The sequence below is a fragment of the Paramisgurnus dabryanus genome, chromosome 12, assembly GCF_030506205.2.
Source record: "Paramisgurnus dabryanus chromosome 12, PD_genome_1.1, whole genome shotgun sequence".
NCBI lineage: Eukaryota > Metazoa > Chordata > Actinopteri > Cypriniformes > Cobitidae > Paramisgurnus > Paramisgurnus dabryanus.
This window is the reverse complement of record NC_133348.1, coordinates 33,532,498-34,107,846: the sequence shown is the minus strand read 5'-3', so window position 1 is coordinate 34,107,846 and position 575,349 is coordinate 33,532,498. Positions and strand designations below refer to the sequence as shown.

Genomic DNA, 575,349 nt, shown 5'->3' with positions numbered 1-575,349 from the left:
CCCTCTTGACAAAGTAAACAATTTTCCTGCCCTTATTACACAAGTTTAAAAGCCTAATCCTTTGCTTGAGCCGGATTGGTTAGGTTTAAATAATGTTCAAGTTAAAAAAAATCCAGCCCATTGGTTGTAACGTAACCCATGCTGGGCGGTTCTAAAACATTGAAAATAACCCAGCTTATTTGAGTGTATAAAGCCCTGTTATCTTCATCTACTATTGCTGATTAAATTAGCAGCTCTGGCTACTATAGTAGTAAACATGGCTGCATATGGTCACCTTTTGAGTGGAAATGTATAGTGACAATTGTTGCAAATTAAACACCCAAAGTACGCACTCATACAATAGTGAGTGGAGTCAAACATTTTATGACTTGCTTGACAAAAATGGACTTACACGTGTGACTTCCTCTGCCAATCACAGTGTATATTATATAGTATAACAGTGGCCCAGAGGCAAAATGTTAAATCAATCATTTGAAGCTAAATAAAAATTAGATGAAAGCAAGCCGTGTGTCCAGCACAAGTCATAACGAAACGCAAGTCAATGTTCATTTCAAGGTTTTATTGGTCATTCCTTACTAACCCACTACTTCAGTCAGATATCACAATGGGGCCAATAGTTGCCTTTCCTTTTGAAACCAGGCCTGGAAAGACAAATTGCAAGAGTCTAGTTAAAAGGCATTTGGATGGGGTTCCTAAAGGGCTGCAGGATTGCACACTTACCAGAATCAGATACTGCTCTTCCTTTCCTAGTCGAACCACATATGGAGTCACAGCATGAGCACACGTCATCACTTTCATCTGCAAAGTCCATCTGAAGAGAGGATGTAGAGGTATTATTCATAATAAAGCAATTGAGTGGACACTCAAGTCTGGACATACCCATTGGCAAAGGAGCAAGCTTTGCTCTCTGGATTTGTAGGAGTTGAAGCCAGGACAGCCTTCAACGCACATTTAATGTAGACCTAGAAAACAAAACCCATATCAAATTAAACTAGTTCTCTCAGGCTATTGTTTACATCAGATTTCGCATGAACTTCTGTTAATACAATATACAATCTGAGGACTATTTACATCGTTACATGTAAGGGTATATCAGACTACAGTCCGGTATTTGCGTTCCGTTAAACACATGAACCCGCCTTCAAATTTTGTATTTAAAATAGGGTCTCTGTGTAACTTATGAGTTTGACTTCATGCTGCGCTGCAATAATCATCCGACTGCGGCGCCCCATAAAGTCAGTGACGCGGCTGACGTACGATGCGGCTGGCTGTTATTTGTTCCGCCCCAGCTTCTTTTATCTTTTTGTTTTGTGCGCCTGAGCTTCATTTACAGTCTGGGGAGACGCACGCTATAAGTTTGAAAAAAATAAATAAAACTAAGCAAACATGTCTGAGGAACAGGGCAGCGCGTCACTACAAGTCACGTGACTTCACGCTCGAGCCGGAAGAGAAGACAATGCTGAATAAAGTCGTAATTCTTGCTATTTTTGGACCAAACTGTATTGTCGATGCTTCACCACAATCTCACTGACCAACTGATGTCACATGGACTACTTTGATTATGTTTTTATTACCTTTCTGGACATGGAAACCGTACATAGATTGTCAATGGAGGAAACAGAAAGCTCTCGGATTAAATCTAAAGTTAAAACATCTTAAACTGTGCTCCGAAGATGAACGGAGGTCTTCCGAGTTTAGAACGACATATGGGTAAGTCATTAATGACATTATTTTCAGTTTTGGGCGAACTATCCTTATTCAGTAGTCACGCTGTTCCCTTTGGGGGCGGAGGCGAAAACAAAAGCTTATACAGTATGTAAATATACACACCGACAATGACGCCCCCCGCTGCACGCTAGAATCTCTGGAAAAACAAGCCTATTTCAACCGCAAAATGTACCCTTTTAAATATACATAAACTGCTATCTCAAACATGGAGAGGCTTCTTCGTGATCTCAACTAACAGATTCTGCAATAAAACGAAAATGACAAATTTAAAAAAAAAAAACTTTGATTCTCATTTTCTCGAAACTTGTGCTGCTGACTTGTGCCCCTGGTTTCCGTGACGGGTCACATATTAGCCAGACCAGAAAACAAGGGATCATTACCAGTCATGAGCTTAAGGGACAACACCAGCACTTCCTCAGAAACTATGGTAGCAGCAAAAGGAACTGCAGCAGGCATCAACACGTCACTGCTTACATTCTTGAACCTAGAGAGCAAGAGAAAGTAACCTGGAGCATGTGTAAATAGACAATGCTGAAATGAATGCAAGATCAAGTCTTACCTTGGATAGTGACAGTGAATTGCAACGGCAGCGGCATCAGCCCTCACAATGGAAGTTCCAACTAGAGCCCCAGGAGTGTAGAGTAGAGTGAAGGTGTACACCAACTCATCAGCAGTCATCTGAAAACAACAATCATGAAACCATTACCAGAAACCAAACTTCACATGCAGTCAGTAGATTGAAAAGCAGCCACTCACCGTCAAAGATCTACCACATGGGTGGAGCTCGTATTGAAAGATAAGCACATGAGAATTAGGATCTTCCCCTACAGCTGCACAACCTCCTAAACTAAAGGATGAGGGATCTGCCAAGTGGCCAGTTCCATAGAAGTCCTTTTTAACCTCCACATGCACAAAGTTCTCTACACATTGTGCTACTACACTATCAGGAGGGTTGGGTATCTGTAGCTGAAAAGGTACTGCTGGCTGTTGGGGCTCTTCTGGCATGTGAGGAAACTGCCAGGTCAAAGGTGCTACAGGAGCCTGCATTAGCTGCTTGGACTGAGTACTGGCTGGATCTAGCATTCCAGGTGCAAATGCAGGTTTTTGAGGCTGAAAATAACCTGCTCCTTATGGGTTTTGAGGAGCTTGCTGAGGTGCCGAAACTGGTGGCGGTTTCTGAAAGGTAAATATGTTCTGGGCTTGATGAGGTGCCAAAACTGGTGGCTGTTGTTGGAATCGTAATGGATTCTGGGCTTGCTGATGTACCAAAACTGGTGGCTGTTGTTGGAACCCTAATGGATTCTGGGCTTGCTGAGGTGCCAAAACTGGTGGGTGTTTCTGGAATTGTAATGGATTCTGAGCTTGCTGATGTACCAAAACTGGTGGCTGTTGTTGGAATCGTGATGGATTCTGAGCTTGCTGAGGTGCCAAAACTGGTGGCTGTTTCTGGAATTGAAAAGAGATCCTGGCCTTTCTGAAGTACTGACCACTGTTCCACAGACAATTCTACTGCTAGGAGCAGCAAAAATCCAACACTTTGCCAAACTACCAGCCCCACTGCGATACAGACTTTGATATCCTCAGAACACTTGTTTGAATGCTGCTATGGCTTTTTCAAGAGCAAACAATTAAACTGGCTCCACCCCCTTTTAACAAGATTAATGATTCTCCAGGCTTGTTGAGTCATGCTTCAAAAAGGACCAAAGATTGCCATCCAAATACATCAAAATAGGTCATACTGCACCAGCTGGTTATCAAAATCTATGTTTTTTTAACATTTATGGTAGTATTACATGTTACATCTGATACCATCAATAAAGCAAGAAAAAAAGTTGGGGAAACACTGTGTATCACAACTGATCAGAACTGCAATGACATTGTGTGGAGGTAATTGACATGGGTGTGCTCGGGATTAGTCAATGCGGCCTCAGATTTACTATGGGCATGTTGGCTCATCAACCTAACTGCACAGCAGGCAAAGAAAGGGAGACCGCTAGCTAAAAAAAAATGAACAGTTGTGACTGAACATGGACACAATCACGTTGTAAAGGACAAGCAGGAAAGGAAAAACTCAAATAACACAGAGAACGCATCTCACACAATATTATTAGCATTTTTGATATGGGGATCTTGATGTCTGTTCATACATGATTTTTTTTCTTTATTGTTCATTTTAATTTGTGTTTATTTCTTTTTGATTTAATTGATATTAGGTGAGGTACATTCTCTCTCTTCTGCTCTGAATTGGTTTTGCGTTCATTATACAGAAAATGGGTTAAAATATGGAAAATGCCATATTCCAGCTTTTCTGACCTGCATGCATTGCACCGTACCATCTATGCTAGCAATAGAGGCAACTATCCCAGTGCTGACTTGAATGCTAAAAGTAAAATAAATAATGCAACTTTCTTCAGTTTATAACAAGGAGTTGCATCATGACAATTTCCGAGGAAGCCGAAATTTAAACAAACCATTTTTAAACTTTCCAAGCTATCGAGTTTTCCAACAAAGACAAGATTTTTGGAGTGTCCGAAACCACCTACGAAGTCGTGCTTTTCACATACTTTATAGTATGAAAGTAGTTGATGTACAGTCATTAACGTCAACTGTCACCACTCATGACATTCTCGACGTCGCAAACAATTTTCCTACCTTCTATGCTAAATTTCCAGAGCCTAATGCTTTGCTTGATAAGCCTAAGGATATAATTTAAAGTAAAATAAAGCCCAGCCTGTTGGATGTAATTTAACCCGTGCTGGGCATTTTAACACATTGAAAATAACCCAGCGCTTTATTACAGAGTATAAAGCTCTTTTATCTTCGTCTACTATTGCTAAATTGGGTTAAACTAGCAACTCTGGCTAATACAGTCGTAAACAACTGTTGTATATGTTCAGCTTTCAAGTAGAAAGGCATAAAGCCATTTTTGAGTTGCAAATAAAACTCAAAGTAATTTTTTATATAGGTTAAGCTACAATAGTTGCGTTAAAGCAAACATTTGTATGACTTGACATGGACTTGCCCCAAGTTTTGACTGCCTTGATAAAGCAGTACCTTGACTCACAAAAATGGACTTGCACATATGGAACTTCTGCTGCCAATATCAGAGTTTACTAGGGCCCCAGAGGCCAAATGTTAAAACCATTATTTGCAAGTTAAATAAAGATTAAATTAAAGGAATCTATGCATGTCCAGCACAGGTCATGATAAATAAAACACAAGTCAGTGTCCATTTCAAGGTTTTATTGCTCATTCCTTACACCACACTACTTCAGTCTGAGATTACAATGGGGCCAATGGTTGCCTCGCCTTCAGAAACCAGGCCTGGAAAGACAAATTGCAAGTGTCTAGTTAAAAGGCATTTTGATGGGGTACCTGAAGAGCTGCAGGACTGCACACTTACCAGAATCATATACTGCTCTTCCTTTCCTAGTCAAGCCACATATGGAGTCACAGCACGCACACACGTCGTCATTTTCATCTGCAGAAGTCCATCTGTAAAGAGTGTGAAAGTATTATTCAGCACAAACAAGCAATTGTGTGGACACTCAAGTCTGGACATACCCATTGGCAAATGAGCAAGCTTTGCTCTCTGGATTTGTAGGAGTTGAAGCCAAGAGAGCCTTCAAAGCACATGTAATGTAGACCTAGAAATAAAACAGCTTGTATTAAACTAAACTTATTCTCTCAGGATACAAAGACTAAAGTTCCATTTCATTTGACATACCGAGCTGTTACCCGCTTGCTGGAATTTGAAAGCCTCCAACTGAAACTGCAGCTTGTCATTCAAAACTCGGTGCATGTAATGGGAAGGAGAGCCTGTAAGCTTGGCATCAACCAGGCACCTAAAGAGGAAACACGGTCATCCTTCTCTTGTGCATTTGACACCAAGAAAATGAACGCTACTCACCCATGGTTCTCAATAAAGGAATATCTTGGAACAGAGTTCACATCAGGGACTGCAGTAGCCACACAGCCATCAATGAATACACGCAGGGGAACATGGTTGTACTGCTTCACAGAAGCTTCAAAGTTCATGAACTGGCCAAGAAAATACTGGTTGACTGGCCTCTCAAACATCCAATCATCTACAAAGAAAAGCATATTGGCAAATCCCATTTTAGATCCAGACCAGGAAAGAAAGATCATTACCAGTCATGAGCTTAAGGGAGAACACCAGCACTTCCTCTGAAACTATGGTAGCAGCAAAAGGAACTGCAGCAGGCATCAACACGTTACTGCTTACATTCTGCAACCTACAAAAAAAAAAAAATAATAATCTGGAGTATTTAAATGGACAATGCTTAAATGACTGCAAGGTGAAGAATTACCTTGGATAATGACAGTGAATTGCAACAGCAGCTGCATCAGCTCTCACAATGGGAGTTCCACCTAGAGGCCCGGGAGTGTAGAGTAGATTGAATGTGTACACCAACTCATCAGCAGTCATCTGAAAAAAGCAATAATGAAACCATTACCAGATACAAAACTTCACATGCAGTCAGTAGACTGAAAAGCATCCACTCACCGTCAAAGAACTACCACATGTGTGGAGCTCGTATTGAAAGATAAGCACATGAGAATTAGGATCTTCCCCTACAGCTGCACAGCCTCCTAAAGTAATGGATGAGGGATCTGCCAAGTGGCCATTTCCATAGAAGTCTTTTTTAACCTCCACATGGACAAAGTTCTCTGCACATTGTGCTGCTACACTATCAGGAGGGCTGGGTATCCGTAGCTGAAAAGGTACTGCTGGCTGTCGGGGCTCTTCTGGCATGTGGGGAAACTGCCAGGTCAAAGGTGCTACAGGAGCCTGCATTAGCTGCTTGGACTGAGTACTGGCAGGATCTAGCATTCCGGGTGCAAATCCAGGTTTTTGAGGCTGAAAAGAACCTGCTCCTTGAGGGCTTTGAAAAGCTTGCTGAGGTACAAAAACTGGTGGCTGTTGTTGGAATCGTGATGGTTTCTGAGCTTGCGAAGGTACAAAATCTGGTGGCTGCTGCTCGAATCGTGATGGTTTCTGGGCTAGCTGAGATAACAGAACTGGTGGCTGTTGCTGAAAGCTTAATGAGTCCTGGCCTTTCTGAAGTACTGACCACTGTTCCACAGACAATTCTACTGCTAGGAGCAGCAAAAATCCCACACTTTCCCAAGCTACCAGCCCCATTGCGATCCAGACTTTGATATTCTCAGAATACTTGTTTAAACACTGTTTTGCCTTTTTAAAGAGCAAACAATTAAACTGTCTCCACCCCCTTTTAACAAGATTAATGATTCTCCAGGGTTGTTGAGTTAAAAAAAGTTTACCCAAAATTAAAGATCTTCACTCAGCTTTATGTGATGGTTTCCCAGACACGGATTAGCTTAAGACAGTACTAGGCCTCATTTTAATTTGGTAATATATCTAGTTTTGACAAACATGCCTTACTTAAAACATTACTTGTGTGCATTTTAAGGCAAAACAAAGGACACTGATGAATTTTAAGATATGTCAGTGCAAGTTGTTTTCAGTTTGGACCGCTCTCTCTTTTTTTTAGTCTAGGACTAGTCTAATCCCTGTCCAGGAAACAGACCCATAATGTATAGGAATGTATGTTTCTTTTTAATGCAAATTCCAAACAATTACACATGAACTTAAGCCCAATTGGGGCAGTCATGCTCAAAAAAGGACCAAAAATTGCCATCCAAATACCTCAAAATAGGTCATACTGCACCAGGTGGTTATTAACATCAATGCATTTTTTAAATGTTATGGTAGTATAACATTTTACATCTGTTACCATCAATAAACCCAAAAACAAAATTCGGGAAACACAGAAGCCGTTTCTCAATGTCAAGGATACTTCCTTGGCAGGACTAGTCCTTACAAGTCACTTCCTTCAGAGGCTAGGCGAGGCTCCTCTTAAGCATTCGGAGAAGACGTTTAATGGAACAGGCTAGCAAGTGCACGTCATTGCGTGATTGAAAGGTGTGCTTTCGGTGCTGCGCGCATAGGATTGTGGGTGATTTCAGCGTGTGAAGAGCGCGAAGGATACGCATATTCATCCTTTCCTGTATATGGGATATTTCTCGAACGAAGGACTCAGTCCTTGGCTGAAATTTCAAGGATCCTCGACATTGGAACAGTCCTTTGACGGACGTCGATGACGTAGCATCCTCGAAATTCTGGCTTCCGAGGATCCTTCCTTGACATTGAGAAACGGCTTGTGTATCACAACTGTTCAGATCCGATTTTTGTGTCCTGTAGCGCTTCATGGAATAGCTGCATTGGTTTCTATAGCAATGACATTGTGTGGAGGTATTTGACATGGGTGTACTCGAGTTCAGTCAGTGCTGTGCAGACTGACTGGCAGGCCCAAATTAACACAGTGAAGTGTTCCAGGGTGACCAAATTTCAAGTGCCCCCCCCCCAAAAAAAAAATATACATTATATTATATTTTTATATTATATTGAACTCTAGTCATTCAGGGCTCCAGACTAACTTTTTGTTATTAGGAGCACTGTAGCCCCTGACTGAAAATTGTAAGAGGCACACCTTAAATCAGCCTGCAATGCAATTATAATTTTTTTTCCAAAATAACTGCATTACTGAAAAATACTTAATAGACTTAACTCTATGCAGTTGCTGCACATGTCATATGCACAATTGATGAAACTTTTAGAATAGGCAGTTATTATGAAACAAAGAATCATACAACCCCTTAACTAATTCTAGGCATAAGATACATACATATACAATAAGTTATATCCAGATAGCATACTGTAATGAGGTGAGTGGCAGGGCAATCTACATATTTGTATCCTTTACACGTTTCTCATCTTTAACCGGTTTTCCTTAACTTGGCACTGATGTCTGAAACCTTTATTCTCATCTAAAATGTTGTTGGTGTTAATGTAGGCTAAAAGTTCTCTCGCTCTCTTTGTCTCTCATCTTCGCAGGGTTTAATTTTAACTCCGCACCAGCACGTCTCCTCGCGGTTCTGAGTGATGTGTTGACTTTACCCGGGCTGCATAGAACCATCTGTACAATCAACTGAGTGCATGGTGACATAAAACTATATTCCGTAGTCTGTCACGGGTGCCCGCACATGCGCGAGTACTTGTTACATGCTGTACAGTCTTAGACACAGTAATTAACTTTCGTATCCTTCATGGAAACTTTCAGTGAGGCTGCACTGCAGGATCTTTTAAGTGTGTGCTGTAATATGATTCCATATATTGTTTTCATGCAACGCAATTCCATACAATGCGCTTACATGCGACACCTTTTTTTTTATGAGAGCCGCATTGTTTAGGCGGAGACGCGAGCTCGCGCATATGGTTGCCATATGTGATGTGTTTTTAAAGTTTATACGCGCTTACAGAAACGCGTTAAAAACAGAGACTAGATGATCAGGCGATGGGCATCTGAAAAAAACGTCATCTGGAAACAGCTTTATAATCGAAAAACTAACCGATGTTTATCTGAGATGTTCTGAATTTGGTTTATGTACATGATAGTTTATCTGATTGTAGTGCTATCAGTGATATTTGCCCATCAGTTATGTATGTAAGGGTATTTCTGTGGACAATTTATGCTAACAGCTGTTAAAAACTCTCTTACAGGTCTGCATCCCTCTCATCAGTACAAAACCATGAAGTGGAAAAACATATTCACACTTTTTGGATATAAAGTTATATGGTAACATGAGCCACATGAGCAGCTCTGTTGTATATCAGTTTCTTGGTTTAAGTTAAGTTTTTGAATAGGGTTTGTTTAAAAAAAAAACTGAAAATGTCGCACTGACTGTCAATTCTATTTTGATTATATTTTTTACTTCTTAATAAACCACAAACAAAAATGTGTCACGAGTGACTATAGGGGCGGAACCAAAGTGCCGAGAAGAAAAGTAACCCCGGGCAGGGGCGTCATGCACCAATTTTTTTTAAGGGGGCACAGTGTGCACAGCTTACAGAAATGTGTGCATACATAGTGATGGTCGTTTTCGAAGCACTGCTTCATGAGGCTTCGAAACATTTACGAATCTTTTGTTTCGAATCAGTGGTTCGGAGCGTGTTTCAAACTGGCCCAAGTCACGTGATTTTAGCAAACGAGGCTTCATTACGTCATAACTGTTTCGAAAATCCGATGGTTCACCACTAGGGGAAGTTGATCACAAATGACCAGTGTCTAATTTGTTTAGGTGAACTCGGGTCAGTTTTATTATGCAAGTTCATAAAACATTTATACGATCTGACTAATAACACTACCATTTTGTCTACTTTTTGTTTATAGACAGATTTAATGAAAAAAATGTGCATAATTAAAAGGGTAGTGATTTGTTTGCCCCAAATAAAACTAAAAACACATAATACACTTTTAACTATCTCTTAGTTAAGTTAAATATTTTTTTAAACATATTTTAATAAAAATCTTGCTATTATTTTGTAAAAACAAGTTTAAAATGTTTGGACATATTTGCTTTTACACTCTTTTGACCAGCAGGGGTCGCCAGCGTGTGTGGTGTTTGGAACTGCTTTGAAAAACTGAATCAATTTTCCTCAGTTTGAATGGGCATGACGCCTCTGACCCCGGGCAACGGAATTAGTGGAAACAAGCGACAGGTGTGCACGCTGAGGTGGTGAACGCTGACTGGATGGTTCACGGGAAACAGGAAGTATAAATAGAGCATGCAGCACAAGGCATTTGTTCATTGTTTGATCCATTGTTTCCTGTGGATGTCGGAGCGGGCGTGTGGCAGAGCGGGCGTGTGGCAGAGCGGGCGTGTGGCAGAGCGGGCGTGTGGCAGAGCGGGCGTGTGGCAGAGCGGGCGTGTGGCAGAGCGGTGTGTTTATGTGGCAAAGCGGATGATCAGGAACCGAAGTGAGAATCTGTTGGAGGAGAGAAAGCAGAGAGATGAGTCACTGAAGCAGGTTGGGCAGAGGACGAACTATTAAGGAGTACTTTCTTACATGTGTGTGTGCATGTATATGGAAGGCCATTGTGTTGCACGATCTTTGGCTGAGATACCCTAGGGTCAAGCGGCCTTGGAGAGCCGCGAGAAGAGGACGGACGTATACAGAGGAAGAGAGATGCATGTTATCAGATCATGAGTACAAGCAATTATTTACATTCACTGAGACATTTGAAGAACAGACCGTAAACTGTTGTGTGGAGTGTGTTGTCATATAGTTGCCCCACCGTGGAGAACGAAGCCGGTGGGCTAGCCAACAGGTTGCAGAGCATCTGGACCGCTGTGTGGGGACTCATGTCAGCTACACAAATCGCCTGTGGCAGCAACTGTAACGTCTTTCCCCAGTGGAGTACTTGACCCAGTGTGGAGGTATGGGCCTTTTCTGTCACTAAAGAGTGTGGATTGCCGTGGGTGAGTGAATTATTGACGTGTGTGCACCTGAAGTATTTGCAGTGTTGTGCCGTGTCCTTGTCGCTCATACCGCTCCCAGGTCAAGCCAGTCACTGTGGGGTTGTCGTGGAGCTGCTGTGGTGTGGTCACCATCGTGGACTTACCTTCGTAACTCCCCCCACCTGTGTGTCCAAGCAACGAAGGAGATCGTGTGAGTACAGTATCGATGTGCTGTGGAAGAGATCATGGTGGAATTAAAGGAAGTAGAGAAATTGTGAGCGCATAGTTAACTGTTGTGTACAAATCCTGTGTGGAGAAGGGGCTCTGCCGTCTGTTCCATCGATTTTAGGTGTTGCCCTGGCCTTGGAGAGGAAAAGGAGCTGATGGGTCTGTTACGGACTTCATCTTACAGTCCCATTCACATTTCCCTCCATCTCTCCGGACAGCACAGGCCGTGACGGCCAGCAGCAATCGTGTGGAAGTGGGCAACGACTGTACTCTCTCACCGTGGACCAGGGTTAGGTGATGTATAGATTCTTTCACCCATGTTGTAATACCTACCTGTACTGCCTTTGAGCGTGAACGAGAGAGCTCAGCTTCCCATACTTGCCTGTACTGCCCCTGAGTAACCGCAGAGCCACACTAGAGCCAGAGCTAAAACTGTACCTACCCAAAATGTCTTGTGGACACAGAGCAGCACGCCCAGTGAAACGTAGAGCCACCCTAGAGTTGAGCTAAAACCCTACCAATGCCGGAGGAAGGCACGGTAATACAGTGAGATTTTCTCTAACCTGTCTCTTGTGTGTGACTGTAGCAGGCTTCCGAGACAAGCGTGGGAGCTAACAGACCGCGGACCGAGCCAAGTCGTCCAGGCACCCTGTGTACAAACAAACAGAAGAGGAAGTTACGGACACGAAGGAATTCCCGTTTATACTTACCTGATTACACTACGGTCATTCGCAGGAGCGAGACATAGTACAGCTTGGGAAGCCACGAAATTGACCCCGCAGCGGAGCAGGCAGTTGCCCCGCATTCCTACATCCATTAATTGTTTCCTTTCTGCCTCCAGGATCAGAGCAGGGTGCCACGCGTTCAACTAAAGCGAAAAGGAGAAACAAGGATTAAGACCCCTGGGAAGAAACGATACTTACCTCAGGACGAAGGAGCTCCGTCCTTTTTCTTTTGGCCCTCTCCTCCCCTGCAGAAGAGAGGAACACACCAGAGTTATTTTAAATTCTCCCTTTCCCCGTCCCAGTCTGGTTTTAATTTAAATAAAGTTTGTTTTAATAGTACTTATCTGGTTTCGTGCTTTGTCATTGGGGTGCTTTTGGGGATCTCCTCGAGGTGGAACGTCCGGAGGCGCATTAGTGGCCCGCTCTGGTTGGTAACACATGTATACATCTATTTGTCCTCCTCACATTCTTTACTGTAGTTCTCTCTCAAATTCCTGCCTAAAGGCTCATTATGTAGCTCATTATGCGAGCCTTTTGTTTCTCAGCTATCAATCCTTCTTGCATACGGCCCCTCTAAACAAAGTGTCTTAAAATTTCTAAATCAATATATTGTTTTGTGATTGAGTAGGCAGAATGATTTTCACAATTTTAAAGAAAAACTCTAGACTACTAGATTCTGTTTAGAAAAGTCTTGTTAAAACATGTTAATGGGTTTTGTGGACTTATATCAGTGACTTAAACATTTTCAAAAACAACGCAAACCTTTTTCTCTCAAATACAAACATGTACGTACATGTCTCACATAATATTGTACCCCAGTTTGTGCTGAACACAGTGTTATGAGACACTTGTCATTGTTTTAAAGCAACTGAAAAGACAAAATGTAAGAGCATGTCAGCGCCTCTGTCCTAAAATAGTCAGACCCCAGAGGGTTAAGAAGTTTTACAAACATAACTTACAAAAAACACTGTGTTTATCTTAAGACAAAATGCCAACAAAATATGTTAAAACCAAACCTGACAAGGTGTTTTTAAATTAAAGCTGCTCAAACATGCATTTTAGTCTGTGACTAGGATAAGCCCTGTCCAGGAAGCCGCCCCTTAGGGGCAGGTACTTTGACAGGATTTAGATTATTCCAGGACTAGATCTTAGTTATATTAAGACATTTAAGTAGTTTTTACAAAAATACCTTAAAGCTCTACTGTGTACTTTATTGAGTTAATTCTTAACAAAAACCCATGTTTTCTTTCAAAAGTATGTGCTCATTCATGTGTAATTACTTCCCACCCACTAATGAAAGTATTCTCGTAAGTGTAGAATCTGCTATTTAAAATGCATACCGTCGAAGCGCTCTCTGGCTGAATCCATGTTGTGCCTCCATCTTTGAAATACATTCGCCGACGAGGGACAATCCTGAAATTCAAGCTCCGCCTTTCGCGCTTTCACTCTACACTCATGCTGTCCGATAGCTGAAGCCTTCGGAGGTTGCATGTGTAGGCGGTATACGTCATCAAGACAGTCTTATTTCAGAATATTAACAATTATAAAGCTGACAATTATTCTTAGTTAATTGTAAATTGATGTAATATGCGTATGACTTGCGAATGTAATGCTCAGTTGATTTAAATAAACCAGGCTTGATGACGTATCCAGCCTGTGACCTGCGTTGCGTAGCTGAATCCTTCGGATTTTACAACAACCGCACACCGTGATGAACCTGCGATCTAATGCTTTGATTTGAAAGCCTGTTGAAGACATATTCTCGAGGACATTAAAACAAATCGCCAAGGATGCGAAACGGGGATTTTAAACGACAACGTGACAGGAAAAACATCAAGACCAAAGTCACTATTGGAGTTAGTTTTCCAAGAGGGAGCTCAAGGGACACTGAAGTTGCACTTTCTATCTTCTCCACAGGTAATTCAGCATATTCGTTTACATCGATACAGTCCATGTTGTAAACTTGAAGTTTTATAGTTCCTTGGATAACTTTAGCATGATTATGCATAACACTTGTTAGTGTAAACATGCATGTGGTTTCATGTGTTCAAACAGACACACGCCGTCTCTCTGCCCATTTATGTAATCTGAGGTACTGAGATCATCTTTTCTGACCTCTAGCACAAACACACGGTGACAGCGCTATTTTTAGCCTTTCATTGATAAAAGCGTCTGCTCTGCGCGTCTTTCGTTTCATTTTATAAGCGTGTGAAAGTTGTGCGATCTTTTTTCACCAATATGAGAGAAAGCTCTTACATATACACGGACATGTAACGTTTACTTAAAACATAAGCATTGTACTCTGACATAATGTCTGACATAATACTCTGATAAAAGCGTCTGATCTGCGCGTATTTCGTTTCATTTTACAAGCGTGTGAAAGTTGCGCGATCTTTTTTCACCAATATGAGAGAAAGCTCTTACATATACACGGACATGTAACGTTTACTTAAAACATAAGCATTGTACTTTGACATAATATTAATTCGCGTCCATTTAAACCCGTCATGGTTGCTTTTTGTATGTGATTTTAAGCGGACATATCATGACAATAAGACTTTTTTCATGTTAAACATAAATCTGTGTGCTTTGATGGATCACAGGCAAAGGACATTGCAAATTGTTCATTTTTTCTCATTGCTTTTGCTTTGTAGCTACTGGAAGCCATGTTAACCTTGGCATGACACGGCCGGGCCACCGTACGAGTTAAAACGCGTTCCGAATGGGGGGGCTAGAAAGTATTATTCAGTTGCTTGTCATATAGACTTTCACCGCTAGATGGGAGTAGTTCTTACACAGTGGAGCTTTAAAAAAAACAATACTTGTGTGCATCTTAGGACGAAACAATGGCACTGATATATGTTAAGATACATCAAGATTTTGTTAAATTAAAGCAGCAGAAACATGCATTTTTGGGACTAGGATAAATCCTGTCCTGGAAACTGCCCCTTAATGTGGTTTTAACTTATCGTTAGCTTAGCTGGCGATAGATGTATTCCTGTGGGCGGAGTTAAGTAAAAAAACTGTTCTACTATGGGTGCTTCTCAATATGGTTCCTACGTCCTACGACCCGGAAACTGAACGAGCTCCGCCATCATGTAGGACATCTCAATTCTTTAATTGCACCGCGAGGAGGCGAGGAATGAGGAGTTAGAAGGCTTTCTGAGGAATCATGAGCGAGGATACCCCTATGCAGAAGTGTTTTATCAACTAAACTTGACACACATATAAATCTCATCCCCCTTCACATTGTCACGTCATTAAACACAAATAAATCTTGCTATTAATCATAAATTACTGTAAATGTAGACTCATTTCAGACAGTATATTTAATATTTATGTATGAACCACTGATCTATATAAATTATCATTGGTTTAGACACACATATTGATTTTACAGGACTTTTAAGAATGTCTTTATTTTAATGTAGTAAGGATATGAATTCTGACTCAGGAAAGAGGATTTAATATTTGGTCTCCTCCGTCTGGTCTCTAAGGAAAGGAAGCAAGGAAAGGAAACGAGGATGCACAAATAAGAATTGAAAAGCACCCTATGTGTTTCTCAAAGTCAAGGATACTTCCTTGGCAGGACTGGTCCTTTCAAGTCACTTCCTTCAGAGGCTAGGCGAGGCTCCTCTTTAGCATTAGGAGAACACGTAAATGGAACAGGCTACATGTAGCAAGTGCACGTCGTGTGTCATTACGTCAGTAAAAAAGTGTGCTTTCAGCACTGCGTGCATAGGATTGTGGGTGATTTGAGAGCGCGAATGATACACATATGCATTGTTTCCTGTATATGGGATATTTTTCTAATGAAAGACTCAGTCCTTGGTTGAAATTCTGAAGATCCTCGACATTGGAACAGTCCTCCGACGGATGTCAATGACGTAGCATGCTCGAAATTATGGCTTCTGTGGATCCTTCCTTGACATTGAGAAATGGCTACTGACGTCATTAAAGCAGAAAGTAGAGGGCTGTAGTACAAACCGGCATTTTACAGGTATTATTTATGCTATTATAGCAACATTAGACAATAAACTAGGGTTTAAAAAATGGGATTAGAAAGAATGTGACCTTTAAGGAATTATTGAAACTACTTGTTGCTGATTATACTCTAAGGCCTGGTTTCACAGACAAACCAGGACCAGAGCTTTATTAAACTGAGATGTTTACGCAACTGTTTAAAACATGCCTTGGGAAAAGACTTTACTGGTGTGTATCTTGAGACAAACAATGGCACTGTGATCACCGTTAGTAAACATTGGAACAAAGATTTACCGAGCAGTAAACACATAAAGCCTTGAAGGAATAAACACTTACAATTATGACTGATTGACGTTATTTACTTTCACAACAACGTTTGGCATACGTTTCCCCTCCTGAGCCTCGTTTCCCCTGGTCAAAAGTGCTGCCTAGCGCATATTAATTGCACAATAATTATAAGTTAGTATTGCTAAGGTTTTGAGTAATTGTTATAGCAGCACACAGTGCATCTTGTTCAAATTCCGATCAGCTCGAAACAGAAACCCGCTAGGCCTATTGAAATTCAAGCACTTTAATAAACATAATTACTTTGACTCGTGATACGCGATGCTAAACGGCTAACATTCCAATGCCGACCGGCAGCATGAGCATGTTGTCAGACTGATATAAAGATATTTACGTAACACCTCACACCACAGCTTGCTGCTGTCGATTTGTTTTTTCTCCATTTTTGAGCTGTTGCTACTCTGCTAGCTTCCATACACTTTCAGAAATTTCATGTCGCGGGCGGGGTGGGGTTCTACGGGGTGGAGACGCGAGCGCAAGGTGGAGTTTCAAGTGGAGCGGGGATTGGATGAGAGCAGTCGACCAATGTAAGCTGTCCGGCCGGACAACTTACATTGGTCAACTTCTCTGCTGCTGTACACCCAATAGAGTGAATGGATTTTTTTCATTCTTTTTTCTCTTCATATTGTTAGGATTTTACTGTAGAACTGTAACCAGCATCTGAACAAGGTTATTAATAATGAACAATCTTTGAAATCGTAGACCATAGCTTTAAAGCTCCAGTTCTTTCTGTGTTTTTGAAGCTTTGATTGTGTTTACAGTGCGCAATATAACATGTGTTTATGTTTCACATGTAAAATACATGGTATTTTCCACATAATTTCCTTATCTGTATAGTGCTGTTTTCACTGTCCTACAAACGGGTTGATGTCTTCCTTGTTCTATCAAGTCCCTCCTTTAGAAATACGTAACGAGTTCTGATTGTGTAGTTTGTTTAGTGTGTTGTGATTCGATAGCAGTGACCTTTAATACTTAATAGACAAATCATGCTTCTGCAAAGGCTCATTATAGAAAGGCTATAGTAATTTTTTAGATGAATCTGAACACTGACTGTCACAGCAAACTCTGTCATATTTGTCCTACACTGTAAAAAAAATCCTTGTTGCACTTCAATGTTTAAGGTTAAACAACATGAATAATTTCCACTTACTTGACTAGAGAGGAGTTGGTATAAATTAACATTACACCGCTTTTAAAGAGACGCACATGTTCACAAAATATCGTTTGCGAGTATCTGGCAAACGCGAGCATCTCTTTTATCATAAACCCTTTAGACGCATCTGCAGCAGGCACTTATTTTGACAAGACACGTGATGCACATAGGATCAATCGACATGCAGAACACATATTTTGAAATTATAAACCACACATGACGGGCTACATACATGATGTGATTAACTTCGCATTAAGTCAACGGCAGCCACCTAACTAAATTTAAATACTCTCCTCCCATTAATGTTGCGTCTGAAAGGAAAACTTCTACAAATCGATATGCAATAAGGTCATTCGCAAAGATATTACCTTTTCAGAGCCAATTATCCATTGCGTGTTCAGTCTTTATAACATCAAAATGATGGTTTGCGCAGGCACAAGCTGTTAGTAAATCTGGCCATTAATGATTTTGATAGTGTGACAGGTTTTGATGCTAAAAGTGCTTTTTACGTTACAGTTTTTATCAATTGCTTTGGCTCATTTCTTGAAACAGAAATTAAATTTTCATTTAAGATAATTTGGCAAAACAGTCTTACAGTTCAGCACAACACTATAGCCAACCCTATATCACGAAAATGCGTGACTATTTCACGCATGGACCAGCGTGACAATGTCACGCTTTGCCGCGTTTGAGCGTGAGCATGTCACGCTTTTCTGTTTGTGTCACTGTCACGTATTGGTTACTCAACTTTTTTGTCCTATTTTCAAACCATATCGCTTCGGTTTAGGGTTAGATTTGGTGCTTGTGTTATATGTCACTTTAAGTATTTGTCACTTTAAGTATTGGTTTATATAAAAAAAAGATACAATACTTATTCTTTTATATTTTCTAAACTTTAACCAATTGTCACCTGACGTTGGGGTTAGAGTTCGTTTAGGTAAGGGTGTCATTTTATGTAAATCTAACCCTAAACCGAAGCGACAATGGTAAGAAATTAGGACAAAAAAGTTGAGTAACCAATACGTGACAGTGACACAAAGAGAAAGCGTGACATGCTCACGCTCAAACGCGGCAAAGCGTGACATTGTCACGCTGGTCCATGCGTGAAATAGTCACGCAATTTCGTGATACTGGGTTACTTGCAAAAGCTCATACCTCTCCCAAAACAGTTCACTCATGTGTCAAAACCGAGGGGCAACCGTACGAACTCTCTGATGAAGCCGATACGGAAGTGACTTAAACTGCAATTCGTGGACTGGCCGCTAGAGGCTGGCTCCAAAAGGGAGCCAATTCCCATAGACCTCCATGTAAAAATGGAACACATTTTAGAGCGAACAACCATTAGACTGAGAATCAACAATCAGTTTAGATCAACAAGATCTATTCCCTTTGGAAACTGTGCTAGATGTAGGCTACCTGTACTCAATCATTTGCAAAGATGTACTTAGATATTTGCAATTTGACGAAATGAATGAGAAAGTAAATTCTGTTGTGAACAATTTAGGTATGTGACAAACATTTTAAACATGGTTAAATGCTAAAACTAGTTGTTCAAATAGAACTTGGAACAAACCACAATGACACCAAGACCATGTCTATGGGTTCAAGAATAACAAAATACGGGCCATTTGAATCTCGAAAATCATCACCTTATTTTGTCCCATTGTTTTCCATTTTGCGGGTGGTAAAACAACCCTTGCGTGTCGTTCAAATTCATTGAAATTTCGTTCACTTGTAGTTTAGCAATTAAACTAAATCTAAGTTACCATTTCAAAAATGTTTTTACTCCGCACATCGCTTGAGGTAATCCAAAGTTTTGTCGAGAGGAACCAAATTGTCAGCCATGACAGCCGAGATTGTCACGTACTGTACCTAAATAATTGCCAAGTGGTTTGGAGGTTTGTCAATGTTGTTTTGAAAATGTAATTTCTCTTTCAAGAAATGAGCCAAAGCAATTGAGAAAAATTGTAATGTTAACAATTAATTAATTAATTAATATTACTAATTATTTGTCTTGAAAATCGAACTTGGGTTTAATTTGGATAAAGGGGTACTTGAACCTTACTGATAGGGCTGTGGGGGTACTTGGGCTAAAAAGTTTGGGAACACTGCTGTAGAGGACATGCAGGAAAGGAAAAATTCTAATAATACAAAGAGAACGCATCTCACACAATATTATTTGCATTTTTGATGTGTGGATCTTGATTTGTATGTTTCTGTTCAGTCATGATTTTGTTTATTGTTCATTTAAATTTGTATTTCTTTCTTTTTGATTTAATTGATATTGGGTGAGATACGTTCTTGCTCTCTTCTGCTCTGAATTGGTTTTGTCTTCTTTAAACAGAAAATTGGGTTAAAATATGTAATTTGCCATATTCCAGTTTTTCTTACCTGCATGCGGGGATGGGCAGTATTTCAAATACATCCCAGTCGGCATTTCAACGTTGATTCAACGTTGAATCAACGTCAGATACCAACGTTGAATCAACGTTGGATTACCTTTCGGTTTTGCAAAAAATTTCAACGTTGAAATCACGACGTTGTTTCAACGTCACACTTTCAACATAGGTGAATTATGGTTGATATCATGACGCAATTTCAACCTTCTATTTCCTTGTTGTTTTTAACACTAAATATAGATTTTTACTTTACACTGCAATACTCACTAAATGATTTACTGTAAACGTGTCATTTTTAATGCAATTATCATATGAATGCAACTTGCTACGCATAACTTACAGTACAACCCCATTCATAAAACTAAGGTAAAGTTTAAATGTGGACAAATAAGATGGCAGGTGCCTACCCTTTCCAAATAAACATGAAAGCAGCTGTTAAAAATATTTTTTTATGGATAAAAACACATTCTTTCAAACAGTTAGGTTTTCAGTTAATAGTGCAGAAGTGGATTTTTCTAAATATAGAATAAAATCATAAAATATGAAACAAAATCATGTTTAAAAGTCATTTTATTAATCTGAATAGAAAAACTTTATTCAAGAAAAACTGCAAATATGAATTTTGTTGTTGGTTTAGTTGACAGTCTTCTTATGGCCACCACCACCCATCTATTCTGGCTCATGACAGCATCTAAAGAGGGGGAAAAAAACAAGATATTTAATTTTCAAAAAATGCTGCATTTTAGCCCATGTACAAAAAAATCTTGTTATTGCACATCAGGGCAAGATGCGTTTTCTTTGATAGTCTGACTTGAAACATTGCATAGCCATCTGATGAAAGAACAAAGCTGTTGTGTTTACGATGATGACAATGAGGTTCAATTAAGATCATCTACAGTGCATTCAGAAATCATACACCTTTCACTTTCAATTTTATGTTGTTGCATGATACTGTAATTGTTTAGATATTTTTACAAAGTAAAAACAGAATTTTAGAAACTTTTGCAAATGTATGAAAAAAGAAAACACATCATATTTACATTATACATATTCAGACCCTTTGAAACAACATCTGCAATTTAGCTCAGTTGCCTCCAATTTCTCTTGAGGTTGCTGAGATGTTTCTACACCTTAAATCGTCCTGATGAACACAAAGATTTTTTTAATGAATGTCTGCAACCAAACTGACCAGAAGCACCATTGACTTACATAGTAGGATAAAAGAATACTATGGTAGTGAATGGTGCTTCTGATCGATTTGGTTACAAATGAATCCAATACTGAATGCTTAAGTGATATTAACTTTATATTTTCAACACGCCCAAATGAGATGCTTAAAGCAAACACTGACAGGTTGCTTTACGTGTGGGTCAAACAGCCTTTTGTGTAGTCCTTTACCAATGAAATCGAAGATGGACTTCAGAACTTCTGGACTGTCTGTGTAAGACTTTAAACTCGCTCAGACCAGCAAGGCATCTTGTTAGCAGACATCCCGACCTGATCAAAAACTTTTGATTAGGAGATGTTATAATCCTATTTTTAATATATGTTTTACAAACTTACCACAGGTGATCTGGCAAAGCGACTTATGAAACAGCATCTTCCCAAATCTCCTCTTCAGGCTCATCTTAGCGATCATTGCATTTGATAAAGTTTGGAAAAAGAAAAACATATTTCATTAGTATAAAAATATAAATGTAATCTTGTGGTAAGAAATACAGAAAACTGTGGCCCAAGTACAACTTTTAAAGAAATTAAGAATGTTTAAATTTTTTGTCATAACACTATTCATTACCTTTTAAGGGGGAATGATTTGGGCATCTGGAAAGACACACTACTTCACCTCTCTGTATTTTATCACACATCTTCAAATTGCATGTTGATCTGCCTACAATTTAAAACACATAATAAAATAAAAACAAGTCATAGCCCCTTTTAAAAAGAAAACATAAATTGTGAAATACAAAACACTGCATCTTAATTATTAGGATTAGTAGAACTTGATCTGATTACAAAACAAATATTAAATGCATTGTAAGGTTTTAGGGGAGACGCTTCACAAAAAAGAAATGGTAAATTACGGATTTATAAAACGGGCAGTTCTGGTTCTTCATTCTGATTGGTTGAAACGCGTTCTAAGCCGTGATAAAATACACCGGTAACCTCACGGTTCAGACCACATTACATAAGTATCACTGCGCCACTGTTGCTGCGTACTGATTTATGAAAATAAACACCACAGTCTATAATCATATTTTTAATTTGTCTACAATTGCACAATTAATGGCGATATCCAGATAAATGTCAATAAATATTGTTGAGTCATCTCGTCAATAAAGAGAAAACGTTGTCTGGGGAATTTATAACTCAAGTTCAGACGTCCGCTATTATCCACTGGGTGGCGATCTTACCCAACTTAAACACTGACGCATTTACTGGAAACACCGTGTAGTACTGTTCATGGCTCCGTCTGAATCTGATCTCTTACTAAAGTTCTTCACAAAAATGGAATTATCTCCGCTTTTAGCTAAAAAATTTGGGAGGTGATAAGAGAACAATGAAGGTAGGATGAATGAAAGTTTTTTTGTTTGTTTTTGTTTGAAAGCGGATGGTCTGTTCTTTCATTTGATATTTTATGTTTATTTAGAGAAGATAATTTTTCTGCAAGGCATTAAACTAAAACTGGGTGGCAACTTAAAAAAAAAAAACGCTGGCGGGGAAAGAGTTCAGCATGCTTCCAAACATATTTGATCATCACTTCAACAGCACAATATAAATGTTAATGTATAAATTAGATAAATGGTGATTTATAAAATAAACACCACAGTCTTAAATCATATTTTCATTGTGTCTTTGCTGCATCTCTGTTGGTTGGGAACTGCGCTCTGTTTCAGTCACACTTGATTCTGAGGAACTACTTTGTTTGGCGGAAGACTAATATTTGTACTAATATAATTACAACTTATTTGTGTTTTATTTTATAAAATCCCGCTAACGTTATGCATATGAAGTAACCGTTTTATAAACGCAATAAACCCCTTGAAGCGTTGGGTTACCATTGCATTACCCACTGCTTCTCGGGGTTTATTGCTTTATTCTATTACAACATGGTATCTTGGTGGTGCATTACCAGGGTAGGTGGCAGCTCATTGACAATTAAAAAAAATATGATTAAACCCATTAACACATAAAGATAAGAACAAATAAATGCTGTCAAATACACCACCACAAAGACCCATTTTTTTCTGTCAATATGAAGCCTCTTTAAAACTTGCATCACCATCCACTCTGAAAACTGGATTAACTTTTGTCTCTGTCTACTGAAAACAAAGTGTTTGAAATATGTAGGCCTACATACTGTAGAAGGAATAGTGGCGTACAAAAGAAATTAATTGCTGTGCTGAAAAGTAACCATTGTATCCTAAATTAGTTTCTTATATTTTCCTAATGACAAACCAGTCTTGAGAAACAAGTAGCAGGTGTTTTTAAAAAGCCACTCTCAATTCTCACCTGTGAAGTTTCTTGTGTTTGTGTGTCATTCTGTTTCTGACCTGACAACCCTTGCTGTCTGTTTCTTGTTCAATCTTGACAAAATATAAAAAAAGTAAAATTAGTGCAATATTGGAAGAGAATTCTATAATGACTTTATCAGAACATGAATACATACACTTGCATACTGCATTTAAGTAAATATTGTAGAACAGCAGGGTTAACACAACATTACCTGATCCAGATGTAGTGGCTGTTGATGCATGAAAATCTCAGCATTGACAAGATCATCCTCACTTTTCTAATTTGAAGGGCTCTGATAACGAAGACATTACAAAAGAGTTATAAAAATATACTAAAAACAAGAGCATATTTGTCTAGATAACCAATATTTTATATTTCCATTAAAACTTGCTAATTATTCAACAAGTAAGCAAAATTACACCGTTACAATGTATTTCAATTCGAATAGAACATGCCAACTTACACGACATGATATTTTCGTACAAAGGAGTTAACTTAAGTGTTTCATGCCGCTTAAAATCATGGATACTGCGCGAATGACCGCAGGTGCGATCATAAGCGTAGCATGTGATTGACTGATTGCCATGGAAACATGAGGGTCACGTCGACTATCTTGTCCCTTTTAATTTTATAACTGCATTTATACACATTACCCCGTCGAGAAAACCTCAGCATGATTAATATGGGATTCGACGCCCATGTTATCACGTCATCAATAAGTTTGGATTAATGTCATTAACACGAACTGCTATACGTATCCGTTATTGTGAATTCGTGAGCCATAAAACACCAACATCTCATCTAAGTTTTAACACTTTATCAGTAATATGAATTTGAGAAACTAAGCAGCTTACACTGACCGCACCGCACTCGAGCTGCTCCTCCTTACAAAAGGCTGATAGGTGTCTGTGGCGCCTGTAAGACCTCTCGGATATAAGTTACGCTGACTGAACTACGAAATCAACACTTTTTCACCGAAGTTGTCCAAAAAAGCGCTTACATTTATAACTAGTTGCTTTTCTGAAGCAAAAACAACCAAGTGGTTAAGTTGATAAAAACACACCTCATATTAATTTATTAATATTCATAATAACGAAGTCCAATTTCGGCGGGAACATCCGTGGACTAGCAAATTAACTACTATAACGAATACATTCGCAACTAACAGAAAAAAACCCGATTTGGCATCGTGCTTTTTTGTCATACCACTTTGTATATGTGAATAAAATAACGTTATGCGTTTACATTGACTTATATTTCCTTACCTCTTCTTTCTCTGAAGCATTTTCTCGTGTGATACGCAAGATCTCGAAGACAGCCGTTAAAACAGTCCAGTCTCGTGTAATCTCGCGAGATTACCTCGCTACCTGTATATTCAATTATTTGTTAAATTTTTTTTATAATGTCATCAATTTTATAAAATGAGTTTTTAAATTTTTTTCTGAATGATTCACATATTATAAAACATTATTTTATTGTCTCTCTGCAACCATTTACTTCACTGTTGTTTCAACGTTGTTTCAACGTTGAATCAACGTTGAACAAACAACTGACGTTATTTCAACCAAATTTCAACGTTGATTTTTAAGCATTTTATGAACCTTTTTCAACCGTTTACCATTCACCGTTGTTTCAACGTTGTTTCAACGTTGAACAAACAACTGACCTAATTTCAACCAAATTTCAACGTTGAAGGTCGGTCATATGCCCGCTGGGATGTATTTAAAATACGTATTTGAAATACAAAATAGTATTTTGTATTTTAAAGCCTTTGAAAAAATGAAATGTAATTTGTATTCAAATACATTTAAGATGAGTATTTTTGTAATTTTAAAATACACAAAATACTTTGAGCCAGTCAACCAGTCAGGGTGCTGTATTCATGCATCAACTAGTTCAAACCAGACAACAGAATATATCATTGCAGCTTTTAGTGGGCAGGAAGAATTTAAATGTTGGAGTGGGAAAAAAAGCAAAGGCGATTGAGTTATTGGGTGTGATGTGATTTGTGTTATTATTACGCGAAAGGAAATTCAAATTCACACTTGCACGTTGGCAGGCAGTTTAATGCACGCCTGAGACATAGTGTGGAATGCTGACAAATAGGCCTTCACTTTTGACCTAAAGGAAAACCACAATTTTTTTATATTTTACTATGTTCTTACCTCAACTTAGACAAATTAATACATAACTATCTATTTTCAATGCATGGAGGAAGAGCACTTCGTTTGCAGCATTTCGACCTCAGCGCACAGTAACATCTTCACAGGAGTGATGATGTTACTGCGCCAGAGGTTAAAGTGCTGCAAACTAAGTGCTCTTCCGCCATAAAATATAGTTCTCATTTTTTATCCACTTAAAAATCACCACGTTTTATTTTGTGCCACCATACTTACTCATGTAACTACTCATGTAACAGTCTACTCATGGGGAAAAAACATGGAAGTGTTCCCAGGTGAAAAAAAAGTGCACTAAAATACACTTTATTTAAGTACACTTAGTACACTTTTCCACAATATACTAAAAGTGCTCTATTTTCGCACACTAATTTTGAACTTAGTATACTAAAAAGTAGTATTTAGTACTTCTTAAGATGAACTTAATACCATCTTAGTGTACTCAACTGTGCTATTTTGAGACACCATGAAGTTGAACTAAAATGTATTTTTAACATACTAGGTCTGTATTTAAAAAAAATATATTTAATTATAACTTGAAGTACACTTGAACCCACCTTTAAGCATTTTTAAATATACTTTAAAGTATACTAATGGTATGTTAAAATAATATTCCAAATGTATTCCCAGGTGAAAAAAGTTCACTAAAATACACTATTTAAGTACACTTTCCACATTATACTAAAAGTGCTCTATTTTCGCACACTAATTTTGAACTTAGTATACTAAAAAGTAGTATTTAATACTTCTTAAGATGAACTTAATACCATCTTAGTGTACTCAACTGTGCTATTTTGAGACACCATGAAGTTGAACTAAAATGTATTTTTAACATACTATGTCTGTATTTAAAAAAATATATTTCATTATAACTTGAAGTACACTTGAACCCACCTTTAAGCATTTTTAAATATACTTTAAAGTATACTAATGGTATGTTAAAATAATATTCCAAATGTATTCCCAGGTGAAACAAGTTCACTAAAATACACTATTTAAGTACACTTTCCACATTATACTAAAAGTGCTCTATTTTCACACACTAATTTTGAACTTAGTATACTAAAAAGTAGTATTAAGTACTTCTTAAGATGAACTTAAAACCATCTTAGTGTACTCAACTGTGCTTTTTTGAGACACCATGAAGTTGAACTAAAATGTATTTTTAACATACTAGGTCTGTATTTAAAAAAAATATATTTAATTATAACTTGAAGTACACTTGAACCCACCTTTAAGCATTTTTAAATATACTTTAAAGTATACTAATGGTATGTTAAAATAATATTCCAAATGTATTCCCAGGTGAAAAAAGTTCACTAAAATACACTATTTAAGTACACTTTCCACATTATACTAAAAGTGCTCTATTTTCGCACACTAATTTTGAACTTAGTATACTAAAAAGTAGTATTTAATACTTCTTAAGATGAACTTAATACCATCTTAGTGTACTCAACTGTGCTATTTTGAGACACCATGAAGTTGAACTAAAATGTATTTTTAACATACTATGTCTGTATTTAAAAAAATATATTTCATTATAACTTGAAGTACACTTGAACCCACCTTTAAGCATTTTTAAATATACTTTAAAGTATACTAATGGTATGTTAAAATAATATTCCAAATGTATTCCCAGGTGAAACAAGTTCACTAAAATACACTATTTAAGTACACTTTCCACATTATACTAAAAGTGCTCTATTTTCACACACTAATTTTGAACTTAGTATACTAAAAAGTAGTATTAAGTACTTCTTAAGATGAACTTAAAACCATCTTAGTGTACTCAACTGTGCTTTTTTGAGACACCATGAAGTTGAACTAAAATGTAATTTTAACATACTAGGTCTGTATTTAAAAAATATCTTTAATTACAACTTGAACCCACCTTTAAACATTTACGAATCTACTTTAAAATATACTAGTAGTATGTTAAAATAATATACCAAATGTATTCCCAGGTGAAAAAGTTAACTAAAATACACTTTAAGTTCACAACCTTAAGGTACCAAAAGCTCTTTATTTTCGTGCAGTAAATTGTGCTTAATATACTAAAAAGTAGTATTTAGTACTTGTTAAGACAAACTTAAGACAATCTAAGTGTACTCAACTGTGCTATTTTCTAAAATTGTATTCAGTTACAACTTGAAGCACATTTGAACCCACCTTTTAAACATTTATAAATGTAATTTAATAATTTCAGATATAATAATATTACATAAATAATATAGCATACAAAATGAAATAATAATATATTGCCCACACATTTGTATACATAAAATAAATCATTTCTAATGTACTGTATGTGACATTTGAATTACAGTCAAGTTTACTATTAGAATGTTATACATGTACTATTTTACCTGCATGTTTGCCACCAAAACATGTTTTAACTCATTCTAAAATGATACCTATTCTGTATTCATACATACGAACCGGTTTCTTCCATCATTAACAACTAATTAAATGTTAAAGAAACAACTAAGTATGTATTTACTGCTATTGAAATGATTTTACAATATAAAACAAAGATCAGTGAAATGCAATGAGCTACTTTTATCAAATTGTGGAACATTAATACATCAATAGGAAAAGTACACTATGAATATGCAACCATTGAATAATTATATAATCATAATGATGTAATTCTCTAAACAAAAAGTTACTGGACAAATGCAGAAGTGCATTTGAACTTACTCGAGATAAACCTACAAATGGCTGAACCAAAACACAGAGAAGTTTAAATGTCACGTTTAAGTGGAGGGTCACTTCTTCTTGCCATTCAGACACTGAAGACTTAATCACAAGGTCTGTGAAAAGGAAACAGAATATATACAAAATTAACCAATAATTAATGAACATATGCATTAGAATTTTGTTAACTTCTCAGTTTACCTTTTAAAGCTTTGACCGTGTCCTCATCAAGCTTGACATGAGTGTCCGTTTGATCCGTCGCTACATGGCACTCTACAAGTTACATTGAACATAGGGTTATAGGAGGTTTAACTCACTGACACTGATATAATGCAACCTGTGTGTATTACAGGATATTCTTTACTTTGATAATTGTGTTTTATTTTAACCAAGGGCATTTTCCATTGAAATGTCTATTGTGGTCTTGCTTACAAGAAAAGTTCACCTCTGTTTAAGGAGATTTAAGGAAATCAGAAGTCATGCCAATGGACTGACTCTATGCACGCTTAACTTCCACAATTGACTCAAGGCTGCTCTTAAGTTTCTGATGCGGGAGATTTAAAGCAGAGTGACAGCAGAATCGCTAAAATTACTTGTTTGCTGGATTTACCCAAATTTACAACCTATGATGTGTGAAGAATTGTCCAGATGTGCAAACTGAGAAAGGTTGCAAGTAGGGATGCATATCAATTAATCGCGATTAATCTATAGCAGAATAAAGGTTTTTGTTTACATCATATATGTGTGTGAACTGTGTATAATAATTATGTATATATAAATATGCACACATGCATGTATAATTTTAAGAAAAAAATATATTTATATACTAAGTATTTATATTTATATATAATATAAATTATACATAAATATACAAATGTATATACATATGTAAACATTGCTTAAATATATACATGCATGTGTGTGCATTTAACTATACAAAGTTATTATACACAGTACACACACATATATGATGCACACCCGTCGCTATGGGCGGGCCATAGGGGGCCGGGCCCGCCTTCAAAGACGCCTGTGCCCCCCCCAGTATTTAAAAAATACTGTAATTTTAAATGATTATAGTTGCTAATTTTGTGTTGCATTAATGTTGTATTCTTTATAATTAAAACATTAAAAATATAAAAAACAATATTGTGATTTTGTTTGATTGATGGGAATCTAGCTACACTGCAACAGCCTATCACGAGGCTACGCACGACATGTACGTGACGTAGCCTACGTCAGTGTAGCCGCTCAACAGTTACCGCACTTTTTTTAAACTGGATGAGTTTAGCTATACTGCTTTAAGATGGATATTATCCGCAAATGGTTAAAAAAGGAACAAGGACCTCACTCACAAGTTTAATTCCGAGTGGACACTTTATTAATGAGGAGGTTCTGCTCTGAGAAACGCCGCCTGCCGCTGTACTGACAGGAGGGAAGGGAGAGACGACAGCGCTGCCTCCACTCAAGTACAGTAGGTTCAAAGTCTGCGTGCGTGCGTGTGTGTGTGTGTGTGTGTGTTTGTGTGTGTGTGTGTGCGCGCACGTGTCTCATGGCAATGCATATCCCTCTGTTGACTGCTTTAAAATGCAATGTTTGAGAGATGCCTCTGGTGTTACATGTAATATGTTGTATAGATTTATGGATATTCATAAAATTGCTTCTATGTGTAATGTGGTGTAGGCTATCTGGTCATATTGCTGATGGTTATGTTTAACGTGATGATTACGTGCTGCGCGAAAAGATTATATATTATTAAAAGTACGTACTGTAGGCTAATAATAAGTGTGCCCACCCATGCATTTCATATGCCCCCCTTAAGACTGAGGTCTGGCGACGGGTCTGATATGATGTAAACAAAAACTTTTATTCTGCTATAGATTAATCGCGATTAATTGATATGCATCCCTAGTTGCAAGTTTTATGTGTTGTCTTATCTCTGTAATCATTAAGATATATTCAGCTAGCCTGTACTAGCAGTGCTTACATTGTGCTGTTTTTTACAATTCGTCCAGCAGGCTAATCACGTTAGTAATATATTATTGTCTTTGTAATGTGTCCGGTCCAACATCCAATAGGAAAATTCAACTGCAGTACAGGGCTCAAAATTAACTTTTTTTTGGTAGCACTGGTGCTCACAACTTTAAAGAGTTAGGAGCACCAGCAAAAATTTAGGCGCTTCCATCCAAAAATTAAAAAGCACCACAACTACAATGTATATGTTAATAGATTTATTTTATTAAAATAAAATGCAACCACCAGGCTTTACATATCTTATGGCCAGCATTTAAATTTGGTCTTTTATTTTATTTTTTTTACTGCATAGATTCCTAAATTAATACCCAACTGCTTTTGAAATAGTATAGCAATAATAATTTACCAATTACAGATTACAGGTAAAATGATTAAGATTACAATAGAAAATCTAGCAAACACGTAAAACACTGATTAATTGGGACATTTACAAAAGTGACCTTAATATAGAAGGCTTAATATAGAAGGCTAATATTGGTATTGATAACTGCATTACCAGGATGCTATTACTACTAAATATGTTTTTAAAAATATATTTTTTTATAAAAACATACCATCAACATTGTCGTGTTCCACATCAACATGGACCACAAGGATGTTTGTCGGATGTCCATTCACCAGCGCATGCGCACATACACTATCAAACACTCTTTGACAGACAGGTCGGTGTCTCCATCAATAATGAACACATTTGTCATGACACTATTTGTGTTTTTAGCACTTTCGCCATGTTTAAGCAAGTTCTGGCGCTTAAAATGTTTTGATTCCGCCACCAACGCCGTTTTACAGGATTTACAGTAAGCAAAGTAAGTTACATCGAGCCATTTTCATAGAGGAGACACTCGAAATCTTTAAGCCACTCTCTCTGAAAGGTTTAACGTCAAGCCTTATTTTCCGGTGGTGGAGTCGCATTTGAATCCGGATCGTCGTCATTAATTACAGTAGAAACATTGGCTGTAGTCGGCTTGTTCTCGTCATGCTCGCGGTGCGTCTTATTTTCGCGCTTCACGTACCAACGTAGCACGGCAACAAGGAATGACTGACGCTCATATTAGCCAATCTGCGGTCTTCATTAAACGTAAGAACTTAATGGTGAAATTTGATTGGTTATGTAACGTTGGAGAGAACACTGAACCTGGGACAGCAGCACGCAGCATCACAATCTAAATCAAGTCGCACCACAACAAAATGGGCAGTCGCAGAAATGCTCCCAAATATATTTTAAGGTCGCACAGATTAAATTTCGGTCGCATATGCGACCAAAATATTCGCAATTTCGAGCCCTGACAGTAGCCACCGTTCAACCTGAAGAGGGCAGCACTCAGACGTTTTTACAACATATATTGTAGTTTTGAAACACTTTATATCCAAATGTCAAAAAACTTACACTAATAAAGCATCATTCTTACAGATCATTAACTAAAAAAGTTGGTTTAGGGTTTAGTTACTCTATAAACATTAGCATTAGAAAAACACAAAAGTTATCTAAATGTTATACAAATACTGTAGAACTAAAAACTTACCACCAAGAATAAGTATTTTTACGGGCTGTATCTTCATCTGTTCATCTCTACTTCGACTTATTAGATATTCTCGGCTCTGATTGGTCAATTTGAATGCCGCTGTGCTAAAAAAAGACAGGCTGTTATGATTTCTGAAATACAACAAGAGAAATGAAATGCCTAACTTAACTTTACTCACAAAAAAAATGTAACGTTATGTTCCAAAAGCCACACAACATACACGCTTTAAGAAGCTGGGTTAAAATTAAGACATACTGTAATACTAAATGTTCTACTTATTTAATAGTTCACTAAAAATAAAAAGCAAAAATCTGTCATCACTTAACTTACCCTCATGTTCTCTCATTCATCTTCAAACAAAAACCGATGTACTTGAAATAAAAATCCAAGAAACGTATATTTCCCCTCGATGTCAGATCCACTTGATACTTAAAAACTGCTCACATTTCAAAAAGTAAATCGCAACAGCAATAAAAAACATCGCCGAAGTAATCCATGTGAATCGCGTTGTTTCAGCCAAGTCCTCTGATGATCACTATATATAATTTAACAGTTTCAACTTTTAATCCACATTTACCAACGATCACGCACGTTGTGTATCGAACAACTGAATCAGGAAGCCAATGTGACGTACTGAATCCCAAGAACCAATGAGGTTTAGTCAGGTCCGTCACGTGTGTTGTTTGAATATAAACACTAACAAATTTATGTGGATTAACTTTGTAAAAGCAATATATAATGCAAGTTCAATGATATGATGTTGAAATTGCAATGTTAGCCTATTTAAATTAATGTACATGTTTAAAAAAATATATGTTTTTTTCTAAATACACTAAAACTTCTGTAAAAGTATGCTTGTGTTTAACATACTTTTTTTTTAAATGTGTAATTAAACATATATTTTTCCCAGCGTACCTCTAGTGCTCTTTTTAGAAATACGTTAAATGTATGCTTGAGTTTAGCATACTTTTTAAAGTGTAATTAAAGATATAATTATTACCAGCGTACCTCTAGTGTACTTTTTAGAAATACATTAAAAGTATTCTTGAGTTTAGCATACTTGTAAAAAGTGTAATTAAAAATATAATTATTACCAGTGTACCTCTAGTGCACTTTTTAGAAGTACATTAAAAGTATGCTTGAGTTTAGCATACTTTTTTAAAGTGTAATTAAAGATATAATTATTACCAGCGTACCTCTAGTATACTTTTTAGAAATACATTAAAAGTATGCTTGAGTTTAGCATACTTTTTTAAAGTGTAATTAAAGATATAATTATTACCAGTGTACCTCTAATGCACTTTTTAGAAATACATTAAAAGTATGCTTGAGTTTAGCATACTTTTTTAAAGTGTAATTAAATATATAATTATTACCAGCGTACCTCTAGTATACTTTTTAGAAATACATTAAAAGTATGCTTGAGTTTAGCATACTTATAAAAAGTGTAATTAAAAATATATTTATTACCAGTGTACCTCTAGTGCACTTTTTAGAAATACATTAAAAGTATGCTTGAGTTTAGCATACTTTTTTAAAGTGTAATTAAAGATATAATTATTACCAGTGTACCTCTAGTGCACTTTTTAGAAATACATTAAAAGTATGCTTGAGTTTAGCATACTTTTTTAAAGTGTAATTAAAGATATAATTATTACCAGCGTACCTCTAGTATACTTTTTAGAAATACATTAAAAGTATGCTTGAGTTTAGCATACTTATAAAAAGTGTAATTAAAGATATATTTATTACCAGTGTACCTCTAGTGCACTTTTTAGAAATACATTAAAAGTATGCTTGAGTTTAGCATACTTTTAAAAAGTGTAATTAAGCATATATTTATTACCAACGTACTTGTAGTACACTTTTTTGAAATACATTTAAAAGCTATTTAACATATTTTTAATACACTTTAAATAAGCACGTTGGGAATACAAATGTACTAAAAACATATTACTTAAATTTTAAGTATATTTTTAATACATTAAATACTACTTTTTTTTCACCTGGGTTTGGTGGCTTCTAAATTCTTCCCTGTCTGGATCCTAAGGAATAAATGGGGATAGGCTAAATGCTAACACATTCATGACACGCAGTGCAAAGATGAAGTGCACGCATTGAAAAAAGAAAGGTATGTATTCATTCTTTCATCTAAGTTGAGGCAAGAAAATAGTAAAATGGATTTCTTCACATATAAACTGATTATGTTGTGGTTCATTTTGACGACACAAAAAAGTTTTTATGATGTTTTATATGTTCATAAGGCTGACATGACACGTGTCATGAATATGAAGGAGATTTAATGAACGTTTGTGACTACTGTCATTAAGTGTCATTTGTTCAATTATGTCATTTTTATTGCAAATATGACATTGTTTGAGATGTCTTTGTTATGACAACTTGACATTAACCAATACATCATAACTTGTCATGACAACTTGAAAGCTAGGTAGTTTCTTATGTTTGATAATTATTGTTGTTTATGACAGATTTATAACAAGTTGTGTTGTATTGGTTTATGTCAAGTTGTCATGACAAGGATATCTCAAACAATGTCATCTTTGCTTTCAAAATAACATAATTGAGTAAATGACACTTAAAGGGGACATTCCACAAGACGTTTTTAAGATATTAAATAAATCTTTGATGTCCCCAGAGTCAATATGTGAAGTTTTAGCTCAAAATACCATATAGGTAATTTATTGTGACCTGTTAAAATAGGCACTTTATGGGTCTGAGCAAAAATGCACCGTTTTTGTGTGTATCTCTTTAAATCCAAACAAGCTGCTCAGGTGGGCGGAGTCTCTAGCGCTCGCGCTGTAGACATGACAGAGCATCGAGGAAGATTCTCTTATGAAAGAAGTTAGTAAGCGATGTTCAGCATTATATATTTGAACAAGTTTAAAAAGTCAATCATCTGTTTTATGCATACTAAATACATGTTTATCAGCAGATGGGGAACATTGTGGAATAAAAATAAAGACTTTTAGCTCTCATGCTGCTGCCTGTGTTTTAAACAGGCACAATGATTTTCAGCATGTTACAAATAAAATACACGTCCACAAACACTCAGAAGTTTACTTTTTGACTAAACCACACGAGCACATTTAAATGATCTGTAATAAAACAACACGTTTAATGCTTAAACTTTAGAGAAACAGATCAAATGACATGTTTAAGTTTATTGTGTACACATATTGAACACATTTGCGTTTCTGTCAGTCTCTCATCTATTTGTAACTCCTCGTTTTCATTTGAAACTTGAGAGAAACATTAAACAACATATTTATGCTTATTGTGTATAGGGTTGCCACCCTTGTCTGATAAAAAACCGGGACATATCGATGACCCGACCAATTGGTTTGCTCACAAGCCCCCTAACATCCCCCCCCCCCGGCATAATATTTCTATAGACCTATGCAATTTTTGGCAACACTTTACAATTCTTATTTGTTAACATTAGTTAATGTATTAACTAACATGAACTAACCATAAGCCATACATGTGTTACTTTATTTGTTAATCTTTGTTAACATTACTTAACAAAAATACAGCTATTCATGGTTTATTCTTGTTAATTCACAGTGCATTAACTATGTTAAAAAGATTTAAATTATGTATTATTAACATTAACAAAGATTTAAAAAATAGCTGTATAAGTGCAGTTCAGTACTAGTTCATGTTAACTAATGTAGTAAACTAATGTTAACTAATGAACCTTATTGTAAAGTGTTACCCAATTATTTGTTAATTATACTAAAATATGTAAATCACCTTTACAATTTATATAAGCTCCTTATACTATTAATGTAAACTGTTTTATTTATATTCCATTTAAACAGGTCTAAATAGCAACTAGCCTCTCAACATGTATTTTACAATCATTTTAACCCCCCTGGGCAATGCTGAAGTCACTGTTACAAACTGTACAGCATCAAGATTGTTATTACTTTTAACTCTTTTAAGACAGGGGTACACTTTCGTGTAGTCTGGCGTAAAATGTGTCTTATATTTTGCTTTTGGGGCGCTGACGGCGCTCCTGTTTCTAGATAATTCGGTTCGGGAGAAGAGATAAATCCCGCCCACACTGACAATTGATTGGTTGATTTACCGAAACAGGCCAATCAGGATGCTCTCTGTCTTACATGCGCTTATTGAGGCACACACATACACAGACGCAAGGTCTCCGTCTCTGCCGTGCGTGCGCTAAATAATATATTCACATAGCTTTCGAAAACCGGGACATTCCCGGGACAGGTTAGTAAAAAGAAGGACAATCCAGGTAAAACCGGGACAGGTGGCAACCCTAATTGTGTATGATAGTGAATACGCGTTCTCTCACTCTGTCTCGTGCAGTGCATTAATCCTCGTGTTCATTCATATAAACTTCAGAGAAACATATTAAACAACATACTTGAAAGGGAACCGTCGCATTGCTCTCTCTCTCTCGTTTGCTCACTCGCTCTCTCTCACTCACCCGCTCTCTCTGTTGCACTAAGGTAAGGTTAATCCTTTAGAACGTTAATTCAATCTTTAGAAATATTAATAAAACTGCAAGTTATAAGATTGTAGGCTCCTGTTTGTGTTTAAGGGAATACAAACGCGTCGTGCTGTCAGTCATTCTTTCTCTCTGTCTATCGCACTCGTGAGGCCGTTCATGGTTGGATAGCGCAGATGAAGGGGTGGTATCATTATAATCAGATCCCTTATCTACGTCATGGGGGGAGCGAAATCCGCATGACCTATTTATTCACATGCTTGCAGAGAGAGCCTTACCAAAACAAAGTTACAGGGTTGCTATTTTTCATGTTTTCTGGGTTGGTAGAAGCGCTGGGGACCCGATTATAGCACTTAAACACGGAAAAAGTCTGATTTTCATGGAATGTCCCCTTTAATGGCAGTTGTCATAAATGTGCATAAAATCTTCTTCATGTTCTTGACACGTGTCATGTCATGATAATGTAGGTATCATGTCAGTCTTATGCACATCCCTTCAAGTAAAGTGTTACCAAGGTTTTTTGTAGTTTTTTTTCCTACAGGGCAGGGGAAGGCAAGAGGTATGTAAAATAAAACAAAAGTTTCTAAGCAGTTGCACACATCTAAATGCTTTTTGGCATTCAGAAATAGACCCAGATAGATTTCAGCCTAATAGACATACTTACACAAAAAACAAGTGAAATTTGTGATTCAGTGCATTTTCAGAATACAAAATACTGTATTTGTATTTAAATACATTTTTCCACACAGTATTTTGTATTTGTATTTAAATACATTTTTCCACACAGTATTTTGTATTTGTATTTGAAAAACATTTCCATGTATTTATACCCATTTCTGCCTGCATGCATACCTTTGTAATGTTTATGCTAACAATAGAGTCGACTATCCCAGTGCTGACTTGAATGCTAAAATTAATATTAATAATGTAACATAAATTTCATGAGTTTTTTATGGTCAGTTGTGTCATGACAATTTCTGAGGAAGCCGAAATTAAACAAGAAACCATTTATTAACTCTTTCCCCACCATTGATGAGTTTCCTAGCAAAGACAAGATTTTGTCTTAATCCATGTTTCCACTATTATGCAGTAGGTGGTGCTCTTATCTAGTAGGCTTGCCGCGATGGTCGGTGAAACGGTGATAACCGGTGCTTCAGCCTCTCACCGGTTAGATCACTTGCCCACCGCGACACCGTCTTTCACCGTCGTTTTGATATTTTCGTGTAATTGCATCATTTAGTTTCGTTAGAGAGAGCAAACACTTACAACTGAAAGTGTCTGCTGAGTGAATTTAGCGGAGCTGAACGCGCGTCACATCACAGAGAGCAGCAGGTGTCAGATTTCATTTATTCCTGTCAGAGTTTGCGAGGCGAGCTGACTGAACAGACGAAGGCAGAAGCCGCGTGCTTACTCGTTTTTGTCATAATATACATAAATGATGTTTAATATAACCGAGATCGTTTTGTTCTGGTGTTTTTCATCAAGAAAAATAATAAAGCCATCATTCAAGCAGCGCTTTATGGAGAAGTAGCCGGTTGCTCTGCTTGGGACTGAGGGGTTCTGTGAGAATTACATGGGCACATTGACTTAAGCACTTAATTAAACCAGCTGTTGCACTCGCATTGCACACAAATGCATACGCGATTTAACGCAGCGTACGCAAGCACTGCATTTAAACAGTTGCGTAATTCAAAAGTGAAAGTAAAATGTGTACGTCTGCATGCGCATTTATAAGCCCCTCCCACCCGGTGAAACCGGGATCACCGGGTTTGTGACGCGCCGATTAACCGGTGAGAAAATTCTGTCACCGCGGCAACCCTATTATCTAGCCTGGCTTCGCCCTCCTACGTGCTTCCGCTTAATTTTCATTTAGCTTCAGCAGTACGTCTGGGATTTCTCTATAGAGTTTCGTTTTCTCCTGCAAAAATCTGCAGGACCAATCAGGGAACAGATGCTGGTGCTGGTCTCCAAAAATGGACCTGTAGTTGTGACAGAGCAGCTTGATATGCGTGTGCATTTTCTCTACAGTACACACTCTAAAAAACTTTCAGTGGCTTAGAAAATATCAGTAATAATTAACTTTATGAAATTAAGAAAATCTCTTAATAGCATTTACTTGATTGTTTTAGTTAAACATATACATTTATCTAAAATGCAGTTATATTAAAAAAAAACACAAAATATTTTTTGTATTTGACTAACCAATTATTTAGACAATTGGTATATTTGGGAATTTTCTAACAAAATATTTGAGAATGGAGAATTAAACTGATCTCAAGAACTACAAATATTACTTAAAGGCGCTGTATGTAGGCCTCTAGCGGTGATGTTTTAGATAACAACCAATAAGTTTACAAGCGCGTGCTCGAACTCATAAGCGACGGCCAGACTGAGATGTAACACACCGGAGAAAGCATCACACAACATGCTGGAAACTCAGGTAAACTCCCACTGCAACGTTTAATTGACTGCATTTAGCCTATGTAATGTGGTGTTACGTAGGTACATTTACGGTTAGATAACGAAAACGATTAGTGAACTACACTGAACAATTTCAGTATAACAGTAAAGCCTGGTATACACTGTGCTATTTTAAATAGTCATTTAGGCTTGATGCTTGCCACACTGTGCGATCAATATCGTAGTTAAGTCCATGTCACACTGTATAATCTCAGTTTCCATCAATGTCAGACTGTACGAGTTTAAAGACTTTTAAAAAGCGGACGCACGCAAACAAACGCGTCCGCAGTTTTACGTCATCGATCGACGACGGCTGGGCAAACACGCTAAAGCGAAGGCTAGCAAACCGAAACAACATCTAAAAAACTAAAGCACATAATCGAAATATATTTGACATGCTTTGTAGTAATGTTAGCTTACCTGTATAAAAGTTGATCCGATTCACGTTTGGCCTTACGAGCTTCAGCAGATAACTTTTTTTCTTCACAATATGTGGAGTTTGTGTTGGAGTATGTGTTGTGCTGGGAGCAGGTCGTTTCAGTCTGTTATCAGACAGTGTCGTCGCTGTTGAGCGCATAGTCAGTAGACGAGGCGAGAGGCTCGGGAACGCGCATGCGGGTGACGTCACTGGATTTCGCGCCAAATCCGACCCGGTACTTTCCCATAAAAATTCTAATATTTTTTTTCAGAGGTAATAGCCAAACCTGCAAAGTGGATATTTTAATTACAACCCATTCGCACACAGGCAATTGAAAAGGGATTCGTTTAAGTAGAAACGTTACGTACAGCATCTTTAATATTATTACAAGAAAGATATCCTTACAAAACGTTGCAGTCCTTGAGAGAATCCAGGATTACACTATGTAAAAAATTGAAGTTAAATTGAAGCAAGCATCATGATGTCTGCACATAAATGTACCTCCTATAATTAGCGAACACTATAAAACTTTGTTTATAATGTTTAAAAATCAATTCCCTTGTGCATCCTTGAGGAAATTTTTGTCCTTTTCAGTTTAGTTTTTTTGATAACTTTGCCTGCGTTAATGCTAACTGCATAAAATTTGCCACAGGTGTGCATTTTTATTGGAATTTTAATATTTCACCTTCATTTCCTTTAAAAAATTATTTTCTACTAGGTTCACAAAATACTTCCTCTCAGGACCTTTTGGACAAAAATGTCCCCATTGAAACCCATTAAAACTGCCATTTTTAATCCCGGTGCCATTCAACTATAAAATGATGCAATCTTTGTTAACAGGCTTTCATTCTGTTGGCAAGGCTTCAAAATTTAAAAATTTTACTTTTTTTTACCAGATGGTGCCATTTTTTTAGGTTTGGCATATAAAGCAAATTATCGCTTTATTGTTGTTTTCTGCTTATGCATATTATAGAGCCAATTAGATATATTATGAAGCTATAATTGTGTGGGTGTGTTGGTATGGATGTCAGAGTGTGGTTTGTATGTGTGTACTGAAAATTGTATGTGTATGTGTGTGTGTACCTGGCAATTATCACGTTGTGGTGACCAATTGTCCCCACAAAGATAGGAGTACCAGTATTTTTGTGACCTTGTGGGGACATTTTGAGGTCCCCATGAGAAAACAAGCTTATAAATCAAACAGAATGATGTTTCTTGAAAATGTGAAGTAGCAGAAGGGTTTTTGTGATGGTTGGGGTTAGAGAATGGGGTAGGTAAGGGGAATAGAATATACAGTTTGTATGGTATAAAATGCATTACGTCTATGAAATGTCCCCACAAAACATGGAAACCATAATGTGCATGTGTGTGTGCATGTGTGTGTGCATGCGTGTGTGTGTGTGCGTGTGTGAACAGTTTGAATGAAAAAAATATATATTGTACTGGATATCACAAGACTACAACCGCTGCAAAGGAGGTGTCGTTTTTTTGTTCATAAAAAACAACATTGGCATTGTGTAAACAAACCAGCATTTGAAGGGTTAAAATTCTGAAAATGAATGAATGTTTGGTCATTGTGATTAGAACTGATGCTGGTTAAAAAAATGGCATCAGTGAAAGTGGAAAAAAATATTAATCTATAATATTTTTATGACACTTTTTTGACATGGACATTTTTGTCCTTTATGGACCTGAGAGGTAACTTTTTTTTAAATCTGATACTGCATAAAAAATATGAATGCATAAAAATTAATGTTGTTGTTAATCATTGACATATCCAAGGCTGTAATACTCAAAGAATAAAAATCTGCTTAGCATTTAGTAAATTGAAAATAAAAAAAAATAAAAAAAAATTCAAAAAAAAAACTGCAGTGGCATTGTGTAAACAAACCAGCATTTAAAGGGTTAAAATTGTGAAAATTAATGAATGTTTGGTCATTGTGATTAGAGCTGATGCTGGTTAAAAAATGGCATCAGTGAAAGTGGAAAAAAATATAAATCTATAATATTTTTATGACACTTTTTGGACATGGACATTTTTGTCCCCTGTTATAATCGTTAACGAAAACGAACGAAAAAAACGAAAACTAGGTGTGAAAAAACATTGTCGTTAACTGAAATAAAAATAAAAACGAGGCATTACAAAAAAACGATAACTAACTAAAACTGTAATGTGTGTCTGGCAAAACTAACTAAAATAAAATAAAAATATAGATTAAATGTCCTTAGTTTTCGTCTTTGTCTTTTATAGACGGTTTCATCGGACGCACGTGATACACGTCTGGATCCGAACCTTACTTCCGGTTTCGTTTTTTTAATGGTCTGACTAGTTACTAAACTGATCTCTTGAACGAATGCCTCGTCGAAAATAACAAATGTTTTGGTTTCCTAGGTAATCTATGTGTTGTTTTTTTTGCTTGTTATATAAATAAACTACGTTTAAAGAACTTTGTTATTATTTATTCTTAGCGGAGTTTACCGGAAGTTACGTGCGGACCGCGACAGCCACTTGTTTATGTTGTTACTGCTGAAATGAGCAAATAACGTTCAGCTTCAAATTCCTTTCAATGCGTCTCTCACTCACGCGGTGTCATATACACATATTCGCGAATTAATGACTCGTTTAAGTTGATTCCTTACAAGGTGTTGCAAATAAATGAGTCTTTTGAGTCGATTCTTTACAAAGCAAACGGGCCAAACGTTTAAAATTGGTTCGCGAATCAGTTTAAATGAATTGTTTAGATCGCTGCAACAACAGAATCGTCTGATGCGGTTTTGCTTGTGTCTAGAAACACGCAGAACATAAAGTGTGTTGTATTACGTGAATATGAATTTACTAATCTTTTAACTAAAAGCTAAACTTAACACGTGTACCCGCCATTATATACGCGACCTGTTCGTCATCAGAAACATTTAAACGCGCGCAAACTCCAGAAGCACTGTGTACACGTGACTGAATGAAGAAAGTCCATCTATGATTGACGTCTGATTCGCTGTCTACTGTACTGTAAGTGCTCCTCACAACACACACACACACGTGACATGAGATTTACAACATAAGAAAACATGAGTTCTTTTCTAAAATCAGTTTGTATTTCGTGTAAGTGTAAACTGTCGATGACCAAATGCAAAACACTGTCGGTTTACTTGTCTGATATTTCAGCTATAAGCTGTATATATCAAACATTAAGTTTTCAGACAATACAGGCAAAAATCCTCAGTTTGCTGTGGAGTGAAGAAATGTCTAAACATTAAAAGATAAATAGACAAAAGTACAGAAATGTCACCTGTTTTAACATGCACACTATTCCAACTCAATAACACAACACGTTTGTATTTTAATACTATCTAATGTGGCCACGTTGAGACCATTAACTCAGAAGTGTTCAAGTGAACTGTGTCCTAATGCATTAATTGTTCACACGTGTGTAGTATCAGTTTAATCCATTTCTTTTGAGTTTTGCGTTTGGGTACAACATACAAGTCAGCATTAAAGGCTGTTTTTCTTTGTTGTTAAAGCATGTGTTGAAACATAATCAAAGGTTGATTAAATGTGACTTCTGTACTTCTGACACATTGATATTCATCTTACCAATTTCTGGTCTCCACAGCAAACTTTTGTCTTTACTGTCCTGATACTTATGTGTGCACTGTATACTGTGTGTGCATGTATGTGTGTATTTTTTTTCTCAAGAGTAACTACTAACTCGCTACTTGAGTATTTATTTCTTTAGATTACTTCTTTTCACCTCTGGTTATTTGTCATGGTCTTGTCTCAGACTGAGCTCTCTGACAATCTGACAGAAATGTCTTGTTGTGGCTCAAAAATGGGTTGAATACATGTGGTTCATGTATGTCTTCTTTAGTCTGTTGGCTATTTAAGTTTTTTACTGGCACACATCACATTTTCCACTTACTGTGGAGTGTTGAACTTGAGACTGTTAATATTTTGTGCCCATATGTACATTTTATGTACTGGTTTTATTTTTGAATTAATATTTTCTAAAATTGTATGATGTTTTTGTTGAGTTATTATTACACAATTCTTTTTCTGACCTTTTTGAATCTTGCCCCTGACAAATAACCCAAATTATGAAAAAGACTAAAACTAACACTAAAACTAATAAAAACTAAACTAAAACTAAGCATTTTCAAAAAATAAAAAATAAACTAAACTAGCAAACCCACTTCAAAAACTAATTAAAACTAAACTGAATTTGAAAACAAAAAGTCAAAACGAAATAAAAATAAAAACTAATGAAAAATGCAAAACTATAATAACCTTGTGAACCTATGTGTAACTTTTTTAAATTGATGCACAAGGGTTAAAAAATGTTCAATGTCAACATACACTTATATTACTGTTGCAGATATGAACTACTTAAGAAGTTGGAGAAAAAGAAATGCAGAAGTTAATGCCATTGCTCAGTTGGATAGTGATGACAACCTTGATATTCATACGCTACCAAGTGATACAAGTGATGGTGATGGACTTCAAGAAGTTGTAGAGGATAACGAATCTGATTATGGATACACAGAGCATGTAGAATCTTCTGACTCTGAGCCTGAACTCCTGAGTTCACACCCTGACAGTGATACATCAAATATTGGCTGTGATTTAAGGACTTGGTCAACAAGTAATTCAATCACTCAAACGTCATTGAATGAGCTACTAGGCATCCTACGTAGACATGGGCACCATGTGCCAAAGGATGCACGCACCCTCCTTTCAACCCCCAAAACCGTTGAATGTCTTTCTAGATGTAATGGGAAGTACATTTATTATGGATTAGAACAAGGCATTAAACTAAAGATTGCACAGTGCCAATCCTTTTCACAAAACCTTGTTGAGTTGTGTGTGAACATTGATTTCGTACCACTTTTTAAATCAAACAGTGTTCAATTTTGGCCCATATTGGCACAGTTTCACAATTTTGATCCTTTCATTGTTGCACTTTTCTGTGGAACAGCAAAGCCAAGTCCTTTGGATGATTTTGTCAAAGACCTTTTGGAAGAGTTTCAGCATATCAAAGCTGTTGGGATGGAGTATGAAGGTAAACTTTATGCTATTAGCCTTAAGGCCTTTATATGTGATGCACCAGCAAGATCATTTTTAAAGTGCACAAAGAACCACAATGGGTACTCCAGCTGTGAAAGGTGTTTGGCCAAAGGATCGTGGGAAGGTAGAGTGGTTTTCAACAGTCATGAGAACTTTAGAGCAAGAACAGACGAGGAGTTCAGTCAAGTACTGTATGAAGATCACCAGACTATAAAAAGCCCACTTATTGATGCAGGCATACCTTGCGTGAGCTCTTTTGTGTTAGACTATATGCATTTAATTTGTTCAGGAGTAGTAAAACGTGTTCTAGTCTTTTTGTCTCGGGGTCCAAAAGTGTGCCGGCTATCTGCAAGACAAAAAGATGAGATCTCAGAAAAACTAAACAAGCTGAATGGATCCATGCCAAGTGAGTTTGCAAGGCAGCCCAGGGTTTTGAGGGAACTGGATAGATGGAAAGCCACTGAATTTCAACAGTTTATTTATATACTGGACCAATTGTTCTTCGAAATGTAGTTTCACAGGAAGTGTATACTCACTTTTTGACACTGACAGTGGCTCTGTCAATCCTGCTGAGCTCTGATGAGCTCAGTCTACAATGTGCACTGCCTGTTGCATCTGCATGAAGATGCTTCTCGCTTCAACTGTTCACTAAATGACATCTCATGTTTCCCATTCGAAAATCATCTGCAAGTAATAAAAAGGTTGGTCAAAAATAGCCACAATCCAATCGCGCAAGTAACAAAGCGGATGACTGAGATCGAAAATGCAAAGAAAGGAATCAACAAGCCTCAAGAGACAAGGTCATTTTTTATATATCAACCAAAGATAAAGACCACTCTTTTATGCTTCACAATGAAAATTTTGCATTTGTGAAGGAAAAAAGCAAGATGGAACTTTGGTATGTGATGTGCTGAGCCAAAAGGACACAAGAGACTTTTTGAAGCCATGTGAGTCAAGGCTATTGAAATTAGTCTATGTTCAAAGAAAATGGACAAAGACAAAGTTATTGCAAACCGAAGACCTTTACCGGAAGGTTGCTTGTCTCCCTTATAAACAAGGGCATGTCCTTTTTCCTCTCCTCCATGGAATGGAGCACAGGAAATAAACACAAATAACGCATGTAATATTTACTATTATTCAAAAAAGTAGTGCGCTGTTAGCATCGTGTAGAAAAGGAAATGTGTAGTTCTAAATTAAATAATCTAATTGTGTTTCAGGCAATGGTGTACGCACGGGCTGTTTGGGTGGAGAATGGGAAGCAGATGGAAGGAGTTTTGCCATTGGACTGGATTGACAAAAAGACCAAAGTGGTGCGATGGCCTCTAAGAAACGTGTCTGTGGCACATAAGTGTCTTTTTCAACCACAAGAGGACTGGTTAAGCTTTGAATTTGTTAAAGTCAAAGTAACATCAGGTGAAAAAAATATTTTGAATGTTATTTCTGGCTTTTTTATTGTATTTTTTAGTTAAAATACTTTAATACTCGAATATGTATTACTATCGTTAGTATTGTTTGTTTTCATTTTTGGTTTTTAGTAAGCCGTCTGGAGTGTGAAAAATATAATTACACCTCAGCTCAAACCGAAGAGGAGGACACAGTCAGTCAAAAGAGAATGAAGAAAAGAAGGACATTTGAAGATTATGTTCAAGGTAATTTATTGGCTCCTATCTAAGGACATGCATTAAACAATGAGCGTATAATGTAAACAATCCAGTATCATAAGTGACGAATATAATATTGGCAGGGTCAGATTTGTCTCCTGAGGAGGATGAGTCCTTGCCAGACAAGAAAAGGGGTGAGTACAGTTTAAGTTGTTTGTGTAAACCGTATTGGTATTCCTTGTTATCTTACTGTGATTAATTTCATTGTGCATGTTCTTGTCTAGAGGATACAGTGTTGCTTCCAGTTCCTCCGCCAAAGCTCTCACATAAGGGTGAGTGAAATAGCTGGGCTGGTCCAATTATATAATTCTGTCATTAAACTTCAGGGTATGGTTGGCAATATGAGTTTTTCTGTCATTTAACTCTTTCACCGCCAGCATATTTCATGATTTTCACAAAAGTTTAATGCCTTCCAGAAAATGCTCCTTTTCAAATATATAAACATACAATATATGAAATAAAAGAACAGACCCTCTGCTTTCAAACAAAAAAATCTGTTTCACCCTACCTTCATGTGTTCTGTTTTTATCACCTCTTAAATATGTGTAGGTTTCATCAAAAACACCAAATTTTGAGCAAAAAGCTGAGATAATTAAATTTTTGTGAAGGACTTTTGATAGAGATCAGATGCAGAGCGATCTTTAAAACATACACGGACATACAGCTGTTTGCCCTAGGGCAATACTTCCGGTTTTTATAAGTTGCGGAAGAGCGCCACCTGGTGGATAATAGCGGTATTGCAGATTGACGAGATAACTCGTCAATGGCGAGTTAAGTTGCTTTACTGCTTCTGGTTTTGGAATTTCTTTTAACAACCAAAGGACAAAATGCAATGCTGCTCGAGCTACCTGCACCCCCAGAACTGGCTAACACCTCCATTAGACAATCAGAGAGTCCTGCATGTTCAGACAGTAATTTCATGTTTTTATTTATTCTACTTGCTCAAAATGCAAATGGAATATAAAGTATTTTTAAGTCTGGGTTCAAAACAAAGTATTTCATCCTGTTCCTTTTTCAGTTTCTGGGTGTTCTCGACCAACGCCTCACCATTCACCCACAAGGTCTAAATCATCGGAAGCATTTAGTCCAGAGTCAGGCAGTAAGTCAGTAAAAAAATTTTTTTTTTAATTGGCTAGTACATTGTTTTTTCATGTCCATGATCAATAGCAGAGGCGATTCTAGGGTTAGAGCTTTAGGGCTGCTGAGCACCCAATGAGCTTCGCTGTCACCATTCACCCTTTTTTCACACAAAACCCCCAAATATGTCTGTTGTAAAAATAACTTTATAATTTTAACATTGGTTCAACTAAATCCAAAATTAAGATTTTTTGGAGAACTTTCATGCATGAAAACGGGCCAGGAGTGAAAAAGGTGAAAAGGATATTACCCCTCTAGGGGGGTCTGGGGGCATGCTCCCCCGTAAGAAATTTTTTAAAATTACATATTTTAAAGCATCAATCCGATGAATTTTGAGATGCATTTTTTTGCCAATCTTTTTACCTCTGATTAATGGCGAGCTAGCACTTTTTTGCCATTAATGCCATATTGAAGTCTCCTGAGGCATATAAGGTTGCCAACTGTCACTATAAAATACATGGCAAAAGGTGGGCTACAGCAGCAGTGCGGGTATGGTTTTATGTAAATATACAGGGTATTGTTTTAAGCCTTTGTCAAAATGACAAATCTCCTAATTTATATCTTTTATGCCAACAACATATGGTAGGTTTATTAATATTTTGATAATTTATAGCTTTTCTTTTAACAATCCTTTAATTTAACCATTACCTTTACTGTATGTCTAAAACAAAACACTTGTGACTCCTGCACTAAGGTTTAAAAACGTTATCCCAGTCAAATTACTCTACAAATGTATTGTCTAGTTTGATAGTCAAACAGAACTGAAAAATAACATATATAAATCTAGGAATGAATAACAATTCATTTAAAAAGCCACAGTTAGTGATTTCACACAAAACTTACCGGTACTGGTGGTATACAGTAATATGTCGTTTGTTTTCACTCTGGTCTGGTCCAAACGCCATGTTTCCATGACGACTGACCAGAAAAGATGCACGTGACATCGTGTTTACATGACTCCTGATTGTTAAAATGAGTGAGTCTCAAATTAAAGATAAACTTTAAGAACAGAGACACATGTACTCAACTACACACTGGGACGCAGTTTATGTTTCACGCTCTAGCGGTTAATAAACAGAACTGCATGCGTCTTGCGGAAGAACATTGTAACCGGCGCTACTTCTCTCTGTTTAAGTCTATGGACGAGTCACCCAGGTACTGTGCTACTCGGCAGCGCGCGGGTACCCGCCGGACTAAAATAATCCGAAAATAAACACTTATTATAGACAAAAACATGGCTTGAAAGATTGATTCATGATGTACTCGCTCATTATAAACATAACGTAAACATTTTGTAAGATTTGAAAAAAAGTTTCATCACAACACTATAACCGATTCTCACTCTGCGTGTGTTTCGCGCTGGATGATGGTCATGGTCGGGCTGATGCAGGTACGGAGAAGTAGAATAAGAGGATGACACCATTTGCTAAGCGGGGAGGTTTTCATTTTCATCCTTAACATATGTGACCAGTCACGGAAAGTAGGGACACAAGTCGGATCTGGGCATTTTGAGTTATTCACATATTCTGAAAGTGCAGTTTCTAAGCTTTCCAACGATGTGTGACACATGGAAATCTGATAAGATTTGGAGAAGTTGTGGCCATTTGAATATAGGAACTCAGAAATACTCAAACCGAGAAAATCGAGACGAAAGGGACTCTTCTTTTCAGCTGGGGGAGACAATAGGGCTCATTTACATCTCATTTAGCTAAGCCATGCCCCCTGTAAAACCCTTTTTGAGATGTTCTAGCATCATATGTAGTATTTTATGACCAAATGACAACACGCAAAAATAAACATGACTCTTTTTACCTTTGTGAGGATCACAAGTCGAATCCAGTCTGTTTCAGATTATCCAATGCCCATATTTGTCCACAAATGCGTATAATCCGTGAAATATAGATTGTTTACATGAGATTTCGCATGAATGTCTGGTAATACAATATAATATACAATCTGAAGACTATTTAAATCGTAACATGTAAGGGTATATGAGCTTACACTTCTTTAAACACATGAACCCGCCTTCAAAGTTTGTATTTAAAATAGGGAAGTAGTATAATAGATCATCCAAACAGCGCCGTCGAAAACGTGACATCCTTTAGAGATGTTACCAATGGCTCGCTCGTTCCTCCATCAGCCAATGACTTCGTGGAAAATATTGATAGACAAAACATGTAGCCAATTATATGAAGAATACAACGATATCTGTGTAACTTCTGTGTGTTTGGACTCATGCTGTGCTGCAAGAACTGACATAGAGATGACGTCAAAGTACCGCGAGAGCGAGTCGAAATTAAACTACTCCGTAAGATTTCTTGAAGCGCTCTCGCGGTACTTTGACGTCATCCTACTGCGGCACCGCATAAAGTCAGTGACGCGGCTGACGTACGATGCGGCTGACTGTTATTTGTTCCGCCCCAGCTTCTTTTATTTTTCTTTTGTTTTGTGCGCCCGAGCTTTACAGTCTGGGGAGACGCACGCTATAAGTTTGAAAAAAAAAAAACTTAGCAAACATGTCTGAGGAACAGGGCAGCGCGTCACTACAGTCACGTGACTTCACGCTCGAGCCGGAAGAGAAGACAATGCTGAATAAAGTCGTAATTCTGCTATTTTTGGACCAAACTGTATTTTCGATGCATCAACACAATCTTACTGACCCACTGATGTCACATGGACTACTTTGATGATGTTTTTATTAACTTTCTGGACATGGAAACCATACATAGATTTTCAATGAAGGGGAAAGCTCTCGGACTAAATCTAACGATAAAACATCTTAAACTGTGTTCCGAAGATGAACGGAGGTCATCCGAGTTTAGAACGACATAAGGGTAAGTCATTTATGACATTATTTTCATTTTTGGGCGAACTATCCTTATTTAGTAGTCACGCTGTTCCCTTTGGGGGCGGAGGCGAAAACAAAAGCTTATACAGTATGTAAATATACACACAGACAATGACGCCCCCCGCTGCACGCTAGAATCTCCGGAAAAACAAGCCTATTTTAACCGCAAAATGTACGCTTTTAAATATACAAAAACTACTATCTCAAACATGGAGAGGCTTCTTCGTGATCTCAACTAACAGATTCTGCAATAAAACGAAAATCACAAATTTTGAAAAAAAAAACTTTGTTTCTCATTTTCTCGAAACTTGTGCTGCCGACTTGCGTCCCTGGTTTCCGTGACGGGTCACATATACATTTTAAACCACAAACTACAGAGTATGTTTTGTACATTATTTAACCTTGTCAAAGTAGACTAACAAAAATTTTAAAATAAAACAACATTTCTTACTCTTAAGTTTTAGGGGTGCTGAGCCCCCCCTTTCTAGCCTCGCCCATGATCAATAGCATTCTTCATAGTTGTCAATTCTCCTACCTCACTTATTGACATTATTGAAGGAGCAAAAAAACAATTTCAATGAGCTTCAACGGAGTTGGTTTTTTATTTGTTGTTTTGTTGGTAAAGGGTCTAGGCATTCTCGCACACCTCAGCATGGAGTTCGAAACCCATCACAGTCCGGGAGCAGAAAAAGTCGAGCGTCCTCATCCAGTGAGTCTTTAAAAAGGATAGCTGTCTTTAAAAATGATTTCAATGAGCTTCATTGCTATTTTTTTATGTAATATTTTTTTCTAGGATCTATGGGTTCTAGCACACCTCAGCGTGGAGCTCGAAAGCCATCACACTCCGGGAGCAGAGAAGGTCGGGCATCCTCATCAAGTGAGTCCTTGATCAGTTGCATTCCTTATAGTTGTCAATTCTTTTACCTCACTTATTGACATTATTGCAGGAGCAGCTGTCTTTAAAAACAATTTTAATAAGCTTTAATGCTGTTTTTAATTTTTCAGGATCTAAGCATTCTCGCACACCTCAGCATGGAGTTCGAAACCCATCACACTCCGGGAGCAGAGAAGGTCGGGCATCCTCATCAAGTGAGTCCATGATCAGTTGTATTTCTTATAGTTGTCAATTCTTTTACCTCACTTATTGACATTATTGCAGGAGCTGCTGTTTTTAACAAAGAATTGTAATGAGCTTCAACTTTTTTTTTCAGGATCTAGGCATTCTCGCACACCTCAGCGTGGAGTTCAAATTCCATCACAGTTCGAGAGAGGCTTATTCCCCATGTCTCAAGCTAGTACGTCCATGGTCAATATATATGTAAGGGATCATCCACGGCTAGCCACCCGCTTTGCGTCGGGTGGTTCTTTGCCTCTACGTCGTGCATTAAAATCCTTTTATGCATTGCTAGCCATGGATTATCCCGCTTATACCACGCTAATTTTGCCAAGTTAAAAACAAGTTAAAGCTGTAACTGATGTTAACAGCTTAATTTTTTTTAACAGACCTTTGCCTTTGTTCAGTGTACCTCTGGACGCGAATACAGTGTGGCAAGTTTGATGTGTTAGAGCAGGTGTAGATGGCATTGCTTGTAGGGTGGCCATTCGTGCCAGTTCCGCCGGACACATCCCGAACATGTTTTCGGGTGCGTTCTCCGGAAGTCGCGCGTTGGTCGACCGCATACGTCATCAAGGTTTAATATTTCGGGTTCAATTTCAGAGAAGCAACTGTTACATTTCAAGGTAAGAATGAAACCACAATGATTGTATGTCTTAAAAGAAATAAATCGTAATTTTTTAATGTATTTTAACTGAAATGTGAGAACCTCGATGACGTATGTGTTCGAGCAACACGCCTTGAACCGAAAACATGTTCGGGACGTGTCTGGCGGAACTGGCACGAATGGCCACCCTAACTGCTTGACTTAAAGTCTTTATCACTTATGATGTTGTTTTTTGTAATGTGATGGTTTATACCTGCTCTGAGACACATCAAACTTGCAACACTCACTGTATTCGCATCCAGCGGTATAAAACTAAGGCATAAAACTCCTGCAATGTCTCATTAAAAGAGAAGCAGAGTAGATCTTGAAATCACAATTGTTGTTTCTTTGGCGCAAAAAGTCACTGAAAGGGTTAACTGACCATTTAGTTGTCTTTTTCCTATTGACCTCATCTTTGTCATAAACTTTAAAGAAGAGATACACACAGGTAAATTGCGCACGCATCTCTTTCTCTCACTGATCTTATTTAGCTCTGGCGGTGTTAATTCTTTGTGCCGCTTTTTCAGGGTACCCCCAGGATTGTCAAACCTAAATTCAAGGCCTTTTTAAGACCTTTTTAATACCACTTCAAATGAAATTTAATACCTACTTCGCGCCCATTCGAGTAGAATAAATCATTTTAAATAACGTAATATAGCTCAAATAATTACTATTTACAAGTGTTTGAACATTCATGACAACATGCCTCTGAAAGGCTGAGTCCAAGGCCCAAACGGCCTAACCCTTATCTTTACCCAACAATCAAAACCAACAATCAAATAGATTTAATAGATTTAAATGTACATTTATTGTAAATTTGAAAATCCCTAAATCAGGGATGGGCAACTGGAGGGCCAGGGGCCACATGTGGCCCTCCTCTTTATCTTGTGCAGCCCGCCACGTTTTAATATGACCATTATGTCGGAGAAGGTAATTTATGTTAAAACAATAGCCTTGTTTGATCCATGAAATAAGCTGCAAACCAAACAATAACACCAATTTTAAGGTATTAATTTTTTGCTGTTTAATATAGTTAAGATAATAACAACATCTAATACCACTCATCAGTAATGCTCCGAACCAGGACAATACTGACAAACAAAATTAACCATATTATGGCAAATAAAACAAAAACCCCTCAAACACAACAACAAATTAAAATGTAATGCTATTTTGACCCTAAAAAGACAAGAGATCTGTTCACTGCACCAAACAAAAAACTGGACACAAGCTCATATATAGATATATTTCTGTCAATCTTTTCTGTTAATCTTTATACAGGACCATACTAAAGTTTTCTAATGCTAACTTAGTGTGACAATGTAAATATGTAGCCTATAGTATGTATTGCAAGTTGATATTATCTAATTAAACAGTAAACAAAATATATAATAGCTTTCAAATTTGCGTTATTGTTGCAGCTTATTATTGCATGGATCACACAAGACTATTGTTTAACATATAAATGATCTTCTCCGACATAATGATCATATTAAAACGTGTCTTCTCTACCTAGATTTACTAGAGACGGATTGTGGAACAGAAGATTGTGTGTGTCACTGATTAAATTAAACAACCGATCACAGGTGCTTGGACACCCGTCATTGTCCTGCCCTCACAGTCCCAAAGTCAACTTGATCGAGCAAGTGCGTGTTGTGTTACTGCGAGCGCATAGAGAGACTCGAACGAGCGCTCATCCCACCCTTGACTTTATCATCCCAGCCTTTTTACTTAACTTTTTACTTTGCTCGCGTGACTGCATTTGTGCGCTTTGAACAGAGGTGCGCTCTCCGGGGGAAGTTTTTCAGCACGCGAATAGTGTTCTGTGAACACGCGAGAATGCTTTCCCGCGCGCGAATAGTGTTCTGCGCGCTCGCTAAGATGCTGTTCCAAACATGGATAGTGTTCTGCGCTCGTATCTATCACTCGCGCGTGGTTTTCGTGCACGTGAGTTTTGTGTCTGAATTAACAGCATATAAATCTATTGATCATTTGAAAAATTAAGACCTCCGTGAAAAATTCAAGACTTTGAGGTGAAATTCAATACCTTTTAAGGCCTTAATATGGGAAAATGAAATTCAATGCTTTTTCAAGACTTTTAAGACTCCGCGGGTACCCTGTTTTTGCCATTCAACGTCTTCTCCAAGTCTGCGTTTCATTGTGTACCTGCCAATTTCTCAAAATTGCCATATTCACCATACAAATTAAACGATATGCCAAATTCATTAATTAAGCCTACCTAAATAAACATCTCCTACTCAAGTGTAGAGAACTCTTACGAAAGTGTAACTGTGTTACTATGGTAACCAATGTTTATAGTAGCGGATTAATTTCGAACTTTAATCAAACTGACTGGAACTACCTGTGCATTAAACGGTTTTAATGCACACCTTCCAGCCAATCAGAATCGAGTATGGTTACAGGCCGTGGTATAATATTGGATGATTTAATAATACAAAACAAAAATAATGTATTTTCTTCAACAGAATATCAAAAGTCAGTGCTTGGAAAGCTAGTTGAACTTCTGGATGAGATAAAAAGAGTTGGAAGGCACTATGAGCCGCTGAATTCTGCTTTCCATGTTGCTAGGCTAGACACCTTAGAGGATTTTGCTGAAGAAGAGGCACGTCTCAAGGACCGCAACCTCTGGGTACAAAGGGTATGATTTCTACAGAACTTGGACTAAACTGTGTCAAAAAGACTACCTCCAAGCCTCCAAAAAGTCTAAAATATCTATATTGTGCAAAAAGTATGCTTTTCGCAGCATCTGTTAACATGCACACAGCTTTATAGAATGTGTTATTGTATGGATGAGTCAACATGACTAGTTGTCATTTAAGCTCAGTCTGGCAACAGTCTGTATATTTCCAACACCATTGGTTTATTCATAATGTATTGAGTGGCTTTTCATGTGTCATGTACAGGTGTCCCAGCTCTTAAAGGTGGGAGGGAGGAGTAACAAAGACTGCGTCCATAAAGAAATGGACAGGTATTAAACAACTGTCACATGCTCAGAATATAGAATGTAATTATGCAGTAAAATTTTTACTCATTGCCTGTTATGTTTACCCTCCTCTTAGCACATAAAAAAGTAAAAATGCAGAAAGAGATGATTCATTAGGAATAATAGAAGCATAGGAATATTTGAAGAGTTTCGTTGCAAAACGAGATAAATCCATTTTTTAAAATTTGTCAAAACATGTTAATTATTATGTTATCATGTTATTTTGTTTTATGGTGCTACTTAGCTGTATTTTTTAAGTTATGAAGGTTTAAATGAAAACAAACCAACTGCAGTTGAATTGATATTAATTGGAATGCACAACCAAAAAACGAGAATTCTGAACAATTAAAAAAAATGGTGGTTATCTCGTTTTGCAACGAAACTCTTCATTTGTAGAATGTAGGCATTGACCTCACTCACTATGATTTTCTGCAAGCTTTCTCAGGCTTTTCACCAATAGCCTAATGGCTGCTTTCAACATGAAGGGGCAGGGTCGTAGTGAGAAAAAAGCCTTCCAGGATACTGTTTTTTTACTCTGTGGTAACAGGCAACTGCATTTTTCATGTTTATACAGGTGCTTCTATATAGTGGAAATAGTGGAATAGTGGAAAAGTCAATTCATTTTAGGAATTCAACTTAAAGTGGATTGTAATTTATAATGTTATTCTGTGTGTTTGTCTGTATGAGACTAGCAGTAATTTCAACATTAGAATAACATAGAGATCATATTCTAACAGTTCATCATGTAAACTATATAACATTGATTCGGGTCCCCCCATTTATTAAATCCTGGAATCGCCCCTGCTGAGTACATATGCATGATTATACTTTTCAGAGGGCCAACATTTCTATATTTACAATTTTTTGTTTGGTAAAATTCTAATTTTCTAAGATTTTGAAACTGGGGGTTTCATATGCTGTAGCTAATAATAATCAAAATTCTAAAAAAGGCTTGAAATATCTCACTTTGTATGTAATGAATCTATATAATATATTAGTTTCACCTGTTAAAGGGATAGTTCACTTTAAAATGAAAATTCTGTCATCATTTACTCATCTTCATGTTGTATATATAGAGAAATGATGGTAAACACACAGCAGTAAGTGACCATAGACTTACATAGTAGGAATAAAAAATATGATGGAATTTAATGTGTACCGTAAACTGTGTGTTTACCATCATTTATTAAAATATCTTTCTTTGTGTTCATCAGAAAAAAATTCATACAGGTTTAGAACAACATGAGGATGAGTAAATGATGACAGAATTTTCATTTTAAAGTGAACTATCCCTTTAAGCTGAATTACTGAAAATAACTCTCATGACATTCTAATTTGAGAAGCACCTGTATATCTTAGCTTACCAATTGTATTTCTTTTAGTAAGGTATGCAAATCCATGCAATTGGTAATTGATAAAATGTAAATACAATGTGTAGTAGGGGCCTTAATGATGTAAGACGTAGTTTATTCATGCACCATCTAATATATTTTCTTTTGCAGCTGCAGTAATGAAATGGAGTAAAACTGCCACAGAAGTGGAAATTAGGGCTGCCTTGGCTGAGACACTTAAACATGCTCCAGGGAGAGCTGGAGGTGGAGGTCGCAAAGTTTAAGAATGAAAATGTACATTAGATGTCAGAGTTGTTTTGACTCTTGGAAAGTGAACTGTGTTGGTTACAGGACCGTTATTGCAGACTGTGAAATCTGTTGTTTAATTTGCACTATTTGAAATGTGCGGTTTCATTAAAGTTGTAATCCTTTAAAGCTTTGTTTCATTTTTTTAAATGTTATTTGGTATGTTAATGTGGACCTGTTTTCAACTTTGGAAAGTTGGACTAATTTGACGTATTTTCATTGTTTATTTTCAACCTTATATGGGCCAAAATTAGAGGTTGGGGATCGACCTGTTTTCAACGTTGAAAAGTTGGACGCATGTGACGTCTTTCAATGTTTATTTTCAACCCTCACTGGACCGTAATTAGACGTTGAGGATCGACCTGGTTTCAACGGTGAAAAGCTGGACGAATATGACGTCTTTTTAATGTTTATTTTCAACCTTATATGGGCCAAAATTAGACGTCGGGGATCGACCTGGTTTCAACGGTGAAAAGCTGGACTAATTTGACGTATTTTCAATGTTTATTTTCAACGGTCACTGGACCGTAATTAGACGTTGAAGATCAACCTGTTTTCAACGTTGAAAAGTTGGACATATTTGACGTCTTTTCAATTTTCATTTTCAACCTTCAGTGGACCAAAATTAGACGTTGAAGGTTTAGGTCTACTCAACGTCCAATAGACGACTTTTTGCTAGCTGGGATGGTTGCTGTCCACTCCAGTTTGAGACTAGCACTCGGGAACTTCCTTAAACACTTCCCCTTGGAGGAATCCCTATTGCCATTTTAAAGTGTCAAGTGGATGAGGGGGACGTTTATATGAACAAGAGGGAGCGAGGTTCAGTCCATATGTACACTTCAGGCTGCTCCATATACCACATTGCAACACGATTGTGACGTCTTTCAGCAGCTTGCGCTTTGCAAAGATCAAATGATGGAGGGGGGAGTAGTTTACACTTGTAATTTAGGGCATTCCATTTGACCCACTTAAAGTGTTCCGCCAGTACTGGGCACTCGTACTTCCAAGTGAACGAGACTGAGGGAAGTTAGTGAGGGAAGGTCATAAAAAACAAACGAGCACGCCGCCCTCGTTTGCATCAGTATAGTACTTGACGAGACTTCATCTGCAAATCATAGGCTGAATCCGAAACCGCATACTTACTGTGTACACTGTAAAAAATTACCTGTAAATTTTACAGTAAAATACTGGCAGCAGGGTTGCCAGCCCGTTACTGTAATTTTTACAGTAGTGTCACTGTAATTTTAATTTACAGACTTTCCCTGTATTTTCTGATTACTGTAAAAACCTGTATTTTTTACAAAAATGCTGTAATTTAATTTACAGACTTTGCCTGTATTTTTGATTACTGTAAAAAACTGTATTTTTAAACTAATGCTGTATTTTTTTACAGTAAATTACTTTTAATCATTAGAATACTATACTGCATTTACATACTAAATTAAAATTGGCCACTGAAATACATTTAAGGCAAACTTTACACTTTATGTAACTGCAAAACATGTTGTACATAACTTAATTCACCTATTATTTCACAAAATTTAAAAAATAACACAAGCTTTAAAAACAGTTCAAAATGTATTTAAATTTAATATATAACTTTTACATTTGCATGGAAAATGTCAAAACATATATTTTGAATGTTTTTTAATGGACATGAAATTAAATATTTTTAAAGTAATTGAAACATGTACACTGTGTGGCCCTTCACACAGAAAGAGGAATATCTAAAAAACTGCATAACTTTAAAGGCACAATATTAAATATATTTAGCTAGAGGTTGCTAAACAACGATGACAACAACAATGGCATAGCTTGATAATGCTATAAAAGAGTGTGGAACAATGGGTCTTTAAATTCACTGTTGATAGGAATCAAATCCAACAGGACTCACAAAAAAATTTCGTGGATGACAAAATGAAATGAAGTTGTATAATTGTTGCATAAAAAACAGATCAATTGTCACCACTGCAGGAACAGTCCAGTATGTCCAAATGATCCCAAGCGATTCCAATAAACTTCTGGTCAAGGAGAACAATTCGGCTCCAGACTGTGTTCCATCACAGGTTGCGAAAGGCGACTAAGCAAAAATAGAAGGACAATATATTAGATATTACAAAACGTAATTATACAGTTAAAGACAGATGCATAACAAATACAGTCAGATACAGATAGAGGGATTATAGATACAGTCAGAAACAGAGCGATGTCAGGGGCTGTTTACACATATAGAGGTGTTTTTGTCGATCATATCAAAAGTGGACGAGAGAGACACACATCACATTTAGACCTGGTATTTAAATTCGTATCTTTTGTTCACTTTTGACTGCTTCTGTCCTGCATACTTTGAGGGGGTGGTCTGTGAGACTGTGGGCGAGTCTCTCTGTTAAACACGAGCGGGAGTAATGATGAGTTTATATGGACGTGAACTAATATTATGTCAGAGTCAGCTGCTTGTGTTGTACAAAACACTGTGCAGTATGTTTACTTACATGTTAGATCTTTCTCTGATATTTCAGCGCAATTGACGAAATAAGATTGCGCAACTTTCACACGCTTGCAAAATGAAACTACGCGGAGATCAGCCACTTTAGTTTGATCAATGAAAGGCTAAAAATAGCACTGTACATCGTGTGTTTGCACCAGATGTCAGAAAAGATGTAAAACATTGTGTTCAGTACCTCAGATTAGATAAATGGGCGGAGACATTTGAACACATTTAACCACATGTGAATTTACATTACTAGACTAGAGAACACTACACTAGAAAAAGCTCTAATATATTTGTCACAGAGTGACTTTTTGGGGCGGAGCTAAAGTTGGTGGAAATTGGTTCCGCCCGGACCGTAAAACACAAACACCGGCACTTCCGGGAAATTCCTGGAGGAAAATCAGGCTTCATCAGGCACAGGTGTGTTAAGTGAGTGTGGCGATTATTGATTGGACAACGGGGAGAAGAGGAGGAGTATATAAAGAGCCTCAGAAGTTGCAAACGGTGCAGTTTATTCTAGCCGATCTGGTGAGAGGAGTTTAGTGTCTGGGTGAAGTCAGCGCTGTGAAGGCACCGGATACTATTGACTGGGTGAAGACGGAGTTAAGGACACTGGTGATTGGGCTGAGTATATCACATTTAAATGACGATCTGTGAAACAACACATGCAAAACAATAACATACTCTGAGTAACAGCAATAGGAATACTTACTGGTAGTGCCGCCGAGGGAGACCGCCAGCGATTGATAACCGATGGTGTGAAGAGTATCCGACAACTGGAAGGAGACAAAGGAAGAGTGTTATCACCGTTTGTGAGTACCTCTGAACATTTGTAAATTACATTCATATTGGAGAGTAAACCATCCAGAGAGTGTTGTGAGTTTTAGCATACAGGTGAGCGGCACACCCACTGTGGAAAGGAGTTGTGGGTGAGCCAGGGATCACAAGTACAGGAAGACGCAAGGGGTCGCGGCGGTCACAGTTCGACCCTCCATTGCAATCAGCGCCCAACGAATCTCAGGACGAGTCCTAGTCAGCCATGGTTGTGACCCTATTTTGCTTAGAGAGTGTGTGGTGCAGTGGGTGAGTCCTTGTCCTTGCCGTGAGTGTGTACACTTGAAACCTTGCAGTGTTATGCTGTGTTTGTGCTGTCAGTAACCACCTCTAGGCTGGACGAGTCATGGTGAACCAAGTGGACGTCAAGGCTGGTGAGGTGACATCTTATTTATATGCCCTGCATCGACATCCTGGATCTTCCTGTCCCTGCGGAGGCGGTGGTGAACTAACCAAGTAAGAAAGACCGGTGTGAGAAAAGTGGAAAGCATAAATATATAAATATATATATATATATATATATATATATATATATATATATATATATATATATATATATATATATATATATATATATATATATATATATATATATATATATATATATATATATATATATATATATATAATTTATGCAAGGAGGAAGCTTGGCTGCTGAAAGAGGAAATTAGCTGTGTGGATAACATTACCTGTTGTGGAGCCCCTACAAAGGTTCGCCCCTGTCTAGATCTCTGTCCCATCAGCTGGAGTAGAGGAGAGGGAAGCGTTCGGCTCAGCACAGCAGTTCCCAGCTCAACCGTTGTCTATTGGAGCCTCAACAAAGGCCAGTGCCAAGACGCTCTCGCTGTTTAAGGTCTGTAAGCTCCATTTACTTACTGTTTCGCCATCTACTTGCCAAAAGTCCACCGCCAAGGAAGAATTACATAGGTGGAGCACCCGCCTGTTGTTGAGAAGTCATAGAGGAGAAAAAGTAAAGCCCCAGTCACCTGTAAATTACTTACCTTTCTGCCTAAAGCTAAGAGCCTGCAGATCGAGTTGCACGATACCTGAAGTAACTGTAAAGCCCCAGTCGCCTGCAAATTAATAACATTCTGCCTAACGCTAAGAGTCAGTGGAGTGAGTTGTACGTTACCCGAAGTAACCGTGAAGCTCCACTGCCCTGTAAAAAAAATACTTGCCTTCTGCTTAAAGCTACGAGCCGCAGTTTGAGTCGTACGTTACCCGAAGCAAACCCAAAGCCCCATTCATCGATGAAGTGTTGACTTACCAGTGTTTCCATCGCAGATTGAGTGACCTCCCTTCGGCAGTACTTACCTGTGCCACCATCCAAGGGAACTGCGGACGATCACAGCAGCCACTTCTCACCTTTCCAACCGACGGGCGGAGCCGAGCCCGGCAGCAGAAGCACTGCTCATCCCGCCGTAGGGACACACCTACGGGACCAACTCCGAGTTGGGCACGTATAAGTGCAGGTATCAATACACCAGCCTCGAAAAACCCTCTGTCTCTCCTTGTACCCAGGAAGAGAAGAGTGCCCCGGATCGGGCCGCTGAAGCAGAACAAAGAAACCCCATGAATAAGCTGTTTGTCGTCGCAAAAACCAGGAGATAAGCAAAAAAAAGGACCAACCGGAGATTTGCTTGCGACGGAGTCTAGGAGACTCGGAACTGTGCCTGCTAGTTGGATTTTAGCTTTCCCCTTTCCCCTCCCCCATAATTTAAAGTAATTTAAATAAAGTTTTGTTTTAATTATACTTACGCTCTCTGTGTGTCTGGTCATTGGGGTACTCTTGGGACCTCCTCGAGGTGGAAACTAGAAAGGGGCGTGACTCACGACACCTGTGGTCCGCTCCGACCTGTGACATATTCATGCACAAAACACTGTGCAGCATGTTTACAACACAAGCAGCGGACTCCGACATAATATTAGTTCGCGTCCATATAATCTTCTCATTACTCCCGCTCGTGTTTAACAGAAAGACTCGCCCACAGTCTCACAGACCACCCCCTCAAAGTATAGATGACAGAAGCGCTCAAAAGTGGACAAAAGAGAAGAATTTAAATACCAGGTGTAAACGTGATGTGTCTCTCTCGTCTACTTGTGATTCGATCGATAAAAACATATCTTAATACCAAGTGTAAACAGCCCCATAGAGTGATGATAGATTAAATACAGTCAGATACATATTGAGGGATGATAGCTACAGATAGAGATAGAGTAAGAGATCTTTGTATGTGTATGTACTTCTTACATTGTAGAAACTCCACTGCAAATCCATCACTTTGCAAAGAAGAGTAGCAACATGTAGGTTCACTGCAACCTGTTTCTTCTGTACCATTTGGCCTGATGTTTACTTTTCCTCCTGACTTCTTTGTTCCTCTCTCCAGATACAGAGCGCTTAAAGAGTCAGAAAATAAATATAATTCTGATTGGTTTCAGTTTTTGAGGCATGTAATTGTTTTTAAAATGAGTCAATATGTTAAAGCATTGTTTCTAAACTCCAGTCCTTAGGACCCACCTCCCACAACGTTTTAAATGCCCCACTAATTTACTAACCTAATTTAGATCTAACATATAATTCAAGTTCAGATATATCATATCTACTAAATGTGATCAACGTTTGAAAACCCAGCTAAAGCTAAATGTGATTTACAGTTTATAAAATCATCCTACATAATGTAAAGAACATTCAGTGAAAATATAATCTTGATATATTTAAAGGATTACTCTCTCTTTTTTTTTTTTAAAGAAAATAATTTACTCACCCCCATGTCATCCAAAACGTTGATGTCTTTCTTTGTTCAGTCAAGAAGAAATTATGTTTTTGAGAAAAAAACATTCCAGGATATTTTTCATTTTAATGGACTTTATTGGACCCCAACACTTTACAGTTTCAGTGCAGTTTAAAATTGCAGTTTAAAATGTCTCTAAACGATCCCAAACGAAGCATAGGGGTCTTATCTAGTGAAATGATTGTCATTTCTACACACAGAGAGCCATGTGGCGCGCCAGCGTGACCTCACGTAATGCGTTATGACGTCAAAAAGTCATAGATGACATATGAGAAACTACCGCCCCAGTGTTTACAAGTGTGGAGAAAGAGGACCGTTCCGACATTGTTGTATGTGGGATGATACTAATGAATGTCTTTGTGTCAGTTTATTGTTTAAAATGTTACGCAAATTGTGTACCTTTCGACGTGCTTACGCAATTACGCAAGGTTGCGCTGGCGCGTCACACGGCCGGTGGAAGACGTGGAGTTGTGGTTTAAAAGTTTATTTTTCTTGCCAAAAATGACAATCGTTTTGCTAGATAAGACCCTTATGCCTCGTTTGGGATCATTTAGAGTCCTTTGAAACTGCAATTTTAAACTGCACTAAAACTGTTAAGTGTTGGGGTCCAATAAAGTATTCAAATAAGAAAAATCCTGGAATGTTTTCCTCAAAAAAACTCTTTTTTCTCGACTGAACAAAGAAAGTACTCAACGTTTTGGATGACATAGAGGTGAGTAAATTATCTGGATTTTTATTTTTTTATTAAGTATTCCTTTAATATTGACTAAGTTTGTGTGAAAGATTGAAATCAATGTAAAATCAGTGATTGAAATCAAAATTTGATGATCCAAATATCATAATTATAAGACTTTAGAATGAATTTCATAGACAGGGTGACATATGTAATGTGCTGAAGATTTAATAGCTACTGTACCTTTGAAAGAAGATGATATGCTGTGAACAGAGTGGCAAAGTCAGACAGGAAGCTGGGATGAATGCATCTAGTGTCTCCTAAAACAAATACATGTAACAACAGTTATTTTTAACTGTACTCTTTATCTATAATTTATCTTTACTATTTATCTTTTACATTTAAACCATATTTTAATGTTAGGGTAAATTACCTCTTTATTTTAAGCCAAATAAGTTAACAAGAGGCGTTACAAACAAACAATAAGCAAATTACACAGTGTATACCTAAAAATATATTAATTACATTGAAATGTAAGTCCCTAGGGATGTCAGATTAAAGAAATCCCCAGACCGAAACACAAATAAACAACTCTCTGTAAATAGAATATATAACTTTAAATGTATATTAGGATTTGCTCTTACCTCTCCACCTGCCTGTCCAATTGCTCACCCCACTGTAAAGATATTTACAAATTAAGCACTGTACTGTACACGTGTGTATATATAAAAGGATTATGAAATAAGGAAAAAACATTATTAATCAAACGTAATTATCCTGAAGTAATTTAAAGCTAACGTTACCGAGTTAAAGCGCATTGTGTGTGTTTATGTAACTGTTTAAGAACGCGTTTTCGTTCAATCGCATGTGTTAACAGATGGGTGCAAAATTTAAACCATACCACAAACACCCAAAACATCAAGTGTGCTGATCAACACGAAATCCGCGTAAATCCTAAAGGTCACTGAAATATTTAATCCCAGAGTTTTTGGTTCATAGCTGCTATTTGAGGAATATGTGTGAAATTCTACCAAAACCGCGATGCAGATGAAGCCCATTGCACGTCTCATTCGTGTCCTGCGGACGACTTTGTTTCTCAACTTTCTCACTGAAGCATGTAAATGTGTGAAATACTACAACGACCGCGCGGCTAAAACCCCGCGTCTCATTCGCGTCCCGCCGACGAAGGAGTTCCTGTAAATCCTAATTTTTGTCACGGAATGTAACTTCAAGTAGAAAGCCAGTTTTTGTCCGTTGCAGCTATATTTAGCGTCGGGGTATGTGTGAAATACTACCGCGACTGTGCTTTTCAAAACCCGCGTATGTATCATTCGCCCCGACGCCCCCGCGAACGGAGAACGGATGCGACAACATGGGCGTTTCCAAAATGAACCACGAATATAACTGTTAGATACTCTCATATACTACTGCACTTACCAAATATTAAAAACAAATACATGAATAACTTACCCCAGCTGTGAATCACTCCTGTTGGTGCTTCACGAATCTCGACCGTTGAAGATCCCACAATGCATTCTGAAAATTTGAAATTTACAGCAATACTCTGTATATTGGGTTAAACCGCCACGCGGCCCCACAATGCATTGCAGTTTACAGCAATTTTCTGTATTATTAGAAAAACAGCCCGCTGCTGTAAAATAATGCTGTAATTTTTACAGCAATTCGTTACAGTGTAGGTACTGAATTTCACTACTTAACCTGCGTTAAGACAGTACCTACATTCGCGTTAAGTATAAACATCATTCGCCATGTTGATGTTATCATGTGACATATGATGTAGTAGACTTGTTCGAGTTCATGCGGAACCACAAGAATCGACATGAGATTGACATCACAATACACAAGACTTCTCCGTGTGATTTCTGGAATCGCTCTCACAGTACTTTGATGTCATCCAGCTGTTGGTTCTTACAGCGGTGCATAAACTCGAACAAACCTAATAACAGACATGAAAACGTATGCGTATGTATGAGGGACAGGTGCACTAACACCTGATTGCATCAGTAACTTGATCTGTAACAGTGTTACAGATATATTACACATTATTTTGTAGTGGACAAAATAAGTAAAACAAGCAGATTGTAATTTAATATCTATTGTCAGCAGAGGTGTCAAGTAACAAAGTACAAATACTTCATTACCTTACTTAAGTAGATATTTTGGGTATCTATACTTTACTGGAGTAATTATTTTTCAGACAACTTTTTACTTCTACTCCTTACATTTTCACGCAATTATCTGTACTTTCTACTGCTTACATTTTAAAAATCGCCTCGTTACTTCTATTTTTTTCGTCTTGTTTTCTTTTTTTACATTCCGGCTTGTCATCGTTAAAAAAAACCTATCTTGATAAATTGCATCATCCAGATGAATGCGATTGTTTACAAACCAATAGGGTGTCGGAATGGTGTATGTTTATACTTCTCATCCAACCACATTCTAAAACGTACAATTTGAATTAAACAACACATTAAATTATACAATGTATTGCTTTTGTTTAGTAGCCATATTTTTCTGAGGTTTAATTACAAAGAATTTATAATAATGTATTTCATAAAATATTATAAAACTGGGGCCCCTGGCACCATCTCACGTTCCCCAGTTTGAGAACCACTGCTTTAATGTATTTGTTTGCATTGTATTGAAATGCATTCATTTTTAATATACAGTATGTGGTTGAAACAGATAGCCTAGTGCAGGGGTAGGCAACATGGAGTGCCGATGTCCTGCAGTGTTTAGCTCCAGGTCTAATCAAGCAGACCTGAATAAACTAATAAAAGGTCTATAAAGTCACCTGAAACTACAGGTAACCAAGGTTTTATAAGGGTTGGAGCTAATCTGCAGGACATCGACACTCCAGGACTGACGTTGCCTACCCCTGGCCCTAGTGCATCCCAAATTTTTTAACATTAACATTTTTAATATAACACTATAGTTATTATGGCCTTTAGAAACATGTTTTAGAGGAGATAGGGTAGTGCACAAAAGGCCCCTGTGGCACGGCCTAGGCTTTTTTCCATAATTACATTTTTTCCTTACATTACTTTTACTTTTATACTTTAAGTAGTTTTGAAACCAGTACTTTTTCCACTTTTACTTGAGTAAAAAGCTTGAATTGATACTTTAACTTCTACAAAAGTCTTTTTAAACCCAAGTATCTATACTTCTACTTGAGTAATGAATATGAATACTTTTGACACCACTGATTGTCAGATGACAGCTGTGCTTTAATACAAACTAGACAATGCAGGCAATGTGATTATATACATTTTAGTGAAGCAATCTCTTGTATTTACTTAAAACAACAGAAAACAGGAATAAAAAAAAAAATGAATGAATAAAACCATCACAATAAATGAAAACGTATTGAAGTGAATCCCATATGAAACAAAACTTTATTCAAATGTATTTTTCTAACAAACCATCACATATTTACTGTCAGCTCAACACAGCTGTGACAATTATACCGCTTTATTTTCATGAATCAGCTGAGCACTTTAATTGTGGTATATCCTGGGTCTGTGCGTGAAGTCTGGGTGCTGAGGAACAGCCCTGTGTGTGCGCGCGTGTGCCGAAATCACCCGATTGGCTGGTCTCCGGTCGATTGCTTTGCTTTCCCGTGGCATCATGGGAAAGCTGGGATAGAAGTGTCCATCCGATGCACGCTTCAGAATCTGGGCGGACTCAGTAGGGCATCCGGGGATTTCTCACCTACTGATTTTATGGATACTGAGGATTCGGACGTACTACTCTGTTCACGTGCCGTTTCCCCTACTACATTTTCAGTAAGTAGGCGGTTTCGGACGATACTGAAGTACACTTGCCTCTGAATCTCGCGAGAAATAGTCCAAAATCCCGCTAATTCTCGCCTATACCCTTTTACGTATACTGACGTTTCGGACATACTATTCGTTCGCCTACTGCTTTTTGCCTACTATATAGTATGGCAGTATGCAGTTTCGGATTCAGCCATAGTATGTCCGAAACCTCAGTATACATAAAAGGGTAGGCGAGAATTACCGGGATTTTGGACTATTTCTCACGAGATTCAGAGGCACGTGTACTTAAGTATCGTCCAAAACCACCTACTTACTGAAAATGTAGTAGGGGGAAACATTACGTAAACAGATTAGTTTGTCCAAATACTCAGTATTCATTAAATCAGTAGGCGAGAAATCCCCGGATGCACGAAAGATTCTGAAGCATGCATCGGATGGACACTATCACAGCTTTCCCATGATGCCACGGGAAGCAAAGCAATCGACTGGAAACCAGCCAATCAGGTGATTTCGATACGTTACAAGGGGCTGTTCCTCAGCACCCTGACTTCATGCACAGACCCAGGATATACCACAAAGTGCTCAGCTGATTCATGTAAATAAAAGATTGTAGCATGTAGTATTGTCACAGCTGTGTTGAGATGGCAGTAAATATGTGATAGTTTGTTAGAAAAATACATTTGAATAAAGTTTTGTTTCATATTGTATTTACTTCTATACGTTTTCATTTATTTTTTATTCAAGTTTCCTGTTGTTTTAAGTAAAAAACAGCATCATTGCTTCACTGAAGTTTATATAATCACTTGTCATCTGACAATACATATTACAGGCTGCTTGTTTTACTTATTTTTGTCCACTTAAAATTGTGTAATATAATATCTGTAACACTGACAGAGACCGTAGTAGAGTTGTCAGGTTACTGATGCTATCAGGTGTAAGTGCACCTGTCCCTCATACAAACGCATCCGTTTTCATGCCTGGTATTAGGTTTGTTCGAGTTCATGCAAAGCTGCAAGAATCAACAGGCAGATGACAAAACACTGAGATCAATTGCAAAAATCATCTGGTTTCGAGTGGCTCTCACGGTATTGTGATGTCATCCTCCTGTGGGTTCTTGTGGTCTACTACGTCATAGGTCACATGATAAAGTAAACATGGTGGATACTGTCAATACTAATGCGAATGTACGAACGGTCTAAGCGCTCGTTAAGTAAGTACTCAGTGAAATTCAGTACCTACTCAGTAAGTATGCGATTTCGGATTCAGCCATAGTATACTAATGCCCCAGAGGCCAAGTTTTAATCATTTTAATCATTTGCAGGCCAAATAAAGGAATCGGTGTCCAGCACAGGACATGCTAAAAAAACAAAGTCAGTGTACACTTAAATGTATTGGTCATTCCAACACACTACTTCAGTCAGAGATCACAATGGGGCCAATGGTTGCCTTTCCTTCAGAAACCAGGCCTGGAAAGACAAATTGCAGGTGTCTAGTTAAAAGGCATTTGGATGGGGTTCCTGAAGAGCTGCAAGACTGCACACTTACCAAAATCAGATACTGCTCTTCCTTTCCTAGTCGAGCCACATATGGAGTCATAGCACATGCAAACGTCGTCACTTTCATCTGCAGAAGTCCATCTGTAAAGAGGGTGTAAAAGGTATTATTCATTAAAAACAATTGTGGACACTCGAGTCTGGACATACCCATTGGCAAAGGAGCAAGCTTTGCTTTCTGAATTTGTAGGAGTTGAAGCCAGGACAGCCTTCAAAGCACATGTAATGTAGACCTAGAAATAAAACAGCTTGTATCAAACTAAACTAGTTCTCTCAGGAAACAAACTAAATTTACGTTTTTCATTACATTTTCAATTTCATTTAAAAACGCTCATACAGAGCCGTTATCAGCTTGCTGGAACTAAAAAGCCTCCAACTGAAACTGCAGCTTGTCATTCAGAACTTGGTGCATGAAATGGGAAGGAGAACCTGTAAGCTTGGCATCAACCAGGCACCTATAGAGGAAACAGTCATCCTTCTCTTGTGCATTTGACACCAAGAAAAGGAATGCTACTCACCCATGGTTCGCAATAAAGGAATATCTTGGAACAGAGTTCACATCAGGGACTGCAGTAGCCACACAGCCATCAATGAATACACGCAGGGGAACGTGGTTGTACTGCTTCACAGAAGCTTCAAAGTTCATGAACTGGCCAAGAAAATACTGGTTGACTGGCCTCTCAAACATCCAATCATCTACAAAGAAAAGCATGTTGGCAAATCCCATTTTAGACCCAGACCAGAATAGAACAAGAGATCATTACCAGTCATGAGCTTAAGGGAGAACACCAGCACTTCCTCTGAAACTATGGTAGCAGCAAAAGGAACTGCAGCAGGCATCAACACATCACTGCTTACATTCTGCAACCTATAGAGCAAGATAAAGTAATCTGGAGCATGTTTATATGGACAATTCTTAAATGACTGCAAGATCAAGTCTTACCTTAGATAGTGACAGTGAATTGCAACGGCATCTGCATCAGCTCTCACAATGGGAGTTCCACCTAGAGGCCCAGGAGTGTAGAGTAGAGTGAATGTGTACACAAACTCATCAGCAGTCATCGGAAAACAGCAATCATGAAACCATTTCCAGACACAAAACTACACATTCAGTCAGTAGACCGAAAAGCATCCACTCACCATCAAATAACTACCACATGTGTGGAGCTCGTATTGAAAGATAAGCACATGAGAATTAGGGTTTTTCCCTACAGCTGATCCCTAAACTAAAGGATGAGGGCTCTGCCAAGTGGCCATTTCCATAGAAGTCCTTTTTAACCTCCACATGCACAAAGTTCTCTGAACATTGTGCTGCTACACTATCAGGAGGGCTGGGTACCTGTAGCTGAAAAGGTACTGCTGGCTGTTGGGGCTCTTCTGGCATGTGGGGAAACTGCCAGGTCAAAGGTGCTACAGGAGCCTGCATTAGCTGCTTGGACGGAGTACTTGCAGGATCTAGCATACCAGGTGCAAATCCAGGTTTTTGAGGCTGAAAAGAACCTGCTCCTTGAGGGCTTTGAAGAGCTTGAGGTAGCAAAACTGGTGGCTGTTGTTGGAATCGTAATGGTTTCTGGGCTTGCTGAGATGACAGAACTGGTGGCTGTTTCTGGAAGCTTAATGGATCCTGGCCTTGCTGAAGTCCTGACCACTGTTCCACAGACAATTCTACTGCTAGGAGCAGCAAAACTCCAACACTTTCCCACGCCACCAGCTCTTTGCAATACAGACTTTGATATTCTCAGAATACTTGTTTGAATGCTGCTGTGCCTTTTTCAAGAGCAAACAATTAAACTAGCTCCACCCCCTTTTAACAAGATTAATTATTCTCCGGGCTTGTTGAGTTACAAAAACAGTTTACCCAAAATTTGAGATCTTCACTCAGCTTTATGGGGTGGTTTCCCGGACAGGGATTAGTTTACTCCAGAACTAGGCCTTAGTTTAATTAGGAAATATAACTAGTTTTAACAAACATACCTTCCTAAAAACATTACCTGTGTGCATTTTGAGGCAAAACAAAGGGCACTGGAGTATTTTAAGATATGTCAGTGCAAGTTGTTTTCAGTTTGGACAGCTCTTACAAATGTTTTAGTCTAGGACTAGTCTAATCCCTGTCTGGGAAACCGCCCCTAAAAGTATAGAATTTTATGTTTCTTTTTAATGCAAATTCCAAACAATTAAACATGAAATTAAGCCCAACTTGGGCAGTCATGCTCCAAAAAGACCAAACATTGCCATCGAAATACCTTAAAATAGGCCATACTGCACCAGGTGGTTATCAACATCAATGCGTTTTTGAACATTTATGGTAGTATTACATGTTACATCTGATACCATCAATAAACAAAGAAACAAAGTTGGGGAAACACTGTGTATCATAACTGTTCAGATCCGATTTGTGTGTCTTGTAGTCTTGGTCTTCCAGAATAGCTGCATTGGTTTCTATAGCAATGACATTATGTGGAGGTTTTTTGACATGGGTGTGCTTGAGTTCAGTCGGTGCTGTGCAGACTGACCGGCCTGTAACATCAAAGTACCAAGAAAGCAAAGTGCTTTTGAATAACTCTCAGAGTAATTTGATGTCATCTCAGTCTGTGCTGTGGCAAAATTCAAACAATTAGGGGTTTCCCAGACAAGGATTATCTTTAACCAAGTCCTAAATTTAATTAGGAAATATAATTAGTTTTAACAAACATACCTCACTAAAAACATTACTGGGGTGCAGTTTGAGGCAAAACAAAGAGCACTAATGTATTTTAAGATATGTCAGTCGAGGTTGGTTTCAGTTTTGTTAGCTCTTAAATTTAATTTAGTCTAGGACTAGTCTAATCCCTGTCCAGGAAACCGCCCCTTGGTGGAGTTTCTCGCACAGGATTTAGATTATTCCAGGACTAGACATTAGTTATATTAAGACATTTAAGTAGTTACAAACATACCCTAAAAAAACAATACTCTCGTGCATCTTAGGACAAAACAATGACACTGATACATGTTAAAATACATCAAGATTTTGTTAAATTAAAGCAACACTAAAGAGTTTTGCTCTTTTCTCCCCCTACAGGTTGAAAGCGGAATTGTCCATTAACACTGTCGTAAATAATTTACAATGCATTGTACAAAAAAAGAGATTAAGTTGGCATGTTTATTATCTGTAAACCGGTATTACTCACAAGTCTAGTAGCAGAAAAGCCAGGTCAACATCAATCTTGCAACTCTTAGCCTCCTTCAGCTCTCGCCAACGAGTATAAGCCTGCCCTATGTTCACTCTAGTTCGAGCTCTTTCTCTATCATGCTCCCGTTTCTTTTCTTCGCCTCCTCCGAAATGAAACCCTTCCATTTCTTTGCAGACTCCGCCATGATGACAATTGAAAAGCTGCATGAACGCTAGGTAATGGTATCTCTCTTTTATATGTACCTGCCGAGTATGCTCCACCCACAGCCTGCAGGATGCTCCACTGCCATAAAGCAAGTTTTTGTAGTTTTCACTTGAACTACAGGACCGCGACCCAATGGTTGGAAACTTCTTTAGTGCGGTTTTGGCCGATAGAGGGCTGCAAAGCGAATGTGAAAGTGCCGTTCACCCTGTTTAGAGTGGATGAACGACTGAAACTTTTTTGGAAAAATTATTTTAAGGTAAAAAAACTCTTTGGTGTTGCTTTAAGGCAGCAGAAACATTTTAGTCTGGGATTAGGATAAATCCTGTCCTGGAAACTGCCCCTCAATGTTGTCTTACAATATGGCAATGTGTAGCCAAGGATCAGGACAATGAAGGGTTGAGTTGGAGGTGTAATTTTTAGGCTACATTTCTTTGTCTTATTCGAGCAAAACAAAGCATTTCTTGTTTCACAGACAAGGCTTAGCTTAAGCCAGGACTAGTGCTTAATTAAATTAAGATGTTTAAGCATCTATTATAAAGATGCCTTGGGGAAAAAACTTTACTGGTGTGTATCTTGAGGCAAATCAATGCCACTTTCATATTTAAAGATCTGTCAGTGCAATTTTTCCAGTTGAGAAAGTTCAGATTTGTTTTAGTCTTGGATTACCCTTAAACCTTGTCTGTGAAACCAGGGGTAAGAGGTCTTTCATTATGGGTAAGTATGTGGGCCAGACTCTTTCCCCGCCATTGAGTTTTCTAGAAAAGACAAGATTTTGCCTTAATCTATGTTTCCACTATTATGCAGTAGGGGGTTTTCTTATCCTGGCTCAGAAAGAAGTGAAGGTCGTATTATACTTATGCACAAGAGGACTGCTTATCTGTTCGTTTTTTATGACCTTCCGTCTCGTTCACTTGGAAGTACGTCATTGTTACGTTGTACGAGTGCCAAGTACTGGCGGAACACTTGAAGTGGGTCAAATGGAATGCCCTAAATTACAGGTGTAAACTACTCCCCCCTCCATCATTTGATCTGTGCAAAGCACAAGCTGCTGAAAGACGTCACGATCATGTTGCATTGTGGTATATGGAGCAGCCTGAAGTGTACATATGAACAAGAGGCAGCAAGGTCAGTTCATATAAACTTCCCTCATCCACTTGAAGTGGATGACACTGGGGAATCCCTATCGCCATTTTGCAAGGGGAAGTGTTTAAGGAAGTTCCCGAGTGCTTGTCTAAAACTGGAGTGGACCGCAGCCATACTATGGGTCAACCACACATTTTACTTGTGACGTTTAAGAAATTGATGAACTTTATAAAACCTTCAACTGAAAAACAGCGGTCTAAAGTTGTTGCAAATCAAATGAACATTTTAGCGCTTGCATGTACTCAATTTTTTTGCCCAAGAGCCTGATCCTCTGCTTTATCTAATATTTTTAGGTTTAAATTATATTTAAATTAAAGCCCAGCCTTTTGGTTGTAATTTAACCCATGCTGGGCTGTTTAAACATTGAAAATAACCCAGCCTTCTGAGCGCATTATACCCTTTTATTATAAAATATTGCAGAATTGGGTTAAACAAGCAGCTCTGGCTGCAATCATTGCTTTTATATAAATGCGGCACCTCATAACAGCTGCTTGTTAACACCTTTTGAGAAGAAATGTGTATTACCTTTTTTTTTTTGCAATAGAACTCCCAAAGTACATCATTTATATAGTTACATCTACCATAGTTTAGTTAAAGCAAACTTTTGTAGGACTTGCTTGATCAAAGTTATGACTTGCTTAAAGCAGTGACTTCACCTCACAAAAAGTGACTTGCACATGAGACTTCCTATGCAAATCATAGTTTACTAATGCCCCAGAGGCCAAATGTTAATCATTTGCAAGCTAAATGAAGATTGAAGGAGTCTGTGTCCAGCACAGGTCATGCTAAAGGAAACACAAGTCAGTGTCCATTTCAAGGATTTATTTGTCATTCCTTACAACACACTACTTCAGTCAGAGATCACAATGGGGCCAATAGTTGCCTTTCCTTCTGAAACCAGGCCTGGAAAAACAAATTGCAAGTGTCTAGTTAAAAGGCATTTGGATGGGGATCCTGAAGAGCTGCAAGACTGCACACTTACCAGAATCAGATACTGCTCTTCCTTTCCTAGTCGAGCCACATATGGAGTCACAGCACATGCAAACGTCGTCACTTTCATCTGCAGAAGTCCATCTGAAGAGAGGATGTGAAGGTATTATTCATTAAAAACAATTGTGGACACTCGAGTCTGGACATACCCATTGGCAAAGGAGCAAGCTTTGCTTTCTGAATTTGTAGGAGTTGAAGCCAGGACAGCCTTCAACGCACATGTAATGTAGACCTAGAAACAAAACAGCTTGTATCAAACTAGTGCTCTCCGGATACAAAAACTAAATAACCATTTCATAAGAAACCTCATACCGAGCCGTTACCAGCTTGCTGGAACTTGAAAGCCTCCAACTGAAACTGCAGCTTGTCAGTCACAACTCGGTGCATGAAATGGGAAGGAGAGCCTGTAAGCTTGGCATCAACCAGGCACCTAGAGAGGAAACACGGTCATCCTTCTCTTGTGCATTTGACACCAAGAAAAGGAACCCTACTCACCCATGGTTCTCAATAAAGGAATATCTTGGAACAGAGTTCACATCAGGGACTGCAGTAGCCACACAGCCATCAATGAATACACGCAGGGGAACGTGGTTGTACTGCTTCACAGAAGCTTCAAAGTTCATGAACTGGCCAAGAAAATACTGGTTGACTGGCCTCTCAAACATCCAATCATCTACAAAGAAAAGCATATTGGCAAATCCCATTTTAGATCCAGACCAGAATAGAACAAGAGATCATTACCAGTCATGAGCTTAAGGGAGAACACCAGCACTTCCTCTGAAACTATGGTAGCAGCAAAAGGAACTGCAGCAGGCATCAACACGTCACTGCTTACATTCTGCAACCTATAGAGCAAGATAAAGTAATCTGGAGCATGTTTAAATAGACAATGCTGAAATGACTGCAAGATCAAGTCTTACCTTGGATAGTGACAGTGAATTGCAACGGCAGCTGCATCACCTCTCACAATGGGAGTTCCAACTAAAGCCCCTGGAGTGTAGAGTAGAGTGAATGTGTACACCAACTCATCAGCAGTCATCTGAAAAAAACAATCATGAAACCATTACCAGATACAAAACTTCACATGCAGTCAGTAGACTGAAAAGCATCCACTCACCGTCAAAGAACTACCACATGTGTGGAGCTCGTATTGAAAGATAAGCACATGAGAATTAGGATCTTCCCCTACAGCTGCACAACCTCCTAAGCTAAAGGATGAGGGATCTGCCAAGTGACCATTTCCATAGAAGTCCTTTTTAACCTCCACATGCACAAAGTTCTCTGCACATTGTGCTGCTACACTATCAGGAGGACTGGGTAGCTGTAGCTGAAAAGGTACTGCTGGCTGTCGGGGCTCTTCTGGCATGTGGGGAAACTGCCAGGTCAAAGGTGCTACAGGAGCCTGCATTAGCTGCTTGGACTGAGTACTGGCAGGATCTAGCATTCCGGGTGCAAATCCAGGTTTTTGAGGCTGAAAAGAACCTGCTCCTTGAGGGCTTTGAAAAGCTTGCTGAGGTACAAAAACTGGTGGCTGTTGTTGGAATCGTGATGGTTTCTGAGCTTGCGAAGGTACAAAATCTGGTGGCTGCTGCTCGAATCGTGATGGTTTCTGGGCTAGCTGAGATAACAGAACTGGTGGCTGTTGCTGAAAGCTTAATGAGTCCTGGCCTTTCTGAAGTACTGACAACTGTTCCACTGACAATTCTACTGCTAGGAGCAGCAAAAATCCCACACTTTCCCAAGCTACCAGCCCCATTGCGATCCAGACTTTGATATCCTCAGAACCCTTGTTTGAATGCTGCTGTGCCTTTTTCAAGAGCAAACAATTAAATTAGCTCCACCCCCTTTTAACAAGATTAATGATTTTCCGGGCTTGTTGAGTTACAAAAAAAGTTTACCCAAAATTTAAGATCTTCACTCAGCTTTTTAAGTATAGAAATGTATGTTTTTTTAATGCAAATTCCAAACAATTAAACATGAAATTTAGCCCAATTGGGGGAGTCATGCTCCAAAAAGACCAAAGATTGCCATCAAAATACCTCAAAATAGGTCATACTGCACCAGGTGGTTATCAACATCAATGCGTTTTTGAACATTTATGGTAGTATTACATGTTACATCTGATACCATCAATAAACAAAGAAACAAAGTTGGGGAAACACTGTGTATCACAACTGTTCAGATCCGATTTGTGTGTAGGGATTTCCTGTAGCGCTTCATGGTCTTCCGGAATAGCTGCATTGGTTTCTTCAGCAATGACATTATGTGGAGGTATTTGACATGGGTGTGCTCGAGTTCAGTCGGTGCTGTGCAGACTGATCGGCCTGTAACATCAAACTACCAAGAAAGCAAAGTGCTTTTGAATCACTCTCAGAGTAATTTTATGTCATTTCAGTCTGTGCTGTGGCACAATTCAAACACCTAGGGGTTTCCCAGACATTGATTATCTTAAGCCAGTCCTAAGTCCTAAGTTTAATTAGGAAATATAATTAGTTTTAACAAACATGCCTCACTAAAAACATTACTGGCATGCAGTTTGAGGCAAAACAAAGAGCACTGATGTATGTCAGTCAAGGTTGGTTTCAGTTTTGTTAGCTCTTACATTTAATTTAGTCTAGGACTAGTTTGATCCCTGTCCAGGAAACCGCCCCTTGGGGCAGTTTCTCGCACAGGATTTAGATTATTCCAGGACTAGACATTAGTTATATTAAGACATTTAAGTAAGTTTGCTTAAGCTTAAGTTGGGTTTGCTTGTGGAGATACACATAAAGCAATAAAATCCCCAGGTGGTGCTAATAACCAGGACTCAACCTCTCTGTCTTCCTCTCCCAAATTCCAGTTCACTAAAGGTCTATTGAATCTATGTAATGTCATATTCATTCTATGTTGTGATGCTACAAAGGTTTCATCTTCATGTTTGGTTTCAATTTAATGGTGCGATGGTTGAAAAGGTCTAATTTCTATAATACTAAGAGAAAGTGTATCAAAGTTTAAAACTTAAAGACATAATCTGTACTCCTGCGAGGGGTGTCACATCATGAGAAAATCTAGATTACAGATGGTTAACAGTCCCATTTGGTGCTCCTTCAGGTCACGAGAACCGACCAACCAAATACTGATTTGAGATTTTATTATTCTTTGTCTCATTCTGTGTATATAAGGTGGCTTGGCAAGAGACTCTGGGAAGTATTCTTTAGCAAGAATCTTCCCCACACTTTGGGTGTGTGTATTCAAACCTTATGGAGCCATTCAGCTCCCACACTCTGTGTGTATTCAAACATCATGGAAGAAACCTTTAACAAGAATCTTCCTACACCATTTTAGGTGTATTATATTCATGATAAAAGTACTCTGTAGACAGAGTGTCTATTGCCAGGTATGACTTTGTAACTTTTGCAACTGTTGATCATTTTAATTGGAATTGAATCATATTCTGTATTATATGATATTCTTTAAGTTGAAACCTGCCTGGGGTATAATAAATTGTTATAATTGATTCATTTTAATTCTTCAGAAATTGTATTGATTTATTTTATTTCTTTCAGAAATTATTATGACTAGTAGATTAGAAGGAGTCTGGTATTACCGCAAGATTATTCTGTCAGAATATGATCACACTGGTGTTTTGATGGTCGAATGGAGCATGGGGCACATTCATTAAAACTCTCAGATTTATGTCTATCACCTGCCTTAGCAAGTTGCATGAGCGCTAAACTAAAATAACAATTTTTATGATTGGAGCAAGCATGGAGCGGCCACACATAAAAATATTAGTTTTCCCGGCAACCTCTGACTAAGATCAGACTGACAATTTTGTGTCCGTGAGATATACGCAACGGCCGGCGTATACTCTGTGCGATACCGGGTCCCTAATGAACAAATAACTAAGACTATGGGAATTTATAAATAATCAAATATCTAAATTATGATCAACAGATAGTTGGAATAATACACAAAATTTTTACTTTATTAAATTGGAGTCAGATTATAATTTAAATACAGAGGTCAAAAGAATTTTAATTATTCCTGATATGGAATTATTCTTCTAGAAGCGCTAAGGACGGCAAGAACATGTAATCCCTTCACCACACCATTGGATTCCGTCGTTGGGCCAATAGGGTGGCGTCTTACAACACTAAAGAGTTTTTGCTGTTTGCTCCCCCTACAGGTTGGAAGCGGAATTGTCCATTACCACTGTCGTAAATAATTTTACAATGCATTCTACAAAAAAAGAGATTAAGTTGGCATGTTTATTATCTGTAAACCGGTATTACTCACAAGTCTGGTAGCAGAAAAGCCAGGTCAACATCAGTCTTGCAACTCCTAGCCTAATTCAGCTCTCGCCAACGAGTATAAGCCTGCCCTATGTTCACTCTAGTTCGAGCTCTTTCTCTATCATGCTCCCGTTTTCTTTTTCTTCGCCTCCTCCGAAATGAAACCCTTCCTTTTCTTTGCAGGCTCCGCCATGATGATAATTGAAAAGCAGCATTAACGCTAGGTAATGGTATCTTTCTTTTATATGTACCTGCCGAGTATGCTCCACCCACAGCCTGCAGGATGCTCCACTGCCGTAAAGCAAGTTTTTGTAGTTTTCACTTGAAGTACAGGGCCGCGACACGATGGTTGGAAACTTCTTTAGTGCGGTAATGGCCGATAGAGGGCTGCAAAGCGAATGTGAAAGTGCCGTTCACCCTGTTTCGAGTGGATGAACCACTGACATTTTTTTGGAAACGTTATTTTAGGGTAAAAAAACTCTTTGGTGTTGCTTTAAGGCAGCAAAAGCATTTTAGTCTGGGATTAGGATAAATCCTGTCCTGGAAACTGCCCCATTGTCTTACAATATGGCAATGTGTAGCCAAGGATCAGGACAATGAAGGGCTGAGTTGGAGGTGTACTTTCTAGGCTACAATTTTTGCAGTCTAATTTGAGCAAAACAAAACATTTCTCGTTTTACAGACAAGGCTTAGCTTAAGCAAGGACTAGATCTTAATTAAATTAAGATGTTTAAGCATCTTTTATAAACATGCCTTGGGAAAAGACGTTACTGGTGTGTATCTTGAGGCAAATCAATGGCACTGTCATATTTTAAGATCTGTCTGTGCAATTAATTTCCAGCTGAGAAAGTTCAGATTTGTTTTAGTCTAGGATTAGCCTTAAACCTTGTCTGTGAAACCAGGGGTAAGAGGTCTTTCATTATTGGTAAGTATGTGGGCCAGACCAAAATCTTTTGAAGAACTGAGTTAGTATATATACATGGTATGATTGCACACTTTCAATAGGCTCTTAGGATCTTTTAGAATTCACAGCAACTTCGAGTCAAAAAAAGTTTAAATTACTTAATTCAAGTTGTTTAAATGTGACCATTTAAGTGCAACAAGGAATTTTTACAGTGTAGGTTAAATCACAATCAGCTTTGTAGTTTTAGCCTGCATCCCAATTTGCCTGTGCACTGTTTAATGGAAAAGTATAGGCATTTGAGTGCATTTAAAGGAATGGGATGTACTAAATACAGTGTTTGGGGAAATGCATTACAAGTAATGCGCATAACGTAATAAATTACTTTTCGTAAGTAACAAGTAGGGTTGCCAACCGTTCCGTATAATACGGAATCGTCCCGTATTTGACACATAAAATTCTTGTTCCGTATTGAACTGATACGGAACGCAGTTTGTTCCGTATTTTATGAAAATTAATTCAGTGCAAATACATGACAGACACATAGCTTATAATGTCAGCCATGAACGAAGACCGCGTCATTTGTATAAGAAAACCCTGACGGTGCGGTAATTTCTCCCTCTGTTTGTCTATGATCTGCGTAGCATTTTTAACATCTTGCAGCCCCATTGGTCGTTTCAGTCATTGTGATGTCACGTATCATAGCAACGATGACGACAAGTGACAACAGCGGGAAATGTAAAAATGACTGCATCCGAGCAGCCGGCGAAAAAGAAACGAGCACAAAAATATAGAATTGAATGGGAAAATGACTACCCGTGGCTGGAATGCGTGAGGGACAATGAATACAAGGCCAATTGTACCATATGCCGTCGCGTTTTTTCTGTTTGTCACGGTGGAGTGTGTGATATAAAGCAGCACGCATGAGGAGACAATCACAAGAGGAGCGAGAGGCTGCGGGCACAGGGAGCAATGTTAAGGTTCCTTGTCCGTCAGTCGTCTCCAGAGGCTCATATGGTATGTAATTATGTGGATTTTTAAAACTCAAATATAGTTGATAAGAAAGTGATTATATTAAAAGAGATAGTACAGATTTAGCCTAACAATCCACATATATATCTCTCCAGTGCTCTCCCTCTGTTCCTGCGTCCCGCTCCCTCCCGTCTCATAATGTGTCAATCATTTCTGATGGGTTTCTTATTAAATAATTATGGAGTTAGATAGCTCAAGGTTTAAAAAGGGGTGGGGTCTTTGAAGAGGGCGTATTATAAACTTAAATTAAAACCATGTTTCATTGTTGGAAAAATGATCATGATAGCCTTTATATTTCACATCTATGTGGTTCAGTCTTGTATACTTAGGCATAACTTACTTTGCTATTCATTAAATATTTAGGGCCTAAGAAGTTATATAAAATATATTTATCTAAATTAATTAATTCGTTTCCACTATTTTCACCAGAAGTCTTCGTTTCAGGGGTTATTTTTTTTTAAAAATTATCTTCTGTGGGGGCATGTCACCGGACCCGGATAGTAACTTAATATTGTAATGCATTACTTTTAAAAGTAACTTTCCCCAACACTGACTAAATCTTATTTCAACTACTTATTACTGATAGTATGCAAATTGGGAAGCAAGGATAGTTTTGTATCAGACACTCCTAAGATTTACTATTGGCATGTTGGCTCATCTGTGTCTAGAGTCAGTGGCATTTCTCAAAGACCAGTATCTGTGGTATAATTTAATATCCAAACAAAGATGGCACGCCTAGTAACAATGGGAGAATATCAGCATACACTCAAATGAAACTCACCCAGCAACTGACAATTTTTAACAGCACAGACATCAAGCTTACTCCCACAATTAAGTAAACACTTCTAACATGCGGTAAACAGTTCATTAAAAGCTGTGTAACATGTTTCAGATCTGACAACAAATCTAAAGGTTTTATGAGGTTACATACAAAGCATTCAATTTAATGATCAGTGCGCATTGATTGCTTACAAGGCACCAAATCACTTCAAAGAATTAACATCATTGCTTATGTCACAAGGTGACTTAGGGCGGAACCAAAAATGGAGAGGAGAGGTTCCGCCCGGGCAGATTTTTTTTATGCACCGGTTTACTTCCTGGTTCTCTATAGCAACAAACGAAGCCAAATTCGCTACAGGTGCAATGAATTAATTAAGCAAAGTGTGATTGGAGGCTGTGGGAGAATGAAGCACTTAAATAGCTCTGCAGGAACACAGAAAAAAGGCGCGATTGACACGGGTAAGCTCCTTTTGCCAAAGGCAGGAAAAAGACATGCACCTTTTGAAGAGCCCGAAGGCTCTGTTGATCCGGGCTGCGCTAGGAAGCGCGCGGAAAGAGGACGGAGCCACAAGAGGCGAAAGGAAGGCGAGCTGTGGATCTCTTAAAGGAGCACCCCGTGTGCTTTTAGGAGTTTAGTGTGTGCTGAGGTGCGGAGCTGTGCTCGTTGATAGGCATTAGTGGCTGTCTATATTTTCTCTCTCTCTCTCGTTTGCAGTCTGCGGTGGAAACGCTGGAGTTAAAAGAAAATCCTACGGGTAGAAGAAATATTGGACTGAGTGACACATTTAAAGGAGTAAAGCAGGAAGGAAACGGATTTTGTTTTGCAACGTAAACAAAGGCGGACCGCTGTGAGTATCAACTCCTGTGTTGAGCAACGTGTAATACTAACCTGTGCATTCGTTGGACACCTCCAGGAGAAGGAGGGCGGCCCTACCCCTGAACCAGCGTGGTGGGTGAGCTGCAGAAACGTTCATCCGAGCAGCCACAGCAATGGACTATCATCCAGGTCGTATTTCCATCGCCCTCATCCAGCCCAAGTGAAGCGGAGGATGCCGGGCGTCTCTTGTTGTGTACACCGATAGTGTGGTGAGTGAGTCCTTGTAATTAGCAAACTTTTCACGTTTGAAGTGGTGCTGTGTATTTGCTGTGGGTTGCTGTGTGTCTTGTCAGACGAAACCCCGCATCATCCATTTTCACTGAGCAAGGGACGAAGAGGCTAACGATCCTAGGAATAACCAACTATTATACGCAGTGTGCTGCTTGGAGTGTGAAGCGACGACGTGGGTCTCTGGAAGCCGTCCCCGTCTGTATGTTGGCAGATTTCGGGGAACGACAAGTCAGAGGCGAAAGAGTTCCGCCGCCCTGTGGTCCCTACAAAGGGGCGCCCCTGTCCAGTATTCGATCGCCCTACGGGTAGTGAGGATAGGGCAGCGCTCGACCCGGTGAGACGGTGTGTCGTCTTCGCCCCTCTGCTTGACCTGTGGAGAACAAGGAGAACGAGAGTGAACATTAGGAGAACAAACTGTGGAAAGCTATACCTACCAAGAGCTGTAAACAGCAGAGCAGGTGAGAAGCATCCAAAGTCCAAGTTAACAGTGCTTTTGTGTCCCAGCTGCCACCTGTGGAGAAAAAGGAGAACGAGAGTGAACATTAGGAGAGCAAACCGTGGAAAGCTATACCCACCAAGAGCTGTAAACAGCAGAGCAGGTGAGAAGCATCCAAAGTCCAAGTTAACAGTGCTTTTGTGTCCCAGCTGCCACCTGTGGAGAAAAAGGAGAAAGAGAGCGAACGTACGACAGAGAAACGTGAAGGCACGCGGGGCGAAGACCCCCTGCCGAACAGAGAAAGGTACGCAAACAGCAAAAAGTCCACTTACCAGTCACCCTGATTTTACTCTGCCTCCAGGAAGGAAGAAGGAGGGCGCCACGGATCGCAGGGACCAGGCCGGAGCCTGACGTTTCCCTTTCCCCCCGGCTTACGGTGGTCTGGACCCCCGTTACCCTTTGTCCCTGCCTGCCCGTGGCTGCAGTCTCCCTGGAGGGAGGAGCCAGAGATCCTTTAGTTTTAATTGCCCTTTCCCCCTTTCCCCGTTTCCCCATTTCCCCATTCTTTTAAATATTTAAATAAAGTTTGTTTTATACTTACCTGTCCTCGTTGTTGTCTGGTCATTGGGTTGGCTTTGGGGACCTCCTCGAGGTGGAAGTTGAGAAGGGGTGTGGCTTAGCAAAGTAACAGCCAGCCCCTGGGTGTGACACTTACTTGACTCGAGTCAGTCTTAAGTCGCAAATTTTGGGACTTGAGACTTGCTTGACAAATATGAATAAAAGACTCAACTTTGACTTGACATTTATGACTTGAGACTTGACTCAGCCTTGAGTTACTGATTCAAAAATAAATATATATTTTAAATAAAAATAGCAGCAGGCAAGAAGAGGGAGAGCGCTATCTAATAAGCATTAAGAGTCGTGACTGAACATGGACAGGGTGTGAGCAACTTTGTCACGCTGTCAAGGAAAATTTTAAATACAAAGAGAACGCATCTCACACAATTTTATTTGCATTTTTGATCCATGGATCTTGATTTGAGTGTCTCTGTTCATTCATGATTTCGTTGATTGTTCTTTTTAATTTGTATTTTTTTATTTAATTTAATTTTCATGGGTTTGTTATGATCAGTTGGGTCATGACAATTTCTGAGGAAGCCGAAATTAAACCATTTATTAACTCTTTCCCCACCATTGATGAGTTTCTCAGCAAAGACAAGATTTTGTCGCAATCCATGTTTCCACTTATGTAGTAGGTGGTGTTCTTATCCTGGCTCAGAAAGAAGTGAAGGTGGTACTATACTGATGCACACGAGGCCTGCGTTTCAGTTCGTTTTTATGACCTTCCGTCTCATTCACTTGGAAGTACGTAATGTTACGTTGTACGAGTGCCCAGTACTGCCGGAACACTTGAAGTGGGTCAAATGGAATGCCCTAAGTTACAGGTGTAAACTACTCCCCCCTCCATCATTTGATCTGTGCAAAGCACAAGCTGCTGAAAGACGTCACGATCATGTTGCATTGTGGTATATGGAGCAGCCTGAAGTGTACATATGAACAAGAGGCAGCAAGGTCAGTCCATATAAACTTCCCTGCAAAAATGGCGAAAGGGATTCCCCAAGGGGAAGTGTTTAAGGAAGTTCCCGAGTGCTCGTCTAAAACTGGAGTGGACCGCAGCCATACTATGGGTCAACCACACATTTTACTTGTGACGTTTAAGAAACTGATGAACTTTATAAAACCTTCAACTGAAAAAAATAGCAGCGGCGTACGGTTACAGTTAACAAACAGGAAAGTTGTTTCAAATGAAGTATAATGAACATGTGTCACTGCTTTCATTTACTCCTCACAAACACATTTTTGCGCAAGTTTAAGAGCTTGAGCTAATATTTTTATAGTTTAAATTATATAAAAGCCCAGAATGGTTGCAATTTAACCCATGCTGGGCCATTTTAGTATATTGAAATTTAGCTAGTCTTTTTTTAGGGTGCATGAAACTATTATAAAATTTGGTGAATTGGGTTAAACAAGCAGCCCTGTCTACCATCATTGCTTTTATATGAACGCAGCACCTCATAACAGCTGCTTGTTAACACCTTTTGAGGAGAAATGTGTATTACCTTTTATTTTTTGCAATAGAACTCCCAAAGTACATCATTTATATAGTTACATCTACCATAGTTTAGTTAAAGCAAACTTTTGTAGGACTTGCTTGGTCAAAGTTATGACTTGCTTAAAGCAGTGACTTCACCTCACAAAAAGTGACTTGCACATGAGACTTCCTATGCCAATCATAGTTTACTAATGCCCCAGAGGCCAAATGTTAATCATTTGCAAGCTAAATGAAGATTAAAGGAGTCTGTGTCCAGCACAGGTCATGCTAAAAGAAACACAAGTCAGTGTCCATTTCAAGGATTTATTTGTCATTCCTTACAACACACTACTTCAGTCAGAGATCACAATGGGGCCAATAGTTGCCTTTCCTTCTGAAACCAGGCCTGGAAAAACAAATTGCAAGTGTCTAGTTAAAAGGCATTTGGATGGGGATCCTGAAGAGCTGCAAGACTGCACACTTACCAGAATCAGATACTGCTCTTCCTTTCCTAGTCGAGCCACATATGGAGTCACAGCACATGCAAACGTCGTCACTTTCATCTGCAGAAGTCCATCTGAAGAGAGGATGTGAAGGTATTATTCATTAAAAACAATTGTGGACACTCGAGTCTGGACATACCCATTGGCAAAGGAGCAAGCTTTGCTTTCTGAATTTGTAGGAGTTGAAGCCAGGACAGCCTTCAACGCACATGTAATGTAGACCTAGAAACAAAACAGCTTGTATCAAACTAGTGCTCTCCGGATACAAAAACTAAATAACCATTTCATAAGAAACCTCATACCGAGCCGTTACCAGCTTGCTGGAACTTGAAAGCCTCCAACTGAAACTGCAGCTTGTCAGTCACAACTCGGTGCATGAAATGGGAAGGAGAGCCTGTAAGCTTGGCATCAACCAGGCACCTAGAGAGGAAACACGGTCATCCTTCTCTTGTGCATTTGACACCAAGAAAAGGAACCCTACTCACCCATGGTTCTCAATAAAGGAATATCTTGGAACAGAGTTCACATCAGGGACTGCAGTAGCCACACAGCCATCAATGAATACACGCAGGGGAACGTGGTTGTACTGCTTCACAGAAGCTTCAAAGTTCATGAACTGGCCAAGAAAATACTGGTTGACTGGCCTCTCAAACATCCAATCATCTACAAAGAAAAGCATATTGGCAAATCCCATTTTAGATCCAGACCAGAATAGAACAAGAGATCATTACCAGTCATGAGCTTAAGGGAGAACACCAGCACTTCCTCTGAAACTATGGTAGCAGCAAAAGGAACTGCAGCAGGCATCAACACGTCACTGCTTACATTCTGCAACCTATAGAGCAAGATAAAGTAATCTGGAGCATGTTTAAATAGACAATGCTGAAATGACTGCAAGATCAAGTCTTACCTTGGATAGTGACAGTGAATTGCAACGGCAGCTGCATCACCTCTCACAATGGGAGTTCCAACTAAAGCCCCTGGAGTGTAGAGTAGAGTGAATGTGTACACCAACTCATCAGCAGTCATCTGAAAAAAGCAATCATGAAACCATTACCAGATACAAAACTTCACATGCAGTCAGTAGACTGAAAAGCATCCACTCACCGTCAAAGAACTACCACATGTGTGGAGCTCGTATTGAAAGATAAGCACATGAGAATTAGGATCTTCCCCTACAGCTGCACAACCTCCTAAGCTAAAGGATGAGGGATCTGCCAAGTGACCATTTCCATAGAAGTCCTTTTTAACCTCCACATGCACAAAGTTCTCTGCACATTGTGCTGCTACACTATCAGGAGGACTGGGTAGCTGTAGCTGAAAAGGTACTGCTGGCTGTCGGGGCTCTTCTGGCATGTGGGGAAACTGCCAGGTCAAAGGTGCTACAGGAGCCTGCATTAGCTGCTTGGACTGAGTACTGGCAGGATCTAGCATTCCGGGTGCAAATCCAGGTTTTTGAGGCTGAAAAGAACCTGCTCCTTGAGGGCTTTGAAAAGCTTGCTGAGGTACAAAAACTGGTGGCTGTTGTTGGAATCGTGATGGTTTCTGAGCTTGCGAAGGTACAAAATCTGGTGGCTGCTGCTCGAATCGTGATGGTTTCTGGGCTAGCTGAGATAACAGAACTGGTGGCTGTTGCTGAAAGCTTAATGAGTCCTGGCCTTTCTGAAGTACTGACAACTGTTCCACTGACAATTCTACTGCTAGGAGCAGCAAAAATCCCACACTTTCCCAAGCTACCAGCCCCATTGCGATCCAGACTTTGATATCCTCAGAACCCTTGTTTGAATGCTGCTGTGCCTTTTTCAAGAGCAAACAATTAAATTAGCTCCACCCCCTTTTAACAAGATTAATGATTTTCCGGGCTTGTTGAGTTACAAAAAAAGTTTACCCAAAATTTAAGATCTTCACTCAGCTTTTTAAGTATAGAAATGTATGTTTTTTTTAATGCAATTCCAAACAATTAAACATGAAATTTAGCCCAATTGGGGGAGTCATGCTCCAAAAAGACCAAAGATTGCCATCAAAATACCTCAAAATAGGTCATACTGCACCAGGTGGTTATCAACATCAATGCGTTTTTGAACATTTATGGTAGTATTACATGTTACATCTGATACCATCAATAAACAAAGAAACAAAGTTGGGGAAACACTGTGTATCACAACTGTTCAGATCCGATTTGTGTGTAGGGATTTCCTGTAGCGCTTCATGGTCTTCCGGAATAGCTGCATTGGTTTCTTCAGCAATGACATTATGTGGAGGTATTTGACATGGGTGTGCTCGAGTTCAGTCGGTGCTGTGCAGACTGATCGGCCTGTAACATCAAACTACCAAGAAAGCAAAGTGCTTTTGAATCACTCTCAGAGTAATTTTATGTCATTTCAGTCTGTGCTGTGGCACAATTCAAACACCTAGGGGTTTCCCAGACATTGATTATCTTAAGCCAGTCCTAAGTCCTAGGTTTAATTAGGAAATATAATTAGTTTTAACAAACATGCCTCACTAAAAACATTACTGGCATGCAGTTTGAGGCAAAACAAAGAGCACTGATGTATGTCAGTCAAGGTTGGTTTCAGTTTTGTTAGCTCTTACATTTAATTTAGTCTAGGACTAGTTTGATCCCTGTCCAGGAAACCGCCCCTTGGGGCAGTTTCTCGCACAGGATTTAGATTATTCCAGGACTAGACATTAGTTATATTAAGACATTTAAGTAAGTTTGCTTAAGCTTAAGTTGGGTTTGCTTGTGGAGATACACATAAAGCAATAAAATCCCCAGGTGGTGCTAATAACCAGGACTCAACCTCTCTGTCTTCCTCTCCCAAATTCCAGTTCACTAAAGGTCTATTGAATCTATGTAATGTCATATTCATTCTATGTTGTGATGCTACAAAGGTTTCATCTTCATGTTTGGTTTCAATTTAAAGGTGATGGTGCGATGGTTGAAAAGGTCTAATTTCTATAATACTAAGAGAAAGTGTATCAAAGTTTAAAACTTAAAGACATAATCTGTACTCCTGCGAGGGGTGTCACATCATGAGAAAATCTAGATTACAGATGGTTAACAGTCCCATTTGGTGCTCCTTCAGGTCACGAGAACCGACCAACCAAATACTGATTTGAGATTTTATTATTCTTTGTCTCATTCTGTGTATATAAGGTGGCTTGGCAAGAGACTCTGGGAAGTATTCTTTAGCAAGAATCTTCCCCACACTTTGGGTGTGTGTATTCAAACCTTATGGAGCCATTCAGCTCCCACACTCTGTGTGTATTCAAACATCATGGAAGTAACCTTTTACAAGAATCTTCCTACACCATTTTAGGTGTATTATATTCATGATAAAAGTACTCTGTAGACAGAGTGTCTATTGCCAGGTATGACTTTGTAACTTTTGCAACTGTTGATCATTTTAATTGGAATTGAATCATATTCTGTATTATATGATATTCTTTAAGTTGAAACCTGCCTGGGGTATAATAAATTGTTATAATTGATTCATTTTAATTCTTCAGAAATTGTATTGATTTATTTTATTTCTTTCAGAAATTATTATGACTAGTAGATTAGAAGGAGTCTGGTATTACCGCAAGATTATTCTGTCAGAATATGATCACACTGGTGTTTTGATGGTCGAATGGAGCATGGGGCACATTCATTAAAACTCTCAGATTTATGTCTATCACCTGCCTTAGCAAGTTGCATGAGCGCTAAACTAAAATAACAATTTTTATGATTGGAGCAAGCATGGAGCGGCCACACATAAAAATATTAGTTTTCCCGGCAACCTCTGACTAAGATCAGACTGACAATTTTGTGTCCGTGAGATATACGCAACGGCCGGCGTATACTCTGTGCGATACCGGGTCCCTAATGAACAAATAACTAAGACTATGGGAATTTATAAATAATCAAATATCTAAATTATGATCAACAGATAGTTGGAATAATACACAAAATTTTTACTTTATTAAATTGGAGTCAGATTATAATTTAAATACAGAGGTCAAAAGAATTTTAATTATTCCTGATATGGAATTATTCTTCTAGAAGCGCTAAGGACGGCAAGAACATGTAATCCCTTCACCACACCATTGGATTCCGTCGTTGGGCCAATAGGGTGGCGTCTTACAACACTAAAGAGTTTTTGCTGTTTGCTCCCCCTACAGGTTGGAAGCGGAATTGTCCATTACCACTGTCGTAAATAATTTTACAATGCATTCTACAAAAAAAGAGATTAAGTTGGCATGTTTATTATCTGTAAACCGGTATTACTCACAAGTCTGGTAGCAGAAAAGCCAGGTCAACATCAGTCTTGCAACTCCTAGCCTAATTCAGCTCTCGCCAACGAGTATAAGCCTGCCCTATGTTCACTCTAGTTCGAGCTCTTTCTCTATCATGCTCCCGTTTTCTTTTTCTTCGCCTCCTCCGAAATGAAACCCTTCCTTTTCTTTGCAGGCTCCGCCATGATGATAATTGAAAAGCAGCATTAACGCTAGGTAATGGTATCTTTCTTTTATATGTACCTGCCGAGTATGCTCCACCCACAGCCTGCAGGATGCTCCACTGCCGTAAAGCAAGTTTTTGTAGTTTTCACTTGAAGTACAGGGCCGCGACACGATGGTTGGAAACTTCTTTAGTGCGGTAATGGCCGATAGAGGGCTGCAAAGCGAATGTGAAAGTGCCGTTCACCCTGTTTCGAGTGGATGAACCACTGACATTTTTTTGGAAACGTTATTTTAGGGTAAAAAAACTCTTTGGTGTTGCTTTAAGGCAGCAAAAGCATTTTAGTCTGGGATTAGGATAAATCCTGTCCTGGAAACTGCCCCATTGTCTTACAATATGGCAATGTGTAGCCAAGGATCAGGACAATGAAGGGCTGAGTTGGAGGTGTACTTTCTAGGCTACAATTTTTGCAGTCTAATTTGAGCAAAACAAAACATTTCTCGTTTTACAGACAAGGCTTAGCTTAAGCAAGGACTAGATCTTAATTAAATTAAGATGTTTAAGCATCTTTTATAAACATGCCTTGGGAAAAGACGTTACTGGTGTGTATCTTGAGGCAAATCAATGGCACTGTCATATTTTAAGATCTGTCTGTGCAATTAATTTCCAGCTGAGAAAGTTCAGATTTGTTTTAGTCTAGGATTAGCCTTAAACCTTGTCTGTGAAACCAGGGGTAAGAGGTCTTTCATTATTGGTAAGTATGTGGGCCAGACCAAAATCTTTTGAAGAACTGAGTTAGTATATATACATGGTATGATTGCACACTTTCAATAGGCTCTTAGGATCTTTTAGAATTCACAGCAACTTCGAGTCAAAAAAAGTTTAAATTACTTAATTCAAGTTGTTTAAATGTGACCATTTAAGTGCAACAAGGAATTTTTACAGTGTAGGTTAAATCACAATCAGCTTTGTAGTTTTAGCCTGCATCCCAATTTGCCTGTGCACTGTTTAATGGAAAAGTATAGGCATTTGAGTGCATTTAAAGGAATGGGATGTACTAAATACAGTGTTTGGGGAAATGCATTACAAGTAATGCGCATAACGTAATAAATTACTTTTCGTAAGTAACAAGTAGGGTTGCCAACCGTTCCGTATAATACGGAATCGTCCCGTATTTGACACATAAAATTCTTGTTCCGTATTGAACTGATACGGAACGCAGTTTGTTCCGTATTTTATGAAAATTAATTCAGTGCAAATACATGACAGACACATAGCTTATAATGTCAGCCATGAACGAAGACCGCGTCATTTGTATAAGAAAACCCTGACGGTGCGGTAATTTCTCCCTCTGTTTGTCTATGATCTGCGTAGCATTTTTAACATCTTGCAGCCCCATTGGTCGTTTCAGTCATTGTGATGTCACGTATCATAGCAACGATGACGACAAGTGACAACAGCGGGAAATGTAAAAATGACTGCATCCGAGCAGCCGGCGAAAAAGAAACGAGCACAAAAATATAGAATTGAATGGGAAAATGACTACCCGTGGCTGGAATGCGTGAGGGACAATGAATACAAGGCCAATTGTACCATATGCCGTCGCGTTTTTTCTGTTTGTCACGGTGGAGTGTGTGATATAAAGCAGCACGCATGAGGAGACAATCACAAGAGGAGCGAGAGGCTGCGGGCACAGGGAGCAATGTTAAGGTTCCTTGTCCGTCAGTCGTCTCCAGAGGCTCATATGGTATGTAATTATGTGGATTTTTAAAACTCAAATATAGTTGATAAGAAAGTGATTATATTAAAAGCGATAGTACAGATTTAGCCTAACAATCCACATATATATCTCTCCAGTGCTCTCCCTCTGTTCCTGCGTCCCGCTCCCTCCCGTCTCATAATGTGTCAATCATTTCTGATGGGTTTCTTATTAAATAATTATGGAGTTAGATAGCTCAAGGTTTAAAAAGGGGTGGGGTCTTTGAAGAGGGCGTATTATAAACTTAAATTAAAACCATGTTTCATTGTTGGAAAAATGATCATGATAGCCTTTATATTTCACATCTATGTGGTTCAGTCTTGTATACTTAGGCATAACTTACTTTGCTATTCATTAAATATTTAGGGCCTAAGAAGTTATATAAAATATATTTATCTAAATTAATTAATTCGTTTCCACTATTTTCACCAGAAGTCTTCGTTTCAGGGGTTATTTTTTTTTAAAAATTATCTTCTGTGGGGGCATGTCACCGGACCCGGATAGTAACTTAATATTGTAATGCATTACTTTTAAAAGTAACTTTCCCCAACACTGACTAAATCTTATTTCAACTACTTATTACTGATAGTATGCAAATTGGGAAGCAAGGATAGTTTTGTATCAGACACTCCTAAGATTTACTATTGGCATGTTGGCTCATCTGTGTCTAGAGTCAGTGGCATTTCTCAAAGACCAGTATCTGTGGTATAATTTAATATCCAAACAAAGATGGCACGCCTAGTAACAATGGGAGAATATCAGCATACACTCAAATGAAACTCACCCAGCAACTGACAATTTTTAACAGCACAGACATCAAGCTTACTCCCACAATTAAGTAAACACTTCTAACATGCGGTAAACAGTTCATTAAAAGCTGTGTAACATGTTTCAGATCTGACAACAAATCTAAAGGTTTTATGAGGTTACATACAAAGCATTCAATTTAATGATCAGTGCGCATTGATTGCTTACAAGGCACCAAATCACTTCAAAGAATTAACATCATTGCTTATGTCACAAGGTGACTTAGGGCGGAACCAAAAATGGAGAGGAGAGGTTCCGCCCGGGCAGATTTTTTTTATGCACCGGTTTACTTCCTGGTTCTCTATAGCAACAAACGAAGCCAAATTCGCTACAGGTGCAATGAATTAATTAAGCAAAGTGTGATTGGAGGCTGTGGGAGAATGAAGCACTTAAATAGCTCTGCAGGAACACAGAAAAAAGGCGCGATTGACACGGGTAAGCTCCTTTTGCCAAAGGCAGGAAAAAGACATGCACCTTTTGAAGAGCCCGAAGGCTCTGTTGATCCGGGCTGCGCTAGGAAGCGCGCGGAAAGAGGACGGAGCCACAAGAGGCGAAAGGAAGGCGAGCTGTGGATCTCTTAAAGGAGCACCCCGTGTGCTTTTAGGAGTTTAGTGTGTGCTGAGGTGCGGAGCTGTGCTCGTTGATAGGCATTAGTGGCTGTCTATATTTTCTCTCTCTCTCTCGTTTGCAGTCTGCGGTGGAAACGCTGGAGTTAAAGGAAAATCCTACGGGTAGAAGAAACATTGGACTGAGTGACACATTTAAAGGAGTAAAGCAGGAAGGAAACGGATTTTGTTTTGCAACGTAAACAAAGGCGGACCGCTGTGAGTATCAACTCCTGTGTTGAGCAACGTGTAATACTAACCTGTGCATTCGTTGGATACCTCCAGGAGAAGGAGGGCGGCCCTACCCCTGAACCAGCGTGGTGGGTGAGCTGCAGAAACGTTCATCCGAGCAGCCACAGCAATGGACTATCATCCAGGTCATATTTCCATCGCCCTCATCCAGCCCAAGTGAAGCGGAGGATGCCGGGCGTCTCTTGTTGTGTACACCGATAGTGTGGTGAGTGAGTCCTTGTAATTAGCAAACTTTTCACGTTTGAAGTGGTGCTGTGTATTTGCTGTGGGTTGCTGTGTGTCTTGTCAGACGAAACCCCGCATCATCCATTTTCACTGAGCAAGGGACGAAGAGGCTAACGATCCTAGGAATAACCAACTATTATACGCAGTGTGCTGCTTGGAGTGTGAAGCGACGACGTGGGTCTCTGGAAGCCGTCCCCGTCTGTATGTTGGCAGATTTCGGGGAACGACAAGTCAGAGGCGAAAGAGTTCCGCCGCCCTGTGGTCCCTACAAAGGGGCGCCCCTGTCCAGTATTCGATCGCCCTACGGGTAGTGAGGATAGGGCAGCGCTCGACCCGGTGAGACGGTGTGTCGTCTTCGCCCCTCTGCTTGACCTGTGGAGAACAAGGAGAACGAGAGTGAACATTAGGAGAACAAACTGTGGAAAGCTATACCTACCAAGAGCTGTAAACAGCAGAGCAGGTGAGAAGCATCCAAAGTCCAAGTTAACAGTGCTTTTGTGTCCCAGCTGCCACCTGTGGAGAAAAAGGAGAACGAGAGTGAACATTAGGAGAGCAAACCGTGGAAAGCTATACCCACCAAGAGCTGTAAACAGCAGAGCAGGTGAGAAGCATCCAAAGTCCAAGTTAACAGTGCTTTTGTGTCCCAGCTGCCACCTGTGGAGAAAAAGGAGAAAGAGAGCGAACGTACGACAGAGAAACGTGAAGGCACGCGGGGCGAAGACCCCCTGCCGAACAGAGAAAGGTACGCAAACAGCAAAAAGTCCACTTACCAGTCACCCTGATTTTACTCTGCCTCCAGGAAGGAAGAAGGAGGGCGCCACGGATCGCAGGGACCAGGCCGGAGCCTGACGTTTCCCTTTCCCCCCGGCTTACGGTGGTCTGGACCCCCGTTACCCTTTGTCCCTGCCTGCCCGTGGCTGCAGTCTCCCTGGAGGGAGGAGCCAGAGATCCTTTAGTTTTAATTGCCCTTTCCCCGTTTCCCCATTTCCCCATTCTTTTAAATATTTAAATAAAGTTTGTTTTATACTTACCTGTCCTCGTTGTTGTCTGGTCATTGGGTTGGCTTTGGGGACCTCCTCGAGGTGGAAGTTGAGAAGGGGTGTGGCTTAGCAAAGTAACAGCCAGCCCCTGGGTGTGACACTTACTTGACTCGAGTCAGTCTTCAGTCGCAAATTTTGGGACTTGAGACTTGCTTGACAAATATGAATAAAAGACTCAACTTTGACTTGACATTTATGACTTGAGACTTGACTCAGCCTTGAGTTACTGATTCAAAAATAAATATATATTTTAAATAAAAATAGCAGCAGGCAAGAAGAGGGAGAGCGCTATCTAATAAGCATTAAGAGTCGTGACTGAACATGGACAGGGTGTGAGCAACTTTGTCACGCTGTCAAGGAAAATTTTAAATACAAAGAGAACGCATCTCACACAATTTTATTTGCATTTTTGATCCATGGATCTTGATTTGAGTGTCTCTGTTCATTCATGATTTCGTTGATTGTTCTTTTTAATTTGTATTTTTTTATTTAATTTATTTAATTTTCATGGGTTTGTTATGATCAGTTGGGTCATGACAATTTCTGAGGCAGCCGAAATTAAACCATTTATTAACTCTTTCCCCACCATTGAGTTTCTCAGCAAAGACAAGATTTTGTCGCAATCCATGTTTCCACTATTATGTAGTAGGTGGTGTTCTTATCCTGGCTCAGAAAGAAGTGAAGGTGGTACTATACTGATGCACACGAGGCCTGCGTTTCAGTTCGTTTTTATGACCTTCCGTCTCATTCACTTGGAAGTACGTAATGTTACGTTGTACGAGTGCCCAGTACTGCCGGAACACTTGAAGTGGGTCAAATGGAATGCCCTAAGTTACAGGTGTAAACTACTCCCCCCTCCATCATTTGATCTGTGCAAAGCACAAGCTGCTGAAAGACGTCACGATCATGTTGCATTGTGGTATATGGAGCAGCCTGAAGTGTACATATGAACAAGAGGCAGCAAGGTCAGTCCATATAAACTTCCCTGCAAAAATGGCGAAAGGGATTCCCCAAGGGGAAGTGTTTAAGGAAGTTCCCGAGTGCTCGTCTAAAACTGGAGTGGACCGCAGCCATACTATGGGTCAACCACACATTTTACTTGTGACGTTTAAGAAACTGATGAACTTTATAAAACCTTCAACTGAAAAAAATAGCAGCGGCGTACGGTTACAGTTAACAAACAGGAAAGTTGTTTCAAATGAAGTATAATGAACATGTGTCACTGCTTTCATTTACTCCTCACAAACACATTTTTGCGCAAGTTTAAGAGCTTGAGCTAATATTTTTATAGTTTAAATTATATAAAAGCCCAGAATGGTTGCAATTTAACCCATGCTGGGCCATTTTAGTATATTGAAATTTAGCTAGTCTTTTTTTAGGGTGCATGAAACTATTATAAAATTTGGTGAATTGGGTTAAACAAGCAGCCCTGTCTACCATCATTGCTTTTATATGAACGCAGCACCTCATAACAGCTGCTTGTTAACACCTTTTGAGGAGAAATGTGTATTACCTTTTATTTTTTGCAATAGAACTCCCAAAGTACATCATTTATATAGTTACATCTACCATAGTTTAGTTAAAGCAAACTTTTGTAGGACTTGCTTGGTCAAAGTTATGACTTGCTTAAAGCAGTGACTTCACCTCACAAAAAGTGACTTGCACATGAGACTTCCTATGCCAATCATAGTTTACTAATGCCCCAGAGGCCAAATGTTAATCATTTGCAAGCTAAATGAAGATTAAAGGAGTCTGTGTCCAGCACAGGTCATGCTAAAAGAAACACAAGTCAGTGTCCATTTCAAGGATTTATTTGTCATTCCTTACAACACACTACTTCAGTCAGAGATCACAATGGGGCCAATAGTTGCCTTTCCTTCTGAAACCAGGCCTGGAAAAACAAATTGCAAGTGTCTAGTTAAAAGGCATTTGGATGGGGATCCTGAAGAGCTGCAAGACTGCACACTTACCAGAATCAGATACTGCTCTTCCTTTCCTAGTCGAGCCACATATGGAGTCACAGCACATGCAAACGTCGTCACTTTCATCTGCAGAAGTCCATCTGAAGAGAGGATGTGAAGGTATTATTCATTAAAAACAATTGTGGACACTCGAGTCTGGACATACCCATTGGCAAAGGAGCAAGCTTTGCTTTCTGAATTTGTAGGAGTTGAAGCCAGGACAGCCTTCAACGCACATGTAATGTAGACCTAGAAACAAAACAGCTTGTATCAAACTAGTGCTCTCCGGATACAAAAACTAAATAACCATTTCATAAGAAACCTCATACCGAGCCGTTACCAGCTTGCTGGAACTTGAAAGCCTCCAACTGAAACTGCAGCTTGTCAGTCACAACTCGGTGCATGAAATGGGAAGGAGAGCCTGTAAGCTTGGCATCAACCAGGCACCTAGAGAGGAAACACGGTCATCCTTCTCTTGTGCATTTGACACCAAGAAAAGGAACCCTACTCACCCATGGTTCTCAATAAAGGAATATCTTGGAACAGAGTTCACATCAGGGACTGCAGTAGCCACACAGCCATCAATGAATACACGCAGGGGAACGTGGTTGTACTGCTTCACAGAAGCTTCAAAGTTCATGAACTGGCCAAGAAAATACTGGTTGACTGGCCTCTCAAACATCCAATCATCTACAAAGAAAAGCATATTGGCAAATCCCATTTTAGATCCAGACCAGAATAGAACAAGAGATCATTACCAGTCATGAGCTTAAGGGAGAACACCAGCACTTCCTCTGAAACTATGGTAGCAGCAAAAGGAACTGCAGCAGGCATCAACACGTCACTGCTTACATTCTGCAACCTATAGAGCAAGATAAAGTAATCTGGAGCATGTTTAAATAGACAATGCTGAAATGACTGCAAGATCAAGTCTTACCTTGGATAGTGACAGTGAATTGCAACGGCAGCTGCATCACCTCTCACAATGGGAGTTCCAACTAAAGCCCCTGGAGTGTAGAGTAGAGTGAATGTGTACACCAACTCATCAGCAGTCATCTGAAAAAAGCAATCATGAAACCATTACCAGATACAAAACTTCACATGCAGTCAGTAGACTGAAAAGCATCCACTCACCGTCAAAGAACTACCACATGTGTGGAGCTCGTATTGAAAGATAAGCACATGAGAATTAGGATCTTCCCCTACAGCTGCACAACCTCCTAAGCTAAAGGATGAGGGATCTGCCAAGTGACCATTTCCATAGAAGTCCTTTTTAACCTCCACATGCACAAAGTTCTCTGCACATTGTGCTGCTACACTATCAGGAGGACTGGGTAGCTGTAGCTGAAAAGGTACTGCTGGCTGTCGGGGCTCTTCTGGCATGTGGGGAAACTGCCAGGTCAAAGGTGCTACAGGAGCCTGCATTAGCTGCTTGGACTGAGTACTGGCAGGATCTAGCATTCCGGGTGCAAATCCAGGTTTTTGAGATTGAAAAGAACCTGCTCCTTGAGGGCTTTGAAAAGCTTGCTGAGGTACAAAAACTGGTGGCTGTTGTTGGAATCGTGATGGTTTCTGAGCTTGCGAAGGTACAAAATCTGGTGGCTGCTGCTCGAATCGTGATGGTTTCTGGGCTAGCTGAGATAACAGAACTGGTGGCTGTTGCTGAAAGCTTAATGAGTCCTGGCCTTTCTGAAGTACTGACAACTGTTCCACTGACAATTCTACTGCTAGGAGCAGCAAAAATCCCACACTTTCCCAAGCTACCAGCCCCATTGCGATCCAGACTTTGATATCCTCAGAACCCTTGTTTGAATGCTGCTGTGCCTTTTTCAAGAGCAAACAATTAAATTAGCTCCACCCCCTTTTAACAAGATTAATGATTTTCCGGGCTTGTTGAGTTACAAAAAAAGTTTACCCAAAATTTAAGATCTTCACTCAGCTTTTTAAGTATAGAAATGTATGTTTTTTTTAATGCAATTCCAAACAATTAAACATGAAATTTAGCCCAATTGGGGGAGTCATGCTCCAAAAAGACCAAAGATTGCCATCAAAATACCTCAAAATAGGTCATACTGCACCAGGTGGTTATCAACATCAATGCGTTTTTGAACATTTATGGTAGTATTACATGTTACATCTGATACCATCAATAAACAAAGAAACAAAGTTGGGGAAACACTGTGTATCACAACTGTTCAGATCCGATTTGTGTGTAGGGATTTCCTGTAGCGCTTCATGGTCTTCCGGAATAGCTGCATTGGTTTCTTCAGCAATGACATTATGTGGAGGTATTTGACATGGGTGTGCTCGAGTTCAGTCGGTGCTGTGCAGACTGATCGGCCTGTAACATCAAACTACCAAGAAAGCAAAGTGCTTTTGAATCACTCTCAGAGTAATTTTATGTCATTTCAGTCTGTGCTGTGGCACAATTCAAACACCTAGGGGTTTCCCAGACATTGATTATCTTAAGCCAGTCCTAAGTCCTAGGTTTAATTAGGAAATATAATTAGTTTTAACAAACATGCCTCACTAAAAACATTACTGGCATGCAGTTTGAGGCAAAACAAAGAGCACTGATGTATGTCAGTCAAGGTTGGTTTCAGTTTTGTTAGCTCTTACATTTAATTTAGTCTAGGACTAGTTTGATCCCTGTCCAGGAAACCGCCCCTTGGGGCAGTTTCTCGCACAGGATTTAGATTATTCCAGGACTAGACATTAGTTATATTAAGACATTTAAGTAAGTTTGCTTAAGCTTAAGTTGGGTTTGCTTGTGGAGATACACATAAAGCAATAAAATCCCCAGGTGGTGCTAATAACCAGGACTCAACCTCTCTGTCTTCCTCTCCCAAATTCCAGTTCACTAAAGGTCTATTGAATCTATGTAATGTCATATTCATTCTATGTTGTGATGCTACAAAGGTTTCATCTTCATGTTTGGTTTCAATTTAAAGGTGATGGTGCGATGGTTGAAAAGGTCTAATTTCTATAATACTAAGAGAAAGTGTATCAAAGTTTAAAACTTAAAGACATAATCTGTACTCCTGCGAGGGGTGTCACATCATGAGAAAATCTAGATTACAGATGGTTAACAGTCCCATTTGGTGCTCCTTCAGGTCACGAGAACCGACCAACCAAATACTGATTTGAGATTTTATTATTCTTTGTCTCATTCTGTGTATATAAGGTGGCTTGGCAAGAGACTCTGGGAAGTATTCTTTAGCAAGAATCTTCCCCACACTTTGGGTGTGTGTATTCAAACCTTATGGAGCCATTCAGCTCCCACACTCTGTGTGTATTCAAACATCATGGAAGAAACCTTTAACAAGAATCTTCCTACACCATTTTAGGTGTATTATATTCATGATAAAAGTACTCTGTAGACAGAGTGTCTATTGCCAGGTATGACTTTGTAACTTTTGCAACTGTTGATCATTTTAATTGGAATTGAATCATATTCTGTATTATATGATATTCTTTAAGTTGAAACCTGCCTGGGGTATAATAAATTGTTATAATTGATTCATTTTAATTCTTCAGAAATTGTATTGATTTATTTTATTTCTTTCAGAAATTATTATGACTAGTAGATTAGAAGGAGTCTGGTATTACCGCAAGATTATTCTGTCAGAATATGATCACACTGGTGTTTTGATGGTCGAATGGAGCATGGGGCACATTCATTAAAACTCTCAGATTTATGTCTATCACCTGCCTTAGCAAGTTGCATGAGCGCTAAACTAAAATAACAATTTTTATGATTGGAGCAAGCATGGAGCGGCCACACATAAAAATATTAGTTTTCCCGGCAACCTCTGACTAAGATCAGACTGACAATTTTGTGTCCGTGAGATATACGCAACGGCCGGCGTATACTCTGTGCGATACCGGGTCCCTAATGAACAAATAACTAAGACTATGGGAATTTATAAATAATCAAATATCTAAATTATGATCAACAGATAGTTGGAATAATACACAAAATTTTTACTTTATTAAATTGGAGTCAGATTATAATTTAAATACAGAGGTCAAAAGAATTTTAATTATTCCTGATATGGAATTATTCTTCTAGAAGCGCTAAGGACGGCAAGAACATGTAATCCCTTCACCACACCATTGGATTCCGTCGTTGGGCCAATAGGGTGGCGTCTTACAACACTAAAGAGTTTTTGCTGTTTGCTCCCCCTACAGGTTGGAAGCGGAATTGTCCATTACCACTGTCGTAAATAATTTTACAATGCATTCTACAAAAAAAGAGATTAAGTTGGCATGTTTATTATCTGTAAACCGGTATTACTCACAAGTCTGGTAGCAGAAAAGCCAGGTCAACATCAGTCTTGCAACTCCTAGCCTAATTCAGCTCTCGCCAACGAGTATAAGCCTGCCCTATGTTCACTCTAGTTCGAGCTCTTTCTCTATCATGCTCCCGTTTTCTTTTTCTTCGCCTCCTCCGAAATGAAACCCTTCCTTTTCTTTGCAGGCTCCGCCATGATGATAATTGAAAAGCAGCATTAACGCTAGGTAATGGTATCTTTCTTTTATATGTACCTGCCGAGTATGCTCCACCCACAGCCTGCAGGATGCTCCACTGCCGTAAAGCAAGTTTTTGTAGTTTTCACTTGAAGTACAGGGCCGCGACACGATGGTTGGAAACTTCTTTAGTGCGGTAATGGCCGATAGAGGGCTGCAAAGCGAATGTGAAAGTGCCGTTCACCCTGTTTCGAGTGGATGAACCACTGACATTTTTTTGGAAACGTTATTTTAGGGTAAAAAAACTCTTTGGTGTTGCTTTAAGGCAGCAAAAGCATTTTAGTCTGGGATTAGGATAAATCCTGTCCTGGAAACTGCCCCATTGTCTTACAATATGGCAATGTGTAGCCAAGGATCAGGACAATGAAGGGCTGAGTTGGAGGTGTACTTTCTAGGCTACAATTTTTGCAGTCTAATTTGAGCAAAACAAAACATTTCTCGTTTTACAGACAAGGCTTAGCTTAAGCAAGGACTAGATCTTAATTAAATTAAGATGTTTAAGCATCTTTTATAAACATGCCTTGGGAAAAGACGTTACTGGTGTGTATCTTGAGGCAAATCAATGGCACTGTCATATTTTAAGATCTGTCTGTGCAATTAATTTCCAGCTGAGAAAGTTCAGATTTGTTTTAGTCTAGGATTAGCCTTAAACCTTGTCTGTGAAACCAGGGGTAAGAGGTCTTTCATTATTGGTAAGTATGTGGGCCAGACCAAAATCTTTTGAAGAACTGAGTTAGTATATATACATGGTATGATTGCACACTTTCAATAGGCTCTTAGGATCTTTTAGAATTCACAGCAACTTCGAGTCAAAAAAAGTTTAAATTACTTAATTCAAGTTGTTTAAATGTGACCATTTAAGTGCAACAAGGAATTTTTACAGTGTAGGTTAAATCACAATCAGCTTTGTAGTTTTAGCCTGCATCCCAATTTGCCTGTGCACTGTTTAATGGAAAAGTATAGGCATTTGAGTGCATTTAAAGGAATGGGATGTACTAAATACAGTGTTTGGGGAAATGCATTACAAGTAATGCGCATAACGTAATAAATTACTTTTCGTAAGTAACAAGTAGGGTTGCCAACCGTTCCGTATAATACGGAATCGTCCCGTATTTGACACATAAAATTCTTGTTCCGTATTGAACTGATACGGAACGCAGTTTGTTCCGTATTTTATGAAAATTAATTCAGTGCAAATACATGACAGACACATAGCTTATAATGTCAGCCATGAACGAAGACCGCGTCATTTGTATAAGAAAACCCTGACGGTGCGGTAATTTCTCCCTCTGTTTGTCTATGATCTGCGTAGCATTTTTAACATCTTGCAGCCCCATTGGTCGTTTCAGTCATTGTGATGTCACGTATCATAGCAACGATGACGACAAGTGACAACAGCGGGAAATGTAAAAATGACTGCATCCGAGCAGCCGGCGAAAAAGAAACGAGCACAAAAATATAGAATTGAATGGGAAAATGACTACCCGTGGCTGGAATGCGTGAGGGACAATGAATACAAGGCCAATTGTACCATATGCCGTCGCGTTTTTTCTGTTTGTCACGGTGGAGTGTGTGATATAAAGCAGCACGCATGAGGAGACAATCACAAGAGGAGCGAGAGGCTGCGGGCACAGGGAGCAATGTTAAGGTTCCTTGTCCGTCAGTCGTCTCCAGAGGCTCATATGGTATGTAATTATGTGGATTTTTAAAACTCAAATATAGTTGATAAGAAAGTGATTATATTAAAAGAGATAGTACAGATTTAGCCTAACAATCCACATATATATCTCTCCAGTGCTCTCCCTCTGTTCCTGCGTCCCGCTCCCTCCCGTCTCATAATGTGTCAATCATTTCTGATGGGTTTCTTATTAAATAATTATGGAGTTAGATAGCTCAAGGTTTAAAAAGGGGTGGGGTCTTTGAAGAGGGCGTATTATAAACTTAAATTAAAACCATGTTTCATTGTTGGAAAAATGATCATGATAGCCTTTATATTTCACATCTATGTGGTTCAGTCTTGTATACTTAGGCATAACTTACTTTGCTATTCATTAAATATTTAGGGCCTAAGAAGTTATATAAAATATATTTATCTAAATTAATTAATTCGTTTCCACTATTTTCACCAGAAGTCTTCGTTTCAGGGGTTATTTTTTTTTAAAAATTATCTTCTGTGGGGGCATGTCACCGGACCCGGATAGTAACTTAATATTGTAATGCATTACTTTTAAAAGTAACTTTCCCCAACACTGACTAAATCTTATTTCAACTACTTATTACTGATAGTATGCAAATTGGGAAGCAAGGATAGTTTTGTATCAGACACTCCTAAGATTTACTATTGGCATGTTGGCTCATCTGTGTCTAGAGTCAGTGGCATTTCTCAAAGACCAGTATCTGTGGTATAATTTAATATCCAAACAAAGATGGCACGCCTAGTAACAATGGGAGAATATCAGCATACACTCAAATGAAACTCACCCAGCAACTGACAATTTTTAACAGCACAGACATCAAGCTTACTCCCACAATTAAGTAAACACTTCTAACATGCGGTAAACAGTTCATTAAAAGCTGTGTAACATGTTTCAGATCTGACAACAAATCTAAAGGTTTTATGAGGTTACATACAAAGCATTCAATTTAATGATCAGTGCGCATTGATTGCTTACAAGGCACCAAATCACTTCAAAGAATTAACATCATTGCTTATGTCACAAGGTGACTTAGGGCGGAACCAAAAATGGAGAGGAGAGGTTCCGCCCGGGCAGATTTTTTTTATGCACCGGTTTACTTCCTGGTTCTCTATAGCAACAAACGAAGCCAAATTCGCTACAGGTGCAATGAATTAATTAAGCAAAGTGTGATTGGAGGCTGTGGGAGAATGAAGCACTTAAATAGCTCTGCAGGAACACAGAAAAAAGGCGCGATTGACACGGGTAAGCTCCTTTTGCCAAAGGCAGGAAAAAGACATGCACCTTTTGAAGAGCCCGAAGGCTCTGTTGATCCGGGCTGCGCTAGGAAGCGCGCGGAAAGAGGACGGAGCCACAAGAGGCGAAAGGAAGGCGAGCTGTGGATCTCTTAAAGGAGCACCCCGTGTGCTTTTAGGAGTTTAGTGTGTGCTGAGGTGCGGAGCTGTGCTCGTTGATAGGCATTAGTGGCTGTCTATATTTTCTCTCTCTCTCTCGTTTGCAGTCTGCGGTGGAAACGCTGGAGTTAAAGGAAAATCCTACGGGTAGAAGAAACATTGGACTGAGTGACACATTTAAAGGAGTAAAGCAGGAAGGAAACGGATTTTGTTTTGCAACGTAAACAAAGGCGGACCGCTGTGAGTATCAACTCCTGTGTTGAGCAACGTGTAATACTAACCTGTGCATTCGTTGGATACCTCCAGGAGAAGGAGGGCGGCCCTACCCCTGAACCAGCGTGGTGGGTGAGCTGCAGAAACGTTCATCCGAGCAGCCACAGCAATGGACTATCATCCAGGTCATATTTCCATCGCCCTCATCCAGCCCAAGTGAAGCGGAGGATGCCGGGCGTCTCTTGTTGTGTACACCGATAGTGTGGTGAGTGAGTCCTTGTAATTAGCAAACTTTTCACGTTTGAAGTGGTGCTGTGTATTTGCTGTGGGTTGCTGTGTGTCTTGTCAGACGAAACCCCGCATCATCCATTTTCACTGAGCAAGGGACGAAGAGGCTAACGATCCTAGGAATAACCAACTATTATACGCAGTGTGCTGCTTGGAGTGTGAAGCGACGACGTGGGTCTCTGGAAGCCGTCCCCGTCTGTATGTTGGCAGATTTCGGGGAACGACAAGTCAGAGGCGAAAGAGTTCCGCCGCCCTGTGGTCCCTACAAAGGGGCGCCCCTGTCCAGTATTCGATCGCCCTACGGGTAGTGAGGATAGGGCAGCGCTCGACCCGGTGAGACGGTGTGTCGTCTTCGCCCCTCTGCTTGACCTGTGGAGAACAAGGAGAACGAGAGTGAACATTAGGAGAACAAACTGTGGAAAGCTATACCTACCAAGAGCTGTAAACAGCAGAGCAGGTGAGAAGCATCCAAAGTCCAAGTTAACAGTGCTTTTGTGTCCCAGCTGCCACCTGTGGAGAAAAAGGAGAACGAGAGTGAACATTAGGAGAGCAAACCGTGGAAAGCTATACCCACCAAGAGCTGTAAACAGCAGAGCAGGTGAGAAGCATCCAAAGTCCAAGTTAACAGTGCTTTTGTGTCCCAGCTGCCACCTGTGGAGAAAAAGGAGAAAGAGAGCGAACGTACGACAGAGAAACGTGAAGGCACGCGGGGCGAAGACCCCCTGCCGAACAGAGAAAGGTACGCAAACAGCAAAAAGTCCACTTACCAGTCACCCTGATTTTACTCTGCCTCCAGGAAGGAAGAAGGAGGGCGCCACGGATCGCAGGGACCAGGCCGGAGCCTGACGTTTCCCTTTCCCCCCGGCTTACGGTGGTCTGGACCCCCGTTACCCTTTGTCCCTGCCTGCCCGTGGCTGCAGTCTCCCTGGAGGGAGGAGCCAGAGATCCTTTAGTTTTAATTGCCCTTTCCCCCTTTCCCCGTTTCCCCATTCTTTTAAATATTTAAATAAAGTTTGTTTTATACTTACCTGTCCTCGTTGTTGTCTGGTCATTGGGTTGGCTTTGGGGACCTCCTCGAGGTGGAAGTTGAGAAGGGGTGTGGCTTAGCAAAGTAACAGCCAGCCCCTGGGTGTGACACTTACTTGACTCGAGTCAGTCTTAAGTCGCAAATTTTGGGACTTGAGACTTGCTTGACAAATATGAATAAAAGACTCAACTTTGACTTGACATTTATGACTTGAGACTTGACTCAGCCTTGAGTTACTGATTCAAAAATAAATATATATTTTAAATAAAAATAGCAGCAGGCAAGAAGAGGGAGAGCGCTATCTAATAAGCATTAAGAGTCGTGACTGAACATGGACAGGGTGTGAGCAACTTTGTCACGCTGTCAAGGAAAATTTTAAATACAAAGAGAACGCATCTCACACAATTTTATTTGCATTTTTGATCCATGGATCTTGATTTGAGTGTCTCTGTTCATTCATGATTTCGTTGATTGTTCTTTTTAATTTGTATTTTTTTATTTAATTTATTTAATTTTCATGGGTTTGTTATGATCAGTTGGGTCATGACAATTTCTGAGGCAGCCGAAATTAAACCATTTATTAACTCTTTCCCCACCATTGATGAGTTTCTCAGCAAAGACAAGATTTTGTCGCAATCCATGTTTCCACTATTATGTAGTAGGTGGTGTTCTTATCCTGGCTCAGAAAGAAGTGAAGGTGGTACTATACTGATGCACACGAGGCCTGCGTTTCAGTTCGTTTTTATGACCTTCCGTCTCATTCACTTGGAAGTACGTAATGTTACGTTGTACGAGTGCCCAGTACTGCCGGAACACTTGAAGTGGGTCAAATGGAATGCCCTAAGTTACAGGTGTAAACTACTCCCCCCTCCATCATTTGATCTGTGCAAAGCACAAGCTGCTGAAAGACGTCACGATCATGTTGCATTGTGGTATATGGAGCAGCCTGAAGTGTACATATGAACAAGAGGCAGCAAGGTCAGTCCATATAAACTTCCCTGCAAAAATGGCGAAAGGGATTCCCCAAGGGGAAGTGTTTAAGGAAGTTCCCGAGTGCTCGTCTAAAACTGGAGTGGACCGCAGCCATACTATGGGTCAACCACACATTTTACTTGTGACGTTTAAGAAACTGATGAACTTTATAAAACCTTCAACTGAAAAAAATAGCAGCGGCGTACGGTTACAGTTAACAAACAGGAAAGTTGTTTCAAATGAAGTATAATGAACATGTGTCACTGCTTTCATTTACTCCTCACAAACACATTTTTGCGCAAGTTTAAGAGCTTGAGCTAATATTTTTATAGTTTAAATTATATAAAAGCCCAGAATGGTTGCAATTTAACCCATGCTGGGCCATTTTAGTATATTGAAATTTAGCTAGTCTTTTTTTAGGGTGCATGAAACTATTATAAAATTTGGTGAATTGGGTTAAACAAGCAGCCCTGTCTACCATCATTGCTTTTATATGAACGCAGCACCTCATAACAGCTGCTTGTTAACACCTTTTGAGGAGAAATGTGTATTACCTTTTATTTTTTGCAATAGAACTCCCAAAGTACATCATTTATATAGTTACATCTACCATAGTTTAGTTAAAGCAAACTTTTGTAGGACTTGCTTGGTCAAAGTTATGACTTGCTTAAAGCAGTGACTTCACCTCACAAAAAGTGACTTGCACATGAGACTTCCTATGCCAATCATAGTTTACTAATGCCCCAGAGGCCAAATGTTAATCATTTGCAAGCTAAATGAAGATTAAAGGAGTCTGTGTCCAGCACAGGTCATGCTAAAAGAAACACAAGTCAGTGTCCATTTCAAGGATTTATTTGTCATTCCTTACAACACACTACTTCAGTCAGAGATCACAATGGGGCCAATAGTTGCCTTTCCTTCTGAAACCAGGCCTGGAAAAACAAATTGCAAGTGTCTAGTTAAAAGGCATTTGGATGGGGATCCTGAAGAGCTGCAAGACTGCACACTTACCAGAATCAGATACTGCTCTTCCTTTCCTAGTCGAGCCACATATGGAGTCACAGCACATGCAAACGTCGTCACTTTCATCTGCAGAAGTCCATCTGAAGAGAGGATGTGAAGGTATTATTCATTAAAAACAATTGTGGACACTCGAGTCTGGACATACCCATTGGCAAAGGAGCAAGCTTTGCTTTCTGAATTTGTAGGAGTTGAAGCCAGGACAGCCTTCAACGCACATGTAATGTAGACCTAGAAACAAAACAGCTTGTATCAAACTAGTGCTCTCCGGATACAAAAACTAAATAACCATTTCATAAGAAACCTCATACCGAGCCGTTACCAGCTTGCTGGAACTTGAAAGCCTCCAACTGAAACTGCAGCTTGTCAGTCACAACTCGGTGCATGAAATGGGAAGGAGAGCCTGTAAGCTTGGCATCAACCAGGCACCTAGAGAGGAAACACGGTCATCCTTCTCTTGTGCATTTGACACCAAGAAAAGGAACCCTACTCACCCATGGTTCTCAATAAAGGAATATCTTGGAACAGAGTTCACATCAGGGACTGCAGTAGCCACACAGCCATCAATGAATACACGCAGGGGAACGTGGTTGTACTGCTTCACAGAAGCTTCAAAGTTCATGAACTGGCCAAGAAAATACTGGTTGACTGGCCTCTCAAACATCCAATCATCTACAAAGAAAAGCATATTGGCAAATCCCATTTTAGATCCAGACCAGAATAGAACAAGAGATCATTACCAGTCATGAGCTTAAGGGAGAACACCAGCACTTCCTCTGAAACTATGGTAGCAGCAAAAGGAACTGCAGCAGGCATCAACACGTCACTGCTTACATTCTGCAACCTATAGAGCAAGATAAAGTAATCTGGAGCATGTTTAAATAGACAATGCTGAAATGACTGCAAGATCAAGTCTTACCTTGGATAGTGACAGTGAATTGCAACGGCAGCTGCATCACCTCTCACAATGGGAGTTCCAACTAAAGCCCCTGGAGTGTAGAGTAGAGTGAATGTGTACACCAACTCATCAGCAGTCATCTGAAAAAAGCAATCATGAAACCATTACCAGATACAAAACTTCACATGCAGTCAGTAGACTGAAAAGCATCCACTCACCGTCAAAGAACTACCACATGTGTGGAGCTCGTATTGAAAGATAAGCACATGAGAATTAGGATCTTCCCCTACAGCTGCACAACCTCCTAAGCTAAAGGATGAGGGATCTGCCAAGTGACCATTTCCATAGAAGTCCTTTTTAACCTCCACATGCACAAAGTTCTCTGCACATTGTGCTGCTACACTATCAGGAGGACTGGGTAGCTGTAGCTGAAAAGGTACTGCTGGCTGTCGGGGCTCTTCTGGCATGTGGGGAAACTGCCAGGTCAAAGGTGCTACAGGAGCCTGCATTAGCTGCTTGGACTGAGTACTGGCAGGATCTAGCATTCCGGGTGCAAATCCAGGTTTTTGAGGCTGAAAAGAACCTGCTCCTTGAGGGCTTTGAAAAGCTTGCTGAGGTACAAAAACTGGTGGCTGTTGTTGGAATCGTGATGGTTTCTGAGCTTGCGAAGGTACAAAATCTGGTGGCTGCTGCTCGAATCGTGATGGTTTCTGGGCTAGCTGAGATAACAGAACTGGTGGCTGTTGCTGAAAGCTTAATGAGTCCTGGCCTTTCTGAAGTACTGACAACTGTTCCACTGACAATTCTACTGCTAGGAGCAGCAAAAATCCCACACTTTCCCAAGCTACCAGCCCCATTGCGATCCAGACTTTGATATCCTCAGAACCCTTGTTTGAATGCTGCTGTGCCTTTTTCAAGAGCAAACAATTAAATTAGCTCCACCCCCTTTTAACAAGATTAATGATTTTCCGGGCTTGTTGAGTTACAAAAAAAGTTTACCCAAAATTTAAGATCTTCACTCAGCTTTTTAAGTATAGAAATGTATGTTTTTTTTAATGCAATTCCAAACAATTAAACATGAAATTTAGCCCAATTGGGGGAGTCATGCTCCAAAAAGACCAAAGATTGCCATCAAAATACCTCAAAATAGGTCATACTGCACCAGGTGGTTATCAACATCAATGCGTTTTTGAACATTTATGGTAGTATTACATGTTACATCTGATACCATCAATAAACAAAGAAACAAAGTTGGGGAAACACTGTGTATCACAACTGTTCAGATCCGATTTGTGTGTAGGGATTTCCTGTAGCGCTTCATGGTCTTCCGGAATAGCTGCATTGGTTTCTTCAGCAATGACATTATGTGGAGGTATTTGACATGGGTGTGCTCGAGTTCAGTCGGTGCTGTGCAGACTGATCGGCCTGTAACATCAAACTACCAAGAAAGCAAAGTGCTTTTGAATCACTCTCAGAGTAATTTTATGTCATTTCAGTCTGTGCTGTGGCACAATTCAAACACCTAGGGGTTTCCCAGACATTGATTATCTTAAGCCAGTCCTAAGTCCTAGGTTTAATTAGGAAATATAATTAGTTTTAACAAACATGCCTCACTAAAAACATTACTGGCATGCAGTTTGAGGCAAAACAAAGAGCACTGATGTATGTCAGTCAAGGTTGGTTTCAGTTTTGTTAGCTCTTACATTTAATTTAGTCTAGGACTAGTTTGATCCCTGTCCAGGAAACCGCCCCTTGGGGCAGTTTCTCGCACAGGATTTAGATTATTCCAGGACTAGACATTAGTTATATTAAGACATTTAAGTAAGTTTGCTTAAGCTTAAGTTGGGTTTGCTTGTGGAGATACACATAAAGCAATAAAATCCCCAGGTGGTGCTAATAACCAGGACTCAACCTCTCTGTCTTCCTCTCCCAAATTCCAGTTCACTAAAGGTCTATTGAATCTATGTAATGTCATATTCATTCTATGTTGTGATGCTACAAAGGTTTCATCTTCATGTTTGGTTTCAATTTAAAGGTGATGGTGCGATGGTTGAAAAGGTCTAATTTCTATAATACTAAGAGAAAGTGTATCAAAGTTTAAAACTTAAAGACATAATCTGTACTCCTGCGAGGGGTGTCACATCATGAGAAAATCTAGATTACAGATGGTTAACAGTCCCATTTGGTGCTCCTTCAGGTCACGAGAACCGACCAACCAAATACTGATTTGAGATTTTATTATTCTTTGTCTCATTCTGTGTATATAAGGTGGCTTGGCAAGAGACTCTGGGAAGTATTCTTTAGCAAGAATCTTCCCCACACTTTGGGTGTGTGTATTCAAACCTTATGGAGCCATTCAGCTCCCACACTCTGTGTGTATTCAAACATCATGGAAGTAACCTTTTACAAGAATCTTCCTACACCATTTTAGGTGTATTATATTCATGATAAAAGTACTCTGTAGACAGAGTGTCTATTGCCAGGTATGACTTTGTAACTTTTGCAACTGTTGATCATTTTAATTGGAATTGAATCATATTCTGTATTATATGATATTCTTTAAGTTGAAACCTGCCTGGGGTATAATAAATTGTTATAATTGATTCATTTTAATTCTTCAGAAATTGTATTGATTTATTTTATTTCTTTCAGAAATTATTATGACTAGTAGATTAGAAGGAGTCTGGTATTACCGCAAGATTATTCTGTCAGAATATGATCACACTGGTGTTTTGATGGTCGAATGGAGCATGGGGCACATTCATTAAAACTCTCAGATTTATGTCTATCACCTGCCTTAGCAAGTTGCATGAGCGCTAAACTAAAATAACAATTTTTATGATTGGAGCAAGCATGGAGCGGCCACACATAAAAATATTAGTTTTCCCGGCAACCTCTGACTAAGATCAGACTGACAATTTTGTGTCCGTGAGATATACGCAACGGCCGGCGTATACTCTGTGCGATACCGGGTCCCTAATGAACAAATAACTAAGACTATGGGAATTTATAAATAATCAAATATCTAAATTATGATCAACAGATAGTTGGAATAATACACAAAATTTTTACTTTATTAAATTGGAGTCAGATTATAATTTAAATACAGAGGTCAAAAGAATTTTAATTATTCCTGATATGGAATTATTCTTCTAGAAGCGCTAAGGACGGCAAGAACATGTAATCCCTTCACCACACCATTGGATTCCGTCGTTGGGCCAATAGGGTGGCGTCTTACAACACTAAAGAGTTTTTGCTGTTTGCTCCCCCTACAGGTTGGAAGCGGAATTGTCCATTACCACTGTCGTAAATAATTTTACAATGTATTTTACAAAAAAAGAGATTAAGTTGGCATGTTTATTATCTGTAAACCGGTATTACTCACAAGTCTGGTAGCAGAAAAGCCAGGTCAACATCAGTCTTGCAACTCCTAGCCTAATTCAGCTCTCGCCAACCAGTATAAGCCTGCCCTATGTTCACTCTAGTTCGAGCTCTTTCTCTATCATGCTCCCGTTTTCTTTTTCTTCGCCTCCTCCGAAATGAAACCCTTCCTTTTCTTTGCAGGCTCCGCCATGATGATAATTGAAAAGCATCATTAACGCTAGGTAATGGTATCTTTCTTTTATATGTACCTGCCGAGTATGCTCCACCCACAGCCTGCAGGATGCTCCACTGCCGTAAAGCAAGTTTTTGTAGTTTTCACTTGAAGTACAGGGCCGCGACACGATGGTTGGAAACTTCTTTAGTGCGATAATGGCCGATAGAGGGCTGCAAAGCGAATGGGAAAGTGCCGTTCACCCTGTTTCGAGTGGATGAACCACTGACATTTTTTTGGAAACGTTATTTTAGGGTAAAAAAACTCTTTGGTGTTGCTTTAAGGCAGCAAAAGCATTTTAGTCTGGGATTAGGATAAATCCTGTCCTGGAAACTGCCCCATTGTCTTACTATAATGCAATGTGTAGCCAAGGATCAGGACAATGAAGGGCTGAGTTGGAGGTGTACTTTCTAGGCTACAATTTTTGCAGTCTAATTTGAGCAAAACAAAACATTTCTCGTTTCACAGACAAGGCTTAGCTTAAGCCAGGACTAGATCTTAATTAAATTAAGATGTTTAAGCATCTTTTATAAACATGCCTTGGGAAAAGACGTTACTTGTGTGTATCTTGAGGCAAATCAATGGCACTGTCATATTTTAAGATCTGTCAGTGCAATTAATTTCCAGCTGAGAAAGTTCAGATTTGTTTTAGTCTAGGATTAGCCTTAAACCTTGTCTGTGAAACCAGGGGTAAGAGGTCTTTTATTATTGGTAAGTATGTGGGCCAGACCAAAATCTTTTGAAGAACTGAGTTAGTATATATACATGGTATGATTGCACACTTTCAATAGGCTCTTAGGATCTTTTAGAATTCACAGCAACTTCGAGTCAAAAAAAGTTTAAATTACTTAATTCAAGTTGTTTAAATGTGACCATTTAAGTGCAACAAGGAATTTTTACAGTGTAGGTTAAATCACAATCAGCTTTGTAGTTTTAGCCTGCATCCCAATTTGCCTGTGCACTGTTTAATGGAAAAATATAGGCATTTGAGTGCATTTAAAGGAATGGGATGTACTAAATACAGTGTTGGGGGAAATGCATTACAAGTAATGCGCATAACGTAATAAATTACTTTTCGTAAGTAACAAGTAGGGTTGCCAACCGTTCCGTATAATACGGAATCGTCCCGTATTTGACACATAAAATTCTTGTTCCGTATTGAACTGATACGGAACGCAGTTTGTTCCGTATTTTATGAAAATTAATTCAGTGCAAATACATGACAGACACATAGCTTATAATGTCAGCCATGAACGAAGACCGCGTCATTTGTATAAGAAAACCCTGACGGTGCGGTAATTTCTCCCTCTGTTTGTCTATGATCTGCGTAGCGTTTTTAACATCTTGCAGCCCCATTGGTCGTTTCAGTCATTGTGATGTCACGTATCATAGCAACGATGACGACAAGTGACAACAGCGGGAAATGTAAAAATGACTGCATCCGAGCAGCCGGCGAAAAAGAAACGAGCACAAAAATATAGAATTGAATGGGAAAATGACTACCCGTGGCTGGAATGCGTGAGGGACAATGAATACAAGGCCAATTGTACCATATGCCGTCGCGTTTTTTCTGTTTGTCACGGCGGAGTGTGTGATATAAAGCAGCACGCATGAGGAGACAATCACAAGAGGAGCGAGAGGCTGCGGGCACAGGGAGCAATGTCAAGGTTCATTGTCCGTCAGTCGTCTCCAGAGGCTCATATGGTATGTAATTATGTGGATTTTTAAAACTCAAATAAAGTTGATAAGAAAGTGATTATATTAAAAGAGATAGTACAGATTTAGCCTAACAATCCACATATATATCTCTTCAGTGCTCTCCCTCTGTTCCTGCGTCCCGCTCCCTCCCGTCTCATAATGTGTCAATCATTTCTGATGGGTTTCTTATTAAATAATTATGGAGTTAGATAGCTCAAGGTTTAAAAAGGGGTGGGGTCTTTGAAGAGGGCGTATTATAAACTTAAATTAAAACCATGTTTCATTGTTGGCAAAATGATCATGATAGCCTTTATATTTCACATCTATGTGGTTCAGTCTTGTATACTTAGGCATAACTTACTTTGCTATTCATTAAATATTTAGGGCCTAAGAAGTTATATAAAATATATTTATCTAAATGTATTAATTCGTTTCCACTATTTTCACCAGAAGTCTTCGTTTCAGGGGTTATTTTTTTTTTTTAATTATCTTCTGTGGGGGCATGTCACCGGACCCGGGCAACCCAACTCCCCCCCCCCCCTGTTCCTTATTTCCATTTCAGAAAGGTGGCAACCCTAGTAACAAGTAAAATAACGCCTTACTTTATAAAGGTATACCTTAATATTTTAGTTACTTTTTAAAAAAAGAATTCGAGTTACTTTTCAGTTTAATTAATTCAATTTAAAAATAATGTACTGAATTAAACTGAACATATTAACGTAGAATTACGCAATGTGTGCGCCTGAGTGGCAACAGTTTGAGTCAGAAACGGGGATGGCAGGCCAGAGCTTGACATTTTTGCGATCATAAAAAAATCATAAAAAAACACCCGCAAGGCCTGAAAGAGATTAAGCCACAGCCAAGTAAGAAAAAGTAATGCAAAAGTAATGTAAGAATTACTTTCCATGAAAAGTAACTAAGTAATGCAATTACTTATTTTTTTTGGATAGTATCTTAATATTGTAATGCATTACTTTTAAAAGTAACTTTCCCCAACACTGACTAAATCTAATTTCAACTACTTATTACTGATAGTAGGCAAATTGGGAAGCAAGGATAGTTTTGTATCAGACACTCCTAAGATTTACTATTGGCATGTTGGCTCATCTGTGTCTAGAGTCAGTGGCATTTCTCAAAGACCAGTATCTGTGGTATAATTTAATATCCAAACAAAGATGGCACGCCTAGTAACAATGGGAGAATATCAGCATACACTCAAATGAAACTCACCCAGCAACTGACAATTTTTAACAGCACAGACATCAAGCTTACTCCCACAATTAAGTAAACACTTCTAACATGCGGTAAACAGTTCATTAAAAGCTGTACATTTTAAATAATACAAAGAGAACGCATCTCACACAATTTTATTTGCATTTTTGATCCATGGATCTTGATTTGTGTGTCTCTGTTCATTCATGATTTCGTTGATTGTTCTTTTTATTTTGTATTTTTTTATTTAATTTATTTTCATGGGTTTGTTATGATCAGTTGTGTCATGACAATTTCTGAGGAAGCCGAAATTAAACCATTTATTAACTCTTTCCCCACCATTGATGAGTTTCTTAGCAAAGACAAGATTTTGTCGCAATCCATGTTTCCACTATTATGTAGTAGGTGGTGTTCTTATCCTGGCTCAGAAAGAAGTGAAGGTGGTACTATACTGACCTTCCGTCTCGTTCACTTGGAAGTACGTAATGTTACGTTGTACGAGTGCCCAGTACTGGCGGAACACTTGAAGTGGGTCAAATGGAATGCCCTAAATTACAGGTGTAAACTACTCCCCCCTCCATCATTTGGTCTGTGCAAAGCACAAGCTGCTGAAAGACGTCACGATCATGTTGCATTGTGGTATTTGGAGCAGCCTGAAGTGTACATATGAACAAGAGGCAGCAAGGTCAGTCCATATAAACTTCCCTCATCCACTTGAAGTGGATGACACTGGGGAATCCCTATCGCCATTTTGCAAGGGGAAGTGTTTAAGGAAGTTCCCGAGTGCTTGTCTAAAACTGGAGTGGACCGCAGCCATACTATGGGTCAACCACACATTTTACTTGTGACGTTTAAGAAATTGATGAACTTTATAAAAGCTTCAACTGAAAAACAGCGGTCTAAAGTTGTTGCAAATCAAATGAACATTTTAGCGCTTGCATGTACTCAATTTTTTTGCCTAAGAGCCTGATCCTCTGCTTTATCTAATATTTTTAGGTTTAAATTATATTTAAATTAAAGCCCAGCCTTTTGGTTGTAATTTAACCCATGCTGGGCTGTTTAAACATTGAAAATAACCCAGCCTTCTGAGCGCATTATACCCTTTTATTATAAAATATTGCAGAATTGGGTTAAACAAGCAGCTCTGGCTGCAATCATTGCTTTTATATAAATGCGGCACCTCATAACAGCTGCTTGTTAACACCTTTTGAGAAGAAATGTGTATTACCTTTTTTTTTTTGCAATAGAACTCCCAAAGTACATCATTTATATAGTTACATCTACCATAGTTTAGTTAAAGCAAACTTTTGTAGGACTTGCTTAAAGCAGTGACTTCACCTCACAAAAAGTGACTTGCACATGAGACTTCCTATGCCAATCATAGTTTACTAATGCCCCAGAGGCCAAATGTTAATCATTTGCAAGCTAAATGAAGATTAAAGGAGTCTGTGTCCAGCACAGGTCATGCTAAAAGAAACACAAGTCAGTGTCCATTTCAAGGATTTATTTGTCATTCCTTACAACACACTACTTCAGTCAGAGATCACAATGGGGCCAATAGTTGCCTTTCCTTCTGAAACCAGGCCTGGAAAAACAAATTGCAAGTGTCTAGTTAAAAGGCATTTGGATGGGGATCCTGAAGAGCTGCAAGACTGCACACTTACCAGAATCAGATACTGCTCTTCCTTTCCTAGTCGAGCCACATATGGAGTCACAGCACATGCAAACGTCGTCACTTTCATCTGCAGAAGTCCATCTGAAGAGAGGATGTGAAGGTATTATTCATTAAAAACAATTGTGGACACTCGAGTCTGGACATACCCATTGGCAAAGGAGCAAGCTTTGCTTTCTGAATTTGTAGGAGTTGAAGCCAGGACAGCCTTCAACGCACATGTAATGTAGACCTAGAAACAAAACAGCTTGTATCAAACTAGTGCTCTCCGGATACAAAAACTAAATAACCATTTCATAAGAAACCTCATACCGAGCCGTTACCAGCTTGCTGGAACTTGAAAGCCTCCAACTGAAACTGCAGCTTGTCAGTCACAACTCGGTGCATGAAATGGGAAGGAGAGCCTGTAAGCTTGGCATCAACCAGGCACCTAGAGAGGAAACACGGTCATCCTTCTCTTGTGCATTTGACACCAAGAAAAGGAACCCTACTCACCCATGGTTCTCAATAAAGGAATATCTTGGAACAGAGTTCACATCAGGGACTGCAGTAGCCACACAGCCATCAATGAATACACGCAGGGGAACGTGGTTGTACTGCTTCACAGAAGCTTCAAAGTTCATGAACTGGCCAAGAAAATACTGGTTGACTGGCCTCTCAAACATCCAATCATCTACAAAGAAAAGCATATTGGCAAATCCCATTTTAGATCCAGACCAGAATAGAACAAGAGATCATTACCAGTCATGAGCTTAAGGGAGAACACCAGCACTTCCTCTGAAACTATGGTAGCAGCAAAAGGAACTGCAGCAGGCATCAACACGTCACTGCTTACATTCTGCAACCTATAGAGCAAGATAAAGTAATCTGGAGCATGTTTAAATAGACAATGCTGAAATGACTGCAAGATCAAGTCTTACCTTGGATAGTGACAGTGAATTGCAACGGCAGCTGCATCACCTCTCACAATGGGAGTTCCAACTAAAGCCCCTGGAGTGTAGAGTAGAGTGAATGTGTACACCAACTCATCAGCAGTCATCTGAAAAAAGCAATCATGAAACCATTACCAGATACAAAACTTCACATGCAGTCAGTAGACTGAAAAGCATCCACTCACCGTCAAAGAACTACCACATGTGTGGAGCTCGTATTGAAAGATAAGCACATGAGAATTAGGATCTTCCCCTACAGCTGCACAACCTCCTAAGCTAAAGGATGAGGGATCTGCCAAGTGACCATTTCCATAGAAGTCCTTTTTAACCTCCACATGCACAAAGTTCTCTGCACATTGTGCTGCTACACTATCAGGAGGACTGGGTAGCTGTAGCTGAAAAGGTACTGCTGGCTGTCGGGGCTCTTCTGGCATGTGGGGAAACTGCCAGGTCAAAGGTGCTACAGGAGCCTGCATTAGCTGCTTGGACTGAGTACTGGCAGGATCTAGCATTCCGGGTGCAAATCCAGGTTTTTGAGGCTGAAAAGAACCTGCTCCTTGAGGGCTTTGAAAAGCTTGCTGAGGTACAAAAACTGGTGGCTGTTGTTGGAATCGTGATGGTTTCTGAGCTTGCGAAGGTACAAAATCTGGTGGCTGCTGCTCGAATCGTGATGGTTTCTGGGCTAGCTGAGATAACAGAACTGGTGGCTGTTGCTGAAAGCTTAATGAGTCCTGGCCTTTCTGAAGTACTGACAACTGTTCCACTGACAATTCTACTGCTAGGAGCAGCAAAAATCCCACACTTTCCCAAGCTACCAGCCCCATTGCGATCCAGACTTTGATATCCTCAGAACCCTTGTTTGAATGCTGCTGTGCCTTTTTCAAGAGCAAACAATTAAATTAGCTCCACCCCCTTTTAACAAGATTAATGATTTTCCGGGCTTGTTGAGTTACAAAAAAAGTTTACCCAAAATTTAAGATCTTCACTCAGCTTTTTAAGTATAGAAATGTATGTTTTTTTAATGCAAATTCCAAACAATTAAACATGAAATTTAGCCCAATTGGGGGAGTCATGCTCCAAAAAGACCAAAGATTGCCATCAAAATACCTCAAAATAGGTCATACTGCACCAGGTGGTTATCAACATCAATGCGTTTTTGAACATTTATGGTAGTATTACATGTTACATCTGATACTATCAATAAACAAAGAAACAAAGTTGGGGAAACACTGTGTATCACAACTGTTCAGATCCGATTTGTGTGTAGGGATTTCCTGTAGCGCTTCATGGTCTTCCGGAATAGCTGCATTGGTTTCTTCAGCAATGACATTATGTGGAGGTATTTGACATGGGTGTGCTCGAGTTCAGTCGGTGCTGTGCAGACTGATCGGCCTGTAACATCAAACTACCAAGAAAGCAAAGTGCTTTTTAATCACTCTCAGAGTAATTTTATGTCATTTCAGTCTGTGCTGTGGCACAATTCAAACACCTAGGGGTTTCCCAGACATTGATTATCTTAAGCCAGTCCTAAGTCCTAAGTTTAATTAGGAAATATAATTAGTTTTAACAAACATGCCTCACTAAAAACATTACTGGCATGCAGTTTGAGGCAAAACAAAGAGCACTGATGTATGTCAGTCAAGGTTGGTTTCAGTTTTGTTAGCTCTTACATTTAATTTAGTCTAGGACTAGTTTGATCCCTGTCCAGGAAACCGCCCCTTGGGGCAGTTTCTCGCACAGGATTTAGATTATTCCAGGACTAGACATTAGTTATATTAAGACATTTAAGTAAGTTTGCTTAAGCTTAAGTTGGGTTTGGTTGTGGAGATACACATAAAGCAATAAAATCCCCAGGTGGTGCTAATAACCAGGACTCAACCTCTCTGTCTTCCTCTCCCAAATTCCAGTTCACTAAAGGTCTATTGAATCTATGTAATGTCATATTCATTCTATGTTGTGATGCTACAAAGGTTTCATCTTCATGTTTGGTTTCAATTTAATGGTGCGATGGTTGAAAAGGTCTAATTTCTATAATACTAAGAGAAAGTGTATCAAAGTTTAAAACTTAAAGACATAATCTGTACTCCTGCGAGGGGTGTCACATCACGAGAAAATCTAGATTACAGATGGTTAACAGTCCCATTTGGTGCTCCTTCAGGTCACGAGAACCGACCAACCAAATACTGATTTGAGATTTTATTATTCTTTGTCTCATTCTGTGTATATAAGGTGGCTTGGCAAGAGACTCTGGGAAGTATTCTTTAGCAAGAATCTTCCCCACACTTTGGGTGTGTGTATTCAAACCTTATGGAGCCATTCAGCTCCGACACTCTGTGTGTATTCAAACATCATGGAAGAAACCTTTAACAAGAATTTTCCTACACCATTTTAGGTGTATTATATTCATGATAAAAGTACTCTGTAGACAGAGTGTCTATTGCCAGGTATGACTTTGTAACTTTTGCAACTGTTGATCATTTTAATTGGAATTGAATCATATTCTGTATTATATGATATTCTTTAAGTTGAAACCTGCCTGGGGTATAATAAATTGTTATAATTGATTCATTTTAATTCTTCAGAAATTGTATTGATTTATTTTATTTCTTTCAGAAATTATTATGACTAGTAGATTAGAAGGAGTCTGGTATTACCGCAAGATTATTCTGTCAGAATATGATCACACTGGTGTTTTGATGGTCGAATGGAGCATGGGGCACATTCATTAAAACTCTCAGATTTATGTCTATCACCTGCCTTAGCAAGTTGCATGAGCGCTAAACTAAAATAACAATTTTTATGATTGGAGCAAGCATGGAGCGGCCACACATAAAAATATTAGTTTTCCCGGCAACCTCTGACTAAGATCAGACTGACAATTTTGTGTCCGTGAGATATACGCAACGGCCGGCGTATACTCTGTGCGATACCGGGTCCCTAATGAACAAATAACTAAGACTATGGGAATTTATAAATAATCAAATATCTAAATTATGATCAACAGATAGTTGGAATAATACACAAAATTTTTACTTTATTAAATTGGAGTCAGATTATAATTTAAATACAGAGGTCAAAAGAATTTTAATTATTCCTGATATGGAATTATTCTTCTAGAAGCGCTAAGGACGGCAAGAACATGTAATCCCTTCACCACACCATTGGATTCCGTCGTTGGGCCAATAGGGTGGCGTCTTACAACACTAAAGAGTTTTTGCTGTTTGCTCCCCCTACAGGTTGGAAGCGGAATTGTCCATTACCACTGTCGTAAATAATTTTACAATGCATTCTACAAAAAAAGAGATTAAGTTGGCATGTTTATTATCTGTAAACCGGTATTACTCACAAGTCTGGTAGCAGAAAAGCCAGGTCAACATCAGTCTTGCAACTCCTAGCCTAATTCAGCTCTCGCCAACGAGTATAAGCCTGCCCTATGTTCACTCTAGTTCGAGCTCTTTCTCTATCATGCTCCCGTTTTCTTTTTCTTCGCCTCCTCCGAAATGAAACCCTTCCTTTTCTTTGCAGGCTCCGCCATGATGATAATTGAAAAGCAGCATTAACGCTAGGTAATGGTATCTTTCTTTTATATGTACCTGCCGAGTATGCTCCACCCACAGCCTGCAGGATGCTCCACTGCCGTAAAGCAAGTTTTTGTAGTTTTCACTTGAAGTACAGGGCCGCGACACGATGGTTGGAAACTTCTTTAGTGCGGTAATGGCCGATAGAGGGCTGCAAAGCGAATGTGAAAGTGCCGTTCACCCTGTTTCGAGTGGATGAACCACTGACATTTTTTTGGAAACGTTATTTTAGGGTAAAAAAACTCTTTGGTGTTGCTTTAAGGCAGCAAAAGCATTTTAGTCTGGGATTAGGATAAATCCTGTCCTGGAAACTGCCCCATTGTCTTACAATATGGCAATGTGTAGCCAAGGATCAGGACAATGAAGGGCTGAGTTGGAGGTGTACTTTCTAGGCTACAATTTTTGCAGTCTAATTTGAGCAAAACAAAACATTTCTCGTTTTACAGACAAGGCTTAGCTTAAGCAAGGACTAGATCTTAATTAAATTAAGATGTTTAAGCATCTTTTATAAACATGCCTTGGGAAAAGACGTTACTGGTGTGTATCTTGAGGCAAATCAATGGCACTGTCATATTTTAAGATCTGTCTGTGCAATTAATTTCCAGCTGAGAAAGTTCAGATTTGTTTTAGTCTAGGATTAGCCTTAAACCTTGTCTGTGAAACCAGGGGTAAGAGGTCTTTCATTATTGGTAAGTATGTGGGCCAGACCAAAATCTTTTGAAGAACTGAGTTAGTATATATACATGGTATGATTGCACACTTTCAATAGGCTCTTAGGATCTTTTAGAATTCACAGCAACTTCGAGTCAAAAAAAGTTTAAATTACTTAATTCAAGTTGTTTAAATGTGACCATTTAAGTGCAACAAGGAATTTTTACAGTGTAGGTTAAATCACAATCAGCTTTGTAGTTTTAGCCTGCATCCCAATTTGCCTGTGCACTGTTTAATGGAAAAGTATAGGCATTTGAGTGCATTTAAAGGAATGGGATGTACTAAATACAGTGTTGGGGGAAACGCATTACAAGTAATGCGCATTACGTAATAAATTACTTTTCGTAAGTAACAAGTAAAGTAACGCGTTACTTTATAAAGGTATACCTTAATATTTTAGTTACTTTTTAAAAAAAGTAATGCGAGTTACTTTTCAGTTTAATTAATTCAATTTAAAAAAAATGTACTGAATTAAACTGAACATATTAACGTAGAATGTGTGCGCCTGAGTGGCAACAGTTTGAGTCAGAAACGGGGATGGCAGGCCAGAGCTTGACATTTTTGCGATCATAAAAAAAAACACCTGCAAGGCCTGAAAGAGATTAAGCCACAGCCAAGTAAGAAAAAGTAATGCAAAAGTAATGTAAGAATTACTTTCCATGAAAAGTAACTAAGTAATGCAATTAGTTACTTTTTTGGATAGTAACTTAATATTGTAATGCATTACTTTTAAAAGTAACTTTCCCCAACACTGACTAAATCTAATTTCAACTACTTATTACTGATAGTAGGCAAATTGGGAAGCAAGGATAGTTTTGTATCAGACACTCCTCAGATTTACTATTGGCATGTTGGCTCATCTGTGTCTAGAGTCAGTGGCATTTCTCAAAGACCAGTATCTGTGGTATAATTTAATATCCAAACAAAGATGGCACGCCTAGTAACAATGGGAGAATATCAGCATACACTCAAATGAAACTCACCCAGCAACTGACAATTTTTAACAGCACAGACATCAAGCTTACTCCCACAATTAAGTAAACACTTCTAACATGCGGTAAACAGTTCATTAAAAGCTGTGTAACATGTTTCAGATCTGACGACAAATCTAAAGGTTTTATGAGGTTACATACAAAGCATTCAATTTAATGATCAGTGCGCATTGATTGCTTACAAGGCACCAAATCACTTCAAAGAATTAACATCATGGCTTACTTGACTCGAGTCAGTCTTAAGTCGCAAATTTTGGGACTTGAGACTTGCTTGACAAATATGAATAAAAGACTCAACTTTGACTTGACATTCATGACTTGAGACTTGACTCAGCCTTGAGTTACTGATTCAAAATAAATATATATTTTAAATAAAAATAGCAGCAGGCAAGAAGAGGGAGAGCGCTATCTAATAAGCATTAAGAGTCGTGACTGAACATGGACAGGGTGTGAGCAACTTTGTCACGCTGTCAAGGAAAATTTTAAATAATACAAAGAGAACGCATCTCACACAATTTTATTTGCATTTTTGATCCATGGATCTTGATTTGTGTGTCTCTGTTCATTCATGATTTCGTTGATTGTTCTTTTTAATTTGTATTTTTTTATTTAATTTTTTATTTACTTTTTCATGGGTTTGTTGTGATCAGTTGTGTCATGACAATTTCTGAGGAAGCTGAAATTAAACAAACCATTTATTAACTCTTTCCCCACCATTGATGAGTTTCTTAGCAAAGACAAGATTTTGTCGCAATCCATGTTTCCACTAATATGTAGTAGGTGGTGTTCTTATCCTGGCTCAGAAAGAAGTGAAGGTGGTACTATACTGATGCACACGAGGGCTGAGTTTCGGTTCGTTTTTTATGACCTTCCGTCTCGTTCACTTGGAAGTACGTAATGTTACGTTGTACGAGTGCGCAGTACTGGCGGAACACTTGAAGTGGGTCAAATGGAATGCCTTAAATTACAGGTGTAAACTACTCCCCCCTCCATCATTTGAGCTGTGCAAAGCACAAGCTGCTGAAAGACGTCACGATCATGTTGCATTGTGGTATTTGGAGCAGCCTGAAGTGTACATATGAACAAGAGGCAGCAAGGTCAGTCCATATAAACTTCCCTCATCCACTTGAAGTGGATGACACTGCAAAATGGCGATAGGGATTCCCCAAGGGGAAGTGTTTAAGGAAGTTCCAGAGTGCTCGTCTAAAACTGGAGTGGACCGCAGCCATACTATGGGTCAACCACACATTTTACTTGTGACGTTTAAGAAATTGATGAACTTTATAAAACCTTCAATTGAAAAAAATAACAGCGGCGTACGGTTACAGTTAACAAACAGGAAAGTTGTTTCAAATGAAGTATAATGAACATGTGTCACTGCTTTCATTTACTCCTCACAAACACATTTTCTGCCACCTTTGCGCAAGTTTAAGAGCTTGAGCTAATATTTTTATAGTTTAAATTACATAAATTAAATAAAAGCCCAGAATGGTTGCAATTTAACCCATGCTGGGCCATTTTAGTATATTGAAATTTAGCTTTTTTTTTTTTAGGGTGCATGAAACTATTATAAAATTTGGTGAATTGGGTTAAACAAGCAGCTCTGGCTACAATCATTGCTTTTATATGAACGCAGCACCTCATAACAGCTGCTTGTTAACACCTTTTGAGGAGAAATGTGTATTACCTTTTTTTTTGCAATAGAACTCCCAAAGTACATCATTTATATAGTTACATCTACCATAGTTTAGTTAAAGCAAACTTTTGTAGGACTTGCTTGATCAAAGTTATGACTTGCTTAAAGCAGTGACTTCACCTCACAAAAAGTGACTTGCACATGAGACTTCCTATGCAAATCATAGTTTACTAATGCCCCAGAGGCCAAATGTTAATCATTTGCAAGCTAAATGAAGATTGAAGGAGTCTGTGTCCAGCACAGGTCATGCTAAAAGAAACACAAGTCAGTGTCCATTTCAAGGATTTATTTGTCATTCCTTACAACACACTACTTCAGTCAGAGATCACAATGGGGCCAATAGTTGCCTTTCCTTCTGAAACCAGGCCTGGAAAAACAAATTGCAAGTGTCTAGTTAAAAGGCATTTGGATGGGGATCCTGAAGAGCTGCAAGACTGCACACTTACCAGAATCAGATACTGCTCTTCCTTTCCTAGTCGAGCCACATATGGAGTCACAGCACATGCAAACGTCGTCACTTTCATCTGCAGAAGTCCATCTGTAAAGAGGGTGTGAAGGTATTATTCATTAAAAACAATTGTGGACACTCGAGTCTGGACATACCCATTGGCAAAGGAGCAAGCTTTGCTTTCTGAATTTGTAGGAGTTGAAGCCAGGACAGCCTTCAACGCACATGTAATGTAGACCTAGAAACAAAACAGCTTGAGAGAACTAGTTCTCTCCGGATACAAAAACTAAATTACCATTTCATAAGAAACCTCATACCGAGCAGTTACCAGCTTGCTGGAACTTGAAAGCCTCCAACTGAAACTGCAGCTTGTCAGTCACAACTCGGTGCATGAAATGGGAAGGAGAGCCTGTAAGCTTGGCATCAACCAGGCACCTAGAGAGGAAACAGTCATCCTTCTCTTGTGCATTTGACACCAAGAAAAGGAACCCTACTCACCCATGGTTCTCAATAAAGGAATATCTTGGAACAGAGTTCACATCAGGGACTGCAGTAGCCACACAGCCATCAATGAATACACGCAGGGGAACGTGGTTGTACTGCTTCACAGTTCATGAACTGACCAAGAAAATACTGGTTGACTGGCCTCTCAAACATCCAATCATCTACAAAAAAAAGCATATTGGCAAATCCCATTTTAGATCCAGACCAGAATAGAACAAGAGATCATTACCAGTCATGAGCTTAAGGGAGAACACCAGCACTTCCTCTGAAACTATGGTAGCAGCAAAAGGAACTGCAGCAGGCATCAACACGTCACTGCTTACATTCTGCAACCTATAGAGCAAGATAAAGTAATCTGGAGCATGTTTAAATAGACAATGCGGAAATGACTGCAAGATCAAGTCTTACCTTGGATAGTGACAGTGAATTGCAACGGCAGCTGCATCACCTCTCACAATGGGAGTTCCAATTAAAGCCCCTGGAGTGTAGAGTAGAGTGAATGTGTACACAAATGTCACAGGTCGGAGCGGACCCCGATACTATGGAGTCACGCCCCTTCCTAGTTTCCACCTCGAGGAGGTTCCCAAAGCCACCCCAAGGACCAGACACACGAGGTACAAGTAAAATTAAAGTAAGCGTTATTTAAATTAGTTAAAATGGTATTCATGGAAGGGGATTTAAAAACAGGGGTTTCTTCTAGCCTCCAGGCAGAGGGGACGGGACTCTGGACTGTCCTTCTTGAACCCGTGGCACCCTCCGCTTCTCCTGGAGGCAGAGTTTAAGAGGGGAAAAAAAAAAAAAAAACTGTAGTAGGTATTCCTCGGATAACGGACTCGTCGTCTCCTTATTCACAGAATCCGTACTGTAACACAAGATCACACGTGCGCTGTTAACTATGACTTCTCTCTTACAGATAGCTGGTAGCAGTGAGTGCGGCAAGTAGTTCTCCGGTAACTGTCTTGTGGCCTCCTTCCCAGGGTACGTACTGCAATACAAGATCCGCACTTGCACGGTTAACTATAACTTTTCTTCTTACAGATGGCTGGTAGCAGTGGACACGGTAAGTATTTCTCAGGTAACTGGTAACGGACTCGTGGTCTCCTTTAGAAGGCTCGTGGCTGAAACACAGAATCAACACTTTCACAACTCACTGTGGCTTTTCTCTCTTACAGGTGGCTGGTAGCAGTGGATACGGTAGGTATTTTTCAGTTAACGGACTCGTGGTCTCCTTCTTTAGAAGGTTCGTGTCTATATGTGGCTTTTGGTGGCCGAATGTGCGCACAGTGGAGTGTGTTACTCAAAGACCTCCCGTGGTAAGATGTTCACTCAGGGTCTTTACCTCCAGGGCCTCGGTTACAACCGGAGGATCCAATACTCTCACCGTCGAGCCGTCCGCTGCCCTCTCCTCTCCGTACGTGTAACTCCAGAGATCTGGACAGGGGTGCACCTCTGAAGAGGCTCCGTGACGGACAGGTTGCTACACACTGGACTTCCACAACAATGTACTTTCTCCTCACATATACATTAGCACTCTGAATTTCTACTCACGCAAAGGTCTGGATCTTCTGTACCATCCACCACAGTCTTCACGGTCTCCACAACAGGGGCTCTTGACGCCACACCCGTCTCCACACTGTATCGCTGCACAGCATTTAATTTAAAAGCACTTCACCCACCGCACGGCGTCTTCTCTCACAGCCGACTCTCTGTAATGGCTCCTGACAGATATACAGCACTGCATCAAGTGTACACACCCACTCAGCAAAGTCAAGACTCACCCACGACACACTTCAAGTGACAAGTAAGGTCAGGCCATGATCTTCCCGGAGCCGGGCTGAGAACCTGCGAGGCATTGTAGTAGTGGAAAGCTGATGGTTGAAAGTAGCGGTTGCGATGATCTTCCTTCCTTGTAATGCTACGCTGCCGGCTCACCCACCACTTTGCCCCGTGATAGGGCCGCTATCCTAGATCGCTGGGGGCTCACACATACATTAAACAATGCACTCTCAATAAACACATCCAGCTGTATATTCCTTGTACTCACGGCAAGTTATCGCGCTTCCTCTCTTTTTCTCCGCGATATCCACACTGGCTGGTTTCCTTCACACTGCACGTAATCCAATTGTATTCATCCGACTATCACACTGAAGATATGCATGTAAATACTCACAATGTCAAAGAACTTCCAATATACTATTTATATGCCAACTTATTATCCTCTTCCTTTGTTTCCAACCAGGGTCTCGTTTAGTCCTCCGTTTCCACGCCACAGCAGCACAATATCCACTTCACCACCATATACGGCTGAACCACCGCCGACTACAACCAACCACACTAACCTTTGGTTTTCGTGTCCTCTTTATACTCCTTTGCTTCCTTACGGTCTCCAATCCCCGATCGCTGCGTTTATTTGCCACACCTGTGTTTGATCAGCTTGATTTTGCTTGCGGCGTTTTCCCAGAAGTTCCGGTGTTTCGGCTTATGCCGCCGGATGGAACTCAACTCTGGGCGGAACCAATCTTCTAGAATTTTGGTTCCACCCCATGTAACAGTCACCGTGTGACAAACTCATCAGCAGTCATCTGAAAAAAAAAAAGCATTACCAGATACAAAACTTCACATGCAGTCAGTAGACTGAAAAGCATCCACTCACCATTAAAGAACTACCACATGTGTGGAGCTCGTATTGAAAGATAAGCACATGAGAATTAGGATCTTCCCCTACAGCTGCACAACCTCCTAAGCTAAAGGATGAGGGCTCTGCCAAGTGGCTATTTCCATAGAAGTGCTTTTTAACCTCCACATGCAAAAAAGTTATCTGCACATTGTGCTGCTACACTATCAGGAGGACTGGGTATCTGTAGCTGAAAAGGTACTGCTGGCTGTTGGGGCTCTTCTGGCATGCGGGGAAACTGCCAGGTCAAAGGTACTACAGGAGCCTGCATTAGCTGCTTGGACTGAGTACTGGCAGGATCTAGCATACCAGGTGCAAATCCAGGTTTTTGAGGCTGAAAAGAACCTGCTCCTTGAGGGCTTTGAAAAGCTTGCTGAGGTACCAAGACTGGTGGCTGTTGTTGGAAACGTAATAGATTCTGAGCTTGCTGAGGTGTCAAAACTGGTGGCTGTTGCTGGAATCGTGAGGGACTCGGAGCTTGCTGAGGTACCAAAACTGGTGGCTGTTGTTGTAATCGTAATGGATCCTGGCCTTTCTGAAGTCCTGACCACTGTTCCACAGAGAACCCAACTGCTAGAAGCAGCAAAAACCCAACACTTTCCCAAACCACCTGCCCCATTGCACTACAGACTCTGATACTCTCAGAACACTTGTTTGCATGCTGCAGTGCCTTTTTCAGGAGCAAACAATTAAACTGGCTCCACCCCCTTTTAACAAGATTAATGAGTCTCCAGGCTTGTTGAGTTACAAAAAGTTTACATCTTTATGAGGACAGGGATTATCTTAAAACAGGACTAAGCCTTAGTTAAATAAGGATATTTTAGCCATTTTTAAAAACATAATTTTGAATACAGTAGATGGCGGTAATGCACAAAGATTGTACACTGCCAATAAAATACACTGATGAATAAGATTATTTTGAATAAACAATACAGGGGCCCATTTCAGAAAGGTGGTTAAAGGAATAGTTCACTTTAAAATGAAAAATCTGTCTTCATTTACTCATACTCATGTTGTTCTAAACTTGTATGAATTTCTTTTTTCTGATAAACACAAAAGAAGATATTTTAAGGGAATGATGGTGAACACACAGCAGTAAGTTACCATAGACTTCCATAGTAGGAAAAAAATATTTTGGAAGTATTGTGATAAGTGATGAATATTTTAATAAATGATGGTAAGCACACAGTTGATGGTATCTATTAAATTCCATCATATTTTTTATTCCTACTATGGAAGTCTATGGTCACTTACTGCTGTGTGTTTACCATCATTTCTCAAAATATCTTCTTTTGTGTTCATCAGAAAAAAGAAATTCATACAGGGGCCCATTTCAGATAGGTGGTTAACAGACATCCCAACCTGCAAAAAGTCATTTCAGGGAGGTATCCCGAAACCCCCCCCCCCCCCCCCCCCCCCCGAAAAAAATAAAAAATAAAGGAGGAAAACGATATGACATTTCAAGATATAAAAGAATAATATTAATTTCTAGAGGCCTATGCAATTATTGGTAACACATTACTAGGTCTCATTTGTTAACATTAGTTAATGTATTAACTAACATGAACTAACCATGAGCAGTACATTTGTTACTGTATTTGCTAATCTTTGTTAACGTTAGTTAATAAAAATACAGCTGTTCATGGTTTGTTCGTGTTAGTTCACAGTGCATTAACTAATGTTAACAAGATTTGAATAATGTATTAGTAAATGTTTAAATTAACATTAACAAAGATAAAAAATGCTTTATAAATGCAGTTCATTATTATATGTTCACTAATGTAGTAAACTAATGTTAGCTAATGAACCTTATTTTAAAGTGTTACCCAATTATTTGTTAATTATTTTACAATATGTAGATTACTTTTACTATTTATATAAGCTGCTTATAATATTTATATAAACTGTTTTATTTATATTCTATTGCAACTTTAAACAGGTCTAAGGAGTTTGCTGTTTTCATGTAGCCTTGGCAACTAGTAGCCAGCCTGAAAAATATGCACATGATATTAAACTTGTTGAACTCACCTCAATGTCAGTTCGGGAGAAGAGATAAAAGCCCGCCCACACTGACAATTGATTGGTTGATTTACCGGAGCAGGCCAATCAGGATGCTCCCTGTCTTACATGCGCTTAATGAGGCACACTAGCACACACACGCAAGGTCTCCCCCTCCCTCTCTGCCGTGCGCGTGCTACTCTTTCTTGCTCGCTCTAGATTCCGGGAGATTTTAACTCATTTGCGGGCATCAGGGAGCCGCTATCAAAATGCGGGAGACTCCCGGAACTTCCGGGAGACTTGGGATGTCTGGGTTAAGTGAAAACTCTGAGTATGTTAACCCTGAAATGAGGGGAACTCTGAGTTTTCCGTTTCAAAATGAGAGGCAGGTTAAACCTAAGACAGCGAGTAAGTCAAGCCTGTTTCAGAAGGAGAGGTAACTTATATTTAGAGTCTGTTTCCGGGGTAACTTACTCTCTGAACCTAACCTGGTCGGGAGCAGGTTTTATCCTGTAAACTCTGAGTTTCTGGCAGTCTCCTCCCTATTTTTAAAGGAGTAGCAGTGTTTAATCTTGTTAGTTGCTTTAGTACATTCATTCATTGGGCACATTTTCATTAGGCACACTGTCAAATATGTTTTTGCTGTCTTTAAGTTATATTCAAATTGCCAGTGCAAATCATTTTACCTTAGTGCTTTATACATTTTATAAATTACACTTAAATTTAAACAAAGAAAATTAACAGTATATTGAAATGACTAGTAAAGCCAATTTGATATACTTAGGTGCAGAGACCGTCTAAGTGACTAAAATTTAAAGTTCTTTTATAGAGGATCCTGTTGATGATGATGTTGCATTTATTTGTAGTAAATAAAGTTAAATTTATGTTGCGAGAGAATTTTGAGACCCAGAGTGGATTTTTGCCATATCCACTTACATTTATGTGAGGGGTTTTATTTTTCTTTGCAGTCATTTTAGATATATAAATATCCTTAGGCCTACATGACTAATATCAGCCTTTATGGCTGTGCTCTTACATTTCCCACTGTCCATAGACCAAAGAGTAGCTAACAGGACATGGTAATGAAGTCCCGTACTTGGCTGAGCCGTGAAGCCCTTGAACTCAGGTGCGAGCCCGGATAGCTCAGTCGGTAGAGCATCAGACTTTTAGAATTCAAGTTCCTGTTCGGGCGATGAGTAGCCTCAATCACCTTTTGTGCTGCTGTGTCTAGAGCTCCGTTTCGTAGGGAATGGGGAAAGAATAAATTTCCCAACAGCGAGAGCATGTAGTCGTGGCCGAGTGTTTAAGGCGATGGACTAGAAATCCATTGGGGTCTCCCCGTGTAGGTTCGAATCCTGCCGACCACGTCTTCAGACTTCTCCCTTTGTGGACCGTTTCTACTTCGAGAGGGCTTTTGCTTAAGATTTGCCATTGAAAGAAACACAAAAATGATTTTGACTTCTGCATAGAAATGGCAGTCCCCTCACAACCATTGTACTCAGACAGACCTGCAGGCATCTTTCTTGCGCAGCCCGGTGGCACGCCGTGATCGTATAGTGGTTAGTACTCTGTGCTGTGGCCGCAGCAACCCCGATTCGAATCGGGGTCACTTCAGCCCTTCTGGGGAAGTCTGTTGGGGTCTTCCCGCTCCTGCCCCTTTTGTGACCGGCTGGTTGCCTGACCGTCAAGTTCTTTTTTAACACACACCAGGCCCAGAGAGCTCACCAGGTTACCCCGTTGTAGTCTTGGCCGAGTGGTTAAGGCGATGGACTTGAAATCCATTGGGGTATCCCCACGCAGGTTCAAGCCCTGCCGACTACGAGTGTCTGTTCCCTGGCTTCGGCCTCTCTCTTTTTGGACGTTCCAGCTCACGATTTGCTTTATTTCTGCAGCTCAAGTTGGTACCATGGGTTGCACAGTGGGAAAACTATGCAGCTTTTCATAGTCTGAACATCTTAACAGTTACCTTTACATTTCTTATGAATCCACTCATCATTATCGCTGGTCTAGTGGGTAGTGCTCTGTGCAGTGATTTGGGCAGACGTACTGTCGATGACATGAGTTCGAGTACTGGTTTGCCTATAATCTGTTTTATTCATGACAAACATTTGTAAAGTTCGTAGCCTGTTGCCATGGTAAATGGTAATATCGGAGCTCCATTGATGATTGCTTTTCAGTCTACTCAGAGTCGATTGAACTAACTTATATCAGCTGTTCTGTAACCGAAAACTCAAGAGTTTCCTATATCAGAGTAAGTCAACACAGAGTTCAAGTTTAAACTCAGAATTGGTTAAACCTTCTTACTGAACTGGCCCCTGGTGTGCATCTTGAGACACCTTGAACAATCGCACTGATATATTTTAAGATATGTCAGAGCAAGTTGTTTTCGATCAAGACAACAATAACATTTAAGTCTGGAAAACTGCCCCATAATGTATAGAAATGTATGTTTCTTTTAAATGCAAATTCTAAACAATTAAACACAAAATTAAACCCAAATGGGACAGTCATTCTCCGAAAAAGACCAAAGATTGCCATGTAAATACCTCAAAATAGGTTATACTGTGAAAAAACTCCAAGGTACTCTCTTTAGAAAAGCAAAAAAGCCTTTATTTCTAGGGCTTGGTCATTATAAACCTTCAAAACATTCCAGTCATTATAAACCTATAAAAACCTCGGATGCGTTTCTGCCTAAAAGCCTTCGTCAGGGAGTCGAAGAGAAATTAATACTCTTTTTTTGTTGTAGTTTATTATAAGATGGTGTTTCTCCCTCTTTTGTGCGGTTTTGTGCATAATACACCAACATTTTTAGCAGTTCCCACGAATGTCATAAATGAAATATGATGTGCAGTGAAAGTGAATGTTAGTGTTATTTTACACCAAAAATTATAAAATGCAACTCTTTTTGATAGCCACTTATGCACAAGACACTAAAGAAATCCTCTCAGATGACAGTCCTTTAGAGACACTACCTGCATGTGCCTAAATAACTTCAATTGCATTATTCTCATATATGAATGAATGAATGAATAATTTTATTATTGTGTCTTGCATACTACTGTATGCCCAGCCCTAATAGGCTTATAAGACACCAATATCACCAAACAAATAAAACAATTAACAAACATTAAGCACAACTTACATACACTAATTTAAATAAGCAAGTCTGTCGCATCTTCCACGCTTTACAAACAAAAGTAGCCAATTTAAACACACTGGCCCTCATTTATCAAAAGTGCGTACACCAAATTTCCAGCGTACACCTGGCGTACACCCAAAACCACGGTGACTTTGAGATTTATCAATATGGACATTGGCGTACGGCACGCTCAAATCCTACGCCAGCTCAGGAGATGGTGTACGCACATTTTGAGTTAGTGCAGAAATGCGCAAACAGTTCGTAAAACCACAAAATGCACTGACAAACTAAAATATATGATATATTATGACCCACTGTAAAAAAAAAAGAAAACATAGTAATTATAAATTTCAGTGTTTATTTTTATGCAACATGTACTTCAATGTTTAATTTGTGAGACTTTACCAAAGCATTTGATTTGTAGGCATATATATTCCTTCAGTTGAGAGCCTGGGCACTTTACCTGACGTTTCAGGGCAAAGCATGTGAGCGGAGCGGAGCCTTGAGCGATGCGGTAATATTACCATCAAAGCGCCTCTCTAAAAATTCCGCTCGCTCAGCACCGCTCGTTGAACCCAGAATGCCCTTTGATAATTTGCTAGTTCGAGAATCTGTAAAAACGTCTAGCAATAAGTTATGGAATTCAAGCCTTATACATAAATGTAAAGTAAAAATCAAAGTTAAGATGGACAGGAAGAAAACATTGAAAGGAAGTGCGGAGAGACTGTAAAAGTTAGCAATTATTCATCCTAGAATCTGAAGCGGCACATTGCAAGAAAGCACAAGGATGTGCTACGAAAACATGGTAATAATGCATCAAAAGGTTAGCTATACCATTCGATGATAAATAAATAGCTACACATGAATAGGTAAGGTAAAATGCTTGTGTTGAATGGAGCCATAAATCCGATCATGATGACATGCGGACAAAATCAAAACCACGAATTATCTTTTATGCTACATTATGGACACTTCTTTTTCTTATTTAGTGTAAAGTATGGCCATAAATATAAAATTCGTTCCCAATAGTCAACAGTTTGTTCCTTGGAATTAATTATTATAATATTTCGTAATTACTGTTACAATTATTATTACTTCAAATTATGAATTAGCCTAGTAAAAAATGTGGATGTCGTGGAAATTGTATAATTCAAATTGTTAATTTGAATTATATCCGGAGCTCCGTATCAAACTGGATCTTAGCTAACAAACAACTGTATAAAAATACAGAAAAACACACTACAAAAGTTACTACTGTCACAATGAAGGGTAGGGAGTCAATAGCAAGTTAACAATGTTTATTTAGAAAAAGAGATAGATGCAGAGCAAAGTCAATATTTCTAGAACCACACACGGCAACCCCCTCGACTCACTCTGGATGTAATTACTACTGTCGGTATGAAGCACACACGACAGTAGGAGAGAGTGAGTCAACACTATAGGAAAATAGTCCAGTTCAGATCTTGAAGAGAGAGAGCCACCTACGTTCACCGTCGTAGACACCAGCACAATCACCACACGCGACAGAGGGCATGAAACACGCACGACTGAAGGTGAATGAAAGGCGGAAATGGACGATGTTAAATCCAATGTACAAAGACTGGAGCTAATCCACTGCGGATGCAGATGTAGCTGACGCAACCCGGAAGTGACTGGTGTACCGCCTGAATACGAAGCGAACCAGCTGTTCCGAGAAACAATCAGAGTCAATAGAGTTCATATAATCCACAATGTGCGATACCTGGATAAACCACTCATGGAATGGAGACAGCAGGAGAAACCCGAAAGCAACTGCACTGTTAACCCAGAAATTGTCTTTACTCAAACAATCAAGGAAAAATCATTAATATTTTCTGTTTTGAAGCCAAAGCTTAAAAAGTTTAGTTGATTTAACTGTTAACCTTACAAAATCTATTAAACTAAAACATTCAAGTAAAATGAACTTAAAATTATTAGTTCATGTTTTGAGGAATACCCATAATCCTTTGCGCCTGACTATTTAGATTATTTTTTGCTTTTTCACAAATTAAAAACTGATAAAAAAGTTCTCTATTCAAATATTTGTTAATAAAATGTCATATAGGTTCAAGCTCTTATATTATTGATGTTGTTTTGTTGTAAATTATAATTTTGTGAAGTCACCGTTCAGGTGATCAGTGTTTCCGTACATGAACCCTGTTCAAAACATTTTATTGTATTTCTCTCCACTGTACTTACAATGTATGTTTTTTGTGTGTTTCTGTGGAGAATCACGTTTATTCAATGATTGACTTAAAGTCAGTCATTAATTTTTGTTATAATACCATTTATAACATCAAAAGTAATATAAAGTGATAAAAACTAAAGTTATATGCAACAGGTTTCCTCACACATTTCTAGTAATGTCATCTAATCTGGGTTAAGAGTGCATTGGAAGAAATTAAAACATTAAGTACATTAAACTTAAAATTAATTGTTATTTCAACCAGGCAAAATCAACTTTTTTAGGGCAACGAGTTTCCATAAATTTTTTAGGTTCAATCAACCTGTATGGGCTTACAGTGTGGTGTACCGCCTGAATACGAAGCGAACCAGCTGTTTCCGGGAAAACAAACAGAGTCAGTGAGGATGGCAAATATAATCCACAGGCGAGAGGATCCCGGGTGAAGACGAGCCTCTGAACGCCGAAAGCCAAACCTGGAGTAACTAGAGAGAATACACAGAAACGTCCGACAAGACAAGGCTGGGTAGCAAGACTGTGACCAAAACAATGAACGTGCAACGAGAGACAGGACGGTGTGGAATATATAAAGGGAAAAGTAAACAAGACACCACCGGTGAACAATTGCCGAAACGAGCGGGCGGGGTTTAGTGAACACATGAGGAACCGTCACCACAGGTAAATAAACAAACACATACCCCACACACCACCATCGATCACCCAGAAGTCATGACAACTACATCATTTTAAAATATTATTTTTTAAAAACTTAACCGAACCATTAAGCAGACATATAATTTAGATGTAGGCAAGAGTAAATAATAATAATAATAATAATAATAATAATAAATAATTATTCTTCTACATATCAATTAAGCGTCATTAATAATAAAAATAATAATACAAATATTACAAAACGTCATGCAATTATTAATGTGTCTTTAATCCCGCTCTTTAAACTCCCAAATAAAACAATTTTGTTTCTTTCCACTTCCCTGGTTTCTCTTCTTTGCCGTCTTCCATGTGTTAATGTTGTAAAATGAGGGCGTGGGGGAGGTGGAGACTAGTGATGGGTCGTTCGCGAACGAGCGGCTCTAAGAGCTGATTCTTTGTAGCGAACGAGCAGAGCCGAATCTTCAGACACAGGCAGGGGAGCCGGCTCTTCTAAGGGAGCCGAGCCAGAAGAGCCAAATCTATGAAAAGAGCCGGACTGCCATCACTAAAATGTAGAGCCGGAGCTTGAACCGAAAGAGCCGAATCAATGGAAAGAGCCGGACTGCCCATCACTAGTGGAGACTTGAATTTATATGGGCGTGTTATTCTAATGACGATCGTTTTCAGCCGCGGCATTTATGAAGGGCAGATATTGCTTACACCTGAATTTCAGAGGTACGCACAGCTTCATAAATCAGGCGGTGAGAGGAGTGTAAGCATAATGATAAATGAGGGCCATTATGATTAAACAACCATTTCATCTTTTCATCATCATTAATCAAAAACATTTCAGGCTTTTTAAGAAATATTTTACCAAATAATACATTTCTAAAGTCATCATACCGTGGGCAATATAACACAAAATGAGTTTCGTTTTCAACCTCTCCTAACTCACACAGTCTACAAAGTCTGTCCTCTTCTGGAGTTTGAGTAAACCTACCAGTTTCTAAGGCCAGGGGAAGGATACCAGTTCTCAGTTGAGCCATTAAGGAACGTTGATTTCTTGTCAAGTTTGCCTTTACATACAACTCCATTTCATATGCCTCTTTAATTTGTATGTAGGTCCTTAACCCATTTGTGCCCAAATTTTTCTGAATGGTTTCATGCATATAATTGTGTTAATAGTGTCCTCTGTAAACATGTTCTGCATTTATTTTCCCCATTTTTATTTTTATTTTTTTGAAAATCATATTTGAATGTGCGGCAACTATAGTTGCCGGTGGGCAAAAAGGTTGTATGCACCCCTTTAATGTGTAATTTTGATTCATTTGGCATCTTACTCAAAATAACGGCTTTCAACAGATCAACCTTTATTCATAAACACATTTATTATGTATAACAGTCAAAGAACATTGGAACCCCCCCCAAAAAATGCATCCAGCTTATAATCTCTTGTTCAATTCAATTTTATTTATATAACGCTTTTCACAATTGTTAATTGTTGCAAAGCAGCTTTACATGAGTAGATGTAGGGGAAAACACAGAAAATCAATAGATAATATAAGAAGTAGAATATAGCAGCTAAGGATAAACCGTACAAGCGAGCGTATTAATAATGTAAAGTATACAGTAAAGTGCTAAGTTAAGCCAAAGTTGGCTGACTCTCCCGGGGACGAAAACCCCCCTAGGAGAAAACCCTGTGGGAAAAACTCCTAGAAGGACAAAAACCCTTGGGAGAAATTAATATTTATATTTATATATATGAACAGGGTAGGTATAGGAAGCGGGTAAGTGGGTTAAACTGGTTCAGCCGGTGGTCGTGCATCGGCTGGGCATCACGTTTAAGGACAGCCAGTAGATCAGTGGTGTGATGACCTTCACAGCAACAGGAAATGGGTCTGTTTGACCCATTGTCCTCGGGGTCGAGGATGAGACAGGGAGAGAGAAACAGAAATCTATTAGCGTAGGGGCCGGTCGCATGTAACGCAAGTTTCATGCAGTATTGTGGTTTAAAAACGCTCGGTTCCAGACAGGCTACCTATTGCAGCAATAGTATATTACCCATATGAGGTATGTGAGTGCTTTGTTCTAGACAAAATAACTATTGCGGGACAAGTACAATTACTGGACATTTTATGTGAATGCTTTGCTAAAGAAGAATGTCTTAAGTTTAGATTTACGAACGCGTGCTAAGTGATATAAACTGTGACTTGTTCAGGTTTTTTATTATTATTTTTATTTATTTATTTTCTCTGTTGCATTCAGTGCTTTTTTCCAGAAACAACGGACCATATGTCAGCTCCAAATAAGTTCATATCACTTAGTTTATATCACTTAGCACATCGTTCGTGGCTCGACTTGTCGAGTCTGTTTTTCAAGATGTCTGCTGTCTGAATACGCGTAATGTGCTGTCTTTATAAAGTAGCTTCTTATTAAACTGTTTGTACAATTACAAAGTTCTCAATGCTTCGGTTTGCATGTAAGGACCCTCATTTTGCTACTGTGGTAGTGTGAGGCTATTTTGAGCCTTGTTATTGGTATTAACTAGCGATTTACTTGTACTTACTCTTTGCCCCATATATAGGGCTATACGCTAATCTGTTTTTATTGATAAAAAACTCTTTACATTCGATTATCATGAAAACGCATCCCAGAGAACGATCTACTCTGTAACCATGTGTTAATTACCCCTAGGTTCATTTTTCACCGGAGTTGTCCTTTAATGAAAATAATATGAAAATCAATCAATAAAATGGGCAACCAGTCTTTGGAAGAAGAGGAGATCTCTGTCTCCCTCTTTAAATGACCTGTATGAATGGATTTTATTCCCTATCAAATTAAGGTCTAATGGACAGTAGAGATGTTAGTTAAAGGGTTTTAGATATGATATTATGAAAGAAAAAAGCACTAAAAAAGACCAATAACCTTGATTATTAATCTATTGACACAGTATACACCATTTCCCCATGATATATGTACTTACAAGGCATTTGCCCACAGGCAACTATAGTTGCCGCTTGGACTTTTGACTAAGTATATAAAAAACTATAGATCTCTTGTAAGATTTGTTTTGTTTGGATGACTCTAGAGACCTTCATGATTATGTAGATACATAAATGTCAACCAATAATGTTTGTTAGTAAAATGAAAATTACCTTTCTTTGGGAGGATTTGCCTTCGCCATGTTTCTTGGAAGAAGAGGTAAGAAGTTGACAGCCTCATGTGACAGGAAGGAGATAAATACGTTTTCTTTTCTTTTTAAATCCTTTATTTGGTTGTTAGCTTGCATGTCATTGAGAAATAAAACATGGATAACATCTAAGAAATTCTTAAAAAAAAGGAAAATGACAACTATGCACTGTTGCAACTATAGTTGCCGGTGGGCTTAAATGGGTTAATTTTGGCCTAACCATAATCCCAATCATCCATTTATGTTCAAAATTTGACATCAAATCGGATCTAATTTTATTGACACTACAAGATAAATTATTACAGTATACGTACTGGAGATGTACATCTGAAAAAACAGTCTGGAGCTCTATGGCCCACGGCGACTTATTCTTACTCCACAAAAACACTTTTTTTGTTACTCTTTTTTCAGGCATATTAACAAGTCGATTCCATAATCTAACCATTTTGCATTTTCTCTGGACTGACCCCGGAACCCAACCCATATCACCCAGTGCTGCCAGCACTGGGATAAACGTATGAACCCCCAAGAAACTGCGGATAGCACGATTTTCTACAGCCTCCAAGGCTGGGTTCTGCACAGCCCCCCACACACCAGCAGCATAATTTAACACAGAGGACACACAGGCATCATATAACTGGGAAAATATACCATAACCCAGATCTTTGCAAATCTTCAACTTATTTATCACAGAACCCAGAGCTCTACTGGCTGCAGCAGCTAGAATTTTAACTCCTTTATCAAACAACATAAGTTCATCAAATACAAATCCTAAATACTTATACTGGGTTGCTCAAGAATGGTGTTACCAAAAGTAAAAACTTAAAGTGTTACCTTTCCTAAAATGCATAATTTGAGTTTTTGTTTGATTTATAACTAGTCTCCATCTACCACACCAATTTTGTAAAACATATAACATTTTCTGTAAATCCTCTTCATTTTCAGCCAATAATGCTACATCATCAGCATAGAGCAGAATTCCAACAATGACATTATCTAAATGCACCCCTAAGTTTAAATATTTAATTTCACAAACCAAATCATTTATAAACAAAGAAAACAGACTTGGGGACAAAATATCCCCCTGTTTTACACCAAAAGGAATACGGAACCACTCAGTCTGTTCTTCATTCACCTGAACACATCCCACACAGTCTGTATACAGGGACCTCAATGCCCAATAAAATTTCCCATCTACCCCTGCCTGTAAAAGCTTCAAACTCAACAAATCCCTATTTACCCAGTCAAAAGCCTTCTTAAAATCCACAAAACAAACAAAAGTGGATTTGTTTTCAGTTAATCTAGTTCTTACAATTGTTGAAATTATATAAATATGGTCAATGCATGCCCTATGTTTTCGAAAACCATTTTGTTCACCTACTAGATACTCTATTGATTCTAAAAAATTAGTTAGTCTAGCATTTAAAATACTAGAATAGATTTTATAGACAGTACTTAGGAGACTAATTCCTCTATAATTAAGAGGTATACAAGGGTCATCTTTCGCTGATTTAGGTATAGGTTTAATAATTGATTTATACCATGTCGAAGGAACGATGCCATTATCAAAACAAAATTTAAATAAACCAAGAAGCATATGCCTAAGATGTGAGGACTTTAACACCTCATTTGGAATTTCCTCTACTCCCATAGCCTTCCTCAGCTTAACTTTATTAAAAGCATCGCTCACTTCTTCCAAAGTAATATCAAAATTAAGATAAATATTTGATCGATTGTTATCACTCATAATTAATTCAAGGTTTTCTTTTACTTGAACCGAGAGAACACCAAAAGCAGGGTCAAAATCTTCACAGTCTTCAAAGTCAGTCAAACCTGAATATAAATTTGAAAAATCCATTTCCCATTTTTCCCAACCTCCATAGGAATGGTCTTAATTTTATGCGGACCCAATTTATTAATCTCCTTCCAGAATTGCCGTGGATTACTTGTTTGTAAATGCTCAAGTTTTAATACTTGACCCCTGTTAAACCTTCTTTTATATAGTCTTACATATTTATCAAAAAATAACTGCTTCTGCTTATAATTTTCCCTCAGGTCTTGTTTATTTTGAGGCACTTTACACTTAAGAAACTCTCTCTCTGCTAATGTTCGCTCATTCCATAACTTTTGAAGATGGGCATTCCAAAAGGGCTTTACACCCCGTTTAAGTTGTTTGTTTTTTGATATGCTAATCTTGATATCAAAAAGTCCATTTCTCTTCTAATAAACTCACAAAAATCTTCATACCATTTATCAACATCCTCCTGTGTACTGTGGCATAGACCCAACTTATTTACTAACCTCTGCACTGCCATTTTGCAGCTAGTAGATGCTAAAAATGTCTCAGGGAATGGTCCAAATCTCCTTTTAGGTGCAAGGGAAGAACTATTTTCATTAGTTAGTTGAGTATCCACTTTAAAAGTAAAATGAATTAAAGAGTGGTCTGGTAAACGACATCTATCTCCAATAAGAGGCAAACAGACTACTGCATTTTTGTTAAGGAGGTCTGTGGCAGTAATAACTTTAACATCAACACAAAGTTCCAAACAGGTATAAGGCGTCACAACATAATCAACCACGGCTTTGCCTCGGACTGAAACAGAAGTAAAATTATCATCATTCACATTAAGACGGCCATTCAAAATACAACACTTTGAGTCACGCAAAAAATCATGAAAAGAATCACCATGACTGTTACAAACTAAATCTAATGCCACTCTCGGTGGAATATTGTCCACACCTTCAATACAGTCCGCTTTATCAGCAATACGGCAATAAAAGTCGCCACAAATGTAAATAGCATCCACCTCTAAACTGTATATTTGAGCCAATAAATGGGCAAAAAACACTTCACAGTCTCTCCCTCTAACAGATCCCTCCGGGGACAGATAACACCACAAAATTATAATTCGTTATCCGATGTTCAAAGTGCATTCCTAAAATGTCTTCCAAAGTCTTGTCCATCACATTGATTTTAAAGTGTTCAAAAAGTTCATTTCTAACCAAAAAACCAACTCCACCGGAGCCTTTTGGCGCTTTTATATGTCTTTTTCTGTTGTTCCCGAACCAGCTATAATCGCTTAGCTCGACAACATTATCAGCCACCAAATGCGTTTCATTAAGAGAAATAATATCAGGGTTTAGAGACTGTAGCATTTGACCCCTAAGTGTACAGTTTGCTTTTGTCCAGCCATTTACATTCCAGTGCACTAACGACACACAAGATGAATCATCTCTTACTTTTGAGTTGGCTACATCTCCTCAGCGTCTCCATACCTGGCCTCCTTCTTTACTACCTGCAGCAGCTGGCACCATCGCCACGGATGCGCGCTCCACTCCTCGACCACCACGCCGGGTGATCCGCTCCGCTCCTTGATCCCCGCACAAACCTTTCATGCATGACATTGTACTTGACAATCGAAAGACAAAACTAAAACTGTAGATGAGTTGATTTAAAGGGATACTTCACCGATTTAGCATTCAGCTTTGTATCTGTAGAAACCCGGCAGTATTACTGAATGACCATGTTTCCCTCCCTCATTTCCCCCTGAGAGGAGAGATATCTGCATTTTGGTTCTGCAAAAAAGTCCTCCGATGATGTAATATGACGATTTTTGCATCATCGGAGGACTTTTTTGCAGAACCAAAATGCAGATATCTCTCCTCTCAGGGGGAAATGATGGAGGGAAACATGGTCATTCAGTAATACTGCCGGGTTTCTACAGATACAAAGCTGAATGCTAAATCGGTGAAGTATCCCTTTAAAGGAAACATATTTCACACTGAGTAATGTTTTTATTGTACATAATATTTATTACTGCTGGTTAAAGATGACTGATTGCTGTCTTTTATAAAATAAAATAAAAATAAGTTTAAAAATGAATGTAGTCATAACCCTTATGTGTTGTTGTGGAGGTTTTCATCCACTAGGGTTTTTTTTACTCTTAATTTGGCCACAACTTTTTCTCTGTTTCAGCAAATTGAATGATTTTTGGGAACTTATATTAACACATATTTTAGGAAAATGCTTTGAGATTTTTTTAGAAACTTTATGATATATCATGGGCAAATGTACTACCCTTTCGTGTTGTTAGTGGATGAAAACATCCACTAAATGAAACGGCTGTAAAAATTTGACCACTTAGCAAATGGAAAAAACACCAACATTCAAAAATGCATGGTAATAAGGTGTCATTAAGAAACTACATACTTATTTGCATACTGAACAATTTGACTTCATAGTGACATGATTGTCAAGTACAACACAGTAAACAGCTCACTGCAGCAAGTGGGCAAATCGTGCTTTGTTCAAAGGCACATTGGTCACTACCTGCCGGCCGTGAGAATCAACTCTCTAACCATCAAGCCACGACTTTCACTGTTCATGTACTGTTTTCCCAAAATTATAGGTGCCCAGAGAGTGTTTCTGGTAAATTCTTTGAAGCATGTAATTTGGTTCTTTTGTGTTACAAGAGCTAGGAAAATTGTGTAAATTCACCCAATTTATGTAGAATTGTTTATAATTTAAAAACAACTATAAAACACACTGTTTAATTGACATTTTTAAGCAAAAGTTATCTTGATAACCAAGTTAATAAAGAATTACAGACGGTGTCCCTATCACTTCTTTTCCCTACATGACTTCTCTGGAAAATTTGTGCACAACTACATTCAAAGTGAATTTGGCACTCTTGACATTATGAGGTTAAGCACAAAAAGCTTTTTGGGCTTAGCTGTGGTCTAATGTGGGAATGAGAGCATGAAAGACATTTTAATCTGCTAATGCAAAAATCACATTACCTTCCTTAATTCATTTTTGCCACAGCAATGGAATATTACAGCCCCAAACTCGTGGACTTTTAATAGGGAGCTGTGGAAGTTTTTCAAGCTGTTTCAAGTGTAGAAGTTGTGAGCAAGTTTTTGTTTGGCACTCGTTAGAGACTGTCAAAACACAACAGAGGCGGAGCTCACAGGGCATTGGATTATCATTGCTTTACTACAGTATGCGATAAGATATAAATTATGTGTATGCGGGATATGTCTGCACTAAGTATGTGTTTTGACTTGTTACACATATGACTGCAAGAGCACTTCATTTCTTATTTTGCTTTTAAATAAAAAAAATTTGAAAAAATTAGTTTTATTAGAACTCTGCAAATGGAAATGAAAGTACCTTTGTCGATTTGCTGCAAAATACAGACATACAAAGATTAGATTTGGACTACAATTGGCTACATTTGAGGCAATGAAAGTAATTAACTCAACAAGTCTGGACAATCATTAAGCTTGTCAAAAGAGGGTGGAGTCACTTTAATTTCTTGTTTTAGAAAAAGGCACAGCAGAGGCTCAGTAAACAGTCTGAGGTACTCAGAGTTTTATGACAATGGGTTTGGTATATTTCAATAGCATTGGATTTCTGCTGCTTTTGGCAGTTAGTTTGTCAGTGGAACAGTGGTCAGAATTTCAGCAAGGCCAGGATCCATTAAGCTTCCAGCAACAGCCATCAGTTTTGGGACCTCAGCGACCCCAGAATCCATTAAGCTTCCAGAAACAGCCACCAGTTCTGTCACCTCACCAAGCTCAGAATCCAATACGATTCCAGCAGCAGCCACCAGTTTTGGTACCTCAGAAACCAGTTTTGGTACATCAGAAACCATCACGATTCCAGCAACAGCCACCAGTTTTGGTACCTCAGAAACCAGTTTTGGTACCTCAGAAACCATCACGATTCCAGCAACAGCCACCAGTTTTGGTACCTCAGAAACCATCACGATTCCAGCAACAGCCACCAGTTTTGGTACCTCAGAAACCATCACGATTCCAGCAACAGCCACCAGTTTTGGTACCTCAGAAACCATCACAATTCCAGCAACAGCCACCAGTTTTGGTACCTCAGCAAGCTCTTCAAAGGCCTCAAGGAGCAGGTTCTTTTCAGCCTCAAAAACCGGGATTTCCACCTGGTATGCTAGATCCTGCCAGTACTCAGTCCAAGCAGCTAATGCAGGCTCCTGTTGCACCTTTGACCTGGCAGTTTCCCCACATGCCAGAAGAGCCCCAACAGCCAGCAGTACCTTTTCAGCTACAGGTACCCAGCCCTCCTGATAGTGTAGCAGCACAATGTGCAGAGCACTTTGTCCATGTGGAGGTTAAAAAGGACTTCTATGGAAATGGTCACTTGGCAGATCCCTCATCCTTTAGTTTAGGAGGCTGTGCAGCTGTAGGGGAAGATCCTAATTCTCATGTGCTTATCTTTCAATACGAGCTCCACACATGTGGTAGTTCTTTGACGGTGAGTGGCTGCTTTTCAGGCTACTGCCTGAATGTGAAGTTTGGTATCTGGTAATGGTTTCATGATTGCTTTTTTTTTTCAGATGACTGCTGATGAGTTGGTGTACACATTCACTCTACTCTACACTCCTGGTGCTCTAGTTGGAACTCCCATTGTGAGAGCTGATGCAGCTGCTGTTGCAATTCACTGTCACTATCCAAGGTAAGACTTGATCTTGCAGTCATTTCAGCATTGTCTATTTAAACATGCTCCAGATTACTTTCTCTTGCTCTATAGGATGCAGAATGTAAGCAGTGACGTGTTGATGCCTGCTGCAGTTCCTTTTGCTGCTACCATAGTTTCAGAGGAAGTGCTGGTGTTCTCCCTTAAGCTCATGACTGGTAATGATCTCTTGTTCTGTTCTGGTCTGGGTCTAAAATGGGATTTGCCAACATGCTTTTCTATGCAGATGATTGGATGTTTGAGAGGCCAGTCAACAGTATTTTCTTGGCCAGTTCATGAACTTTGAAGCTTCTGTGAAGCAGTACAACCATGTTCCCCTGCGTGTTTTCATTGATGGCTGTGTGGCTACTGCAGTCCCTGATGTGAACTCTGTTCCAAGATATTCCTTTATTGAGAACCATGGGTGAGTAGGGTTCCTTTTCTTGGTGTCAAATGCACAAGAGAAGGATGACCGTGTTTCCTCTTTAGGTGCCTGGTTGATGCCAAGCTTACAGGTTCTCCTTCCCATTTCATGCACCGAGTTCAGAATGACAAGCTGCAGTTTCAGTTGGAGGCTTTCAAGTTCCAGCAAGCTGGTAACAGCTCGGTATGGGTTTTTAAATGAAATTGCAATTTAGTTTCAGTATCCTGAGAGTACTCGTTTGATACAAGCTGTTTTATTTCTAGGTCTACATTACGTGTGCTTTGAAGGCTCTCTTGGCTTCAACTCCTACAAATCCAGAGAGCAAAGCTTGCTCTTTTGCCAATGGGTATGTCCAGACTTGAGTGTTAACATAATTGCTTGTTTGTAGTAATACCTTCACACCCTCTTTACAGATGGACTTCTGCAGATGAAAGTGACGACGTGTGCACGTGCTGTGACTCCATATGTGGCTCGACTAGGAAAGGAAGAGCAGTATCTGATTTGGGTAAGTGTGAAGTCTTTGTATCTCTTCAGGATCCCTGTCAAAATGCCTTTTAACTAGATGCTTGCAATTTGTCTTTCCAGGCCTGGTTTCAGAAGGAAAGGCAACTATTGGCCCCATTGTGATCTCTGACTGAAGTAGTGGGTTGTCAAGAATGACCAATAAAATGTTGAAACGGACACTGACTTGTGTTTCTTTTATCATGACTTGTGAGACTCTCAAACTGATTCCTTTCTAACTATTATTTAGCTTGTAAATGATTGATTTAACCGTTTTGTCTCGAAGTGAAGTTCTCAACTGATTAGTATTAGAACTTGGTGTCTGTGGTGTCTTGGCAACTTCAAAGGAAGCCAAATGAAACAATTTAATAAACTCTTTCCTTGCCATTCAGTTATCTAGCTGCCAGAGGCAAGTTTTGGTCAATCCATATTTCTGCTATCATGCAGTAGGTGGCATTCTTATCCTGGCTCAAAATGAGTAGGTGGTTACTGTCCTGATGCACACATGATATGGGTTGACCACACATTTTGTTTAAATGATTAAATAAAATGCAATTAATGTTTTATAAATAAGTTAATTAAAAACATGGCGGTAGTGTTCATGTACAATTAACAAACAGTTAAATTGTTTTCAAAAGAAGTATAACACTTGCAATGTTCGACATAGGACCACCAATGAAGAGCACGATCACAGAAGTCCCGACGATGGTAGTCTTTCATCCAGGACAGCCAATAATCGTGCAGTGTATCCAGGGCTTAAAGCCCAGGATACATAGCCAAAAATCGTGCAGTCCCAGATGAAAGATTGACAATGTGAAACAATTATCGTGATTTCTGTGATTGTGGCCCTTTTATTGGTGGTCCTATGTATGTTGTACTGTAAGAGATTTAAAGATGGCTGTTTTCCTGGTCTTGTGTCCAAAGATGGTCTACAATAGTTTTTTGACAGTGTCAGATATTCAGCATGAATGTCGTCAAAGCCTTTGTTTCATCATCGTACAGTCTACATGCAAGTTTAAACGATCCATGACATACAGTGTGATAAGGTTAAAGATCTTATTGGAGTGCATAAATCCTGCAGTAAATTTCGGACTTTAGGTAAATTAGGATATTCATGTCACTTATATGCCTTACAATAAAACACTTCTGGTGTGCATCTTAATGTTAAAACAATGACACCTCAAACATTCATTTAAGTCTGGGACTAGTCTCAAGCCTTGTCTTTGAAACTAGGCAAATTAGTTTTTGCTACCTCTAAGTTGTGTAGCCCAGTGGTACTCAAACTGGGGGCCGGGAGATGGTGCCAGGGGGGCCTCAGTATTATGACATTTTATAAAATAAATTAATTTATCATAAATTCTGTGTAATGAAACCCAAGAAAAATAAGGCTACTAACCAACAGCAAAACGTTGTATAATTTAATGTGTTTTGTTTAATTTAAATGTTTAAGTTTTAGAATGTTTTATGTCATAAATTTTCTTTTGGGGGGCCACGAAGGGATGCACCATACCCAAGGGGGGCCGCACGCCAAAAAAGTTTGAGAACCACTGGTGTAGCCATTACAGTACATACAGTAAACGTCATAGAGCTACAGGAGAAGAAATGAGTCTAATTCTAGATTATAGAGATCTTAATCTTGTACAAAAATGTAAAATATGTTTGTTTTTAATGGAAATGTTCAGTAAAAAAAAAAAACCTTTTCAGCCATGCACAGTAACATTAACTCAGAGATGCTGGGAAGCTGGAATGCTTTGTAAAAATAGCATGCATCATTTTTGTTATTTTGTTTGGTGACACATGCGGTAGAAAAATACGCTACATCTTTAATGACATATACATTTTTTTATATACAGTTTTCCAATTGCAGCTGAAATGTAGCTGAAAAATGTCAGCTTTCTTCTTCATTTTCTCACAATTGCAAAAAGGACTCTTTTTCCAGGCACTCTCTCTGTCCCAGCGGATTAGCTGGGTAATTGGACTGGTTATTGGCCTGTCCATACAAGCCAAGCAAGATGAAACTGAATGCAGCAAGTCAACAAATGATTCCGCTTCTGCAAACCAGCATCTGACCCCTGATCCAGTGTGACTCTTGCAGGGGAATGCTTTAATCATGACTCTCGTTCTGCGCTCAGTTCAACAGAGATTAAATGACCAAATCAATTAGAAGCAGAACAGAATGGGAGAGGCAAATAGAGGACATTCAGTTGAATCGTCCCATTGAATCAAGCAGCAGATTAAAGACCCAGTAAACAGGAATTCACTATCGACTTTTCTTCTGTATTATGATGTATTTCTGAGTTAAACGGAATATCACGCAAGAAACAATAGTGGGCGTGGCCACTAATTTCCCACTGTGAATTGATTGGATATACAAATGTAGGCGTTTCATTTAAACAGATGCTCCGCCTAAGCAGTCATAACAGGGTGGAAGTACATTTTCAGATTTTGATTAGTTTTTGAGGGCATGAATTAAAAAAAAATAATGACCCACATGGATACATTTTTATAATGAACTATGCAGTTCCATTAAAAATAGGAACTGTCTGTTTTGATTTTATGGGAACTTTAAACGTCACCCTCTTGCACAGATTGCACATCTTGATGATTGCATTGCAGAAAAAGAGAAAGACGTATGTAATGCAAAACTATACCCCTGGGTACCCTACAGCTGATTATATGAGACCACAGCAAGAAATAGGCTTTCACTCGAGGGAGATATCAAGGAGAGAATCAAGGTGTGTGCGCAAGCATTCTTCTTTAAACTTTTGATTTAAAAAAGACCTCCGCGATCTACTCCAAGAGAGGCTTGCTTATTTTTTCAAAAACCTGCCCTCTCTGAGACTGCAATTAGAGACCTGTGACAAAAAAGCCATCTCTCCCTGCTTTTCATTAGCTTCACTCGCGCCCTCTCGTCCCGGCAACTCTAATACACTCGCTCTTGGCGACAGGCTTAAGGAAAGCTCCGTCTTAGCCTTTGACTGCCGTCCTATACCCAGCATTGATTGATCTGTCTCTGAGCAAGCCGCGATAGCTGTGCGTCCAAATCTAAAAGCAAACATTCACGGCTGTCTTCAGCGACTGGCCCCTTTTCAATGTTGCGCGGCGAGATCGTTTGTCACCGGAACGGAGTAATAATGTGTTTGCCGGCACAGGCCGAGGTTGCTTCTGCATAACGCATTATAACAGAGAAAGATTGCTCCCTAGACACAAGCAGGAGAATATAAATGATGATGGTGGTGATGATGATGGCCGGCCCTCCCTCGTTTAAGATTTTTCCTCCTGGGCTCCTCAGGATTGTGCTCCATCCATCTGGACATTTGTATTATCCTATTGGGAGGGTTCTTAAGATACAAGATGCTTTGTTTTCATTGGAGTATGGATGTTATGTGTACATGTTACCTTGAGGAATACTTGAGACATCCTCTAGTAGGATTTTATACTGGTCTTGAGGAATTTGTTTGTGCTCTCTGCTTTCTCTTTTTTTTTGCCAGGCAGTATATCTCCATTGAAGGATTGGCTTTTAAAGGATTTAAAGCACCATGGATAGCAGCATTATTTTATTTGCTGCTTAACAAAAATTTTAATTCAATTTTATTTCTAAAATGTTCATTTTTCCAAAGCAGCATTATATAAAAATACAAACACAGAAAATCAAAGAACAACACAAGCATGGCAGTTTCTTAATTTAGTTTAGGATGGAGTATTTGAAGTTATATGGAGTTATTTAAATGTATTTTCTTTTTTAAATAATGTGATAAGTCCATTCCAACCTATATTATGAACAGTCTAGGATAAAGTACATGGAGGTATTCGGTTAATAAAATAATGCAATAAGAAATAGTCCAATTCCAAATGATATACTGTTTTAGTTTTAACATAATGCACTAAAGAAATTCCTAAATTAAGCTAATGTCGCCAGTGTAATCTAATGTCAGCAGTTTAAAATCTATCAGCCACTGTCCTCTGGCCGTGCTCACGCCAGAACAAGATAGTTGCTAACTTGTACTCCAGTGCTTAACACATAATTATTTTACAGCTGTCTGAGATCCCATCAGGCTAAAATGCCTAAATTAATTTACTAGAATCTATATAGTTTTCTGTTGGCCCAGGCAAAGGTTACTACTGTATATACTGACATCTCCTCCAGTAAAATATATACAGATACAGTAGGTAGATACAGTAGGTTACAGTTTATATATTTAAATAATCACATCAGTAAATCAAATTTAAGTCTTTTCAATATGGAACCTGTTTCCGAGAGCTTTTTCTATTCCACCTACAGCTCACTTTGGGTTTTTTTCAACTGTGTACAGTTGGGGAGAACGGGGGAGTTGTTACATTTTTCACACTGTTTAACTGAGCAGCATAAATCTTACCAAATTAAGTCTTGGGCACATATATTGTATTCACAGTTGTAAACTGTTGAATAGAAAATGTTCACTTGTGAAAATTTGCCCCTTCGGCGGGTAAGTGTCACACTAGATTATTTAAATCCCACCCACTTTAAAGATGTACTAAACTGCAGAGGAAACTGACTTAAGTAAATCAAGTCAGGTAAAGTCGTACCACATAGTGGAAAGCCCCAATAAATGCATTTTCAAATGTCTGTTTATTAATAACAAAAAATAAAGAAACAAATAAATGCATTAAAATAACTCACATGGTCAGAGCCTATGGTGTAGTGGGCAGTGCTCGACATATATCCCAGATGCACATTCGACCTGAGTTCGAATCCTGTCTGGAGAAGTGCGTTTACATGCACAGAATAAGCGAATGACTATCAAAAATCTGCTTTTTATAAAAAAACTGTTTTCATGCGTTTACATGTGAATCAATAAACCGGCTATGGAGAAAACTGCGTTTACATGGTACTTGGAGAATTGTCAGGTTTCTCACAGACAGTGACGTCATCGTTTTATGCATTTACATGACCGCACACATTATCAGTTTATTAAGCATAATCGGCGTAAGACTGTGAATGTAAATGCACTCAAGGTCCTTTGCTGATCCTGTACTCTATACTTTCCTGTCCTCTTCTTACATACAGAAAAATTTCTTTAAAAAACATCACACACACACAACTAAAAATCTGTGCAAAAAAGGACAAAGCTTGTCATATTTCACATAGTCTACACCCAATGCCTTTAAAAAAGGAAACATTCACAGAATGAAGAATTCTGTCATTTAGGTGGTATGTCATTCTAAACTTGAATGACTGTCTTCCATTGGGAATTGCTGAAACTGCTCTTTTCTTTTTGTGACTGAAACTGACACACTAATTTCCCAAAAAGAAAGTCACATATTTTTTTTATTCAAATTAAGGAGTAAATTGACATGATTTTTATTTTTGAGTGAACTATTTCAAAAAACCCTTACCAGATTAAAGAAACCAAAAATCAATCTACTGGTTCTTCAACCCACTCTATTAATCCCAGATGTCATATGCAATGTGAGAAACCACTGTCATCTTGCCAAGGTGCCAAGTACACTAAATGGTTGGTTAATAGCAGTGTCACTGAACCAGCAGGAAGTTGTGTGAGAGCCCACCATAAATTATTGCTATGCAAACCTGCAACCAGACTGTGTGTATGTGCAAACACTTACAGACACACACCCACACCGGCCATCTGGTGAAAGTCTTTTGCACCTAGATATCAAACAGTCATGGCTGGCAGTAGGGTTGGCTGACAGGGGACACACGAGTGCACATGGACCCGCATCGCGGCGATGGCACACTCCAAGTGTCTGCATTATTAAACAGACTACTCAGCACACCACTGACAACAGATCATCTGTTCATATACCAGAAGGCCATACAGTATGAGCTTCATGTGGGAGGTATGGGATGTCCTTTAGAGTAGTTGGTGAAAGACTTGTCACTATTTGGTACTGAGTAGCACATACCCAATAGATTTTTTCAGAATATTATTATTTTTCAACCTAAACTCTGGGTTGAATCTTTTTGTAACCCTTTGTGGGTTAGTTGACTCATTCAATTTTGAGCTTGGGGAAATAAATATCACAAAGAAATGAATATCCACAGATGTTTTAATGCCCAGAGGTAGCACACATGTATTGCACAGGAATCACAATCACGGATATGAAACGCCTTGACAGTTGATAGACAGTAGACTGTCATACACAACTGACAGAAAATGAAAAGTGTGATGATTGTCATGACAAGGGCAAAGGTTGGAACCAATGTGATGTGAATTTACAGAGCAAGCATGGTCGCCATTAACGCATCCAGTGTTTTAAGATATTAGTAGTCATAACTATAGCCTTTGAAAAAAAAATAATACAGACATGCACTGGGATAAGAATGGCATAGGGCAGACTATTGCTTTAACTGAGTGAAATAAAGCCTGCATAAAATTGCTGCAAGAATTTTCTCAAAGACCTGCGCTTCAGGTGTCAGTCTTACCGGTTCACCCACGAGGCTCCTCACCTGCCTCGACTGAAGGATGTTCCTCCTAATAATGACAGAGGTGCCGCAGGCATTGGGCCAAAGAGCATTAGCTTCACACGGTTTGGGAAAAGAGGTAGGAAACAGTTCTAGAATGCATGTGCTTCTTTGAATTTGTGTGTGGTTGGACGGAGGCAAGAGAAATGTCAGAAAGAAGCAGAGAATTGTGGGTGGATTTTTCTGAGTGGTTGTTGTGCCATATAGAGCAAAAAAAGTATTTTTAAATATACGTTTTGTAGAAAGTAAAGCTTAATTAAAGATATTTTTGAGTTTGAAAATATTTAGTTTTAACCTTATATTTCAAAATGTATTTCAGGGGCAACAAATACATTTCTACTTTTACAACCAACATGGCAGACTATTTTTATCTGTCCAAAATATACAAGTTTGTATAAAATGTAAAAAATATAAAATGTATAAGTATATGTGTGTGTATGTGAAAATAAATGCTTTAAAATTAAACCACTTTTGAATATTTTGCAATATATTTAATTATTATATTTATATTTATTAAATTAGGAGGTGTATTTGAACTTTTAAAGAAAGTGGGAGCAATGTGTATATAGAAGACACCTTCTTTTTTTACAAGGAATAAAAGGCCGTTGAATTATTCGAAAATAAGGGCGCACTCACACTGTCCAAACCAAACCGCGCTCGGGCGCGTTTGACCCCCAAAGCCTGGTTTGTTTGACTAGTGTGATCGCTCTGTTCCGCGCCCGGGCGCAGATTGGTTATTCGCGCCACGGCCGGGTTGCAGAGGTGGGCCGGAGCGCGGTTCACTTGGGCTCAGGCGCGGAAGGCTGTGGTGTGAGCGCAATCGCGCCTGAGCGCGATTCAAAAGGTGAAGACGTCAGCTGCGCGACCACTCACCTTCATCTGCCTCCGTAAAAACCTTTTGATTCGCGCAGCGGGGTTACGTGAATGTCTGAGCTGCGCACGTGACAGATGAACTAAGCAATATGATGACATGTGAAAGGGCTGTCTGTAATCGCGCACCAAACGACTCCGAATGAAAAACACAGACTTATCATTACGGTGGGTTCCGGTGTTATTAGAGAGCTATACTTCCTGCTTTTTTTCAAAACAATCGCATCTTAATGACGAAAGCGCGCCCGGACTCGGATCAATAAGAAGTACAGTGTGAGTGCGTGCATCTGGGGGAGTAGGGAGGGGTGACAATCGCGCTGGGGCTTGGTTTGGTTTGGTTTGGATAATGTGAGTGCGCCCTAATGCACACCCAAGGTGGTAATGCGGCACGATGCGAAAGCGGGGTGTTACTCCACATGTCTGCATTATTTTACAGTTTTTCTGAATTGCTAAAACACTAAACCCCAATCTCTGAACCAAATTCATAGTGGCCTAAACCCATTTGTCAAATCATGCACTCTTTTTGCAAAACTCTAAACACAAACTTCACTAAGGGCGCACTCACACTATCCAAACCAAACCGCGCTCGGGCGCGTTTGACCCCCAAAGCCTGGTTTGTTTGACTAGTGTGATCACTCTGTTCCGCGCCCGAGCGCGGATTGGTTATTCGCGCCGCGGCCGGTTTGCAGAGGTGGGCCGGAGCGCGGTTCACTTGGGCTCAGGCGCGGAAGGCTGTGGTGTGAGCGCAATCGCGCCTGAGCTCGATTCAAAAAGTGAAGACGTCAGTTGCGCGACCACTCACCTTCATCTGCCTCCGTAAAAACCTTTAGATGCGCGCCGCAGGGTTACGTGAATGTCCGAGCTGCGCACATGACAGATGAACTAAGCAATATGATGACATGTAAGAGGGCTGTCTGTAATCGCGCACCAAACGACTCCGAATAAAAAACACAGACTTATCATTACGGTGCGTTCCAGTGTTAAGAGAGAGCTTTACTTCCTGCCTTTTTCAAAACAATCGCATCTTAATGACGAAAGCGCGCCCGGACTCGGATCGATACAAGTACAGTGTGAGTGCGTGCATCTGGGGGAGTAGGGAGGGGTGACAATCGCGCTGGGGCTTGGTTTGGTTTGGTTAGGATAATGTGAGTGCGCCCTAAAACACACATTTCACACTGCAATGAACATGTTTTATAAATGCTAAACACAGGCAGGCAAAAGTTGAACACAACTACAACACCGTTATCATCGAGTCAAAATTAACTCAAAATTCTACACAATTGTGTGGATTGGAAACAGTCTGAGAGGTAGATGAAGAGTATGAGGAAAAACAGGACACCAGAGACGATGCAATTGGCAAAATTTGCAGTTGGATTGTTGACTTTTTACAAAATACAAGTGCTGCTTACAGTAATATTGAAAACTTACTATTACTTGCAGTACTTACAGTAAAGTATTCGCTATATTCACTGAACTAAACTTGTGATTACAGTAATAGAGATTTTTAACAGTATTTGTCAAGTGTGTTGTTATGTACAATAAACATGTATTTTTCTGTAAGCAGATGTCCTGGATGTTGTGTTTTCCATTTTTTAAGGTAGTGTCTAATGGATGCTTGTAGTGTTTTATTTTATAGACTTATGTGTGTATGATTTGAAAGCTTAGTTTGATTTCGAGTACAAGTGAAATGGTTTTGAAGGAATTGTTTGATTTTGCTAAAAGAGTCAGGGGTTCTGTGAATTTTGTTTAAAATTGGGATTTGTGTTTAAGGTTTTGAGAAAATGAGTGATGGTTTCAAAAAATGTGTTTCAGCAATTCAGAAAAACTGTAAAATAATACAAAGGACCAGGTGAATTATTCAGCTTATACCACGGACACCACAAACATTGCTTTAATGGTTATTTTAAGACAGTTGACAGGTCAGGTGTGCATTTTACAAAAAAATAATCAACACCCATGAAACATTTCTCAACCAATCAGAATAAAGCATTCAACAGGCCCATGGTATAATGTTTACTAACTTAATTCGGTAATGGGCTCATCTTTGACTGGACAATGACCTCTGTCAAATAAATTTGGTGTGTTATTTGGGAGGTGCTCAAAATGCAATGTTGTTAGATGTGCTTCATGAGATATTGAATCATAGCAGATGGTGTCCTGGCAAATGTGCAGGTGTCTTTGGATAAGAGTAACTGAAGGAAATACAGTGCTGTCTCTATAACGCTAGGAAAATTGATCACTATCCACAAGATGTTTCCTGTGCTCACACACTTACCAGCTGTTTTCATGTGCGTGCTGTTGGCATGAGGGCGCATCTTTGTACGTCAATTAGCTAATTAAGCACATGAATGTTACTAAGTTGGGATAGGCTAACAATTTACATCACAGTATACAAACAGTAGTTGTTATGCATGATTATCTCAAAATAAATTGGCACACTACTATTTTAACCTTCTGTTACAGTGCATGAAAGAGATTTACATGTAGTGTTACAGGTAATAAAAAGATAAGAAATAATAGGTATTTTAAGGATCTTTGACTTAAAAAAGGTTCTTTGAATTTGTAGTTGTCTATTCAGTACTGCTGTAGTTCTGCATCTTCTGAAAGGAAAAGCATTTATAGAATTGCAACTGAACTGACTTCATGAAGAGGAATGAATATAAAAGCATAAATCAAACTCATTCGAAATGCATACAATTCGTCGTTATTCGCTCATGAAAAGTTTTTCTTTTTTACACAAATTCATTTTATTTTATGACTGTATGTGGGCAGAGTCAAAGCAACATTAACTCCTCCATCGTGCTACACTTGACTACATTTCTTACAAGAGAGAGAGAGAGAGAGAGAGAGAGAGAGAGAGAGAGAGAGAGAGAGAGAGAGAGAGTGAGAGAAAAAATTGTCAGCTCAAATTGTGTGCAAGTTGTGACCAATGTAAATTCAACCTTTAACACTGTACAGTAGTTTCCAAAAACCTCACTGACTGAAATACAGAGATGGTAGAGTTGATGGTGCTGTAAGCAACATTTACAAATAAAGGCCCATTAAATATGCTTTAATGTGTGTTTTTTTGAAATGTGGTTGATGAAGGCTTATTTATTTACTTTGTTATATATTTATACTTTATGTGCCTTTAATGGATATCAACTACTCATGTACTCATGCACAGAGTTATTTAGTAACAATGGGAGAGCAGGGTGCAACATAATGCATTTGTTTTTGGCTCAATCATTCAAAAAATATTTATTTGCGTTTATCATATATATACAAGCAACATGAATATTAATTTGTAGGACTAAATTTGTACTCTTTTATACAATTCACCTATGCCTCTGTGACGTTGGGTTTAGGGGCATGGTTAGGGTGGGGTATTTATTATTATTATTTTTTAAATAATCGTTTGTTTTTGTACGACTGCTCTTTCGAGAGGCGCAAATTCAAAATAAGTGTTCGGAGTGTCATGTGTGTTGCTCGTGTTTTCAAAATATGTGTTTGTTGCATCATGTAAACCATATGCATCACGTGTTTTGTCAAAATAAGTGCCTGCTGCACACGTCAAAACCGTTTATTAGAAAAGAGACGCTCATGTTCACAAAATACACGCAATACACTCCCTTAAACTCTGATTATGCATGAGATTATGCGAGTATCTGGCAAATGCGGGCGTCTTTTTTATTTTGATAAAACACATGATGCACATAGGTTCACTCGACGTGCCAAACACATATTTTGAAATGACGAACCACACACATGACAGGCTACATACATGTTGTGATGAACTTCACATTGTGCGCCTTCGAATAATGAAGTCACCGGTTGCCACTGCAATTCAGTTTGTTGTTACACTTCCCTGTTTGTTTTCCTACCTGTTTCCACATTGCCTCCATTCATCTCTCTCTGGACTCCATTACCCATAATCCTCCAAGCTACCTCACATCTGTAATCACCCTCACCTGACAGCTATCACCATCATCTCCATACTCTTCTGTTTCCTCTGCGTATTGTCCACTCTTATAATATGTACTGTTTTTTAGGGTGTGTTTTATGCATTTATCAGCCTGTTTTTGTGTTATCAAATTTATTGTTTCCTTGAGGCTACGTTTACACGTACATGGTTATTTTGAAAAATTGAGACATTTACCTTCGTTTGCGCCCTTCGTTTACATGTAAACGTAGATTTCACCTCTGAAACCGATTCTTACTAAAATCTCCGGCCAAAGTGGATATTTTGAAAACCTTTGTTTGCACGCTTGCATGTAAACTGAGACAAAAGGATGTTTAGGTGGCCAACGTCACAGTATGCGCCAGAGCTCGCACCTAGGTCAAAAGTGTGACCTATGTTTACATGTGACTGCTACTCTGAACGCTTCCATGATCACATTTATGTTCATCCAAACTTGTTTCGTGTGTTTGTATTATTTTGCAAAAACAGCTGCTTCATTATGTTAAGGAGCAGAGACGAGTGCTCGGAGGTCAGAAATTGTATGCGTGTTCGACTTCATGCGGCGCTGCACGAACCGACAGGCGGATGATGTCAACGTACAGCGAGAGCGAGTTCAGAAATCACACATAGAGGTCTAATTTCGAATCGCTCTCACAGTATTTTGACGTCATCGAACCTACTGCAACAACTCCCCCCTCCAACACGAAGAACCAGTCCGCGTCACCACCAGCGCCACCGGTAATTGGCTTACGTGGGCTCTTGACGGCAGATATGCACGGGTACGTGTAAATTAACACTTTTCTGAAAACTGACATGTGTGCAAGATATTATTTTTGAAACCGGAGAGGTTGAAATGTCTGTTTATGAAAATAGCCGCCCACGTGTAAACGTAGCCTGAGTCATTTCACATGCACAGCGTGACATTCCAATTTGTATGAATTAGCCAGGTCACAAAGTACAAGTTGATCATGTTGGCATCACACACATCTCTGCTATAAGTGAATACTTAAAGTTTGTACTCTTTCTATACAACCACTGAGAGTGACAGAAGTGCAACCGTTACCACTTTTTTTTAAAGTGGGGTTAATTGTAACAGACAGAGGGTTTGTTGTTACATTTAAAAAATGCATTAAATGCATAAATGTTTTATCCCAAGGCTGTAGAAAAAAATCTACTGTAAGAGGCGTGACAAATAGTAACTGAGAAACTGCTGAGATCCCAAACCTATTTACTGTCACTATACTTAGTAAGACGCTTTCCCAGCATGGCGGATCACTTTAGTTGAAAGCCCTGATAAATAAAATATTTCAAATGTAATTTAATGTTTACAGCATTTAAGCATCAATTCAGTCTTTTGCAATATGCAACCAAAACCTTTGGAGTGTTGTTTGTGCATATGTGACCGGCATGGATGTAAATGTTGCATTTGCTTTTTTAATGTGTGTTCCCACGGGACCCTTATGCTGTCTCCATTATGCCGCATCAGTGATCTTTTCATTAACTTTTCTGTTTAATTAGGCTAGGAGAACTACCTCATATGTCACTAAACCAGATTAGCTTTAATCTAAGCTTTGGGAAAAACAAATATCTAAATAGTGAAAACAGAAGTGAATATGCATAGTAATGCAACGAGTCAATTAGCTGTCAGTTATCAAGTCTTCGATTTGGGCAAATTAAAAAAAAAGTTTGAGAACTGTCAGGTTGCTTTTGAAACATTTGATAAAGCTGAAATTAAAAGTAAAATGAAAATGTTATTTATTTATTTTTGCAAAGATAAAGAACAAAGTATGTTTGTTGTTAAAAACTAATAAGGTCACTGTCAGATATACCCTTATGAAAATTAACCATGCTTTTACTACGGCTAAAAAACATGGTTGCTGTAGTAAAACCATGGTAACCACAAACTAACTATGCTTTTGACAACCATGGTTTTAAAAACATAGTTAAACTATGGCTGGTGTAGTAAAACCATTGTTTTCTAATAGTAACCAATACACAAAAAACATGGTGACTAAACTTTTACCACAAAAACATGTTAATTTTCGTAAGGGTATTTAATACAGTTTTTTACAATCACTTTGCTACTATTTTCAGAACCTTGATGTCATTTTTCACAACTCTAGATACAAAACTCAAAACGGTAATCACTTGTAACACAGGCTGTCTAGTGTTCAAAACATTGCATTGTGCATTCACATCTTTAAAGACATCTTGCACTTGCACAATCATTGTTTCAAAACACAAATTTACTGTGAAATACCATGGAAACATAACTATAGATCACCCACACACAAGCAACTGATAGTTTCACTAAGTCATTGTTTGTACAATCATTAAGTATTGTAGAACAAAATTGGTGATACAGATTTCATTATGGTACATGTAGAGCAAATACATATCTGTAAAAGTTCTGCAGTAGTAGAGAGAATACGACAGACACATTGGAATCATTGAACAAAGTTTGTAATGTATTGATGAAAACACTACAGTACAATCACAACATAGGTCACATCATTTCACAATCTGCACTCAATCATCAGTAACAAGTTGGCAGAATTGGACAAGCAATTACAAGGGCCTGCATCTATACAGTACAGTGATAATTGGTTAATGCTCCATGCTTATTGGTTACAATGAACCTCATTATCTTGAAACTTTCATGATTTTCAGTAAACATGGAAGATTATTTGTCTTTTTCCATACAACTATTACGAATAATGCAACAGTTACTTATCATTTTGGGCAGTTGTATTGATTGATAGTTAGATCATTGTAAGAAAATGAATAGACACTTATTTGAAATGTGATGTGTGAATAGCCTTTTGAAACAGTAGTACTTTGATGTTAAGTTGTGTCATATTGAACATGTGATTTTGGTTGAATGAACAAATGATCCAAGTTTTATGTGTATTGTATCCAAGCAATTGAGAAAAGAGTTAAGAGTTTTGAAAAATGTGCATTTTGATCTTTGGTTGTGAGTTTTGTGTCTAGAGTTGTGAAAAATGACATCAAGGTTCTGAAAATAGTAGCAAAGTGAGTGTAAAAAACTGTAAAAAAGAGCAACACAAAAAATCTATGTTGTACTGTGGTGTTACTTTTCATCCTCTGTCTAAAACATGATCTTTTAAAATTACGTTTTTCTGAAAAATGGTACTTTCGCCCCCTCTCCCCTACTGTACCATAATGCTTAGTCACTAAATTATTCATAATATCAAGGGGATTCCTGATAGCAACGTACGTCTTTAAATGGCGTGTTTGATGTAAGTAGTGGGCGGGGCAGCGGAGCTCGCGTGCGGGAGGTAGGCTGGAGCGCATCAGTCGCGCGGAGGAGAGAGCGAGCTTTGGATGCGCGGACACGCGGATGCGGATTATCCCGCTACACTGCACCTGACCTCAGCATCACTACAGCAGCGCTCCATCACTGGACGTGGATTTTACATTTCTTGAACGCATTTGTGAATAATCCGGATTATCATTTAGGGGAGCCCTTTCTTCTGCCTATAAGGTAAAGCAAAACAACTTTAAGTCATTGTGAGAGTTTCAAAGATACGTATGAGACGCATTTACACTACGTTAAACCCCATTAATTCCACCCGGATTTGTATTTTCATAAATGTATGTAGGTTAATGTTTCGCGAATTTGTCCACTAGCTCTGTAAGTGCAAATGTTGTTTTACACTGCGAATTAGAAAATGCATTTTGTATAAGGAAACTGCAATAGCTATACCTATAACCTTAGCATTCTTTAAATAGTAGTGTACCTGGATGTGTAAAATGATCTGATGTCATTGCTCAGAGACGATCTGAAGGATGCATTCAGTAGTCTGAACATGCTTCTCTCTCTCTCTCTCTCTCTCTCTCTCTCTCTCTCTCTCTCTCTCTCTCTCTCTCTCTCTCTCTCTCTCTCTCTCTCTCTCTCTCTCTCTCTCTCTCTCCTCTCTGCGTTTAGACTAAAAAAGTTTGATGTCCTTTAAAATTTTTAAGTAAAGACTCAATAATACAACACAATATAGATCCATCCTTTACTAAAACGTGATCTAAGTATTGTATTTTATTGCTTTTTTTCTGGCCACAAGCAGTTTGATGAACATCTGTTTATACAGTATCTGCAGTTTGCCTTTAAAATGTTTTATTCCACACACACAACTGAGTGCAACCAACATTTTATGTTCAACAATGGTGATCACTGCTACACTGCAGGTTGCTATGGTTTGCTCATTTCTCATTCTTTGTGAACTCATGACTCAATGTCAAATTACACTGTCCTTTTTTAATACTGCAAGACAACTTAATGAAGCAGATCGCTGAGGAAGTGAACAGAAACTCACATGACAGTAGAGAAAACACATATATCTGCATACTGTATAAATGCGTTTTTGCCTATATTCGGCATTGCGAGAACAAAACATGTTGGCAGTGAGTGTAAATCATTTGAGGCAGATGGAAGACTTCCTTTCATAGTAATGAGCAAGCTTTTTATGAACATGCCTTTTGGGAAACAAATGCAACAATCATTCTGTTTGAGTGCATTTTGGATTATTCCACATATGGCCGGATGCATACTTAATTCCTTTTCGTGTTGAATACCTCGGATGTCTTTGCGTATGCCAGGCAAAGCACTATGAAATCTTGCTTAAACGTTTTTTTTTTAAAGAAGAAACTTCATAGACTACTGATCTATATCATCTGCAACCCGATAGTCTGTATAATGTTTGTAATAAATCCTCCACGTAAATGTTGCCAAACCAAAGACGGCTGTCATGTGCTGCCTGCTTGTGAGAATCGGGTTTCAGCCCAGCCCATTTCCAGTACAGCCTGCGCAGGAAGTCTATCTGAAAACCCTTTCTACATGATGGCCGGTCTGTTAGTACGGCATGCATGGTAAATGTCTTGACCATGACTGCCACATTCACCTTTTTTTCCTCAAATCTTATGCTGCACTCATCGTTGAAACATGGACAAGACCCACTGTCGGCCATGAGCTGGTCCGTGCATCAGTGGTATCGGTTGCCTTAATTCAATATCTGACTGCCAGGGAGAGATTAAATATTCAGGACAGGTAGTTAATGGGGCTATTGTGTTGCACCTCTGTGGAACGGCTACTATTGGGGAGGCTTTTGTTAATGGGGGCTTCATGCCAAAGCAACAGCCAGGTCAGGGATGGATGGAATTCTACACACATGTGTATTTCTCCATCTGACATATGTCAACTCGTCGTGTGCTGTATAATGTAGGTGTTGTGTACAGCAAAGATTTCATTCTGGTTGTTGTGACTTTTCATTGTGGCTTTTTTACTATGTTTTGTGCAGGTTTAAGTATGAAATGGTTGTTATTGCTTGGATTAAGGTCCAACTTAATGAACCCACCTTTGAACCAAATGTCCTATTAAACCATTTTTTCCAAATTTCAGAGGCCACTTCAGGATGCAACCCATTCTCATGAAATGCATATAAATAGCACGCAGTGTGAAAAGTCGTGCAATACATATGTCAAATTCCATTTTGTGTGCATGATACGCCAGTCCTTTCTGTTCACTTAAAGGCGGAGTGCACGATTTCTAAAAAACGCTTTGGGAAAGTCGGGCCGACTACCAAAACACACTTGTAGCCAATCAGCAGTAAGGTGCGTGTCTACTAAACAACATTGTTGCCTGGGTTGCATATGTGTGGGGCGGGTCTATCAAAAGAAGGTCCAGATTCTATTAAAGTAGGGGCGTGTTTGTTTAGGTGATTTTAAATGTCAACATTGGCTTTCAGAGATCATTGACCCTGCCTTTAACACAGAAAATTGTTTGGTGTCGTTTTATGTATTAGTTTCTCTTTTGTTTTTTGTCTGTTTTTTAAACCATTTAGGCTTGGGTTTGGAGTTCAATTTGGGATTTGCTTTAGGATGTCATTTAATATATAGGTTTTCCATGTTTTTGTCTATTTTTAAACCATGGTCTATTGGAGTTGGGGTTAGAATTGTGGTTTGGGTTAGGATGTCATTTTATGGGACGCAAAGTTGTTTTAACCCCAAACCCAAAAGCAACAATGTTAAAAAACAGAAAAAATTAGAAACCAATACATAAAATGACACAAAAAGATGCGCCATATTAAAGGGATCATCGCGTAAAAATCTGATTTAGAGCTAAAACGTCAAATACGTACTCTGGGGACACCAAAGACTTATATTACATCTAAAAAAAATCTCATAAAATGACCCCTTTAAGTGAACGGAAGGACTGGCGTTTCATATGCACATAAAATTGTAAGTTGGCGTATGTATAGAGACAGAGCGCAGTTACGCTAATTTGAAAACCACGCCCACTGGGGGGGGGCAATCCCAACCGTCTCCATTGACTTTGTATTGCGAGAGGCAGCCTTCTTGTCATTTCTGGCTTAAAACAAAAAACAGAATAATGTCTAAAAGCTGCTGTGTGACAGGATGTACAGCCGACAAGCTAAAAAACCCAGAAATAAGTGTTTATAAGCTGTCGACCCCCAAAAAACAAGCATTTAAAGCAGTGATCTCACAAAATATGCGAAATAGTCACGCATTATTTTGCTCAGTTTTGCATGACATTGTCACGTATTTCCACCATATTACGTGCCCCTGCCACGACTTTCTTTCCATGACAGTTTCACGTTTTGGTTACTCAACTGTTTTTCCTATTTTCTTACAATTGTCGCTTCGGTTTGGGGTTAGAACAACTTTTTGTTAAAATCACATCCTTACCCAAACACAACTCTAACCCTAATGTCAGGAGACGATGGTTTAAAAAGCATACGAAATTTTTTATAAACCAATACTTAAAGTGACATCCTAACGCAAACCGCAAATCTAACCCCAAACCGAAGTGACAGTTGTTTAAAAATAGGAAAAACAGTTGAGTAACCAATACGTGAAATTGACACAGAAAAGAAATGCGTGGCATGGGCACGTAAAATGGTGGAAATACGTGACAATGTCAAGCAAAACTGAGAAAAATAATGCGTGACTATTTCACGGACATTTGTGAGATCAGGTTGATTTAAAGACACAAAAGTGGATCTCTGACTACGTTTCCCTTCAGTGGGTGTAGTTTTAATAGTAGTAGTACTATAATAAGTTGCCTTTTTTACTTTTGTGTCTTAAACGCTTGTTTTGGGGGGTTGACAGCTTATAAAAACGTATTTCTGTTTTTTTTTTGCTTGTTAGCTGTACACCCCTTCACACAGCAGCTTTTGGGCATTATTCTGTTTTTGTTATAAACCAGAAATGACAAGGAGGCAGCCTCTCACAATACAAAGTCAATGGAGACGGATGGATTGTTTTCCCCTCGATGGGCGTGGTTTTCAGGTTATGACGTGTTGCGCTCTGTCTCTATTGCAAGAGTTTTCACACTGCATGCTATTTATACCCATTTCATGAGAAAGGGCTGGTTTTTGAGACAGACCTGGGTATACTTCACTTCCCTTCAAGCGATAGCCGTCATTTCACCACCAAGGTTAACTATAGACCCGGTATACAGTAGTCTGGCTAGTGACTCACTTGTAGCCAAAACAACAACAACAACAACAACTTGAATTTGGTAAAATTTTGGCCTAAATAACTTGCCAGATGTATGATATTCCAGTGGTTACAGGGTTTTGTTTAATTAATTTATTTGTTTGAGTTTATTTATTTGTGGGCTATGGTTAGGCATCTATACATTTTTTATTGACAGCCCAGATTTTGCCTAGTTTTAACCTAGATTAGCTGTGTTTGGTCTTTTATACACAAAATTGCTTGCTGAGGTTTTGTAATCAAAATATTACGCACCACCAGATTTTTTTAACCGCACATATTCTACGCACAGGTATGCAGTATGTAGTATGCAGGCCAAGAGAGGTATTACAATTTGTCGCAACGTGCATGCATCGAATGCCTGTATATGCGAGTCAAATGAAGTATATTTTGCAAGGCTGTGCGTTAAACTGTGCGGGTATGCTTACGTATGCGTAAAAACAAGTACACTTGGCACTTTATGATAGAATACAGAAACAAGCTGCCATGTTATTGACAAATGTTTGTGTGTGTATGTACAGTATACTAAGGCTAATGAACATTTCTGTGTAATCTTTTTTCTGTTCACAGATCAGAAAAAGGCCCACCGTGGCCGTTAACATGTGGTGGCGATATAACCGAATCACAAATATGGAGCATCTGTGTTTTAATCCAGGAAGTCTTCTTGAGGGAACCTCATCAGTCAAGCCTCTCTAACACAGATTGGGAAAGCTGAGCATTTGTCCACCTCTCATCAAAATAGTGTTTGGAAGTAATATTGGTTGCGCTAAACACAATTTGGAGTAGCACTCCCATGGCTTTACCTTCTTTGTCCAAGTGCTGGTCACATAAAGGATTTGATGTTTCTTCTATGGGCTTCCAATCATATAGAAAACTCAATTGAGGAATTTGTTTTGTTTATTGTTTGAGAAACCCTGGTTATTGCATAATCTTGTTACAATGCCTCCCCTTTCTCAGCCCCATTGTGTACTATTGCTGCTCAGCACCGTCCTGAGTCTCGGTTTGGGCCTAGAATTCACAGGCTCGGAGGGTCAGTGGGCGCGTTATCTTCGCTGGGATGCCAGCACCAGAAGTGACCTCAACTTTCAGTTCAAAACAGCTATATCAAACGCTCTGGTTCTCTACTTTGACGATGGAGGATACTGCGACTTCTTGCTCGTGACGGTCGACGAAGGCAAGCTGAAGTTGCGTTTTAGCGTGGACTGCGCAGAAACGACAATAACCTCCGACAAGTTGGTCAACGACAGCCGCTGGCACTTCGCCACCATCAGCAGACACAATTTGCGAACAGCGCTGGCAGTAGACGGGGATTCCAAAACGGATGAAGTGAAACCGCAGAGGCAGTTTATGAAGATCGTCAGCGACCTGTACGTTGGAGGAGTGCCCCAGGACATCCGGACATCTGCTCTAACGCTACCGTCAGTTAAGGAGATCACACCGTTCAAGGGGATTATTACGGACCTGGGTTACGGGAATCAGGTTCCAACACGTTTGGGAAGCCACAAAGTTCGGTTAGAGATGGAGGGCTTGTGTACGGAGAATCCCTGTGAAAATGGAGGCAGCTGCACAATGGCTGATGGTGAACCTTACTGTGACTGCTCCAAAACAGGGTATGCAGGCCGTTACTGCAATGAAGGTAGGAACATTTCTCTATTTCTTTATTTACAGAAAACCGTAATACAGTAATATATGTTCCTCCTGGTCTTATTTTGCATGATTTATCAGTGAACATATAAAAAACTATGCATATCTTCATTATGTTTAATCAGAATTTGCATCTTAAATGGCTTTGCTGCTGATGTCCTATCTCAGCAAGCAATAGCCATCATTTCACTGTCTAGGTTAACTATAGACCCGGCTATGAGTAACCCACTTCTAGCCAAAATAAACTTGAATTTGGTTACATGTCGTTTTTGCCAAACTAATATGCTAGATGTATGATATTCCATCATGTAAGTAAAGTCAGTTATTAAAAGATGTTTAGTTTCATTTATTTATTTATTTATTTAATTTATTTCTCTCATCCTTTTCTCATCCTCATGTTGTTGTAAACCTGTATGAATTTCTTTTTTCTGATGAACACAAAATAAGATATTTTCATAAATGATGGTAAGCACACAGTTGATGGTACCAATTGACTTTCATAGTAGGAAAAACTAATATTATGGAAGTATTGTGAAAGATGATAAAGAAGATATTTTGATAAATGATGGAAAGCACAAAGTTGACGGTACCCATTGAATTCGTATTTGTTTTTTCGACTATGGAAGTCAATGGTTACAATCAGCTGTTACCATCATTTATCAAAATATGAAGAGTTTTTTTATTTTTCAAAAACTACAGCTAAGTAGCACAATTAAACAATAAAAACACGATAACATTATAATAAACATGTTTATTACATGATTTATCTCGTTTTGGAACCAAACTCTTCATATCTTCTTTTGTTTTCTTTACAATAAAGAACTTCATACAGGTTAAGAACAACATGAGGATGAGAAAATGATGACAGAATTTTCATTTTTGGATGAACTATCCCTTTAATTTATTTTGGGGCTTTTAGCCTAGACATCTGGGCTGTGTTTGAATGGCTATTAAACATCTTTAAAACGCAAAAAGCGACATGCAGCATAATGGATAAAGTTAATCAATATACCTTTAGACATTTTTTCCATTAAGCAGTCAGTTCTGGCTCCGTACTGCTATTGAACTTTTCACACTTTTCACCAACGTATCAAAAATCCTTTCGATTGATCCTAAGAATTTTAATGCAATATCTTAACATTAGATTACCCATCACAAATAAATTAGTTTGTAAAATGCTTCATGTTGACTAAAACATTGTTTATATGAAATACTGTAGTATCTAATCATTCATCAACATACACACAACATTTTAAGTAAAAGACACCATATAGTAATATATACGTATAACACATCCTAATTTTTTAACTTTATGTAAAATGAATGTATAATTGTATAACTGTTCAGGTAAGACTTGCATTCTATGTATATCCTCTATTCTTAATGATGAATATGTACAGTGACCCTAATAAGTGTTTGGACACTTACGCCCCACTGCCTGGTCTCCCCTAGAAATGAAAACTTGCAAATTTGGCTAAACTCAAATTTAGGAAAATGTATATTTTTTTGCGAGTTGATCTAATTCAATGACATTTATACATTTTTTAAGTGTGACCCAAGTGTCCAAATACTGTTTTGGGAATATTATATGCAATTAAAGGTGCTGGAGAGACAGATCAGTTTTTGTTCATTCTCAAACATAAGGGAAAAACTTAAAATGTTTTAGAAATTTTGTTCATTTCAGACCTTACAACAGGGATGTCCATCTTTGGTTTTATTGGTCATTGTGACAGATTAATTACTTTTTTCCCCATGAAACACCTACTGTAGATCCTTCACATGTTGCGGACAATGGAAGGTACACCACAATTTCAAGAGCTGAACATTTTGATCTAAGATTAGGATTTCTATTTTCTGAGTTCTTAGATTAATACTAGAAGGTCATATCTTTTCTTTTGACTGTACTTCAATGTTGATACCTACTTGGGATTACTCTCACTGTTGACTCGCCAGCAGGTATTAAAATAAGACTCAAAAATTATTATATTTCATGAATGCACACTGAATTGCCAAGAGACTTTTGCCAAGAGATTAGTTCTGTGTATATTTCCCCATTTCTCATGCATTAACATTTATTGAAGGCGTAAATATATAACTATTAGATGGGGAAGGAATTAGAAGACCTGAATGCACATGTTTTATTTCATTTCATGATCCAACCCAAGCCCTTTAGTCTGTTTACAGTAGTCATCTTCGGTTGTAGTTTTGCAGGAATCTGTAAAGGACCAAAATACACATTTTTGTATCTATTTTTTGAAATGTAAGGCTGATTTGGTAGCTTTTCTTGCCTTCAAATGCTGACTGTTGCATAAAGCAAGAGTATCATACACTCTAAAAACAAACGGTGCTATATAGCACCAAAAGTGGTTCTTTGCTCGTAATCATAAAATAACCATTTTTAGTGCCATATAGCACCAGTGAAGCACCAGTGAAGCACCTGTGTAGAACCATATGTGGTGCTATAGTGGTGCTATATGGCCCCTATATGGTTCTACACAGGTGCTACACAAGTGCTTCACCGGTGCTATATGGCACTAAAAATGGTTCTTCTTTGGTTACGATCCAAAGCAACAGTTTTGGTGCTATATAGCACCGTTTGTTTTTTTAGAGTGTAGTGCATGATGGGAAAAACAATATCATTTGTAAAAGTTTAAAAATTGTCATCTCTGGACCAGGAGAGGTACGTAAGGCTGGAGGTCAGTGAAGGATGTTGCTATCTCTCTTGCCTTCTGGCAACCAGCAGTCCTAAAAAAGTCCTCTTAATGAGGAGCCAATCACTAACAGGACAAAAGAAAGACATGATGTGATAAATGTGAGCGCTAATGTCAGAACAGTGGGGTTTTGCTCTGCTCGTCTTGTGCTTTGACCGCAGGCATGGCCATCAGAGCCATCACGACTTGGCTTGGCCCCATCAGGCCCAAGTCGTGTCTAGAGATTAATGGACGTGTCTGATAACGGATTGTGCCGTTGATCTGTGGGAACGTTCTGTAATTAGGGGAGTAACGAAAGAGAAATGGCTAATTCGCTGGTGGGCGATGAAGATAAACGACAGGCTTAAATTTAGACCGACACGCACTCAGCCTCTCACAGCATGTCCGCATTTACTCATTTATAGAATTTGCTAAGATTGAATTGTGCTTTTTATTTTTTAGCATCCAAATCAGATAAGAGTATAAACATTTAAGTCTGTATTTGACGCACACTGAACAATGTAACTACGTCAAACTACATAGGTTATCGGGTGAAAGTCTTAGTTTATGGAGAATGCAACAGAGCAACATGATCTGGCAACCACTGCAGTCGATACACAACCCAGCTTTATAAATGCAGAAAGTTCACTCTACAATACAGTGCATTTGGCCTGGTTATAACGCTTTTCTTCATCATTTGATAATTTATTGGTCGATCATCACTAAAGAAATCTGTTTTAAATAATATTCAGGTTACCACCTAGCAGCGGCGGCCGGTGACTTCTTTTTTGAGGGCGCTCAATGCAAAGCTCGTCACAACATGTATGTAGCCCGTCGTGTGTGGCTCGTCATTTTAAAATATGGGTTTGGCGCGTCATGTTAACCTATGTGCATCACACGTGATGTCAAAAAACATGCCTGCTGCAGACGCTTTGAAGGTGTTTATGATAAAAGTGATGCTTGTGTTTGCCAGATACTCGCTTAATCTCATGTGTAATCATAGTTTAGTGTTAAGTTAGTCTATTGTGGGTATTTCGTGAGTGTCTCCTTTATCATAAACCCTTTCGATGCATGTGCAGCAGGCAGAGATGTGTTTGGCCGCCCTTTTAGTTTTAGTCTTAGTCTTTTGGACGAAAATGTCACATTTTTATGTCACTTATAAACTTGATGGTTTTAGTCAAGTTTTAGTCTACGAAAACACAAAAAGGTTTTAGTCAAGTTTTAGTTGACGAAAACACAAAAAGGTTTTAGTCAAGTTTAGTCGATGAAAACGCAAAAAGGTTTTAGTCAAGTTTAAGTCAATTTTAGTAAAAAAAGGATTCTTTAACAAATTTGGCTTAAAAAGTTTGGTGTATTTAATACTATTAAAATGTGCATTAAGGTTGTCCCTGAGGGCTTGCCGTTGTTTTAGTCGGTGTGCCTTCTGCGCATGTAATAACAAAAAAGTTGAGCCTGATATACCCTCATGTTGAGTTTGTGTGTTACGCTGAGACCTCACTTATATAGTTGAGAAACGCGTGCCTTGCCTTGTTATTTAAACACACCACAAAAAGTATTAGAAATGGGCTTAGGTTTGACAAGTAGATACATGTAAAACCTTACCATGAAATGTGTCACAAGCCGAATGTCGAGTAAAATTGAATGTATATGATATGTTAACAGCGTGAATTGTTAGTTACCTTTAAAAAATATTAGCGTGATGAGCCTTCAGGTGCATTGAAAATGTACATCTTAAAAATGTAAAGTGTCTTTATTTGGCACATAATCCAAACAACGTAAAATACCATGCACGTCAAAAATGCAGAAGGGAGAAAGACTGAGCATCAAAAAGTGATGTTGAATGCACATCAATGCTAAAAGAGAGGATAGCCTGTGCGTAAAAAGTGATGCCTATGGGTACCTTTAGCATCTCTAGGCGTGTCACACAATGCCTCGTCTTTTGACATCTTGTGAGTGATATTGTGCTGCCAAATATCATACTGAGAGTTCAACATTAGTTTCTAAGTTTTGCTGCTCCTCCAGCTAGACCATTACCAAACCAGCATAAAACAGTCTGATATGGTAATTCCACTGGTCCTTTTAACAGGATTGGTGTTGCAAATAACCTCTGTGAGAGTCAAATAAATAAAGATGAGCATAGCGATTATTTAAAGTTTGCTCCTGGTAAAAAGCCATAGAAACAGTCTGTACAACCCGTGGTATTTGTCCACAGACACCAGTAATACCTCAACAGACTAGCAGAGACCCTCATAGCATGCAGATGGCATGAGAGAGAAACATGATGTACACCATAACAGCAGGGACACAAGCATCAGTATTATCAAGATTAAAACATTTGAAACAATATGCATTTAGCCATAAAACACATGTTTGGTCTGCCCTGATAAGATGGATCATTGGCAAACCGCACCATAGTATTCAGTTTTTAAAGTCGTAGTGATCACATAATGCGCAGACTTTACTGGGAAATGCATCTGCTAGTTTAGTCTGTTTAATCTGTGCTAGTTTATGTGCAAGTGGAAAAGTAATTAAATGATGTTTTAATTTTTAGGATACTTATGAATAAAATTATTTTCCTGTCATTAAATGTACCCTATTTCTTTTACAAGCTCCACATAGTTTTATAGGAGGCTTTAATAAAACGAAATTAATAAGGAAGAACATGCAAACTGCAAACAAAATGTCAAAACAATGGCTGTGGGCTTAGCTGTGAGGACTAATAAATATACATGAAAATATGACAGATACCAAAAAAGTAGGTCAGTTTAAAGAGAGGAAATAACTGGCAACCTGATTCAGGCACAGTGGGCATTCGTGTCTTTTGACCCAGCATTGGAAAATGACGGGATTTGAGTTAAGGGATGAAAATAGAGCAAAGGATTAAATCCGAGCAGCATGTCATCAAGAGGAATATGGTCACATGTAGACGATAAACCCTTTTCCCTCTCTTAACGCTTTAAGTAACCAACCAAAGAAAAATCTTTTGCATATTTTTGGTGAACATCAGAGAAGGACAGGCCAGGGTATATTGTTTTAGTGGCAGCCATTTTGTTGATAATTATATAGAGAAATCATGGGATGGTAAGGTGGATGCATTTTGTTCATGTGCAAGCTCTTCTGCATTATTATATGACTCATGTATTTAGTGGCAGACAATAGACAAGCTGTGTTTTTTAACCAGCTTCACAATAGTAGAACTTAAAACAAGACTATTCAGTGAAATTACCCAAAGTGATTAAAAAGTGCAAAAATCAGGAGTTTTTGAGTTGCTTCATACCATATATCATCATCCCATACGGCAAAATGGGATTGTAAAAATATATTTCAAATATATATTTTGAAATATGTTTACAAAATAAATTTTTCCCTAATACATTTTCTGGCCATTTTTTAGTTTGAAATATATATTTAAAAAAATATGATTAAAAGCATTTATTTTCACGTCGCATTGGAAGAAAAACTTTGTATGTTACAAACCTGTAAACAGGTTTGAAAAGATTAAAATTAAATATATTTTCAACTGCAAAAATATACTTATATATTTTATAAATACTTAAAGGTGCCATAGAATAAAAACACTGTATTTACCTAGACATCGATAAATAATAAAAGCTTTGTACATGGTACTGACATAGCATGAGCCTTAAACACGATTGTTTTATCATTCTTAAGTAAACCTTGTGCATGCAAAAGAGTGATGGAAAACAGTCAACATAACACCGACTGTGACATCACAGTAATGATGTACACCCCAACATTAATTTACACATTAAATGACAAATTATTTGTTAAAATGCTAAAAATAAAGTTGTTACCGTTGAGTTAGCACTAGGGTTGGACCGATAGACGATGGCATCGTCCATCGCCGATGGCCGATAGACATGACGATGCAGAGTCGGCATCGCGATACCCCGCCCACCCCCCCAAAATAAAAACACTGCAGCCTCTCGCAGCATCCCGCTCGCGAAAACACACACTTAATGCATGCTTTCAATTTCCGCGTCTTTATTTTTGTATACTTATGAGGAAATAACAAGTAAGTTGTTCACAGTCAACTTATATTCAAAAGAGTACACACTTTATACAGTAAACGCCAAACGAATTAAACGAACTAGTTCGTTTACATAATAACTAAATGAGGCATACAAAAACAGCAGAAAAAAAATCTGCTTTTTCATGGTTTTACCATGACGAACAGAGGTTGGGAAAAAAAAAACAACTTTAAATATCAAGGTTTCTGGCCAGAAATACTAACATGTTCACCTTTTCTGGCTTTAATAAGCTGCGAAGTGGAGTAACAACATTACCCGCTGTGCTGAACACACGTTCAGATGGAGCACTGGTAGCACATATGCACAAATATTTACGAGCGATGTTGGCCATAAGAGGAAACCGTCCTTGGTTAGCTTTCCACCAAGTTAGTGGGTCTTCTTCTCCGTCAATAACCATTTCCTGTAGATACAGTGACATCTCAGCTTCACTCTTTTGATCAGCGGTGAGCACTGCTGTAGCTGCTCTTTTACCAAGAAGGCTGCCCAGTCCCTTTTTCTTCTTAGGCGCGGTGCCAGCACCTGATTCCTCTGCCTCTTCTCTTTCTCGTGCGGGGTCGGATGATGGGCTTGCGCGAGTTGCTGCTGCTGCCGCCATTTCTGCAACCAGTTCAGTTTTTGTGGCACTTAGCTCAGGTGGTTTCATGTGATCCCCTCTGTATCTGGGGTCAAGCAAGGCAGCTTTGCGCATCATACTCAGGGTGGCATCATTTCTATATTTGCCTTCCATCTGCTCCAAGATGACACGCTTCAGGTCGGCTGTAAGTTTCGCATCTTGCTCCGAGCTCTCCAGCACACTTTCCAGGTGTGCCAACATCGGCAAAAGTGAGGAAACCGTGACATAGTTTTCTCCAGAAAGAATATCTGTAAACTCTGCCACTGGCTTCAATCCACTATTAACTGCTTCCAGAACACTTATGTCCTGCCATGTAAGTTGCGGGAGCGGGCGGCGGCTTTTATCCTGAGCAAACACTCGTTTGATGGCTTGAACCTGCTCCAGAATTCTCTCCACCATTCGCTGTTTGGAGCCCCATCGTGTTGCACAGTCCTGTCCGAAAAAAATATATATGCTATTCGTCCAGCTTTTAAGATCGTTTTGCTAACCAGGCTGACAAAAAAGGTACATCGCCTTCAATGTGGTGAGCACACAACATCAAATCAGCTTAAAATATAAGTTATAGGCTATGTAAAATCCGTGCATCATTCGTTTTCTTAATTTTCAATTAAGAAACTTGTTTACGAAACCCAAACGAAAAACAAACAACGACTTGATATTCATAATTTCATTTCTATGCACAAATTAAAAATGGTAATAAGAATAATGGTTACGGAATGAGTTTGATATTGGTAGTCCTAATATATTGATATGATAATAATTTATGCATAGAATCGAAAATACCAATGTCAAATCGTTGTTTTTTGTTTTAGTTTTGTAACGAAATTATGATAATTATTAATTATACATTAATTGAACGAATGATACGTGGATTGTGCGTCTGTCTGATCGCATGCTTGCATTTTTGTATGCACATTTATGGTTTAATTGAAAACTTATTAAAGATTTTTAAAGATTACCGTGATCAAGGAGTGATGAGGGAGTTTTAGCTCCTCTTGTGCTTTGCTTAGCTCTCGTCTCCTCCACCAGCTGTGGGAAAAAGCAGTGTTGACTGCCCGGCAAACCCCGAAAGCCCGATCAGTGCTGGCTTGCTGCTTCTTGAGTGAGTTGTTTATAGCAATGTTCAGATTGTGGCCAAAGCAACTTAACCAAGGCCATTTTAACTGTCTGATGGCAGCAACAACGTTTGCCCCATTATCAGTAGTTATGCAGGAAATTTTCTTTTCTTCTATTTTCCATTCGTGTACACTTTCCTGCAATGCCTCTTCCAGGTTGTCGGCTGTATGGCTTTCTGGCATGAAGCTTGTTTGTAGGCATTTCGATTTTAGTGTCCACTCTTTGCTGACATAATGTGCGGTCACTGACATGTAAGGCATCATGTTGCAGCTGGACCACATGTCAGTTGTCAGTGCCAAATATTCCACATCATCCAGCTCTGCTAAAATATTTGCTCTGATGTCGTTGTACAACTTTGGGACTGCGGTCTTCGAGAAGAACTTCCGACCTGGCAGCTCATACTGCTTGTCAAATATTTGCAGCATGGCCTTAAACGCGCTCTTCTCTACCGTATTAAAAGAAACCATTTCTTTTGCTAGGTAGCGGGTCACAGCATCAGTACACTGCTTCCATCTTTCGCTGTCACGCTTGTACTTAGTAACTTTAGCGAAAGCCTCAGATAGGGTTGGTTGGTTCCTGCGAAGTTCAGTTGTGCGTGATGATGACACTGGCAATGAACTGTATTGTGCGGGATGGTGCACACGCAAATGGTCATGTAAATTTGTCGTCTGCGCATCTTTTGCGCGGATAACTTGACCGCAAATCCTGCACACCACTTCAGACGTGTCTCGTGGCTGTCCTCTTTCATTAGGTCTAAAGCCAAAGTACTGCCAGATAGGTGAATTTGTACCTTTTTTAACGACCAAGTTTGTCGACGGCGACGCCATTATAACGACGCAGATCACTGTGCTGCCTACTTCATGCCAGAGTCCCGCGGAAAAGTGATTGACAGGTGTTAATTTCTGTGTAACTTATCTTTATTTATGGTTATGGGTTTGGTTAAAACAAAGATCATGCGGGTCAGGTAGTGGAAACGATACAATTAATTAATTCGTTATAAATTAATTATTTACGCCCCGCCCACCGACGACGATGCCATCGTCCATCGCGATGTTTCACATTAAACATCGTACGATGCCAAATTGGTCGACATCGCCCAACCCTAGTTAGCACTATATGCTAGTTAATGCTATATGCTAGCGTTTAGGCTGAAATTTTACTAGTGACTTTACAGTTACGTTTTGCAGGATCTGTTACCAATCAGAAACGTCTATTAACAATCTCTAAACAATAAGTTGTTCCTCAAAATCTGTATTTTCGTCTGATACAGGCCCTACATATAAAGTCGGTTTACTAATGTTAGCTACTGACATGAGCCTCAGAGCAGAGCAATCAGAGAAGAGTTCAAAATTATTATTCATTACCCTTTAAAATAAGGTTATAATAGATTATTTAATTCCTAGGGTTGTAAATGGACATGTAAAAATGTTTCTGGATTACACACCTTCTATGTAAATATCAAAGAACAATTTAAAATATTATTTCAATGCATTATTTTGCACCTTTGAAACATTTTATAATTTACTAATTATAAAAATACAAATTTATAAATTACTAATTAAATGAACTTTTATATTTTGGCCAGGAAAATATATTTTTGCTGTATAAGTTGTAAAATTAACATGTATTTGTTGCCCCGAAATACATTTTGAAATAAATGTTAACTCTTTCCCTGCCAATGACAAGTTTTTATGGCAATCCATATTTCTGCTATTATCCACTAGGAGGTGCTCTTACAAAACTTATAAAGCACTGAAGCATCCACTTATCCAAAAACAGTAAAAACTTTGTGTATGTTTTGATTATCGTTCCAAATTATCGTTTTTGATTATGGTTTTTAGTCGGTCAGCATGCTTTTATGCCTTTGTAGAGATTTTTTTCATTCAGAGATCCATTCGGTGCTATGAGAATGATGTCTTTGATTTAAATTGGTCGGTTATATTTATTATAGTAGAGAGACTTTTGGGATGATTCATGTAAGTCTTACAATCTCAAAGGCCTGTTTCAAGGTTGTTTTTGTGTAGAAATCTGCGCTGTTCTCTTGCATTTGCTCTTGCAATCTGTGTGCATTCATCCAATGGGGTTATTCAGAAACATAAAAGCAGATGTGGATGATTCACTGGTATACACACAAACGAGTCTTCAATTGAGAGTAATTTTTTGTGTCCAGAAATCCACAAACCTCACAACCTCGTAAATTCACATGGTCCACACGGACAGCCGGTTTAGTAACCTGCTTGGATTTACGACCTTATCCAGTGTATGTGAGGAACGCTGTGGCATTCCAAACTCTAGATGTGGAATAAATCTCCAGCCTTATTCTCAATGTGATGGGGTGATTTGAAACAATAATGTCAATCTGTTTTTCTGAGACAATGGAACAGATATTACAGACCTTTTTCCACAGGGTTGTTTTTTGAACAGGCATGCACAGGGCAGCAATGTCCCTTGCATGACAAACCAATTGGTTTTAATGTTTTTTTGCATGACAGCCCTCATGCAAAATAAAATGGGTTTGTAATGGTTGAACTTTCTCTGTCTTGCTTTCCCTTTGTGCCATCTTCTCAAAAGCTGTCAACCAAACTCCTGGTAAGTTTAAAGCTGTAAATACAATATATCACTATATAAACACTTAAGTTAAGAGAATTAAAATGATGTTCTAATAGTAAATTGAAAAGTATACTTTTCAATTAGTAGTCGCTTTCACACATAAAACCTGTTCAACCGCTCACGTATCAAGAACAAAATATTGTTAACAGTTGTCAATATGCTAAAAATGTCCTTTGGTTACACTACTAATTATAGTCACTAATAAATATAGAATAACTGATTACTGCCACACCTGTTTCCAATCAAGAAATCACTTCAATAGGACCTGCCTGACAAAGTGAAGTAGACCAAAAGATCCTCAAACGCTACACATCATGTTGAGATCCAAAGATATTCGTAAACAAATAAGAAAGAAAGTAACTGAGATCTATCAGTCTGGGAAAGGTTATAAAGCCATTTCTAAAGTTTTGGGACTGCAGGAAACGACAGCGAGAGCCATTATTCACAACTCGCAAAAACAGTGGTGAATCTTCCCAAGAATCGCCATACGACCATAATTACCCCAAGAGTGGAGCAACGACTCATCCAAGAGGTCACAAAAGACCCCTCAACAACTTCCAAAGAACTGCAGGCCTCAGTTAAGGTCAGTGTTCATGACTTTAGCATAATGACCTGCATAGCAGAGTTTCAAGACGAAAACCGCTGTTGAGCATAAAGAACATAGAGGCTCAACTCAGTTTTGTCAGACAAAACATATTGATGACCCCAAGACTTTTGGGAAAATACTCTGTGGACTGACAAGACAAAAGCTGAACTTTTTGGAAGGTGTGTGTCCCATTACGTCTTGTGTCAAAGTAACACTGGATTTCAGAAAAAGAACATCATACTAACAGTAAAATATGATGGTGGTAGTGTGATGGTCTGGGGATATTTTGCTCCTTAAGGACCTGGAAGACTTATCGTGATAAATGGAAACATAAATTCTGCTGACTGCCAAAAAATCCTGAAGGAGAATGTCCAACCATCTGCAGCAGGACAATGATCCAAAACACACCAGCAAGTCCACCTCTGAATGGCTGAAGAAAAACAAAATGAAGACTTTGGAGTAACCTAGTCAAAGTCCTGACCTTAATTCTATTGAGATTTGTTTGATGATCTGAAACATAAAAAAAAATAACTTCAGGAACGGGGGCCAACACTTTTTCACACCACTGTATAATGATAAAAGAAATATATAGATTGATTGCACTGTAAGTTGCTTTGTATAAAAGAATCTCCAAAACTTGCAAATGTCAGTCTAAATGGACGGTTTCATTGCCAGGATAAGCAGCATACATTTGACTTTTTTTAGTTTAGTTTTTCATCTATTAAAGCTGGGAAATCAGCCCATTTACCACATTTAAGCAACTGATCCTAATCACCTTTGATTTCCAAATGAAAATAATACGGTGTTTAAATTATTGTATGGCTCTATGTGTGAAAGCGCCTAATGCCACAACCTACTGATAATATTGCATTGCTTAATGTACAAAGACAGAAATGTTATCAGACTCTTTTCTATATGAGAAGCTTTTCTATTTAAGAAAGCTTCAGTTTTTAGTGTGATAGCCATGGTTTGTCTTTCACCAAACCATGAGTGGTCACAATACCTGAACTATATTGGTATTGGTGTTAAGTCTTTTCTTTGTCTTTCAATCTCATTTTCCTCCCCAAGGGTTCGCGCATATGGTGAAGTCTCCACAAGGTATGGCCTGACTTTATTCTCTCTTTCCAGTGTGTTTAGATTGTTTTTGTTGCACTTGCACATGCATGCGGTCGTGTAAATGCTTATGCATGCCTGCTGTCTTCTTTCTGTGACGTCGTGTTGACCTGTTAGGTTAGGAGGCCTGATAATTCCCCCTCGTGATGTCAAAGGGTGTCTGTCATTTTATCTGTAATGTTACTGCAGTGCCAGCTGACCCTTAATGTACAATCACAGATCTGGCTAGTGTATTACGGACATCTTTTTCATGTACTGGCAGATTCCCCGTACAACTACAGTACAAAAATATATCCCTGAAATAAACTGAACAGCTCTGAATAAAATGCTTTTGAAAGGAAATGAAATTCACCTTTTAGGTGAATGAATAATCTAGAGTGATGGTTTTGTACAGAATACTTGGCCTCTGCCAGCATTTTCTCATATCTGTACAATATTACTAGTATTGCAACCTTATGACTTGGCACTTTCTCTGAAAAGGGTACAAAATACTGCCTGAAACCCTTAGCAATGAAGTCTTTTCTTCAGCACAGTGTCTGTAAAAGGAGGTTTTTAACCTTTAGACTAAACAGTATATAAGCCTCAGTTTATGTGACATTTGGATTTTTTAATTGTTGCCAACATTTGGAACATAAATATCCTAACATAAATGTTTAAATTAATTAGATAATATTAATAAATATAATTAATATTACTAATAATAATATTAAATAATAATTGGTTTATTATGTTAGGTAGGCAATTTTTTAAGATACTTTTTGGCTGAAAGTCAGATGTTTACATATTTTACAAATATAAATCTTCTGTGGAAGTTCCAGGACCATAAAATGTTGATCAATGTTAATATGTTTTGGGGGAAACGTGACTTTAGAGAGAGCTCTGAAGAGAGGGTGGGATCTTTCCACTTTTATTGTTTCGGAACTAGCTTGCTATCGCTAGCTGCATACTCAAACATTATACATTTTTAACCAAATGTATTTTTTTGACAATAACACTAATACTGACAACACCAAAAATATTGAATATAACGACATTAAGCAGACCGATTGGCGAGGTTTGCCGCTTGCATTCGAGGGAGAAACTGAAGACGGAGCTGTCAATCCGGACACCTGCTGCTTGCCGCAGTGATGTGAGCGCCGTGGTTCCTTTTTTTAATCGCGAATGAAGTGAATTAGATGGTGAATTTGATAAAAACAAACCTTTTAATAAAAAGAAACATTTTATATCGAATATTTTAATTGCTGCTTATACTGTATCCCCGAAAATAACGGGAAACAATTCTATTTTATTAAAATACCAACAGAGTTTGTTATTTTCATTTTTATTTTATAATTTTTTTTTATATATATTTTATTTTATATATTATATAACATATGTATGCATATTACCGTGTTTTACCTGTGAGGAAAACATGAATTTATAATGTTTATTAGTGTAACTGAAGGTTGGATTACACTTGGATTGAAACGCACGTGATCGTTGTCATCAGTGAGGCGACCAATCACGAAGACCTGTGTCGTCATCACAACTGAGCCAGTCGGCTACTCTCGAAACGCTCTAGCGGTACTTTAAAACCATATGACACAGTCACATGCCTGCAGTGCCAGCTCAAGTCGGACAAAATTACTAACCGGCATGCGCTGCTTTAAGTCAGCCACATGAAGTCGAAGACACCTAATGCTACACTCAATAATCCGGCCTTCCAATTAAAAGAACCAATCATCAATCGATAAAGACTAACGATTCTCTGGGGGAGGGGCTCTATACAGAGTTGTGTGAGCTACTACGCGTGTGCAGTAGCTAAAGAACTCAGCCTGATCGCACAAGAATTCATACGTATCTTATGAGCTGGCTAATTCGTTGGAATTTATACACGGTTAATCATGTAAAAAGGTACAACCCACCCCTAACCCCAACGTCAGAAGGGGAATGACAAATCGTACCAAAATGTACAAATGTGGTCGTAGGAATTTATATGAATTAGCCACCTTGTAAAATTCACCACGTACGAGTTGCCTTGAGATAGCGTTGATAGTGTTTTTAAGCACAATTTGAGATTAAGAAACCAAAGTTATGGTACACATGATGTCAGATTGAATTGTTTGTTAGAAATACATTGTTTAATTTTATAGATTTCTGTCTTTCCCCATTCAAGTACATAGGACTTAATCTTGCATGACTCACAAAACAGAATAACACTGTGTCCTAACTAGACTCGCCACGACATGTGTTTAAAGGTATCTTTTCCACGTTAATCATAGTTTTGTCCTAACCAGTTGGGATACCCCCAAGTTTGAGAACCACTGGCCAAAGAGATCTCATTCAATGAACTGTCAAAGAATTGGTCAAAGAACTGTTCTGGTTGGCTGTGTTTTGTGATTGTTTGCATCACAGCATGCCCCTTTTTTTGTTCAGTATGGACAGACAAATTGCCTATGGCTGGAATAATATTACGTTGCGTGTAGTTAGAACACTGTGTTAAGGTACATTCACATTATAAGCGACTTTGTTGCTGTGTGTCGCTCGTCTCTTTCAAAAGAGGGGTTTCTATATCTAGTTGTCATAAACAAATGAGTAACGTCTACTCCAGTAACTGACGAGATGTGGATGACTTGAACTCCACTGCTTTGTTCTCATTGGTAGTCGCTCCCGAATGTCACTCATAATTTGCATAAAGTTAAACATTTCTCAACTTTGACGTGCGACTGGACACGCCCATCCAGCCGTCAACGGTCATTGTCACTCGTGTCGCCAGATGCCGCCGAGCTTCCATTGAAATGAATGAAATCGTGTCGCTCTGCTACTGCTTGTCGCTTATAATGTGAATGTACCTTTAGGTGTAAGAAGATCTAAAACAAACTTCTAAACTGCCAAATTCTCTCCCAGAGCATGAGAAACATTAACATGCTTTTTTCCATCTCAATTCAAGTGATATGCATGGGGAAGCACTTGCGCAAGCAGATGCCAGGAAGCATGCTCACATCGTATACTTAAGTGGACGTAAATGTTATTTGTCCTTGAGGTGTATGCTTGTACCAGAACTAACTCTTACCCTGCTTATCCTACAATTTACTCTATTCCTGTTTTTCTGTCTTTCCAACTATATTTCCCTATGGTCACCTCTTCTCCTGTTTTTCTTTGTGGAACCTCTTCAACCCTCACGTAGGCCGTAATAAAGGTATTGCACCATTTCCTTACTATATTATGTATGTACAGCAGATTAGCATTAATGTCTGCATTGTTAGTAAACTGTTGACCTGGCTTCTTCTCTGCTTGGAAAAACAAGAAACTTTAGCGAGGTTCATGCCTACGCAACCATTCCCACACAGCATAACAGAGAGACATCTAATGGTAAATGTAATCGTTTTTCTTCATGTTCTGAGAAGGAAAATGAGCACTTCACCAACCCTCTACTTATGTTGTAGAGAAATGGGAAGAGGTTATTAGCTCAGACTAATGACTGAGGATCACTGTGTGCTCTGCTGATGCTGAAGATGATGAAATTAATGGTGGCTGAAGGTCAACCAAACGCTTTCTGATCACAGCCAGCACACGAGTGGGCTTGAGTCTGAAGTGACATGGTCTGGGTGGGTTCCTTGCATACTGCAGTGCGAGAGATATGCTATGTCACTAGTTGTCTTTGAGGAGTGATTCGAAGAGTCAGGAGAAGTTCAGCTCTAGTTTAGATAATCTCTGCTCAGAGCTCCGAGTCTCTCTGTACAGCACTGGTGATCAGTATTCACTCGAACTAATTATCCCTAGTATCATCTCTCTCTCTTACTCTCTCTTTCTGTATGGATGGATCCAAAAACTTATCTTATTAAATGCACACATACTCAAGCTTCCAACCAGATGCTCAAACCTGTTGCTGGGTTATTTATTAACTCAGCACTGGGTCAGAAACGGACAAACCCAGACGTTGGGCCAAATAGACCCAAAATATGTCCCAACAAATAATTGAAACAACCCAGCATTTTTAGACTATAGTTTATATAGCATAGAAAGCCACTATACTGTCAGAGTGTAGTAAAGCATTATTGTATATGGTCATTTTCCAAAGACTTTTAACCGGTGGACATCATCTAAACATTACAGATTCTCTGTCTCTTTGCTCGAGTGTGCGTCAGTGCTTATGTAACATGGCGAACACTATTCAGACTCACAATATGCCTTCAGTGGTCTGTAACATTACAGACACTCACCCTTTTAACACAGAAATGTGTGTTCGTGCCTTATTCACTTATACAGTATGAGAAATATTTAATGGAAGTTTCCTGCACATGGTCAGGCCATTTTGTGTTTAGGTTGGGTTATACTGGATGTTTGCACTTTTTCTCTTCAGTTTGTTTTTGTAATCTTTAGCTCTATTCAGACGGGACTAGAGGAGATTTCCCAGAGGAGGTTTGGTAAATTTGTGTGTCACAAATGCCTTTGGTGAATTTAAACCCTTCTGAATTAAACCTGAAGAACTTTTTGTAGCTCATAGGGGCGATTTTCTGGACTGGATTTATCCTAGTCCTAGAATAATCTGCATGTTTGAGCTGCCTTAATTTAAAAACACCTTGTACTGACATAGCTTAACATCAGTCCAGTTGTTTTGTCTCAAGATGCACACCAGTATTGTTTTTTTGTAAGGTTTGTTTGTAAAAACTACTTAAATATCTTTTTATAACTAAGGCCTAGTCCTGAATTAATCTTAACCTTGTCCGGGAAACTGCACTATAGAGCATTATACCTGCAGTTTCTCAGATAACTATGGAATACGCCGAAAAATCCCACCTGGATATGAATGTTTATGAGAACAGTATTTAGCTTATTCACAGTATCCCCCAGAGTTAGATAAGTCCATACATACCTTTCTCATCTCCGTGCGTGCTGTAACTCTGTCTGATGCAGCCCCCGCTAGCTTAGCTTAGCACAAAGACTGGAAGTGAATGGCTCCAGCTGGCATACTGCTCCCAATAAGTGACAAAATAGGGCAAACATTTTCCTATTTATGTGTTGTGATTTGTATATTTACACCATGTACAAATAACAAGGTCATATGAGACACAGCCATCTTTTAACAGTATATATATACTGGGAACTATTTTCTCAGAAGGCGAAGCACTGCTACTTGGGCGGAGTGATTTGCACAACAAATATACTGTTAAAAGATGGTTGTGTCTCATATGACCTTGTTATTTGTACACGCTGAGGCTATACAAATCACAACACATAAATAGGAAAATATTCGCATTATTTTGTCACTTATTGGGAGCAGTATGCTAGCTGGAGCCATTCACTTCCAGTCTTTGTGTTAAGCTAAGCTAGCGGGGGCTGTGTGCAACAGAGTTACAGCAGGCACGGAAATGAGAAAGGTATGAATGGACTATGTATCTAACTCTGGGGGACACAGTGAATAAGCTAAATTCCCAAAATGTGGGCGTGTTCCTTTAACACAGATATAACTCTTGGATTTATGTTGGTGACTAAAAGCCTCCAAGATAAATCAAAACTCTTTTATCATCTGAAGTGCAGTCACCCTTTGCCTAGAAATTGCAAAACCGTACTCGTGTCATCTGGTCAGTTCGTACCAGAGTATGGATGTTGTGTTCACACTGACCCAAACGAACCGTACCCGGACCGAAAGTTAAACAGTGCTTGTGTGAAAGCACCCTTATTGGCTGCGTTTCCTTAAAGGGATAGTTCGGCCAAAAATGATATTAAACCCATGATTTACTCACCCCCAAGCTGTCCGAGTTGCATATGTCCAGCATTTTCAGACAAACACATTTTCGGATATTTTAGAAAATGTTTAATATCTTTCAGTTGATTAAATGTGAAGTTACGGGGTCCACGACCTTCAAGTCCAAAAAAAAGTGCGTCCATCCTTCACAAATTAAATCCAAACGGCTCCAGGATGATAAACAAAGGTCTTCTGAGGGTAATCCGTGTGGTGTTGTTGTAGAAATATCCATATTTAAAACTTTATTAACGTAAATAAATATCTTCCGGTAGCGCCTTAGACTCCTCTGTATTCAGGAGAGAGTATTGGCGTAGTGTACGCACTTTTCTTAGTGACGTTTGACAAATTCGGAGGGCGGGGGCACAGAGCAGCAGCAGAGTAGCCTCCGTAGGCTGCGTAAGCTCTCATCCTGAATGCGGACGCGACTAAGATGGCGGCGCTACCGGAAGGTATTTATTTACGTTAATAAAGTTTTAAATATGGATATTTCTACAACAACACCGCACGGATTACCCTCAGAAGACCTTTGTTTATCATCCTGGAGCCGTTTGAATTTAATTTGTGAAGGATGTACGCTCTTTTTTTGGACTTGAAGGTCGTGGACCCCGTAACATTACATTTAATCAACTAAAAGATCTAAAACTTTTTCTAAAATATCCGAAAATGTGTTTGTCTGAAAAACGATGGACATATGCAACTCGGACAGCTTGGGGGTGAGTAAATCATGGGTTTAATATCATTTTTGGCCGAACTATCCCTTTAATATTGTCATTTAGACCTCTACACCACAATCTTTTTCTGTTATTAAATGTAACCCAAATATCATTTACTGTAGCAAACTACACTCGTAGTAATACGTAGGCTACAAAGCTGTCAATTGGAGATTACCCTTTAAAAAGTGTACAATATACTGTAATATGTACATTATGCATTTGATATCATTATGAACCTGTGAGATACCAGTATGCCCTGTTCAGGTAAACACTATTGCCCCAGTGACAGCTTTTGTACCTTTCTTTTTTTACAGTAAGTGTGAAATTTTATTCAGATAGTGCCTTTGGCATGAATGCCTTGTCATATGCAATTCCACATTAGCTTTTTCCATCATTTACTTTGGTTTTTCTCTCTCTCCTCTGTCCCTCATCTCATCCCCGGATCTGTCACTGGATTATCCAGCACTGGGATTTCTCTTCTTATTGATTATTTGTTTATTCCGCTAATGCACTCTTTTCCTCTCTTTCTCTCTCATGAGCAGGTCTCCAATATCACTCAACTCTCAATCACAAGTTACCGCACATAAGTTTTTCTTTTCTATGTCAGTATTTTTCTGACATTTAAGTACTTTATATGTAATGCACTTGTACCGTGCACATTTTTTTCCAAAGCAGCTGTCCATATATTGTTCAGTAAATTGCTCTGTAAGGAGAGCACTTCCTTCATCAATACCACAGATAACAAAAAACAATCAGCAAAAACAGCCAAAGCAAAGAACGCTTTCCATTTTAATATACAAAGAGAATTAAGGAATGCATTCAGATTTGTATAAATCATCCTTGGTGTCAGCCCTAGCTTAATAAAATCATTTTCAATCGTATAGCATGTGAAATGTGGACTGTACCAACAGAGAGGAAGAGGAGGGGCTGAACTGTTAAGCATGCAAATTTTCACTAGCACTGGATCAGATATTATGCAGAGGAGATGCAAATGAAGGCATGGCTGGAATTGTGCCGTTCCTCAGGGAGGATAATCAAACGCTGATCAGCAAACAACAGAAATCTCATTGGGCCCAATCACCACCTGTGCAACTCCATAATGTTGCGTTCCTCTCTCGGCCATAACCTTTATCACGCATGAACAGCTCAGAACAAAGGACACTTCATGTTATATATGAGAATAACAGCATTTGTTTAGAGAGGTATTGGACAGAAGAAAATCTGAACAGTTTGGGGTGTTTGGACATTTGGATTTAGGACAATACATCACTAACAAAATAACCACTGAATATTCCCACAAATGCATGGGTCTGATCTTTTAAAACTGCTTTTTAAAACATGCAAGATATCTGTCAGGATTGTTTACAGAGACTGGATATATTAGCATATATATTGTATTAGCAGTGCATTAGCAGTGCAAAGGTTAATGGATTCAATCCTAGGGTTCATAGACACACTAATCTAATGTATAGGTTTAATGCTCTGTAAGTCACTTTGGATCTCTCTTTATTGGCATATGACACTTAAAAAACAGTTCTGATTGAATATAACCATCAGGGCCGGCGTCAAGGGGGGGCATTCGCGGGCAGTGCCCCCCCAAACAGGTTGTTGTGCCCCCCTAAAAAGTTTTTTATTAATTTAATATATATCAAGAATAATTAAAATAAATTAAACATTGAATGTTTCATGACTTGTAATGTAATCAAATGAGGAAAATATAGTTGATATATGTTTTCTTTAATTAAAATAGACCAGGTTCTCTGATTGGATGTATTGCCGCGTCTCACCCGTCTTACGTCTTTAGCATATTTGTGACTTGATACTAACAACGTGTTTTTTCGCGGCATTTTATGGATCGTGTAAAATATGGATATTAGAACATTTAGAACGAACCAGCACCGCGTGCTTCATCTGACTTCATGCAAACACAGACTGGCTCAAACTCAGAGATTAGAGGTCGAGGTGGAATTTACAAATCTACAGGACACTGTTTTAAGGAAGTTTAATGTTCGTACACGCCGCCTTCAGCTATTTTAAAGGTAAGTTAGTGTTGTTTTAAATTACGTAAGCTTAAATGTGAAGTGTGGCTATAGACCGTTAACAGCATTACGACGTGATTATGGTAAAGCAGCTTTTTTAAAGCTAGGACGCGGTGTGCGCTGCGCTATGAAACCCATTCCTTTCAATGGCTTGCGCCGCGCGAGGGCGGTTTGTTGTTGCGTCGATCAAACCGCGAGCACAGCGGAGCTCAGCTTGCGCTCACGCCGCGGTGGAAGTTCAATAGTTTTGCGCATAGTTTGTGGTCTTTTGCACTTTATACGGGAAATGAGCTGACAGTCTGTACCAGTTGTATGAGTGTGTGCTTGCACTGTATTTGTTGTTTTAATGTCTTGTTTTTGCAAGTTATTGTTGCTATTGCGTGCCCCCCGTTGGAAGCCAAGTGCCACCCTGTTAGTTATGGTCCGGCGCCGGCTCTGATAACCATTGTCACAACATATTCATACGATAACTCACGATACTTAACACTGTCATACGATACTTAACACTGTAAAAATGCTTATGTATTCCCCAGCGTCTTGTCATTGATTTCTCATTTTAAAACTGACATTGTCATGTCATGCTGCATTGTGACTTACGGTACATTCACACGGGGCGAAAGCGTTAACGCTTGACGGAAGGATTGTCTGAAGCGTGTCCAACAGCCAATCACAGTGGCCGCAGCACATGCTCCGGTCTTCCATAAACGTAATTGGCTGGCTCTTGCCTACGTTATTTGCATAAGGCAGTTTGATTGGCTGACGCTCGCGTTGCCGCTTGAAAAGTTGAGAAATGTTCAACTTCTGCCGCGAGCAACGGCAGTGACGCGGCGCCGACGGATCCACAATTCAGTTCGCCAACGCTTGCCGTCACCCATTAAAAGTGAATGGGAAGCGTCAACGCTTACGCCCCGTGTGAATGCGCCGTTAGTGGGTAGACCTGTTGCCTCACATTAAAAAGGTCCCGGGTTGGGTCAGGAGCCCATTTCTGTGTGGAGTTTGCCTGTTCTCCCTTTGTCACTATGGGTTTACTTCAGCGTGTTTTTCTCCCACAAGCCAAAAACATGCAGGTTGGTGAATTGGACAAATTGTCCCTCCAACCAACGCATGTATTGATCAACTTGTGTGGAGTAGCTTGTGTTTAGATTAACCAGTTTTGATGCCATAGATGCTGGAATGGCGTTAGTAATGCAAAAATAAATACAACGCACCTGCCAGCCTTCTGACTTGTTTGCTATTTGACTTACAGTTTTTTTTGTATTTCTCCGATACCAGGCACGGTTGTCCAAAATAACCACTTTTAGTACCTTTAAACAAAACATATTCAACAATTCACAGAAACATATTGAGTAACAATTTATAGAAACATATCAAGGTAATATCAAATGACTCGAATTACTTTCAGAAACAACACGGCAGCCGTTTTGTTTCTTTTGCTTCGCCAGCGAAAACGGTTATGGCATGCACATAAGCACACAGGGAATTATGTTACAAGTCTATTTATTTCCCAAAGCACTTTGTGTATGTTTTACCAGCTCACACCTACAGTATGTGATTTTCCGAGTCCTCTCAGAGGATCACAGAAACCTGATCATAGCGTTGTGCCTCTGGAGCCCGATGCTGTAACTGTTCCTCCTTGTGGGAGTCCTGACAGAAATGCAAAGCTTCATAATTAGTCTTTGAATGAAAGCGCCAGCGGTGTGAAAATGTGCTGAGTTAATCATTCTGTCTTGTTCTTCCAAATGAAACGAAGTTTTACTTTCAGTGAGCTAGAGGGAAGATTTCTTCTTCCTCTTGTCCTGAAGGTCGTCGCAATATGCGAGGAACAGCAGGAGTTTTTTGAATGCTGTATATACATATAAGCGCTCGAAAACAGATCATTGCAGGTGGCAGGTGAGCTAAAATGCACATATAAGCATTTCCATGCAAATATGTCATGCAAAAAAAGTTTTAACCAATATCTGATGGCTTAAATACCCATGCGAGGTATCTGTTTAAGTTTTGAAAATATTTTTAAAATATATTTTTCAAGTTAAGTATGTGTACTATATAAAAAATGTAGTTTTCTAATACCCGTGAGACTCCTGACTTCAGTGTTGGCTACTTTAATGGCGACTAAGCTGCGTAAACATAAAGATAGCGGCCCTTCGAGCACAAGAAAGTGGTCAGCCCCCCATGTGAATTTTGGAAAATTGTGAATGACAATTTCATGTTCATGTAGCTTTCAGGAACGGCCTGCTTTGAGATGACTTTTGAACAGACTTTCTCTAAAAATATGTGATTTTTAATCATAGGGTTGTGGCTTGTGTGTGTGTCTGTGTATGAACGTCTACTCATTCACATCTAATCAATATTCTGCTCAAGCGTGACGTGGCTTCCATGGCAACTCCAGGAGTTGAGCCCTTGGGCCATGACCAGGAAGTGACATTTCATCAGAGCCTTCAACCCTCATACAGAAGCTTTACACATTCGACTGTACATTCATCGCACTCTGTGTGGGTCTGTGCGTGCATTTTCACAGATTTCACAGATTAACGGTGTGATTCAAGCACTCCCTATGTTGTGGCCCTCATGTATAATTGGCACACTTCATCACGGTCGTAAGTCAGGAGGCATCAGTATGAGATGAGACGTTTTCCCCCTGCTAGAGTTATGATGTTCATTAGTGAACCCCAGACGCCGCGCAAATCCAATACTGTGTTTACCCGCTGTTTTGTGTTACAGGCACCCACACGCTTGCAAATTTTTTAATAACAATCAATGTTTCGATTTTCTCATTTGGTGTGGATGAATCAATTTCCCTAGATATTCAAATGAATAAACACTGACATATCTATCTAAAATAAGACATTTTATTAAATTGTTTTCTGTCGCGTCTCTTTCAAAGCGTGGGATTTTTTCTGCTTTGATTTTGATTTTTAATTTGTTTTTGCACTTCTCGGCCACCATAGATTTCTATGTGAATTCTCACTCACACACACACGCACGCACACACACACACATACTGTACTGTAAAATACACATATTGTAATTGGCTGGTTTGTGTCCCTTCTTACTTTTCTTCTGCGTTTCATATTGTAGTCATTGACTTTTACGTAACGGGATCTGTTCTATTCCTGAGCCTGTCATCTAATTTTTTAGCACTTTATGCTCATGCACTTGCAATAAACATGGATTGTAAAATGTGAAGTTTGATAAATCTCCAAACATACAAAATAAAAATCTACGTCAAACTTAGCAGGAACTCAAGGTCATTGCCTCTCCATCAGCGGCTGCTAAAAGTTATCAAAGGGGGCCGTGACTCAGCGGCTCCTTAGGAATCATTTGCATTTGAATCACTCTGAGATGAGCATGCTGAGGAGAGCAAATGGCCAGTTGACATGAAATTTCTAGTCGTTTCAGCAGTGTCCTGCAGTGCGATGTGCTATATCTCAATTTTACCAGTATTTTAATCATAGATGCTACCTATTTGGTTTTGAACTTTAGAAACTAATTTAAGGACGATGGTACTATGGACCAGTTTTAGTTTAAAATTAATGTCACACCTTCTCAGTCTTTGATTTAGCTTGGAGTATATTAATGTCTTTAAAGACATACATCTCAAATCAAAAAGGAGTTGGTTGGGTAAAGTTTACAGCTTGTAAATGGCTTACCATACTGCAGCTCATGCAGTCGTTACTGTTTCTTGTAAGTCCGGCACTGTATTGACAGGGAGGAAGTGTCCTTATCTTCCCTGCCAATTTCATGCTGTTTGCATCGCCATGAAGCGAGCAAAAACAGCCATGTTCCACTCGCAAAATTTCTTTCAACTTCTGTGGGATGCTTGAATGGTTTCAGAGCCGCTTGCAAACATTTTGGCTTCTGTGTGCAACCTTAGGTAACCTTAGAAACCCTTTGATGGGACTAGCTTGGTTCACACATACAGTATATCATTGTATATTTACCATGTAGAGTCAAGTCGTAAGTTGTAACAGGTGTCCAGTCAATTATTTAATGAGATCTAGTTTGTGGATGGAGGATTTTTTCTCCTGGTCTTTCACGTAGAGCAAGCACTGAAGTAGGGATGGACTGATCGATGGTTTCGGTACTCGTGTATCTGGAAAATCAATCCTCACATAAAAATATGAATACCTAAGGGAATTTTTTGTAATTTATAGTGAATGTTATTCTTGTTTAGCATGAAATGGATATCATAAGACTTGAAGTGAAAAAAAAGGATGAACTGTATTAGCAAAACACTGTAGGAAAGGAAGCGGTTTTCCCAACATGTTCTTCAATCAAGGCATTCAGATCTTGATTGACAGAGGTAATGATGGATTACATAATCAATGCTATAATGGGTTTGTGTGATTGTTGTTATTTAAGCTGAATTTCACAACTATATTTGGTAAATGAAAACGGATCTTATTTAATAATAAGGATTTATAATTTGATATTTTGGGTATGAAAATAACTCTCCAGTAACCTGAATTTTATGAGTGCTGCAGGGATTTTTGTATTTTTGTAGGCAAACCCGGAAACGAGTTATCACTTCTGGGTCAATCATCCCGAAGTCAATGTTTTTTTAATGGGGTTTTGGTTAAACTCCTTAAATAAGATTTTGGGTTAACATAAGCCCAAGATGTTTTCATGTTTTATTCTACAACATAGAACACACCAGTAATTGAATTTGTGAATTTTGTGATTTTTGAAGCTTTAAGTGTCTTTAAACAGGGCAGTTGCCAAAAACGGCTTCATGAGACTACAGACGTTTTCAGGAACTTTAAACGTCCTCAATTACGCATGAAATCTCAAAAACAACACAACATGGGCACAATTCCCAATACATATTGTGATAGAGTCACAAAAGTTATGTATTGCTTTCAATTTTTTTATTGCATCAAATTCCGTAATTTTCTGCTTTTAAAAATATTGGTAAAAGGACTCAAAAATCACAATGCATCAATGCTGTTATACAGTTCAGTAAATATCATGAAAAAAGTGATATTGGCCTCAACAGTACTTTGTCTTGGATCTAAAAGACAAAAATTGGTATCACCCCCATCCATAAACTTAGATTTCAGTGGTTTTGGCTAAATAGGATGTAAATCCCATGAAATGTTGGGTTTAGGGTTAGGTTTGGGGGTAGGATTAGGATGAAAACAGTGCTCATCCAGCAACGTTTCACAAGATTTGGGCCGGTGCTGTATCCCTTTTAGCCACAACCCCGGCGGGTGCTCGGCACAGCGTCATGCAGCGCTAAGGTTGCTTAATAACCACGGGAAGTCCAAGTGTTTTGGAAAGAAGGGGGAAAGTGGTGCTGCCTTGTTTTTTGTGCGTTTAAGACGCGAAATGTGAAGCACCCCTTATTCAGCTATTCCATCAAAGCATTGTAGATATTACAACTTGCAATCAGAGAGGCTCCTGGATTACAAAAGCATTTTTGATTAAAATTAATTTAGCATATCTAGCATTTTTCCGTGAGTGCTTGGCCATTTCGGTGGGATTGGCATCTATGTCCATCCCTAAAAAAAAAAATGTATGATCCATGGCTAGTCACCACAAACCCAACAGCTGACTGGTGGCAGAAATAATCAGTTAGTTTAATAATCCTAATATGATACATCTTTTTAACTATACATTTTGATGTAGAAAAAGTGTTATGGACATGTTATATGTCAAATTGTGTTCGATATTTTAGACACTTGTTTATTATTTGTTCATCAGTTGCTTATGTGCTACATGGCATCAGTTTGCAGACAGTGTTTGTTTCTCCTTTCTGTTATTTCTCAGAGAGTTCTTGTGATGTCTAGCTCACAGACTAAAGTGTCTGAGATATAGTCAAGCCCCAAGGCTTGTTTTTAGCTTGATGTTTGATTTTTTGACAGTCACACACATTTTTTTGTCAGTACTGTGATAGAGAAACACAGTTTTGACATAATTTTGAAGCTGTGACAATCACACACAGAAATGTTTGCCAAGTACCTTAATGAGTATTGTTATTGTGTTATGGATGATAATAGATATTATGATTTTTATAATGATTTCTGCTGAGAAAAGCTCTGTGCTGTATCATAGTGTTGTGTGGCGCAGCACAGATACCTTCAGTTACCTACAAATGTTATTTGACTGTTGACTTGCATTAGGCTGATATGTTAAGGTGCAGTTTTAGATTTGTTTGATCAGATTTCATTTTAGTTTGTGAGTTTAGATTGCTGTTGGGTATGTTTACTAAGAGCTTTGCTGTGATCGTCTCTGATTATTTGATATCAGGCTTTGAAATTATGATGAGACAAGCCTGTACTTCTTACCACACATATCTGAGAGAAAAAAAACAATTGTGTATACAGTGTAATGCAGTGTGAGACATAACAATTCCTAGTGTAATATTTTTAATGAAGTGCTGTTTGGGGGCTTGCCTTGCACCATGGGGTCTTGCTCAAAAAATAAAACCTTAAAGTGTCAGTGCAGTCTCAGACGGGGTGTGTGGAAGACCGTGGACCCTCCTGATGACGATAATTGCATCATGCAGATGCCTGACTATAACTTGGGCATAAGAGCTTTAAAATAAGCAGATTGTGTGTTTGAATGCGTTTCGTTGTGTTTGTTTATGCATTTTGTAATAACCTTAATGTATTCTACTGACACACTGAGTGATGTAAACACCACACCACAGGAGTAATATAAAACCATCTGATGCTGTTAATAGTCTTACAGTATAACCTTAAAATGATTGTACCACTCAGAATTACATTTATATTCACAACCCACAACATTTTCATTTATAATCATTGCTGCTATGCAGAACATTGACACGCCCCACTTATTTAAGATGTAATTACTTGGTTAAAATATTAAACTACATTTTTTAAAGATTAATTATAGGTACTTTAGTGAACATTTGGCTGAATTTTAAATTATTTTACTACTTTGGTTTCAGTAGATTATCCCATTTATCCCTGCATACTTTAAAGTACTACCCGCTATTTATTAATAAATATTCCAAGTGCTATATTTTCTTTTCTTTCAATAAGACATAGTACAGATTTATATTTATTATATGTGACCCTGGACCACAAAACCATTCATAAGGGTCAATACTTTGAAATTGAGATTCATATCTGAATAAATAAGCTTTCTATTGATGTATGGGACAATAAGCACAGGACAATATTTGGCCGAGATACAGCTATTTAAAAATCTGGACTACTAAAAATCATATTTATTGATATATTTACAGTAGGACATTTACAAAATATCTTGATGGAACATGATCTTTACTCAATGTCCTAAGGATTTTTTGCATTTAAAGAATCAATAATTTTGACCTATACAAATGTATTGTTGGCTATTGCTACAAATATACCTGTAAGTTTTATGACTTATAGTTTTGTCGTCCAGAGTCACATATATGTATATTTATTATCTTTAGTCCTGTGCAGCATCCCTTTCATGTTTTATACTGTAGGCAGTTTCATGATTACATCATCATTCAAGAAATTACATAAATTTTGTCGAAAAGCATTCAATACTTTAAAGGAGACATATCATGAAAATCAGTTTTTTTCCATGTTTAAGTGCTATAATTGGGTCCCCAGTGCTTTTATCAACCTAGAAAATGTATAAAAGATCAACCCAGTAACTTAGTTTTGGTAAACCATACTCTGCAAGCATTTGAAAAGATAGGTCATTGAAATTTGGCTCCCCCTGTGATGTCAGAAGGGGATAATACCATCCCAAATCTGCACTACCCAACCACAACACTGCCATTTTGTGCAGAGATCAGCTCATTTGCATTTAGGAGGACACCCCCAAAACGGCACATTTTTGCTCACACCTAGAAAGTGGCAATTTAAACATTATATAATAAATTATCATATGGTATTTTGAGCTAAAATTTCGCATACATACTTTGTAGACACCAAATATCTATTTTACATCACAGAAATTAGTGATCAATCTATAATAAACCTATTTTTATAATTTATGCTAAAAAAGTATCTAAGCCAGACCAGAGGATATTTTAGAAAGCCGTGTAAAGAAATACATAATAATGTTGATCTTATTAATGCCGATGTTACAGAACATTTTCTGATGCATACTCATTTCTTTTTTTAGTAATAAATATTAGATAATCTAAAAAGCTGACGCTTGCTAGACTTCCGTGACCTATCGGGAAATCCTATGAGACAGACGCAGGAGACGTTGCCCTCAGGTGCTGAGACCTAAAGTAATTGGAGTTGGTTTCATGGCAGAATGAGGCCACAGTAGTGGATCAGTAACCTAGTGAACCTGGCTGTGGAAGATGCGTCCAACCCCTCCAACAGCCCCCAAAGAACAAAATCTGAATGTGGACGTGCAGATGGAAACCTTCAGTCGAGCGTTTTATAATCCACGGGGAGCTTTCTAGAGGTGACACGCAGATAAATGACTCCATTAGTTTGTTTGGTGGCGGTAATAACTATGACCTTATAGGACCACCTTATCTTATTTAAAATTGAACCTGCTTGAATGCTTTTGAAACCTTTGACATCCATTTCACAGCGAGCTCATGATGTTGTGCTAATTCGAAGATCGTTGTACTCTGCAGGAATCCCTGGTAATCGAGTGTTTACATTTATACAGATTAATTCTTGGTAAACATTCATTGTGCGTCATCAGCCGCGGCGATCTCTGGTTAGACGGCATGTAATAGCAAAAATGCCTTGCGTCTGGAGAGTTGCAGATCTTGCATTTCTCGTGTTCATCTGTAATTGAGTCATTCTGTCCGAGTGCCTGTGTCTCGCTGCGGCAGACGGACGGCTGAAGGTGACCCTGTGCTAATGGTGGCCAGTATCCATGCCGGCGTTTGCCTCCTCTCATCTTGCACCTCTTGCATCTTGTCAGGGGTTAGCATCAGACATGGATTACATCTCTTTCTTACAATATAATGACATTATTGTTTATGTTTCCAGCATAATGTTAAGGCTCCTTTAAAATTTAATAATGGGTTGTGCACACAAAATGACAGAAGCTTTGTCAAAATGGTAAGAACCTATCAGAATTGTCTCATTTCTACAATTTTCCTAAAGTTACAGTAAAATTAAAGATTTTTTTTGAGCTATGACGTTATTCTGATCTATTCCTCTAGTTAGGTCCAGTGTTGGGGTAACACATTACAAGTAACGTCCATTATGTAATAATAATATTACTTTTCTGAAGTATTGAGTAAAATAACACATTGCTTTATAAATGGACATTGGACACATTAATATTTTTTTTATGTGCCAGACATGTCCTAATAGGGGGCCACAGGGATGATGTATTTTTGTATGCCAACCCGGAAGTTAGTGGGACATTGGTTTCCTCACAAAAAGCCCATTCATTTTTCCCATAGACTTTTGGATTATCGCAAAAAATAAGCTCTGTGTTTATCAAAAGTTAAAGACACGCGGTTTGTCCAAGAAGTTCTAGGAATTTTGAAGTGTAAATTCATTTACTAAAAATATAAATGTTTGACTTTTATAAAAGTTGTGTTCATCTGTGAAGATTAACTTGTTGGATAAAACGTGTAAGTGTCTTTTTTTAAACACAGAGCTTATATTTTGGGATAATCCAAAAGTTGATGGGAAAAATAAATTGGCTTTTTTTTCGGAAGATCCAGTGTTCGCTAATTTCTGGGCTAGCCTACAAAAATATGGCATTCCTGCGGCACTCCATGAACCAAAAACATTTTGATCGCCCACTGGTGGATGGCTGCAGTATAGGTCATAAACTCTGCCCTGGTTCTGGCTAGAGGGGATACAGCTAAGGCAAAATCTCGCAAGAATTCCATGTATGTCAGTGTTTCTCAACCCTGGTCCTCAAGGACCCCCTTCCAGAATGTTTTAGATGTCTCCTTATTTAACACACCTGATTTAAATTGTTAGCTTGTTAGGGAGACATTCTGGAAGGAGGCTGATGAGTTACGCCTGTTTCACACCGCATGCGTGAGCAACGCGTATGCGTAGCGTGAGCAGCGCGTGAGGAGAGCGTTTGCTGCGCGTGGCCATTGTGCTTTCACACCGGCTGCGTTTGCAGCACATACTGTGCAGTTTAAATAACAGTATAAAAATCTCAAGTTCACATTACTTTATTTTACATGCATTTATGAGCAAAACCTCTTTAAGACGCTTTTTGAAGGTCAGTGTAATTTATATAATTATATAATTTGTTTAATCCACATTGTTTTCGTGCTGTTCTGGTCGGTGTAATGACAGATATAGACACAAAACACAATTATAGACATAAAAAGCCCATGGCACATTATAAAATCTGTTTCTCTGAAGTTTTACGATAAAATAAAGAATTCACTCAGTGATTGACGGCATATAGCAGTCGATCGTGTTTCCCTTCAACAGTTTAAGCATAAGATTTAAATGTATAGATTAATCTATTTCTCTGAAGATTATTAAGATAGATGAGGACTCATTTGCTGGGCAGAAAGTGAATGAACACAGTCTTCTGGCAACAGTGTGTTAATATTTCATTGCTTTCTTTTAAATTGCTCAAAGTCATGACTGTTTCAAACACACTTAGCTTCACATTCGTGATTTTATTGTAAAATTACCCTTTTTCGCGTCAATCCACGACCATTTAAACTATAAACAATGCCCTGTCACTTTAATTGAGCGTGAGCAGCGCAGCAAAAATAGAGCCGACGCCGAAACGATAGCAGCACTGCTGCTTCAGCGACGCTCCTGCCACGCAGGCACGCGCTGCTCACGCGTGCGGTGTACATGCTTTAACTTGTTAACATGGGCGCCGAAAAAAACACGCGCTGCTTACGCGCTGCTCACGCATGCGGTGTGAAACCGGCGTCAGTTCAGGTGTTTTAAATTGGGAGACATCTAAAACTTTCTGGAAGGGGGTCCTTGAGGACCAGGGTTGAGAAACACTGATGTATGTATCGCTGCAGCCCGGAGACTGCAGATGGGAGGAGCTTAGCCGCAAGTGGGAGGAGCTTAGGCGGCAAGGAGGAGGGATTTCAGAAATGTGCAAGTAGGAGGAGTTTACGCCGCAGCTGGCTCTGAACTTCGTTTATACCCATCTCAAGAATTTAGGGTTAGGTTTGGGGGTAGGATTAGGATGAAAAAGCAGCAGTTCTGGCTAGATAGGATATAGCTATGGCCTAAATCTAGTGGTGGGCAGAGCGAGGCTTCGTGAAACACTGAAACAGTTGAATCAATTGTGCCGTATGTTTCGAGGCTTCGAAACATCAATCCGAAACCAGTGACACCTAGTGGTCGTTTGCATGTCTTTACATGAAGCAGCCTTGACAAGATTTTAGACGAGCGCTGACAAATTGTATCCCACATGTTGTTTGATTGACACACAAGTGATAGAATGGGAGAGTGGATAGTGCTCTCGACTCTCATTCGTAGATCTTAGGATCGAACCTGGGAAATGTATGTGCTACGTCATCATAATAAAATGGTTTTTGTTGTTGTTTTAACATCTGTTTGACATCTACATGAGCTTTAAGGCTCACAATTGTCGATAACTATAGGCTATTCGGGTCTATTTAATAAAAAAAAATGGAATAGAGATATACCAAATAAATAATAAGAGATTCATAAAATATATCAAGCCATAATATGCCACATTGTTTACATATAAAGATCTTTATTCAAATATATAAATTGTTCTGTGTTGATAAACTCAACCAGCTTCTTTTTTACATATAATTTCTCCAGGCTTTGAAAACATTCTCACACAAGGGACACTTGTTGCTGGCATGCATTTTTTTGTAAGTAGCCTAAGTGTTACATACCTATGAGGAAAAATGACTTATTTTCAGTAATTTATAGTATTTGATCTTGCCAAAAACGCATCTATGAGGTATTGTCAGTTTTGTTTCCTACCCTGTCAGTTTAAGATTCGACGCAGATTCGACAGGTACGCCACCTTTCGAAATACTTGTGAAATGCACCGCTTGGTGTTTCGAATCACTTCATCACGTGACATGGGTGTTTCGAATCACATTTACGCTTCGGGATCTCGACACAGTGTCCATACGTAAGTTTCGTGGGAGCCATCCCTACCTAAATCTAATGAAATGTTGGGTTTAGGGTTAGGTTTGTCGTGAGATTTGCTAATGTTTGTTCATTTTTGTAATAAGTTTAGTTTTAGTTAAGATGAAATAAAAGCATTGTGTTGACAGGACATGATTGACAGGAGTGATTGACAGCTTCTTTTAGTGAAGTAGTCACAGACCCACCAGCGGCCTTCTTCCAGAGCTTTAGTCGTATTATAGTCAGCTTAAAAAAAACAACAATCAGAGATGTGTGTTTGCGATCAAGTCTGCAGTATGGGTAGGTCCTTGATACCGTGGCTCGACTTCATTGACATCACTTCTACAAAGAATCCGGCTACTAATGACATCATCGGTGCAAGCTGTCAGCAGCCATTTCTGGGACATTTGGGCTTAATTTGTCTATACTGTTGAAAATGTTTCACAATCTATATGGGCTGGAATCTTTGTTCATTTATGAAATAGTAAAAAGTAAGATTTCTAAGCTTGTGGCTGTTCAGAAGCTTCAAGAAAATGTGAATTTGAGGTTCTTTATGTGAATAATGTAACTGTCATGATGAACGTTTTTTTCTGTTGTTGTTTGAAGTGTTGCCAGTTATTTATGCTGGTTTGCTCATTCCCACTGGGGTTATACGGGTCAGCGTTTTTCCAGAGTTAAACCTGCTTTGGGCTTGTGATGACATCACTGTGTATCCCGCGGGGATATCCAGATCTGCTGCATAGATAACACAGATATCTTGTGCTGTATTTTCTTCGTAAATACACAAAAAGGCTTTTCAGCCATGTTTTAATTCCTTTTTTCATTTCTTGTGTTTATTCTCTGTGATCTTCACGATATACATCAGAAATCAGAACGTCAATGGATAGGCCTACCTATATATGGTTTCAATGCTGGTATCAGTTGTTTAGCCTGTTTCCAGAACATCCAAAACGTTTCCCTTTCACCGTGTAAGGGGGTCTAACAGTGACCTCTGACCTATTGTCAGTCAGGCAGACTGACTGATGTCGCCCTGACATCTGATCTCCCGCCACCTGCTTGTCACTCTGACATGAATCCTTTACATGTCTGTTAGACGGCGAGGTTATGGTTCCTCTAGTCCCAGTGTCAGACAACACAACTTTTATACTGTGTAAAACAATTTTTGTAAATGGTAAAGACAAATAGACCAGCCCCAAACTCACGCTGTTGCCCAAGCAAAAACCATGTCATGCTGTTTGGGATACTCAGAAGCCGCACATATTTGAACTTTATTCCAGAATTATAGACCAGACATCCCACAGCTAGTTCAGAGTCGGTCTATGCAAGACTATGATTTTCCCCAAACAGAAGGGTTTAATGTGTATATGGTTGAACAGTTGCATTAGCTGAGACCTCGACACCAAATTAGTGCACGCTAATGTCAAACACTAATGAGTGCACACAGAAGCATCGTAACTGAACAATAGATTCACATTGGTGTAATTTCTGCCCAATGATTTCTGCTGGTGTCTGTGGTTCGGCTGAGCATAGTGGAGGATTTCGAGTATTTGAGGGAAACATTTTGTCCAATCTGTGTTAGGGACATTAAGAAGAAACTAGCAGCTGACTTTCCCTTTTTTTAGCTTGGCTCATGACTGATTTGACTCATTAAAGAGAGAGAATGGGAATTAATTAATGTCATTAAATGAAGCATGCTGAACCCTCCACGAGCTGTGAAGTGAAGTGTGAAAGAAGAGAGCGAGGAATGGGACGTATCGAGAGAGTGAGGAGCAGATCATTATTTTAATAATTATTATCATTATTTTGTTATGATCACGGTTATGACATGTCTGATTGAAACAATGTTTTAACGTTATGTAATCGCTCTATTGTATGAAATGGCTAGAGGTGCAGTTGTATTTTTGGCACACTGAAACACATTTTTCATTGTGTAGGTGTGTGTGGAGCTTAGAAGTTGGTGGAACTTTAAAGGTCATTTGTCTTTTTTTTATGAAAATCTCTCTCTTCTCTTAGGAATCACTGCATCTATTTCTCTCTCTCTCTCCCTCTCTCTCTCTCTCTCTCTCTCTCTCTCTCTCTCTCTCTCTCTCTCTCTCTCTCTCTCTCTCTCTTCTTTCTTTTCTTTCTCTCTCTTTTAAATTCTTACACCACACCACCTCTGTCTTGTCCTCCAATTAAACATACCGCAAACAAATCTGACTTTTTCCATGTTTAAGTGCTATAATTGGGTCCCCAGTGCTTCTATCAACCTAGAAAATGCGAAAAAGATCAACCCAGTAACTTAGTTTTGGTAAAACATTCTCTGCAAGCATGTGAAAAAAATAAGTCATTGATATTTACCCCCTTGTGATGTCAGAAGTGGAAAAAGCCGCTCCTTAATCTGCACTATGCAACCATGGGACTGCTGTTTTGTGCATTTTAAAGGACACACCCAAAAACTAGAACTTCACAAATGCACTTAAACCTTTGGGGACACCAACAATTTATTTTACAGTCTTGTGAAATGTCCCCTTTAAAGAATGATCATGTGACTTATTATGCATGTCAGGTGACCTGTTTCCATTGTAGTTATGCTATATATTCCTTATTTGAATTGCTTGAAAATCACCTAACCTGAGAGTAAATATTTTTTGATATAAAGATATGGGAGTTTATGTGAAATTGCTGTTTCCATTGGGCGCATTTTCAATTCGCTACTACAATTTGCGCATTTGAAGGGTAATGGAAACGCAGCTACAATCAATCAGAATATATTTGTGACCCTGGACCACAGAACCAGTCTTAAGGTTTTAAATTTTTTGAAAGCTGAATAAATAACATTTTCATTGATGCATGGTTTGTTAGGATATGACAATATTTGAAAATCTATAAAAAATCTGGAATGGGGGTGCAAAATAATCGAAATATTGAGAAAACCGCCTTTAAAGTTGTCCAAATGAAGACCTTAACAACACGTTATTAATGATAAACAATATTTTGATATATTTACGGTATGAAATGTACAAAATATCTTCATAAAACATGTTCTTTACTTAGGCCCAATCCCATTTCTACCCCTTCCCCCTACACTTCCCCATTTAGCACGTTCAAGTAGGGCTAAGGATGTCTCAATTCTCTTTTAGTTGGAGGGGAAGGGCCAGATATCTCTTCAAACTAACATTTTTACAACCTCACTTCAAATGATGGGGTAAAAAATTTTCAAACGTCTGCTCATGCGAGAATAATTCAAGTCTTTTTTCGCATTTATAATCATTTGTTTTATGTTATATTCAATTTTGTGATGTTTATATATACTGTCATGCAATTTAAAGACAAGTTTGCAAAATGCAAAAAAATAGTGGTTTGCAAGCATACTGCGTTAAATGTAATAAAGTAGCTGTAAGTGGACTGGCCATCTATAGCACCAGGAGTTTTCCCCAGTGTGCCACCTCGGGAAAGCAATAGCGTCGTAATTCCCCGGTCTGATTGCGTTCCGGAGGCAGCACACCGGGGAAAACTACCCGTGCTTCAGATTGCTAGTCCACTACAGCAATTGCAAACGGACCGGAGAAACTGGAACGTGAATAGACAGAGGGAGAGACCAACTGGAAATGTCAACAGAGGGTGTGTGGTGTGCTGCTTTTGGCAAAAAAGCCACTTTTTAGGCTTTAACCCACTAAACGTCAGCAGCATGATAAACATTGCATCTACTTTGACGTAGGACGTATGATGACGCATGGCAGTGTAGTAGTGGTGTCCCATTTTTTAGGGGAATATTTTTTTAGGGATGAGTTAAAGGCATATGGGTTTAAAATAGAATTTGTATTGGGTCTTAATATCCTAATGATTTTTGGCATTAAAAAATCAATCATTTTGTCCTATGCAATGTTTTGTTGGCTATTGCTACAAATATAAATATACTCTCATCTAAAGGATTATTAGGAACACCATACTAATACTGTGTTTGACCCCCTTTCGCCTTCAGAACTGCCTTAATTCTTTGTGGCATTGATTCAACAAGGTGCTGAAAGCATTCTTTAGAAATGTTGACCCATATTGATAGGATAGCATCTTGCAGTTGATGGAGATTTGTGGGATGCACATCCAGGGCACGAAGCTCCCGTCCCACCACATCCCAAAGATGCTCTATTGGGTTAAGATCTGGTGACTGTGGGGGCCATTTTAGTACAGTGAACTTATTGTCATGTTCAAGAAACCAATTTGAGCTTTGTGACATGGTGCATTATCCTGCAGGAAGTAGCCATCAGAGGATGGGTACATGGTGGTTATAAAGGGATGGGCATGGTCAGAAACAATGCTCAGGTAGGCCGTGGCATTTAAACGATGCCCAATTGGCACTAAGAGGCCTAAAGTGTGACAAGAAAACATCCCCCACACCATTACACCACCCACCACCAGCCTGCACAGTGGTAACAAGGCATGATGGATCCATGTTCTCATTCAGTCTTCAACTGTCCAATTTTGGTGAGCTCGTGCAAATTGTAGCCTCTTTTTCCTATTTGTAGTGGAGATGAGTGGTACCCGGTGGGGTCTTCTGCTGTTGTAGCCCATCCGCCTCAAGGTTGTGTGTGTTGTGGCTTCACAAATGCTGTGCTGCATACCTCGGTTGTAACAAGTGGTTATTTCAGTCAAAGTTGCTCTTCTATCAGCTTGAATCAGTCGGCCCATTCTCCTCTGACCTCTAGCATCAACAAGGCATTTTTGCCCACAGGACTGCCACATACTGGATGTTTTTCCCTTTTCACACCATTCTTTGTAAACCCTAGAAATGCTTATGCGTGAAAATCCCAGTATATATCATATATTTATGCATTTGGAAGATGCTTTCATCCAAAGTGACTTACAGTGCATTACAATATACCCATGTGACTTATATCTGGTTTTGCATCACATTTAATGTACCAGTATGTGCTTCATTTTCAGTTCCTCATATGTAGATAGGTGTGGATGAAAGTGTTGGATTATGATGACATGTAGCAGACATTATACCTCAGGAAGTGCGTTAGTCTTGTAATCTGAAGGTCATGAGTTTGAGCCTCACATGGGGCGGATGTTCTTGGTTTGTTGACACTTAACTTGTAGGGCGTTGCAAATGCGACCCCATTGTCATTGGTTCGAAACTGATAAAATGCTTAAAATAAAATAAAAACTGTAAATGCACTGCAGATCACTTTGAATAGAAACATTTGCCAATTCATTAATATAAGTGTGATAGACAGCGTGTGGGACTTTTCCAAAGATAAAGTTTGCTGTGCTGAATAGGTGAGAGTGTGAACCACAGGAAATATGACATGAGAGAGAGAGAGAGAGAGAGAGAGAGAGAGAGAGAGAGAGAGAGAGAGAGAGAGAGAGAAGGAAGAAAGAAAAAGCACTTTGACTTGCGCCTGAGGGCAAAGTCACTCAAGAACATCCACAGCAATTCAGCTGACCTGCTTTTCAGTGCACTTTTTCCTCCTTACCCAGAGTGGCATTTCATTTAGACTCCATCATTTTTCTTTTCTTTTTGGCCCTGTTCAGGAAAAACTGGGTCCCCCCTTTCTCTTCTCATTGGCTAAGCTTAAACATCTCCGAAAGGAAATTCACTGAGAATGAAACGTGTCCTCTGATAGTATTGTTTATTTGCATTTGCTGTTTTCATTGTTTTAGTATGTGATTCAAAGAAGTAATTATGCAAATCACGTAATGGTGCGAACGCCCCAAAAATCTTTGCTGATCGCAATTTGCACTGCGCAATTCCCCGTCTCGCAGGCTGAGTGCTAGGTTGTGGATAATGCAGCGGGCTGACACCATCTGGCGTACAGCATCACTCCACCATTGCCATCCAGACACCTACAGTATAATGGCTCTTCAAAGAGCAGAAAGGGTGTTCGACTACACCGCTTGTCTGAATACATGCCTTAAAAACGCTGTTCTTCATCACGTGATCACCTCCGCGTGCTGCCTGCTTTTCACGGGCTGTAATAGCACAAGCATCAAATAAATGGCTTGTAAAATAAGGTTAATTCTAAGGTCTTTGCATAGCCTCATTTGCATGTTTGCACTAGAACCAATGATAATCACTTAATTAAAATATGACAGAAATGCCTGCAACCTGCAATGAATTAGATGCTGTTTTGTGTGCAATACTTTGTGTTTCATAAATTTATTCTTGTAAATGTATTCCTCTCTTTGTCCCCTTTTTTCTCTCTCCCCAAGTGATGGGTCAGTGTGTATTTTGTATGCACAGGGCTCTCTGGTGACTTGCTGCAAGTTTGGGTTCTGCTATTGATAGCTGTGGGTTAAAAAATGCAAAGCTTTAAATAAATATGGAGACGTGGGTACAATGTGCTAGAAAAACGAAACAAATCTCCTCTTGCAGGAGAAAGGTGGTTATCTGCTCTCAGCCAACATGGCTTTGATTAATCACTGTGTTTACCCTCTCCTGTCCTCTCTGCTATCCCAAGATGCACCACAGCTGCCTGGTTTCTCTCACTGCTGCATGATTCATTTCTTATCTCTCGGAAAGAAAAGGAAAACATGTGGAGTAGTTTGATTCCTTCCTCGTGAGGAAGGTCTGGTTGGCAGTGTGTGAACACAGCCACCCTACAATGAAAAAAATCCATCCATTTTTTAAATCCCCATTAAACCAAAGCAGTCTCATTATGCTGTTTCGATTCTCTTAGCAATGTGATGTCACACTGCTAAAGCCCCGCCCATGGCCGCTGACTGACAGTCCTGTATTACCATAGTTTCTGCCTTTTGTGAGTTGGACGCTGTCTGCTATTTTTTTGCTGTGATTCTCTGTTAAATCAGATCTATTTAATCCATAGCATCTTTTTTGGTAAGGGAGTGGAGATCAATAGCTTATTTGCATTTAAAGGTACTCACACAAAACTGTGCGTTTTTACTCCCACCCAATAGGGTCATTTTGGACATGCTATAATGAGTTATGAGCTGAAACATTCTGGACACACCTGAGACTTATATTACATCTTGTAAAAATGGGCATAAGTGCTCTTTAAAGATTGTACATGGAGTGGATTTGACTAAAAAACACTCACCACCAATATGTTTTGTTTTTCAAGAATATTTTTATCCCATTACTTTAGGACAGGGGTCTCCAAGCCTGGTCTTGCATAATGTCTTGCAAAGTTCACCTCAAATCCCAAAGAAAGACAGCTGTTATGTTTACCTTTGGATAAAAGTGTCTGGGTCATTCTTCAATTGGGGTGCAAATGAGAGGCAGAAGTTGTAAAAATGCTTGTTTGTTTTCTTTTCATAAAATGTATTGTTATATGCATTAATTTGTTAAATATGCTATATCCATTAAAATGAAAGCTTAACCTCTTGAAAAACACCCCCACTCTAGCCCAAATCATTTACTTTCACTAAAATGGTTGTTTTTACTAAACAAATAAGAACATAACTATGGTATCATTAGAAAGAAGACACTTTGAGCTTCAGTTAGTTAGTTAAAAAATTAAAAAGGCAGAAGTACATTGGAAATATTATTTTTCTTATTTTTCTTTTATTTTTTTTGTAGGTTGTCATCCGGACTTATGTCACAAAATACTACATTTATGATCCTAGAGCATCTGTATCTCAAAACAGAGACCATACCCTGGTAAAACCTAACAGTTGACTTTACTCAAACCATTTAAGGAAACTGGTTGCCTTAAACCATTTAAGTTTTATAACACATGCATTTGAGTACTGTGAATTTGAGTCATGTGCAATTATGCACTTATATTTAAGTAGTGTGAACTTAAATATAAGTGCATAAATGCATTTGACTCAATTTGTTCAATTTCACAGTACTCAAATGTATGTATTTTAAAACTTAAATGGTTTAATGCAAACCGATTCCTTAAATTGTTTGAGTTGAGTTAACTTTTAGGTTTTACAGCTATATAAACATTGTAAGCACTAAGCAGTGTAAAAAAGTGACATCATCCTGCCAACGCATTAGTGCGTGTCAAGAGGTAACGTTTCATTTTAAATAATAATAAAAAAAAAAAAAACTGTAAAACATCCACATATGTCTGTGGTGTTACCTATTTCAACTAATTAAGACAGTAACACCACAGACAAATTAGCCTAAATCCAGTCTTTTCTTAAATGGAGGATGCCATCACGATGATTTTAAGATTAGGGGACATTTAAGAATTTTTTATTAAAATATTTAAAATCTGCAAGTTATAAATATAACACCACAGATACTAATAAAGTGTGACACACGAAATTTAACTAACTTTAAGAAAATGAATAAAAAAAGAATGCACTCACCATGCACCCCTCAGATCAACCAGCACCTGCAATGACCTTTACACACAGGAAGTAGTCCAAATAGTTTCCCTTTTTTTAATATATATATATATATATATATATATATATATATATATATATATATATATATATATATATATATATATATATATATATATATATATATATATATATATATATATGAAGAGTTTGGTTCCAAAACGCAATAAATCCATTTTTGACAAATTTCGGTAAAAACGTGTTTTCTATACCAAGAAAGTGACAAGATGAAAACCACTATTTTCTGTTATAAACTTTCACATAGCATCTTTGGGTTATAAAAACATAAAAAATTCAAATCCATAACTTGATTTTCAAAGATTTATTATAAAAACAAATTATTTTTTCCACAAAATGCAATAAATCCATGACACTTTTTTTCAAAATTCTATGAATCTATTCAATCAATGTATAAATGTTCATTCATTTTTGCCATTTTATATTCATTAAGTTGAACAGTTGTACAAATGATGTAAAAAAATAAACATTAATGGCATTAATCAAAACACTTACTTTGTCATATTAAGAACACTGTCATTGCTGCTGTTATACTTGACGTCGTCGCTTAACATTTTTCACAGCGATCAGCTGTGATTCTCGTTGACTTTGAGTAAAATTATGGAAAGTTTTTCATAAGATCCCCTGGGGTCTATGTGTTAGCACGAGAGAAGCTAGATGCTGTCGGGAGAACAAGTGATCGTCTCCCGAGTGCCTCTCACGTAAATTATTAGATATTGATGTCTTACATTTCTTTCCCGTCACAGAAAACCACTACAGGTTTATCAATGCTATTAAAGTATTATTTTGTTTTTGTTTGTTTGTTGATCACGAAGTACAAAGTAGATGAGGAAAACTAGGATTCTGTGTACTTAACGCGCCACCATTGTTTGTTTACATTGCGTGAATGGTGCGCTGTAATTTGTGGAGTGGATTTATTGCGTTCTGTAAAAAAGGAGGAGTGGCGTTTATTGCGTTTTGGGAAAAAAGGGAGAAAAGATGACAGAATAACACAGCGGATATTGGATTTTGCGTAAAATTAAGAATTTACTTTTAAATACTGACCTGATATAATACTGATTTTGGCAGTAACTCATTTTTTTCAAAAATGGCCTTTATTGCGTTTTGGAACCAAACTCTTCATATATATATATATATATATTAAAACAATTAAATAACCACTTCATTTGTGTTAAAAAATTTATATTGTTGCACTTACAATCCATGATACTTCTCTGGAGTTTGATGGGGACGTGTATATTCTCCAACTCAAATATCTATTTAAAAAAAAATGTAATTGTAAATAGTGCACAAAATGTGTTAATCCTACCGAATACAATTATGGAAACATTTTATAATATATTGGTATTAAACGTTTATTTTAACTGTTGTAAAGTAGAGGGACACCTCTTACCACCCCAATTGAAGAATGACCCGTCTGCTATATTAATAAATGTAGTGTGATAAAATCACTAAATTTAAAAATCTTATATCTAGTCTTTCAAGTTGAGCGAACAAAAAACCTTAGTTTTTATACACTTGTTATTTCTTGCTTGTTGACCTTCATATGTTTTGGCATGTCAAAAACCAGACCTGTTGTGTTCTGATCTGATGGCAGAACAAAAACAAGTTTGAGAGCTCAATTCTCCAAAAACAACCTTACACGCTTTGATCTTCATTCCCACACAGCCTCGGCTGACAGTAGAGAACTTGAATCCTGTGGAGTTAGGAATCACTGCATCTCTCTCTCTCTCTCTCTCTCTCTCTCTCTCTCTCTCTCTCTCTCTCTCTCTCTCTCTCTCTCTCTCTTTCCTTGCTATTGATTCCTCAGTTTAAATGTAAAGGTCACATATACTGCAGAACTGAAGTGAACTACTAAAATAAATTAAACTGAACCGAACCAAACCAAGCTAAAAAACAACTTTCTCCATCCTAGTGACTGATCAAAAACACATGGGGGTCAGGGTGAGGCAAGAAAGCTGCTGTTAGGTACTGAAATGAAATAACTGGACCCCCCCCCCCTCTCTCTCTCTCTCTCTCTCTCTCTCTCTCTCTGTGTGTGTGTGTGCATGCAACTCCCTCCGTGCTCTTGCATTCTGATGCTGTTAGGTAACAGGTGGAAAGATGTTTGTGTGAGCTAAACTCAGCAGCGGGGCTTTGAACAACGCAGCAGGCTCTGTCACAAACATCACCGCTAGTTGGGAGGGAAGATCCATTGTTGTGTTTTATTTTCCTTGTCGGAGTTGTGACAGGTGTGTTTACGTATCAGAGGCCGGAGCGATGTTTTCTGACAGACAAACGGTGGTGTTATCTGCCGTTGTCACACCTGATGGCCAGGACAAAGACAGAGCCAGTCGCTTTTATTATAATATATTTAACCAACTGATTTGTTGTGTAGGGAAAGAAAAATATAGCGTTTTTGGTTTTATTGTGTAAATGCTAGCTGGGTTTTTGTCTGTGATCAGAGACCCGTCACACATTTGTATTTCTCTCCTGTCTGTTTTATTTCTGACAATTTAATAGGAACATCCGGACCAAACCCTTTTTTTTTGTGTATTATTGTATGCCAACTGTGATGAGACATTTTGAGACATATCTTCCCTGATGTCCAGGCATTAAAGATGCTAAAGAAAAAGATAGGTACATTTTATAGGAGGTGTCTTAAAATATTGTACGTCTTATATGTGTTGCTCAGGGTATGTTTAAGCTTAGTGGTAGAATTAGGGTTAGGGATGAAGTAGTAAAATGTTTAGGTACATATATAAATAGATAAAAAGTATAATAATAACAGTATAATTTACTGTGACAACTTGTATGTGTTTCAGTGTTCCTGTAGCTCATTTGGTAGAGAATTGCATTACCACTACAAAGGTCATGGGATCAATCCCTAAAATCAAATGCTGATGTATAATTTTATATGTAAAGTAGGTCTGACGTCTGTTTAGGGCAATTAAGATGTTTTGCATTGTTTCACTAACAATTACAAAACACAGTCAGTTTAAATTTTAGAGTTAAGATGCAAAACCCTTTACATTTATCTGACATGTTTTCTTGTAAATGAGCATTTTTATCAGGCTCTTATGTTTAGGTTCAGTCATTTCACTTTAATGCCAATGAAAATGCTATTAGCAGTAATTCAAATGCCTTATTTTCACAAATTCCACTTTAGTCATTTCATTGGTATGTAACAAAATTGACTGTCTTTTCCATCCTCACCCAATTTCTCTTCTCTCTCACTCTTCACTGTTCTTTCTGAATAAAGGTAAAAAATAGTCAATATCCTAATATATTCAGAAACCTCCTTTAACCAGGTAAAAACAATTGAAATCTGGCTCATACTTGCACATTTATTCAACCAATTCTTCTTCCGGGCACGTTAAGGACTTTGAGAAAAAGGGGCGTGGCATTTAATGGATTCTGCCAACAAACTGGTATTTCTAAATGGCCTGCCCATACAACAAAAAATATATTTTCAATATTTATATTTAAAAATGTTTTAAATATGTTTTAAATAAATAAATATTTCAAATTTATTTTAAAATATACAAAAAAGGCCAAAAAATATACATGTACTGAAATATATTTGAAATATGTATACACATTTTTTTTTTCCCAATATATATTTTGGCCATTTTCGTTTATTTTAAAATATATTTTAAAGCATTTATATTCATGTCGCATTGAAAGAAAAACTTTGTATGTTACAAACCTGTAAACAACATTACAATTAAATATATTTTCATCTGCAAAAAAAGTATATTTTATATTTATACATTTTATACAAACTTTTATATTTTGGAAAGGAAAATATATCTTTTGCCTTATGGGTTGTAAAATTGGAAATATATTTGTTTTTCCCTGAAATACATTTGAAGGTATTTGAGCATTAAGAGGGTGACTGTGCACACGAAAGCTTTTATGCTGTGTTTACGCCAGCCGTGGTAGAGCGCGGGTGATTTACATGTTAAGTCAATGCAAAGACGCGATTACACGCGGAAACACGCAAGTTGAAAAATCTGAACTTCGGCGGATTTCCGCGCCGTGTTAACCAATCAGGACCTTGTTGTAGTAGTGACGTGATTACAGGAAGGGAGCTGGGTGGCGGAGTCTCCATGACATTTCCGCGTGAATTTCTCAAATGACTAGAATTTCACGCGTGGCTTTCATGGTTTTCAAATGTTCAAGCGTCCACCTACGCGCGAATAACATGTATTTGCTGCCCCTACCACGGCTGGTGTAAACGCAACATTACGCCTGCGGCCGGCGCAATTGTTTCCAATGGAAGCTCTGTTATTTTAATAAGCCAGCACCTAGCGTTTTTTTTTTTGTGAACTATCCCTTTAAAAGTTTTTGTGTGCACCACCCCTAAGGGCATTAAGATCAATATCATGATCTAATTTTTGACAGTTGAAGTTACATGTAACGACTTTTGCATCTGAATTCTATAACAAAGTATAACGGAATACATAATGGGTGGTAATCCTAAAATAAAATGTACAGACACATTGTGATACAAGTCAAGATAACTTACAAAGTTTAATTTGATGCTCAGTTTTTTTCATATTTTATGATTCCCAAAATCATAATTGATGTAAAGCCTTTGGCCTAAGTCATTTTTTAAGAAAATATAATGTTCCTAATACATTTAATTTTAAAGTACAAAACTAAATATGTGATCTCTAATATATGTGTCCAGATTTATGCATATACACTCGCAGCTAGCGCAAATGAAGTGCGATTTTATCTGATGGCAGCTGAAGTGGCCAGTGCCAAGACTAATCGGTGGGGTAAATTTATTTCCTCTGCTCGGCACGATAAATTTAGACAAAGGGAAACGGCACCCTTAATCTGACAGCAGTATTATTCATATTGTATGGCTTCAACCAAATTATATTCCACATATTTCACAGTGCTGCCTGCCGACTGTCTAAGGATCTGTATTGCCCCATAAAACCTCAATTGTATTTTAACATGGTTTCAATTTGGGCATATATCATTTATGCAAACTACTGAAGGTTGATTTTGGAAATTTATTTAACTGAATTGGATAGAAATGAAAGTAGTTGGAGGTGTGATAAGAACCATGAGATGCAAAAGGGTTGATCAAGGTAAATTCTGGGTTTGCTTTGTTTAATATTAACAACTGCATTTTTATCATGCTGAAAGCTTAAAACTTGGGCACAAACTGTTGGGCAACAAACAGACTGAAGACTTCCTGTTTAAGATCAAAACACGCATTATGACATCATCAGAAACACACATCTCAATGTGCTAAAACACTGCTTCGCTAGCTTACATGCAATCTTATATTCATGACCGCTCTGTCAGCTGGGAGACGAGATGTGAAGCCCAGTCAAACCTTCATCAGTAGATCTGACTGCATGATGGGAAAGTTTCACTGCTCCAGACCCCAAGCAATGCTTCAGTGCCAAAACGCATTAGCAAACTGTCATTCATCTCCTGTACCAGCACTGCACCCGTGCCAGGAAACATGAAGGACTGTTTCATCTTAGGACTGTTTAAGGGTCACATCTCAGGCATTTTCTGATCTCTGTGATCAAAACGAATACCAGAGAATCTCAGAGTTCATACTCTGCACTGTAAAAAATGCTTGTGAAATCTACAGTAATTAACTGTGTTCATGCACAGCAAATAACTGTAATAAAGTTCACAGTGGATTACAGTGCATTCAGTGTGAAATCACAGTAGTGTTTTTAAACTGTAAAAATCACAGTAAAAAGGTATGTGCTGTAGAAAATCACAGTAAATAAAATATCCTGCAAAGATTCACAGTAACCAGCAATGTACTGTAGATACTCACAGTAACCAACATTGTACTGTAGAGACTCACAGTAACCAACATTGTACTGTAGAGACTCACAGTAGGGGTGAGCAGGGGCGAAAGTACAATTTTTCAGAAAAACTTAATTTTAAAAGATAAAGTTTTAGACAGATATATTTTTGCTGTGATCAGTAACTCAAGTGTGGACTATGAATTCCAGGTGAAATTTTGGAAACAAAATGGCCTTAGACTCTGTCAGCAGGGACAAAAGTAACACATAGGTGGCTCAAAAGCAGAACAGAACAAGATAGATTTTTGTGTTACACTTGTTTTTAGTAAATAAACATGACTATGATCTTGTTTATATGTATTTTCGGTTAAATTTTGGTTTCATCAAATGTTTCTAAAGCAACCTGACAGTACAAACTTGAATTGTTGAAAAAAAAAACATTTTTAACAGTTTGAACACAATAAAATTAAATCAAATAAAAAAATATACATTTTCAACATAATGCAACAGTATTGGCAGTAGGAGAAGAGTAACAAGTGTTACTTTCATCCCAACAGGAACTCCTGACATTTAAACCCGATTGAGTTTTATTTTTAAAAACTCTGAGAAATCAAACTTCATGATGTGTTACAGCACATTTTACAGTAAATGTATTTAAGTCCAGTCAACAACAATTTTTGTTATCAACATGCTGATGTCTAATCTTATTCAGGATACTCAAAATAAACTGAAGAAAATTATTTCTTCAATAATCTTTGTTGGGAATTCCTTTTTAAAGTATATTTATTATATTATATTTGAGTATTATGCTAGTAATGACAAATTAGATTTATTTTCTATTTCTTTAAAGGAGAAAGTCACTATGATTATTGTTTTGTCTACAATATGGTACACACAACATTCCATTTAATATGCTACCACACTGAAATAAATTGTAGGTTACACTTAATACTTATACAACTATAAATAAGTTTTCAACTATGTGAACCAACTTTCACTAATTTGCAACTATATCTCAACTAACTGTCTAACTGTCCTTAGAGTATTAGTAGACTGTTAGGGTTAGGGAAGAGGTTAGGGTTAGTGGAATAAGTTGACATGCACCTGCAAAGATACTTATCACAATATCATCACAATAAAGTGTGAATAGATATTAAGCAGACAGTCTACTAATACGGTAAAGATTGGTAGGATAAATAGTTGCAAAGTTACTTATAATTAGTAAAATGTCTAAAGTGGACTATCGAAAAAAAGTGTTACCAAATTGTATTGGCTGACTCGTCATGTTGCTTTGAGTATAATTGGTTAATATGACTGTCATTCAGTAAACTGGCCAATGACTGCTGCGTGAGCACTGGTTTAGTTTGAACAAACTAAGGGTGCATCCCAATTCAGGGTCTGGATCCTTTTAAGGCCGCGGACTTTGAAGGCAAGGCTCAATATTTGAAGGCAGCAGCCTCTAAACGCCACGGAGTGAAATTAAATGAGACGGTCTAGCCTACGGGGGCATCACTTGCTTTTCCCGCCCACTACGCTTGTCACTGGGACACAAAAGCTGAGACCTATCAGACTTTTAAAAATAAATATGGTGGCAGATTTTTTTATTTTACTTTAGAAAATATTCAAACAAATTAGCGTTGCACACCTGAAGTCAATAGATGGGTGCGTAGGATAAGACGACAAAAAGTCAAAAAAAAAAACAAAGAACAATTCCCGCACACTATCTGCTTGCTGAAAAAATTTATTTAATGAAAGTTGCGTTGCAACGTTTCGATCAACTGATCTTCATCAGGCAACATGAAGAGCAACATGATGTTCATCAGTTGCCTGATGAAGATCAGTTGATCGAAACGTTGCAACGCAACTTTCATTAAATACATTTTTTCATCAAGCAGATAGTGTGCGGGAATTGTTCTTTGTATACTTTAGAAAATATAACACATTGATGCAGATTAAACTATCCAACAGTATGTAAAATTCACCAACCTTAGAAATATACAAAAGCAAAATGCAACACACAACATTGCAGCAATAATATTAATTTACATCACTAAAACATCTACATCATTTATAATAGTAAAACAGACACAAGGACCTTTAATTAGCAAAATATACAATTTTATTTAACTACAGTTTTGAATGTTTATTTCAAAATACCCAGACTTCATATTGAATTTTGGGATAGCCAAGGCTGTGAAGGATACATCTATGGATCCTCGGTAGGGCTGTAACGATTTATCGTGCAAATGCGCGTTTTCTCAATTAATGAATTTGCATGAATTACGGTGAAATGCCGCCACATCCAAAAGCCAGGGGGCGCTCTCGTGCAGAAACTAACTTTGTGCCACAGAAGAAGTAGGCTAGCATTGCAAACGCTGTTCCAGGAAATGTCTACAAGAATATTTATATTGCTGTTCTTCAAATAGTTTCAGGTATTTTCATGATAATAAAGAATATTTTGAATGATTTTGAATGATTTTGTTTTATTTTGAATGATTATGATTTTTGATGCATAATCAGGCAGGTCTTTATAATGGGACAAGCTATAGCGTTACAGCCCTAACTCGGAATCAGTGGGGAAAAGGCCACAGTAAGAGGCTTTTATATGAATGAGCCTTCGAATTGTGACAGCCTTCGTCACAGCCCGTTGATGTCATTTGCCTTCAGATACGGCCTTGGAAGGCCACAGCCCCTGAATTGGGATGCACCCAGTATGTCAGTTTAAAGGGCGATTTATAGTCGTGCGTAGGTCCGTAGCCTGTGCGTAGCTCTGCGTAGCCTGACGCGCATCTCACAAAATTTTTAACAGCGCATCAGATCTACTGACGCGCGTCTATCTACAGCGCGTCAGATTGGTCCACCAGAACCCCTCCCGTCAGGTAAAAAAAACTGTGTCATAGGTATTTCCGTTTGTGACGGTGAAAACAAAAATGAGCCAAGTTGAGGAGTGATTTAACTCAAATTGCATCAAAAGTCGATGTTTATTTACTTCCATCATTACTGGTCTTCTCAAATTATACACAACAAGTTGCTGTTTCTTCTTCGTTTGTGGGTTAACTTGCTTAGCTTCTTCTTCTGTGACTTTTTTTGCTGCTAAAATATTTAATTTTAGAGAAAATACACATGGTAGGCTAATAGATACTTTAAACAGTATTACACTGAAATCATCTTGGCCATATGCTGGTGAGACATGAAAACACATAAGCCATCTGAATGGAGAGCAGTCCCATTAGAGTTTTACCAGTGGCTAAACCTGCACACAGAAAATAAAATTGCACAGTTTCATCAAAGTGAAGTGTGTATAAATAACTTAATAAATAACTTTGTTCACATATATGATCCATAATCTATAGGAAAAGGTCCATTGTTTGGAGTCATGTTTTGGTGATTCACTTAAACATCTGATAACTAGTCCACTCAAAGCTGATATTATTTCGTACTTAAATGTCAATACAGGCACGTTTAATGTAAATTAAACAATAATGTGTTTTAGCATGTTGAATAGAATTAAACATAAATTCTAACTTTTAGTAAATCTTGTAAATATGTTTATTCATACTGTAGGATCCAGTAGATTACTAGCAATTTAAATGAAAACAGCTTTTCAATTTCTTAACATTGTCTGTTGTGGTATGGTTTCACTGACCTTTTTGGGCATATTTTAATGTTACTTATACACTGTAAAATTAGGATTCTGAATTAAGAATCATTTTTAGAATCAATGGTTGTGTTGTGCACTAGAACTATTTATTTTGGAGTGAAAATATTGTAGACATAAATTTGTTTTGCATTTAAGTTATTATACTTAATATAATATTGTGTTTAATAAAAATTGGAGGAAACTTTAACAGTTTACTTGAAGTGTACTTTTGATTTATAATTAATGATTTTGTTTTATTTACAGATTGTACTGAATTATATTTAGATATTTTTAGATTGTAACAAAAGTTTAAGATGTTTTAAGATACATTTCTTGGGAATTCATACTTTTTCATCCAAATTAAAATGTTAATTTAAAAATGTTAGCATGCATTTATTGAATGTATTTGACTGTAAAAAAATTTTTTTAATTTAGTACATATCTGTGAAATAGTAGCATTTTCCCTCAAATCAGAAAACTTATTGTATTGTTTTGTAATTTAGCATATTTAAATTAGATCATTAACGTTGTGACATGATCACACAAGATACATGTTTTATTGTGACTTATGTATATTTGAGTTTAAATTAGTTTAACATGTTTTCTTAGCCATTTTATCCTTTTGCTATTTTATGTGTGTATGTCTTTTATTTTGCTTCGTCTGCCTGTCATGTGAGGGGTCACATGACATGGAACTTTGTATAAAAGGAAGGAGCAGGAGCACATGGTTAGCTGACGCTATAGCTAAAACAAGCGGTTGCTGGTTTGTGGAGTTTGTGTATTTGGGCTTTCCTGTCCAGTTACGTTTTATGGACTTTGGATATCACTTTCTTGGATTTTATATACACAGTGGAAACTTTGCACATTTGGACTTTTAACACGCTTGGACTTTTATATTGTTTTAGATTTGTTTTTTGTATTTCCTTCTTTTAACAGTCTTGAGTTTTTAAATAATTGTAACTCAACCTTTAAGGCTGGTCATTACAACTTTATTTTAACATTGATGAATGTTTACAGAAAATAACTAACCAATCAAATGCTGTAGGGAAAACCACAATGAACTATATATTAAAAACATATAATCTCTGGTTAGTTACTTGTCAATGACTGCCAGTAAATTACTGTGGAAAAAAATCACAGTAGTTACCTGGCAGCCATTGACAATAGTAATTTACTGTAGAAAAGAAATCACAGTAGTTAACTGGCAGCCATTGACAAGTAACTTACTGTGGAAAAGAAATCACAGTATTTAACTGGCAGCCATTGACAAGTAACTTACTGTACGGAAAAATCACAGTAGTTAACTGGCAGCAATTGACAAGTAACTTACTGTACGGAAAAATCACAGTCGTTAACTGGCAGCCATTGACAAGTAACTTACAGTACGGCAAAATCACAGTAGTTAACTGGCAGCAATTGACAAGTAACTTACTGTACGGAAAAATCACAGTAGTTAACTGGCAGCAATTGACAAGTAACTTACTGTACGGAAAAATCACAGTAGTTAACTGGCAGCCATTGACAAGTAACTTACAGTACGGCAAAATCACAGTAGTTAACTGGCAGCAATTGACAAGTAACTTACTATAGAAAAAAAACACAGTAGTTAACTGGCAGCAATTGACAAGTAACTTACTGTGCTTTTTCTAAAGTAAGTTACTTGTCAATTGCTGCCAGTTAATTACTGTGAATTTCACAATATGTTTTTTACAGTGTGTGGTATGGAGGCAAACAGGATTCATAATTCAAAGTGCTTTGTCATTTGTCGTTGCTATGCGGGGCAAATGTACAGGCCATAAATATGATTTTTGCATTATTACAGTTATATTTGTATTTGTTGTGTATTTGGTTTAAAGTCAGAAGTTGTTCCCTGATCTCTGTTTTCTATCGTTATAAAGCTTGGAAGAGCAAAGACATTTACTAAAATAACTCCAAATGTGTTCGTCTGAAAGATGATGGACATATGTATCTCGGATTGCTCGAGGGTGAATAAATCAGGGGGTAATTTTAATATTTGGCTGGAGTATCCCTTTTAAGGACTGCCTCCCAATCCCATCTCATTCAGATGTCCTCAATAATGTTTCAATATAGAGCGAGAAGCCATTAAAAATGAATGCCTTGTGGCGAGATGAGTGGAGTTTAGTGTGTCTATAAAGTGTCTGATGTCATATGTTGGAACAGTTCCTGACGTTGAGGGAAAAGCCTGTCTTACAGTCTTTCTTTCCCGCTTACTCACTCTCTCTAAATGGAAAGCTGTGCCATTTTCATCAGGAACCTCCTACGACAGATGGATTAAATGCTATCTCTCCATTCCGAAACATCACAGCTGGGAAAGCTTTCCAGAGCTTTCGCTAATTTTTTAACGAGACTGAGTCGCTTCCGCACTGGCATGCCATTAAAGGAAGTACTGTTTGGATGTATCAGCATGAGAATTTGTAAATATTTTACATGTTGGGTAATTCAGATTAATTCAAATGAAACCCCGCACCTAACTCCAACGTCACAGGGGTTAATCGTAGAAAATTGTACGAATGTGGAATTACGAATTAGCCACCTTATAAAATACGTACGAATTGCCATAAGATAGTTTCAATGCAGCAATGAGGAATATTAGGAGACGTTATCAACACCGGGAACTGTCCAAGGTACTGACCTATGCTAGAGAGTTGCTGTCCATGGTCCTGAATTTAAACTAGTATTGAACCAGCAGATTTAGGTTTAGCTGGACAGTTTTCAAGGTTAGCCACTCTCTGGTTAATATCATAATGTTACTGTTATGTGGACAAAAGCATGTTTCTCCACTGACATCCGTCATAAGCAGCACACAAATAATAATGTAACAATCATTACAGTGCACAGTTGTCTGATAGTTTTTACACTTGTAATGTTGAGCGATCAGTAACATGGTATATAATGCACCGATGAATAACACAAGCAGGTTATGCAGGACTTTGGCATGAGGGAAAAATCTCTGCAGGTGTTTGTACGTCTCTGTTCGGACGGATAAAGTGCCGTGCACTGAACCCTATGAGCAATGTCAGTGTTTTAAGATGTTTCAGGATTACACTCAGCTTTATATCTATGTAGTCTAGATGGACTTCCTCCTCTGCTCTTGCACTGCTTTAGATGAAGCTGAAAATGGGGTGTGGATGTACTTTCTACTGACTGCTGTTTGATTCTGTGTCCAATGGTGGTTTGGCGTGGTGTAATCCTCTTTTCTTGATCTCTTCTCTCCATCTGGTTGATCCCCCCTTCATCCACCCTCCTTCTTCCTATCCCAACTCTCGCCCATTACATTGCACTGTGTATCCTCTCCAGATACCCAGCGGTCCACCGTAATCGCTCGCCACAGCCCTCCTCTCCCACCTTTGTCCAGAATTCAACAATCATCGTCTTTGTAGATTGTGGGGTGAGCATTAAAATAGACTGAACGGTGCTGGGTCATTTGAGTTCTTAATCCCATGAAAATTGTTATTCGTCTGTTAATCTCTGAGCAGCTCTGCTAGAGATGACCTCTTTCCCTGCAAACACAGTGTTTTGGGCGACTTTGAGGAACAGGTTGTGGACTAGAATAAAATAAAAATCCATGGCTGTAGTAACTTACTCTGGTGTTGTAGGCTTTATTTTAACATTTTGGGCAACATATCTCTTTTGGTAGACATTTAAATGGTTCCCCCATAAAATATGTGTATTTGCCAACCTTGAACAGGAAGTTGTTGTGTAGTTGTTCTCCATAATTGCTGGATTAATTGATTATGTTTTATTTTAATGTACTTTAGAGAAGTTTGGTTGGTAATGTTTGGATCTGTACCATGTACACTGAGCATGCTTGCTGCGGTCACTTATGAGTCACTCGCAGATCCCTGTAACTCTTCTGATTCATTTACAGGAAGCTCATATTACAATTTTTTATTGTTGATTAGAAAGGACACAAACAAAAAACAAGAAACAAACAAAAACAAATAATTTAAGGGACAGTTTATTTCTTCCTGCACCTACGATTCCAAATATGAGTCTGCACCTGCGTACTTACATTTAGTCACTCACTCGCATTTGGAATCACTTAGATTTGTTTTCATTGGGAAATCTGTATGCCATTTGTAGCTTTAATTATGTATGTGCTGGAGGAAACAACTGCACATACATCAGTTCTGTAAAATTGAAAACGAAAAGGACGGGGGTGTTACGCAAGCCCGGAGGCAAATGCTTTCTTCCGTTAATACTCTGGCAGCTTGCCAACAGAGCAAACACCAGCACAGTGCACACGCAGTGATAACCGCAGTGCCGGGGACGCGGTAAAGGTGGCATTGTTTTATTAAACACATGTCGTCCTTTAAGCAAAACTGCTGAATCCAGGTCAGTAGGTTTGTTTTTTTCACCTGAAACCGTTTGCAAAATGATCAGCAGCTGTTCTGTCGACCCTGTTTTTGGGAGACGGACGGCTGACGTGCAAACTTAACACAATTCAGTGCTTATAATATAGTCACATTTGTAGTGAGGCAAGAATAAACAATTACGCATTAGTCTGGACCACAGTGACGTTTCCTCCTTTGTCTCTCATGACTGTTGGTGTTGGCGCGGTAAGCGGAATTAGAGATGATTAAAAGCATGACGTGAAAGCATCTCTACTAAAGACACATATCCTTCTGAAGAGCCGCTGAGGAAGTTGTTTTAAAACAGTGGTTTCCAGCAGGTCGCTCGTGACCTAGAATTGTGTAACAGGAAGCTAAATGCAAATAATAATCCAACTAACAACGGAATTGTGTATAGCTGAGGAAAAATGAAAGATTTATACGCTTTTACACAAGAGATAAGAAAACACTTCTTGTTTCTTGTGCAGTTTATGTCAAAGGCTGTGTGTGCGATCAAACTAGTATTTTGTCAAAAATCAACTGGTATATATTATATAAATTGTGTGACATGGTCATATACGCTGTGCCCTCATCCTCAACCCTACAGTATAAACAAAACTATGCAAAGTAAAAGAACATATGATTTGGACCGCATTATTTATTAGTTGCAATATAGACGGTTTCAGCAGTAACAACATAAACAAGCAGCTTTCGTGGTCATCACGTAACTTCCGGTAAACTCCGCGAAGATTAAATATCAACAAAGTCCTTTTAAAGTAGTTTATACAAGCAAAATAAACAACACGTATATTACATAGGAATGCAAAACATTTGTTATTTTCGACGAGGTATTTGTTTAATAGTTCAGTTTCAGCAACTAGTCAGACCATAAAAAAAAAACGAAACCGTAAGTAAAGCTCGGACCAGACGCGTATTACGTCACTGTGTGCGCAATGAAACGCTACTAAGCATGTTCTGCTGTGAATTTTGTAAAGAGCATGATATTGTCAATTAGAATAAACCAATCTTGAAACCAAACACTAAAAGCCATTTACAGTTTTACATTTTAGTGTTTTATTTAAAAAAATACATTAATTACATACAGTTAATTTATATATTTATGTCATAATTATAAATTTTTATTTTTAGAAATATTTAATAAATAATCATCAGTAAGTTTAAAGTACATTTAAAAGTGGTACTTCATGAATAACAGCACAACATGCTAAACGAGTTATTGCCATATTGCAAATCCTCATCGCAACATCTCACCTACTGATCCCAGTGCTGCACCAACAACACAGCCAAAGAGATAAAACAATGAGTTTGTGGTACAATCAAACATATTGTGCGTTTTATCGTTGCTGTACTTTCAACAGAGGGCTTTTTGAAGCTGTGGTATAGAGAGAGAGAGAGTCTGAACCAGAGATTGTATGATTCAGACAGTAAAAATTCAAAGGGCCTCTGGGGCTGACGGGAATATTCATCCTACTGCAAGTTTGCTGATTAACAAAGATTTGATTTTTTTCTGTTTGTCTCTCTCCTCCTTAGAGGCTTTTGCTCAGTCTGTTTGTTTGTTCAGGCAAACACACAGATTTAAACCATGATTGAAACAAACAGGCTCTGGATTATTGACGTGGTATGCCACAGCTCAGATTGAATGGTATGCCACGGAGATGATTTTGCTAGGAATGCTTTATGCCAGTACTAAACCACTGTGAAATAAAGCAAATGTTTTTTATCACAACTATGGAGAGAAAGATTTTTGTAGTCAGTTTGTTAAAACCTTTTATGATGCAAGGTTTGTCAATAAAATGTAGCAAGAAGGGCCCTGGTGAGATCGAGGGATGTCCATATAGCACTCTGCACAGAAAACTCTGGGCTTACTTTTTCCAAGCAGAGGAACTGGACTGTCGTAGTGGTGGATTTTATGAGAAAGATCCATTAGCATTTCCATTCATTTTAATGGCAGCTGTGCATATCGTAAATGGCATTCATAGTGTAAGAAGTGATTGGCTAATAAAACATGTACTTACAGCACATTTGATAAAATGGGGGGTGGGCATTAGGCCAATATATTTATATTACCACACTCAACATTGCGTCAAAATGAAATGAACCCAACCCACTGCTGTGTAATCTAACCTATGCTGGGTTGTTTCAACCCATTGTTGGGTCAAATATAAACATTCACTGGGTTAATTTAACCCGACAGCTGGGTTTTTCCCTTTTTGACCCAACACTGGGTTGCAACCATAGACTGTAAATATATGGACGTAGTGTCCGTGACATCACCCATAGGTTTGTGAAGAGCTTTTTTTGAAGCCAATAGTAGGCGGTGCCTGCCGTCGCCATCTTGGCTGCGCATCGCCGTGAATCACTCCCAGATAACTGAAAATGGAGAGGCGGGACATAGGTGAAGCTAAGGGGGCTGGTTGCTGAAACCACACCCACCTAGCTCAACTCTAGTGACAGAAGTGGCAATTCACCCGTCACTCAAGTAGCCACGCCTTTTATTGGCTTTATCACAGAGATCGGAAGGTTGCCCCTCGGTGGCAACCCAGCATTTTTTAAAGAGTACATTATATCGTCGCTGCCCGATGAAACTCACTTATGTCCAAAACGGTTACTTTTCAGGAAGTGAAAAAAACACTATGGGCCCTATCTTGCACCCAGCGCAATTGACTTTGTCAGTGACGTATGTATCATTCGTATTTTGCACCGGCGCACAGCGGGTTTTTCCCTCCACAGACGCACGTCGGCAAACTAGGGAATGAACTTGCGCTCCCTGGGTGTTTCAGCGCAAAAAAGGAGGCGTGTTCCGGCGCAAACCATCCCTGATGCTATTTTGCAGTTTCAAAAAACAATTGCGCCACTGACCAGAAAAAAAAAGTTTAAAGACAGTTGCTCTTTGTTCTTTATGTTATTTTAAGGGCGCATGCTTGACCATAATGTATAGCGTGCACAACGCGCACACACTTTGCTTATCTAATCTACACAGATGCAACAGTTATTTTTGCAAATCATAAATTGTTACAATAAAAAATATTAACACATGAGATAAGGGAAATCATTGTGTGAGCATTGTGGTGATCGTTTTTATTTATTGTGTGGCTGCGTTAAAAAATTCTCATGCAAATAACGATTAAAATATTTTCATAAGAAACCTTAATGTATGTGAACTTGATTTGTAAGTGTACTTTGGGGTTGGACCTTGCTTGCGTTTCTTGGGTCCGATTTCAAAGCCCCCAAACCCTTTCAGCGGTGAGGGTGGACGCAGCGATGTCCTCTGCTGGCGTCAGGTCCTGAGGCAGATCCACCTCCCGTTACATGGCGTGCCCGATTTATGCTGGCAAGCTTGGGATTCCCTCGTCTCCTGACATCATTGTAGCGCTTGGCGCAACGATGGGGATGCCAGCTGATGAGACAATTGTGGCTATTTCCTCTCACGCCTGTTTAACCGACGCTGATTTTGGCGGGTTTCTCCCATCCCCATACAAAACAACTTCTCTGTCTTTGACTGCTCTTACAAGAACGCCGGTCTCCTCGGCTGTGAACCGCTCCTGGCGTGCGCCTGGTAAATCCGTCATAATAATAGCAACCCGCCATGGAACTTGCGCCCTTGCGTTTAAAGGGAATGTTGGATAGCGTTCTGATTGGTTTATTTGACGTTACGCCCAAACCACACCTATGAATAATAAACCTACTTCAGACCAACATTGATTTGCACCTGGCGCAAGAGTTATTTCTCCCGCCGGGAAAATAGCAACAGCGCCCAAGATCCGCCCACAAACTCACTTGCGCTTCGCACTTGCGTTTCAGATCATTAAAATAGGGCCCTGTATGTCAAAAGCAGTTGAATGTAGCGTTGTCATACTTCGGCACCACCTACCGCATGGTCCGGAAACGTAGCACATTACCTTAAGGGACACGGTGAGGGGCGTGATAAAAACATAATGATAAACATAATGGTTTATTATGTAAATTATTTATACGCCACAAAAAATAGTTATACAGTATATTATACATATTATATACATATTATACAATTCTGTCAAAAGAGCCTCCTAAAATGTACACATTACACATTTTATTCACATACAGTTTTTAATGGCCAACAACTGGAGAACACAGTTTTTTGACTGAATAATGTTGTAGTTACACTTTTGTGCCAAACCCTGACCCTCTGGATATAAGGGCTCTTCGGCTGGATAAGAAAATATTATTAATCAATACTGTTATAGACTATATTTTGCACAAATATATCAAACTGAAATGGACGATATCAAGACCTACATTTCCTTCAGTTTCACTCAAACCTATTACGACAGTAAAATGTGTTCTGAATGTCATTTTCAAGTTGTCTTTAAATCAGCCGAAATGTCAGCGACTTTGTAACTCGGCCTCTGGGCTCTACGTAAAAGTGAAATGATATTTAATAGTATATAAATGGATCCTGCTGGTCATAAAATGTGACCTTAGCAGTGGCACAGCAGCTTCAAATCACTCTCAGCTCTTTGTGTCCAAAGATGGATTTCAAGTGGAAAATAATGAGGTGTTCACATACAGGAAGTAACTTTTTCCCTAATTCCTGTCTGTGTGTTTAACATTGATGTCGCATGGAGTCACACTGTGTGCTGCCAGCAGCTGATGTGTATTTGTGTGACTCTAGAGATGATATTATTTAGCATTGAGCTCACACACACCACTACTGCTGTGCTAAACTTCATTGTGGTATTTTCCGTTTGTCTGCGTACACCTTCCTCCAGTCCATGTATGTGTGTGTAAATCTAAGATAACAGTATTTTTTGACCTTGTGGTATTCTTTACAATGTTTTTAATATTGGTCTCCAGTATCAGTAACACTAAAACTATTTCAAAGGTTTCTAAGAAGCAACACTGCATAAGATATTTAAACAGAACACCACATCACACGCTCCTTATTATCGTTTCTCAAGAGATAAATCACGGATAATTAGCAAACTTCAGACACTGTGGGAAAAGACTACAAAGTGCATGACTTTATGTCACGTGTCTTTAAGGGATCTTTACTGTATGTGTGTGAATGCACGCACAGATTCCAGAAAATCATTGGCCGTGTGAATAAACCAAAAATCTAGTGATCTCTGGCGCGTTTTCCATGTTTTCCGTAATCTCTGTGTGAAAAGGGGTTAGGTGTAGTGTGCATACATTCCAGATATACTTCATCTGCCCTGTTTTCATTGTCATGTGACCTGTATGTTGGTTCCTCTATGACACACTTAAAAAAACCTATTTTATTGTTGTTAAACAAGTACAACTTAATCGCAAGAAGTAAATTTGCTTCAGTAAGTAAAACACCTGGCTCATAGTTTTCTGGTGTTTTTAATTTCATAGCTTGAATTTGGTGGCTCCTCAGCTCCCGTGGCCTCATGGGATCAAAACGTGTTCATCCGGGTATTTCTCACATACTGTTTTTTGTTTCAGCCGTACAGCCCATTTCACATTACTGATTTTGCATAGTGTAGAGTATGAAAGCAGGCAATTTTAGTCACAGGGGTTATGTTTCTCTTTTGTGGCCATGTCATTGGCATTACCAGCAGACATTTGAATAAAATATCAGATCACAGCACGTGAAAGATTCTGAAACAGTCTTTTATTCCTCTCGGTCTACTGATGTGCCTCAGGCTGAATGTGTCATGAGGTAACAGCAGTACACCTGCACCTGCGAAAGACCTAACATCACCTCAGCCCACTTCAGCATGACTAGATATTCACACTTGTTTAATTACTGCAATAAATAAGTTCTTAATGAGTTTATAATGAGTCTTTTTTTTTAACTTGTTTATTTTATTGAAATACCATACAATGCAAACATGATATACTTAAATTCCCCATGTAATCAAAATTTAACTTTTTTTAACCTTTTAGTATAAATACATTAAGCTTAAGGATATATGAAGAGTTTGGTTCCAAAACGCAATAAACGCCATTTTTGAAAAAATGAGGTACTGCCAGAATCAGTATTATATCAAGTCAGTATTAAAAAGTAAATTCTTAATTTAACGCAAAATCCAATATCCGCCGTGTTATTCTGTCATATTTTCTCACTTTTTTCCCAAAACGCAATAAACGCCACTCCTCCTTTTTTACAGAACGCAATAAATCCGTTCCAGAAATTACAGCGCACCATTCCACGCAATGTAAATTTTTTTACTAGTTTTCCTCATCTACTTTGTACTTCGTGATCACCATACAAACAAAAACAAAATAATACTTTAATAGCATAAATAAACCTGTGATGGTTTTCTGTGACGGGAAAGAAACGTAAGTCATCAACATCTAATAATTTACGCAAGAGGCACTCGGGAGATGGGTGCAAGTTTCTGTCATGATAACACATTGACCCCAGGGGATCTTATGAAAAACTTTCCAGAATTTTACTCAAAGTCAACGAAAATCGAGCAGGACCAAAACATTTTACAGCTGATAACCGCAGCAATGACAGTGTTCTTAATATGACAAAGTAAGTGTTTTGATTAATGACATTAATGTTTATATTTTTAATTAGTGTGTACAACTAGTCAACTAAATGAATATAAAATGGCAAAGATGAATGCACATTTATATAGGCTATTGATTCAATAGATTTATAGCATTTTGAATAAAAACGTGTCATGGATTTATTGCATTTTGTGGAAAAAATAATCAGTTTTTATAATAAATCTTTGAAAATCAAGTTATGGATTTGAATTTTTTTATGTTTTTATAACCTAAAGATGCTATGTGAAAGATTGTAACAGAAAATAGTGGTTTTCATCTTGACACTTTCTTGGTATAGAAAACACGTTTTTACCGAAATTTGTGAAAATGGATTTATTGCGTTTTGGAACCAAACTCTTCATATATATATATGCACACACACTCACCTAAAGGATTATTAGGAACACCATACTAATACTGTGTTTGAATCCCTTTCGGCTTTAGAACTGCCTTAATTCTAGGTGCCATTGATTGAACAAGGTGCTGAAAGCATTCTTTAGAAATGTCGGCCCGTATTGATAGGATAGCATCTTGCAGTTGATGGAGATTTGTGGGATGCACATCCAGGGCAGGAAGCTCTCGATGCTAGTATTTAAACTTGTGAGTTTTATATATAACGACAGGCCAATGTGAGTTTTTATTGCGTAAGAAAACAATAGAACTATACAGATTTTCTCCATATGAGAGAGCTTGTGTAGAACAGCAGGTGTTGAACATGTGGACCGAGACACGAGTCTTAATGGACCGTCCTTCTGTTGCACAATGTTCTTCGTGTCTTTGTACTTCTCTAAATTTAGAGAGAAACAGACAACGCAGGGCTCTTCTGCCTTCATAGAGCCCAGTAGAGCCCGGAGGTCACTGCGCCCTTTTAAGAACATGGGAGCAGATACAGCCCGCCCCTCATTTGCCATTTACCCCTCGGAAACAAGAGAACAGAATCACGTGTGAACGCCGTGTCAGTCCTCCAGCGGACTGACCTGAGAACAACCGTGTGTGCGTGTGTGTACCTCCAAATACATCAAGCCATCGCTGTGATCACTCGTGCATGTGAAGTGAATGCTTTATGCTAATGTCTCTGTGCTCTAGCAGAAATCACAAACATTTTGCATCTTGACTCTCCATTTGTATAGTGCACATGAAACACAGTTTCTATACATGACACAAAGAATGGATAAAAGATACAGAAAGCCACTCCATGGCAAAGAACACTATACAGTACTGTACTGTATGGTGCAGGCAGGGTACATTTTTGAGGACAGTATTTTTTGTAAAATACACATCATGGACAAAGACATTGCTGTGTTTTATCCAGATTATGTCTAGATTAGAGATGCTCCGATCAGCATTTTTGGGGCCGATCGATCGGAGCATCCCTAGTCTAGATATTTGTGATGCTGCACTGTGGTCCCCAAAAACGGTCCTGATCTGTCACTGGGGCAGTGCCCTTTAAGAAAAGTCTCTACTGTAATACCTAATCTGTGACCCTGGACGACAACCAGTCATATGGGTCATTTTTTATTTATTTAGATGTATACATCATGTGGAAGCTTAATGAGTAACTTTACGTTGACTTTGGTTTGTTAGTTTAGGACAATATTTGGCCAAAATAAAACTATTATAAAATCTGGAATCTTGTCGTGCAATTTTTTATATATGTTCAATATTATAGATATCAGTGAATTGATGACAGAAATTTTTGGTGAAAAATTCTTTTGTCCAATTAAATACCAACTCCACGTAAAGTTTAATGGATTATGTACACAGATCATTTTGCATGTGTGCACCTGGATAAGACAATTATTCACACACACACACACACACAGGCTCTCTGGTTGATATTTTTCACTGAGAAGCACAACTGACATCCTTTCACATCTGTAGACACACAAACACACACAAAGCTGTGGCCATGGGCGACAACTATTTTCAGCTGGATTTAAGTTGCAGTGATTTGTCACTGAAACACGGTTGTATATCTTTCAGCTTCCTCTCTTTATCACTCTTATGCATTTGTCATTAGAGTGTCTGCGTTCCCTGTCACAGACTGTCAGACCCTCAGTTATATTCAAATGAGATAAAGAAACCCAAGCGAGTGAGAGAGAGTCTGCCCGGCTTTAATTGTGATGTTTCGTTGTGGCATCTGCTCACCTATTCATGTGTGAATGTTATTTTTTATTCGGACACATTTTGTAATCGACACCAAACTTGTGTTTGAGTTGGAATAACGTTTGGTCTAACCGGGTTGCATCATCTGGTATTTGGTTACATAACACAGCTTCCGCATTTGTGTCCATTACTGGTGTTTGCAAAGGCAGGTGTCACTATTATAAATATTAAACAGCGGGTAAATCGTACCAAACCTATATTAAAAGAGGGAATACTTAACCACCTGGCAGACACCTCTCATGATTCCTAAACAAAATGTAAAATTTAGCAGATATTACACAAGCGTGCAATGCAATTTCATGCTGCAACACTTGTTTTGTTTGGGTTTTGTTGCGTTGACATGATGTTAAAGCACACAACATCTTAAAAATTTAAATCGAAAGTGCCAGCAGGGTCTGAGCTGCAGTTCGCCCTCCCTCTGTGTTCCCAGACGTCTGGCAGCACTATCTCTTTCACTTATTTGAATCGTCTCTGTATGCTTTCCTCATTTACCTGTTAACCTTTAACCTCTCCCAGCATGCTTAGCTGATAAATATTCCACGGATTGCCGTCAGCTGTATCTGTGTTTCAGGACGAGCGTAGACAGGGAAGAGAACAAAGTTTTTCAAGAAGAGCAAATTGGAGTGGTTGCAATCATTTTACACCGATTTCCACAGAACAGTAAATAAAGAGCAGATATGAACAATGCTGTGGTAAAGGAGCCACACCGAGCAGGACTCGAACCGGCCATCGGTCCGGCACCGTCAGCGACTAGCAATGTGATGGCACGATCTCATTTATTTCAGTGGATATTGGCAACTTGGCCACTGGCAACAAGAAGTGGGTGTGTCCAGCTAGGGGATAAATGAGAGTAAAGGCCGAAGTATATTCTGATTATTGCACGAGGTGGACCGCACAGCCTTGCCGTATAGTTTAGTTGACTCATACATGTACACAGATGTTTGATGCATGCGCAAAATGCAATGCATTTCTTAGGCTACATAATACGTTCTCTTTTAGGCGCATGCACGCCAATTACGGGTTTGTCATATCTGCCAGTACCCTTACAGGATTTCGTGCACTCTTCTGCTGGCGGTAATTGCATCATGTGCACTGTATTCGGACCCTCGGGTGTGCATAAAAATGGGACTATACTTTGGCATTAAAGCAATGGAGTTCACATCATCCATCTTGGTCAGTTACTGGGAGGGCGGTTACTCATTTGTTAATAGTTGTTACTAGGAGTACCAGAATTAGGAACACCTACTAATGACCTCATAGAAAGAGACGGGTGAAACACAGCGACAAAGTCGCTAGCAGTGTACACACGGCATAACACGTAGGCTAAAGCCTCCGTAACTTGGGCAGCAGTTTGGTGGGGTTTTTTTTGACTTTTGCTTCTCAATGCCCTCTTTTTGAACAATTTTACTCAGACAATTTCATTGGCTGCTCTTGCAGCTGTGCATATAACAGACAAGTTGCTGGCCGGATTAACACCTAGTCGTATAAGGGCTAAATTGCCATCGACTTCGCAATACAATACTAATCCTGTACATGACACAAAATAATTTGATGCATCTCAATATCATGATGGAATCTTCAAGGAAATCCACAGAGTTTGCACTTATTTCAATGACCTGCTTGTTTCGTATTGATCTACTGGACATGAGATAATTGTACAATAAATAAACGGATAAACTCAGGTAAACATCCTTTGTCATAGCATCTGCAGCTATTCACGTGTTATGTATACACTGCTACAGTCTGGGGCTTTTTGTCCCAGACTAGTCGAACCTTTAAAATATTAAACAAGTTTTAGTTTTGTATTGTGCTTTTAGCTTTAGGGAAGGGTCAAATGGGAGACTGTAGAAAAACTGGGTCTGCTGTATGGACACAGCTCACGTCTCTGCCTTGCGTTTGACAGCAGAGATAATGGCCAATAAGGCAGTGTGCTGTTCTGGATGAGTGATTGGCTCCCAGAGCTGTCAGTCATGCTTCAGGGAGCTCTGCTGCTCCACTAAGGTCAGGATTGGGAGGGGTGTGGGGTTGAGGGGAGATTTTGGATTGAATTGGTATGGAGTGATAGACTTCTGAAATGTGCTTTATTCTTAAGGTTCAAATGGTTGCATTTGATGTTTTTTTTTTCTGTAACTACAAAGCATATTTTGTATAGATTGATAGTAATGTTCATATAAAATGTTTTAATAACTGTTTTATTTATGTTAATAATTTATAATAATTACATTAATGTATCACTGCACAGCACCCTTAGCACTGTCGGTTCATATTCAGTCAGGGACTTTCTATCGGAAGAAAGTTTTAGTGATTTTACTTCATGAAAATTGCATTGCTACATATTTTTTGCTTAAATATTTGTATTGTGTGTGGTGAGGTACTCAAGGCTAGTGCCGTATCGTGAATGAAATCATGACTAAAGGAGGTGCATTAACTGTGCCTTACAACATCCTTTAGCTGTTACTTATTCACCATATATCACAGCCTCTCGTACCTTATTTTTTACATAGTCATTTTTATGGCAATTGTTATAATGAATATTAACATATTAAAGTCCCACAGTGGAGAAAATCAGGTTTTTATTGTTGTTTTTATGTCTATGTGGTGTAGGGTTGTGCCGATAGACGATACTATCAAGTATGATGATCATCAGACATGTGGCGGTTAGCGGCCTTTCATGACGATAGTTATTATTATTATTATCATCATAGTTTCACATTAACATGCGCATTGCGTGCTTTTCCACGCATGAAAGGGTTTGTGGGCTTTACTTTGCGTGAGAGAGCTTGTAACGTGTGCAGATTCGTTCTCGCACAAACCTGGACTTGTAATGTTTGACTTGGACTCTTGCTCAGACCTAAACTTGTAATGCGCATGACTCTGACATTTCCTTGCACTAGAGAGGTTGTTAGCCGCGCAGGGGTTTAAGAGTAAATCAGAGTAAATCAGCTTCTATTTTGTCCAACAATTAAGGGACTTGTTATAAATTAGTAAAAATAACAAATAAATAAATAAGTAAACTATTGTCCCGCCCCTTGATACTATCGTGTATTGGCAATCTCACAGGCTTACGATAAGACGATCTCACAATGTGGCATATCGCCCAACAATAATGTGGTGTTTATAATATTCTTTAAGAAAAGCCATGCATAAAAACATCATCACCGTTGTTGAGTATTTCTCCATAAAATTGGAGACACAGTTTAAAATCGCCTTGATTTCCAATGTAACAAATACGGTATATAACCACTATTGTAAATGATTAGTTCAATCCTAGATATTATGCCACATAGACTTTGTGCTGAAATGATTGCAGCACAGGTGCTTCAGCTCTGCTTCGGTGCTGCTCACATACTGTATGGACTGTGAACGCTCTAACCCAGGGTTAGAAACTCGGTCCTGGACGGCCGGTGTCCTGCAGAGTTTAGCTCCAACACAAATCAAACACACCTGAAGCAGCCAATTAAGGTCTTACTAAGCATACTATAAATTTCCAGGCAGGTCTGCTAGTGCAAGTTGGAGCTAAACTATGCAGGACACCGGCCCTCCAGGATCGAGTTTGGACCCCTCTGCTCTTACCTATTAACATCAGTGCTAAAAGACTAGTGCAGTTTACATGTATGCATTGTGTAAAACCTAACTTAGCTGTTATGTGTTTAAAACTGCCAAATGTAGCATCTATTTACATTTATATCTATGGTCCAAGGTGGTGCAAAAGAGTGGGGGGACTAATATGCATATTCATATCTATGATCCGAGTGGTTCTATTAAGTAGAGGCAGGTACTGATTTGCATATTCATAGATCTGCATATACTAAATGAGGCAAGGATGTAGAGTTACATTCAAGCTGTTTTTAAGCATGAAGAAATTACTGTGACAGGTACATGTTTTACATATGATATTATGATGCTCAAAGATAAGTTTTACCTGAAAATTATTGACTAGAGGGAGATTGCATATTTATTTTATAATCGGTAGTCAACAAATAAAAATACCAATGTTTTAATAGCAGGCATCATAAAGGCTGTAGGAAAGGTTGCTAAAAGTGATTTAATCGCATATCAAATAAAGTGCTTAAAGTGATTTCGGGCCCTATTTTAACGATCTAAGCGCATGGTCTTAAGCGCATGGCACACATAGGGGTGTCCAAATCCACTTTTGCTAATTTAACGACGGGAAAAAATGGTTTGTGCGCGAGCGCACGGTCAAAAGAGGTTGTTCCTATTCTTTTAATGAGTAAATGGGTGTGTTTTGGGCGTAATGTGCAATAAATGAGAGTCTCAGCTCTCATCCCCTTTAAAAGCCAGCTGCGCTGGCGCTATGTCTAATCCCTATTTAGATGACGGACTTTGTAAACTGAAAAACTAAGCGGAGGAAGAAGATCCCCAGTTTAAGATTAATGTTAAATAATTGTGTTGTTTTTCACTTGTATTGAAATTGTTATTTTTGATTAAAACCTTTAAAACCCGTTTTCTTTTAGTCATGGAAGTAAAAAAGCAGGCTTTTAATTGCTTTAAATGTATGGCTATCCAATATCATCAAAAAATAATTTACAAGTATGTAAGAAAAGGTTTGTACTCTAAAAATACTTTATTTGTAACAAACAGGAGATAAAGAATTTACAAATGGCTCTCCGCACGTTTGAGCACTAGGACAGCGAGTTTTTTTAAGCATTACTTACAAATATTTCTCATCTCAGCATATCCACAGGTACAGAGTCATCATATACAGTAAATCCATGGGGTAGCGTTTAAAAAAAACATGATGCATTTGTTTAAAGCATTTATTTACTTACCAGGCTGCAGGTGAAGCAGCTCTTTACGCCTTCTAACGTCTCATAATCGGTCCTCATTTATGTCCAAGAGACTCAATAATAATCTTTTACAGTACATTTGAATGCTTTACTTTTTCATATTTAAAAGTGTTTTTTGTGCTGCTGCACATCCATGTGTGTGATAAGGAAACCCGCGTTGTCGTCCCGTTTTTAGGCGCATATTACTAATGCACTCTTTAAATAACAAAAAACATATTGCGCCATTGACTTTAGACTTTAGACCAGGTTTTTGTTGGTCAATGGTGTAGTCTATTTTAGTTGCCTTAAAATAGCAAAGCGCCAAAAATGCGCCTGCCCTGAACACACCTCATTTTCAGACGAGAACGCCCATTGGTGCAAAAATGGGCGCAAATGCATTTGCTATTTAAACAAGCAAAAGACACTTGTGTCGCGCATTGCGCTGCATTGCGCCGGGTGTATGATATAGCCCTTCATTTTCATTGCACATAAATTCCCTAATTTATTGGTTCATTTTTCAACAGTTTTCAACAGTGTGTTCTTGTGACGAATTATGCATATGACAACTAGTTACGAGATTCGACGTTATCAGCATGCAGCCATATTTGTTGCCATAGATACATGACATATCAATTGCTGACACCCATATACAGTAAGTAGATAATATGGTGGCATTTTAATATCAGATTATTTGTTTGTGCTTAACCGAAGAAAGGAAGTCATATACATCTGGGATAGCATACGTAATACACCCTATTTCATCACATATTTTGTAACATTAGCTTTTTTATTAAATAAACTCTGGGTTTTTATCATCTTGATTGCCTCCTCAAAGTAAACATCTCTGATTTGATGGTTTAGGGATGAGAATTAAGAAGTTTGGGCAGAAATCTGTGTGTTTATTACCCAAGAGCTTAGCATAAAGCTTGCAGTAGTTGCAGAATCATGCATGGAGAGAGCTTGTAGAATTTTTATTTGACTTCATAGTGCTCAGCCCACTTGACCTTGTGTAATATTTTACAGAGGCACTAAGTGGTCCTAAGACTACATTTCGGGCTGAACATGTTGAGAACAGTTACTAAAGATTCATCTTGATTCATGTTCAGTGATACGTTTGAGTGCTTTAGACAATCACGTCTTGGATGTCACAGATGGATCTTAAAAAGTGCGTGTTGATGGTCTCAAGTCAGTAATCGCCGTGTAATCAGTCTTGCACCAAAAATGGCCGTCCCTATGTGGCACCCGGCTTTCTGCATGGCTGCCTCTCTTGATAGGATTAGACTCCAGGGACCCTGCACGCCCCCTCCCTCCCGTCAGCCTTGCAATCATCATTCACCCTGCAAACCGCCACCCCAACACCTGTCGAGTGGCAGAGCTCAGCTGGATGGGTGGCCCACCGGCCTTTAACCAACCAGGTGACAGACTGATGGGCTATCACGGTCAAAGAGCTCAATGCCGTACACCGATGGGAAACACTGTAATAAAATGACAACAGAGTTTTACTAAGATGGAAACCTCTTGAGAGCAGTCATTGGTTTTGCAATGAATATGAACGCCTTAGAATTATGATTTTATTAATATTAAATAGACATTTTAATTATTTGATCTAATGTAAGGTGTTTATTGACTTACAAGTATATAATGACAAGTCACATATATTTAAGGTAAATTTTGATCAAAGGATATGTTTGTATCCTTCAAAGAGCAGAAATAGAGTAAAACAAATGAAATTATGACAGACTATCCAAAGCTGACAAAGCTTGTGTTACTTCAAATAACAGTTAATGTATTGTGATCTGTCCTATTCAGCACACTTTAGTGCGAGCAACAATAGATAATAGATTAAAAACATTGATACAAACCTTGTTTCACCAAACAAATCCAATATTTTTCCTCTCTGAAAACCACTCTTTTCACATGCAATTTAAAATTCCTGCGTCAAGCCAACACATCATTCTTTCAGCCGTCAGTGAAAATGACCCAACCTGTAACCCAGCGAGCTGGGCATCCCAACACTGAAGAAAATAGCCCACTAAAATGACCCAATCAGCCTTTCCCAGCCATTGGGTTGAAAAGAAAAAAAATGTTTTACAGTTTGCACAGGGGTCCTTCGCCATCAGAGATGTTACTAGTCTAAATTTGAACCAACAAATCATAGCCAACAACATTGCTTTCTCCCCGTACACATCTTGTTTTCCACTAGTGCTGCTTTTGCTGGCAGGTTATAGTACGGTCAACCTTGAGACCTGCCCACTCTCATTCACAGCACACTATTTCTGCACAAAACTGATCCTGAAGCCCGCTCTCTCCTTCTCCAGTCTTGATTCATCAGCTTGTAGGAGGCTTCCAAAACCCCTTCCCACTCCTAGATGGCGCATTGTCATACAGAAATTAGCCTTCTATTTTTAGCAAGATATCCGCAGTGCTTGTGTTAGCGGATGCTGGATGCGGTTCGGAGGCACGGTGGGGCACGTTACACCGCTGGCTCCTGCCACTGCGGATTCTTCACGCCACATTACCGAAGCCAGTAGCGGCCCACTGCCGAGATGACTAAATTTGCAGTAGCATTAAGGGTGCGAAAAAATACTCTGACTGACTGAAAATGCATCAGAACAAAAGAGCAGATGTCGTCTAACATCAACTGGTGACTCCTGTTGGCATGAATGTGCACTTTGCAAACTTCAGAGACTTCAGTAAAGATACTTCTTAGAGAAAATTATTTTAGCACTGTGAGGCTATGATTGAATTGTTTTAATCTTTACCTCACTGTTGTAAGTTTTTTTTTTTTTGATAGAGCTAAATATATAATAATCTAAATAACTTTGGGTTCCTATGGAAGAAAAATACAAAAGTAATAATTAATGACGGAACGTTGAGTTATTCAAAAAATAATGTTCACCCAAGGCGGTACTGCGGCATGAAGTGAAGAAGAATTACATCACGAGTGTGCATTATTTTCAAAATATATTATTCAAAAATATTATTCAAAAATATATTTTCGAAACCTAAGTGCGTTTATTGTGTGTGCATAATTTTCAAAATATTTATTCAAATATATTATTCAAATATGTTATTAAAAAATACATTTTCAAACCTAAGTGCATGTATCGCTTAGCGATTGTGCATTATTTTCAAAATATTTATTCAAATATATTATTCAAAAATATATTTTCGAAACCTAAGTGCGTTTATCGTGTGTGCATAATTTTCAAAATATTTATTCAAATATATTATTCAAATATGTTATTTAAAAATTACATTTTCAAACCTAAGTGCGTTTATCGTATAGCGTGTGTGCATTATTTTCAAAATATTTATTCAAATATATTATTTAAATATATTATTCAAAAATATATTTTCGAAACCTAAGTGCATTTAATATTTAACGTGTGTGCATTATTTTCAAAATATTTATTCAAATATATTATTCAAAAATATATTTTCAAACCTAAGTGCGTTTATCGTTTAGCGAGTGTGCATTATTTTCAAAATATTTATTAAAATATATTATTCAAATATATTATTCAAAAATATATTTTCGAAACCTAAGTGCATTTAATATTTAACGTGTGTGCATTATTTTCAAAATATTTATTCAAATATATTATTCAAAAATATATTTTCGAAACCTATGTGCATTTAATGTTTAATGAGTGTGCATTATTTTCAAAATAATTATAAAATTTTTGAAACCTAAGTGCGTTTATTGTTTAACGAGTGTGCATTATTTTCAAAATATTTATTAAAATATATTATTCAAATATATTATTCAAAAATATATTTTCGAAAACCTAAGTGTATTTAATATTTAACGTGTGTGCATTATTTTCAAAATATTTATTTAAATATATTATTCAAATATATTATTTAAAAATATATTTTCGAAACCTAAGCTCGTTTATCATTTAGCGAGTGTGCATTATTTCCAAAATATTTATTCAAATATATTATTCAAATATATTATTCAAAAATACATTTTCAAACCTAAGTGCATTTAATGTTTAACGAGTGTGCATTATTTTCAAAATATTTATTCAAATATATTATTCAAATATATTATTCAAAAATATATTTTCGAAACCTATGTGCATTCAATATTTAACGAGTGTGCATTATTTTCAAAATAATTATTCAATTTTTGAAACCTAAGTGCGTTTATTGTTTAACGAGTGTGCATTATTTTCAAAATATTTATTCAAATATATTATTCAAATATATTATTCAAAAATATATTTTCGAAACCCTAAGTGTATTTAATATTTAACGTGTGTGCATTTTTTTCAAAATATTTATTCAAATATATTATTCAAATATATTATTCAAAAATACATTTTCAAACCTAAGTGCGTTTATCGTTTAGCGAGTGTGCATTGTTTTCAAAATATTTATTCAAATATATTATTCAAATATAAGTTTATGCTGTAGCTACACCAAAGGCTATGTGTAGCTCTGCATAGACTGACGCACACATCACCAAAATTTAACAACGCTTCCGTTATACGCAGACCACAAGTGCTTTGATTGGTCAACTAGAACCCATCCCGTCAGGTCTAAAAATCTGGTGTGCTGGTCTTCTCAAATCATACACAACAAGCTTCTTTTTTGTTTGTGGGTGTACTGGCCAAGCTGCATCTTTTTTGGCTCTTGCACCGCTACTGTGGTTTACATGCGTGAATACTGCCTACTAGTGGTCAGCAAGTGTAATTGCATGTCGACAATGCTCCAGAAGTATGAATGAAAATTGACGTGTAGCCTACGGCATTGAGGTTATGCTTTAGGACCTATGCAGAACTATAATGAGCACTTAAAGCATTCAACAGCCCTGTGGTGTAATCTCATAATAATCTATATTAATAATTAATAATGATAAATTAATAATTAATAATCTTTCCTTTATTTCTAAAGTTTGATTACACAGAATCCATGACATCATAAAATCAATAAATGTCTTAAATCTGGGCCCCCCGTCACTATCTGGCAGCCCCCAATTTGAGAACCACTGCAGTGTAACAAGCTAGATTCAATTTTACATCAATCATTTGAGCACCACAGCTTAATGTTCCAAAGCCTGCAAGACCACAGTTTAGCCATTACTTTGGCTCATGACTGAGGGTCCATCAGGGTGAAAGACTGCTCCCTGGTGGTAGCGGGGTCAGCTCTTCACAAGCAATGGCTTTAGTCCTGCCAAGCCAAATGTCGAGACTGACGCGAATCAGGGCCATGTAAATGAGGTAGTTAATAGCCTCCATTGGATTTTGAAATCAAAGCTCGGCATGCTGAGCTGCAAACGGAGCGCTGAAGAAAATTAAACTTCCCCAGCCAGTGGCAATCAATGTAAAATGAACAGAATGCACACCAAGCACTGTTTCTTTCACTTCCACTTTAGTACATCATTATTCTATCTCAAATACCGCAGGAATGTGTTGTGCCGGCCCGTGAGGAAATTCAGCATTGATTTACCAATAACCTGATTGCATTCATTAATTTAAATGGGTAATAAAGCTAATATTTGCTTTGCATCTGTGCGCTGTTAAATATTGGCAGGATTCTTACAAAATTCTACTTTCATTTTTTAAATTTTTTTTAATAAATTGTTGTTTTCAGAATTTTACTGTATAGTCAATGCAGGTGCTGTCATTGCTGTCTGAAAAAGATCTTGCATTATATTGAGGGTTAATAGTGTGAAAACATGTAGTTGCTTTGTCAACATTTTGGTGTTCCCTTGACTGAGGCATGTTTTGGCATTTTCAAGGCTGCTGAAGCATGTTGTATTTTTTTGTATTTCTTATGCATCAATGAAATGCACGGTGTTTCTATTAATGTTCTTTAAAAGAAACAAACAAATAATTTTTATTTATTTATATTCACAAAACTTAGAAACAAAAAATCAATTAAAATTAAGAAACAAATTATATGAAACGAATTTCGTTGTAAAGAAGCAAACTAAACTTATTAAGTGGTCGATATTAATATCTCCCATTATATTGGCCTTCAATCCATTACAACGCCGTACAGTATGTATGACGTTTAAATGGACGTCTGTCTTTCGTAATGAGCTTATTACATTGAAACAAAATATAAACAATATTACAACAATGTTCAAACACAAAATACTCAAACATAAATATAAAACAGACATGAAATTCTCTACTGGATACAATATTGATGTAATATCGGATCAACAATATCGATGTAAACTTAGGTGTACCATATTCAGTTTAAAACATAAACACATTGATGTAAACATGGATTTAGCATACCGTACATTCATATTTGTGCGTTTTCGTTTTAAAATACATTACTTTTGCTATGTTTATGCCAGACATCTCATGTAAACAGGGCCTTTGTTTTCTCTAAGCATATTGTAATTGTATGCAGTTATGTTACTTGGAAAACAAAGAATAAGCTATAAGTGTTGACTTTTAAATTTGATCATAACTTGCAAGGTTTGCTATTGTACAGAAGTTCAGATAATGATTAAAAACTGTGAAGAAAGGTGCTGTATTTGCTGTGTGTTGTGCTGAGTGGTAAATGTGTAAATGAGTTTTTACAGACAAACAGATATCAATGCTTATCATATAAATCTCAATTACAATTAATGTAGAGTTTCTGTTTCTCATTATGCTTGTTAAAAAAAAAAAACTAAAAGTGACAACTACTGCAACAGGAAAATAAATCTTCAAAAAGAAAAAAGCTCCTGCTTCATATTTTATGAACAAAACCTAGCACATTACATCACAATATTTTTAACACAAAGATTGATTGATTGATTGATTGATTGATCATGTCCTCTCTAGATGACCTGGATAAGCCTGAGTTGAGATGTAACTGTGATACAGCATTACTGTCCCCTCCTTAAGACCCTGTGAGATCACATACTGTAAGATCAGACGTTAACAGATCCTACAGACTGCTATGGAAAAACGAAAAGTTATCGATACCAGTGTTGACCTATCAAAGCTTTAGGGAAATTTAACATCAAGATGAGGGCATTCTGTGGACAGTGTTTTTAGTGCAGTTTTCAGCATTGGGTGAGCAAATATAAGGGATTTCATTTCTATTTACACCTTTGAATCAATAAGTTCTTCCTTTTAATATTTATTAAGTGCAGTCTTACATCTCATAGATTTTATTTTTACTGCGCTTGAAAGATTGGGAATCTATACACGGTCAGGTCCATTTGTAATGTGCCACCTCGGAGAAAATGCGAATCATTGACCTCTGTCCTTCGTGTTTACTTACTTTGCTATAGCATGAGGATATTCATATTTCATTCAGTTTTTCTAAACGTTTACCCAAAGGAGGTATAAAATACCTTGAGAGAGCCATTTGTAAAAATTTACATTCATTTCAATTGCATTTGCTTAGTTGGCGTATTCAATTTACAGTACAGTATGTGACCTGGCTATGAATTATGGGATTTGAATTTTGAAAACATTAAGCCACTCACCTGAGTTGTAAAATCAACTCATTCTGCATCAAAATCACATATTTTCATGCGTTACAGTATCACTCTTAACCCAATTGCGTGGAAACCGTTGCACTAAATCATTTTAGTTTTAGACAGGGTGAAACTAAACAGGTAAGTTGTATTAAGACAGAACCTTTAGTGCGGGTAACAGACAAATCTATTTGGCATTAGTAGTCTTCACTAAAAAAACATTAGTTCACATTATGAGTTTTTTATATATAGATATTGGGATCTATCTTACACCCAGCGCAAAGCGCGACGCAAGTGTATTTTGCTAGTTTCCACCCTGCACAATTATCATTATCGTTTCACAAATACATTTGCGCCCCCTTTTGCGCCCATGGGCGTTCTGGTCTGAAAACGAGGTGTGTTCAGGTGCATTGTTGGCGCGTTGCTATTTTGAGGCAACTAATGAGGTGCAATATGTTTTTTGTTATTTAAAGAGCGCATTAGTAATATGCGCCTATAAACGGGACGACAGCGTGGGTTTGCATATCACATACATGAATGCGCAGCAGCACAAAAACGCTTTTAGGGGTTGTGTACACCAAAACTTTTACGCCCGAGGCCGGCGCATGTTTTCAATTGTTTCCAATGGAAGCTCGGTGTTTTTCAAATAAGCCAGCAGCTAGCGGGTTTTTTCCGCGCTGAAAACCGCCGCTCGGCGGTTTTCACGTGCTCGGCGCTGAGAGTCTAGAGTTGAAAGAGATTCAACTTTGGGAGAAAAGCTCCGCTCGTCAATGTCAGTTCTCACACGGCCGCCCAATCACAGTGGAGCAGGGGCGGGACATTACCACAGCAACCAACCGGCTCGCAGCTGAAGTATCACAGCTACCAAAGTGCTCAGCTGAAGAAAGCTGGCACTCAGCTGAAAAACAGCTGGCATTCGGCGTCCTCAAGGCGTTTTCAGCCGCGTTTAAAAGTTTTGGTGTGTCCAGCCCCTTAAATATGAAAGATTAAAGGATTGAATGTAAAAGATTATTATTGAGTCTCTTGGACATAAATGAGGAGTAATTATGAGACGTTAGAAGACAAAAAGAGCTGCTTCACCTGCAGCCTGGTAAGTAAATAAATGCTTTGCTTTAAACAAATGCATCTGTTTTTAAATGTTTTTTTTTTTTAAATGCTACCTTACTGATTTATTGTATATGATGACTCTGTACCTGTGGATATGGTGAGATGAAAAACATTTTAAAGTAATGCTTAAAAAAACTGACGCTGTCCAAGTGCTGAAACGTGCGGAGAGCCGTTTGTAAATTCTTTATCTTCTGTTTGTTACAAATAAAGTATTTTTAGAGTACAAACCTTTTCTTACATACTTGTAAATACTGTTTTGATGACATTGGATAGCCATACATTTACAGCAATTAAAAGCCTGCTATTTTACTTCCATGATTAAAAGAAAACTGATTTTAAAGGTTAAATAAAATAACAATTTCAATACAAGTGAAAAACAACAATGGATTTTTACAATTCGGTTACATTTGTAAATGGGAATGTCTGCACTGTCTAGCCATTTGATAAATTTTGAGCTTTGGGGTTTTTGAAAATTTTGTCATCATATCGAAAATCTGTAGGGCGAAAAATACCTGGATGACTTACAGTAGTACCAAACTCGGTCCAGAAGGGCCGGTGTCTTGCAGAGTTTAGCTCCAGCTTGCCTTCAGATGGGTTTGATTAGGGTTGGAGCTTGGAGCGACACTCCCCCGTCCTCCTGGACTGAGTTTGGGCATCCCTGACCTAGTACTTCCCGTTGGATTTTTAAGTGTGCATTCAAAGGACACTTTACTATCCCTTGAGGCCATGCAAGCTGGGGAGCCACCAAATAAAAAAGGGAATATAATACAAATAACATAAATCTATGAACCGGGCGGCTCTATAGTTGGTTAAGGTACCAAGAAATGTATTCCTCGTGATATAATTGTACTTGATGTCAGATTATTATTTGAGAAACATGTTTTGTCCAGGTATTGGAGAAATGATGCCAGCTTGCAGTTTACCATGTAAACATTAACCCCTCTGGGTTCCCCTGTTCTTATCCCTTTTTAAATTGTTCACAAGCATATAATTTGTCAGATTTATTAGCTTAAACAAACAAGTTTTTATAGCATCAGAGAGACTCAAATCAGCAATGATGTCATTGTATTGCATTGCTAAGTATAACATCTAAAAAATGGCACATTGAATTAAATTCTTGAGTTGAAACTGATTTAAAAATATTGCCACATGCAAGGGGTGTTTTACAACAGATTTGCGTGCGGCTTTTACCATAGCAAAAAAAACAAAATGATGACCTCAGTTTACAACAAGCTCGTGACGCCCTCTCCTCCCCATCTCACTTTTAGCTAAACCTCCAAGCTTTCCATTTCTGTCACTCCCACAGCCCCCACTCACTCCTCTTCTTTCTTCACATCCTGTTTTTCACTTCTTCTCTCTCCTCCCTTCCTTTCAGTCCCTATAATTTGCTCAGAGGGGAGCTGACAGGGTGTGCTGATACATCCTTCGGCGAGCCGAAATTCATGAAAGAAACAAGCCTGCGCAGATTTATGAAGACATTTGCCATTGTTCTTCCTTTACTGCAGGGTAATTTGCAAACCAATGTCACACTTCAAATGCTGGATACGGAAATAAGCTTCCTCTGCCAAGAGGCACTGGCACCTCAGCATCACTTCAGACCTCATCAGCGTAACATTTGGTGATAAAATGTAAAATGTTGAAGGCCCAGAAGAAAATGTTATTGCGGGGTGGTTGCTCTTTTATCGCTCAAAATACCTACTAGAGTTCTCAGATATCTCTTTTACCTGGAAGTCTCCACTTTATCTGAGAAATAGTATAGAGCTTATGATAAATGTTTGTGTTCACCTTGAAATGTATGATTCTTGATCTTTTTCATAGAAATGTTTGCTGTGTACTGTAGGAGGAACATTTGAGGACTGAAATTGCTCATTCATGCAGCACTCTTTGTATTTTCAGTAGTATTTGAGCCAAAAGCAGTGGGACTTTGCTTTGGAGTTAAAGGGACAGTTCACCCAAAAATGAAAATTGGGTCATTATTTATTCACTCTCAAGTTATTTCAAACTGGGATAAATTCCTTTGTTCTGCTGAAAACAAAGTAGGATATTTGTAATGAAGCAGGATGCAGGATCACCATTAACTTTCATAGTAGGAAAACAATATACTATGGAAGTTAATGGTTTGGTTGCAAAATTGCTCAAAATATCATCATTTGTGATCATTTTTGGATGAACCATCCCTTTAATTCACCATCTGCCGCTTCACATTAGTGTTTTGACCGAGCTCCTATAATCCTGCATGTGCAGAGATTTTCTCACCGTCTATAGCTGAATGCTAATTATTAGTGTTTATTGTTACTGCAAGCATTATTGTATACTAACATCTTTATGGGGTTCATGACCGCCTCTATTTTCTGAACAACAAACCATTTTAATGGCACCTTATGTTTCCCCTGAAAATGAGACCATCTCAGTGTAGCATAAATTTAAATGCTGGTTAGTGCTTGCTTTATCTGGCAACCCGGCCAACACCTTAAACATCCAAAGAACCTTAAAAGAAATGGTTCTTTTAAGAAGCTTTGACTGAACGGTTCTTTGAAGAACCAAAAATGTTTTTTTCTATGGCATCGCTGTGAGGAATGTCTTAAGCACCTGTAACATGGTCTTCTGATGATATTGCTAGTTAAGCTGGTGAAAGTGTTGAATGAGGTGTATTATTTACTCACACCATTGCCATAATGACAATCTATATGATCTTAGATTTTCAGAGGAATATTGTGGTCACTCTTTTTCATATAATACAAGTAAATGGGGTCTTGGACTTTAAAACAACACAATAGCACCATTAAAGAAACATAAAAGGGCTCCTAGTGATGTATGAGCTATATTTCACATCTTACAATGCATACAATACTTTTGAGCGATGAAACCAGACCAAAATTGAAGTCGTTATATAATCATTAGGGTTTCATTTTTAGGTGAACTATTCCTTAGGCACCAACACCGGTGTGGTGACCAGCACGTTGTTCTTTTCAATCGTGGGCTACTTCTGTTTCACACATATAATGATCAAATATTAAACACAACATTTTTTCTACTTTCTTTTTAGCACGCGAGGAGAATGTGGCGACATTCAGGGGTTCGGAGTACTTCTGCTACGACTTATCTCAAAATCCCATCCAGAGTAGCAGTGATGAGATCACCCTGGCTTTTAAAACCTGGCAACGCAACGGTCTCATCCTGCACACAGGCAAGTCGGCTGACTACGTCAACCTCGCGTTGAAGGACGGTGCTGTTTCGTTGGTCATCAACCTGGGCTCGGGAGCCTTCGAGGCTATAGTTGAGCCTGTCAATGGAAAGTTCAATGACAACGCCTGGCATGACATCAAAGTGACCCGCAACCTGAGACAGGTAATCACATGACATCCACTACTGACAGCTAGCCTTAAAACTAGTGTAGTTTTTTTTTTTAGCTTAACAGTACCAATGTTACTGTAGTTTAAAATAGTTATTTTGACTTTTAAGGCCCAATGCCAATTCTATTTTATACCCATATGCCTACCCCTCACACATCCCTTTAACCCTTAAAACAGAGTGGAAATGACGTCATACGTCATCATAAGTCCTACGTCAAAGCAGATGCAATGTATATCAGAAACTTCAAAGATGTCTAACTTCACCTATGGGGTGGGAACCGGCACGCGATCAGTCAGGGGGAACGTTTCTTTAAATTACATGACCGTAAATATGAAAACAAGGTTAAATGTAACATAAAAGAAATTATTATTTGTCATTAAAAACTTTATTAATGTAAAAAAAAAAAATTATACTCGCATGAGCAGCCATGTTGGAAAATGTCTTACCCATCCGTTTAATGTGAGGGACCAAAAAATCTTTGTTGGCAGGGCTATTTGGCCCTTCTCCCTTACCCTACCACTCCAAATAAAAGAATTGAGACATCCCTAGCCCTTCACTTGAACACGCTAAACAGAGGGGTAGAGGAAAGTGTAGAGGTAAGGGGTAGAAATGGAATTGGGCCTAAATTAAGACTAAATATTGTTGCTGGACACTCTAAAAAATGCTGGATTATTTTCAATGCAGCATTAGGTGAAAAAGGGAAGAGCCTATCCTGGTGGGTTGTCATTTAACCTATGCTGGGTTGTTTAACCCATTGTTGGGTCAAATGTAAAAATTTTCTGGGTTAATTTAACCCAACGGCTGGGCTTGTTCCTTTTTGACCCAGAGATGGGCTGAAAATAACCCAGCATTTATTTTTAGAGTGAACTACCATTGTACTTTGTTAACTTCTTATCTAATAATGTAGGTTGTTGAGTCTTTATCTCTGTGACCTCTCAAGGACTTCTGACAACTCAAAGCTCAACTTTCATTCTTCCAGTCTACGCTATGAAAACTGTGTGTTAGCAAACTTAGAAATATCTAAGTTTGCATCTTTAACTATTTAATCAGTGGTCAACAACTTGCTAGGCTTTAGAAAGGATATATACCCAATCTTAAGACTTGTTGTTAGCTACTATAGCAGATTTTTTGTCAAATCACTTATGCACACAATGGACATTAGCGAAGTTTCTTTACTAAAAGACTAAAAGATTATTTTATAATAGTTTATAATAGTATTTTAATAATAGTTTATGAGTATTTATTTCACCTGACTGCTGTATGTATATGATATTGAGTTTAATGAGACTCTTTATTGGAAGTGGGCGGTATGATAAAAAATCGTAGCAGTAAAGATATTATATATTTCACAGTTATTTTTAAAATTTCCTAAAAACAATATAATTTTAATTTTAACTTTTTAAAAACCATTTGGTTATTCAGAGTTGACCTTTGCTAGAAATGTTAAATTACAAGACATTCACGTGAAAATGAAATTAGTTTCATTATAAACTATCCCGTGTGCACGAGAACATTTCTCATGTGCACTTAAAAGTGAATAAAATATTTAAAGATACAAAGTGTAATTTTCAGACAGCACCACAGACTGTTTGGGTCATAGAACGCCAAAAACTTAATTTGGCGCTGCGCAGACCAATTGGCCCCATACAGCAAAAAAAATAAAAAATACGTATTTGGCCAAAAATATGTTTTAAATATATACTAAATATATTTTGTCTTAATTAAATATATTTTAAAAATTTGAAAATGTATTTAGTTTTAACCTTCATATATTAAAGTTTTAACTTTTTTGCTGCCAGCGTTTTAAAAAAAATTGCCAGCCAATGGATAGATACAATATATCAAATGAAAGAACGGACTCTCAGCTTACAAACAAAACAAAACGTTTCATCCTACCTTCATTTGTTCTCTTTTTATGACGTCAATTTTTGTGAAGGACTTTTGATAGAGATCATATTCAACATGTAGCTGCTTGCCCTAGGGTGATACTTCCGGGTTTTATAAATTGCGGGAATGTGCCACCTGGTGGATAATAGCGGTATTGCAGAAAGCTGGAAATACTCGTCATTGGCAGTTTTCTCTTAATTGACGAGATAACTCGTCAATGGCGGTGAAAGAGTTAACATATATTTCGAAATGTATTTCAGGTTCTACAATTCTAATTTTACAACCCATAAGGCAAAAATATATATAAGTTTGTATAAAATTTTTTAAAATATAACTATATAATATATAAGTATGTATAAAATGAAAAATTATAAGTTTATTCTAGTAGTTGAAAATATATATATATATATAAAAAAAAATCCAATGCAGCGTAAACATAGATGCTTTAAAATATATTTCAAAATATACAAAAAATTGCCACAAATATATTCGTGAAAAATACATTTTTGTAAAAATATTTCAAAATATATTTATATTTGGCCATTTTTTTGTATATTTTAAAATATATTTTAATTTGTCGTATGGGGCGTATGGCATCAAATAATTTGAGAACCTCTCTGTGCAGCGTCGAGTGAAGTCAGACATGTTTTACGTTCAAACTGCTTGCATAACGGGTGGCCACAGCTAAATACCCAATTGTACACTTTGTTTTAAACTGTTCCTAACAAACATCATAGACTGTATTCTTGCGCTTGACAAATTTATACAGTTGCACGCTACATACAGTCCATCCCTAAGTAGCATCATGTTTGATTCATTTTACTGACCTTAAACTTCAGGGGCAGGTAAGAAAGATTTATATGAAGAGAAAATATGATGAGGGCTTGACAAGTAAGTGCATTTATCATGTCACTACTTTGTTTAGACCAGTAAAAGATGTAGCACAATCCTCATGAGATGTTTTGAGACCACAGCACAAGTTGACAGATTGAAGGACCTCCTACTCTGTCTCTCTTTCTCTCATAATTTTCTCACTTTATTCTCTCTTGAACTCTTTCTCTCTCTTGGCCCGTTGGGAAGAAGCACTTTTTTAAAACTAACACTGTTCATTCATGGGATCATTTTTATTACTAACCTGTTTCTAACCAAACTAATGTACTAACATCCTGAATCTTCATCCTTAATTTTTTTCTCTTTTAATTTCCCCCATTTATTAACAACCGTTTTGTTCACTATTGTTTTGATTTCCTTTCTTCCCCCTTCTTCCTGAAAGCACTCAGGCATTGGACACGCTATGGTAAACAAACTACATTGTCTGGTAGATATCATTCTTATTGTCCTTTTTTTGGTTTGCCGTGTGTCCCTCTCCTTTTCTTTCTTTTCGTTGAGCTTCATTCTAGACACTCGTTTCAAAAAATGAGGAAATGGGTTTGTATTACCAGGACTTCTCACGCCCCAACCCTCCCCCCTCTTTACATTTTTGTTTATTACTGTTATTTATTTATCAGGCTGGCTTTTACACACTCACGTTACCGTTACGTCGAAATTCACGATCTCACCGGGACTCTCACAGGAACTAGTAAAGTGTCTCCCCGCACAAAGCCTCCACATTTTTTGTGAGGACTGTCGGCAAAAACTGACAGAGGATTTCCAACGAAGTCCGCAAGGGAAATTTACGTCTTGCAGAGCCTCCCAAAAAAAAAGAGAGAAACCTAAGAACTATGGGAACTCTGGCAGTTGATACCTCCATAACGCTCATAGCATGTCGCCATCCCGCCATCTCATACAGCCTCATATATCATCACCACAACTAACACTACATTCAATTATATCACGCCACTTCCACCCGAATCCCACGTATGTGTGTCTTTGGCACGTAGTTTTATGTGTCGTGTGTTGTGCTGTGCCGTGTGGCCTTTCTACCTTGAATTTTTCAGTTCTGCATGAATGCTTCCTGATTGGCTGATGTGGCTTTGCCCCTCCCTCTTTCCATGAATTCAATAAATCATCCACCCTTTTCATGTTTATTCATTATTAATTTTTTTAAAGGATTCTACATTTGATTTTTCAAGTCGTTGACGCCTTTTTTAATGCATGCGTGTTCAAATGTGTGTGTGTGTCTGAGAGAAGTGCTCATGTGTTCGAGTGAGTGTATGATACTAAATGCTGTAATGAAACCCCCTCAAACTAAAACAAGTACAAGCAATTTGTTCTTGGTTTTAACATTTACTAACCCTATAATTATTAATCTTCAAAACCAAATGAGAATTCATTTTCTTAACCCATCAAAGATGAAGAAAATATTCCTCAGCAATATTTTCTTTACCTGTCCCGTGACCCTCTATACTGAACTATCACAAAAATCCAATGGTCCAGAGTATTAGCAGTAACCAACCCACTCTGAGGGCAAATCAGGACAAGGCAGGTTACAAACACCCCTTAAAATGAGTTAGTAATTTGTTGTTTTTTCATATTGTCATGATTTAACAGGTTACTATATCGGTGGATGGTATACTGACCACCACAGGATACACACAGGAGGATTACACCATGCTAGGCTCTGATGATTTCTTCTACGTGGGGGGAAGCCCGAGCACAGCCGACCTGCCTGGATCTCCAGTCAGCAATAATTTCATGGGCTGTCTGAAAGAGGTGGGTGCCTTAGAGATGTGCATATTCGGCACGCATGCACGAATGAATGCATACACACACTCTTAAACAAAAGGTGCTTCATGAAGCCATAGATTAACTATTTTTGAGTTAGGACGATTCTAAGGGCTCACGCACTCTTGGGGGACGCAGGGATCATTTTTATTAGTAGTAGTAATTGTAGTATTGTAATATAAATGTATCTACCAAAGAGTGGCGTGTGTGAAATTTTAGTCTTTCGAAATATTCACATGGAAATTTGCGTCATGGGAGGGGCTTCTGCAACTCCGCTCGCTTTCTGTAATTAAGTCACTACTAGAGCAAGCTTCTGATTGGTAAACGCTGCACAAATATCCGCCAAAGTTCAGATTTTTCAACTCGCTCATTTCCCGCTGCAACGCTCAATTCACGCGGAATGTGCCATCCACTATTCCCATCTTTGCATTGACTTAACATGTAAATCACTCGCTATTGCCGTCTCTTTCACGTCTGGTGTGAATTATGTAGCCTCAAGAGTAGCGCAAATCAGTCTGACTGCTACATTAGAGATGTCTTTGACAAGGAAGTATAAGTCTGGATATCAGAAAATAAAGAGATGACACAGTGGTCATAGAGAGTAAATGGGCTGCAATTACCCAGATTTGTTAAAAAGAAAGGTATATATAATTTATTTACAGAGCTTCTTTTTGACGTAATGTTAGTGTCAGGTAAACCGCTACCTAATATTCAATTCAGGTTACGTTTATCACCACTGACAATGAGAAGAATGCATTTTTGTCTAGATATAGGGGCTGTCCACACGGAGACGCGAATCACTGTATACGTATACATTTTTTATCGTATTGGCGTTTCGTCCACACAGATCTGGTGTTTTGGGAGACTGAAACCGCTATTTTTTGAAACCGTGTCCTAAAGTGGATAAATCTGAAATCGACACCTTTGCGGTTTCGTGTGTACAGCCAATCCGTATATTTTGTGAAGCAAAAACGTCATCACATCATGTGTCGGCAGCATCACACGTAACAGCAACAACAATAACGGCGGACTACGTGATTGTGTTCGTGCTACAGAAGCTACTAAGCCTACTAGCTTTATTACAGCAAAATCTATTGCTTCTATGCAATTGTGGTGAGCAACAAGCGATAATGGACAACACCATACGCCACATGCTCTTAGATTCACCACGGAAGACAACCAGGAGAAAGACTCCGCTTTTGCTCTTGAAGTTGTTGCGTTTGCCATTTCTTCTTCTTGGTTCGTATACAGCGCGCAAGGTTATGCGCAATGCACATGCTCAAAGTCTTTTTTGAGCTTTTTTTGAGGTTTCAGTGGTTTCGTGTGTGCGCAGATATTTCTTGAGACGACGCCGTGTTTACGGGTTATTTTTTTAGAACGAGGAAATAAAATGATCGGATAGGGAATGCACCTGCTTTGTGTGGACAAATCCATAGTTCTTGAATTTTGTAGCCACTTGCAAGCATTCTCCTGTAGCAAACTATGCTAGCAGACTTTTTGCTAACTACCACGATGTATGCTAGCGGAGCCTCGCTCTCACCCGCTCTTCCCTGGGAAGTTTCCACTAACTCTTATCTTAGATAAAGAAGGTAGTGAATATCAGTATGTCACTGTGAAAACCAGACTAAAGCCTCAAATCTAATTGTGAGATAAAAAGCATCACCGTTGGATTTCAAACATTAATTTCACTAAGATTTCATTGGCTGACATGAACTTAGTCAATATTAAAGATATCAAGTTTGCATTATGTAGAAGGATTTTATGTAGCAAACAGTAAACCACAAATAAATACTTTAGCTGGGTTTTCACAGACAGGTTCACAATTATCTAGTGTATAGCTAAAGGTTTAGTGTTCATACACACAATATAATGTATATGTTTGTATGTATCTTTATTCAAAAACGTTTTTCGTTGCATTTTCTCTGAATATTTGATTACTGTAATGCATTTTTCTGTTAAGTTTACATTTGCACAATAAATCATCTTATAACTATAGACATAGTAGGTCTCTGACTAAATACTGATACCTAATGGTCAAAAGCAATAGTGATAGGTCTGTACTATTAAATTGCAGACAAATCGATGTGTTGGGGTCCCAACCTAGCTCCTATTCTTTCATATGGCCCAGAATTGCTAGTGGCACCCCTGATTGCAATATATTTTGGCTATCCTGTTAAATTTGTATCAATGTTTTTGCACAAAACTATAAACTATTTAAACAAGTGGCATATGGAAACACATGATGCTAGAGCCATTCTTAATACCACAGTTACAATTTACTATAAATGTAAACTACTGTAACTGGTCCCAAGGTGATTTTTAGTACATGCAGTTAGTTTCGCTTCATGTTACCTTAACGTGTCATAGTAGAAAACTACAAGTCTAGTTCATCATCCCAGCAAACATGTCCCTTTGGGTTCCGGGTTAAGCCACTGCCGGCAAAAGTGCATGTGGGCCCCACACTATGGGCCCAAGATGGGACAGCCCAAAGTGTGGGCTGGGTGTGGGTAGAAAATTGGAGCCCACAGCCCACTGTGGGCCTGCTACCGGCGTGAAATGCGGGGCACGTGTGGGCCCCACTCTATGGGGCCATGATAGGGCCCCAGTGGGACAGCCCAAAGTGTGGGCTGGGTGTAGGCTTGCCCAAAAAAATCAGAGTGGGCCCCTTAGTTGGGCCAATTATGGACTCACCGTGGGGAAAGTGTGGGCATACAGACGCGTCACCACGATAAAACTCTTGCGTCCAATGAAACCGTCTAATGTAAAGTCACTAGCTGCATTTCCTTTGCAGATGTGCGCAAAACTTTTGTGTTATTTTTTCTGATGATATGTGACTGAAATTTAGTTATTCCAAACATGACATAGACTGATGGTGGTAGGTTTACTAATATCACATTCACCACAATACCCATTATTTTAACTGAAGAAGGCGAAGGAGTGTTATCTAAACATTATTAGCAAGGAAAGCCTCTTATACTTAAGAGCAGACACATATTGGGGGAGGTTTTAGTACATACCGCGTCATCTTCAAATAATAATGTTACTTGCATCAGGTGACCTGAAAATTTTTTCTATTGCAGTTTGGCAAAATACACTATTTTTGAATTGCCTGAAAAACCATCTCATTTAAGTGTAAAACTTTTTCGCAATATATGTGCGTTTTTGCGAAATTGATGTGTTTCCATTGACCATATTTGCAATTTGCAATGTCAATTTGAAGGGTAATGGAAACGCATCTACTGATAGGTAAATGATATGCAATGAATGCTGTGAAATCATTATCCAGTACCCCCTCCTCTAAAAAGCCATAGAATACAAATACACATGCATCAAAACACAGACGTTTACAGCTCAGTCTATACCCGATACACACAGGTGGTCTGTAATAACCATCATAATGAAAGGTCACCTTGTCCGTGCTGTTTAATCTGCCACTATGTTCTTCTGGTTGCTCTCTCTATCCCAGCCCGGCTATTAATATCAGTCTGGTAGCTGTAGATGCCCGAGCGCCTGTCCCCGCTACATTCTGAGACACCGCCTGTGCCAACAGTGATGAAAGACTTGCCCAGTTAGAATTACCCAAGGAGTACTAAAAAGGGCAGGCACTTTATTTCAGTTAAAGCCGTGGCGATTGTAGCAAAGAGTCCTCTGAGCTAGGGATCGTCCCTCATTTACGCTCTCTGCTTTATGACAATGATAACAAAGGGTCTGACCTTTTTTGCAGTTAATGCCCCAAAAACTACAGTTTTTTTATTAGGGAATTGGAGTAATTGATGTTTTTTCTGCCTGATGCTTGAGAATGTGTCTCTTACATTTCTGTATGAAGTCGTTTGCCGGTGATGATCATCACAATGTCAACAAACCACCCTTGTGATATGAGACTTTTGCATGAAAAAACACCACTTTTTCTATTTGAAAATGGCAAATGTAGTTCAGATAAAGTATCAGCATTAAAAGCAACTTATGTCCGAAATGAAGCTAAAGCACTCCTGGTGCATTCTGGGTAAATTTAGCTGCATAAAAATGCCAGAGCCATTTCTTGTGCTTTTCATATTTTTGGCCTAGCTCGTTTGTTATCTTGCTCTTTCTGCCCTGGGCGAGGTACACTTGGGTCCCCAGTGTGGTCATGTTGCTCAGTGGTCACATGACAGCGGACATTGGAGAACAGGAAGTCTGTGTTAATGATCATTGGCTTTGGGCAACCACACTGGCTTTTGTTTCATTGATGAGCTTGTGGCTGTCAATGTTGTCTGCACGTTTGAGAGCAGAAGATGAACAATCTGTACCATGACACCAAATATGACATTCATTTTTGCCCTGGTAATTTTAAAGTTTTCCCAGAGGGATGCCATCGTGTAGTGCTGCTACATACTGTACATCACACAATGCATGTGAGAAATGAAATCTTATGCTCTCTAGATTCAGAAAAGGATTGCCGTTAGCAAAAACTAGAATTAATTGCCTGGTATTATTTTGAATATTGCCCGTGTTCTTCATTTAATTCATGACTAAGTTTAGGAGAGCACTTAGGAAGGCAAAGAAAGCAGATACTGTATATCACTTCCTCTCAGGATTTGCCCATTAATACAGAGAATGAATTACAGTACAGACAGTATATAGAAAAAAAGTTTCTGCATCATCATCACTAACTGGGTTGAGCTCTTAAAGCAGAATTTGTGCATATTTCAGCATCCACGGACCCTTTGAGAGTAAAAAAGTCATTTTAAGAAATAATGATACCTGTGAATGAACAGCCTTTACTTATGTTACTTGAAAAAGCTATAATTTTGGCAAATAATAAAACATCTCTTTGGGGACATAGTAATGATTGTATTACTTATATAACAAATAAAAACATCATGATAATTATAAAACATAATAATTTGCTGTATATATTTAATTACCTAAGTAAATCTGTATCTGTATTGGACTCTAAAAGTGTGAGTTTGGGCTGAAGAAACATTTATTACACTTAATGAATAAACATGATATATATTTATATTCAATAGTCGTTCTGTTAATATAGATACACACTCAAACACACACTAAGCGGGGAAGTGCTCAATAAAGGATGCTTTAACCGTGGGTTCACACCAGCTGACCTTGTGGCGTCAAATTAGCGTCTACTGCGTCTAGTTTGCCGCTTGAACATTTTGAGTTTGCTTGCTTCATGAAATTCGTGTCATCGAGACATTAATGCGGAAATTCACGTTATGGGAGAACCTTCCATAGGCTTCTGTGACTCTGCTCGCTCCCTGCAATCAAGTCACTACTAGAGCAAGCTCCTGATTGGTTAACGCGGTGCGTTTTTCCACCAAAGTTCAAATTTTTTAACTTGCGTGTTTGTGGCGGCAACGCTCAATTCGTGCGAACTAGATTGGAAGGTTGCACCTTACTAAAAAGTGATGACATTAAACCTACTATCTATAATGTTTGGTTGAAAATAAACAAATCAGTTATTAAGCATAAATACATAACTAAAAGAAATGGGTTTCATTCACTAATAATTGCATACGTTTTTTGTATTTATACGCACACTCACGAAAAATTTCCACCAAATGCACAACATGTGCGTACACACCTGTACGGACACAAACCAGCTCCATGTAAGGGTTTTCCGCAGTGCTAGTCCACAGAAAACTTTAAAGCTGTTTGTCATAGAAGCAAGAGCTTGAAAAGAAATCCATGATCATATTTATTATCGGTAAAGTTACGTTTTGATTTGCATTTTTTATTTGGGAGGTTTTGCTGTCACTGGAGGAAGCCAGTGCTGTCCACCAATCGGAGTAACATTAATTAAGTATTGGATTCGTTAACAAATATGACATTTAATTAATATGACAGCTGTATCTAAAATAAAACAGACAGGAGATCAAGTGATTGATGATTAGACTTCTCCATACATTTACATGACACTTTCATATAGGGATTTTGAAAAGTGAGGAAGGAAAGCTTGAAGATTTGTCATTACGTGGATCTTCTTTATGTGTATAATATAATGTATAATAATAATAATATAGATGATGTATTATAATATATTATACAGAAAATGTATAATTAATCAATATCGCTCGAGTAGGGGGGTGATATTGCCCTATATCGTCACGGCTGAGATTAGGCCAAAGGCAGGAGGCAATCACCGCTGTGATGATATAGAGCTATATCACACGGCTCTGAGAGCGATATTGCTTTTATACAACAGTTCGACGGCACACGTTTGAAAAAAAGAAAACTAGAAAATATCAACGTATAGTTATTTTAAAAGCCTCTTTGTTTGGGAACTACTTTCTTCCGCCACGGATTTGAAGGCCAGAATGACAGGTAACACTCGGCTGCTTTGAATCTCATAATAACTCAATAGACGGAATAGATGTTTCTTAAAATTACCGTTTCTTGGTCACAAGGTGTAGTTTTAAGATTAGTTCAGTCGAGAATATGAATATGTATAATATTCAAATCTGCAGTCGACTAGTAAACATAGCGCCTGTTCGAACTTTTGCTTAGAAAGATTCGGTATGTGAGACCCAGACACACTAGCAGACGTCAGTGTTTACTCAATCCGCTTAACACAGCCTGATCTCTGACTGTAGGCCTATCTGTGTTTGATGGTCAGAAACGAGATCAAACCAGCAGTTTTTGGTGTCATGAAACTATTACTTGTTTTCTTATTCATAGGTAAAGGTTAATAAAACTAAATATATGTTGCTTTCCATTTAATCTTATGATACAAGCAGTACTACATAAAACAGTTTTTATAAGTTTCAGAGAGATGTTTTTTACATGCTGCTTATAAATATATCAGTGGCGATATCTCACAACATGTTTTAATAGTCACGTCACGTGAAAATTAATGATCAAGTGTCCAGATGTAAAAGCTGCAGTGCTTACCTGCAGTTCCAGGGTGGTTTCGCATACTGTTAACTCTTTCACCGCCATTGACGAGATATCTCGTCAATTAAGAGAAAACGCTTCCCCGCCAATGACGAGATTTTCCGTCTTTCCGCAATACCGCTATTATCCACCAGGTGGCGCCCTTCCGCAACGTTTTAAACCCGGAAGTATTGCCCTATGGCAAGCTGCTGCATGTCTGTGTCTGTTTTAAAGATCGCTCTGTATGGGATCTCTATGAAAAGTCCGTCACAAAAATGGAATTATCTCTGCTTTTTGCTCAAAATATGGTGTTTGTGCAAAAACCTACCCATATTCAAAAGCTGATTGCAAAAGAACCACTGAAGGTAGGATGAAACTTTTTTTTTGAAAGCAGAGGGTCTGTTCTTTCATTTGGTTTATGTTTATATATTTAAAGAAGAACATTTTCTGGAAGGCATTACACTTTGGTGAAAATCATGAAAAACGCTGGCGCTGGCTGGCAACTTTTAAAAAAAACGCTGGCGGTGAAAGAGTTAATGGATGAGCGAGATCGCTTCAGAGAAACTGATTGTTTTCATAGCTTTATTTCAAGTGAATGTTACCCGTCCACACGATGTGACATCATGGCACTTAAGTTTACATCCGAGAGCGCTGATCTTCAATGGGATAATCACTTTCGATTGGGATTCACAGACTGATTAATGAGCTAGGAAACTTAATGAGAAACACGGAGAGTGTTTTAAAAAAAAGCGCGTATGTGTGTGTATGTGTATGCAGCTTTTCCAGTCAGAGAATAGTGAATGGCTCGCGTTTAAAGAAGCCCCACTCATTAAAATGACCAGTAGGTGGTGGAATGACACACGGTGAAGCAGTTACTGTTATGTTATCAGTACAATATCGCACGAGCTCTTCGCCAATCAGATACAAGAACCAGAAAGAACTGTTGCATAATATAAAATGTAAATTTTATATATCAACGTTATCATGCACATTATAATTATAGCCTATTATTTGATTATAGCGTACATGATTATTGCGTACGAGTGGTTTTAGTTTTTTTTAAAAAGGTTCTATAACTCCGACTGGGTTTGTCCGAAAGATAGTAGTCATATACTGTGCATCTCAGATGGCTTGAGCGAGAGTAAATCATGGGTCATTTTCATTTTTTCGCCAGAGAATACATTTAACTGATGAAATAAAGTTGTACATGATGAATGGCAGAAATTATGCAGATGATTATTACAGAAATTACATTGCTACTTCATAACCAGATGTTCACCTGCCTAAGCATTCCCTCTTTAAACAAGGTGATTTAAACAAGCTTAACTCTGTAATTCGCAGGCTTTTATTGATTCATACAGTAAGTGCTTTAACAGAGAAACTACACATTTCTTCACCCCCAGGAAGGCTGGTTGGATTTTCTTTCATTACTGTAACCACATTTGCTTTTTAATAAAAAGGAAACAAGTTTAAATTGTTTTCTGTGGTAATCAACGCTATCCTATAAATGCGTTAACAGAGCTTAACTTGTGTTACAATCACATCTGTGACATTATGATAAGAAGCTAAACTACTTAAAATTTTTGTGATAAAATATACTAGCATATAGTGAAATGTTACACTAATGAAGTTTTGTGCACCCTAAATAATGTTAAAATGATTGACTACACAAAATGTACGACATACGAATGTTTAGCCTGTAGTATTCAAAAAATAGATGACAATGTTGTGACCCCGGTTTTCTCCACTGAACTATTGATTTTCTCCACTGAGCCATTTCTCCATGATCCCTCCATCTTTCTCTGTGGCCGTTTACATGTTCTACATGTCTGACCACAAGCACTTATCATTAATACCGGGCCTAATGCAGTGGGCAGCGACATCCTATCACACACTAAGACACAGATCCCAGAGAGATTAGGGTCCGCTCCTCACTCGCAAAGCCCGATCGATGACCAGCAGCCCCCTACTTACCCAGAAGGGGAGAAAACGCGAGAGTCAAGACGGAGAGCCTATAGAGCCGTTAAGAGCCTGAGTTTGATTATAAATGGCACTCTGGGGGCATAGGATGGCCCCCAGATAAGGTGATAAAGTAAGGGTGTAGCTTTAGAAAATGTATCCGAGTCTGTAGACTACCCCACCCTCACCATCTTTCTGCACATTACTTTCCATTATACTGCTATCGATCGGCTAGAGGTAATGACCATTGAAATCATAACCTCAGGCATAACTACATCACAGGGAAGAAAAGGTTGATTGGAGGAGAGCGCCGAAGCGCTGAGGAAACATTTTCTGGCTTTGTGCTTTTGTTTCACCAGGAATTTTATATGAGTTTTTTTACGTTGTATCGTAAAGGTAGTGGTAAAATATTGGGATTGTGTTGTTAAAGTGTTACCCTGGCCTTGGGTTTTATTGAGAACATGTAAGTAACCAATGCATTTTGAAGACAGTTTTATTTTCCTTGAGTTTGAGAGGGACTTTTCAAATGTTTCTTTCCTGGTTTAAATAATGTGTAGTCTTTATATTACTGCCGTGTTCCTTGATTTGTGATAAAAAGTACATAAGGATACATTTTCCCAGCTATGGTTTAGATTTATCCCAAACTAGGCCTTGGTGTATTAGTACATTTAAGTAGTTTTAAGAAACATAGCTTACAAAAAACAATACTGATGTGCATCTTGTGACAAAACCATGGCACTGATATATGTTAAGATATGTCAGTGCAAGATAAATGAAGGCACTTATACATGCATTTTAGTCCAGTTAGCCCCTATATTATCTTTTTATCAGATTTACATATTTTCAGATTAAATTATAATAATAATCGGTTGATTCCACTTTTTAGTCAAATGAAAAACATGATATTAAAAATTGCTAAACATTCAGACTGATATTTGCTATACGAAATCAAATGTATGAAATTGTCTAATGGCTGTTTGGACAGTAAAATAATTTTTTCTTGGAAGGAGATTATATTTGAACAATATTTTACGATAGCATAGCTATAGAAATGTTTTTTTTTTTATGGTTTATTGTGGACATAAACAGCAAACCCTAAACAACAAAATGAAAAGACATTTTCTCTCAAAAAAAAAAATATATATATAACATTAAGGATTAATGATTAGTCAAGTGTGTACGATAAAGGTATGGCTTAGGTTGTTTTTGAAGATTTGTCATAGCTGAACGGCTGGAGACTAGAGATGAACCGACTGGATAAATGTTTCTGAGATCGATTTGGTCTCGTTGTGAGCCTATAGGACTGACATAAGGTCTGTGGGTGCAGTTTTACTGATATTTCTGATAGGCCAGTGTCAAGGAACTGAATTTGACTTGGGCTCTCCTTGGTTGATTGAAAACCAGACATGCTGCAACATTCTGTATCATTTGGAGAGGTCTGGTCAATGAAGGCTTCTTTTCCGAGGAAGCACGAATGCGAAATTCGTCAAAATATCGTCATGTTTGTGTCATGTCAAATTATGTTTTGTACGTCAGGTTAACCTACAGTATGTGCATTGCGTGGCATGTCAAAACACCTGCCGGCAACAGATGTTTCGTAAGGGTTTATGATAAAAGAGACGCTTGCATTTGCTAGATACTCACTTTATCTCATGTGTAATCAGAGTTTACTGTTAAGTGAGTGTCTTATGGATGTCGACACATATTTTGTCATGACGGGCAAACACATTAAACCCCAAACACATTTTTTGCTTTTTAGCCTCCTTGAAAGAGGAGGCATTGGCCGCAACACAGTCCGGTCACACTGTTTGGAAGGCCGGCCAATAAGGCATTGCAGTAGTCAGGTTGTGACATGACAAAAGTTTGCACTACAGTAGAAATGTAGCCTAATCTGCATAAAAGGTCCGATTTTTTGATGTTGAAAAGCACATATCTTCATGACGGATTTGTTGGTCATGACAGATGATCAACTGGTCATCAAACAGCACTGCCAGGTTACTAACAGATTTCATAGATATTACAGTTGAAAATTCAGGTTGAACAGTGAATTTGTATATGACTGATGGTTGGTAGGAATTACCCGGACTGAGCTGAAGGTAAGGTTCCCATGTAGATTTCATGCAGAAATGTCTAAAAAGCAAGTAGACAAGTAAATCTGTGTGTCATCTGCAGTAGCAATGGTGTGAGAAACCATGTGCCCTGATGACTGCACACAGAGATGTTGTGTATATTAAAAAGTGGAAGGGAGCAGGTACAGACCCCTGCGGCACCCCACTGGTCAGCTGTTGTGACCTTAATGCCTATCCTCTCCAGGATAACTTAAAATATCTGACATGCAGAGAGATCAAATAAAACAAGACATTTGGCTCCTGCAGATTTTTAGTGAAACACTGGAGGGTAGTCTCCATTGGATCTTCTTTTTTTAATCTGGGCAAAGTAGGTTGTTCTCTGAGAGAAGCAGTTGGGTAGACCCTTTGAAGAGCCTTTGTAAGGAACAGTAGGAGTGTGATTTGTAATTGTTGAGGGCATGAATGTTGGTTTTTTGAGCAGTGGTGTTATCCACTCTAAATAATTTTCTACTTTAATTTGAACAGTTTGGACAAATTCCCAGCTATCTATTTTCCAAAGAGACATTGGGTATCTATTAAAGCAATATTAAGAAAAAACTAAAATAGCTTTTTAAAGTAGTTGCCAGCTGGAAGTTCTAAGCATCTTTGAGAACTTGCCACAGTTCTTTTATGAATTTTGACTGCCTCAAGTGCTCTTTATGTAATCCAAGACTAAGTGATGATGTTAAGATCAGGGCTCCGTGGGAACCATACCATCTGTTGCTGGATTCCTTATACTTCTCTTCCTTTAAAAAATACTTTATAAGTGCAGTATATATGTAACTGTATATATAAAGGGAGAAAGATTTGTTATTGCTTAATTTTAATTATAGATTCTCCATTCCATTGGCACAGCTCTGCAGCACAGATGTGTGGCGTTGTTTGATAGGGGATGATGGTAGGATAGTGTTGAATCTGAGTGACGTGGGGGATTAGGAACCTCAGGATGGGTATCCTAAAGTACACACAGAGACTAGATATAAATGTTAGTGAAATAAAGAGCTCTTTCCCGAGTTCATCACGCTGGCTCTCCAGGCTGCTGCAGTTAGTACTCAGGGCACCTGTGTTGATTTACTGTCAAATCTTTCAGGATTATCTGTAATCCTGGAGCTGGAAAATCTGTTTGCTGACAGCTGTGTTCTCCAACAGAACTGCTGTTAGCTGCGCACATAGTGCCCTATATAGCCGCAAGAGCTCTTTCTTTAAGCAGGAAAGAGAAGGAAAAGGCCCTTTAATTTTCCGCTTGAGTGGATTTCAATTTACAGTTCTTCTCTTTTTGTATTGTGTTGTATTTGGCTATAATGCATAGCTCACTATATGAGACCGTTTGGCTTGGTAAATATGCACAATAACAAAGCCTTTCCTTTGAATGTCTAATAAAGTCTAATATAGTATATTGTGTTTTTCTCTCTTTAAGTGCTATGTAATGTTTAGCAAAATGTCTAGGGCAGGGGTGCCCAACCCTGCTCCTGGAGGGCTACCGTCCTGCAGACTTCAGTTCCAACCCAGCTCCAACACACCTGTCTGTAATTATCAAGCAACCCTGAACACCTTGATTAGCTGCTTCAGCTGTGTTTGATTGGGGTTGGAGCTAAAATCTGCAGGACGGTAGCCCTCCAGGAACAGGGTTGGGCACCCCTGGTCTAGGGTATACTGTGATTTATAAAAACTATTCAATGCTATGTTGTTTTTGTTTATTTTCTTAAAAAAATATTAAAAGAAATGTTTGCATATTAATGGCCACATATTATGCAAATCTACTTGTACAAAGTGTTCGGACATAAATGTGTGTGTTGGCAGGGTGTGAACACAACAACCCGAAAATTAAAAAAAATTCACACACTCCTTTTTAATCCCTAAACTAAAGCAGACTCGTTAGACATGCTGTTTTAATTATCTTGTTAATGTGACATCACACTGATAAAGCCCCGCTCACAGCCGCTGACTGACTGGTTGATTTTACACACTAGCTTTTCTAAATGTGTTTGTCAGCAGTTTGTCTGTCTGTTAGTAAGGGACTAAGGAGCTGACTAAGGAGCTACTATTTAATTGTTGTTACCCCATTGTAATACTAATTGTTTCTAAACTTGCCTGGGTAGCAAGACTTTGTGTTTATATACTGTATAATTGATATTTTTATATATTTAAGTAGCGGCTGCGACCACTCACAATTCGTTTCTCAAATTTCAGGTGGTGTACAAAAACAATGACATACGACTGGAACTTTCTCGCCTGGCCCGCATCGCAGACCCCAAGATGAAGCTCCAGGGGGACGTGGTGTTTAAATGCGAGAATGTCCCCACCCTAGATCCAATTTCCTTTGAGACACCAGAGTCCTTTCTCAGCCTGCCCAAGTGGAACACCAAGCGTGTGGGTTCAATCTCCTTTGACTTCCGCTCTTCTGAACCCAATGGACTCATCCTCTTCACGCAAGGGAAACCGCAGGACAAGAAAGACCCTCGCAGTCAGAGAAGCAACAAAGTGGACTTCTTCGCTGTCGAGCTTTTTGACGGAAACCTTTATCTTCTGTTAGACATGGGATCGGGAACCATTAAAGTCAAAGCCACACAGAGTAAGGTCAATGATGGAGCGTGGCATCACGTAGACATCCAGCGAGATGGAAGATCGGGTGAGTAAATAAGAATTTACCCAGAACTTTAGATATCACATTATAAAATTCATTAAAGTGAGATTATTTTTACGTAGTGTACATAAATTGTCCATTATACTGCAGCAAAGACCATTTTTGCTTTATTGTGTCTTTTCTTGTTACGCTGTACACTTTTTGGTTATAAAACCTTAATTTTTAAGTATTGGAGTTTTATAAAAGTTTTACAACAGAAATCCTATGTGTTGGAGCACTTTTATCCATGAAAATAATCTTTCTCAATTGTAAGTTAATGGCATCATTTCTTCCCAGGCTCTCTGTATTAAGAGCTGCTATTAGTTTTAATCTAAATCATTTTCACTGCAGTCGCCAAAAGTGCACAGTGGAAAACTTAAGTGAAAAGTCATCTAGCATAATGTTAGAACATATCTGGTGGAGATGCCTTTTAATGTAGATTACAGCTAAGAGCTTTAACCATTGCATTATGACAAGCTTACTGTACAGTATGTATCTTAACAAACATTATGGGCACAGCAAGATGGCTGTAGTTTATATTAAACAATGAGATCTAAAAGTCTGACCACATTAAAAATCTGGAAAAGAATGCTTTAGGATGCTAAATGATTTAAAGCGAACAATGTTATTCCATTAGATTAGCAAATGTGCAATATTGACCATGGTAATTTTATTGTACACAAAGCCAGATTAGGCCGCTTTCCTTAAAGATACAAATTGGAATATTCTTAGATCATGCTGGGAAAACCAGAGACCATCAGGTTCTTTACAAATGTTCCAAACCTGTATAATTACTTTGTTCTAGTGAACACAAATTGTGATATTATGAAGACATTGCACCAGTGACTTCCTTAGTTGAAAAAATAATACTTTGGAAGTGAATGATGCTCCAGATCTGGAGTGCGTTTCCCAAACAACGACATAACTCGCTGCTGAAACACCATAGCTGGAGAAACTAACTACCTAGTCAAGAATGTTTCCCTAAAACATAGTAACTTTGTCACACAGTCGTCATTTGAACCATGATTATTGCTGTATATAATGTACATTGCATAGGAAGACAGATTTTTTATGATGATTTAGTTATCTGTTGTTTATATTCAAGTTATTCAAATTATGCACAAGTTCCCTCTTACGTCAATCCTCCCAGGGGTCTTAAAGCCCGTAGGGTTGCACGCATGCGCAGATTCCGCACTTTTCAAAAACAGCACTTAAATTCTGTTTACAAACTAAGCCAACTATTTCTGCCCATCCCCAGCTAACAATTTGGTTCCCAAAACGGTCCCCTAACATTAGTTTTTGGTTTTTAGAATGTTATTTTCCAAGGTTTTTGTTTAATAGCAAGGAATGTTTTCTTAAAGAAAATAAACATTCCCCTAATGTTATTTTTAGGTTATTTTAACGTTCCCCTAACGTTAGAATAATTGAATGTTATATTACTGAAATATTATATGAATGTATTATAACACAGGTTATTTTTAATTTAATTTAATATAATAAAATACCTCAACACATATTTAGATAACATGGTATTTTATCAAATAAACAACCAGTGACTTTAACACAATATAGAAGGCTTAAAACAGATATTTATTAAAAAGGAATAAACATTTAATTCCCTTTAAGTTAACAGATCTTACCTTAGCCATTTATTTTCGCTAGAATAATGTTAGACTCTGAGGTAAACCGAAATGACAAACACACATTCTATTCGCTTTAGGTAAACGTAATATCTTACCACTGCTGTTAAGTCACCTATCAAACGCTTCTAACATCATATTCTCTTAACCCTTGTATTGTGTTCGATTTTTGTGACGATTTTGATGGTGCGGGTCAAATTGACCCGCATTGGATTCAATGCAATTCCGTAAATATCACATTATGAAAAACAAGAAGGGATTAGGTATGAACAGAACCATTTTAGTATCAGTCTTTGTCACACATTATAAACACTTTAAATTAAAAAGTAAGATTTAAAAAAATGCATTAAACCACAATTTTTAACATGTTTGTTTTAACAAATGTTGCACAAAAACTGTTGCAACATTTAACATTTTAAATTTTAATTCAACATGTTTTTTTAACATACCTGTGTTTAAGACATCCTAAATGAACAATTTAATATTGCTGTGAAATGAAATTAAGCTTTTCTTTTTCTAAACAGGCTCATCTTTTGTTCTTGAGGCTCATTGTACAAATTCAAGAAATCACTGTTTACATGATGTGCACACATCAAGCATGTGCTTTCTGACTTCTTGCATTTTACACAAATGATGCTTATTTTGGTGTCATGTTTTGTGGGGCACAGCTGGCATCACCTGTATTCACATCTGGATTTACTGTGGGTCTGAATTCATCTGCTTTACATAGTATTTCATATACATTGAAAATAGAAATGATAGTTCACATTTACTTTTCTGTGTCTGAGGAAGTCTTTATCAGTACTGAAAATAGAGAGGAAAAGCTCACTTTTCCCTTTCCAGGGTAGTAAAACACCAAAATATACGCAATAAATGTATTTAATTTGTGTTTATACAGTTGCCTTGGAACAAACAAATATGGGTCAAATTGACCCGCGAACATCAAAATCGTACCAAAAATCATTATTTGTGCTAAAAAAAAACACTTCAAAACACATCAGTGTATCCTAACTTTGCATGCATGTTCATGGCCCTAAATGAGAAAAAGTGACAAAATTTCTGGAAGAAAACTGAAACTTCAGTAGTATTTCATATACATTGTAAATAGAAATTATAGCTCACTTTTACCATCTGTGTCTGTAAAAGTCTTTTTCAGTACTCAAAATAGTGAGGAGAAGCATTTTTACCCCCATTTCAGGATAGTAAAACACCAATATAACAACAAACACTAAAAATATATATTTAATTTAGGTCTATGCAGTTGCTTTGGAGCAAAACAAAATGCGGGTCAAATTGTCCCGCGAACCTCAAAATCGTTACAAAATTATTTTGGTACACTTCAAAAAATATCATCATGTCTAAACTTTGCATGCATGTTCATGGCCATAAATGAGAAAAAGTCAGAAATTTTCAAGAATAAATTCACAGGTTAACTGGTTTATCCGACAGCTGAAAAATCAAAACGGGTCAAATTGACCCGGAACATAATATAAGGGTTAATAGCGTAGATGTGTCAAATCGATTGGAAATCACTCAAATCTATTTTCCTTCTCATATATTTAATTTACTACCTGAAGAAAGAAAAAATAAACGCTAAAACAATGTTAGACTATGAGGTAAAACATTTTTTTAATGACTTCGCGCTGAGCACAAGAGCAGGCAGGTGCTTGTGAAGAGCGAAGCCGGGAGAAGCGCGTGCAGAGGGTCGCGCGCATTTCAGACGTGCACATTAAAGAAAGGATGGGTTTATTTATGCTTTCACTTCATTTCCTGACAGTTTCACTTGTTACGTGAGGATAATGACTGACAAGAGGACGCCGAAATACATAATTACCTAACTAAATCTGAGACAAAGCAAAAACATTAAAATATTATTTCTACCCAAGATAGCCCGACAGGCAGGGCAAAGATACATTTTGGTAGCCCGACAGGAATTCACAATAGCCCCGGGACGTCATGCTAGCGATTTTGCGAGCCCTGCTTTTACGCTATACATGTAATTTGTAAATAATGCTGCATTAAATTACAAAGGAATGCAAAATCTTTTCAATATTCCTCTTAGACCCCAATGGACAATATATCCATTCAGATAGTTTATGTTAGCTATCACAGCCTGATTTAACTGCCCAGACGTTACAGAAACCCATAGAAGCTTGTATTTCAGTATTGAGACAGATACACAGGCATGTCAGTGTTGAGAAACTAAAAATACTTGCATTATAAAGACAGACCTACAATATATGAACTCAACACACCCTCTCAATCTGCCATAGTCCTACGAATCACTTTATTGATGTTTCTATTCTGAAACTCCTGCCTGTCTTTATACTGTATATGGCTAAATCATTGTGTCAGAAAACTTTTACACACACACACACACATACTGTACGCTACTGATATTTATAGAGTGCTGCAGAGATGATTTATTTTTATAGGCGAGTTAACATTTTAGCACTCCCGGTTTTATTGTACTGAAGTCAATGGGTTTTTGAATGGAGTTTTGGTTAAACTCTTTAAATAAGATCTTGGGCTAACATAAGCCCAATATACACTCACCTAAAGGATTCTTAGGAACACCTGTTCAATTTCTCATTAATGCAATTATCTAATTAACCAATCACATGGCAGTTGCTTCAATGCATTTAGGGGTGTGGTTTTGCTCAAGAGAATCTCCTGAACTCCAAACTGAATGTCAGAATGGGAAAGAAAGGGGATTTAAGCAATTTTGAGCGTGGCATGGTTGTTGGTGCCAGACGGGCCGGTCTGAGTATTTCACAATCTGCTCAGTTACTGGGATTTTCATGCACAACCATTTCTAGTGTTTACAAAGAATGGTGTGAAAAGGGAAAACATCCAGTATGCAGCAGTCCTGTGGGCGTAGTTGTTGATGCTAGAGGTCAGAGGAGAATGGGCCGACTGATTCAAGCTGATAGAAGAGCAACTTTGACTGAAATAACCACTCGTTACAACTGAGGTATGCAGCAAAGCATTTGTGAAGCCACAACACGCACAACCTTGAGGCGGATGGGTTACGACAGGAGAAGACCCCACCGGGTACCACTCATCTCCACTACACATAGGAAAAAAAGGCTACAATTTGCACAAGCTCACGAAAATTGGACAGTGGAAGACTGGAAAAATGTTGTCTGGTCTGATGAGTCTTGATTTCTGTTGAGACATCCAATTGGCCATCGTTTAAATAGCACGGCCTACCTGAGCATTGTTTTTGACCATGTCCATCCCTTTATGACCACCATGTACCCATCCTCTGATGGCTACTTCCAGCAGGATAATGCACCATGTCACAAAGCTCGAATCATTTCAAATGGTTTCTTGAACATGACAATGAGTTCACTGTACTAAAATGGCCCCCAAAGTCACCAGATCTCAACCCAATAGAGCATCTTTGGGATGTAGTGGAACGAGAGCTTGGTGCCCTGGATGTGCATCCCACAAATCTCCATCAACTGCAAGATGCTATCCTATCAATATGGGACAACATTTCTAAAGAATGCTTTCAGCACCTTGTTGAATCAATGCCACTTAGAATTAAGGCAGTTCTGAAGACGAAAGGGGGTCAAACACAGTATTAGTATGGTGTTCCTAATAATCCTTTAGGTGAGTGTATTTTTACATTTCATTCTATGACATAAAACTATGAAGTTTTTACTTGTCTTTAAAGTATGGTGGCTAACAAGTTGCTACCTGGGACTAAAGACTTTTCTGGGACATTAAACTTCATCAAACATGAAGATCTCAAAAACATGGGCACAATTCCCAACAAATACTACTCCACAGAGTATTTCCTTATCAGGGAACATGTTTTTAAATGTGCTTAAAAAGTTTGTAGGAGTTGTCCTCAGATTGGTTGTAATGACGTCAATGTCGAGAGACCGTAGTGTGCTGTAGTTCGCTTGTAGCCCTAGGTTAGTTTTTGTTTATAAAAAAAACGCATTTGAACTTTAAAATTCATAAAAGTTGTGTTCATCTGTGAAGATTATCTTGTTGGACAAAGTAAGTGTCATAAATATTTGTTAAACACAGAGCTTATTTTTTTGGAATTATTCAAAAGTCTATGGGAAATGTGTCCTAAAAATACGTCATCCCTGTGGCACTCTCTTACATGGCTAATACTACTCTATATTTTACATTAATTTCCTGTGTGATAAATAGGAAATTACATAATTATCATAAAAGCAGCTTTAAAAGCCCTGATGTCACTGATCGCCCTGTGGTTTATTTGGCCACAGCTGAGTGTATATTACCTTTTATGTCTGTTTGTGTGTGTTATATTGTGATATTCAAGCGCTTTCTGCGGCTTCCACATTGAGGTATCTTATTTATGTTTGGTCTCTTATCAAGTTAATTCACTAAAACAAGTCATTTTCTTTGTCAGTTATGTGTTTTCCCGTAAAAATACTGAAGTAGTGCGTGTTAAAGGTGTCGTAGAATGTAAAACTGTATTTATGTAGGCATAGATGAATAATAAGAGTTGTGTACATGGTAATGACATATCATGAGTCTCAAACACGATTGTTTCCTCCTTCTTATGCAAACCTGGTGCATGCAAAAGACCGCTGGAAAACAGATCAATCTCAACATAACATCAACTATGACGTTACAGTCGAGATGTACTTCCCCAACATTAAATTAATTAAAATGTTTTTATAATATTAAAAACAAAGTTGTGACTGCTGAGTTAGCGCTATATGCTAGTTAGTGCTATATGCTAGCATTTAGGCTGAAGTTCTTCTATTGACTTTACAGTTATGTTTTGCAGGTCCATACTGTAAAAAAACACAAACTTACCACTCAGAAACGTCCATTTACAATCTCCAAACAATTGATTATTCCTCAAAATCTGTATCTGCATCTGATACAGACTCAAACATAAGGTCTGTTTACACACACACAGAGCTACTGAACTGAAGTCCTCTGTGAAACAGCCAATCAGAGCAGAGCTCAACAATATTATTCATGACCCTTCCTAATAAGGTAATAATAGACCAATCTAGGGTTGTAAATGGACATGTAAAACCGTATATCTCTATAATCTTTGCAATTAATAAAGCCACACACTTTTAGGTACAAATCTATGACCAAATGTACCTTTGAGGTATCAGTACAGTATACCTCTGAGCTACTAATATGAACTCTTGAGGACAAATGTGTACTTATCCCCAATGACAGCTTGTGTACCCTTTATTCTGAGAGTGAAAAAATAAAATTGTTTGCACATTTAAACATTGCTTATCTTGCTTTTTCTTTACAACAAGTGAAAGTTGGTGAATTCTGCAGTGTTGGTCGATTTCTGACAGTCTGTTGTCGTTGTGAACAGGTATCATCTCGGTGAACAGCCGTCGGACTCAGTTTGCTGCCAGCGGAGAGAATGAGATTTTAGACCTGGAGGGCGACCTGTATCTCGGAGGTCTCCCGGACAACCGGGTCGGCTTGATTCTTCCCACTGAACTTTGGACGGCTATGCTCAACTATGGCTACGTGGGCTGCATCCGCGATCTGTTTATTGATGGGCGCAGCAAGGACATCAAGCAGATCGCTGAGGCCCAGAACAGAGTTGGTATCAAGTCATCCTGCAGCAAAGTAACAGGCAAACAGTGCGACAGCAACCCCTGCAAGCACAACGGCATCTGCAAGGAGGGATGGAATCGCTTTATCTGTGACTGCACCGGAACCGGGTACTGGGATCGGACTTGCGAGAGAGGTAAGTGGTTATCCGTTTAACTCATGTTACAGATGTGGATTTCTAAATAAACTTGTCTACTAATATTCAGAGAAAATGTGCTTGATGCATTGACAAGATTGAGACAAAGGATAATCATGAATCATTGAATGCAATGAAATGTATACATTTAATTGCATAAAAGGTCACTTTTTTGAGCTGGACATAAAAAATGGTTCTTCCGTGAGAAAGTCCCTGAAGTAATTTCTATTTCCAATGTCTGTCTATAGCAAGAGTGCTGGTTGGTTGAATCTGACATCCTTCAGGAGAATTAAAAAAGTCTATAGTTGCCTTAGAAGAGCAAATCAGGGTTAATGCCTTACTATTTAAAACACAGCAAACTTTTGGATGTTCCATCAGAAATGACAGCCGAGTGAATCCTTGAGCCTTTTGGCTTTGTAAGGACATGAAGTGGCCAGCAGTCCCCGCTTTGCAGCTGAGAAGATTTTGTGTAACCTTTCTCCAAAGATTTAATAGGATTTCGCCTCCACTTTCTGCGACTTTCCATTGCTCTCATTGCTCGGGAGGATCCAGAAGTTAAATTGAACAAGGCTTGGAGCAAGAAAATGTTCCCATGGTGTTGGGAATTAGGAGCAAGCTCGCATTAAGTTTTTATGACAGTTTGTAGATAGCTGCTCCTCAGGCTATTGGGCAATGCAATCTTTACGCAGCATGGGCGAATTGCCTTTTTACTCTACCAAGATGTTTTTAAGGTTTAGCAGATGCTTCTGTATTGTATGGCTGTATTGTGGTGACCACAGACTTGTGGGGATAAATACGAATATGGGCTAACAAATCCAGGATAAAAAATATTTTTTGTGGTAAATTGGTTTGATTAAGTAGTAGAAATACATTTGGCTGATTATTGAGTCTCTTTTAGTGATCATCTGCATTGGTCACATGGTTCTCACACCTTTTGAACAATTAATTTTATGTCTGACAATCGATTAAATTATTTAATCTAGATTAATCGCATGATTGTCATGAGTTAACTGTTGATTAATCACAACTTAATCATGCATTTTTATTTGTTCTACATTCATCTTAATTTAACACTTTTAAAGTTTTTAATACTGTAATATGGATTGGCGTGGACAAATATGGTTGCTTTATTCCAATGTATGTTTATTAGTAGTAAAAGAAAAAGCAAAGTTAATTTCCTGTCAAATATTTTTTTCCCATCTATACCTTAAAATCACTGTAAAACTAATAGATGGAGTCAAAAACAATATTAATATATGTTAAACTTTTTTTTATTGTTTGATTTGCATTGAGACAGACAGCTTTAAGATCGCATAATGCAAGGATCTAATATAATGTCTCGCATCAGATATTTTTTCACAACAATTGTGAATTCTTGTCAAAACTGTAATTCTGTCTACAGGTATGTGTGCATATATTGGTGTCGCTTGCCTGTATGCATGCTTCAGATCAACGCAAGGAAGATCGTTTTCAAGTCTTGTCGCTCTGCACTTTATTTTCAAAATCCTGTATGTTAAAACCAAAATTTCAGACACACATGTAGATGAACATGCATCATTTTATTAGTTTAACATTTAGGACGGTACAACTCTCAGAAAATGTACAAATAAAGATAATTTTAGACATTTCATGACTATTTAGAGTAGGGATGCACCGATAGGATTTTTTGGGCCGATACAGATTTAAACAGACAACTTCTGGCCGATACCGATGCCGATACCGATATTAAACACTTGTATACAATACTATACAGTTGGTCTATTAGCTAATTTATTTCTGCATCAAATTATTTTTACTGAACATGGATTGGATCATTTACCTGATTTAACTGACCAACATAATAAGAGAGGCACAAATTAAGCTAAAACAAATATAATAAGACAGCACGAAAACCTTCAAATGTGGTTTTTGCTATTCAGCATTTATTTCATTAACAACATTAACTCATTTTTTTTTTTTTTACATATAATGGATTTCTTTATGCAGTTAATTAATAAACAATCGGTATCGGCCTTTCTCATGCTATTGCCGATATGCCGATGGTTTCAAATGCATAAAAATAATAAAATGCCGATAAAAATATGCGGCCGATACATCGGTGCATCACTAATTTAGAGCAATTGGGATCGCTAGACGAGGGCTTAATGTTCTTATTTTTATGAAATCCTCAATTTCGGCCAAAATCGAAATGTTTCCTCAAATCTTTGCTCAATTTACATAACTTTTCCAGTCTTTTGCAATTACATGAGTATTTTGCATTTAAAAGACATCTATTAGTTGTCCAAACACTGCCCAGACTAAAACAAGGCAAAATTTGTGAAAATTTAATAGACGTCTAATAAAAATAAATACAATTAATAAAAAAATGAAACGCATTGTATTTCCCGTTGACTTTGCTTACATGATGGAATATCATACATTTTGAAATTTAAAAATGATCTTTATCCAAATGTAAGTTTATTGTGAGTTACTCATAGCCGGACTATATTGAGAACTATATCGATTTTATAGTTAACCTAGACATTGTAAAATGACGGCTTTTGCTTGCTGGGATTGAAATACCGGGAACACACATTAAGAAAGTAAATAGGATCCATTTTGATACAAGAATGCTCCCTATTGAAGTAACTGTACGTGACAGCCACCAATAATTAACCTGGTCCTTTCAAAGCATTCATTCAAAACATCTCAAAACAGTTGACACAAGGTAAGATAATTGTTTTACAGACATGTCTTTTAAAAGCAGGGCTTAAGTGCTGTGCATTAAAAATGCATTGCAATAATGAACCACAGGAGCAGCAATTCCTAAATGTAAGGAGGAATCTCTCGGGCAGTGGTTAGCTGAGCTGTCTTATCATGTTAACCTTGCCTGAGTCCTGAAGAGCACTCTATTTTTGAAGCACTCGGAGGCCCAAGTGTGCATCTCTGTGTGTGTATGTAGATGTGTTAACACTCCTCTTGTGCTTCGGTCTGGAATATTCCACCTGCAGTCAAGAACATGCAGTCACATGGTAATGCCAAACCTCATCCTGACCAATCTATCCTGCTCTTATCTAAGGGCCCTTCAGGAATAGTTCTGGGGGACGATGTGAGAGTTTATGCCCTGGGGCTGACAGATGTGAGCTGGAAGTGTTCAATGCTGGGTCGTACTGTAGTGACATTTTGTGTATAGAGAGTGAAAGTATTACTTTGTGGAGCACTCCATTGTGTTCTCAGTTTTTGCTTATGCTTAGTCTCGTATTTGCACTGACATGAGACACAATTGATATCAATTTATTTCAACAGGCCTTTTTAGAGGTTTTACTAACTATAAGGGTGCTTTCAGACCCAAGCTTTTATTTTGGAACCTGGTGCGTTTTCTCCCTTGGTTTGGTTCATTTAGGCATATGTGAACATGCAAGTCGTGCTCGGATCCACACCAAAATAACCGCTCCGAGACCGCCTGAACAATGTTGTCTTGGCCCGATTGCAAACGAACTCTGGAGCACTTCAGTATAAGTGCGAAATATTGCATTATTTTAAATTGCAACATTGTAGCCATTTAACCCCCGGTTTCGAAACAAAGCAATCGATCTACAGGTCTGAAAACAGACTAACTGTGGGTTCACACTAGCCACATTTGAGGCGTCAAATTCGCGTCTACCGCGTCTAGTTTGACGCTTGAACATTTTGAGTTTACTCGCTTCATTCACGTGTGCATTTCTTGTCATCGAGACATTCACGCGGAAATTCGCGTCATGGGAGGGGCTTCTGCTACTCCGCTCGCTTCCTGTAATCACGTCCCTACTACAGCAAGCTCCTGATTGGTTACTGCGGCATGTTTTTCCGCCAAAGTTAACATTTTTCAACTCCTGCGTTTCCCGCGGCAACGCTCAATTCGTGTGAACTAGATTTGCGGATGAGGCACCTCTAAAACCCTCATACGCGCCGGGAGACCTCCAGATGCACATCAACGCGTCTTTACATTGAAATCACTCGTGCTTGACGCCTCTACTGCGGCTGGTGTGAATGCAGCATTAGTCACTTTGCAACTTCTTGTCAACTATCAGTCATTAGAGTATTAATGAGTATTAAATACTATCTGATAAAGTAACCAAAACTGCCTTTCAAATGATGAAAGAAGACGAAACTGAATATGCATTTTTATATCTTTTATATCTTTTTATAGCTTATAAAAGAAGTAAAAGAAAATAAATAAAGGATGTTGCATTGATCAAAAGTAAACAAATAATTAAAGTAGTGCTTTCGTTAGGGAGAGCGAGTAGTGCTATTAAATGAATACTGCATAGTACGATGTGTACTGCCTACCGTTTTTAAATAAAAAAGTATGTTTTAATGAAACAATAAACATTCAGAAAGTAGTGCAGTATGGTAATGTTTTCCATCACTTTAGAAATAGTTACGGTTATTCTCTCCTTTTATGCAATTTAGTGTGCAGATATCTTTTGGCAGTTTGGATAAATAATGTAATTATTCCCGGATCATTTATCACACTCAAAATGAAGTTCAAGGTGAGCGGGAAATAGTGTTGTGCCCACTGGCAAATGCAGGAGGTCATACAGTATTACAAGACATTATTAGTTCACGTCTCTGATATTCTGTTCCTAAATGTGGCCTTCAGTTTATTACTTAATTTATAATTTCATGCCATCCATCACTTCACGTTTCAGAATATTTCTTTTATTTTTAAAAGGCAAATGTATTCACATCTCTGTATAATCAGAGCTGCATGCTGGGAAAATCTGTACTTTACAGTAGATGTGTCAGCAGATATTAGATTCCTGCATTCCTTATCTATTTTCTCTAATCACAAATAAGTGCATAGAAACTTTAATGAGCACCATCTTATTCCGACTAAAACTGCAGTCTTATAAACTTGCAAATGTAATTAGTCGATTAGGCCATGGCAGTATGCAAATATCAGCATTAACTGCTTCATTATCTTTGGGAATGCATAATGTGTAGCAAAATGACATATTTTATAAAACCTTTGAAATATCTGGCAGTGGAAATGTTCACATTTTCCCAATAAAAATACAGCCCATTCACTCGAGAAGATGTGTGAGCGTTCGTCTTCTCCTCGGGCTGACAAACACCTTCATTGTGTGACACTGATATCAGCAGACATCCACACTGACACGGCAAAGTTACATCTCTAAATATCTCCTCGTATCATTCAGCTTTAACTGCCATTACGCACATCATTAGGAGAGAGATGTAGTATTGTTTACAATCTGTTAAAGAGGTTTTAATTCTTATACCTTAATCTTCATTAAATTTACAGTGCATTTTAAGAAGCCGTATATATCTCGCTCGTTTATCTTGAATTGTTTTCTCTAAGAAGACAGCTGATGAAAGTTGAGCTCTTTGGGACCATAAACAAACCAAAATGTTATTTAACATGATCCTTTTCCATTTTCTCTCTGATCTTTAAAGTTAAACGAGCTGTCGTTGTACTAATAAGGTTTTTAAATGCAATTGAGCAATACCATGTCAAGTTTTAACCAAATGTTTTAAACCATACTGATATCTTAGATGTCAGTATTTAGTGGCTTAAAAAACCATGCAAGTTTTTTTAAGCATTTAACTCTTTCCCCGCCAGCGTTTTTTTAAAAGTTGCCAGCCAGTGCCAGCATTTTTCATGATTTTCTCAAAAGTTTATTGCCTTCCAGAAAATGTTCTTCTTTTACCGAGCTCCTATAGGTGACATTGGAGTAAAAAATCTAAAGTTTAGTTTCATGTGCTCACGCGAAACCTTCATGTGCTGAATTTTTTTTGAAAGGTTTAGCACTGTGCACGCAAAATTTAACTTTATTTAATTTTGGCTCCATGTCCCCTTAGGAAGTTTGTTTATATTCTTTAAATATAAACAAACAATATATCAAATGAAATAACAGACCCTCTGCTTTAAAAAAAAATACCTTCATTAGTTTTCTTTTTATCCCTGTTAACACTTTCGCCGCCATTGACGAGATTTTCCGGCTTTCCGCAATACCGCAACAATACCTTCCGCAACTTTTTAAAACCGGAAGTATTGCCTTATGGCAAGCGGCTGCATGTCCGTGTCTGTTTTAAAGATCGCTCTGAATGGGATCTCTATGAAAAGTCCGTCACAAAAAATTTAATTATCTCGGCTTTTTGCTCAAAATGTGGTGTTTTTGCAGAAACCTACCCATATTCAAAAGAACTACTGAAGGTAGGATGAAACGTTTTTTTTTTTTTTTTTGAAAAAAGGGTTTTTATTTGGTATATTGTATGTTAATATATTTAAAGAAGAACATTTTCTGGAAGGCATTAAACTTTGGTGAAAATCATGAAAAACGCTGGCGCTGGCTGGCAACTTTTTTTTTTAAATGCTGGCGGTGAAAGAGTTAAATATGGGTAGGTTTCTTCAAAAACACACAATTTTGAGCAAAAAGCTGAGATAATTGTATTTTTGTTATGGAATTTTGATAGCGATCCTCAAAACATACACTGACATACAGCTGTTTGCCCTAAAGCGATATTTCCGTGTTTTATAAGTTGAGGAAGAGTGCCGCTTGGTGGATAATAGCAGTATTATGGATTGACGGAAATACTCCTCACTGGCAGGGAAGCGTTTTCTCTTTACCAGTCATTGACAGTTATCTCATCAATTAAGAGTTAAAAACAATAATTTTCTTAGATGAATGCAACTTTCAAAATTGTCACATCCATAATATTTTTCTTATATATGCGCACACTGAAATTAAAATAATAGAAATATAATAGAAAGATTATTTGTTTTTGAAGTGCTGCCCCTTTGCCATTTGTTGGGTATTATTGCTTTTGTTTAATTCACATAATTCTTAGAAGAAGAAGAAAAAATGTATTGTTACTGTCACATATTTTTCTGATGTCTGGACTCTATCATCGGGGTTTTTGGAAAATATAAATATATCCATAACTTGGATCTTTAGAGTTAAACGGGCTGTTGTTGTGCTAATAAGGTTTTTAAATGCAATTGAGCAATTACATGCACGTCAACTTTTTACCAAACATTTTTAAAGGATTGCCGGAAAAGCTCGTCATTGGCAAGGTTAAAAATAAAAATTTTCATAGGTGAATGCAGCTTTCAAAATCATCACATCCATAAGCTTTTTCTTTCTCATATGCGCGCACTGAAATTAAAATAATATAAATAAAAAAAAATTTTGTTCTTTGAAGTGCTGCCTCTTTGCCATTTGTTGGGTATTATTTAAAACGTTTTAAACATAATGATATCTCAGATGTCAGTACATCCATAACTCTGGGTTATGCTGTGACAAACAAACCTCACTACCGTTTATCCTAGGTAACATTGCTGAATGATGTCAGTGCGCGCAGTGATGTGTTAAAAAATAAACTGATGTTTGTGACCTTCTGATATCATTTCCTTACCAGGCACCACATGATAAGGTATAAACAAGGCTTTTTTTAACCTGACATGGCATTTTGTTAAAGAGTAACTAAACCCCTGGTCAGAGCCTGACTCCGCCCACTGGCAATATTTGAAAAATGCAAATATTGTATTTGAAAGTGGGCAGACCCCAACGGAGATAGGGGGGACGAACTAAGTGTGTGGTGAGATCGTAACAAGGGCGTGGTGAGCTTGAACCTGCTTACATCACGAGACATTTTTTGGACCCAACATCCAATAGGAAAATTCAACTGCAGTAGCCACCGTTTAACCTGAAGAGGGCAGCACTCACTCGTTTTTACACCATATATTGTATTATTGAAACACTTTATATCCAAATGTCAAAAAACTTACTAAAATCAATGAACAGCACTAATAAAGCATCATTCTTACAGATCATTAACTGAAAAAAGTTGGTTTAGGGTTTAGTTACTCTTTAACATCTTGGTTTCTATTTCAGTTGCATCAAGCTGGGTAGACCCTCTTACTGGGAAATCTTATTGGTCCATTATATTACATCAAATATGATCTGATTGGTTGTGATTGCATCATGTGGCAAATCTGGGTAGACTGTAGCTTTGTAAATGTTACACCGTGTTCTAACTAGACGTGTTGCCATGACACGACACAAGATAAGAGGTATCTTTTCAATGTTAATCAGAGTTTTTGTCCTAACCAGCCACGACGGGATGCCACAGCGAGCCACAGTGGTTTGTGTTTTAGAAACGGTTTTTATTTCTGCGCTGTCACTGCTGACAGCTTCGCCTACACAGAGATTCAATGAAGGTTCTGCGTATTCTTAATATTAATCATCAAACATGGACGAGGAGAGACTGATAAGACATTTAAAAGCAGAACAAATCCCTCAATTTAAACAAGGAAAGCAATGAAGCAAAGGGATGCATCTCTGTATGTGCGAGAGGGCACACAAACAGATAAACTGTTCAGATTGGCCGTGTTTTGTAATTGATTGCAACACCACGCCCCTTTTTCACATTCAGTATGGAAACACAAATTACCTATTGCTGGAATCATATCTATTTAATACTTTTTATTTAAAAAGAGCAAAAGAAAGGCTGTTTTTTATCATATGACCCCTTTAAGTCATCTTATTTCATCAAAAGACACCACTTTTCTAGAATGTCATGAATAACTATGAAATCCAGCTAACAGCTCAATATTAGAGCCATCATTTATCTCCCACTCTCTGCTGTTCAGGTGGAGCACATGAATAATAGTTGAAAAGACGGCCCTTTATTTCAGGGTGAGTAATGCGGTAAGATCAGTGTGCTAGAGAGTTGTATAGCAGAGCTTATTATTTGAATCAAGGGCAGAGATGCAGTTAGCTGCTATGAAAAACGCAAAGGCCAGCACATTTTGCAAACAAAGAAACCTCGTCTTCATTCACTGCCATTTGGCTTTTGTTCAGCATGTCATCTGCTGTCAAAAACTTTATACAACTCAACAAAAAATTGAATGAAGCTGGCATCTATGATGTTATCGTCTCAATCGTAGGCTGCTGTCAGTGCCGGCTTAGAAAACAGAAATTCAACTTTTTGTTATTTTCTCAGCCTTTTGTCATTTCAAACCCAATGACTTTGTTTTGTGGAACACAAAAGAAAACTTAAGCAGAAATGTGGAGATGACATAAATAAAAGTGACTGGCAATGTACACTGTTGAGCTTAGAAATGGACCTAAAATGACTTTAAATGTATCCCGTATGCCTCATGTACTGTACACTGTGATCAAAATATCCTTAGTGAAGAACCCTTTTAAAATGTCCTTAATATGTGCCATTAGGTACAATCACAGTATTTTTTAAAATGTAATACTGCATGTAAAATTGTATGATCTTTTTTGGAGGGGTTTCACACAGAGCGTCAAAATGGCTAGAAATGTCCCTGTTTACCCCAGTGGCAGCGGTAAACAATATACTACTGAATGACTTGACCAATCAGATGTCAGATGCACCACTTGACCAATGTTTTCATTTTTTACCTTTACATTCATCTTCATTTAAACGTATGCATTTAGCATGCGCTCGTATCTACTGCATTGCAACCAGTGTTGGGGAAAGTTACTTCTGAAAGTAATGCATTACAACATTAAGTTACTCCCCAAAAAAGTAATGAATTGCTTGATCTCTTTTAGGCTTTCCAATTGTTTCTCCGACCTGCCATCTCTGTTTCCGCTCAGCCGCGACGCATAGAGTACGTAATTCTACGTTAATATCAAAGGAATAATTTATGTCGGGCCATTGAATTATAAGAAAATATTTTTTTTCCTCTTACAACATTCCACAAACATTGCTCTGGTGCCTATTTTTAAGACATTTGACAGGTTGGGTGTGCGGTTTACAGAAAAATATTCAACACCCATAGAAAATTTCTCAGTCAATCAGAATAAAGCATTCAACAGACCCGTGGTTTAAGTTCAGTTTGATTCAGTACATTTTTTTATCAAATAATTAAACTGAAAAGTAACTTGCATTACTTTTTTTTTTTAAGTAACTCAAATATTACTGTGTACATTTATAAAGTAATGTGTTACTTTACTCGTTACTCCAGAAAAGTAATATTATCACGTAATGCAAGTTACTTATAATGCGTTACCCCCAACACTGATTGCAACTATATATTTTTTTATTAATATGTGATCAATGGGAATCAAGCCCACGATCTTCGCACCGCTTATGCAATGCCTTACCGAACACATTTTTTGTTTTTTTTGTAGAATTGGCTTTCTCTTTGTCTATTCATCATTTAACTGACTAAATAGTGTCTCAGTATTGACATGCTCATCTGTGTTACTGTGTGTTACATTGACATGTTTTAGTTCATCACCACCAAAGCTTTGGCTTTTTCCTTGATAGTAGACTATATTAACTGTAGGTGCACATACCCAAGATGGCAACTGAGTAACGTCCACATGTATGACAGAAATGAACTCTTATTGTAATGCTTGGAGGTTAGTGATGGTAACTGATGTGGACCAGTGCTGTTTCGGCTGAGCTTTGGGTTACTTTAGATTAAGCTCAGGCAGTCAGTGCTTAAGTTAGCCAGTATGTGCTCATCAGTGGTGTAGTCTAGATTTTTGTAGTGAGTATACTGTGATTTTTCCCTCTCACCCTTATGCTTACTCGTCCTAGCGCGACACCTCATAAGCACCACCACACTCACAGATGCATACAGTAAAGATATTCATGTAACTAAGAGCATTCTGAAAGTGTACTCATAAACACATAAACTGAATGTGTTATCAACATGTCAGTTTATAAGAAAAAAAGACTTTAACAGCCAATGGGTTTACAGCTGGGGAAACTGGACTGATTTTTAGACTGGTTTAGTGTTAATCAACATCTAACTCAGAGACAAAAGTTATTTAACTGTTAATTAAAATTAAATAAATCTTCAATCTGTGGCTAACACATGCATTAAAGGAGAAAAAATATTAAATTCTTTCAATAGCTATTATCTGACAACTATTGATAACATTACCATGTGTAATTTAATGGTGTAAATGTTTTTAATTAATACACATTTAAGATGACCATGAAGTAACTCTAATTTGCATAGTCATTGATATAAAAGCTTATTTTTGCATATAATATAAGCATTGTCTAAAAATGAAAATAGGCTTATACATAATTAATTATTATTACAAGACCATCATGTAGCCTAATATTAGACACCCAAAACAAACAGAAGTTTAAGATCATATACATCTTGAACGTAGATATATAAATGAACACAGAGAAGGGAAGTTTAACACTGTGAAGCACAAGCAAACATGCAGACTGAAGGCAGCTAAAAACCATCAGGATATAATCACGGGCTTATTTTATTGCATTTGGAGCCTTACCTCCAGATAAAGTAATAAACTGGACTGATGATTTAAATGTTGTTTACTCACATGTGCGTTGTAAACTCTATGGAGTTTATGTTGCAGCACTCGTTCACTTCATTGGACTGTTTGTTTACAGTGTCGCGTGAGCAGCTACACTGTAGATTCGACTTCATTTGGCGCTAAGCAGACCTCTTGGTGATGTCAAAGTACCGCGAGAGCGAGTCAAAGCAGATTTCTCCATGTGATAACTGGAGTCTCTCTCGCGGTACTTTGCTGTCACTCGCCAGTCTGCTCCCCAGTTACTTTCGCGTCACTATAGTAATCTGATTTCATAGAAATTCATACGCCGATCGGATCGCGCAGTTTGGCATGAAGTATATAGCCTAATATGTATTTCAACCCGCTAAAGTAGCAAGTGTAGCATGCTAATGGTCAATGCTTCACATCTATATTATGACTAAACTTTAAAAATGTCACAAAACCATGCTGTTACGCATCCTCGCGCTATTTTTAGTGGGTATACGGAAATCCTTGACAATTTCTAGTGGGTATACGGCGTATACCTGCGTATCACGTAGACTACACCACTGGTGCTCATAGTAACCGGTTTCAGCCAGTGAGTGTATGAACAGCTGAGAGGCAGATGACGACGACAGTGGGTTTGTAGAGCAGACAAGAAAAATGTCTGCTTTCTGCTACAGTATACGTTTGATATATTTACAATAAGCTGATGTTAAAGCACAGCTCGAATTATATTGCATAGAGTATTAAATAAACCCATGCTATCTTATCAGTAGAGCACATTACATTTACATTATTATATTTTTATATTCATGCATTTGGCTGACGCTTTTGTATTAAGCAACTTACTGTACATTTAATCTATGCATCAGTATATGTATTCCCTTCGAACCCATAACCGTTTTTGATACTAACACAATGGTTAACATATTGCGCTACAGGAAATTACTGTACTGCACTGTACAGTTCATTCCACAAATATTTAATGGACATAAAATTTTGATGTTTTTCATCTTTTCACTTGATTTCCTAAAAACATCCTGCATTAACAATGATTCTGCATTAACTTATCATTTATTCAGATGGAACAGAACACAGGGGTCTTGAGATGTGTTTTTAAAAAACATAAAAGCGTCATGCATTATGGTAAAAAAAAAGTACATTCACCAGTACTGACCAGCAATTAAAATATATTGCATATAACTTACATATAGCATTATTTAGTGCCTTTTCCTCTGGGACCCAACAGTGTAGGGCCCCGCTGTGTAGTGTTTGTATGCTTTTATGGGGACAAGAAAAGCCTGTCTCGCACATGCAAAAAACATTCACACGCATGGCCAAGGAAATGTGGCTTTCAGCAAGCAGTCATGTGAGAAATTGACAACACACCAGAGAGAGAGAGAGAGAGAGAGAGAGAGAGAGAGAGAGAGAGAGAGAGAGAGACAGCAATAGAAAATGTAACAGGCCTTGTATTAAGATTAAGAATTTTCTCATACACACACACACACACACACATCTACACAAGCACGTACAAACACACACATCATACAAGCTCTTACAGTAATATCTCCCCTCAGTCAATCTCTCTTGGTGTTCAAATAAAAGCCTTGAGCAGAAATCACTGTGTTGTCCTCTACTGCCATCTAATGTTCATAGAATAAACTGCTGCGGCTCTTGATATGCAAACCGTTAAGATAGAAATAGGGAGGACATTTTAAGAACATTATCCCCCAGTATTGACTCTTGTACTTTATAGCATAGATGTATATTTTAAGAAAAGTTACATTTAGAAATGAAGCAATTCACTTTGATAAGACTGACTATTCTTCAGCTTTGAGGATTATTTCACCAGTGCGCATTGCAGGCTCTTTAAAAGGGAATGCGGAGAACAATGCAACAATGCACGTCTGTTGTCTCTTGTTTTCCGAGAAGTGTGCATTAGGATATACAGTGTCGTATAAATGTGTGCATGCTGACAAGACAACAGATGTTTCAGAGATTGTAGCAAAGTGCTCAGAGGAAAGATTCAGGCTCTGTGGTGAACCATAAACACCCCGCAAGCACCCTGCCTGATTTATTTGATTCAGTGTTCAGATTGAGGGGGGGGCTGGGGTGGTTCCAGACCTCCTATAAGCTTTGAAGGCCCCTTGTAAAGCACAAAAAATACAAATTAGGGGGGTCCCCTGGTTTTTATTCAACTTAAAATACCACATTCATTTTAAATTGTCATGCTGCTCTGCCACAAAGTGATACTGTCCATTATTTGTTCCAATTTCCCAATAAAAGATTTCTGTCTGCATGTAAACTCTCAAGTGCGCCTCACTCTGTTTTCTGGAGGAATTGACAGATTGTTAGATTTGGGATTGGGTTAGGGAAAAAAATATTTTTAAAGTATTATTTCACACTAATTTTAGAGATAAAAATGGTGGCGTTCGTCAGGGGTGGTGCTTAGCTAGGAGACCCCCATAAACTTTGACATAATTTAAACACTGCAGTATTAAAATCAATGTATGTTATAATGTAAATGTTATCAATTTTGTTGTGCCGTGGACCTCCTGACCACTATTAAATACAGTATGTTATCCAGATTGCGCAGGAAACACCTGTTAACACAGGTTGTGGTCTTTATAGTGCTCTAACAGCAGGTGGTGAGTAATAACCTCCACCCCTACAGTGTCATTGGCCCTGTGTCCTCATTACAATTCAAAATGAGCACTGGATCTGTTGATAACTCCCTCAAAACACATCCAGCTGTGCCGTGCCTTATTTGCATGTGTGTGTTTAAGTAATACACAGAGTTCAATGCAGTGTAGATAAAATCACACCCTGGCAGCATTGTCTGTTTGGTTTGCTTTTGGAAAGAGTGTTTAGGAGAAGCTGGTGGTTCCAGACAGGGGGTTAATGCGCTCTTCATTAATGCCTAAGAGCTCCCTTGACACTCGGCAGGTGTGTAAAAGCATAAGCAGGGTCGCTAGTTTCAAATGTGTGATAAATTGGTCCTTGTAATTGTGAATTAATTCATGCTAAGATTGTTGTTTTCAAAGCACTTCATTGTGAATACAGCCAAATTAAACATTTGCAAAGATCACAGATAGATCTTTACACGATTACTACTACTTTCATAAGAAAACAATTTGATAATTTACTCACCCTCATGTCATCCAAGATGTTTAAATTTTTTTTGTTCAGTCGGAAATAAAATGGTAGACTTTAGTGGACCTCAAAGGGCTCTAAATGATCCCAGCTGAGGTATAAGGGTCTTATCTAGCAAAACAATCGTCACATCATGGATGACATGGGGGTCAGTAAATCTGGATTTTTTTATGAAAGTGGAGTATTTATTTTTTAGTTTGTTTATTTGTATAGCACATTTAAAAACAACTCAAGTTGGCCAAAGTGCTTTCTAATAAAACTGCAATTATGAAATATAAAAAGCCAAAAGTAAAACAAAAACATTTAGCACAAAACATGGTCAACTACAAATGCCTGGGCAAGTAAATGCCCTCTTATAGGATTAAATAGACCAAAAGTCATACAAAATCTGATTTTCAAAGTTCACACATTGTTTTATTTTTTTTTTGTTTAGTAACACTAGTGGTGCATAAATGACTGAATTCTTCTTTAAGAATATTCCTGTAATGGATTATTACCTGCCACACTACAGTATATACTGTATCAATCACCTTCAGCCCAAGATAATAATGGTTTTATAAATACATGTACATTTCTCTTAATGTTGCTTTTGACTGATGTCATTGATTTCAGTTCCTATCATACATGGCAGGTGTGTAATTCACATTATTTTCTGCACAATGGTTCGACGCATGCTCCTCTATCATTACACAAAGGTATTCGGCTACTATCAGCCACAGGCCCATTCTTCTTTCTTCACCGCTCAAATTCGAGGCAGGTATTTCACGGTTGGTTGCCTTTTTTAATCCATTTTCCCTTTCAGCTGTGTGCTGTAGCGTTCTGGCTTGTAATGTGGCTGGAAATAAAAGGCTATGTTGGAAATGTTCCTCTCTGGCCAGCGGTGGGATGTCTCTGCTCACAGCAGATGTGCAATATGACGTCTGTGGATTAGAAGTGAAAGGATTGCGTTTTGCAGCATGTTTTATAATGTGGGAAGGGGGGAGTGTGGATGTGGGAATGAGTGCGAATGAAATGAATGTATTCTTTATCTCCTCTGCAGCCTTGTGTGTGCGTGCATTTAGGATTATACTTACTGTGAGGTAATTATTTGACTCATATCACAGTAAAAAGATTTTATGTACATACGAGAATGTTTTCATTACAAATACAAAAACTCTTAAGGCTGAGTACTGAGCGCTACTGGTTCAATTTGCTTATAATATTTTTGGCAAAGCTACATTAAACTCATTATTTAAACAGCAGCGAAGACAGACTGCGAAAGAAAAAAGTTACACTAAAGTAGTAGTAACCAAAAGGCCAAATATTTACTGTTCCTATCTAACTGATAAAACTAAAATAAAGGCAGATGAAATCCTGCATGTGTTTAATTGTCTGTGCATCCCTTATTTCCACAGAGGCGTCTATCCTGAGCTATGACGGCAGTATGTATATGAAGGTGGTGATGCCCACAGTGATACATACGGAAGCAGAGGACGTGTCTCTGCGTTTTATGTCTCAGCGTGCCTTTGGTCTGTTGATGGCTGCAACATCACGTGAGTCTGCGGACACGTTACGACTAGAGCTGGACAGCGGGCGCATCAAACTGACCGTCAACTTAGGTATCGTATACCGCCATATTTGAGTTTCTTATCCTCCTTTCTCGGTCGCCTTCTATTTATGATTTATGCAAGCTACTTAATGTTATCATCTCTCTAACATTAAAACGAATCGACTGTTTTTTGATCTGCATGTTTGCTCCTGTCAGTTTTTTTGTTCTTTTGCTTTGTTTGCGAGTGATGTGGACAGACAAGCTCTTATCACCATCTCACGTAACCTCTGACCTCATGATCTACGCATCTGCAGCAGTCATTCTCATAGACATGCCCATAAAGTTACAGACACAGGAGGAATATACTCTGATAAAGTTATGCACTTATTTAAACTAACAATCATTCCTAAGGGCACAGACTTGCTGGGCCATTTTAGTAAAACATTAGTTATTTGTAAGATATAGTTAGATACTGTAGATTGAAAGACTGACACTATAGATAGGTAGGTAGGTGGGTAGACAGACAGACAAACAGACAGACAGACAGACAGACAGACAGACAGACAGACAGACAGACATAGATGTAGACAGACAGACAGACAGATATAGAAAGACAGTCATAGACAGACAGACAGACAAACAGACATAGAAAGACAGACAGACAGCCATAGACATACAGATAGATAAATAGACAGAGACAGACAGACAAACAGACAGACAGACAGACATAGACATACAGACAGACAGACATAGAAAGACAGACAAACAGACAGACAGAGAGACAGACAGACAGACAGGCAGGCAGGCAGGCAGACAGACATAGATGTAGACAGACAGACAGACAGACAGACAGACAGACAGACAGACATAGAAAGACAGTCATAGGCAGACAGACAGACAGACATAGAAAGACAGACAGACATAAAAAGACAGACATACAGACAGACAGACATAGAAAGACAGACAGACAGACAGACAGACAGACAGACAGACAGACAGATAGATAAATAGACAGAGACAGACAGACAGACAGACATAGACAGACAGACAGACATAAAAAGATAGACATACAGACAGACAGAGATAGAAAGACAGACAAACAGACAGACAGACAGACAGACAGACATACATAGATGTAGACAGACAGACAGACAGACAGACAGACATAGAAAGACAGTCATAGACAGACAGACAGACAGACAGACATAGAAAGCCAGACAGACAGCTATAGACATACAGATAGATAAATAGACAGAGACAGACAGACAGACAGACAGACAGACAGACAGACAGACAGACAGAAAAAGACAGACATACAGACAGACAGACAGACAGACATAGAAAGACAGACAAACAGACAGACAGACAGAGAGACAGACAGACAGACAGGCAGGCAGGCAGGCAGGCAGGCAGGCAGACAGACAGACAGACATAGAAAGACAGACAGACAGACATAGAAAGACAGACAGACAGACAGACAGACAGACAGACATAGAACAACAGACAGACATAGACAGACAGACAGACAGACAGACAGACAGACATAGAAAGACAGACATAGATAGAAAGACAGACAGACACAGATAGACAGGCAGACAGACAGACATAGACAGACAGACAGACATAAAAAGACAGACAGACAGACAGACAGACAAATAGATCATTCTTTAGTATTTGTATTTTTCTCTGTTCTTCTCTGTTCTTACGGTAAGATGTTTTTAAAAATCAATCGTGTATCTTCTGTATAACAAGTTTTTTTATCATCAGGAAAGTACCCATACCCATCCCTCGCTCTTAACAGCATTTATTGCGTCATGTTTAAAGATGGTTCTCACCCCTTCAAAGGCCTTTAGCCTGCGGCCCTGCAAGCTAACAGCCCGAGACCAAAGCACCCAGCCTGCCTGCAGCTGGTGACCGAACACCACGCACTGATCATTCAGTAGACACACACACACAATACATACACATTCATCATTCCTACTAACATGCATGCACACCACATCACAAAGACCTAAAAGTCTTATATATAGATAAATATCTAAATTATTTTGACATGTTATAATTCATTTCAATGCTGTTTTTACTAAATCACATTATGCATTCTAATGATAAAACTGTTTATTCCCTTTTCAAGCCATTTACCATAACACAATTTATGCATTTAGCACAAATAGACATAACCACCAGAACTTTCAGTACGCATTGCACTAGTATGATCTGATTTCTCGATGTCCGTTACATGAGGAACAAGTTTGTCAAAGTGTTTACCACTGTATGGTGCTGGTGCTTTATGGACTGAGGCTGTTTGCTCCCACTTTTCTGTTGCGGTTGACAGCACATGAGGAAAATGGCCGTATGGATTCCAACCCGGAGAACAAAACAATTGTGATAGCAATATGAAATCTACCCGATAATATTTATACAGTCTGGTAAAAAATATAGATCAAAACGGGTTGTATCCATTTGGCATAGAGCAGGCAGTCATTTTAAATGGATCAGTAGCTATTTTAGAGTACATATACAGTATTTAAAGAAAAAAATATATCACAGCAAACATTTGATTACCGGCTAGAAAGGCATCTAATGTTTGTTATTTAAACATTCTGACAATACGGTGGCCTCAAAAGCATTCGTATGCTAAGGCCGCACTTAAAAAAGTATGGATGTCCTTGTATAAATCAAAATATCAAGCCAAACATTTGACAAAAGAAGTGTTTGTTTACATTTTAAAATTTGTTGTTTATCTACAAAATTTGGAGAGTTAGCTATCGGAGCATGTTAAAACTACATGTGTTACTCTGCTGGTAACTTCCTTAATCTGCTAACAATAAGAGTGGAAAAAAATTGGTTTAAGGTCTATAAATTGGTTGTTGATCATCACTTGGTTTGATATTTTGTTTCTATTGCAATAACATTCACACATTTATAAGTGTGTCCAAATACTTTTTGGGACCATTGTCATTTTGACACCAAAGAATTTGGCTCAAACGGTTATTGTATAATCAAACTGAAGTAAATCCAAAATGGCTGCCGCTCCATGTGCTCGTCCCCGGAAGGTGGAGTTTCTGTTGTTGGATGTCTGCAGCTGTAACCTTGAAGGACGCGATTTCATCTGTCACTTGTTCTTCCCCATCTAGATTGTGGCAGGATAAACTGTAATGCCAGTAAGTGCTCAATCTGTTTTACATACTTTTTTCTTAACCTGTTCACATAATATGAGCTGAATGGTATGAGAAACACAAACCTTAGCAAAAGAAACAAAATGTAATGTTTTTTTTCTACATAAGGTAACTGCTTATTTTACTGGTGATGGTACAATGCCTACACTACCAAGCAAAAGTTTGTTGTTAAAAATGTAATTTAGATAATTCATTTAAAAATATATACATTTCATCTTTAAAGTTTCTCCAAACTTTTGACTGGTAGTGTACATTCTGTTCCATGTTTAATGTACTGTTAACGCACTAATGCTAATTTTAGGCATCATAATGGTTTAAATATTTTGTGATGCTGGTAAAGTACCTGCTCTTACTCATCTAAAGGCTTTCAGTCACTTATCCCTGACCATCATTTGTTTCTGATTTGATTTTGTTCAGTTTTAATTTCATCATTAAAAGTCATAAAGTGAAAAGCTCACAAAAAACATGTTTTTGTGGGCATTTGCTCATTTATCCTTGTGTTGTTGCAAATTTGTATGACTTTGTTTTGCAGAACACAATGAAAATATCTTAAAGAATGTACTGAATGGGGAATTGAACATGCAGGGTTAGATTTCCAAATCTAAATAATTAGACCAAATTAGATTTTTTTATCACCAAAAAAGTAGATATAATCAGTCGTGTTGTGTGTGTGTGGGGGGGGGGGGCTATGGAGCCTTAAGCCCCTAATGTTTTGTCAAAAGCCCCTTTTGTAAATGCTTAAGGTTTAAAATGGATAGATTGTCTTATTATTACTTCTAATTTGTTTTCCTGATACACAAACTTTCTGCCGTAGATCAGCGCTTATCAGTCCTCTTAAAGGAGCATTTCACCCATAGAAATATTAATCTTTATTGAAAGTGTGTTATATTTGGTGCCTATTTGACCGAGAAAAGGGGTGTTTAGTCTAACCCCCTCAACAAAGAAATTGGACTGTGTTCTTTCAATGATGCAAAATGATGATTTTTACATCATTGAAAGAACGAAGTGCAACACTGAAATCTGTATTTCTCCTGTCTCAGCGGCTACTAAATGATGCATGACTATTCAAAAACATGACTGGGGTTCTAACTATACAAAGCTTAATGCAAATAGGTGAAGTGTCCCTTTATAACGCAGCTGTGAAGTTCATTGTTGTGTTAAGTTGTTAAACAGGACAGTATCTGTTTATGCCTGCAGATGGCACTGTTGACAATACACAGTCATTAAAAATCATCTTTTATCGGGTGATATAAAATACGAGCCAGGATTTCAGGTGTGTCTTCCGGTAGTCGTATTAGTCGACAGCATATGTCATCGAGATCTTTTTAGTTAAAACATATATAAAATTAAATGTAACAGTTGCTTTTCTGAAATACAATCACAGTTTATTGTCAAATCATTTTAAAAACACTTAAAGGGACACTCCACTTTTTTTTTTTTTAAATCTTCATTTTCATTTTCCAGCTCCCCTAGATCAGTGACTTTGCTGCTGTAACATGGCTGCAGCAGGTGCAATGATATTACGCACTGCCCGAGAATAGTCCCCTTAGTAACTTTCAATAGCAGGGGATTATTTTCCAGCACTGCATCATAATATGCGCCTCCTGCAGCCATGGTAAGGCAGCAAAGTCCTTTATTATTATTCCAGAATGAGAGTATAGTTCATAGCCATATCTGTCTAGAAAATCACAACTTTAAATTTTCTGTCGGTCTTTCTACACGATGTAACTACAGAAGAGTCAAGTTTTAAATATAAAAATATCAAAACTCTTTGGTTATTTTTAGCGTGATGCTAATAGTCTAATCAAATTCAATGGATTGTGCTAAGCTATGCTAAAAGTGTTTGTGCCAGGCCCGGAGATCAGCTGAATGAAATCTAATGTTTAACTCTAGGGGATATTATATTTTCAAAAAAAAGTGTCCCTTTAAACTGCAATCCATAACTTTTGCTCTCTGTTGCCACCTCTGTTTAAAACATAAAATTGCAGTTAATTTCTGCGTGTGATCAATCTGATGTGTCTGTGATCGCAGAAGCAGTGCAGATTTGTCAATATACATCGACATGACAGTTAGAAGTACATCCTAAACGTCAAATATTAAATTTTAAATATTAAATCTGCCAAGTTTATTCTGACTAAATGAAAGCATGAATGTTTCAACATAGATGCCTTACCTGTTCAAAGGAAAAGTAATCTATGCACCAGTATTTAATGTAACTTGCTTTAGCACAAGGTCTGTCACGTTTTCTTTTCCTCTGCAGTTTTAGCTTTAATAGTTGTTTTTTAGATTATTCCCCAAATGTAAGAACGTAACAGATTGACGTGTACATATTATTCCTTGAATAAATCTTTACAGATGAAACGCCACCATCCAGATAAAGTTTAAATTCTAAGCAACTGTTGAACAAAAGGGCTTTTCACACTGCAATTAACCCCATGTTATCTTTGTTCTAAACCTTGAGTCAAAGGGATAGTTCACACAAAAATGAAACTTCTGTCATCATTTACTCACCCTCATGTTGTTTTAAACCTATATGCGATAAATAATGGTAAGCACACAGACAACACCCGCTGACTTCCATAGTAGGATAAACAAATACTGTGGAAGTCAATGGGTACTGTTAACCGTGTCCTTAATTTATAAAGTATTTTCTTTTGTGTTAAGAAGAATAAAGAAACTCATACAGGTTAATTAAAAAAACAGTAATGCATACTTTCTTGTCATTTAGAAGCCAGTATATCTCTGTAATTATTAATCTTGGTTATGAAACACTGCTTTAAAGCACCGCTTTACTTGAAATGTTTATTTACTTTTATAGTTGTCTTTAGTATTCTTTATTAAAGCAATAAGCCCCAAGAAGCAGTGGGTTACCAGTGCATTTTATAACAGCTAAGGGGCGTTGTTAAAACCCCCATTAGCTGTTTTAAAATGCACTGTAACCCCACTGCTTTGCGGGGCTTATTGCTTTTATAAAACGGTTACTTCATATGCATAGCAGGATTTCATAAAATAAAACACAAATGAGTTGTAATTATATTAGTACAAATATTACTCTTCCGCCAAACAAAGTAGTTCCTCAGAATCAAGTGTGGCTGATACAGAGCTCAGTTCCCAACCAACAGAGATGCAGCAAAGACACAATGAAAATATGATTTAAGACTGTGGTGTTTATTTTTATAAATCAACATTCATCTAATTTATACATTAACATTTATATCGTGCAACTGTTGAAGTGATGATCAAATATGCTTGGAAGCATGCTTAACTCTTACCCCGTCAGCGTTTTTTTTTTTTTTTTAAGTTGCCATCCAGTTTTAGTTTAATGCCTTGCAGAAAAATTATCTTCTTTAAATAAACATAAAATATCCAATGAAAGAACAGACCATTCGCTTATAAACAACAACAACAAAAAACCCTGTTTCATCCTACCTTCATTTGTTCTCTTATCACCTCTCAGATTTTTTAGCTAAAAGCGGAGATAATTCCATTTTTGTGAAGATCTTATGTAAGAGATCAGATTCAGAGCCATCAAAACTTACACGCTGTGTTTTCAGTGTTGAGTGAATGTGTCAGTGTTTAAGTTGGGTAAGATCGCCACCTAGTGGAAAATAGCGGACATATGAACTTGAGTTATAAACTCCTCAGACAACGTTTTCTCTTTATCGACGAGATGACTCAACAATATTTATTGACATTTATCTGGATATCGCCATTAATTGTGCAATTGTAGACAAATTAAAAATATGATTAAAGACACTGTTGTTTATTTTCATAAATCAGTACGCAGTAACAGTGGCGCAGTGATACTTATGTGATGCAGTCTGAACCGTGGGTTAACCGGGGTATTTTATCACGGCTTAGAATGCGTTTCAACCAATCAGAATGAAGAACCAGAACTGCCCGTTTTATAATATTGATTAATATTCACTGTAAAAATGCAGCATTTTGTCAAATCAACATATATTTTTATGCTACCTAAAAATTTAAATTAAATAATGTCAACTTGTTTTTATGGTTTTTTTGTTGTTGTTGTTGTTGTTTTGTGCTAAAAGGTGCTAATTCAAAGCAGACTATCATTTCTAACTCTAAAATGCATTTAGGAAGACAATTTGTTAACTCTGTGCTCTTAAATTTCACATTTCTTACAAAATCAATGAAACCGTTCAACAATAGTATGTTTCCCGCAATAAAGTGCACGTATTTGCCCTCTTATGCGAAACAAAAGCAGTTATTTTAAAATAATAAATGTCCATATTTTTTAAAAGGTCATGCAACACATACTCTAATGCTTACATGACCACATCACATGTTTATAATTTCCATTTGTTTCACATTTCAGACAAATGTGGTTAATTTGTAGTTTGTTACTCCATGTTTTGGTAAGAAATGTCACAGCACTTGTGTTTAATGGTTCACCCAAAAATAAAATTTTCTCATGTTGTTACAAAGCTGTATACAGCACTTGGATTTTGTTCTGATGAATACAAAGGAAAATATTTTGAGGAATGTTTGTAACCAAATCATTCATAAGCCCCATAGTATTATTTTTTTCCTACTATGGAAGTCAATGGTGCTTTTAATGAGTTACAAACATTCATCAATATTTCTTCCTTTGAATTCATCAGAACAAAAAAAAAATTAATAATATGAGAGGGAGTAAATGATCACATATTTTTCGTTTTTGGGTAAACTATCCCTTTATCAGAGCACTTGCATTATGAAAAACAGCATCCCATGCAATATGCTTGAGCTGTATAGTGCAGATGTAGTGAGATCTCTTGGTATTCATGTATACAGACATTTGTAAACTGTGCATAAAAAAACATAATGCAAAAATAATAAATATGTCACAGACAGTCACATGTTATTCTGAATACAACCCAACACATTGTTTTCCATATGGTCTGGCCTTTTTCTGAGTAACAGCAGTTTTAAAATGATCGGTTTTCAATGCATCTCAGTTGAAGTTACAATTCATGTGGAAAGATTTTGATCTATGATCTGGAGCACAAAACTTTGCGAAAGTTGCTTGGTCTTGGAAATAATAATGGTCATAAAGTGGCCCCTAGCTATCACTAGGACGGTACCCTTTCCAAAAGTACACCTTTGTACCCAAACACTTCATCTTAGTATCTTAGAAGCACATATTGGGACTAAATGTATGCACATCTGTAAATGGTACATATTTGTATGTTTTTAAAGGGTGCTGCCCCATTGACAGCTTGGGACCATTTTTTGACCATTATTTTTTGACTGTGTATGTGCATGTGATCAATATCACATCACAGTTTAATAAAGCATTGAGTATGTGTAGTCACTGACTGACACGTCATTCTCAGGTAAAGGGCCAGAGACGTTGTATGCAGGTCAGAAGCTGAACGACAACGACTGGCACACGGTCCGGGTGACACGGCGCGCTAAAACCCTCAAACTCATTGTGGATGATGATGTTGCTGAAGGTACGAATGTAGCGCAGCTCCTGCCACAAAATGCACGAATCAAACACATAACAAATGGGTTTTAATGAAATTATGTTGCATATCTCATTCTTCACAGGTCAGATGAATGGCGACCACACTCGGCTGGAGTTCAGTAACGTCGAGACCGGTATCCTGACCGAGCGGCGCTTCGCCTCCACTGCTCCGTCCAACTTCATCGGCCACCTGCAAGGCCTGAAATTCAATGGCCTTCTTTACATCGACATGTGCAAGAACGGCGATATCGAGTTCTGCGAGCTCAACGCTCGCTTCGGCATGCGCTCCATCGTGGCCGATCCCGTCACCTTCAAGACCAAAGGAAGCTACCTGGGTCTGACTACGCTCCAGGCTTACAGCACCATGCACCTTTTCTTCCAGTTCAAAACCACCTCGGGTGACGGTTTCATTCTCTTTAATAGCGGAGACGGGAATGATTTCATTGCCGTTGAACTTGTCAAAGGGTGAGTGAGAGGAGAGCGATCAAAGCCAATGGAGTTTCTTCAGATGTTATCCCATGACCGCTCTCGTAAAAATAAAATGTAGGCAAGAAATGTGAATAAAAACTTTGAAAAGTGAGTTATAATAGTAGATTGCAATGCAAAGTCATTGCAGTTTGTATGATTTGCACCTCTAGGATTTCATAATAGTTTGAAACATGGAGTGAATAGCAAAACTATAAGTATCAGTTGATGTTATTCTAAGTAATCGAATATCCCCACGCATCCCCCACAGCCAGTTTTCTAAAATAATATTACAATTGTGCATTTGGCTATTTGTAAATTCATCTAAATTCAATTCAAAGTAAATCTATACACCAAAGCCTTTAATACAGTATAAATCTCATTGCACTTTAGAAGAAGTGTGTTCCCTCTCATGGTCATCTGAGCATCTCATCCTGGATGAGCTCCGCTTGGGTTGAGTGTTCTTCACTAAAGTGCACTTGGAAGGATATATGGGCGTGGATACAGCTGCGCTCTCTCATGTTTTTGTGTTTGCCAGGTATATCCACTACGTGTTCAACTTGGGAGACGGACCGAGCCTTCTGAAAGGGAACAGCGACAGTCCTCTCAATGACAACCAGTGGCACAATGTTGTGATCACACGAGATGCCAGCAACACACACATGCTAAAGGTGGACGCCAAATCTGTCAGTCAGGTGGTCAACGGAGCGAAAAATCTGGACTTGAAAGGTCAGATACACCAAATCGCTTGACCTTTACTGACATTTCTGATTGCACATTTGACATTTTAGAACTGACTTAAAACATGTGTGCACCAGTGGCGATGCAACATTAGGGTCAGGGTGGCACTGGCCCACTCAGATTGATGGCTGGTCCACACAATCAGAAGTGACACAAAATATTACATACATTAACAATCACTCAAATACACATCATGTTTCAGAAATAATAATAAATAATATTTATATAGAAAGTTTATAATTGTGCATGTTACTAAACCTTGCAAATGGTAACATTCAAGCCATTTAAGCGCAAGTAGACAATTAAGTGGCACACAGACTCAAAAGTGCACACACAGAGACATGCATTTCAAAAAATGCGCAAACACAGAATCTCTCTGCACTTGATATACACACAAACGTATCTTTAAATATCACAGCAAGTAATCTCATAAATACAGTCCATTATTATGTCTTAAGTAAACGCAAACAGAAAGAAATCAGATGTGTGTCAGGATGGACCGTGCTTTTTTCGGTCTTTAGGTGGCAGTAGACTACTCTCTGCTTTGTGTCATTGCTGGAATCAAACAAAAGAAGGAAAATCACTTCTGTTGCTTTATATATAATATATAAATATTTTATATTTATAGAATGAAAAGAAAGTGTTGTTATTGTTATTTTAATTTCCCCCACCCCCTTTATTTGCTGATCCATAAATGATCCGATTCGTGACTCAGAAACTGAATCTTAAGTTTTGTGATTCGTTTAACCACTATTATATTCTAAAATTATGTCATTTGTTCACACTGTATTTCACCAAGGTCCACTCAGTTAAAAATTTCTGGTGTGCACACATGTTGTTACTCTTTAAGTCACATATCACTTATGGATCTCAAATGTTTATGGCAAAACATATATTTTCAAATATAATTTGAAATATATTTCAAAATATAAAAAACGGCTAAAATATATGTACTAAAATATATGTTTATACAAATGTTTTTTAGCAATATATTTTTTGGCCATTTTTTTGTATAATTTTGTATAATTTTGAAATGTATTTTGAAAATCAATTTATTTGAAAGCATTAATATTCATGTTACATTGAAAGAAAAACTCTGCTACAAACCTGTAAACATAACAGCTTTGAAAAGATTAAAATAAAATATATGTTCAACTGCAAAAAATATACTTATAATTGTAGATTATCTTGTTTTACTCGACTTGACTGCAGCTTTCGACACAATTTCACATAGTATTCTTTTAAACCGTTTATCTGACATTGGTATCACTGGTGTTCCTTATGCCTGGTTTTTATCATACCTTTCTAATTGCACACAGTTTGTACAACTGAAAAAAATGTATTCCCAACCTTCTCCTATTAGCTGTGGTGTTCCCCAAGGTTCTGTCCTAGGACCCCTGTTGTTCTAAATTTACCTTCTCCCACTCGGTAATATCTTTTCAAAATTCGGTATTAAATTCCACTGTTACGCTGATGATACGCAGCTTTATATATCTACTAACCCTGACTCCATTCTTCCCCCTCCCTGTCTTACCAACTGCCTTCACGAAAAAAATGTCTGGTTTTCTGCGAATTTCCTCAAACTTAATGGCAGTAAGACTGAAGTCCTTCTCATTGGTGCTAATTCTACTCTCTCCAAGTCAAGCAGTTTTTCTTTATCTATTGACGGTTCATCTATTTCTCCTTCTCACCAGAATAGGAACTTTGGGGTTATCTTTGACAGCACCCTTTCATTTGAAGCCCATATTAATAATATAACCAGGTTTTGTTATTTCCATCACCCCATCACATCAACAACTACAATGGCTTCCAATCAAATCCCGAATTGAATTTAAAATTCTCCTCCTCACATACAAATCTCTTCATAGCCTCGCTCCACCTTACCTTTCTGACCTCTTACAGCCCCACACCCCCTCCCGAACTTTTCGCTCCTCCTCATTGGGTCTCCTTCATACACCTTCTGCTCGCCTAACCACCATGGGCCATAGGGCCTTTAGCCGTGTTTCTCCTCGTCTTCGGAATTCTCTCCCAGTTAACATCCGTATATCAGATTCATTAGATCAATTTAAAGTCAAACTTAAAACTCATCTAGTAGTTTTTTATTTTTGTTTTTTATTGATAATTTTGTTTGTTGTTACTTCTGATATTATTGGCTGCTTGTTGTACGGTGACCTTGTGTAGTTTGAAAGGCGCCTTGAATAAAATGCATTATTATTATTATTAGATTTTATACATACATGTTATAAATATACAGTATGGGTTGTAAATCTAGAAATATATTTGTTACCTCTGAAATACATTTTGAAATATATGTTTATATAAAGAAATTAAAAATGTATCAAAAATATATTTAATTAAGCTTTACTTTGTACAAAATGTATATTTAAAACATATTTTTGGCCAAATAAATGTATTTTTTTGCCGTATGGTATGGCACACATTACTATACTAACAAATTCAGCTTTAAGTGTTTGTTCTAACTGGGCTCTCTCTGCAGGTGACTTATTTGTGGCCGGTCTCGGACCCAACATGTACCAGAACCTGCCAAAGTTGGTGGTATCTCGTGAGGGTTTCCAGGGCTGCTTGGCTTCTATGGATCTCAATGGGCGCTTGCCGGACCTTATCAATGACGCTCTATTCCGAAGCGGGCCGATCGAACGTGGATGTGAAGGTATTCGACACTCGTCAACCTTCAATACTGATGCCCTACGTTCTGTTGTGTTCCTCATTAATATCTGTTTCAAACAGAATAGAAATGTAATGTACTTTGTGCTCTCTTATTCTTTGCTTAGAGCCCAGATAACCACTAGATGGCGCCTTGGTCAAAGCCATGTTAACAACACTTCATTTATACAACAACCACATGACTGAAAATAGGCACAAAATAATTTTTAGTAATTAAATGTTCATTAGTGACATATTTAGATTTAACACAACATTCTTGTCTTAATAAAATAATTTCCTATTTTATTGTTTGTTCTTAGATTACACAAACACGCAGATATTTTCCACTCCCCTTTGATTGCTTTTCCTTTTACTAACCACTCTGTGTTTTACTGTCCAATTTTTTGTCCTTTCCTGCTAACAAAGTTGGTTTCACCAAAGCTGACCTGCAAGGTAGAGCGTCTTGCCTTTGTGTCTCATACAAACAGAAGAGATCACACATCTGGCTGAAAGTTGCAAAGATCTTTTTGATGCTAGTTTTAAAAACTTTAAGATGATGGGAACCAAGAAAAATTGATCAAGTTATAAATATCTTTCCCAAGTATCCAAGAGAGTTTTAAATAGTGAATCATTAGAGGCAGAAAACGGTATTGATTCCCTGACTCGCTCACTTTCAGCCAGCAGAGACTCATCGTCTTTAAAAATATCCACACTCGGGACTCGTGTCTTGAAAGCATGTTTTTCTGTTGGCTTCATGAGAATGTGGTTTCAATAGATCTAATGTAAACACACGCTGTTGTTTACATGACAACTTCTACTATTTTCACACTGAAACAGAGTCAACAGTCCATTTCTTGTTTATTTGGAGATGAAATGTGTGTACAGGAGCATGCAAAAAATATGCTAATTACACATCTTACAAGTTATTCAAGAATGAGATATTCAGTTTACAAAACAGATCACCTGTTTGGTTTACTGCACACCAGACAAGCTACTGTAAGGCTCATGACAGACAGACCCAGATACTTGTGTTGAACATCATAACACATGTCAGTGTAGTTTTATTTTGTGTTTTTTTTTTTTTTGCTTGCATTGTTGGCTGTGTTCACCCAGCAAGAAATCACCCTCTAGGTTAACTTTAGACCTGATATAGTCCGGCTATGAGTAACCCACTTAAATTTGGTTACATGTCGTTTTTGCCAAAATAACTTGTGAGATATTACATCATTTAAGCAAAGTCAACAGTGTTTACAAGGTGTTTGATTTATTTTTGGGCTATGGCCAATATTTCGCTTAGACATCTTGGCTTTGCTTGGGCGGCTATTAGAAGTCTTTAACACGCAAAATTGCTTGCTGTGCAGTTTTATTGTTTGTTTGTCTGATGTGTTTCTCAACTGGTGAGTCAAAGGTCTTTCTGATAGGACAGCAGCAAAAAACGATTAAAAAATAAATGCAAATAATCAAAGGCAAATAATCAATTGATGATGCAATTGACTATGTAAACACTGTACAAAAGCTAAATAAATAGGACATTTTTAACCCTTGTGTGGTGTTCGGGTCTGTGGGACCCGTTTTTAATGTTTACTAAAAGAAAAATTATGCAATTAATTGTTGTTTCAACCTCAGATTCATTGGCCTTGGCTCATTTTCTATAAAGAACATAAAAATAAACAACTTTATAATGACTGTACACTGTACACCCCCCTACACATTTATATTACATATGTGGTGTTCGGGTCCACTGGACCCGGAGGTAATAAGAGAGTGAAATTTTAATATGCTATGTAACTTTACTCTGTTTTTCACTTATCTGTGACTCCTGTGAGTGCATGAGTGTGTTTGTAAATATGTTTGTACATATGTGATGGATGCATGTCAGAGTTTTGTCCTTCGGCACTTGCTGTAACATCGCAAGGATACAACATGTTATATATCATGCATGAACACTTGTCTGCCCCCACTGTCCCAAACACTTTACCTTTTGTCTAACAGGAACCATTCTACATTTTACCATTATATCCCTTACAAAAAATAACCATGGCTGTATAATAGTAAAAGTGTAGTAATCATGGTAAACTGGTGTATTGATTACTATTTGTAAAACCACAAGTTACCACAAAACCTATGGTGTGTGTGTTTGTGTGTGTATGAGTGTGTGAGAGAGAGTGAGAAATAGGGAAAGTAAAATTTCATATCCAACCATTTTCATCATTTTAGGTTGTAGCCAAAAGCAACACATTGTACTGCAGTGTGTGTGGACATAAGATGGACAGGAAGACACAGTATACGTCTATAAAATGCAAGAAATGCATATGCAACACAGCTACACAGTAAAAATCTGCTTCTTATGTGTTGTGCAGGCTGTCATGAACAGATTATGTGTTCAGTGTGGATGATGTGTTATGATACCGCATCTTTTCAGATGAGGCTTGTGCTGTGTAGACGGACACAAATGTGTACAATTTCAAACTAAGTTCAAAGAAATAAACATCAAAGTGATGAAAAACTTATTTGAGATAAAAAAGTGATGAAAATACTTATTTTAGATAAACATCTGGGGGAGAATAGAATTTTCTTCTCTTATTTCATATTATCACAAAAACGAATAGCACTTTAATCTATAAATAGTCCTCTAAAAGTGGTAAATGACAAATATTAACCATAAATTCTGTCTATATTACTTGCAATGAGGCTAAAGTAATCATCTGTAAACAGTAATACATAAATTTGTATGACTGCATTGATTTAAAGATACGAATAATACAGCGGGTCCACTAGACCCACAAACATTGTCTAAGTAACAGAAATATGAACACCACACAAGGGTTAAACATATATTTTGTTATTGTCTGTTATAAAAACCATACGCAAAGCTACACATTGTAGTTATGTTTGTAAAATATAGACTAGAAATAAATGTTTACGTTAGCCTGGTTAGCCAGACCTACATCAAGATGTAAGGTCTGGCAACTCTTCACACAAACGGCTCAATGCAAGGGGCGGGATATAAGGTTGTCCCTCAAAATGCCTCTGCACGCAATAGGATAGCGCTATGACCAATCAGAGCAACGAAGAACGAAGTTTTCAAGTAGGAACCGTTGCAGCTCTGTCGTCATCATGTTAAGCCCGCCCCACAGACGCTACACACGATGTGATTGGCCTGACCAAATTTTGGTTTTTGGAGCTGTTAAGTGTATTGTGAGTGCCTAGACTAAACCCTGGCAGCAAATATATTTTGCGGCCGCTAGGGTGCGTCTAGATTTCTAGGCTATGTTTACGTGGCACAAACACTGAAAAAAATTATTCATAAAAATAAATATTAAATTTTTTTAAGGTAAGTGGTTGCAATCTATTTATTTAAGCTACATTTAAACAAAAAATATTAGTAAAGTAAAATACAATATAAAACTTTTGTTTAAATGTAGCTTAAATAAATTGATTGCAACCACTTACCTTAAAAATTTGATTAAATTCAATGAATCATTTTTTTTTTTCGGTGAAGAAAACATTACGATGCCTTTTGTGCCTTAAATATTTTATATTGATTTAATAATAAATGAATATAAATATCAGTAAATATTTTCTGGGCACTCTAGTTACTTTCACAGTCCAACAACATGCAGGTCACATGATTTGATAAGTACACTCTGAGAAATGAAATGGTCAAAAAATGGTCCCAAGCTGTGCAATACCCTTTAAAAAGGTCCTAAATATGTGACCCTGGATCAAAAAAACAGCCACAAGGGTCATTTTTTAAATTGAGATTTGTACATCATCTGATATTGTGTAGATAGGACAATATTTGGCTGAGATACAACTATTTTAAAAAATCTGGAATCTGAGGGTGCAAAAAATCTAGATATTTATTCCAAATGAAGTCCTTAGCAATACATATTACTAATGATAAATACATTTTTTCATACATTTAAGATAGGAAATGTACAACATATCTTCATGGAACGTGATCTGCACTAATATCCTTATAATTTTTGGCATAAAAAATATGATTTTGACCCATACAATATATTGTTGGCCATTGCTACAAATATATACCCTATGACTTTTTGTGGTCCAGGGTCACATATGTAACATTTTGATACAGATGTGTATACATTTGATACCAATAAGTACATTTGAAGTACTAATATGAGGTGCAAAGCTGTACTTTTCAATAACTTGACGATTTTGTGTCTGTATGGTTCAATTAAATGTTAAAAGGGTTACATTTTCAAAATAAATAAGCAGATTACTTGCATAGATTCTCTTTTTTGAGGACCAAGTCTAAAATTTCTGGTTTTATTTCATTTTGAAAGAATATTTAGGGGATAATTGCAAAAATGTCAGTGTGGTGTAACCAGTCTGTGTCATAGTCTAAATCAGGGTTCTCCAACCTTTTTGTGAGCAAGGGCTACCACAATGGATTAAACATTTTGGGGGGCTACCTTTTGATATAGTCTACTCAAAACTTTTTTGTTTTACTTGTTGATTTTATTTTATTGTACTTGTTGATATGTTTTTGTATTGTTTAAAATGTTAACATATGTAAACCAAGCCAAGCCAATATAAAAAATATGTAATAAATAAATATTACAATTGAGACTATTAATTGAATGTGATTTGGTGGGCACCTCACAGACTCTGTGCGGGCTACCTGCTGCCCATGGGCACCACGTTGGAGACTCCTGGTCTAAATAATATTTGTTTTATGAAAAATAATAAAAAATGTGAAATCAAATATAATCTAGTTTAAATGTAGTTTGGTGTAATATGATTTTTTTAACATACATTTTTATTTGTCAAAGATTATTTAGAAAACAGATCTGTTTTCATCATTTGTCCAGACAAATATTACAAAAAACATTAAAATTTACATTTAGAAATAACTAATAAAATTATATTTAATTATATATTGCACTTACATGCCATCCAGATGGATAAAATATTGAATATTTCTCATTCTTTGGTGCAGTTGGCAGTTACACCATTTGACATTTTCAGGTCCATTTAGTCTTAACTTTCCTAAAAATTATGCAAATATGATTATTTTTTCATACAATCAACATAAATACACTATGTTCATTGAAATATACCTGATGCATGCTTTTAAAACAATTTTTAAAAAAGATTTTTGAATTTCTCATCTTGCCAAACCATTTTTGTCACTGACTCTATTAGTGACCATTTTTTTGTTTTGTTTTGGACAGTAAGTGAGATTGCAGTTGTGCAGTTTTCCTATAGACATTCGGGGATACGTTACAGCAATTCCTGCAACCTTAGATTAAATGAGTGGTATAAATGGATGGAGTGTTACTACTTTATTATTCTTCAGTGTTCAACATTAAAGACACTAAATTTTGGCACCATGTTGATGTCCAGAAATCCCAAAGCAAAACCAGTTGAGATCCACTGTTGTACAGTATTCAGGATGAATGCATGAATCCGTTCACCCAGCATCGATGTTGACCGCAGAATGACATTGCATGAGTGCATGCGTATTGCTGTGCTGACCGCGATGACCGTGATGATGAAATCTGTCATTTCCATCAACTCACACTGTTTCTGTTTCCCAGGTCCCAGCACTACATGTCAGGAGGACTCGTGTGCCAACATGGGCGTGTGCATCCAGCAGTGGGAGAACTTCACCTGTGACTGCTCCATGACATCATACTCCGGCACCCAGTGCAACGACCGTGAGTGCCCGATTATTCACCTCCTATTGCTGACTGTGGCATGTGTGGATTGTATGATGTCGCTGCAATTATAATCGGGTGAAACAAGTTTGCGTGATTGGCTGTGTCTGAAATGTGCGGTATATCATCATTTGTATGCTGTTTTCAGGTTTGCTTTGTGCTCTTTGCATTGAATACATTTGATGGTGTAGTTCAGTGCTTGTTAATGCTGTTAAGAATTTAAAGCGATTAACACGAGTAGGACATATTAAGGACAAGATTTGCTGCAACAACACTTGAATCACCCAGTCCTTACGCTTTGAATAAGGGCAGAGATGCAGCGAAATGCCCTACTTTTGTAAAAGTGGTTTTGTGTGAACGTGGAGAATGACAGTGAAGGATATGCATTCATACAGCGAGCAGACACAGGTTAATAAGCTGTGAGTGGTTGTAATGAGGTGCAGTAAATGTTGAAATGTCACATTAGCCCAGAGGCCTCCAAGACAAGACACAGCATACGCGGAAATGCTTCACCTCTAACTTTCCTTCTTTCCTTCATCGATTTCTTTTCTCGTCTGTTATTATTGAAGAATAAGCTTTTGTCTGTTTCTTTAATGATGTCTTCCATGTTTAACCTCTGGCAGTTGTACACCATTTCATCACACTGACATTTCTAATCATAGAGGCAAATTCAATTTCACCCCTGGAATGGGCTCTTGTGCTCGCGAGTCGACTGTACTGTTTGTGCGGCCTTGGCTGTTACAGTGAAAGCCTTGCAGTCTCCTATTGTTAATGGTGGTTAATGATTAATATTTGATGGGAATTGTTTTTTTTTTTGACAATTAATTAGGAGTGATGTACAATATATAATGGTTTTTAAGTGTGGCTTTTAATATGTTCGTTTTATTGTGTTCATAATTAAGCTTGACTACTTCTGTTCATTCTTAACTCATTTCCCCCCCAGCCATTTTTTGAAATGTCCCCCGACAGCATTTTCTGTTGTTTTCTTCTTAAAATATATAAACATACAAATATGTCAAATGAAATAGGGCTGCATAACAACTAATCGCAACCAATTGATTGCAGAATAAAAGTTTTTGTTTACATCATGTGTGTATATCTTGTATAATAATTATGCATATATATATATAAATACACACACAACCATATATTAAGAAATATTTACTTGTGTATATACATTTTTATATTTATATATGTTATATTATACATAAATGTGAATACCTAATAAATAATAAAAAAAAATTCTTACAATTTTACATGCATGTGTGTGTATTTATATTAACATAATTATTATACACAGTACACATATATGATGTAAACAAAAACTTTTATTCTGCAAACGATTAGTTGCAATTAGTTGTTATGCAAGCCTAAAATGAAAAAAAAACAGACCCTCTGCACTTCAAACAAACAATAAAAAAAACACATTTTATCCTATCTATATTTTTTTCTCTGCCTATAAACTCTTAAATATGGGTATTTTCTTTAAAAATATTTTTTAAGCAAAAAGCTGAAATAAAAAAACTGGGAAAAAAAATTGTGAAGGAATTTTGTTAAGAGATTAGATTCAGAATGATTATCAAAACATACACAAAGTTTAAAATTAGTAAATAACATTTTGGCTTAATTTTTTTCATAAATTGGATGTGGATAATCGCGGTATTGCAGATTAGCATAAAAATTAATCAGAAACACATTTTTTATGCAAATGTTCACTCATAATTGACAAGATAACTCTTAAATGGTGAGTTAATAAAGCAATAAACCCCGAGAAGCAGTGGGTTACCAGTGCATTTTATAACAGCTAAGGGGCGTTGTTAGGCACGACGCGAAGCGGAGTGCCTAAACCCCCTTAGCTGTTATAAAATGCACTGGTAACCCAACGCTTCGAGGGGTTTATTGCGTTTATAAAACGGTTACTTCATATGCATAACGTTAGCGGATTTTATAAAATAAAACCCAAAAAAGTTGTAATTATATTACTACAAATATTACTCTTCCGCCAAACAAAGTAGTTCCTCAGAATCAAGTGTGACTGAAACAGAGCGCAGTTCCCAACCAACACAGACACAGCAAGGACATAATGAAAATATGATTTAAGACTGTGGTGTTTATTTTATAAATCACCATTCATCTAATTTATACATTAACATTTATATCGTGCAACTGTTGAAGTGATGATCAAATATGCTTGGAAGCATGCTGAACTCTTTCCCCGTCAGCGTTTTTTTTTTTTTTTTTTTTAAGTTGCCACCCAGTTTTAGTTTAATGCCTTTCCAGAAAATTATCTTCTTTATATAAACATAAAATATCAAATGAAAGAACAGACCATCCGCTTTGAAACAAAAACAAACAAAAAAACATTTCATCCTACCTTCATTTGATCTCGTATCCCCTTTCAAATTTTTTATTAAAAGCGGAGATAATTCCATTTTTGTGAAGAACTTTAGTAAGAGATCAGATTCAGACGGAGCCATGAACAGTACTACACGGTGTTTTCAGTGAATGCGTCAGTGTTTAAGTTGGGTAAGATCGCCACCCAGTGGATAATAGCGGACGTATGATCTTGAGTTATATAAATCCTATTTATTGACATTCATCTGGATATCGCCATTAATTGTGCAATTGTAGACAAATTAAAAATATGATTTAAGACTGTGGTGTTTATTTTCATAAATCAATACGCAGTAACAGTGGCGCAGTGATACTTATGTAATGTGGTCTGAACCGTGAGGTTACCGGTGTATTTTATCACGGCTTAGAACGCGTTTCAACCAATCAGAATGAAGAACCAGAACTGCCCGTTTTATAATGAAGCATAACCAAGTTCTTTTATTGTGGAACAATGCAGAATAGTTTTTTTTGGGGGGGGGGGTCCAGAATGGCATACTGCTGTTGCATACTACTTACACTCTTTACTTATTGCAATGCACACTAAGTATTAGGGATCCACAAATACACAATTTCTGTACCAATATTGGAGTACTCAGGTTGAAATTTGCCGATACCAATAGTTGTAAAACAGTAGGTAGTATACAGACAATGTTGTCACATGACCTGAAAAATGGGTCATCATTTTCTCACCCCCATGTGGTTTAAAACCTGTAAGAATTAATTTTTTCTGATAAACACAAAAGAAGATATTTTGATAAATGTATGAAAAACAAATACTGTAAAAAATTCAATGTGTACCGTCAACTGTGTGCTTACTATCATTTTTCAAAATATCTTCTTCATCATTTATCACAATACTTCCATAATATTTGTTTTTCCTACTATGGAAGTCAATGGTTACAATGAGCTGTGTGCTTACAATCATTTATTAAAATATAAAAACTCATACAGGTTAAGAATTTTCATTTTGGGGTGAACTATCCCTTTAATAAAAGTTATCGTCTTTGCATATTTGAATTACATTTTCACAAAATGTAGTACAATCAAACAATAAGACAAAGTCCCAGGTAATGCACCTTAAATGCGATGGACGTCACTTTAAATAAATATCTGCAAAAGCCCAAATGTAAGCCATATTTAAAGCGCTACACAAATTTCTTTTAGATAACATTGTTGAGCATGTTGCATAATGGGGGTACAATATGCTATATGATGAAGACTGTGGCAGATATTCAATATTTTATTCATGAAGTATGACGTTCTCACAGCATGCAATAGTACATACTGCACAAAATATGAATGGAATATTACTAACGCTATTACAAGAATACACTGTAGGTGGCAGTAATGCACCTTGAAAGCTCACACTAGTATGCTATACAAACTAGAACACACCCACAGTAGCATGCAATCAGTTCTGCTTGTATTTTCATCCCTGTCTTCTTTTATTTGCCAAAAACATGTACACGAACACGCGTGCACAGACATGCACGAGTGCATCACACATCAAACACTCCTCCCCTCTCTCCAGACACAAGCGGTCTAAATTGTAAGCAGGTGTGATGCCTTTCCTCGGATTGATATACAATGCCACACCATGCAGCAGCAAAAACCGGCATGGTCCGGAGCCAACCTGGGGGTCAGCTGGTGAAAACGTAAACCTGCGTGACAGTGATTCTAATTAGTGGGTGTAGTTTGTTCCTGTGTGCTTGTGTGAGAGAGAGAGAGAGAGAGAGAGAGAGAGAGAGAGAGAGAGAGAGAGAGAGAGAGAGAGAGAGAGAAAGAGAGAAGCACATGGAGCAGGCTTTAATAACTCATATCTCACTCAGTCCAAAAGACAGATCGAATTAATCAGGCAGACAGACAGGCAGAGAGAGAGAGAGAGAATATTGTATGTGCGTGTAAAAATGGCAGAATTAGCCTGTAACCTAGATTCCAGCAAGCGTAAAGTCTGAGCCAGAAGCTTTCTGCAGGTTTTTTTTTGTCCGTGCTCATAAATCCTTCCATTGTGTTTGCACGAAGTCGTGCAGAATGGAAAGTAAATACGGCAGCGTATTCTTCAGCCGAACAACACACCAGAATGCGCAGCTAAGCTCCAGCGGACCCCTCAGCCTCCAGGGCACCATTTTTAGCCGTCTCTACACCTATTCATGAAAACCACAATACTTTTGCGATAACCCTCCACGGGATTGCTACAAAAAGTGGCCCTGCCGGCCGAAGCGCACCTTCAAATAGGCTTAATTTGCCGACGGCGTTTTCAATCCGAGAGAAATGGTTGATTCATTGTTTCGTTTCACAATGAACTCCTCCCCCTTCCAGCTTTCTCATTAGCTCGACTTTTAATTTATCCCAAGGACGTTTGAGCTATAGATGCAATCCAGAGTACTGACCGGGGCGATTATTCAACTTGCGTAATTAAATTAGCACTTTCTATTAGTTATTTGTCCGCATTTTCTTGTAGAGGTCAGACTTTATTGTTTATGAGCTGTTGGAGACGCAAACAATGATAGGCACATAAAGAGTCAATCAGTTTAAGTTGGCATTTGTAATAATTCAGATCCATTTGCGATGAATCTAACTGTCGGCTCGTAATTCTGCTGACAATACGAATGTGCTTTATTGATTTCTTTCGAAAAATGAAGCTTGGTTCAGAGCTGGTTATTGTGTGAAATCATATCCTACAACAATAAACTCATATTATAAGACAAAAAATACATTTATTAGGAGTTTGCTGTGGTGATGTCTTTAAGCTGTAGCTTACTGTACCTCCTTAATCTTTATATTTACTGATTTATATATATAAAATGCAATTCTAGCCTTGGGTCTGCAGCAAAAGGTTTCCAGCAAGCAGCGCCAGATCAAAGAACCACAGACCCCTGAGACACAAGCATCCTAAGACCCCCAAAAGCAAGCTTTACTGAAAGAAATCACACAGAGATGAAAATTCTGCCCTTACTTAATCATCATTATGCCATTTCAAACCAATTTCTTTCTTTCTTTTTTCTTTCTTTCTCTCTTTCTTCCTTTTTTTCTTTCATTTATGCATTTTCCCACTAATGTTGCATTACAAGGTATACATTTTTAATCGGTATGTGTGTTCCTGGGGTTTGGACCTATGACTTGTTGTCAGTGCCGCTGCAAGCCATTTTGGTGCCCTAAGCATAATTCCTTTATAATGCCCCCCACCCCGACCCTGAGAAAAAAAAAAACGTTTGTTTTTGCCAGTTTAATTTTTTATTGCCAAACATATAACTTAATAGCAGAAAGTAAAATCTTCACAGCTTTAGCCAACACACACTACACATTTGAGAGTGCAAACTTTTATAGAATAGCAAAACGGAAAAAATTACCAAACCTAAATTATCAAAATAATCCACACATGTTTTTCCCATGTACAATGTCACTTTAAATAAATTACATTAAATAAACATCAATAAGTAAACAAGAATACTCAATATTCTTAAATAAAACAAAGATTCAAATAACTAAGTGTCACAGTAATGTTTGCTTCATATCATGACGTTTTATATTTAAATATATTTAAGAGTCATGAATTGTTATCCTAACATGTGTACTGACTGCTAATGTTAACTTTTACTGAGAAAGTATTAACCACCGTCAGGTCAAAATAAACCACAAAACAAACTACTGCTCAATATCTAAAGAAACGTACTAAAGAAAGTAACAGCTGCGTCAGTTATTTGTAAAATGCATATGCATACCGTATGTAATGTTTTACAGTAATGTTTCTCAATTTAGCTTGCACTGAAGTTATAAATTATAACAACATAGTTTGCTAAACATTAATATCATCACAGCAAGTTCGAGGCGCATTACAATTAGCAGCAGCTGCAGCCCATGCACATTTCCCTTATTTAGGAGTGAATGATTAAACATGATGGACTTACCTGCAAGTGATGCACGGGAATCATCCCGCAGTTTCTTCTTTTTTCTTTTTTCCGATCCTGACTCCTTCTGTCTTTTCAGGGACATTTCCAAAAGTTGCCTTCTGACTGGCTGTTTCTCAATCCGAAAGCTGCAGCCTGCGCAAGGTCGCATATGCAGGCTGCATACGTCATCAAGCCTGGTTTATTTTAGTTAACTGAACATTACATTAGCAAGTCATAAGCATATTACAACAATTTACGATTAACTTAGAATAATAGTTAACTTTATAATTGTTAATATTACGAAATAAGAAAGTTTTGATGAAGTATGCAGCCTATAAATGCGACCTCTGGAGGCTGCAACCTTCGGATTGAGAAACGGTCTCTGTCAAACTTCGTCAGGCGCCTGCGCGATCAACCGGCATGGACCATCAAAGGCTGGGGGGCATACTTTCTAGACTAGAGCAATTAAATGATATCGTTACCCCTTTTTTGAAACATATACATGGATAAAAAGTGTCTAATAATATTTCTATAGGCTAATGAAATAATTTCAGCATTATAATTTTTTTTCATTAGGCTATTATTTTTGGTGCCCCCTCAGCATGTGGTGCCCTACGCACAGCGCGTGATGCGCGTTATGGGAGCAGCGGGGCTGCTTGTTGTGTTGCTGTCTATGTGGATGGATATCCATCACACCTTCTTTCCTCCCTTCCTGCCTACCTACCTACTGTACCTACGTTTCTACCTTTCTTTCTTTCTTACATATACTGTATGCATTTTTCTGACTTATATTGCATGACAAGGTATACATTTTTATCAGTATGTGTGTTCCCAGGGTTTAAACACATTTCACTTTTGTACTGCTATTTATCTGTCCGTTCATCAGTCCTTCCTTCCTCCCTACCACCTACATACCAACTTACTTACCTATTAGGGATGCACCGAATATTCGGCCACCGAAAATTTTCGGCCGAAAATAGCCCAAAATAGCATTTTCGGCTTTCGGCCGAAAGACTTTTATCACCGAAACAATACGGCCGAAATGTTGTGATGACGCAAACAGAAACCGCGACCTGCACGTGCTTGTCTGAAGCAACATGTATGCGGCGTGGATGTATTTAACCGCAATAAGGCGCTAAAGTACGCACAGAGGCACATGCGGTTGTGTCCGGTCCAGACGTGATCATCACAGTGAGTACGCTCTTCAAAGATCAGAACTCTTGATGTGTAAACTTTAGAGAGAGTCGCGCAAATGTGTCTCATACTGTATAGTCCATTAACATACATGTGCCGAATAAAGCAATGAAAAACAACGTAACGTTTTTATGCTGCCCTGTTTGGGATTCGCCTTCGTTCTCTGTGCGCGCGCGCGTTTAAGTGACCTCAATAGTGCACACACGAGTGAGACGCAAACAAGCGAACGTAAAATCTTTCTGTTATTGACTGGGCACATATAAACAAAATTATCTCCAAAGTATTCTTTTTCTAATAAAAACATTTGTTTATGTCTTAAGTGTATGTATAGATTACAGTCATAAACCAGTCTCTGCTTACAGTAACCTCAAATAACCTACTGAAGTCTAACAAAGAGACAAATAGCTCTAAAAATAATAATATAATATTTAATTTATACAATAAAGACAGTGTTATGACTTATTTAATTTGATTTCTGTACCAAATGCTAATGTTAGCCCTTATTAATGTGCAGCTTTGTTCTTTTTTATAAATGTTTGTAATTTCTTTATTTGTTATTAGATTTTCCCCACCCCCTTTTTGTTGATCTGAAAAATAATCCGATCCATGCCTCAAAAACTGTAATGTGATCTGAACCGTGAGTTTTGTGATCTGTAACAAACCCCTAGTAAAGTTAGTACACAGTGATAGCCATAAATGCATTTGTACTAATAATTGGCATAATAATTTATTTCGGTGTTTCGGTTTCGGTTTTTCGGCCTTGGTTTCCTCATTTTCGGTTTTCGGTTTCGGCCAAGAATTTTCATTTCGGTGCATCCCTATTACCTATAGTATCTACCAACCAACCTACCTACCTACTTGCTTTTCTTTCTTTCTGTCTATATGTCTACCTGTCTGCGTTCCTACCTACCTACCTTTCTTACCTATCACCCTACCTTCCTACCCATCTATCTTTCTTACTTACCTACTACCACCTATCTACATACCTACTTATCTATCTTTCTTACTTACTTTCCTACTACCTTTCTACCTACCTACCTACCTTTATACCCACCTACTTACCTACCTACCTACCTTCCTACCTACCTACTTATCTACCTAACTACCTTCCTTCCTTCCTACCTACCTACCTACCTTCCTTCCTTCTTACTTACTTACCTTCCTACATACCTCCCAACCTACCTACCTAACTTACTTACTTACCTACCTACCTACCTACCTTCCTACCCACCTATCTACCTACCAACCTACCTTCTTACCTACATAACTACCTACCTACCTAACTAACTAACTACTTACCTTCCTGTCTGTCTGTCTGTCTGTCTGTCTGTCTGTCTGTCTGTCTGTCTGTCTGTCTGTCTGTCTGTCTGTCTGTCTGTCTGTCTGTCTGTCTGTCTGTCTGTCTGTCTGTCTGTCTGTCTGTCTGTCTGTCTGTCTGTCTATCTATCTATCTATCTATCTATCTATCTATCTATCTATCTATCTATCTATCTATCTATCAACTACCTACCTACCTACCTACCTACCTAACTACTTACCTAACTACCAACCTTCCTTCTTACCTTCCTACCTACCTACCTACCTAACTTCTTTACTTCCTAACTACTTACCTTCCTGTCTGTCTGTCTGTCTGTCTGTCTGTCTGTCTATCTATCAACTACCTACCTACCTTCCTAACTACCAACCTTCCTTCTTACCTTCCTACCTACCTAACATCTTTACTTCCTACCTACCTACCTATCTACCTACCTAACTAACTAACTAACGAACTAACTACTTACCTTCCTATCTGTCTGTATGTCTGTCTATCTATCTATCAACTACCTACCTACCTAACTACTTACCTAACTACCAACTTTCCTTCTTACCTTCCTACCTACTTACCTACCTAACTTCTTTACTTCCTACCTACTTACCTACCTACCTACGTACTTACCTACCTACCTAACTACTTACCTTCCTATATGTCTGTCTGTCTGTCTGTCTGTCTGTCTGTCTGTCTGTCTGTCTGTCTGTCTGTCTGTCTGTCTGTCTGTCTATCAATCAATCAACTACCTACCAGCCTACCTTCTTACCTTCCTACCTACCTACCTAACTACCTACCTACCTAACTAACTAACTACTTACCTTCCTATCTGTCTGTCTGTCTGTCTGTCTATCTATCAACTACCTACCTACCTTCCTAACTACTTACCTAACTACCAACCTTCCTTCTTACCTTCCAACCTACCTACCTACCTAACTACTTACCTTCCTATCTGTCTGTCTGTCTGTCTGTCTGTCTTTTTTGCTTTCTTTCTTCTAAATCCAGCTTTGTTCCTCAGATTCATTCAAGTTTAGATTTAGCATCTGTTGTTGCTCTGTTGTGATTGAGAGATCTAACACTTCATTATTCACATGTGAGCTGTGAATGAGAAACGCCCCAAAAACAGCTACCTAAGGCTCTCTCTCTCTCTCTCTCTCTCTCTCTCTCTCTCTCTCTCTCTCTCCTGTGTCTCAAGTTGAAATAGAGGCAAACATATATTTTCATTGCTGGACATTTATAACCCCAAACATATGTACCTGCGGAGTCCCGCCTCTCCCTCCAGTGCATAAATAATGCATTAGGCTTTTACATAAAACATGAAGGTGGAATGCGGTTGAAGGCAAACAGGTGTTCGCGTGGCCCTGTTCATTGGGAGCCGGTTCTGGTTCAGTGTCAGTCGCAGATGGAGGGGAAGCTATGCCAACTAGCTTCAATCAAGCGATCCTGCCTTCCTGTGGCTACGTTTCAGGAAGAGAACCTCATGAACTCATCACATCACTGGCAAAACAGGGCCACATTGTAGCCACAAGGAAATGCAGTGCTACAGCTAAAAGACCTCGTTTTTCAGAAGGCCTTTCGCTTTGATGCTAAATGACGGGTAGCGTGGCACTTCGAGGCGAGTAAGTCTTCTTGTTGAGGCTCTGGGGAGAGTTGTTACGGCATCAAACAGATGCTATTTCACCCACGCACAAGCCAAAGAGAGCATAGATGTCTCTATTAAAGCAAAACCTTTCAGGTGAATGAGCGTAACCAAGAGTCGCCACTGCTAATTGAAAAAAGTGAGCAACTGATGTTGAGGTAAATGGTTTGTGTTTATATGCTAACACAATGATGAGGAAAGCATTTAAATGGATATGTAGTAATATGTATAGTCTCATTTGACTTTTAACTTAATAAGTCAGAGAGATGTCCTTTCTGCATTATGCTTATAAATATCAGTGGTGACGTCTTGTGTTATTTACAGTAGCACGTCACTGGAAAATAAGTCATCAAGTGTCCTAATGTACTGTATAGTGAGCCAGTGTCCTTACCAGTGCCCGAGTACCTGTAGACGATAAACTGATTCATGACCTAAGGAAGCTAGGGACCTGATTGAGACACAAAGATAGACGAGCCATTCACGCCCAGTTTGCCACAAGGTATTATAACTTCTGCTGTCCTTCTCTTGATCGCCTTGGTTGTTTGGAGCAACATTCCTATTTACGATGGGGTTAGTAACCCCAGCCAAAATTTTCTTGAGTCTAGCGCACCATGGTTTGTTGCGTCGTGACGACTGTGTTTAAGTAAGCCAGAGATGCGTAGATGCTGCTCAATATTGCTTTATATACTGTAGTATACTATGATGATTCACGATTTAAGTATTTGCACTAAAACTGCACGAGTGTTGAGTAAACAGATTGACAGATATTTCATGTTTAGGTGTATTGTTCCTTTAACCAGAGGTTTCTTGAGATGCATTGAAGTGCTTTTACATTGCGGCTCTTGTGAATGAGTGTCAGTTCAGGGCACTGTGCTGATATTATTGTTTAATGATGTTTTTTTTTTTCAATCTGGAAGTCTGACCTCAGTGTTACAGTACCTACATTTAGAACAGAGATAACGCTTATAGACACTCACCTCTAAACCTGAGGAGTCAGAGAATGAGACATTTGTGTCTGCATGTAGAGATAAGAGCATCTCCGCCGCTGAGAGGAGAGACTTGAGAAGAGAAAGAATGATTGAATCAGTCACATAATGCACAGAACATATATCTGTTCCCCAGAACCAGGTGACCTTGAAGCAGTGAGTAGGATTTTAGCACCAGGGTTTACACACAAACTTGTGAATTTTCAATTGGACTGAAAGGGTGAGGAATATAACGAATTGCATTTTAAAGATTTGCAAAACATTGCATTATGTACTCCCTGATTTGTCGAATATTTGTTTTGATTACGTTGTAAGCTTAAGGCGCAAACATATTTTATTGCATTTATTATTATAAAGCCCCACACAGTCAAACACGCACAGCTTTAGTATACTTGCCTTGTATGTGTATGCAGAGATTCAACACATGTGCATTGGAAAAAAATTGGATCCCTCTCCTGTAGGGGTGTCACGATTCTCCAAATCCTCGATTCGATGACATTTTCGATTCTAAGGTCACGAATCGATTCGATTGTCGATTTTTACTTTTTTTAATGCCATTATTATTATTATAGTTTCACATTAACATGCACATTGCGTGCTTTTCCTAGCTTTGGGGGGTTGTGGGCTTCACTTTACGCAAGAGGGCTTGTAGGATCACGCACATGGACTTAATGCGCACGTCTTGGACTCATAGCATCTGAAATAAAAATCTCGCGTGTAATAAGCAGCTGCCCTTCTCTCTGTCTCACGTGCACGTGCACTCGCATCTGTCCGAAGTCTAAACATAAACTAAAGCAGTAATCCTTACGTATTTGTTTAGTTTTATGCGTTTCATGCGAGCTGAGGCAAACTATCCCTTTTGCTTAAAATATAACCCGCTGCATCTTGGCGGCTCTCTCGCGGACCTCTGTCCGAAGTCAGATCACTAGGTAGTAATCCTGTTTATGATATGCATTTCAAGGAGTTGTAGCAATACATCCCTCGTGTTTAAAATATAAATCGCTTTCCGCTAGATCAATGTTTTTAAAGGCACCTCTGAGAGGTTTATTTTCCCCCGCTTGACAAGCCGACCGAATGTGACATGGGGGCGTGGCAGCATCGACGATCCCAATTTTAATTCGAAGTTCGAGGTTGTGATTTAATTTCGATCGTTTTCGATTTAAAATCGAAATCGTGACACCCTTACTCTCCTGGTCTACATGCTAAATACTTCCGTGCGCATATACATACAGTATGTGCGTACTATTCAGATGACGAAATTTGTGTCACGTGTACGCGTAAAAAGTTAAGTATACCCAGGCCTTTACAACAACAACATGTATTCACCACTTTTGTTTTAGTCGATATTGTACATTTTACAATTTATAAACAAACAAGTGTACAAATAATTCCTTGCCGCAACTGCGGAAATAACTATTAATTTCAACTTTCTTGGCTAGTAAAGAGTTGCATTAATTTATAAAAATAAAGTTGAAGTATAACAATAAAGTTAAATTTATAACAACTCCTCACAAGCTGAATGAATTGTAAATTCAATTTGATTAAACCTAAAAATGTAAGGGCAATAATATGTGTTTTCATTTTGTTTTCACACAAACAAGCAAAAATGTAAATAAATAATGTAATATTATACAGTTTATTTTAGAATATGTTAGAAATATAAAGATTTTGGGTGTTTCATATAAAAAATAAAATTTAAGTGCTTGAGCCATACGGTCACTTATTTGTGTATGGTCTCACATTTGTGATTTAAGAACAAGCATTGATGTCACCAGATGTTGTTGTATGTATGCGCTGATTTAACTTAAACATACAGCTGCTGAAAAGTTTTTTTTTTTTACAAAACATCCAAAACAAGCTCATAGCCTAAGTACTACCACGCAACTAACGAGAAGATATATATTAGTTATTAGTAATCACCAACACTGCTGCACTCTATAGTTATAGTTTTGCTAAATAAGTGACAGTGTGTTAAAGTCCATTAAAAAGGAGGTTTTCACCCTACATAATATATATACTAAACACAAATGATCCTAATAATACTAATGGATTTATAGTGCCACAAGAACTTAGCTGCCTGCTTCAATGCATTTCGGCTTTCATCACTTGCAACAAAACTCAAGCCAGGAGGTCTGTTATGAAATTCAATGCTCTCGGTTGAAAGGGTTCATTGATTTTTTTTTTTTTTTCATTTTAAGTCTCATTTCTAATGAATTCATTCGACTTTCCATTCTCATTTTTGCCCCTTGTTTGATTTCAAATTCAGAAATTGTATTGAAATTTAAAAAAGCATTCTCAATTAAATTCTGAAAGGTGCACAACACACTGCATATTGGAGATCGGTGAACCTGTGAAAATTGTTATGTTAATATTAAAATATTGTTGTGATAGTAGAATGATGATCAGGCCACAGACTGTGCATTGATAATATTAATCATGACTGTAGTCCAGTGCTGATATGCGTGACCTTTCACAAGGATACTGAAAATATAATTGGTTCTCACTTGTAACTTTTCCCACAGTGGATTTACATGAGTGTCCCCTTAAGTTAAGCAAGTCACTGTCTGTTTGAAATCAATAGGCATCTTCTTATTTGCTCAAGGCCTTTTTTTTCTTTTCAGAATTGATGTACTTCAGCTGAGTGGACTTGGAGTTTAAACAGAGGAGGAAAACAAATCGTTTTTCATCTGAGACAGCGTCTTTATACGCAGCTCAATTTCTCAACCTATTTTATGCATTTCCACTTTTCCTCTAGCGGGACTGATTTAGATGCGCAGGGATTAAAAATTCGAGCAGGTTTTGTTGTCTTGCTCTACGGAGACTTGCCCCTTCTGTAATATCCTGGTAAACTGTACAACCAAAGACTCAGGGATACACACTCCTTGCTAGAAACTGCAGGGGGACGTTGTTGTTTTTACAAATTAGTAGATTAAGTAGATTAGTTTTCTCATGAACATTTGTTTTTTAAAGGTTTATGAACCAATCAGATTTAGCTGATCAGAAAAACGCAAGTTGCATTGCGCATCTTGCTGGCTGGTTCCTAGTACTGAGCTTTGGGGGATGCCGCAGACTACCGCAATCTGAAAAACTTGACTGTGACCAGACAATGTGGTGCTGTGTTGAAAAGCAAGAGCTTTGAGCAAAATATCTCTTTCAATGAGAATCTCTGCTGTCTGGTGACACAACGATGTGTTAAGAGCACCATGCAATGCAGAGACCCCTGCTTTCTATCCTGTTATTTTGTTGTGCTGATTCTAGCTACTTTTAAATGCATACTGTGTGTATGTTCCCTAAGAGAAAATGCAGCATTGTCTCATCTCAAAATTCTTACTCATTGCTAACCAAACTGTGTTCACATTCATGTATGAAACTCCAGCATTAATATTGTTTGATTTCTAATTACGTTTGTCTGTTTTAGATCTTGCCCATAACAAATTACTCTAAGGCTGAGTCATTTTTTCATCCATATTAGAGCACACAGTGTGTGTGGCAAACGAGTCCATCTGAGATATTTCACCAGTTCACAGTGTTGTCACTGATGCTAAGTTTGGCACTTATAAGCTTTACTTTGTTTGCTACGTAAGTAACTGGGTAATTTAATCCTTTCAGTTACATATAAATTATTATCGAGGGTGCATCCCAAGAATGAAAGATCTACGGTTTGTTTAACACACTGTCGGTCTCAGGAAGTATAACTGTGTAACAGTGTTTATCGTCTGTCGTGTTGCGAAGCTAAAATTATAGACTGAAAAACAAGAAATTGCCAAAAGCTGCAGCACTCATGCAACTAGTCAGATAAACACGTTTCAGAAGGAAAGAAAGTCATTTTCCTAGACAAAACAAAAAAGAAAACTAATTACAAAGTCTAACTAAAACACTGCATTATATTAAAATCTGCATTGATTGACTGTGGTTAAATTTCACAAGTGTTTTTGTTATGTTGTTTTTTCCTATTTGTCTTCTGAGCTTATCGCCTCTCCTTGTTTGCGGACGCCACACCTCTAATAGACTTCAGCTTTGCCACAGCCTTTCCGAGGAATATAATAGCCAGGAACCAAACTAGGACAACGATGTCATTTAGATTAAGGCTGAGACCGAGAATGTTGTTATTTCATTCAGTGGGTGACAAGGGACCCAATTACCAGTCAGGACTGATGCCTCAGGGTCTTGTGGTTTGAAATTGTCTCTCATGTATATGAGAGGGAATAGAGAGCTTTTGACTGGGATAAATACTGGGGTCAAAACGGCAGGATAAGGTAGTGAAATTCTTTTTAAGCAATTTACGCAGATTTAATCAAACACAAGCCACTATTTGACATGCCTTGATCTGTTTTAAATGCATGCTTAGTCTGGTATGCATGCATGTATTTTGGTAGTCAGTATTTGACTTTCATGATTTAAAAGGACAGTTCAAACAATGTAAGAGTAAATAAATGTAATTTGCTTACATTTACATTTAGTCAATTAGCAGACGTTTTTATCCAAAGGTACTTACAAATGAGGAAAACAATGGAAGCAATTAAATGGACTAAGGAGCAACAGTTAGTAAGTGCTCTCAACTGGTCTCAGTTAGCATAAAACACGGGACCATAAACACCTATTTTTTATAAATATATGTAAGGAATAATTGACGTCGGGACGCTGAATTATTCTAAAATAATGCACACCCAGGGTGTTAATGCGACGCAATGTGAAGCGGAGCCATTACACTGCATGTGTGCATTATTTTCAAATAATTAAAAGGACTGGAGTTAATTATTATGCTTATACAATGGTTACCACAGACATTGCTAACACATTGCTCTGGGTGGTTATTTTAAGACATCTAACATATGCACTCATTTATTAGGAACACCATACTAATACTGTGTTTGACTGCCTTTCGTCCTCAGAACTGCCTTAATTCTAAGTGGCATTGATTCAACAAGGTGCTGAAAGCATTCTTTAGAAATGTCGGCCCGTATTGATAGGATAGTATCTTGCAGTTGAGATTTGTGGGATGCACATCCAGGGCACGAAGCTCCCGTTCCACCACATCCCAAAGATGCTCTTGGGTTGAGATCAGGTGACTGTGGGGGCCATTTTAAAACAGTGTAGGGTTGTTGCGGTGACAGAATTTTCCCACCGGTTAATCAGTGCGTGACAAACCCGGTTATACCGGTTTCACCGGGTGGGAGGGGCTTATAAATGCACAGAAGTGCGCATTTTACTTTCACTTTTGAATTAGATGCAACTGTTGTTTAAATCCAGCGCTTGCGTACGCTGTGTTAAATCGCGTATGAATTTGCGTGCAAATGTGAGTGCAACAGCTGGTTTAAGTGCTTGAGTCAATGTGCGCAGGTACTTCTGACAGAAACCCGCCAGTCCCAAGCAGAGCAACCGGCTATTCCTCCATAAAGCGCTGCTTGAATGATGGGTTTATTATTATTCTTAATGAAAAACACAACAACAAAACAATCTCGCCTATATTAAACATCACATATGTATCTTATAACAAAAACGAGTAAGCACGCGGCTTCTGCCATCGTCTGCTCGCAGCAGTCTGACAGGAATGAAATCTGACACCCGCAGCCGCTGCTCTGTGATGACGCGTGTTCAGCTCCGCTGGATTCAGACAGCAGACACATTCAGTTGTAAGTGTTTGCTCTCTCTAACCAAACTAAATGATTTAATTACAAGAAAATATCAAAACGACGGTGAAAGACGGTGTCACGGTGGGCAAGTGATCTAACCGGTGAGAGGCTGAAGCACCGGTAATCACTGTTTCACCGACTATCGCAACAAGCCTAATACAGTGAACTCATTGTCATCTTCAAGAAACCAATTTGAAATGATTCGAGCTTTGTGACATGGTGCATTATCCTGCTGGAAGTAGCCATAGAGGATGGGTACATGGTGGTCATAAAGGGATGGACATGGTCAGAAACAATGCTCAGGTAGGCCGTGGCATTTAAACAATGCCCACTTGGCACTAAAGTGTGCCAAGAAAACATCCCCCACACCATTACACCACCACCACCAGCCTGCACAGTGGTAACAAGGCATGATAGATCCATGTTCTCATTCTGTTTACACCAAATTCTGACTCTACCATCTGAATGTCTCAACAGAAATCCAGACTCATCAAACCAGGCAACGTTTTTCCAGTCTTCAACTGTCCAATTTTGGTGAGCTCGTGCAAATTGTAGCCTCTTTTTCCTATTTGTAGTGGAGATGAGTGGTACCCGGTGGGGTCTTCTGCTGTTGTAGCCCATCCTCCTCAAGGTTGTGCGTGTTGTGGCTTCACAAATGCTTTGCTGCATACCTCGGTTGTAACGAGTGGTTATTTCAATCAAAGTTGCTCTTCTATCAGCTTGAATCAGTCGGCCCATTCTCCTCTGACCTCTAGCATCAACAAGGCATTTTCGCCCACAGGACCGCCGCATACTGGATGTTTTTCCATTTTCACACCATTCTTTGTAAATCCTAGAAATGGTTGTGCGTGAAAATCCCAGATTGTGAAATACTCAGACCGGCCGGTCTGGGACCAACAACCATGCCACGCTCAAAATTGCTTAAATCATCTTTCTTTCCCATTCTGACATTCAGTTTGGAGTTCAGGAGATTGTCTTGACCAGGACCACACCCCTAAATGCATTGAAGCAACTGTATATATATACATCTACAGGTACTGACTGGCAGGACATTCCACCAGCGCAGAACAGTCCAGAAAAACGGTGCATGAGAGTAATTTTTGGGCTTTATGCGATGGCACCACAAGCTGCCGATTGTTAGCAAGAGTGCAGACATCTGGAGGGCACATGTGTCCGAATTAATGAATGTAGGTAGATGGGTGCAAAGCCAGCGGTCGTCTTTAAGGCTAACAGCAGAGCTCTGAATTTACTGCGGGCAGCTATAGAAAGCCCATATAGCCCTTGCAATGCACTGTAAGTCATTCGGATAAAAGCATCTGTCAAATGCATAAATGCAATTTAATGTAATGAAAACAACTGAGCCATTTCCATGAACCAGCATGCCTGCCTTTCTGTCGTCTCTCAGCAAACCTTCATCGATGTCACCATTGTTGAGAGTCTTTTATACAGTTCTTCATATTGAAACAAACCTCATCTCTATCCCTGGGCTCTTGCCCTAGGTAGATGTTCTGAATGGCTTTTGTCTCTGATCTTTTCCAACCAATTACAGAGGCAGCGTCTTCTCTCCAGAGTCTTTGCAACAAGCTTGTTCCTGGTAGCGATCGTGCTTTGTGATTGTTTTCTCAGTAGTAGGGCCAATCGCATCCACACCCTCGCTGTCACAAGCATCTGCTTCTATTTCATTCAGGAGCTTTGTGTACACCCCACGCCTCATCTCCATGTTGTTGCAACCGTATACAGTGACAAAGCCTGAGATGTGTACTGGCTGGGTGGCAGGGGAGACGGCAGGGTCTTATGAACATGCCAGCTTGGCACCGCACCATCTGTCTTGCTGTTGGCTGCTGGCGTTCGGCCTGCGGCGGTTCCTCGTTCCTGATGTGGGGCTGTTCTCACTGCAGTGGCCCGGCAGGATTTAGCGGTGCCCTCGGCTGCCCCTCCCTACTCCTCTCGCGCTGTGAGGGCAGAGATCGGAGTGATTTATGGCGTGGTTCAGCGTTTAATGGCTGCACTCGATAAAGAGAATGCTGGCTAATGAGTCTTTTAAAATTAGCAGAGCTTTACGGTAGAATAAAAAACAGCCGTGTGAGGGATTTTATGCGAGTCTGAGACCAACACAGAGACCTTGCTTTAAGAAGATGACAGCATAAATATAGAGTAGTCTTGTTTGGCTCTGTCAGTGCGCTATTCTGCACCACATAATGTAGATGCACCTGGGGCTTATTTTAGTTTGCAGATAGACACAGCAGCCAGTTTCGTTATTGACTCTGAAGGATTCAATGTCCTTTTCAGTTGTCAGATTGTATAATATTCTCCAGTAAGACTTTGGATAAGGCAATGCAACCTGTGTCTTTTACGTCAACCCTTTTTGACACAGTTTACATCTTAGCTTGGACTGGGTAAGAATAGACATCATCACTCAAGTTGTTATTATTGTAAATGTGAAAAAGCGTTAACCTCCCCAAAAAAATAAATGGACCCGCTGATATTTATTTGCATGCATTGTTTTATCATTGGTTTGCATAATTCGCTGTTCAAATTAGGCAACAGCACAAACAAGCCCACGATGGAGTTCTCTATTTGGTATGCCAGCTTTAAATGCAAAGGTGTTGAGGAAACTGCAGACTACCACAGTGTACAACATCACTCCACAACTATGATGTAGATGTCTAAATGGTCCATTATAGCTTGCAAAATTTGCTAAATTAAAGTAAACATTTATTAGACAATATTCATTTATATTCAAAAATAAAGGTACCAAAGCTGTCAGTGGGACAGTACCCTTTAAAAAAGGTCCTAATATGTACCATTTAAGTACAAATGTGTATCTTTGAACTACCAATATGAACCTTTAAATTACTAATATGCACTCTTTGGGTACCTTTTTAAAAAGGGTACTGTCCCAGTGACAACTTGTGTACCTTTATTTCTGAAAGTGTATATGAGGAGTTCCAATGCAAAACCCTCCTATGGCGCTGCATGAAGTCGAACTCACCTTATCACGTGTGTCTATTGCTGTAGTGATTGATGAACTAGCGCAGATAGATTTAGTGGTTATGGAGGCCCTAGGCATTTGCCTATCTACCTATCTACGCCCCTGGGTATTTATGAAATTTGACTGTCTTTTGTTGCAAAACCCTTCAAGCTTTTTTGGAAAAAAACTTACCTTTTTAGACAAGCTATAGTTATCCATAAAGATGCAACAAGAAACAAATGATGAAAGTCAGAATTCAGGTCCAAATACTCACAAGAGACCCAAGTTTGAATATGATCCACATTAGTACCAAAAGAGCTTAAAGAGCACCTATTATGTTGCTAAAAACAACGTTATTTTGTGTATTGGGTGTAATGTGTTTGTGTGGTTTATGGTTCAAAAAAACACATAATTTTCCACATACCGTACATTATTGTTGCTTCTCTATGCCCTGCCTCCTGAAACGCGTTGATGTAAAGCTCATTGTTCTGTAAAAGTGCAGTGATTAGCCAGCTAACCAGAACCTTGTGATTGGCCTGAATACCTCTGACATCAGCAGGAAATGTGACGCTCCTTACCATGTTTTGAAGATTAGCTCACAATTCAATACTGACAGGAATTAATATCGTCTTTACTACCTTATCAATACAAGCCGAATCTTATCCAGAAAATTTAGGTGACCAAGCTGGTCGATCAACTTAAAGGTGCAGTGTGTTATTTTTAAAAGGATCTCTTGACAGAAATGCAAAATGATATACAAAACAATATTATCAGGGATGTATAAAAACCTTTCATAATGAACCTTTATGTGTTTATTACCTTAGAATGAGATGTTTTTATCTACACACTGAGGATCCCCTTACATGGAAGTCGCAATTTTGTGCCACCATGTTTCTACAGAAGCCCTTAATGGACAAACTTGTTTTACTAAGTTGTCTCCGATGTTTGTCCGGTGGTGGCTACTGTAGCTTCTGTATGCATTTTAAAAGCAACGGGTGAGTAGTGAACTGAGCCATTGGTTGAAATTTGCAACCTCACCACTAGATGCCGCTAAAATTTACACACTGCACCTTTAACACGGCTTGAGCAGAACGTAACAGATAGGTAAGGTAAACATATAAAACAATAAAACAATGTCAGCATTTGTGATTGTAGAAACGACAAAAAACCCGTGTTTGAATCATGGTTTAGTCAGCAGTAAATTATTTAAATATGCTAACATAGACTACTTACAGGCTGTGAGTCAGAAGCGGGCGGGATTATGATAATGACCGTCGTGTCCATGTCAACAGGCCGAGGAAGTAAACTATTCCCTACAATCTGTGTGTTTGTTGTAGTCTTAGAAAATAGATTTATGTTGGAGACGATAACTTGCGTCATCATTTACTTTGGGATTTGTACCATTTGCATAATTGTTAACATGAACTAATAAACACTTACACACCAAAGGAAATGTAAAAACGTGAATCGGATAATTGGTGCTCTTAAACCGGGAAAAAAACTCTCACAGCTTATCAACGTTTATCCAATTCTCTGTGCGCTTAGAGGATTTTGCTGGAAAAGGGACATGGCGTTTAACAGATTTTGGTATTTCTGAATGGCCTGAGGTTTATATTAACTGGATTATAAAGTAGTTATCAATTTGTATTAACCAGACGACTTCTGAATTTGTAGTATAATCAAATAAATGTGTTACAGCTTTAACATTTTTTTACTAAATTTGTGGCAAAAATCAGCGTATATTTGGCTTAAGTCATCTTTAATTTTAATGAGACCACAACTGTAGTTTTGACCTCCTTGCTAGTGAAGTCTAAATGATGGAAAGGCGAACAGACGTCTTCAGCTCATAATGATGATTATTTCATGAGCTTAAGGTTTCAATTATCCATTATCATTTTCTGCAGAAGGAACATCCAAAGTAATACAGCTATGTTTAGCCGTGATTGGTGTAACTCTTATGGGAACTGGAATTAAAGTGCAAAAATTCCCTCAGGACATTTTTCATTTATAAGGGGGAGATACGAAAGCTAAGCTGTGAGCATTTGTGTGTTTTTGCTTTGATGGCCCGCCTCCATTTCTTCATGAAATACGTCATTGACGAAACATCTGTACGTTGCGATAATGCTTTAATTTATTTTGAAACAGAATTTTTATTTCATGACAGTCATTTTGAGACTGCATCTATATCAATTCCTCTTGATTCCCGGGCCTGCTTACGTACATGCAAAATGACTGTTCTCTCCAGTGGACGACTTGTGATTGAAGACTATCATCATGAGGTGATGTTTGATCTACGATGGCAACAGGACCATAGCTTATGAGTCTGATGGAGAAGTGTTAGGCAGCTCTAAGGGCAAGACGGGAGATTGATGGCGCAGAGGTAGATGGATCATCTCAGGAGAGACTATGAATCCTAGTCATTTTAGTCGGGAGACCATAGCTGGTACGTTTCACAGCAGAACGGATGATTGCCAAGTGCAATAAATTCATCCGGTGAGATTTCTGCTCTTTTCCAAGGCCTAGTGATCTGCCTGTGGAGGCAGCATTTTAATCACAGCCGGTTTGCCAACACAAAGGCTGTTTCAAAAGGGTATAGCGATAATTTACCAGGATGTTATGTTTGTATCATTCAAAGTTTGATGAGTTTTAGTAATTAACACTAGAGACGTGTATAAAAGAAGCAAACTATTGCATCAGTCCACAGATACAGCCATGCTAAAAAAATACTTGTTTATGAAAACATAATATTGCTGTAAAGAGGTTCGACGAAGCAGGTCCATACGCGGGAGCGGTGGCTGACTTGTTTGCGTGGATTGGTCTGTTAGCTTGTTTCCTCGGGGCAGAGAGATATGTTGTCGGGTGTTGTGCAGACTGTGCTTTCATATCATTCGCAGCAGTGCTGTCAGTTTGCCCACATTTACACTGCACGTTTGAAGTGATTTTTTTCTCTCTCAGGTGGCACCGGTCGGATATGAACCACTAATGTGTAAGCAAGGAAAAAAAGCACATAAATTACGATATTCCCAGATCGGTTTGAGCCAGGTCTCATTCATATGTGGATATGAGTCGGATGCATTTACATCTCATGGATGCCAACCGCGATGACTCTTCTTACTGTTGCAGTGCAATGGAGGATGACGGCTCAGCTTAGCGGAGTAATGTTTCACGTCTTGAAATAAAGCAGTATAATCTTTTATTTAAATAATGCATAATCATTTCGTCTGTGTCCGTTGCACATCGTGACGTTTTACTTCCTCTGTGGTTTAAGCTGTTCCGGGTCAGTACATGCAGGGTGCGATTTGCTGGGGGGATGGGGGGTTTCGCCATTTCTTTATATCCCTGCACTGCAAAAATTTTCGTTGTGAATTCACAGTAAATAAATGGATAAATTTTGCATGACTTTCACAGCAAGGATTACAGAAATATACTGTGAAAATTCTCACAGCAATTTACTGTGATGTTATATCTGTGATATTACAATGCATTGATGTAAAAGCACAACTGTATACTGTAACTTCACAGCTTCAATGACAGAGCAATTACTGTGATATTACAATACATTACTGGGGAATTACAATATTTTGCTATACATCATTACAACAAGGCCATGTACTTTTACAGTGTGTACTGTGAAATTGACAATAATTTACTGTGAATTTACAATGTATACTGTGGAAGTTATGCTAAAATTGTCCAATAACTTAGTGTAAAAGTAATGCAGATGAAGCTTTCATTTATTGTGAATTTACAATCACATCTAACCCCCTACCCCCAATAAACAACTCTGAGGTCAAGTCAATGTTAGCCCAATGGCATATTTTATTAACAAATACATATTTTTCAATGTACAGCAGATGCCAAGAACTTCAAAAGTTCAAGAAATTCAATTTCTTAGTCATAAAAGCCATCTTAAAAAGCAGAGAACTTGCGCAAACTTGCAATTCAACTACCAGTCTCAAAATTCAACCAGCTGTGTCACAATAACAGTAATGGACAGGATGGGAATGAGGCCTTCATGGCAAGATAAGAGAGCAAGGTAGAGAGCGATGAATGAATGTCGTAAAGGGGTCAGGCCCTCCTCTCAGTCTCAAACATTATAATGAGTCCACACGCAAAATCATTATGTTAAAATCTTAGTGCAAAGTTGTCTTGAAAAATTACAAAAAGAACAAGGCTACTCAAAACTGAGCCGAAAAAAAAAAAAACTATGATGCCCACTCAAAGTCAATAAGTCCTCAACAGTGTGCTCACATGAGGGTTAATTGTTGTCCGCTTCTTGGTCTTTGAGCCTCTTTCAGGATTGATGCCCAGGAAGCACCTGTTAATAAGCAAAGATAGTTTCAGTTTTAAATAGACTTAAAGTATGTATTGCAGACAGTATTTATCAAGTTGTGCTTTTTGCTGTGCTTTTCCCCCACATCAAACCCTTAGATCTTTCTCACACCATATTTTTTGCCATTTTTAGCCAAGATGCCTCAGGTTAGGTTTGCCTGAGGCAAAGTGGTTGATTTTCTACTATGAGAGGCCATATCAACGTGCACCGCCACTGAAATGCATCTTCATGCAATTGGCCAGTTGGTAAATTAAAATCAAACCCTGTTGAATGTATGACAAACAAATCCTTTTCAATTAACCTGATCGCGTTCCGCTGTACCATCGGCGGTACAATGCGTGTGTTTTGGTTGATAACATCGGGAAATTCAATAACTTAAAAAACCAAACCTAAACATATCATTAAAAAGCTGAGATTTTTGTGATTCGAATGATGTAAACCATTTTAAGGGCCTGAGAGCATTTTGTTCTGCTTTTAAAGAAAATTTCATCTACTTCAATTAATACATTCGCATTTTGCAATAGACGTTTCGAAATCATCATTACATAGCCCGCCCCAAAACAAAATAAATAGCTGTGATTGGACAGGCAGGTATTTGTCAGCATAACATGTAGAATCCCAGACTGATCTGCAGAGCGAAATTGAATGAGTTTGCGAGATAAAAATGGTCTCACCAGGCTAGCCTCAGGTGCCTTGTTTGTCAGCATTTTCTGTGGCGTTTAATCAGACCCAAAAGTCGGGCGCACAAAAACCATGCGCGAGCGAGAGATACGAGAACACAATTCACGCGTGGACAAGCATCATCGCGAGAGCGCACCTCCGCACAGCGCGCACAAATGCAGTCATGCGAGCAAGGGCTTGGATGAGCGCTCGCTCAACTCTCTCTATGCTCTCACAGCTGCACCACACGAGCTCGCTCGCTAAAGATTACTTTTGCGACTTTGGGGGCGGGACATTGACTGATGTCTCCGCAACTGTGATTGGTTGTTGGATTTGATTAGCGACATGCATGATCTCTTGTTCCACAATCCGTCTCCAGTCAATCTAGGTAGAGAAGACTTATTTGAATTTGACCATTATGTCGGAGTAGGTAATTTATGTTAAAACATTAGTCTTGTTTAAACCATGCAATAAGCTCCCCTTACAAAAGTTAACCATGGTACACAACATGGTTACAGTTGTTAGATAATATCACCTTTTTTGATAAAGTTTTGTACAGGACTATACAAAAGTTTGCTAATGCTAAGTCTGAACCAACTCTGTGAACTGACAATGTCAATATGTAGCCTACAGTATATATTGCAAGATGATAAACAGTAAACAAAATATATAATAAAATTGGCATTATTGTTTGGTTTGCAGCCTATTGCATGGATCAAACAAGACTAATGTTTTAAAATTACGTGCTCCAACATAATGGTCATATAAAAGTGTCTTCTCTACCTAGATTGACTGGATACGAATTGAGAACAGAAGATTATGCGTATCACTGATTAAATCAACCAACCAATCATAGGCACGAAGACATCAGTCAATGTCCCGCCCCCAAAGACCCAAAAGTCATCTTGATCGAGCGAGCGTGTGTGGTGCAGCTGTGAGAGAAAAGAGAGGGCCGAGCGAGCGCTCATCCAAGCCCTTGATCGCGTGAATTGTGTTCTGCGCCCTCGCGAGGACGCTTGTATCTCTCACTTGCACGTGTTTTTTGGGTCTGATTAAACGCCATAATTTTCGACCTCAAAACAATCATTGAGTTGGAAGCCTGTACTATAATGTGAATAAAAAGATTAAATGCAATCTTTATAAAATACCTTTGAATGAACTCCAGCATCGAAGATCCAGCAGCAGGACACACAAGGTCGAATACGTAATAGCTGCTGAAGAAAGCAGCTACTCCGTGTAAAAAGGTGTAGGCCCATCACGACATGTCCCTCGATGGATATAAGCCATCCAGAGGGCTTCATTAGGTCACCTGAAATGAACAGATACAACATTGTGTTATGAGCACTTTGCGGTCTGCTTAAGATACAAAGTGCAATACAAATATAATTCTTATTATAAATCTTTTATTTATTGTGGTCCTGTAGATTTCTAGAATGAAAAAATAATGAGTTAGAAATGTCGATACTAGATCAAAGTAACATTACCTTGAACAATCAAGCAGGGGGTGCCGGGGAGTTTTGCAGTATTGACATGCACAGCAGTGGCACATGGCTGTAACATAGTTAACACACAATAACATGGATTTAGGATAAAGGATAAATATTGTTCATTGGTCAGAGGTAGTAAATCCAGCAGTTGCATGAGTCTGGCGATGCCATGTATAGGTCCAACCTAGCATAGATCATTGGATCTGATTAGACCATTAGCATCTTGTCTGCAAAGATTTCCGGAATTAGTCCGATTTAATAGCTGTCTCTTCTCAAGTTAGAACGTACAATAAAACTAATGGACAATAAAACGTGGCAATTTTCTAGGCTGATTTGATATGGAACTATACTCTCATTCTGGTTTAATAATCAAGGAAAGTTGCAAACGTACCATGGGCGCAGTGATATCATGCAGCACCTGAAAGTTTCATAAAGCCATTCCTTCCCTTATGTGCATCTTCAAATGCTTAATAAGAGAGGCCAAAGTGTCACACTTAAATGCACAAGCCTCAAGCAGACATTTCAAGGGTGTGTCAGGTGGTAGAGCTGATGCGCGAGGCAGTATAGGCCCAGCAGCCTGCAGGTAGGACCTATGCTGCCTACACATATAAATTTGCAGTGTGTATTCTGTACCTCCATGAGCAGTCAGGCACCCCACACTGGTAGTAATAATTGGGGGCATTGCTATGGTGTTTTGTGTGCTGAACATAGTTACACACATTCTCAGACAAACAAATTTACAGTTGAACATTGTGGTGCATGTTAACTAGTCACCTACCTAATCTATGTATCTACACTCTTAGGCTGACACTGAACAGGATAGTTAGTCTCGCCCTCTGATGACCTGGAAAGAAAAGAAAAAGGAGAAATTACACAAAGGCAACCAACAATAAGAATTTCAGTTTGAATGCAGATTATAATTGAATTTAAGCCATATGTTAAAAATGATAGTGGTGTGTGTGTGTGTGTGTGTGTGTGTGTGTGTGTGTATATATATCCCTTCCTGGACAGGGATTATTCTAGTCCAAGACTACAATGCATGTTTGAGCTGCTCTAATTTAAAAACACATTGTACTGACTAATTTTAAAATATATCGGTGCCATTGTTTTGTCTCAAGGTGCACACCTGTAGTCTTTGTGTAAGGTATGTTTGTAAAAACATCTTAAATGACCTAATTTAAATAAGGTCTAATCCTGGATTAACCTAAACCCTGTCCAGGAAACCGTCACATAGTGTTTTTTTTCTGTTGCACTTTGAGATTGCTCACTGCAAGTGCATTTACAACTTTTACAATTATTATTCATTCATATCAGGAAAAGTGGGAACCCAAGTGTTAAAACCCTTCCGTTGTCGGACACGACATGAGACTAACTTACTCGAGTTAGCTCAGTCATGTTGTATCTAGGATATCCGCTGGAAAAATATGTTTTCATTGACCGTTTGAATCACAAAGTTATTAAAGTTAAACAGCTAACGGTTAGCCCTGCTAATCTATGATAACCTTGACTAATTACATAAATGTGCACACATAAATAGTAATGTTTGTCCCATCATTGGTTTTATAAACTTTACAAACACCAGATTTGTCTAAACGGTAATAGTGACATGAAAAATTATAGCAAAACTCTCATTACTAACATTACTAACTATTAGCAAATGCTGTGAGAAAACTTTAAACAATTCCGGACACTTGCTAACAAAATGTGAACTGCAGTGTCATGCGATAAACGTTTATTTGAAAGTAAATATTATACGTATATTAAAATAACATGGGTGTAAGTGCTGCAATCATGCATGGTGCTCACCTTCTCCATTCAGCCCGGAATAGAAGACACCACGGCGGGCGAATGCATCCCAAACAGTCGAGGTTATCCCAAGATTCATTGCGCGCCTGTAACGGCTGAATATTTAAAAATAAACATTTTCAACCTTTATTAAATAAAAGTGTGTATTTATCAGAAAACATTTTTATTGTCACTGTTTTAGTATTATAAGTTTTGTTTTGTGTTAATATTATTCTGTTTATGTTGCGTATATTTCTAAGGTTGATTAATTTGAAATACTGTTGAATAGTTTAATCTACATCAACATGACATATTTTCTAAAATAAATTAATATTTTTCTGATTCCATATTTATTTTAATAAGTCAGAAACGTCTCCACTGTGTCCTGCTGACAGGCGCGGTGGGCATATGCAGCAAGTGACGCAAATTATGGGTCCTCCGAAGTGTAGACCGTCTCATTCAGTTCTCTTCCCGAACTTCTGAGGCTGCCACCTTAAAAGACGAGTGCTCACCTTTTAAGGTTGCATGCTTAGAAGGTCGCAGCCCTTGAATTGGGAAACAGCTTTTGAACTTCAAAACCGCTCTTGAGGAGTCTATCGGTGATGTCACGGACACTACGTCCATGTTTTTTTATACAGTCTATGGTTCAAAACAGTGGCCGGTTGCATAAACATAGCCGTGACGTTAAGACTGCATCTTAAGAATGATTCTGACTAACTAGCAATTAGTTAATCAGTCTTATTATTTGGATTTAAATTAGACCAATCTACCTTTCTATGTAACATACTTAAAACAGTTAAGATCAGTCTTGAAGAAAAAAAAAATGCATGACTAACTTTTAAGACTAGTCTTAAAGGTTTATGCAACCGGCCACAGTTCGGTTATGTCATGTGACTTCCCAGGGCATATTTCAATACAATATTTAACTGTAATAATACAGTTTAATGCTGTGAAATCCTTAATTTTTTTCACAGTGTTGCTGTGATTTTACAGACCTTTTTGTGATATAACAGCATGTTTTAGATTGCAAGATTTTACTGTAAAATAAGAGTTAAATGCTGTAAAATACAGGGATACTATAGTTTTCACAGGTATTCATTGGGATATTACAGGGAAACTTAATTACAACAAGTTACAGTAAAATAATACTGTTAATTATTGTAAAATGCTGGTAATTTCTAACAGTGTGCATCTGATGAATTATTTTGAATTTCCCGTGAGGACAACATTGATCCCCCCAATGATTGATGATCATCAAACGGCCATATATACGGCTTATTTCAACAGTTACAAGAAATCGCTTAATAACCTGAATAATCAATATAAGCCCGTGCTGGATAATTTAATAAAAAGTGTTTAGTGTAAATGCAGAAATCAGATACAAATCGCTATTATAAGATGTAAACGGGTCGTCAATTAATAATAAATTAATTAATTAATCGGACATAGTCAACAAATCGGAATTGCACATCAAGATCTGCAGTTTAAATCCAGCCTTTGATGTCATTGAACCTTGAGCATAGCATGCTTGCCCGCTTTCTGCTATTGTCACTTTTTCAGGCTGAATTTCAGAGGGATTTTTGTGCCCTTGAATGGTGCTTCTGTACACCTAGGGTCTCTGTCAGGAAGGGATCTTCCATAAGGCCGATAGCAAAATAAGCATTTGATAGTCACATCAAGGAAGTGATTTTTCCTTTTATGATATGGAGAGGTGAGTCTCTGTGATATTTTCCAAATCTGAAGTGTTAAATTCCAACCTCATATAGTAAATTTCTCAGTTGCTCTTATTTCAGCAGTACATGTGCTATAAACATGAGTTATGCTGCTACATTTTCATTGTAATAAAATAAATAAAGGTGGCTTTAAAATGCATGCAATAATGCCCTGCACTTGCAATTTATGAATCATGAATAATGCTACACCAATATAAATAAATGTGCCTCATGATCATTTTTTGCTAAATGGTTTCATAAAGAACCTTTAAAGGAAAACACCACCGTTTTTCAATATTTTATTATGTTCTTACCTCAACATGCGTGCACTTACAGTAATCTTTGTACAGCGCGTTATGAATGTGTTAGCATTTAGCCTAGCCCCATTCATTCCTTAGGATCCAAACAGGGATGAATTTAGAAGCCACCAAATTTCCACGAGTAAGTATGGTGGCACAAAATAAAACGTGAAGATTTTTTAAGCGGATAAAAAACAAGAACTGTATAGTTTGCAGCACTTCGACCTCGGCGTGCAGTAATATCATCACTCCTGACTCCTCCTCCTCTCGCTCAAACTTTCATTAGTATTACTGCGCGTACTCTGAGGTGGAAGTATATACATTCCACTATACATGGAAGTGTTTGGTGGCTTTTATTTTTTTTTTAATGCTAACACATTCACGACGTCCTGAAAAGAGACTAAGTGCATGCATTGAATAAAGATAGGTATGCATTAATTCATCTTTCAAGTTGAGGTAAGAACATAGTAAAATATAAAAAACTGTGTTCTGAAGAACCTTGCTGTTTCACAAAAAAAATTCTTTAGATTATAAAAAGGTAAGAAATCATTTGTAGACATAAGTTTTTATGTTGCATTGTAGTAAAATAATCAATAATCAATCAGTAACACCAAACACTCACTGCTAAACTGTCCATTGTGAGATTTCAAGCACCTTCATGCTCTTCCGGTTAGTGCTGACTTTATTTTTGGATGAGATGATATGAGGGATAGATGATTTCTAACAGACGGTCATGGTAATGTTTATTCATAGGGAAATGCTCAGAAATTAGAGCAAATGTGATTATGAACCACAAGATGTTGATGTGCACATCATGCCAAGTGCGGGTCACTTTGAATGCATCACTTTTAATATGTAGGATAGCCATGCTACCCAAGCGGTTGATTCCATGTGTTATTGATGTGTTTTCTCTCTCCTTGAAATAGAGTGGAATTCAGTATTGACAGAGATTCATAAAACTGTTATTTACAGCACCACTCTGGTTGTTAGTTTAGTATTTAGGTGCCTGCGTTGATTTATTCATGATCCAATCAACAGATCCCGCACCTTTTTCTGCATGTCTACCTGTTTCATGACATTTACTCTGAATGGTTCCCTGCCCGTTCTCACCACGGTGACATTTTTACAGCGACTAAAAATGGATTGTCATGACATATGCAACCTATACATTTCATGGTATTTCATGTGCACATTTTCATAATTTGTGAGTAAAGGTAAAACAAAACACATCTATTTTATATGTGCTATAAAGTCTTTTTTCTTTATAGTTTCTGAAGCATTTTCAAACTTTCTACAGTGCCATCTCAAACTCCTTACATATGAAAAAATATTCCAGACTCAGGATTTGATGTGCATTATCATACGATCGCCTCTGCTCTGTTATAACTGATTGCCTTGCAGCCTTGGATTTGCATTTCAGTAAGGCATCACACAAACCCTGAAATCGTCTGGTTTTAACTTACAGTATGAAGCACAAATGTGATGACAAACATGAGGCTAAGTAAAAGCTGAATAATCTTGTGCTCTTGTGAGAAAATACACAAATAAAAACCATGCAATGCTCATAAAATACATATTTGCATGCAAGTGCAGACAGCTGCTGTTATGTCTGATTGCAAATTATTATTACTGTACATATGTTGTCTGTCACATACAGTATCACTCATCCGCTGGATATTTTTACTTTTAACATGCTACATTTCTTAGGCCGGAGCATTAAAAAACAAAATAAAATAATACATTTAAAAATAATGTCATTATTTTAAAAAATAAATTGGGTTGCATGCTTTTTATATCTTAAACATCAATAATTTATTTGTCTCATGCACTTGCAATTGTACATTTTCCTTGTAGCTGCAACTCGAATTGCATTAATAAACCATTATGCATGTATGATATTCATATATACATTACTGATTGATACAATACAAGTAGATTCACTTTCATGTCTCCGCTTTTATCCTGTTTCTCAACAGAGCGGTCGATGGGCTTGTTATGAAGTTGGAGATTTTGCATTAGAGCTCTCAAAGGGCAATCTGTGTATTTAAAGTCATCGTCTGTCTGTTTTACTGTATGATATAGTCACCTGGATCAACAAGTGACTGTAAAAGTGGCAGTTAATTGAGTGTTTCATATGTAAGTATTTGGCACAAATTTAGTCACTTTCTTTCGTTTGTTGGAAAGCACTTGCAGCAGTTTCATCATCTCACCTGGAGTCAAAAATTTTGAGCGTTAGCAAGAGAGTCATTTGTTTAAAGTAATTTGTTTGGGGAATCAGATGTTGCTGTTTGTAGTGTGTACTGTACATAGTAGGGCTGCACGATAAATTGCATGTGTTTGTCACGCGCATCTCGTCAGTAATGCCGGTTCCTTGATAAATAGTAAATCGCCATCAGCTGTTTTCCGACAGAGCAGCTTTAACTACACAGAGCCGTAGTTCACTGACAATCGGGGTAATTTTGGATTAATTATCGTGGACGTATCGTCTGCGATATGTATGCGATATGCCCCAGCTTGTCAGGGAACTACGGCTCTGTGCAGTTAATGTCGCGCCATCTGAAAGCAGCTGTTGGCAATTTAATACTAATCAAGGAACCGGCATTACTGAAGTGATGCGCGTGGTATCGCATGCGATTTATCGTGCAGCCCTATTACATAGGTTTTTAGTTGTAGACACTGAAGACACACAAAACTGTATGTCTGATTCTTAGTGTAATCATCAGGTTCAGATTGCAAACTATAGATTTTAAGTCTATAGATCTTAAAGTCTACTCATTTTCCATATTAAACTATGTTATTACCTTAACTAAGAAGAGTTGAATCATCCCTCTATCATCTTAGTGCGTGCACGTAAGCGCTGGGGTGCTCTGCGACACTTCGATAGCATTTAGCTTAGCCCCATTCATTCAATGGTACCACTCAGAGATAAAGTTAGAAGTGACCAAACACATCAACGTTTTTCCTATTTAAGACGAGTAGTTATACGAGCAAGTTTGATGGTACAAAATAAAATGTAGCGCTTTTCTAAGCGGATTTAAAAGAGGAACTATATTGTATGGCGGAACAGCACTTTTGGGAGTACTTCGACTCGGCGCAGTAACACCCTCCCTCTCCCATTATGAGAGGGAGAAGGGGAGCAGATTTTTCAGGCGAGTTGAAGTACTCCCAAAAGGGCTATTACGCCATACAATATAGTTCCTCTTTTAAATCCGCTTAGAAAAGCGCTATGTTTTATTTCGTACCACCAAACTTGCTCGTATAACTACTCGTCTTAAATAGGAAAAACGTTGATGTGTTTGGTCACTTCTAACCATTGAATGAATGGGGCTAAGCTAAATGCTATCGAAGTGTCGCAGCGCGCCCCAGTGCTTACGTGCACGCACTAAGATGATAGACGGATGTATCAACTCTTCTTAGTTAAGGTAACATAATAACATATTTTAATATTGAAAATGAGTAGACTATTCCTTTAATAAAGCACATCTGTGCTATTACCATCAATGCAGGAAAAAGCAATGTTCAATATGTTCAGCTCTAGTGACAAAACTCCCGTCTTTCATTCCAATCGTGAATCGACATTAGACGATCGAAAGACTAATGCAGGGCTCACACCAGACGCGATAAAGGCGGCAATCGCGAGTGATTTAGATATTAAGTCAATGCAAATAGCCGATTAGGCATCCTGCGGCTAGGTGCACGTGGTAAGCGTGGTGCGAAAGGTGCGGTGCGGATGGCGCGTTCCGCTTGAATTGAGCGTTGCTGCGGGAAATGCGCGAGTTGAAAAATCTGAACTTTGGCGGATTTCCATACCAGGTTAACCAATCAGGACCTTTCGGTAGTAGTGATGTGATTACAGGAAGCGAGCAGAGTGGCTGAGTCTCAGTGGAGTTGCAGAAGCCCCTCCCATGACGCGAATTTCCGTGTGAATGTCTCGAATGACTAGAATTTCACGTGCGGCTTTCACACGTAAATGAAGCGAGTGAACTCAAATGTTCAAGCGTCCAACTAAGCACGAATAGCACATTTTTTCTGCCTCTACCGTGGCTGATGGGAATGCACCACAATGCTGTGTTCAGACCAGCCACGGTAGAGGCGTCAAGCGCGAGTGATTTCAATGTTGAGTCAATGTAAAGATGCATTGATGCGGGTCTGGATGTCTAACGGCATGAATGAGGTGTTTAACGTGGTGCGGTAGACGGGATTCCGCCTCATTCGCATGTCTAGTTTGTGTGAAAAGCGCGAAATGAGCGTTGCCACGGCAAATGCGCGAGTAAAAAATTTGGCTAAAAATGCAGCACGTTAACCAATCAGGAGCTTGCTCTAGTAGTGACATGATTACAGGAAGCGAGCAGAGTCGGAGAAGCCCCTCCCATGACGCGAATTTTCGCGTGAATGTCTCGTTGACTAGAATTTCACACGTGAATGAAGCGAGTAAACTCAAAAATGTTCAATTAGCAAACTAGACCTGGTAGACGCGAATTTGACCATTTAAAAAACATATGCCAGCTGCTGCATAAACGCTTTGTTGTGCATGATACCTAAAGGTTCTTAGATGCTCTTAGAAGCTCTTTGTAGTGAAGTGCTCGGGAGGTTTTAGTAGCTGAAGCAAACCCAGAAAATAATGGTATTGAGTTAAAGAAAAGTTTTACCCTTTTATTCACCACCAAACTTTTGAACAGTCAAAATGAAAGGGATTGTTTGGCCAAAAATGAAAATGACCCCATGATTTACTCACTCTCAAGCAATCAAAGTTATATGTCATTCGTCACTACAAAAGTGCATACACTGAATGCAGAAGAGTCTAAGATCGAGAGCTAGTTATTTCTGTTTGTAAAGTTTTAAATATGGATATTTAATTTACTGTACAAAATCACATCGATTACCCTTTATTTTTCCCTCTGGAGCTGTGTGGATTACTTTTGCGAAGGATTGATGCACATTCTTTAGACTTAAAGGAGCTAAACCCTATATTCATTCATAATAAGGATTGAAAGAGCTAGGACATTTTCAAAAATATCTGAATATGTGTTCGTATGAAAAAGGATGAACATATGTAACTCAGATGGCTTGAGGGTGAGTAAATCATGGGGTTATTTTCATTTTTGGCTGAAATTCTGCTTCAATATAAGCATAAAATAAAATAAAAACTGTGTTGCATACATACTCTACTGGAAAACAATGACGATAATGGAGCATTCTCTTATATCCAATGTAAACAATGGGGAATATATCAGAATTTCTCGGATTTATTTATTTTGCATACTACCGGTAATAGTGCAATTGTATATTATATTGTGAACACTTTGCACGGAATTCACGATGTGAGAGCGTCTGAAATAATGACAGCTACTGTACAAGCCATGTCATAATAAAGGTATGAAGTGCCGTTATACATACCTGTTGTCATATGCACTCCTCAAACAGTGCAGTGCTTGGATATCAGAAACCCGTTGACCTTTGTAACGATATGTAGGATGTGAAATTTAATAGTGTTCTTGAACAATTAAATCCGTAGTTAACGTAAAACTTTACATAAAAACACATTGGGCCTGCCCTTGTAGATAGGTTGGCTTAACAGGTTAATTGTTGATGGGAAATGGTTGGTTGCTTTATTGTAACTCTAAAAAGCAATTTTAGAAATATCTACCTTTCATCCTTCAAGTAGGACTTCATCTTAAATTAAATAGCTGCCCAGAGGCATTGCAAATATGGCTGCCGAGTACGGTGACTTACCATACATGGACTTTGGTATTATATGTCATATGATGTTAAGGAGTCAACAGTGCAGTACTGCCACTAAATAGCTGTACTGGTAAAATATACCCTTGCATATGCCTTAATACCTGAATGTGCTGCTGAATGCTTTAAAATTCTTAATATGCTAGACGTATGGAAAATTGCATTGGTCTGAATAAGGGGTGGATTTGTCTCGAAATGGAACGACTGGCACAACTGTTTGGTGAATTCTGCTCACTGTGTAAGTCTGGCATGCTTTAAATCATGTGCCCTATAACATTCCCAGAACCGTTGCCAGGAGGTCTGCCAAAACATTTGTTGTGCCCTATTATTGTGGAGTTGAATGCATATTGTGCTTTTTTAGACACAGGAGAAAGCAAATGGCTTTGACTAGAGCGTGAACTTCTGTGGTAATGGCTGCTTCTGTGCAGCGGCGTGGCAGGTTTAAATTGTGGGAACTTTAATAGGGTGGTCACGGCCGACCAGACGGCCACACACCGTTATTGTCGCCAAAGCCGCAGGCGGGTATGTGCAATGAAGGTCATATTTTGAGCAGGGGGCAAAGGGAACAACTACCTGTCCATTTCTCAACACAATAATGATTAGGGAGGACATGACCTCTAGTATAAAACCGTGTACAGTTATTGAATTTTGGGGGGGGTGGATGGTACAGCTAGTCTGCTATGTGACATCCTGTTAAAAAAAGACAGCAAAGAATAAGATTAATAGATGACCATGTTAGCGAAAATTAATATTCTGCGTGTCGGTGTGGCGTGTTTAATAAGGTCTCGTGTTTTTCGCCGTAGATGCTGACATGGATGATTGCATGGGCGGCAATGCGGCTTCTCTCATAATTACTTTCCGGCGTTTCGCTCTTGTCTATTGTCAGGTTCAATAAAGCAAGAGTACTTTGAGTTCTTGGTGTGTTTTAGTGGATGTGCATTATGTGAGAAAACAGAAGCAGAGATGTACGCTTTGATATGTTAGGTTTTTCCCAGCTCTTCTTTTCCGTGTGAAGACATCCGAGGGTCCGTGCAGTCACGAGTAATGCGCTGGGCTCTGGTGATCATGTGATTGGCACATTGAGGTGGCTGAACAGCACACACATGGAGAAGACATGGCTGGAGGCTCCATAGTGCTCATGTCAGCTCCTACTAAACCCTTGTTTTAAATGTATTTTTTTGGAAAAACTTCCAAGGGTTTAGTAGAGTAATGAAGCCCCAAATGCAACACTGTTGTTAAGGTGGCTACAGAATTTTTTTTTAACACAAACTACCATTATTTTACTCAAGCTGTTTATATAATTGTGACCCGTCACGGAAACCAGGGACTCAAGTCGGCAGCACAAGTTTCGAGAAAATGAGAAACAAAGGTTTTTTTTCGAAATTTGTGATTTTCGTTTTATTGCAGAATCTGTTAGTTGAGATCACGAAGAAGCCTCTCCATGTTTGAGATAGCAGTTTTTGTATATTTAAAAGCGTACATTTTGCGGTTAAAATAGGCTTGTTTTTCCGGAGATTCTAGCGTGCAGCGGGGGGCGTCATTGTCTGTGTGTATATTTACATACTGTATAAGCTTGTGTTTTCGCCTCCGCCCCCAAAGGGAACAGCGTGACTACTAAATAAGGATAGTTCGCCCAAAAATGAAAATAATGTAATTAATGACTCACCCTTATGTCGTTCTAAACTCGGAAGACCTCCGTTCATCTTCGGAACACAGTTTAAGATGTTTTATCGTTAGATTTAGTCCGAGAGCTTTCCCCTTCATTGAAAATCTATGTATGGTTTCCATGTCCAGAAAGTTAATAAAAACATCATCAAAGTAGTCCATGTGACATCAGTGGGTCAGTAAGATTGTGTTGATGCATCGAAAATACAGTTTGGTCCAAAAATAGCAGAATTACGACTTTATTCAGCATTGTCTTCTCTTCCGGCTCGAGCGTGAAGTCACGTGACTGTAGTGACGCGCTGCCCTGTTCCTCAGACATGTTTGCTAAGTTTTTTTTTTTTTTCAAACTTATAGCCTGCGTCTCCCCAGACTGTAAAGCTCGGGCGCACAAAACAAAAGAAAAATAAAAGAAGCTGGGGCGGAACAAATAACAGTCAGCCGCATCGTACGTCAGCCGCGTCACTGACTTTATGCGGCGCCGCAGTCGGATGACGTCAAAGTACCGCGAGAGCTCTTCAAGAAATCTTACGGAGTAGTTTAATTTCGACTCGCTCTCGCGGTACTTTGACGTCATCTGTATGTCAGTTCTTGCAGCGCAGCATGAGTCCAAACACACAGAAGTTACACAGATATCGTTGTATTCTTCATATAATTGGCTACATGTTTTGTCTATCAATATTTTCCATGAAGTCATTGGCTGATGGAGGAACGAGCGAGCCATTGGTAACCTCTCTAAAGGATGTCCGTTTTCGACGGCGCTGTTTGGATGATCTATTATACTACTTCCCTATTTTAAATACAAATTTTGAAGGCGGGTTCATGTGTTTAACGGAGTGTAAGCTCATATACCCTTACATGTTACGATTTAAATAGTCTTCAGATTATATATTATATTGTATTACCAGACATTCATGCAAAATCTGATGTAAACAATCTATATTTCACGGATTATACACATTTGTGGACAAATATGGTCATTGGATAATCTGAAACAGACTGGATTCGACTTGTGATCCCCACAAAGGTAAAAGAGTCATGTTTATTTTTGTGGGTTGTCATTTGGTCATAAAATACTACATATGATGCTAGAACATCTCAAAAAGGGTTTTACAGGGGGTATGGCTTAGCTAAATGAGATGTAAATGAGCCCTATTGTCTCCCCCAGCTGAAAAGAAGAGTCCCTTTCATCTCGATTTTCTCGGTTTGAGTATTTCTGAGTTCCTATATTCAAATGGCCACAACTTCTCCAAATCTTATCAGATTTCCATGTGTTACACATCGTTGGAAAGCGTAGAAACTGTATAACTCAAAATGCCCAGATCCGACTTGTGTCCCTATTTTCCGTGACTGGTCACAATTTATAAAACTCACGGACGGATTTGATCCTAAATTTAAGTAAAATTTGGGCTGTTTTGGGTTCAGTTTGGCTGGTTTTGGTAAGTTAATTGGTAAAGCTAAGTGTGCATGTACTTTCAGTGCTGTGCACTACTCTTGAGTTACCATCGACAGCCTGTTTTTATTATTTAAAAGTTAAATCTCTCTCACACCAAGCTGATCCCCCATAACGCGCACCAATAAAAATGCACATACTGACCCGTAGCCTATTAGCCTGGTAATACCATCCTCTACTATTTTACTTCGCTTCATAGACAGAGTCTGGCTGGGCATAATTGAGAATCGTTTTCCTTCTCATGGGAGGGGCTTGTCTAAAGTTTAAAATCATTGGTCTAAACGTAAGCCAATCACATAACGTTTGGACATGATGTGCGTTATGCGCCGACTCAGCCACATCGAATTTCTGCAGTAAATCACACGTATGATGTGAAAACAAACCCATCGAGCGAAATACCGGAGTTAACATGGTTATGAAAGACTTTTGCAGATTATGTAAAGTAAATCGGGCCAGAGCTAGTTAAACACTATCCTTACGGTGTCTTTCCACTCACATCTAAGTGGAGGAACGCCCCTCTCTCCTCTCAAACTCTTCCACCAGACAGCCATAACCATATGTAAATTAAATCTTCCTACCTTATTTTCTGGTTAATCAGGAATGTCACCAAAGAATGTTTAACCACGCGTCCTCCACCATTAACTGTGAACAATGAAATTCCATTTCATGATTTCTCGATCGTTGTGCACGTCAAGCTGTGCTGAACACAGTTTCTCGCTGACGATCGGTAATAGTTGATAAATTCAACTTTCCCAAAACCTGTCTGGAGTAGGGCAACAACATAATCTCCATTCAAAATGTTTAACAAACACTCTTCTTGTTCGGGTTTAAGTTGGAAAGTGCCGGTTCTCCACAACAGAGCAAATAGCTTCTGTGCCTCCATGTCCACTACAAACTACAACCGTACATTCGGCGCTTAGCGTCTACGTCACGGCTCTCAGCCCGCCCTCTGTTTGTTGATTGGACCGGCGTTTTGAGACCGGAGGAAAACGGTTTGAATGGGAGGTATCTCAGACTGAGTACAGAAGCGTAATGAAATTTAGCGGAAGTACAAAGTCTGACGTAGTCAGGCTAGTAGCCTATATGTTTCATGAAAAATAAAGTAGGACCTAGCCTGTAATAGCGTTAATGCAGGTCGACAACTGCCAAAGGCTTTATTTCAGTAAAGTATTAGCAGAGCTACTTATAACTAATGTATTGAATTTCCAAAGCTAGAAGTATAGTTCATTTTTTACCAACATGATCTCACAAAGTTACGTGGGATAGTCGAGTAATTTTTTTGCTCATTTTTCCGTGGCATTCTCACGGATTTCCGCATTTTTCCGTGGCCCCACTACGGACTTTCTTTTCTGTGGCATTCTCATGTATTGGTTACTCAACTGCTTTTTCCTATTTTCAAAACATTGTCGCTTCAGTTAAGGGTTAAATTTGGTGTTTGCATTAGTATGTCACGTAAAGTCAAGTATTGGTTTATAATATTATTTCTGATTCATTCTTTTATATTTTCTAAACTTTAAACAATTGTCACCTGGCGTTGGGGTTAGAGTCTAACCCTAAACCGAAGCGACAATGGTAAGAAAATAGGACTAACAGTTGAGTAACCAATCCGTGAGAATGCCACGGAAAAAAAAGTCTGTGGTAGGGCCAAGGAGAAAATGAGCAAAATATTCTGTGACTTTCCCACTGAAATTCGTGAGATCAGGTTGTTTTTTACGCATACCGAACTTTCGGATTACATACCGAAATGTTTTTGTAACTGAGCACAATTGTATGTGTAGGTCATGCATGTGCATAGAGGAGAATGGGAGATACTTCCAGATACTTCCTCGCTGCATCATGAGGAAATGACGGCAGCTCTGAGAAACCCATTCGGACAGCCTTCATAGGCAGTGTAATGGACTTCTGTTTGAAATATAAACGGAGAGCACCTTTGTGATTACTGATTGCATATTTGAAAACTACAATATTAATTTCTCACTAGAAATGCAATAAAAAAGGTGTCAAAAGTTTATTTACACCAAATTTGTGCTCCAGCTGCTTTCTTGGCTGCCATTTTTTTCGAGCTCGACCAGTCACATTTTCCGCGCATACCCACACATAGAATTGTGAGACAAGAGGATAAAGGTATATCAGGAGACAGGAAGTAAACCAAATATTGGAATCGGACATGTCTTGATGCATTCCTGCGTTGGGCAGGAGGCAGCATTTCAGAGCTTTCAGACGCAGCTGTAGTATGTCCCACTTAGGAGGTGCATTTCATTGCAATGTGCATGCATGGTACATCTGCGTACCCAAACATGTGCATTCGACTATGCGCGTACATTTGTGTACACGATCTTCTTCGTGTGTATGATGGCGGTTGGTAAACAAGCCTACTAGTGCCACCTATAGAGCAGGAGTGTAAAGCACACTTCCTGTCACATGAGCATGAGCGTTTTATTGTTCTACCAAAGGTTTTTATTATTATTTTTTGGATAGGCTATGGGGTGTAAAAACAGTGATCTCTTTAATAGTTGAAAATATGCTTTTCTGTTGACTGCATAATACATATGCATGTAAAAGACAACTGTTGGAAGCCATTATAATTGAGTAAAATTAAATAAACACATTCAATTTCAGCCATTTATTCACATGCACATAATTTTATGAACATTTGGTTTATCATGTATTTATGAACGTATTTGTGTGCAGACTTTTTATCAATATATTTCACATTTAGGATTATTCTATGAAAATATTTATATTGAGACCCCTTATATCCTAAAAAAGACTTTCTTGTTTGTTTTGTTTTTAGGACAAATATTTAAAAATTCTTAAATCAAGATGCACTTACTTGCTGAGCAAAATTACCTTAGAAAATAAGTCTAGTTTTTAGACAATAAATATCAAATTTAATTGAATATGTTCTTAAAAGAAGCAAAAAAATGCCAATATAGTAAGAAAAAACATCTTGAAATAAGCTTACTTTTTTTGAACAATTAATTCAAGAAAAAGTCAAGAAAAAATGTCTTACCCCATTGGCCCCATTATTTATTTAAAACCAAATTCACGTACATTTGATATTTATTGTCTAAAAACTAGACTTATTTTCTTAGGTAATTTTGCTCACAAAGAAAATGCATCTAATTTAAGAGTTTTAGATATTTGTGCTGAAAACAAGACAAAAATAAGACAGCCATTTTTACAGTGTATATCTACTGCAGAAGGAAGCAGTATAAATCGAATGTGAATTGCGAGACGGTAGGCTGCGCAGCGACTTTACTCAAAGACGTTGACAGATTATGGAGTTTATACTGTAGTACTTTAATTTGTTGGCTTGGTTAAACAGATGTATCATAATGAACTCCCAATGGCACATCAATAAAAGCAAAGCAAAACTCTGAAAGATGGCAGGAAGAGAGTGCGACACACTTAAAATACGAGAGTGCGATATCCTCTTTCTAAGCCCTGGGAAATTGAGTTCAGCTTTGTCTTAAGGCTGGCAGGGCAAAAACAAAAAAATGTATGTGTCTGAAGTACTAAATACTTCACTTAACTTGCTCATGCATTTATTCAGAGCTAATTGCAAATTATAATCTGAGTTGCTTTTAGATAATCAGATGGACTTCACATTCAGCTCATACAGTATTGCAAATAGACTCTGGAAGTTAATGCTATGTGTTTAACTGTTTGTCATGCTGGCCATTCACACAGATCGAATGCAGTACCTCATTTCAATAAAACCAGATTGTTGCTGGTCGTCTTCTCATGTGTTATTTTCCAAAGTGAACCTGTCTGCTCTTACAATGACAGATGGAGTTAAGGGACAATTTGACAGACAAATGATGTCTCATTCAGTCTCTGCCCTAAAGCTGAATGCGAAATGCAGACGTCTGAAGACACATTTATAGGACAGAAAATCAGCGTTTTCGAATCTGGCGTGTGCATCTAAAAATGAAAAAGAAACCAGAGGAATAAATAATCTTACAAATGTTACTCCATTTTCACATCATCTTTGTTCAAGTAATAGCAGCTACAGGATTATTTGAGATTTAAAAAAATGTGATTCAGCCAGTAAGGAGAATTCTTTCAGATTTAATCACCTTTGTGTTGTCCATCAAACCTGCACAGTGAAACCTTTACATCATGACTTTGTGTCCTAACCAGATTCAAAATCAACAAGGTGGAGCTCTGTCTGCAAGTGCATTGCAGTCTGGCACTCGCATTGAAATAATTAAATTAAACAGTGTAAACATTATTAAAAATGTATACTCCGTGACTAATGGACAACCTTTGTTATGAAATATAGTTGTTTGTTCTAATAATTAACAATTTAAACATTCTTATTTCCAATAATTCGTTTTAAAATCTGAGGTAAATTATCCATTGTCGCTTTCATTATCGCTCGCTATTAATATTCATGAGTACTCAGAACTCCCGTTGAATGAGATCTGTGTGTGCGTAGAGCTTTTATCATGTGTTGCCGCATTGTGTCTAGTTAGGAAAACGAGGTCTTTGTTGGAATGTTCATGCCACATATTCTGCTTTTCCATAGCTTTTAAATCTCATTTTGCCTTATACAGAGAGCATGGACGAAAGTACCAGAAAAACGTAATTTTAAAAGATAATGTTCAGACAGAGATCAATTTTTTGCTGTGGTCAATAACTCACATGTGGTCTATGGATACCAGGTGGAATTTTGATCAAATGTAAAACGACTTCAGTATAATTTCACTTTGAACATAAGTAGCGCATATTTAATTTTGACCCTGACAGCTGGCACGAAAGCTAGATTTTTGTGTTACACCTGTTTTTAGTAAATATACGTGACTATAAGCTTGTTAATATGTAACTGCAAACATAATTTGTCATTTATCTTTGCAAAAAATAATTAAATTACATTTTTATTTTAAATTTCAGTTTCATGTTTCAAAAGCAACCCGACACTACAAACTTAAATGGTTGAGAATAAAAAATTATTCAACAGTATGAACACTATAAAAATGAAATTAAATCAAATTAGAATAATATACATTTTCAACATAATGCAACAGTATTAGCAGCGAGGCAAAAGTAACAAGTGTTACTTTCATCCCGACAGGAACTTCTGACTTTTAAACACGATTTACTTTTATTTAAAGAAAACCTCTAAGAAGGGAAACTTTAGGATGTGTTAGAGCACTAAATAACCTGTAGATTGATCAGTACATGAAGCCAGAAACACAACGCGTTATAAGAAAAAAAACCTCCAGCTTTAGGAATTACTATATCATGGTTAAAAACACCTTTCCGGACCCACAGTACATGCAGGAAACGATGATGATATAACGCGATATTTGTCAGTTGCATGCTAAAGATGCTAAAGATGCTGGGATAGATCGGAATGCAAATGTTATTAGGGCTCTGAGAAAATTGCTTTGTTACTTTCGCCCTGGTTCTCCCCATATTTTTGTAACGTGGGCTGCTTACACAAAGCAAGAGACAGATGAATCCATATGGAAGGAGGTTTATTAAATAAATTCCCAAAAGGGCAAGCAAAAAAATCCAAAGGGCAATCCAAAAGAGTAATCCACAAAACAGGCACCTGGTCAAAATCCAGAACAGCCAAAAACAGAAACAAGAATAGACAGGAACAAGGCAATAAACAGAGAACACTTGGTTATGCAGCTTTGAAACATACAATACTTTGCAGGGACATGATCTGATTTTACCGGTTTTATACAAATACACAGGAAGTGGGAAGTGAATTATGACATGATCAGAATACAAAATAAAAGACTGAAAACAGAACAGGATATCAAAATAACAGTTCAAAACAAAACAGGACACAAGGCAAAACCCTTACAATTTTATAATATGCTGCATATGAACCTGCAAATGAAATTATAGTTAAAGCAGAAAAGTAAATTATTGATCAAAATTTCAATCTGTCCATAGAAGGCATATGGCTTCAGAAGACTTACAGTGGCACAAAAAAGTATTTGAACCTTTTGGAATTTCACATTTGAATCTTTTATGTCTTTATTTAGCACACATGGAGTCTCTCACCTGCACTAGCAGAACATTTATTCAGAAAACCATGAAATTCCAAAAGGTTCACCTACTTTTTCTTGCTACTTTAAAATGTCATCATGCTTTGTGTAAACATCTTGTAGGGTCCAACCTCTAAAATAATAGCTCAAACAAGTGATGTTGCTAACACTAGCATTAGCTAGCATAACTTAGCAATATAGGTTTTCAGCATTTAGTCATCTTTGTTAATGTTAGTTAATGCCAATACTATTGTTCTTGTTAGTCCACTTTACATCACCTAATGTTTACAGTCAAATTAAACTGTAAACACTGAAATTAACATAAATAAAAGTTTATAAAATGCTGTGGAAATATTGTTCATCGTTAGTTCATGTTAGCTAATGCATAACTAGTTCTGTGACGGATCGCAGTTGATCCTTGATCCGTACGGATCAATGCTGAGCATGCGATTCGCGGATTAATGTGCAAATTTAAATAGGGAAAGTTTATCATTTGCACATGTTTCTAAGGCTTGCAAATGTTAACATTCAAGTGATTTTAAAACAATTTAACCACAAAGATCATCCTTTCAAATATCAGAACTTCTTGTGTAAACTATAGAGAGAGTTGCGCTACTGTGTCTCATACTGTACATTAACATACATTTGCTGAATAGAGCAATGAAAACAACGTAACATTTTTATGTGAAGCGCCGTTTGAAATTCGCCCTCCGCCTGTGTTTGTGCACGCGTTTAAGTGCCCTCAGTAGTGCATATATACATATACTTCAAAATGATCTCACAGTATTATTTTTTTTAATAAAAACATTTGTTTATGTCTTAAATGAATTATAGAGTCAGAAACCAGTTTGTCCTTATTTGTTCTTAAAGAGACAGTAACCTCAATTAACCTACTAAAGTCATTAAAGTTAATCAAACAACCCAAGACAAAGAGAAAATCACTTCTGTGTCTCTAAATAATAATAATAATAATATTTAATTTGTACAATAAAGACAGTGTTATTATTCATTTAATTCGATTTCTGTACCTAATGCTAATTTTAGACCTTACTTAATGTGCAACTTTGTTCTTTTTTATAAATGTTTGTAATTTCTTTATTTGTTATTAGATTTTTTCCACCCTTATTTTATTTTGCTGATCCGAAAAATGATCTGATCCGTGCCTCAAAAACCGCAATGTGATCCGAACCGTGAGTTTTGTGATCCGTCACAGCTCTAGCATTAACTAATGTTAACAAATACAACCTTGTTGTAAATTGTTACTGTGATGTTTAACTTCAGTACGTTTACTAGGCATAGATCCAACTTACTGTATGTATTTGAGAGAAAAGCCAAGGCCTCCGTTTTGTTTGTATCAGGTTTTAACTTACTCTGCAAGTTCAGCATAAAACTCAATCAAGTTTAAATACAGATATCTTTTCCTTGCGGTTGGGGGCCGGGTCGTAATAACAGCAAAAGTACTCCAAATAATTGTGTGGCATAAAGTTTTTATTTCCTTAAACAACACATCTCTCTTGGCCCTCAGTATCTGTTATAGATTCCATTAAGTGAAAGTCTCGGCTCTTGACTAATTTCCCTCATTAAAATCTCTGTGTTCTGTTGAATTCATGACAGGATGTAAAATCTTGCTAGACTTTAAATGTTCCCCCCTGCAGCTCAGCAGGGAAAAACCTGCTTTGAAGTATGAGAATGAGGCAGATCCCACAATTTCTATTTAATTATTTTATTTGTTATCTTTGCTCTGTGGTTTGCCTTTGGTATTATTAACACGTCAGGGTTTTTTCAACATCTGTCGCCGTTCATTCGTATTTGATCTTACAAAATGAAGTAAAGCGCATTTAACTGAGCTCAGCCATAAGTGCAACCATTAATCAAAAACATTGTTTAGTTAAACAGCGATACGCATGTGTGTCAACTTGAGAGAACATGAGTCAACAGCATTAGCCAGCCCTTGTGATTTGTTAGTTGTGGTGAATGCGAGTCTTGTTCTGTTACAGACGCAATCAAATGTTATTGAAATCCATAGCTGTTCTTAACTAGTTTTGCTTTTTAATACAAATCTTTAGGACCTTAAAAATAAAGTTGCAACATTAAACACAACAAAAAAAAAATATATTTCACACGATCCTTGGAATTGCGTGCCTACATTTTTCAATAACCTGAAATACACATCTCCTAGTACATATCGCTGCATCTTTCGGTTGGAGTGTCCACTACAGGCACGGGAGGTTTTTGTTTTTGTCTGTTTTGATGCAGGTTCATTCAAAGTTACAAAGCAGACAATACTGAACATTATTGGTGTATATTCTTCAGTTCATGCTTGTGTGACTGTGGCAGGTAAATCTGTAATGAATGATCAAAGTACTTCTGTATTTTGTAGTCAGCTGTGTTTGATTAAAAATAAATCACAAAAATACACTTTGCATTTTTTAACTCTTTCCACGCCAGTGTTTTTTTATGCCAGCCAGGTCCAGCATTTTTCATCAAATGAAAAAACAGACCATCTGCTTTCAAACGAACAAACAAAAAAGCTGAGAAAATTCAATTTCTGTTTATGACTTTTGATAGAGATTCAGGGCGTTTTCACATTAGCACTTTTGGTGCGCACCTGGGTTCGATTGACATCCGAACTTGGGTGCGCACCCGCGAAACGTACTCTAGTCCGCTTGAAAAGGGTGGTCTGGGGTCCAGTTCATGTGAACTCCAGTTCGGTTCGCTGCTAATGTGAGCGCAATCACACCAAATCACGGAAGTGAACCACTGTTAATTACGTATTATATGGAATGTTATATTATATGGAACCAAAACAGACGTGTGTGTTTGTGTGCGTGCACTTACCTTGACAACAAAATGCATAGAATGCTTGCTTGACTTTTGTTCTTATTTTTTTAAACCTTTGGTTTTGTTTTCAAAGAAATAATAAAGAAACGCACTTGCGTCTATCTGGCCCAAACATAATAAAGTCGTTTCAATGACAACCGTCTGGCCGCCGACGTCAATTTTTGCGGAGGCATTCAGAAATCATCTCTCTGCTTGGAGTTCGTCAATCGCGCTTGTCGTCTTCTCGTTTACAGTGGTTGCCAAGCAACATGAGAACGCGCCGGCTGCAGCTTGATGATGCAAGCGTACCGTGGTTCGGATGCAAAAATAATATGTGAACACAGTCCATGGGGGGCATGGGGAGGGGGAAGCAATCGAACCGGGTTCGGACCAGGCAATCGCACCAAATGTGAAACCGTCCTCAGATTCAGAGCGATCCTCAAAACTTACACGGACATACTGCTGTTTGCCCTAGGGCGATACTTCCAGCTTTTATACGTTGCGGACCTGATGGATAATAGCGGTGTTGCGGAAAGCCAGAAATACTCATCATTGGCAGGGAAGCGCTTTCTCTTAATTGACGAGTTAACTCGTCAATGCCGCAATACCGCTATTATTGACGAGTAAACTTGTCAATTGGGGGGAAAGAGTTCATTTGTGTATGTGTCGACTTCGTAACTTCAAAACAGACAAAAACCAAATGCAATTTAGTGGAAATTACATGGAAAGATGTACCTGGAGCTAGGGCTGCATGATAAATCGCATGTGTTTGTTATGCGCATCTCGTCAGTAATGCCGGTTCCTTGATTAGTATTAAATCGCCATCACCTGCTTTCAGATGGAGCAGCTTTAACTACACAGAGCCGTAGTTCACTGACAATCGGGGCAATTTTGCATTAATTATCGCGGACGTATCGCCTGCGATATGGCCCAGCTTGTCAGGGAACTACGGCTCTGTGCCGTAATGTCGCGCCATCTGAAAACAGCTGATGGCGATATAATACTAATCAAGGAACCGGCATTAATGACGTGATGCGTGTGGTATCGCATGCGATTTATCGTGCAGCCCTACCTGGAGCAACAGTTTTTAGGTTATGCCGAAATGTAGGCAGAGTGAGCCTGGGTTACAATAAACATTATGTACTGTACAGAAATATAAAACATTTATTCAAAATTATGTACTATACAAGCCCCAAAATATGACTGGAAATTTGGATTATAAAATTCCAAACAGGAGTGATGCTAAATCCGAATATGAATGTTGAGTCGTTCATGTACAACATAGCCAATAAATTGTTGCACAAAACAAATTGTGTTCAGTGCAAACTACAATATGTTTATCCTTGATGCAACTGAAGCTTTTTTAATGTAGTGTAATTCAGTTGGTATTTTTTTTACCATTAACATATACTCATTTGTCAGATGCTTTCATCCAAAGCGTCTTGCGGTGCAATACAAAGCATGCATTTTATCAATATGCATGTATCCTGGAATCGAACCCGAATAGTTTTGTGCTGCTAATGCAATGCTTTACCACAGAGATAGAGAAGATCATGTATAGATCAGGCATAGTTTTTTTCAGGTCACGCAATCTCTCCATACGGTATATTCACCCAGAAGTGATGGATGAATTTACTCAAGAGTAACATAGCGCTTGATTGGATGCACAGCCTTTGAAATTAACAACAAGATGTGCCTCCTTTTTAAAGCCCTACCCTAACTTGGTGCATTTGCACTGCGCTTACTGTAGCTGTGTCCCAATTCAAAGGCTGTGCCTGGCTGTCACAGTGTAGCTTAAGGAGTTTGTGAACACAGCCGTCCCTTCGGTAAGCTTTGGCCTTGTGAGGAGCCTGTAGGACAAAGCAGAAGTTTGTGCTGGTGGGCATCAGTGTTCCTGGCACAGGTCTCTTTGGGTGACTGCGAGCCTATTTTCCACATGGCTGGCAGAGGTTACAGTCCTGCCGAGCTCTCGCACATATGATTAATTTCTCCAAACTCTGCAGTGTAATTGTAATTGTCATGCACGCTGCTAAGTAAGGGATAATGTAGAGGCAGCCGGTAGTTATCGGGAAATAAGCCCCGACAGTGTGATCAGGACCCGACGCGAAGCGGAGGGTCTTGTATCACACTGAAGGGGCTTATTTCCCGATAACTACCGGCTGCCTCTACATTATCCCGCTTATTACACGGCTACTTGTCATATAAGAAAAAAACTGGACATGAATATGAATTTGAAACATTTTATTGGCATATTTGTTGTAAATTAACATTTTTTATCCTTCCGCGAAACTTTGCACAGATCATAAAATGATCGTAATACCTTATTAAGATCCTCTGCTTCATACTTGTCTGTCTCCATTTTTTCTCTTTTAGCCAGTCTTTGAGAAGTTTTAATGCCCATTCTGTATTTTTTTGTGTGTTGGCTTCGTAGCTGTCATGCTCTATTTTGTCAAGTTCAGTCTCAGTAAGCTCTCTGTGTCTTGTCGTGGTTGTCCAGTGTTTGTCACAAGATGGCGCCAAACAAACAGTAATCTTTATTGGCGCGGAGCGATCTTTCTCGTAAAAGTAGTACCGGCTATGCGTTATTATTTTGGAGCGGTTATTATTCGAAAAGAACGAACCTGCAAATGTCTCAACTGACCAATCAGAATCAAGCATTCCAGAGAGCCGTGTAATAAGCTCTAATATTACCCGGGCATCTGCATAATGAACTCATCCGTGGTGGTCAACACATTGACTGAAACACAGTGAGGAGTTTATGCATAGATATTAAGTATAAATTCATGGTGAATTTGATTTCAGATGATTAGATTTGAAGCGCTGCATGTGCTCTTTTACATTTTTCTTGCTCTCTCAATATGCATGCTTGTCTTTCATTCAATCTATTGACTTTATCTTACATGTAGTCAGTGCTGTTATAGTTCCAACTCCATTTCCCACGATGCCACATTGTTAACCTTGAAAAGCCTCCATGAAGCATTATGTACTGTTGCATAGCATTCTTCCTTGTGTCTAAGTTAATTACATAGCCGGAGTCCCTGTGGTGTTGTTGCGGAGGATGCGAATGATTTTAGGTTGTGCCTGTTTATCAGAGAGACGCAGCCCCTATCCGGTGGATTGCCCTTGGTTTATGTGCAAGCCTATCGCTGTTTGCAGGAATACATCAGCGCGTCGGAGTTGAAGAGTTCACATATAGACTTGGGAATTACCTCCACTTGGTTACAAGGATTGACCCAACTGCACAATCAGCTACATTTAACCCCCAGATGGCTTTTTCAGTATCAGATTTATGGGGGGAAATTGCTAGTATAGTCGCCTTTTAGAAGAGCTATGGGGTATTTCCTGATGTAGTTGGTCAGTGCAAAACGATGAAGTCAGCATTAAATGGATCGTATAGAAAAAATGCTTCCGGTAAAATATAGAAACGTCTAAAAAGCTACATTTTGTATATTTTAGTCATTTGGTTCAGATATATGTAACTTTTGGTCAGACGTACGTAGCAGATTTTTCTATTCCGTGAATTCCGCAAAATGTAAATAAGTATGCGTGGCTTACTCGGCAGTCCCACATGTTAGGCTCAGTGTGACGGATGAATGAGTAATTTCTGTAATTTCATAATAAGAGCCAAGCAAACCACCACGGGTCTCTTTCACTCTCTCTCTCTCTTTCTCACTCAGTGCTCATCCAGCAGGTCTATGGCTTGCAGAGGTGTCTCAAGGCACGTGCAACAATAGAAACTGAAAAACATATGTACTGTGAAATATACCATTAACCTAAAATAAAATTAATCATTCCGTGAAATTGATTTTCCAGCCCCCTATTATATATAATTATAATAATATTTATATGATATTATAGCGAAAATAGTTTTGACTTTAATCATGATTTCTAGATGTATTGTTACCATTTCAGTCCAGTGCCTGTATATTTCAACATAAAACTTCGGTAGTGACATAAAGTCACCCAACAGCAAAAAATATTTTGTTGTTGACAAATGAATTTTAGTTTGATTTCTTTGCAGTATTAAAGATTGGAAAGCACTGCATCTTTTTTGTTATTTTGACCATGTTTTACCCATTTCAATTTTCAGTAAACAAATGAAAACAAAAACATCATTTATATTTAGAATTTGGCATGATGATGATGATGATGATGAAATAGTACATCTAGAAAAACTAAAAGGGACCATTTTAAGTAAAATGTGTTGAAGTGTTTAAGTAAAATTAAACACTACACACTGTCGACTACACACTAAGAAAGGATGTGTTCGTTTTTTTTATTTTAACACATTATGTGTGATTTCATGTTGATTTTTTGTGCAAATAAATAAAAGGGACAACACAAGATGTGTTAGAACACAAGGTGTGTTGTTCCAAAAATAACACGGAGATGTGTCTAGTTAATGTTGTCCTTAACTAGACACAACATGTGTTGTTTAACACATGTGTTTTAATAGTATACCAACTAAATGTCTGCCAAATTCTTAATAAAAATGATGTTTTTATTTTAAATTTATTTACTGAAATTGAAAGTGGTAAAACATGGTCAGAATAACAAAAAAGATGCAGTGTTTTATGATCTTCAATTCTGCAGAGACAACAAGTTTACATTCTTTTCTCAATAACAAAATACTAATGTTTTTACATGTATTTAAACAAAAATTGCAGTTTACACTGTCAGAAAATATAGTAGAAAATGGTCCAAAGCAGTCACTGGGGAAGTACCATTTAACAAGGTCCTAATATGTACCATTAAGGTATAAATATATATGAAGAGTTTGGTTCGAACACGCGATAAACTGCATTTAAAAAAAAATAGTCACAGCCAAAATCAGTATTGTATCTGGTCAGTATTCAAATGTAAATTATTTTACGCTAAATATCCGCTGTGTTATTCTGTCATTTTTTTCTCCTTTTTTTCCAAAATGTCCTCCTTCTCTGCAGAATGCAATAAATCTGCTTAACAAATCACAGCGCATCATTACACACATCGTAAACAACAATGGTGGCGCAGAATACACACGGAATCCGAGTTTTCCTCATCTACTTTGTACTTAGTGATTAACAAACAAAATGGTATTTGATGGCATTGATAAACCTGGTTGTTTTTTTGAAACGTAAGCCAACAAATTTGAATAATTTAATTTAAATAATTAAAATTCAAAAAATGCCGGCTGTTGCTTGTTCTCACACCACATCATCAAACTTCAGTCATGCTAACACATTGACCCCAGAGGATCTTATGAAAAACTTTCCATTATTTTACTCAAAGTCAATTAAAATCGAGCAGGACCTAAACATTTTACAACTGATCGCTGTCAAAAAAGTTCAACGACGACGTCCCAAGAATAACAGCAGCAATGACAGTGTTCTTAATATGACAAAGTAAGTGTTTTTATTAATGACATTAAAGGAGTAGTCCACTTTAGAAATGGGGTCCATTGACTTTTTATAGTAGGAAAAAAAATACTATGGAAAGTCAATGGGCCCCATCTATAAAGTGGACTACTCCTTTAATGTTTAATCAGTGTATACCACTAGTTAACTAAATGAATATAAAGATGAATGCACATTTATATATTGATTCAATAGATTTTATTTTACGGAAAAAAATAATCAGTTTTCATTATAAATCTTTTAAATTATGGATTTGAATTTTTAATGTTATTATAACTTAAGATGCTATGTGGAAGTTTGTAACAGAACATATTGGTTTTCATCTTGTCACTTTCTTGGTATAGAAAACACATTTTTACCAGAATTAGTCAAAATGGATTTATTGCGTTTTGTTACTCTTAAGTCCCCTTCTTAAATACTCTGTGTTGTATATGATTGTATTAATGTGTTTTTCGTTATGTATGTTACTTTATGTGTTTTATGTTTATTGTTTAACGTAATGCTGGAACCTGTACCAAAGGAAAGATCTGTACTGAAAAACAAATTCCACCAGCCTGGCTGTGTGGTCATTAAAATTGAATTGAATTGATTTAATTGAATTGAATTGATTGATTGTTACCAAACTCTTCATATACATGTGGTACCAATCTTTACCTCTGAGATATTTATTTATATAAACTATTTAAGTTGTGCTTTTTGATAGGTGACAGTAACAGCTAGGGGCCATTTTTTAACCATTTTTTCTTACAGTGTAATAAAGAACAGATCTGAATTTTCAGTAATTCAGATTTATAGATAAAAAAAGATTGCTGTTTCTGTGAACTTTTGACAAAATGAACCAAAAGAAACCGACACATTTATTATCATTCACGAGAGGAGAAGGTTTATCACTTTTTGAGTTGCTTGTACACTCGCAATAGGAACAGCGCAGCGGCATTGCAAGTGAAATTGCACAGAGAATAAAACATAGAGAAAAGTGCGGTCTGATGAACTTTGAAGAGCCCTATTGCAACGCTGTTCACTTTCCTCTGTTTGTTTCCATTCATGAGAAAGGTCTATGTTTGTGTTTGCTTTCATTGTTTGTTCTTGCTGGACCTTCAATCAGTCTTGTAGAACAGAAAACAAACACTCTTTATTTCCCAAAAGTCTCTGTGTTTGAGTGCACACTGAGCTGGAAATCACTTCCCCTTTACTGACATCATGTGCGTTATAGACGTATGGATGTTCATTGCAGTGCTTCCTGGTTTATTTTTGATCTGATGGCTTTGCTCATAAATGATTGAAGGAATACACAGGAAGCGAATCGCAGGATCCTATAGGGCTCAATAAAGGAAAGAGAGAACATGGCGTAATAAAGGTGTGCTCTGGAAAGGTCAGGGCGTTTTATCTTTCAGTACTAACAGCCGCCACATGGTTTCGAAGTAGTACAGTGTGTCCCGGCACCTGTGGACTCTCAATGAGGGATGGCTCCATTTACACCATTCGACTGTAATTGAGAAGCGTGCATGGACTGACCATAATGACCGCTGCCCTCTTATTTATGAGACGTGCATCTAACAAATGAGGGTGTTGACGATAATGCCATCACTGTCAGCATTATACCACCCATAATTCCTACCGCCATAATGTGCCTGTGTGAGATCCACACCAGTGACTTTATTGGCATGGCAAGAGCTTTTTCATTTCATGGACGGGAAATCTTTAATTCGAGTTCCATTTCCTGTCTGGGCTATTTATCCCTGCTGTCTGTTTGGACACACTTTGCAGCATCCGGTTAGAGATCGATAGCTGATTGGTTGCCTGACGTATGCATGTCTAAGTCTTTATGGTGGTCAAACTTCATAGCCCTACCTCAAAAACTTTCTTGCAGCCTGGAAAACGCTTATTGTATGCTGGGTTGTTTTAACCCATTGTTGGGTCAAAAAATAAACATTTTGTAGGTGAATTAAACCCAACGGTTTGGAAAATAACCCAGCATTTTTTTGAGTGTGTTTGGGATGAGCTGAGGACGTTGAACATTTATTTTTCAGGTCATTATTAGATTAGGTATACAGCAGAACAATATCAACATCTAATCAGCTCCTCGCTGTGAGGCATCTCTGCAGGAATCAAGACAGATCGTCACACGGCAGTTTTAGTTATTCTGTTTTCTACTTTTCAGAGCTGTTTTTGGTACTGCATCCAATATATCGTGTCCCTGCTTCTCTCGCCTGTGGGTTGTAGCGATGCACCAATATCGAAATTTTTTGCTGATAGTAATGAATGGATAGTATTATAAATCTCTACTGCTGGGCTTGCTGGAGTATCTCGTGATCAACTATGTTATTCTATGGTCAGATATTTTTACATAATTAGGGCTAAACTGTATTATTGACTGTTGTCCCTGGCAGCCGATGTGCTTTTTCAATGACTCTCTTATGTAGTTTATTTTTTTGCGTGATACTATTATTCTTACCAAAGATATTTGATATAAAACGATTGAGCACTGCCACAGAGGACAATACAACACTCACGATGGCCACTATGGCAACAGAAATCCCACCTTCCAGTCAAAAGAACCAATCCTCAGTCGATATAAAGACTAATGATTTGGCTCGGTACAGAGTCGCGTGAGGTGTTTGCCAACCTGTGTGCATGCAGGGTATCTAAAACAACTTCGAAAATTTTTTATTTTTAACGCAAATTGAGCTTAGGTAACACTTGACAATAAGGTTGTATTTGTTAACATTAGTAAATTAGTAAAAACTTAATATTGAAGAACCTATGACAGAAAATGAACACATACTAGATTATTAATGAATTAAATGTTTTTACCTCTAATGGGAATAGCTGCATGATAAAGTGAAACTAAAGGGTTAATAAAGACAAACTAAGGCTCTGTTTACACGTACATGGTTATTTTTAAAAACTGAGAGATTTACCTTCGTTTGTGCCCCTCGTTTACACGCAAACGGAGAACTCGCCTGTGAAACCGATTGTTTCTAAGAACTCCGGCCAGAGTGGAGATCTTGAAAATCTTCGGTTGCACGGTTGCATGTAAAGTGAGACAAACGGATGTTTAAGCAGGCAACGTCACAGAGTATGCGCCAGAGCTCGCACCTACGTCAAAAGTGCGACCCATGTTTACATGTGACTGCTACTCTGAACGCTTCCAAGATCACATTTATGTTCGTGCAAACTCGTTTCGTATGTTTGTATTTGCAAATACAGCTGCTCCATTATGTCGAGGAGCAGAGACGAGTGCTCGGAGGTCAGCAATCTTGTGCGTGTTTGACTTCATGCGGCGCTGCAAGAACCGACAAACCGATGATGTCAAAGTACCGCGAGAGAGATTCGAAATTAGACCTCTACGTATGATTCCTCCACTCGCTCTCGCGGTACTTTGACGTCATCGATCACCTACTGCAACAACTCCTCCCTCCAACATGAAAAACCAGTTCGCGTTACCACCAGCGCTGCCGGTGATTGGCTTACGTGGGCTTGAGCTTCTCTTGACGGCATATATGCACGGGTACGTGTAAATAAACACTTTTCTGAAAACTGACAAGTGTGCACGATATTATTTTTGAAACCGGAGAGGTTGAAATGTCCGTTTATGAAAATAACAGCCCACGTGTAAACATAGCACGAAGCAGATGTTGTAAAACGTCAGGCGAATGATGATAGATGGCGCAAAAATGGTAAAAACTGATTATTTCTCACTATTAATTAAATTATCTTAAAGGAGTGTAACTACTATAGCATGTAAATAATGCACATAAATAAAGTGAGCAAGAGCGCTCAACAATAGGCTTTATGCCCAGCTGCACTACTTCCTGAACTTCAGCCATCTACTTGTTTTCTGTCTGCCATTATTGGACAAACTGATTAATCCAGGTGTGTCTGATTATTGTTGTTGTGACTACTGAGGTCAAGCACACCTGGATTAATCAGTTTGTCCAATAATGGCAGACAGGAAACAAGGAGATGGCTGAAGTTCAGGAAGTAGTGCAGCTGGGCATAAAGCCTATTATATCTAATCAACAGACACGTGAGACCTAGCTAGCAGGTTGCTCAAACAACAAAATCACCAGCTAACTTACTTTAAAATTGCAAGAACTATAGACGAATACAATAACAGGCTTAAAAGAACCCAAAACATAAGTCCACTTACAGTTCTCACGGACACGTGTTTTATCAACTGGCTAGTTATCCTCCAGACAGTGACGGTCTTGACCACGTCTTTCTCATTTCGGCCGTGTGGCGCGCATGCCTGCTTGCGGTGTGAAGTGCGTCCGCGCTATTCTCCGAGATGCACTTGACGGCCTTTTGTGCAGCGGATTTTTTTTGACAACCTAGTTAAGGCGGTAAATGTATTAGCTAACATAACAAAAAGCAATGCAGTTAGTTAATGCATGTTAGTTTATAATGCATATTAACTAATGTTAATAGATACAACTTTTGCTTTTATGCATGTATTTGTAAATGCTGAAATTAACATGAACAAAGATGAATAAATGCTGTACTGTAGATGTATTGTTCATTGTTAGTTTTTTTTAGCTAATGCTAAACCTTATTGTAAAGTGTTATCACAGTAAAAGTTATCATACAATTAATGTCAGATTTAATCGTTGGTCAAATATACAGTATCTGTCTTTCCTCTTTCAAGTAGATACAACTGTATACTAGAAATAACTGCCCAGAGGCCTGCTTGTTTCTCCTTGTTTTCCGTTCATCACCCCTCGGGACTCAATTTCCCTTAATCCTCCACGATCCCTCACCTGTTCATTGTCAGCAATCATCCTCACCTGCCAGCAATCACCATCAACTCCCTATATAAGCTCGCTCTGTTTCTTTTCTTTGTTGTGCAGTCTCATTTGTAGTCGTGTGTAGTGTTTCGATCCCTGCCAGTTATCCTGTTCCTTATTTTGTTTGTATTATTAAAGTTTATTCGTTTTGGATTTATCATCATCTCCATCTTCTCCTTTGTCCTCCACCACATGTAACGTGACAGCCGGCTAGTGATGCGACTTCCCTAAGGGACAATGTTCTTACTTAATCCAGTTTTTTAATCTTACATCAATATTTCATGTCCAGTTCTTTATAAGGAAACTGGAAAATAGCCATGTAATAAGTGAGACAGTGAAGTACATTTACTCAGAATGTATGGTAATAAACTGTGAGAGTTTATCTTTGCAACTAGTATTCCATAGTATTTGGTGTAAGGAAAATCAGACTCTGATCATTGTTTAAAAAAAAAGCAGTAATGGCAAGTGCTCATACTAATAGAAATGGGGCCACGTGATGCTGGTTAGAGAGTCCTTGAAAACAGGTTGTTAGAGGGAAGTACTCAGTGTTATAATCGATGGATTTTAATTATACGCAAGAGTATGTTTGTGTGTGTGTGTGGTTTAAAATTAGAGTTCACGGATAATTTGAACACTTCTTGTTTTCGTGCATGAACACATAAAGCAAAACAATTTTGATATGTCAACAGTAACCCGTGCCAATTTAATTAATAACTTATTTGAACTTAGTCAATTATACTAACGGACATGAATGTAAAGTTTACATTTATAGTGTTGGTGCTGTATAACTGCAATAGTGGTGTGTGATAAATGGTACAACATAAAGTCTAATTATGTGTTCGTAGTATCAGTAGTCGATACACAGCACTGTACATGTAGATAGACATTAATTAGACTATATATGACCATGCCTGTGAAAAACTAGCCAAAGTCTTTTTTAGTGATCGGAATCGGAAGAACATTCTATGAAAAAATAACCTTGATATCTTTAATACTGACTGAATAGGGTGATGTCAAAGATTGAAATCAATGTGAAATCAAACGTTGAAGCTCATAATTTCATCATTAGATTATGAGACTTAAGCCTGGATTTACAGACTGGGTCACAGATATATTGGCACACAGCAAGACAAACACTGATCTGAAAATACATATGTGCTGGATCCTGATTTTTTTAGGAGGATGAAACACAACAGCTAAACATAGAGTACTGTATAACTTCTGAAGTAGTGAACATTTTAAAATGATGTATGATTTATTGCAAAATAAAAATAAACCTCAAATCAGAAATGACATTTTAACTTAATACAGCAGATTTTATACATTTCTGTGTCATTACTGTACCGTATGTTATTTAGGAGTTAAATTATTGAATTTCATGTGCCTGTAGGGGAGAGCGGGGCACAAACTAACACTTTTTGGCTTTGGCTTTATCATTATTATAATTTTTTTTTATTAAGTTAGAATAATATTTTTTTACACAATCAGAACGCACATCTCTGCTACAAATGAACACTTAAAGTATGTTTGTGGGACCTACCGTTATTGAACAATTACACCAAAAGTGACAGGAGTGCAAACGTTACAACTTGTACTATAGGTGTGGTTCATTGAAACAAACAGGGGGTTTGTTGTAACACCTGCTATAAAATTTTGTTTAAACACAAATAATTCAATAAAATTGAATATTAATTCATATATATCTTCCTATAATAGATAGATATCCACACATTCTTCCATTCATGATCCTTTATCTAACCATCCTTGTATTAGGCAGCAATGAATAGAAATACATTTTTTAAAGGGCTGCACAATTCAAACAAAAAAAATAATAATAATAATTGTGAGTTATTTCCTGATATTGTAGCAGTTAACAGTTATCATTTTGATGGATAGTATTTACATTGTTTTCTTTTATTAAAATTATCATTGTATACCTGAGGCTTAACACTGTGTGACAACTAACCCCGCTGTGTAAAAATGTTTTCAATCCCAGCTATCAGTTGCTGACATGTTTCAAAATGGTGTTATGTAACCAGACAGTTATTAAATAATATAAGGTTGGATTTGGCGACTTACACACCCAAATCAGAAATCGAAAAAAAAAACATAAGATGAAGACATTTATTTGCATTCCTCCAAAACACTCTAAGTTCAATATCTTTATAAAAACACATCACACCATTTCACAAATTCACAGGAGATCTTCTGACAGTAAGAGAAAAAGACCACAGATTGCTCAACCCTGTATAAATATGTAAAGTAGCCGTGTTAAAAATATGCCCTGCTCACCCCTACTTACTGCAACTGTGAATGCATTACATTTTCCCAATGGTGCATTTATTAATCATCACAGTAACCACCCAATTCATAATCTAACACTATTTAGTTAACACTGTTCTAGATTATGGCCAAGTTTTACGTTTAGACAAAATGAATATTGACTATTGACTTATGGGAGTAAATTAAAACTGACTTAAGCGTTATAGCAAATCTATATATCGAGCGTCTGCTGTAGTTCCCTTGCACTGTTGACTTGTATCACCGTTGGTTATGAAGTTCCAATCATAAACTTTTGCTCTATTTTAAGCAACGGCAGAGAAAATTATTTTTGTCTGAATTGCCTCCCACTGTTCAAGACGATGGGCTGTTAAGTCAGTGAGCAGCAGTCATGTGTGAGGCACAGAATTTTGATTCTCCGCAGGTCTCAGGACCCCTGGCCTTTATCTGAGTGGGTGGGTGGGAGGAGTGCGACCTCGCTCAATATCGTATTGATTTCCTCGTTTGGCTTCATAGCTGGAGTCTAACAATGGAGCACAATGGCTCAAGGCTTCATCTTAATACACAGCCAAGAGACAGAAAATGAAATAAAACTTTGAATCCTGCCAGAGCCCGTGTGCTGGTTATGCTCTGCCGTAAGCCCTTGTTTGCATTACAAGCTGCCCTACCTGTACTTATCTGAGTCACGGGCGCCGCTTGATCTTTGGACAAAAGCTTTCTGTGAATATAAAAAGACATCCTCACAGTAAAAACACAAAATATAAGAGTAATGTTGAAGACGTGGTTCACTTGAAAATGAAAATTGTTTACTTATGTATTTACGTTGTTGTTGTTCCTAAGTCGCATGACTTTCTTTACAAAAACAAAATGTTTTATTCAAAAATACTTTCTTTACATAAAACTTTTTAACATTAATCGTAGAACAATATAACAATATAAATTTTACACCAACACATTTTTGAAGAATGCAAAATATTGTCTGTTATCCTTATCTGCAAAATCATATTATTAATATCGATTTCCCCAGAATATTTTGCACACGCCAAGCAGTTGTTTAAAACTTCTAACTAAGCTAACTTCTAGCTTATGCTAACGGCATTTTGTCCTTTAAGCACAGGTTATTGAAGGAAGTAACCGGGCAATAACACTACTGGCAGTCACTTTGAATAACAGCGACGATAAACGACTACCTGCAGACATCTGCAAATCATCCTGTCTTTATATTTATCTAAACAATTGCTGTGTCACATATAGAAAGTTTACTGCACCTGCCACCGGCCGCTGGATATGATAAAGACAGATGACAAAGTCTAGAACATTCTGTACATTTCAGAAGTGCTCTCTGAAAGCTGTCTTTATCAAAGTGTTGAAGCATAATAACACCTTTCATAGGCTTAAGTCGTCTGTGAACAGAGAAGAATAAACTGCCCCTGGTGAAGTACATACTTTTATAAAGTATATACTGAGCTAATGCCACAGCACACTAGATGTTGTGTTCATGTCAACTTTTATTGTCAAGTTCTGTCCACAGAACATGGTGTCTTCATGGTAGCCTTAAAGGGGACATTTCACAAGACTGTCCCCAGAGTACGTATGTGAATTTCTAGAATTCATTATAACGTTAAAATTGCCACTTTGTAGGTGTAAGCAAAAATTGAAATTGAAAAAAAGGAACAGTTTTTGTGTGTGTCCTTCTAAATGCAAATGAGTTGATCTCTGTACACTGTAAAACATGTTTCTGTGCCTTAGTAGATTTAACAAAGATAAAACGAGTAAACTGTATTAAAAAATTAAATTCTTGTTTTTTTTAGTTAAAATTTGAGTTAAAATAACATAAAAAGATAAATAATTTGAGTAATTCTAAATGAACACTTTATTGGGTAAATTCAGCTTCATTTTTTCATGTATAATCCACTTAAATTTGTAAGAAGGAAATTAACGTAATAATTTTGTGTTGAAACTACATGAATGATTTTAGTAAACATTGCTAACTACGCAGTAGACTCGTAGTTCCCAGCATGCTTTGCATGGGACGGCATTTGGACAGTGAAATTTAAATTTAAACGCTATTTTATGTGTTTTTAACTAAAAAGAAAGACTTTTTAGTTTTTAATGTTCATTTATCTTCGAGATTTAGAAGAGTTTTTGTTTCATCTTTGATTTTTGTAGTTACCATTGTTCAGAATGCTGGTGCTTGTGCATAGACTGCATACTGAAGTATGTCGTGCTTTACTGCTGCCCAAAACTAAACTGGGTGGGAGCGTTGATTTGAATAAACAATTCGTGCCCTCATCTCACAGAAAGATAAAGTCTAAATCAATGTTTATGGAAACAACAACAAACCATAAAAAAGTTACCTGTGTCAAGAAAAGTAAATTAAACTAAATAGAGTAATACTAGAACTATTAGTTAACATAACTTTATTTTGTATTAAGTGATATTACAGTGTTTATTATACTTAAAAAAGTTCTACAGTACTCAACTTAAAACATCAAATGCAGCCACTTGCCTCAATTAGGGATGGGCATTCGATTAAATTTTTTTAGTCGATTGTCGGGAGAATTAACGATCGACTATCGATTAATCATTAATATTTTTATCATAAAAAATTATTATTTAACTTTTATAATTCAAAAATTTTGAATACAAAAATACAGCGTGTTTTCCTCCATGAGACCTTTATTACAAGATCAACTTTGGCAAACAGTTAAACTACATTTAGTTAGACAAACGGAACATATATGCGCTTGAATATGCGGTGCTCTAAAGCAGCAGAACCTGCAGCTACTAGCTGCATTCTTAAACAGAGACTTCATTTGTTCCAAAAAATCATGACCTCTTCATGATTATTTTTTTGAAATCAAAACGGAAGGTCACAGATAACGGAGTATGGTGTCAAATATTGCACCCTGGTGGTAAAATGTTGAATTGCTGCCACACAGTGAAATTCATTTAATTGCTTCAAGACACACGCTACGCTAGGCAACGCAATCTGCATTAGATAAAAAAAGTATTCGATTAATCAATAACAAATTAACTTCATCGACTAAATTCTTAACGATCAATTATCGATCGTCGATTAATCATGCCCATCCCTAGCCTCAATTTTTGTAAGTTTTATAAGTTAGATTTTATTACTTTTTACAATTAAAATGGCAGTGTTGTGGTTGGATAGTGCAGATTAAGGGGCGGTATTATCCCCTACTGACATCACAAGGGGAGCCAAATTTCAATTAGCTATTTTTTCACATGCTTGCAGAGAATGGTTTCCCAAAACTAAGTTACTGGGTTGATCTTTTTTCACATTTTCTAGGTTGATAGAAGCACTTGTGGACCCAATTATAGCACCACAGTAGGGCTGGGATAAACGATTATTTTTTAAACGATTAATCTAGCGATTCTTTTTTCGATGCATCGATTAATCTAACGATTCATTTTATCAGTCCGATTCGACTTCGATTCGATTCGATTCTCGATTATCTCCCCATTAATTAACTAATAGCAATTTATACATGTTGATTTACATATCTGAATGTAAACATTTCAATATATGTTGATTGCTCTTGAAATTTCAAAATAAAAAAGACTATACAAGTGCAAAATAATGCATTCTTAGTCAGAGGTAGCATTTAATAAAGCGTTTGCAGTGCATACAGTACTGTGCAGTTTAGTAACAGTATAAAAATCTCAAGTTCAAATGACTTTATTTTGCATGCATTTATGAGCAAAACCTCTTCAATGTGCCTTTTGATGGTCACACAGTGTAATTTTTATAACTTGATTTGTTTAATCCACATTGTTTAGTGCTGTTTTAATCCATGTAATGACAGATATAAACACAATTAAACTTAAGAAGCACATATATTATTAAATCTCTTTCTCTTAAGTTTATTAAGATAGATGAGGACTCATTTACTGCTGTACAGAGAGTGAATAAAAGCGCAGTCTTCTGGCAACAGTGACATATATCATTGCTTTTTGTTAAATTGCTCAGTCATGACTGTTTAAAACACACTTGGCATCACATTCATGATTTTATGGTAAAATGACACTCTTTCGCGTCAATCCACGAGCATTTACCCCATAAACAAAGCACTTTCACTTTAATTGAGCTTGAGCAGCGCAACAGAACCGACGCAGAAACGATTGCAACACTGTTGCTACAGAGCCGTGAGCTCGCGCTGCTCATGCGGCAGGGTGCATGCTTGTTAACATGGGCGCTGAAAAAACATGCGCCGCTTACGCACTGCTCACACTTGCTGTGAAGCCGGCGTGGACTGGAGCCACTCGCGTTGCTACTACTCTACGGCGCCGCCTTTTTGGGTCTGACGAATCGATGCGCATATTTTGTGTCAACGTATTTTTTGCGTCGACGTCGCCGATTACGTCCAGGCACGTGCAGGGGGGGGCGGCGGGTGCCCAAGCACCTGCCCCTTTACCCCTGGATGACCAAAGTGCCCTTTTTGTCAAGGCATTTTTTGTAATTAAATGCTCTTTTGTGAAGGCCTGCCCAATCTAACTATTAGTAAAATTAATAAAAAATAATTTAGCCGCAAATAAAATTAGTCACATGATGACGTATTGACCTTTTATTGGACAATCTCTTTAGGGAAAGCTCACAGCGCTAGCAGCGCCCACACGTGCACGACGTCGGTGCGCAGTACAGGGAGGATCCCCCTCGAGCCGGCATTGAACCGAAGCGGTATGCTTGTTATATTATTATTATTTTACAAGAACAACGTGAGGACAAGAACAACGTGAGGACAAGAACAACGTGAGGAGAGTATGCACAGCTTTTGTTTATTGCTGTCTGTGTGTATTAACATCTCTAGAACGTTAGATGCAAACAGGGCTCTCAAGTCTCACGCATTTCAGCCAGTTCACACGCCACACCTTGTATTTCTCACGCTGAAAATAAAACATTCTTCCCATATAAAAACAATGGATGAGGCAAAGGCAGGGACGTTCTCTGGCGGGAGTTCATACAGGTAGCTGTCTCGAGTTTTTAGGTGTGCTCAACTTCACGCAGCAATGCAAGAACCGAAACGCACATGACATCAAAGTACCGCGAGAAATATTCGGGAAATCATACGGAGGAGTTTGATTTCAAATCGCTCTCGCGCTGTTCTAATGTCGTCCACTTGTCACGCAGAGTTTGTTGGAAGAGCAAGATCCGATGAATACGGTAAAAAACTCTTAATTTTTGTATCACATTGAATTTACGATTCCTGGACTCGCCTTTGATAATAGACAATGTGAGCTGATGTTGGGTAATATAGCCATACTCGTGCTAAATTATTAACTCAGTCAAAAACTCTCCAGCTTTGCAACCAGTTTTAGTTTACCTGAAAATAAAGAAAGTACTAGAGGCTTCATGAAATGAATGAAAGGAGAGATGAATGTCATTATTTTATTGTCCTGTCATCAAGGCATCAAAGTGTGCAAAAACACAACACAAACACGATTCAAAACTAAAATATGTAGGCTACTCTCTTTGTATACAAATTTCGAACAGGATTAGAATAGAATAGAATTATATTTTAAATATGCCAACAAAAACACAAGCCTGTAAACGTAATAATATCTTAATGTCACAATGCAATATATAATATCATATAATTTCAAAACTGCATATACTGTGTTGACACACACAAACACTAAATGAAATGTAAGTCGTTTTGGATAAAAGCTGCTGCCAAATGCATAAATATATAGATATAAAACTCTGTCTATATAGATTTTTCTGTCTCACTCTATTTGCAAGGAAAATAAAGAAAACGTTAGACTTATCATCTTTCTATTCTGTATTACTTTATTATTTGTTTCAGTTGTGTGCTTGCATGTCGGCGAGTAAGGTGCCCTTTTTATTCTTTGAGCACCTGCCCCTCCAATGGTCTATGCACGGCCCTGATTACGTCGACGCGTTGTCCCAGCCCTACACCACAGGCAACAATGTCGTTTAGTAGACACGCCCCTTACTGCTGATTGGCTACAAGTGTGTTTTGGTACTCAACCGGACTCCCTTTTCCAAAGTGTTTTTCAAAAATCATGCACCCGCCTTTAAAATTGCTTGAATGTAACTACAACCTTGCCTCATTTAGTATACGTTCATCTGTTAACATGCAAATTAGTCCCTGTCTCTACTCAGTCGCACAACCTCAGAACATAGACGTATATGTACATAGATGCCGCAATTCCAGACATGTAGCTGCTAAGGCTAGAAAATAAACCAGCATTTTTTAGAGGGTTTATTTGTTGATGTTTGTCCTGTTTGCACACATCCCTTAAGTTCTTATGGACCTTCATTTTTTTGTAATAATTTATATTCACAATCATCTGTGCCGACTGACAGAGATACAGAGAAAATACAATGCCACACAAATCAATGAAATCATTCCATAAATCTTCATTTTATGTAATGTAAATCCTTTTGCCTGCGTTTTTCATCTGGATATATCATGAGGATAAAGCTCTGTGTGCAGTCTGTGTGCAAGCCTTCCTTTGGTAAAAAGGTGCAGGTGTCGTTTTAAAAGCTCCTCTCTGTCGTCAGCTCATAAAATGTGAAAGGTTCTTTCGCTGATGTTCCAGCCTGGATTGGGAAGATGGGCATCACCAGGGAATGCACTCAGTCTCTTCAATTCGTCTTACAAACTCTGTTCAATTATTGACCACCTTGCACACCATGCAGCCTGCTAAAATGATGATGGTGGATGTATTGTTAATACTCTACCCTGCAATGACCCTCCATCCTTACAACCCCCTGCATTTCACAAAATGTGCACTTTGTATATTTTATCTTTATGTCTAGTAGGTCTTTTGTAACTGTATTATTGCCGGGAGTTTCAGAGAGCGGGAATGGATTTTTCCTTTTAAAGGCATGAAGTATGCGATGGAAGCCACCTGACACAAAAGTGGGAGGGTAGGGGTTTGTTTTTTTGACTGCAGAGATCTGTTTAATATTTGCATTAGCCAGTTGTAGTTGTCACCCTTTTTTTTTTTTTCAATAAGAGAGGCTGAAAGCATCACCCACGTAGGTCGATAAAAGCCCATAATTGCTCTTCTTTCCATATGCATGAGGCATCTGCATGCAAAATGCCTCTGAACCACTACAGTACCCCTCCAACCACCTACTGTTTAAAACTGAGACAACGCATGTGAGCAATGGTGTGGTCAAAGGTTGTGCTATTAGGTTACTATTGAAAAACCTTTTAGGCCAGAGAGCACCTTTGCACTTCACTTCAAAAGGGTGAAGAATTAGTGAGTTAGTCACTCAGTATGCCATTCATTGTTGTCAAGGGAATGTGACCTGCAATCTTTTTAAATCATAGCTCATTACTCTCAAACTATTTAAGAGGGTTAAGAGCTTTTTTCTCAGAAAAAAAAATGTTTTTTGTTAATGCGCTCATAATGAGTCTAATCATTTTGATTCACACAATATACATCATCTAAAACTGTCAGTGCTGTTCTCTGTCTGTTTGAAAATCTGGCTGGGATAATCAAAAGCACACCGCCGGTCGCAGAGAGCAGAGCGTGCCTTTTCAATTTGCACTTCTCCCGTATGGCATAATATAGCATGAGAATTATGTTTGAGCTACCTCGGCAAAGAGCTCCATCTATTCAGAGTGCTAGTCGCCTCACTCTGCTGTCACCTCCCTAAAAGCGGAGTTGGTGCTCGACTGGGCATCTACACATCTCGCTTATATGTCACGTGTTTCCACTGGCATGAGAAATGATGTAACTGCATATGTTAGCTACTACATGAAGTTTAGCACACAGTCTTGGCTTACTGGTTTTGTTGGTTATCTCATGACGGGTTCTTTTTATTATGATGGATAACAAAGCTACTGCTTGCTTCTTGATGGCAAGTAATGTGAGCTGTTAATTTTTTATCAACTGAACTTTTCTAATATTACTGTTTGTAAAGTAATACTGTAGCATTGTCAAAAATTGTAATCAAATTGTCATTTCAGTTTACTATTTTAAGGATTTCACTTGTGATGAGTACCTGTAGCTATTACTTACAAAAACAATTTGAAATGGCTTTACTGTAGTTCCCTCTCACATTCCTGCCTCATTATGCAGCTCATTATGCAAGTCTTTTGTTTGCTAGCTGTCAATCAATCCTTCTCGCATACGGCCCCTCCAAACAAAAAACTCTTTACTCTCAATATATTGTTTTATGTGAATGAGTAGGCAGAATGATTTTAACATAATTTTAAAGAAAAAACTCTAGACTACTAGATTCTGTTTAGAAAAGTATTGTTAAAACATGTTTAGTATGGGTTTTGTGGACTTATATCAGTGACTTAAATTTTTGCTTTTTTAAAAACCATGCATAAACATTTTTCTCTCAAAAATACAAACATGTACATACATGTTGCTCTTATAATATTGTAGCCCAGTTTGTGCTGAACGCAATGCTATGAGACACTTGCCATTATTATGTTTTAAAGCAATTGAAAAAAAGACAAAATGTAAGAGCATGTCAGAACCTCTGACAGTGTCCCAAAATGGTCAGACCCCAGAGGGTTAACTTCTGTGTATAGAAAACTTCTAACGGTTTTTGATCTGTTTATAGAAAACGCTCGCTTCGACAAAAAAAAAATATTTATCTGCCTAAATGTTTAAAATGACTTTTGTAGAAAAAAACATTAAATTCATATGCCAACATATTACTTTCATTACAAACTAAAAATTATGTTATTTATATAATTACTGGTAATGGATGTCTTGGACTAAATAAGGAAGAAAAAGTAGCCAATAAAAGCTCAGAATTGATGTGATCTCCTTCAATAAAGTATCTTATAGTCCTACATTAATTCCCATAGTTACTATTGTGTTGTGTTTCTATTTATTTATTTATTTATTTATTATTAATTCACTATTTAGTAATAGTAATAGTTTATTCACTAATAATTGTATGAGTTTATTATGTATATGTGACCCTGGACCACAAAAAGGTAAGGGTCAATTTTTTTACATTGAGATTTATACATAATCTGAAGCTGATCTTTGGCTGAGATCCCACGATTTGAAAATCTAGAGCGTATTAATAATAAAAATGCTTGCTTTAGTGCTCTTACCGCTGTAATGGTCTTGTGGACTGAATGGGGGAAGTTGTTTTCCTTTTACATAAACCAAACTTCAATGGGAAATCCCCTATGAAGGGGTAAAGTTTGTAGTTGAGTGTCTGGTCAATCTAAGATTTTGCTGCATCCACTTAAAACTAAAATAAAGTTTTGATATAGTTACGGTTGGAAATGTACAAAATATCTCCATGGAACAAAATCTTTACATAATATCCTAAAGATTTTTGGCCTAAAAGAAAAATCAATAATTTTGACCCATGCCATGTATTTTTTGCTTTTTCTACAAATATACCGATGTGACATACGACTGGTTTTATGGTCCAGGGGGGACATTTATTTATTTGTTTATTTATTTGTAATATTATTGTTATTATTAATACTTTATTCACTTTTCATGTCTGTAGTTATTATTATTATTAGTAGTAGTAGTAGTAGTAGTTTATTTATTATTAATAATAATTTATTCACTATTATTCTAATTAGTTAAATCTGTAACACTTTACAATAAGGTTAATTAGTTAACATTAGTTAATGTATTAACTAACATGAACAAACCATGAGCAATACATTTGTTACACTATATTTATTAATCTTTGTTAATGTTAGTTAATAGAAATAAAGCTTTTAATTGTTTGTTCATGTGCATTAACTAACGTTAGCAAGATTTTAATAAAGTATTACTAATTGTTGATATTAACCTTAACAAAGATTAATAAATGCTGTATAAGTGCAATTCATTATTAATTCATGTTAACTAATGTAGTTAACTAATGTTGACTAATGAACCTTATTGTAAAGTGTTACCGTTAAATCTTTCTTTCATCTCTAAAGATGCTTTGTTTTTAAGTATAAGCTCCCATTGCATCTCTAAAATCTTTGGTTTCCGGAAATAAAGCTGATACTCAGACTCACAACACCTCGTGTATCTGAGCCTATGCAAAACCAGAGGGCTAACACAGAGCAATTTAAAGTCAAAGAGAAGTAATTTTCCTCCAGTAGATTGCTAGTCAGGCTTGACCAGGTACAAACTCATATGCCGCATGGAGGTAAATGTGGGTAATTACCACGTCCAAGCTGTGCCTGATGTTTCTATGTCCAAATGCAGCACACTGAGGTTGAACACACACACTGATTCTCTGAGGGTTTTGTAATGCTTTAAAATCACAAAAGTGTATATTGTGAATATTCATTAGTCTTATATCTTAGCCTTAGTGCATAGTATAATCATGTGCACCATTAAGCATTTAGCAGAAGCTTTTCTGCATAAAGCAACAGAGTAATGTTCTTTAACCAGTATATGTGTATTTTTCCCTGGGAACAAACCCAAAACCTTTTGCGCAGCTCAATACTCTACCATTCAGCTACAGGACCACCATTTCCAATAAGGGTGGGATTCATTTTATTTTTTAATCATGCATTACCATGACATAAGCGCTCTAGCATCATGCTTGTTGCCATCTCCGTGTTTGTTATTCAGAGGGGAAAGCAGGTCAGCTGGGCTGTAATGGTGCATGCGATTCATTCGGAGAGCTCAATTAAAGGGGTTTGAACAAAGGTTTTGTCTATCAGCACACTATGATCCAAAAGCAAGCACACTGCCTGCGGTTATTTTCCTGTCTCATCAACAGCTCTCTCTCTACTCACCTGTGGAGCACCATATTTGGGTCTGGTGCAAATGAGGTAGCAGAAATCTTCAACCTTGATAACGTGTAGTCTATACAACATACATAAAGCACGCCTCTCTGATTGAGCAAGAGATGTCAGCAGCGGGAGTCCAGGCTGACTGCATCTCTGCAGACGTTGGGAATGAAAACCTACTGATTTTCCTCGGGGCTGATGGATGAAATTGTGAGAGACAAGAGCTGGTGGGTGGCGGTGGAGGAGGGAGGGTCCTATGCTGGGTTCTGATTGGTCTTTCTGAGATTAGTTATTTGAAAAGTGTTTAAAACTTAGGGTACACTGTCAAAAAAAAAAAAAAAACAATTGATCAAAATGGTCTCTAGAGGTCACTTTTAAATAGTCCTAATATCTATCTATATTTAAAATTTGACATGCCTCAGTGACACCTAGGGACAATTTTAAGACCATTTTTCTACCTTATGTCTTATAATTACTAAATAATATCTTATGGCAGTTTAAAAGTAAATCCAGATTTTGTTACTTTACTACATTGTAAAGCATCTTGGCTGTTTATTAGTAGACTTTACATTTCTTACTTCACTTTAAGCAATAAAAGACTCATACGATGTAATAATGTATGCAATGTCAAGAAATGAGCTTATAATAAATGATACCTTGTACTTTTATACTACAACTATGGTAGGGTATTAACCACAAATAAGTAAGCTATTACAATGTATTGTAGCTGTTGTTATAATTACTTAAAATCTGTTACATAATTTCGTAAGTTTCTAAGTCGTTTATAAGGCATTATAATGCATCAAAAATGCCCAAAATGCATTATAAATTCAGGTTTCATAGAAAGTGTTACTCTTCAGTACTGCATATAAAGCATCTTGGGGTAAAACCTTAATAAGATTAACAATAAAATGTGACCCTGGACCGTAAAAGTAGCCTGGGTATATTTGTAGCAATAGCCAACAATACATTGTATGGGTCAAAATTATTATATATTTTTTAAAGCCAAAAATTATTAGGATATTAAGTAAAGATCGTGTTCCATAAAGATAATTTTGTATATTTCCTACCATAAATATATCAATAATGTATTTATCATTAGTAATATCTGTTGTTAATGACTTAATTTGGACAACTTTAAAGGCGATTGTCTCAATATTTTGATTTCTGATTTTGGCTATACATTTTATCAGTATGGTTGTTCACTGAAATTGAACCCATGGCCTTTGTAGCTACTAATGCAATACCAGCTAAACTTACAGGAACTTATTTTTATAGGCAAATGTGGTTACTTTATATATGCTAAAATGTAACAAATCAAACTATGGAAATTATGTTTTGACTAAAAATATCTCAAATAAATCAAAGGTTTGTGTAAATTCATTTTCATTCCCAACCTCATTTATTTGTTGCTTCCAACACAATTTTTCTATTGTTTGAAAATGTAAACACTTTTAAACATTGGTATAGATTAAATTACAAACATGGCAAAGCATTTTTTTTCATAAAATCATTTTTGGATTATATTTAAGTTTGTAGATGTCCTACATTGATCCCATATGTGAAAAGTAGCGAATTCAGCATGCAGCAACATCAAATGTAAATATTGATTACTTCAATAAACACAAGCCGAGTAAATATATTTGGTAATTAAATACGGTTTGTAATTACTCGCCAGCCTAGATCCCATTTCAGGCTTGTAATCGTAAACCAAACTATGTCAACATGAATAAGCATATGCCAACTCATCTGGAAATCGCTCCTTAACAGTTATGCAAGCAGTTAATAAAAATGTCACGTGCCTCGATCTACAGAAAGAATTGCTAATTAACTTGCAGTGGATGGAGTCTCAGCGGGACTCGCTATGTAAAGCACGGTGATGCGCGGTGAACACCTCGGGCGTATCAACACAGTTCGTCTTCTTAGTTCCCCTTCTCTCTCGATGGCTTTCCATTCCCCCAACCCTGACTGTTGATCACAGCTCATGCCTGTTTAAAAGCTCTGCCTGCACGGCTATGGAGTTATCACAGTCCACTGGAGACACGTATGTGCTGCATTTACACAATAGGCAAAATAAATGGGAACCCATTTGAGACCCCATTACGGCCCTTGTGGGGCCGGTTATTTTCCAGAGAGCTGTTTGTAATGTGATGGCTCTGAATAGAGACAGCTGTGCATTCAATGTAGCTCGAGAGCTCACAGACTGTGGCACAATCCATTCAGATTTCTCCTTTTTCTAGAATTATGGCAGGAGCCGCTGGCGGTGCGCAACACGAGTTTGCATTGTTTTCTCACGTGATAGGCAAACAATAACGATGGGCAGAGTGACCTTGATCTTATATCACGCTCAGACTAATTTTATGATAATGGTGTATAAAATAATGATAATAATGGTTATTTTAAGGGACTAGTTACATCTATTGTAAAAAGTTTTTTTTCCATATACTGACACTGCTGAATAAAAAAAACGTTAACTCAATAAAAGGACAATGTGTAATCTCCACATCCATTGTCATCTTTGTATGAGTTGGAATAAAGCATACGAGTGATTTTTATGATCAATTTTAGTACTTGCTTTTCGTTTTACAGCTTGACAGCTCGTAGTCTCTGTTAGTTATCACTTTATCTTTTTTCTTATCTTGTTTGTGTAAAGCAGTCCTGTCCACTGATGTGGATGTATACCACCGTTATAGCATAATCTCTATCGGTTTATACATTACATTACATTACTCACAAGATATTGTAAATATCGTTCTGCCTAGAATAATGTGCTTTAATGACCTCATGTCACATTATATATCTTACAGGTTTTCTGAACTGTTTAGACACTAAAGTTTTATTAGCTTAATATCCCACAACGTAAAACTTTTTAAAGATCCCAAAGCACACAGTTCCTGTCAATCTCATGTTAATAATGGGAACGTATAGAGTACTATTATATCCTTTATACACTCACCTAAAGGATTATTAGGAACATCAATTTCTCATTATTGCAATTATCTAATCAACCAATCACATCGCAGTTGCTTCAATGCATGTAGGGGTGTGGTCCTGGTCAAAACAATCTCCTGAATTCCAAACTGAATGTCAGAATGGGAAAGAAAGGGGATTTAAGCAATTTTGGGCGTGGCATGGTTGTTAGTGCCAGAAGGGCCGATCTGAGTATTTCACAATCTGCTCAGTTACTGGGATTTTCATGCACAACCATTTCTAGGGTTTACAAAGAATGGTGTGAAAAGGAAAAAAAACATCCAGTATGCGGCAGTCCTGTGGGCGAAAATGCCTTGCTGATGCTAGAGGTCAGAGGAGAATGGGCTTACACTTTAGGCCCCTTAGTGCCAATTGGGCATCGTTTAAATGCCACGGCCTACCTGAGCATTGTTTCTGACCATGTCCATCCCTTTATGACCACCATGTACTCATCCTCTGATGGCTATTTCCAGCAGGATAATGCACCATGTCACAAAGCTCGAATCATTTCAAATTGTATGTGGGCACGAATGAGCATGTGACTGTGTGTACTGTATTGTATGTCTTCACACCTTTATGATGTCCACATTCATCTCTTTTGTCGCAGGCTTGTATGAAAGATAGCAGTGCCAACATTCATCCATAAGTGATGTCTGTAATACATTTTTAATTCTTCAAACATGCTTTCCTTTTTCAATTGCTTCTGTCAGTTTAGATTTTATGACTCATTTATATTTAATGCAGTTAGCCAGGCTGTTGTATCAGACAGTGGCCATCGATGTTTCCACACCCCCATCACAACCCCTACTACATTAAATTAGTCTATTATAAACACAACGTGATACATCAGCGAAAGCACTGACTGCATCACTGCCAGTAAAGACCATTGAATCACTGGAACCGCTGCTGTCCGTGGTGCTGAAGATCTCACACTCACATCAGTGTTGAACGCTATTCAGAATTTATTCTCTCTTTTGAAACGCATAAAGAAGCTACGCTAGCCGACACAGGACAAATACGTCATCGTCTCAGATAACGTAGTGACGAAACGCGGTCTGTAGAGCAGTTTGTCCGTTTAGGTATTCAAAACGCCACCCTTATTGTTTACAATGCGTGGAATGGTGCGCTGTGATTGGTTAAGCGGATTTATTCCATTCTGCCGAGAAGGAGCACTGCCGTTTGTCACGGTTTGAAAAAAAAGGATACAAAAATGACATAATAACACGGTGGATATCAGATTTTGTGTAAAATTAAGAATTTACTTTTTAATACTAACCTGATACAATACTGATTTTGGTGGTAACTTTTTTATGCCGTTTATCGCGTTTTGGAACCAAACTCTTCAAACAGTTTATATTATATTATAGTTTATACTATATATTTTATTAGCTTATTTGGAAGAAATCCAAACCGTTCACAAAGAAGAACCATTTCCTAACGGCTTTAAGCCAATGTGTTCAAGTTCAAATGCATTCGTTTAATCATTTGCAAATACAATCTCAAACATGTTATTATTTATGCATATGTCTATACTGTATATCTTTATATTTTTTGCAGATGTTTGAACTGCCCCTTTTAAGATGACTTAAAGTGCCCAGCTGAGTGTGCATTATTAGTTTTGAGAGTCATTATCTAGGAATAATTGACATTGGAATGGCACGACTGGACAATCAGAATCAAGTATTTATTCGCGCCGTGTAATGAAACAATGTTTTCCATTCAAATGCCATTAAATGTATTGATTCTACTGGCAAAATGTATAAGGAAATCAATAGTACAGTAATTAATGTGGTAAAACTGCTCGTCAAATGAATGTCCTTTGTTTTGAAACTGTGTTGAATTTCTCTGAATAGCAATTCAACAATTTAATCTTTCCAATATTCATTCAATTTAAATTTGAGAGGTGTAGTCAATTTAAAATTGAATTCTACTTCATGAATTAAAGAAAGCCAATTGGGGAATTTGCAATGTAGAATTTAACCCAGTACTGACACACACACACACACACACACACACACACACACAAACACACACACACATAAATGTGATTATACTGTAGTATGGGTTCAGTCAGGATCACTTTCATCTTTTCTTAACAGTGTCAATTCAATCATATCAGCCTTGTGCTGTTGTTCTCTTTCACTCTGTCACGCAGAGAGCGTTTTATCAACACCCCTCGGCATCTGCAGTCCGTCTCTCTCTCTCTCTCTCTCTCCCTCTCTCTCTCTCTCTCTCTCTCTCTTTATTCTTTCTGCACCGTGCGGATATAAAGTGTGCGCTGATGATAAAGCGATGCTTGCGAGCTTGTCTTGGGTTGCAGCCTTACGGTTCCTTGAAGCCAACTTTAAAGAGCGCTTCAAATTGGGTTTACTGTGTTCCTGTCCACGCTGTTGTTTTCAGAGAGGAGACATTAATATTTTTGAGCTTCTTGCCACTGTAGAGCTTTAAAACATATCAAAGCATTCATCCTCATTCGTTAACAGCAAACATTCATTTATTTAATAAGAAGATCACTGAGATGTTTTCATTTCTGATGATGCTATTGAAATGCAACGCTAATCGAAAAACGCTCAGTTGAATTGGAATTACAAAACCTGCAGTAGTTTTATGAAATGTGGTTTGTAAATAATAAAGTCAACACTTATATGAGAAGCGTGAACAGCTGAAAGGGAAATCCTCTGTGCTAGCTTTTAGAGATCAGCATATGATGCTTTCAGTTGTTTTTAATAGTCTATTTGATTTGTGTTTGAGTTTTAATTGAGTTTTTTTCATTGGGGTAATTCAGGCATTTCAGAATAACTGGTTTTGTGAGCTAAACATATTAAAATGTTTAACTAGAAAACTCAAACGTGCTAAAAACGAATTTGTTTGGAGGAGCTGATATTTATACCAATGCTGTCCATATACTTCACACCAGGATGCAGTGTTTAAAAAGTCGCAATTGTTAATAAATCCAAATTAACCAATTTAGTTTTCCCCAAATGAAAATTCAAAATAGTTTTATTGTGTAGTTTTCTATCAGCAAAACCATGTCTTTACTACCCTTAATATTGTTTAACTATGTTTTTTTTTTTTTAAACCATGGTTGGTTATTTTGTGGTTACCTTGGTTTTACCATCGTGAATTTTTAGCTTGTCCTAACTGGTTTAGTTTGACCAGCTCAACTTCCAACTTTAATAAGACGGGCTACAATACTCCCAAACCATCTTGACCATTTTATTTTTCCAGAAATTAAATCCACCAGGTCTCATAATCCATCTGGTCAACCACCTGTAACAATCAAACATCTTCTACTATTATATTATTGATATAAAATCAGTATTTACAGTGTTGTAAGATATTGCTAAAGCAGGTTTCCCACGCATTTCTCCTGCCCCTTCATGCCCCACCCCAGGTAACGTTGTAGTACAGCACATCCCTCACACGGACCTGCACCCTTGTAACAAAAGTGAACAACACACCTCCACGCTGACAGCAATCACAATCATTTAACATCTGAATACAAACCAAGGGCTGAGAGGCTTTCCAGCTGGAAGTCAAATTGAATCGGCAGGCTGGTTTACGCGGAGAGTTTGTGCCGAGACTCCTCTGACATTGATTTTTATTTAACACCAGTGCTTTAAGCAGTCCTCAGAGCCACAGGAAAGAGGGACTCTTGCTGCCACAGATGAAATGCGCTAATGGGACACTATCATCAGACTCACGGATCATCCAATCAGCTCTTCTTTTCGTTTGTGGAACAACACATGACTCCGTGTTGTTCTCGAAGAGACCTAATGAGCCATCTGGAGAAAACGGGCCTTGTTTGCGAAAGTCATTACAAATATTGTGACTTCTGCAAAAAAGTCTGCAAGCTGTATGCGAGCGGAGGAAGCAGGATGGGGAGGGACTAAGATCATTTTATGTATGCGTGGAATCGCAGACACGGAAAATCTAACCTTCTCTTTTACTGCCATTTTTCATTAAGTTTCCACTAAATAAACCCCAAATGGATTATACTGCATAGCTCAGATATTTGCTGTTTTCAGACATTTAAGCACAACTGAATGGAGCCCTAAATGATTTTTATGCCACATTGTCTAAAAATGTTCCGTACTATAAAGTGTGAGCAGACATTTGGAGAGAGAAGAAGCTTGGCCGGACATAAAGACAGGAGACTTATGATGTGTACACACCAAAAGCGAAGTGAATATTTGCTTTAGATTACTTGCAGGACTTTTTGTTTGCCTCACTCACACAAATAAAAACACTGCGAAATGAGGAGTGTCTTCACGGACACCGTCAACAACAACATTTATTTCTGCGTTATTTTTCTATTATGGAGACAAATACTACACTCTAAAAATTGCTGGGTTATTTTTACTTGGGGCCGATTCACACTGGCTGCGTGGCTTGTCTGTTGCGTGTCTTTCGCATGTCAGCTGTATGGCGTTTTCTATGCCCTTGCTTACCAGAAGCGTTTCTGACACAGCGCTGCTGCCGCAAGCCTTTGTATGTTTCCTATTGATAAACTGACCTGACGCTTCCAAGACGCTTACGTGTGGCGTGAAAAATAGGCGTCGGTCCTATTCCTAGAATGCACGCATTTTCAGTGTGGCTCGAGCCGCGCCTGAGACGTGCGTGTCATGCAGGCAGTGTGCACGGTCAAACCTGCTAACATGGGAGCCTAAATAAAAATGGACACGGCACGCAGCTGAGACGCTCACGCCACGCATCCGGTGTGAATCCGCTCTTATGTTGGGTAAATATTGGACAGAACACAACGCTGGGTTAAAATTGACCCAATGCTGGGTTGTTTTAAATCAACTGCTAGGTTGTTTTAACCAATGATTGCATAACAAAAACCCAACATAGTCATTTTTAACCCATCATTGGGTAATTTTTAACCCATCATTGGTACATTTTTAACCCATCATTGGTCCATTTTTAACCCATCATTTGGTCATTTTTAATTCATCATTGGGTAATTTTTATCCCATAATTGGGTAATTTTTAACCCATCATTGGGTCATTTTTAACCCATCATTGGGTCATTTTTAACCCATCATTGGGTCATTTTTATCCCATCATTGGGTCATTTTTAACCCATCATTGGGTCATTGTTATCCCAGCTTTGGGTCATTGTTATCCCATAATTGGGTAATTTTTAACCCATCATTGGGTCATTTTTAACCCATCATTGGGTCATTTTTAACCCATCATTGGGTCATTTTTATCCCATCATTGGGTCATTTTTAACCCATCATTGGGTCATTTTTATCCCAGCTTTGGGTCATTGTTATCCCAGCTTTGGGTCATTTTTAACCCATCATTGGGTCATTTTTATCCCATCATTGGGTCATTTTTAACCCATCATTGGGTCATTTTTATCCCAGCTTTGGGTCATTGTTATCCCAGCTTTGGGTCATTCTTAACCCATCATTGGGACATTTTTATCCCAGCTTTGGGTCATTGTTATCCCAGCTTTGGGTCATTCTTAACCCATCATTGGGACATTTTTAACCCATCATTGAATCAGAATCACTTTTTTTGCCAAATGTATCAGCAGATACACATGACCCATCATTGGGTAATTTTTAACCCATCATTGGGTCATTTTTATCCCAGCACTGGGTCATTTTCAACCCGGCACAGGGTCATTTTTAACCCAGCACTGGGTCATTTTTTATTCGGCTCTGGGTCATACCCAACATATTTTTGACCTAAGCTGGGTAAATCTTGGACAAAACACATGCTGGGTTAAAAATGACCAAATGCTGGGTTAAAAATGATCCAATGCTGGGATAAAAATGACCCAGTGCATTTGTGTCATGTGCATCGCCTGGCATGAACTTGTGTCTATTCCCGCCTTTGCATTGACTTTGTATGTAATCTACTCATACAAATAAATATGTTAGCTTTTGATGTGTATATAAGGAATTATTGATGATGGGCTGTTGAATTATTCAAAAATAATGCACAACCAAGGTGGTTATGTGGCATGATGTGAAGCGGAGTCAAATGTACCGCTTATACCACGGTTAACATAGACATTACTCTGGTGGTTATTTTAAGACATTTGACAGCTTAGGTGTGCATTTATCAAAAAAATAATGCATACCTGTGGAACGTTTCTCAACCAATCAGAATAAAGCATTCAACAGACCCGTGGTATAAACACCATTTAAAGGTGAGGTGCTGACATGAATTCTTGGGAGTTCTGATGTTAAAGCTACAGTTTTTTCCTCTCTATCGCCATCTCTGTTTGAAACAAGAATTTAAATGTCGCTCTACTTATTTATGTTTGTAGACAAACTATTGACATTTCCTGCAAAGTCTGACCCGACAGCTCTACGTTATTATGACAAGCGTACATTGTGAATCGGGTTAAGGTAGTTTATTCACTTACTTGAATACAGAGTTTTGTTCATTTTCCCCCCAAAAAAGTCAGGTTTAAGTAAAACATCTTTGCAACCCTTCAGTCTCATTAAAGCAGACCACATCCTTCCCTCCTGTGAAGAAAATGAATTTCTCATTACCAAACTGTTGAAGGTGAATTATGAAGAAGGTTTGGGATCACATGGACCATTTAAATGGTTGGGCAGTGAGTAATCACGTACTGTAGCTGTTTTTTAATGAGTTAGTGAATACCTTACAACGTTTGCAGTGTTTTATGAAGTTTGCCTTTTTATGTTTAAGATAGACAGACAGGTGTGGAATGAAATTAATGTGTAAGGAATATTTGACGACCGATGGAACATTTCTCAACCAATGAGAATAAAGAATTCAACAGACCCGTGGTATTACTAATGATAATTAATATATAGATTTTTACATAAATGTTTCAACAAATATTTAGAAAGGAAGACAATTGACATTTTATTGTTTTCAGCACCCCAAACCACACGTTTAAGTGTTGACTACTAGATGTCGAGAGTTGACTGGCATGTTCTTGTTATGAGAGATGGGTCGCGGTGACTTCATCTGGACTCTAAGCTGTGTTCATTTCCTCTTTGGTTTATGTTGCATGAGCACAATGAGTAAACAAGCTTAATCTTTGGCACACGGATAAGAGGCTCTCATCTCTCGTGATGAGCCGCTATAAAGAAGACGTTTGTCAGCGAGGAGACTGTGGGTGGTGACAGATTGAAATATGATGAATTAGATGTTTTTGGGTTTAGGCAATTTTACACGATTAGTCTCAGCGAGATCCACATCCAAATTTTCTGCGACAGTCTGCGTAGAAAAACTGCTGCTTTAAATGAGGAAAGACATAACTTTATCAGTTTGATATTGCTGAAAACATCACAGTTCAACCTCTCATGTTAAAAAATAATTACTGCCTTATGAGTGGGTAAAAGACACGGCACTCTAAAATGCTTGATTGTGATTGGCCAGCAACAACATTCTAAGGTTCATTCTTTTCAGATAACAAAATGTGCAGTTTAATATTACACAAAAATCTAATATAAAAATGTATTTTAATAGCATAAATGACATGATATTTACAAAAGGTTAAACTAAATAGTGTTCATGATACTAAAAAAAAACGTGTTTTCCTCATGGTAGGTCTGCATTCATTAAAAATAAGCAAATAAAATATTTCAAATCAATATTTAAAGTTCCTTACTAATGAGGTAAATAGCCATGTAATAAGCATGATCATGTACAGTCAGCAGGTTGTTATCAAAAAATATGCCCCTTCATTGTGATACAAGACCCTCCGCTGTGATAACAACCTGCTATCTATACAGTATCTCTTTTTTATTTACACCGTTCTGAATGTTTCAGATGTTTCTCATACTTTATAAGGAACAAAAATGAAAACATTGAAGTGTAAAAATCTCAGCTAGTTTGAGCTTGAGAAAATTTCATAAGAAATTCTTTCATGATAAATGCCTGACGTCTGGTACAAAGTAAGACAAAAATGGTCAAAATATGTATAACACAGCCGTCATAGTACACTTTAAAAAGGTCCTTATGTTTACCATATACACTTTCAGAAAAAAGGTACAAAGTTGTTCCTTTTTTTGGCACTGTGGTGGTACCCTCAAATGTACCTTTATGGGTATACAACACAATGAAATGTTGTACCTTATGGGGTACAATATTATACCCTAAGGACCAATTGTGTACCTTAAGGCAGTGGTTCTCAAACTTTTTCTGTGTGCGGCCCCCCTTGTATATGGTGCATTCCTTCGCGGCCCCACAAAGAAAATGTATGTTTTTTTTGGGGGGGTTTAATTTCACGAAATGTATGATAAATTAATTTATTTTATAAAATGTAATAAAACTGGGGCCCCCCTGGCACCGTCTCACGGCTCCCCTGGGGGCCCCGGACCCCAGTTTGAGAACCACTGCCTTAAGGAACAATTTTGTAACAGTTAAATTTTAGGGGTACAATACAGTTAACTGTACCTTTAATAGATTCTTAAGGTACATTAATGTACCCCAAAAGATACAACATTGTATTATGTTTAGTATACCTGTAAAGGTACAAAACAGTACCTTGGGGTACCACCTCAGCGACAAAAAAGGTACAGTTTTGAACCTTTTTTTCTGACACTGTATACATTTGGTATATATATGTACATCTGAGGTATTAATAAGAACTCTTCAGGTGCAAGCTGTACTTTTTAAATGGGTACTGCCCCAGTGACAGACCTGCAAAACCAGACAGGTGTGTGAACCCTGTGTGTAGAAGAAACACCTGACATATTAAGGATATTGTTCTTCACTAAAGGATAACTGCAAACGTTTATCTGTTGCATTTTCCAGTTGTTGGTTCTGTGAGACCGCCTGTCTGCCGAAGCGGCGACATTTGTTTGTGTCTGCCGAAGAAATGAATATCAACCTGTATCAGATCTGTGTAACATTATACGTATTATGAATCTCTCGCTCCCTCCGCCTCTGTGGGCATCCGAAACACGGAGCAGATCTCTCAGCTCATATGACATCCTTATCACCAAGAAATCCGATTCTATCGCTGCCTGCGAGGCATCTCTCGCTTTCTCCCCGTTTCTCTCGCTTTTCTTTCACTCCTTCCCTCTCTCTCACATTCTTCTCGCTCGCCCTCATCTATACGCTCTCTCTCTCTCTCTATCTCGCGCGCGTTCTCTCTTCCTCGTGATTCAAAGCCTGCTCACTCCTCTGCAGAGGTAGCCAGCCCTCCTGATTTGCTCGCCGCTCCGGAGCGATTTGCATAGGGCTGGCCCACATCTAAGCAGCTCCCGCCTCCTCTTCCACATCCATCCCGTCGTCTCCTCTTACTTTCACCTGAGTCGAGCCTCCCCCGTCCATCCCCCCACTCCTCTCTCCCTCCCTCCTCTCCGGCAGCATCTCTCTCTGAGTCTCTTTTCTGTCTCTCTTTCTTGCTTTGAGACTGTTGGAGGGGGGTTTGGCATTCGATATCTGTCAAGACTTTTGATTCATTGGCTGCGTGTGTGTGTGCGGACGCCAGCGCTGGAGAGGAAAGCGGCTCTCCGTCTCAGTTGTGGAGAAAGCGGGCAGGACCGCACAGAGTGGTGCAGGTTACCGGTTGCTGTTCGTTTCCAGAGATGAGTTGGGTCAATAAGGGATACGCTGCACTTTGATTCTGTCTCTCGAAGGAGCAACTGAAACATCTGCTGGGACTGAGGAATAACTATATTTGCAAACTCTTTCAGGACCTCTTTGTCAAACCCTAGGATTTTGCATTGGATTTTTGCCGATATAGGTGCTTGCATTCCCTACCATGGGATCTTAATGGACATCAGGTGCAGGTCCACACATTTGTCTTCCTCTCCCACCTACTGAAACCATCCACTTCTGCAGCGAGGAGGGGGCGATAACCATGCGCCCCTACTCCGAGACCCGAGGCTCCTTATGGCTCGCCCGCGTCCTGCCCCTGGCCGTAGGGTGTGTTGTTTTTGGCACCTCGTGGGGCTTGAACCCAGAAAACCCCCCTGTCCTATCATCCTCCACGTTTTCTCATTCTGAGACCCAGCATCACCATCACCCGGCAGGAGCTAGGCATCACCCGTCCCCCGTCTCCATCTACCGCTCTCCCGCCCCCCTGCGAGGAGGCCACAGTGAGTTTTTTCTTTGTTGAAAAGTCATGGTAACTACTGAAACTAAGAACGTCAGTGCTGTCAATCATTTCATATCATTAATCATTAATAGTGTCTTTGCTCTGGTCACTGCAATTTCATTTCTGTATGAAAAAACTTCACCTGGCCTGCCATTACAGTGTGTAGATTTCTAAAATTTAGATATGTTTTAAATGCAATATTTATTTAACGTGTACTCATGGTGCCAACAGTTTGTCTGCCCATGTTTAAGTGCAAATGGCACAGGTGATTTAGCTTGACTCCATTCACACAGTTCACAGATTTTCCCCTTTCTATCGGGAGCGGTATAGCAGATGGGGGTGACAGGAGGGAGAGCGAAAGAGAGAGAAAGTGTGCATCACTAATCTGATCCTGTCAGGTCGTCACCACTAACACATTCCAGACCTAATGAGATTCTACCCCTCTGTCCCTTCTTCCTCCATCTGCTTGTGTGGGGCATCTCACTTCCTCCACCCGAACGGATGTGACATCCTGTCTGCAAAATCTCACAGCGTTTGGGGAAAGTGTTTCCAAACTGCCTAGGTGTCTTTGCGGTCACACACTTGTTTTGTGCGGCCACCAGGGGTGTTGCAGTCATTATAACTAAGTTGTGACGTGTCCTTTCCAATTTTTTAAGTTTTTACATTTGCCCCCCACTTTTGGAAGATGATCATAATTTTTTTTTTCAAAACCTGAGCACTTTCAAATCTTACACATGACCCACAGTGGCCACACTCCTTGATGGTCATCAAAGTGCTTTGTGAGGTCCTGTTGGGTATCATTTGAGTGATGCTCTGTCAAAAATCATGTGAGGGGGTCTAAACACAAGTCTGTACATTTTTAACGCTAATTGCGCAAATGAAAAATAACATTAAACAGAATAACTGAACAAAAAAAGTTTTCATTGTCATCTATATGCCTTTTTTCACATCTGGTGGTGTGAGTTGCAAGTATAGTTAGTATGCAATACAGATAATAAAGACAAGGTTGGTTGCATCACTTTTTTATTGTTTTATTGATCCCTCAACTGATTTCCGAGTTCATCTTCATGACCTCGGTTCAGAGAAAATGTCCAATAATAAAGCCAATTGTATTCATCTTAGTATTTCACTTTCTTTAAAACAATTTGCACAGAGAAAACAGCTTTTTCTAGGTCACTGATATGACTTTTCATCTCATGCATTTCATGCACTCGCACAGGATTTTAGGCATTTTTCAATCGTACTTTCTTGTTGTTTATGCATAAAGCTTTCTTAATGAGAAATGTGCCCCTTGAGAAATAAATAAATAAATCCAAAACGAGGAAAGTATTTTTTAAATGGTTTATACAATTGAATTTTGAAAAAGCAAAATATAATAACCTGATTAAGGTTAATCTTAGTGTGTGTGCACGCGCGTGTGTGTTTAGAGAACGAGGGTCTTAGATTGTTTGGAGTTAACTGGAGTCAGTGAAGCAACAGTGATCGGGATTGAGAAGAGGAAAAAGGCTCTTTCTCTCTCACCTCCCTGTTTGAAGACCGTCTCTGTCCTCTGGGATGAGCTGCTGAGCCTTGCCAGGGCTGAAAATGAAAAAGTCACTGTCAAGAGAAGAGATAGACCCACAACAAACACAGATAGAGAATCGGTCACTGGTCACTTGTTACACTCTCTTGGTCAGTTTAAAAGCTGCACAATACTTCTCTACATTTGAATCATTTTAATAAGGTTGATTTTTGTCTTGTTAAAGTACAAAAATTTATAAATAAACAAACAAACAAATAAGTAAATGTATTTAATGTTTTCCTTAAGATTTTGGTTGCAAAATAACATAAATCTACAGTAAGTTACTGGCAGTAACAGGTGCCAGTAATACTGTCATTTCAACACTGTAAAAAATGTCTGTAGAAATTACAGTATTACTGGGTATTAATGGCAACTAGCTGCCAGTAACTTACTGTAGATTTTACATTGATGTTATTTACTGGCAACAGTTTGTTCCAAGTTAAATGAACATGAAACATTTTCAGTCTTTATTTTCTACTGTAAGTTACTGGCAACCAGCTGCATAATTACAGCTTATTTTTTACAATGTACAGAAATCATTTACAGTGTTTAAATGTACATTATATGCATTTTTAATTTACCCGCTATCATTTATACTGTTGTTTGTTTTCTGTTAAATATCTGTTTATAAAAAACTAAACCAAGATTACCACAAGATTTAAAGGCGGAGTCCACGATGTTTGAAAAACGCGTTGGAAAAGGAGACGGGCCGACTACCAAAACACACTTATAGCCAATCAAATCAAATCAAATGCCGGGTTGCGTATGTGTGGGGCGGGTCTATCAACAGAAGGTCCAGATTCTATTGGGGTAGGGGCGTGTTTGTTTAGGTGATTTCAAATATCAACATTGGCTTTCAAACATCATGGACTCCGCCTTTAAGGTTCCCAGAACTTAGGGAGGGGGGTTAAAGTAATTTAAATCAGTCTGACTTATTAACATTGTTTAAGGGGGCGTGCACACCAAAGATTTTTTTGCGCGGCTGAAAATGCCCGGCGGACAGCTTTATTTCAATCGACTGCCAGATTTCTTAAGCGCTTTGGTTGCTGTGATAACTTCTGCTTTGTTTATCAGTCGTTTGGTCGCGGCGGATGTTGTTTATGATATTTGTCCCACTCCTCCTTTACTGTGATTGGACGGACGTGTGAGAACTGACATTGACGATCTGAGCTTTTCATCTAAAGTTGAATATTTTTCAACTCTCGGCATTCAGCGCTGAGTGCGGAAAAAACGCAGAGCGCCGGCTTTCAGTGCGGAAAAAACTGCCAGCTGCTGGCTTTTTTGAAAAACGCTGCGCTTCCATTGGAAACAACTGAAAACATATGCCGGCTTTGAAGCTGAAGCATAAAAGCTTTGAAGTGCGTCACCCCTAAGAGTTGGATTCCTCATACTAAACATAGGCAAAGTGTTGGACGTATGACAGAGTATTTCTGTGCCGAATGCACTTCACCAGGGTTCATACAAGTTTCAGAAAGTTTATTCGAACAAGGTAGATTCATATGTAACTTTATTTCTTTTATGGACAAGTTCAATGCAGGAAGTACAGTAGAAGTCCATATATGGGCACTTTAACCAGAATAGTGCATGCACACACCAACCAAGAGCAGACACGAAATCAACGTCACCGAAGAAGTGTGTTGTTGTTTGTGAGTGAAATTTAAGCTTGTTCAGCTTCCCAATGAACCCAGCCTTATGAAAATAGTTTGTTTACGAGGTAGCAGTGAGTTATGCGTGTGTGTTTGTTTTTGTTAAAATGGGGCGGTCCCAGGTGGTTTATGAGTCGCAGGCGGTAAGTAAAACTGCATCAAATGTGGTTTTTTTTGCAATCAAGCGCGTAAGTGCATATAATATAAATGACACGAACATGTAGTGAATCCAGAGATGATGAGATAATGTTTTGTGTGTGTTGCTTGCTTGCTGGCCTCAAGGAGCTCAGATTTATTCTGAAAAAATCGGAACAGCTGATCTGTCTTTTTAAAATCTAATAAAACTCTTTGGAGATATAAAGGATGTAATAGTTCTCTATAGGTGCTCAAGATTAACATGAGATATGCAGAAACTGTGTGTGTTGTGAGCTTAAAAAATCCCAGTTTAACCCCTTGTAAAAATCTTTTGTAGGTCTGAAAGGTTCTGGAAGCATCTTATTAAACCACTCTTACAGACAGCATTATTGTGCAGGGTCAGTTAAACACAAACAGACGTTACTCAGCCATTTTTAACAGCATTCAGGCCTTTGCACGGTTCTTAAAGAGCACACCCACATACAAACACATCCTCGCTCCATTTCTGTGCCCTCCATTTTAGCCTTGGACAGGAAATCAATGGGCGCCTTTGTTTTGCTGCTTAATTATGGAGGTTATTTTAGTTCTTTTGCTGTCGTCCTCTTTCCCTGATTGACTCTTTATCTCAGCGCAGACACACCTGAATGCAGCTGCCCATCTGCATGAGGAGAACGCAGAGTTAATGAAGAAACACAAGCCAAACGAGGCCTGCCATTTCTCTCTCTCTCTCTCTCTCTCTCTCTCTCTCTCTCTCTCTCTCTCTCTCTCTCTCTCTCTCGCACGCACGCACGCACGCACGCACGCACACATCTATGGAAAAAATAAAACACACGCCGTTTCTGCTAATCTCATTTTAATCTTGAGTACCTATAGGGGCGGTTTCCCGGACAGGGATTAGACTATTCCTTGACTAAAATAAATGTAATGTCCAAACCGAAAACAACTTGCACGGACATATCTTAAAATACATCAGTGCCCTTTGTTTTGCCTCAAAATGCACACACGTAATGTTTTTAGTGAGGCATGTTTGTTCAAACTAGTTATATTTCCTTATTAAATTTAGGTCTAGCCCTGGCTTAAGCTAATCCCTGTCCGGGAATCCACCCCATAGAGTACTATTCTTCTACTATTAGTTTTATCAGACTTATAAAAGACAGATCAGCTGTCCGAATAAACTCGAACCCCTGGAGGCGTCCAGCAGGAGGAGCGAATCACGAGTTTGCAACATAAACAAAACATTATCCCACTATCTCTGGATAATTTATAATTCACTTTTCGCTATTCTGGTTAAAATGCCCATATAAGGACTTCCACTGTACTTGCTGCACTGAAACTGACCATAAAAGGAATAAAGCAAGATATGAACGTATGAATCTTTTATGTTCTAAAAACTTTTCAAAACTTGTACGAACCCTGGTGAAGTGTTTTTGACACTTTGCTTAGGTTTAGCATAAGGAATCCATCTCTTAAACTGTTTTAATAATCAGAATGCATGAAATATCAGTACAGTTAAAAACATTTGGTTTAAAACTTAATTTTTTCATGGTAATGTTGACATTTGCATGGAATTGCTCTTATCACTAATAGGCATTGCGATGTCATGTTATTATGCTGATGGAGCCGAACATAAAATAGTCAAACGCATAATTATCCAAAATAAAAGTGATGTTTATTCATAAGAACACACCCCTGCTGATCATCGTCACATCTGCGATGCAAATTCCGGTTGGGATGTTCAAATATCCCCTGAAGCCTGCAGAAACATGCCCCGCTTTACACGCTATCCTCGCAGCTGGTCAGATGTGTTCGCACTGAGTGCTTTTTAATGGAAAATTGTCGAAGGCTCAACATAGTCACCGAGAACTTTATTGGCGAGGAAAGCTTTCAGAAAACATTCATTCTGCCTCAGCTGCGATCTTGTCAGGGACTTTATCCGTGCTAACGTTGTACGCTTTCATTGCATCGGTTCAGACATCAAATTTGTTACGCTGCCGAGAATTGGCAGGTTTTGTGACACCAAAATCATCTCATCCTGAAATATGGTGTTTATATACACCATTACATGACAGGCCTATAAATCACGCACCAAGAGCATCCCAGAGAAGCGATTTTCGTGCTTGTTTTAGTCCTGCAGACCCGGACTCCATAAACTGTGTAGGGACCAGCAAGCGCTTATTGTGCGTCATGTGCATCATACAATCCGTCGATGCTTTCTGAGGTGGGTAATGTAACTCAAGGTGATGCCGTGTTATGTTGATCTGCCGGTGTCTTACCGTAGGTGTTAATTTGGTATATAGGGCCTTAAAGTGCTTTCAGAGTGTTACTTTGCCTTTTGTTATTGTTAATTATGACAGCTTGTGAGATTTTGTTACTAACTGGGTGTCATCAGAGCCTTTGCTTTGTTATGATGTCTGAGATATTAAAGGCACCATAAATGCATTAGCGATTACTCGCGACGCCTCTCTATGAACTGAATCGATACGCTGGTTAAGTGCAACACCTTTAAAATGAGACTCTGGAGTTTGGCCTCAGGGCTCGTTTTTCTCAGCTCAGGTGGCTGCTGTCTGTAAAGTCAGAGATTGATTTTGCTCCCTGGTGGCTGCCAATGGAAAACAATATTGTTGTCAATGTCGATCTAATTAGTAAGGGTGTGCAGGGTGAGGTGATCTTTTACTCATTAGCGGGTCATTAAAGAAACAACCCACCTCATCAGTTTTTTTAGGGTCGAGTGTGTGCGATTTCTTATAAGGATTTCTTCACTTTTGCTAAAGTTTCGGCACGTTCCTCAGCGCACGTTTCTGCGCTAATACTCTCATGTCTACTTCAGGCCGAGGCGAAACAGCTAATACGCTCGCTTAAATGCAGTGTGAGGATATTGAGGTGGGATTTGGCAGGGTCTCACGGCAGACACAACAGCAGGACTCGTAAGAGGGGTGGCAAGCTGCCGTAAAAGCCAATAATGTTGCAACCTCTGAAACGAACGATTTCTACACCAGTAAACGACTGCTTGGTTGCCATAGCGATGGGGATTTTACTTGTACCTTCCCTTGAGGTTTTCAGCCTGACTAGAAAACCGGGTCGTTATACAGCAGCAGCAGCAGCAGCAGCAGCGAGTGTGTGGATTGTAGTTGAGTTGTGAATCACACCGTGATCTACTTTGGTCGAGCGAGTGCTCGGTAAAAACCTGTAAAATGATTCAATTTAATCAACCCCTATAGAGTTTAATTAGCCTAAATGTTATTATATGGGGAGCGGGTACTTTAACCCTATAAGAGTTGATTTGATTCGGATAATTCGACGGTATGTAATTGGATTAAATGACTGCATGTGGAGAATATGAAAGGATGGGTCGTAACAAGCTTTAGGTTGTCGCCCGAATAAGCACTATGGCTGAATCCATAAACCCTTCATGGAGACGACCCGCTGAGTACTGCCTGGTATTGTCAGAGTTAAATGTTTTGAATGTGTTAACCATGCCACAGAATACTAAATGCAATAACGGCCCCAATTACTATTTGTCACAGAAGCATTGCACGTAATTATAGATTGTCATCGCGACGACAGCCTAAATTTAGAGCTAGTAGTGCGATGAACTGGCTGGACTTTGGGTTTTCGTGCCCGGTGTGCATTATTAGCCGCTTTGAAGCGTTTGAGGACGAGCGACAGAGAAGGGTAAAGGTCGTAAAACTGCTGCGCAATAGATGAAGATCCCTATTGAGACTGATCCTCTCTTGACCCTTGCCTATTCCCTCCGGTGTAACTCTACAGCCGAGACTAAATGATGTTCTCTAATTATTCCTCGGAGCTCCACTTGTGCTCCACTTGTGTCTCTGCCAGTCCTTTCTAGACTATGAAAAACTCCAGTTTTTCTGACCTTATTCGTCCCAAAACACTTTTTAGTTTTATTTTTTTTATTAAAATGTTTAACATATAAAAAGAGCGTGAGGCTTGAGTCGAGGTAATCTGGCAACCTTTGCTATGGGAGCACATAAATGGTTTGCTAATGGTTTGTGTTTACGTGAATTTTTCATATAGTGATACATAATGATGTTTGTATACATTAAACTGCTTGATGTGAGGCTCAGACATTTTACAGCAATACCGTATAAAATGTTAAGTAAGACAGAGTTAATATAAAGATACAACTAGAATTTTTTTTAACATGTACCCTGTTAGGACAAAAGGTACCCCAAAAATGTTCTAATATGCAATATTCAGGTACAAACTGTATGTATTTGGTATCAATGTGTACCTTTCAGGTACGAATATGAACTCTTTAAGTCCAAAGCTGTACCTTTTAAAAGGGAACCGCCCCAGTGACAGCTGGAGTACATATTTTGGCATTTTCTGATAGAGTTAAATGGGTCATATTATGGGATTTTTTAAAAGATGTAAAATAAATCTTTGGTGTCCCCAGAGTGCGTATGTGAGGTTTTAGCTCAAAGTACCCTACAGATAATTTATTATAGCATGTTAAAATTAGCTCTTTGTAGATGCGAGCAAAAATGTGCCGTTTTTGGGTGTGTCCCTTTAAATGCAAATGAGTTGATGAAATGCAAACACTGATCGCCATGATGGTGGTTTGTTAAAATTGAAACTTAATTGTGCTGGCTATTTTTCACTGCACTAAATGGCAGTGCCGTGGTTGGATAGATCAGATTTAGGGGTGATATTATTGTTATAAGATTTACTACCTACGTAACAAAACATGTGAAATCTGAATGACCTAATTTTTCACATGCTTGCAGAGAATGGTTTACCACAACTAAGTTACTGGGTTGATCTTTTTCAAGTTGATAGAAACACTGGGGACTCAATTATAGCACTTAAACATGGAAAAAGTCAGATTTAAAATATATCTAAGAAACGTGATGTGACATCAAAAAAAATTGTTTTATAAAATTAATTTCATAGAGGACAGATTCTGAATATAATTATTGTGAATTTCTATTATGTTTGATGTGCTGTTATGCGGAAGGGGAGTTTGAACCAATGGCATTTCACAATGGACGGGGCTCTCAGGCATCTCAGACAATGTTAAAATAAATAGATAAATACTGTATAATGAATTTTTAGGGCTTAATTAATCTTTGGAATAATTTGTGTCCTTGATGTAAATAGAAAAATGTGTAATGGGATTAAATATCCCACTTATCAAGTTAACAACATTTTAGGAGTTCAGATGTAAAAGAAGCTAAACGCCACCTACACTCTAAATAAATAAAATGAAATGGTGCTAAATAGTGCCAAAAGCTCGTTATCATAGGGGAACCATTTTTAGCACTACAGAGCACCTATACAGGAGATATTTAGCACTAAAAATGGTTTCCCTATGATTATGAGCCAATTAACCACTTAAGTGCTTTTTAGCACCATTAATTTAGAGGAAAAGATAAGATAAGATAAGATGCAAAAATGATGTCAATGCAGAGTGGGCGGTCGTGCATGTTGGGTGTGCGAGACCTGATATCGTGTGGAGGTGTGCACGCCATTTTTTGTAACCGCCCGTGCAGCTCCGTGTCCGAAAATGACCGACCTCGAGGTGATTCTGTCTGAGCAGGCAGCCCTGTGACGTATCTCTTTGATCAATTCATGCAAAACAATGCATATACTGTTTATCTGACACTCTTAAAGGACAAGTTTGGTATTTTAGACTTAAAGCCCTGTTTTCAGATTGTTTATGGTGAAATAGAATGGTTTTGACTGAAATTTCGACATTTGCGGCTGCCCTGAGAATTTTCGCGTGTTTGTGTTTCAGCTCAGACCTCTACAATGGGTTTAATGGTGCACTGGAACAATCCTTCCTAAAATGCATTAAACTTTCGTTTACAAAGACATGAAACTCACCGAGTGGTCAGGGGTGTTCACTGATATGCTCACACAAAAATCGCTGCAAAAGACGCATTCCAACAGGTTTTATCGTAGTTTTTACCAACTCCATTGACTTGTATTAGACGTCCTGTGAGGTACGGTATTACTCCGCGCAGGGAACTTTGTTTCTATTCTTGCAATTGGCAAAGGCGGATTAGCGCCACCACCTGGGCTGGAGTGTCTATTATTCAAGCTCTAAGCGGAAGAATGTACGGGTGTGAGGCGTTTGGAAAAATAGGTCCACAAGTTAACAACGAATGCTAAAACAGTTGTTGGAAAGCATCTTTTGCAGCGATTTTTGTGTGAGCATATCAGTGAACACCCCTGACCACTCGGTGAGTTTCACGTCTTTGTTAACTGAAAGTTTAATGCATTTTAGGAAGGATTGTTTCAGTGCACCATTAAACCCATTGTAGAGGTGTGAGGTGAAACACAAACACGCAAAAATTCTCAGGGCAGCCGCAAATGTAGAAATTTCAGTCAAAACCGTTCTATTTCATCATAAACAATCTGAAAACAGGGCTTTAAGTCTAAAATACCGAACTTGTCCTTTAAAGTAAAGTATGGAAACTTTGCCATTAAAACCCAAACTCTTTTACACATGATTCAGAGTTATTGTCTTATACTTTATTGAATTTACCACTGGATGAGGAATAAAATACAAACCTTGAGATTTTTGTATTGTTTGTACAGTAAAAACGTTAATGAAATGATAATGTTTAATAAAGACATATTTACGAGATTGTTTTTGGATTCATGTTCTTATATTTAGATATCAAGCTCTGTTGTTACAAGTACCAGGGTTGTTCCAGCGAATTACTTCTTCTATCCTTCACTTTGTGTTGCTTTTGTACTCGATTGCTCTTGTTGCCCCCTGTCGTTTCAAAAAATAGTGCAACAACAAGTGCGTAAACTATAAACGTCTCGTCTATTTGTTAAGACACACACACACACTTAATCAGCGGAGGAGTGTGTGTGGAGCAAAACGCGAGTATAATCAAAGCTTAAGGTAAACTTGTAGTGTCCCACCTGGGGAAATTTGTTATAGGCCATCACCCTTGCTGCAGTCGCACAATTAACACACATTAATCCTCCGTCAAAATCTGCTTAATCTCAGCCTCAGGACATTCGAAAGTCTGAAGAAGACTAAAGAAAACATGTCAGACGCACTTTTGAATCTGACCTCTTCATTTGTTCTTGATAGTATCACGTTCTCTTTTACGTCCACCTTTCCTCTTTTCTGAGGAAGATTATATCTGCCAACATGATTATTTCTGAGGCATTCTTTGAGAGGAACGTGATAGCAATAACATGGCAGTCATGTTAGAGAAGCTGGAGGTTCGGGTCAGCGTGGAGGTCAGGTTGGGTAGGCTCTGTCTCCTCTATGACATCAGCTCAGTGAAGAGGAAACGATTTCAGAGATGGTTCTGGGCTAGCATGTGAGTCACACACTCAAACCGCTGTCTTGTCCGTTTAGCGCTGTGAGCCGGATAATATTATTGGCAACTGACCTCCTCGCCAACCAACCCTCTTCTTTCATGTCCACGTCCACTGCTTTTGGTTATTTGCATGTAATATTGCACTTCACTTAGGTGGCCTTGATTTAGCCCCTGACCTCCCTGCAACTCCTTCGAGCAGACTGGATTAACATGCTTAGCGTATTTATAAGGTTACACAAAAAGTGCACACGACACAAATTGCTTGAGTTGTTGTGGTTGCCATGAGTCTTAAAAATACAAGCTTTTGACTGCTTTTCTCAGAGACTGAGTGCATGAATATGTGAGCACAGGCGCAGTTTATGCTTGGTTGTCTGTTATTTTGCGTAAACATTTTACCCACCAGCTTGTTTCATACTGTATCAAAAACCTTTTGCACCATAATAATAGCTTAAAGACCTTGGGAAAAAACCATGTGAACCACGTGCAGGAGAGCAAATGACGACAGAATTTTCCGCTTTTGTATAGAAGACGTTAACCCGTGGCCTCATAAGACGTTTACACACAAGCGCCTGAGAAGTAAGATGCCATTGGTGGTTATTAAATTTGAAGGGTTTAAGGTAGGACAGGTTCATGACAAGGTTTAGATGAACCGTTGATGTTCTCTTTAAGACATAAGCGCTGAGTGTCAAGGATTCAGTTTTATGATGCTCAGAAGACGTGACATCATTCCCAAACAAAAAAAAATTGCAAGGAAAACTGGCTGTCTAGGCACCCATAAACAATCCATAAAATGATTTAAATCCAATATTTTACAAACATTCACATAAATACACAACCTTCTTACTGCAATATTAGATACTTTCGTATATTACACCCTTTAAATTTAAAACAATTTTGGTGTTTCGCATCAATGGGAGTGCGCCACAGGCATTTTAAAAAGATGTGCTAAATTCTAGCAGCTGAAAAGGACACACAAGAGTCTTTTGTTGAGCAAAAGGTATTGCAAATTCACTGGAGATGAAGAGTGGGACTTATGAATACCAGAGTTAGACTACAGAGCACTCGGGAAAATGAAGCATTCAAGGCCTGATCGATTGGCAGGATCAATGACCAGAGCCGGGTATTCTGGAGATCATAGATTATTCAGGGGTATATTGATCTGTCAGTGGTAAGGGGATCGCATTTAGGTGCACTTGAGCACAGGCGCACACCTACGTGTGTCATCACCAAGGTGTCATGGTTTGGCTGGTTAGCATGGTTCGGGTAGCCCTTGCTGGAAGATGTTGTACCTTTGGATTTGGGAAGTTAAGTGTGAACTAGACTGGATTGTTCTCCCAAAAATGAAAATTCTGTCATTTACTCACCCCTGTGTTGTTCTAAACTCTTTGTTGAATGATGGTAACCACACACTATTATTATAGTATTTTTTGTCCTACTGTCGAAGTCAATGGGTGCCATCAACGGTGTGAATGTTTTCATTTTTGGGTTTCCCCATGCTGCCTTGCGCGCAAATTTATTCACACTGCAAGACTAGCATGGAAACCATGAACCAAATTTGCGCCTGAAACCAATCACAGAACGGGTAGGGGGCAGCAAGACGATGTCTTTGCGACACACCGATTGGCTATGAGCTACGTACAGACGCATTTGATAGACACTCGTAGCACCCAATAAACAGCATAGGGAACCAATCACAGAACGGGGAGGGGCAGCAAGACGATGACGACGTCTATGTGACACACCGATTGGCATGTAGTGTTCATATGTATGTATGCACGTGTTTCCGTCCTCTACAGTGACTAAAGGCATTTGAATGGGTTGTCTGTGAAGAAATGTGATGCAGTCTGCATTTGTTTAGTCCCATGCCAACAGCCATCGGCCGCTGTCTCTCACAACAGAAGGCTCCCTGTACGTCTATATGGCTACAAGCGCAAATCGGATGCAGACAGAACATGTGCCTGCAAATATGCTTATTGTATGTGCGCTGTCTTGTACTCAAGCACGTATGCGCGCGTGCACACACACAGGGCTAATAGGGGGAGTGATGCATTGCCCCTGACAGATCATTCCACGCTGTACCAGAATAGCTCCAAATATCTCTGAGCATCTATTCCAATGTTTTCCCAACGCGTGCTTTGAATATCATATCGAAAAGCACTCTGTCTCTCTTACATGACGAAAGAGCGGATTTGTATCAGGCGAGTGATTTTTTTTTTATGCTTGTTGAATTCACATTTGATTCTGAAATCATTCTGCCAGACAAATAGCCACTCGAAACAGGGAGGCAGAGGTATCCTGGCTTTTATACGTGGTTGAATTTCAATGGTGCCTCAGCTTAGCCTTTGGTTTTAAAGTGGTGTCTGTCTATGCGACAAACAAGACAAAAACAGAAACAAAGACCATTTAAGGCAACTGAAAACAAAATGTGACAAAAATGGTATCATATTATAAACATATTTATATATTAAAATTAGGGATGCACCAATACAAAATTTCATTGACACCTAACAATATCGATAGTTTTGCTTTTTACTCCTCGTTTCGAATTATTATGTCATGAAATCCTAGAAGTGCAAAGCGTACAAACTGCAATTCTGTTGTCACTAGCTGGGTTTTCATGGCCATGATTTTAAGATTCTGAAGTATCACATAAGAAAACGAGTGATAGAAACGGCACAATGCGAATAAAAATCACTTTATTCGCAAAAAGATTTTAAATTAAAAAATTTTTGGATGCAACCCCCACTATTGTGACTCGATTTCAAATAATCACAGCATGAGTTCTGATGCGTTTTAGCTGCCAAAAGCGATTAGAGGCCAATATATCGGTGCATCCCTGATTAAAATATGATGAAAATTATGTATTTAGCTGGAATCCCACATTTTTTATTATAAGGAAGTCAATAATTGACGAAGAGCCATTGAATTATTCGAAAATAATGCACACTCAAGGTAGTAATGCGGCATGACGCGAAGCAGAGTACCACAGTTACCATAAACATTGCTCTGGTGGGTTTTTTAAAACATTTGACAGGTTATGCCGAGTTCAGACGATTTTAGCCCTGATTTTGACTCGCTGACAGGTTTTGAGAAATCGCCTGAAATGCAATTTCACAAATGCATGAAATCACAGACAAATCGTTGCTCGTGCACGCGAATTACAATCACACAATGTGAATTATCAAAGACCCGGTCTCAGAGAATCACTGACAAGTCGCAGACACCCGTGAGATCAGATATCTGAACCGATTCAAAATCATGCTGTGTGAAATGTGTTTTAACTGAAAATAACATTGGCGATTATTTTTTTTTCTTCTTTCAGCCGCAAAAGAGCACACGCAATTTGTATGGTAAGCTTTTTGCGGGCTACCATTTTTAATAATAATCCCAGTCTCATGAGAACTCTGGTATTGCACGCGTGACCTCACGTTGTTTCCTTGTCACTTTTCGTGTGCGTTAGTTTGCGGACCGGGACAAAGTTGTCGGTGATACTTCCTATGCAGTGTGAAACCCCTGTCACCAATCCATCATGCAGTGTAAAAACACCAGCAACTGAACGCTACCCCAGATAGTCATGCAGTGTGAAAAGAGCTGTGACCTGTGAAACATTTATCAGCCAATCAGAATAAAGCATTCAACAGGCCCGTAGTATAATCTGGTGTAAACAAGCACTATCACAAAAACAGTATTTCTGATCCTTCAAACATTTTTATAAATATTACAATTCATTTTCCTGGTGGTCTCTATCCTCCTCAAACTTTCCAGCTAATTAGCTAACATCACAAACATCGTTTGCTGTTGTGGATCATAACATTCTAGTTAAGAACTGTGCTTGCATGACATTTCCAGATGGCCTGTTGCTTTGACGCTATATGCTGGTCTAAAAGGCGGGGGCGAGGGAATGCGAGGGGAAGGGACAGCAAAAGGGAAGACAGTTCGTTCTGAACACATATCAGAGCTCTCCGCCTGGTTCACACTAAACCCGCTAGCAAGGAAAAGGGGGGCATATCCTGGCTAAACAGAGACTATGATCTCATCTTTGATGTGATTATTTGCAGCGGGGCAGAAGGCGAACAGGAGTGTCTGTCGCTCACAGGAAAGCCAACACTTAAAGTCCTATACTGGAAATTCTCATCTGACTCTTTAGTCATTATAGGGTTTGTGGTTAGGTGTAAAGAGAAAATTTAAAGAGGGCTGCATTTATAGACCGTTTCATGGGACATACGCGGTTAAGTGTCTGGACTGAACTTAACTTCTGGTCTCTGTTTAATGGTCTGGCTAGTTGCTAAACTCAACTCTGGAACAAATACCTTGTTGAAAATAACAAATGTTTTGGTTTCCTTAAGACGAGGGGAGATCATGGTTTGTCAATCGATCTGTAGTTAACATTGTATACATTATATAGTGCACATTTTACACAGTAACGTTAGCTCAGTGTGTTTTTTGATACGCTTTAGCTATGATTTGAACTAAGGTAATCTACTAACAGAAATAAACTTATCTAAAAGGACTTTGTTGTTATTGATTCTTTGCGGGGTTTACAGGAAGTTACGTGTGTTCCACGAAAGCCATTTGTTTATGTTGTTACTGCTGAAACGTCTATAACAACTTACCTAGAAGTAGAAAGATAGGAATCAAGAAGATGGTTAATGTGGCTCTGACTGTATTGGTGGTCATATACTGATCCCCATCATAGGACTGGTATGTTGGTGTTCATAACTATTTTAACCATCAAGAATACACTGTTAAAGGGACGAGCCCAAACCTGCTAGGTTGTAATTTAACCTATGCTGGGTTGTTTTAACCCAAAACGGTGGGTTGTTTTAACCCAATGTTGGGTCAAACATTAAAATGTTTAAAATAAAAATGTTTAAAATAAAAATTATTTTTAACTCTGGGTCAAAAATGGAGGAACCATGCCTGTTGGGTTGTATTTTATCTAATGCTGATGGTGGGTTGTTTTAGCCCAACATTGGGTCAGATTTTAACATTTTCTGGGTTAAAAGCATGTTAGGTTTGTCCCTTTTTGGACCAGTGCTGGGTAGAAATATATTGGTCACTCATCTTCACCAGCAAACTCTGAAACTGGTTGACCAGCATCACAACCTAGTGCACCAGCACCCAACCAGCATTAGGTAACATAACCAGGGAATTTGTATTCTACATGTATTCTAGTATTGCAAGACTTTATTTGTGATCTTCATTGGTTTGGGCATAACTAGTTTAATGTGCTGGAAATACATTTGGGTTAAGACCTGAAACATTTCTTAGTGCTATTGCTAGAAACCAAAACGTTTAGGGTTTGATATCCAGAAGGAACATGCTATTCTCGTTGTGCACTTGAGCAAGATATTTATTCAATATGTTGCTTGAAACATATTGTCCTTGTCACGATTGTATTTTATGTCAGGACGTGAAAATCATAAAAACGTATTTCACCGGCTTTGTACGTGTGGCGATAAACAAAGATTCTTTATTCAGGGTTCAATTAAACGTGGGGTACTGTTTGCATGCATAACAAATTCATATTCATTTCTAGTCAACACAATTTACTCAACCCATTAACGTTCAAGCACAAAATGAATTCAAGGCCACTGTAATCTTCTCCCAATCTCACTTTTCCATTGCGGTGAGAAAGAATTAGCGGCGCGGCAGAAGAATTCGTTCATTAACGTGCGTCTATATATTATGTGATTACTCTCCATTATCGTACCAAAACATGTTTTTTACCCTACCAATGTCCACATCTAAAATGAATGTTTTCTCTGTGCCAGCAATGGAGCTTCTGCTTGCTAATGGCAGAAAGGGGCCATTACAAACCTTCTGTTTATTTTTTTGTGCTGTTAATGGAGTTTGGTGCATGCACAGCGATGAAACATGTTTCCATTTTCATGAATGAAGTCAGCGTGGTATAGACAAGCTAACTTCATTACTCCAGTTTGTGGACCTTGTTAAAAGTGCAGTAAACAAAACAAAAACAAAGCATCCTGGCTTTAAATGGATTTTTTTGTGACTCTTGTTTCTCATCTCAATTTTTCTCTTTCTCATTCACTCTTCTCACTTGCTTTTGGAAAGCACAGACAGAGGACATAAAAGCATGTCTCAGTTCTGCACTATCCTTTTCTTCAGCCCATAGGAAAGATCTTTCACAGCTCGGGACGCCACACTGTCTACCCCAATGACACCCTCACACTTACACGTCTGTCTGCCAGCCAGAAACTCAACACTCAAACCTTCAAGATTCAGAGCAGTTTACAGACACTGACAGTTGACAAGACATTTTTACAAATACAAATTTTCTTTTAAGTGATATTTCCCCAGAAAATGGAAATTTAGACATACTTCACTCACCCTTTTCGTCTATACACTGTCAGAATAAAAATGGTCAAACATTATCCCTAGCACTGTCACTGGGGCATTACTATTTCAAAAAGTAGACATTTGTATCTAAAGACAAGAGTTCATATTAGTACCTCAGAGGTACATATTGGTACCAAATGTATGCATACCTGTACCTAGGGCTGGGCGATATGACCCAAAAAATTATCGAGAAAATGTTTTCCATATCAGTCGATATCGATAATTATCATGATAAAAACAAATCTTTACTCCTGTCAAATTTAAAGGCAGATTTTTGCTCCTGAATGAAAATTGTAAAAACCAGACAGTTAATAATGGTTTTAAACTACTTTTTATTCAGAACATGACAAATACAAATACTAAAATCTTGATTTAATGCATCTGTATTAAATGTTAATCTATTTGTTATGAAATCAACACAATTCTGACACAAAAGCAGCAGACTACTGTCACTTTAAGACCTAAGACAGACTGCTTTAAGTTTCAATATACTGAGTAACAGCTGTTTATGTTCACTTAAACAAGAAAGAAAACTTAGTTCAGTGATCACGCGTGTGTTATACATATACGAGTTATACACGCTGATAAATGGATGTCAAGAGTGTCACGTTGCTGTGGGAGCGCACATACGCAAACACTATATTCACTGCAGTTGTGGATCTGCTGCTTTTCCTCAGTTTCCTGAATTTGTGAATGTCCTGTAAATATACTTTAAAAGCTGTGCGGACGTGTGGGTGCGCAAGGCGGATGCTGAATGAGTATACTGTACCTATTGTGTCTGCTGTGTTTGACGAACCCTGTTTGTGCGTCCAACATTACACACAAGAAAATGTTTCTTCAACTGTGACTGCAACAAGTAGTAGGACATTTAGTTGATTACTGGGTTTTTTGTTCTGCAATGTCCCAATGGGAAAACCTTTAGTGGCTCAAAATCCCACCTCTTGTATCTGTACATCTCGTTTGTATTGTCATAGACCTCAGCCTCGGATGTTATATCTACAAACTGTTGGCTGAATTCCTAATGCATATGGCACACCTAACTGGAAACACTTTAGCAGATACGAATTCTGCAACTGTGTGTTGCGTTGTTTAATGGTCTGTATGGAAATAACACAAAGCCATCTGAGGGAAGAAGATGGCTGAAGTAGAAAGATGTTTACATCTGTGACGATGAGAATTCAACAAGATCGACTAAACGCTGGATACCTAAAAGTATGCAATGCTTTAAACACATAAATGTTGGTGTAAAATTTTTCAGATGTTCGTGAATGCACACAGGTCTGTTACAATTGGGATTTTCCATGGCCCTAAATTTTACGCATCATCAAACGAAACATAATTGGACGCCTTACCTGTCAGTCATATGGCCTCTTGGGGGATCCTTGGCCATTCAAAGTGGACATGGTTCCCAGACCTTCTACTGAAGGTAATCAAACTGAACGTGATACTTTGGATAAACAGGATCCAAAAACAGCAACGAAACAAGATTGGTGGCTTTTCCTGGCCTCTTGATGGTCCTTGGCCATTTAAATCGGTCCCAGACCTTTTAATGAAGGTAATAACATTGAACATGAAACAAGATACGTACTGCTTTTCCCATCATGTCTATAAAACGGTGTTAGGGCTGTTACAGTTGTCATAACCACCGCACCACCGTGGTGGTGCATGGCCATAGCGGTGGTGAACTGTGCTTCACATTTCGCGTTTAAAACCATGCAAGACAGGTGACCGTGCCACTTTCCTCTTCCTTTTAAAGACTTTGGCGAACACGAGGTGGACAGGCCCAAAGTAAACGATAGGCGATGCTCTTTTGCTGTATGAGCTCTCGAGCCGTGCACATCGAGATCATTGACTCCTTAGACACGTCCAATTGCATCAATGCATCAGTTGCATCATTGAGACGGTTCTTTGCCATACGGGACCTGCAAGGCAGATAAGATCGGACTGTGGAACAAACTTTGTGGCCGCTGCAAAGGAACTGGGATTAAACCAACAACAACCTGACTTCAAGGTGCAGAACTTCTTGAGTCAACAGGGTGCTCATGGGTGTTTAATCCTCCTCATGTTCTAGAACATTTGCCATTGCCAAGTATTCTAAGCATTGCATGACGCTGTGTGCAGCCACCAGCAGAAAAAGAAATCGGCACCTATGAATACGCACATTTGTTAAGAAACTTGTATTTGATCCTCGTTTAAGTTTTTATATCAGTAAATGTATGCATTATATATAAGCCTATATGCATCAATGCGTGCGTGCGCGCCCACACACACTTTTTTTAACCACTGTATCACAGCAGTGAATTGGTTCATTACCATCACAGTGGTAAAATACTGCCACATTCCACAGCCCTAGTTAGGATTAAACAACATTTTTGTCAACTTAGTCCTAATAGTCTCTCTCTGAGTTTAGGGCTAGAGTAATGTTATCGAAAGGAACCTTGTTCAAGGCCCAGATGAAATGTCGATCCATGAACATTCTTCATCACATGCCTACACCAAAACTCAATGCATATATTTGGCCTTTCTGCAATTGTTAGAAGCGAGTGAAGTGTTTTGTTGTAAAGAGTGTGGTTTAGTGTGTGCAGCAGGGCTATTGAGGAGAGCTAGTGATCTGTCTTCATTCTGTAGAGAGCAGCAGGGACTTCCAGCATGTGATTGGACCTAATGAGTTCTAATATAACTGTATTCCTTAATCAGAGGTTTATTGGACGGTGCATCGCTGTGCAGGAGAGGATAACCAATCAACCCAGAATATTCACACTTTCTCTACCTCCTAACTCTTCAAATCTTTCATTCTTTCCTTAATGGTTTTTCTTGTTTTTGTTCTTTCTTTTTTAGCTTTCTGTTTCCTTTGGTAATGTCGGTTTTTATTCTTTAGTGTTTATTTTCCTTTCCTTTGGGGATCAATCTATATAGATTTTTTTTACATACGTACTACTGTAATTCAGGAAAAAAAATCCAATGAAATTTTATAAGCTGATCCATTCGGTGAGAAGGTACTGTAGTAAATAGATCCATAGACTGATATAAGCGTTAATCCATCAATATTGATGCTCTTATAAAGACAAACGTTGGCTGATATCTAGCTGGGTTTCCATCCAAAATTTGCAAAAAAATAAAAACAAAGCAATGCGAATTAGGTGCGTTTCCATCAAGTTGTTTGAGTGAATAACGGTGCTATTGGGAAGCTAGTAACCAACAGTTAATAAAACAAGGCACGCTTCGAAAATTGCGACAGAACTGCGTGTAGTCACAATGGGGCAAGTTATAAATGTACTAGCAGTGCAGCTTAGTTGCCAAATTGAATGCTGTGCACGGAAGAAGATTTTTTTTATGCAAGCACTAACAGCAAGGGTATTACGACAACGTTAAGCCCCATATATGATAAAGACAACGCCGCTGATTCAGTTAGACAATCAGTCCCATATGGGTTTAATCAATGTGGTCTCATGAGAATACGTGTGTATTTTTACATTTCCGTGTGGTTGTACCATACATACATTTACTTATGTTTAAAACGTATACGTGAATACGTGTTTGAAACGTATAATATCGATGTTTTGACAGGACTAATACATAAATTATTTACGTATTTACAGCTTTACAAACGTACAAATTTGTACGCAAGTTATTCCTATATATAAATATTAAAATCGCCGGCATTGGCATTTCTTACTCCTATTAATAACATGTTTTATTTAAGAAAGTTTACCCATTTACCTAATGAAATGATTATGATATTCAGAGAATTTCACAATATTTAACATTTTAAAATGAATTACATTTCTGTATTTATTTAACTTTTTTATATATTTAGTTTGTTTGCCATGATGCACAAAAACGTGTTTTCTCCTGTGCCGTCTTCTATGCAATACGTTATAATTACTCCAAAATACAACATAAATTCAAAAAAGATGTTACTTTTATTTATTTGCTGTAATCCACATCTTTAAAATTCATACGATTGCGAGGAACAGATCCAGCCCTTTATTCGGCAATCTTGATCCGAGTTCTCATCAGCAACCGTAAAGTCAGATTCGTACATATATAAATTTGAATTTAAATATCGCGCCTCAAGAAGCTTTACGATAAATTGCTTTACGGCAGTGATAGCAAAAGCTCATTGGCTCTTTGTGTGCCTTGTGACATATTTGCGTCATTTCCGTTGGTGTAATAACTTTTTAATACTTCTCTTTACTTTACTTCATATACACTAGAGAGGACCTTGGCTACAGCATACCATCACTTTAACTACTTTTGGTACTGATTTTAATATTCGCAATAAATAAATTGTTGTGATCACACTTGTCTGTCTGTTATGATTTTTTAAAACAGTAACGTTAAAAGATTTTAATAAACTGTTTTGCGTAGAACTGTAGTGGCTTAAAATATCTTTTCATTGCTATATTGTTACTATTGTTACTAAAAGTTCCTAAACATATCTGTCCGTTACATTGCATAATATAAAAAGAATACATTATGTATTAAAATTTTTTTATAAAAAAGGGTTTGGGTTTAGGGCAAGGTTTAGTGTAGGGTTTGGGTTAAGGTAAGCTTTGCGGTAACATATTGCTAAAATGGTTAAAGGGAAATTATACAGCAATCTTTATGGGAAAGATACATAAATGTTTAATGTTTTTTTAGCTGTAAAAACTATGTTTAAATGTTGTAAATACGTCTACATTGTACGTTTTAGCATCTATTTAGATGTAAAAAAATGTTTTTTTTTGTTTGTTTGTTTTTTAAAGTTACATGTAAATACTAGATATTAACAGTAAGACCAGGCTGGTTTTATGTTCGCTACGTCAGAATTTATTCGCCAAGCGCGTTTCCATCTCCCATTATTGGCATTTACTTGTTTTTCCATAAATCAAAAACCACCTCAAGCGAGCATAAAAACTTTTTAACTTTTAACCTTGCGAATTAAAAAATACTGTCAAAATGCAAATAAAATCAGGTTGATGGAATCTCAGCTACTGTCAGTCATAAGATCACCTTTTTCCTGTCACCGTGTTCACATATTTTTTCTTAACCCATCTGTTACTCCCTGCTGATATCAAAGAGCCTATAGGCTGTGTTAGGACGTTAGAGGAGAATTTTGACTGCTAAGGGGCGTGTACATTAACTGGTACGCTCTTTTGGGAATGGCCCCTTAAAGGTGACCACTCCGATTAGGGAATTTGCCCAAGGACACATGTGACACATTGGATCCATGTAGCAGGTCCAATATACAGTAGCTGTCACCAGGCCTGCTGGGCACTTAGGAAATACACTTGAGGAAATGCCCGAGTGAGATGAAGGTCCTTGTTCTTCATTTCATTTAACAGAAAGAAGACAAAATTCATACATTTGCATTTTGTGTTTATTACTGTGTTTGTTTTTGATTTTCTGTCTGCCTCTTGAAGAGAGTCAGCTCATGAATTCTTCGGTATTCAAATGCTGAAGTCCAGTATCTATAGGATTGAATGCAGGCAGCTCATTTACATTTACATTACATTTACACATTTGGCAGACACTGCAAGTGACTTACAGTGTTATGTGTTTTATCCAATACTATCTCATGGCAATTTGTACATTTTTATGAGGTGGCGAATTCGTATTATTTCATACAACCACATTTGTAAGTTTTTGTACGATTTCTTTACACCCCTGTGACATTGGGGTTTGGAGCGTGGATTTGTTATTGATAATCGTATGTTTTTGTAGGATTCACAAATTCTCGTGAGATCAGGTTTTATCAGTATGTGTGTTCCCTGGGATCAAACCCATGACCATTTTCTGACGCTAACGCAATGTGAACACTTTAATTCATTCATTTGTAGTTCATTTTGTCATGTTTTTATTAAATGTTGTTTTGGGCCTAGCTGTTACTGTCAGGTTGCCTGTCCGAAGAGACAGGAGTCGCATCCATGGCTTTAAGGCATGATTTGCATTGGTAATAGCAGTAAAACACTGTCATTGGAATCAACAATCTTTGACTCTTGGATCTCAGGTGTGTGTTTCTGTAATGGCTTTCATAGCTCCAGGCGGACCTAAATCACTTTAGATCACTCAGTCGGTGTGGCACAACCCGAAAGGTTTGTGGCGGGTGTTATTTCTTTTATCAATTTCTATGGATTTTCCATCCTTGGTTTGGGCACAGTTGTCATCAAATACAATTAACTTCTTTTAAAGCAAGTCACATTAGGATAAGTGTTTAAGACATTAAATCAAGTGGGGTCATTATTGGTGTAAACAGCAGATAGTGGCTACCAGCATCTCTCATTATAAGCAGCAATAAAACTATTTTCTTTATCAACATTTTTGTCCTGATTTTTCTGTAACATTTATCTGGACAGTTAATATTGTTTTAAACACCAAGACTTGTTTCTAATATATATTTGAAGAGTTTCGTTTTTTTGGTTGTGCATTCAAATTAATATCAAATCAACTGCAGTTGGTTTGTTTTGATTTAAACCTTCATAACTTACAAAATACAGCTAAGTAGCACCATAAAACAAAATAATAACATGATAACATAATAATAAACATGTTTTGCTAAAAACGGATTTATCTCGTTTTGCAACAAAACTCTTCATATATATGTAGAAGTCATATATACAAGGATGAAATATGGTCACCGAAGAAAGCTTTTACCAAGACATTTGGCTTAAAATGAGGCAAAACTTTAAAAAAAAGTTGTTTAAAGTCACCATGAAATGAAAATAGCAACTGTCTTCGTTTACGTATTGTGACGTATATGCGGGTAAACTGCTTTTGAAATGAGAAAAAATAGAACAGCACTTGTTTTTATCCCGATAATAAGTCTCCGATAGCCTTGCCCTTGCGACATTCCTCGTGACAGGAAGTGAAGAGAGGTCATTTCGAGGAGGGAAGGAACTTAATCTTTTTTAATTAAGGATTAAGGACTATGAGGGTACATAGAAAAATAATGAAGCGGACAGATTCAAATCAATAAAAAAACTCTATATTCCAAAAAAAAAAACGAGCATCAGTTTAATTTCAGCCATTAATTTCAAAGAAACTAATCCTGATTTCTTTGCAGTAATAATGGGATTTTAAAACCATTTGTAAAAGTGAGCCGAGTCTCATGAAGTGAAAAGTCATGCAATACATACACCAAATTCCAATTTTGCATGCATATGATACGCTAGTCCTTTCCGTTCGCTTAACACGACACATCTTTTCTCCATTTTTTTAAATAATTTTTTTACAATTGTTGCTTGGGTTTGGGGTAAGAACAACGTTTTGTACCACAAAATGACATCCTGTGCCCGGTTGCATGAAACTCCTTAAGTGAGGGTTTCCCTGAGGGAGAAAAAAACCCTGAGGTAAGGGATTTATTTAAGAGCGTTGCAACAAAGGTCTTAACTGTCACCCTTACCTAAGTGTTTATACTAAGTATTTTACGATAGTCTCTGCCAAAACACGGCAGCGGAGAAGCAGTTGCTACGGTTACAAAATCTCACAGCGTAAACAAATCAACGCACGCAGCTCAACAGACGGCATATTTGTGTACAATGAAACATCGCAAATAACAGACTGTAAAGTGCCGCATGTATAGAACCTGAAAGTAATTCAAACTGGAAACACTTTAGATTGACGGACGATCAAACCGCTATTCTCCTAATAAATGCGCATCACTTTTCTCGAAGGGATTATTTCGAACGTTAGAAATGCGCGTTGGTACTTCATTTTCTTAAATAAACATAAAATCAGCCATCGCGTGTGACATTAAGGGACCTCTTATAGTCCCTTAAATTTTTAAGGGAAAATGGGACTTAAGGACTTTCTAGCAACGCATAGCAGACCCTTAAGGTAATACTTTAGCATTTAAGGGTAAATACTTACTGACAGCCTTAAGGTTCACTTAAGGGTTTTTCTTGCAACCCAATTTTTATTAAGGGGACCCTTAACCTTATATTTAAGGGATTTCTTAGCTTAAGGACTTTCATGCAACCGGGCACTGACCCTAACCCCAACTCCAAGCGAGCATATTTAAAAATAGACAAAAACATAGAGAAACCTACACTGTAAAAAAAATTCTGTAAAAATTACAGTATTACTGGCAACTAGCTGCCAGTAACTTACTGTAGATTTTACATTTATGTTATTTACTGGTAACAGTTTGTTCAAAGTTAAATGAACATGAAACATTTTCAGTTTTGTCTTCTACAGTAAGTTACTGGCAACCAGCTGCATAATTAAAAAAAATTTTATTACCGTGTATATATTAAATCACATCCTAAAGCAAATCCCAAATCTGACCCGAAACAGAAATGGTAAAATTGAAAAAAAGAAAAGCCAATACATAAAATGACATTAAAAGATGTGTTGTATTAAGTGAACAGGAAGGACTGACGTGTCATATGCACGCAACATTGGAATTGGGCGTATGTATTGCACGACTTCACTTCACTGCGTGCTATTTATACACATTCCCATAAGACTGTGTTGGTAAAAGTGTGTCTCCCATCAAGGGCTGATATCTTGATGCAGACACCCACATGATCTCATTCATCGTCTGTCTATTAAACCTTTAATGAAATCAAACCGAAACATTGAAATATACGTGGCCGCTGTCGTGGGGTCAGAGAGAGCCATCATCATTTAAAGGGAGATCTTTAAACAATGGGTTGAATTGACAATTTTTCATTGGTTCACTCGTTTAAAGCGTTTAGAGCAAGGATGAAGGTCGCGTTCATTGTGCTCTGCTTTTTTACAGATGTGTAAGTGGCGCGGATGAAGCTTGCGTTGATGCGTTTATTGAGCTTTGCCTTTACGGATGCGCAAGCAGTGTATTCATGCTGGCCGCCTTGTGTTGCAGCTGTCTGTCTGTATACTGCAAATACAAGTAGTTTACTTTATTTGCAAACTGTGTTAAAATGAACAAATAATGATGCTTATTTTACCATTTTAAGGAAAATGAAAACTACTGCATTGGAAAAAGTGTGGTGTGTAAGTTTCAAAGCTTTTCAAAACAATTAAAATTTAAAAATTTAAAAAAATTGTCAGATCTGTTTAGTTGGCATTTAGTTTGTGGGGATTCGTGATCTTCTTTTAAAAACGAAAATGATTGTGATTCTCAGTTTTTTTTCCAGAATCATGCAGCACTACTTCAATCTGAGACTTATGCCGAGTTCAGACTGCACGATTTTAGCCCTGATTTTGACTCGCCGACAGGTTTTGAGAAATCGATGACAAATGCCCGAAATCACAGGAAAATCGATGCTCGTGCACGCGAGTGACAATCACACAGTGTGAATGATAAAAGACGCGTTCTGAGAGAATCGCCGACGAGTTGCCGACACCCGTGAGATATTTGGCATGCTAAATATCTGGACCGGTCGGTGATTCAAAATCATGCCGTGTGAAATGTGTTTTGACTGAAAATAACATCGCCGATGACCTACAGCCAATGAGAGAGCAACATACAGGGCAGCTGGAAGTTTGGGGAGGAGTCTCTCAAAACATTTCCTCCTTCATAATCTTTATTTCTTCTTCTTTCTGCTGCAAATGAGCGCACATGCTTCTTGCCAGCTACTATTTTTAATAATAATCCCAGTCTCACGTGAGAGCTCCGGTCTTGCACTCGTGACCTTGCGTTGTTTCCTTCGCGTCACTTCTCGCGTGCGTTTGGTTGTGAGACGTAGTTTGCGGACCGGGACAAAGTTATCGGCGATAACGGTAAAGTCATGCAGTGTGAAAACACTTGTCGCCAATCCATCATGCAGTCTGAAACAGCAGCGACTGAACGCTACCCCAGATAATCACGCAGTGTGAAACCACAGGTGACCCGACTAGTTTGAAAATCACGCAGTCTGAACTCGGCATTACAGTATAAGCACAGACTCGGTTGACACGCAGACTCAAGAATCTACTTTAGGACAGCATTTTAACAAACTGCCAAGCTTCTGTCCTCTAGTAAACAACTGAATGACACAATCCTAAATAAATCCTGATTTATATACACAGTTTCAGCTTGTCCTCTTGAGAGCATCCTTCAGGATTCAGAACCTTGATTAAAGCACTGTAGTCCAGAGATACCAGCGCTGATGCTAATCCCCCATATCATCCTGTCAGTCAACACAACAGCCATTCTTGTACAACTAATGATTTATTGATTACCGCCCCAAGAACCCAACATTATTTTTATATGTTAATAGAAACATGCTTTTGTTGCAACTTTAAGGGGCAGTTCCCAAACAGGGCTTATCCTAGTATCAGACTTGAAATGCATGTTTGAGCTGCTTTAATTTAAAACACCTTGTACTGACAAATCTTAACATATTTCAGTGCCATTGTTTCATCTCAAGAATGCATAGTTTTTTGTTAGGTTTAAAATAATTAAATGTCTTAATATATCTAAGGCCTGGATTAATCTAAACCATGTCTGGAAAACCGCCCCAAAGTGTTTTAAGAGCTTTTTCATAGAAAGAGATATCACCTGTAGAAAAGGGGGAAACGTTTAAGTGTCGTGCCTAAAAATACCAAACATCAAAATGAATGCAAAACAAACATTGTTTCAGGTGTGAATGCAGCTTGACAAGAGTGAATTAATGTCTATTGTATTTTATCATAGGGCTTTATTAATTGTTTTTGTTATCGAAGTCTTGCCAATTTGCCAACTGTCACATCCACAGTCGAACAGAATTAATTTGCACATTTAAACCCAATCCATTAACCAGCAGTGGTCACAACTGTTTAGATGAACTTTTCACACAAGATGTACAAAGGTTTTAATTTAGCCTTAATACAAGCAAAGCTAGTTAGTCCTTCTTTTGCAGATATACTGTAGTTGGGAAAGAGGTTATTTACTTCGTATCGCCAAAATTATAATTATAAAAAATCATTACAAAATTAATTAAGGATATAATGACTGACTTATTCCACATTACACCACTTATCACCGACTAACTATACATACAGACATGAAGCGCTCATGCGAGTTTATTATATTATACAGTACAGTAGGCTAAAGCATCGAAAACAATTATTTCACTGCAGAATCTTTTATTCACTTCACCATATGGCCCGTAATTACACTTTCTACAATGACAGATTTTCTTATTTAAAGGTGCACCTCATTATCTGTCGAAGAAAAGAAGGTGTCATGTGGTATATTGTGCACCAAATCCTCATCTGCAGACCTACTCATCTAAACATCTAAAGCTGGTATTGATTCCTTTGTTCTTGTATGAGGGCTGATTTAATAATAATTTCAAAAAGAGGAAATTGTTTACTCTCTGTCCTTGTGATGTGGCTACACATTGTGAAGAAAACAACGGATTGATTGGTTAATACATATAGACGAAATATGTGCCTCAAAATGTGCAGCTTTTAGGGCGGGGTATACTGGACCATGTACACATTGCAAACTTTCGGGAGTGACAACTGCATTTAAATGCGGGAGGAAATCCCCTAAATGTTCGTCCCATGTGTGTACGGAACAAGATTCACTCTAGAAACTGCGATGATTGACAGCGAGGTAGCCATAGCAATGCTTTGCCGTCTCGCATGGTTAATATTGACAGCTTTGACCAAAATAATATTACAGCATCCTGTAATAACCACCGGATTGGCGTTGTGCGTATTTGTGCTCAGCGCTGTCTTGCAATGTTGCCAGGTCTTTGTCTTTTTGTACTTATACTGGTGTGCTGCTTTATCGTTTATGGCTTTTGGCTCATAAAGTGATAAAGTTTTTGGTGTTATTAAAGTGAGAAGCTGCCGGTCCCGTTAATTTGATCTTTAAGTTAAACCATTTGGATTTATTATTGAATAGGGCTGTGTAAAAAATGGCCTGTGATTCTCATGCGTGTTTCATCAGTAAATCCGGTTCCTTGATTAGTAGTAAATCGCCATCAGCTGCTTTCAGATGGAGCGGCATTTACTACACAGAGCCTGAATTTCACAGCGAAGCAAAGCAAAATTGCGTTCATAATTGAGGAAAATCAACTCCGATAATCTATGTGATTTCGCCTAGCTTCTCTGTGAACTACGGCTCTGTGTAGTAAATGCCGCTCCATCTGAAAGCAGCTGATGGCAATTTACTACTAATCAAGGAACCGAAACGCACACAAGAATCGCAGGTGTTTTTTGCACAGCCCTATTATAACATTTTTCTTTCATTTTTTTTCAGATGTCCATGATGCACATTTAAATACCTCTTTTATAACTAGTTATTCAGTTAGTATATGTACACACTATGCAGAGTTTCTGAAACTGCGGTTGTGACTACCTGCATTTAATTTGGATCTAAAATGCAGTTGTCAGTCTCGTAAATTACCGATGTGTGTGTGTACAAAACAGGATAAAGCACTAAATGGTGAAGTGACAACCAAAATTAAATGCAGTGTGTGCAAGGTCATTAACTCTTTCCCCACCATTGACGAGTTAAAGGAATAGTCTACCCTTTTGCCATATTAAGCTATGTTATTACCTCAACTTAGACGAATTAATACATATCTATCCTTTTTCAATGCATGCACTGTACAGCGCGTCGTGAATGTGTTAGCATTTAGCCTAGACCCATTCATTCCTATGGTACCAAACAGGGAAGCCACCAAACACTTCTGTGTTTTCCCTATTTAAAGATTGTTACATGAGTAGTTACACGAGTAAATATGGTGCCACAAAATAAAACTTTTTTTGGTACCATAGGAATGAATGGGGCCAGGCTAAATGCTAACACATTCATAACACGCTGTACAGTGCACTCATTGAAAAAAGATAGGTATGTATTAATTTGTCTGGGTTGAGGTAATAACATAGTTTAATATGGCAAAAGGGTAGACTATTCCTTTAAGAGAAAATGCTTCCCTGCCAATGATGAGTTTTTCCGGCAATCCGTATTTCCGCTATTATCCACCAGGTGATGCTCTTACTCAACTTTTAAAACCTTTTTAATTATCGCTCTGAATCTGATCTCTATTAAAGGTCCTTGACAAAAATCCAATTATCTCAGATTTTAGCTCAAAATGTGGTGTTTTTTGAAGAAACCTACACATATGTGACCAGTCACGGAAAGTAGGGACACAAGTCGGATCTGGGCATTTTGAGTTATTCACAGATTCTGAAACTGCAGTTTCTAAGCTTTCCAACGATGTGTAACACATGGAAATCTGATAAGATTTGGAGAAGTTGTGGCCATTTGAATATAGGAACTCAGAAGTACTCAAACCGAGAAAATCGAGACGAAAGGGACTCTTCTTTTCAGCTGGGGGAGACAATAGGGCTCATTTACATCTCATTTAGCTAAGCCATGCCCCCTGTAAAACCCTTTTTGAGATGTTCTAGCATCATATGTAGTATTTTATGACCAAATGACAACCCGCAAAAATAAACATGACTCTTTTACCTTTGTGGGGATCACAAGTCGAATCCAGTCTGTTTCAGATTATCCAATGACCATATTTTTCCACAAATGCGTATAATCCGTGAAATATAGATTGTTTACATCAGATTTCGCATGAATGTCTGGTAATACAATATAATATATAATCTGAAGACTATTTAAATCGTAACATGTAAGGGTATATGAGCTTACACTCCGTTAAACACATGAACCCGCTTTCAAAGTTTGTATTTAAAATAGGGAAGTAGTATAATAGATCATCCAAACAGCGCCGTCGAAAACGTGACATCCTTTAGAGAGGTTACCAATGGCTCGCTCGTTTCTCCATCAGCCAATGACTTCATGGAAAATATTGATAGACAAAACATGTAGCCAATTACATGAAGAATACAACTATATCTGTGTAACTTCTGTGTGTTTGGACTCATGCTGCGCTGCAAGAACTGACATACAGATGACGTCAAAGTACCGCGAGAGCGAGTCGAAATTAAACTACTCCGTAAGATTTCTTTGAAGAGCTCTCGCGGTACTTTGACGTCATCCGACTGCGGCGCCGCATAAAGTCAGTGACGCGGCTGACGTACGATGCGGCTGACTGTTATTTGTTCCGCCCCAGCTTCTTTTATTTTTCTTTTGTTTTGTGCGCCCGAGCTTTACAGTCTGGGGAGACGCAGGCTATAAGTTTGGAAAAAAAAAAAAAACTTAGCAAACGTCTGAGGAACAGGGCAGCGCGTCACTACAGTCACGTGACTTCACGCTCGAGCCGGAAGAGAAGACAATGCTGAATAAAGTCGTAATTCTGCTATTTTTGGACCAAACTGTATTTTCGATGCATCAACACAATCTTCCTGACCCACTGATGTCACATGGACTACTTTGGTGATGTTTTTATTAACTTTCTGGACATGGAAACCATACATAGATTTTCAATGAAGGGGAAAGCTCTCGGACTAAATCTAACGATAAAACATCTTAAACTGTGTTCCGAAGATGAACGGAGGTCTTCCGAGTTTAGAACGACATAAGGGTGAGTCATTAATAACATTATTTTCATTTTTGGGCGAACTATCCTTATTTAGTAGTCACGCTGTTCCCTTTGGGGGCGGAGGCGAAAACAAAAGCTTATACAGTATGTAAATATACACACAGACAATGACGCCCCCCGCTGCACGCTAGAATCTCCGGAAAAACAAGCCTATTTTAACCGCAAAATGTACGCTTTTAAATATACAAAAACTGCTATCTCAAACATGGAGAGGCTTCTTCGTGATCTCAACTAACAGATTCTGCAATAAAACGAAAATCACAAATTTCGAAAAAAAAAACTTTGTTTCTCATTTTCTCGAAACTTGTGCTGCCGACTTGAGTCCCTGGTTTCCGTGACGGGTCACATATTTGAGATGTGATAATAAGAGAACAAATAAAGGTAGGATAAAAAAAAATTAGGGTTTGTTCTTTCATTTGATATATTGTATGTTTATATATTTAAAGAAGAACATCTTCTAGAAGGTATTAAAAATTCTGACGCTGGCTGGCAACTTAAAAAGAAAATGCTGGCAGGGAAAGAGTGCCGCTCCTCCTTTTAAAAAAGCCAATAGAGTTTAGTTGACCTCACAGCCTAGAAACTAAGTGCATTTACACCATAATGTAATAACAAGATTTCAAAATGTAAAATGCATTCACATCCCAGTTGAGCTCATAATTGGTCGAATCTGAGAGATTGGGGTAGTTTGCATGGCAAGTGTTTAGTTTACTCTCCAGTTACTCCTTGTGTTACTCCAGCTCAAAATGCAGCTCCTGAAAGCCTCTGTTCTTGGCCTGAAATCTGTCATCAGTTCATCTTCAAAGAGAGGAGGAAGAAACTGAATGAGAATGATAGAGTAAACAGAGAAGGGCTTCACAAATATAAATGCAACAGCCAAATTCTTAAAGCCACAACCTAAGGCAAGGCAACAATGCTATCAGGGCCCAGCAGTCTGGAACGACTGAGATTTTAAAGACATCATAATACAAATACTACCAGTTTTTTTAAGTATAGTAAATAACTGTGAGCACTACATACTGTAGAGCAGTGGTTCTCAAACCTTTTTGATGTGTGGCCCCTTTTGTGTTCGGTGCATCCCTTTATGGCCCCCCAAAATAAAATGTATGAGACAAAACATTCCAAAAATTAACATTTTAATGAAACAAAACATATTAAATTATACATTGTGGCGCTGTTGGTTTAATTACACAGAATTTATGATAAATTAATGTATTTTAGAAAATGTAATTTAACTTAGCCCCCCCTGGCCCCATCTCAGGGCCCCCAGTTGCTGTAGAGTAAAGCACTATGCATGCTGAATCTTTTAGAAAAAGGTCTTTCAAAAATGTAAAAAATGTGTCATTTTATTTATTCATATACCTCGTGTTGTTGCAAAGTTGTGTTAAATGAGTTATTTAAAAGAACATCAGGGCAGTTTTTCTGTAGTATGATTGCATAAAGTGTTTAGGGTCTTTCAGCATTATAGGAATAGAAGTCTTTAAAACACACTTGCAATATTTTATTGTAAATTGCAGTACCATGATGGTTTTGGTGACATACGAGGAGCAATGACACACATAACATTATATTTACATTTAGGTATTTAGCCAGTGCTTTTGTCCAAAGTGACTTACAAAGATTACTTTACAAAAGGTGCTTATAACAAGAAACAAGTTTTCACTATGCCGAAACAATACCTGTTGAGAGAAAAGAAAGAGTTAGTTTAGATATTGAAGATACAACGTCTCCTACTGTGACAGACTCTTGGTTTAGAGAGAACGAGGATAAGGCACTGTCTGGCGCATGTTTTTGGAGTTTGATTCACTGAATCCCTTACAAGAACCAGAGTCCCATCTTTTTTCAGTATTATTACTGACCGAATTTTCATTTTGGAGTGCACCGTCACTTTGACCAACAAGATGTGCTGGTCCACCTTCTATCGTCCAGAAGACACCCTCCCTTGATTTCTCCCCACCTCTGTTCTTGAGCAGGTCGCCCTTTCTGAGGGCATTTGGTAGACCAGTTAAGAATTTCTATCCCGTTGATAAGGGTTGAAAACTGATAACAGACAGACCTCTGCCGCCCAGTTCAATAGCTTACAGGAGATGAATCGCCTGTCCTTTCGGTGGCTTCTCACGTCTCTCTTTTTGTTTACACCTCCAAGACTCCCCAGAGAGGGATGTCATTGACTGAGACATGCAATGACATCTCAAGGAGGATTTGCTGGGATGGAGTTGGATAACTTTAGCTGTAGCCTGAGGTGGAAAGACTCTATGCAGTCAAGGTGATTCACAATTAGCATATTAGCATGACCGCAGTGTTGGGGAATTAAAGCGCTGTGATGCTAACTAGTACGGTAATGTGTGACAGTACCTTTGCTGTTTTACTCAAAAGTGCAGTGCAGTGTAGTGTAGCCAACTATTTTGTTTAAAAGTATAGCTTAGTGTTCCTGTATAGCTCAGCAGTAGAGCATTGTGTTAGCAGTGCAAAAGGTCATGGGTTCGGATGCAGGGAATGCATAAAAGTACACTTTTAGGTTTATAGCTTTAGTAGTTCCCCCAACATTGCCAATAATAGTGTAGTTTCAGTCTTTTTTCTAACTCGAAATGTAATAAGGTTAGACCTGTAGTCAACGATTTTTGCTCCTTGCATCATTTCAGTTTTTGCTGCATTTTACTGGGTAGCCCCGCCCACAATGGAATCTAATTGGGTCAAACGACCACTCACGCATTGTGCTGCATTTCCAACAAATTACTTGTCACTGGGAGCATTAGTTATGACACAGCGTAAAGTCACTTTGTGTGTGTTCTAGACATGCAAGCCATGTTGAGTTTCATCTAAAGGTCCTCCGTGGTCCTCATTTCACGCGAGGTGATGATTGTGTTTGTTCTGGACACACGCAAGCCATAAATCATTCGCCGAGGGCTGAACAGAGTTAGAGAGACCACATCCCCCGATGTCTGTCCGTGTCCTCCCGCTGATCAGACTTCATGGAAATTCATTCACTTTCACCCGGCAACAAATTCATCATCTCCCTGAGTGCTCTTGGATAAATAGAGGACGTTCAAGTGCCTCTAGGTGTGCTAAATTGCACACGTTCAGCAAGAAGGCATCAAAGCGCGTGGACCGAATGAGACTTCTGAAGATCATACGGAGAGAGCTCGACTCAAAGCTTGATAGACCTGAAGGGGACAATAATCCAGGCTGCTGCTAACCAGAGTAATAATTCTTGTTCCTGACAGGTCCGACCGAAAAAATAGATGGTCTCATGAGTGCATTTCTCATACAAATAGGTTTTCTTTCGATGACTATAATACCAATCACGATGTCAGACCTGCATTCTGCAGAAACAAATTTTCTCACCTTCATTTGTGATTTATAGAGTCCGACGATGGCTCCAACTATTGTGCTTCTAATGATTTCACTTTATTGATGAGACCTTGAATGACAGGAAAAGATTAAGGAGATGAAGGCTGGGAAATAATGCAAGACCGTTTTGATTTGCATCACCTGTGCAAGCACTATGGGGACTGTGCACTTCTAGGTCACGTTTTAGAGAAAATGTAGCGCTGTTAAGGACACAGTGATATATTCCTTCTGCTTCACAGATCCGCTGTGCTCAGAACAGCTGCTGGTGTGCGATTTTTAACACGTTGTGAAAAATGTTAGCGGTGCTTGCTCATGCGAGTCTACACTTTATGATGCTAGGGTGTTGTGACTACTTTTTAGGGTGTTTGTGTGGTTGTTAATGTGTTAGAGTGTTGCTACTGTATGTTCAAAAGTGCATTATTGTTTTGCTTGCACTCTTTTTTTTCTTTTTTTGTTAAATATGGGGTAATATAATATATCTTCAGATTGAATCACCACATGTTATGTTTACAATGTTTTATTAACTGTAAATAACCGGACTGCATCATCACGGCTGAGCAAACAGCGTCCTAGCAAGACAGACAGTGCAATGCACTTATGTAAGAGCATAAAGGTCAGTGATGTTGAGTGCTGACATCTCTCTCCTCTGATATCAAAGTGAATTGAACTGTATCTTACTGTCCTTCATGTGTTTATTGAAGAGATGCAGGTCCAGGCCTGAGATTGGTACTGTAGGTGTTGTTAAGATTTTCATCCCCTCGAAAGCATCTTCAGTGATGCAGTTTGCCATGGCAACAGAAGCAAATCTTTCGCTCCATATATCCCGAGTCATGGACCGGGGACTGGTGTACAGATAGAAATATTCTCAGAGTCCCAAAATATTTTTAATAGCTAGAAGAATAATGACAAAATCAATTTGCTTAAGGCAGTAAGCAGTTACATCAGACCATCACGTACCAATTTTAGCCCTCTTTCCACAGTTGGGCCAAACTATTCTAAGAACAGTAAGGTATGTTTACAGTTAGGTTTCCATTTGGCATGGTACAATTATGAACCATTCTCAGATTGGAATTCTCAGCCTGGCATTAAGGATGCTACCACAAGCTTCACAGTGCAAAATGAAACATCGCATTGGCATGGTTACACAACAAGAATGGTTTGTCACGCCGAAGGAAAAGCGACTTTGGAAGAGCCATATTGCCCCATAGCCCGCTAAAGCTTAGTATGGTTGAACTTGGATGGAAGACCTCCTGGGAAAACTGCGTTGCTGCTGGAAGAGGTGTTAGTGAGACCAGCAGCGGGTGCTCACCCTGTTGTCAGTGTTGGTCATAACACCCCAGTATAGTGTTGGGGACTCTGTCTGTCCTTAGGGCAGTCGTAGCCTAGTGTGCTTGTAACCCGAGAGTGACCGATTTGAGACTCATGGCCGGCAGGTTGTGACTGAGGTGCCCTTGAGCGAGGCACCTTAACCCTAATTGCTCCCCTGGCACTGTAGGAATTGCTGCCCACTGCCCCGGGTAAGAGTGTTTTCATTACTCACTGGGATGGGTTAAATGCAGAAGTCACATTTCGAAATGCATTTCATACTTGACAAACTTGCCACTTTCACTATGCTGTCAAAAACCACCATTAAAAGAGAGGTCCTGACTCTCTGTGGTCGTTAAAAAGAGTAGGGGTGTGGCCCAATTTGGCCAGTTTGCCCAATGACCTACTAATTATACCCATATATACTGATTGCTTTTATTACTCTGTCTCCTATCCACCAATAAGCTGGTGTGTTGTGGCACAATATGGCTGACTTCGCATCTTCCAAGTGGATGCTGCACATTGGTGGTGGCTGAGAAGAACCCCCCACACACCCCCCTATGTAAAAAGGTTTGTTTGCTGCAGAAAAGCGCTATATGATTGTAACAAATTATTATTATTACGGACAGTATGTGTGGTCTGGTTGTAAACTGAGCATGTATATGCAAAAATGAGTTCTGAACATACAGTATATTGGATTGATATTTTAATTTGCATAATCACTGAGGTTTTATTGTAGAACTGTGCATTGTGCCTGATCATGATTAAATATTTATATGCCGAATGACGTTATTTCTTTACCAACATACTATAACTAGTTTGCTCAAGCATGCGGTCTGTTCAGCACTGCAAGGCGTTGGAATGCCAAGCAGGCAGTAGTTTCTCCCTGGAGATGGCTGAATTATGAATGAGACTTTCCTTGTAGCCGTCTTTGGATGGGTTCTTCTTCCTTCTAATGGTGCGTCCTCTGTCTCCAAGGGTCTTCTGATGCACCACCTCACATCCATGATATGATGAACATGTGTTTGGGGGGATCGACTTTAGTTTTAGTTTTGTGCACCTTAAATTTTATCAAAAGAATGGTGGGCAGCTTAGGTTATTCTTTTCCTTCTGTGATGCCGTTTGGGTGAACCTAGCAAAAGCTGTCAAAAAAATTGAATGGAAAAGAAGCCTACTGTATTTTATATGATTTACAGCAGTCCAGTTTCTCATTATCACTACAGTGTCGCAGTAAAGAACAGGAGTTAAAATGTAGTTAGAATATACTGAGTTAGGCCCTGTGTCCGCGTGGCTCATGGTTGCTTTGAAAGATGCCTTGGGGTCTTGTTTTGGAAGAAAGAAGCGCCCTTGACCTGGGTTTAGCACATGTTTTTAGAAGTGACATGTGCATGGCCACAGGAAGCTGTAATGTATATAAACATTTCAGGAATTGAGAAACCATATCATTGTTATTGGGAAAAAATACTGCAAAATATATTGATATTGAATGATTGTCCAGCCCTAGGCGTTCTTTAAAAAACATTGAATGTGGGCACTTTTCATAATTTCTGTAGCTGGTAGCTGTGGTTGCTATGATCTTTTGATCCTCTTCATCAGTCATTGTATGATGCACCAGTTGGTTGGTGTAATATTTGTCCCGCCCCTCCTCTACTCTGATTGGACAGCTGAGTGAAAAGTGACATTGACGAACCAGCATTTTCCCCCTCAATGTTTAACTGGTAAAAATGCCAAATGCTATGGTATAAACATTTAGCATTTTGCCAGCTGCTGCTGGTTTTTAAAAATGTGGCACTCCTATAGCAAACAAAAAAAAAATACGCTAATTAAACGTGACATTTTAGTTCTATATGTTAACCGGCAGTATCTTCCACTGACACATCGTCTAATCATCATCATTTTGCACCGTGATTTTGGCAGTATTACTGTATTTATCTAATGCAGCGCATCCAGTGCCTGTGGATGTTTTTACACAAGTAAGTTATATTCATGTTCTTATATCTAAACAGTCAGCAGCAGGTTTTGGGAATTGCTATTTGCCCAGTCAGATGAGTCAGTAAATGAAAGGCGCGGCAGAGGAAGACCATCCCAAAGTGTATTTTGTTTTCTTGCAGTTTAGATATAGTCAAACAGGGCTAGCCTCGATGTATTTGTTGCTCTTTATTTACTGTCTAAGCTCTGATGTTCGTGTGCAGCACCGCTCCCACAGTTAAATTCCCCTTTTCGGTTCCGATAACGTCACCGTTATTGTTTTGTAAACTAACTTTTAAGAATCGATTTTTGACATTTGTCAATCGATTCAGAATCATCACATCCCCATCTCGATGCATTGAAGAATACATTTTCCTCCACCCATATTGCACACACAACCTTAATGCTTTTAATTTAAATATATGCACAGTTATGCACAATTTATGGGTTGATGCATAATATGTCTGCAAATATACTGAAATTTGTAATCACTTGTTTGCCTTTGCCTTATGATATACGGTATGAATTTGCTGGTAAAATTGTTAGTCATTAAACAATTTTAATGACTATGTATAGACTTCATTTTTGTTATGCACAAATATTTCTTGATAAATCACTGGCCTCGCAACGCTACTCATTTGCATAGTTAAGCTAATCGCAGTCTCCACGATTTTCACTTTATCGCTGCAGACTGCTGTATTTATGAAAACCCCATGACAACAACCCTATTATATTTTTTATTGTTTTACTCCAACAACAAAACGTATCATTCAGTCAAGAAGAATGTGATTGACGGTTTTTGGGGAAAGGTAGGAGATGAGTGAAGGAGGATGGAGAGAAAGAGAGGCTGGAGTTGTGCCTCTGTGCTGCATACATTTCCAGTCCTTCCAAAACACATCCACCATCATGCAGCCCTGAGAGGATAACTACTGAAAACCAGCAGCTCTTCTCCTGTCTATCCACCGGCAACAAAGAGTGTGTCAGAGCCACCGAGTGAATTTGTGTGTGTGTGCGTATCTGGCTGAACTCTGGCTTGTCTGACTTCAAAGAAGATCTTTGAGCAAGCAGGCTGCCTTTAATGGTGATTTGACATTACATAAAAACACAGAACATTCACTTTTTTGTTGGGCTGATAGCAAATCAAGCTGAAATTCTCACTCTTTTTTTATTGATCCTGTTGGGGTTTAATGGTCAATGGCTCTGTTTACTTGCTGTCAACATGCTTACATGCAGCTCTTAAGCAGAATGAAACCGCATTGAAGTGATTGATCTGAAACACTTAATAGGCAGCAACTAAGGGGCAGTTTTCCAGACAGGGTTCAAAATGATTGAGGATTAGGTCTAGGTTATAATAAGACATTTAAGTAGTTTTTTAAAAAAGTATCATGAGACAGAACAAACAAAAAACATGTCACAGCAAGATGTTTTTAAATTAAGACAGCTCAAACATGCATTTTAGTTTTAATTGAAAAGCTGGACTTCCTTTTTTTACTCATTCAATTATTTTATTTGGCATGTGGCCCCTTCATTTTTATAAGTGCTGCCTCACGATTAGTCGCGACTAATCGTTTGCAGAATAAAAGTTTTTGTTTACATAATATATGTGGGTGTATACTGTGTATAAAAATTATGTATAAATACACATACACACATGCATATTTTCTTATATAAAGATATATAAATGTTTATATTTATATATAATCTATATTATATATAAATATAAATATTTGTTACATACATATATTTTTTTCTTAAAATTGTACATTTATGTGTGTGTATTAATATAAACATAATTATTATACACGGTACACACACATATATCTATTATTTAAACAAAAACTTTTATTCTACAAACGATTAGTCGCGACTAATCGTGAGGCAGCATTAATTTTTATACTCTTTCTGTTGCTACCCATTTCCATCCAAAGCCATTTCAATGAAGGAGAGACACTACATGGCCTGGTTCAGTAAACATGAAGACGTTGCTTTAAATGTCCTTAGTCATTTATTAACCTCATGCTATTAAAATGAATCAAAACACTTGAATAAAACAAAACAACATTTGCAGTAATGTAGCCTAATGGAAATGATATTATTATCTGTTCATTCAAAAATATCCTCAAATGTCTAGAGGGAAGAAACACTAAAATAAGGATCATTTTTTAGGGAAAATCTGTGTTTAGTTTGTTTCTGCATTCATGTTCATGCTGTCAACCAGCATCCTTTATGTCTATATGATTTCTGCACAGCATCTATTTATTATTTTCTGAGAAAAGGAAAAACATTACTGGTTCAAGGTCAAGATCCATTTTTATGCAAGGAATGCTACTGTAGCCTAGTAAGCCTAGTAAGCTAAGTACTGTCTACATATTACATTTAACTACTACTACATATTAGGCGTTTTGGGCATGCTCACTATGTAAAGGTTTATGCCATATGCATAAAGTCATAGGTTTGAACCTAGAAAACACACATTCTGATCAAAATAATGTATTTCGTGTAATGCACTGTAAGTCCCTTTAGATAATAGCATCTGCTAAGTGAATAAATGCATTAAATACCTTCTGTGATTTTGGGCCAAATTATAAGGCACCATCGCAAGTATATTTACTTTCTGGAGAAGGTGTTACAAAAAAATACAAAGGGAGAGACAAAGGACTGGAAGAAAATGCAAAATGTCTATTAAATGTAATCGTGATCCGAGTCTCCTCTAAGCTATTGAAGAGCACTATTGCTATAAAGCACAGTGTTGCTGATTATGTGGGGCGTTCCAAATCAGTCACTTTTCAGGGTACATTTGATTTAGGGTGTTACCTTACAAGGCAGCTGGGCATGTACAGTAGGCAGGAAACTGCAAGGATGGAGCAATTCTGGAGCAGTCATTTCATATGCAGTTTTCACTTGTGAGTCACAGTTTTGTCGATTTAAATCTGTAAACGGTGAATTAAAGAAAAGTAACAATCAAGGTTTCTCATGAGTATCATTTGTCAGACTGCTAAATTCTTACAGGCATAAGTGGAAAATTAGAAACTAGCTTTGCATGTGATTTATAAATCTTGGCTGTTGGCCACATAATTACACAATCGAGAAAGTAGAAAAGTGATTACAAATAGCTTGGTCAACAGATCAGCATCTATTAAACAAGGTAAATTTACTTGAGGCAAAAGACTTAATTCATTCTTACCTCTGTTCTTTTTCCCATCTTTATTTCATGCATAGTCCTCATTAAATACAATTAAGCTTAGACTTTTTGCCAGTTATGAAATAAACTTGATTTGGGGTTAATACTTAAAACCAATATGTTTGTGTAGCCAGAGCCTGTGAGCGAGGAAGGCATTGGGAGGCATCTGATAAAAGACGACTTCTCTTAACTTTTACAAAAAAAAAAAAACATGTTTATTTTTTGATCCTGATAATAGTTTCATGTTCATGGTTGTGTGGTGAGCATCACTGAATATGTTTTGTGCAACACGGTATGCATGGGCGTCGTAAGCAAATGAAAAGTGGGTGGGTCAAGGCTTTTAATTGCTTTAAATGTATGGCTATCCAATATCATCAAAAAATAATTTACAAGTATGTAAGAAAAGGTTTGTACTCTATAAATACTTTATTTGTAACAAACAGGAGATAAAGAATTTACAAACGGCTCTCCGCATGTTTCAGCACTTGGACAGCGTCAGTTTTTTTTAAGCATTACTTAAAAAAGTTTCTCATCCCATCATATCCACAGGTACAGAGTCATCATATACAATAAATCCGTGAGGTAGCATTTAAAAAAAACATTTAAAAACAGATTGTTAGTTTATTGCATTTGTTTAAAGCAAAGCATTTATTTAATAACCAGGCTGCAGGTGAAGCAGCTCTTTGTGCCTTCTAACGTCTCATAATCGGTCCTCATTTATGTCAAAGAGACTCAATAATAATCTTTTACATTCAATCTTTTAATCTTTCATATTTAAAAGCTTTTTTGTGCTGCTGCGCATTCATGTATGTGATAAGCAAACCTGCGTTGTCGTCCCGTTTATAGGCGCATATTACTAAAGCGCTCTTTAAATAACAAAACACATATCACGCCATTGACTTTAGAGCAGGTTTTTGTTGGTCAATGGCGTAGTCTATTTTAGTTGCCTCAAAATAGCAACGCGCCAACAATGCGCTTGAACACACCTCGTTTTTTTAGACCTGAACACCTGTGGGCGCAAAAAGGGGTGCAAATGCATTTGCTATTTAAACAACGTGGCGCTAAACATGAAAATTATAATTGCGCAGGGTGGAAACTAGCAAAAGACATTTGCGTTGATAAATGAGCACAAAGACTTGTTTAATGTTCATTTATCTCTGAACAAACTGTTGCCAGTAAATAAAATACATGTAAGCCTACAATAAATGACTGGCAAACAATTTCTACAGATATTTTAAACAGTGTATATTTAAGGACCTCATGAGATTATTGGCTGACAAAAAATGCAAAGCTCTTAAAAAACCTGGTTGCTTTGCACACTTTTATCCGTGTCCCTGCAGCGTTTGTGCTGCGGATGAAAGCCTTTAATTAAAGAACCGACTTTCATCTGACCATTGAGACATGTTTGGGTTTCCTTAACAAGAACATGTAAAACAATGTTTATGTGCGTTCTGTATGTTAGTATGCACATTCTGCTTTATTAGCTGTGTTTACTTGTGTCCTGTACTTATTGTTGATAACACAGAAGATTCAAGATCGATATAAAATCATCAGATCGCTCAGCTCTACTGTAAGTCCCTTTGTGTAAAGTGTCTGCCGCATGCGCATATCTACAGTAAATTACATCCATTACATAGCCTATTTGCTTTATATTCACAAAGTGCAATGGGCTGAGCAATCTGATTTTACAGTTTTCCTTGTTAAATTGTACATTTTCCATTCATGTTAGGCTGTTAGCTTTACACCTACAATTTGGTCCGCATTGATTGGGTGGTTTGTGATTTTAGGATTGAAATAGTGTAACACGAACAGCATCATATATTAAGTTTGCAGATGTTTCAACAGCTTTTTCCTCCTGAAATATAGTGTTGCAGGGAGAGTTTCTCATAAACATTTTACTGAGGTTTCTTGTGATTTGGGCACCGATTATGTCATCAATTGCTGTGGTCATTACAGGAGTTAATACAATTCAGACCCTCCCAAAACTCCTTCGTAGATGGATTAATGGCAAAGGCAATTATTTGTCTGTTAACAACGTATTTATCGTTTTACATGTGTTGAGCAAACCTATTGTTAAGAAAGCAAATCAAGCCTTGTTTTGTTTATAAGTATGCTGAATTGAAACAGTTTGCCACGCATCGCTCTTTATCAACGTGTTTCTGTAATGAAGTTTTCTAATGAAGTTTTCACCGGCCTCGAAATTCCATTAAGGAGACGCAAACTGTGGTACGCGTTGCTCCAGAAGACACAATTTACCCATAATGAATTCATACATAAAACGCCAGACTTTCAAAAGCTTTGAGTATTCATTAAAAACAGTCCATTTGTGGCATAATTACAATCTCGCTTCCTTTTAGCCTTTTTCTTAACACCAGCGCTTAAATGCAAAACACTGCCTCGGTCTATCAGCACTGGCCCTGCGAATAACTCACGGTTTACCTGCCAATTCTGTGGCATTTAAATGGACATGCAATCGCTTGATGCGATTAAATTCAGTAAACAGCTTTTTTTCTGTACGCAGGCATTTGCTAAGCCTACCCATGCGGGGTCCATTATAAATGAGGTGTTGTAAAGATTGAATGCTGTCTCTTGTTACTTACCAAATCCACTGAGTGGGATAATTGGCTCCCTGGGGTGCAGTGGAGATGGAGTATGTCATGGCATCCTATGGCATTGTGAAAGCATGAGGACAACTCCTATAAGATTCAGCTGGAATCTCACAAGAACTACGACTATGGTAGTACACTGACGTTTAGTTTCCCATGGGTCAGGAATTTACTCTGCGCCTCAAGCATGTTATTTATCTAATAAAAGAGAGCGATGACCCAGCGTAGACACATTAGTTCGGGACAAGGTGAGTTGACCCAGCGCAGGTCTTGTATATATGCAGTACATTCTCTTTGATCTCCCTCCCATATGTCTTTCTGTCTCCCGGGACTCAACCCACCCGCTTGGCCTGATGTCTTTTCCCCTTAAGGAATATTAACCAGCTGGGTCCTCAACCCAGATGTGCAAACGAGATGGTGCAGTCTTAATGACAACCCAATGGTGGGGGGAAAGCCAAGGACTGCAATAAAACTACTGGTGCACCTGTGCTTCTGAAAACTGCACAGACATTTCTTCTGTCATTTTGGTCCTCAGCGGCTTTTTCGATCATATTTATTGCTCTGTTCCTAGTGAGGCAGCATTCAAGTTCTTAATTCCAGCCACTGTGATACCTTGTTTGGGAAGGCAATTGTAGTGTGCTTATGAACACGCTCAGTAATAAAATTGATTCAAGGTGGAGGACTAAAAAAAGGTAATAAAACAAAACTGAGAATTTTGTCCAAGATTTTTTAATAGCATAGTGCCAAAACCACAATTCAACGATATACAAACCACCCTATGTGTCACTACTGAAGCTTTAAGCGTAGTTTGGTTTTATGCTGTAGTGTTTGGTCTTGCACATTAAAGTGTTTTAGTTCTACCATTTACAGGTATTTCTCAAATTAGGTTGCCACAATTTTGAAAATTAAAATTTTCCAAATTCGACTAATTGGTATAGATGGTTTTAGCAGTAACAACATAAACAAGCGGCTGTCGTGGTCTGCACGTAACTTCCGGTTAACTCCGCTAAGAATAAATAACAACAAAGTTCTTTAAACGTAGTTTATTTATATAACAAGCAAAAAAACAACACATAGATTACCTAGGAAACCAAAATGTCCGATGAGGCATTTGTTCAAGAGATCAGTTTAGGAACTAGTCAGACCATTAAAACACAAAACCAGAAGTAAAGTTCTGATCCAGACGTGTATCACGTCAGCGCACGTGCGTCCGATGAAACCGCCTATACATCAAATTATCAGTCCTTAAGTCAGGAGTGACGTTATGAGCTTGGTTGAGACCATAAGATAGGGAATTTATGATTTTTTTGCCATTTTCTTAACTATGTCAAGTAAATGTGTCTTTACCATCACATCATCGAATATGTAAAAAATTAATCGTAAATGATAAATCAGTGCTTTTAAAACATTTTGTGATTTCACATGGAATCTGATTTATCTTGAACTTAATGAGATATTTACTTGCAAGACGAATTGTAGTCATTTACATATCTAAATTTCTGATTCATCAATCTACCCTTGCTTGGAAAATAAGCTTATTTAAAGCAACACTATGTAGTTTCCATGTAAAAATGACTTACAGCTCCCCCATGTGGTTGAAAAGCTTAACAGCGCCTGGTATCAGACACTCTTATGCAGGCAGGGGGAGGGGCGGAGCTGTGTTTCCTACCCTCCACCGCCACTTTCAGAGTGTGCTTGTAGCAGCTAGGAGGCTGCTCAGGTTGCAGCAACAGTACAATTTGTCCAGTTAAAAGTTGTTCTATCACTGAAATAATTTTAGAGACATTATTTAAAGGTAAAAAAACTACATAGTGTTGCTTTAAGTGAATGCCATATATCAAAACTTTATACTAGTGATCATTTAGAATGTCCAACATTGTCAGAAATGTATAATTGTAGGATGCTTTTGTAATATTGAATGCTTTATTTATTGGCAAAAATATGTGAAGTTCTGGTAATGACATTTTTGTAAAAAAAAAAACTAGCCCTACTAGCTAAGATGTTGACTAAGCAAGTGTAGCTAGCTTTCTACATGTAATGTGCACCATTTTAACTATTAAAGTGATAAAAATATTTCAAAACTGTGTAAAAATACAAAAATACAACACATATGGTAATGATGCATTATAAGTGTACATGCCCAACTCAAAAAATGAAGAGTAGATTTATTTACATTTCTGAACTTCAAGGCATCAGTCTTGCAGCTTGAAATCCATGTGCTCCACTGTCATTAGGTTACCATGGCTACCAAATAAACTTTTGATGAAAAAACTGTCCCTTTTATGCAGAGCGTGTTGGTAATGACAGCTAAACCATGGGAAAGGTAGAAATTAAGCAAAATAAAGTACAAAATGCATATATATGCTTCATCTGTGCATGTAATTTATTAGTTGATGTAACATTTAATTCATATGCATATATTTTTTTATTATTTTGTGATAAATAATGTTGAAGATATGGCACGACATGTGAAAACTCTGGTGAAGGACAACATCAAAACACAGATATTGTACCACAAAACCCAATAAATAAAATCTGATAAAATTATTAGTAAGAGCAGCCATAATAAAAGTCTAGGCTTGTTTTTGTTTATACTTATTAATGCTGCTAAAATGTATTAGATTTAATGAGTTTTTAATATAATTACACCCTGTGGACATAAATAGGCCAGAGTTCTGGGAAATACTAATACACAGGCGACCAATACAAGTACACTATGATAGCTTGCCTTTACTACTCCTGACCTGAAGAGGATGGCAGATAGCAAATATATTTGTGTAGAAAAACACTAATAATGCGTACATGTTTACCTTATAGATACACCTATACTGTATTTGCAAACTATTCCAGGTGCATCGATAGACTGAAGCCCAGAGCATAGCCTGTTTTTACGTGTACACGAACGTACGCGCATAACGCATAGCCTTGCAAAGTATAGTTTATTTGACTCGTACTTATTCACAGACGTTTTACGCATGCACATTGCAACAAAATGCATTGCATCTCCTGGACTACATACTACGTTATCCTGTAACCGCATGCGCAACATTGTGATGACGGACACTCTTCTGATGACGGACCCTCGCGTACACATTAAAAGTGGATTATACTTCAATGAGCATACAGAAAAACCTGACTGAGTATGCCATGCTTGTCAAACCTGCCAAGTTGCACATATGCTTGACTATGCATAAAACGTATGTTTTGTTTAAGGTTGCATGAATGCTGCTGTGAGGCAGTGTCTTTGCTATTTAGGTTCGCCACAGAGTTTGCTGTTACTACGTGAACAGCATGATTTCTGCATTCGATTTTGATAGACTGTGATGTTTCAATTCCTCTGCTTCTGAGACCTGGATGCAATTGATTAAATGCATGTCCAGACATTAGTGAAATGTTGCTGAATTGCGAGCGGTAATTACCGTGATTCAAAGGAACTTGCTGGAATTTAGGCGATCGTTTTATCTTTGTCGTCGGGTGTGATCTGAAGCCTTAATGATAACACTTCCTGAAGAGGCAGCGTCTGCCTTATTTTCTTTGCCCTTTAACGGCCACCGTTTGTCAAATTAAAGTGGGTAAAGGTTGTTCGATTTTATTTCTCTGCCCGCTTTTGTTCTCTGGTTGCAGGCTCATGTATAATGGATGAGGATTGTGAGTCTTACGGGGGTTTTTTGGCAGCTCTTGGAGCTTTTCCCTGGATAGAGCCCGTTTAAGATGCTTGAGGGCCAAGCGATGATCCCAGAGCTCGACTCAAGGGCTGGACACTTCAGCCAAGGTCTAAGAGTCGTCATGAAAATGAGGTCACTAAAATGAGTATTAAAAAGATTTTCACTCATTTAGTTTCCTCACTGGAGGTTTAGCAGTGGTCTTGGACCAACTTCCAATTACTTATTTATGGGATTAACAAAATGTCTTCAGAAAGAGAAAACAGGAATTTCATACTAGACCAGTGTACCTAAATCCAGTAAAGAGTAAAGTGGGTTTTCACTGTGATTTTAATCACAATAATCAGTAATCAGCAACAATATCAACAGGGGCATAGCACAAGGTCCCGGGCCCTATGCATAGGCAGTCCTGATGCCCCCCCATTTTTTATCTTAGTTTTCTAATCACATGAACAAACTGTATGATAACCAAACAAGACTTGATTCAGTCATATTTTATTTTGCTTTATTTGATTTTATGGGTTGTCTCAGTTCATTTTAGCAATGACAATCACAGGGATATTTAAACAGTTTAGCACTATAGATTTCGTGTTCTAGTTTGAGCTCACCTTTCTTTGATAAGAAGTCAGTCACAAATCGTTTCCCCACATTCTTTTTTCTTCTCCTGTCTTTACTTTCTTTTTTGGTGGCCTGATTTAGCTTTCTTTCAGAAAGACAATTAAACCGCAACGCAGAAGTTTGTGCTCCACCAGACGTTTTCATTTCCCGATGGTTCTTTTCGCTATTCGATTTGCTGTTCGTTTTAGCCCCTCTATTTGACTTTTCCTTGACTCTTTGGGTCCTTGCAAATGGTCAAATGAGAAATGCAAATTAGCTATGGCCAGGAGGATGTAACAAGCTTGCTGATTGGCTCTGATTGTACGTCATGCGCAGATTTATTGATCTCAGATGAGGACCCAAAGAGTCACGGAAAAGCTAAATAGAGAGGCTAAAGCAAAAAGCTAATCGAATAGCGAAAAGAATAAGGAGAACCATCGGGAAAATGAAAACAGAAATGTTAAACGGAAATGCCCTTTTAAATGCCTCATTTAAACCTGTATTTGTAGTTCAATTTATAAATCCAGTTATTTATTTCTCTTTTTAAATCGCTTTTTGAAATACATTTTGAAATTCCATTATCTAATTAAGAATTTGTAAATGCAATTTAAAATGATGAACTTATTGAATGTTTTATGTTGTTTTTGTAAATTGTTATATTAATTTGAACTATTTATTAATGGATTAATATTTCATTTCTACACTTTTTTATAATCTCACATTTTATTGCCTAATAAAATGTTACATAATGATTTTTTTTGTAACTTTGTCTATTTGACTATTTTGAATTTTTAAACAAATCTATTAATTGCTATTTTTATTGTCCAGGTAGTTATTAAATATTTAAGTTCTTTATTACATTTTGCATGACTCTTGTGGTCCTCCATACATGGGGCCCTTATGAATACCATTTAATGTTATTTTTTTTTTAAATCAGTTATATAGTTATATACACATTTATTGATTTTTCTGTTTTAATTTTTCTGTTTTCTCTATTTTCACGTTTCATTTACTTTAATGGATAATTACATTCTACTTAAAATTTCAACAGCTGTTTAATTAAATAAATTCATAAAATGTAATCATTTATATTTTCTGAAATAATAAAATAAAAACAAAAAAATACATTTTAAGTGTGATTATGTTACTTAAGAATAATTATTTTGATCATTTTAAAAGTAGATTTTATTATACAATAGTTATATATTTCTGTCAAATGTATGGCTTGCAGTGTGTATTTAAAGATTGCATTTCTCAATAAAACAATAAAATTGTGTGAGCTCTGAAAATAAACTATAATCAGCACAAAACTAAGTCATACATGTATAGTTTTATTGGTCTTTTTTACTAATTATTCCACTGTATATGCAAATGTTTCGTAATTATAAATGAATAACTTTATAAAATACGACCAAAAATATATATTTTATTTGTTTAATCTGCATATCACGTGATCATTACACAACACTTACATATCAGAAAACTGAGAACTCATGCAAAATGGACAGAAACAGCAATTAAAGAAAATTACCAGATAAAGGTCCAATAACAGGTACTAATAACAAAAACTATGTAAAATACTGTAAAAAAAAACTAGAACACGAAATCTATAGTGCTAACTGTTTAAATATCCCTGTGATTGTCATTGCTAAAATGAACTGAGACAACCCATAAAATAAAATAAAGCAAAAGGAAAAATTAATGTTTTTGAACTTAAACATCCAAATGTATCATTAAAGGAATAGTTCACCCCAAAATTATACTTCTGTCATTATACCCTCTGTCACACTTCGGACGTCTCACCTGTCTTCATTTGTCTTGATTAGTTTGCTCCCACCTGCGCCTGTTTAGCTCCCTCATCACCCTGTGTATTTATACTCCCTCTTTAGTTCCTTCCTTTGTCGGTTATTGTTTATGTTAAGTCCATCTGTATGCCATGTCATTGTGTTTAACCTTTAGTAAACCTTTAATGTTATTTGTATCCTCGACTCCTCGTCTTCCTTACACCCTCGAGTTGTTCCAAACCCGTATACAGTGCTTTGTTCTACTGAAGACAAAGGAAGATATTTTTAAGCAAGCAGTAAACGGAAGCACCATTGACTTCCATAGTAGGAATAAAACACGTGCTCAAATGTGCTCATAAATGCTTTGGTTACAAACATTGCCCAAAATATCTTACTTTGTGTGAACAAAGAAATGTATACAGGTCTGTAACAACTTAAGGGTGAGTAAATGATGACAGGATTTTTTGGGTGAACCATTATTGAAATATTTACTTAAAATCTCAAGGGGTACTTTAAGTAAATCATTAAGTTCAAGAAGGTTCAGCTAACAATTTTTTTTTGAAAACTCATGCATTTGGCTTAATATCATTAAATTAATTTTCAACAGTGGCTTGTTTCGATGTGTAAGCACTATGTAAGCACAAAATGTTTCAATTAATGATTCAAGACAAGTAATTATTCAGTAATAAAACAAGGAACAAAGATTTCACAAGCAACAGAACAAAAGAAAACCCAAGAATAAAATGAATCAATTAGTGCACGAAATTGTTCCAGTACCTGCAGTAAATTAATTTTGAAACTGAATAAATAACCAATGGAAAATTGAAGTGCTTGAATTACTATGATAGTTTAAATATGTGATTATTAGATTTATTAATATTGTTTTTAAACTGTCAGAAATTAAGTCCGTAATTTACTGTACAGCGTCTGTTTTTTGTTGTAATATGTTTTTATTTGACATGTTTATTTGATTCTTATCTATGTTTGACTGCATTTAGACTCCAAGGCCTAAATTACAGATACGTATCTTGACATGCATTCAATTTTGTCTCTTGCTTGGTTGCTTTCACTTGACTCGCTGTGTTTACATTAACTGCAAGAATCACACTTGACCACTCTTAGGGGTTGTGTACACCAAAACTTTTACGCCCGCGGTCGGCGCATGTTTTCAATTGTTTCCAATGGAAGCTCAGCGTTTTTCAAATAAGCCAGCAGCTAGCGGGTTTTTTCCGCGCTGAAAACCGGCGCTCAGCGGTTTTCACGTGCTCGGCGCTGAGAGTCTAGAGTTGAAAGAGATTCAACTTTGGGAGAAAAGCTCCGCTCGTCAATGTCAGTTCTCACACGGCTGCCCAATCACAGTGGAGGAGGGGCGGGACATTACCACAGCAACCAACCGGCTCGCAGCTGAAGTATCACAGCTACCAAAGTGCTCAGCTGAAGAAAGCTGGCACTCAGCTGAAAAACAGCTGGAATTCGGCGTCCTCAAGGCGTTTTCAGCCGCGTTTAAAAGTTTTGGTGTGTCCAGCCCCTTACATATACAGTGCAGTAGTTATCTTTTAGTAAGCCACAAGCACTTGAAAGCAGTCACTTATCAGTCATACAAAAGTACCAAACTGAGTTTTTTGTATTGACAAATTACAGTGACTTCTTTTATCAAAACCCTAACAGCTGTCGGTTACATTATAAATGGATTCATAAGTAAAACTTGATTTATTGTTCACTCAGTTCTTTCTAAAGTCGCTCTACTAGGTGGCCATGTTTGCAACTCCTCTGGGCATTTACAGTATTTCAGTCATGCAAGACTTGAATGGGGAAAAACAGATATCTCTGAAATCACAATTAAAAAGCATATTTTGTACCAACAATTACATCTGACGTTGTCTGTACCATAACTTTTCTTTTACAAAGCTCAAACACATTTTCCAAAGTTGTTTCAGCTACTGCGTATGTGCACAGGTTGACATGCCACTCACACGACTCTGTACAGAGCCCCTTCTCTAGAGAATCTTCAAGAGTCTTTATTGATTAACGATTGGTTCTTTTAACTGGAAGGCGGGACTTCTGTCATCAGAGCGGTCATATTGATCGTTGTACTGTCCCTTATTCATACTAATAGCATTACTAAATGTAGTAATATCCAATATGTTTACAGTAATTCTCTTTTTTTCCCTATAGCTGGAGCGATGTACATATTTGGAAAAGGCGGAGGACTTATCACATACACATGGCCCAATAATGAGAGACCGAGCACTCGAACCGATAGACTGGCAGTGGGCTTCAGCACCACCATTAAGGATGGGATTCTGGTTCGCATCGACAGCGCTCCCAGACTCGGAGACTACATTATGCTTCATATCGTAAGTCCAATCTTTCATAATACAATGCCATGTGGCTTTCAAAGCATATTTTCTGTTTCACATCGTGTCATGGCAGCAGGGCCATGTTGCAAATATGCGAGAGACACACAGCATGTCCATGAGATAGACTTTTTTTTATTTTAACATCTGAGCTACGAAATGCCATCCAGTGCTTTTCAAACAAGTTAGTTTATATAGTACAGACTTTATTATATTTATTTTACATTCATATGTTGTTAAACATATTAACATACTCATAAAAGAGCTAAGGAAAGTGTTTGAATTGAGGGGGGCAGGGGTGAGCATTGTGTGACCCCCTTTAAAACACAAAAATATAAATTAGCGGGGTCCCCTGTTTTTTATTCAAATTAAAATAGTTTAATTAAAATACTTATATTTACAAATCTCATGTTGGGCTGCCACAGTTTCGCAATAAAAAAACAAATGATTTTTGTTTCAAATAAATGTAACACTGTAAAAAAAAATCCGTAAAAATTGCAGCTGAGTTGCCGGTAATTTACCGTAGATTTAAATTTATGTTATTTACTGGCAACATTTTGTTCAAAGTTAAATGAACATTTAACATTTACAAGTCTTTGTCTTTACAGAGTAAAACTAAAAAACAGCATCAAGCAAAACATTATGGGAAACAAAATCTGAAGCAAAAAACAGAAAAAGGTTGATGATGATTTCTGGTTCCCAGAATGCTTTGCATGAGGCTGTTTTTGTATAGTTTTATTCTGTAAAGATAAAGACTTGTTAATATTTAAAATTTATTTAACTTTGAACAAACTCTTGCCAGTAAATAACATAAATGTAAATCTACGGTAAATTACCGGCAACCCAGCTGCAATAACATTGAAATTTTTACGGACTTTTTTTACAGTGAAACTCTCAAGTGTGCCTCATGCTGTTTTCTGGTGAAATGGAGAGATTTAGGATGTGGTTCTCAAACTTTTTCCACTAGGTTAAACTATTTTTTCACACTAATTTGACAGGTAAAAAATGTGTAGGATTTGAGTTAAGGGTAATGTGTGGTTTCTTTGATTAAAACCAACAAAAATGATGATCCAGGAACACATGCATTGAACATTTTTCTTCTTCTTCGACCGCTATTCTTCTTGTCGTTTTATTAACGGGTGTCGCTTGAGTGATATGTTACAGATATACTGCCGCCTGCTTTACCGGATGTGAATATAAGCAAACATCAAATACAGCCAGTGGGATTTTTTTATAGAAAGTTTAAAAATACGGAAGAAATACGGGAAGTTATTGAAACAGGATAATGGAGGGATAGAATGGTAAAAAAAAACGGGACAATCCCAGGAAAAACGGGAGGGTTGACAGGTATGGACCCCCATAACCTTTGGCATAATTTGAACACTGGTTAAGTCTGTTTATTTGCCTCTTTTGTGTTCATTGGTTAGTTTGAAAAGTCTTTTAAAGCATTTGCTTTTGATGGCCAATCTCATTTATTCTAATAATGAATAATCGAGATCATGTTTAAAGATATTCGAGTTTGTACATGAAAATATCCGCTATAAACAAACTGAAAGCACACTAAGATGGTTTGCTGGTTTTAACTGGCCAAGTTGATCTCTTAACCTGAGCAAACCTTGTGTTTTTAAATGATCTAGTATTCTCCCATCCATACTCAAATCTCCTCTTAAGCCAGCAAACCAGATCAGCTTAAACAGACTGGGAGACCAAATAAGACCAGCGAACCAGCTTCGGTGGGTTTAAGCAGTTTTTTCCGGCAGCGAATAGTGCAGACGAATGCTGTTTTGTGCATTATTTACTGTTGAGGTGAATGATAATGAAATGCATTCATTATAATAAGATCCTTGCTCTTGGTTTATACTGCGACCCCAAGCGCAACAAAGTCAGACGCTAATGTAAAGTTGTTGGAATCCACGGATGTGTTTGTAGGGGGATTCTGCTGATACAAGAAAATGGTGATGATGTCTGAAACAAAGCCAGACTTGAATAGATTGAAAGTCTTTTTCTCCTTAAAGTCTCTGTGGAGAGGTAATGTGCTCACAGACCATCTGTTCAGGGGAACAGCAGCCAGGCATCTCACTTTAAAGGGAGGTGAAAGAGGCTATAGCTCACTAAGATGAGAGACGTGCTTTTGACCCCCGGTGTACCGTAGGTGCTCAGGATGTGTGTTTCATTTGAAATACTGATGTGTTTAGCTCGACATGCAACTGCCTCAGATGCATTGCAAGAGATGAAGAGAGTGCCCTGATTTTATGTTTTGTTGATAGTTTTAGAGGATGAGGAAACGTTACATAACCTGTTTACCTTATCTACCTAGTTTGGTGAGCTTTTAATGAAGTGATGGATTAATTTAACAGAATATTTCTTCTGTAGGAAACACATAGAGACACGTCTGCCGGTTTGTGATGTGTATTTTGTTTTGAGTGATGAGATCGATTCGAAGTTCATCCATGTAGAAATTATAATCGGGTTACCGTTGCTCGCACTGTTTTTCAGCCTAAACGATGAAGAGCTGCCTAATAATATCATCAAATCCCACTCAAGAGCTTACAGCAGGAAATACAACACTCAATATCACATCAATTCAGAGAGGAGGAGTTTTGATTGGCCCAGCACTATGAGCTTATGTGCACCATGAGACCATACACTCATCTACACACACATACACGCTTAAGATTAACAACATCCCGCTGAGAGGCTTCAGTCCAAATTAACTCACTGACGTGAAACTCAGGAAAATTGGGACATTCTGGGATTCAACAGTGAGATGTTTTTAACAGCTAATGTTTCCTACAGAACATCGCATCATTGAATGTTTCAGTCAACTGATTATTGAAGCATTAAAAGAAACCGTTAACATTGAACAACAAGGGAACTTAGTTGTTAGTAAACTGGCAACAGATTGTGAGCTCTTACAATTTTAAGTGACAGGTGTAATTTATGTCACTTCCTGAATTGTTCAATTACTTGAATAGTCATTGTCGCTCTGATAAATAACCAAAGTTTTTAACTTAAAGCTGCATTTTGTAACTATTTTAGGTAAAAAATAAACCAAAATCAGTTATTTCCCAGACAACAGACGACTCAGGACCAGATCCGCACTGGATTCGTTTCAGTGCGGATCCAGCCCGGAGCTGATTTCTTTATGTTACCTTGATTTAAGCTTATATTAAAGGATTAGTTCATTTTCTTTAAAAAAATCCAGGTAATTTACTCACCACCATGTCATCCAAAATGTTTATGTCTTTCTTTGTTCAGGCGAGAGGAAATTATGATTTTTGAGGAAAACATTCCAGGATTTTTCTTATTTTAATGGACTTTAATGGACCCCAACACTTAACTCAACACTTAACAGTTTTTTTCAACGGAGTTTCAAAGGACTCTAAACGATCCCAAACGAGGCATAAGGGTCTTATCTAGCGAAACGATTGTCATTTTTGACACGAAAAAAAAATGCACTTTTAAACCACGACTTCTCGTCTAGCTCCGGTCCTATGATGCGCCAGCGTGACCTCACGCAAAACATCATCACGTCAAGAGGTCACGGATGATGTATGCAAAACTATCACTCCAGTGTTTACAAGTGTGGAGAAAGAGGACTGTTCTGACGTTGTTGTATGTGAAAAGATACTAATTCATGTCTTTGTGTCAGTTTATAGTTTAAAATTGTCCTTAAATGTGCATTTCATATATCTAACACGTGACCTTTCCACGGCATTACGCAATTACGTGAGGTCGCGCTGGCGCAACACAGGACCAGAGATAGATGAGAAGTTGTGGTATAAAAGTGCATATTTTTTATTTTTCTTGTGAAAAATGACAATCGTTTCGCTAGATAAGACCCTTATGTCTCGTTTGGGATCGTTTAGAGTCCTTTAGAAACTCCATTGAAAAAAACTGTTAAGTGTTGAGTTAAGTATTAAGTGTTGGGGTCCCATAAAGTCCATTAACATGAGAAAAATCCTGGAATGTTTTCCTCAAAAAAAAAAAAATAATAATTTCTTCACGACTGAACAAAGAAAGACATCAACATTTTGGATGACATGGTGGTGAGTAAATTATCTGGATTTTTTTTTTTATAAAAAAATGGACTAATCCTTTAATGATTTGTGACCTTGAACCACAAAACCAGCCATAAGTTGCACAGGTATATTGTATAGGTCAAATTTATCTATTTTTTAAGCCAAAAAACATTAGGAGAATAAGTAAAGATCATGTTCAAAGAAGCTATTTTGTAATCAAAAATGTATTTATCATTAGTAATATGTGTTGCCAAGGACTTGATTTGGATAACTTTAATGTTTATTTATTCAGCTTTCAGATACATCTTAATATCAAAAAAATACCCTTATGGCTGGTTTTGTGGTCCAGGATCACATTTGCTATTGGGTACGATTTCTCCTGTAATTTCATTTGATCTTAGTTCAAGTATCTTGCAATTTTGAGTTTCAAACAGAGATGGCGGCGAAAAAGACAAAAGTTACCGACTGCTGCTTTTTGTGTGTGTGACCTTTGAAATCCTGATTAATTTCTTGTTCATGTCTCCCATTCTTTTATATTTCCCATATTTTTGTATGCTTGTAATTGCCCAATCAATATCCCTCTAAACAAAACAAGTATGGTGTTGCTTATTTTGAGATTCAGAATTTTAATTTACTTGCATTCCCTCCTTTTTCATTGTCGCGTCCCAGAGGAAAATCAAGTCTTAATGAGTTGTTCCATTGCTGGGCTAATGAGGCGTTGAAAGAGCTTAAACTCCAAGTCAATTTCACAGTCGCTGTAAACAGGAATATTAGCACATATGTCTGATTTGAAATTTGACGATGGATTTGGAATATAAGAAGTTTGATCCAACACTAACAGTCGGTACTGTGGATTAATCTACTGGCACGCAAATGGCACAGTTTGCATCAAGTCAGTTTTATCCAATTAAAATGGAAGATAAATTCATAAAATTTTTTAAAACTGAGCCGTTTTTATTGACCTTACATGGAAGTCATGTTTCTACAGTAGCCCTAAACAGACAAACTTTCACCACTATGTTGGCTCAGTTGACGTGTTTGTCCTGTGGCAGCTACCGTAGCTTCTCTATGCGTTTTAAAAGGGAGGGGTGAGCTGTGGACTGAGCCGTTGGTTGCAATTTGCAGTCTTGGTTGGTTGCAAACCTCGCACAAAGTAACGTGGGGTTAATTGTAACGCAGCTACTTTACATATTTCTACAGGGCCGAGCAATCTGTGATTTTGGTCTTTTTCTCTTACTGTCAGAAGATCTCCTGTGAATTTGTGAAAAGTTTTGATGATGTTTGATGTTTTGGTTAAGATATTAAACAAAGAGTGTTTTAGAGGCATCAAAGTAACTTTATCGATTTCCGAATGCGAATGAATTAATCTCAAATGAGGCGTCTTTTTCAACTTGAAGGTCAATATTGTTTTTCACTTGCGACAAAACAACGAATTATCCGTGCTTTCTTATGGAACTATGCTTTAGGAGCTATCAGTCTTTACTCTCCTCCCTCCTTACGTCGCAATTGGAGATCGATACATTTTCACTGGGAAGAAGGCGGCGAGCGGACGCCAAATCATCCAAAGACATTTGTTCAAAACCTTCTTTTTGGTTAACTCTGTGTTCACAAACAATGTTCTCAATGCTCGAGTTCACGTGTAGAGACACAGGCGATACTTCGAGCAAAATATAATGTTGTGTTGAGCCTTCTTAGTGTTGTAAAAATAGCGATTTGATGCTCACAACATATTGAAGGCATAGTTACTAGTTCTTTTGCGACCACTTCAGGTCCTCAAAATGGCGGAAGACAAGTGAGTGACGTCAGCTGATATTCTTGTATACAATGATAATGAAATGTAAACATTGTAAATACTATTCAACAAAATGATTAATACAATATCAGGGGAAATAACTCACTATTATGATTTTTGTCATCTTAATTGTGCAGCCATTTAAAAATGTATTTATATGCATTGATGCTTAATAGAAGAATGGTTAGATGAAGGATCTATTATAGGCAGATATATAAACAATATCCACCTTAAGTACATAGACACAATGTGCCGTTTTTGGGTGTGTCCTTTTAAATGCAAATGAGCTTATCTCTGCACAAAATGACAGTGCCATGATTGGATAGTGTGGCTTAAGGCTTTTAGAATTACTAAACAATAGTTGTGTCTCATTTCATTTCATTTCGAAGGTTGTATCCTCACGGGGACTCATCCTCTGAAGGATGTGGTCTACAGAGAGTCCTTAACCAGAATTAAATGAGACGTCCTTCATAGGACACATCATAGATATGTATATAAAGGCTAGATGGCTCGTCCGCGCTGATGGCCAATTGAGTGGAACGTCCGCATTTTGGCGGCCATCTTAGGACAGGGCGCTCGCTCACTCGTAGCATTGAGTTTTAATGATGCAGGTACTTTTAAATGACCATAACTTGCTTAATTTTTTACCGATTTTCAAACGGATTGGTTTATTATAAACGTCAAAGATGTACCTATGACACTGGATACGTATACTAAAAATAAATAAAAAATTCATGAAACATGTTAAAGCATCCAGAATTATAGCCACGTTAATAACGTTTGTAAAAAACCAAACCGTTTGTAAATCCGTCAAGAATTCAGCAAGTAACGAGCATTTTAGTTGGCGTATGTCACTCACCTTCCGTCCACAGCAGCAGGGAGCAGCACTATGGCAGCACTGACCTAAGATGGCCGCCAAGTGACGACACAGCTGACTCCGCCTTGAGCCATCTAGCCTTTATATACATATCTATAGGACACATGGGCAGGAAAGGAAACAGGAAGTATCACGTTGCTATGCTAACACATTCGCGGCAGCGGCGTTGTGCTGTAAATGAGTAAATACTATTTTTGTATAAATTTGGAAAGAAATTTCACACGAAAATACGTTTGTTTGTTTTATTTGGGGTAATGCTTGAGGAGTTAAAGGGAATACAACTTTTTTTTAAAACAAAACCAAGCTTGAACTACTTACATTTATACACCACATCTTCATTTGTATGTACATCTGCCGCCGCCTCCATTTATTTCTCCAAATATAAGGTTGTTGATGTCAACGCAGAGAATTATGGGCTATCTGCATTAGCAAAAAATACACCTTATGTATCCTCCAAATTATTGTGAAAGAATTCAAAGTAGCCTTCAGAGAGTCCTACTTACATTTCTGAAATGAGACGGCCTCAATGACTTATGCAACCTTAGAATGCGACCTATAGAGGGGACAACCTGTGAAACGAGACACAGCTTTTATGTCTTCTTCAGGCATTAGTCAGTATTAAGTGTGGCACTAAACACATCTTGAGCTTTTCTGAGGAGACTGAAGTCCTGAAGTCATTCATTTAGAATTAGAAATCAGGATTACATTTCATTAAGAGATCCTGCAGTTGCCTGCTATTGCTCAAGTGGAGCAATTTACACTGAACACGTCAGCTTATACTGTACAGTTTTTAATACTCCATACAAATTGGCTGTGTATTTTCTGGTTATATTTTAATAAAGAGACGGAGAAATAATTATATATGATCACTATAACATTGCAAAAACAACCAATCTAATGGTGGCATGTTGGCCTAAGATTTTTTGCACAGTACTGTATGTATACATTTGGTACCTCTGAGTTAATATGCACTTTTTAGGCACAAAGGTGTACGTTTTGTTTCACTTTAATCCATTAGTGTGGCAGATGACACATGTGATTTTATTTAATATATTCCAGAGATATTTCTGTTATATGACATTGTACCCTTCTTCACCTTTCTGTTGACCTGTCTGTCATACCTGCGCCGCAAAACATTAAATCAAATTAATGTATCACCATGTGGCCTCTGAACACGACCGCTAGGACAGTGAGACATCTGCTCTCGTCTAATAAAGCCATTATGTCTTTATCTTTCACCGTGTTCACACTAAGTCTGTCTCTTTTAATCAAATAACTGCTCGTTTGAGGCCTGTAACTTCACAAAAGATTTTTAAATACTTTATATTAATAAAAGGAACATTGAAGTGGCCAGTCTGTATTTATGAATGAATCAGACAAAGAAACGTCTATGATACCAAAGATATTGGACTATAACAAGATTGTGCACTTTTATTACTATGAATATGAGTTACGAGATAACGTTTATTATTGCAGTGAAGCCTGTTCTCATTGTTAATACGTAGTATATACGTAACTTTCAAAAACATATACTTTTTGTACGTTAAATAAATACTGAAGCATAGAATGCAAACGTATTTGCAATATTTAAGCATAGCATTATTACGTTTTAATAGTGATGGGGACGAGACCACCTATGCAGAGTCCAAGTCAAGACAGAGTCTTTGAAGGGTCGAGACAGAGTCCGAGTCAAGGCCGGTCTGTGAAGGAACAAGTCCGAGACGAGTCCGGGAAAGCAGAAATCAGTCTCGAGACCAGTACAACATCATTACGTTTTTATAGCTAAACGTGAAACATTTTCTGATCTTTCATATATACTGTACCATAAAAAACAGACAGAAATTTGTAGAAAAAAATTGGTAACAATATAGCATTTAAAAGAAGTAAATGGTGAAAAGATGACAGAAATGTTCACCATTTTAAGGTTTTAAGGTGTTGTCTTGTTTAATATTGTGTAATTCTTTGAAAGTCATCAACATTTCATTATGTAAATGAGTAAACTGTCTGAAATAAATAAGTCAGAAAATACGACGGAAAATATGTCATTAATATGAGTAAGAAACGCCAATAACACCGATTTAAATATTTATGAATAGGAATACAGTATGTACAAATTTGTATGTCTGTATAACTGTTAATATGTATATAATTAACATATTAGTCCTGTCAACGTGTTTCAGTGTGTTTTAAAACATAAGTTAATGTACTTATACCACACTTTACATAAAAATACACACATTTTCTCGTTCGTTCACCAGTGGCCGGTGACATTGGGTTTAGTGATGGGTTAGGGGTTCAGCTTTGTCTTTGCGTGATTTACATTGTACAAATTCACACAAAGTTTCAATTTACATTTTCCTGTATGATTAAGCTAAAAGTTTTCAAAGAAATAAATAGGATATGACATAAATTGGAATGGAAATTCAGGACTAACAAACACAAGAATGAAAACAGTCCCAACCTTGATGACGATTGTAAATTGTGATGTACAGTAGCAGACAGTCCCTCCAGAAAAACTCAATTATTCAAACACGTGATTTAACGGATAAGTCCGCAATTTATGCAGGGGACACATTTTTTCAAATATGCCGCACATTAACCTCATAAATTGGAGATTTCCGTGTGCAAAATATGCGGGGCTTGCATTATTTCATAATCCAAAGATTTTCCTAACAAAAATCACATATATCTTAGAAAGTAAAAAAATTTTGCATTTACCTCACACAAGGTTACCATGGGAACGTTATGAAGTGATGTGATTATGTGACGTGAACATCATTGAAAAGCTGCAAAAGCTGAAAACAGTTCACTCAATTTTTGCAAGTTCACACAATTTCATTGCATAAAACTGCATAAATATCCCGCATATTCCATTGCATTTTTTAAGAAAACGTGCCGCAAGATCAAGGATTTTTGCCCGGCAACTATCACAAAAAAAAAACTCTGGAAGACCTAGCAGACAGAGAAAAATATATTTTTTAAATTCATACTTTTAAGAGCCCTCTAAACAATCCACCACTAGCAAGTCAACAGTTTCTGTCAGACTACAGCCTTTTAAAAATTACCATCGCTGTAAAAAGATTATTTTTGACCCCATGTAGCCAAGGCATTTATCAGCAGGGGTTAACTGCTCATGCTAACCAGTCAAACCCTGACCTCTCAGTTCTATAAAATAACATTCATGGACAGGTTAATGGACTATAATCACAACCCTGTAACCAAAGAGACGCCACAGACAAAGAAAACTGTACAGCGGTGAGTGCTGAACATTTCAATAATCTCAGATACTCTATGAACCCTTTTAACCGCCTGATCCTTAACACTTTATTTTTTACAGTTTAGATGGGTACAAATTCAAAGGCAAGTTTTCTCTTACCGGCGTATAATGATTTTCTGGATCTTTAGGGTTGGCAAAGAATATAATGTTGTCGTATAAGACGCCATTGTTGTGGTTCTTGTGGTCATTAGTTAAAGCTGATAAGCCTCTAAAGGTTTCATAATATGTACAGTAAATTTTGGGTTGTAGATGCCAACTGTATCTGTATGGATTGGTCTTCATTCACTACTATAAAGTACTTATTTGAGTAAATCATATGAAAAAGTACCACTTGAATGTCAAAAGCTTCTCAAACTTGTCTCAGTTCTATTAGTATGTTATAATCAATACATGCATGAATCTATAATGTGTCCATATAGCTTTCAACAGCGTGATGATGACCTATTGATCTCAAGCTTAGAAACAGCTATGGAATTTCCATAAACACTTCCCTGTGTTCATTTTCCTGCCCTGTGAGACCTAAAGCTCTCTTCATGTGTGTCATGGGAATTCCAGATCCCACAATCCGATGCTCAGAACATGATGCGTGAGCAGAGAGGTGAAATGTGGCCTGTCAATCATTCGCTACAGTTCTGAAGGCTGTTGAAATGATTATTAAAGGGCGTGTTGCAGGTTAACCACCACTGTTGATTAATGGGTACATAAATCACTCAAGATATGTATATCATTTTTAAAATGTCTCAAAAAAGGTCTTAAAGACCCTTTTTTTAATGTTTTTGGTATTAACGTTTTTTTTTAAGCAATTCGGCGATGACGTCACGTTGGGTAGAAGTTGATGAAAGCCTCAGCCAGAGCCATAGAAATAGATGAGACATTTATTGCCGTTTTATTAATACTTACGTTTATAATATGGAAATCATATATACATAATAGGAAATATATAATGTGGTATACTGCAAAGTTACCCTGCTAATTATTATTTATGATATATGTGGAGATAAATAAAACTTTGCAAATCTGCTGATTCAATCCATTCATGTCCTGACCACCAGGCTAGAGAGTTTTAAACATCCTTAATCCACACTTACTAGTCTATCATATAATATCTAAAATATATTTTTATGTGAAATAAAAGGAAGTTTTGTTATATTGTTTATGCGATCATAACGAATCACACGATCATTTTATACACAGAAGCAGCGGTCAGCAGCTGCAGCGGGCTTGAATCCAACCGCATACTGCAATAAACAGGCGTTCGGCGGCTTTTTACATCAAAGGATGACAGGCTAGAAACCAATCACTGATCCCCGTATTTTTATAAATCCTGGACATGATTGGACCGGCCGAACGGGTTGAGCACTTTTATATTTGTTGAGCAGAGAGGCTGCATAGTTTGACCAGCGGGCTGCGGGAACCGGCCGCACATCAGACCGACAGACGGTGTTGCTAATATAACTCCCAATGTATAACTATTATCAGACCGGCCAACCGGGAAAGTCCCGACTCTCCCGACTGAAACTCCGCTACTGGCTGTAGGGAAATGTGTGCGTTTTGATCGGTGTTCGAGGCTCTTACCTCGCGACCAGATGTGACGACGTGACGCCTCACTCAGCTTCCAGGATTTGAGTCATGCTGCCTGAATTCGTTTGTGCTGAAGATCGCATACACCCATTTCAGCAGGATTATGGTCCCCCTCAAACCAGCATGCACGAGTATGTTAATTGTTTGTTTACTTTCTACACGAAGTTATGCTAAGGCTATCTGGCTTTCTGCCTATCTCTCTATACTAGCCCATCTATCTGTCTGTCTGTCTGTCTATCTATCTATCTGTCTGTCTGTCTATCTATCTATCTATCTATCTATCTGTCGTTCTGTCTATCTAGTCTATCTATATCTATGTATTTATCTATAATTTGCATTGATATAATCTGAATATTGTACTTTACTCATCTCTCTAGTCACTCTCAATGCTCTTAAGGCAAATTCTCTCCCCAACGTGACGTCATGCAGTGTGTTGAGGGGGAAAGGAGAATCCTTGCAAACCGCTGTACTTTTTCGTTTTTATTCCGTTTTATGATAACCAACAACATAAAATACAATGGATAACAATTTAAATGTTTATTATCAACAAGCAAATTGCCCAAATTCGTGGAAAAATTTTACCTGCAAAACGCACTTTAAGTCAATGCAAACACACAGCCAGAATAAACAGAAGAGACGGATGAAAACAGACAAACAGTTGCATTTAATGGGCTGCTGTCCCTGGGCTTTGGACACAACTCTGCTTCTTGATGTATATTTCATAGATTTAAACAAAGAAAAAATACGACAGCCTTGTTTTCATTCTTTGACATCTTTCCATTTGGGACTGGTGTGTTTGTCTTCTGCATGTTTCCTGTTTTAGCCTAAGATTGTTAGATTTGTAGGTGCGTTTGCATGTGTGTTTCGGTGAATGTGCTGAAGGGCAAGAAGCGAAACATAGAGACGGACTGTGTTTTCAGAATGAAACAAAAAACTGATTATCTTGACCTTGAAGAAATCTCATACTTCTTTTCATCCATCTTTTCCCCAAGTTGAGTGGTTGTTAATACATTAATATCAGAATTAATATACAGCTCTCTTTCATGAACAGATCTTTTTTATATCAGATTTTTTCCCGTTTCCACCATTTCTCAAATTCAGGAATGATTGCATTCCTTCTATGTATGTCATTTATTATTATAGGTATTGTTACATGAATAATTCTAATAATAATTAGATTTTCTATAACCTGACATTATTTATGATACAACCCTGTATCACAAAATAATGTACCTATAGTCACGTAATTTTGTGAGTGTTTTCCGTGACACTGACACATTTTTTTGTTTATATGTCACTGTCACGTATTTGTTACTGTTTTGTCCTATTTTCAAACCATTGATTGGTTTAGTGTTAGATTTGGTGTTTGCGTTGGGAAGTCACTTTAAGTATTGGTTTATACCTTTTTTCATAATTTATTTTTTTATATTTTATGATTTTTAAACTATGTCGCCTGGCATTAGGGTTAGAGTTGGGTTTGGTTAAGGATGTCATTTTATGTAAATCTAACCCTAAACCGAAGCGACAATGGTAAGAAAATAGGACAAAACTGTTGAGTAACAAATACGTGACGGTGACACGTAAAAAAAAAAATACGTGACATTTTCACGCAAAAAGGTGGAAAAACGTGTCAGTGTCACGGAAAACACTCAAAATTATATGACTATAGGTACGTAATTTCGTGATAATGGGTTGTATGATAGCAGTAGTGAAACCAATAGTGAGAAGATTAGCTTGGATTAGCTGTTTGGTGGACTGTTTGGAAAACCAATCTGGTTTCAGTCATAAGCTGGGTTTCCGTCTAAACGTAAAGTAAATCTTTACAACGCTTGCAAAATGCCCCAGAAAACATACGCCAATTACATGCGTTTCCATCTAGTTCTCTGAGTGGATAATGGTGGCATGGGTAACCTAGTAACCAATAGTAGGTAGCCTAGTAACCAACAAAACAGGATGCTAACCTGAACTGTTAATGCCAGAAGCCAGAATCGTTACGATGAATCTGTGGCTAAGAACTTCATGTGCTTACATCGAAAAGCTTAAATTTGATGGTTTTGCTAGAGAACCGCTTTGGGACAGCTGGCGCTTTTCGCTCATGTACCGATGTTTTAAATCAACATTTATTCGACAAATGCATTATCATCTCACGTTGTTCACATAGTCTCTTTTTCGCACAAAACTAACAAAGTATTAAAAACATTTGCGAATTAAGGGATTTTTATCCAAAATTTGTCTTTATCATCACTTGTTTCTGATGCAATAATTAAAAATGCGCATAAAAATGGAGAATGAAAACATAGCTATTGTCTACATTTATAATTGAGTACAAGCTTACCCCTTACTGATTAATAAACAATAAAAACAATGTTATAAAATGTGGGGATTTTTTAAGATAAAAAATGAGAACTATATTGTATGGCGGAAGAGCACTTAGGCTTCAGTCACACCAAAAGCGCTTTAAACGCTTGCAAACGCAAGGCGCGACGCACTGCCTTTTTAAAAAAAAGAGCAGTGCGACGCGGCTTTTCATATTGCTAAGCAACCACCAAGTCAGCTGTCTTGTCAATCAAATATTGAAGCATGAGCGCTCTTTTGCTGTTAACTGTCATATCAGCAGAAACTTTAAAAAGAGGACGCTTGCTCTGGCCTTGTTTGAGGATGAGAGGTGCACAAACATGCAGGAGAGAGTGAGCGAGTGGAGTCCGGTTCTTCAAAGCAACTGTAAACTTCCCTCACCACAACGTAAGGCCCGCCTCTCCCCTCATTCGATTGGACAATGGAAAGACACGAATGACGTCGGGCGCTTCTCCGCTCTCAGCGCTCCTTCAAAAACGCGTGCGCGGCAGGCGGCAAAAAACCGCAAGGCGCTCGGCGCGCATAAACAGCGCGCAAACGCGCCCTGCCCATAGAATATCATTCAAAAAAGGCGCCTACAACTGCCATAAACGCTATTGGTGTGACTGGCCCCTTAGTTTGCAGCACTTTGACCTCGGGCGCAGTAATATTGACTGAAGTTTGAGCGCGAGGGGGAGGAGTCAGGAGTGATGATGTTACTGCGCAGTGCTCTTCCGCAATACAATATAGTTCTCATTTTTTTATCCGCTTAAAAAATTGTCACGTTTTTTTTTATGCCACCATACTTACTCGTGTAAGTACTCATGTAAGATTTTTTAAATAGGGAAAACATGGAAGTGTTTGGTGGCTTCTAAATTCATCCCTGTTTGGATCCTAAGTAATGAATGGGGCTAAGCTAAATGCTAACACATTCATGACACGCTGTAGAAAGATTAAGTGCACGCATTGAAAAAAGATAGGTACACAGCAAAATCACTGGTGTTAAAATAACACCCAGGGTGTCAAATTTAACACTTGAAAAGTGTGTATATGTGTCCACACTACACTGTGTTAATTTAGTCAAAAGTGTAGTGTTAATTTAACAACACTCATTATATGTTAATTTAACACTCAATATTGTTAAATTTTACACTTTGTTCAACACTATTCATTGTTGTTTCCACACTACACTGGTGTTGGCACAGAAATACAGTGTTAAAAATTAACACTCCTAATTTAAGGTCAACACCAGTGTAATGTGAATTCAACAATGTTAAGTGTTAAAATACTGATTAATAGCCACTTTTGTTGCTAATGGGTTGTTTCTATAAAAGACCAATGACAAGAAATATTGCAAAACCTCTTTTTATTAAAGTACATCACATTTAATATTTACATTGATACACACAACACTTTGCATTTAATACTGCTTATTTAAATACCTCAGCTACAATTAGAATACAGAATACAGTATGGAATAATGAAAGTTATCTTATACCACAGCGCAGGGACATGAAAAACACTTATTATAAGGTCTTTAATATATCAAATGAGTAAAAAAAATTAGCCACCCTACTCAAAACTTGAACATTAAAATACACTGCAATTACCTTACTGGCAGGCAGAAATGCTTATCCTTCACAATACTAAAGATTTTTCCATAACAAAACAGACATTTCAATTCAAAAGACGTTTCATTTTTCTTAAATACGTTCCAACCTGGTATTTAGTTCTGTAGTTGTTTTACTCATGATGTAGTGGAAGGCTGCATCAGTGGTCTTCATCATGGAGGGAATGGCTTTTTGGTCCAGAATGATGCAAAAATTCTGGATGCAACTTCTGTTCCCAACACAGTGCAGGCAGGGCTGTGCTGATTCATCCACCTCAAAGCATGGATTGATGCTGATCACCTAAGTGTTTTAAAAGAGTGTATTTTATGAATGTATTTGATGTGTATTTATGAACTTGTATGCATTTACATGGGGTGAACAATGCAAGCAAACTAACTGCTGAATAAATAACTAGAACAAAATACTAAAAAAACTTACATAGCACAATCAGTAGCTTCAGTTGCACATTGACCCTCTCCAGTCTTTCTTCTTTCTTCCTTTCACAAATGAAAGGCAAGAGGTGAATGAGCCAGGGAAGAGCTGCCACATCACTGTCCCATCCTAGCAAAACAGAATTGAAACACCATGAGTATACAGTTAAACTTTAAAACCGTAAAAGTAGCAAACCCATGTACACTTACCATATTTAAACTCCTGTTGACCAGACAGAGGGTCATCCATATTGTTGTATGTTGGCTATTTTGCAATACATCACCTCAGCATATTTCTGCAGATTTTCAAAGACAAAAAGAGTCAAGAAAATACCAAAAAGGGTGCAGTTTTAACCGTTATTTGAATCAAAATCATCTCAGTATAATAAATCATGTTAGAGACAGTGTACAGTACAAATGTACTGTGTGTACTCACATACTGTAACTAGTTGGTAAGCTCTTATCCTCCAAACTGGGTTAAGGAATAACAGTTCCAGAATTCATGGGTATGCCGTATTCAAATATAGTCTGGTAGGGTCCTATCACAAAAAATGACAATAAAGACTCTGAAAACTCAACATTCTTTTTATATTAAAAACAGCACTCAAGACAATATGAATCTTCATTTATACATTTTCAAAATAGTAATCAATTTGATTGCTATTTAATATGACATCAATAGCAAAACGATGTATGAGAAGATAATATTTTATTAAAGTTGGCAGCAGGTCATGTGAGTTTCTTTCCAGATTAATAATAACCATAATATGTACAAAACTACATATACTAAAAAGATTGGTTAACTGTTCAGTTATGTCAAATAAAATGATTTATATGTATAAATATATAAACTTACCTTCTGTAATGAATTTATATAAGTATTAGCAGTCGTTTCTCATTGGAAGTCATCCATGTCAGGTCTTCTTTAATAAACTGCCCTAAAAACAGCATCTCGTCTGAATGATTTGAAGCACTCAGTGTGAACTTTCACCAAACTAGCATCTATAATGACAGAAAAAAAACAAACGTTCACGTTAGCCTTACACGTTTTACACTTTTGTATGTATTTGCCATTTGCATCTGTCTGACATCTAGCGCCACGAAAAGCTTACAACACACAATGCATCCAATCCAGCAATCTGTGCATACAAATGATGATATATTGTGAGGTTTTGGTAAAATTAATTGTTGGTTTGGCGATATTTCCCCTGTTTGCATAAGTTACATCTTAGAAAAACACATGACGATGCGGTTGCGGTTTTCTCCGTGTTTTTCAGTAATTTGAATAATTAACCGATATCCGTGCACTCACGTGCATGTAAACGACCTCGTTAACTCACGGTATCTAGCCTATATGATTACCTCATAACGAGCATCATATGGTGAATAAACGAGCTTTCATTTAACTTAATTTCATACCTTCAATTTGTAGTGCATGTCGCGTTTTATCATGGTTCAATTTCGTTCATATCTCCTGTTAATAGTATCCTTCTTGGTTTTAAACTTTTAGCTAGCAGTTTAACTTTATACTAAACTAACAAGGCAACAACGTAACACAAGGTAGCTCTGATTAAACTGAACCAAATAACGAACAAAGGGGAAATAAAATGGGAAAAATATCTTATTTAGGTTTTTTGGCATATGGCTGCGTAGAGTCAGACAGAGAAATAACAGTTTAATTTAGCCAAACCATGTGAATATTATGAGACTGATTTACCTGATCTCTTCAGTCCTCCGGTGAAAGAAAATGGCGGTAAAATCCCTGACAGGATATGTTTAGTGGAGGCGTGGCTTGATTTACACCGCTCAGAGTGAAATCTGATAACACCCTTGTTTTACACTGACACTGTCGTGAATATAACACTGGCCTAGCAATGGCAGTGTTATTTTATTACCAGATAGTGTTAAAACAGCATCAACACTGTGTATTTAACACCATCCCTGAAAATTTAACACTGGTGATTTTGCTGTGTATGTATTAATTAATCTAATTTGAGGTAAGAAAATTATAAAATATTGAAAAAACGGTGGTGTTTTCCTTTAAAAGCTGTTTCTTTTGCCTCTCTGTCGCCATCTCACTTTGAAACATAACATTGCAATATAGTTTTGGCACAGATTTTAACGTACTTTTTAACCCTAAAAAGTTACAGATTGCAAGTATAAATGATATAAAACTGTACATTTAACACATCGATTAGCATTAGCAAATGACATGAACTTTGAACATTAGCAAACTCTCAAATTTAAAAACTTAAAAGAAAGTGTTGCTCATTCATGTGATAAACCTCAGTGCTGGGAAATAAATCTCCTGGGAGAAAGGAAAAACGTCGATAACGTCAGCAGGGAGAGAGATTGACTCCCGCTGAATGTATCCATTTAGGATTAAGCTCCTGCTGTCTCGAACAGCGAGAAGTTTCTTTCTCTCCAACAAAATAGAGCAGAGAGATCAAACGAAACTGGCAGAGCAGATGCTTTGGATTTCTGTGGAGAATATTATCATACAGCTTGTCTTATTAATTTTGTCCTTATCCTCTAGACAAATCTCGCTATTGTAAGACGATACAGTTTCTCTGGTGTAAAATTCCGAATGTCAAACACTTTTCCGTGACATTGTACGCTGTGAGACATCCCTTCCGTGATAATTTGAATTCGTGTCCCGAACAGCCGTGACAAGACTTTGTGTCAGATGTTTAGTTGTTGGGTTTCTTTGGACTATTTGCACTTGGCTTTATGACATACTTCAGATCCGAAACAAGGCAGCTCGCTTGTTTATGGTTATTTGTGTTTACAATCTGCCACGGACGCCTAGTTCCCGAAACGCCACTTAAAATGAGAGTCCACAGGAATCTATTGAAATCCAGACACGGGAGAAGAAATATTCCGAACATTAATATGTACGGCGTGCTCCGACAATTCACAGTTTTTAAAGTATTCCAGTTCAAGCGCATATCTGTTGGAATGGCAGGTAAACACAGACCGAGACCAATTCACTGTTTCTCCTCTTCACCGAAACATTTCACAACAAATCACCTGACTAGTAAAGCATGTTAGTGCTGGTGCCTGTGAAACAAAGGTTTACTGCAACGTTTCAGTATGTGGGAGTAAAGTAACCTGATGATGTGTCTAACAGATCTAAAAATGCAATCGAGCAACATAAATAAATACCCTAAGTGTATTTTAGCATTGCTTCATTGCCAAGTATTCTGTTGTATGCAAACCATATTGGCAAGAATATCTTTATATATTTATAGAAAAGTAGACCTGCCAAAGTTAACATATTATGATTTAAGAGAAAGTTAACATTGCTATATTTATTTATTTAACACTTAACTCTTTTGTTCAGTTTTTTTTAATAACACATCAATATTTATGTAAATTGAGTCTATGTGGGACTATTAACTGCACAAGTAATTTGCAGGTTTTTTTTAAGCATTATTATTTATCAATGTTCATATGAAACATGTATGCACACATCATTAGTCAGAAGACCATCAGTGAACCAATAACAAATAATGTTAATTGCATATTGTTTTGATATTATAGACCACATTAGTGTTCGCAAGTAGTCATGTTATTGTGTTGCATTGTGTTTTCAGTTTCAAATTTCAGTGAGGATAGATAAATTACTTTTGTCGTGACAATTTGACACAAATGAAGGCTGTGCGATAGAGCTGGCTAAAAGTGTTTTGGATACATTTTTGCATTTTCGCTTTCAAATGTGAACGAATTTTAGTCTGCTTCAGACTTAACTCTTTCCCCGCCGTTGACAAGTTAGCTCGTCAATTCAGAGAAAACGCTTCCCTGCCAATGACGAGAATTTTCGGCAGTAGCGCCTCACGTGAAAGAGAAAGAACTCTGGCTGCGTCCGAAACCGCATACTGTATAGTAGGTACTGAATAAGATGAAGTATCTACTTATTTGCCGTTAAAAACGTAAGGTACTGTATAGTATGAATCCTGGTAGTATGAATGAAAAAATTCAGATGTACTACATCCGCCATGTTGCTACATCACGTGACATACGTTGTCATCACGTCATGTCATTTCAGCGCAAAAACAGCCGCATGCTGCCTCTTCTTCTTTGTTGGATAACTCCTCTCCCGGGGCATCATGGGATAGTGAAGTGTCCATCGTATGCACACTGCAAAATCTAGCCCGAAGAAGTAGGTCATCCGGGTACTTTTCGCATACTGTTTTTCGAATACTATGTATTCGGACATACTACTCGCCTCGCCTACTGCTTTTCGCGTACTATACAGCATGAAGTAGGCGGTTTCGGACGCAGCATCCGTGTATGATTTAAAGATTGCTCTGCATCTGATCTCTATCAATAGTCCTTCACAAAAATTTAATTATCTCAGCTTTTTGCTGAAAATTTTGTTTTTGAAGAAACCTTCCCATGTTTTTCTGGATATTATGTTTATATATTTAAAAAAGAAACATTTTTGGAAGGCATTAAGAGAAAACGTTTGCATGAAAAAAAGTGTTCCTCTTAAGCTTTTATGGTTATCTGTAATAGCGCGATTATCCACTATCCAATTTATAAAAAACTCTGTGTATGTTTTGATCTTTCTGAATCTTATCTCTAACAAAATTCCTTCACAAAAATGCAATTATTTCATCTTTTTGCTTAAAAAAAGAAATATTTTTTGAAGAAAAATACCCATATTTAAGAGTTTTTTTCCTGTTTTGTTTGATTGTTTGTTTATTGTTTGTTTAAAAGCAGAGGGTCTGTTCTTTTATTTAATATATATGTATGTTTATAGATTTTTAGAAGAACATTTTACTGGAAGCCAAATGAAAATCACAAAAAATGCTGGTGGGCAACTTTTCAAAAAAAGGCTGGCGGGGAATGAGTTAAAGCTATAAAACAATAGTGCATGGGTTATATGGACGAGACTCTATTCCTTTTAGATGTCGTAGAATAACGGACAATGTTTCGAATGTCGTAGCACCCTTTTGACGTCCAGAGATATATTGTGCGACACAACAGGTCATCTTTTATTCATTCATCATTCCGTACAGTTTGTTCCTGGGGTACGCTCAAAATCAAACGCATCTCCTGGCTGATTTTGACAGTCAGGCCGAGGAATAATCTGGACATCTCAGAGCGTCATTCAACTAAATTCCCCGTGCAATGCATTCTGGGCCCAGCAGCAGCCGTCAGTCACGCCACGTGAGTTCGCACATACCTGACATACAGGCCTGTGAGCTTCTCTCTCTCTCTTTGTGTTTCACAACTCCTCAGAGTACCCATCAACCCGGAGACTCATTAAGACTCGCAGTCCACTCTGAGATTTCAGTACCTTCATGTCTCTGAAGAACTGCCTGTCACAGAAGCTGCTATTCTGTCTGCCTTGAAGGTGCTTTATTGTGTTGTGTAACTAAAGGCTGACATAAGCCTTGTGGATGTTGCCTTTGAAATACTACAAACAGACAGTATGTCAGGGGATGAAGGAGGTTAATGTTTATCAGAGTGGGTTTGTGGACATTTTGTGTTTTTTGCATGGGGGTTTCTGGTCTCAGATCTTCCTCAGGGACAATGGTTACTTATGTGACTGCATGAAACAATCTTAGGTCTTTGCTCCTGGACAGAAAATTGGATTAGCTTTAATACCTAAAAATGTTTAGTTGTTTTAAATGTTATTTTTATTCTTATTATCTATTTTCTATAGTTTTAGTACAAAAAATTTTTTGTGCTGGGGAAGTGCCAATATGTACCTCTGAGGTACTATTTTTATGAACAACTGGAGGTATAAATTTTAGCATTTTTTTTCTGACTGTCTTGATATATCTAAATACTGAATATTGTCACACTTTTTCTTAAAAGTTTTTATATACATTACAGTGCACAAATGTATTAAAGCATCACCCATCGTAATGTTTGTGCAATGCAATCTCATGGCAATTTGTGCATATTTTACGAGGTGGCTAATTCTTATTAATTTGTACAACCACATTTGTAATTTTTTATGATTTGCCTTGACTCCTGTGACGTTAGGGTTAGGGGTGGGAATTTGCTATTGTTTTTTATGATAATCATACATTTTTTTTGTCATCATCAATCATACATATTGATGATTACCAAAATCATTTGTTTATGTAATGGTTAATCCAGCACTGTGTGTAAACTCTTTAGTTTTCTAATGCTAAAATATAATTATTGTTGTTTTCCATGTATTATTGAATTTACTATTTTACAATAAAGGAAGAAAAAATAGTAAAGCACTTTATTATTTTGATTCAGATACCCAGTTATTTACTTGCAGAAAAATAGGTTTCAGTACATTTGATGACTTGAAGAGAAGTCGAATGTGGGTATAAAAACCCAAATTCTGTTTAAAATTGTAAAATTTCTACAAAAAATACTGTTTAAGAAAACAATTGCGTGAGGAACCATTTTCCTAAGGTAGAAAGTCCCTTACGAAACCTTCATTTGAAGAGAAAGAATGCTGTGAAAATCCTGGAAGGAAAAAACAATGTTTCTGTCATCTTTATTAACACATTTTCAAAGAATCCTTGTGGCATAAACCTCGCACTGTTTTTCTGAGGCGTAACATCAAAATATTACGTATGTGCAAGCGTGGTCACACATTTTGGTCTATATTTAACTGAATATGAAAGGGAAAGATTTCAATATCGTCTCGAATGACAGTTATAAAGCGCTCCTTCTGTGTGTGGCAGAAGAGTTGAATAGATGCCAGAGAAGCAGCCAAATGACTTGTTATTTATAAACATGTAGTTCATTGTTGTACTTGAAGGCATATTTTGTGGATTTGGAGATTATCTTTGGGTATATCATCTCTGTAAATGGAGTCGGAGAGACCAGTGTTTTTCACAGTTCACATTTATTTAATTTACTTATTACAATGATTCTCATCAAAGCACCTCACAATCTATAGTACGCAAGGCCTAAAACATCCAATATTTAATTGCATAAATGGAAAGCAAGACAAGTACAGTTTAATTCTCAGCGTTGTCACAAGGGGCACTGTGATGGTGAAGCTACTTAAGTTGAATGTGTGTAACGAATAATGCTACAAAGGCTCATTGGAATTACGTTCACCTGCCTACATTTCTGCATAAACCGAAACATGTTTCTCCTGGTACATATTGTTTCATCTTTCCACTAGAGGCAATGGAGGCGCATTTTTCCATTTTGATGCGAGTTCATTTGGGGTTACAAAGCAGATATTGAACATTATTTTATATTGTACATACTTTAGCTCATGCTTGTTTGACTGTAAGGGATTAACATCTGATGTCATTACTCTCAGGATTGACCGTGTTAGGCCGAGGTTTGTCAGCAACTGGTTGTTTACAGGACGCATAGTGTTGACTTAACAAAAGTGACTGTAATGAATGATCAGAATACATCTGTATCTGTTAGTAGGCTGTTCTATTAAAATTGAACCTGATAAGGATCACTGTGCCGTACACACAGCACACCTCTCCCTTGCACATGAGGCTGTATAAACATCATTGTAACTTTGATGCATTAAATCTTCAAAAGATACGTCATGCGGCACATCGTTTGAAATCGGAGACTCTCAGGATTCCATTAAGTGCACAAACAAAACATAATATGATTTATAGCAGTCATAAAACTGTAATCTAGTTGTTAGTTACCTGAACCGGGCGGTGCTGATTTAGGATATGTACTTACCTTCAAAATCTTCCCTTTATCCGCTTCTGTGAAATTGTCCAAAACAAATTGTTCATAAATCCCCAAAAGTCCAAGGAAATGGAATATCCAAGCCTTTTAATCCAAAACGATTTCTTTGCCTCACAATCTTGACTTTTCTGACCAAATTACGATATAAATACTGTAAACGATTAGTTCACTACAAGACATTCGTTCGAGTCTCACTTTTCATTCACTATTTATAATGTTATATTCAAGTGTTACATTTATTGTGCAATGTCTGAGGAACAAATATGCCCCCCTTTTCAGCCGTTCCATAAGAGGCTATCCGCAATGACATTGTAAGTCACTTAGGCATGACGCACACTTGTGCACAAATGTACTTAGCAAACACGAACATGTCTTAATTTGTGTATGTGTCTGCTTCGTAGCTTTTAAAAATCTTACATCAACAGAGAAAAATCAAGATACAGGGAATCAGGGATATATACCTGGAGCAACATATTTTAGGTTATGCTGAAAGTAGCCAGAGGTTCATGTGGCGAGTGAGCCTGGGTTGGAAAAATGGACCGACTTGTGGATATTGGCACTTTTCTGCTCATTTACACAAAAAGCTCATGAATCTCTTGTTGTTGATTTTTTTACTTTCTTTTTTTTTTTGTAATGCAAAGGGAATCAGTTAAAGGCGCCATAGAATGTACATCTGTATTTACCTAAGCATATGAATAATAAGAGTTGTGTACATGGGGAAGACATGTCATAAACCTTAAACGCGATTGTTTCCTGCTTCTTATGTGAATCTTGCATACAAAAGACCGCTGGAAACAGACCAATCTCAACATAACACCAACTGTGACGTTACAGTCAAGATGTACGCCCCTAATGTTAAATTATACATTAAATTAATTACAATGTTGTTAAAAACAAAATTGTGACGGATGAGTTGGCGCTATATGCTAGCGCTCTACTATTGATGTTACAGTTATATTCTGCAGATCCATATTGAAAAACTTAATTGATAATTCCTGAAATTCTGTATCTTCGTCTGATACAGACTCAAGCATAAGGTCTGTTTACACACACAGAGCTACTGAAGGAGCTGCTCTGTGAAACAGCCAATCAGTGCAGAGCTCAACATTAATATTCATAAGGTAATAATAGACGATTTCATTCTAAAGGCAGATCCTAGGGTTGTAAATGAACATGTAAAAACGTTTCTGGATCATTTTTGCACTTAAGCCTGTAATAAAGTCACATACCTTCTATGTAGATATCAGAGAAAAATGAAACACATTATTTACATGCATTCTTTGGCACTTTAAATGAATAAATTCAATTTATGTGGTGGTACTGTAGATTATTATGACTCAATTTATCACTTAATAAAGTACCCAGGAGCGTCAGTTAAAATGCAATTCTCTTTACTACTCTTTATTATTATTTAGAAACCTCTCAGAGCTGTTTTCCTGCTGAAGTTACACAAAATCATTTTCATTTACATTTTTCTATTGATCACCACAAATGATGATTAAATGATGGTGTTTGTATTACTTTCAGCATTGGATAAGATTGTTTGGATCGCAATAGTCCCAAAAATCACAGCAGTCTAATGCATCTTCCACGGTCTATAGTGCCTGTGAACCTTCAAGTTCATGATCTGTACTATGCAAATTACATTCAGCACACATTTTCTCGGTGCATTTGCTCCATTGCTTGATTTACATAATTCCTTTAGTAAATCAGATGCTAAAACAAAGCAAATAAACAGTGCTTTAAACTGGTGAAATTCAATTTGAGTGAATCTGCCCCTTAATCCTGTATTGTAACCCCATTTCGGGTGCTATGAAGAAGAATGGCAATGAGCTCTGTAAAAATCGCCAGTCAAAGATAAAAACGTGCTTTACTTTACACTTCAAATGCCCACACTATAACAGTTGACAGATATCGCTATAGGTTCAATCTGTGATTTAATTTTGATCTTCGCCCTGTGATCTTTTGATTCAATGCCCAGTTATATGACAGGAAGAGCGAGCGTACCATATTAAAGTCAAGTTTCAGAGACTGCTCGCTTTTAAAATGTCCAGTGCACCAAAATCTAGGCCACTCACAATGATCATGCCGTAATGCTATTCCAAGTAGACAGGCGACCTAGATTCTCCCCGCTATTCATCCAACCATTTTACCTATTCTTATTCTTCCCCCCTTCTATCACAGATAGTGAGAGCGATCTTTCTCTATCCATCTTGCCCTGGGAACATCTGGCAGGTTGGCCACATGTCATCTCCGTTTTCTCTGATGGAAAGCCAGGGGGTGTTTTTTTTTTAGGGGGGTGGGCCACATTAAAAACTCTTCCGTGCTTCTTCACAGCATGCCGTTCTTCTGCATTACAAGTCATCAACCCTTTTTTTGATGGTTTTCATCTACAACCTTGTATTTTAATCATTGCTTCATTTAAGATTCATTTTCTTCTCTCGCCATTGATCATTGCTAAAAACTAGACGGGGATCCATTGATTAAGGTGAAGCATATTGGCCACGCTCATCAACGCAGCAGGGAGGACGGTTGCACGCGCGGAAATATGATATCTTCATACGGTAATGGGGTCTCACTGCGAAGCATGCTTTTGATGTGCATACTCTAGTCTAGAGGGTCTGGATATGAGAAATAAGTGCGCATTAGTGCGCTGTGACCCGAGACAAAGAAACCACCACAAATCACAGGAGGACTTCTCCATGAAAGATTTTCTCATCTTGTTTAGACAGCAAGGAACCATTTATCTCACCGACTGGTTTTCGCAGCACTTTCCTCCATTACATTACTGGCCCTTTCTCAAAGACTTGTTTATTTCGCTGAAGTTTAATTCAGATTTGTACTGGCCAGACAGCTGCCTGTGTCTGCAGTCTTTTGATGCTTTGGCAAGCAAATCTGGAGAATGAAAAGGGCCGTGTTTGTGCTTCGTCAGCACTTCGAACATCTCAGTAAGCCTCAATGGCTGAAAAGCTTTCTTACAATGCAGCAGGTTTCAGGTTCCCACCTGCAAAACATCAGCTTTAATTTGGAATTAAACTTTTCTTGTACCCTGCTAAAAAACAACCTGTTTAGACCAGCAGGAACTCAATGCTGGTTTGTGCTGGTCCTGCTGGTGGATAGTTCCCTCGAAAAAATGCTGGTCCACAAAAGACAATGTCACCAAGACTTCTGTAGTTATCCAGCTATCATAAAAACACCACATAGTCGCTGTATACTAGTCTAAACCAGTAAGAAGATCAATACACTACTGTATGGAAAGATGTGGAAAAAAATAAAATACCTCTGCAGTTTTGCCTTTATTCAACTATTTATTAGTATTGTGGTCATTTCAGTCCAGTGTCTTTTGAATTTCAACAAAAGCAAACCTCAAAAGTCACAAAACAGCCATGTAAAAGACTGAGAGCATGCCAAAACACATAAAAGATGTGGGTAATCATATCAAATATTCATTATTCAATTGATGCTAAAATAAACACAAAACATTAGTGTTGTGCTGTTTCAAAATGAAATTGTTTTCATTGATCTAAAAACATTGCATCTTTGTTATTTTGACCTTTTTGTCCTGTTTCAATTTGCAAATTCAAACACTGTAAATGCAAATAAAAACATTATTTTATTAGAAATTTGGTAGGAATGGTGTCAGTAGTTAACAGAATGAAACTTAAAGGGAAACCAGGCAAGTCTGCGTAATATTTCTCTACGAGCTCCCCCTAGTGTCTGAAAGTAAATGCTTTCAAACACACTGTCGTAAAAACGAACTGTTGTCCGTCCCCCCTCGGAACAAAGTTTATCATCTTATTTCCAATCCAGTTATGTTAGGTAAGTAATATTTCCTTTACAACTGATTTTTTTATTTTTATTTTGTTGTCATGTAATAGTATTTTTACCGTGAACGACCGATATGAACGAGGCAAACTACTGCTTTCGTGTTTTGTTTTTTATTGGGAGAGTGGGCATGAGAATAATAGAATTATAAATAAATAAATAAATATATAAAGACAAGCAAAGGGAAAACGTAATTCGTCTGTGTTGCCTCTGTGTTGTTTGCCGCAAAGTGATCCTGCTTCTTGCAATATCTGAGACTTTGCGCGACTGAAGGACACCGGGTCGGATACAGCGAACTTGCAAGTGGGGTATTCTTCCTACAGACAGTAGGGGCGGGCGAGAGAGTCTTCATTCGTCCGGTAATGAGTCATTTAACAATATACCGACTTGCGAAGATGATTTATTAACATAAAAATGCTGCCTTGTGTCCCTTTAATGATAATTTTTTAAAAAACATACCATTAATAGTAAATTCAGAAAAGAAACATGGAGTGCTCTCTAGTCTCAAAAATTTTTCCACGACAGCGTATATCATTCATTTTAAAATGACCCTACTTTCTTAAAAATAAAGGTTCTTCATGATGCATAGGAGAACCATTTTTGGCTAAATGGTTACATGAAGAGTCTTTTTATACCTGGCATTAGAGTCCGCTGCTTGTGTTTTAGGAAACAAGTTTTGTACATGTATATGTAAGAGCTTTCTCTGATATTTGATAAAGCAACTGATAAAGTAAGCTCGCGCCACTTTCAAACATTTGCAAAATGAAAGCCTAAAGATTGTGCTAAAAGTTATGTCCAATGGAAAAACATTATGTTCTGTACATCATATCAGATCAATAGAGGGTTTTCACCGACGTCACGTTCTGGGCGGTAACCCGGATGCGCGGCCATTGTGGAGGCACTCGGTGTAAAGAACTGAACGCAGTACAATGGAGTATTGTGCGCTTCAGATACTTTAAGTGAATTTAGAGATGTCTAAACAACAGAAAATGCGTCTAAGATGCAAAGGCATATAGGGAAGGACTTGTATTTCGAGAACTTGCAATTTATAGGCAATGCAGATCCCTACGAGTTAGCTCCCTCTTCTTGGATTCGTGACGACCCGGCGATTCTTCCTTCATTTGCATCCCGCCGAGCCCATTTTGTCATTGTCAGCTTTATTTATAAAGCTAATTTAAAATAGCCAGTGTCCTACCAAAGGGCTTTACAATAAAAAAGCACACAATAAAAGCAATAATTGTTTTTACCATTTACTATTAAAAATATTATTACAATATTAACTTGTTATAAGCAATAAAACACACAAGCCATTGCAGCGCAAATTTTAGTTGTGTTTAAGTACATTTTGTGCATACACTAAAAGTATACTTTTAAAAAGTACATATTAAATACTCTTTAAATAAAGCACAAGTAGAAGCATACTTGTTTTATACTTTATGTACTTCAATCATATTTCTAATACAATACTATTTTTCCTGAGCTTTGCCAGCCACAAGCGCCTCCTCTGATAATTTCTTGCATTCCTTTCCCTGGTTTTTAATAACTTTTGAAATACGATAATATTCCAAATGTTTTTCTCGATCTGTCCTATTGATACAACCTCAAACCCAGCAATATTTAACAATTTTCCATGAAGACGTTCGGGATATACATCAGTGCCTGTGCTCTGTTGTGATGCAGAGTGCCTCCAATATGGCGACCTCCGCTCTGATGACGCGTCGTGAAAACCCTCTATAGGCGGAGAGTAGGCGGTGTTTGTGGCTGCTTGAACAGATTCGACCACATGCTACACTATAAAAGCAAACCAGTAGAATGCATTTTCGACCTCTGAATTTGGTCGAAAGTGGACGAGCTCAAAATATTTTACACCACGTTTGCACCTGTCTTTAGCATCGTCCACTTGTGATCCGATTGACCAAAACACATCTTAATACCAGGTATAAATAGTTCTTGTATGGCATCGCTGAAAAGAACCTTTATGTACATTTATTTTTAGGGCATGTTCATACTTGTAGTTCGTTTTTTTGGTTCTTTTGGTCTAGACCAAAAAAGAAAGAAGTATATTAAGTCCTAGTTCGCTTAGCTTTCACACTGGCATTTTATTAGCGAACTTAAAGATAACAAATCTTAATACGTAAGGTTAAGGTCACCACCTCATTGGTCGGCTTTGATTATGAATTTTATGTGATGATACTCCACAACAACAATGCTGCCATTTGTAACCATTGACTTCCATAGTAGGAAAAACAAATATGATTGAATTCAGTGGCTACCGTTAACTGTGTGCGTTAACCCTAACCCTCATTTATCATTTAAATACTTCCATCATATTTGTTTTTCCTACTATGGAAGTTAATGGGTACAATCAGCTGTGTGCTTACCATCATTTATCAAAATATCTTCATTTGTGTTCATCAAAATAAAAAATCTCATACAGGTTTGTAACAACATGAGGATGAGTAAATGATGACAGAATTTTCATTTTTCTGAGAGCATCAATCTATAAACCAAATCTTTTTTCAAATGTCCCTTTTTTCATAACATTGTAACTTAAATTTTGTATTAGGAGAGAAAAAAATAACAATTAAAATGAAAAATTAAAGCTCCAATAAATTCAGTGAAATTCAGGATGTTGTTAAAAGTTATTTTCCAACAAAAGTATGTATTAAAGTGCTAAAAATGTGATATATCAACAATCCTTAGTGTGTGGTTCTGATCTTGACATTTAAAGGAACCAAAGCGTGTGTCTAGGCAGGCAGCTGTGGCTGGATCGAGGTCTAGATCTGCTTGTTATTTCCACTTTATCTCTTCCCTTTCTTGTTTGTCCTTTGCCTGTCACTGCCTCCCCACATCGTGACTTTTGCGCATTGCCCATCAGTAGCAGGTTGTTTCTGAAAGTTTTCCACCTGGATAGCCTCAGATTAACTGTAATGCTTCTGTCATATTGCTCATTTAACTTTCAGGAGCAGGTGATGGTGAATTGTTCATTGTTCATGCTTTCTGCCAGAGGAGGAGAGGCAAAACTTAGAAACACGTTACCATGGCAACTCAAAGCTCGCTGTCCATCATCAGTGCTTGCTGAACTTTACACAGCATAGGTTATGCAGCCGTACGAGCCTGTGTTTTTATATTTCGTCTCTTTCATCTGCATATCAGTATGCTTTTATGAAACAACAAATGTCTGATTCGAAAATGCTTTAATGCTCTGTTTACCCTACATTAGGAAAATAAAGAAACAGAGAATAGATTTTGTTCGGATTAATTTATGTAGCACAGTTTTAACTCGGGTCCAAATTGAAATTGCTTTAATTCGCAAACACATTTAAATTAAATACCTACAGCTTGGATTCCAATTAGATTACAAAGCTGTTTCAATTTCATTAACCAAATCCCTAATGGACTTTCACAGCTCTGTACTTCCCAGTGAATATTACATTTACTTTTGCTTTTTTTAATGAACCCCAGCCGAGCACTTCAAAGCATAAATCTAACAAAGTTTAGCAGGGTTTATATTTAAAACAAGAAAAAAAGATATTTGACAGTGTGGAGAGATAAAAAAAACTTAAACTGTAGAGATATAGTCTCGGAAAAGAATTGTTAAAGTTAGCTTTTCAAGTAAATTGATTTTGTTTAAAGGATGTTTAGATGAAGCACTGGCCACACACTGGTTGACAAGTGATAAAATAATGCCGTGGGTATGACAACATACAGACACAAGTTACAGATAAAGACTTTTGCACTTTAAAAATGAACAAAGTGGGTAGATTAGGTTGGTGTTCTAGCTCAAACTGATATATCATTAAGCTTATTTATTTCTTCATGTTATTTCTGTATATGTTGTCCAACCTTGTTCAAGCTGTCAAAACACAAATAGATAAATTGTTACATAGACGTCTGTACATAATGTTTCCTCCAGCCTGTTTATGTCTCATTCATTAGATGTCTAATACGCAAGCAATTCCTTCAGCAAACCCCCTTTCCAAAAATTACACCCATAGCTTTCAGCGACAGCTGGAATAAAAATTTCAAACTATATTTAGTGTTTCTTTGTTTAGTAGACAATTCTTTAAAAATATGAATAGGCACTAAATTATGTCAAAAATCAGAATGATATCAAAGGGACAGTTCACCCAAAAATGAAAATTGTGTCATTGTTTATTTACCATTACATTGTTCTAAACCTGTATGCATTTCTTTATCTGTTGAATGCAAAAAAAGATAATTTGTTAAATGATAGTAAGTAAACAGTTGACGGTACCCATTGACTTCCACAGTAGGAAAAACAAATACTATTGAAGTTAATAGGTACCATTAACTTTCTGCGTACAATCATTGATCAAAATATTTTCAGTAAGGACAGTGAAGAGTGTGGTAAGAGATAAGGTGGGATTGGGAAACGACTGCAGACCACATTAAAACTTTTATCCTACTTGGACTGCAACACAGCGCCCCCTAATTTTGACTTTTATCATTTGCAATGTATTCAGTTGCATCTTTAATTATTTGTCTCTAAAAGATTTAGGGCCAGATTTATTAAATAGATCAAATAAGATGAGAGAGCAATTCCAAAAAGCGCAGATGGGAGTGGTAATATCTGCGGAGTGGACATGCTTTTTTCGGCGTTAAATAATTGCACAAATACCAGTTATAACACACGTGCAAACATTAGTAAATCAGGTTGCGTAAATCATTTAAATAATCTCCTCCTAACTATTAGAAATGCATATGCAATAAACTCAGTTGCAAAAATTACCAGACCACACCTTTTCAACGCTAATGATCCACTGCGCGTCTTTGGTAAATACCAACAAGCTTTAATTTGTGGCTCGCATAACAGTAAATAATATGGTGATATGATCATGCAGGAATGCGCTTTTTCTATCTTTTATGCTCTGGATGCTAACTACGAAAAAAAAACATAAAATTAAAAGAAATGTGGCCCCCTAGTGGTTCGAGGGCACTGCATACGCACATTATAAGAATACTTGGTATTATGGAAATTCTGTTTTTTGTCATTAAGGGAAATCATCTTGTCTCAGTTACAAGTTTGACTGGTAAATAATAAAGAAGAAGAATTTGCCCCCTTTTGTATTTATTGCATTGCATATTGTCACTGTAAAAAAAAATATGCAGTATGAAGTTTAAACAACTTGGTTTCGCAAGTCAATTCAACCTACTATTTAAAATTCAACCTACTATTTAAAAGTTTAACTTTAAAAAAAAAGTTTACATAATTTATAAAATCAAGTTGAAATTGTTTAGCTTCATTTTTTAAGTTAAAGTAACACAAAAAAATATGTTGATTTGACCTAACTTTTGATACTTTGCGGTAAATGTGGCTCTCCTATTGATTTTGACCTATCAGTGTGGCTCTCATGAAAAAATAGTAAAGACCACTGCCTTAAAGGGACTGGCAGCGAAAGACAGTCTTACTTGGTAGCAATGAACTGACTTAAGTGACATTTGTGAAAATTTCAATTACTGAAAATTACCAACCTTTTCTATTTCCATTAAAGTGAAATTACTGAAACTAAACATAAGAGTCTGATAGAAGCAAATTCTGCTCATTTAGAAGAAAACATGTCAGATGCACTTACGGCGCATTCACACAGGGCGAAAGCATTAACGCTTGACGGAAGGCTTGTCTGAAGCATGGCCAAGAGCCAATCACAGTGGCCGCAGCACATACTCCGGTCTTCCATAAACGTAATTGGCTGACTCTGCCTAGGTTATTTGCATAAGGCAATCTGATTGGCTGACGCTCCCGTTACCGCTTGAAAAGTAAAAAAAATTTTAAACTTCTGCCGCGAGCAACGGCACTGACGCAGCGCAGACGGATACACAATTCAGTTCGCCAACGCTTGACTTCACCCATTAAAAGTGAATGGGAAGCATCAACGCTTACGCCCCGTGTTTTGCATCTGAGCAACTTCAAAATTGGCCATAACTTTTGCCATATTAAACTTATTTCATCAAACAATATCCATTTTTATTATTGTACAGAATGCTTTCAAAACTGTCAGTGGGCTGGTTGTTGACATGACATTGATTGATTTATATTGAGCGAGACAGAGACCGTGTCTAGTGAAACCTCAGCTGGAGGTCATTACTGCTCCGTTTCTGTGGTCCTGTTCTCAAAGTGAAGTCCAATCGTTTAGTCTGTTCTCAACACTTGAATGTGTTACGGGCAGCTCATAAATCATCGCTGTATACATGCCTTGATTTGTTTGAGAGGGTAATTGAAATGTCTCAAGTGAACTCAAAGGGCATCAGTGAGTTAGTTGGACTGCAGTGGAACTATAATACAGAATTCAATATATCTTATCATCCGTCCATGGGCTGTGCTGGGATTCGTGTGCACAGGTGATTGCTTTCAAGGTGCTGTGTCATACCCGGGGAAAGCTATCTGTTAGCATCCCAATGGCAGTGGCTGATGTGTGTCCCTTCTAGAATTACACAGCCTGCTTGCTGCCATCTTGGGGCACTCAGTTTGGGATGCCGTTTTTTTTTTAAGCCACGTGATGTTTAGACGCCATCGAATTCTTTTTATTGTTCTAAAAATCTTGACGTTTTAAAATGGTCGTATGATGTGATTTCATGTTTCCCTTTGTCTTTGGAGGGTTTAAAGCTGTTCCTGCATATAGAAGATCTATAAAGTCGCAAAGATCCCAAAGAGATATACTTTTTAAAAGTGAAGGCTTCCTAAAATGCCCCCACATATCCAAACCACTGTGTGGAAAGATTTGCATAACACAGCCCAAATGCCACAAATAAAGAAGGCATAACTTTTATTTTCTCTGTAATATTGTTACCGCTGCCGCCATGTCGTGGAGATGCTGTGCTTAGGGAGCTGATATTTAAAATATGGTAAGCTGTTATATTTCTGTCACATGCTTAAGGTATTCACCAACCCACTGGAAAGCGGGATCACTGGATCACGTTTCAGATAGGCGGGGCATAGAATAACAACAATAATGTACGATATGTGAAACATAATGTGTTTTTTGAAACATAATTCGCGTAAACACATTGCATTACCATGCAAACCCATGACCTTTGCGAAGGTAACGCAATGCTCTACTTTTAAGGTATTAAACGAAATTACAAAAAGGTTTGTGTTTAGTTAGATAGTGTAAATTAGTTATTATCTGTCACTTGGCACCACAAACTTTCACTTTTAAATAAAAATAAATCACCTTGTTTTTGAACTTTATCCTGCTGTCTCAATTTTGACTGCTACACAAACAATATGAATATTTGAATAATCAACTTATTACTTTTATACTGTAACTCCTTCAGAGATTGTAACATTCCCTCTCTCACATTTCTGTTTCTCTTTGTACATACAGTATATGCACAGGCATCCATATCTGATGAGGAATTTAAAATAAGTGCACATTTGAATTTCTCTGTGTATATTTAAGTTTTACTATGAAATACACCTAAGTGAGTATGGGGTCGCATCTGTTTATCTGCTCAATATAAAAATGATCAGATTTTCTTTTCTTGAGGCAAACAAGATGCTCTGTGCAACATCCACAGATCCCGCTGTGATAAAATGGATCATTAGGATTTGCACGAGTTTCTAAATCCCATGCCAGCTCAAATGTATGCTTTCATCAAGAGGGGCTAGGCAAATAATACAAATCTAAAACTTTTTCCTATTTGATCTAAAACTCAAATTGTTATGTCTAGGTATACACTGTAAAAAATGCTGGGTTATTTTCAACATAGCATTGGGTCAACAAGTGCCAAATCCAACCCACTGGGTTGTAATTGAACCTTTATGGGTTGTTTCAACACAAAATGCTGGGTTGGTTTAACCCATTGTTGAGTCACATATAAACAGTTTCTGGGTTAATTTAACGCATCGGCAAGGACAAACCTTTTTTTACCCAATAACCCATGTTTTTTTTAAACCCATAGTTTACAATTGGAAAAGATTGCAAATAAAAACAATGTTCAATTATAGACATGCATATTAAATAATTATGATATTAATTATGTCACTATGACACTTGATTATGAGAATATCTCATATTTGCAGTTGACAAATAATAAGGAAAATATTAAAGTCATACTCTAGTTAGGTTTGCAATGTGCCAAAAATAATAAGCGTTTGCAAAAGAGTTTTTCTCCGTTTGCATGCAATACGAACAACAGGCAATGCGAGGTAAATATTTAATAACTCGGTCCCAGAGTAGAAAAGAAGATCAAAGTGAAGCTTGGCTGTTTGACTTTGAGGGAAGAGCGAGTCAAACCCGTTACCCTTCACAATAGTGGTTAAGTCCACATTCAGTTTTCATCCGCCTCTCTGTTTCACAGTGGTAGCCTGTGCATATTAAGTCCTGGCCATACACCATACATTACATCATTACCAAAACATCTGTTTTAAATACTTAAACAGGAAGAAAAATCCCCAACAAAATGCTCATCCTCAGTAGATTGTATAAACATCAGGTGATCAAATATTGAAATTTAATAATCATTGTTATGCCATAGAACAGGGTCCAAATTTTGAAAACAACACAAAGCGAAGGGCCAATGACCACATGTTCTGGATTTCTATGCAAGCCAACTATTCCTGCTCATCTCCACTGGATCTACTCACCATTAATAGTGGTTCAATGGGTCACAAAACTCACTGTTTGGATCATATTATGTTTTTGTCAGTCATAGATCTGGTCAGAAAAAAATTTGGGGTGGTGTGTATAAAACTTTGCTTTCCATTTAATACGTAAAGTGAATTTTAAGTTCTTTTTAAGTATATGTAGGCTACTAGCCGCAAACATTAAAAAACAAGTCATTAATGAAATAAGAACAATGTATTCCTTGTTTAATTAAATTTAATATAATGAATATTTTAAGGCTACAAAAGTGATTTTCTTTTTGTCTTCTGTTGTTTGATTAACATTAATGACAGAGACAGCAGGTTCACATTGACAGTACTGACACTTCAATAATGAGTTCTGCACTGAGCCACGTCAAAAATCTAATTTCTTTCTCAAATGATTCTTTTCACTTCAAGTCCCAAATAATTGTTTTTACAAGAAAACTTGCTGAGATGATTTTTGTGGTCGGGAAAGATGAAAAAGAACAAAATTTTGTATGCGCATGTTGCTGGACATGCGAGTCCGAGCTGGATGGTGCCTTGCATGGCTGACACCGCCGTCGGTGTATGAATGGGTGAATGTAAGGCAATATGTAAAGCGTTTTGGATGACCATGGGTCTATATAAATGCAGTCCATTTACCATGTTGTCATATCCTTGACAATAATATTTGAATTACCCTGTGTTACAGTAACTTTAACAGCATCACTGCTGGATTTTTCCAGCATTTGATTTTTGGGTTGTTGCAAAAACAAATTTTTGTATAAAATAAAAACAAATTTTTGCATTTTAATAAAAACAAAAACCGAAGTGAGATTAAAAGTGTGTTCAATTCAATTGTTTGTTTTTTACAAGAATACTTGCTAAGATTTTGTTTATATGTCCGATCAAGACGGCAAAAAAACTGAATTTTTTGTGCATGCATTGTGGCTCTCTAACCGAATCCACAGCTTTAACTTTGGGGCTATTGTCATAGCAATCCTTGACAATGATTTTGTTAAGCCTCCCAAACATTTTTCTCTCATGGGCCGGATGTGCCTCGCGGGCCACCTATTGAGAAAACCCTGCTATGGAAGAGCCTTTTTTGTATCCCCAAAGATCCTTTCAGTCAGAACCAGTTCTGTCTTTACCATTTTATATTCTGTAGATTTTTCAGATCCGACTACTACAAAGTTCTTTATGGAACCATAAAGCCAGACAAAGAACCTTTTGGGAACCTGTATTGAACTGTACCTAAATGCATGGCCACACCCACCATAACAGTTTGCAATTTGATTGGCTAATAAATGTAATTATATTAAATTCCTTTTTATTGGTGCTGTTCAGGGATTGATGGGGGGTTTTGAAAGAGTTAAGACTTTTCTTTTAAGCATCAAGGAATACATCTGACAATAACTGAGTCTGCAAACACTTAGGTTTGGAAAAAAACTAGCTTGATGACAGATGAGAATTAAATGGCTCAAAAGGCCTTCCAAATCCGAAGATTTTGCCACTGTTTTCCATGCACATTAACACTTCATGTAATTAATTTTCAAGCATAAAACACAACTTTCTTCATGTCTCTATTGGGTTTAGGAATTAGGTAAACTAGTATGAATATTTCTGCCTGTTTTTCAACTCGTTTTGGGATTGAGTTAATGAAGAGACGACTATGAATGAATATGTATTGGCATTTTCTCTACTTAGCAGTATGTGCTAATAAGAATGTGCCTTACAGCACTCCTGAAATTAATAGGCAATTGACATAATTGAGGATTGCACAGACCGTCTGAGGCTGAGGAGGTCTGAAGATGTGTATAATGATATGTGAAGGAAGGGCTTTGGCATAATTAATAAATATTTAGCAAAGCAGCCATATTATTACTGTAAAGTGGTAACACTTTATTTTGATAGTCCACTTCAAAGACATTTTACCAACTATAAGTAACTTTGCAACTTCTTGTCAGCTATCAGTGGTTAAAGTATTACAACTCGTCAATATGAAGACGCATTTAGCTGTATAGACGGTTTTAGCAGTAACAACATAAACAAACGTCTTTCATGGAAGAAACGTTACTTCCGGCAAGCTTCCAAAAATAATCAATAACAAAAGAGTCAATGACCTTAGTTCAAATAATAGCTAAAACACTTAAAAAACGACATTGAGCTAACGTTACTTTGTAAATTAATGCATACAATGTTACCCAAGGATCGGCTGCCAAACCTTTCTTCACATAGCAGTGATCCATGATCACCGTCTTCCCTTGTCTTTAGGAAACCAAAACATTGTTTGTTCCAGAGTTCAGTTCAGCCGCTAGTCAGACCATTAAACAGAGATGGGAAGTTAAGTTCATGCCAGATGTGTAACTGTGACAATGCCCATGCATCTGATGAAACTGTCTATACTTATATATTATAGAAATATTATATCGTATCCACAGATCAGGTGTTTTATGCTGCGTTTACACCAGCCGCGTAGAGGCGGCAAGCGCGAGTGATTTCAATGTTAAGTCAATGTGAAGACGCGTTGACACGCGTCTGGGGGTCCCGCGGCGCGGATGAGGCATGTAGCGCAGTAGACGCGTTTCCGCCTCATTTGTGCGTCTAGTTCGCGCGAATGGCACGAATTGAGCTCCGTGCACGGTACGCGCGAATGGTGCTTTTGTGCATTTTGCGTTTCACGCGAATTTGTGTCTTACGCCCGAGTTGGAAAATTTGAACTTTGCCGGATTTTCGCACCGCGTTAACCAATCAGGAGCCTGCTTGCCTGGAGTCACTCATTCAGCATGAAGTCAAGTCTGTGAACAGCCAATCTGTATATTTTGTGAAACCATAATGTCATCACCCCATATCTCGACCCTACTCAGACACCGCTATGTCACGTATGGTTGTTGTTTTGAGTCGGTTTCGGTAGTTTCGTGTGTTCCCGGATATTACCTGAGACAGCACAGTGTTTACAGACTTCATTTTTAAACGAGGAAACTGGACTATCAAAATAAGGTATAAATTATTACAATTTATTACAAATTATTACAATTTACACACATATAATATCAGGTGTGTTGTGATGGATTGTTGGTTCACCATTTGCAAAGAAGATCCCATGTGAAAAGTGTTATGTAAAAACATGTCACTGTTTCCAAGGGCAGGCTTCCACAATGTCATTTCAAACCTGTATGTTATTATTGTTTTCCGTGAACCAATTAGTAAATACTCGGATCATTACCCGGTTCAAACATCGGTTCAAACATTGGGGGTTGAATTGTTAGTTGTTCATATGTTTTCATTACTCATTGTATAAATATTGGAGGGGTGGTAATAGCTATTAATGTTTGATTATTGATTCTTGTTCCGGAAACGACGCCTCTGCTTACATGCATCCCATACAATTACAGTTCATTGAAGCATCTCTCAAGCTCCAAATAGTAAAAAAAAATTGTATATGAGGTTTCAAAAGCCACACTGTAGTATTATGAGAGATATTTTGTGTATTTTTAATTTTATTATTACTTATTGCCCGGTACTGAATCTTACATCTTACCCAGGTACAAAATAATTTTGCATTGACATCAATAGGCATTGGTTTTTGCTTGACCAAGTGTTCTGTTTATGTATTCTGGTGATAATGTAAAGTAAACGTTGGATAATGAGAATACGTAATCCATATCACAGCCTTTTCCTTTTTTGTAGGTTGGCAATGAACTGCTGCAGATGCCAAGAGTTGCAAAAGTTTTCTTTAGAAATGTCCCTTAATGTGCTCCACAAAAAAAAAGGGTAAATATGTTTTTAATATTCGTGAGAAGTAGGAAAGTGAATGATGCTGCCCTCTAATGTACACTTGTGTCTGCGCTACGTGGTGCCTCTGTAGCGAGACGCATTTATACTCATTATCTGCGATTTTGCAAGCGCGTCCCTACTTTAAATTTTCAGGCGTGTTTCCCATTCCATTCACGCTGTGATATTAATGTTGGAATTAAGTTAGCAGGAGGGTCCTGACAGGGCCATCACTTTTCCTAACGATGAGAGCCCTGCAGACTTCCAAACGCTACAAATGTTCTCTGCCACCCTCCAAATATCACCAAATCACTCTAGCGTTTCACGGCTGACTGGTGGAAGAGGCCCTCAGTGCTTTGGCCTCGACTCAAACGGGAAGCCATCAATCTCGTCCAATCGATTCATCTCCCGCATGTTCGGCGATACAGTTTTGATGAGCTCTAACCTCACGCTAAATTTACCTCCTAGGTCACGTAGATGGCCTATGTAAATCTATCCGCGAGGATCAGTTGTACATTTAATACTCGATGTCATGGTCGGGGTCGCGTGGTAAGTATTTTTACTTTTAGTTCCAAGTCCCTGGGAAGATCTGGACTTTTATAGCAATATTAACGTTGATGACTACAGTTCATGACAAATTTTAGATTTTAGACTTTTTGTGCAGACTCAAGGGCACTCATGATTGGTTTCTTGATGTGCATGCTAATTTCTATGTGCAAATGCACCCATTATGACCGGTTATTGGTATGCATTCAGCAATTCAAATTACTTCTATTAGTAAACTTGTGTTGATGACGTATATTTTGCCTAAAACAATGTAACGCATTTGACTCAATATCGCTCGCTGCCACATTGCCTTGGGCGAGCAGCTTTTGCATTTCCTGCACAATGTGAATCGTGATGAACCGTTCTGTGGTTTCCATTCTGTCCGTGTGACGTTGTGGTAGGAAAATCAGACAAAAAAGCTGACATCTGGGTCATTACATAGCTACAGTGTAAACAGATGGCACGAGCGCTCATGTTGATGACGCATATGACTGGTTTGTATCCAAATAATTAAATGTGAAGACAGAACTGCAGGGGAGCGTGAATTAAATGGGGTTCGGACCAAGCGATCCAAACCGGCCTAAACTTTTGCCACTGAAGGGTGCGAAACTATTATTGGTCTGCCGTTGTGTTTACCAAGGTGATGGTTATTGCATATATTTCAGCCAAAAGATCAAGGCACCACGCTGCTGTCTGCAGGCTGCCACAGAGATAGAGGCTTTCTGCTAGAGATTTGATGCCTGGGGCTGACTTGTGTTGGAGCCATTGATCGGAGGGACGGAATTGGATTGTGTAGCTTATTACTGGTGTCAGCGAACATTACATGTGGGAGAGATAGAGCCCTTCTGCATCAGCACAGGCCCCTGCTGCAACTCAAATTACTTTTATCACTCTTGGTTACCCCGGTACCACCCACGGCGGAGCAACGGCAGACATTATGCTCTCAGTCGCGGCGAAATTCAGCAATAACCTTGTAAATGTTTGTCGCCATCTGGGAAACTCTGCATCAGGTTTTTTATCACAGAAAGTGAATCGTTCAACAAACATCAATCTTGTCTGTCGTTCCCTTTTTAATAAAAAAGTGCGTTTTCGTGTGCCGTCTTGCTGTAACGTGTTAATACTGCTACGTGAAAGGGGAATGACCGCAATAACGCGTAACAATGGACAGTCGTTGTTATCGGCAGAAATTGTTTTATTACAATTTATCTTTGCATTCCAGTGCTCTGAAAAGACAATGAAGGGCTTTGGGCCAGTGCAGTGTAATTGGAAATGTCAATCACACGGCCTGGCACTGCAAGTTGGGGAGGAGGGTGTTGCTAAAATTGAAGAGGTAGAAAGAGAAAGAAAGACATGAGATTCTTCAGAAAAGTCTCTAGTGAAACTTCCCGACTCACTCCCATTTGTTATCGTTTGAGGCTTCACAATGGGAACTGTCTGAAGTTGGATATCTAATGATCAGATGGTGCTGCCCCCTCAGCCATTACTGCATGCGAGTTAGCACATCTTTGGTTTTGCCTGGCCCAGAGCTGTTGTAATGTAAAGTTGCTGTGTCAGGGCCCTACTGTGCATTTGCAAATGAAAATTACTGTGCATAAATTATTTGGGTGCAGTTGGCTGACACCAGGACATCTGACATTGCAGCCTGGTCTCGCTGTTAAAAAGTAGTATTAATGCGTAACTTTTAAAAACACAAAAAAATATTTTTTTGTAAGTTTAAATAGATGTGAAGCGTATAATGTAGATGAACATTTACAAATCTTTCAAGCAATAAAGATTGCTGTATATCATTTTATCCAGATTATGTTTCCACCCTAATCCTACACCAAACCTTACCCTAAACCCAAACACTTTTTATACCATTTTTTTTTTATATATAAAATATTCTTTTTATTTTATGCAATGAAGTGGACAGAAATGGGTAGATGTGTAAAATATGTGTAACAATATAGCATTTAACTCATTCCCCACCAGCCTTTTTTGAAAAGTTGCCTGCATTGTGTGATTTTCACAAGAGTTTCACAAAATGCCTTCCAGGAAAATTTTCTTCTAAAAAAAATAAACATACAAATATATCAAATTAAAGAACAGACCCTCTGCTTTCAAACCAAATATAAACGAACAAAACGGGCAAAAAACATTTTAATCCTTTCTTAATTTGTTTCTCTGTTTTTTGGGTATTTTTCTTCAAAAATACAAATTTTTAGCAAAAAGCTGAAATAGCATTTTTGTGAAGGAATTTATCCGATTCAAAACGATTATTAAAACATACACGTAGTGTAAAATTCATATGAATGTTTTGCTTCAGTTTTTTATAAATTTGGTAAGAGAGATCACGGTATTACAGATTTTTTTTTAACAGTTTTTTCAGGCAAATGTGTTCTCTTAGTTGACGAGATAACTTGTCAATGGCAGAGAATGAGTTAAAAGACATTTAAGCCGCTAATACACTCCTACAAAAAAGTTTATTAAAATCATCTACTGTTAGAAATAAAAGCATAACGACAGACAAGTGTAAGCACAATAACTTATTTATTGCAAAATTTCAAAAGCTGTACCAGTAAAAATGACAATGTACTGCAGTCGCGTTCCCCTCTGGTGTACATGAAGTACAGAGAAGTATTAAAATTATTAATCTATGAGAACGATAACAAAAAATTAAAAAATAAAGTAAAATATAGATTTTATTTTTATTTTTTACTTTTTTTGTCTTTTGTTTTTCTAATTGGAAAATCTGTTCTTGTGACCTATGAAAATTTTGTATGATCATGTGATACTTGATTACTTGGAGATACATGTAGACTGTAAATAGTGTTATATCAGTGGTGTTAAATGGTCTGATGAAGAGCCTGTGGGCTCGAAACGTCACCTCTATACCATGCAATAATAATAATAACATTTTTAATACTTTTGGAGCTTTGGTGTTGCTGACTTTACATTCTTATACAATGAGGTTCATTTTTGTTGAGCACCCTATTAAGATTGATGTGCATGCTTTTGCCTGTTTTTTTAAATGTGAAAAATATCTTGTATGGATGCCCCAGTGTGAAATGAAGGTGGAGCACAAGAATGCTAATTGGATCCGGCAGATGTTGTTTAGTAACCTTCTGGGAGTGTCCAGTCATGTCATTTATGAAATATTCATGAGATACTTATTTAAAATAGTAGGATTTTTTTTATTGCTGATGTGCACATTTCAAGTAGTAGGTTAGTGTCAATAAATGACCTAGCTCAATGATGAAACTCTAGAGGTGCAGGCTGATAGCTCCTAGTATTGCGATCGGCCAGCCAATGAGCTCGCACAGCTCAAAGATTATATATTGAATAAAAGTTCGAATAAAGATATTATGAGGAATGTTTGTAACCAAACCAATCATGGGCCCCATTCACTTCCATAGTTGGAAAAAGAATACTATGGAAGTAAGCGGGGCTCAGGAGTAAATGATGACAGAATTTTCATTTTTGGGTGAACTATCCCATTAGCATTTATAATACACTGCTCATTAAAATCATGACGACACATCTCCAGTTTAATTGTTGAGCTCTTACCAGCAGGTTTTGGGTTACGTTCATTTAAAGTGAAGCATGCTGGGAGTCTATGGAGAGCCTTCAAAGAATGCTGAGAAACGGTGAAAGCTGGAGTGCGCAGTGTCAGATTAATTCATCACGCAGTTCGGGACGAAACGTCCACGTGTTTATTTACCTTTCCTTTTGTTTGAAAAATGGCTTCCTCTGTGCCATGCCTTGAGGACAAGTAATTACACCTACAAGAGTCCCGATGGGGATTAAAACAAATGACATGAGAAAAGAAATGTACTCCATCGAGTCTGGCATGTCTCGAAACCAATTCATGACGACTATGTGCTAATGTGAGCATGAACTTTGAAAATGAAAAGGGGTTTGTGGATAGCGGCTCGACTTGATTTTTCCCAATTTAGAGATGTCCTCAGGCCAACATATTGTGTTGAGCCAAGGACAAAAATTTTTTTATGAAACCTAAACCTGCCCCAAACCCCAACCCTAACAATAACTGAACCCTAAAATCAGAAGGAATGGATAAGTGAAAAACAATGAAGCAGCTAATCCTAATTGTGAGCTTAAACTTCTGAAATGTCCCAGGAATCAACATAATTTTGCGAGGACATCAACCATTTGGGACCTGCGTGCTAGTTTACTAGGCAAAAGACACCAAAGCAAGTTATTGATGTCTATGAGCGAATGAAGTAGAGTCTCCCTACAGGAACCATATGGGATACATATGTGGAAGGTGGAGGAGCATCTGTCTGTCTATTTGCCGTGGGTCGGTGCGAAATGTGTTAGTCATCGTCCCACATTTCTGTTGGCAGCTCTTTCGTATCAACGGGATTTAAAATTGCAGCAAACTTGGCATACAAATACATTTGCATCTCGTTTGGCAGCATCTTTGCGGAGGTTTCTAAAAGTGGAACAGTTTAACACGGAAATCTTTTACTGTTATTTAGGCTAGCACGTTTGTCCTCGGACACGGTGTTGAATCTGTGCAAATCCTCTGACGAAATTGTTTGATGTTTCTATTTCAGGAAGAAGGAAAGGTGTGCGTAACGTTCAATATCGGCACCGTGGACATCAGCGTCAAAGAGATGACCACAGACATCAACGATGGGAAATATCATGTGGTGCGTTTTACAAGGAATGGTGGGAACGCCACCTTACAGGTGGACAACTGGCCAATCAACGAGCACTTTCCATCAGGTAACATTGAGTTGTCAAAGAGTTCCTCAAAGAGAAGAGAGTTCTGGTAAATTAGGGAAATATTTCAAGTAAAAATTAAAATTAAATTATGTTTACTCACCCTTGTGTCATTCTGAACCTGTATTAACACACAATAATCCACTGGTTGCTCTATTCCCTTAAATTTAATGAGTGATGTCCAATTCATGAATGAATCAAATCTTTTTAATGAATTAGTTACTGCAAATCACAAAAGCAGTCATGTGGTCTACTTTTGTGACGTCTAGTCGTACTGCTTAATAAAGAGCGACCAGTATGTTCCTTTAATGTTTCAATGAACAAAAAACACCAGACAGGTTTGGAACTACATGAAGGTGAGAAAATACAGCAAGGGTAAAATTTTCATTTTTTTGTGAACTATTCTTTCAAACCCACTGGATATCACCTGCTCTGCAATTCAAGGGTTGTAAAGCAAAGAACGCCATCATTTTTCGCACATTTTCCGCCCATGTAATTTATAATCTCCATGTTTCAAGGCATGCAAATTCTCAAAAATGGGAACAGGTGTTGGTAATTACAACACTGATCGCCTTCTTGCTGCGAGCAGAAAAGGCGAAAAGAACAGAAAGAACCCTGCGAAGAAGAAAGCAAATGCCACTTAGCCCTCGATCGACTTGGCCTGTGTTTCTTTCGTAATTGTCCTCTGCAGCGTCCATATGTGAGAGAGTAATCAAACCTGGGCACCTGGTCTGCTCACAATGGCCACCGCATTTGTCCCTGCGATTAGCGTGATGACATCTGGCCAGCTGCTTTTGAAAGGCGCGTAGAGGGTCGGATTTCGGGCAGCATTGTGGCAGCTACAGGAGCTTTGGGAGAACGAGGCCCAGACCTCTGTGTATCTGTGACTCCCAGACTCAGAAAGTCAACGGTGACGGACGAATACAAATGAGCTCATCATATGCAGCGGAGGTTCGATGGACGAGCCCGAGCACTTCCTGCATGCTACGAAAAAAAAAACTTCCTCTCGAAAACCCTTCACACTCAATTAATTTGGGCTCTCTGTCCCCCCACTTTGATGTCTCTGTTGCTTCGGCACCCTTCACAGGATATCTGGCCCTGTACTTCTCGTCCAATTAAAAAGCAGGTCTGGTCAGGGTTGCTCGAGCTGTATTCAAAGGCAGCTCTTTTAGTCGAGAGAGAGCTGTAAAATGACCAAAACGCAAGTGTATGGGACAGCCGGGAGTCTGCCGGCTAATGCTGCTACGACAAGTTAATTGAATTTAAACTGAATCTGTTATGGTTATTGGGAAAGAGCCAAAGTTACCCCGCCGTTTTCCTTGCTGCCTGTTATGGGTCTCAAAGCTAAATATAGCCAAATCATCTGTTCATATTACGGTAAAGTTTATATATTGAGAGTAATAACCTGCATATAATGATGCCAGCAGATGGAGTGAGGCTTTTGTTAGTGATCTTGCATCATCTCAGATATATGATGTAATGATATAATGATGTAGTCAATGTGAAACATTCATTTAGGGCACTTTTCTTATGCCAGTATTTTTAAATGCTGAGCTATTCTAACACAGTTTTAAGGATGTGTACAGATTGAAACATGGATGCAGGAGAGAATATGAGCTTGTTCTGTGATGAAGAAAGCAGCTTTGATCAAATATCCGAGCATTTGATTTTTAACGAGATGTGAACTAGCGAGCGTAGATTGTCATATTAACTAGAGCACACTCTTTAAACAAGAATCAGTGTTGGGAAATATTAACAGAATTAATGGGATTATTCTCATATGAAAAACCCTTCTTATTTAATCTATTTGTATGCCATCCATCTATCCATATCAATCTCCAGCCAAGTCTCACGAAGTTTCGTTATATAGTCATGTCATTTTTTTATTCTTTTTTCGTGATCGTATAACAAATTTCTGTTTTTGTGTGATTATCACGTATTGGTTACTCAACTGTATTGTCCTATTTTATTACCATTGTCGCTTCGGTTTAGGGTTAGATTTACATAAAATGACATCCTTACCCAAACCCAACTCTAACCCTCACGCCATCCGACATATAAAAAAATAAATCAGAAAAAATAGTATAAACCATTATATAAAGTGACATTCTAATGCAAGCACCAAATCTAACCCTAAACCAAAGCAATAATATTAAGAAAATAGGACAAAACAGTTGAGTAACCAATACGTGATAATCACACGAAAACAGAAATTTGTTATACGATCACAAAAAAACGCAGAAATTCGTGATATCACGGAAAAAGAATAAAAAATTACGTGACAATATCACAAAACCTCGTGAGACTGGGTAGCAATCTCACTGTCTGTCATAGCTCTGTCTATTAGTCTGTTTCACTGTGTTAGACTTTTTTAATTTTACAGAGTTGAAAAGAGTTCATAAAAACCATACTTCATTAAAGCGGACAGAGAATGAAAAACCATTTTTACCTTGTCTTTGTTGAATAATGGTAGTCTACCCACATTCACAAACATACAAAAAGTGCTAGACATGCTAAACATCTCAGTCTCATAGAAATTCCTCTTTTAGAAATGTCAGCCAGAAAACAGCCCAATCTGAAAAACTGATGCTTATGACATCACAGGCATCTAACTGCCCTTCCACTTTAAAATAATTGGCTACATTTTTTGAGTGGCAGCAAAGTCATCCAATCAGTAATGAGATTGCAAGTTAAGCCAGTAGGGGGAGCCAAATAGGTGCAAAACCACTTGTTTAAAATCCCCCACCCTAATAGAGCTATCTGAGAGAGGTTTTTAGGAAGCTTCTAATGCATCACAGACCCCCCCAAAAAAATTGTCTACATGTCACATCACAGAACAAGGATAAATACCCCGTTCAATCATTCTATGTCACCTTTAAAAGAACTGCAAAAATGACCCTATAGCACTTTTTACACAGACATTATGGAAAATACACCGAAAATGAGTTCAGGATAGTTAAATTTTTGGTTCATTGCATGCATTCACACAGATACCGTTAAAATCCTGTATAGACATGTGACGTGTTTAAAGTTCTGCACTTGGTAGGTTTTTTCCCCGCAGGGTCTGAAGTTTGCTTATTATCCGTTATTTCTCTTTCCAGAATCCGCGTGGGTGCAGTTTTGTTTATAATAAGATTATAAAGGAGCACATGAGATGACGTGTCTGGGCACGGTTTAGTTAGTTGCACCCTAGTCTCAGCCTCAGACGTCACGCCCAGAGAATGTTGGCTAAACGTCTGATGTTTTTCATACACTTTTCTGGAAATCCTGTGCGAAGTCGTCTTTGATTGGTTGAAATAAACCGGATTTCCAGGATTTCCAGGAGTGTCGCGATTAGTTTGGTCCCTAGAAAACAAAGCTCTGACGTTCCATTGAGGAAGAGAATCAGTCGTGTTCACGTGAATAATAATGACCAGTTAACATGATCAGATAAACATTGGATTTTCAAAAATATGCAAAGTCCGCGGCATAGACTCTCTAAAAGACATCCAAGAGTTTTGTTTAAAGCAGTTAATGGAGTTAAAAAGTTTGGTTCTCCTGAATTGCTTGTAGGTGCACCAAAGTGAAGAGATATGCTTCAAACAGATGTTTACTGGGAGCGTCTCATTGGTGTGGCTATCGATGAAGTGTACAACGTTGTTCTATGGTGCGACAGTATTTAAACTTTCTCTTTTATAAAAACTATGATGAAAGAGTGCTCGGGGCACAGATCGACAAACGTAACGTGAGTGTAAGCTTGTGGGGGACTGGGGACAATTGTGCTCGGGCACGGTTTGGTATAATTAGCACACCCTAACACTGGCTTTATACTTTTGCGTAGGACCTACGCCGTAGCCTGTACGCCATAGACTATGAGGCAGTTTTCAGTTACACTTCTGTTCATTGTTCGCCTCTATGTGCTTTACACATGCAGAACACTAGTAGGCAGTGTTCACGGGCCTGTTACAGTATTGAGTTAAAAGCCAAAGAAGCAGCGGATTGTCAACCTTTTTGGAGAAGCATCAGCAGTGATGGGGATAAACAGACTTTTGTTGCCACCTGAGTTGTTAAATATAGCTCATTAATTTGGTCAACAAGTCCACAAGTGAAAATGCATGCAAGGAAATGCAGCATAGATTGTTTAACTTGAGGGATGGGTTCTAGCAGACCAATCACAGCACATGCTGTCTGTGTAGCATTGATGCGCAGTTAGATTTTAGGAGAGGTGCAGGTCAGGCTTTGCAGTAGGGTTTGCGTTCCTGCGTAGGCTGCTACGCTGTACAAAAGCCGGCTTAATACTTTAATGACTGACAATTGAAGAAGTTGCAAAGTTACTAATAGTTAAATTGACTATCAAAATAAAGTTTTACCACTGGTCTTTGAATACATCTATCCATCTGTCTGTCATACCTTCATCTCCATCAGTGTTTTTTAAAGTGTGGGGGTGTGTGGGTACAGGAGACTTCTTTCACTGCTTTTCCTGTTGTGGTGTCAGATGTGTTCACAAAGCTTCTCTGAGCCTATGTGAAGATGAAAAAGACACTTGTCAAATTACAGATGTGAGTGAATAATGTTTTCTGTCTGTTTTTCACACAAAGCTATCTAATGACTTGTAAAACAGAACACAAATCATATGGACTGCTTGCTTTCATGGCAATTTATATGCGGTTGAAGCTTGACAGTTACAATCACCATCATCTCATCCTTGTGTTAAAAAAACACACAAAATAATACAGCTCAGGAGCAACCCTATAGGGTGAATAATGATGACAGAATTTGCCTTTTGGGCAAACTGTTTATTTCATTGCTCCTGTGAAACAGTATCACTTTTATTTATGTATTCATTTAATTTGCATGAGACATTTTCAACACATAACGGTTTATGTACTTTTTTCAATGCATAATGTACAGTATACAGAAATGATAGCAGTGTTCGTGAACTGACAAAAATAGATTTTTTTTATTCAACAAATGAGTTGAAAGAATATAGAGTATCATTATTTTATTTTTTCTATACATTTATGTTGCTAGGCTTAGCTGTTTTGGACAAGAGTATTAGCTAAATAAATACATATAGTTTACATTTATGCAAGATGGTTTTATCCATATCGAGGTACAGTTTATTCATCATATACATTATATCAGTGGGATTAACACCGTGAAATTTGCGTTGCTAACACAATGCTTTACTAGTTGAGCTCCATGATTAACAAGATGACTGATGTCAATTATGTAGCATTTATATTAAAGGAACATGCTCACATTTTGGGAATTTAGCTTATTCTGGGGCGACAGTGGCCTAGTGGTTCATGTAGGTTGTCTACAAACCGGAAGGTTGGGGGTTCAATCCCCGGCTCCACCGGACCAAGTGTCGAGATGTCCTTGAGCAAGACACCTAACCCCAGCTGCTCCCGACGAGCTGGCTGGCGCCTTGCATGGCTGACACCGCCGTCGGTGTATGAATGTGTGAGTGAATGGGTGAATGTGAGGCTAATTGTAAAGCGCTTTGGATGGCCATAGGTCTGTTAAAAGCGCTATATAAATGCAGTCCATTTACCATTTATTCATCGTATCCCCCAGAGTTAGATAAGTCCATACATGCCTTTCTCATCTCCGTGCGTGCTGTAACTCTGTCTGACGCAGCCCCCGCTAGCTTAGCTTAGCACAAAGACTGGAAGTGAATGGCTCCAGCTAGCGTACTGCTCCTAATAAGTGACAAAATAACACAAACATTTTTCTATTTATGTGTTGTGGTTTGTATAGTCACACCGTGTACAAATAACAAGGTCATATGAGACACAGCGATCTTTTAACAGTATACATACCGGGAACTATATTCTCAGAAGACGAAGCACTGCTACTTGGGCGGAGTGATTTGCTCGCAGCACCCGAGAAGCCCCCTGGTGAGGAGCAGAGAGTTCGGTCAGAGTTGTGCAAATCACTCCGCCCAAGTAGCAGTGCTTCGTCTTCTGAGAATATAGTTCCCGGTATGTATACTTTTAGAAGATGGCTGTGTCTCATATCCAGTGTTCGGAATAACGCCGTTTAAAATAACGGCGTTACGTAACGACGTTCATTTTTCAGTAACGGGCTAATCTAATTAATTACTTTTCCCGCCGTTACAACGCCGTTAACGTTACCGGACGTTAAATGCGGTGCGTTACTATGCACTGACTTGATAAACTGTGTGATGCAAACGCAACCCTGGCTCACATAGCTAGTGAGGAGGTAGGTTAATAACGAGATAAGCTATTATGATTGGCTAAGGCAGAGTAATGTGTTTTATGGTAGCCAATCAGAGCCAATGTTGTTTTACACATGCCAGCGCACGCGCCTGCGGCGACACACACACACACAGGGCGAATTCCAACCGAAAGTGATGATCACTATGCCCTATTCCCTTCGAAGATCAAATCTCTTGATGTATAAACTCTAGAGAAAGTTGCGCAATGTTGTCTCATAGTGTGGCTAATTAAAATACACTTGGTGATAAAATACAGCGTCTTTTTCTGTTTATTTGGATTTTACATCCCCTTCGCGAAGTGCCCTTCAAGGGCGCACAAACGGCATTTGGAATTTACCCACACACACGCAACAGCTAAACAGAGATTCGCGGTAGCAGAAGAGATATGGCGAGTCAGGAGGAGCAATGCGATGAAAAGTTGGCATAAATGTGCATGTAATGTGTACATTATGTCCGGGAGCGAAGACTTTGTCGACATCCGTTGTAAGCAACTCTAATTTAATGAATCATATTGTTAAACTGTTTACTTTTTTAATGAAGAAAACGAAATACAGCAGCCTATGTCTTCCAGACTATTTATTTCAGGTTGTTAGTTTGATTTATTTAATTTGCTACAGTTATTGCAAACACACTTTACTGTATATTATTTAACTGTTTACTTTTGAAGAAAATACCTGAAGTACAGAATGTCTACCAGACCAGTTGTCTGACATTGGGAGTTTGATTTATTTAATTAAGAATACGACTACAGAGCAAACACACTTTTTGTTGTTTAAAAGTTAACTTTTTGTGAACAAAACACTTGGAAGTACAGGTTGTTTACTTGACCAGTTGTCTCAGGTTGAGAGAGTTTGATTTAATTTAGTTTGCTGAAGTTAAATGCACTTTATATGGTGTAACTTGTTTACTTTTCTTACAAAGATAATACTTGAAGTGTAGGATAAAACTCTTGCTGTCTGTTGACGTGCAATAAATATGGAAAGTTATGTACGAACACCTGTCTGTTCTACTCATTTCAACTGACATGTGAAAACTGCTAAAAAAAAATACAAATTCTTTGACATATAGCAACTTTTTTTTAACCGTAACGCAAATAGTTACTTTCCCTGGTAACGAGTTACTTTTATTATAGAGTAATTCAGTTACTAACTCAGTTACTTTTTGGAACAAGTAGTGAGTAACTATAACTAATTACTTTTTTTAAGTAACGTTCCCAACACTGCTCATATCACCTTGTTATTTGTAAACGCTGTGACTATACAAATCACAACACACAAATAGGAAAATCTTTGTGTTATTTTGTCACTTAATGGGAGCAGTATGCTAGCTGGAGCCATTCACTTCCAGTCTTTGTGCTAAGCTAAGCTAGCGGAGGCTGCGTCAGACAGAGTTACAGCACACACGGAGATGAGAAAGGTATGTATGGACTTATCTAACTCTGGGGGGGATACTGTGAATAAGCTAAATTCCCAAAATATGGGCATGTTCCTTTAAGGTTGAGGTTGTGAAAAAAATGAAAACCATCAAAATCATACATAACCTACCAGCTTACATAACCCATTCATACACACTGTTCAGTTTATAGTGTTTACTTCTTTTAAATGACACATAGTCGCAATAATCCTTTAAAAAAAGAAGTAGTAAGCTGCATTGTCTCATGAGCTCGCCATGTTTTATGTTTGACTCTGCAGTGTCCAGCTATCATGCCTTGAAAAAAAGATAGATTTGTTTTGTCCCTTTAATTGAATTTTGTGTAAATATATCTCCACTCAGGGCAGATATGTTAAAATTGTGGTTATTGCTGCTTCCAGTCCATTTGTCACTGTCATAGCCACGCTGTATAGGCGGCATGCATTATTCCAAACGGTATATTTGCAGTTTTTTTTTTCATGCATACTACACAATGCACAAAGTGGGAAGGTAGGATGCTTTTTTAATCATAGCCTTTCATGCTTGTTTATTTCTCCCTGAGAAAAATTCACCATCTACAGTATGATCAGCAGCTTAATGTTGGTAAAATATACACCGTCATTGGACAACAGTACACCGATCGATCATCCAGATGTATCTGCACTCTCAATTCGATCAATGACGCTACATATTGGCCTCCGTTAAACATCTTTGAATCAAACTGAGAATTTGAGTCTAGTTTTCATTAAGGCTCTGCCTGTAATGACATTTAGTCTTTTATCTCTCCAGCCATTTTTCAGTTGCAGATTTGGTCATTTCCTCTTTTTCTCATTATTTCACCCTGCCTCTTTGTCGTCCTCATACACACGCTCAAATGCTAGTAATATGGAGGACATTCAGTGCTTGTAATTTGACAATTATTGATTTGAGTTTCTCCGTTAAAGGCTGTGCCATCTCTTGAGTAATTACAGGCTAGGATTCAGACTCATCGACTGAATTGCACTTGAAATGTTTCGCGTCAGTGATTCTCCGTGCTCGTGGCTTGCTCAATAAACCCTTATCAGCACAGATGCGTTGCATGGCTTGAGCACTTTCGCATACCCATGATTTCTCAGTTTAGCCAATGCAAATATCTAATGTATACTTTAAAGCTCACACAACACAGTGTTTCTTCTTATCTCATCTTAATCTTGAGTAGCTATAGAGTAGTATTACATCCTACATATAGAAACTGCACAACTCCACTGCTACCCCGGATAAACAAACTATAGTCTTTGTTTTTCCATAAGGAAGCCAATGGGTGCCGTCAACTGTGTGCTTATTATTATTTATCAAACTTCTTTGTGTTTAACAGAATAAAGAAACTCAACAACATCAGGTTGAGTAAATGAGGAAATAATTTTCATTTTTCTGCGAACTATCCATTTTAGATGTCTGTGTGTCCTAACCTTGCAAGCGCTCATATACCGTTAATTTTTACGACTTTGTTCACAAAAGCGTCAAATCAGTTTGTTAATGTCAAACCTTTTAGAGATTCAGAGCTGGACAACATCCAAATGGGCTCTGCAAGGTCATCCACGCTGCGTTTCATCATTTCATCCGAAGCTTTGATTTCCTATCATGATTCGCATTTTCCATCTGTGTGAGCTAAGAGGAGCGTTCTCCAGTTGCCTGTGTCACAGCGTATTGCGCACAGATTCAGTTGATGGACTCTGGTCGTTGTGTCTGTGTTTACTCTGAAGAAACAGGTGGCAGAAAAGCTAATGGAAGGGCAGCAGGAGGGTCGCGCTCCTCCTTTGGGTCACTGGAAACTTTTTTGCCACCTTCAATAACCCTTTTATCTTTCCATCAGGCTTTCGGTAATTCCTTGGCTGTCTTGTAGGTGACGTGGCAGTAGTTGAGGCTGTGCTCTGTCTGTGACAATTGCTTTAGGATCGTACGGGAGACATGGCTTCCTTTTAATGTCATCCGAAATTGTCGTGTAGAAATCATTTAGGTTTAGGCAAAGATCTGATAAGATTCATTGGATACAATTCTCAAACCTGTCAATTTGGTTCCCTCCAGGATTTCTATATTGCTGTCTTAGTTGAAACACAGCTTTTCTGTATAATGATTGTACAAGCTACTGCATGGATGAAACTTTGCAACAAATGGTCTGTGACTGAACATTTGCATTGTTAAGCACCTCTATCAGAAGCATGGTGCTTGGGAAATCAACTTCAGAGATACAGATTTGCAGTCTGCCTCAACTAATTAATTTATTTGAGATTTTATAATCTTGTCAGTCATTATTATTGCAAGCACATTTCTAAACTTGATTAATTATTTTACGTGTACATTTTATTTGTATCTGATCTAATGTCTTTATTCAATTCTATTTCTTGTACCTTGTTTCATATTTTATTACCATTTAGTTATAACCCTGAACCATTGTGTACTTAAGAAGCGTTGTGGTTCTGAAATTAAAAATCAAGACATTAAGAGCACACTCACATTATACATAACAAGACTGAACTGTGCCCGAGCGATTGTCCCAACTCCCCTACTCGCACACCACTGGACTTTTATCCATCTGTGCCCGAGCACACTTTTGTCATTAGGATGCAAGAAAACAGGAAGTACACGTTCTCTCTTTCAACACTCCAGCCCATTGTAATGTTAAGTTTGGGGCTTTTATTTTAAGTCGCTTGGGACTCATATTGCTTAGTCGATCTATCGCTTATGCCGCTCAGACGTTTACATAACTGTGCTGCGCGAATCAGAAGGTTTTTACGAAGGCATGAAGTTAATCACTGTCGCACAACTTGCGTCTCGCCTTTTGAAGCACACTACGCCGACTACTGAAGTTTTATATATAAAATATAATTTTGGACATCTCTGATATGAGGACCAAACTTGTATATACTTTTGTAGATACCGCGTATATAGAGTACCCTTGTTTATAATTTTTATAAAAGTTATATAAGGTTTATTTTAGGGTGGTACGTTGTGTGCTCAGTACATTTACCTCATAAACAGATTATAATCTATTAAAATAGTATATTTTTATACATATAGTCAACTTATATCATAAATAACAGATGTCATATTAAACTCGACATACCTTTCCATCTTACAGTACATAGAAATGGCCCTTAAAGGAAGAAGTAGTTATAGAAATGCAGAATTTTGGCACTATATAATTGGCAATAATATCATGAACAGCGATGTAAAAAGCATAGCGAAATTGTAGCAAACCATTAAGTGCTCCCCAGCACCACCTGCCTACAAAAAAACGACTGCTAATCAGTCTGGACCAGGATTAATTGTTCAAATTTAAATGTATTTTCTGTGAGATATTAGGTTAACCAAACGTGAAAAATGTTAGCATAGCTACAACATGTTCCTGTTTTGGATTACTGCACTGTAAAAAGAATGCAGCATGAAGTCAATTCAAGCTTCTATTTTAAGTTCTGACCTGTGATAAGTTGACATAACTTATAAAAGCAAGTTGAAGTTGTTTAACTTAGTTTTTTAAGTTGGAGTAACCTAAAATATATATGTTGATTTAAGAAAAATGCTGCATGTAAGTCAAAATTAATGTTGACATGAGCATGTTGTAATGCATTAAGGGGGAGGGGTCTAAAGCTTTTTCATGCATTCTGACTTATTAACACCGTTAAAGAGTTGGATTCCTCATGCTAAAAATAGGCAATATCAAAAAAGCAGTTGGACGTATGACACTATTTCTGTGTTGAATGCACTTCACCAGGATTCGTACAAGTTTCAGAAAGTTTGAACATAAAAGATTAATATGTAATAATCTTGCTTTATTTCTTTTATGGGCAATTTCAGTGCAGGAAGTACAGTGGAAGTCCTTATATGGGCACCAGAATAGCGCGCGCACACACACCAACCAAGAGCTGACACAAAATCAACGTCACCAGGAAAGTGTTTTTTATTTATGAGGGAAATTTAAGCTGAATTAATGTTTAGCTTTCCAAAGGCTCCAATCTTATGGAAACAATGGATATAACCCAACTGGGTCATGAATCGCAGGCGGTAAGTAAAACTGCATCAAATGTCTGTGTTTTGTTGGCAATCGGCAAGTAAGTGTTTGTGATGTAAATGACACGAACATGTAGTGAATCATAAGTTGTATGCAGAGATAGTGGGATAATTTTTTTGTTTTTTTGTGCTCGTGACTCGCTCCGCCTGGGGTAAACCTCCAGGATTTATTCGGAAAGAATCAGTAGAGCTGATCTGTCTTTTATAAATCTGATAAAACTAAAGACTCTTCGCAGATTTGAAGGATGTAACTTAACTTAAGGTACTTACTTAAGATTAACATGAGATAAGCAGAAACAGCGTTTTGTATGTGAGCTTAAATTTATTTGGCTACATTACTAATAACACTAAACATGGTGGTAATGTTTAGAAGATGTGCAGAGCTCACACACAGATATCCTGCTAATAAGCAACAGCGAGAGAAAATGCTTCAGTGGAAACCTCAGCTGGATACAGAGACCATGACAAATCACATTGTGGTTCCTGAAATACAATTATGCAACGGAGGGGCACAATTTCTCCTGCCGTGCTAATGCCACAAACCTGAAGATGCAGGTTAAAAATATTCATGTCTTATGTCATCCTTCCTAAATAAAGTCAGAAATACAGACCAGAGCACACTCCATAGTAAGCTATGCATCCAATAAATGAAAGACCTCTCGTTTTACAAAGCACATTATGCAGAAATTTTTCCCGACATAGAACCTTCAAGGTTACATTTTGCTCCACCGAGGATGAACGCTTCCCATTCTGGACTTTCCGTTATACTGCAGACTTCTGCAGGTCCATGATGAATTGGCAGCCAAATTTGTTCTCGCATTGTTTGTATGCATTCAGCATCTGTTGATGTCCCCCTGCCGCAGATCATTGGCACTGACAGAGAACGTACTGACACCACGCCAGCATTTGTTTTGACTAAAGCGGTGCCATCTGAGGGGAGTGATTCAGATATTGTTCTAGAGGGAAACTTACACGTGCAGATCTATGGGCAGAAACAGACACTATTGGCTTGTTGGATGTGTCCCACTGATTGAGCGCTTCTGTTGCTCTGAGCTAATAGGAAGAAGGAAACATTGCACTACAGGGTTGTACTGTACAGCACTGGGCTGTACAGAAATGATGAACTGGCTGTCAGTTCCCAAGTTGTAGTTTGATTTGACTTGGCCACATCCCACAAGATGTTGAATAGGGTGAAATGAAGGGACAAAAATGGCAACACACAAGTGGAATGTTATTATGTGACTTTCATACAATAACACTAACAGAGGGTTACTTAAATGAAATGAACACCCTTAAAATACGCTTTTTTGTGTAATGAGTATTGTGGGAAAATATTGCTAAATTGTGTTGATATATATGGTTTTAAAAATAGCATCTATCTTTTGGGGTGAAATTTGACCTGAATATATTTTCGTAAGATAATGGCCATTTTGATTTAACCTTGTTTAGAGGTTAAAATGCTGCACTATAAGACCATCGTGTATGTGTTCACAGGAACACAAGAGAGACAGAGTGCTGGCCAAGCGTCTGATCTCTAAAATGAGTCAATCCCTCAAGCTCTTCTGGATCTCGGCTGCATCCAGGCCTCCATCCAGTAGAGCCACTCCATCTCCGGGGCTCGCACTCGCCGCCCATTTGGATCAAAGACGTCAGCAGCCCTGCAAGCTACTTATTAACCCCCCCTCGCCTGCTTTTACCTCGCCCACGTCCCCCCCTGCTTAGCCAGCACTAACCTGACCGCTTTGAAGCCCCTTTTCTGCCTATTTAAATAGAAAAGAGCAAGAAAAGCAAGGCCTGAAATGGCCACCGGCTTCGTCCATTTAACATCTCGTCATTGTGGAAGCTTTGTGTTTCTGAATAGCACTTTCATTCTTTGGACTTTGGCTTTTTCTGAAGTTGTGAAAATGTTCGCTGTGACTCAGTGGCTTATTTAGCTTAGTGTGTTGAGTAACTTTGCTCTTTTGAAATCCTTTTTACATTTTTTCTCATGCGCTGTAGGGTATTTTCTCCCATTACTGTATCTACAGAGACCTTTCTATAAGGTATCATTTTTTCCCAGCTTGGAGTGAGGAAACGCATTATATCCTTGAACTTTAAAAAAACTGTTTACCCCCCACCCCCCCAATATATCTCATACATTCATATTATTTCAAACCTTTATGCCAGTATTTTCATGGTACAACAAAAATCTAGAATTTTTCATTGCATCAAAGGTGCCCTTTAAGTAAATATTATGAAAATCTGACTTTTTTTCATGTTTAAGTGCCATAATTGGGTCCCCAGTGCTTTTATCAACCTAGTGTAAAAAAGATCAACCCAGTAACTTAGTATTGTTAAACCATTCTCTGCAAGCATGTAAAAAATAGGTCATTGAAATTTGGCTTCCCTTGTGATGTCAGAAGGGGATAATACTGCCCCTTAATCTGCACTATCCAACCACAGGACTGCCATTTGGTGCAGAGATCAGCTCATTTACATTTAAATTGTTTCTACCCACAGACCAAAAACATGCAAGTTAGGTGAATTGGTGATGCCAAATTGCCATACCCGAACCCGTGTATGGATTAATTTGTGTGGATCAACTTGTGTATGAATAAACCAGTCTTTTTCCAGGACTAAATTTAACCAGAATGGGTTAAATTTCAACCCAGCGGTCTGGGCTCATCATTTTTTGACCCAGTGCATGGTTGAAAATAACCCAGCATTTTTTTTTAGAGTGCAAAGTGCTTAACATAGATAAAGATGCAATGTTGAAAATGCAAATACTGAAGGCACCTTTCCACCACCGTATCAAAGCGCTCTTATTGTGTAAGCGTTTCATTGGGTGCCGATCTGACCGAGCCGGTACAATTATGGGTTCATTTTCCACTGTGGTGCTGATCATAGCGTCCTTTGGATTGTCATACCAACTTGTCTTCAGTTGCCAGTATGCAATGTAAATAGCGAGTGTTATGGAGGATGATCATTTATACATTTATTTTACTTTTTACCTGATCTGTGATAATGCACTTTACCAGCTGCAGAGAGAAGAAGTAACCAATCCTGAGTGGCAACGTCACCGCGTGTATTCTATCAGCACGATTCCTAAAATTCTGGTAAGAGAAGGGTTTGTAGGTGTGCCGTGCCTGATGTTGGAGAAAAAAGCGGTGATTGATAACAAAAGACAATTAAATTAGGGGCTTCAGTGGAGGGCAAAAACGTATAATCCAGAAAAAGTTGAGTCTGGTGAACTGCTCGGTTAAAGATCTCGCTTTGCAAATAAAAAGTTAAAGTTTTACTCAATAGGACCAACTTTCATGCAAATGAAGGGTGAAAAGCTCCAATATTTGATGAACTAGTTCAAGCATACACTGCATAAAGTGCAGTACAACATGAGCTCATCCAAGATGGCAGATGTTAAATTCCCTTCAACAGCCCTACAATCTCACTTCAATCAGACAAAGAGATGCAACCGAGTCCATATAATGTCAGAATATACCAGTGGCCCAGCGTCTCCGCAGGCTTCCAGGGACCCCAGAAACGGCAGCAACAGCAGGCTTCACACCAGGCTGGTAATGATCTCATCTGTATGCAGTATCTGCCTCAAATCTGTGTCATCACAAGCCTTATTTCCCAGCAGGTTCAGAGCTTCTACACATTATCTCTTTTTATTTCTTTCTCTCGCTTTTCCATTCAATCCTCCTTCTGTCTTTCGCTCACAAAGAGTCCGTAAAGTGTTCCTCGGCCCCTTGAAATGTAAAAGCATGTGATGTCCAGTGGGAAAAGAGTAACACCCTATTTTAAAGATTGCTTTGCTGAAATCGTCCTCTTGCAGCAGCTCTGTGGGAATTCTTCTGTTTTAAATGAATTTCTGAATAGATTTCACTTTTGAAGGTTGTCTGTGTATTGTCATTATGGGTCTCATTCACTAATAATGCAATAGAAATGGGTTCTCGCGAACACAAAGATTCACAACAGGTGCGTACGCGCATAATTTTGTTGACACCCTAGTACGGATGTTGATGAATCTGGATTAATGAGAAAGCACATGCCCACAGTTTTTCATTAGCATAAGTAATTGGCACGATAAATACACAAGCTATTTATACGTATATAAGGATCTCCTGCACATGCTCTCATGTACAACTCTTCATCACGCACGGCAAACATATACCTGCATACCCTAAAGATGCGCTAATGTCACTTGAGAACACGGATAACAAAATCTAGCTAAATCAAATAAGGCCAGGTGTGCCATTCTTAAAAATCAAAAGCTAAGCTTTATACTGTAAAACCTATCATGGATCAATCTTGTTACATAAAAAATGTGAATTGTGCATCAGTGATCATGCCGGAAGCATTCGCACACGTTTATACGGTTCACGGTTAGTGAACGAGACCCAGAATCTAAATGTATTGTGTGATTATTGTAATAATAGCTACAGTATGTGTTAACCTGTTACTAAGTGATAAAAATGCTGTCAATCTTAGCAATCATGCAACCTAAACTGCCTATGATAACAAGAGCTAAATCATTTTAAACAGGGCTAAACCTTCTTAAACAGTGTATAAATGTGAAATGTGCTAAGATGTCTTTCAAACTTTAAAGGCAACAGCGACATTGAGCGTTATCAAATGGCTAATAAGAAAATCCCGTTCAAATATACCCGGCCGGTCGAAGATTGGCTACATGAGAAAGGTAACCCTCACGAAACCTTGAATGTTTTTTCGTTGGTTTTAGTTTGCGTTCACATGCTCCCTGTCATGCCGTTTCGTTCTATTTTTGATCAACCTCAGCCCTAATTAACCTAAACTGTTTCATAATTTACCCCTCCCATTACGTAGTATTTTCGTTGAGTATTATTTTGTTATGTGGACTGTGATACTCTTTTGTTATTCCATCAGTTCATTGACCAGTTAAAGGGACTGGTAACTTAACTCGAATCCAACTTAAACTCTTTAAAGTTAGTGGCTTGCAACTTTTCATTGGATCTCCTATAGTGCGGAAAGCGAACGCACAATGCATCACGTTTCCAAAGGCAACAGATTGGCGGCAGAGTATTTGCTGACTCAATTGCTGATGCCGTTTTAGGGCGGTGATGAAATCGACCTACAACTCTCTAAATTTTCTTTTAAGAGAGATGAAAGGGCGGAGTGTAGCATTTATCAAAATTACCATTAAAGTCCTTTGCATTATAACGATAGGATTATTAAATGCGTTTAAAGGTCATTGCCTAAACTACATAAGATGATTATAAAGTCCCTTTAACACTGTCTAAAGCCACTTTGAAATCCCATTAGTGGTTCTACATGCATGAATCAACATGATATTTCTTTGATATGTATGAGCTTTTCTCCATATTCCCACTGCAGTATAGGTCTGTAAATGTGAAACAGCTTTAATCAGCCTGCAGTGATTTGACTCTTCACCATTTCTATTTCTAACCGTTTGACTCATGAAAAGCCGTTTGGAATTTGCTCCAAAACATTTGCATGATAATGCGTCTCACAATGAAGACGGTACAGATCGGTGCGAAACTGCAGTAAAGTAATGCTACTCTTGGTTGGTTTAAAAAAGCTCACGTGTTCGATACGCAGTTCATTAAATGGCTAAATAGTGACTGAGAACCGTTCTGACAGCATCCATCCTCGCTCGTCTTTCCCTCAGGTCGTCAGCTGACGATTTTTAACACCCAAGCCGCCATCTCGATAGGCGGTAATGACCGAAAGCGGCCGTATCAAGGCCAGCTCTCGGGTCTCTATTACAACGGCCTGAAGGTTCTCAACATGGCAGCTGAAGGTCACGCCAACATCAAGATAAACGGCAGCGTGAGGTTGGTGGGGGACGTGCCCACTAGCAGAAGCCCGTCACGCACCACCACCTCCATGCCCCCGGAGATGTCCACCACCTTCATCGAGACCACCACCACCCTGTCAACCACCACCACTCGGAAACAGCGCTCACCACCAACTATTCAGGTAGGATCTTTCTAAACAAGCTGTTTTTTGAGATCTTTAATTTTTGACCAAAGCTGTCTTGTTTGGTAATCTATCTGTGCTTATGCCTAGTGCCCTATGTTAAATAAAAGAATGCTTTCTTTAACACAGTCTGACATGGAGCCAATGAATGTCTTTAGTTCACAAAGAAAGTAATCACACTGACCATTTCATTGATGCCGGAGGCAGTAGCAGCAGTCATCATATTAAAGCCATAACTCTCCCCAGGGTATCGCCCACCGACAGGCCAAGAAGACTTATCTTCTTCTCACCTTTAAACAGATCAACCACAGCGAAATAATAACCTCTCATGTCAATGCCGAATGTGGCATGCTTTCATCAGTGTGCCGCCAGCCCCTCCGTAGCTATAAGCCAAACTTACAGGCAAGAGGGTGAATACTTGATTTTCTTATTTGCCTTTTTGCCAGCTATACATAAAGGATAAGGGGTGAACAACATTGAAACGCTGTATTCGAACCCTTTGCCCTCGTGTGAGGGCCATGACATAAAACTCAAGAGTTGGGAAAGATAGTTATGTAATAAATGAGCTGAGCAGTTCATGAAGGTAGAATAATATTGCGAAGGTTCAGTTTTTAAAATTAAATATTTCAATAATAAGTTCTTTAGGAAGTTTCAAACAAAGGCTCAGATATTTGGTTTATGATGTTATGTCCTCCTTTGTGCATACTGTAGAAGTATTCGCTTGTTAAGTCATGACATAAAGAATACCATTTTCAGCTCCAAGCCACCACATTTAAACAACTATGTATGAGCATTTTTATTCATAGCAAACATTTAAGCTAAAAATTGTATAAACTCACGTGTAAACTGCAGTCTCAGGCTCCCAGAATCAAAGAGGGCAATATATTAATAATTCATAAAAAATCCACGTCCATAAATCAATGTCTGGTCATCTCAAATTTTTTGTTATGGAGATAAAAATTAGGATCGGGTGTTTTTGGTAGTTTTTCATTATGATACGAGTGTATTATAGCCATGATTTTTTGTTATTTCTCCATGACATCTGTGAGAGGTTGGACATGGAAACGGCGCATGATGTCAGACTTAACAACCGGATAGTCTTGGACCAGGACAGGACATTTTGTCACTTTCTGTTTTTTTGCTTGCTGTGGTTTGTATTGTAATCTGTAACTGTGCCTTCTGTGTGCCACACATACCTGTCAACATTGGGATTTCAAAATAAGAGACATTTCCCGAACACTAACCCCCACCCCGTTTTCACTACTACACAAAGGAATTAGTATTTCACGTTAATATTCTTTTCTTGTTTTCAATAACTACAAAATCTTAAATTGAGATGTATTTTCTTGATGAGCAAAATGAAAAGAAAATTAAGTCTACTTTTTAGACAAAGAAATATCACATTTAAGTGATTTTGTGCTTAAAACAAGCAAAAAAATAAAAACTCAATAGGGTAAGAAAAAAATCTTGAAATACTGTAAGTTTACTTTTTTCTTAAACATTTATTTCAAGAAAAATGTATGTAAAATGTTCATACTCCATTGGCAGATTTTATTACCGAGCCCCTAACGCAGGATTTCCACCAACTGCGGAGCGGCTCCGCACTCCGCCAATACCCACCAGTTCCATATTTGTTGCAGAGCGGCTGCGTGCTGAAGTGACGAGGACCCATGAGGTCTCGCAAATTCACATGATGATCGTGCAATATCTAGTTCTGTCTCCGCCCATTATGACGTTTTTTTATTAACGAATATAAAGAGTACAAATACATTCAGGAAAAGAAAATCATTGTTCAATTTCAGACAATTCGAATTCCAAGTCTTCAAGATGAGACAATGGATCTTATTTCAGTAAGAAAAAATGGAAAATACAGAGGGGATTTAAGCCATTTTTGTTTGTGGATGAATAATTTAGCATATAAAATAAAAAAGTTAACAGTAGTTTCAATAGAAGACATTTTGGGATATTACCAGCCCAGATCACAACACGAGATCTCGTGAATTCAGGTATGATCATGCGATAAAGTCATGGCTTCGCTCTGCGGAGCTGTCCGGCATCCGGCCAAAATAGAAGCTCTACGTATTTGTGCCGGAGGGCTGCGGATGGCCGGAGCTGTGACGGATTCGGAACGCAGTCAGTGGAAATACACACACAGACTTGAATGGAAACCTATTGACTTGGCAAGTGACTTGTTATACACATAGGTCACAGATGCATGCGTTCCTTAACACCTTCTGAGTTAAGCAGCACAAACAGCAGAGCTTCCCTACATGCAAAGTTACAAAAAATGCACATCCCGCTACAAGCATCAGCCTTCACATCCAAAAATCTGCGAGTTTGTGCAGACGTGTGCGCTAATGTGTGTGACGGTTGTAGCTTTTTCACGTGGCTTGTCATCCTCCAACCAGCATCGGGAAGCTTTTCTTCTTCTTGTTTTATAAGCGAGTGTTGTTTGAGTCAGGGACATTATTGCGTAGATGCCTTATGACGTGCTGGAACGTGAGCCAAAGGCGCCGCCATATTGGTTGGGTCTCCTTACTCTATGCTAGCACCAGAGTTAATTGGAGTCAACAGAGAGCGAGCAAGTATGCCATATTTTGTGCAGCTTACGGTTGTATTAACCAGCGCAATATTGATACCAGATCGCATGGGACTACCTTTCACAACAATAATTTTGGTTATTTTACCATTTATAATATTATGTCATCGTAACTAACGTTACTTGCGTGTAACCAAACCATGTGAAAATCCAGTAAAAATTCCGGGACTTATGATTATTGTAGTTGGGGATAAACCTTACTCAGTAGAAATTAATGCAGGGGGCGAACTGGGGACCCATCCAAGATGGCGGCCGCGTTGATACATCAGCTCCAATAGGTGAGGCGTCTACGTATATAATGATGGCAAAATACGGGGGAATCTTTGGAAACGGGAGGGTTGACAGGTATGGTGCCACATCATATTGGTCCAATAATGTGCTTCTCATAACATCTGATTGGCTGTGTCATATTTAGTATGGACAGTACAGTTTATTCATCATTGTTAACTTGTTGCAGTTAAGTCCAAACTTGGTGCCAGGGTTAGGCGTGGATCACAAAGAATGCATTTCTGGCAGTGACAGGTGTCTTTTTTTAATTGTTTTCAAAAAACACGGCACTTGTTTTTGCAGGAGTGCTCGGTGCACCTTAAGTTGAAATAAAGTCAACTCTAAATGTCATTCGCATTTTTTCAATTGTCCAATCGAATGTGGGTAGAGGCGGCCCTTTCGTCTGATGACAGAAGTTTACAGTGGCTTGGATCAACCATAGACTGCACTTACTCACTGTCTCCTGCTTGTTTGAGCAAGCATCCTCTTTTTCTACTAATATGACAGTTAACAGCAAAAGAGCACTCAAGCTTCAATATTTGATTGACAGGACAGCTGCCTCTGTGTCAATTAAATAAAGGCAGTGGGGTCCGCCTCACGTTTTTAACACGTTCTGTGTGATCGGCCCCTTAGGAGTGTTGATTCACAGGTCTTTTAAGCTGCAGATTTTGTAGTCCATTATAATAGTGCTACGGTAAAACAAATAACAAGAAATTTCTGATTTAATCTATGAAGTCTTAGACATACATTTAAAGCAATACTGCTGATCCTAAGTTATTCAGTAACGATATCTTTTATATATGTAATCAAAAGCCCTTTATGAGAGCGTTCTCCTGTCAACAAGAGCTCTGTTTCGGTGTTGTTGTAAAGCGTTTTTTTCTTTTTGTAAGACAAGCTTTCGCAGATCAATTTCCACAGCCTCAGGCAGTTTGATTCATGCTGTGCCCACAAATTCATTTTCCATAGGTTTCACTTTTACTGCTCCCTCGCTGTCAACATAGATGGCAAGAAAAGTACCCGTAGAAGCTGGCAGGTTTTTCGTTTCTCAAGGGGCCAGGCTGTGACCGATGTAGGGTCGTTCTGATCGGTTCAGGGTGCTATTTTGACTCCCCACCCGTGCATGCCACCCTAGGGTCCTAGAGGTGAGGGACATGTAATCGTATTTCATCCATAGATGAAGAAAACCAAGCAGGGGCGATGGAACAATCTCACGCTTAATTAATGATGGGACTCCTGGGAGGGGTCTTACCTAACACTTGATCTCTAGTAGACGAGGGCGAATCTAGTGATGGCAAGGTGGAGGCATAGAGGCGTGCATATATTCACCGTCGTGGCCATTCATCTCCAATGAGGTCTGTTCACTGCACCCCAGGCTGCCGTCTGCTCAATGATGCCTCTACGCACCAGGGGACAACAGAAGCAGGAGAGGCATTGTAGCAACGACCGAAGACCACGCTGAGCATGTCAACAGATACACACACTACCACATGTCGTTCGGTGGCGGTAGCTGTTTTTGTAGAGTGTGTAATCGATGCCCTTGACAAAAAGATAATAGGAGCATCAATACTAATAGCTGCAAGCAATTGTGCGGCATACTCAGTTTTTGTAGTAGCAGTTAGGCTGTAAGCGTTTTTCTCGACCAGGGTGTCTCAGGGACATGCTTGTCTGAAAGTAGAGGTATTCGCTTGCTGTTGTCCTTTTGTTTTGTACAGTAGCTTGGTTGTGATGCACAGGGGCGTAGCAACCGGGGGGGACGGGGGGGTCACGACCCCCCCACTTTTACTGTGCGTTCACAAGGCCACCAAGCGTCAAAGTGGCCAGAAGTCATAAATTTTTAATGAGAGACGGATGCGAGCTCTGGCGAGCAACAGCGCAGTGCGTCATGTACAGTGTTCTCTGATTTGTTACTTAGATTTGAGTGAACTAACATTCAGCCAATCACAGAGCGTGTCTGCATGAGCTTCAAATCTCTTGTTGCTCTTGTGAAGTTTCGTTTGTTCATTTACTTTTGCTATTACGCCGTCTGGGATAAAATGCACCCCAGAAAAAAGCAAAGGACGATTAGCCTACATCATTTTTTCAAACACACGTTAGATAATGTTGCAGTATGTCGTGATGACACAAATCACGAGATAAAGTTTTCATGTTATGATTTAACCTACTGTAGTTAAAATACACTATGGACCTCCTCACGCTGCGCAGGATTCAGCGTGGGTTGCACAGATTAAAATAAGCAGAGTTTAGAGCTAAAATATGGTTTGTTTATCTCAGTTTAATTTTAATTCGAGTTGTGTTGCACCACTTACATTTAAACACAGCTTACAAACCTTATAATATAGATTAAAACTTATTTATGCTAAACCCATCATCTGCGCTGATGAATCTGCCGGTGTAATTAAACAGCAACAAATGTTGACGTTGTCCTTCATAAAGAAAATAAACAGTTTATGCAGGCAAATGTAATATATTTTTTTGTAGCCTATATTATAAATCACTATACATCGGTAATCTAAAGATCTTATTCAAATAAAAACATTTGACAATCATTAAAACAATCAATTGTATTGATTAACGAAGCAATGTGGCAGGAAATATTGCGAAGCTCAGTTATTGTGATATAATGAATGAACAAGATGTGCCGACGCGACGCATTTGTCATGAAGCACCGCCGTGTGTCCGTTTATTCACTGCATGCTCTCAGTTTCTGACTGGAGCGCGTGACAGAGGAGAAGCGCATACGAGCATCGGGAGCTGTCACTGGTAGCGTTAAGTAATATTTTAAACCGTCAAACTCACTCTGTTGAGACGTTATAATAAACGCATCTTTGAATAGTGCCACCACGCTCGCGGTGTCTGTTTCTGATGATTTAGCCACATATTTAATTGTAGAAAATCTATTTGAACTCATCAAACATTAAAGTTAATCAGAGATTTAAAGGAGCATTTCACCCGTAGAAACATTCATCTTTATTGAAAGTGGATCATATTTGTAGTCGAAATGTAACATACATTTAGAATTTGGTGCCTATTTGACCGAGAAAAGGGGTGTTTGTAGTCTCAATCCCTCAACAAAGATATTGGACTTCCTTCTTTCAATGATGCAAAATGATGATTTTTACATCATTGAAAGAAGGAAGTGGAACACTGAAATCTGTATTTCTCCTGTATCAGCGGCAATTGAGAAAATTATGCATGACCATTCAAAAACATGACTGGGGTTCTAACTATACAAAGATTAATGCAAATGGGTGAAGTGTCCCTTTAAAACAAAGTTTAAAGTAATGGAGCAACAGGATTAAAGATAATCTAGTTTAATTGTAAAAAGTTTGGAAGTTTTGATGTTTTGAACAGGGGGTGCTGTGAAATAATTTTTTTTTAACAAAAAACCTATGAGCCTATAGGCCTATTTAAAATACATTTTAAAAATAAATACATTGAGTTTTAATACTTTATTGTCATATACACTTCAGTGCACACAGCCAGGGTCTGAAACATACAGACATCATCAGTTATCAGATAAATATATGCGCTATTAATCAGAAGCAGAAATACTTTGAATAATCCCAGGGAAAATTACTTTCATTATAACTTCAGATATACATACATAGAACATATTTTAATACAACATATAATATTATAACAACATAATAATAATTAAACTTCACAATTTTTAATATCCATGCGGACGAAAATATTTTACTTTCGTTTTTAAATCACACGTCGATTAACAGTGGTAAAATATTCTCACAGTAACATACCTAGTATATTTTTATATAGATCTTTTTTTACTAAATAGTACTATTACTGTCTTTTTTTAACTTACAATTCATAAATGGAACAAAAATAATAATGGGTTTAGTTCTGATATTGTATACTTTTATAAAAAAAATACATGGTGTATAATTACATTTTTAGAATATATTAGGCTTTATATAAGGTTTGTACTCTAAAAATTCTTTATTTTTATTCTTTATTACAAACAAGAGATAAAGAATTTACAAACGTTCTCATCTCACCATATCCACAGGTACATAGTCATTATATACAATAAATTCGTGGGGTAGCATTTAAATAAAAAAAAATAGATGCATTCGTTTAAAGTAAAGCATTTATTTACTTAGATGAAGCAGCTATTTACTCCTTCTAACGTCTCATAATCGGTCATCATTTATGTCCAAGAGACTCAATAATAATCTTTTACATTTTAATCCTTTAATTTTTCATATTAAAAAGCGTTTTTGTGCTGCTTCGCATTCATGTATGTGATAAGCAAACCCGCGTTGTCATCCCGTTAATACTGTATGCGCATAATATCAACGCGCTCTTTACTATAGCAAAAGACACTCGCGTCGCGCATTGCGCCGGTTGTATAATAGAGTCCAAAGTCTCTCATGAGCTAGGGGACGAATGCCCAGGCAGTTCAGAATTTCTGTGTGGGCATGCATTAGCCAAAGGTGTGTGAGTCTATTCTGGGTCATGGTGCTGCTTACCCATGTCTTCAAAAGACGCAAGGCGGAGAAAGTGCGCTCGGATGAGGCCACGGAGATGGGTAGGCACAGACAGTAATGAAATTAAAATCCAAAATACACGTAATAACCTACGTGTGTCAAAAATAATCTCCTAAAATATTCATAAGTAATATATCAATTGTGCAAAATATTTTTACTTAAAAAAAATCTTCCTCTCGCCAACAGTGGGTGCTGCAGCACCCACAGCACCCCCACTTCCCACGGCCATGTATGATTAAATAACTTACTTCCATCTTGAAAATATAAAAAACTTGTAAATACATTGATTTAGGTTTTATTGCTATATTTTCATAAAATGTATGTTGTATAAAATTAGTGTAGATGTAATCTGTATATTCATCAAAATACAAATGTAGTGTAACTGAAATATTGTAACTATCATAAAATATCTTTATTTCATAAAAATAAAGTATGCTATAGATGGTCTCACATTGGTTTCAAAGTCCTGCAGTATTTTTAAATTGTGAGTATGATTTCACAAATATAGGTTCATGTAAGCTATCATGGCATGTTCCCAAAATTGCCACTAGGGTGCTGTAAAATGCCAATTGGTATTCTATTTAGAATGTATTATTATGAACAGCAGCTTAGGTCACATTACCATACTGTCCCCCCCACTTTTAAAATGGCTGCTACGCCCCTGGTGATGCATAACCCCTCAACACCCTGTAAACATGGACACTGCTTTAGTATTTAAGCGATAGAAATGCGTTAAATTTATTTTTTTGTGTGTGTAACCTAAGGTGTCAGTTTAATATATGGGTAGGGCAAATTTTAAATTGCTCCCTTTCAATTCTTAAGTGTTTTCGATTTTGGTTAATTTTAGGTTGAATTAAAGGAAAATTCCACTTTAATAAAAAATCTGATCATTTTCTCACCCCAATGTCATCCGAGATGTTTATGTTTTTCTTTGTTCACTTGAGAAGAAATTAAGTTTTTTGAGGAAAACATTCAACATTCAGTGGACTTTAGTGGACCTCAACAGTGTACAGTTTCAATGCAGCTTTAAAGGACTCTAAACAATCTAGCAAAAAGTTCGTCATTTTCGCCAAAAAAAGTACTTTTAAAACACAACTTCTCATCTTGCACTGGCTGTGTGATGCGCCAGCATGACCTTACATATTACGTAATCACGTCGAAAGTTTGATGTATGCGAAACAATCGGTTCAGTGTTTACAAGTATGGAGAAAGGACCGTCTCGACCTTGCTGTATGATAAATAAACACAGATTAATGTCTTTGTGTGGGTTTATTGTTTAAAGTGGTCCTCAAGTGTGCGTTTCATATATGTAACGCATGACCTTTCGATGTGATTGGGTGATACGTAAGGTCGCACTGGCACGTCACACATAAGTTGTGGTTTAAAAGTACATATTTTTTATTTTTTGGTGAAAATGACGATCACTTTACTAGATAAAGTGGCGACATGGCCTCATGCCTTGGTTGGGATGGTTTAGAGCCCTTTGAAGCTGTACAACTAAACTGAACAAAGAAAGACATAAACATCTTGGATGACATGGCGGTGAGTAACTTATCGGGATTTTTTTATGAAAGAGGGGTAATCTTTTAAAGTTATTAATTTGTGTAAATGAAAATATGAATTTATTATGAAGTTAATATGCATTATATATTTTTTTACATAAAACCCTGGCATTTTTTCCTCTACATGTTTACGCATCCCTATTAATAGAATAAATTTGTTCCAAGCATAAAACTCTAATGTGTGGATGCCTTTAATCACATTACTGACAGTTACAGAATGTATAAAAGTATTGGTCTGGTTTTCCATTACACCAGATTCCAGATCTCAGCGAGCAGTTTACGTCATCTCTAATCGTTTAACTCCAGGTTTAATGACTGATTCCGGTAATTTCCGCTCCATGCTTATGCTGTTTAATGATGGGTGAGTCACGCGAGTCTTACAAGCATTAGATGCATTAGGAAAATAATCCATCAGAACTGCGTCAAATGTACGTCTGTTTAGGACCTAGTCATTTAAGTGAAAGCGTTGCACTCAAATGAAGTAGCGATAAGGAATTTTCATTTCCATTGAACAGAAATATCCTCCAAATTACTGGAATTAATACATCCAAAACCACACAAAAGATATGTGTTTTTATTTGGCGTTTAAGTGTGGTCTAAAGGAAAGGGAAAATAGAAGAAGAAGCGAGGTGATTTGTCATGTATATTGTGAGGAGATGAGAGTGCTGGAACAAAAACAAGCGTAGAAACAGGAACATCCAATAACTTGCAATAAACACAGAAATGTCTCTTCTAGCATGGTGAGAACTTTCATCTGCATTCTGTCTGTGCTTTTTTAAAATTGTCTTTGTAAAGATGCATCAGGCTTGATGTCAGGATGAGAGACAGGGTGCCTTTGGACGTCACGACACATTTTGATGTTTATTCAGTCTCGCACTATGAGCTCCATGTTACTAAGATGCCATGTCAATTTTAAACTAGTTTAACTTTTTAAAACAGTCTAGGGACATCTATTCTGTTGCTTTGATCTCTGTCTAGCTTTTTCAAATGAAAGAATGTGTTTTGTCTAAACTTCTGTAGATTTAAAATCTGGGGCTAAATACTAAACAGAATGTTCTCAGTTTAGGTAAGCACAAGTTTGCAAAATCTTACAAGTGATATTTAGCCTGGGAATTTGTATTTCATGCCGTGGTTAATATATATGAATTTTTACAAAGTGAATCGCACACAAACATTTTTATTAGTCAAAAGCACTGATGAAGTCCCACGCCTGACCCTGTGATTTCAATCTTTCATTGTGCCTTGTGGAAATAGTCAAACCAAAGAGCGAAGATGAGTATGTGGCCAAAATACAGTACAAGTATTTCATTATACGCCTTAAATGTACCGCAAAACACAATAGATTATGGATTTGTTTTGGTCACTGGCGCATGAATTCTGCTGATGATGATTCCGTCTAATGTCTTGAATCACCATTAATGTGAACCCGTAGTCTTCATGTTACAGCATGATCTCAGGTTGTTGCTGATTCACGGGAACTTTTTTCTCACGGCGGGAACTGTATGTTATCTCTCTTGAGGCCTACACCTCACTGATCTTCAGCTCGGCAGATGGGTGCAGAGTACGGGAACGTACGGGTACATCAGATTGGTGTAAAGGTCAAACTCAGCAGTGTCGATACGCTCGTTTGTGATTCATGTGTTAATTTGACTCCAGTCTCTTGTTCTGGTGCCGCACACAGAGAGATGGATGCCGAGTGCCCTGGGATGCTTGGTGGTCCCAATTATATGGAAGTGGCAGATGGATGGGGGCTCCCATGGCGAAGGGCTCATTAGAAGCAAGCATCCGGGGGACGAGCGTGAACATGCGGCCTGCTGAAGCTGCACTACCTCGCGTTCCATGAGCGCACACGATCCCCCTAATCTATCACAGATCCTCTGACACTGAGAAGCTAATGAAAGGCATTACATAAACAAATACTGGCGCTAATGTAAACGTGTTACACCGGGCGATGACAACAGCATGTGTCCACTGCAGCGTTGGAGAGGCGGTTTCTGGTTCAGCTGCAACCTATGTATAATTTAATTTAAAGTTTAACTAAAGTCAAGCTACTCCGAAAGTTAGTTTTAAAACTCATCTTTGAGCATCATAATAGCATATGTAAAAGTTGTACCTGTCACAGTAATTTCTTCCTGCTTTAAAATAGCTTGAATATAACCTTTACACCCTTGTCCCATTTAGTATATGCGGATCTTTGAATATGCAAATTAGTCCCCACCTCTACTCAATCCCACAGCTCGACTTCAGTTGTTTAAGCGCCGAGTCTATGCAGAATCTATACATTATATCTATGACTCAAACTACTGATCCACGCGTTCAGCTGTGTTGATATGATTGGCCACATGTTTGTTACATTAAAACCAAGGCGATTTTAAACCACGGATATGGGATTGTCTCCAATTTTATTCAGAAAATACTCCACAAGGGTGCTGAATGATGAATTTGCACATGGCTTTCTTGAAACATATTAAAAACAGCACATTGACATATAAACAACATTAAAAAGCACACAGTGAGACTTTCAAAATATATGGATGAGTCTGCAGCAATAGCTAAGTAGTCTGCATCTCAACATGTTGCATAATAGCGCTTGGGGCGATCCAAGTCTCAACAGGTGGTCCTTACCCTCTCTCTTAACCCATATGATTTCCTGTCATCTTTTCACTGTCCTGTTTAATAAATGTGGGGAAATCAATACAGCACAGTATTGCTTTAATTTGCATAGAGACCATGTATTGATGGACTGCATGTATCAATATTTTATTATGTAAAATTTTAATCTGAAAATATGATTATTAGCTCTGCTTTCTGTGCAAGAATGCTCACGTTACTTTTCTTTCCAAATCTCTTTGAACTTCTTTAGTTCAAAACCCAGCATCAAACAGTAACACATTTTATTTAAATTATTATTATTTAAATGAATTAATATTTATGAAACTAAAAATGTTAATGGATCGAAAGCAATTTTTGTTAATAACACCATATTCTGGCTAAAACATTGTGATAATATATTTTAATGGGGCCCTCTGATGACTCCCATTCTTACTAATAAAGATATAAAATTCAAAAAGTAACAAGAAATATGATATGATGAATGTGAAATGTAATGAATAAATGACTACTTCTCATAATTATAGAAAATGTCCCTCCTTTTCATCAAGTGCCTTTTTTGTGGCTCAGCAGGGGAGGAGATGTGATTGGCAGACGTGAAGGCTAGAATCTCAATGTGTTCAATGAAAGCCCCTTTGAGAGTTCAGACCCTGCAAGATCTGTATTCAGATCAGCGCTGTTCACATTTAGCCCCGCTAGCCAGTCAGCGGATGACAGTGAGTAAATAAGAGCTGGGTAAACACACAGCAGGCTCTTTCTGATGCTGTAATGAAACATCTCAAGAGTGATTTATTGTATGAGCGTGGCTGCTGTCTGGACGATGACTCGGCCCTCCGACGGAAGCTCGCGGATGTCAGCTTCAATAAGCTAATGAAGGAGATGTTCTCTGGAGAACTCCATGTTTGTAGGAATTGACAGGCTGTATTTTGAGTGTTGGACACTTAAATTAAAAATAAGATCATTAATTGCTTGTTTATAGGTATAAAGCTGTAGTGTGTGTAAAAGCTAGGAATAAGAATTAAATTCATTTAGTTCTCTTGATTTGATTTAAATTATTTATTCCATTGTTTGTGTTCCAGAACGCCAATAGCTGAACTATCATAAGGCTTTGCCATGAATGTAAATCTGAGTGTGGTTTGTGTAAAAATGGAACTTATGACCTAAGGACCCACTGTAAGCTGACCAAGAGGAAAAATGCTAGAAAAAGTAGGGGGCTTAAAATAGAGCCCTGTGGGACACCAAACTAAACTTAGCCGGCTTTGGACCGACATCCCTCTAGAGAAACAAACTGCCAACAATCTGAATGATGAGATTTAAAACAGTTTAATACAATGTCAGTCACAACAAAATGTTTATTTTTTTCTTTATTTACACCTATGCATTTATTTATGCATTTGACAGAGACTTTTATTCAAAGTGACTTATAGTGCATTGCAAGGTATTGTTAGGCCCTAAGCCTTCCCTGCCATACACCCTCTCCACACAATGCACTAAAACAACATCACAACACACAAAAAGCTGTGAATAATCAGTCTAGGGGTTCTAAATTACTAACTAGCCAGCTAGGGCCCTGTGTGTAACTTGCCTTGTGGTTTGTGTAATTTGACATTAACTTATATCAGTGGCGTCTGCAGTGGTCTTCGTGTCTTAGGGAGGCAAGAGAAATACGCTTCTCTGTCTCCTGCAATCAGACTTTCCGGGCGAGCATGGTCCTCTATGCATTTTATTGCTATACTGTAGTTCCAGTTTTGTTGAAATGACTGCTATTATTGAGAGTACTGCTATGGTCACAAGGGCTATGTAATATATTAAACATTTTGCATATAATTATTATGATTTTGCTGGCAGTGTGAAATTATTCAGTATTGTAAATATCACAATGAATTTGATGACTCAAAGGTTAGTGGTGTTTAGTTTGTGAATGGAGTTGCACTTTTATTTAAAGGTACTGAATGAATACAGTATGGCAAGTCGCTGTTTTTATGAGTCAAAATGAGAGAGAGAAAGAGAGAGAGAGAGAGAGAGAGAGTCTTGAATAAACTGGGTCTTGAATAATCTTGTTTATAAATAAAACTTAATCAGTTGTCTCATGAGATCAGTTAAGTTCATGTGAGTTAATCTCATTCAACTTTAATTATCAGTGGAAATGGTGTGCTTTGGTCAGTGCAGCGATTTATTGATGCATTATTTATTTAGGTTAAAGTTAAGATTAGTATTTGCCAAAATATTTACCTCAGAGTAATTTCACTTTGAAATTACTAACAAGCTAAACCCTGCAGGACTTGGCCCTCCAGGACAGAGTTTGGGTACAAAAATATTTTGGATAAAATAACCCCACAGTCATCTCAACTGTGACTTGTACACTTGATTCCTCTGTGCGTTTCACAATCATACAGTCATCAGCTTGTCCTGACATTGCCCTTTTACTCTTTACAAATTTGTCTCAAATCGATCGGCCAGAGTTCAGCGTTTGCAGCGAAATCCCATATAATCTCTTCTCCCGGGACAACAGACTTCTATAAATTCCTTGTGATGGCCCGATCCGAATGATCCCGGGTCCTCTCCGCGCCCTGCTAGGTCACTGTCCAGTCTTCCCTCTGCGTCTACATTACACACAAAGCCGCACAGTAACTGGAGGCTTCATTTTTTTCCCTGTCCTAATCCAGGGCTGTAATTGAAACATCCTGTTGGGTCTCTGTCGCTCTCTAATTTTAGCCAGCGAGTCTCAGCTTGTGTAGGCTAGTTCTGTAGGACTGTTTGTCACCACCTCCCTGATGACCTTGCACACTGCGGCAGGGGAGTGATTAAAGATCAAGGCCAAAGACCATTTCCTTCGCACTGGAAGATAAATGGCCCTGTTTGAAACTGCCTGCAATGGCCCGGGACAATTAGAGTGTGCTGAGGAGAGTCGCAGGCGTGCTATGTGTACAGAGAAGGTGCACAAATGTATAACACGCCCAAAGCTTGACTCTTAATTTTTTACTCCCCTACCTAAAAGTGGACATAGATACATATTGTGGGCATCTGATTAACATAGAACACTAAACAATGAATGCAAGACTGCACATATTTGACATTATTACTGTTGTTGTTGTTGTTGTTGTTATTAGAAGTAGTTAGTATTATTATTTATTATTGTTATTTATTATTATTATTATTATTATAAAATAGAAAAGTAAAATTATTATTATTATTACAGTTGTTGTTATTATTATTAGAAGTAGTTATTATTATTAGTATTATTGTTATTTATAATTAGTAGTAGTAGTTATTGTTATTATTATTATTATTATTATCAAATAGAAAAGTAAAATTGTATTATTATTATTATTATTATTATTATTATTATCAAATAGAAAAGTAAAATTGTATTATTATTATTATTATTATTATTATTATTACTGTTGTTGTTATTTTTATTATAAGAAGTAGTTATTATTTTTAGTTATTATTGTTATTTATTATTATTAGTAGTAGTAGTAGTAGTAGTAGTTATTGTTATTTATTATTATTATTATTATTATTATAAAATAGAAAAGTAAAATTATTATTAATATTACTGTTGTTGTTGTTATTATTATAAGTAGTTATAATTATTAGTTATTATTGTTATTTATAATTAGTAGTAGTAGTTATTTATTACTTATTATTATTATTATCAAAGAGAAAAGTAAAATTGTATTATTATTATTATTACTGTTGTTGTTATTATTATTATTATTATTAGAAGTAGTTCATGTTATTAATTAGTTATTATTGTTCTGTAGTAGTAGTAGTAGTAGTAGTAGTAGTAGTAGTTATTGTTATTTATTATTATTATTATTATTATAAAATAGAAAAGTAAAAGTATTATTATTATTATTAATACTGTTGTTGTTGTTATTATTATTAGAAGTAGTAGTTATTATTAGTTATTATTGTTATTTATAATTAGTAGTAGTAGTTATTGTTATTGTTATTTATGATTATTATTATTATTAAATAGAAAAGTAAAATTTTATTATTATTATTACTGTTGTTGTTGTTATTATTATTAGAAGTAGTTATTATTATTATTATTATTATTATTATTTATTTATTTTAAATTGAATGGAGAAATCTTGAATTAGCAGATCAATTAGACAGTATTGTAAATATCACAATGAATTTGATGTGCCACTCAAAGGTTAGTGATGTCCTGTTTGTGAATGGATTTGCGCTTTTAGTTAAAAGTACTGAATAAATACGGCCTTCACTGAACGAGTCGCTGTGTTTTGAGTCTGAATGAGAGAGAGAGAGAGTCCTGAATGAACTGGGACTTGAAAAATCTTGTTTGGTTTTTGTGCAGGATTTTCTTTCAAATCTCCACACAAAATAGAAATTGCATGCATTTTCCAAGGACTCTTTCATCACGAAAACAGGAAGCATTGTTGATAAAGATGCACCAATCAACCGGCCAGAGACCGAAATTTGTCGATTTTACGCATGATCGACCGGACCCGGAACTGGCTGGTCAGTCTCATGATATTCCGATTCCGAGCCGATCCTTTTGTTGTCAGTGGTGCAAGCAATAACGTCACAGCCACATGCACACTCGCAGTGAAAACAGCATCCAGCGGCAGCATTCATTTCATGTTGTATTATGCTACTGACGTTATACGTTGTTCAGTCTCCTCAGCGCAAAACAATGTCAAACGTACAGAAAAAATACTATAGATGTGAATGGGGCTCATGAACAGTTTGGTTAAAAACATTCCTGAAATATCACACAGCTTAATGTAAAGAAAAAACGTTGCTTGTCCTCTTCGAGCAAATCTGCGATACAATGGCTCACCTCAAGGTGACATTAACCAGACGACGATATCATTCCGATCTCGGTTTTTCTTCCATCCGTCCCAGAAGACGGGTTTGAACAGAAAGACTCGTGGCAGGTCGTTGACAAGGATAGGACCTGACGCCATAGATTCTGTGTAATACAAGCTTTTCTTCTGTCCCTCTGTCAAAGCCGAGATCTGACATGATAATGCAGATCAGAAGTGACCCGATCGAAGCGAACACTTCCGAAGCTGAGATGGTTATCTCGTTGGGAATGGAATGACAAAATGGTAGAGAAAGAGAGAGAGGGGGCATTTGTTTCTGAATGCCTACAGATAGATTGTAGTGGTGAAAATTAACATTTCAAACAGATGCATCCTGCAGTCTGAATGTGTTGAGAATACAGACTTATCATCCTGATCTTCTATCAGGCATTGGTGTGAAGAGATATAGGAGAATATTTACCACACACAGGCATGAACTGCTGAGGTCATGCTACTTGCCGGGATGCCTCCATTACGCCTACCAAAGTTGACTTGACCTCTGAGCCACGCTGCTGTACAATTTTTATCACTTTATGAACATTCGGCTCGTGTCTGGTCCCTCGAAACTAGGCTCTTTGTCTTCATCAGTACCGTGAGTGATAGTGAAAATGCACGCACGATGATTTCCGCCTCAAAATAGGGAATATTTTGCTCCCAGAATAATTTTTTGTACGACATGGAGATTTCGTGACGAAATTGGATTTAGCCAGCTGTGAAATCATTTTTTGTAAAGTACGCCAGGGAGCATAGATTTGATGTCACTACCAAAACAGACTCATCTTTGTCAAACATGCTGTACTGTTATTTTGTGTTTTTGTATTTCTCAATACATTTACAATTGTACAATTTCATTCCCAAGCTTTCTCCTCGATAAACCCAACTGACTCCTATATCTATATAGTCTACAGTCTCCTTTATATTATATATAAGAATTGTGATATATCCAGCAATATATATCTATATCATTTTTCTATAGAATATAATTCTCTATACAATTTTAAAAGGACATTCCACTTTTTTGAAAATATGCTCATTTTCCAGCTCCCCTAGAGTTAAACAATTGATTTTTACTGTTTTGGAATCCATTCAGCTGATCTCTGGGTCTGGCGCTACCACTTTTAGCATAGCTTAGCATAATCCATTGAATCAGATTAGACCATTAGCATCGCGCTAAAAATAAGCAAAGAGTTTCGATATTTTTCCTATTTAAAACTTGACTCTTCTTTAGTTACATCGTGTACTAAGACGCACTGCCCAAAATAGTCCCCTGCTATTGAAAGTAACCAAGGGGACTATTTTCGGGCACTGCTAATATCACTACGCCTCCTGCAGCCATGTTTCGGCACCAAAGTCCTTGATTATTACGCCAGAATGAGAGTATAGTTCCTAGCCATATCTGCCTAGAAAATCACAACTTTTAATTTTCTGTCTGTTTTAGTACATGATGTAACTACAGAAGAGTCAAGTTTTAAATAGGAAAAATATCGAAACTCTTTGGTCATTTTTAACGCGATGCTAATGGTCTAATCAGATTCAATGGATTATGCTAAGCTATGCTAAAAGTGGTAGCGCCAGACCCGGAGATCAGCTGAATGGATTACAAGGTAAGAATCAAATGTTTAACTCTAGGGGAGCTGGAAAATGAGCATATTTTTTTTAAAAGTGGAGTGTTTCTTTAAAGACATACTGTACTGTCTCTTCCCTAACCCTTTTTGTCTACTGATACTCTAATGACAGTTAGTTGACATGTAGTTGCAAAGTTATTTATAGTTAGTAGAATGTCTAAAGTGTACTATCAAAATAAAGTGTAACCAGACATTTATATTGGCATAGGTTTTTCTCTAAAAAAAATTATTTTAAACCTTTAAGCATACACCATCAGATTTAAAACGGTTAGATAATTAGAAACATTCCGGTAAAGCGTTTTTTAACCGTTTGAACGCTGCTGTACTTTGAAGTCTATCACATAACGAACGGCTCTCTTGATGTATAATTGTTCAGTGTGCACTTTACTTCAATACAAGTATAACGCTTTGTTCCTCTGCACCTGAAGCTCCTTGTGGACAATCCAAAATGCTGTCACAGACAAAAAAATGGGACATTACCGGCGTCTCTCTGGTCCTCTGTGCAGGCATTAAGTCATTCCTGATCTGTTACAGACTGGACTCGCCTGTCCTCTGACACCACTTCTGTGGCTATTCATGCACAGACACATCTGTCAGGCTCTGATGTGATTTCACACTCCACGAAACTACAGTGAAAAACAGTGAAGAACTATGGGAGATATAGACCCTCTGCTCTCAGTGGTCCATCAATACCACATCAGAAATACCCATAAAACCACACCTAATAGTAAAGGTGCACCACAATGACGTAGAAGAACCACTTTTAGCTTTATTGTTCCACAATGAGCCTTCAACATCTGAAGAACATGTCACAAAAGTTGCACAAATGGTTCTTCTATGGCATCACGGTGAAGATCCTACTGTATTGTAGCAGCTGTATTTTGAGGATTGTAGCCCAAAAGTTGATATGTTTTGTAATAACCTAAGCCCTAACCCCAGTTCCAATTTAAATAAACCTCAATACAGTTCCTAATGCCAACCATCACAATTAAAACCTAACCTTTGATCCTCAATGCTTATCACTACTTCCAAAGTTTTTCTTAGTCCACCCCTTAACCCAGATGCTTAAGGGAGATCTGTGACTAACTAAACTGGTTGGGGACACCAGAATCCCAAACAACATACTTACATGCCATTTTTCATTGATTATATACTGTAATACAAGATCAATAAAGAGAGTCAAAGACAGCAATCTCTGTTAATGAAGTTTATGATACATCCCCCTCCAATCTATTAGTACAAATTGATTTCTCCACCAGACAGCATCTTCTCCACCCTAGTAGGCTCCAGCCGGGCACTGTTTCATTAGCCTGTCAAACTCAATAATAGTTAGAACCCGGTCCTCTCAACCGGCACTGCAAACTCAATCAGTGCTATGATTTCATAACCCTCGCTTTGTGACGGGGCTTATTTTATCCCAGCACCGATCCACTCTGATTAACGCACCCGTGACGCTGAAATACAACACTGCCGGTGAGTCCAGGCCGGGAAAGAGCGAGAAGGCGGGGGCAAGGGTGCCCATAAATCAGAATAGTGGGCTACTGGAAGGTGCTGATGATGAGCCAGCAGAAGGCGAGCATCCCGAGACAGTGATGATCTGTGACGGCTCATGAGCAGCTGAAGATGGTAGAAGATATATGAGGAGTCGACTGCCATAAATAAACCCAGATAGAAAAACAAACCTGACATTTCGGTCCTCGGACGGCTTCCCTCGAGAAACGAGGGAGAGAAGTCGAATATAATGCCTGTGTTTTCGTTGTTTTTACCCATGATCCTCTCTGTGTTGGACAGTGTTGGGAACGTTACTTAAAAAAAGTAATTAGTTATAGTTACTCACTACTTGTTCCAAAAAGTAACTGAGTTAGTAACTGAATTACTCTATAATAAAAGTAACTCGTTACCAGGGAAAGTAACTATTTGCGTTACGGTTAAAAAAAAGTTGCTATATGTCAAAGAATTTGTATTTTTGTTTAGCAGTTTTCACATGTCAGTTGAAATGAGTAGAACAGACAGGTGTTCATACATAACTTTCCATATTTATTGCACGTCAACAGACAGCAAGAGTTTTATCCTACACTTCAAGTATTATCTTTGTAAGAAAAGTAAACAAGTTACACCATATAAAGTGCATTTAACTTCAGCAAACTAAATTAAATCAAACTCTCTCAACCTGAGACAACTGGTCAAGTAAACAACCTGTACTTCCAAGTGTTTTGTTCACAAAAAGTTAACTTTTAAACAACAAAAAGTGTGTTTGCTCTGTAGTCGTATTCTTAATTAAAATAAATCAAACTCCCAATGTCAGACAACTGGTCTGGTAGACATTCTGTACTTCAGGTATTTTCTTCAAAAGTAAACAGTTAAATAATATACAGTAAAGTGTGTTTGCAATAACTGTAGCAAATTAAATAAATCAAACTAACAACCTGAAATAAATAGTCTGGAAGACATAGGCTCATGGGCGTCGGAACCATTATACGTGGGTGGGACAGGACCCACCCACTTTTTAAGACCAATGATAATGGACCCACCCACTTTTTCTCTAATTTAGCGGATTTGTCTGTTCACTTATCAAAGCGCTGTTAGTCCAAATCCATTCCACTAGAGCAGGGATCCCTAACCTTTGCTTTTTTTACACCGCGGACCCGTTTCAGCTTTTAGGGCGCACTCACACTATCCAAACCAAACCGCGCTCGGGCGCGTTTGACCCCCAAAGCCTGGTTTGTTTGACTAGTGTGATCGGTCTGTTCCGCGCCCGAGCGCGGATTGGTTATTCGCGCCGCGGCCGGGTTGCAGAGGTGGGCCGGAGCGCGGTTCACTTGGGCTAAGGCGCGGAAGGCTGTGGTGTGAGCGCATTCGCGCCTGAGCGCGATTCAAAAGGTGAAGACGTCAGTTGCGCGACCACTCACCTTCATCTGCCTCCGTAAAAACCTTTTGATGCGCGCCGCGGGGTTACGTGAATGTCCGAGCTGCGCACGTGACAGATGAACTAAGCAATATGATGACATGTGAGAGGGCTGTCTGTAATCGCGCACCAAACGACCCCGAAAAAAAAACACAGACTTATCAATATGGTGGGATCCAGTGTTAAGAGAGAGCTTTACTTCCTGCTTTTTTCAAAACAATCGCATCTTAACGACGAAAGCGCGCCCGGACTCGGATCGATACAAGTACAGTGCGTGCATCTGGGGGAGTAGGGAGGGGTGACAATCGCGCTGGGGCTTGGTTTGGTTTGGTTTGGATAATGTGAGTGCGCCCTAAAACATAATTCGCGGGGGTGAGAGTGGACGCTGAGTTGCTGTTCGAACATAGTGCTGAAAAACCTCCTTTGCCAAATGTTTTAAAAATAACTGCTTTATTTATAGTATATTTTCTATAGACGTGTAAAACCATATTATAGCGGATTATTTTACTTTCATTGTTTCACGAGTTTGCCTGCCCATTTAGTCTTAATAATTAACGGTAAACGAACTTAGCTTGGTGTTCTTAAAGGCAGCTCAAACCTTAGGTCGGACTCGAGCCCCAAGTTCAAGACACAGAAGAAAAAAAGAGGAGATGATGAGGAGAGATGCCAGAAGAATTGCGTCTGTCGCGGAGGCACAGAGATCCCGTTTTGCTTTTAATGATAATTAACACAGCACTAAATGTGGTTCCTTTCAAACGTTAAAAGTGTAGGCTAATCGTTAAAATATTATTACTGCTGTAAAATAGTTTATTTTTATTATGGTCCCACGATCGCTGGATAATTTTCACGTTTTTTTTTACAGAAGCCTGCAATTACTTTTCATTTGCGACATGAACGTCCTCACGTATTGTTATTATTTGCGAGGTACATTTGCAGATAATTCATAAAGTCATACCTCTGTTTAATCGATTGTGTTTTAGAAGTACACATGCTCAAACTCTTACAGCATTGTTCCCCGACGGATACCATAAAATAAAGTGATCTCATTTCCAGAATCTCACATTTATATTTCTCTAAGAGAGAGAAAGAGAAATTGGGTATAACAAATTAAAAAGGTATACAAAAGTTGTATCAGTTTACCTTCATTCGTTTTTCTTACCTTTTATTTCCTCAAAATAAAAAATAAACATTGTAGCCTACTGTCAGCAGAGTAGAGAAAAAAAATGACACAGAGAAAGATAAATGAAACATGACATCTGTCATTATTTGCAAAATATTTAAAGGGCTATTACCAGAATTTCGACCGTAATAGGCTACTGTCTTTAATTTAATAAACGCAAATGTTCAGGCTAATTAAAAGGAAACATGAAAATGTCATCTATTGCAGTAAATTTATTTTTCGGGGGGGGGGGGGGGTTATGTGGGGACCCACCCACTTTTCATTTGCTTCCGACGCCCATGCATAGGCTGCTGTATTTCGTTTTCTTCATTAAAAAAGTAAACAGTTTAACAATATGATTCATTAAATTAGAGTTGCTTACAACGGATGTCGACAAAGTCTTCGCTCCCGGACATAATGTACACATTACATGCACATTTATGCCAACTTTTCATCGCATTGCTCCTCCTGACTCGCCATATCTCTTCTGCTACCTCGAATCTCTGTTTAGCTGTTGCGTGTGTGTGGGTAAATTCCAAATGCCGTTTGTGCGCCCTTGAAGGGCACTTCGTGAAGGGGATGTAAAATCCAAATAAACAGAAAAAGACGCTGTATTTTATCACCAAGTGTATTTTAATTAGCCACACTATGAGACAACATTGCGCAACTTTCTCTAGAGTTTATACATCAAGAGATTTGATCTTCGAAGGGAATAGGGCATAGTGATCATCACTTTCGGTTGGAATTCGCCCTGTGTGTGTGTCGCCGCAGGCGCGTGCGCTGGCATATGTATAACAACACTGGCTCTGATTGGCTACCATGAAACACATTACTCTGCCTTAGCCAATCATAATCGCTTATCTCGTTATTAACCTACCTCCTCACTAGCTATGTGAGCCAGGGTTGCGTTTGCATCACACAGTTTATCAAGTCAGTGCATAGTAACGCACCGCATTTAACGTCCGGTAACGTTAACGGCGTTGTAACGGCGGGAAAAGTAATTAATTAGATTAGCCCGTTACTGAAAAATGAACGCCGTTACGTAACGCCGTTATTTTAAACGGCGTTATTCCAAACACTGGTGTTGGATCATTTAAATATTTGCTCTTTTTGTTTTGCCTCTGATTCCGCAGACGACGGATGACATCGTGTCCTCGGCAGAATGTTCCAGTGACGACGAGGACCTGGAGGAGTGTGACGGCGGACACACAGGTGGGATGGTTGTGTTGTGATCGTGCTTGCTAAAACTTTGTATCTCTCCTCTTTGAGTTGCAACCGAGGGTTCTCCTCTCATAGCATCACCCCATGACAACACAGTGTAACTCAAAAAAATGACTAAAAGCTTAAGTAAAAAAAGATTTTGGACACTTAAGAGACACCTAAAATGTCTGAATGTCATTGCATTGGATACAAAATAAATTATGCTGGAGCCTAGTAGTTATCCTTTAGCAAACCTAAGGTCGGTTTCATATGCAAAACATTTATGCAAAATGAAAATCATTGTAAACATTTCTTCACAAAGCCAATAAACGTCTTTTTCTGTAGTATATACCAATTATAAAAGTTACAAAGAAAGTATTTACGCAGGAATCACACCCGCAGGAAACAATAAATGGGTTTGTATTGAAAAATGCACATTGAATTAATTATTTGAAGTTTTAAACTGAACAAATCTGCATTCTCATAGAGACTATTTTGAGTAATTAAAACGTATTATATTTTTTTACATGGATATCGTGACTGCCAAATTGAAAATGTTTACTTTTTTTTAAATGCCCGCTGTCTAATTTTATAGCCGTCCAATATATTGACTCCTAAGCTTATTTTGCAAACTTTTAATTATTTAGCCCTTAGCTAGGCAAGGAAATTGATTGAAAGTTAAATTAAAAATAGCTGTTATAGCTTTCCTCTGAATTAACTTTGCCTTTATGTTTTGCCCTTTTCGCAATGTCTTTTAACCTAGTAGTGTTTTTATTGGATGTTTAAAGCCTTGAGATGCCCTAGCAGAGTAACCGTATGCGTAGCTTATGACATTAATTAAAAAGAAAAACAAAATTTGCAAAACAGAAAAAATCGTTCTTCAGCAGGTGCACGAGTCAAGAGGATCAAAACTATTTTATTAAAAATAGCTAAAAATAGCAATTATGTTTTAGCTTATGACATTAACAATGAATATGATCCACAAAATCTCATTGTTTTGCAAGTGTGCCTGCACTGTTTTTCTTTAAAGATGCTTTTTGATATCTAATGCAATGACATCAAGATATTGGTGCAACTTTGTCCGAATACTAAACCACTGTAGATTTCAATTGATCGAACCTGTGCACCAATTTCTATGAATGGGTTTATATAAAGATAAACTAGAAAGCATTGGGCTTATGAAGGTTACACTTGACTATGGGGCTGAACGTCAGTAACATGGTTGTGTGTTTATACTAATTTTGTCCTCTCAGCTATTAACAGAGAGCCAAACTTTACGACCAAAGTACAAAATTAGTATCAAACTCCATGTGGTTCACTTTGATGCTTCAAAATGTATCAGTACTGTACGCAATGGGTTTCATGCGGTGCGTGTGTGTATGTGTGCGTCTTTGACACAAGATACATTTTGAGATGTTTACAAGTCAAATGAGAATAATGCTTTAAGATTTCTGATGTGTAGCAGAGCTAACTGCAATGGAAACTAGTCTTCCTTCCCGTTTGTTCCTTTGTTTCCTCACATTGAAGGCTTGCCTTAAGTTAAAACATACTAATAGAGAACAGATATCCTCGAATTTCTGTGCTCATCTTTCTCCACGCATACTATAGCTTCAGGGTTAAGCAAACACTTTTACCCATCACAAGCCTATGACACATAAGTTGAACTAAAGTGTGTTAGGGCTGTGGAGCAGTGGTTCTCAACTAGTGGATCACGAGCCAAAATGAGATTGAAAAACAAGAAACTACTTAATGCAAATAACTATATAATCATTGATGTTCACAGAAAATTGTCAAACAAACAGCAATTTTAGTGGAAGTTAAACATTTGTTTGAAACAAGCTTATAGTTTTTAGACCATGAAACAATTAAAATTCAATATAAACACCACCCAGCAAGCAATAGCCATCATTTTACCTTCTAGGTTAAAGGAACATGACGACTTTTTGTGACTTTAGCTTATTCACCGTATCACCCAGAGTTAGATAAGTCCATACATACCCTTTTCATCTCTGTGCATCCTGTAACTCTGTCTGACGCACCCACCGCTAGCCTAGCTTAGCACAAAGACTGGAAGTGAATGGCTCCAGCTAGCATACTGCTCCCTATAGGTGACAAAATAACACCAACATTTTCCTATTTATATGTTGTGATTTGTATAGTCACAGCGTGTACAAATAACAAGGTCATATGAGACACAGACATCTACTGGGAACTATATTCTCAGAAGGCGAAGCTACTTGGGCGGACTATATTCTTCGCCTTCTGAGAATATAGTTCCCAGTATGTATACGGTTAAAAGATGTCTGTGTCTCATATGACCTTGTTATTTGTACAATTCACAACATATAAATACATATAAAAAACATACAATAAATGTTTGCGTTATTTTGTCACCTATTGGGAGCAGTATGCTAGCTGGAGCCATTCACTTCCAGTCTTTGTGCTAAGCTAGGCTAGCGGTGGGTGCGTCAGACAGAGTTACGGCATGCACGGAGATGAAAAGGGTATGTATGGACTTATCTAACTCTGGGTGATACGGTGAATAAGCTAAAGTCACAAAAAGTCGTCATGTTCCTTTAAATATAGACTCAAAATAGTCTGGTTATGACTGACACTTCAAGTCTATGTCGCTTTTGCCAAAATAACTTGCGAGATCTATATTTCATTATGTAAGCAAAGTCAACAGTGATAAGGTGTTTGGTTTTATGTATTTGTTTTCTTTCATTTGTTTTTGGGCTATAGTTAGACGTCTATAAAATTTTCACGCATAACCCACTGATTTTGCCTTGTTTAAGTCTAGACTCCTGTGGCCGGTTGCACCAGCTGGGCATACACCAACTCGTAATACTATTCTGGATGTAAAATGCACTCCACAATACATACTATTTACACCTGTTGCACTATCTAGGCGTAGTGTACATCCATGACTAAATCTTACATCTGGTCAAAGGTAGGCTTAAGTATAAAGTGTTGACTTGTTTCTATGTCAACATAGAAATAATTAAATTGATGAGACATTGGCACATGTTATGCATACGTCAATGTGGTGGTGATGGCGCAGTGGATAAGACACTCGCCTTTGGTGTGAGAGACCTGGGTTCGAATCCACTGTGACACACCATTGTGTCCCTGAGCAAGACACTTAACCCTTAGTTGCTCCAGAGGCGTGCGACCTCTGACATGTAAAGCAATTGTAAGTCGCTTTGGATCAAAGCGTCAGCTAAATGAAAAAATGAATGTATAAGCATACCCGAGGACAAAGCTTTCATGCGTTCAGAGTGAGAGACCACACCAACAAATTTTTTATATCATATAAAACTAAGATATTTACAAAGCCTGAGTATAAAACTTATCAAAAGCTTGGTTTGATTTCTTTTTAATTCAGAATTGTTAGAATTAATCACCAAATGATTACCTTTTGTGCAAACGGGAAAGGCTTTTGTTAAGTTAATGTGCAGGTTTGATGGGTTTTCACTCTTGTAAATGTGTGAGAGGAGGAAAAGCTCTCATTTGTCATCTATTAGCTTGGGGCGGTAAATGCAAGTTTGTAACCATAGCGACGCCAATAGTATCTCAACTATCCACATACGCGGGGACATACATCATCTACGCTGAGTGTAGCTGCGCCTGGTCGTAGTATTAGATGATGCAACGTGCATAAAAAATTGTTCACTAAGCCTGACGTTGTTAAGCCCGACAGAATGCTTACACCCATCTTTTTAACGTTTAGCTGGTGCAACTGGCCCCTGGGCTGCTTTTGGACAGCTAAATGTCTTTTTAACAGAAAATTGCTTGCTGGGCAAACAGTAAAAGTTCATGGTAGTTGAGTTTTAAAGGATCTGTTATATACTTTTGTCTGCTTAACAGATTTGTTACGATGTTAAATCACCACTTGATGTTCACAGTTGAGAACCACTGTTTCAGAGAACTTGGGCCTGGCTGTAATTTTTAGACCCGTGCCGCCAGCGAACAAAATCCTGCTGTCCATTATTTATGCAAGGCTTGTTTGGTTTTTGAAAGTTAAGTGGTGTGCGTGCCGTCCCACGCAGGCACCTTTTAACCAAAAGGCCCTTAATTGCTTTGAAATGCCTTCATAGCGCAAATTAATGTCTTTGAATTTATCGTAAACTACAACTAGCTTCATACAAAACATATGTCGTGTGCTAAGTAGTTTCGAACGCCCCGTTCCCAATTACACCAATTAAAACCAACGCTAGCTGGCATTAATGTTTTGTTTGTGTTTTTGCTCACCGTTCAGTCCAAAAAATAACAAAATGTTATCTCCCCCGTCTTCAGAGCAAGTCACGCACGTGTACCTTGCAGTCTCGCATCCATATGGTCCGTCATTACCTTTGACTTTACAGATGGGCCTTCCTTACGTGTTTGTTTATTTACGACACTTGTGTTTTTCAAACTCACAAGGTCACCCGGCTCATTATACGAAATATTTCCCCCACGGTTTCGTTTGGATAAATTCTCCCTAACTGTGTTAAATCCAATACCAGCCCCAAGTCCTCTCAGATTCATGGACAACAGGAAGTTCGCTACGGGACAGTTGCAGTTTTATCTTTCACCTGTTCTCATCCGACATTCGATACGAGTACACTTAGCCACAAAACCACCACACTCATACGATTTCATGTTGACACAGAAATTCACATTTTCAGTCTGACCTTCGCTTCAGATTTCGTGGACAGTTCGCATGATACATTTTTGTTTTGGTTGAACCTTTTCCATGTGGAAAAACATCTTCCTACTGTCTCCTCTCTTTGACATCCCATCCATGCAATTTGGGTTTATTTGCCTTATACTTTCCAGAATTTTCTTTTCCCCGTTTCGGGGGGCTTTTTCTTTGATGTCCATCCATCCATTTTCCAGGATTAAAATCGTATCCTCTTGTTTCGTCTCATCTTGTGCCGCATGAAATTTTGGTGGTTGAAAAAAATCTAATCTCCTCCTCATTTTTGTTTTGTTTTGTGCCATACGGCTGAAATTAAACATCCCCACATTTGATATAACAGGAAATTAAAGGCAACAAAATCTTTTCTTGCCATCGTATATATCTATATAATTTTTGTTTTTGCCCTGTGCAGGCAACCCCCATTCTGTCTCAAGAAAGTTGTGTGTGAAAGAATGACCGCCTCCCCACCCCTCCATTCCCGATATCATCTTTATTTCTGTGCCTTTCTGCATAGACATGTCCATTTGAATGCAGATGGCATAAAAAGAGTTTTATTGCCACAAAGTATATCTGTTTTTCTATTCTCTTTGTTGCTATTGATCAGTCATGTGTGTGTGGCATGCATTGATCGCAAACTAACCAGCCCCAGCGGGAGATCTCCATCAACGCATGGCTCCATCTCGCGTGCTTCTCCACCCATCGGTGTGTTTACGGGCTGACCGTGCGCGCTGCTGTGCATAACATTGCGTGCCGCTGCGCTGTCATGCATATCATCGGTCTGTGTGCTGCTGTCTTGTCTTCGTGTGTCTGTCTGATGTCTTGCTGATGTTCTTGTGATTTTGCTTTGTGTTTTGTGAAACTGTTTAACACGTTTGAACCTATAGGAATTCCACAATACGGCTATATTGTATAAATTAAAAGGTGATGTATGTCATTTCTTTTTTAATGTTAAAATTATTTCTTCTCTTCATCAGCTTAATATCTAAATACAACTATAACCAAAGTCCCTTTAGGGAAGTGGCGCCACTAGGCGGCCATGTTTGCAATGCCTCCGGGCGGATATTTCAATCTTGAAAATGGAAAATAGACGAATATCTCCAAAATCGCCTGGTAAAATCACAATTAAATATATTTTGGATCAACAATTCAACCTGACATGAACTGAGCCCCTCCTTCAGGGAATCATCAGTCTTTATTGATTGATGATTGGTTCTTTTAACTGGAAGGTGGGACTTCTTTCGCCAGAGCAGCCATATTGAGCATTGCATTGTCCCCTCTTCATAATAATATTAGTGCTCAGTCTTGTTATATCTATTATCTTCGCTATAACTGAGAAGTTCATAAAGTGCAGAAAGTATAAATACTGAAGAGTTAGCATATCATTGCTAGTTGCACTGTAGCAAAACAGCTTTACAGTAAAAATAAAAAGGTGTACGAAATATATAAGATATACATTGACTTTAGACACATCTCAAATAGGCCAGCGTAGCAACATTGGCATAATATGGGGTTTGATTATCTGTTTGGCCAAACAATGGCAGAAACGGTAAATGATCAAGAAACCTTTTTGAAAACATAATTTAGGCTGTTTATTCTGGTGACTCTAGAACAAAAAAGGTGCAAAAGTTGGCACTGGGACAAAGGTATGGTATCATTTTTGTACAGATATGTACCTTTGAGGAACCATTATATACCACTATTATATACCACTTTTATCTTTCATCTTTGCAAAAAATAATTAAATTACATGTTTATTTTAAATTTCAGTTTTATCAAATGTTTCAAAAGCAACCTGACAATACCAACTTGAATTGTTCAGAATAAAATATTTTTCAACAGTATGAACACTAAATCAAACATATTATCATGTTGAACATATAGGCAACAAATTAGAATAATATAAAAATAATAATGCATTATTTATGGGCGCCTTTCTCAACACTCAACGTCTCCTTACAAAATCAACAATAAAACACACATTCCAAAAAAAATCAAGGAGTAAAAAAACATTTATATGTATATAAATGTTAAACATAATGCAACAGTTTTAGCAACGGGATAAAAGTAATAAGTGTTTCTTTCATTCTGACAGGAACTCTGACATTTAAACCCCATTTACTTTTATTTTGAAAAACTCTGCGAAGTCAAACTTCAGGATGTGTTAGGTCACTAAATAACCTGTAGATTAATCAGTACTGTAACACAACAAACCCCCAAAAAACACAACGCGTTATAAGAAAAAATGTCTTATCATGGCTTTCTAGACCTAGACGAGCAAAACCATAATGATATGATGCAATATTTCTCAGCTCTGTCAAGGGTTGCAGGTTAAAGATGTTGTCATACTTTGGAATGCAAATGTAGTCAGGGCTCTGAGAAAATCACTGTTACTTTCATCCCTCGTTACTTTCGGCCCGGTTCTCCCTTACCACTGTGTACCTTTGAGGTACCAATATGCACCGTTTAGGTAACAAAAGTCTACTTTTTGTGTGAGGTGCATGCCCAGTGACAACTTTTGTACAGTCTTGAACCTTTTTCTGAGAGTGTAGTGCAGAAATGGTGAAACACACTTGCGTTTGTGTCTGGCTAGATCACTAGATAGACTAAAAATAAACTCAGCCAACAAAGACAACTGACACAGTTTCGACAGAACCTCCTTGATGTTTAAATCAAAAAGGTAAAAAGCTCCCACTAGAATAGTTCACAAGAAGAAAGAGTCTTTTAAAGTAAAAATAATGTTGTGTCAGTAAGATCCCTGATGTTTTCATCTTGCTGTCATCACCTCAGTTGATTAAGATTTGTAAACGCTCCTGAAAGCATTAGTCAGGAGAACGTGGAGAGGTGGACATCTCTGAACCACTGGCACAGGCTGAGTTTTGGTGTAGTCAGGCCCCGTTGGGCAAGCTGTCACTTCGGAGCAGCTCTAAGATTAGTTAAAGGCGATTTAGTTGACACGTTGTTGATCGTGTGAGAAGGTTAGTTTAATGGCCGTACAACAAACCGAGCGTCAGAGACAGCAGTTACATGCCTCCGGCTGAAGATGTCAATTTAATACATCGGGTCACGATAAGATATGAAGAATTAGCAGCAATCTGTGACATGTCAGGCCAAGAGATGCTTAAATTGCTCATTTATGAATACAAACAAGAGGAAACAAAACCAATAGTCACCCATGAGAAGCCGAGCAATGGCCAATTTTGTTGACCGCTTGCTAGGCCTCATCTTACAGTAAAAACACTGACCAGGCTTCAGTGATTATTCACAACCTTTTGATTTTTTAGTATGAGCAAACTGAACTGTATGAAGGTCCTGTGGTAGACAATTAAATGGAATTTTACACAAACTTCCCCAAAATAAGGTCAAACATTTCTCTGACACAGAGTAGAGGATATGGCCGCGGAAAAAATAAGAGACCACTTCAAGATTATTTTTAGTTTTTCTAAATGTACTTATTATAGGTATGTGTTTGAGTAAAATTAAAATTTTTGTTTCATTCCACCAAACAACTGAAAACATTTCTGCCAAGTTCCTAATAAAAATAATGTTCTTATTTGCATTCATTTACTGAAATTAAAATGGGGATAACATGGTCCAAAAACAAAAAGATTTTGCAGTGTTTTCCGATCTTGAATACCGCAGCGAAAACAAGTTCAGATTCATTTCTCAGTAACAAAATGTTAATATTTGTACATTTTGGAAAATTTCTAAAAAAATATATATATTTTATGGAATAACCCTGATTATAATCACATCTTTAATGTGTCTTTTAAATTGCTGTTGGATGAATTTGAGGTTTGCTTTTGCTGAAATTCAACAGACACTGGACAGAAATGGTCGTAATACATGTAGAAATGCTTAATAAAGGCAAAACTGGAGTGGTCTCTTAATTTTTTTTCGTGGCTTTACACGTTTCAGGAAAAGTGGTCCCTAGCTGTCACGGGTGGTACACCTTGCACTAAAGAGGTCATATAAGACCCAGCGCCAGACACAAATTCATGTACGGGCATTTAATTTTTTCAGGGGGGCACACATGAGATCAACCTCACTGCAATGCATAATATCATTCATTATGAATTAAATGGACAAAAAACAAGGAAGAACTAACATACTGTACCTCTCCATTATAGCAAAACAACGGAGGAGTCGTAAAAATTGGACCTAGCCTACTGAAGCAGTCTAAACACACGTCGCAGGGCTCGACATCAACACTTGTCCATTTATCAGAGACAGGTGGATTTTTAAAAGGCCAAGTGAAAGAGAATTTTACTTGCTCGACCGGACAAGTAGCCTAGCCTGATTAAAAGCCAATAACAATCACCAAAAAGTGATAATGATTCTGCATCCTTTAGTCTCAATGGTGACCGAAAGTGCATAATGTAATTACGCTAAACAAATGAGCGCAGCAAACACAAAGTGAGTTAATAGTGTGTTAACAAAGTGAGTTAAACTCAACATACTACAGTAAAAATGCGGAGTAAACATGATAAAGTTAAGCAACATCACATAACGATTTTATATGACAGTTCACTAAACAAGTAATTGAGTCACATTTTGAATGCAATATTAACCGTTTTTGTTGTTTCAGCAGCAAAAACAGTTCAAAGATCACAGAAGAACCGTAACCAGGGTTCTTGCAGGTTTCAGCAAGTTAAATTTAAGACCTTTTTAAGACCTTTTAAGACCATTATGAGTAAAAACACGATACATAACTAGAAGCATTCAAATGATCTCAGAAATTCTCAAAACGTTCCATTTTTATTGATTCAGTTATAGAAAAATATAAAATGAACGCAGTTTTAAAACAGATAATCAAAATACATGGAAATACATTATGCTTAACTCTATTAGACTGCGAGTGTTGGCATTGACAAATTTTACCCATAGCCCTTTAGGAAGAGACTTCTGACAATGGAAGCCCAAAAATGGCTCATAGTGAGCCATTGAAATACATTGAGTTAGAGGCAAAGAGCGGTGATTTTTCTTAATTAATAGTCAAGAAATGCATTGATTTACAATATTTATACATCACACTAATATGTGTTAGTAGTATTTTTATAAAATTCTATCAACAATGTTTTTTGATAAATAAAATCCACTAATATTAGATCAGTTAGCATGGTCAGCAGCTGGTTTGTGCCTAGTTTTACACTGCCTCATACAACTTTAAAGCTTTAAAATGCATCACAGGGATAAGACTAGTTTTAAGAGCTTTCCAAACTTGAAAACAATTAGCACTGACATATCTTAAAATACATCAAAATGCACACAAGTAATGGTTTTAGTAAGGCATGTTTATTAAAACTAGTTATGTGTCATAATTAAACTAAGGCCTAGTCCTGGTTTAAGCTAATCCCTGCCCAGGAAACCACCCCATAATGTTTAATGTACAACTGACTGTGTGCTGTGTATATATCTTGTGCCTGTTTATAAATATACAAAGAACAAAAGATCACTTTTAATTATTATTAATCCCTAAAAGCATTAATATATGCATTTTATTAATACAAGTTATTAATAAATTAATGTATTGCATTTAATTGAATACAGAATCACAGAGCCAAAAAACACTCCACCCATACGTTTTATGCATAAATATGCACTATATACTGCCATCAGGTTTAATAGCCTCTCTAATTACACAATAACGGATTAATCTGCATTAAGAAAATGAAATTTACCATTAAAAGGCTGTTTGATATGTGTTGCTTATGTTATCCACTAAGACTCCGAAGGGTCGCATTTCTAAGATGGATACGTCATAAAGACTGTCTTATTTCAGAATATTAACTTTGAAATTAACTTTAAAACAATGCTTATTATTCTTAGTTAATCGTTAATTGTTGTAATATGCTTATGACTTGCGAATGTAATGCTCAGTTAACTTAAATAAACCAGGCGATGCCGTATGCAGCAGCCTGCCTATGCGAAAGGGCTCTGATTCTACCGCTGTTCATTTAACCGTAACTCCCGAAGCATTTGCGCAATCAAAAAGTATGAATTGTTCCTAAAAGACGACAATTGCACTTTTTTGAAATATATGGTTTATTACGGTACTTTCTTGCTTTCCGTCTGCCAATCGCTGATGTATGTGAAGAGCTGAAGGGAAAGCGCGTTAGGTTCGAGTGCATTGCAGCAGAGAGCAATATTAAAGTCTAAAATATAAAACTGTGTAACACTAAAGTTGACACGCTGTTGGTGGCTCGTGACTCGACGGCCCGACTGTTTAAGTTGATTTTCAATAAAGCAGCATTGATTTTTGTTCGCTTCTGTGTCCTCTATGTTTCAGAACCTGGCAAATGCTCAGGTAAGCCACGGGCTTATAAATTAACCCGAAAAAGATTTTTGCTTATACAAAACTAAATTTAAGGATTGTTTCTCGCCAAAACCACAGTCAGATCACAACACCTGAAATATAGCTTATGGCACGATTTGCGTGGATTATGACAAAGTGCGGAACGTTTCTTTTTAGAGACCCACCATCATACACTTTCTGCCTCCGCCACTGATTAAGTTAGTTCTTCAGCGTTTTAAATTACTATTTTATATTCTGCGGACAACGCTTTTCGGGAATGAACAGAGGTAAGAAATTTAAGACTTGGGTAAAATTAAATTTAAGACCTGGGATAAAAATCTGGGTGTTTTTAAGACTTTTTAAGGCCTTAAATTTAACATTCTGAATTTTAGACTTTTTAAGACTTTTTAAGACCCCGCGGGAACCCTGGTAACGTGTCAGTCTTACTGCAACACTCAACTGTGTCTTAACGTTAAGCGGTGGCGCTATGTTTACAGGTAGCAAACAAACAAACATTTCCGCACTCACTATCAATAAACCAATCAAATACGTTTAATATATATATATATATATATATATATATATATATATATATATATATATATAAATATTTAATCAGACCAAATAAATTTTTATTCAGGTGTAATATATATGTATATACAAAACAATAACTATTGATAGAAGACGCCTATTGATAAAAAATGTGCCGGGACTGGGTCATATTAGTACCCGGTGGTAACAAAGAGTGCATTAGTACCTCAAAAATATATATTAGTGCATCAAAGTTACATATCTGTACCTAATGTATACATATCTGTAGCGAAATGACAAACATTAGGAGATTTTTTAAGTGTATTGCCCTATGTGACAGCCTGGGACCATTTTCTTTAGACAGTGCACAAGATTTTGTTTATCTCATTCAGATCTCTAAATAAAGCAAACGTGTGCAAGAGATGAGTCAGCCCTAATTGATTTAATTTGTTGAAATATTGCAGTGCCTTGTTAAAGGAACAGTATGTAGGATTGTGGCTAAAACTGGTACTGCAATCACCCAACTGGTGGCCAATACACAACATGACAACACAAACATCAGTTGAGGGCTGCAACTTCACTTTTTAAATGGCAATATCCTGGCTGGACCACTGTTGTCAGTGATATAAGTATTTGAAATGAAAATTATTTCTTTATGTCTAGTGACATATCAGGGCCATTTTATGATTCATTGATATACATTTCTAACATACTGTTCCTTTAATGTTTAATGTTCATTTAACTTTTAACAAATGGTTGCCAGTAAATAACATACATTTAAATCTACAGTAAGTTACTGGCAAACAGCTGCATAACTACAGCAAATGTTTTACAGTGAAGGAATTAACAGTGTATCAGAATCGCTAGATTATATCAGTTTCTGTCATTCTAGGTAATCAAATACCGGTATTACATTTTGTATCGATGCATCCCTACATTAAAGAAAAACTGCACAAAAATTTGCAATGTTTTACCCAACCCAACAATATTATCTGTTCAATTTCTATAACTACATGAGCACATTTTTAAAAAAAATCACCAACTCCAGGTTTAGTTTCTTTTAGTGAGCAACAGTGAAGGATGAGGCAGAGCTTAGTAAAGGGTCAATTACTAAATCTGACTTTAATCTGATACTGTAATCTGAAGAAATACTGCATAATAAGGGTCAGTTTTTTTGTGCAGATGCCCCACGACTGTTTACCTCAGCAGTTGCATAGCCTTTTCATTCTCCACGTTCCCATTTTCTATGCTGTATGCTACTGATGAGTTGGCAGAGGTGAGGAGAACTGCAGCGGTCGCAGGGCGACGCGAAAGGATTTGACTGCGGCTTGCTATCTGAACCGCAGGGGCCGGCTCACGCTGCCTCACCTTTCAGGGGATCAGGCAGGTTTAGCCCCGCACACCTGCGGCATTCATCACTATTTGGGTAGACTCAGCGAAAGCGTGATGGTCACGGAGGTTAGGCACAGATATCCGACGCCCGGATTTGCTAAAGAGAGAGAGGACTGCTGTGAATGTCAGCCGCTACGGTCCATTTCATTTGTTTTGCATGGAAAAGTTGCTCTGAAAGGTGAAATTTTGCTCTGAAGATGGCGTTCAGAGCTGAAAAAGAGGGTGGCCCATCGGATTTGTTTACAGGAATTAGCTTCTGTAAGCACGAGAGAGAACACTGCAATCTAGCGAAGCTTAAGGCTTAATGCGCTGTGGAAGTGTTTGCTACGTAATGGAGCTTAGCCCAAAGTACATTTCTTCCTATCTCCGTTCTGCAAAAACAAATATAGTCCCCTAAGACAAGCACGTGGCGTTTGCGCTGAATTGTTACACTGTGGAAATGATCATTGCTTGTTAATCGCTAATGCCAGATTAAAGTATTTACTGAGACATGGGTTGAGACCCAGCCTTTGTGCCTGTGGTTCTTGTAGATGCCTTTCATCTTGATCAGCCAAAAATGAATCCATTAGCTCAGGACGACCTAGGGAATCAGTGAGACGTATTAAAGAAGTCTAAGATATGATGATTGTAGTTCAATTACTATAATTCATTTCCTTTTATGTAACTGTGTATTCATTATAAATGTTTATTGCTTGAAGTGATGATAATTCTGGGAAGGCAAAATCTTCAGGACAAAATGTATTGATCATTTCATTAGTTTTATTCTGTGTACGTTATATTTAAAGTCATTAAATTAAACTATAGTCAAATTTTTATGCAGTCAGCACGAAATTTGTCACTGTAGTGGTACCCTTTCAAAAAGTCTACCTTTGCACCTAAAACTTCTTAATAGTACCTCAGAGGCACATACTGTTAGCAAATGTACATATCTGTCTAAATATACATTTGGACATTTTTAAAGGATTCTGCTTCAGTGAGAGCTAGGGATGATTTTTTCCTGACTATGTATACACAGTGCATACACAGTAAAGCCCCGCCCACAGTGAAATGTCATTGGTCCAAAATCCTACTCCACAAAACTGTGCATTAAACATAGATGACATGTTCTTTATGTTCTTTCCCAGGTGAAAATGTATAATATGTTTAACTCTTTCTCGCCATTAACAAGTTATCTCATCAAAATACTTCCACGACTACGGCAATCCATATTTTCGCTATTATCCACTAGGTGGCTCTCTTACACAACTTGTAAAACACGGAAGCATATACGGATCCAAAAGCAGTAAATACTCTGTGTTTGTTTTGATCATTGTTTTAAATCTGGGGCCTCATTTATAAAGCGTGCGTATGCACAGATTTGATCGTGAAGTGTGCTTACGCAAAAATCCACGACAAATTCCATATTTATAAAAATCTTTTTACATCTTTGACGTGGAAAAGTGCTTAGTGCCACGTCAGGGTCTGAATAGACGTACGCACTTTTGCTTGTCCGATTGCTGCAGGTTTTTGGAAATATAAGCCATACTTGCTTCTTGAAAAGTATTTAAACATTTACAGACGCTCTTTTATAAGTCAATGACAATAATTAGGCATTATTTAAAGGTGGAGATCTGAAACTGCTCAGCTGCGCATAATTTCAAGATAATTTGCGATTTTATAGATTTCCCATCTGAAAGAAAAGGATACATGCGTTTTCTGTGTGTACGTTCGTTCAAATAATCAAACGTATGCATTTTTGATAAATGATCGTAAGATCAAATGTAGGATGGTTTCTATGCAGCAATTTATAAATGAGGCCCTGATCTAAAATAAAAGTCCTTTGCAAAAATGCAATTATCTCTATTTTATAGCTATTTTAAAAGAAACCTACCCATGTTTGAAAGGTGATTAAAAGACAAAAATAATAAAGATAAGATGAAACTTTAAAAAAGCAGAGGATCTGTTCTTTTATTTGATATATTTATATATTTTTTAAAAGAAGAAAGAAGATTTTCTGAAAGGCATTACATTTTTTTTTTAAATCATTGCTGGCTGGCATTTTTTTTATGCTGGTGGGGAAAGAGTTAAGTACACTTGGGATCAAATAAACCTAAAACAAAAAAGATAAAATAAACTTAAATTAAATAAACTTAAGAACATCTAAGTGTATTTAACTGTTATTTTTTATATTAATATACTAAAAATCAATTGGTGTTACTGGATTTGGGTTGTTTTTAATCCAGGTCTGGGTTGTTATTACTCAGTCATGGGTTCAAACAACCCAGTCATTTTAACCCAGCTGTGGGTCCAGCCCTTGGTTAAAAACTACCCAACACATTTAAGAGCAACCTGATCTCACAAATTTCCATGAAGTATTCACGCATTATTTTGCTCAGTTTTCCGTGGCATTGTCATGTATTTCCACCATTTTACGTGCCCATGCCACGCATTTCTTTTCCGTGACGTTTCACGTATTGGTTACTGAACTGTTTTTTCTATTTTTAAACAATTGTTGCTTCGGTTTAGTGTTAGATTTGTTGTTTGCATTAGGATGTCACTTTAAATATTGGTTTATACTATTTTTCATATGCTTTTTGAACCACTGACGTTAGGGTTAGAGTTGGGTTTGGGATGTCATTTTATGTAACAGAAAGTTGTTCTAGCCTCAAACCGAAGCGACAATTGTTTAAAAATAGGAAAAACAGTTGAGTAACCAATACGTGAAACTGACATGGAAAAGAAATGCATGGCACGGGCACGTAAAATAAATACGTGGCAATGCCACGCAAAACTGAGCAAAATAATGCGTGACTATTTCACGTATTTTGTGAGATCAGGCTATTTAAGAGCGTTTACTCATTCCAAGTCCACTAAGGTACTACTGAAGTTGAACTATATTTTTAAATAGTATATTTGTAGTGTTATAACTTTAACAATATTATTAAGCACAATGTAAAAAGTATATTTTTAGTAAATTTAAGTTTACTTTATTTTTACCTGGGTTAGTGTGGACAGACTGTATATTGGCCATGCACTATAAAACGTTAAAAAAATTATATCAAATCAAAATATATTTTTATATTACTTCAACTTATCAAATTAGGTTAAACAATTTCAACTTGTTTTTTATAAGTTATGTCAACTTATCACAGGTCAAAACTTGACTTGCATAACCAAGTTGTTTTAACGCCATGCTGCATTTTTTTTTTAGTAACTTTTTAAATCAAAAACATCTTTTTCTTTTGTAAAATGAGGCCATTTTGTGGAATTCCATGTGTTTACTGTCATTAATGTTGAGCGAACGGCTGTTGGCTACGGAGAGATTTCTTAAAAAAACACTTGAATGCATCCAGGATTATTAATATATTAATAATACGATCAACCAGTAGGTCTTTATCTCTGTGATGCTGATGAGATATGATTGATTCATACAGATGTATCCCACAGCCTTTGGCCCATGTGTTTCTCTAGATCTCCTAATCCAAGCTTGCAGTGCTGTGATTCTACTTTCCCTAAATGCAACTTGATCAAAAGCATGAGTTCACCTTGCAGTGAAAACTAAAACAGACAAAAGTGATTTTCCTCCTTTTCCCAAAATATGCCATTCTTTGTGCTGTCAAACTACTAACAAGTATTTCCAAAAGAAAACTAATAATGATATTATTAGTTGTGAAGGTGGTGACTATAATATCTCTCCTTTTTCCCTTATGTTTGTGCTTTCTGTTTTTATGAGAGAAGTTTTATTTTCAGTTTGTTTGTTTGTTTGTTTGTGTTAATGTTTGTTTGCACATTTATACATATATATATATATATACATAAATATATATATGTATGTATATATTGTATGTGTGTGTGTATTTTAATTTTCCAAAACAGAATTTTACCCAAAACTGCTGAAAAGAAACATTTGGATCACTTTGTGCTTAGTTTTTAAAAGTGTTTTTTTTTTTTTTTGCACTGTACGAAATAAATAAATAACTGAGCCAAATGTGCTTTAGAAATTTGAATAAACATAAAATTGGTGTGAGCTTCATATCTGTGGGTATGAAGTGGTCCAGATGTTTGGCTAATGGCGTATCATTGCCAAAGCAGAATGATTTTTGAATAATATATATATTGGTATACAAGCTTTATGACTTTCATTTTATTCTTGTTCAGTTTCTCTCTTTTTCTTGATTAGTATTTAATCTGTGTATAAAACTGCTAAAATACATGTGTATGTAGCTAAATATATTGTCATCACTATATATAGCTGTATATACATATGCAAGGAAAAAATAGATCATAATTTCTCACCACTATTTAAAAAAAAAATTGTTAAAATCTAAATTGGATCCTGCGAATGAGATACTGCATGGGAGAGAAGTTGCAGCTTAGGGTCTGTACGATTGTCAGTCTTGAGTGCTATTTGATCTTGTAGATGGGCATGTATATATGCTCATTGTTTGTATATCCACATCCCTTCCTTACAGCCCAAAGCTCTATTGCCGCCCGACCGCTTCGTACCGCCCTTACATGGACATGGCAACTGATGTACACGTTCACTTCCATCTATGTCATTTCCTACCTAATCTGTTCATAGGCCCCTCCTTCTATTTCTCTTGCCCCTCCCCTTCTACGGTAGAGTATGTACAGTCATTCAATCATATGTAACAAAAAAAATGATGTATCTATAGATACAGACAAAACAAAATGATCTAAAAAAAAAAAATGAATTGATGTACAGTTTTCTTTTGTAGAGAAAAAGGATTTATTTATCAAAAATGAGCAGAATGGTGACATTTATTTTTCATGTCATGGTGTGTGAATGTATGTGTCGTTGCCTCCCTGTACCACCTTGTCTAAGAAAAGAATTGATATATCAAATTATAAGCTAAATTGATTGCTTAAATCTTTACAGTTTAACCCCAAGCATTCTTACACAACTTTCATTTTGTAAATTTTTTTCTTCCTGCCAAATTCATGCGGGCAATTTGTTGATGTAAGTCACAGAACCGTTGCTATGCTTTCATTTCGATGACTTGTTTTACAGGCTTACCTTTATTTTATTTTATTTTATTTTAATTTTTCAACTAATTTGTTTTATTTTTCTTTACCTACTGCTCTCGTTTTGACTCTCTGTGCCTTTGGTTTGCGAATGTTACTAGTGTTTTGTTCTAACCATTAACCACTCGTTTGCATTGCCTTTCATTTTTCTTTCCTCTTCTCTCATGTGGTTTGGTTTGATTGTTTGAGACCATTGCGTTGCCTTACAGTGCCTTTTGTTTGTAAGTCTGCAATGTAATCAGCAAAGCCACAATGGCATACATTCAGCAGTTTTAAGCAACATCTGAATGTTCCTCGCATAGCGATAAAAATGCATCATTCATTATTAATGTATTATAATGGACCTCATTCTTAATAAACTGTTTGTGTTAATTTATTATAAATATTAAAATGTAATATAAAAACAAATTCGTTTTGCTTATGATTCAACCCAATCTTGCATAAATCGCAGCATATAAATTAATTTGAGAAAATATCTGACCCTGTCTGTGAAATCCAGGCTGAAGTTTTATTATCTGAGATTTTAAAGTTTGATTTCAATCTTTGATATCAAGGTTACATGTTCATATTATATATGTTGTTATGTAGAAATGTTATGTAGAAAACCATGAATAACTAAAAATGACTTGCTGGGTTTGTACAGACAGGGCCTGTATAACACCCTCGACATGAGAAAAACAAATCAAATGTAACGTATGATGTGATATGAAGCATTCAGGTGTTGATGAACTGTTACGCAACGTGTGCCGTTGTGGCAAATTCATAGAAACTGTCAAAAGGCAAATGGCTTTCATCTCAAGTGTGACAGACTTTAAAGAAGTAATGGAGTGATTTTCTCTATAGTTTTGATAAGCCGCTCAGAAAATTCGAAATCTCAGTGCAATAATTGTATTTCTGTGAGTGCTCCATATATTACTCTCTTCGCTGGTCTTACGTTCATCAGTTCGACAAAACGCTTAATTTACTGAGTGAATTTGCATCCTCCTGTGACCAGTAGCTTTAAATGAATCCACTAAGTTTTGTGGTTTTACATCCCTACAGTATACGCATAGCAAAAGTAAAACTACAACATGTATGTTCCACATTTTTGAACTTTGATAGAAGTCTGCCAATGTTGTTTATTTGCACATGCTGTTGTTTTTCAGTAAAAGGATTAGGCAGTATATGGGAAAATGCAAGCCTGTGGGTCAGAAAATGATCAAAAATGGTTCCTAGCTGTCACTGGGGTGGTACTCTTTCGAAAAATACAACTGTACACCTAAAAGGTTCATAATTAAGAGGTACATATTGGTACCAGATGTGTGTATATATATGTGTGTGTGTGTACCTCTTTATTAGGACCTTCTTTAATGGCACTGTCCCAATGACAGGTAGGGACCATTTTTTTCCTGAAAGTGTAGTAGAACAAAGTTTGCCATGCGTCTGGATATTATTAAATAAGCCAAGCAAATACCAACCGATTTTTGGGAATAAGAACCAATCCGTAGTAAGTCTCATTTAAATAGAAAGGAGCCAGGTATTTGCCAAAGATATTGACTTAAAGGATTACTTCACTTTCATAAAAATCCCAATAATTTTCTCACCCCCCATGTCATCCAAGATGTTTATGTTCTTCAGTCAAAAAGAAATTAAGATTTTGAGGAAAACATTTCAGGATTTTTTTTTTAATGCAGCTTCAAATGGCTCTAAACGATCCCAACAGAGGCATAAGAGTCTTATCTAGCAAAACGATCATAATTTTTGACAAAAAGAGGACTTTTAAACGCACACTGGCGGACCATTTTAAACAATAAACTGACACAAAGACATTAATTAGTATCATTCCATATCAGTGTTGGGGAAAGTTACTTTTAAAAGTAATGCATTACAATATTAAGTTACTTCCCAAAAAAGTAACTAATTGCGTTACTTAGTTACTTTTCATGGAAAGTAATACTTACATTACTTTTAAGTTATTTTTGCGTTGCTTTTTCTTACTTGGCTGAGGCTTGATCTCTTTTTAGTACCGAGCCCCTAAGGTGACATTGGAGTAAAAAAATCTATAGTGTAGTTTCATGTGCTCACGTGAAACTTTCATGTGCTAACGCAAAACCTTCATGTGCAGAAATTTTTTTTAAAGTTTAGTTTCGCGTGCTCGCGTAAAACTATCGCGAGCTCGTGTGAAACTTTCGCTTTCACGTGCGCGTGCGCGATAGTGTCAGGTGAGCACGCGATAGCTTCACGTGAGCACGCGAAACTAAACATTAAAAAAAAATTTGTACATGAAGGTTTCGTGTGAGCACATGAAAGTTTCACGTGAGCACATGAAACTAAACTTTATTTAATTTTTGCTCCATGTCCCCTTAGGGGCTCCGTACTTTAGGCCTTGTAGGTGTTTTTATGACTGAGAAGCTCTGCATTCAGAAATTGCATATTTCCATCGCAAAAATGTCAAGCTCTGGCCTACCATCTCAGTTTCTGATTCAAACTGTTCCCCCTCAGGCACGCACGCATAGAGTGTGTAATTCTACATGACTAAGTTCGGTTTAATTCAGTAAATTATTATAATTTTTTTAAATAAAATAAATTCAACTGAAAAGTAACTCACATTACTTTTTTTTTAAAAGTAACTCAAATATTAATGTGTACATTTTTAAAGTAATGCGTTACTTTACTTGTTACTTCAGAAAAGTAATATTATTACATAATGTGCGTTAATTTGAATACGTTACCCCCAACGCTGTTTCACATACAACAACATGGTAACGGTCCTATTTCTCCACACTTGTAAACACTTGGGCGGTAGTTTTGCACACGTCATGCTTGACCTTTTGGCATTATAACGTAATACGTAAGGTCGTGCTGGCGTGTCACACGGCTAGTGCAAGACGAGAAGTTGTGGTTTATAAGTACATAATTTTTTTTGCAAAAATTATGATTATTTTGCTAGATAAGGCCCTTATGTCTTGGTTAGGATTGTTTAGAGCCCTTTAAAGCTGCACTGACACTGTAAACTGTTGGGGTCCACTAAAGTCCACTACAGGTATATGCAGAAAAATCCTGGAATTATTTCCTCAAGCAATTTATTTCTTCTGGACTGAACAAAGAAAGACATAAACATCTTGGATGACATGGGGGTGAGTAAATGATCAGGATTTTTTATGAAAGTGGAGTAATCCTTTAATTCACATCTTAATGCCATAGAGTTTTGTCAATGCATTTCATGCCCTTTTAACTTGGATTGCAAGTTGTTTAATTAAGGTTATTGAAATACCACGTTTAGTGTTGTAATTTGGTGAATTTGCCCCTTTAAAGGGAGAGTTCACCCAAGAATGAAAATTCTGTTATCATTTAGTCATGTTGTTGTTACAATCCTAAATATTTATTTATTCTGATGAACACAAAGGATGACATTTTGAGAAATGTTTGGAACCAAACTGATAGAAAAACAAATACAATGAAAGTCAGTGTGGCTTCTGATTGGTTTGGATAAACAGGTTTATAACATGAGAGTGAGTAAATGATAATGGCTTTTTCATTATTCAGAGGCCCAAAACTTATGACTAAACGTTTTCTATACTGTAGGTCGGTCGAATAATTCAGTCTGAAAGCTCAAGACCCTGCATGTCCCCTCAAGCCTTTTGATACAACAAACCTTACATTTCCATGTTTTCTTTCAGTTCTTTTGTCATTTTGGTTTGTTTGGTCATTGGTATAGATTAGTGTTTTTAGTTTTTGTTTGTTTTTGCTTTACTTGGTCACGTGCAATTGCTTGTTTTTGAGCATCGTTGAGAATTTGAAATAGACACTAATTTCCTTATTTCTGTTGGTTCGCAGGAGGGGAGTTAGTCATCCCCATTCTAGTCGAGGATCCCATTGACATCCCCCCTGTTTCCACTCGAGCCCCTTTCATCCCTCTCCCCCCAACCTTACACCCCGTCCTCACCATTATTGATACCACCAAAGAGTCCCTGTCAATTGCCACCGATGCGGGGGTACCTTGCTTGTCGGACCGAGGCAGCGATGATTGTGATGATGATGATGGTGATGATGATGATGGTGGTGATGGCTTGGTGATATCGGGGTTTGGCTCAGGGGAGGCCTTCGACTCTAGCCTCCCCCCGACTGACGATGAAGATTTTTACACCACCTTCTCCCTGGTAACAGATAAGATCTTGACCACGTCGACCTACGAAGGTGGCTACAAAGCTCTCGCGCCCAAGTGGGAAGTAAAGGACTTTAAGCCTAGCAAGGCCTCTGAGGCGGGCAGGACTACGGCCGTTCCCCCTCTGCCTGACCTCAGAAGCTCAGCGTCGTCGCCCGAGGCCGCTCCTAAAATCCCAGCCGGGAAAATGAACAACCGTGAGATCAAACCCCAACCGGACGTAGTGTTGCTACCGCTGCCCACGTCTTACGACTCGGACGGCACCAAACCCAGAGGGCCGTACGTCACCCAGCCCATGCTGCGCAATATCCCCAGCGCCCTGCCCACTGTGCCGGTCATCAGGAGAGTGCCCGCCGGTGCCTCGGAGGTGATACGCGAGTCCAGCAGCACTACGGGGATGGTGGTCGGCATCGTCTCCGCCGCCGCCCTTTGCATCCTCATTCTCCTCTATGCCATGTACAAATACAGGAACAGGGACGAGGGCTCCTATCAAGTAGACGAAACCAGGAACTACATCAGCAATTCGGCACAGAACAACGGTACGGTAGTGAAAGACAAACAGCCCAGCACGAAGGCTGCCAGTAACAAGAGACCAAAAGATAAGGACAAGGAATACTACGTATAAAACAAACAAAAAAAAAACGTTTCGGACAGAGAACAGTAATTTTACGCTGAAAATCCTTTAAAGAACTTGATCACGTCGAGTAAAAATGAACCCATTTCCGTGTTCAGTGACTTCTGTAAGCACACTTTAAACGGGAAGCGGATGGAGAAGGCAAGAAGGACTTCGGGACCTCAATGCCGTACTTTCTGTCTGGTTGTGGGACAATAACGCCGGTGTAAAATATCTCATTGTTACATTGTTATCCCTCAAGTGACTTTGAGGTATGAAAATCTGTGGTGTAAAACATGAAAGAAAAAACAAAGCAACCCCTGTCCATTGTAATCCTGTACAAAATAACAATGATCATAGGTCATGATTTTGGGCATGCATGTGACGTGTGTGATGTAGTACTGATATCTTTGCAAAGAAGAGAAACCGAACGAGTCGTGGAGATGCAAAGTGGAAAGATTTGCCATAAAACAGTACTCTTCTAGCCCACAATGGATGAGAAATGTACCATTAGTACAAATGGTGTTTTTTTATGTGTTGGATTATGTGTTACAGGGGTTTAAAGTGGAACGTTTTCTATTTTTTATTAGCATTCCTTCTGTTAACACACTCGTTTTTCCTTTACTTTTACTTCTTTGTCCTCTTCTCCATTGGTGTCTGACAGATGCGCTTTAACATTCATCTTCTGAATGAGCTCTACTACGTGTAGCCAGATTCACATGAAAACGTCTTTTACGAATGAAAAACGAGAGATTATACAGTGCATTAAATGCAGGATTTCCTTTCGGTCGTGACCGCTTGAGTTATTTTCTACGCACGCACACCTCACATGATATGGAGCAACTGTGAGCGAAGCGATCTTGTGTGTTTTACGGAGGGCTGGAATACAAATTTGAATTTATTTGCAGATGTCCAATGTGAACAAGTGTACATTTCATGTTGTCACAGTCAACTGTGTCAAACAATAAATATGTTTACATATTTTGTTACATCATAGCTGTGGTACTTTGTAGCTCATCATTGTACATACTGTAAGTTCATTTTCAGATTTTCATACTCTTCCTACAAATTCAACACTTAGTTTAATCTGTTGTTTGAATGTACACTGGGGTTCAAAAAGATGAGGTTTGAAATCTAATTTCAGCCTGCGATAAACAACTTTGTAAAAGTATTGAAACATTGTGACATAAATGTATAATATCAGAATCAGAATGAGGTTTATTCGCCAAGTGTGCACACACAAACAAGACATTTAGATTCTGGGCTATTTCTTGCCTTCTGTTAGATTTTTTTTTTTTATATTTACCGCAGCTGTCACTGGGACAGTATCCTTTAAAATTATGTACAGATATGTATCTTTGAGGCTGTTTACACTTGGCATTAACATGCGTTTCCGTCGATCGGATCACAAGTGGACGACGTTAATGCCAGGTGTAAACGGTGTTCAAAACTTTTTGAACGCGTCCACTTTCGACCACTTTCAACCACATTCAGATGTGGTCGAAACCCCTTTCGATCGGATTGCTTTGGAGTTGCGGAACGCATATGTGGTTGAATGTGTTTGAACAGCCACACGCGACTGCCTTCTCTCCGCCCATTTATCTAATCTGAGGATTTAAACACAAGTTTACGTCTTTTTTTGACTTCTGGCGTTAACATACGGTGAACAGCGCTATTTTTAGCCTTTCATTGATAAAACTACTGCGGGTGTTCTCCGTAGTTTCGTTTTGAAAGCGTTTTGAAAGTTGTGCGATCCTATTTCATCAATTGCGCTGAAAATTCAGAGAAAGCTCTAACATATACACCTAAAAAACTCTGTGCAGCATGTTTACTTGCTAAACAAGCAGTGGACTCTGACATAATATTAGTTTGCGTCCATATAAACTCATCATTACTCCCGCTCGCGTTTAAATGACAGCAGAACGACTCGCCCACCGTCTCGACAGACCACCCCCTCACAGTATTCAGAACATAAGCGGTCGAAAGTGGACAAAAGAGACGGATTTAAATACCAGGTGTAAACGTGATGTGTTTCTCTCGTCCACTTGTGATCCAATCGATGAAAACACATTGTAATACCAAGTGTAAACAGCCCCTTTAAGATACTAATATGTTTCTTTGATCAACTAATCAGTAGATATATCGGCCAATAATTGGTATCTGATGATAAAAGCCATTTTTCTCACAATCGGACGATAATTAAAAAACAGCCAATAATACTGCTGGGCGGTGGCCAAAATAATTCTCACAATTTTTTCCCCCGAATCAGCCGATATCGATAATTATCATGATAAATGATAGATTTAAAGGCAGATTTTTGTTCCTGAATGAAAGTTCAAAGAACATGACAATTACTTTCCAAACATCAGTTGAGGTAGAATACAGATTAGAATATTAGTATTAAAATCAATGTAGTCTTAATGCCCTTGCTGCTAGTGCCTGCATCAAAAATATTGCATTCCTTTTTTCTGTGCACAGCATTTAGTTTTGCAATTACAAGCTGCACTGCTTCTAAATGAATATCTTGCCCCATCGTGACTACATGCAGACATGCAGTCATTTCTATGTTTTCTAATGCTGAGTTTACACCAAACGCGGTTTGGGCGTCAAAATCGCGTCTACCGCGCGTGGTTTGCCGCTTGAACAATTTGAATGCATTCGCGCGTGTAGAGTGAAGTAGACGCACGGAAAAAGCAAGCATTTGACGCGCGTCCGAAGCAAAATCCGCTTCTTGTGGGAGGGGCAACTGCTGTGCGAGTGTCTGTTTGCAAGATGACTGATGTTACTTGTGGATTTATCAAGAGAGTTACCAGTTTTGTATTGGGTAACCTTACTATGGGGAAAAATAAACGGCGCGGGTAGATAAACGTCACGTGACTCAAAAGTGAAGCGTGTATTACAACTTACCAAGTTGCCCAAAGTCCTTACTGACACTCTTCCAAGCGAGGTCCTTTTTATTCCTGTCTCCACTATAGAAATAACAACTTGTGTCATATAGCTTCGAGTGACTGCTTGAGTGAGTGACTCCGGGCGGGGCTGCCACCACAGCAGCAAGCAGGCTCCTGATTGGTTAACGCGGCGCGAAATTCCGCCAAAGTTCAAATTTTTCAACTCGGGCGTCAGCCGCAAATTCGCGTGAACCGCAAGATGCACAAAAAGCACAATTCGCGCTTACCGCGCGTACCGCGCACAACGCTCAATTCGCGCCTTTCGCCCGAGCTTCACACGCGAAAGAGGCGGAAACGCGTCTTCCGCGCCGCGCCGAACGCCTCTTCCGCGGCGCGGGACCTCCTGACGCGCGTCAACGCGTCTTCACATTGACTTAACATTGAAATCACTCGCGCTTCACGCCCTTACCGCGGTTGGTGTAAATGCAGCATAAGAGTGCCTTGTTTTATTTACTGTTGGTTATTAGGTTACCAATACCACCATCAGTTGCACGAATAACTTGATGGAAATGCACCTAATTCTTCTTTTTTGCAAATTTCGAAAAGATTCGCTTCACATTTAGATGAAAACCAAGCTAAATTTTTCTAACTCCACTCCTCCAAATCTAATGGTGCTTTTCCATTGCATAGTACCCCACGGTTTAGGTTGGGTGAGCTCACCTCACTTTAGCTTTGGTCAGCTTTTTCATCGAGTTTAGTAACACTTCGCAGTGGGAGGGATTATAGGTGTGACGTTATTTGCGCTGCCTACTGCTGTGAGAGCATCATACAAGTGAGAGCGTCGTTGTACACTACCATACATTAATTTATTTCTCAGTCCGCCACAAAATTTAAATTGACCACCACAAATAGGTGTTTGCACATGGCGTTTATCACTACCTCTGTCTCACATGACAGTTTCTGTACAAACACAGAAAAGTATCGGGGTCAGTCGACGTGCTCCGCAGAGCCTCATTTAAGTTGCTTTAAAGCATATATGCAGACGTGCGCGTTGCGAATGTGCCGCCACAAACTGCAAGTCTGAAAAAAACTTATGGTTTTCCTGATTCTCAACCTGTGGATGTTTTTCATCGCTAAAAGGGAGTTTGGGAACTTATAGCAGATCACAAATGACAGCAGGTTTACTCAAGATGCAAAGGTAAAGCTAATCTTTTACATTATAGTGTAGCGATGACGCTGGTATTGACGATTCTCTCAGACCAATCAGTGATCTACGTGTTTTCACAACATGTCTTGGTATCAACCCGGATTGCTTGGAACCCCAGCCGAGGTGGTACTAAAAAACAGTATCGGGTACTACGTACCGCACCCAATGGAAAAGCCCCCAAAGTAAGATGACCCGACCCAAACCGTGGGGTACTATGCAATGGAAAAGTGCCATAACTGAGTGAGTGACACTGTGATTGTAAACCAAGCCCGCTTGTGGCATCCGGAAGTGCAGTCTCCAAAATGCCTGTAAGGCATTACGCAAGCATTATCCATCACTTTCCTCATTACCAGTTTTTATGGGGGAAATTATATTGTGAATATTATCCTGAATTATCGCCCCGGCACTAATTGATAGTCATAGGCAATATATCCTGTCAATCAAGTTAAGTGCAATAAATTTGAGCTCTGTGTAGAAAATGCAAAGAAACATGACTAGTTTAATGTTCAATATTAATCATTACAGTACATGAATGAATAACATTAAAAAAAGGAAACTTCAGAAATGTAGTTAATGCAAAGTAATATAAGCACCAAACCATTAGTATCGTTCAAAATCAGTCTGAATAATCGGTATAGGTGGGGAAATGTTTATATCGGCGCCCCAGAAAATTTTAAAAGGGTTCCTTCCCAGTGACAGCTGGGGTACATATTTAGGGTTTTTTCTGACAGTGTACCTGCCTACTTGGGTTTTCTTCAGCCGAAGTTGTTGAAATCTGACTCTGTGTGACATAATAGCTACGTTTCCATTTCCCTCCAAATTGCGCAAATTGCGAATTGAAAATAAACCCAATAGAAGCACAGCATTCGCATAAACTCCCATACATGCGGGCATTGGAACCATTATATGTGGGTGGGACAAGACACACACACTTTTTAAGACCAATGATATCAGACCCACAGACTTTTTTCTCTAATTTAGCGCTTATGTCTGTTTACTTGTCAGAGCGCCGTCAGTCATATTCATTTCACTAAAGCAGGTATCTCCAACCCTGCTCATAGAGAGCTACTGTCCTGCAGACTTCAGTTTCAACCATCACTCCAACACACACCTCTCTGTTATTATCAAGCAACCCTGAAAACCTGGATTAGCTTAAAAATCCATTTCTTTTTTTCTCTACACACTCAGAAATAAAGGTACAAAAGTTGTCACTGGGACAGTACCCTTTCAAAAAGGTACAACTTTATACCCAAAAAGTGCATATTAGTACTTCAAAGGTACATATTGGCAGTTCAAGGATACATATTTGTAACTAAATGGTACATATTAGGACCTTTTTTAAAGGGTACTGCCCCAGTGACAGCATTGTACCTTTATTTTTGACAGTGTACTTTCGCCTGCTGAAATCCCACAAGCCGCGACACAACACGGTAAACAAATCTTTTCGACTATAGAAGCAGTTGTTTAATCAAAAGGCACCAGAATACAAGAAAATGGCATCTACTCCAGTAAATGTTTTAGACGCACCCAATTTTTTTATCGCAAAAAAAACGTTTACGCTCTGGTAAGGTTGTTTTTAGGCAATTCGAAAAATAATTTGCATTTATTGGTCCTATGACGTTCGTAAAAGTCACATGATCATTATTTAAATATGGCGTGGCATGTTTGACTGGAGGACAATATCGAAGAGCGGTGTGTGACTTCATTTGGCATCACGAGAACTGAAAAGCGTATAACATTAAAATACCATGAGAGTGATTACAGAGTCGACTTTCGAGTCGCTGGTACGGTATTGTCATCCGCATGTCGTTCTGCGTGGTGCCGGATGAAGCCGAACACACCCATTGCCATGGTTTTTATCGTGAGACAACGTCATTTCACAATAGTTTTTGTAAACATTAAGAAAATATCGCTAAAGATTTGCGCAAATCTTTAATGAAAAATCTGTTTCTCTATATTGTGGTTAGGCTTAGGTGTGGGCTTTATGGATAACGACCAATCAGATAGTAGCCTCTAATGTATGAACCAATCAGAAACAGTTCAGTCATACGTCAAATGATGATAAATACATAAATCTATAATTATTTAAAATCCAAACAAATATAACGAAAAGATAGTTGGCGAGAACGACGGGTAGCTTTATGATTATCTGTAGCACAGCCTCTGCATAGTTCATCATGTTAATGACCAACAAATTAATACAGAAGTAATGAAATGATTTGTTAAATGGAAAATTAACAAAGTGCACATTATGACCGTCATCAACTTTTTTATGACAGAAATTCTTGTCCACCTTCTTGTCACACACACACACACAACACAAAACCTTGGAGAGTTATGCTTATCTGGTCACATACAAGCCCTGGCAGGAACCAACCATTTTTTTCTTAATCGTTTAAACAGTGCAAGGAAACCATTTACACGTCTCCAAACGCAGCTTTCTGCAAATCTCTGGAATAAGCCGTTTTCTTAAATGCATATAAGCGTAATCCATACCAACTGGAGTTCATGCTGTCAATAATGCAAAAGGAAACAGACCATATAATAAAAAAATCCTTTTCACTCAAATTGTAATCAACATAATGTCATTTCTTTCTGGTAAACCGAATAATTTCTTCTAGTGCCCTCAGACTTTTGGACCCCATTGTATCTGCATAAAGTCTTATGAAAGAGTATTATTCAGTCATTAGGGGTTTTGTATGAGAAGACGTCAAACTGTTTGCCCTGCACACTTGCATTAGGGCTCCGTGTTACTGGTTGTTTTACTACAGGTTCTTGTTTTCTATTTAAACAAGGTTACAAGAGCTCATATGATAAACGTTTCACACTGCTGCCACAATTTTGGAGTTTAAGATGTTTTGTTTTATTCTGTGTATTTATCATTTTTCATCATGTCCCGCTGTTATTGTGCGCTCTTTAGGTTTGTCGATTTATGAGCATCTGTGCTGGCAGTAGTTGGGATTTGTCATCTTTTCTATCCGTGTCTATTTATTGTTTTGTTATCAGAGCACTCACAGAGAATTGTGTGCCGTCATTTTGTTTCTTCAGTTACTGTTTTCACTCTTGACTTTCAGCTATGTCCAGCAATAAAATGTTCCCAATCATTTTCAAAGCTTTTGTGAAATTTGCTGTCTTTATGTCCTGTAATTTAAATCACAAGAGAATGCAACAGTTTCATTTCTTTGCATCCAAATAATATTTTTATAGATAACGTTTAAACCTTTTTGAGACGGACTTATTATGAGCTTAAAGCAATATAGATCAAATATATTAAACATCAATATATTGTAGTGAAATCCATTTAACCATGGCAACAGGAATCACATTAAAAGCCACCTACTTTTAAGGTGCTGAAAGGTTCTTAGCACCAATGCCATAGAAGAACAATTACTGGTTCCTCCAAGAACCTTTCAGACAAAGGTTAATAAAAAATGTATCTTTCTTTCTTTTTGTAGTCTGTAAAACCTTCCCCATGAACAGAAAGGTTCTGTTGGTGATAAGGTTCTTTATGGAACCATACAGCCCAACAAAAAAACCTTTCAGGAACTTTTTGTTAAAGGGCCGTTTACATTATAATGATAAATATAAGAAATATAGATGGTTTCAGAAGTAACAACATAAACAAGCGGCTTTCGTGGAAAACACGTAACTTCAAGTAAACTCCACTAAGAATAAAAAACAAAATCTGTAGTATTTATATAATGAGCAAAATAAGCAACACGTATGAACATTTGTTATTTTCGACAAGGTATTTGTTGAAAAGTTCAAGTTTCGAAAACTAGCAGACCATTAAACAAACAGAAACCGGAAGTGAAGTTCGGACCAGAGGTGTAATTGTGTCACCGCACGTGCATCCAATGAAACCATCTATAATTTTAAAAATCTTTTAATATAAAAGAGAATAGTGAAGTTCACACCACAGCTATAATGATAAACATACAATGAACGATATTGTTGGGATCATTTTCTGGGCATTTTTTTGATGAACGCTAAACCATTGACAACCAATTAGATCTATTTGAACTTTAAATGCACGTAAATGACAGATGGTGGAGAAGCTTATGCTTGAGGTCCATAACATAAAATAACCTCACGTATCCAGCGCAGATGCAGTTGCTGTGAAATTGATTCAAAAGGGGCAGTTTCCCAGACAGGGCTTATCATAGTCCCAGACTAAAATGCATATGTGAGCTGAATGTGTGAGCAGGACACCATGTCCTGACTAATTTTAACATATATGGGTGACATTGTTTTGTCTCGAGCTGAACACCTGTAGTGTTTTTTGTAAATTATGTTTGTAAAAACTTTTTAAATGACCTAATATAAATAAGGCTTTCTTCTGGATTAACCTAAACCCTGTCTGGCAAACCACCCCATAATGTTTTTATTCTACTACATTGACTACACCAAAAGGTAAGATATTACACAGACTACTAACTTAGATTCACTGTTTAGAGCTACGCAAACGCTGAGTGTTGAGGACATCTGCTGGTTACACGCTGTGTAAATACAAGATCAGCATATTTATACATTTACAGGTACACCTTTTATATTGATTCCTTCTTTAAAGGAAATATACAATATTAGTTAATGCCATTGAAGGTTAAGGATTTGTGCGAGTACTGCGCAACGCGAGCGAACTAGCATAAAGATATTGATATTGTCCGGAGCTGTGAACACTAATCTAGTTATTGATAAAGTTAACATTATAATGTGAATGGCCCTTAACTCTTTCACCACCACTGACGAGTTAAATCGTCAATTAAGAGAAAACGCTTCCCTGTTAATGTTGAGTTTTGCCAGCAATCCGTTTTTCCGCTATTATCCACCAGATGGCGCTCTTACCCAACTTATAAAACCCAGAATTATTCCCTTAGGGCAAACAGTTCAAACCGTGTATGTTTTGATCATCGCTCTCAATCTGATCTATATCAAAAGTCCTTCACAAAAACACAATTATCTCAGCTTTTTGCTCAAAATTGGGTATTTTTGTAGAAACCTTCCCATATTTGACAAAACAAATGAAGGTAAACGTTGTTTTTTTTTTTTTAAGCAGATGGTCTGTTCTTTCATTTGATATATTGGGCCCTATTTTAACGATCTGAAACGCAAGTGCGAAGCGCAACACGCAAGTGAGTTTGTGGGCGGATCTTGGGCGCTGTTGCTATTTTCCCGGTGTGAGAAATAACTCTTGCGCCGGGCGCAAATCAATAAGGGGTTGGTCTGAAGTAGGTTCATTATTCATAGGTGTGGTTTGGGCGTAACGTCAAATAAACCAATCAGAACGCTATCCAACATTCCCTTTAAATGCAAGGGCGCAAGTTCCATGGCGGGTTGCTATTATTATGACGGATTTACCAGGCGCACGCCAGGAGCGGTTCACAGCCGAGGAGACCGATGTTCTTGTAAGAGCAGTCAAAGACAGAGAAGTTGTTTTGTATGGGGATAGGAGAAATCCGCCCAAATCAGCGTAGGTTAAACAGGCGTGAGAGGAAATAGCCACAGTCTCATCAGCTGACATCCCCATCGTTGCGCCAAGCGCTACAATGATGTCAGGAGACGGGGGAATCCCAAGCTTGCCAGCATAAATCGGGCACGCCGTGTAACGGGAGGTGGATCTGCCTCAGGACCTGACGCCAGCAGAGGACATCGCTGCGTCCACCCTCACCGCTGAAAGCGTTTGGGGGCTTTGAAATCGGACCCAAGAAACGCAAGCAAGGTCCAACCCCAAAGTACTCTTACAAATAAAGTTCATATACATGAAGGTTTCTTATGAAAACATTTTAATTATTATTTACATAAAATGAACGTAATACAGCCACACAACAAACTTGAAATGAAAATATTTTAATCGTTATTTGCATGAGAATTTTTTAACGCAGCCACACAATAAATAAAAACTATCACCACAATGCTCACCACTATGATTCCCCTTATCTCATGTGTTAATATTTTTAAGTGTAACAATTTATGATTTGCAAAAATAACTGTTGCATCTGTGTAGATTAGATAAGCAAAGTGTGTGTGCGTTGTGCACGCTATACATTATGGTCAAGCATGCGCCCTTAAAGTAGCATAATGAACAACGCGCCACTTACTTTAAACTTTTTTTTCTGGTCAGTGGCGCAATTGTTTTTTGAAACTACAAAATAGCACCAGGGATGGTTTGCGCCGGAACACGCCTCTTTTTTTGCGCTGAACCGCCCAGGGAGCGCAAGTTCATTCCCTAGTTTGCCGACGTGCGTCTGTGGAGGGAAAAATACGAATGATACATGCGTCACTGACAAAGTCAATTGCGCTGGGTGCAAGATAGGGCCCAGTGTATGTTTATATATTAATATTTTCTGGAAGGCATTAAACTTCTTTAAAAATCATGAAAAATGCTGCCGCTGTCTGGCAAGATTTTAAAAACACTGGCGGGGAAAGAGTTAAGAGCGAATGTATCATATTTTTGTTAAACAGAGTGTCTATTTACACTGATTGTGATTGGGTAAACACTATTTATACTAGTTCTGCCCACTAGTGTCGTCCGCTGACATCTGACTGGACATCCTGGCCCTGGGTGCCACCCCAAATTGAATGCCCCACTTTCACTTCCTCAGTAATTCACGTCCCGCAATGTTTATTTGCACGTGTGTCAGCACATTGTGAAAAACAAATATTAAGAGAATTTTAGCGTACATTGCTTATACTACATGATTTTAGCGTAGGCTGGAAGTGTGTATAGTAAATGTCTTTCTGTGGACTGAATATAGTCTTAATTGGCTTTTTTTTTGCACTGTTTTTTTTTTTAACAAAACCCATGGCTTGAAGTCTTTATAGGCTACTGTATGAACTTGAAAATGCAATGCAAGTGCACAGCCAGATCTTAAATGAGCTCATGTTCGTTTCTTTTTGGTTTAATGGTAATGCGTCACGATTTTCAAATAATTCAAAGGACCAATCATGGGCGTCGGAACCATTATACGTGGGTGGGACAGGACCCACCCACTTTTTAAGACCAATGATAATGGACCCACCCACTTTTTCTCTAATTTAGCGCATTTGTCTGTTCACTTATCAAAGCGCTGTTAGTCCAAATCCATTCCACTAGAGCAGGGATCCCTAACCTTTGTTTTTTTACACCGCGGACCCGTTTCAGCTTTTAAACATAATTCACGGGGGTGAGTGGACGCTGAGTTGCTGTTCGGACATAGTGCTGAAAAACCTCCTTTGCCAAATGAATAACGTTTTAAACAGAAGTAAATGTCAAACAACCATGCATTAGGGAAATTAATAACTGCTTTATTTATAGTATATTTTCTATAGACGTGTAAAACCATATTATAGCGGATTATTTTATTTTCATTGTTTCATGAGTTTGCCTGCCCATTTAGTCTTAATAATTAACGGTAAACGAACTTAGCTTGGTGTTCTTAAAGGCAGCTCGAACCTTAGGTCGGACTCGAGCCCCAAGTTCAAGACACAGAAGAAAAAAAGAGGAGATGATGAGGAGAGATGCCAGAAGAATTGCGTCTGTCGCGGAGGCACAGAGACTCCCGTTTTGCTTTTAATGATAATTAACACAGCACTAAATGCGGTTCCTTTTAAACGTTAAAAGTATAGGCTACTCGTTAAAATATTATTACTGCTGTAAAATAGTTTATTTTGATTATGGTGCCACGATCGCTGGATAATTTTCAAGTTTTTTTTACAGAAGCCAATTACTTTTCATTTGCGATATCACAGAGTTGAACGTCTTCACGTATTGTTATTATTTGCAAGGTACATTTGCAGATAATTCATAAAGTCATACCTCTGTTTAATCGATTGTGTTTTAGAAGTACACATGCTCAAACTCTTATGACAGCATTGTTTCCCGACGGAAACCATAAAATAAAGTGATCTCATTTCCAGAATCTCACATTTATATTTCTCTAAGAGAGAGAAAGAGAGATTGGGTATAACAAATAAAAAAGGTATACAAAAGTTGTATCAGTTTACCTTCATTCGTTTTTCTTACCTTTTATTTCCTCAAAATAAAAAATAAACATTGTAGCCTACTGTCAGCAGAGTAAAAAAAATGACACAGAGAAAGATAACTGAAACATGACATCTGTCATTATTTGCAAAATATTTAAAGGGCTATTACCAGAATTTGGACCGTAATAGGCTACTGTCTTTAATTTAATAAACGCAAATGTTCAGGCTTATTAAAAAAAAACATGAAAATGTCATCTATTGCAGTAAATGTATTTGGGGTTATATGGGGACCCACCCACTTTTCATTTGCTTCCGACGCCCATGGGACCAATTATAATTCAAAGGAGTCAATTATTCCTCTTATACTACAGTTACCACTGACATTGCTCTGGTGGTTATTTTTAAGACATTTAAAAGGTTAGGTGTGCGTTTTACAGAAAAATAATGAACACTCATGGCACATTTCTCAGACAATCAGAACAAAGCATTCAAGAGACCCACGGTACAAACAAATGTTAAAAAAAATTGCATTCGGTCTTATAATAAGCCTATTGAAGTCTCTGTCATTAAAAGGATTCACATTTGCAGACCTTGTTCGTCTCCCTTTTCCTGTCACATATCACATCGAAAAGGCATTTATATTCAATAACAACGCGAGCTTCAACAAATGGCTGAAACCGTAGCCCACCACACATATACACCTGAAAGTGCGCATGTGCAGAAAGCGAACCTAGGGACGAGCACGTACAACGGCCTTACTTCAACATATCATCAGAATGATTGACAACTGGGATGACCAATAGTCTTGATGATCCACCCGGAAAAAAGAAAATCTTCCGCTATACCTTTAATCTACAAACATACTGAGGTGCAAATAGTATCTGCCAATATAGATAGCATCTAATTATTATTTACACTTATTGGAAATGTGACCATTTTTTATTAAATACAACTTATTTTCACTATAATGTAAATAGCATAGCGCTAAGATAATGCTGATAATGTCACTTAGTGTAAATAGTATTTTTTTATTGGTGTAAATAGCATCTATCACTAAGAAAATAATATTTTTACTTAGTATACTAATTAATAGTCTAACGCCATTTGCATTTACTGTAACTAGGCCCTGCCTTTCTTAAAGGTTTGAGTATTTTACAGAAAACATGAATATTTTATTCAGGGTTTAAAACGATCACCTGATACTAATCATGCATTCAGGATAATCATGTAATCTTAGAAAAAGTCAGTGTTATTTAGAAATGACTGGCACGCTGTTTCCCTTCGGGTCCTCTTTAATCCTTCTGTTTTCCTTTTGGTTCAGATGTGTTTAAACCAAGCAGAAGCATTTCAGAACATCTATCATTAGCTGCTTAATAATAATCTTGTTTATGTAACCCTGACATGTGGAGACTCTGCATAAAGAGGTGATTTTTCTTTATATATCACTTACAAGCACTGATGTGCAGACCGTGGGTTTCTTCCCTGTGCAGAACCCCATGAGCCGATTATATTATTTTTTAATTCGCCTATCTGGGAAGATTTTCCTCCACACAGAAGCCGCATGACAATGACAAATATAACATGTTTACGCAGATTCTTTTAATGCCTCACGGAAAACAGCTAAATGTTTTTGCAGATGAACAATCACGGGAAAACAACATTAACAACATTGTGTTTTTGTTTATGAGTTTGGCAGACACTTCCATTCAAAATAAGATTGAGTTTATTGTCATATGTACAGAAAACTCTGTAAAAATATGACATTCTAGTAGCCATAAAGGGAACATATGATAAAAATCTGACTTTTTCCATATTTAAGTGCTATGATTGGGTCCTCAGTGCTTCTATCAACCTAGAACATGTAAAAAAAAATCAACTCAGTAACTTAGTTTTGGTAAACCATTCTCTGCAAGCATGTGAAAAAATAGGTCAATGAAACCTGGCATTGAAATCTTAATATAATAATACCGCCCCTTAATCTGCTAAATCCAACCACAGCACTCCATTTAGTGCAGAGATCAGCTCATTTGCATCTAAAAGGACACACCTACAACCTTCGCTCACACCTACAACTGGAACAGTGACAAACAAGGCTGGAAGAGGTCCCAAGTTTATCTTGACAACAATGCACAGTGAGGAGGATGGTAAAAAAATCCTAAACTCACTGTCAAAGAATTGCATCAAAGAGTGGCATCTCGGGGTCATAAAGTCTCCATAAAAACCATCAGATGCACTCTACATGCCAACAAGCTGTTTGGAAGGCATGCTAGGAAATAGGCTTTTCTCACAAACACTCACAAATGTAAACGTCTGGAGTTTGCTAAGCGGTACTGGACTTTCAACTGGGATTGTGTGCTTTGGTCAGATGAGACTACGATTGAGCTTTTTGGCAACAAGCACTCTAAGTTGGTCTAGCCTAAAACAAAAGATGAGTATGCCGAAAAGCACCTCATGCCCACCGTGAAGTACGGTGGAGGATCTGTGTTGCTGTGTGCCTGTTTCTCTTCCAAAGGCCCTGGGAACCTTGTTAGGGTGCATGGCATTATGAACGCTTTGAACTATCAGGACATTTTAAATTAAAACCTGATGGCCTCTGCCAGAAAGCTGAAGATGGGTCATCATTGGGTCTTTCAGCAGGATAATGATCCAAAACATGTGGCAAAATCTACACAAAAATGCATAAGAGAGGATCCAGGACACTGGATGATAATTGCCAATAATTGTGGGACACATGATTTTAAGTTGTTTTTTTTTTCTAAATGTGTGATTTTTCTAACCACCAAAGTAATGTACTTAAATGAAAGGTTGGATTTTTCTCCCTTTTTTGCATTTGGTCTGTATGTTGTTTAAAAAAAGGAGAATTTTTTTTAGAAGTCAACGACCACCTCTTAAACAGGGGTGCCAATAATTGTGGAGGGCACTGTATACATACATATTAAGTGGTGTACAGGTGTAAAGCCTTTAGTGCGATAAAAATGACTTCATTTCCCAGAATGCTTTACTTTAACCAAGTATTTAAAATGGTTGCCAAACAATTTTCCTAAATTGTAACTTTCCTAACACTGAATGTATGTGAGATTCTTTCTGTTGTGTGACGGTGGAATTTCTTTGAATTGCCATTAATTTAAATCCACTTCCTGTCATTCCAATTCAACTTCCTGTAGGGTGGAGTCAATTCAATTTCAAATTCATGAATTGAATAAAGGCCAATTCTGAAATTCTGAATTGTGCACAAGCCTGACTTTTACAGGTATACAAAACATAATACAATAGTGTACGTTTTGGGGTATAGTAGGGTGAGTGAGGCACAAACTAACTCGGGGTTAATTGTAACACGCCTACTTTACATATTTATACAGGGCCGAGCAATCTGTGCATTTAGTAGTTTAGAAGAATGTAAAAAAACTTTTTGTTAAAAAAGTTTTGATGTGTTTTGGTTAAAATAAACAAAGAGTGTTTTGGAGGCATGGAATAAAATTTCTTCATCATATGTTTTTTTTATTTCTGATTTGGGTGTGACAGTCATCAAATGCAACCACCTTATATTATTTTAATCACTGTCTTGTTACCCAAAACATCACAGTTTTTTTATACATCTCAGCTGATAGCTGGGATTGAAATCAGCTTTTTCACAGCGGGGTTAGTTGTCACCCAGCGTTACAGGGATCAGTGTTAATACAATATCAGAAGAAATAACTCACAATTATCATTTTTTGGTCTTAATTGTGCAGCCCTTTCAAAAAAATCTATTTTTATGCTTTGATGCATAATACAAGAATGGTTAGATGAAGGATCACGAATGTGTGGATATCTATGTCTATTATAGGCAGATATATAAACAAAATGCATATAGACAGAATTTGATTGAATTATACGTTTTTAAACAAATTCTAGCAGGTGTAACAACAAACCCTCTGCTTGTTACACCTATGGGGTAAGTTGTAACGTTTGCAATCCTGTCACTTTCAGTTTAATTATGATAACGGTCCCACAAACAAACTTTAAGTGTTCATTTGTAGCAGAGAGGTGTGTGTTGATTATGTAAAAAAATTATTAACTTAAATATTTAGAGCCAATGCCAAAAAGCGTTACTTTGTGCCCCGCTCTCCCCTATTACTGTACCTTAAGGATCTATTGTCTATCTTTAAAGGTACAGTTAAATGTTTCGTAACCCTAACATTTAACTGGTATAAAATTGCTCCTTAAAAGGTACACAATAGGTCATTAGGGTATAACATTGTGCCCCAAAAGGTACAACATTTCAATGTAATGTAAACCTTTGAAGGTACCATCCCAGTGACAGAAAAGGTAGTTTAAATTTTTTTCCTGATTTAAACACGGCATTGCTAGCACAGCACTCTACCAACTGAGCTAAAAATAATAATAATAAATTTAGGCAAAATGTATTTAATGGTTACAGAATGGAGCTCCATTCTAAGAAAATTGCGTAAACCCTGGATGTGGTAAACACCAGATTTTTTCACTGTATTGTCTATTAGAAAGTCTTCGGTCTGCTGCGCATGCAAATCTAAAATTACCATTCAAATGTGGACTGGAATGAGAATTAATGGAAAAATAACCACAAAAACGACCACCGAATAAATGGGTGGTCACTTGTTCTCTATTGCAATTTAAGCAGTCTTTGCACTAAACTGCTATGAATGCACAACTTAAATGTGACTGTCTGTGAAATTCAGGCTGAAGTCTTTTAATCTAATTCTGAGATTAGGAGCATCATTGATTTCAATCTTTGATCTTACTCTGTCAATAATAAAGAAATCAAGATGATATGTTCATTACATTATTTAACATGATTTTTTATAGAAAACAATATAAAAATAGGACTTCACCTGGGTTTCTTCAGACACAGTCAAATATGCTTATAAAAGAACTTTCTATTATACTTTACATTTATTTTTTTATGTTCATTTAGTATTTTATAGGGTGAACGAGGACAGTAGAAGTAGCGGTGGGTTACAACTCTCTAGTCTATATTGACTAGTTAAGTAACTTTGACCACAATACTGATGGCACGCCAAGGCAAGGGCAGCACTCGATAATCAATGATGCATTTAGTGTCTGTACCAAGAGATTCAGGGTCTATTGTAAGTGACTTAGAAAAACAGATTAATAGATCGCACGCTGTCATTTAAGCTAACACTTTGCAAGTGAAAACGTGGCGATGAGCAATTATATTCTTCCTGCTTTCATTATCTACTCATTCATTTGACAGTCCCACAGTATTATTAGATGAAACGTGGCCAGTGTATCATGTGATATGAGCTCTATCAGATCAGTGTTGTGGTTAATGTTGATTAATGAAATGAGAGCATGCAATCAGCTCTCATCATACTGCAGCTGGAGCTCAAATGGAGCATCTGATGAGCTCTCAGCGCTGCTAATATAACCTCCGCTTCACAAGCACTGCCCAGAAATGTGGGAAGTTACAATTATAAGTCAATGACATCTTCGGCTGATGAGTTGAACTGATCCCTTATAGTTTGGGCCAAAAAAAAATGTGACATGAAATTGGTCACAAATGTCACAGAGTGCTGAAACAAAACATGCTAGAAAACTGAAAACAACTAAAGATTGTGTATCAAACAGAAAAAAGTTTACATTTTTACCTACTGTAAAGGCAGAAACAAGCCCATTATTTTACCAGTACACTAGGGTCACTATGTGCACCCCCGAATTTTTTATGTGCCTGTGCGCATGTGCCTACAGAATGTATGTAGACTAGAAGATGCATTGCATTTTGTCACTATGTGCATGCGTCTGCGTACACATATGAGTCAAATAAACTATTCTTTGCATGGGTGTGCTTTCGACTGCAAAAAAACAAACTATAGGCTGCTCAGGGCTTAAGTTTGGACGCAATCACCTGCTTTTCTCAAAATATTTGTTTTTATTTACTTTAATTAGTCCATAGATCAACGCTGTCAAATAGAAAAAATTCTTTAGAAAAATGTTCATTCTTATTCGTGGATCAGAAAACCATTCTTGGTTGACTGTTTAACGCATTAAAAGTCTGTGTAACACTGTGATATTAAATGTGTTCTGAGTTTGTCACACCATGGAAAAATGTGACATTAATCACCCAGACACAATTCAATGATAAAAATGTAAAATGTTACATTGTTCACTAGTTCACCTGCGCATTCAGGTCATAATGATTACAGTTTTTCTCAATTGCTAAAACACTAAAACCCATTGGCTGAACAAAGTTCTCAGTTGCCTGAACTCATTTATCTAATTGTGCAGTCTGTTGTCAATACCTTAAACCATTTCACATCATAAAACACAATTTGCAGATTTCACTTAGACTTTTTAGCAAAACTCCAAACACATACTCATTCTCAAAACACAATCTGCACTCAAATGCACATGTCATGCATATTGCTAAAAGCGGCAACAATCAACTACAAATGTCATCACACATGTCATTGATTAAACACAACCATTAAAAATGGATTTAACCTGTTTCAAATGATGTGACACAACCAATATAAGCCAGTTCACTGTCGTATACAGAAGTGCATGTTAGGCTGTATACTGTACAATGAACAAATTGTATGGCCCTGAACATTGTGCTTTCCTTTTGTTAACAGTACTGACTGTACTGTTTTAAAGTATCACAGAAACAAAGGACAAGTTTGTGAAATGCAGGGTACAGTACTGTAAAACTAGGGGTGAAAAGTCTGAGTTCATCTCTCAAAAGTAAATTTTTACATTAGTGAACATGTCAGTTCCATCAAAATGGCAAGTCTGTGTGTCATTGTTCATGAACAAGACAGTCAAAATGTTGCCATGTTGTCAATATACCAAGTGTACACAATTATATGTCTTATATTTTTTTATGTAAACTGTGGATGAATTTACATGTTCACCTTTCTGTAAACAAATAACACAAATTGTGATTTTGAAAAGAAAATTACAGTAAAAATAACAAATTTAAAAAAATTACTCCAAATTTCAGGATTCACTTGACAGGACTTTATCGATTCAGTTCACATTTACACACAAAAAAAAAACCCATAGAAAACATGCTTCATGCTTACAGTAACAGATTATGACACATATGGTCAACAACTTCATGCTATGCACGATGAACTAATTCCTAAATGTTTTGACGTGTAAGACTATTCAACAGAAACCAGAATAATGTATTTTCATGAAAATTACATTGAAAATGCAAACAGCAAACATTTGTACATAATCATCTGCTTGATTGTATCAAATTTGTCCAAAACAATGAGAGTTACACTGTAAGGGGCTGTGTACACCAAAACTTTTAAACGCGGCTGAAAACGCCTTGAGGACGCCGAATGCCAGCTGTTTTTCAGCTGAGCGCTTTGGTAGCTGTGATACTTCAGCTGCGAGCCGGTTGGTTGCTGTGGTAATGTCCCGCCCCTGCTCCACTGTGATTGGGCGGCCGTGTGAGAACTGACATTGACGAGCGGAGCTTTTCTCCCAAAGTTGAATCTCTTTCAACTCTAGACTCTCAGCGCCGAGCGCGTGAAAACCGCCGAGCGCCGGTTTTCAGCGCGGAAAAAACCCGCTCGCTGCTGGCTTATTTGAAAAACGCCGAGCTTCCATTGGAAACAATTGAAAACATGCGCTGGCCGCGGGCGTAAAAGTTTTGGTGTACACAACCCCTAAATATGTAAAAATTTACTCCCTGAGAACTATATGTTTTGAACCATCTCTAAAAAAACAAACGGTGCTATATAGCACCAAAACTGTTGCTTTGGATCGTAACCATAGAAGAACCGTTTTTAGTGCCATATAGCACCGGTGAAGCACCAGTGTAGAACCACTATAGCACCACATATGGTTCTACACTGGTGCTTCACTGGTGCTTCACTGGTGCTACACAGGTGCTTCACCGGTGCTATATGGCACTAAAAATGGTTCTTCTATGGTTACGATCCAAAGCAACAGTTTTGGTGCTATATAGCACCGTTTGTTTTTTTAGAGTGTATATAGCACCAAAACTGTTGATTTGAATCGTAACCATAGAAGAACCGTTTTTAGTGCCATATAGCACCGGTGAAGAACCGGTGAAGCACCTGTGTAGAACCATATAGGGGCCATATAGCACCACATTTGGTTCTACAAAGCACTATATGGTTCTACACAGGTGCTTCACCGGTTCTTCACCGGTGCTATATGGCACTAAAAACGGTTCTTCTATGATTACGAGCAAAGAACCACTTTTGGTGCTATATAGCACCGTTTGTTTTTAGAGTGTGTTTTCTATTTTTTTGTGTAGTGTTTACTCACTGTTTGATAGTGTATATCATTTTGATCACTTTGTTTATGAATTGAGAGCAGTGTTTGACTTTGAACAAAGGTAAAACTGTTTTGAGAGCAGTGTTTGATTTTACACACAGGTAAAACTGTTTTGGGGCGAAAGTTTCATTTTGCAAGAGAAGTCAGAGGTTTTGCAAATAGTGTTTGAAGATGAGGTTTTGTGTTTAATGTTTTTAGAAAAAGGAGCAAGGTTTCAGAAATTGAGAAAAACTGTAATAGTAAACAAACTTGGCTTGCTGTCCTTGAAGGGGAGAGCGAACCTGAGGCTGGGGCTCGAGCCCCAAGTTCAACCCCCTGCAACAGAACTGCAAAGAGGAAGAAAGAGAGCAGTGAAGGAGGAGATGGGGAGGAGGAGGGATGCCGGAAAAGAATGCAGCTGGACGCGGAGGCCTGAAGGCTACCTTATATACACCCATAATGGTGATTGACAGGCCTGAATGTTTAGGCTGCTCGCTAACCTATACGTCTAGAACTACTTTTAATAAATGTAAGGGGCGGGTCACACAAAATGCACTTCTGGCAGTGATAGGGGCCTTTTTTAATTGTTTTCTATGGGCAGTGAGCATTATGCATGCTGTTTATGTCCGCTGAACACCTCACGTTTTTCCGCCTGCCGCCATTTTCGCAGGAGCGCTTTGAGCACTCAAAGTTAAAAAAGCAAACTCTGACACCTCGTTCAGACCACGAATGCAAACATGAAAATGGGAAATGGAAACGCATTTGCCGAATAAATTCTGAAGTAGCAAACATTGAACCAACGCGACTGAAGGTTTTTCTCAATGTCAAGGATACTTCCTTGGCAGTACTGGTCCCTTCAAGTCACTTCCTTCAGAGGCTAGACGAGGCTCCTCTTTACCATTCGGAGAACGCGTAAATGGAACACGCTAGCAAGTGCATGTCATTGTGTCATTACGTCAGTGAAAAGGTGTTCCTTAGGCACTGCGCGCATAAGATTGTGGGATTTGAGAGTGCAAAGAGCGTGAAGGCTACACATCCTTTCCTGTATATGGGATATTTTCTGAATGAAGGACTCAGTCCTAGGAATTCCGATGGACTCTCGACATTGGAACAATCCTTCGACGGATGACGATGACGTAGCATCCTCGAAATTCTGGCATCCGAGGATCCTTCATTGACATTTAGGAACACCCCTTGATTGTCTAGCTGTTTCCACTGTCGTTGTCTGTACCATATATGGGGCTCGAGGTCGTCGCGATGTCCTTGCTGCCTGCATTAAAAATGCTGCATTCCTTCTTCTGTGCACAGCATTTACTTTTGGGTAATTACTGTACAAGCTGCACTTCTAATAAATAAATAAATAACTTGTCCCATCTTGACTACATGCAACCCTGTATCCATTTTCCAAGCGTGCCTTGTTTTGTTTACTGTTGGTTATTACACTGGGGTGGCAGTGGCTCAGTGGTTTATGTAGGTTGTCTACAATTTGAAAGGTTGGTGGTTCAATCCCTGACTCCACCTGACCAAGTGTCGAGGTGTTCTTGAGCAAGACACCTAACCCCAGCTGCTCCCGACGAGCTGGATGGCGCCTTGCATGGCTGACACCGCCGTCGATGGGTGAATGTGAGGCAAATTGTAAAGTGCTTTGGATGGCCATTAGTCTATGAAAGCGCTATATAAATGCAGTCCATGTACCATTGGGTTACTAATATTACTGTCATTGGCTCAACAACCTCACATTTGTTTGTTTTTCTTTTTTGGCGAATTTTGAAAAGATTTGCTTCACATTTGGTTGGAAACCCAGCTACCGTCTCCTGCATGTTTGTGCACATCTCACCCTCATTCAAGGTCAGAGGAAGTGTCCTCTTTTTAAAGTTTCCAAAAAGAATCCAAAGTTTCAAGAGCGCTCATGCTTCAATCCTTGACTGACAGGACAGCTGATTTGGTGGTCGCCTAGCAACATAAAAAACGCACGTGGTCCACCTCGCGTTTTTTACGGTTCTGTGTGATCGGCCGCTAAGTTATCAAAATAAGCAGGATTCTCTGCGCTCAAATGCTGTCCGCTGTCTGTACTGAAACCACGCCCATTCACAGGAATATCAGTTTCACTTATAAAAGAATTGCACTGAAGGAAAAACAATTCCCATTGCCCAATAGCCTTCATTCTAAGACAATAAATTTAATTCAGAAATAACAGAAAGAATTACAAGTTTTCTCTCTTAAAACAGCTTTTCTCTTTCACATTGGGTGTTATTAAGACCCCAAAATGGGCATTGTTACTTCCAAGAACAATTTTCTTTTTTCTAGAACTGAAGGCCTGTAATTCCCAACCCAGTTTTTGTCAGCTTATTCAGGCAGTAGCTGTTACTGAGGAGTGAGATTATCAAAGGTGACAACTAAAATGTGGAGTATGACAACTTGGTGGCTTTTAAAAAGGTCAAAGACTCAAACTCGTGTCAAACTGCAGCGTCTTACTGGATGTATCCCATTAAAGAAAGATTTTTTATCAACTGATATCACAAAAAACACTGTCTTTGAAATCCAGGCTAAAGTCTCATTATGTAACTATGAGATTAGCAGCTTCAAATTTAGATTTTACTCA

At 38.0% G+C, this 575,349-nt stretch overlaps 8 protein-coding genes, 6 long non-coding RNA genes, 2 other non-coding genes and 2 pseudogenes across 31 annotated transcripts; 5 read left to right on the top strand and 13 right to left on the bottom strand.

Annotated features, from left to right (window-relative positions):
- Positions 1-4,962: 4,962 nt before the first annotated feature.
- LOC135750066 (zona pellucida sperm-binding protein 3-like) lies at positions 4,963-6,907 on the bottom strand. Its single transcript, XM_065268844.1, has 8 exons — positions 6,257-6,907; positions 6,060-6,178; positions 5,881-5,984; positions 5,639-5,816; positions 5,456-5,573; positions 5,293-5,375; positions 5,132-5,223; positions 4,963-5,052 (listed from the first exon to the last, which is right to left on the bottom strand). Exons 1-8 carry the CDS (start codon positions 6,893-6,895, stop codon positions 5,000-5,002), a joined length of 1,386 nt encoding a protein of 461 aa, XP_065124916.1. The 5' UTR covers positions 6,896-6,907; the 3' UTR covers positions 4,963-4,999.
- A 13,562-nt stretch (positions 6,908-20,469) lies between these two features.
- On the bottom strand, positions 20,470-24,768 carry LOC135750068 (uncharacterized). Of its 7 annotated transcripts, XR_010532567.2 has the most exons (8): positions 24,275-24,671; positions 23,632-23,712; positions 23,418-23,491; positions 21,703-21,795; positions 21,471-21,534; positions 21,306-21,404; positions 20,948-21,048; positions 20,470-20,598 (listed from the first exon to the last, which is right to left on the bottom strand). It is a non-coding gene; the product is annotated as an uncharacterized lncRNA (long non-coding RNA). The 7 variants fall into 7 exon arrangements; XR_010532568.2 differs by lacking the exon at positions 20,948-21,048 and having other exon boundaries at positions 24,275-24,668; XR_010532566.2 differs by lacking the exon at positions 20,470-20,598 and having other exon boundaries at positions 20,606-21,048; positions 24,275-24,668.
- A 2,719-nt stretch (positions 24,769-27,487) lies between these two features.
- On the bottom strand, positions 27,488-32,358 carry LOC135750116 (uncharacterized). The gene is made up of 4 exons (XR_012338051.1): positions 32,182-32,358; positions 31,852-31,955; positions 28,499-28,570; positions 27,488-28,413 (listed from the first exon to the last, which is right to left on the bottom strand). It is a non-coding gene; the product is annotated as an uncharacterized lncRNA (long non-coding RNA).
- A 21,826-nt stretch (positions 32,359-54,184) lies between these two features.
- Positions 54,185-55,243, top strand: LOC141283069 (uncharacterized). 2 transcript variants are annotated; one of them, XR_012338063.1, is made up of 3 exons: positions 54,185-54,351; positions 54,617-54,681; positions 55,142-55,243. It is a non-coding gene; the product is annotated as an uncharacterized lncRNA (long non-coding RNA). The 2 variants fall into 2 exon arrangements; XR_012338062.1 differs by having other exon boundaries at positions 55,133-55,230.
- A 2,757-nt stretch (positions 55,244-58,000) lies between these two features.
- Positions 58,001-64,463, bottom strand: LOC135757707 (uncharacterized). Its single transcript, XR_012338050.1, has 4 exons — positions 63,768-64,463; positions 63,367-63,443; positions 61,910-62,055; positions 58,001-58,413 (listed from the first exon to the last, which is right to left on the bottom strand). It is a non-coding gene; the product is annotated as an uncharacterized lncRNA (long non-coding RNA).
- Positions 64,464-68,285: 3,822 nt separating this feature from the next.
- On the bottom strand, positions 68,286-71,810 carry LOC135750102 (zona pellucida sperm-binding protein 3-like; annotated as a pseudogene).
- A 1,990-nt stretch (positions 71,811-73,800) lies between these two features.
- Positions 73,801-75,765, bottom strand: LOC135750093 (zona pellucida sperm-binding protein 3-like). The gene is made up of 8 exons (XM_065268865.1): positions 75,101-75,765; positions 74,904-75,022; positions 74,725-74,828; positions 74,479-74,656; positions 74,296-74,413; positions 74,133-74,215; positions 73,976-74,067; positions 73,801-73,896 (listed from the first exon to the last, which is right to left on the bottom strand). The coding sequence occupies exons 1-8, from the start codon at positions 75,737-75,739 to the stop codon at positions 73,844-73,846; spliced, it is 1,386 nt and encodes a 461-aa protein (XP_065124937.1). The 5' UTR covers positions 75,740-75,765; the 3' UTR covers positions 73,801-73,843.
- Positions 75,766-84,916: 9,151 nt separating this feature from the next.
- Positions 84,917-86,881, bottom strand: LOC135750140 (zona pellucida sperm-binding protein 3-like). Its single transcript, XM_065268910.1, has 8 exons — positions 86,217-86,881; positions 86,020-86,138; positions 85,841-85,944; positions 85,595-85,772; positions 85,412-85,529; positions 85,249-85,331; positions 85,092-85,183; positions 84,917-85,012 (listed from the first exon to the last, which is right to left on the bottom strand). Exons 1-8 carry the CDS (start codon positions 86,853-86,855, stop codon positions 84,960-84,962), a joined length of 1,386 nt encoding a protein of 461 aa, XP_065124982.1. The 5' UTR covers positions 86,856-86,881; the 3' UTR covers positions 84,917-84,959.
- Positions 86,882-96,033: 9,152 nt separating this feature from the next.
- LOC135750056 (zona pellucida sperm-binding protein 3-like) lies at positions 96,034-97,998 on the bottom strand. The gene is made up of 8 exons (XM_065268834.1): positions 97,334-97,998; positions 97,137-97,255; positions 96,958-97,061; positions 96,712-96,889; positions 96,529-96,646; positions 96,366-96,448; positions 96,209-96,300; positions 96,034-96,129 (listed from the first exon to the last, which is right to left on the bottom strand). The coding sequence occupies exons 1-8, from the start codon at positions 97,970-97,972 to the stop codon at positions 96,077-96,079; spliced, it is 1,386 nt and encodes a 461-aa protein (XP_065124906.1). The 5' UTR covers positions 97,973-97,998; the 3' UTR covers positions 96,034-96,076.
- A 9,155-nt stretch (positions 97,999-107,153) lies between these two features.
- LOC135750139 (zona pellucida sperm-binding protein 3-like) lies at positions 107,154-109,118 on the bottom strand. The gene is made up of 8 exons (XM_065268909.1): positions 108,454-109,118; positions 108,257-108,375; positions 108,078-108,181; positions 107,832-108,009; positions 107,649-107,766; positions 107,486-107,568; positions 107,329-107,420; positions 107,154-107,249 (listed from the first exon to the last, which is right to left on the bottom strand). The coding sequence occupies exons 1-8, from the start codon at positions 109,090-109,092 to the stop codon at positions 107,197-107,199; spliced, it is 1,386 nt and encodes a 461-aa protein (XP_065124981.1). The 5' UTR covers positions 109,093-109,118; the 3' UTR covers positions 107,154-107,196.
- Positions 109,119-116,229: 7,111 nt separating this feature from the next.
- Positions 116,230-118,194, bottom strand: LOC135750137 (zona pellucida sperm-binding protein 3-like). The gene is made up of 8 exons (XM_065268907.1): positions 117,530-118,194; positions 117,333-117,451; positions 117,154-117,257; positions 116,908-117,085; positions 116,725-116,842; positions 116,562-116,644; positions 116,405-116,496; positions 116,230-116,325 (listed from the first exon to the last, which is right to left on the bottom strand). Exons 1-8 carry the CDS (start codon positions 118,166-118,168, stop codon positions 116,273-116,275), a joined length of 1,386 nt encoding a protein of 461 aa, XP_065124979.1. The 5' UTR covers positions 118,169-118,194; the 3' UTR covers positions 116,230-116,272.
- A 6,398-nt stretch (positions 118,195-124,592) lies between these two features.
- LOC135750103 (zona pellucida sperm-binding protein 3-like) lies at positions 124,593-128,575 on the bottom strand (annotated as a pseudogene).
- A 2,655-nt stretch (positions 128,576-131,230) lies between these two features.
- On the top strand, positions 131,231-131,312 carry trnas-aga (transfer RNA serine (anticodon AGA)). The gene has a single exon. It is a non-coding gene; the product is annotated as a tRNA-Ser (tRNA).
- Positions 131,313-131,684: 372 nt separating this feature from the next.
- trnas-uga (transfer RNA serine (anticodon UGA)) lies at positions 131,685-131,766 on the top strand. Its single transcript has one exon. It is a non-coding gene; the product is annotated as a tRNA-Ser (tRNA).
- A 13,073-nt stretch (positions 131,767-144,839) lies between these two features.
- LOC135750052 (zona pellucida sperm-binding protein 3-like) lies at positions 144,840-146,723 on the top strand. Its single transcript, XM_065268830.2, is given in 9 exon segments — positions 144,840-145,417; positions 145,500-145,618; positions 145,694-145,797; positions 145,866-145,883; positions 145,886-146,042; positions 146,108-146,225; positions 146,306-146,388; positions 146,456-146,547; positions 146,628-146,723. Coding segments are annotated over 9 exon segments (1,071 nt in total). The 5' UTR covers positions 144,840-145,090; the 3' UTR covers positions 146,681-146,723.
- Positions 146,724-161,150: 14,427 nt separating this feature from the next.
- Positions 161,151-559,617, top strand: nrxn3b (neurexin 3b). Of its 7 annotated transcripts, XM_065268757.1 has the most exons (24): positions 161,151-161,321; positions 165,914-166,979; positions 178,030-178,047; positions 179,723-179,752; positions 182,934-182,945; positions 247,410-247,711; positions 250,878-250,901; positions 252,095-252,256; positions 265,396-265,834; positions 272,807-273,190; positions 289,023-289,226; positions 292,294-292,320; positions 297,675-297,794; positions 297,892-298,273; positions 298,812-299,002; positions 301,512-301,685; positions 302,105-302,131; positions 307,249-307,368; positions 443,588-443,769; positions 488,659-488,830; positions 505,096-505,185; positions 506,155-506,465; positions 529,672-529,750; positions 551,476-559,617. In XM_065268757.1, exons 2-24 carry the CDS (start codon positions 166,283-166,285, stop codon positions 552,426-552,428), a joined length of 5,100 nt encoding a protein of 1,699 aa, XP_065124829.1. In that variant the 5' UTR covers positions 161,151-161,321; positions 165,914-166,282; the 3' UTR covers positions 552,429-559,617. The 7 variants fall into 7 exon arrangements, with proteins under 7 accessions (XP_065124829.1, XP_065124826.1, XP_065124825.1 ...); XM_065268753.1 differs by lacking the exons at positions 161,151-161,321; positions 165,914-166,979; positions 178,030-178,047; positions 179,723-179,752; positions 182,934-182,945 and having other exon boundaries at positions 247,607-247,711; positions 551,806-559,617; XM_065268751.1 differs by lacking the exons at positions 161,151-161,321; positions 165,914-166,979; positions 178,030-178,047; ... (1 more) ...; positions 182,934-182,945; positions 505,096-505,185 and having other exon boundaries at positions 247,607-247,711.
- LOC135750010 (uncharacterized) lies at positions 331,177-335,745 on the bottom strand. Its single transcript, XR_010532548.2, has 5 exons — positions 335,668-335,745; positions 334,640-334,705; positions 333,859-333,925; positions 333,523-333,683; positions 331,177-331,699 (listed from the first exon to the last, which is right to left on the bottom strand). It is a non-coding gene; the product is annotated as an uncharacterized lncRNA (long non-coding RNA).
- Positions 458,635-461,673, bottom strand: LOC135750011 (uncharacterized). Of its 3 annotated transcripts, XR_010532550.2 has the most exons (6): positions 461,411-461,673; positions 460,550-460,695; positions 460,130-460,232; positions 459,904-459,989; positions 459,701-459,823; positions 458,635-459,562 (listed from the first exon to the last, which is right to left on the bottom strand). It is a non-coding gene; the product is annotated as an uncharacterized lncRNA (long non-coding RNA). The 3 variants fall into 3 exon arrangements; XR_010532549.1 differs by lacking the exon at positions 461,411-461,673 and having other exon boundaries at positions 460,550-461,401; XR_010532551.1 differs by lacking the exon at positions 461,411-461,673 and having other exon boundaries at positions 460,134-460,232; positions 460,550-461,401.
- Positions 559,618-575,349: the final 15,732 nt, after the last annotated feature.

Bases quoted from the DNA above. Each gene is read 5' to 3' on its own strand.
- LOC135750056 (XM_065268834.1), bottom strand. From the start codon at position 97,972: ATGGGGCTGGTAGCTTGGGAAAGTGTGGGATTTTTGCTGCTCCTAGCA. The intron at 96,647-96,711 runs GTGAGTAGGGTT...TTTCCTCTCTAG, and splicing joins TCCTTTATTGAGAACCATGG to GTGCCTGGTTGATGCCAAGC. The intron at 96,301-96,365 runs GTATGTCCAGAC...TCCTCTCTTCAG, and splicing joins GCTTGCTCCTTTGCCAATGG to ATGGACTTCTGCAGATGAAA.
- LOC135750139 (XM_065268909.1), bottom strand. From the start codon at position 109,092: ATGGGGCTGGTAGCTTGGGAAAGTGTGGGATTTTTGCTGCTCCTAGCA. The intron at 108,010-108,077 runs GTAATGATCTCT...TTTTCTTTGTAG, and splicing joins CTCCCTTAAGCTCATGACTG to ATGATTGGATGTTTGAGAGG. The intron at 107,250-107,328 runs GTAAGTGTGCAG...TTGTTTTTCCAG, and splicing joins AAGAGCAGTATCTGATTCTG to GCCTGGTTTCAGAAGGAAAG.
- LOC135750066 (XM_065268844.1), bottom strand. From the start codon at position 6,895: ATGGGGCTGGTAGCTTGGGAAAGTGTGGGATTTTTGCTGCTCCTAGCA. The intron at 5,574-5,638 runs GTGAGTAGCGTT...TTTCCTCTTTAG, and splicing joins TCCTTTATTGAGAACCATGG to GTGCCTGGTTGATGCCAAGC. The intron at 5,224-5,292 runs GTATGTCCAGAC...CACTCTTTACAG, and splicing joins GCTTGCTCATTTGCCAATGG to ATGGACTTCTGCAGATGAAA.
- LOC135750137 (XM_065268907.1), bottom strand. From the start codon at position 118,168: ATGGGGCTGGTAGCTTGGGAAAGTGTGGGATTTTTGCTGCTCCTAGCA. The intron at 116,843-116,907 runs GTGAGTAGGGTT...TTTCCTCTCTAG, and splicing joins TCCTTTATTGAGAACCATGG to GTGCCTGGTTGATGCCAAGC. The intron at 116,645-116,724 runs GTATGAGGTTTC...TTTTGTTTCTAG, and splicing joins AGCAAGCTGGTAACGGCTCG to GTCTACATTACATGTGCGTT.
- nrxn3b (XM_065268757.1), top strand. From the start codon at position 166,283: ATGCCTCCCCTTTCTCAGCCCCATTGTGTACTATTGCTGCTCAGCACC. The intron at 292,321-297,674 runs GTAAGTGCTCAA...CGTCATTCTCAG, and splicing joins CAGGATAAACTGTAATGCCA to GTAAAGGGCCAGAGACGTTG. The intron at 529,751-551,475 runs GTGGGATGGTTG...GTTGGTTCGCAG, and splicing joins GTGTGACGGCGGACACACAG to GAGGGGAGTTAGTCATCCCC.
- LOC135750093 (XM_065268865.1), bottom strand. From the start codon at position 75,739: ATGGGGCTGGTAGCTTGGGAAAGTGTGGGATTTTTGCTGCTCCTAGCA. The intron at 75,023-75,100 runs GTGAGTGGATGC...TGTTTTTTTCAG, and splicing joins CATGTGGTAGTTCTTTGACG to ATGACTGCTGATGAGTTGGT. The intron at 74,657-74,724 runs GTAATGATCTCT...TTTTCTTTGTAG, and splicing joins CTCCCTTAAGCTCATGACTG to ATGATTGGATGTTTGAGAGG.
- LOC135750140 (XM_065268910.1), bottom strand. From the start codon at position 86,855: ATGGGGCTGGTAGCTTGGGAAAGTGTGGGATTTTTGCTGCTCCTAGCA. The intron at 85,945-86,019 runs GTAAGACTTGAT...CTTGCTCTATAG, and splicing joins ATTCACTGTCACTATCCAAG to GTTGCAGAATGTAAGCAGTG. The intron at 85,332-85,411 runs GTATGAGGTTTC...TTTTGTTTCTAG, and splicing joins AGCAAGCTGGTAACGGCTCG to GTCTACATTACATGTGCGTT.